Source organism: Eublepharis macularius, chromosome 9, assembly GCF_028583425.1.
Source record: "Eublepharis macularius isolate TG4126 chromosome 9, MPM_Emac_v1.0, whole genome shotgun sequence".
In the NCBI taxonomy this organism is placed as follows: domain Eukaryota; kingdom Metazoa; phylum Chordata; class Lepidosauria; order Squamata; family Eublepharidae; genus Eublepharis; species Eublepharis macularius.
The window spans coordinates 56690256-57188916 of record NC_072798.1 but is presented as its reverse complement, the minus strand read 5'-3'; the positions used below and the strand labels follow the sequence as shown (position 1 = coordinate 57188916).

Below are 498661 nucleotides of genomic sequence, written 5' to 3'. Positions count from 1 at the left end.
ATCCAATCAAATCTGACTTCAATCAGTGGTAGTGAAAGAAAATGCAATTCTAGATGACATCCCCCACATTCAGTAGCCCAGGAGGACAGACACAGCTCCACTGCAGTGCTGTATTCTCTTTAGTGAGGGCAGGGGGGGTGGTTGTATGTGTAGTTGGGTTGTATATCATGTTTGTCACACAGAAGTCACACACAATGGAATTAAATTACAAACAATGAAAAGGGAACAAAAGGAAAAATAGTTCAACCAGTAAGCAGTAAGCAGATGTCCTGCAAGAGGAGCAACAAGTCTAAATACCTCATTCAAGAAAGCTAAGCCATACTCTCTGTAGGGGAATGCAAAGAAAGAAGACGTGGTAACATTTGTTCTGGAGAAAAAAGTCCTTTCTAGCCTTTCTTAGGCTTTCAGTCACAAAGTGTCTGAGATTGGGTGGCAGAGAATCATGTGCCCCTGTCAAAAGATGCCAGTCCCAGCACCTCCAGACTTTATCCATTTTATGATAGAAGAATGCTTTGATAAAGAGGTGGCTGATTCATTCTTAGTTTTTCAGAAAGGTATGCAGAAACTGTTAAGTATTTTAATCTGTGACATTTAGCAGCACAAACAACAGACGGCTTTTGCTTTAACACAGAAACAAAAAGGATCTGAAGGGTTGTCATACAAACCACAAAATCTGATGTGAAACATTATGGTGAAAATGGTAAATCTTTGCTAACAACAGTTGGCATGTACCTATATGCTAAATATTAGTCATGTTCCCATTTTATAAACTAAGCAAACTGTCTTGTTAAGCTCCAGTACTGATTAATTCTGTGTGTGTGTGCACACACACACATACATGCACACACACACCAAAGTATGTGACTAAGAGCAGAACCACAAGTGACAAAAGGCACAGATTGGACACTTGTCTGCTTCCCTCAAGTTTTGATGGGAAATGTAGGCATCCTCATAGCTTGGCTTTTCGACTGCTGTCCAATGGACTTTTCAACTGTCACTTGTCCAACATTCCGCCAAGCTGCCTACATTTCCCATCAAAACTTGAGGGAAGCTGACAAGTGTCCAATCTGTGCCTTTTGTCACTTTTGGTTCTGCTCTAAGATACGGAAGTTTGTTCAGTTTCTGTAGGTTTGCTCCTCTGGTTTTACAGACAAGTTGTTTTTCTGTATGATTATATCAGAGGGTAGCATGGTGTTTTAAAACACATATTAGACGGTTTAAACCGCATCTCATTCCAGGAGATTTTCATCTCTGAAACTGTCAATCATTGAAATCAATAAATAACCTATGATTATTTTTTTACCCCACACTTTCTCCAAGGTGAGTGTGTGGTGTCATCTTCTTTCCACTCTCATCCATTTTATTTGCTCAACAACCAGGATAGAATGGCTAAATGACTAGCTCAAGGTAACCCAGTTAAGGCACAATGGAACATTTCTATCATTAGTAACTGTTATATTATTGGTCAAGGGGAAATCAAACCATTTCTGTGTTGTTTCTTTGAGGAAAATCATCCTCTATCCTTATCCCATTGGTGCGGATTGCCCTAACAGAGAAAACATTTAGGTACATATACATAAACATTTTCCCTGGTAATAAAATCTCCAGGAGATCAATTTATATCATGAAAATGTAATAGGTTAATCCTTCTCTCCCCTGTGCTGTCATCCCATGCCAATTTAGGGGTCCAGTGGCTGCTAAAGAGAGATATGATGAATATCTCACTTAATTTGGCTTTTGGCATGCTTACAAACCATTTTTCTTTTCTTCAAGGAATCTCATTAGATTTATGAGGGTTCTGGAGGAAATTTCATGGATTTATATAGTACATGAGTATTATCGTCTTTCCATTTCCTTTCTAGCTGTTACATGTAATCACAGGCTGTGGAGCTCAAACAAGAAAGCAGCTCCATAAATTTAGAAATGCATTTTTAATAAACGTTTAAGTAGTAGACTAACTTCTGCAATCCTAAAACCTTTTTCTCTGCAATAGTCCTCAGTGCTCAGCTACCACGAAGATAATCAGCCCCTGTTCAAAAAGACAGACTCCTGAACCACCATATCAAATTAAATACAAGGAACTTAGGCAAGCAAAAGTGTTGAATCATGCAGAGAAGCTGCTCAGACTTCAAAGAAATATTTTCTTGATTTAAAAAAACCCTGTCTGCACCAACTAATCCTTTTTTCTGAGGATGTTAAACCACAGTTTAGGATGGAATAAATGGTATGAAGCAAACACAGCTTCACCCCTTCAATTTGATCTCTCCGTTCCCATTGACCAATTCTGTCTTTTATAAAGTTGTCCTTCTAGTCAAGCCATCCATCTGGCTAAATAATTCCACTTTATCTCCACAATCCACACCAACTCTAGGAATCATCTTCATCTCTTGTATACCTTTGAAATCCCTTTAAGTAAGGATGTCACTGAATATTTACTAACCAGATTCTGAACCAAATACCCCCATTCATTAGTAAGCTATTGTTCCAGATTTTATGACTGAAAGTTGGTGATCTTTGGCCATCCCATTATTCTAGTGTCTGGCTTTTTAGCTTAAAATTCAAGAAAGTAAGAGAGAGAGAGAGAGAGAGAGAGAGAGAGAGAGAGAGAGAGAGAGAGAGAGAGAGAGGTGTGATAAATATGTGAGTGACAGATACCAATCAATCAATCAGCAGTATTTGTATTGTAATGAGTAGAATTAAGGGGATTCTGAGAGATTTTCCCCAAAGGTCTCAAAAATAGTCTAGAGCTGAAAACCGAAAAAACCAGCAGTGACGCTGGAAGAGGTATAGAGGGAGTGAAAGATTTCAATGTCACAATAAAGGCTTGTAAAAAGAGTGGAGGAAAGGTTATGAAGATAGAGGAAATCTACTAATTTTGGCTAAAAATGGCTAAAGTTCAGAAATTCATTCTTGGGATGTCTTTCTTCTTTCTTTTTTAAAAATGAAAGCTAAGAATGTGGACAACCTGAGACACTGATTGGTATAATATTATATTAATATAATGATATTTAGTTGCCAACCACAAAACCAGAAAATCCCCCCAATGATGAGGGGAGGAAATGGCTGCTGCAAGTACAGGATTGGAGAATATGACTGCCATGTGAATGGGAAGTCCAAATTTTCCCTCTCACCCATGTGGTAGCCATGTAGACTTTACTGCAATCTTTCCCAATACATCACAGCAAAGCAGTTTTGAGAAAGATCTGACAAAAGTCAGAAAACTTCAGGAGGTACACGCATGTACTACAATGGTGTGGGCAAGCAAGGAAGAAAATCCACTTCCCAGCAGCCTTGAACCTGGGACACATAACCAGGGCTTTTTTTCAGCAGGAACGCAGGGGAACGGAGTTCCGGAACCTCTTGAAAATGGTCACATGGCTGGTGGCCCCGCCTCCTGATCTCCAGACAGAGGGGAGCTCAGATGGCCCTCCGCGCCGCTAAGCGGCGCGGAGGGCAATCTAAACTCCCCTCTGTCTTGAGATCAGGGGGCAGGGCCACCAGCCATGTGATGATTTTCTCCGAGGGCAACCCACTGAGTTCTACCACCTCTTTTGCCAGAAAAAAAGCCCTGCACATAACCCATATGAAAATGGCCCTGTTCTTTGCATGCAGGCACACACATGAGCACTCTTTGGATGGGTCCTTTACAGGTTATCCCGCTTCAGCAGAAAACTTTTTTCTACTGAAAGGCTTCTTTTAGTTAAATTAGGTCCCTTCTTTTAAGATTTTAATCACCATTATCGTTTTAACTATATGTATAGGCTTTAATATTATAAGCTACCTGGAGCATTTATTCTTAAACAGAAAGTCAGCATATAAATGTTCTAATAAATAAAAAGCAGGGTTGTATATCACCACATGTATAAAGCCTATCTTCCTAAACTGAAAAAAGTGTGCATTATGCCTGCTGAAGCAATGTTTTGTAGTACATTGAATAATGAAGACGGATAGTCCTCCCCAGAAAATGTTTGGTTTACGTGCACTGACAGGGGGGGAAAGACTGTATTAATGTATCTAAAAGAAGGATACTTGTAACATCATTTTGATGTACACTAATTCTTTGGAGATAAAATTGTACCTGCTTTGATCATTCGATATAATGATCAAGGGAAACTTTCTTCTAATCAGCTACTTTCTTGGGAGATATTATTTGGACAGCTGTGACAGAAAAGTTTCAGTCCAGATTAACACGATGACTCATGAGTATTTACATGAACTCCTTCGCTTACTCATGCTGACTTAGATCAGAGATCTGATGTCTGTACCCAGAATGTCATAAAGCAGAACTGATTTGATCCCTCCTTTGCGTTCCATTGAAAAACAGAGTCTCTGGCAGATTTAAACCGTATTGTCACCTTAATCTTTTGCTCACACAGAAATCTTTGTCTGCAGCTCCACTTAGTGGGGAGGAAAAAAAAAAAGAAAATCTAGTAATGTGTGCAGGTGTGCTACCTGAAGAGCCACCTACAAAATGCGCAAAAGAAATTTCCTTTCACTGTGTATGAATGTGGAAACATACTTATTAAAACATATTGCCTTTTAGTTGAATATGTGCATATGTATACACACAGGGTTCTCATCAAAGACAAAGTGCTCAAAGAAATTTGAACCCATATGAAAGATACCAGGTGGCAAGATTTGAGACAAGCACCTTGAATCCAGCCATTTTCACACATCATTAACATCATGCAACATCACCCAACACTCACGGAACAGTGGTGCCTTCATAGCGTGATTTCTCATGTCACCATGTCATGATTCCGTTTTCATGGTGCAATGACATCAGAAATCGTGCCATAAAGACACTAGCATTCTGTGAGCATTGTGCCATGTTGCACGACATTAACAATGTGTGAAAATGGCCTCTCCCACGAGTAAAGGAATAATACATTTATTTTCTTTCATTCTAAATAGGGAACTATGCTGTCATATGACCTGATGTAGGTGACAAATCACAATTTCCAAGACTGACTGGAAAACATTCTTCTAAACAACACTTCATTACTTGTGATTTACATAATAGGAAATTCTTTTCCTCTTCTTGGCAACCTTTCCAATCTTATAAGTAATGATGGGGCTGAGGAACAAATGTAACTTCCCCTCTACCTAGCAAAAGATATATAATAAAGATGATACCAGTATTGTTAACAAGCTTCTTCTACTAGAGGCAGATGCTTTTAATTGAACCATATGCTTGAAACTATTTTTGAAACAAGGAGAGTGCAGCTTAGTGAGTCACTGTTGGCCACTCACTGTTGTATGAAAATTAAAAAACACATCTAACACTAAGGCTGCTTTCACACAGGTTGAATAAGACACTGTCAATTAGGGCTGTTACAAGGACATAGAATTTCTTTTTCCAAAATTTTCTTTTTCAGATATAGCAATTGGTTTCTCTTACTCTCTTTTCCTCTTTCAAAAGAGGAATTCTCTTTGATTTTTCATTAATTTATCTTTGAGGTTTTTTTAACCATATGATAGTGTAGATTTCCTCATCTGTGGATTTCTGCATGTTGTTGTGCCACTGTAATATGATACAAAGGGTAAAAGCAGTCTGGTTCAGCAAGGATATATTCAGACAAGTCTTGGCCTGTATGTGTTTGTTTAACGACTCACCTTGTTCTTAATTTTTCAGCTATGCTCATAGTATATAAATAACTCAATTTATCATTTCTTAGAGATCTAAATCAAATCTCCCTCTTCATGAAAGATGAATTGATCATAAAAATACCATGCATGCAAATCCACATCCGTGTACGGATGAAGTCACATGTATTTTGAAATTGTATGCCATTAAAGGTATTTGAATTGAATTGTATTTTGAAATGTGAAATGAACAAAAAAACAGTCTTCTCCTCAGCTTGTCACATAGAGAAAAATGTTCTACTTGTTTGAATTCCACTACTGCCATGAGCTCAGTAGGTAGCCTTGCGTAAGTGACTCCTCTCAGCCTCAGTTCCCCAGCTATATTGTGGGAATAATAATAACACTAACTTGTTCACCGTCCTGAGTGGGCCAGAAGCCTGAACCAAAGCATGTGAATAAGCCAAGAAATGAGTTGGGCAAATTAGTTTCTTAACAACACTAAACAGTGATATAGAGTAGTCTGGAAAATATCAAATATGGGTGTTCTCTTTAACCAGTGAAAACTGGGTGATTCTGGGACTCCTGGCTTACTTCCATTAGCATAACCAAAGGAAAAAACTACACTTACCATGGTGCTTGAACTAACCCCATTGCCTTTTCCAGAGCAGACAGGTTCCCCAAATATGGGGAAGGATTAATTCAATGAAGGAAGTCAAATGTGGAGAGTGTTGACAGAAGGGCCGAATCCACACTTCCCTACCTTCTGCTTTTCATGTGCATTAATCGCGCTGGATTCTATCCCGCAATGTCCCCGTCTGTGTTCACATCCCTTCTCTTACTGCCGCTGCCTCGCACTATACTTCGTTCACATCCCTGGTAGAATCGCACAATACGGGGCAGGTTTAGATCCAACGTCGCTGATGACTACATCACGTTCATTTTTTTTTCATTTTTTCATCAGATTTCCGCTATAGCATTTTTTTGCTAAATTGCTATGGCGAGGCCACATCCCTATGATGCCTGTGATTGGTTAATGTTATTCTATGCCTTCTTCTTTGAAATCCATTGGACCATTATTCTGACGGGCTAATTTGAACTGATATTTAAGGTGGGGGTGATCCAAACTCTCCAAACGGGCAGACTAATTATTTGACGCTTGAATGTAATGTTAGAATGACGGATTTCTGCTATAACGGTAATTTCAACAGTTTAAAAAAAATAATTTTAACAGCCACTGATATTTCCGACTGTTCAGCATCCTGAAAATGACACAAAAATGGAAATGACACCACCCCTTGATGTCTCCGCGGGGATTTTGGAGCACCCCGATTAAGATTTATGGCCGGGATTGTGCAACAATACTAGGAAAGTCCCCTTTTTAAAAGAAGAAGAAGAAGAAGAAGGGAAAGGGCGGGCGGGCAGGCATGCTGTGGAGAGAGTGGAAAAGCTTGATAATTGAACAGCAAAGAGGGATGGTGTTCCAGAAAGGCTGCAAACATGGAAGTGGGGTGGTTTGAAGGGGGCGATCTCCTTGTGAAACGCTTCTATTTGTCCACATCCATGGTGAGAACCGCGCAAGAGAAGCGTTTGAACGCATGACAAATTCGTCAGAGGCTCAATGCAAAAGATGCAAGAGGATGGCGGGACTGAGGTAAGAGTATGTGAACAGTCCTCTGAGAAGCGAATAATGGGTGGGGGAAAAGCGGAAAACTTGAGACGTGTGGATTCGGCCAAGGATTCGAGTATTGTGTTCTTCATTAGCTGCACTGCTCAAGCATGGTGGTTTTTTAAAAAATTCAACTCTGTGCTAGTCCCAAACACCAGCACGTCACAAAATAAAAAAAAGTATTAAAAGGTAGGTAGACAGAGACAGATGAATTTATTGTATGTGGCCATAGGCCTTCACAAGTTAAAAACATATTTACAGCTCTAAAATTTTCAATTTTCTAAAATTACATCCATCTCTAAAAATTCACATTCAGACACAAAGATTACATTTCATTTCATCTGGCTGCTGTCTTAAGAACCACATTTGCTCTAAGTTTCCTAGCGGCTAAAGCAAAAGGTGCCATCCTGTTGGAAACAAGGGGATATAGGTGCTGGCTAAGTGGACTCTGGCACTTAGGACTGGAAAAGAAAACACTTTTCCTCACTCAGGATCTTCTCCATAGGCATCACACACCCCTCCTGCTGGCCTGCTTGCCCACCACCCCAATCATCTCCAAATCTCAATTATGTTACTTACTTCTACTTACTTGAATTTATTGTATATGGCCATAGGCCCTCACAATTCAAAACCATCAAAAAGCAAAAAAATGCAAGAATACAGATATAATTACATACATATAAATAAAATTACTATAAAATGCATTTTTCCTAAAATGTAAAAGTTAACAACATTAAAACCAAATAATTTCTAGCAGCTTATAAGACAATCTATATCAGATGTTTACTCTCCTGGTTGCCACATTTGCCTTTATTTTCCTAGCAGCCAGGGCATAGACACCATCACAGACACCTCCCGTATGGAAACAGTTCTAATGTATTTAACTACAAGACTCATATTTAGCTCTTTCCTCTCAACATCCTCAAGCTCCGTTTACAGTCCTTGAGCAGGCAATGTGTGTATAGTATAGTATAGTATAGTATAGTATAGTATAGTATAGTATAGTATAGTATAGTATAGTATATATATATATATATATATATATATATATATATATATATATATATATGTACCCAAATGCCGCAACACTGTTGGAAGATTGCTGTAAATGATATGAGACATTCTACGATAAAGTGATACCAGTAAGAAAGCTAGAAATAAAGTACATATGCAAATGTCCACATTTCTCAAGGCAATTTCAGCAGTAACGAGTAAAGGGTGTCAGCAGTAGCATTCAGACAGCAGTGTTAAATGAGTCTTAAGTCTAGGGGAAGTATATACAGTTGTCTTATTTGGAGCTATGATAACAATCTGTTGAGTCTTCAGTGAGCTCTGCTAGTTCTAATAAACAAGAGTTTCAGATTTCTCCCAGGTGTCCATAGAGGCTCATCAATCCGAGTAGGGGAATTTTCCCCAAAAGATCATTTTGGCAGAAACAAAATACCTCCCTTTATACAGTAGGGCGTAACCAAGAGGCATAAGACCATACAAACAGTTTCAGTATCTGAATGACTGGAATGCTGAGAGGAATAAAGATGTGGAAATAATTAAACACATCAAATTAAACACATACCTATATCTAGCCACCTGGCATAGGCCAATACAGCAGGTTAAAGTAATAGCAAGGCCCAATCATAAAAGCAGGTGCCGGAGAGAAAGCAGGAGACAGCTTGAAAGGAAATGGACTTCATGAGATTCTAAAGCCTGTGTCACGGTGAAGCTCACCTGTCACCAGTTAGGGACCCTGAGCTGCAAATAAGCTCCAGAGAGCTAATTTAAAAGCCATGCAGAACTGTGAAGATTTAGCATGACTTATTTGACCTACTTCTACAAAACAGAAAATGGATTTTGCTTCATGTTCTTACCCAGGGTTTTTTTTAAATTTAAAAACAAACAAGGAATCTAAATCCTTGATAGAAAATGTATGGAAATTGGGAGGAGGGGGTTTCCACCTGTTTTTATGACTTTTCTCCAAGTCACTATGAAACCTGGGATCAAGTGCGATTTTTTGGTGGCAATATTTTCATGGTATCAGAGCTTTTCTATGTTCCACTCTACATTAAGACTGGTTAATCCTTGCCTTTTCCCTATTTTCAGGTTTCTCAATAAGCCATATTACTAAAAGGGCAAAAACAGTCCTAGTACATTCATAGAAATGTAGGGGTATGTCTGGATGCTTTGACTTTGGATACCAGACAAACTGTTCTAATGCATCCAGTGAATCCTCAAAGTGACTGTGAACCATTTGCTCTATCCAACCAGTCCCCAACTAAAGATCATTGCTGAAACAGCACTAGCTCTCAAGTCTGCACAGCTGGGCCAAATCTACACGTCTCAAGTTTTCCACTTTTCCCCCACCCATTATTCACTTCTCAGAGGACTGTTCACATACTCTTACCTCAATCCCGCCATTCTCTCGCATCTTTCACGTTGCACCTCAGATGAATTTGTCATGCGTTCGAACGCTTCTCTTGTGCAGTTCTCACTGTGGATGTGGACAAATAGAAGCGTTTCACAAGGAGACTGCCCCCTTCAAACCACCCCACTTCCATGTCTGCAGCCTTTCCGGAACACCATCCCTCTTTGCCATGCAATAATCAAGCTTTTCCACTCTCTCTACAGCATGCCTGCCCGCCCGCCCTTTCCCTTCTTTTATTTTATTTTTTTTTAAAGGGTACATTCCCAGTATTGTTGCACAATCCTGGCCACAAATCTTAATCGGGGTGCTCCAAAATCCCCGCGGAGACATCAAGGGGTGGCGTCATTTCCATTTCCGTGTCATTTTTAGGATGCCAAACAGTTGGAAATATCAGTGGCTGTTAAAATTATTTTTTTTAAACTGTTGAAATTACCGTTATAGCAGAAATCCGTCATTCTAACATTACATTCAAGCATCAAATAATTAGTTTGCCCGTTTGGAGAGTTTGGATCACCCCCACCTTAAATATCAGTTCAAATTAGCCCGCCAAAATAATGGTCCAATGGATTTCAAAGAAGAAGGCATAGAATAACATTAAGCAATCACAGGCATCCTAGGGGTGTGGCCTCGCCATAGCAATTTAGCAAAAAAATGCTATAGTGGAAATCTGATGAAAAAATGAAAAAAAATGAACATGATGGCGTCATCGGCGACATCGGATCTAAACCTGCCACGTATTGTGCGATTCTACCAGGGATGTGGATGAAGTATAGCACAAGGCAGCAGCAGTAAGAGAAGGGATGTGAACACAGACAGGGACATTGCGGGATAGAATCCAGCGTGATTAATGCACACGAAAAGCAGAAGGTAGGGAAGTGTGGATTTGGCCCTGGTTTCCACTCTGAGTCTAGGAGTGTTATGGAGAGAAAAAGAACCCACCTTTTCAGTAACAGTTTCTGTACTCTGGTGCTGATCCAGCAAGTGCAATTGGCTGCTGTATGTTGGTATCCTTCATAAGCTGTAAGAACCAATACACTTCTAAAAATTCTGTATCATTCCCTTTTTAATAGCAATGTTGTTTCCTATAACTTATCAGCAATCTCTGCATGGTATGCAGTGTCATACTAAGCAGAACTAAAATCCATATAATACCTCTTATTCGGACCAAGCAAGAGTCAAACTACCCATTATGACAGCCACGGGTCCAACACTGGCTTCTCACAATTTAGAGGTGAATCTAGCTGTTTAAAAATTGCAGCGGGGTCCCAGTACTGATCAGACCCACAGCATGGAGATCATGCACTCTTGTCCCCCACCCCCACAATGCTGAACCTATGCTGAAGTGCTGAACCTATGACTATTTTGGCAATTGAAAAAGTGCAGGGGGCTAAATTCACCTCTAAAATGGCATTACCATCCAGGAGTAGGACCCGTGGTCACTGTAACATGTAGTTTGCCTCAAAAATAATGCATCACATTATAACTACGCTGGGCTTAAAAAGGAGTAACTCTCCTTAGGGGGCACTGACAATAATGAACATTTTGAGAGCAATCCTGAGCAAGACTACTTGAAAGTAAGCCCCATTCTTACTCAATGGGGTTTACTTCCAGGGAAGTGTTATTAGGATTGCAATCTTTAAAGACCATTTTAGAACTGAGCTTTAAGTTGTAGTGGGACATATTTGTCACAAGATGGCAGAAAAAGACTATAAATGCAACATTTCCATTTATTGTGAATCATACTCCCAAATAGTCAGGAAAAACGGATGCACAATTTCAGAAGTTAAAAATTTACTGTACTCATGGACAATACACATAGAGAGGAAACAGAATACGGAAAGCACATGTTATAAGTTAATTTTAAGAAAGATCTAAGAAGAAACATTCCACAGGCTAGACTTTGGTGTTTTGATTACATTTGGGATATGTTTGAAATCATACTGCACACATGTACAGATTGGACACAATCCAACAAGTGCACATAAGCCAGTGGGTTTAAACAAACAACTGCACAGGACTGTGGCATGGCTCTGAGAAAAATCTGTCCTCAATTCACTTTCTGTAAATGAAGAAAGCAAGAAACCAGAGCCTGATTCAGAGTTGGGTAAGATTAAATAAGACAAGCCAGAGGCACACAAACAATTGCAGGGGGCACCTCATTTTCCTCTCCCCCAGAACTGCCTTTCCCTGAAAGCCCCTATTAGGCTTTCCCCTTTCCTGCTTCCTTCTTGGCTTCCCACCCACCAGCCAGCCAACCTTTAACTGACCCCTGCCCCTATCTTCAGCTTTCCCACCATCTCTCCCCCAACAGTGGCTCCCTGGGAAAACTCTGCATAGTGTTGGCCACTGGGCCAGGCCCAGTTGCTCAACGGGAAACCCACAAGGACTTCCAGGGGCACCTCACTTTTCCCTGTGTTCCCCTCCAAACACTATTTCCTTTTTTCTTCTTATGACAACCCCCTTTACTTTCTTTCTTTCCTTCTTCCCTCCTTCCACCAATCAACCAACCTCCCTCCACCAATCAACCAACCAACCCATGCCTGGGCCCTGTTATCTGCCACACACACCCATCTTTAGCTGTATTTAGGCTATATTTACTTCTCCACAAGGGGGGGCCCAAAGCAGCTTACATCATTTTTTCTGCAAACCTGGGGCTTTCCTCAGGTTTGTAGAAAGATCTCTCTTGTCTTTTCATGGCTACAGATTTAAGCATCCACAGATTTTGCCATGTTGAGAATTAGATATATTGATGATGAAAACTGTTAAAAGTTATTATACAATAAAATATGCATAATAATAAATAATACCATCTTTCTTGCTTGGAACTCTTTGCACAGATACAAACTCTGATTTCAAACAGACTGTTTTCAATGCTTAATATTTCCAAATAAGTGTCCTTCGGGATTGAAGCTTCAGTACAATAAAAACTTCACTAGGCAAATTTTCTTTGGAATCAGCACAACCTTACTGGGTTTGTTCCACACACATGAGAAAATTCAAAGACAGATACGGGGATTTCCCCCCCTTTGTATAAAACTTTTTTCTCTCCCCTAAAGTGGGAGTATCGGCATGGGGCTTTCCCATTCCTGAATTTCAGCTCTTTAGACCAAAAGCAGAAGTTCAGCACAGAATGAAACTGCAAAACATTGTAACACCAGAGAACCCATACTGCTGTTTCACACTGGAGAAATTGCACTTCCCTTGCTTGTCCTGTGATTAATACCAGGAGATGGGGATTCTGTACAGATCCAGCAGGAGTTCAATGTGTGGATGTCACTAGGGGCAGACTAGGAAGATAAAACAGCTGGTGAGGGGGGTGGGCATCAGAGAAGCCCTGGAATGCTCTTGATTAGGATAAAGGGCAGAGCCGAGCAGGTCAAAGAGCACAGAACTGTACAGTAAACTGGCTGAAACTGGCTAGAATTTTCTGTTAGTTTGTTTCCTGTGCATCTTTGCTTTTACCCTTCTTCTCAGAATTGGCTGTTGTTAGCTTTATTTAAATAGTTATGTAACCCCCTAGAGTCCCAAGGGCCAGGTTCAATGTCTAGAGATATGTTTACAGATTCAAAATATAAATCCAGGTTATTTAAGTATAACAGAACACAACTATGAAAACATTCCCAAAGTTATCAATACTGGATCAGTAACCAGTGACCCCAGAGCAAAGTCTTACTCATAATCCTCTTTGTAGAGTGCGCAGACATTTCAGAATCACAGAATCACAGAGGTGGAAGGGGCCATACAGACCTTCTAGTCCAACCCCCTGCCCAATGCAGGATGAGCCTAAAGCATCCCTGACAAAGATTCATCCAGCCTCTTGAAAACTGCCAGTGAAGGGGAGCTCACCACCTCCCTAGGCAGCTGATTTCACCTTTGAACTACTCTGATCGTGAAAAAGTTTTTCCTAATATCCAGCCGGTACCTTTCTGCATGTAATTTAAGCCCGTTGCTTCAAGTCTTATCCTCTGCTGACAACTGGAACAGTTCCTTGTCCTCCTCCAAATGACAGCCTTTCAAATATTTAAAGAGAGCAATCATGTCCCCCCTCAATCTCCTTTTCTCCAAACTAAACATTCCCAAGGCCCTCAGCCTTTCCTTGTAGGGCTCAGTCTCCAGACCCCTGATCATTCTTGTTGCTCTCTTCTACACCCTCAATTTTGTCCACATCCTTTTTGTAATGAGGCCTCCAAAACTGCACACAGTACTCCAGGTGCAGCCTGACCAACCCCACACCTGTGAGTTTGGTCAGAGGCTATGCCTGGAACAGCGTCCCAATATCCAGAAAGCCTTGCAACAGCAGGACTCTTTTTGTGAAGATGCTGTATGAATCCTGGAGCTTGCTTGTTGCCCTAGGAGCAGTTCCCCTTTTCTCCTAGCAAGATGAATTGGGGCAGCTCTGTACTAGGGTGCTGGTCTCAAATAACGAACAAGTTCAGCTGCCAGCGATTCCTGCTCTTTGCTCTTCCTTGCTTCTTCAGCTCTTCTCAGCTACTGCTGGTCTCCCAGGGAGAAGGGTTCAACTCTTCCCAGCTAGCAGTTTCAGCTCTCTGACTTTCTTAGCTCCAAAGCTTGGAAACAAGCTTTGCCTTCCACAGAGCAGTAGCTTCAGCACTCCTCTCTCTCGCTAGTCTTTTCAGCTAGCCTTGTCCTGTATTATACCACCTCTTCTAGTCATGGTGACTTCTTTTTTTAAACTCATGCCCCATGAGCCTTTGCTAAACATGCAAATTAATACAACCCTAGGTACAGCTCAGTTATCTGCTAGTCCTATCTGCTAGTCTGGTCTATATATGTATCTGCAGTCTATGAATCAGACCTAGGTCCCAAACCCTTTTTCCAGTACAGGCTTACAGTTAGATCCTCTTTATTTCTATCTAGTGAAATGTCCATCAGTATAGGCATATACCATGGACAGCCTATAATAGGGTGGTATAAAAAAGACTGGGTGGCAGCCTCTGCTTACATGAGAGTCACACCAACTATAATACATATGAACATTCAGGACCACAGCTTTATTGTTCTGGAACAATACATGCTTATAACACAGAAACATATAACTCCTTTGCACCCACACAATCCAACTTTTATACAATCCCATGAGTTACAAAATATTTCTGAAAGGACATAAAATAGACATATGGTAAGAAACCAGCAGACCCCATTACAGCATATTCAACCACCCCCACCCTCCTCATGGCATGCCTGAGCCCTGACAGCATTGGACAGCACTTCCAACAATGGATCATATAAGAAAGATGTCATTAAGATCTTTAAATAATCGCTCTAGAAGAAAAGGAATATTAATAATTATGCTTGGCCTTTATATACTGTATTTCAAGTAAACACATTATCAGTAGCCATGCAAGGTAGGGTAGCATCATCTTCACCTAAAAGGTGGCACACCAGCACAGTAGGAGTGGCAACATGGAAGGATGCAGCAGGTTTGCTTCTGCCTGGCCTCACCACCTATGTGATGCCACTCTCACCCTGCGTTCTGCTAAGGAAGGAGAAACAGAAGAGGCACATGATCCACCCACAGGCGTGCTGCAGAGAGAGGTGCTCCTATGGCAGCTTGCCCAGGATTCTGCTGAGGGAGGGAGCATGGAAAGAGGGCACTTGACTTGGGGCAACACTAGTTGGAACTGGCCCTAATCTCTGGGTGTGTCATGAAAAGCAGCTAAGTAAAGAAAAAATAATATAGCCATTTCCCTACCTTACCATGCAGCGTCTGTTTAATTCCCAGCATCTCAAGTGGGCGCTTACCTCTGTAGTTAAAAACAGGGGAGTCAGCAACTTACTGTCAGAAGGCAGAGCACAACTTCCCACTCATAAAGGACAAGCAACACTTGTACTGAGACAGACCCTTGGTTGGTCAAGGACAGTATTTTATACTTTGACTGGCAGCAGCCTCCAGATTCTTAGGGAAAGGTCTTTTCCTTTTGTACCTGATCCTTTTAACTGGGAATAACAGGAATTGAACCTGAGGCCTACTGCATGCAAAGCAGGTGCTCTGCCATAAAGCCACAGTCCTAACCTCCAAACTGCTCCTCCATGTCTTTATGGTTGGAGGGCTCCTCCCCACAGGAACCCCACTCCAGGTGAACTGCACACAAACTGTGCATGCTTCCCTAGTGGTGTACCTATTTCTTTTGCTCCTTCTTACTCTACTGATGGGTGCCAGAATCAAGTGGCCACATGTTGCAGCAGAAGCAGGTGAATTGGCTATCACTGCTGCCACAGCCTGGTACGGCCACTGAGTAGCTTTGATTTGGCTGGCCCTGGTAACTGTGTGCATCCTTCTGTATTGATGCTCCAGGTAGCTAGGTCAAAGCCAGAGTAGATTCAAGCAACCAGTTCTGCATCCCACTCTGCTGTTTGTCTACACAGGAGGAGTTACCGACTCTGCTCCTGTCACTTGCCTGTCTCCACATATATGCATGCAGCCCACCTTTGAGCCTCTGAGGCAGGGGGACATCAGAACCAGGCTTCCAGACTTGGCACAAGAGAGGAATATTCATAGCAACAAAATATGTTGCAGTAGCTGGCATGTGGCTCTAGGGTGCACTGTAACAAGCTAGTCAACAGCTCCTTCCATGTTGTTAATGCTCCCACAGGTAATGTTCCTGATCTTCTAAATGGTTAGTCAATTCCTTGACAATAGTTGTATAGTGGATATGCTTACCACTCCTCACCCCCGTTATGCCCCTTACTGATGCACTTCTATCATTCTTTGATAACAAATTTGCACTTAAAGTCAGAATGTATAACAAGTCAATGAGTTTCAGTACCAAACTGGCACAAAAAATTCTATTTAAGGAAATAATTCCAAATGTACTTGATTTGATTCTATTTCTACTGAATGTTTTTCTACCCTGCATTCCAGTAATTTTGACAAGCAAAATGGAGTCGAAAGGACTCCCTGCTAAGAGAGCCAGGATTTTTTTTTAATGCTGACATGTTTGTGCTTTCAGAAAAAGTTCTAAGCAATAAAAGATCCCATCAGTAATCTTTAGACCTAAGAAAGTGGTGTTAACGCAAAAGTGCAAAAAATAGAGTTTGATCATTCACTGCCGAATGACAAAATTCATCTGTCTCTGGTCTATGTCAGATTAGTTGGTGCAATCTGCCTCTTACTTTGGAGAAAATGCATTTCCAAGAAACCATATCTGTCCAGTAGTAACAAGCCTATTGTTCCTGTGAAAACAGCACTGCTTAAGCAAGTTGGAAGTCAGGGCACTTCTAAGTATGGGATTTGATGGCAAGAGACACACGCCACAAGGCTTAACTTGGCAAGTTATGTTGCTGAGGCTCCCGTAGGAATACAGAAAGCTGGAACAAAACAGTCTGAATTTCAATTTAAAAGCCAGAGATCTTTTCCAAATCCCCAGAGAGAAAAGTTTGGCTGCTCAGTCCAGCTTGGGGAGAGGATGTGGGGAGAGAGAGAAGAGAGGGGAGAAGAGAAAAAAGTATGTTGTTTGTTTTTAACTAAAGCCAGCTTTGTGGACTTAATATCAAGCACTCAAAATAGAAGCAGAAACTATGCTCACAATAAGTAGTTTGCTGTACATTTTCAACATTTTCTAAGTTTCAATTGAACAATCTTCCTTCCTCTCTGAGGATCAGCCTTTCTTGGGTAATTCAGATACACTGGAAAAATGTTCTCAGGCTGAGTTCTGGTCATTTCTCATGCATTTTAAGTTCTCAAACGGCATTAATCTGTTCAGCTCTTATCATCGTACACTTGAGCATTGTCCAAGACTCCCAGAAGCTGATTACCATTACACTAGGATTTTTTCTTCGTTATTTTGTTTCACATCAACTCAGCCAAATCAGGATTAACTAAACCTAATTTGATTATAATCCAAACCACATACCCTATCAGGTCTCTGCCAAATCAGCTTTGAATTATTTAAAGCCATGAGCACCAATCTAGTAACCTGCATCCCTGGAATGTACAAATAGAGGCCATACAATAACATGGCAAGTCAGGGAAAAAGCTGAAAGAAAGAGAAACAGTAAACTTATTTGCCCAAATTCATTACATTATCCAATTGTTTCATGTAGAATTTAAAAGGCCTAAAGGCTATATATGGAGAAAGACAGAAGCACTTTCACTGACATCCACAAACTAATATTGTTTCACTGCACTAATAAAACATGGCATCACTGAATCCTTCATTGAAATGCGGACATCCTGGGTTTTCTGAGATAAGAAGCTGGATCCATGCCTTTTCCTTTCATCGGAGTTTGAAAAGATTCTTAGATAGGCACATTAGTGTAACACATACATTGTTAGTAGTTTGGAAAGTCAGTTACACACTGCTTCTTTCTGGCTACCAGAAAACAGACACTATCTTATTTATAATACAGTAGATTTCACCTATATTTGTGCATGATTGGCATGACCCAACTAATGGTCATGAGCAAGCATCCCTTCTTCTTGTTTCTTTGCCGCAAACAAGAATTTCAAACCAGATGTAAATAATAAACAGGCAGCCTTAAAGTGGAACATGCAGGATCATTAGCCAGGTTTATAGTGGACAGAGGACTGTATATTGATTAGGACCCCAAACACGCAGCATATCATTCAAACAGACGCTGGGATAGCTCTCCTTTTTAACAAGTAACCCCAAGTCCAAGGTGTTCCATAATCAACAGTGGGAGATCTCTAACGACCTTTTGCTTGATTACAGCCCAGTTAGACTGAGATATGAGGTAACTGAGTAGGGAAGTGTTATTGGAATGACTTGTACTGGTGAACACTTATGGGTTATTGACTCCAGTGAAGCCGGAAAAAGAGCAGATTTGTAAAAGGTTAAATGCTTATACTCCAACTAACAGAGGCTGGTTTTAAAATCAAATTTTTTTCAACCTGTCATAAACTGAGTACAAAATTCAGATTTATTCTTGAAAATCAAATGTGCCGTTTGTAAATAGCTAGGACAGTATGATCTTCATAATGCTGATCTAGATCTGTGAAGCTGTATGTGAGTTTCCCCTATGGTCGCTCAGGGCTAAATCAGCCACAGTGTTATCCTCACATGAACAAATAGGTCCATGGCCTATTTCCCCCACATTCCTGTGCCACTGCCAAAACATGTCTCTTCATTAGAATAACCCAGATGCTATCCCATGAATACAGTTTTGAGTATGCTCCGTCTTTTTTTCTTGGCATCCACATATGGCTACAAGTTGGTGTTGATAATAATGTCTAGTGGGTTGTTGAAATTGTTACCTGTTTTGATTTTTAACACTTTTCAAAAACTCAAACTTGTCTATGTGCTCCTTTGAATAAACAGCTGTATGTGCAAGTAAAACAAAGGCTGGAAATGCATATATTATATATATGAGAATGAAATATTGTATGCACTGGACATCAGGAATCTATATAAGCTTTTCTGCGGGGGGCGGGGGGAGCCTGTACATTCAGTTAAACAATTGTGCATACATGATAACACACTTCAATGGTGAAGAATCCAGTTTAATATCTACGGACTTGGCAAGAACTCTTGGAACAATATCTTGTATTATTCTCGTGCAATGCTTCAGGAATATGCATGACTATTTCAGCAACTGAGACTAGAATAATTTATTTAGGTTTAGAAAATGTGTATGCCGTGAGTTATGGATCCAGGAAGGGTTCTATGTTCTTCCTTCCCTCTGATCTCCCAGTTTCTCCTGATCTCCCAGTTTCCGCCACTATCTCAACTTAAATATGCTTTCTGTTCACTAGCCATTGATGAAGCTGGTTGTCCTCTGAGTGTATACTGGGGTTCTAGTATGTGACTGGGCAGCAGGCACATGGGAGAGAATGGAAGATTTGAATTTCACTTACCATGAAGCTTCCTTTCTCTGTGGTCCACGAGTGGGACAGTCCAGACATTTGAGATGTTAGCTCCTCCTCTCTGAGGCAGGATCAGTTAACTTGATTGATCCCAGAAAGGGGGGGGGCTCATTCTGTTGCTCACCAATTTGTTTTCAAGCCATGTATCTTTGCGAGAAACCATGTTGGAACAACATGATCCCAATCACTTCATGCACCTATCAAACTGATCTAAAACACTAACATGATAACATTATTAAGAGGCATTGGTTAACTATTTACATCTAAACTCCAACTCTGTTGTTAATCCTTGGATCCTTTATATTGCAATCTACCAGCACACCCTCTTCTCCACATTCCAGTAGGGTGGGTAGGACTATCCCACTTCTGGACCACCGAGAAAGGAAGCTTCATGGTAAGTGAAATTCAAATCTTCCATTCTCCAGTGGTCCTAGGAGTGGGACAGTCTAGACATTTGGGACATAAATAAGCAGGTTGCCCCTTGGGTGGGATATCTGGAATCAGATAGTGTGTTGTAGAATCCTTCTGCCAAAAGTGGCGTTGGCAGATGCTATCCTGTCTACTCTATAATGTCTTGTAAGGGAATATACCGATTTCCATGTTGCTGCTTTACATATTGTTTCCATTGAAGGGAATGCTCTATATGCAGCTGAAGTGGCTGCCTCCTTGAGAGGCTGTAATACTTTCTGGAACTTGAAGTCCCTTCGCCCTGTATGCTCCAATGATACTTTCCCTGATCCACCTACTTAGGGTGGAGGTAGACACCCTTTGTCCCAATGTAGATCTTCTAAAGGACACAAACATACTATCTGTTTTGCATATTAATTTTGTCCTATCCATATAATAGCTCAGAGCTCTATGTATGTCTAGACTGTGCCACTCTTTCTTGCTCATATTTTGGATTTTGGCAAAACAAAGGCAAGATTATTTCCTCACTTCTATGGAAAGTGGACTTTACCTTTGGAATAAATGCTGGGTCAGGCCTCAATACCACCTTATCATTGTGTAAGATGCAAAGTTCTTTATTGGCTAATGTTCCCAACTCTGATGTCCTTCTCGCTGATGTTATTCCTAATAGGAAAATAGTTTTAAAGGCTATTCCTTCAATGGACATGGCTGCATTGGTTCAAAGGCTTCTCTGGTTAGTGCCTTTAAAACTAAATTGAGGTTCCATGTAGGGAATCTATGAATTGGAGGTAGATTTAATAATGTAGTTCCTCTCAGAAACCTTTTCACATGTGGATGTTGTGCGAGAGATTTCCCTTTGGTAACTCCCCTTATGGAGGAAATGGGTGACCCTTGGCATTTAAGGATGCTAGTACTGAGTCCCTTATCTAAACCTTCCTGTAGAAATAGAATTTCCTTTACCCTAGCTGGATCAATCCCCCTGTCCTTGCACCAATTATGGAAAACCTGCCATGTGTTGTTATAACTTCTATTAGTGGAATTTTTTCTAGATGCCAGCATGGTATGGATTACCCCCTCTGTATAACCTAGCTTTTGTAATTGGTTCCGCTCAACCTCCATGCTGTGAAGTTTAGGAGTGCCAGTTCTTGATACTGTAATGCCCCTTGTGCCAGTAAATCTTATCTCAGTGGTAGATGTCATGGTTGTGTGACTGATGAACTCATCGGATCTTGGAACCACATCCTTCTCAGCCAAAAGGGTGCAATTATTATCAATTACTTTTTTTCCCCATCACCTTCTGTATCACCCTGTGAATTAATTGAATTGGAGGGAACATGTATAACAGTTGCTGAGGCCACTCGGTGTTCAGGGCATCTGTCCCTATGGACTGAGGTTCCTTCCTTCTAGACATGAACTTTGACACTTGGTGGTTGGGTCCGTTTGCAAACAGATCTACTTCTGCCTTGCCGAACTTCTCACATACCTGTTGGAAGACTTCTCTGTTTAACATCCATTCTGTCTTGTTCACAGTTTTCCTGCTTAGAAAGTCCGCAATTACATTTTCTCTTCCTGCAACGTGCACTGCCTTCAAGGACCTTAGATTGTTTTCAGCCCAACTGAAGATTGTACTGGCTTCCTAGTATAGAGTCTTGAACCTGGTTCCCCCTTCTTTTGTTACATAGGCTTTGGCCATTATGTTGTTAGTTTTTACCATTACATGCTGTCCTGCCAGCACATCTTGGAACTGAAGTAGGCTCATTTTTATGGCCCTGAGTTCCAGTAAGTTCATGCTGTTGGACCTGTCTTCTTTGGACCAGGTCACTTGGGCCATCCTGTCCTGTATGTGGGCATCCAGCCCCTGAGACTGGCATCTGTCATCATAATGACTCTCTTTGGTTCTCTGAGTGGTACTTCCTCTTGGAAACTTGCAGGTTCCATCCACCATTTCTTGTCTTAAGGATGCTGATATTCATATTACTTTGTGATATTTGTGTGCAATGATGTCCTGGAATGGCGGAAGAAACCTCTGAAGTGGCCATGTGTGGAACCTCGCCCACTGTAAAGAGTTTGGACCGGAAACGATCATTCCTAGGAGATGTGCTAGGAGCATCACCTCTGCCTTGTCTCTTCTCTGTACTTCCATTATCGTAGAGAGTATCTTCTGTTGTCTTTCTTGCGAGATAAACATTTTGTCTTGTACCGTGTCTATCAGAACTCCTAGATATACTATCTTCTACTTCGGTATTAGGCTGCTCTTCCCTTCATTGATCACAAACCCATGTTTCTGCAGACATTCTGTTGTTTGTGCTACTGCCTTCAGGCTTGTTGTCAACAATAGTGCTTTGATTAAGATGTCATCCAAATATGAGAACAGTGCCACTCCTTGCATCCTTAATGCAGCTATTAGGGTCACTAACACCTTTGTGAAAACCCTGGGGGATGACTTTAGGCCAAAGAGCAGAGCTCTGTACTGGAAGTGTTCCCCGCCATACGCAAAGCCTAGATATTTTCGATGAGATTCCTTTGTGAGTATGTGTAAATGGGCCTCTGATATATCTATGGAGGCCAAAAATCTCCTTTTTGGATGGATGCTGTGATGTACTTCAGTGTTTCCATCCTGAACTTGCGTGTCCTGATATATTTGTTCAGCCACTTCAGGTCCAGGATGGCTCTGACATCTCCGTTCTTCTTTGGTACAGTAAAGAGTACCAAGTATACTCCCTGAGCTCTGTATATTGAAGGCACAGGTTCTATTGCCCTTATTTCTATCAGATGTTGAATGTTGAATGGCTTTTGTTATTTGCTGGTGTTTCTGTTTCAATGGATTCCTTGGAAACTGTATAAATATTCTTCGTGGAAGAGAATTGAACTTTGTGGAAGAGAATTGTATCCCATAGTCACTGTGTTCATTACAACCATAAGGTTGTAATTGTCCTCCTCTTTGAATAGATTCAATTGTTGGTTCATAGTCATGTTGATGATCCTTTCTTTTGGGTCTTGGAGTACTGATTCGACTTAGAAAAGGATATTGATCTGTTCTCTGTTTCAGTCCTGGTTTGCCAGCATCCTCAGGAGGTTCTGGTGTTTCCCACATGTGAGGTATATTTGTGTTCTTGAAAGGACTGAAATCTTTATTTCCTTTCTCTTTGATGGTAAAATCTTCTTCTTTTCCTTATCCTCCACCAGATATTTTTCTAGAGCCTCTCCAAACAGTTTCCCCCCCTGTAAAGGGGATTGTTGCCACTTTGGCTCGTGCTGCGGGGTCCACATCACAGTTTCTTAGCTAGGTATACCTTCTGGCTACAATGTTAAGGCCCATAGCCCTAGATATCATTTGAAGAGCATCCAGAGAAGCATCAGTGGTGAAAGCTGTAGCCAGCGCTATCTTCTTCACCTTGTCCTTGATTTCCTTAGGTACGCTGCTGTCTGCTGCATCCAGGTCCAATGCCTGGGTTGCTAGGCTGGAGACTGGGTTGTCCACCACTGGTAACTTAGTATTTCTCGCTGCTTCAGGAACCAGAGAGCAAAACTTGTTAAAAATGGACTGGTTGGTCTTTGGTCTTGCTGGGTTCTCCCATTCACCTCTCAATAAGTCGTAAAAAACTTCGGGTAGGGGGACTCCAGATTGAATGCCCCCTGTCTTAGGTAATGCTCTCTCTGAGCCTAGGGGAAAAGCTGGGTCTGTATCCTCTTTTCCCAAGGGAGTCTGAGGAATTTCCAGTACTCTTAGAATCTTAGATAGAAGTCTAGCATAAACCTCTTGAGGGAACAACCTTGTTTGTAATGAGGTTGAAACTTCCTCCTCTTCTTCCGATAGTTCCCCCTCTTCATTAGTTGAAGAAGAGTCTGATATCTCAGAGCCAGAGTGCATAGCCTCCCCCAGGGTTCGTAATCACTTTGGCTGGCAGTATCATCCTCCCTTCACTTTTTTGGTTTGGGAGGATCAGGGGAGGACTCTGCTTGTTTGGGTCTTTTGGAGCTAGAACCTCTGCCAGACTGCCTTGCCTGTCTATCTGCTGAGCATGAGGCTTCATTGTGACTGTGTTCTTTTAAAACCTCTTTAAACCTCTTTTATAACCTATTTTAAAACCAAGCTTCGGTCCTGAGTATCACCAATACGTGGATGACACCCGGCTGTATCTGTTAATGGACGGCTGGCCTGACTCAGCCCCAGATATCCTGGAGCATGCTTTTGAAGCCATGACTGGATGGTTGAAGCAGAGCCGGCTGAAATTGAATCCCACGTGGTTCATAGGTTTGGGACTCCGGCTCCTGTCCTGACTCTTGATGGGGTACTGCTTACACCAGTCCCAAAGGTTAGGAGCCTGGGGATGATCCTGGATGCCTCCTTGAAAATGGAGGTGCAGGTTGCAGTGGTTGCAAGTTCCTTTTTTTTTTTCCATCTTCAGTGGACCAGGCAACTTGACCCTTACCTTTCGACCCATGACTTAACCACAGTGATCCAGGCAATGGTTATCTGTCGGTTAGATTACTGTAACATGCTCTACATGGGGCTCCCCTTGGGTCTGATCTGGAGACTGCAGCTGGTTCAAAATGCAGTGGTGCATGTCATTGTGGGAGTGCCAAGTGGCATGCACATAACACTTATAATGCACCAGCTGCTTTGGCTGCTGGTGGAGTACCAAATCATGTTCAAGGTTCTGGTATTGACCTATAAAGCCCTATACAGACTGGGACCAGCATATCTGCGGGACCGCCTCTCCCCATATGTCCCTCGGAGGGTGCTCCGATCAGGAGATAAGAAATTACTGGTGGTCCCTGGCCCCAGGGACCTCGACCAGGGCCAAGGCCTTTTTGGTCCCGGCTCCAACCTGGTGGAACTCTAGTGAGACCAGGGCCCGGCAGGACTTACTGTTGTTTTGCTGGGCCTGTAAGACAGAGATGTTCCACCCGCATATGGTTGAGGTTAGGCTGGGCAGCTGCTGGCCTAACAGAAGACAAGTGAAAATCTGAGCCGTTCTTATTAGAATCATCCACCATCTAGTTCTTCCCAACTGGCAGATCGACTGCCTCCAATTAGTGAATTTGACTAGTGAATTTGACTGCTGCTATTTTGAATGTCAACTGTTTATATTTTATACTATACTGTTTTTGCTACTGTTGTTTTAAATTGTTTTGATGTAAATTATATGGAATGTTTTTTACTTAATGTAATCCGCCCTGGGCCTGCCTCATGGGGATGGTGGGATAAAAATCTAAAGTAAATAAATAAATAGAAATTTAAATTCTCTTTTAATTTCTGCTCTTAGCTGTGCTAGAAGATTAGACTTGGCTTCTTGGTTTGAGAGATCCAGATCTTTAGTAGTTTCCCCTTCACCACGTTGAGGTGGTTGGACATGGGGGGAGGTAGGGGAGCTAGGTAGATCTAAATCACTAATAGTGCCCTCTGTGCCCACTGCTGTGCTAAGTCCCACTTTGGCTGCCATCCCCACCAAAATGCCTTTCCCACCAAATAAACATAGGGAAAATGAAAGCAAGTGGTAAAAAACCTCCCCCACTTTAAAGAAGCGCTCTCTAAATCAAGTGCTTCAAGGGTTAATTATTGAGCACGTTTGCTTACTGTGATTCAGCCGGCGTGCCCTTTGAAGTTCTGTATGCAGCCAAGTCATGCTGACTGAAATCCTCTGGCTCCAGCGTAGCAAACGCTGGCTCCTCGGGACACAACTGCACCCCCAGTAATCATCAGCCAGTGGAGGTGGAAGGGGTCTCTGCCCAAGGGCATAAAGGGGTCTCTGCAGATGCTGTAGATCTAGGAAAAATCCTAGGGCCATCGGCTCTGCTACTTGCTTTTGCATCACCAGTGAAGGGGGGAGGGAAGGAGTAATGCCTTTCTGTCCCCAGTGGGCAGATGAGAATTTCTGTATTATCAATCTGTAGTCCAGGATCGTTGCTCTAACAGAGCAAATAGTCGATGTCCTGCTCTGAGGCAGGGCCAGAAAAACTAGGGAGTGATGGGACAAGCCCCTCCCCTTCCAGGATCAATCAAGTTGACTGTCTCTGCCTCAGAGAGGAGGAGCTAATGTCAAAGTGTCTGGACTGTCCTAATCCTAGGACTACCAAAGAACTGACACAACTTTACTTAACCAAGAAAGGTCTTTATTAAGTTATCAAAGACTAAAGAATATAAAAAGCACACAAATTAGGGAAAATAGATTTTGCACAAAACGTTTGCAGCTAAAGCGAATAAAATGAAAGCAGTTGCTGTTGTCCAACTGTCACTTCAAAGATTACCACAGTATACCTTATTCATCTCTTGCTTGAGATGAGCCTTCAATGTCTAGAAGGGAAGCAAGCCGGGCATACCAGACCCTCTATCTACTATCCTAGGAACTCATTGGAACTACCCAGCTAAATGGCTGCAGGCACCTTTTGTACCTTCTCCTTCTCAACAAGGGAAGGAGGAGAGTTCCCTCCTAAAATCCAACCTACTTTCTAGCCAGTTATGGCTAGCTGGTGCCTCTGGCACATATTGCTCATGATGGAACCAAAAGGTTAGAACCTCACAAGTTAACATCAGAAGGAGAGATGTCAAAGAGAGCACATGGCACCTCAACTGCCCTGCTCTTCCTGACTCTCCCAACTAACTCAGAGCTTGATTATGAAAAGGTCTCAGAGGCCCGTTTGATATTAAAGACCTGGGCCTAATTCATAACACCATGTCTCTGGAGACCTGCTCAAAGTGGCTTCCAAAGTAAAATATTAAAATGATAAAACTGCATTAAAATAATATTAATAAACCATTTAAAAAATCCCAGAGCACACAAACAGCATGAACCACTTAGAAGCCTAAAATTATCCTTGTAAAACAGTTCAGCTAGAAGTTGACTGTAAAGGCATTTGTAAAAGATCAAACCCCTTAGTTAAAAGCTGGGGTGAAAATGTTTTGGCATGGTACCTAAAAGAAAGTATGGTAGAAGTCTGGCGAGCCTCAAGGGGAAAGGCATTTGACAAACAAAGAATCACCTCTGAAAAGGCTTTTCTCTGTTTACTTCTTACCTCGATGGAGGGGGGCACAGAAAACAGCTTGTGAGTAGGGGCCAAAGCAGGGGAGCAGGGGGCTGAGGGGTACTTATCTCCAATGTGCCATTTTCCAGCACAACAGAGGATCATGGGAATATGCATCCATGCTTCCTCCTCGTGCCTTTCCCACCCGTACCAGCCAGGTGAATGGGGATGGGGGAGCAGCAGGTGGGGAGTGGCAAGCCTACTTGTGAGGAGTATCTTAATGGGCAGGCTGGGCAGTATAGAAGGAGGCAGGTCGCCAGGTATGCTGGCCTCCAGCCATCTGGGAATTTAAAGGCAAGATGGCATAAAACTTTAATGAAATTGCAGAGAATTCTGAAAAGCCATTTCCATGCAGATAGTTCTGTTTAAAAATTATATCAAGGCTGTTTTCTGCTTCCTGATAGGACAGTCAGCAAATGAGTCACAGCATGAAGCGAATGCACAGAACTGGCTGTATGTAGAAAACTTGAGTATAAGCCATGTCCCTCCTGTTCACTAGAAGCACCTAGGCAATCTCCTAGGGCACCAGAAGTGGGGCACAAACCAGCCCTGTAAGCCTCCCTGTCTGTCACATGCAGTTGGGGAAAGTGCACCCAGCTCCTGCAGACAAATAGGGCTGACAGCTCTGGGTTGGGGAACTCCTGGAGATTTGGAGGTGAAGCCTGAGGATCGTGGGGTCTCTGGAGGAGGGGGACTTCAACAGGGCTTAATGCATTAGTCTACCATTCAAATCACTCATTTTCTCCAAGGGAACTGATCTCTGTTATCTGGAGATCACTTGTAATTCTGGGAGACTTCCAGGTCCCAACTGGAGGCTGGCAAACCGAGCAGAGAGTAGGGTTGCCAGGTCCCCTGGGCTGAAACCAGGGGGGTCACTGGGGAGGCACCAGGAGAACTTAGGTGTGCTTCAGATCACTTCCACGTCATGCCAGGAATGGGTTACGTCATTCCTAGCACAACATGGAAGCAAGGGGTCACGCCATCCCACCCGTCTAATCATTTTGATTACCCTCCTCTCTACTTTTTTCCATTGCTGCAATGATTTTTTCTGATACAGTGACCAGAATTGCACACGGTATTCCAAAATGAGGCCGTATCACAGCTTTATACAAAGGCATTACAATACTGTTTTATTTTCATCTCTTTCCTAATAACTCCTAGTGTGGAGTTTGCATTTTTCACTGTGCCTCAGACTGGGCCAACATTTTAATTGAGCTTTCCACAATCTCTTTCAGTCTCATTCTCAGCCAGTTCAGATCCCAGTCAGTTGCCCACTAACCCAGTTTAGAGAAATCTTCCTATAGTTCCTGTATACAAGACAATCTTATCAAAACCATCATCTAAGGTGTTACGTAGAAATTTCTGTCTTGTATTGAATACGATAGTCTATACACTAAGTAACTTCTACAAACTGAATATCACAAAGACACAATCTTCCATCAACGTATTCAGCACTTGAATTCATTGAACACATTTTCTAAAATAGAAAAGAGTGTTTTTCCCCCAAGGGACAGAATTTTAAATTAACCAAATATGTTTCGAAATTATCTATCTATCTATCTATCTATCTATCTATCTATCTATCTATCTATCTATCTATCTATCTATCTATCTATCTATCTATCTATCTATCTATCTATCTATCTATCTATCTATCTATCTATCTATCTATCTATTTGATGTTCACCTTGAGTCTCAAGGTGGATTACAGATAATAAGTCAATATAATCAGTGGCTAGGACATTCGATAAATAATACAATGGGGTATGGGTCGCAGAAATTTGGAAACAAACAAAAACCCAATGCAATGCTGAAACAATGCTGAATCAAAACATAAGCTATTTAACATGACGTATTAAGCAACGCAGGAACTACACAGTAGAAGCATACTTTAGAAGTTCAAAAATATACTTCCTCCAGATATAGAAGGTCCATTTAGCCTTTGATAGGCAAACCTGAGACTTGGGACATGGTTATAAAGACATGTAAGAAGTGGAGCTATCTAGCTTAGTCTACCTAAACGATGTTGGCTCCCTTCCTCCATTTCACCAAAAGCACTCTGTTTTACTACAATTCTATGCCATTTGAATCTTTCATCCTGTTCCTAAAACTATGTTATATGCAACTCTGTAATATTAGTTAAAATGCATGTGATATCTGAAAACTGAACACAAACCCTCCCCCTCTCCAACAAGAGGAGAGTAAAATGCCTTAAAATGGATTCGCCCACAAAAAGAAGTCAAGACAGTGGCAGGGTTTAAATGCAAACAGTTCACGTCTACCTGTACATTAATCTCTCTAATCTCTTTTATTATGCTTTTCTTGGCCAGATCTACAGGGGTACCTTTCTGTTCATTAGGATTCAAGTGATATTTTGGCATAATCATATCACATTTCTTGGCCCATCTGGACTTAATACTTTTAGATATTTGTTTCAGATAACATTTCTTTGGCAATCGTTTTGCTGAAATTTCAGCCAATATGATATTAGAGCTCCATGCTCTTGAATTTTAGCAATGTTGATTCCAATCTAAGCTCTTAGCATAGAGGAACTAAATGGAGCATGGCTCTAACAGGAATGTCTTCCTTTAAAAAAAAAAGTTTCATATCACCTCTAGTTTACTTGCAGGACAAGCTTCGACATGCCCCAAGTTTTAGTCCCATAAAGTAACAGGAAACTATCTTTTCTTCAGAGATTGGTAAGTTTTGAAGAGTGAGGCTGCTTTCTGCTGACTGCAAAGTTTAAAGTGGCATTTTTCTTTTTTCTTTTTTTTTATAAATTTTTTTATTTTTCATAACTACAAAACACTACACCAGACTATCACAAGGAAAGGGGAGAGGGAAGGGACAAAGGGAGGTGGAAAAAGAAAAGGGGGGGGAATGAACTACAAACACTAAACACTACACTTCAATGTTTCCCTTCATACTGTCATAATACAAAAATAGCTCCATAGAATAATGATGGAGTGGTTAATCATACAGAGAATAAACATTTCAAATTCTGATTAAACTTTCCTCCCCCTTCTAGGTCCCGGACGCAATTCTCTCTGTGCAACTGCTGTTGCGATGCTCTCCTCCTCCTCCCCCCCCTCCGGCTCCTCCTTTTCTTCGTTCTTGGTGCAGCAGAGTTCTGGGTTTTTATTCTCAAAATCCTTTAGTTGATCTTCTGATAATATCTTATAGGCCTGATCTTTATATCTGAACCATATTCCTTCCGGGAATAACCATTTGTACTTTATTCCATGGTCCCTCAGAAGAGCTGCAAACTTTTTATATTTAAAACGCCGTTTCCGGACTAGAAATGGAACGTCCTTCAAAATCTTGACTTTCAAACCCATAAAGTCCAAATCCGCATTGTATGAGTTATATAGGATGGTGTCCCGAATCTTTTTAGATGAAAAGTCAATAATGATCTCACGAGGCAACTGTCGCTTTGTAAAGTGGCATTTTTCAAAGTTTTGCAAAAAAAAATTCAGAAGGATAGCTATGTCAGTCTAACACAGCAAACACAAAATAGAATCTTGTGATACCTTAAAGACTAGCAGATCTATAGTACCATCCTAAACAGAGTTATATCCTTCTAAGTTCATTGTAGGCAGATGTCCTGGAATGGTTAACTCTGCTTACTAGTATTGGCATAAATTTTGTGGACTAGATAGTGGACTCTAGTCCATGAAATCATATGTCATAATAATCATCTTAGTCTCTAAGGGGTATCCTACCAGCTTTTCAGCTAGCAAAAGAAAGGAAGTAGTCACTTTTGACCACCAGTTTAAAGGGCCTTGTGGCTTGCAAGTGGCAGATCCCTTTAAACTATCAGCTGGCAGGCGGCAAGGAGGGATCCCCCCCTGCGGCCTGCCAGCTGCCAGCTGATAGTTTGAAGAGACTTGCCACTTGCAAGCTGCAGGAAAAGTTTATATGGCAATTTCCCCATATAAACTGCCCCTTTATGACCCAAACGAACCAGTAGACCAGTTCGTGGAAGTTCATGGAAACGAACTTCCATGAACCACTGGTTTAAGAACCACAAACCGGCCTGGTTTGTGTTTTTTTGGGTTGTAATTCAATTCGTGCCCATCTCTCATTGATACATACACACACACACACATGCAGAGTCCTAGGAGGCTAGCCAGAAGTTGGAATAGCGTGTGGAGGGAGTATATTTACCAATCAGAGGAGCAGCGTGGTCCATGGAGGAAGAGAGCTTCAAATGTCAGCATTCTCAGCCAGGAGAGAGGGAGGGACTTAGGGAAGCCCTAAGGGAGCAGCGCTTGGACTCAGGAAGTGTGCACAATTTGAATGTACTCTTATAGAGTAAAACGTGCACTGAGGTGGGAGAATCCACCTAGCCATTAGAACAAAGACTCTAATGGTCAGTTCCTGGGTTTGGCAAAAGGTTTGATTACCTTGAGTAGTAGCTGCTGGGGTGTGTGAAAGTAAATGCAAAACTTGTTCTAGCGCTGTACAACAGGGATAGTTTGTTAGTGAATTCCACTGGAGCCAAGTTGATGGATTTAGGTGGGGACTGTACTTTCCCAGGAACAGCTGTATATACTTATGAATGTCATTTGATTAGCTCCTCAATCATGGACAGGAGATCTCCTCATGGAAGGAGGGAAAGGAATGTGTTAAGTGGGGATGACTCTGCAAGACCTTTGTTGCACTGGATTCCTTTGTTGCACTGGATTCCTTTGGGGCTGGCGGGAGTGTAAATCCAATCACCTCTTAATCACTCTGCATTCCTGTGTGGCATTCCATTCATGCCGTGTTCTCCAGGGCGGGACTCAACAACTGTTGGAGGCTCTCTGGTGGCAATACAGTGGCCATTTTAAATCCAGAGGCCTGGTGATTTTTAATATCACAAGCAGCCAGATTAAAATGACTTAAAATGGTGGAGGCCGGGCCAACCGCTTACACCTTCATGGCACTTTTGAGAGCAGAAAGGAAGGATATAAATTATATAAAATAAAATAAAATTTATAAAATAATATAATTCCCCATAGACTCCATTTCTGCTGAGCTACTCTGTCAAACAACTGGTCCAGATAGAGGTCCTTTCATATTGCTACAGCTTAAGATCAGCTTTTGATATCGTCATAGACAGAAGGATATTTTGAGTGAACTTTAAACTAGTTCTATCTTGTCTGATGGTCTTAATTTCATAATTACTTTACTTTAGAAGCAGAATAGCAACAAATAAAAATGCCCATTTCACACTTGCTAAAGTTAAATTTTGTATCATTGCCAGATAACAGAAAAAGATCAAGAGCACAATATTCCACTGAAATTAGCTGCCAGCGTGCCCCATGATCCTAGTCAAATCCATCCCTTAGAATGTGAGGTCAGTTTAAAAATGTCCCAACTTCTTCCCATTTTATCTGAAAATGTCTGCAGTATAAAAGCAATAAGCATGACCAGTGTGTGAGGAAGAATCATAAACTGACTGATAAAATCTGTACTGTCGATCTACACTAAAATTAAAAACTAAGGATTATGTTGACAAAGTCATTATATGGTTAGTATGCTGCCCTTTATTATTAACTCTCACCTGGAGTAGTTTTAAGTATTTGAATGAAATTGGACTGCTGACCAAAAGCAGTTATATGTTATCAGCAGAAAGACTCAAATGGACAAGACAAAAATTAAACTGCTGGCTCAACTGCAATTTTTATGTATGGAAATCAATACACTGCATACATATCTAACAAATATTTAAATGTCTCTGCATCCTACCTGCTCATCAGCTACTAACTGTGAAATTTACCTTTTCTTGGGTTAGATTATATTGCATGTATCTTGTCCTCATGCGGTTGAACACTTTTTCTGCTTGACATGGGGCTCTGCTCCTGCTACCACCTAGGATGCTGACACCTCTTGACCCTTGGCAGACAAGAGCCAGTTGCTCATCCCCTGTAGATAAGTTTGCCGATAAGCCTGTACAAAAATGTCCTGTCCCTTTAATAGAGGCTTAATATATGGAAGTGGGCAGCTAAACTTTTCATAGCTTAGGAGTAAATAACTGCCCATTAGGTCTCTGTTAAAGAGACAGGACATTTTTTTTCTCCAGACAGTGGAGAATCCTATCTGCAGAACCTGATTATGGTGATGCATAGCCTAAATCATGCAGAGGAGCAGCAGGCTGTGAACTCTCTGGATAAGTACTTATATCAGAATAGAAATGCACTTTCAATTATAATTTGTTTGCAATGATGAAGAAGCACTGGGGCTGACAGAGTTACACCTGACAACTCTCCTGTATAAGTAGCTGTTCCACTCATTAAAGTCCCTTCCCGTTCTTCTGTCTGCAGTTCTCTCCTGTACATGGAAAATTTGACACATTCAGTAGCATGCAGTAGGAAAAGCCTGGACTGAGCCCAAAGAATTCAGATCACAACTATAAACACTAGACAATAGTCAGCATTCATCCAAGACTATGCAGAGAGATCAACTTTGTAAACATGCGATATCACTCAAATTGTGAGAAACAACTATGTGCTCTTTTAAAAAAACACCCTCACTTGTGTTAATCACTTTGAAAATGTGTCTCTTTTTATCCAGAGGGGTTTTCTTCTCATGTCAGAACTCATACAATCCCAGACAAGGAGACTATTATTTCACAAATACTCCTGAAATCTTTGCCTTCAGCTCCTTGGGCTTCCCGGGCCAGCAGCTTCTGCGCCTGCCCCAGCACAATCCTCCCTGCCTTGCTATCAGTAACATTTGAGGGCTCCGTGCGGCATGCCCATGGCCTCTTGCAGATGGATTTCCAGCAAGGAACGGAAAGAATGCAAACACCAACTCCCAGCCTCAAGAAAGCTCCACACATCCAGGCTCTTTCTACAAAACCATCGTCGTAATCTTCTCACATTTCCACTCTGCAGAGCATATATATTTATTGCTTCATCGTAGTGCTTATGAAACCATAGTTTATAAACATACTTTAAACCATAGTTTTAAATAATGGTTTGTAGGAATTTTCTGGTTAGTATTACCTATAGATTTCTCACCTTTAGCTATGACCACCAACTTTGGATATGATTATCAAGTTTAAGAAAACTTGGAAAGGAGAGGGAATATGAATATGGCACATTTTCAGTTTTGGAGGTGTGGTTCGGAGATTTGGAAATGTGATTTCAGAACTGAACAGTTTTTTTTATTATTACTATTATTAGACCAAGGTTCTATGTTATATATGGCAGTTCATTTGTGAAAAGCACCTAGAGTTTAGCAGTGGTGTTCTGGTTTTTAAATTTATTATATGACTAAGGAGAAATACTTTTCACAGGCTAAGTATGCTGCTGTAGCATAATGGTTAAGTGGTTGGGATACAGATGAACACTCTGTTGGTTCCAATTCCACTACTGTTATGCGCTTAGTAGGTGGCCTTGGGTAAGCCACTCCTCTCAGACCCAGCTCCCCAGCTGTATTGTGGGCACTAATCTGTCTAGAAGAACGGAATGTAAGTGCAGTTAGTAGTAGTAGTAGTAGTAGTAGTAATAGTAGTAGTAGTAGTAAGAGTAGGCATAGTGATAGTAGTATTGGATAACTATATTTTTCTGTAAGTTTAGAAAAAGACATCTGCATAGTTTACACTTAACATTTCATTTGCTGTTTCTCAACTTTTTTTTTTAATCACTTTTATTAACAGTGGTGGGCAAAGTAATCCTAAGCAACATTTAAAGCTGCTCCAAGAGCATGTGATGACATCTTTAAAGGTCTGTGTTGCCTTCAAAAAGTAGAGTTTGACTGTTGCCTTCTTCTTGATGTACTACTTTTATGCACACAAAAAGCTTTTGATAAGAGAGTAGAAGTTTTCCCCTAAGAGCTTATCTAAGATGGTATGTGCCCTACTTAGTGCTCAAGTCTGTAAAACATGGTCTAGCTGGAGAAAAAATAATGATCAAGAGGTATGTATATATAATAATAATAATAATAGTAACATTTGATTTATATACCACCCTTCAGGATGACTTAACACCCACTCAGAGCGGTTTACAAAGTATGTTACTATTATCCCCACAACAAAACACCCTGTGAGGTGGGTGAGGCTGAGAGAGCTCCAGAGAACTGTGACTAGCCCAAGGTCACCCAGCTGGCTTCAAGTGGAGGAGTGAGGAATCAAACCCGGCCCTCCAGATTAGAGGCCTGCGCTCTTAACCACTACACCAAACTGGCTCTCAGAAATATGTTATTTCTGTCTTTTTTATTATGATTATTAACTGCCCTGAGCTTTAAGTAATATAGTAGGTTATCTGTTATCTGTTTAGAGGTGCTACTCTCAACAGTAGCATACTAATAGTTAATGCCCTGCTTCCATTTCAGGACTACTACCCACATTTCCATCTTAAAACTCTGGAGTTTGCCCACAAGATGCTCTTTGTTTTTTTTTTAAAACTGTTAATAGGGCATTTAAAATGATTAGCTAGCTAGGAATCCTTGTTAGTTAATTGTTAAGCATTGTAGCTACGTATTGTCATAGGAGTGATTTCTCATCTGAAAAAACAATAATGTGGAAAAGGGATAATCATTTCAGGATGAAGCCACATTTTCCTCTCCACCTGAACACTATGCTACGTTGGTACTTGTCTGCACTACTAATCCTATTTCTCTGGGTAGTTGGTAACTGTCAGTTCATTCAGTTACATTTAGACCTGGGCACGAACGGGGGAAAAACGAACACGCTGTTTGTTGTTTGTTGCCATCCACAAACAAGGACAAACGAACAGTAAGGAATATGACCTGTTAACGAACATGTTCATTGTTCGTTGTTCGTGGGGGCTAGAATGGCCCCCTTGGGACTTAGAGAGCCCATATTCACAGGGAGTGTTCAGCAGGCTTTCCTCCAGCCATCACCCAAGTTTGGTCAAGATTGCAATACAGATCTTGGAGTTATACATTCCCAAATCTGATGCCCCCAGGAAACTCCCATTCGATACAATTTGAGCCATCAGTCGATTTTGGCCCCACTTACAAGTGGCGGGCCACCTCCCCTCTAGGGAGCGAGGGATTTGGCCACTCACTGGCAGCTCCCCCCATGTGCCCGCCCACCAGGCTTCAGAGAGGCCACCTTCCGGGAGCCAGGGAGATGGACGATGTTGGCGGCCACTGGGCCTCGTGAGCTCGGGGAGACAGTGACAGGCCACCTCCCCTCTAGGGGTGGGGGGTTTGGCCGCTCACTGGTGACACCCCCCATGTGCCCATCCATCAGGCCTCAGAGAGGCCAACTTCCGGGAGCCAGGGAGATGGACAAAGTCAGCAGCCACGGGGCCTGGCGGGCTTGGTGAGGTGGTGGCGGGCCACCTCCCCTCTAGGGGGCAGGAGGGTTGGCCACTCATTGGCGGCATCTCCCATGTGCCCACCTGCCGGGCCTCAGAGAGGCTTCTTTCCAGACACCAGGGAGATAGGTGATGTCGGCGGCTGCTGGGCCTGGCGGGCTCGGGGAGGTGGTGGCAGGCTGCCTCCCCTCAAGGGGGTGAGGGGTTTGGCCACTTGCTGGTGGCACCCCCCCATGTGCCTGCCCACCAGGCCTCAGAGAGGCCACCTTCCAGTAGCCAGGGGGATGGGTGATGTTCACAGCCGCCGCATTATCAAATGACCTAACAACAATCTGCAAAGAAAACCCTCTAGCAAGACATGGTGGCATACATGGAGGCCTTGCACACACAAACACACACCCTGGTGGGTCAGAGACACCAATATACGTCCACCAGATGGGGACTTCATGGCATCGGGGTCGATGCTGTTGTCCGCACCTTGTGTGGGGCAGAGGCTGTTGCCGCCAAAGCACACCAGCTGGACATGGAGCATTAGGCGGTTAGGTACATGGGATAGATCAGTTTCTCAACAGACAGGTGCATAGCTGTATGGGATAAGTGTATAGGCTAGAGGGATGCATGGATACATTGAATACCTGTATTGGATTGACGGGAGAGACAGATACTGTGTACAGGGATATTGGGGAGACAGGTGTATTGCGTAAATATCTTGGTTGTCCCGGCATTAGACAGTTGGAAGGAAAGAACCAAGGGTGGGAGCTGGAGTCCACCCCTAATGTGTAGAAGCGGTGGCTGATGTGCTGGCCATCAAGACAGTAGAGGATGCCTCCCACCCACAGTTCCCCTAGGAAAGGGGATTGTGGGCAGACAGGTAGGTGCCTACGTGTGGACTCTTTACTATTTTGCTACTATAGACTAACATGGCTAACTCCTCTGGAACTGCAGAACAGTTCCTCTTGCTGGCTCCAACTGATCTTTTCTCTAAGTAGGAAAAGGGCTTTCCTGCATCTTGTTCCTGCCTCATGCCTGGCAAGATCTTGAGGCTATACACTTCAAAATAGGCATGAAATCTTGGTGTTGCAAGATAGACTTTGATATCCTTTCCCTTAGAACCCAGCAATCCCACTCCTGTGACAGCTTAGTAGGGCTACCAGTGCCCCAGTGGGAGTGGGGAATCCCCTACTCCAAGCCTCTAACTTCCATTGCCAATCATCTGGCCAGTGAGAGGAAAAGGACCTGGGCAACGGGCCTCACAAGCAAAAAAACCTCCTTGGCCAAAATGCAGTGGGTGCGCTCCCCACAGATGTGATGACTTCACTTCCAGGAGTGACGACATCACATCCGGCTGTGGGCACGCTCCCACTGTTCCAGGAGTGTGTGCATGTACAAGAAGTGAGTGAGTGCCAGGTCACCCCCTTCCACTAGGAGGGTAAGAGAACCTGGTAACCCTGTAGCTTAGCTACAGTAGATACAATAATACGGAAGTTGTATTAATTTCTATTTAGAATTATTATATTCTGTTACTGTTCTGCAATCTTCCTGAAACTAAATTCCAAGGTACCAAACTGGACTGGATTTCTAGGTCATGGAATCTTCCTTACAGTGCAATCCTAAACAGAGTTAGATCAGTGTAAACTCACTGAAATCAATAGGCTTAGACTGGCCTAACTCTGCTTAGGATTGTACTGTTAGATTCCTACTCTTTGACTCTTGTTTGTATATTTAAACCTAGTTGTTCTGTTTTTCTGTCATTTGTACCTTTATAGCAAACAGAACTGAGAAAAGATTCATAAAATACAATTAATTATTGTTTTAGTTGAGCCACTTCTAAATTTTTAAACCGATAATACAAATTGCACCACTTCAGACCCCTGTGGTGTGAAAGTGTGTGTGCGTGAGAGAGAGGTACTAGGGATATGTACTTCGGGTTCGGGATTCGGGGTTTTGACCTGAATTGGGCCTGATCAGGAAAGATTTGGCATTTCTGAATCAGCCTCAGCATTGCTGAAGCGATTCAGAAATGCCTAAGCAAAGCTTACCTAAGTGCTTTAAGGGGGATCAGAGAAGGGAGGGGGGGACTCAGAAAGTGTCCAATCCCTGCAGCGGCTCTCCTTCCCTGGGGATTCTCTCTAGAAGGAGAGTGCCTTTTTGGAAATGCTGCAGGGATTTAAATTGCAGGCTTGCCTTTTAGCCAGCTTCCATTTTGCCCTGGCCTGGAGACATGAGATTGGTGCCTGCTTCCTGCTGGCGTGCCTCTGTCTCTGTAGTCTGGGCTGTGACTTGGCTGGTCCGCCTGGGACTTACTGCTGGACCTGCTGTGCTGACTTCTGGACCTGCACCTGGAGATTGGTAGGAGAGTCACTAGACTCGCAGGGTGTTTTTTCTCTTGGGGGGGTGAATAGGGGCAGCTTCTTTGCCCCCCCAAAGTCCAATCTTTCTGAAACCTGGGGTTTTTTGAGAGGACAGGAAACCTGGGGGTTTCTAGGTGGCCACCCCCAGCCACCTAGAAACCCCCTAGTTTTCCCCATAGGGAATAATGAAGATTGGTGGTGGTATTATTAGGTAAGAAAATGCCCCCCTGGCCCCCGGATAGTGAGAATGGTGTTTCCCATTGGAAACAATGGCCCAATCTTAACTAATAAGAGTTTAAACACTCGAAACTGAAGCGGCTTGTTTTCCCAAAGTTTTTTCCCACTTTAGTAAACCTGAAGCAGGAAACCCAAATCTTTTTTCGATGCACACCCCTAAGAGGGATGGTTGTTACCCAAATAGGCAGTCTCCTAATTTGGGGGGGATTAGTTTAAAGGAGATGAGAGTGGATAACTGGGATTTGCCACCTACATTTAAGGATTACCTTAAGAGAACTCTAAAAATAAGCCAGGCAGATGTTCAACCAGAAAAAATTTTATGAAAGAGAAATAAAAGAAATGTACAGAAAATCACACTGGGCGTAGAGAGAGAGAGTGCTGAGATATTTGCCCCAAAACAATGATTTAATGAGTTCACTGGAGGTGGGCAATGGAGTTAGGAGAGGCTTGATGGGTCTACCTGAGTGGGCTATAGGTGTAAATTTGGCTTTACCCTTTGAGTACCAGATGGGGAACGCTACCACATTTGCTGAACAGCATTAAGTATTGCTAGATTAGAGTAAATGGGTGAGAGGCTGGGCATTAATGATTCCTAAAATATGCAATTTTCCAAGACAAGGAGGGGGTGTTCAGTCAGCCAGCTACTCTGACTCTCCTTTTAAAATATTTTCCCGAGTTCTTACCTAGCTGGCATCCATTTTGTTTTATTTCAGGCCAGGCAGTGTCTTGCACTTATGCTATACAAGGAAGGATGTTTCTGATTTTGTATCTATAAACTGCTCCTTAGTGGGGGGAAGGGGAATGACTGCCAACACAGTGAAGTAGGATATAAGCACATATTTTAAATAAACATGTAAATTGATAATTACCAATGATAGGCAAATGGAACCTCTCTGATCAGAAACAACATATATCTGGGGACACAAAGTAAGGGATGTTAATCATGCTTTGCTTGTAAAAGTTGAGAGATATATTGTCAACCATAGATAGATTATTAGGCAAGATGAATATTTTCAGTCTGATCCAGCAAGACAATTCTTCCGTTCGATTTTCTCACTGAGGTCACTCTGGACCCTAGCAACGATAGTGTGTACTTTCAGGGGAATGGGGCAAGCTAAGGTACCATTTGAATTAATTCAGCCTCTTGTTGCAGTTCTACTTGTACTTCCCAGCCCTTGTTATAAATTGCTCACTCCCTAGGCAGGTTTCGGCAACAAGGCTCTTCAAGGGCGTTTAGTGTTAATGTCTTCTGGCATGCTGGTATCTGACACACCCAGACTGGGAATTCAATTCACTCCTTACTCTACCAATCAGGCAACACTCATCCCAAATCTGCTCCCTGCTCATTCATCTACTATCTTCATTTTCCTTCCTTTTCTATAACTTAACGTTGATTATAGTGTGCCTGCTTGTTACTGACACACCTCAGAATTCCTGAAGCAAAAAGGGAATTCTAGAGTACAGCTACAGTAAACAATCTTACAAGTGATAACAGAGGAAACATGAGAACGTGTAAAGCATTTTCATTGACACTCTGACATTTAATTTGAATCCAAGAGATTGTTCTCAATAGTATGCAGATTAACAGATCTAAACCTTATACCTTTTCTCTCTGTTTCTCTTATTAATCTGCACACTTGTTTGCCAGTCTGTCAGGTAGCACGAGGGAATTTGAATATCAGCAAGTCCCTTTTTATAGTCATGTACTGGGCTTTTTTTGAGGGGGAATGCCCCAGAACGGTGTTCCAGCAGCTCTGGAATCTGCGCACATGATTCCTTCCTTCTTCAGCCCTGCGGGCTCTGCAGAGGAAGATAAGCTGCTTTGAGTTCATTCTGCTTTCTTTTCATTCCTCTCTCTCTCTCTCTCTCTCTGTGAGTGAGTGAGTGAGTGAGTGAGAGAGAGAGAGAGAGAGAGAGAGAGAGAGAGAGAGAGAGAGAAAGAGAACAAGCACACGCTGCTCGGGCCTGACGCAGGCTCTGCAGAGGAGGTTAAGCTGTTTTGAGTTCATTCTGCTTTCTTTTCATTCCTCTGTGAGATAGAGAGAGAAAGAGAGTGCGTTGGGGCCCAGCGCAGGCTCTGCAGAGGAGGCTAGGCTGCTTGGAGTTCATTCTGCTTTCTTTTCATTCCTCTGTGAGTTAGAGAGAGAGAGAGAGAGAGCGCAGAGCTGCTGGGGCCAGCTCTCAAGAGGAGGCTAAGCTGCTTTGAGTTCATTCTGCTTTCATTTCATTCAGAGGTTTCTGTGTATGTGTGTACTGCTGAGTTCATTCTGTTTTATTTTCATTGGGGGAGTGGGTTGGTGGGGCTGTGTGTGTATGTGTGCTGCTTTGAGTCCATTCTGCTGGCTTTTCAGGGGGTGGGGCTCTGTGTATGTGCATGTGTGTGTGCTGCTTTGAGTTCATTCTGCTTTCTTTTCATGGGGGGTGGCAGATGTGTGTGTGTGTGCATGTGTGCTGCTTTGAGTTCATTCTGCTTTCTTTTCATTGGGGTGGGTGGGGCTGTGCATGTATGTGTGTGTGTTGCTTTCATTCTTTTGTTGATTGAAGTTGACATTGTTATGGTTCCCACAGCTTTTCAATGCAGATTGGTTCTGTATTAGTTAAAATATCAGTTATGGTTATTCCAGTTTTATGCTAGGAATGGATAGCTGTGTCCAAATCACAGAAGGTTTTCATCAATATATTCATCAACATATAGGTGTTCTTATTTCTTAATAGCTGTAACTCAAATGGTTCTCCCCACCTCAGCTGATTAACATCACTGAAATTGCAGTGGACATATTGGTATTAAGGAAGTTTTTATGAATATTGTTTGTCTGGGACATTGGAATATTTATGAGCATTTCACAATGTCACAACAGCTTAGCCATTGGTTAGGTAGATTTGGCAGGCAATAAAAAAAGCCATTTTAAACTAAGTATAAATCTAATGCAGCTAAAGTTGAGTATCTTCTTTTGAATTGCTCCAGTAAAGCAAAACCCTCCCTGAAAATTTGAACATTCAATATTCATTAGATTAGAAATTTCAGACTCTGGAATTTTGAGAAAGAATTTTGGATTTTTTTCTACGCTGGCAATCTGTTAGAATTTAGATTTGTGAAATGGGTTTTGGATTCTTAGAGGCCCCCTCCTTTTTGCATATTTTAAAATATGATTCCAAAGAAATGAAATGTTTGGGAAAGGGAATAGAAGATTTCACTTTTTGTAGAGGATACAGAAAGAAAAAAAAACTTTCTTATAATAGTGTCATTTTCCAAGCTTGCTAACATTTATCTTGTTGTAATGCATTGTGCGGGGTTCCAGAAAGCAGTGTCACTTCCAGGAGCGGTGTCACTTCCGTAAGTGACATCATCACACATTTCCGGGAGTGTGCATACACACGCATGCTTCACACGTGCACATGTGGTAATAGAGAGTTCCACTACCTCTTTTCCCAGAAAAAAAAGCCCTGGTCATGTATAGCTGCTAGCAAATTCTGCTAAGGGAATCATAGTTCTTAATTTACTGTTCATAATAATTCTTAATTAACTATTCATAGGCCTCTAGAAATGTGAATAGGAGAAGGAGATAACACCACTTGAGACACAATAATATTTATATACTTAAATTATTTGTACTATACCTTTCCTTTATTGCTCAGGCATGCGGAACCAGTGGTCAGCAGGTTCTGTTAGTGGAGATAAGGCCCAATCAGGGGCAGTGCCAGAATGGGGCCAGTGCTTCCTAAGACATATGTTTGTTGAAAAACAGCTGTTATTCCCTCCAACCAAAGTCATTAGTTATTACTTGACAGTCTCTGTTTAAATGAGAACTTATTCGATTTCAAAACATGCTTTTTTAAAAAAAAAGTTAGAGGTAGATGTTGCTCTTTGAAAGAGGTAATGCCCAACCTTCTAGACACCTGACCTAACCAGCGTTGCCCAGCCACCATTACCCTGGCTGAGGGTGGATTTTTCAGGATCACTACCACTCATATAATTAAATGGTCCTGAAGAAAATTCCCCTTTAGTTATTACAAATTTGAGAATGGTTTGGTAGTTAAAAGGGGTAATATAATGAAAAGGAGTTATTTTTCTTTTACTTGCTTTCTGTTTTCAGGATGTTCGGCATATATTGGCCATCAAGTTCAACACTAAAACCGTGTAGGAAAGAGGTTCAAAACAACAAACATTAATAGATGTAGGTAAGAACAACAAAGGTCAACTATATCATTTGTAGAAATATCCTAGGTGGTCTATTCAGAAGTAAGTCATTCTAGTCAATGTGGATTACTCCCAGAAAATTTAGATTGTAGCTGTAGATGTCCCATTGGAAACACATTTCTCTATGCTATGTACAATGTATCACAATGAAATTTTAAAATAAGTAGTATTTTTCAGTTTTGACATCGGAGTTTAAAAATAATAATAAATTGAGATCTGGCAAGGCTCTGGAAACGACATAACTCCAGAGATGATAAAATGCAACATTGACAGGCGTGCCCAAATGCTTACTGCACTCTTTACCCACATTAACTAGTCAGCCTGCATACCCTCAGATTGAGGCGTTGCAATTATTGTTCCAATATACAAGAAGGGAGAAAAATCAAATCCTGCCAACTTCCGACCAGTTAGTCTTCTCAGTGTCATTAGTAAATTAAATTCAAGGTACTTATATTGGAAACTCTTTGACTGGCTAGATCAAGAAAACATACTGATGGATAAGCAAACAGGCTTCAGAGATGGACATTCCACAATAGACCAGTGTCTGATTTTGCACTATCTTGCAGAAAAGTACAGCTCTACGTCAAACGGAGTGCTCTATGATGCCTTTGTGGATTCCAAAGCAGCGTTTGACGTATCTCCAATAATAGGCTCTGGGCAAACCTTGAGAACTCTTCAATAGACCAAAGATTCTTCATACTGCCTAAAAGTAAGATGCAGTCCTCAAGGCCATATATCCCACTGGATAAAGGTGTCAAGCAGGGTTGTAGCCTGGCCCCTCTACCTTTCAATAACTATATCAACTCCTTGGTGCAACGTCTAAGAAATCAAAGTTTCCATTCACCAAAGCTTGCCAACAAAACAATTCCTGCCTTACTACACGCAGAAGATACTGTCATCCTGTCTCACTCACAAGTGGACCTCAGGAGAGCACTCCATGCCTTCTCCACATTCTGTAAAGAGGAGCAGCTTGCGATGAACTACTAAAAAACAAAAGTCCTCATCTTATGCAAAAACATCAAACATAGATGACAGATAGAGGGCCATAATATTGTTCAAACCAAATATTTAAATATCTTGGAATAGTCTTCCAGGCATCCGAGCACTGTAGAGCTCAGGCATTGCATGCTACAGAGACTGCCCACAGAGCATCCTCCGCCATCCTACGATTTTACTTCACAAAAGGTTCCTCTTTTGTTCCTGCAGTAATCAAGGGCTTCCAAGGAAAGGTTATATCTCAGCTCTTACATGGCTCCAAGCTCTGTATCTACAAAGAGAGGTGTTCACTGGAAGCAGTACAATCCAAGTTCCTATGAAAGATCCTTGGAGTCCCACGGTGTATCCCGAATACCCTCCTTAGAGACTACTTGCATCCATTTATTGGCTAAAAGTCATCTTCAACCCGATGGGTCTAGCACCTTTGATTCTTGTTGATAGTCACTGAAGAACATGGCAAAGAGCAGTTGAGGGGAAACTCCAGGAGCATGGTCTTTCTCCCCAAGCCTTACTGCATCTTGGGTACCAAAAAGCAAAAGCAGCAAATGAACAGTAGCTCTGGGATCATGCTCTACAATCAGATAGGGCACAGATACAGAAATACCCAACAATTCTGCAGCATGCCAAATGCTTCTAACCAGCAGATTATCTTAGATCCCTTGAGATCTTGAAATATCGGAGATCCTTTACCCTTGCACGCTTCAATGCTTTACCTTCAGCCCTCATGGAAGGCAGATACCACCATGTTCCACTCCCTCAGCAGCTCTGCCCATGCCATACAGGGAAAGTACAGTATATTGAACATGTTCTGCCACACTGCCCATTCTACAATAACATCCAATCTCACTATATAGCCCCAATCTTTTCAACTTTACCAGGAAAATCTGAACATTATGTCTCTCTCCTTCTTGCAGACTCTTCCCAGGAGATAACTAAAAAAGTTGCCAAATTTTGCCTTCAGGCGTGTGGAATACGCAAGCGGCTGACTGAGCCCCTTCGGAGGAAGGTATCATCTCCCTCCTACAACCTGTGCCCACAGTTCTGTGCTCGTCACACTACATGTGCCCACCCTATTCTCATTTTTATTGTCTTTTATTCTATTTTTCTTTTACTCTCTGGAGCTGATTCTGTATTGAAATAAATTGATTGAATCACTATTGACATCACAGTTGTTCTAGGTGATTTATAGTGAAATCCTAAGCAGAATTACTCCAGACCAGGATTTCACTGTTAGACATATTAGAATAATTCTGTTCTTATGTTTGTATAGGATGCTTCCCCCCCCCCCACTGAGCATGAATTAAAAAATTCTTAAGAAGTGAAAGAATGGATTTATTTTCCAGAATTAAACAATTGCAACTTTTCTATCAACAGTGTCCATCTAGGGTAGTTTGTAAACAGAATCATAGTTAAGATGAACATTTAAATATAAATGGACATTTTCCATTCTTGTTCTGGAGAACGATATATTCTTCTGACTCAAATTTAAAAAAAAACATTTTAGACAAGTCACTTGGAGTACTGAGCATGGCTTTAAGCCATATTGTGGGGAGTGAAAAATAATCTTGTTGGTGCCAGTGTATAAGGAAATTCACCATGTGTCTTAAAGCTTCACAAGACTGAAAAAAAAATCATATCCGATCAAAGGTTTGAACTTTTCTGCTGCTTGTATCAAGGCATAAATGATTTTTTTTAAAGAATCAAAATACAATATTGGAGAAGGAATTGGCTTTTTGCCAATGTTTAGAACATTTACTTCAGTCTGTTTGGTTTCCTTTAACAGGATTCTTGTAATGTATTGGTTTAGCATTCTGATCACAGCTTCAGCAACAAGAGAATACAATATATTCAGTAATACAAATTTAGGTGAAAAAATTTGTCTTATCTAGGAGATTCTCACCCCCAACTAAATATCTAAGAATTTATTTACATGAACAAATTAAACAAATAACAATAACGGATGTTATATTGCCTTCTTATCACGATTTCCTTTTATTGACTTTATTCATCAGGTATTTTTATGTGTTAAGAATTTAAAAAAACCTCTCAATGCTCAATATGTCATGATCATCATCAATGTATTATTATTGTAATCTGACACATCCTAAGTGCAAACTGTAATGGGTCAATATTGCAGGAGAATATAGCATGTTGTATGAAAATGATAATAGTAAAACACAAAATGAAATTTGAAAACTGAATGCATAAGACTTGAAATGCGTTAGAAAGTTCATATAAGCAGAACAAAACACTGCCCAGTATGCATTTTATATTGCATTATTTTTGTTTACCATAGTTGTTTTCTACAATCAGCTTGCATGTTTCCCTATTTTGAGGGCAGGTTGAGGCAGAGAGACAGGGGCCAGCCTGCAATACAAGGACATCAAGGCTGAGCTGAGATTTCAACCATAGATCCCATGGCTACACTATACCATCCCTAAAGTCTAAGAAGAATGTATGCTGAATAGAGATGGGCACGAACCAAAATACAAACCAAAGATCGTGACGAACCACGCAGGTTTGTGGTTCACGAACTGGCGATTCATCAGAGCCCATTTCTGACAAACCGCCATGAGCTTTAGGCTGGTTCATTTGGTTTGTTTTTTGGTTTGTCACTGCAGACAGCCTGGCGCCGATCAATCAGTTTCCAAGGCGATGGGATGGACTTCCTGCAGACCTTCTGCTGACCCAGAAGAGATCTTCTGCTGGCCTAGAAGTGATCTTCTGCTGACCCGGAAGTGACAATTTGCTGACCTGGCTGTGACATTTTCACGAACCAAAAAAACCAGTTCGTGAACTGAGGCAGGTTCGTGAAAGTTCATGGTTCATGAAATGCGATGAACCACAAACCACACGATTAGTTTTTCCCTGGTTTGTGCCCATCTCTAATGCTGAACCATATTCTCAGGTCCACACTAATAGGTTTTTTCCTTGCTCAACAATCATTTGGCAAAATTCACATAAACCTTTCCCTCATATTTTCCATTATTTTGATTTTCCAGCTCTTCTCTGTGTAGCTCAGAGCAACTAAAATATCCCATCTTGAGCTGTACCAACATAAAATAATTAAATTTAGCTGAGGGTAGACTTCACCTAGAGTACTGTATTCAGTTTGGGGCACCACTATTTCAGAAGAATATAGACAAGCTGGAATGTGTCCAGAGGAGGGCAATGAAGATGGTGAGAGGTCTGGAGACCAAGTCCTATGAGGAAAGGTTAAAGGAGCTCAGTATGTTTAGCCTGAAGAGGAGATGAGTGAGAGGTGATATGATAACCATCTTCAAGTACTTGAAGGGCTGTCATACAAAGGATGTTGCAGAGTTGTTTTCCGTTGCCTCAGAAGGTCGGACCAAAACCAACAGGTTGAAATTAAATCAAGAGTTTTAGGCTAAACATTAGGAAGAACTCCTGACAATTATACTGATCCCTCAGTGAAACAGCCTTCCTCGGGAGGTGGTGGGCTCTCCTTTGGAGGTTTTTAAGCAAATGCCATCCGATAGCAATGCTGATTCTGTGAACCTAGGCAGATCATGAGAGGGAGGAAAGGAAGGGTTACATCAGTCCTTAGTTCTTGTGGCCCCTTCTTACACGCCCAGGGTAATGCCGATTGTCACTTTGGGGTCAATAAGCAATTTCCTCCAGGCAAGTTTGGCTAGGGATCCTGCCGGTGTTTTGCCATCTTCTGGGCATGGAGCAGGTGTTGACGAGGGTGTGGAGGTAGTTGTGAATGGGGTTGTGCATGGGGTTGGACTAGATGACCCTTGGAGGTATCTTGCAACCCTATGATTCTATGAAGTCTTTCATACAACTGCTCTCATCTCTTATGAAAAAGTATCTCTAAGCTGTAAGAAATTTTAACAGAGACTGTATGTGTACTTTGTACTCTAGAAATTCCTCAGGCAATAATGTTGTCACAGAAGTTCCATGTTTACCTTGTCATACATTTTAATGCCATCTTGCTCAGCTCTCACACATTACCCCATAAAAGCATTAATCTGGGATAAATGTTTCACATTCAGCCTAGTTATGCAGCAAGAAGATATTGTGAAAACAAAATATTGTAGTCATCCAAGTTGTTTACTTTGTTGTATTCTACACTGTTGCACTTGGTCCTTGGATTGTACTTTGTGGAAATGGCTCCATTCATTACAATTTGATATTCTCTAGGCCACATGTAAATGCATTACTCTTACCCTACACTAATAAGGGACATGAGGACAGATGCTGCTCCTGGTGTAAGAGGAATGTGTTGTGCTTGCTTTACTGTGCAATGCATTTTGGCAAACAAAAAGTGTGTAGGTTTTCATAGTCATAATGTTTCATTTCAAGGAACCTGAAACTATTTTATTCTTCTAGACATTTATGATTAAAAATTCCTTGTGGAGATAGAACATGCATAGTTATTTCCTTAAACTAACAGAAACGTTTGCATTGACTCTGTTCTTGTCACACAGCCACATCCTACAGGAAATACAAAGTAGGATTAGAAACTATGTATGCAAGGCTGGTGTCATGACCCCACAACTCTATTTGTCATTCTTATTGTTAGTCATATCCACAAGTTTATTCTGTTATTTTGTGACATCTTTTGTCTGATATGACATACTGAAAAAAAGAAAGTGTGAGATAGAGAGGGGCGTATGCATGAAGAGAAATTTTGTTATCTTTGTTCATTTAGGACTTCCTGATCAGGACTGTGTTTTAATACTTTGCCTTAGTCTCCTGCCTGAATTATTCTCACAGAGAAGGACTGAATATATCAAAGAGACAACAAAGTGATATACTGCGACAAGACTAGAAAGCAATTGTCCTGAATCAGGGGAAAGGTCATATTTTTGACAAGGATTAGAAATGCCCCAGCCACTAATTTCCCCATGCCGTCTCCTCACTGAATCCTATTTAATATTTACCATTTCTTCAGCAAACATAAGGTACCATAAAAAGTAATGCTGTTCTAGGTTTAATAGCCACACTAAACGTGTTGTGCATTTTTAACAGGTAGTACATAGGCAGACAAAAGTAAGCTAGGGAGATATGATGTATCCAGCCAGCCACTTGGAGCATCTATTCATCCAGTAGGTAGCTGCCTGTGGCAGCAGGATTACAGGATCACTAGCCTGAATGGTAAATCCCTCAGAGAAGGTTAAAACTCTGCTACAGTTGCACACTACAGACCTATGGGAAAAGCTGAGAAAGTGCACAGGAGGTATGTATCTAACTTTGAGAGACTGCTTCTTTACAAAATACATTATGGCTTGCAGCTTTGCTGATACAGGTAAAAATTGGTAAAATTCGGCTGTTTTCTATGGGAAAATCAATCCGGGGGATATCTGGTGGGCTTGGGGGTGGTCATTTTTCAACTTAACTTTACCAAATGTTGACAGAACCTACTGACTCTCCTTTAAAGATAGCTCCCCCCCCAGTTTCATCAAGATTGGATCTCAAGGGTCAATTTTCCAGTTCCCCCAAGAAGGTGCCCCTACCTACTCTCTATTATTCCTATGGGGAAAATATCTGGGCTATCCAGGGGGCTGGGTGTGGGATTTTTCAAGAAAACTCCACAAATTTGCAGGGAACCTACTCCTGACTGTCTTCTAAACACCTCCCCAGTTTCAGGAAGATTGGATTCCGGGGTCTAATTCTGTAGGCCCCTGAACAATTCTATGGGCCCACAGTTACTCCATTGTTTCCTATGGGGAAAATATCAAAGCTGAGTCCTATTGCAGAAACAAACTGGGGCAAGACTGCCATGACCAAGGGACACTCCTAAAAGCAAGCAGAGCTCATCCCAGAGAAACAGCCCAACAGAAGCAACAGTTTGCTTCTGTTAGGCTAAGTTGCAAGAGTGTCCCTTGCTTCAGTTTAGCTTGAGTAGAATGGATGTGATTCTCTGGTGTGATATTGGTCCCCTTGCTTCACTTTTGTTCTAGGGGATTCGATTCATTGGCTTCAGATTGGTTCTGTTGAGTTTTCTCTGGGATGAGTAGACGTCCTGCAAATTTGGTGGAGTTAGGTTGAAAAATGCCTCCTCCCCGGATACCCCCCCGATATTTTCCCCATATGGAATGGAAAGTGGGTGAGGCACTTTTTTGGGAGGCCCATAACATTGGCCCTTGGGGTCTGATCTTCATGAAGGTGGGGGTCATTAGAGGACAGTCAGGAGTAGGTTCCCTTCACGTTTGGTGAAGTTTGGTTGAAAATGAATCTCCCAGCCCACCCGATATCCCTGTGAATTTCCCATAGAAAACCATGGCCAATTTTTTTGGAAATAGTCAAACCAAATTAGAAAATCAACTCAGAATTTAGGGAATTCTACATTTTTTTCTGATTTGGTAAAAAACACCCAGATTTTCCAATTTTGTGTGTGTGTGTGTGTGTGTGTGCACATCCCTAATGTATAAAACTGTAGCTTTAAAATTGTAGCAATTTGATGGTGGATTTTTCTCTGTGATAGGAGTCTACAAACATGATGCCTATCCCTGCTGACTTAGGACATTCAGAGTAAGCTTCAGAATTATTTCATCACACAACTTGAAGGGCATACTACAATTTTCCTTCATTACTTATAGAATATTTGTCAAGAACTTCCAGGACCCATAACCACCAGGATATATACATTCTTAAAAGTCAATGGGCTCAGTAGGGTGCAATTGTTTAGGAAAGCAATATGACAGATAAATTTTACTGGGAAGTTTTTGGACTGTTGTTAAGAGAGAGAGTACTGTCTAGTATACTACCTCCAAACTTCTTGAACTGTACCTTGTAGATTATTATTAATCAGCTGATGCTCCATTGTTATCAAGAGCCTTCAGGCAAAAGCAGAGATTAACATTTTTCCTACAGAAAGAAAATGTCATTCAACAGACTTTTGGTTTACAAAATCCTTCCAAATTAGAGATAATAATGGGCTGTGTCAAACAAGTATTAGTCAACCAGCAGCCTTTTTAAAAATACAGTCTTATGAAAGAGATGAACATCCCTTTTATTCTTAACAAAAGCATATTGTTTAGATTCCTGGGTTCTGTGTACTAAAGAAAAGAGTACAATGAACACTGCTGTTATAACAGTGTGGCTAAACTATAGAATTTTGGCACAGAGGTCTAATCAACTATGGAACAAATATAATAAAGAACGCTATTCTTTTCATGGAATTTGGAAAAGGGAATTAGTAGTAGGTGTCCTTCCTGACTAGTTAAGGTGTATTTAAGCCTTCCTCTTTTATGGAGTATGGGCTTAAGAACTGTCAGCCATCATTAGCAGTGATGGTTTGATGCTCAAAGCTCAAAGATTATTTTTCTCACAATGTCCATTTTCTCTTAAATTGATCACCTCATTGATGGTTGTTCGATTTAGTATGAGCAGGATTTTGATCTGATTTGCATTTGTGCATTTCATTGTATTTGGCATTTCTTGTTGGTGCATGCTCACATTCTACTGGCTGGCTAGGGTTATTTATGTCACAAGGTCATCATGGGCATATCGTGCAACATTTAAAATTAGCTACCTTTCAAGTGTATGTGGTGCTGTCAACAGTGTTATCATGCTGGCACTTGCTCAGAACTTACTGGAATGAACTACAATTTCCAGGTGGCAGTGTAAGAACATGCAAAATATTTGCAAACCAACTCAGAACATTCCAACTCAGAACAAAACCAAACTCTTGGCTTTGGGAGTCAGGCAGACAACATGGGCAAGGCTGAAGTACTAATGAGACAAGCCAACATTTTAGGACTTATCAACAGTAACAATGGAATGTGCACAAACTACAGGCAGTGTAATGCCTACAAGTGTTTCAAAATACTGTAATTTCTTGATCATGAGAAACTGAAGCCTGAAGAGAAAACTAGAAAAGATGTGGGAAAACTTTATTCAACAGTTATGACACAAGCACATTTTAATTAATAAAAATGTAAAAGAAGGCAGTCTAAGTGATTTGGATTGTACATGCCTGCACTGAGATGTTCTGTCCCTTCTAAGGGTAATGTGAGAAATGAGTAAGATATGATCACTTCAAAAGATAGATTGTTGTTATGGGATCACACACCTCTAAGGTCAAGAAATATTACTTAGGCCAAGTTTCATGCTGAAGTTTGGGACCAGGAGGAGGTGTGCAAGAAAGCTGAAAAAGAGAGAAGTGCTTAGGTTTAAAACAGATCATCATGAACACTCAGTTAAAACTAGATCAACACATGAGGTACGTAAGAGGAATATATTGTAGAAGGTACATAAGAGGAAGTTTGTATCTGTATCAGTTAGCTTCTCTCCATCACTTTTCCATCAGAAAGCCAGTGTTTTAAATTAACAATTTCTGAGTGGTGTGTGCACGTCTGGACACACACCCTATTGCTAAGCAAGATGTAAAACTCAACAGAAAACAATAATTAACTTGCCAATAAAATAAAATGAATATATAGCGTTTATTTTTCAGTGAGGTTCAATTGCTAATTCTTAAAAACAACCCTTAATTATCCATACAAGTTTTATGACTCTTGATCACATCTACAGAAGATCTCCTTTTAAAATTAAAAAAGTGGCAGCAGCTATAATATTGCAGAAAACATTTGTAACAAAAACATTCCAAAAACAGAACATATAATACACACTAACAGATGACAGTTTCAATGAAATCTGAAATCCCTATGTTATCATATAAGGCATATGACTTGGTGCTCAGTTGTACATTTCATTACTGCATACTTCATTGCTTTGTACTGTGTGTTACTATGATATGTATACAAATACCATTGGCTGGGAACAACCAATATGGAGACTTGTCTTATAAGTTCAACAGAAGTTTGCAAATTTCAGCAAATTTATTTAAGTCCTCCTATACACAATATGTATCACCCACTGCCATCACAGCAAGGGTACATTAGTTATTGGCACAAGACCAATAACTTTAACACTAGAAAGGAGCTCTGAAGGGAATTGGGAAGCTGGGCACAATACATCATTGCCTTGCCACAAAGTCTGAAACCGGATCTTACAAATAGGATTCTGTGTATTTTCATGCAGCTGATAAGGAGTGCAGTAAACAGTCGCTGAAGACAATCTTGTTATGATCAAAGATTTGGAATGGGACTGATACCATCCACAGCAAGAAGCGGCAGTAGGTTTTAGGGGTATAGGATGTCCAAGGAAATCTCTCAGTGCCCAACAGGGATGAACCTTAATCATCTTTCATATGCCTGATCCAACACTGATGCAAGTTCGAACACCCCTAATAAAAGTGAGCAGTTCTTTAAGACCATAGAACATATGAGACCACAGAACTCCATGTCATGTCTTATAAAAATGTGTTTTAACAGTTTCACTGAAAAATATATTTGATGCCTTGATCATATTATTGTGTCCTTATTTCTCCCTATCTGCAATATGTCCTAAGTCCTTTTTTCCCTTCAATACAAAGCAATATTTTCTTTGCTCCTTCTTCTGGGCCTCTTATGGCAGTGTATTTTCACACTGCTGTGATATCAAGTAAGCTAAACATATCTTGATACAATTTAAAATAACATTTGAGACTATATGAAAAGCTTTGTATATAATGATTGTGCCAGCTAGTCAATTCACACCAGGTAGCCTAAAATAAAAGCAGTTAAGAAAACAGAGCTTGCCTGCAATTTCTCTCATTTTCCCAGTACAAACACTTAGAGCTGCCAACTATTTAGTAGTACGTTTAATATTTCATATTATCTTCCTCTGTGTGTATTACTGCAGTAAAAGGAAAAATTCGCTGTATTTCCTTCTCCACAATCTAGAAGACAGTGGGGTAGAATGAACAGTTTGGCTTCTAGAAAAAAGCACCACCATTTTTCAAAGACAGACTGTGTCTTTTTTCATAGTCTTCTGTTTAAGGATATGAGTGGAAAATGTATACCTATTTAGACTCACTTGTTTTACCCCTGTTTTCAGTATAAAAGAGGTTTTAAAGATTAAAGTTCTCATGGTTTTAAAGACTACTTTTTATTATGTGCTGACAATATTTCCAATGAGGTACTCATTAGTGAACAATTTATTCAGCGCTGTCGGATATCTGCACATCAATTAATCAACTCTGTTTGTATCATCAGTTGTAAACTGTTGTATGAGCATGAGAACAATCCCTTCTTGGATGTATTTATCTCCTAAATAAACACTTGGCAGTGACGGGAATCTTAAAAATGATTCATAAAAATACGAAGGCAAATAATATATATTGGAATACTAACAGTGCAATCCTAAGAAGAGTTATTCCAGACCAGTCTAAGCTCATTGATTTAAACAGGCTTGGGCTCGAATAACTCTTCTTAAGATTGCACTTTAAGGTGTATGATATGCTTCACTATGATAAAAAACACAAATGGGCCTGTTTTATTTCCATATGTAACATCTTACTCTTTTCCCCCGCAACTTTTTTTTTTTGCCCTCAAGGACTTGCAAGACAGAAAACTATTAGTTTTAAAAGGGAAGTACTGATGAGGATTAATCTTGCCTTCACACCAAAAAGAGTTGGTTAATTCCTAAAGGCTATAATGCATTTGTAGTCATGAAAATCATCACTGAAACAATTTCCATAGCTTATTTTACTGTTTGGGGCTTTGAGCAATGGGCAACACACTATAACTAAAGGCCTGTTTCAAATACAGCAATCTTTCTGGGGAATCAATACTCAAAGTCCTTCATGAAATTTCATTCTTTTATATGTTTAAAATGGTATTTCTAATTATAATCTCTAACAATGCTTTTAAATTACATTTACTATGAACATTGACATTTGGGGCACCACTATTGCTTTGGACTAAAATTACAGGTGGTCTTTGCTCTTACATACTTATTAGCTCAATGTTCTTGTGAACGCTACGTAGTCCAGTTAAAATTGTCTCCTTATATCCTGTCCTCTCCTTTCTCAATATGGTACCAAGGACAGAATTGTTTTTTCAGGGCACTAGTGATGCTTTTCCGATTTCTCATTCAGTTCCAGCACATACTCTTGCCTTGCCTCGGTATTATTACCTCTAAGGATATGCCAGTGCTGCATAAACCTTCTCTACTCCAAGAAGCAAGGAATGGTGGACACCCCCAATATGACAGATAAATTTCGCAAAGCATTCTTCTTGCATATACTCAGCAGTGTATAGACACACCGTTTAGTAATCAGCGCATTTTATGTTTCAATACTGGATTTTTCTCAGAGAATTTTTACAAATTATGCCTAAACCGAAATTACAGACACTGCAGCAAACAGAAATACAATGAATGTATGGCTCTATTAGCAGTACAGAATGTTGAGTAGAACCTTCAATGCACTTCTTTATCTTCTGCATTTTAAAGTCAGCAGAACTTCTTTTGACCAGAAAGAGCTTTTTTGAAGAAAGGTTTTTACTTTGGGTAATTCCCCAGATGAACAGCATTTATTTAAACCAAAAGTGAATAATGCACTTCCCACACAAAATCTCATTTCAGTTATTTATAAAGACTATTTCATCATTTGTAATGCAGATGGCTGACATTAGTGTAAAACAGACCATGCAACAAACTTTATTTTACACAAATATTAGTGTTATTCTAGAATAGATGTTTCTCTATAATACTCTTAAAGGGCCCACACATCATGACCTTTCCTCTTGTAAACTATATTCATTAAAATCTTATCACAGCTTCAAAAACCTTTGTGAATCACATCAGATTCTGATATACCCATGTGTTATTATTGTAAAAATGAATGCACCAGGCTTCCTGTATTGTATTTAATGGGATCCTGACACAAAGTGCCACGCTCATAGAGCCTTCATTCATTGCAAAGGGAGCTTCACTCTCTGGATTTTCCCTTGCATAAGCACTCATTGTCATTGTTGACATGCAAGCATTGTGATCAACTATGGTATGCGACAGAGGGTATTTCCTAAAAACTACTTCACTAGTGTTGATAATGATTGGTGATTTATTTTTTTTCTGTCAAAGAGCAGCTATACAGAAAAAATACTATCTACCTTTGTCAGTATTTCAGATATAGTAAAAAAAAATCACAAAATACAAGATTTCTTTGTAGATTAAGTAACCCATCTGAAAAATGTTTCACATCAGTACTGTAGTAAGGCACCTGCACTTTACAGCTGTTTAAACAAACAGCAAATATCTTCCTATATATATAGGAAGATATATATAGAATCTGTGTAAACAAAGTTTACTCCTATTACTTCCTTTCATTTAGGAGAAAAAATAACATCTACATTTACTAAAATGTAGTCTTGATGCTCAGATTTTTTTTAAAGAGTGTAACTGGGCCAAATACACATAAATCTAAAGGCCCATCAGTATCAGGAATGTCATGTTCTAAGATATGTCAATATTTGAATTATTTATCTCAGACAAAAATTGGGAAGAGCGATCACAGAACTTGATACTGTTTTACTGAAGGAAGGAAGAGCGTTATGTGAAACATTAATCCTCCCCATCCCACCCAGGACAATAAATATAAAGACAGTTGTTTGACATATTGCAACACAGGAAGTATTCTAGCCTTGATCTTTTAACATTCAATCAGTAGTTTTCATATTTCATTCCTCACTGAGGATGCCATCTTCTACCTTGTCAGCTGTCCAACAACTTTTAAGAGTGTCTTATTTTCCTGCTTTAATTGCTCGTTTTCATCTTCTATATCATCAAGGTCCTTTTAGAAGAAAATATAGTAGAACATACAATTATTTCCTATTTTTAAAGGCTTTCATTGTAATACATCAATGTATAAAAGGAAGATGTTAAGGGCAGAAACGTGTTTTAAGATTTCTCAATTTTAACAGTTATATTATTCAAACTATTGCTAATAGCCCATTATAACAGAGCTATTCTTTTACTAAAACATATACATGGGTCAAACTTGCACTACTTTGTGAAATCCACTTCAGAAATTAGACACATTAGAAATAATGTAAGCTTTCCAATGTAATACATTCAATTTTACTTTTGTCTTTTTAACTTGTCAAGCATAAAATATCTAGACTGGGAGCACACATACGGCTCACAATGGAGTTAAGACATGTGGACAAAAATGCTTAAAATTTACTCCAAAATATTTTTAAAGACTTTGTGGAATGTTTATATAGCAGAAATAACATTCCAAAGACTAAAAGTATGAGCTGCTTGGACACTGTCCAACCACAACAACTGCCTGAAATATAAATGCTGAAACAAAACAAAAGGAATTATATAGGATTCATTTCCCTTTAAATTATTTAAGATTCTTTTTAAAAAAAATTATTTCTAAGTAAAGAATTAATGTTTATTGTTTAAAAGGTTTACAGGGCGTTTCAGGTTCCTTATGACAGTCATAGAGCTTAATGATTTCCAATGGATTAAAGAAAACTCATTAAGAAAAAGGCTTCATTTCATGACTATCTGGAGATCCCACCACAACCTACAGCTTATGGCTCAATACAGGTAATGTATCATCAGCATTGTAAAGGGGAAACAAAATCAACTGGTTAGCTACATTATTTTTGTTAATGAATTATGGGATATTTGTAACAATTTATTTTTACTACTCCCCTCCCTTAAAATTCAGGATAATTTTTTAACCAACTCAGCCAAATCCTCTATTTAAAAAAGAAGCCAGCATTGAAATGTAAATTGAAATTGTAGGGATGACAGCTATAATAAGGTCATACTCTCTTCCTCTTCCTTTACTGAACAAGTACTTACCCTATTTAATAAATCAATTTCTTCCCTCAGTTTATCAATCAACTCTTCTTTGTCTTGTGCTATCCTTACAAGCCTTAGGTTTTCTTGTCTTTCTTTTGCTAGCTCCTGAAATAACACAAAATGAAGATGCAGTAAAAAGTAGAACTATAATGTAACCCTAATCCCCCGATCCCATGTATCCTACTGTAATCATTTGGACATATTCCCAGGTAGGAATGCACTGGATGGCCCAAATCCCCGCAGTATGCAGTATATAGTAATGTCACATGCCAACGTTTTTTCTTTTGTTATGTAGGCAAAACAGATTTTTTTTGCCTACATAACTTTTAAATGTTTTATATGGAATGTTTTAAATGTTCTTAATGCTGTTATCCGCCCTGAGCCTGCTCGCGGGGAGGGCGGAATACAAATACGATAAAATAAAAAAAAAATACTTAACAGAAGAAAAGACTAAAATGACAGCATTAGTTTGCATAACAGATTGGATTATAAATCCAAACAGAAGACATAAAATTAGAGACAACTGATACCAACAAAAGAATTCATAAGTATTTATAGATTAAGAAATCACTAAAAACTATTCAAAGACAAGACAGCACTCATATTTTGAGAGATGGACTATTAAGAATATGGTTTCAATATAGAAACAGACCAAGTCCACCAACTTTACCACTGACATCACCAATAGATACCTACTATGATATTACTACAAGAAACAGAATTGATCATGTACATTATGCATATATATAATGGATGAGCATATAAAAATAAAAACAGCAATAAATTCAAGCTCAAGGGAAAAAATTCCATGGTTGATGTACCATCAAGTGGTGTCCAAATTCAAAGAACTATCCAAAGAAGATGGTCAACCAAAAGAAAAAACAGTGTTTGAACAACTAATCAGTGAAAATCCAAAACACTTGTTAGGAAAAGTATACAAAATCTTATTGCTATAAGAAACAGAATCAGAACAAGTTAAAAACTGTATGATAAAATGGATGCAAAACTTTGAAGACAATATCTCTATGGGCCAATGGGAAAATTTATGAACTAAAGAAATTAAATTTATGGATTGTCAAATGTTAAGGAAAAACTGATGGTATATTAATCCTAAGGAAACTTCAAAAACCAATAAGGACTACAGTGGAAGGTGCTTGAAATGTCAATGCATGGATGCAACATTCTATAACAGTTCACAGTTTTTATTGTTACAGTCAAAGACCAACACAACACAGGAACAGGGAAGCGCACCGCCCCAAATCATGATCCAAAAGTACAAAATCGACATATGACTAAAATATGATACCAATATACATTAGTGGTTAAAAGTTGTGTGTGTGTGTGTGTATGTGTATGTGTGTATATATATATATATATATTTCCTAATAAAAGTTATAGTTATAGCAGCCTTATCCCATAAAATTGTGCCGTCTTGTTTGTGTCTTCCTTCAGTGATGGCTTCCTTCAGTGATGGCTTACTACTACTGTTGATACTGTTCAATATGCTACTCCTCTTATTAAAACAATCCAAGATAAATATTTGTATCTAGATAAACTGTAAGATACAACAAGTAATAAGTGCATTAATTTTAAAATTTACACATGTCTAAGAATTAAGTACAGCGGTGTGCTAAAATGGATAAAATCATTAAAATCTTAAAATTTCTAGAAGAAAAACAGCGTTCTGTCTGATTACACTAGCCAGAGCACAGAACCTTGCAACCTTAGCAGTAATTTCTTTGCAGCAATCAGTTAAAAGGAGGGCAGAATAAAACTGACTTGGTCTGCCTGGTGGGCCATGATAACTGGTGAGATGTACCTTGTTCGAATCTCCTGATAATACTGACAGTATAAAAGAGCATGCTCTATTGTCTCTACCTGTCCAGATTGACAGGGGCACAAGAGATTTGCATATGGGGTATGAGCGTATGTCCCTTCCAAGACAGCAAATGGGAGAACATTAAAATATGCTAAGGTAAAAGCTCTGCGGTATTTTGGAAACTCCAATGAAAAGAGATAGCTGGGTGGAGTAATTTGTTTTCTGTTCCCCACTAATGGGACATTTGAGGCCTGTTCTCTATCTGCTTGGAGAGAAGTGTCCCATAGTCTCTGTTTAATAGTTATTCTGGCTCCTTGATGGCCAAGGTGCATCAGAACAGTGCTGGAAAAGCCTAGTAGTAACAATTTGCATTCTATTGTTGAGAATGATACAGCTTGAACAGAAACTGTCTAGGAAAATTAGAGGAAGTAATCCTGAAGGGGAAAATTGTATCAAGTGGTAGACATTCAAGAAGGCAAGAAGATATTGGATAAAAATACACGAAGAGATGCAAAAGATATTAAACCTCTACTTTGATCTGAACCCAAAATATGTTAATAAATATTTTGCCAGACAATATTACAAAAGAACATGGTGAACTTTTTAAATATATGGTGATGGCAGCAAAAGTAGTATATGCAACAAAATAGAAGGCTGAACTTTGTCCAGATGTGACTGAATGGATAAATAAATTGTATGCTTATGAGTTAATGACTAAATTAACCTCTTATATACATAATAGGCAAATTTCAGAATTTCAAGGAAAATCGAAAGTTTTTTTGACTATGTGGCTGAAATATACTGTTTAATGTTACTTTCCATTATATATTCTGCTTTAGATATTTTTCTAAAGTTCAATGCTATTTTGTTTTAATAAAATAATTAAAAAACAGATTTTGTAATGGAGCAAACTGATTTACATGAAGTCAGTACAGATCTATTTAATAAATTCTGCAACATTATTATCCTTGTTCACTGCCGCTCCAAGCGGTGGCAAGAGAAAAAAATCCCACTGGCATCATGTGTGCCGCTGCATCCCTTCTGGGGAAATCCCAGAAGTGATATTGAGTAGAGCTCCAGGAATCACTGGAAACTTTGTGGTAAAAACAGTTTCTTGTGATTGCTAGAGCTACCATATGTCACATTTGGGTTCTCCCCATAAGTGACATAGGAACACACAAAACATCACCACCTCAACCCTTTCACTGGTTGCCAGGCTACCCTAAAGATAACAGATTATTCTTGGGCTAGATTGCCCCTCACAGTTGCTTCTGAGCATCCACTGAGATAACTATATACTTCCTGGAGTACAGCTTACACAAGATTTCCTGGTTTTCTAAGATTTCTGCAATATTTAAATATCCCCTAAACAAACACCTTTAATTACTAATATTGTTCAAGTAAAAGAAGATACCAGCCAAAAGCAAAACCCAAATACAATATAAAGACATAACAAGTTCATACCATGAATTTCATGTCCAAGTCCAGATTTGGGTGTGTATGTTATTAAAACAGAGAATTCGGTTGTCCTTTATTTTACAAACATGCTATAAATTATTTTTAAGACCTGACAGCTATATAATGATATTTACCTTTTCAAGATCTTCAATCTTTTTTTCCAAAGAACTGTTTGGTATGATATTCCCAGAAGAATTTGCATCCCTGCTATATCTGTTATATCCTGTCCTGTCTGTTGTTCGCGAATATCTACTAGAAACATCGTCATCTGGTGTGTTTGTTGTGCTGTGTAAAAATACAACTTGTTATTCATTTGGTATGTAAGAACAAATGCATCAAATAATTTGTCACATCATTCATTATTTTAGTTATATTACTCATATATAATGCTGATGTATTCAAATAGTGAGCTCAATGTGTTCTGTAAAATTTAAAAACCACTTATTTTGCTAAATGTATAGATTTAGCTTCTTTATCACTGAAGACATACTAAAGAGAAGAGGTAGCTGTAGAGAGATGTAACATTTCCAGAAATTTTGAAGCCACAGGGAAGAAGAAACATTTTTTTCCATTTTTCTTTTGAAAAAAACCAGAAATTTGAGGAAACATTGAAATATGTAGGGATAGGGAATCAGATGCTTCGCTAATGAGTTAGGGACCACAGACTCTATATTGCCTTATGTATTATCTGCTGTTTTAAATATGTACTCCTATGTAGAGATGGGCACAAACCACAAAAAAACTGAACCATGAGGTTCATGGTTTGTGGGTTTTCACGAACCACAAACTGGCATGAACTGGGGCAAGTTTATGAACCAGTTCGTGGAGTTTAAATGCCCCTTTCCAACCGCTTAGCAGCGGCAGGGAAAGGGGCATTTGACAGTTCAAAGGGCCCTTTCCTGCCTTGCAAACAGCAGGTCCCTTTAAACTATCAGCTGGCAGGTGGCAGGGGGGATCCCCCCCTCACCGCCTGCCAGCTGATAGTTTAAAGGGTGCTCAATGTCAAAGTGTACTTAACACATAGTTTAGAAAACCTAAATACAAGCATAAATAGCAAAGTCACTTTGAATCACGTCCCTTTAGGAAAGTCTCTCAATGCTTTTCTGAGTCCTCCTAATCGACGTATATTCTTACTTAAAGAGCATGGAAACCTTCCTGAAGGTAAAGCTGCAATTGTCCACATCCAATATGAGGTAAACACAAATCTTCAATTGCCCTTTGAGAGATTCTTCAACTGCAAACTGCAGGTAAGGACGATGTAATGGTCAAATGGAAATAAGTAATGATTTCCTCTTATTATCTCTTTAGATAGGTGGATTTCAAGGATGGTGGGAGAGCCCAACTGGGGCTCCCTTGGCCCTACAAGCTGCCGGCTGGATCATTCAGCTTGTTTCACGATACATCCACTTCCTCAGGGGCTGTACTTGTTACCACCAAAGTGCTCATGAAGTTCCATATTCAGACCAAACAATTCACATGCAAAAAATTCAACGCACCATGGGATGGTGGTATGGTATGAGCTTTTATAAGTCTCACTTCAGATGGTATCTGAAGAAGTGAGCTATGACTCATGAAAGCTCATACTGTCCCACAAATTTTGTTAGTCTTATAGGTGCTACTGGACTCTTGCTGTTTTCTACTGCAATAGACAAACTAACATGGCTACCCATCTTGAGGAATAATAGTACAACTCATTCCCATATGTACAGATGTACAATAAAACGAGAGATGCATTTCACCCCAAAGGCCTTCCTCAGTGGTATAAAAATATCTCAGATATAAGGTTACCACCCCCCTGCTCGGGGCGGGGGATCCCCTGATCCCACCCTCCCCCCTATGCCCACTTACCTAGCCAGTGGGGGGCACGTTCCCTGGAGAGCCCCTTCCCAGGGTGGCGCGCTGCGCCCCTGGGTGCGGGGTGCGCTCCTGTGCCACGAGAGCGGGCAGCGGTGGCAACAGAGAGAAAGTAGGCGGCGGTTGCAAGAGCATGCCGCTCTCACTGCCATTGCTGTGGCTGCCACAGCCTGCTGTCTCTCTCTTGCTGCCGCACCCCTTGTCCTTGCCGGCGCTGGCTGCACAGGGGCGGCTGCAGCCACAACGAGAGTGCAGGCCATGGCCACTGCAGCTCTCTCTCTTGCTGTGGCCACCGCCGCTCCTGTGCTGCCCACGCCGGCAGGGACAAGGGACAAGGGGTGCGGCGGCAGTGGTGAGAGAGAGCTGCCCGCTCTCTCTGCCCTCCCCGGTGCGTGTGACGTTGTCACATGAGCACCTTTGACCCTGCATGATGATGTCACTTCCAGAAGTGATGTCATCATGCACACCAGGGAGTGCACTATTTCATTAATATGCATTATACTACTTTGAATTATTTGCTCTGTCATAGACAAGCCCTTAAACTAAATTACCTTCAAGTTTCTGTATAAGTAAATTCCCAAACTGCAAATACTGTTTGTTATATGGAAACTCGTCTTCAATGCCATCATGCAGTTAATTTTTCAAAAATAATTTCCCTGGGGAAAAAACTATATAACAAGTTCCTTCCTGCAATAATTATTCAGACTAAACTTAAGCTCTTGACGACCAAATACAAAAGTGAAACATCAGATGAGAGTGTTTACCTGTATCTATTCCAAGTCATTAAGACCTGTGTAGGTATCACTTCCCTAGAAATTTAAGCTGACTCTTTTCTGGAATGAACATCAAAAGAATGCTTTCAATAGGATCAAAACCTGAGTTTGCGCTATAAATTACTATGGCTGAGCCTTTACTTGATGGAACCGTTGTATTATTCAGGTAAACTGAATAGCCTCAATAGCAACTGTCAGCAGTGGATACTACTAAGCCCCTTTTACTAAACATTTCCTAGAATGCAAAAATTTAAAAGTGCCTTTTTACCCCCTCAAACAAAGACAACAATTAATTTTTTAATTTGTTTTTCAGCATCAAAGAAATATTACAAAAGAGTGTCTGTTTAAGATGGCAGCGCGGCCTTACAGTTGATATTTTCCCAGATTAAGTTTCAATTTGTACAAATGTTCCAAAACATTCCCTACCTCAGAAATCTCTCTTGCTCTACTATCATCACATCATGCATCATATATCTAACTTGGAAGTCTCCCCTTGTGGATCCTTGAACTCACTGATCGGGGCCACTGAGAAACACAACAGATCTTTCTGCAAAATGGGAGTATCACCCAAGCTTGCAGAAAAAACCTTAAATGTTACTGAAGTACACCGGGAGGTTTAACCCCCGCTCCAAAAGCAAGACACACCACAAAAGTATTTTTTGTGTTTGTGCTGAGGCACCACAGGCCAGCCTCCAGGAACCACGGCACCACGGGAGTCCATGCCATCCCAACACACGGCTGCTGCCAAAGGTAAGAAATGAGGGGGATGCATTTCAGAGGGAGGGTGGGAAAGGCTGTCTGGCAGAGAGGGCAGGTATAGGGCAAGGATCTTTGGGGGACAAGGGAATGGATGCTCATAAGGAGGGGGGCTAAAAGGGGAAGGTGGTGGGAGGGAGAGAAAGAGAAGGGTATTTCAGAAGGAGAGGGGCCAAATGGAAATGATTATTTCAAGGGTGGGGGAGGACAATAGTGCTTGCAAGGGAGAGGAAAAGCCCCACATAGCTGCCTGCAATCCTCTCCACCCATCAATTTTTGCAGGCCACACCACTTGTAATTTTATAAATGTTTATCACGTCCCTGCTTAGGGTGCTCCCAAACAGGATTTTTGCTTTGGTTTATAGCAGGCAAAGTGCAGCTCTTTTTGCGGTACCTTTCTCACACAGAATGTCTAATCTGTTTTCCTTCTGCATTTTCTCCACCCCACCCCCCTATGGCTTTTCAAATCACCTTTAATGCAATATAGCTGTTGACTGACTACTCAGATTATTACCTCATATGGCATTGTCTCTGCAAATCTGAGCACTCTTTGCAGGCTTCATTCCTAGCAATAAATTAGCAGTATAAAAGGGCTGCTTTGCCTCTGCAGGATAAACTGGGACTTTTGCAGTGCGTTCCTTTTAAGCGCTGACTCCTTTCCTTCCTGCTCCTTCTAAATGCAGTCTGAAGAATGAAAAAGAGGCTGGTGTCAGTCAGGGGTTAACCTGTCTGGCATAGAAGGCAGAAGTTACATAGTTGCAGTTTAAGGTCTGACTAGGGGTGTGCAAGCCAAAAATTTTCGGCTATAGCCGAAAGTAGAAAGCCGAAAGAAGATTCTCTATCGTTAAAGCCGAAAGCCGAAACAAGAATCTCTTTCGGCTTTCGGCTTTCAGGATTCTTTCGGCATTCTTTCGGCTTTTTTCTAAGGGAAAATGCCTCCGTCTTCCAGGACGCCTGGAGGAGGCATTTTCCCACCGAATAAGCCCAAAATTGGTGGGGACCTTCCTCTAACCCTTCTCTAACAACCACCCAAGTTTCAGACAGATTGAACTTTGGGGGGCCATGTTATGGCCCCCCAAAGCAGGTCCCCCATCCTCCCATAAGAAAGCGAAGGAGCAGCATATTGTTAGCATGCTGCTGCTCATCTTTCTTCATTATTTCCTATGGGGAAAAAATGAAGAGGCAGGCTTCCTTTGCCAGGGGTGGCATTTTGCATGCAAAATGCCCCCTTACCCTCAGGGGCCCTTCTCCCACCCCTCCTCCCACCCCCCACCAAGGCTCAGCCTGCTCCCACTTGGGGGGCCATTTCATGGCCTCCCCAAGTAGGTGCTCTAATCTCTACCACTGACAGCTGGGGGAGGCTTGTGTTGCCAGGGGTGGCATTTTGCATGCAAAATGCCCCCCAACCCTCTGGGGCCCTTCTCCCACCCCTCCTCCCACCCCCCACCAAGGCTCAGCCTGCTCCCACTTGGGGGGGGGCATTTCATGGCCTCCCCTAGTAGGTGCTCTGCTCTCATCTCTACCACTGACAGCTGGGGGAGGCTTGTCTTGCCAGGGGTGGCATTTTGCATGCAAAATGCTCCCCAGCCCTCTGGGGCCCTTCTCCCACCCTTCCTCCCACCCCCCACCAAGGCTCAGACTGCTCCCACTTGGGGGGGCCATTTCATGGCCTCCCCAAGTAGGTCCTCTCAGCCCCTAAAGTCCACCCCTTACAGCCCCACACAAACCCAATTCCCCCCCAGCTGCCACACACAGACCCAAATCCCCACATTAGCCCCTCACAGACCCAAATCCACCCCCACCTGCCCCACACCCATAACCCCAGGAACAGGCTGGCAAAGGCCAGCCCTCTCCCTTTGTTCCCTATGCTGGGAACTTCTAAACTCTCTTTCCCAGGGCAATTCTGCACAGCCCAGGGGTGCCACAATGGTGGGCACACTTCTGAGTGCCAGCTGGTCCCTGTGAAAGAGCACCTGAACCACAGACACCCTCCCTCAAATTCCCCCACCACCTACAGAGATGGCTGGCCAGCCAGCCCCATTGTTCCCTATGATGGGAACCAACTGCACAACAAAGAATAAAACAAGAACAACACAAAATAAAGTTTTAAATTTTTTTCTCCCTTCCAAAGTACAAGTAGGCAAAGCATTATGACACATTACACCAGCAGTCCCCCACACAGAAAAATAACACAACTCACTTAACGTCAGAGAATCACAAAGCATGATTCCTGTCAAAAAGACTTTATTTCTTGAACAGCTTTAGGTTACACAGCAGGGGGGAACACCAAAGGGCATGGCAGCACTATCTTACACAAAAATAACACAACTCACTTAACATCAGAGAATCACAAAGCACAATTCCTGTCAAAAACACTTTATTTCTTGAACAGCTTTAGGCTACACAGCAGGGGGGAAACACCAAAGGGCATGGAAGCAGTATCTTAAACAAAAATAACACAACTCACTTCACATTAAAGAATCACACCAAAAAATTGCTGTCAAAAGCACTTTATTTCTGTAACTGCTTTAGGTTACACAGTAGGAAGGCACCACAGAGCAGGAAAGCAGTGTACTACACAAAAATAACACAACTCACTTCACATCAGAGAATCACACAAACACAATTGCTGTCAAAAACGGTGAAGTGGGTTGTATTATTTTTTGTAGTACATTGCTATCATGCCCTGTTGTGCCCTCCTACTGTGTAACCTAAAGCTGTTCAAGAAATAAAGTGTTTTTGCCAGGAATTGTGTTTTTGTGATTCTCTGATGTTAAGTGAGTTGTTGGTTGTTGGGGGTTTTCCGGGCTGTCTTGCCGTGGTCTTGGCATTGTAGTTCCTGACGTTTCGCCAGCAGCTGTGGCTGGCATCTTCAGAGGTGTAGCACCAAAAGACAGAGATCTCTCAGTGTCACAGTGTGGAAAAGATGTAGGTCATTTGTATCTACTCAGGAGGGGTGGGGTTGAGCTGAGTCATTCTGTAAGAGTTTCCCAGGGTGTGGAATGCTAATGGCGGGAGGCTTCACTGTATCCCGAGGCGGTTCTTTTGCATATGGATTGGTGCTTGATGTGCTAATCTTCTCTGCAGGGCTATTGTCGGGTGTGGAGTGTTTTGTTGGCCTGGTGTTTTTCAGAACTGGAGCCCATGCTCTGTTCATTCTTAAGGTTTCTTCTTTCCTGTTGAAGTTTTGCTTATGCTTGTGAATTTCAATGGCTTCCCTGTGCAGTCTGACAAAGTAGTTGGAAGTGTTGTCCAGTATTTTGGTGTCCTGGAATAAGATACTGTGCCCTGTTTGAGTTAGGCTATGTTCAGCCACTGCTGATTTTTCAGGCTGTCCAAGTCTGCAGTGTCTTTCATGTTCTTTTATTCTTGTCTGGATGCTACGCTTTGTGGTCCCGATGTAAACTTGTCCACAGCTGCAGGGTATACGGTATACTCCTGCAGAGGTGAGGGGATCTCTGCTGTCTTTTGCTGATCGTAGCATCTGTTGTATTTTTCGGGTGGGTCTGAATACTGCTTGAAGGTTATGCTTTTTCATAAGCTTTCCCATCTGATCAGTAATTCCTTTGATATATGGCAAAAACACTTTTCCTGTGGGAGACTGTTTTTCTTTGGTTGTTTGATTCATCCTGGGTTTGATTGCTCTTCGGATTTCATTTCTGGAGTAGCCATTTGCCTGAAGTGCGTGGTTTAGATGATTAATTTCCTCATTGAGAAAGCACGGCTCACATATCCGTCTTGCACGATCCACTAATGTTTTCATTATGCCTCTTTTCTGTCGGGGGTGGTGATTGGAGTTTTTGTGTAAGTACCGATCAGTGTGAGTTGGTTTCCTGTAGACCTTGTGACCTAACTGAAAGTTTGCTTTGCGGATGACCAAGGTATCCAGGAATGAGAGTTTTCCCTCACTTTCTTTCTCCATTGTGAATTGTATGTTCAGGTGGATGTTGTTGAGATGATTCAAAAACTTTTGAATCATCTCAACAACATCCACCTGAACATACAATTCACAATGGAGAAAGAAAGTGAGGGAAAACTCTCATTCCTGGATACCTTGGTCATCCGCAAAGCAAACTTTCAGTTAGGTCACAAGGTCTACAGGAAACCAACTCACACTGATCGGTACTTACACAAAAACTCCAATCACCACCCCCGACAGAAAAGAGGCATAATGAAAACATTAGTGGATCGTGCAAGACGGATATGTGAGCCGTGCTTTCTCAATGAGGAAATTAATCATCTAAACCACGCACTTCAGGCAAATGGCTACTCCAGAAATGAAATCCGAAGAGCAATCAAACCCAGGATGAATCAAACAACCAAAGAAAAACAGTCTCCCACAGGAAAAGTGTTTTTGCCATATATCAAAGGAATTACTGATCAGATGGGAAAGCTTATGAAAAAGCATAACCTTCAAGCAGTATTCAGACCCACCCGAAAAATACAACAGATGCTACGATCAGCAAAAGACAGCAGAGATCCCCTCACCTCTGCAGGAGTATACCGTATACCCTGCAGCTGTGGACAAGTTTACATCGGGACCACAAAGCGTAGCATCCAGACAAGAATAAAAGAACATGAAAGACACTGCAGACTTGGACAGCCTGAAAAATCAGCAGTGGCTGAACATAGCCTAACTCAAACAGGGCACAGTATCTTATTCCAGGACACCAAAATACTGGACAACACTTCCAACTACTTTGTCAGACTGCACAGGGAAGCCATTGAAATTCACAAGCATAAGCAAAACTTCAACAGGAAAGAAGAAACCTTAAGAATGAACAGAGCATGGGCTCCAGTTCTGAAAAACACCAGGCCAACAAAACACTCCACACCCGACAATAGCCCTGCAGAGAAGATTAGCACATCAAGCACCAATCCATATGCAAAAGAACCGCCTCGGGATACAGTGAAGCCTCCCGCCATTAGCATTCCACACCCTGGGAAACTCTTACAGAATGACTCAGCTCAACCCCACCCCTCCTGAGTAGATACAAATGACCTACATCTTTTCCACACTGTGACACTGAGAGATCTCTGTCTTTTGGTGCTACACCTCTGAAGATGCCAGCCACAGCTGCTGGCGAAACGTCAGGAACTACAATGCCAAGACCACGGCAAGACAGCCCGGAAAACCCCCAACAACCATCGTTCTCCGGCCGTGAAAGCCTTCGACAATACATTAAGTGAGTTGTGTTATTTTTGTGTAAGATAGTGCTGCCATGCCCTTTGGTGTTCCCCCCTGCTGTGTAACCTAAAGCTGTTCAAGAAATAAAGTGTTTTTGACAGGAATTGTCAAACACTTTTGTTTCGGCATTCTTTCGGCATTCTGAATGCCGAAACGCACATCCCTAGGTCTGACTGGAGTTAGCCTGTCAGTTATAGTAGGGAAGTTACATAGTTGCAGTTTAGTTTTCTAGTGTTGAAAGGCTGTCAAAGCCAAGAGTTCTGTTCCATAGGAAAAGGGGGGGGCAAGGAGTATACAGTCAGCATTGTTACAGTTAAACAGTCATTCTTGGCAATTGCCTTGTGTTAGTTGGTTGTACTGTGATTCCTGAATTTAAAAAATCCGTTTACTGAATCTGTCTCTGCCTGATCTGATCAGTGCGGATATTTTGGGGAAGATCCATGGAACAGAAACTGACATTTTGCCAAGAATCATCTTTTCCTCCTATGGACCTCAGAGGACACACCATTGGCCCATGTGAAATGGCAGTCGAGCCAAGAAAGAGCAGTCTGGTGAAATCCAAAGGAGACTAAGGAACTCAGTGGGAGGAATCCAAGCTAAAGGTGAAAGAGGTGAGGGGGCCCGGGATAATACCGCAGACAGACCTGGACTTCCTACCCTGGCTGGCAGCGACTCCCCGAAGCTGAGCTCCTCGTTCCCACGCCACTGCAGACAGACAGCTTAGAGACAGGAGGAGGTCTAAGCTTTTCATGCCGAGTGGGGGGAATGAAGAAGCCGTCCTGAGTGATGAGGGGAAAGACTCCAAAGGCCATGACACCCAGGAAGTACGAGCTCTACAGGAGGAAGTGGAAGAGCTTAAAGTGGCAATGAGGGAGATAGTGGGAGGAATGAGGGAACTCCTGCAAAGCACCCAAGTATTGAGACCCCCAGCTGATTTGCTACAGAGACGTTCCAATTTACCCAGGGACCCTTCTCCCTTACCACCCTTTCAACAGGGAGGCCACACACCATATTATCATGATCAACCAGTGAGGCCCTTGATCCAGGGTCAAGCCCCCCTGATTTGGCAGAAGTTAGAAGCACGATTTGAGGGGGACCCTGAAGACTTGGCGTACTTCCTGGTACAGGTGGGGGAATTTTTACATGAGTGGGACCATACCTTCCCCAGTGACCTTAGCCAGGTGAACTATATTGGGTCCCGTTTAGGGGGGTCAGCAGCCAAATGGTACGTAACTCTCTATGTGGCACAAGCCCCCGAGCTACAAAATGTAAACGTGTTCATGCAATCTCTTGAAGAGCAATATGAATTCCTCCAATACACTTTGGAGGAAGAGAGCAAGAATCCACCTGAAGCGCCTGAGGCAAGGCAATCGCCCTGTACGTGAGCATGCAGCCAAGTTTAGAGAGCACACAGCTGAGGGATTGGACAGAGGGAGTGAAAATTGAATTTTTCCGAGCTGGCTTAAATCCAGATTTGGTGGCTAAGGCCCTAGTACAGGATGATCCAATAACCTTATTAGAATGGATCCAGCTAGCTTGCAAGATCGAGAATAGGGAACAGGTGGTGAAGTTGCTGCATCTACAACACCAGGCTGGACAGCGAAAGAACCTCGAGGAAGGACAACCACGAGATCTAAGGAGGGAATGGAACAGCCTCCTCCCTCTGGATGAGAAGGGCCAAAGGATTAGCCAGGGGTTATGCCTACAATGTGGGGGCGGCCATTTCACAGCAGAGTGCCCCGAGACGAGAAGAATGTACTCAGAACAAAGACGGAAGCTGAAAAGGACTCAGGAGAGGTGGCCTAGACCCAGACCTTGTCACACCAAGAAGAAGGAGACGGCAGGGGTGGTGGCTCAAGCGCACAGGGACACTGAGGTATATAGTGTGTGGGGGGGTCATCCTCAACTGATGAAGTAGACACCAAACCACTTGCGGGAAACGACAGAGACCTGCTGTAAAGGGCACCTGTTGGCAGGTCATGGAGGAGCAGGTGCCAACGAAGGTGAGATAGAAGGGAGCTCTATGCGTCCGTGTCATTGCCCTGCTGAATCTGAGGTGGGGGACCAATCTCCAAGTTAGGGCACTGATCGACTCGGGGTGTACTAGAGATTTGATTGCCCCCTCTCTAGTGACTGAACTGGGACTAAATGTACACCAACTGCCAGAACCATTAGTGTTTGAACAAATGGATGGTACGGTCATGAAGGGAACCCCCCCGCACACACACACAGGATTTGAAACCGAACCAATTCCAATGGGGATAGGGCACCACTGCGAGAACAGGACTTTCGTGGTCAGCCCAGCCACAAAGTTCCCGCTGGTGCTAGAGATGAGATGGCTGTACGATCATGAGCCATATGTTAAGTGGAAAGCAGGCGAGTTGGATTTCCCGTTGAAACATTGTCATAAACATACGTGGAGCGACCAGTGGGGGTCCCAACTCCCTCCTATCACCGAGGCTATATGTTTAACCATTGAAGAGAGATATTCCTCCATGGAAGAGATATTCCTCCAGAATATCAGGACCTAAGCAAAATGTTCAAAGGAGAGGCAGACAAACTGCCCCCTCATCGGTCAACTGATTGTGCAATCGAATACCGGGGGGAAAGCTACCAAAAGGGAAACTGTATTCAATGAGCTTAGGGGAGAGGGAGGAATTACACAAGTTCATAGATAAAAACCTAGCTAGGGGTTTTATCCACCCAGCGAAATCTCCCCATGCTGCACCAGTGCTATTCAGGAAAAAGAAAGATGGGGGGCTGAGGTTATGTACCGATTATCAGGTAATTACTGCGGTCTCCATGTCTAATGCTTATCCTCTCCCACTTATTAGGGATAACTTGGGGATAGTAGCTCAAGGAAAGATATTCACAAAGCTAGATTTACGTGATGCGTATTTCAGGGTACGAATAAAAAAGGGTGACAAATGGAAAATGGCATTTAACACCCCACTGGGCCAATTCGAGTACCGAGTAATGCCGTTTGGTCTACAAGGGGCCCCAGAAGTGTTCATGAATCTAATTAACAACGCTCTGCATAATTATTTGTACAAAAGGGTGGTGGTCTATTTGGATGATGTACTGGTGTACACATAGGACCTTGCTTCCCATGTGAAGCTAGTAAGAGAAGTGTTCGTCGTCGTCCTTCTGTGCAGCCCCACATTGGGACTGCGCATGCGCAGGCCGGCCACGGAAAGATTTGACTAGCTATAGAATCGTGAAGAGGGGGACGCCCGCCGGTTCCGCGCGTGCGCGGATCCGTTCCCGCCAAAACCGGCATACTTAAGGCGAGCGTCCCCCACATTCCCTCAGTTCCTTTTTCGCCGCCGTCGGAATTGGTTCTGCTAGCGTTCTTTTTTCCAACTCTCATTATGGCCCTCTTCAAAAAGTGTCAGAAATGTTCGACGAAGATGACCCACTCCGATGGGCACGACTTGTGCCTTCTCTGTCTCGGGGAAGGGCACATTGTTCAGCGCTGTGCTATTTGCCAGTCGTTTACACCTAAGGCCCGCCACGACCGTTCCGCTCGACTGAAGGCCTTCCTCTGGGGGTCTAATCTTCTGCCCCAGGATCAGGCGGGTAAGCAGGATGCGCCTCGTTCGGCCGCTTCTCCCGCTCCTGGGCCTTCGTCTGACCCGGCTCGTGGTTCCTCGGATCCGACCCCCTCGGAACCGGCTGCGGTGCCGGCTACCCCCCTTGGGACCGAGGGTGCTACCCGCCCGAAGAAGCGCTCGGCGGAGCGCTCCGCTGTGGAACGGGCTGCTTCGGCGCCCCCGGCAAAAAAGTCGAAGTCTCGTTCGAAGCATCACAAACGAGACGTCTCCGCTCCCGCCACTCGCGGCCCTTCGCCTGTGTCGGCGTCCCTTTCAGCTCCTCCGCCGGATGCCTTGCACACGCCATCGCCGCCACACACGCCTCCACCGCATATAGAGGATGATTTCATCCCGGTTCCGAACTTCCCGGATCCGATCGTGGCCTTCGAACAGGGCTTGCCATCCGCTCCTGCCTCTACTGATCCATCCGTTCCGTTCTGGCCCCAACAGCAGGTCCCGGACGCCCGTTCGGTTCCGACCCCGTGGCTGCCTCCGGTGCAGAACTTCCCGGGCATAGGTGATGTGGCGACCTGGTCATCTTTTGTGTCCTGGCTCCAGTCATTGGCGGCGCTTGTCCAGCGCGCTGGCCTGGTCCCATCGGTACCTGCCTTCTCGTCGGCCGTGCCAGAGACGTCCGTGAGACAGCCAGGGCACGCGGTCGCTCCTCCGACACTGCCTCCGGTCTCCCGCGCGGAACCGATGCCATCTGCCTCTGCGCAGGTTCCAGAGTTCTCCGGTTCCGAGGACGAGGAGGGTCTGGCTTCCCCCTCTGAAGCTTCCTCCGACCTGGCTTGGGATCCGTCCCCTGACGACGCCGTGGGTGAGTCCAGAGCATCCTCTCCCACCGAAGATCATCGTATGCTTCCTGAGCAGATGATCCGTATGGCAGAAGCTTTGGAGCTGGATGTCACTTCTTCTGCCACGAAGCACAAGAGTAAGGTCCTCCAGGCGCTGTCCTCTGGTTCTTCGGCATCTGTGGCTTTCCCTCCGGTGGAGGATCTCGTTGATGCCGCGCACAACTTGTGGCAAGCACCGGCCTCGGTTCCGGCGACTGCCCGGAACCTGGAAAAATGTTATCGGCTGAAGCAGGAAGATTGTCCTTTTCTTTTCGCCCATCCGAAGCCTTCTTCCCTGGTCGCCGACGAGGTCAACGCTCGGTTCCGTCGAAACTCACAATCCGCTCCAGTGGATCGAGAAGGCCGGGAACTGGATGCCCTGGGTCGCAAGGTCTACTCCTCCGCGTCCCTCGCTTTTCGTATCGCCAACTTTCAAGCGATAATGGGATCATACAACCTGTTCCTATGGAACCGACTGTCGACCTACATTGCCGACTTGCCCGCTGCCAGTCGCCCCTTGGTCAAGGCTCTGCAAGCTGAGGCTGTGAAACTCGCAAAACAGCAGATGACAGCCGGGAAGGATGTGGCTGACTGTTCGGCTCGCTCCATGGCTTCCTCTGTGGTCCTCCGAAGGCATGCTTGGCTCCGCTCCACGGCCCTCCCTCTGGATAAGCGGACGAAGGTTAAAGATTTCCCCTTCGAGGGGAGCCTTTTATTTTCGGAGAAGACGGATGAAGCCCTGTCCCTCATGAAGAAGAATCACCAAACGGCTAAGTCCCTTGGCGTGATTGCTGACCAGTCGGCCTCGAGGTATCGTGCTCCTCGGTTCCAGTCCTTCCAAACGCCTTACCAGTCTTCCCAACCCTACCACCAGCGCCAAGGCCGCTATTCTTCCACTTACTACGGCCACCGTTCCTTCTCCGGTTCGCAGAAGGGTGCTGCTAAAAGGTCTTCTCGGAACCGAGGGAAGCAGGGACCTCAACGCTCCCCGAAAGGCCCCGCGTCGGGTCCGAAGCAGCTCTTCTGACTAGATCTGGACGCTGCCCTGCCTGCCTCCCAGGATGTTGGCCAGACCCCCTTGTTTGGGAAGAGGCTCCGACCGTTTCTGCCCGTTTGGCGGACTATCACTACTGACTCCTGGGTGTTGTCTATTGTAGAGCATGGCTACAGATTGTTGTTCACCTGCACCCCCCCACTCTCTCTGCCCCCTCGTTATACACCTGTTTCTGGTTCACTGTTGAATAATAATGTTCAGGAGTTGCTTCTAAAGGGTGCTGTGCGTGTGGTTGATCTTTCCACCTCTCCCTATGGTTTCTATTCTAGGTACTTCCTAGTGGATAAGAAGGATGGTGGTTCTCGCCCTATCCTAGACCTCAGGGGTCTCAACTCCTACCTTGTGACCCAGAAATTCAGGATGCTCACCCTGTCCAAGGTTATAGAGCTTTTGGACACTGGAGTCTGGATGGCCATTATTGACCTGAAAGACGCCTACTTTCACATCTCTATACGTGAGGGTTGTAGGAAATACCTCAGATTCTTCTGTGGGTCAGTGGCCTATGAATACACTGTTTTGCCTTTCGGGTTGGCTTCCGCTCCCCGAGTGTTTACCAAATGTATGGCTGTGGTGGTGGGCTTTTTACGCTCTCATGGATGTATCATCTACCCTTACTTAGATGATTGGCTCCTGGTTGGGCCTTCTGCCCTTGGGCTCAGGGATCAGCTCTCCCTTGTCACTTCACTGCTTAATAGCTTGGGCCTTCTCATTAATTTTGGGAAGTCCATATTTGTGCCTACGCCAATGATACGGTTTATTGGGGTAGTTCTGAACTCCTCTTTAGGGAGGGCGTTCCTACCTTTGGACCGTTTAAACCGCCTGGTTTCTCTGGTGCGTTATTTCCTGTCTCATCGCTACCAGACGGCCTTACTTATTCAGACACTCCTTGGGCTTATGGCCTCCACTACGAGTGTAGTGCTTCTGGCACGCCTCCATATGCGGCCCCTGCAAACCTGGTTCCTTCGACGTTTTAACCCTCTTCTGATGTCCCCTCAGCGGAAGTTCTCCATCCCAAGGGGTGTGCTGCGCTCTCTGGTTTGGTGGTCCCTCCCTGAGAATTTGTCCCGGGGCTCTCCATTTGGCACTTTCGTGGCTGACGTTACTGTCTCCACTGATGCCTCCAATCTCGGCTGGGGTGGCCGCTGTGGTTCTTTGACAGTGCAAGATGTCTGGTCGCCCTCTGAGGCCTCCTTGCACATCAATGTGTTAGAACTCCGTGCAATCCGGTACTCCCTTGCTTCCTTCACAGATGTGCTCCGGAACAAGCGGGTCCAGGTCCTGTCCGACAACACGACGGCCTGCTACTACGTGAACAAGCAAGGGGGAACGGTTTCACTCAGGCTCTGCAAGGAAGCCGCACGACTATGGTCTTGGGCGGCCCACAACAATGTCTACCCCAGAGCGATTCACATCGCGGGGGAGCTGAACGTGTCCGCAGACACCCTCAGCAGGGTATTTCTCCCGCAGCACGAGTGGTCCCTTCAGCCCAAGTATCTCCTTCCAGTTTTCCGCCAGTGGGGGTTTCCGGAGGTAGACCTCTTTGCTACGGCCTCCAACAGACGGGCCCCGCAATTTTGCACCAGGGCTGGGGTGGATCCTCGCTCCCTGGGCGATGCCTTCCAGATACCCTGGTCCCCAGGCTTCTTTTATGCCTTCCCTCCAACCCCGCTCCTGCACAAGGTTCTTTGCAGGATTCGAGTTTATCACACCCACTGCATCCTGGTGGCTCCATATTGGCCTCGCCAGGAATGGTTCCCCCTCCTGCTCTCCCTCTCGAAGGGATGTTGCCTACCCTTCCCAACCGCCCCGGACCTCTTGCTACGGGACGGTGTGTGGCACCACAATGTGGAGGTTCTGAAGTTGACGGCCTGGCTCCTGCTGGCCCCAGAGTGACCTTCTCTGCTGAGGTCTTGCGGATCCTTTTAAACTCACGAAAGCTCTCCACTAGGCTGTCTTACCAGCGCAAGTGGTCCCGTTTTTCCCAGTGGTTGGCTCCCAGAGGGACTTCCCCTTTTGTATGCCCTCTACCTTTAATTTTTGATTACCTGGTGGATCTGCACTCACGTGGGCTGGCTGTGAGCAGTATTAAGGTCCACCTGGCTTCGATCTCCGCTTTTCATGAGCGGATTGATGGGAAGACCGTGTTCAGCCATCACTTGTCCAAACAGTTTCTCAAAGGGCTTTTCAAAACCTTCCCTCCCAGGGTACCCCCGGTTCCACAGTGGAGTTTACCTTTGGTCCTGGCACAGTTAATGCTTCCGCCCTTTGAACCACTGGCTACCTGCCCACTGGCATTGGTGACATTAAAGGTGGTGTTTCTGGTGGCTATTACCTCCTCCAGAAGGGTTGGGGAGATCTCTGCCTTTCGGGCTGATCCCCCTTTTCTTCAGTTCTTTCCTGATAAGGTTGTCCTGCACCCTAGTCTGGAGTTCCTCCCGAAGGTGGTGACCAAGTTTCATCTACAACAGAAGGTTATCCTCCCTACATTTTTTCCCAACCCTTCTTCCCCAGGGGAACGAGCCTTGCACACTCTTGATTTGAAACGTGCTTTATTGTTTTATTTGCATGCAACAGCGACTTGTAGGAAGTCCCCTGCATTGTTCATTTGCTATTCTGGGCCCTGTAAGGGTCTGCCTGCTTCCCCACAGTCCATTTCCCGCTGGTTGGTGTCTGCCGTTAAACTTTGTTATACTAAAGCTGGTGTGCGGTGTCCTTTCTCCGTGATCGCCCATTCTACCCGGGCGCAAGCTGCTTCTGCTGCGTTCCTGCGAGGAGTTCCGCTTCGGGACGTCTGTCAAGCTGCCACCTGGTCGTCTCCGTCGACGTTCATCAAACACTACTCTGTGGACGTGAATGCGAGACGTGACTCGGCAGTTGGGACTGCTGTCCTGCACTCGTTGTTTCAGTGACACTCACACCCGCCCCCATTGGTGAGTAGCTCGCTATACTCCCAATGTGGGGCTGCACAGAAGGACGACGACGAAAAACAGTGTTTCTTACCAGTAACTGTTGTTCGTCGAGTATCTTCTGTGCAGACACACATTCCCTCCCTCCTGCCCCGCTGTGAGTGCTGTTTCGTACTATTTGGCCTCCGGCGGCTCAGGGGAACTGAGGGAATGTGGGGGACGCTCGCCTTAAGTATGCCGGTTTTGGCGGGAACGGATCCGCGCACGCGCGGAACCGGCGGGCGTCCCCCTCTTCACGATTCTATAGCTAGTCAAATCTTTCCGCGGCCGGCCTGCGCATGCGCAGTCCCAATGTGTGTCTGCACAGAAGATACTCGACGAACAACAGTTACTGGTAAGAAACACTGTTTTTAAGAACCCTGCTTCAGCATCGATTATTTGCCAACCTTTCTAAATGTGATTTCCACAGGAAAGAATTGGACTTCCTAGGCTACCAGGTGTACCACAAAGGTTTGGGAATGGACCCGGCAAAAACTGAAGCAGTGTTGGAGTGGGAAGCCCCCTGAACTCGGAGACAACTGCAATCTTTTTTGGGATTCGCAAATTTTTATAGACCCTTTATTAGGAATTTTGCCTAAGTTGCATTACTGCTCACTGATTTACTAAAAACCAAAGGGAGAAGCCCAAATGAAACTAAACCAAGCACAAAGTTAGTATGGCCTGGGGAATGCCAGAGAGCATTTATGGAATTAAAATCTAGGTTTACCTCCGAGCCGGTATTGCACCACCGAAATGAAGCTCATAAATTCGTAATACAGGTAGATGCAAGTGATGTGGTTATGGGAGGAGTTCTATTACAAGAAGGAGAAGATGGGAAGATGCATCCCTGTGCTTACATATAAAAAAAAATTCAGATGCCGAGCAGCACTGGGTGATCTCGGATAAGGAAGCAACCACTGTTAAACTGGCTTTAAGCACATGGCAGCATTGGCGGGAAGGGGCCAGGATACCTTTCAAGGTGTGGACAGACCACAGGAACTTGGAAGCTTTGAGAAAACCGTGCAGACTGGGAGTGGAGCAGCTAAGATGGGCAGAGTTTTTCTTCAGATTTAACTTCACCCCTAAACACTTCCTGGGGAAGTTGAATTTTTTGGCAGATGCCCTGTCTCGCCTCCCACAGCATGCCAGCCAGAGAAAGGAGGTGGTAGACACAAAGTTTTCCCCTGCCCAATTGGGGGGCAGTAGTTACTAGGGACCAAACTAGAAAGGGGACTTCCCCACTGCCTTCCCTTTCCATGGATTGAAGAGAGAACTAGAAAAAGAATCAGGGGAGGGATTACCAGAGCAATTTGAAAAGAGGATAAATGGATGTTGGTATCAAAAAGGGAAGATGTATATTCCACCGGGACTGAGGGGAGAAGTATTAAAAAAATTGCCATGATAGTAAGCTAGCAGGCCATTTTGGCTACCTCAAAACATTGAATCTAACCCAAAGGCAGTTCTGGTGGCCCAAAATGAGGAAGGATGTGGCCACCTGTCAAGTATGCTTAATGGGAAAACCGAGAGGGGGAAAACCACCAGGATTGTTACAAACAATGGAGAACCCCCTTGACCTTGGTCTGTAGTATCAATGGATTTTATCACGGATCTTTCTCCAAGTAAAGGAAATACAGTGATTTGGGTGGTGGTGGACCTCTTCTCTAAACAGGCTCATTTTGTCCCTTGTGCCAAGCTACCCACAGCCAAGAAGCTAGCCAGTCTGTTCATGTTGCACGTAGTGAGGCTTCATTCTTCCCCTGATAAAGTAATTTCGGATAGAGGCCCACAGTTTATTGCTAAATTTTGGAAACAGTTAATGGAAGTGACCAGCATCACCCAAGGGATGTCACTGGGATACCATCCAGAAACGGATGGGCAAATGGAAAGAGTCAATCAGGTGTTAGAACAATTTCTAAGGTGTTATATAAACTATCAGCAAGATAACTGGGCAGAATATTTAGCTTTTGCTGAATTAAACTGATAAGAACAGATTGACTACGCTTGATCTTAGCCAAAAGGCCGAGAAGCTTTTGCTGAATATTGTTATAACAACAGCATTCACAGCTCTACTGGAGCGTCGCCTTTAAAGATCACCCAAGGGTTTGAGGGCAAGGTGATGCCGTTTATTAGAGACACTCATCCAGAGAAAGGAGGAGAGGAGAAAACTGAACTCCACAATTGGTGGAGGGGAATTGTAGAACAATGGGACCTAATTTCACAGACCCTGAGAAAAGCAAAAGAGGATTATAAGGCCCAAGCAGACAAGAATCGCTCACCTCAAAGGGACTTAAAAGTAGGAGGACGGGTATTTATATCTACAAAGAACTTATGGGGAGAACAGTCTAGTAAAAAATTAGGTTGGAAGTTCGTAGGCCCATTCGAAATAATAGAAGTCATTAATGGAGTAACAGTAAGATTAAAACTACCAAAGAATTGAAAGAGTGTCCACCCCGTTTTCTATTGCAGCCTCCTAAAAAGGGCACCAGATCTGGACCAGTAGCACCCAGAACTGGGGACTCACCCCCCCCGATGGTGAACAGCCAACTGCATCATGAAGTAGAATCTATTCAGGATTCAAAACGCAAACGAGGGAAACTATTATACCTTATTTGGTGGAAACATTTTAATCAAAGTCACCAAGAGTGGGTCACAGTGGAAGATGTTAAAGCTCCAAAATTAGTTAGGGAGTTTCACAAACGATATCCAGATAAACCGAGGGGGAGCTGAAAATAAGGGGGGCAGAATGTCAGACAGTGGTTAACCTGTCTGGCATAGAAGGCAGAAGTTACATAGTTGCAGTTTAAGGTCTGACTGGAGTTAGCCTGTCAGTTATAGTAGGGAAGTTACATAGTTGCAGTTTAGTTTTCTAGCGTTGAAAGGCTGTCAAAGCCAAGAGTTCTGTTCCATAGGAAAAGGGAGGGGCAAGGAGTATATAGTCAGCATTGTTACAGTTAAACAGTCATTCTTGGCAATTGCCTTGTGTTGGTTGTACTGTGATTCCTAAATTTAAAAAATCCATTTACTGAATCTGTCTCTGCCTGATCTTATCAGTGCAGAAATTTTTGGGAAGATCCATGGAACAGAAATTGACAGCGGGCAGCAATGGAGAAAAATGGCATAAGGAAGCAACATGAAAGTGCTCTCAGTCGTCTTTTTCTAAACAGCTGCCCCAAATCCTTCAGCTTTTCCTCATCAGGATGGTAGTCAAATACTTTGATAAGAGCTGCTGTAGCACAGTGATTAAGTGGTGTGGCTGCAAATCAGCACTCTACTGGTTTGAATCCCACTACTGCCATGAACTCAGTAGGTGGCCTTGGGTAAACCACTGCTCTCAGTCCCAGCTCCTCGCCTGTATTGTGGGGATAATAATGACACTAACTTGTTCACCGCTCTGGATGAGCCATTAATCTGTCTAGAAGAGCAGTATAGAAGTACAGTTATTATTATTATTTCCTTTTCTGCACCTTTTCCTAATCTGCACTATTCTTTTAGAGATGTAGTGACCAAAACTGTACCTGGCATTCCAAATGCTGCTATGGGGTGTTTTATTTCCAATCCCATTGCTATTGAAGTGTTAGCAAAGTATATCCAGCTCTTTATCTTGCTATCAAAAATCCCTGGGTAATGCAATACAGGTCTTGAATTGCTGCCTGACTGCTGTGGTCAAATGGTTGAAACCCAGACAAGACAGAAGTGATGCTGGTTAGGAAAGGGGAGATCATGAAGGACATTGTTCTCTCCACTTTTGATGGGGTTCAATTGTCCCTTGGTTAAGAGCATAAGGGTTATACTGAATCCAGCATTACTACTACAGAAGCATGTTAATGAAGTTCCAAAAAAGGCCTTCTTCCAACTCTATCTAGCCCAGAAGATGGCCCCATACCTTGACATGGACAATCTGGCCACCAGGATCCATGCCACAGTAACATTTAGACTACTGTATATAGTTCTCTCCTTGAAGTCAACTCAGAGACTCCAGTTAGCGCAAAACATTGCAGGTCAGTTCTTACCAGTTGCTAAGTAGAGCATGCATATTATTCTCATTCTGCAGTCACTCCATTGGCTACCCATAAGTTACCAGGCTCAATTCAAATTATTAGCTATCACATACAAAGCTCTTCAAGGCCTTGGTCACTCATATCTCCAAGACCTTCTCTCTCCTAAGCTCTGCCATGGCAGCTCAATACCACCTGCAGACAGGTAAGATCAACAACTGCCTGCACATGCACATTCTCTGTGTTGGCCCCCACCCTGTGGAATGGCTTGCCTGATGAGGTTAGGAAAGCCCCCAATCTCTTGGATGTTAGCAAACTATGCAAAATAGAATTATTCAGGCAGTACTGTATCTAAATGGTTCAGAGAGATGCTTTGGAAAAGGGATAGGGACCAAACACTATACTACTGTGTACCGACTGTTGCTGTAACCAACTGCATAGCTTACGGGATGTTCCAGCAGGAGTTCATATTGTCTTACACTATGTAGTCTGCCTTAAGTCTCAGTGAGAAAGGTAGACTAGAAATAATGTAAATAAATAAATAAATAAATTTCTTGTAAAGGACTTTCTATTGCAGAACCAACTTTCTCATTAACGCCTTCTTTTCTACTTTATAATTATGTCTTTAAATAAATACTATGTCTATGAAAGCAGACATTAGGTTTATAGGTTTTATTGATTATTCTTTTACAGCTTTGATGGTTTAACTACAAGGATTTTATTGTTGGGAACTTTTTGATCCATAACTTGCTTGAATTAATTGAATTATTGTTAAATTATTTTTAGTTACTATTTTTTCTTTTGTTTTGTTAGTCACCTTGAGTAAGATGTTGGAAATGCAGGCTAAAAATAGATCAAATAGAACTAGGGATGTACATTCTACAATCAAGCTTATTCAGGTTCTACAGATCCAAAAGATGTTTTCAGATCCAATTTAGAGCTTCAAAAAGCACACTCCTCCAGTTTCAGGTATGCTGGCCATTTAATCTCCCCCCAACCCCCGCTTCCAGGGCTTTTTCAAAGAAGACCCTCAGGTTAATTGCTTTTTTAAAACGTTAAAGCTGTAATTCTCGGGACTAACAAAACTCTATAAGCCAGCCACAGAATTCTTGGCTTCTTTTTGAGAACCTATATACCCTCAAACTGAATAATATTTAATTTTATTGTGGGAAAAGATCTTTCATATTACCATCTGAAAGCACTCTTGCTGATATTAAATAGATTTTAAAGAGACAATACGTAAACTTTGCACAATACAATTGTTTCATGGAAGTAAATAGCATTGGGCTACAATATATTGGATTCTTCCAGGGCATGATGACACAATTGTAAGGAATTTTGCAGCCTAATACTATTACCATATTTGGCACTGCTTAATCTACCATGACAGATTTTTTAAAAAAAATCTATTTAAAAACAGGATATGCATGCTGCAACATACCAAGTTTATATTTTAACTCTCTAAATCCTGCTCGATTAATACTGCAGGAAAGGCCCATTCAACTAGTAAAAACACATCTTCTGCCTCTTTGCTTCACATGTTAACCTTTTTGTTGCACAGAAGCATTCCTGGATTGTTTCTATAGTCTCGGTTTGTGCTGAGATAAAATCTTGAAGGGATGGAAAGCAAATTTAGCCAAAAGGGGCTAGCAAAATACTATTTATTTCAAAGAAAAGACAGGGTATAAATATCTTAATGTATAAATATGAAGCGTAATTTGGGGCTACAGATAAAATAGAGATAGGTCTAAGAATCAGTGTAAATTAACTGGGTGAAGTTAAAATTCAGATTAATAAGACATTTTCATTTGTTTGCCCAGGTGCCTGAGTATAAAGAACAAGTGTGAGCTTTCAGTGTTAGCTAAATTTAATTACACAGATGTTATTTAAAAACTAAAGGAGGATCTGGAAAGACATGAGGATCCAAAACTTTTTGGATTTGCTAATAACATGTTTACCCATTCTCTTGTTCTTGTCTATGACTCTCCTGCTATTGATTGACTACTGCAATTAAAAGTTGGGAGAAAATGCTGACTGAGTTCATAAGGGTTCAAAAATATAATTATAGAATCATGGGTTGGAAGGGATCTCTAGGGTCATCTAGTCCAACCCCTTGTACAATGCAGAAAATTCACAAATACCCCCCCACACACACACAATCACACCCAGTGACCCTTAATTCCAGAGTTAATATATTTAACAATGCAAAAGCTTAAACATAGGAGGTGTTACACACACACCACTGACTCCCTATGCAGAAACATACCTACCGAGAATCCCCTATCCTCCTATAGCTTCTGTAGCAAGGGGTTCAAGGAGACTGTATATTGAATCAAAACAAAGAACCACAGCTTGGATAAAAGGCACTGCCATTTTGTAATGACTGCAAAAGTGTAAATTGGAGGAGGGGCCATGGCTCAGCATCTGCTGGGCACGCAGAAGGTCTCGGATGCAATCCTTGGCACCTCCAGTTGAAAGGGTCAGGTGATGTGAAAAACCTCTGCCTGAGATCCTAGAGAGCCACTGCTCGTCTGAGTAGACAAGACTGACCCTGATGAACTAAGGGTCTGATTCAATATAAAGCAGATTCGTGTGGTCATGTGTTGTAGCAAAATAAAACAAAGTGGCTCCTTAAAGACTAACAACATTTATTTTACTATGAGCTTTTGAGGGTCACAACTCACTTCTTCAGATACCTATGTGAAGGGGAAACAGTACAGGAAATTCTTACAGGGAAGTTTACACCATGAGTCTTCTACCCGTAAAATCTCAATTTTAGGGGAGAAATAAAGGAGTTGATGTAGAAAGTATAAACCTTGTCTTAAATCAACAGATCTCATTTTAAGTATAAAAAGCTGGAATTCTATCTTTTCTGTAGTTCAACAGAGTTCTGCTTCACTCAATACATTAACTAACCTCTGAACTATATTGTGCTTTAAATTGCTTTTTAAAAGACTGGATAGATTCATTCTATCAACAGCCACAACAGGTAAACTGAATTGCCATGCACAGCCACAGCAAAACCCTGCCATCCAGATGTGGATGGCCTTCTTCCTGAACTTCTAAAACTACCAGGTTTGCTACTCACTGTTGGAAATCAAATGTTGGACCTTGACAATTCTTATACTCATTGGTCTCTTATTGAACTGATCGATTAGATGAGAGGATATAAGCCTAATCCAGGAGGCCAAGCATTTAATTGTTTCCAAATCCATAAAAGCAACCATTTTCAGAGAACTGATTAATATTGCCAAAAACAGAGAAGGGTAAACAACAAGAAGAACAGCATTCATTTACTGTGCAAAACTTCTGAAGTATGAAATCGTTTTCAGAGGCAATTCATATAAGTCTTTTGGAATTTTTTTCTTAGTATTAAATATATCCATAAGCATATTGGTGCATGAGAAGGGATTGTAAAATAGAAGAGAAAGGGTATTGTTAACTATGAGCACTAGAAGGTAGGTCAGTGACTCAGTAGGCTCTGGCAGGGTTACCAGGCAATCAGTAGCAAATCAACCTGTACTGAAGGACAAGCTGCTCAGACTGAGTGAATAAATCTATAGAGGAAGACAGGATGTTATGTTCAGGCAATCCTACTGGGCTAAAGACTGTAGGTTGGTGCTGAGACCAGGTCCCTCTGCCTGCAAGCTGACAAGTATGCATACATAAATTCGAATCTTATTCAGAGGTACTTAGAGCCAGCCATTATTTTCTGATTCTTTTGTCTATGGCAGGGGTTGCCAACATGGTGCCCATGGGCACCTGGTGCCTACCAGGTGGAGCTTTCGTATGGGATTTTTATCAGCCACTGGAGATCTGACTGGTTGTGAACAGTTTTAAATAATTGCTTTTGTAGGAGCTGGCACAATAGTATAAGGATATCTAATGGTGACTGAATGAAAGCTGAGTGTTTGAGCCAACCACCTTGTGTCAGAATTACAAGTATGCCTGCAGTCTCTAAAAGGTTGGGGTGCCTTGGTCTATGGTATCTTCTATGTATTCTTAGACAGTCTTGAAAGCTTCACAAGTATTTTTAAAGCATATATAACAAGTTGTCATAATCAATACAGTGCACACAAGGTTAATATAAAGTTAAAACCTGCCTGCACATTTTATCTTTCATGCTTTGCTTTACTGAGAAGGTATTTATTGAAATCTATATCCATGGACTTCTCTAAACAATATTGAATAATAATTGTATTTTATGTAAGTATTTATGAAATAGCTAGTATACAGAATGCAGAAAATCGACAGCCTTTGTTCAGACTATTCCCAAATCAGCAACAGCTTCTATCTGATGGCCAGAGTGATTAAAGATACTTTTCAATTACTAAAATTTTGCATTGTTATTTTATTCCTTCATGTATTTATAATATTTATAAAAGTAAAAGGTTCAATTTGAATTAGGCTTAGAAACTGTATCACTTTTTTGCATAATGTTTCTCCAAAAATATGAAACTGGGAAAGGCAATGGCAAACCACCCCGTAACAAGTCTGCCAAGAAAATGCCGTGATGCAACATCCCCCCATGGGTCAGAAATGACTCGGTGCTTGCACAGGGGACTACCTTTACCTTTAATTGGGAAATGGTGCACCAGCTGTAGGGAGAGCCTCCCTCTGAAGGCTGTGCCTGAAGCCAATCCAAAGGAGGTGGGGAACTTAGCAATAGCTTCAAAATGGCGGTGCTAAATTCTGGCACTCCTCCACTTTTACAGGTGTTTTTTTCCCCTTTAGCAACTATGCTGAAGTTCATATGTGAGTTGTGGATCAGCTATCAAGAGGGGGAGATAAGCAGCATGAGGGATGTGTGAATGACATCTCCATGGCAAACAAACAAGTATGACTTGCAAACTACTCGTCCATCTTCTCTTTCCCACCTGCAGGCATTAATTCTTGAAAACCCAGAAGGACAGGTATTTTGCATGTTTTCCCTCAGTTTCCTTGTGCACTACAACCGAGACCTCAGGGATGAGAGTAATTTCAACAAAAACTCTCCAGAGGCTGAAAGGGAAAATAAAATGTTCTTTAACTATATTGTCACAACATCTGCAACTTTCAGTAACTAATTAAACTGACAACACACATGAAGACTCGTCTTGTAGAAGTCTGTTGTCTTGGCTGATAAAATAAAAACAAATTTTTGGCAACTGATGAAAGAGTTCCTGTTATCTGTCAAGTCACTTAAAAATGTAGACCACAAATAATTACATCAAAGTGCTGCCAGTGTATATTCTTTTTTAAGTCTCGTAGACACCTTTAGCAGCCCTCTTAAGAAAGATTTTAGATGTTGAGAAGTGAGAATATTCTTATAATAGACACGTGCAGTTTTTCCGACCATCTTCTATCCAGCTCCTTGCCCTCTAACTTTATTTCCTCAGCCATTGTCCAGACCACCCTCCCGCCCCCATTTCACCAAGAAGGCAGGGAGATACCTACCTAGATTTGAAAATACTTTCAGGTGGGTAGCCATGTTGGTCTGAAGTAGAAGAGCAAGATTCAGGTCCATTAGAAACTTAAAGACCAACTAAATTTTCAGGATATGAGCTTTTGAGAGTCAAAGCTCCCTGAACATAGATCCAGAGGAGTTAGCCGTGTTAGTCTGTAGTAGCAAAATAGAAAAGAGTCCAGTAGCACCTTTAAGACTAACCAACTTTATTGTAGCATAAGCTTTCAAGAATCACAGTTCTCTTCATCAGATGTGTTGTCAGAAAGCTCCCTGAAGTGAGTTTTGACTCTCAAAAGCTCATACTCAGGAAATCTAGTTGCTCTTTAAGGTGCTACTGGACCCAAATCTTGCTTTTCTAGGTTTGACAAGCAAGTGGAATTTCTAAGGTTTTTCTATAAACCCATAGTAGTTTAGATAGGAGGCTGATTCTTGTAGAAGTTTCTTAAGAGACAGAAATGCAGGGTTTGGGATAAATCTAACTCCTCACCCATTGGCAGCACTGAAAAAGAATGCTGCATATACTGTGGCGAGGGGTGGAAAAAAGCAGGAGAGGCAACCTCCTCATTGAGGTCTAGTGACTTGAGACATGGACCAGATGAGTACATCCCACATTCTCTGTGGTAGAACAAAGTGCCTGCAATACCTTATAAGCCCGCCACCCACAGGGACCCTGGCACACCTTCACATCTATGGCTACAAGTAACTAACTTAAGTTTGTTGGACAATGGTAGAGCCCTCTCTACAATATGGCCTTCTCCAGTAATTCAATTGCAAGCCCAGATATAACTTTTGCCATGTAAATAATTTGTATTTTATTTCTGCGGGTTAATGTGGGTTTTTGAATATACTGTGGTTAGAAGTGCACACCTCTAAAGAACAAAGGAGGGGGGATGGATGGGTGAGTGAAGCGTGCTGTACTTGGACTTTAGCTGTACCATAGGGGGTAGAGTGAACTGCAGTTTTTAGTCATTACTGAGAAGTATTCATTTTTGGCTAGGTCAGGCGAACTAGAAAGTAGTCAGTCTGTGAGTATCTCTGTGAGAGTTTATTCTATCTAGATCTGAGAGATTCTTTCTAGTTCAGTCATTCTGCGTGGAAGTTCGTGTGGTGAGAGAAGAGAGTTATAGTATCATTCTATGACTGAAAACTGTGGGGAAAATTAGTCTTTGTGACTGGTTCTGTGAATACACCTTTAAGAATACATAATTACTTTGAAACCACTAAGCTTATGAACCAATTCTGAAACCAACTGTCATATATGTCTGTCTACATATCTGCAATGAGTATGTTTCTGTATTCTGTGCTCTGTACTGATCCTCTGAGAGTATATGAAGTTGTATATCAGTAGCCTGTTTGGCTGGGAGTTGCTTATCTTACAGGTGCCTACTGTAGTGTCTACTTTCGTTTTTGCAGCCGCTTGAGAATGTGTCCTTGAGTGCTGGCTTGAGCCTGGGAACTAAAAATGATGTCATTTTTGCTTCTTTTCTCCAGTTCTTCTTCCCTCCTATCTCAAACCCCCTTCCCCCCTTCCTGGCTCTTTCGCGCCAGAATCCTAACTGTCCATATCCTACAGGCGGGAACGTGCCCTACAACTAACCCCTCCAAACCTCTCCACGTCACTTCTGCCAATACTCTTGTCTGTGTATGCTGATACTGATGGATTTCTAATAAAGTTAATTCCTACACTGGAGTGTGTGCAGTGGAGTACTATGGGGATCTAACTGCCAGAACCTGACACCAACATGCTTATCAATACTCTTCAACCATCATGCACATGTACTTATAAATAAATTCTACTTCTGGTTAAACAAAATGCCTAATTCATATGAAATATGGAATCTCTTTTTTACCTCACAGCCACCCCCACACACTGATTTTTCTTATTGTTATGTCATACTTCCCTCTATAATAAAGCCTTCCGATAATCTTCCTAGTTAAAGGGAAGAGATCTAAGGCAAATGCCTTTGGTGGCAGCAAAAACCCTTTAGGAATACCGAGGAAGTCAGGAGGCAGTAACACCTAGGTCACACAAAGGAGGCAAAACACCACAGGTGGTGTTAGTGGTGGGGTTCAAACCCGAAAGGCAATATGTTCTTGAGATAAAAAGATCAGGAAAAGTAGAAAACACATGAAGCTCTCTGTGAATAGAAATTTAAAATGTTGATTGTGACCAGGGCCCTCCTGAAGTAACAGGTAAGGTAACGTAAAGCGGAGCTATAATAAAGGACCACGGCAAGTTAAAACAAAAACATTACAAGTGGGTCGTAGTGGTGGGGTACTGACATGAGAGGAAAAGGAGTAGAAATATACTTTACTGATAGCTGAGATTAGCACAGACACAAGAAAGAGAGAGTAGATTTTCTGGGAATGAAAAAAGACTAATTGACAAACACCTAATTGAAAAGTGTCCCTCCACAGGAAAAATCTGTGGAGATGTTAAGGGTTTCCCTAATACAACATCAGGCAATGGGCAGTGGTAAAGTAGAAATTTCAGCAAGTTCTGAGGCAATTTCTACATTCTCAGAGTACACAGAGGTTCAGAAAGAGCAGAATAGATTAATAGCTATGGGATTACAAAAGAAATGTAAGACTTGAGGAAACGAAATTGGACTATGAGAGGGAGCAACAGATAAAAATAGAGAAAGATGAACTGTTGAAAACTCCAGAGGGAGGAGAGAAAGATAAAAAAGATAAATTCACAGACAGAATGACTACTTTCAGCACTCTGACTAAAACCTGCAGTTCACTCTGCCCCTCTTGAGTACAGCTACGATCCAATTATAGCACACTTCACTCACTCATCAAGCCCCCCTCCTTTTTCATTAGAGGCCTCCACTTCTAACTACAGTAAACATATGTTCAAAACTCCACATTAACTAGCATGAATAAAATACAAACTATTTACATGGCAAACCATAACACCAGGGAATGCCATCAAGCCACTGCTTAGTATTAGTTGAATCAGCACAAACAGGTCAGCCACTCAGGTACCCAATCACTGTGAGGATCCTCACAGTAGATCCTGGGTAGACTCTGCAGTCTCCTGGCCCCACCCACTCCATCCCCACCTAGGGTGGGGCATTTGGTCTGTTCTCTGCCTGGCTCACCCCTGCTGCTTCTGAACCCTCCCCAGTGGCTCCCTTGGCATTTTGGGGCCTGTGCCTGCCTGACTTGTGCTGATGGCAACCTCCTGTGAGCCTGGATGAAGTGGGCAACTGCAGGAGACAGGTGACTCTGCTGAGTGGCTGCAGGCTGTTCCCCAGAGATGTGCCTGGGCGTCGGCTGCAACTGGCCTAAGGGTGAGAGAGGCCTGGAGGCCTGTAAGGGCTCCTGCAACTGAGGTACTGCCAGAGGCTGTGCGGCAGGGCCTAAAGGGGGTGTCTGCTGCTGCAGGGCTGGTGGTGAGGGTGGACAAAAGGCCAGCATCGCTGGACAATTACCTTACCTAAGTTGCTTTGCTGTCCCTGTCATCTAAACTAGTCTGGACTAGGGTTGCCAGCTCCAAGTTGGAAAATTCCTGGAGATCTGGGGGGTGAAACCTGGAGAAAGTGGGGTTTGAGGAAGGAAAGGACCGTGGCGTGGAAACCCTAGTCTGGACATATTTGGACTTTTACTTCCACCTCAATGTTTCTCTGTCAACACTCACCCAAAATTTAAATACAGGAAGATGACAGAATACAAATATCACTGATGCAATCCTGCTGCAGATTCTAAATTCTGCACAAAATTGGGCTAATAATTGTTTGTTTGTTTGTTTGTTTGTTTGTTTGTTTGTTTATATCCTGGCTTTCTCTGTTGAAATTAGTCTCATCAAAAGTTATGAATAGGGCACCTCAGTTCCTCCAGCTTTGTAGCTGGTTCTGTATCCAGACCTCCTTCCTAGTACTTGATTCGGCTCCAAGACCTTTGTTTATCCTTGCCAAATCACTGAATCACCTCCTTCTGCTACTGAACATTTGTTCATCATGAGACCCTCAACTCCTAGGGTTCCCAGGTCCCTATACCCTCCTGGCGGGAGGGGGGGTAGGCACTTTCCTGGAAGCACGTCTTCTGTGCATGCTCCCAGTGCAGCTGGCATGATGACAACACTTCCAGAAGTGATGTAACTGCATCCACTGGGAGCTCATGTGCGGCGCGTGTTCCCAGAGCACCTACCAGTGGCAGGCGATCACAGGGAAGCCTGAAACCTCCCACCAGACACTAGCGACTAGCAGGCAAGCAATCAAATCGCTGGGAGACTGCCCACTACTGGTACCTGGTATCCCTGCCAACTCCATAGTTGGTTCCGAACCTCTTTCCACACCAGGAACACCCCAACTCAGAGTAATTTTTCCTTCTCCTGCTCCAGAGCCCATTGCATTGCACTCTTCTTTTTAGAACAGGAAGCCTCAGGACAGGCAATTTTTCTCGCTTTATTTTCCCTTAGAAGATTCCCATGCACAACCTGATTAGTCAGCAACTAAGGGCAGCAGAGCTAGACTGTGCTACTGTATTGCAATGCTGTTTTATGCATTTGCTTTCTCCTGCATTTTATATCCTGGCTCTGTATTTTGATCAGGAAACATCCTTGTTTAAAATCTGTCTCCTCTTCTTAAGGGTATTCTGCTAGAAAGGGATCCATGTATACAAGACTAAAATGGTTCCAAATAATTACCCCAGAATGCATGTATGACTCTACACATGTAGAAGACACTCTGCTTGTAACAGATCTGACACAGGGACCTCTTTAGGTAACAATAGCGTCTGTTTTACTACACAGATAAATAAATATCTTCACTTGTTTAGTATCATGGGAGTTGACTTGCCACCTATGTTTAGGTGAGTTAGGTTAAAAGACTACAATCTTTGTTTTATCTTCCAACACAAAGTACTCTATATAATTCAATCTCTGCATGAGAGATGAACAACATGTCATCAGCATAAAGTAAAACAGATAAATCTGCTGACTATAGAAGGAAAGAATTTTGTTCAGTTCACCACAGAACTAAAATATTTATATAGAATAAAAAGAAACGGAGCAAGAACAAAACCCTGCTTCGCTCCTTTTATGACTGGCACCCTGTTTGAAAAATCAGCCTTTAGGGAAATTGTGACATGAAAACTATTAAAGAGCACAGACCAGCTGCAAGAGCCTATAACTGATTAGAATAACTGAGTTCGCTCAGTTTTGGAGGGGGGGTGGGCTGAACATGTAAATAATCAATAGATCTAGTTCACAACATGGCCAAATCTGTGAATACTTAAATTCAGAAATTAGAGCCATGGACATTAGATATTTCTTTCTACAAACCTAAGAAAAAGCCCCATGTTTACAATAAAAAAATGTGACTCTGGTCACATTTAATGGGCCATATTTAAGTAAATGGTGCCAGCATACATAGGGAAAATAAACTCTAAGTTCCCCTTCCCCAATAGCCCTGGGCAGTAGCAGGGTAAGTGGAAGTAAATAAAGGGAACAGGCTGCCTGTCTGGTGAAGCCTCTGGAAAAGGAGAGAGGAACCCTGTGAGGATTTGGGTCAGGGCCTGCTAAATTGGAGTCTAGACAGGAGGTGTGTGATGACCAGATTTTATCTGCCTGGGAAGCCCCATACCTGTGAAGGGAGGTTTAGGATGGGTGACAGAGTGTGAAAAGGTCAGTCACCATACTTCCTTCATAGGGTTGTTGTGAGGATAAAATGTAGGAGAGGAGAATGATGTAAATGGCTTTAGGTTCCCAATGTGGAGAAAGGGTCAGGCAAAAGAAGTAGTTGTAAATTTCCTGCATGGTGCAGGGGATTGGACTAGATGATCCTGGAGATCCCTTCCAACCCTATGATTACACAAGCAAAAAGGGAATCTGAGAAGTTGATTGTTAAAACCATCAAGACATATAATAAGCATTTTAAAAAAAACATTTGGAACAGGAAACCAGCCAGAGAGGCAGTCAAGCCTTTGGAGGACCAAGGAATAAAATGATAAGGAAGATGGGGAGACAGCAGAGAAGATAAATGAATTATTTGCATTTGTGTTCACTGTGGACAATATGGGAAATGTACCCAGGTAATTTGCAGGAATGGAGTTTGAAGAACTGAATCAAACTAAGGTGATGAGAGATAACATTCTAGACCTACTGGGCAATTTTTCATTTTTTAAAATGTATACCTCAGCTTTCTCCCCAATGGAGAATCAAAGCAGCTTACAACATTTTCTTCTCTATTTTTTGCCTCACAACAACTCTGTGAAGCCTGTTAGGCTGAGATCACGTGTCAGGCCCAGCGTTAGCCAGACAACTTCCATGGCAGAGAAGGGAGTTGGACTTGGGTCACCCAGAGAGTAATCTGCCGATCTAGCCACTATACTACATCATTACATTTCTGGTCCTTGATTTTTAGGGAGCTCAATAATAAAACTGTTGACTTGCTAGCACGTATATGCAACTGGTAACTAAAATCAGCCACTGTACTGGAGGACTGGAGGGCAGCAAATGTTACACCAATTTAAAAAGGGGTACAGAAGAGAACCAGGAAATTACAGGCCAGCTAGCTTAATGTATGCCCCAGGCAAACTAGTAGTAATCAAAGAGAGAATTATTAGGCATATAGAGGAAAAAAGCCTTCTGAGGGAAAATCAGCATGGCTTCTGCAAAGGGAAATCCTGCCTTACCAGCTTTTTGCAGTTGAGAAAGTGAACAAACATGTAGATAGCAGTGACCTGAGAAACATTATGTACTTGGACTTTTAAAAGGCTTTTGACAATGTACCTCATCAATGACTCCAGAGTAAGCTTAGGGATAAGAGGATTATCCTATAAAGCAATATTGGGGAAGGCTTCAGCTTCTATGCCCTGTTTGTTGGCCCTCCAGAGTAACTGGTTGGCTACTGTACAAGACAGGATGCTAGACCAGATGGACCACTGGTATGATCCATGAGGGCCCTTCTTACGTTCTTAACAAGACGATATCACACAACACCTAGTGCTCGGTACTTAACTGATGCATGTAGAAAGCACTCCAGAATAAAGTTTTCATTCAGTGTCCCTACTGTAATATTAAGTCTGTGAATTCCAAGGAGCAAAAAAAATCGTAACATTGATTTATTTAAAATATTTGTGCACTGCCTTTGCCCACAAAGTGGGCCCAAGGCAGCCACCTCTAATATTTGTTTTGTTGGTGGTGTTTGTGGGGCATGTATATAATGTACTCACTTTAAAATACATAATTGAGGGATAAGAAGTTCCTTACCTTTTATATCTGCTTGAAATTGTCCTAGAATTCTCCTGTTAAAAACATTAAAGCAAAGTTAGCATTCTATTTACTATACTTGCTAAGAATCATAATCACAAAAATAAAACCAGAATATGAAAGTACTATAAAGCTGCACACACACCTGGAATGTGGCCAGCAATTCCATTCTCTGATCAGTATAACCCACATCTAAATTTACTCTGAATATTGACCCTTTATCAGAGATGGCTCATGTATCATGAGGCCCATAACTTCCTTGCCCAATTTAAGTGTCCAATTTTAAAGAACTTAATTTTTTTGGCTTATAATACAGGTTTCATAATCCAGTTATAGTCCCATACACTCCCAGTCACTTCAAATAGCTATGTCCAGAAGCCTCACCTTTAAACACTCAGCTTTAAAGATATAAATGATCGGGGACCATGGTATCTGAGGGACCACATTTTGTCTTGTGAACCTATACATCATGTTAGATAATCAGCAGAGCCACCGGTTAAGATATTCTACACCCTCAGTGGAAGGTGGGCAGGTATCTTCCAGGGGTGGGGCTTTGCACCCCAGAATGTCCTCATCAATTCTTGCCTACTGTATCTTTAAGGTGCCTACAAAGTCGTACCTGTTTAACATAGCCTTCCATTGTTAGAATGGCCCTTTTCACATTTCCATTTTAACCCAGTTATCTGTTACTGCCCCAACATGGTCTAAAGCGATGTGGGGGCATGTAAACAGCATTTACATCCATTTATAAATTGTCTGTGAATCACTATGGCCATTTCAAACAGTTGCCACTTCTTTGGGCACCAAAAGTGACTCTCTCTGGGTCACCAGAGCTTTTGCGAGGTGTTTTTTAAAAATTGGCATAAAAATATCACGATAGGGTTGTAATGATAGGTATAGGGGATAGTAACGATAGTGGCTAGATACTTAAACAGGAAACACTGGAAATGGGTGGGAATTTTATTTTAATAGTGACACTGCTGAAAGCCCCCCAGCATTTCAAACAGTGTACTGCAGAGAACGAGCAGCTCACAGGACACTTCAGAATGGAAGGGTTTAAAAAAAACCTGCCTCAACCTCATATTACAAATGGAACTCAAGCAAACTTTGTCTGAAAAGGTAAAAAAGACAAATTGTTAGCAACCAGCAGCCAAACTGATTGTGTCTGATATGGTACAAAAAAATAAAAAACCCTACCAGCAACCAGCAGTCAAAGTGGTTTACAAAGGCTGTGCGAAGGCCAGTGTCTCTACTTGTCCCTTTCCCTGGGCTATTATGTTGATGGTTTCAAAGCATATTCAGAGGCTGTTGAATAATAAGCTGTAGCCAGGGGAGGGGAGGGGAGGGATGCTGGAGTTTTATATTAGTGATATTATTTCCTTTATGTCTCCTTGATTATCATAGCGTGAAAAAAAGGCAATATGACAAACAAAACAAGGTAACAAATTTATGGATGGGCTATGTAGAAATCTACTATATCAAGCTAGCATTTCTGCAGAGCAACATAATAATAATAATTAAAACCAATAGGTGAGTAAGGATGTATGGTTTTAGTACTTAGTTCTTTGTTACTATGGGACATTTTATCTTCTTCCAACAATAGTTTTTGAAAACTCAGAAATCATTATTTCCATGACATTGTTTTCATGCAGATAGCAGGAATATGATCTGTGCCAGAGTCATCCTTAGTCATCCTTTCAAACTGCATCAGTCACAAGTGTTAGTTCAATACAATGACTCAAGTAGGGGTGCAGAAGCCAGGGTGCATGATCCAGTTCTATAGCCAGTTTATGCTGATCTGGCATCATCTGGCTATTCCAGATCTCATTAGAGAATCGTGGATCTGATTCAAGGAACCAAACTCTCTTGGGCTGGATTATTCAGCCACAGCAGAGGCAGAGTAGCAGCAGTGCGAGTGAGAGGGCAGTGGTGCAAGTAAGAGGACAGCAGTGTGAAGCTCTATGCCATAGCAAGAGACGGGAGTGAGGCTGGTGGGGGGCAGGATGCAGGATTCCCATCCCACCTCTCCACACCCACCCGAGCTCCAAAATAGCCCTTCAAGCCGCTGCTGGCCACCTTTAAAGCTCAACAGCTCCAGCAAGCATTGACCCCCCCCCCAATGACCCCACCCCCATTCAGTTTGGGAGGATTCTCTGGTCTGACATTCAGTCACAGAAACCCACTTGACCCTTTCTTCTTGATTGTTTACACAGTGGCTTTTCCAAACATCAGCATGTAGCTTTTAAAGAAGGGAAAAATGAAGGACACAACTGCAGTTTGCATAAGGAACTACATTATTGATGTATATTGGATTAGACAGAAGCTGTAGTCCTATTAGACTAAATTACAAAGTATAATAGCAGCGAAATAACCGCCACTATGCATGATCGCTTTCTCAGACACCATATTAACTGCAGGTATGGAACACGAGGCTTCAGACTTTAGCATTCATTAGCTAGACTGTGCTTCTTGCATACAGTGACTGCTTCACCAATGTAGTTACAAATGTGCTAAAATAAATACGTATACCTTTAAAACATTTTGAAGTAAGAGCATAATCCTACTGCACACTCCTGCAGGTGTGATTAATCTCAGTGGGGCTTTTGTTGGAAAAGTTGATTGTGCTCTAAATCACTATATTACACTCAGTTATTTTTGTTATTTTAGAATGGTTGTGTTAGGTTATGTTGCAAATCTGGGTTTATGTCATTCTTCACAGCCAACAGTAAATATGTACTTTATGCAACATATACTTTTGGCTCTCAGTGGAAACAGCAACCATGGGCCAAGAAATAAAAAAAAATACTTTAAAAGTTCATAATATTTAATTGACCCAGACTCCTGAAGAATAAAAAAGAGTCTTTTATATGCCTGTTAGCATAGCCTAGTTCTGTATGATCTTCCCTAGGTGAATTTACAATCTCATGACACCCAGTGCCCTAAATAAACTAAACACACCTTACAAGGAGTAAAGAGAAAACTTGAGAACTCCTCAAACAGCCAAAGTGTTAAAAGGACTAAATCTAAAATTCCAGCCATATTCTAAAACCATGCTACCATTCCCACTATGGAAAATTACAGTCTAGATTATTAGTAGGGAAGTACACAAACATTCTTCTTATTTTTGTGTTTTTTCTTATCACTCCCATTTGGCTTGTTGTTATTCACTTTACTTCTTGTTTTTTAGCTTTGGGTTTATTGGGAAACCAATTTCCACTGCTGACCTTTTTTGTTTTCTATCTAATTAGGATGACATTCCCAGCAATTGTACTCTGTGGGGTTCTCCCTTCCAAATTACAGACAAGCTGGAATGTTATCCTATTTAAAAGCCAATTACAATTGTGTCTTGTATGTGGTAAGACCATACACAGAAGATTTAACTAAAACTGGCATTAGACAGAATGGAATTTCTCATACCACCTCTAGTTAAACCCTCAAACAGCATCTAAATAGTGAGAGTTTACAAGTTTCTCTATCTTTTACACATACTCTTCAGGAGATCACACTGTCTCATACTACACAGCTCAATATAGCAGCAAAGAACTGCTACTGGAACACAAAATGGAGCTAGGGATAGAATAATTATAACTGTGCTTATATACCACTCATATAGACAGACTAGTGTCCCACTCAGAGCAATGAACAAAGTTTGTGTATTATTACCCCCACAATACAGCTGGGGAGCTGGGGCTGAGAGTGCTTTACTCAAGACCATCGGCTAAGCTCATGGCAGTAGTGGGATTTGAACCAGCAGAGTAGTGATTCACAACTCAGCCACTTAACTGCTATGCTACAGCAGCTCCATCTCAACAACAGAGATATAATGATTGAAGGAATGCTGTGCACAAACAAACCTGTCAACATAATCTGCTGTGGTGGGAATATCTGCTAACTCTTCTGGTTGGACTAAGTGGGTGTCAATTAAATACCAACTATGTTCCTCCCTCTCATTTTCACACTTACACTCTCTCCTCCTCCACTTTATACAACTGCACACAACTCAGGAAGTTGCAAACACACTCGTTTTTGTTTTTCATCAGTTGGAAATGAAAACATAGGAATGCAGTGCTCTCTCAGCCAAAACACAGCTCTCTTTTCTATTGTGTTCTTAGTATTAACTAGGGCTGTTTTGAGGATAAAACAGAGGAGGGCTAAATCATGTATGCTGTCCTGAGCTGCTTGGATGAATGGTGGGGGTCCCAGTATGGTTGACAACCACTGTTCTAATATACTTGAAACAGCCCCACATCAGGCATTGTGCTCTTTTGGACAACTTGGAACAACTAAGATGTAGACCTGAAATGCAAGAATACTTTTTCTTGGTTTTGTCCTTTGTAAAGCCTTTTCCACAGCAGCAGCAGGCCATGCAATTTGCAGCCCCTTGTTTGGAACAAATTTTTGGCAATTAGCATGCATCTACAAAGCTCTAGGGAAACTGGTGTCAGACAGGCTTTCAGCTCTGTTTACTAATGGGAGCCCATACCAATACATCAAACCTCTGCATTCCCACACAATTAAATAGTCACTGGAGGCTTTTAGACACTAAATTAGTTTTACATACTGCCTTTCACGTTGTTGGAATAGTACTTCTACGTCATGTTTTAGTACTGGCAGCACATAGCCGGTTCCAAAATACACATTTGGATTTAATGAAGGTTTCTGAACAAAACTGCATCACATTTTGTTGCTTCACTGGATTTCAACAGAATTCTGATTTAGGATAAAGGTGCAGTGCTGAGACTAAACTGAAAGTAAGCATTAACAGCTTTGATAATCCAACCAAATCTGAATAATTTCCCCTATGGGAAAGTTCTCTAGGGGCAACCATAGCCTAACCTAAGGCTCATTCGGCAGCTAGCATACATTTACGATTCTCATGGGGAGTAGTATCTCCTTGGGAAGAATTTCGAATGACACACAATGACCAATGCCAAAAAATTATGTGCTTCACTTTGGCTTGAGTGTATCCTGAGAGAGAAAAAGCTTGGCATAGGATCAATTCCAGAAAAGCCATTAACAGAAGAATAAAGCCACAAAAACTTGCTATGACTTCAGATGGGAACGAATCCCTATGCGCATCAAAAGATATATCAATTAACTCAACAGGCCCAGTCAGCATTGAATTCAGATGAGCATATGTTCTGGATGTTCTTTCGCATGCACACTAGCTGCACACATGGATGCCTTCTTCCACACATGGGTGTCCTTTCTTGAATTTTGGATTATTTCCCATTAGAGAAATATCAAAGACTATTGTGCATAAGAATATAGACTGTAATGTAAATTTACGCTGTTTGTGGAAACAGCAATCAGGAATTTGTCCAGTGCAAACCATTCTCCTCACTGAAGAATACAGAAACCATGCTGGATTCAAGACCACTAGCACCTTAAAGACTAAAAAGATTTCCAGGAGATAGGTCAAAGGTCCTTTGTCAGATTCAAGTATCTGACTTGTATCTAATGAAGGGAGCTTTGACTCTTGAAAGCTTACATCCTGAACATTTTGTTGGACTTGATATTTAAGGAGCTACCGGACTCAAATCTTGCTCTTCTACTGCAGACCAACAAGGCTACCCACTTGAAACCATTAACTATGCCCAGAGAAACATGAATGAACAATATTTCTAACAATCCTATTGCAAACTTCTGGGAATGGGGGATACATTGGAATATATGATAAGCATCTCCAGTCCTTAGGACAAGAAGAGGGAAAAAATCCTTTTAACACATTCATTTGTAGAAATTAAATGAATGTTTGTCACCATAAAAAATTTACAAGTTTCCTATCAAGGTAAGAAGATAATTTCAAGTTAGGTGCAAGTATTAATTAACCAAGAAAGGAAATTGTTTGGATAAGTGTAGAAGATTCTCCCACGTACACAGATGAATACAAAATGCTTCAAATCAAGTTATTATGTTCAAGAAGAAAGGCATATATCTTAAAAGAAAATCAGTGATCCTCTGCTGTTTATATGGGCAGTGGCTTGCACTGCTGTACCTAACCATGACTCCAATATAACATGAAGGGGATAACTATATGGTTTCTTGCCAATCCACTGACACTCTAAAACTCCCGTAAAATCCCTTCTTCTGAACAAAATTCTGTAAGGAAACAACATCCAACTCGAGCATGTATCTTTAAACAAGTAGGTCATAGGTACATCTAAGTGGTTCAAAAATGTTGCAAAGGATCTTCCCACAGAAGCCTATAACACTCTTCTAGACCTGGCTCTTCCTCCTTTTAGCATTATAATGTTTTGCCATGAAAATATTTTTGTGTGTTTTGTTTCAGCTAATTAATTTGAGATTTGAATTTATGTTTACTGTAGTTAAAATGCAGTCCTCTAAGAGAAGTGGGGGCTGGATGGGTGAGTGAAGTGTGTTATAATTGGATGGCAGCTGTACACTAGGAGGTGGAGTGCAGCTGAGTTACAATTTTTCTGATGGAAAGAGTTTAGTGTGTTGTTCTAGTGCTGATCAGAGCTGTTCTAAGCAAAGAAGGAGAAGGAGTAAAATATCATAATCTGAGAGAAGTGTATGTGTTCTTTTCATTGTGAATATTATTAGCCTAAATAGCAACTGGGGGGAAATAAGTCTTTGTGATTCATACCTACCTTTGAAGATTCATACTTATCTTGAAATCATTACATCCAGGTCCCCACAAGATGCAGTAGAAATCTTAGATCACTGCCTGACAGCCATGGTGAAATGGCTGACAAACAACAAATTGAAATTGAACCCAGACAAGACTTAAGTGATGCTTGTTGGGAAGGCAGAGATCTTGATAGTCATTCTACTCCCCACTTTCGATGGGGATCTGGATTCATGCTATGGTAACATCAAAACTTGACTATTGTAATGCACTATACATTGGTCTCCCATGTAAGTTAACTAGGAGGCTCCAATTGGTGCAAAATGCTGCAGCTCGACTGTTAGCAGGAGCAAGCAGGAACATGAACATCACTCCCATCCTACAGTCACTCCATTGGCTACCTATCAGTTACCATACTCAATTCAAGGTATTGGTTATTACGTACCAAGCTCTTCAGGGCCTTGGCCCAGCATACCTACGGGACCGCTTCCCTCCCTATGTCCCTCCACGGCAGCTTCACTCATCTGAACAGGGTCTCTTGCAAGTGCTAGCCTGCACATGGGTGAAATCAACAGCAGCTTGCACACTGACTTTCTCTGTGGTGGTCCCTACCCTGTGGAATGGCCTACCTGAGGAGGTCAGGAGAGCACCCACTCTCCTGGCTTTCCACAAACAATGCAAAACTGAATTATTTGGAGGGAAGCATTGCAGGGAGGGGGTCTCAGATGCTTCGCTAATAACTTAGGGACCACTGACTTCACCACTACGTTGCCTTGCATATTATTTGTTGCTTTGAATATGTACTCCAACATACAACCTGTGCTTAATGTATCTAATGTCAGTCCTAGAATTAATTATGTTCTGTTTCAGCAATTCTTCAACTTTGTAATGGATCCTTGCTAATGCTATATCTTTGTAAAATTCTATGACATTGTTTATGGAAATGTCCTTGATACTGTATGGAAATGTCCTTGATACTGATTCTACTAATCTCACACTATGTAATCCACCTCGAGTCTCAGTGAGAAAGGCAGACTATAAATGACATAAATAAGTAAGTAAGTAAGTAAGTAAATAAATAAATAAACACACTTATGAACTACCTGAAACCAATATGCTTATGAATTACTCTGAAACAATTACACATAGGTACTTGCACTTCTAAATTTCGAAAGAGTTCTTCTCCTGCATTTTTAAAATTAGTGAAGTGTTATCCAATCTTTACCAAATGGGGAAACGTCACCAGGGCAAGAAAGATTAAGGCATTTTATGTCTGTCACTCAACAAGTTGGAAATGAAAATTACTTATTCTTGTTTTTAAAAAGCCAAATGAATTCTGATAATCAGCCTGTACTTTTGACAGTACCAATATGGTACAGAAGTTAGTGTGTCAGACTAGGATCTGCGAAACCTGGGTTCAGGGCTGGGAAAAGAGGTGGTGGAACTCTGTATTATCACATGCGTGTGCATAAAGCAAGCAAGCGAGCTCCTGGAAATGTGCGATGATGTCACTTCCGGAAGTGACGCCGCTTCCCAGAACCCAGCACAATGCATTACGACAAGGTAAATGTTAGAAAGCTTGGAAAATTACACTATTATGAGAAAGGGTTTTTTTCCCCTTCTGTATCCTCTACAAAAAGTAAAATCTTCCATTCCCTTTCCCAAACATTTCATTTCTTTGGAATCATATTTTAAAATATGCAAAAAGGAGGGGCCCTCTAAAAATACAAAACCCATCTCACAAATCTAAATTCTAACAGATTCCCTCTGCCAGTGTAGAAAAAAAATCCAAAATTCTTTCTCAAAATTCCACAGTCTGAAATTCCTAATCTAATGAATACTGAATTTTCAAATTTTCAGGGAGGGCTTTGCTTTACTGGAGCAATTAAAAAGAAGATACTCAACTTTAGCTGCATTAGAGTTATACTTAGTTTAAAATGGCTTTTTTTTGTTGCCTGCCAACTCTACCTTACCAATGGCTAAGCTGTTGTGACATTGTGAAATGCTCATAAATATTCCAATGTCCCAGACAAACAATATTCATAGAAACTTCCTAAACACCCATATGTCCACTGCAATTTCAGTGATGTTAATCAGCTGAGGTGGGGAGAACCATTTGCGTTACAGCTATTAAGACATAAGAACACCTATATGCTGATGAATATATTGATGAAAGCCTTCTGTGACTTGGACACAGCTATCCATTCCTAGCATAAAACTGGAATAACCATAACTGATATTTTAACTAATACAAATAACCATAACTGATATATTTAACTAGCACAGAACCAATCTGCATTGAAAAGCTGTGGGAACCATAACAATGTCAACTTCAGTCAACAAAAGAATGAAAGCAACACACACACACACACGTACAGCCCCACCCACCCCCATAAAAAGCAAGCAGAATGAAATCAAAGCAGCACACACACACAGCTCCCACCTCCATGAAAAGAAAGCAGAATGAACTCAAAGCAGCACACATACATGCATAGCCCCACCCACCCCAACTGAAAATAAAACAGAATGAACTCAAAGCAGCACACATACACAGAAACCTCTGAATGAAATGAAAGCAGAATGAACTCAAAGCAGCACATACACACACAGAGCCCCACACCCCTGAAAAGAAAGCAGAATGAATAGCAACAACATTCAATTTAAATACCACCCTTTCAGATGACTTAGAGTGGTTTACAAAGTATGTCATTATTATCCCCACAACAAAACACCCTGTGAGGTGGGTGGGGCTGAGAGAGCTAGAAGCTGTGACTGACCCAAGGTCACCCAGCTGGCTTCAAGTGGAGGAATCAAACCCAGTTCTCCAGATTAGAGTCCCGCGCTCTTAACCTCTATACCAAACTGACTCAAAGTAGCCACAACCCCACCCACCCATTTCCCCAATTAAAATAACAGAATGAACTCAAAGCAGCACACACATACACAGAAACCCCCGAATGAAATGAAAGCAGAATGAACTCAAAGCAGCTTAGCCTCCTCTGGAGAGCCGACCCCAGCAGCTCTGCTTGCACACTCTCTCTCTCTCTCACACACTTACTCACAGAGGAATGAAAAAAAGCAGAATGAAGCAGCTTAACCTCCTCTGCAGATCCCGCAGGGCCAAAGGAGGAAGGAATCACATGGGCAAATTCTAGAGCTGCAGGAACGCCGTTCCGGAGCGTTCCCCCTCAAAAAAACCCCTACCTGGGTTCAACATCCCCACTCTGTCATGGAACTTTGCTGGGTGACCTTGGGCCATTCACACAGTCTGTCTAACCCACCTCACAGGGTTGTTGCGAGGATGAAATGCAAGATAGGAGAAGGGAGTCGGTTTCGTTTTCTCAGCCATGCCGGACGCTCCTCTCGGCTGGTCCGGGAGGAAACGACCGGGCACCCTGACCGGGCGGCTGATCTGCAAGGATTAGCCCCCAGGACTCCCAGGGAGGGAGCCAGGGTCCGGGACGCGGCGGGAAGAACTCCCCGAAATCAATGCGGGGAGGGAATTGCCCGTTTGTCCCTATGGAGGCCGGCAGATGTGCGCGGCGCCTCGAGTGCCGCCGGGCAACGAGAAACGGCAAGTAAAAGAAACAGGCGGAAGCCTGTAAACAAGCGAATCCCTTCTGTTCTACAAGCGTTTGTGAAGGAGAGGTTGATCTGAAGAAGACTCGCTCTTCCCCTTCGTGGAGTTCCAGAATTTTGTTGGCGCCCCCCCCCCCAAATGGCAGCAAAGAAGCAAAGTCCCGCTCTCGGTAAGTCAATCTCGGCCACCTTGCAGAAAGGGGAGTCGCTCGAAGAATTGGTGCGCAGGGCGGTGGTGGAAGCTATAAAACCCTTTGTTGACAAGCTGAACGAAACTGATCAAAGGGTGGGCTTAATTGAAAGCGAGGTGAAAACCATTAAGGCAGCAGCGGGGGGGGGCAGAAAAGTCTGCTCTGGAAAGTGCGTCACTTGTGAAGGCTACAAAAAAGGAGTTGAAGTTGGTGGAGAACCAACTGATCGGGCTACAAGTGGAACGAACGCAGACAATTTTGCGTCTCCAAAACGTGAAAGAGGAGGAAAATGAGGATCTGTGGGATTTGGTCTCGGAACTACTGGCGACACCCGCGAGGACGACTAAAGAAGAGGTTAAAAGCGCCATTTTGGAGGTCCGTCGGGCTTCTTCAAAATATGCAACAAAGCGACAGTTGCCTCGTGAGATCATTATTGACTTTTCAACTAAAAAGATTCGGGACACCATCCTATATAACTCATACAATGCGGATTTGGACTTTATGGGTTTGAAAGTCAAGATTTTGAAGGACGTTCCATTTCTAGTCCGGAAACGGCGTTTTAAATATAAAAAGTTTGCAGCTCTTCTGAGGGACCATGGAATAAAGTACAAATGGTTATTCCCGGAAGGAATATGGTTCAGATATAAAGATCAGGCCTATAAGATATTATCAGAAGATCAACTAAAGGATTTTGAGAATAAAAACCCAGAATTCTGCTGCACCAAGAACGAAGAAAAGGAGGAGCCGGAGGGGGGGGGGAAGAGGAGAGCATTGCAACAGCAGTTGCACAGAGAGAATTGCGTCCGGGACCCAGAAGGGGGAGGAAAGTTTAATCAGAATTTGAAATGTTTATTCTCTGTATGATTAACCACTCCATCATTATTCTATGGAGCTATTTTTGTATTATGACAGTATGAAGGGAAACATTGAAGTGTAGTGTTTAGTGTTTGTAGTTCATTCCCCCCCCCTTTTTCTTTTTCCACTCCCCTTTGTCCCTTCCCTCTTCCCTTTCCTTGTGATAGTCTGGTGTAGTGTTTTGTAGTTATGAAAAATAAAAAAATTTATAAAAAAAAAAAAGGAGAAGAATGAAATCCAAAATGGGTCCCCACTGGGGAGAAAGGTGGGATATAAATGAAGTAGATAAATCTAACGTCAGCTTGCCATCTGTTTTAAGAAGAAAAATATTACTTAATTATTTAAACTCTTCTGGGATTCTTCAGAAACTCCCTCCCCCAGTGACGCTATTGAAGATTTTAATTATTAAAAGAAAGCCTGATACAATAGTTAAAGGAAAGAGGTTAACTGAAATCAGTATTAAGCAATGGATTAGTAAACTCATCTTAATCACTTTTACCTCAATTCCTGGGCACTAGTAATTGAGCTGTACATAATCAGCTGTTTTAATTTCATACTTAACTCACCTATTATCTTTTGCAACTGGTCAGTTAGCAGCAATAAGGCATGGTTTTCAATGCACTAAATGATGAACTGATGAACTTACAGACACAGTCCCCATAAACTAAGCTTGAAATTAGTGATAGTGTACATATTTTATAGCCTTCTAATAGTCCATGCAATACCAGCTGAAGGCACAAGGTCCTTTCTCTATGGAAGACCCAGTGTACATTTTGTACAAAATCCATTCTCAGTTTAAAGCTTTGAACACAATGGCTGGAATGAATGCCAAGAAAATGCAACACTGTGTGATGTGACATGAATGTAGACTATGATGAAGGCTAATAAAAAACCATACTGGCCAGTGACCTTACTGCTTCCCATATATTGCTAGCATCATTAAGACAGGCAAAAGAGACATTGAATTATTTATCTCTGTTTTCACTGCAGAAAATGTAGGGCAGTTACTCATGTTATAACTGTTATTTTTAGTAAAGGCGCAAGAATAATTGAGTCAAATCAAAGCAACAAGAGACGAAGTTCACAAAATGATGGATGTATTTAAAGCTTAACAAGTCACCCAAACCAGATGGCATACATTCATTGGTTCTTAAAGATGTTAAATTATTGCTTTCCTAACAAAATATACAACATCATTAAAATCAGCCTCCCTTTCAGAGGGCTGGAAGATAATCATTGTTAACTGTCAGTTTTTTAAAAAAGGATCCAGAGAATCCAGGAAATTACAAGCCAGTTGGGCCTACTGACTGTTGTATGTAAACTAGTGGGAAATGTTATTAAAGGTATTATTAAGTACATTGAGGATTGAGCCTTACTGAGAAAGCATCATCATGGCTTCTGTAAATTTATTTATTTATTTAATTTATTTACTTAGATTTATAGTCTGCCCTCCCCAACCAAGTGGGCTCAGGGCGGATTACAACAATTTAAAACACAGTACACAATACATCAGCAATAGCCATTTAAAATATAAATAATACAAATCATTCATTTAAAACATTGGCACCATATAAATACAGTTATCAAAATTGCAAACATAGCAACACGTTATACATTCACCTATAGACGATCATATAATGATGTGAGATTACTTTGGGCGGGAGGGCACAGAAACTCACCTCCCCCCACTGGGGGGAGGGGCACCGCCCAGCATCACCCATATGCCTGGTGGAACAGCTCCGTCTTGCAGGCCCGGCGAAATGATAACAAGTCCTGCTGGGCCCTGGTCTCACAAGACAGAGCATTCCACCAGGTTGGGGCCCGTCAGACTGTGGCTTATTAAAAGTTGCAATCCAGACTCTCTCTTGCAATTAGACATGAGTCCATTGGTTTCAAAAGATTTTACTGAATATAAACAACCATTATAGTCCACTGGCCAAGATGCAATATCTTAGCTGGTACACGTGTATTGTTACGAATGAAGATAAAGGTTAAGGTACAGAGTAGCATAGCCCATCAAATCCCATCCTCTCCCCACAGTTCTCAAAACAAACGGCTTGAAACTGAGAGAGTGAAACTTTCCCAAGGCTGGAAAGACTGTAGTCAAAACTTTCCTCTTCTTTGAGATAACTGTTACTGGACTGCTTGTCACCTGCAAAAGAAGAGTTTAAAACACTGACAGGATTAAAATGGAGTCTTTCTGGTTAGATCACACAAGGAACTTATGTCAGACCTGACAGGGCCAAGGCTGAAAACACCCTGGCCCTGGTCGATGCTAGGCGGGCCTCCCTAGGGCCAGGGATCTTTAACAGATGTTTATCACTCGAGTGAAGAGTCCTCTGGGGCTCATATGGGGAGAGGCGGTCCCGCAGGTACGATGGTCCCAGTCCGCTTAGGGCTTTATAGGTTAGTACCAAAACCTTGAACCTGATTCGGTACTCCACGGGTAGCCAATGCAGCTGGTGCAGTACTGGTGTTATATGCTCCCATATTGGTGTTCTGGTGATAACTCGCGCCGCTGCATTTTGCACCAGTTGTAACCGCCAGATCAGGCTCAAGGGAAGCCCAGCTTAGAGTGTGTTGCAGTAGTCCAGTCTAGAGGTGACCATTGCTTGGACCACTGTAGTCAAGTTGTGAGATGACAGATAGGAGGCAAGCTGCCTGGCCTGACGGAGATAATAAAAAGAGGACCTGGCAACCACCGAGACCTGATCCTCCATTTTTAAGGAGGAATCAAGAATTACCCCCAGGCTCCTAACTCTCAGAGCCAGTGTAAGCACTGCCCCATTGAGCACAGGAAGCCGGGGTCCCGAATCCACATTTCCACGACTCAAGTACATGATCTCCGTCTTCGTAGGGTTCAGTTTCAGTTGACTTTGTTTCAACCATCCAGCCACAGCCTGAAAAACACGCTCCAGGACATCTGGGGCCGATCCGGGCCGGCCGGCCATCAACAGATAAAGTTGGGTGTCATCTGCATATTGGTGACACCCAAGCCCAAAACTCTGCACCAGCTGGGTGAGGGGGCGCATATAGATATTGAACAATAACGGGGAGAGTATCGCTCCTTGTGGCACACCGCATTCTAGTGGCCTACGAGACGATAGCCTCTCCCCTAGTGCAACCCTCTGTCCCTGATCAAGGAGAAAGGAGACTAGCCACTGTAGTGCTGTCCCCCGTATCCCCACATCGGCGAGGCGGTGAGTCAGAAGGTCATGGTCGACCGTATCGAACGCTGCTGACAGATCCAATAAAATAAGCAGCGCCAATCCACCCCGATCCAGCTGCCTGTGGAGATTGTCTGTGAGGGCAACCAGCAGCGTCTCCATCCCATGTCCTGGGCGGAAACTGGATTGGAAGGGGTCTAGGGCTGAGGTCTCCTGCAGGAAGTTCTGCAGTTGTCTCTCCGCTGCCCGCTCAACCACCTTACCCAGAAATGGCAAATTTGAGACTGGGCGGTAGCTGAGCAGATCGGCAGAATCCAAAGATGGTTTCTTCAGGAGAGGCCGTACCACAGCTTCCTTTAGTGCCTTAGGAAAAACTCCAGAGCTTAAGGATAAGTTAACAATCGCCTCCACGGAATCCTGTAGTCCGCCGGCACTGGCTTTTACCAGCCATGACAGACACGGGTCCAAGGGGCATGTGGTAGGTTGCACCACCTGCAGAACCCTGTCTACCTCCTCCCCGAAAAGTGGGCTGAAACGATCAAATATCTGCCCCAAAGACAGCCAATGGGCCTCTAGTTCACATACTGTATCAACTGTGGCTGGTAAGTCGTGGCGGAGAGACAAGATCTTATCAGCAAAAAAACTCGCAAAGTCCTCACAGCTTAATTCCAAATCCAAATTTTGATGGTCTTGGCCTGATGAGGCGACCAATGAACAAACTACATTAAACAATTTAGCCAGGCGTGAGCTAGCTGATGCAATGGAAGCTGCATTGTATTCCTTCTTCACAGCCTTCACTGCCATCTCATAGGATCTCATAAACAACCTATAGGATGTTCTTGTCACCTCGTCACGAGATCGCCGCCATACGCGCTCAAGTCGTCTTAGTTCCCATTTTTGTCACCGTAGCTCCTCTGTATACCAGGGAGCTCGGCGAGTATGGCAATGAGGAGGATGACGGGGAGCGATTTCATCAATGGCCTCAGAGAGCCGGACCTGCCAGTCCTCCACCAGCTCATCCAATGAACTGCCATGGAGCATCGGTTCCCGTAGAGCATTCTGGAAGCCAGTTGGATCCATAAGTCTCCGCGGGCAAGCATAAATTTGCTCACCGCCCTTGCAGGATGTGTGTGGCACCCACAGCCGAGCCTCCAGAACCACGTGGTCTGACCATGGCACTGACTCTATTTTATCCAGAACCACATCTAGTCCCATCCCAAAAATTAAGTCCAGCGTGTGGCCCGCTTTATGTGTGGGTGCCGATACAAACTGGGAGAGTCCCAGGGTTGCCATGGCTGACACCAGGTCTGCAACCTGCCCAGAGGTGGCATCATCAGCATGGGCGGTGAAATCCCCCAGCACCATCAACCTGGGGTACACCAAGGCCCATCCCACAACCACCTCCAGCAGGTGTGGCAGGGCGTCTGCTGGTGCGCTAGGCAGTTGGTACACCAAACAGACAGCCAAACTTTCCTCAGCACTCCACACCAGTCCCACACAATCAATGCCAGGGAAAGGAAAGTCCTGTTTTACCATTTTTGAAGTTCCTCGTTAACCCTCTCAAACATACAGACAGGCAATTCAGTAGACATTATGTACTTGAATTTCCAAAAAAATATTTGACAAACACTCCATCCTTAGTAAGTTTAGCAGTCATGGAACAACAGAACAATACCTCTCAAGCATTAGAAACAAGTTAAACAGGAATCACAGAATAGGAGTAAATTGACAGTCCATACAAAGAAGCGAAGTAAGCAGTGGGGTTGTACAGAAATTGCTATTATGGATAGCACTTTGTAATTTGTTCAACTTATTTGGAATTAGGCTTTAGCAGCAAAATTTGCAAATTACACTAAATTATTTAGGATTGTGAGGAGCTCCAAAACTGGTTGTGAGGAACTCATAAAATATGTCTCCAAACCGATAAGTGGGTGACAAAATGGCAAATTGGTTTCAATTTAAGATGATACACACGGATGAAAAATCTCAACTTTAAATATAAAGTGATGAGGTCTGAACTGGCAGTGACTATCAAGGAAAGAGATTTTGTGATTGTGATGAACATTTGATGAAAATGTCAACTCAGTATGCAGCCATGACAAAAAAATGCACATTCTCCACCTAGGGCAGGAAACAGTCATGCAGGGTTATGAAGTCTGTGATAAGGGAAGTGGTTCTGGAACCCACTCCTGCCTCCCTTTCAGAAATGCTGCTTGATCCAGTTTATGGCCTCAGGGCATAAACTCCAGATCATCTGCAGAAAATTCTAGCAACAAACAGGCAGCAGGTTGCAGCAAGTGTTGTGACCTAGTACTCCCTTGAGTTACAATTAGTTTGAACATAGGCAGCTGTATTATTAAAATAATTGTAAACGGCTGATGAAATTTTTGTAACTATAATGTTACTTTTATATTTTATAGCTCTTTATGTTTCTTTGGGGGCAGGTCAAAATTCAATTACAGAATCTATAATAGGAGCCATCTCAGAAATATAAATATGAAGCAAAGTACTTGCAAACCCTGCCCTCAAGAAAGGATTTAAAAATATAGATAACAACCCTGTTTCTTTTTTAAAAGGTCATTCTGCTAATAACATCAAGATGACTGAATGCATAATATCTAAACATACGGTTAGTTCTATTCAAAACTGTACTATTAGCAATGAAAAATTACACAAGATAGAATATTGAATATAATTTCAATATTCAATTTAGAATGCTCAATGGAATTCTTTCTTGTAAGGCTGCAAACAAATAATAATAATAAATATATGGAACTATTCCACAAAGGTTTTTAAAATAAGTAAATCCAGTGCCACATAGATTTAACTATATTCACATCAACTGATATAATAACTTCTAGTTGATCCATCATCTATTTTATAAGATTATTCAAGTAAATAAATGTGATTTTTATCAATATCTACATATAATGGCATCTTAGACACTAAAGGAAATGAAATTAAAGCAATAGCTCCCATTCATTGTTTGGAGAAAAGGCCAGGCAACCTTTAATATTTTTATCCTTTCTTATCACAGTGACATAGAAGAACTCAAATAACCCACATGCATGTATTTCACTCTCAGTTGCACCTTTTAAAATTTGGCTTTTCCACTGAAAATTGGACGCAATTTTCAGTTATTAAAATTATTTATTTTTTAAAAAAAGACAGCTGTTTGTTTAAGAGACTAAATATGTAATATACCTAATAAAACTGAAAGAACCATAAAAACACATCAAAAACGCAGCTTAAAACTACTCATACATTAAAAAATGGCAAAACAAAAGCCATCCAAAATAAAAAATAGCTGCCTCCTGAAGATACAGCAGGATTTGAGTCCAGTAGCACCATAGAGGCCAACAAGATTTCCAGGGTATAAGCTTTTGCAAGTCAGATATTTGATTAAGAGTTTAGACTCTTGAAAGCTAGTAAGTCTTGTTGGTCTCTAAGGTGCCACAGGACTCAAATCCTGATGTTCTACCACAGACCAACAAAGCTACCTACCTGAAACTAGAGATGAGCACGAACAGAAAAAAAAACCCAAACATGATGTTCGTTATTTGTTGCCATCCATGAACAGGGACTCACGAACAACCACGAACATGGCCCTGTTCACGAACATATTCGTGGTTGGCTGTTTGTGGGGGCCAGCAGGCTCTCCTCCAGCCATCATCCAAGTTAAGATCCCTACTGCACCACTCTCAGAAACCTTACCTGAGCAGGCAGCAGGAAAGGTACCAATAATAAATAACAGCTTGGCCCAGAGCCTGGCAGCAGCCCTGGAACTTGAAGGGGTAGATCCCTATCCCACCACACACAAAGAAAATTCAAGCTCCAATGCCTCTAACCCTCCCCCCCCCCCGCTGCTCTTTGCTCACTTGTAACAAATTTGGAGCTCCACACTTGAAAGGAAGACCTGCCTATCAAGCTAAACTGGGCTTAGATTGGGGTTTCCAGGACAACAGCAGGAGTTCAGACAGAGTTCAGGCAGTCCCTGCCTCCTGTTGCCAAGGGAATTGATGCAGGTGCCAGACTGTCTGGCTTGACGAACAGCAACCAACAGCAACGAATGAGGCTTGCAACAACCACCTGTTTGTTTAGAATGAGGCCTCATGAACAGCTTGTTCACGAATAGCAGATTGGGCTGTTTGTGGCTTTTTTTTGTTCGTATTGCTGTTCGTGCCCATCTCTTCCTGAAACTATCTCCTGAAAATAGAGAGTGAGGGGGCCAGGCGCACTTCCCTGGGGATGTTGTCCCATAATTGTGGAGCTGCCACGTTCTCATGTACCCACAAGTTTCTCTGATTGCTAGGGCAGTTGGAGGGCCTCTCCCTGTGATCTTAATTCCCAGGCAGAAAAGTACGGAAGAAGACAATCCTTCATATATACTAGTCCCAAGCCACACAGGCTTTGAAGGATAGAACCAACAATGTGAATTGGACTGGGAGCAGATTAAGAGCCAGAGAAATTGGTGTAATATCAGGGTCACATGTTCCTGGTAGCTGGCCCAGACCAGCAGTCTAGCCGAAGCATTCTGCACTAGCTGCAGCTTCCAAGCACTCTTTAAGAGTAGCCCTAATACTTTTGGGCAAAGCAATGATTATGCTCAGATGTTGAATATTGAACAAATATTTATGTAAACCTACGCTGATGACAGATGAAGAAACATAACCCACTCCTACTAACTGAAATTGTATGAGACTGAATTGAAAATTTAATTGCTCACCTGTAATATGAATGAAGCACTTGGGTCTGTATTGGCTGATTCATTCTGCATTGTATTCTGCTGTGTGATTGCATCTTCCCTTTTGCGCTCCTTTTGTCCTGCTTCATCATCATCATATTCATCTAAACTCTAAAATAAAAACATAGTAATGCTTAATATCAGCATAACTGTTCACAATATTACAATAAAATGCATGTATCAGTCACCAAATGTTTGTTTCATTAAATGGAATATTACACTTGGAGAATACCAATTAAACAAAAAGCAAATGATCAAAGGAGGAAAGAGGTTATAGCACTTGGTTACCACAGCTCTTACACTTTTCAACAGCATTTTAAAAATGTCTGCAACTGTAAAAGGAAGTAAAGCAGATGGAAAATTTAGATCCTAGCTGAAAGCCAAAACTGATAATTCAGTCTTCATACAGAGAGACTTTGAGGCATATGCAAAGAACTAGTTGCACCATGGGCCAAATCCAGCTTGCAAATGACTGCTAATTAGCCCATGCTCATTTACACCCTCAAAGATTATTTCATCCCAGTTAAAGTTACCATGGGCCTCAAGAGGGAGACCATGAATAGTGGCACTACAAAATGCATATGTATATAGGAAGTTCAAAGTAAATTCAAGTTCCATTCCACATCTCTAAACTCTTGTGGAAATTATGTTCTGTGTGGGAGAAATGGAATTGCAGAGCAGGACATCTCCCCAGATATTTGGGTGTGAAAAGGAGAGAATGCATACACCGGTACTGGGGAAAGTAGACATGGAACAGACAGTATAAGGCCAACAATCTGATGTTGCATGACAGTTTCATATATTCAGATTTCATTGTGCTAAAGTATCCAAAATGAAGTGAAGCCACATAAGTGTATGCAAGTGTGAAGTCTGAGATCTCCCTCCTGGGGGCACTTGCTATCTTAGTTGTACTTCTCTGTAAGCTTCATTTCTTAGAAAGACATATTTTACAGAAAGAACAACTGACCTCATATATGGCCATATAGCAGAAGATAATATGAGAAACATATGTTAATTTACTGAGGGGGGAGAAAACACTGTGATTACTAGGGGTGTGCACCGAGATAATTTCCCTATCAGTTTCAGTTCCAGAGGGCTCCAGAATAATTTCGTTCCATTACTATTTGTTCCAGATAGACTAGTGCCAGCTTGGAACTGATCCATTCGGGGTTTTTTCATTTTCATAAGTTTTGGCCCATTGTACACTCATTGGCCGCACATGCACAGGCATATGATGTTCTTTTCAAGGGGGTGGAGAAATGAGGCTCTTGGGTAGCTGTTTTTGCAGTTAATGGTACCAAAATTGCACAGAGCACAGTCCTCCCTCTAAATCATCAATCCACCAAGTTTTAGGGCATGCAAAAATTGGGTTCCATATTTATTGACCATGAGGAATACTTGGGAGTACTTGGGAAGTTCTGTTGGTGTACAAGCAAATAAAAAGTCAGATCAGATCAATCTTTCCACATGGAATACTCATCTAGAAAGACGTGGGTGTGTGTATATGTGTGAGTGTGCAATGCACATGCCTGCTACCTCCCTGTCATTTAATGCCAGGTTAACAGTTTTAATCAGAAAATCAAAATGAAATTCCTCCTGGTGCTCCAGATCCGCTATATTTGGAGGACTTCTTTAGTCCCAGGGGTGGTTCTGGTATCATGGCACTTAAGTGAAGGATAGCAGCTACAGAAGGCTACAAAATGGGCATGAACCAGCTCCACATGCCTGGGACCTCCTCAGTGGCACTCTCCTTTCATAATTGCTTTTTCTTTCCAATTTTAAGCCTAATCTGCATAATATGAGCCTTTGCAGCAGCTGGTAGCTTGGAGGATGAAGCCGACCTCTCCCTTCTCAAACCCACGTGTGCAAGCCCACACGGACATTACCAGCCTTTCCTTGCACTGTGCATAAAAATGCACAAAAAAGGATGGCAATAGTGACGATAGTGCCAACGACACCATGCTGTCTGCTGTTCCACTCCCTGGAACAAAGTAAAAGGGCTGTCTCTTCCCTTTAGAGCCAATTGGTTGCATCACTGATGAGTGCAGACAGACTAGCTGTGATGCTGCCATGTGCCCCTCCACTCCAACTGCCTGGCCTGCCTGTGCGGCCTCTATGTGGTAAGAACCAAAACAAAACACACAGCTTTTCAGCAGAGGGTGGAAATCATTACAGCCTCATTTCTCAAATTTGTTCCATCATTCCAGAAGTTGCTTCAACAGGCCAAACCAGTCATTTCTGTGTGTATTTTCAGCTCTTTTCCCCCCTGATGCATACCTCTAATGATTACTATTCAAAACTAAGTCCCTCTGCAACCTTTAAAATAACCGCAAAAAGTAAAAACTCTGGAAACCTTCTAACAGGAGAGTTCTGAGGTTGTGCAACAGTGTGAGGATAAAGCCATCTTTGCAAAGAACAAAGTGTTAGAAACTCAAAGCTATATGATTTTTCATTATTTTTTGGCAAATACAGAAATTAGAGTATTATAAAATGGAAGGCATGCAGGATCCAGACAAGAGTGCCATCAATTGCAAGGAAGAATACTGGGTCTTGAGTTAAAAAACCTCAGGGCTGCAATGAACTGCAACACGGACAGTTTTGATTTTTTACCCTCCTTTTTAAAAGGTAGAAAACAGCCATAGAGACCAGATTAAATTGGTGCTGAAGAACTTGGAGAAAGGAAGGTTTAAAAACCCTTTCCTTTTGCACTGCTTTTTAAATTTTACCATACCAACATATAGTTGCTCCATTCTACGCACTAATATTGTACTTCTGTGATCCAGCATACAAATAACAGCTCCTGAGACAGAAACTGAGATCAGTGAAAAGGGGGGTGAAGAAAAGAAACTTCTACTGGGGCTTCATTAGTACTCAAGCACTCTACAACTTCTTTGAGTGTGTTTAAAACCTGCAAGAGAGCCTAATGGCATGTCTTGCTTTTCTCCAAGATTCAATCTTATACCAGGAAGCCATGGGCATGCCGTTTTCACTCAGTCATATTCCCTCTCTCTCCACACTCACAAATATATTTATTGTGGGGTATGTTAAATATATTTAACGTGTGCCCCACAATAGTTGCACAGCACTGCAACAATCTCAATTTCTCAGAGTACAGGTGGCAAATATCTATTTTGAGAAATAGTACTGAAAACATTCCAATCATATTTAGAGACGTCAACGTGTTATTCCAGAAAACTATATTCCCAGACCTACTATTTTGTCTCCAAGTACCAGCATGCCATGCGCTGTTACCACTCTCCCACCCTAATTCCTGTACTCACATGCCTTACAATAGCAGCCATGATATCAACCATAAAGTGTTATACACAACTATGCAGAGATAGACCAACATGTCTCTTTAGTGTATAGAATCAGCAGATAAAGCAAAGAAATTAGGTGGTGAATAGCTGGTGAGTTAGCAGATAATTACATCTGTTAGAATTCCAACAAATACTTTAGCAGTAATATGCAGGCAGCAACCTACTGAGCAGAGGCAAAGATAAATGCAAGCACAATTATGGGGCAAGATAAAGCTAGATAACAAGTCTCATCAATAAGTCTTCCATTTTTACAGTTTCCCTAAAAAGACTTATGAGAGATATTTCAGCACTACAAAATAGTTGAGATGCACACATTTCAATTTCTTTTAGTTTTAAAGATTCTTAGGTACACATGTGTGGGATAGTGAACTTTCAGTGCACTTTAGCAACCATTTGCAACTGGATTTTCCTGTATGAAACAGGAAAATCCACTTGCAAAAAAGTGCACTGGAAATGCATTACCCAAGGTTTGTGAAAGCAGCTTTTTCATTTATTTCCATCACAAATTCTCCCCCTTCGCATCTACCAGGATAAAGTTTTCAGGCAATTAAAAATCTCCTTTGTACAAAAGGCACAAGCAAACAGGACAAGTCCCACACTGAAGACAACTGGTCTCTGATGTGTTATATGCCATCAAGTCACCTCCGACTTATGGCAACCCTATGAATGAAAGACCTCCAAAACATCTCATCAACAGACTTGCTCAGATCCTGCAAACTGGAGGACTTGGCTTCTTTTATTGAGTCAAGCCATCTCGTCAAGCCATCGTCTTCCTCTTTTTCTACTGCCTTCCACTTTTCCTAGCATTATTGACTTTTCCAGAGAATCTTGTCTTCTCAGGATATGACTAAAGTACAATAGCCTCAGTCTCTGATAGCAACTCATTAAAACTAGTCCATAAGGAATTATTTAAACCAGTTCAAAGTACATCTCCAATATTTATTTCTGCCCCAAAATGCCTCAGTAAGATGACATGATCCACTCTGCAGATAAATATAGTAAGGAGTAACAAAGACTCGTGGCCTTTTTCTCCACTCAGATGGCAATTATCAACCAATGCTTCCAGTGCTGTCTCCATTCTATAGCCTGGCTGAAACCAGACTGAAAAGTATCCAGAGCAGAAGAACTATCCAAAAACACCTGAAGTTGGTCCGCCAATGCTATCTCAATCACCTTGCCCAGAAAGGCCAAATTAAAGACAGGATGATAACTGGCCACAACATTTTTTTTTTAGGGATAGCTTTTTAAATAGTGGGTGACTACTTTTTTGAATTGCTGGGGAAAGATGTTGGAATATAGGCTGCAGGGCCTGACATTCAGCCATTATGGAGTTATTGTGTTTACATAGTGTGCTCTTGTTTGTACTGACCTGGAAGGGAAACCTGGCAGAAAGCCAATAGCCTAATCTAACTCAAACCCCAGGGAAACTAAGATGTGTTTTTAAACTGCTATTGGTCAATTGATCAGGTGATTTCTTTTCTAGGGCCAAGAAGAAGATCACTATAGCAGGCAAGGTATCTCAATCTAAGTTTGTACTTTGTATTGTCAAGATGTAGGGGATAGATTTTTTTGTTTTGTAGCAACTCTGTGCACCCTTTTCCTTTAGAAGTAAACTTTTCTTAAAAGCAAACAAAGCATCTGAATCTCTATTGATTCAAGATCAATTGCAATTCTTGAGTTTAAACTATTTTTAACCCTTTTCCCAACAAAAGACACCTTGAGTCAGTGATTTAGGATGGACATCAAAGGCTCATTGATGTGATCCTTACATAATTTCAGCAGCCAAGATGGGCAGGGTTCCAGAGTACAAGTGGTGGCTTTCCTAGATCGCAAGATCCTGTTAACATCCACCATGGTAACTGCGAAAAAATGACATACCTTCTGCTTGAGTTATGTTATAGCTCACATCCAACTCAGAATGTATACCAGAGTTTTTATCAGCAAAAACACTTTACAAAAGCATCTCAACTGTTTCTGATTTCCTGTTCTTTGACTATATCCTTGGCACAGATGCCAAGATATCTTAAAACAGTTGGGATCGTCATGAACTACCTGATGCAACAATGGTAGAGAAATAAATGTTTCTTTGCTCCTATCATTGCTTTGTAAGTCTTCAAATGAGCTCTATAGCAGACTTTGTTGGATTCAGCACAAGTTTTCTGCCAGCATCACTCTAGACATCTGCTTGCCCTGTCAGGTCATCCAGCTTCAAGGGGCTGAGTTCTGACCCAAGGGTGGGAGAGGTTGATGAGGGGAAGCCTTAGTGATAGTTTCTAGGAATTTCATTTTCCAAACTTCCACTGCAGCCTATGCAGAGTATTTAGAATCCTAATAAACTCCAGAGAATGCAATGGGAACCATTTTACCCAAGTGGGACCATTTTAACCAGCCTCCTTCCCCTGTGGAGTGCTGGAGCTACATTCATCATAATCTAAACTAAATACTTATGGTGTGGCTTGAATGGGCTAGTCATAAACATTTTTTTAAATACTTGTATTTAACTGGATTTTAATTTCAATATTAATATTTTGCATTTATTCATTGTTGTCATCTGCCTGAGTACTGACTGTGTCAAGAAAAAAAGGAGGCTGTATTACAAAAATGTAGGAAAGAATTGACAGATTATTTCCGGATAAATACTACAATGTATGTTAATTCAGTAACCATATGGGAAGCCAGTAAAGCCGATATAAGAGGGATCTTGTTAGCAATAGCGTCCAGAAAGAAAAAAGAAAGGTTATGAACAATCTAATCCAAAGTTATGGACAATCTAATCCAAAAACAGAAGAACAAGTACACAAACTGAAGAACAAGTAAAGAAAATAACAAGAGATAGAAATCAAGCACTTAAAGAATCAACTGGATTTACTGGACGTAGAAGAAACTAAGAAGAAAATGAAATATTTAAAACAAAGACGTTTCGAAGCTGCAAACAAACCTAGAAGATACTTGGCGTACTGTATGAGAAAAGAGAAAGGAAAAAAGGATACCTGGCATTAGGAAAGAATCAAGTGATCTATAAAGAGCAAGAACTAAAGGATCAAACTAGAACTTTCTTCTCTAATCTTTACAAAGAAGAGTTGTAGAGGAAGAAGAGATGGAGAAATATTTGCTAGAGACACCAATCAAAGAGTTTATGACTGAGCTCAGAAATATTCTAAATCAAGTAATAACCATACAAGAGATTAACTTTGCCATCAAAAAATTAAAAACAGAAAGTTTGTCTAGAACAAACTGAAATGGAGGAATGATACTGCTTGTAACGCTCATTATGTTTTGCCTGTGAAGAAGCCAATTGTACAAAAGGGGACTGGACTCCTTACATGCCGGTGAAACCCATAGGTGGCATGAATTACTCAGAAGGAGGGTTTTACCAATTTGAATCTATATTATTGCTGCAAAATTCTGCTCCATGAGGGACATTTTCCAAGCAGTTTAACTTTGTAAATTGTACTTATTGAATTTGTTGAATTCTTGTACTTTTTGTACCTGTTTGTTGTACCACCATTGGTTAATGTTATATATGAAGTGCTGTTATATATTTGTATTTGGAATTGACTTTATTGAGCACATTAGCACTTTAAAAATATATAAACTATTGTTTATATTTGGTGATTGTATACTCCGGGGGTTTTCTGTTTTTTCTAGCCCATAGTGTGCCCCTGGAGCAGCTCCCTATTTCTTTTTTTTTTTTAATTTATTGGTGAGTTTGAATTTTCAAATTTGATACATACATTCCCTTCATATCTAATTAGTTCTGTTCCCCACCCTTTTCCTCCTCCCTCCCTATTGACTTCCAACAGCTTTCCAACCCTTACCCCCTTTTGTTACTTAATACTATTTCACTTATATTTTTCTGCAACACATAGATCATAATATCTCTTACTCTAAGCATATTCTAATTCTTTTATACTCTGTCAAATATACTATCAAATATATACTCTGTCAAATATACTATCAATATAGTATTTGCAGTATACTATACCATGCAACATAACATAGCATGCATTGTAATATAGCATAACATATATTTATCTGCCACACACAGATTGTAATATCTCTAACTCTAAACATGTTCTAGTTCTTTTATGCATATTCTCTATCAAATATACTATCAATATAGTATTTGTTGTATACTATTCCCTACAATATAACATAGCATGCATTATAATATAACATCCCAATATAGTATACAGTGTAATATACTAACACCATACATCATAATATATATAGTGTATAGTATAAATTTTCTGATGTATCCATTTTACTTTTCCTTTGTTAAACTATATAATCTAAATCAAATTTTCTTAATCGTAATATTAGCTTAGATTGTTGTAGTTAAATGTCCCCCTTAATGGTAAAGTCACTTCTCTCCTCCATTTACATCACTGCCCTTTAGAAATTCTCAAACTGCCACAATTCTCCTTTCACATCCCATTTTTTCTCTAAATATTGTTTCAATTTCCCCCAATCAGCAATATATTGTCCTAGGTCAAGATCTTTAAGCTTCCTTGTCATTTTGTCCATTTCTGCCATGTACAGCAATTTGTAAATCCAGTCTTCTATGGTTGGTATTTCTTGTACTTTCCACTTCTGCGCATACAAAAGTCTTGCCGCTGTAGTCATGTAAAATAGCAATGTTCTATGCTGCATTGGAACAGCTTCCATCCCCAAGTTCAGTAGCAACAATTCAGGGTTCTTATTTATTTGAATTTGTAAAATCTCATTAATTACTTCAATTATATCTCCCCAATATTGCTTAGCTACTTCACAAGTCCACCACATATGATACAGTGATCCTTCATGCTTTTTACATTTCCAGCATTTGTCTGACTTATTCGTATTCCCTAGCGCAATTTTCTTTGGTGTTAAGTACCATCTGTAGATCATTTTGTATACATTCTCTTTAATATTCGTACGAGTTGAAATCTTCAATGTATTTTTCCACAGGTGTTCCCACGCCTCCATTGTTATTTCTTTATGAAAGTTTATTGCCCACTTCATCATCTGGATTTTAACTGTTTCATCCTCCGTATGCCATTTCAGAAGTAATTTATAAATCTTAGATATTTCTTTCTTGCCTTCTTGTAACATCACTTCTTCTAGTTCAGAATTTTCCATTCTTATACCTCCTTTTAAGCCGTCCGAATTATAAAGATCTCTGATCTGTCTATATTGAAACCATCCATAACAAGGAGACAACTCTTCTTCTGTTTTTATTCTTAATATTGAATGTTGTACTTGTGTTATCTCCTTGTAGGTTAGATGTTGCTGCTCATTATTGACAGTTCTCGGATCTATTACTTCATACGGAACCACCCATGAAGGAATTCCATCTTCCATGTAAACCTTATATTTTTTCCAGACTGTGAAGAGGCTTCTCCGAATGTAATGGTGCAAAAACATCGAGTCCGCTTTTACTTTATCATACTACATGTATGCATGCCCTCCAAATAATTTTTTATGTCCCTCCAAGGCCAGCAATTTACGATTTTTTAACATTATCCAATCTTTTAACCATACCAAACATATTGCTTCATAATAAAGTCTTATATTGGGCAGTTGGAAGCTACCTCTTTCCTTCGCATCCTGTAATACTTTCATTTTCACGCATGGTTTCTTGCCTGCCCACACAAAGTCTGAAATTTTCCTTTGCCACTTATCAAACTGTTTTGAGTCTTGAATAATTGGAATTGTTTGCAACAAGAACATCACTCGTGGTAAAACATTCATCTTTACTACTGCTATTCTTCCCAACCATGATAAATTCAATTTATTCCATTTTATCAAGTCTCTCTCTATTTGTATCCACAGTTTCTCATAGTTGTTTTTGAATAAATCTATATTTTTCGCAGTCAGTTCGATACCCAGATACTTTACTTTGTTAGTTACTTCACAGTCCGTTGTCACCATTAGTTCTTGTTGCTTCTGTTTAGTCATATTCTTGCATAGTATTTTTGACTTCTTTTTATTCACATAAAATCCAGCTAGATCTCCAAATTGCTTTATTTTCTCTATTACCTTTGGCATGTTTTCGATTGGATCTTCTATTATTAACATTATGTCATCTGCAAATGCTCTGACCTTGTAGGAAAATTCCTTTATTTTTATACCTCAGATTGTATCATCCTCTCGTATTTGAACTATCAATATTTCCAAAACCAGAATGAACAACAATGGAGACAGAGGGCAACTCTGTCTTGTTCCTTTGCTTATTTTCAATTTTTTAGTTAAGTCCTCGTTCACTACAATCGCTGCACTTTGGTCTCTGTAAATTTCTCTAACCGCTTGTATGAACCTTTCTCCCATTTGCAGCTTTTCCATAGTGGCAAACATAAAGTCCCAGTTCAGATTGTCAAATGCTTTTTCTGCGTCCACGAAAAAGAAACCAACTTCCCTATCACAATGCTTGTCATAATATTCAATAGCATTTATTACTATCCTTAAATTGTCTTTGATTTGTCTATTAGGTAAAAATCCTGCCGGTTCTTCTGCAATGAATTCCACCAGCCATCCTTTTATTCTTTCTGCCAAAACTTTTGCAAATATTTTATAGTCATTGTTCAATAACGAAATTGGACTATAATTCTTAACATTGGTCAAGTCCAGTCCATCTTTCGGAATCAGTGATATGTTAGCTTCGTTCCATGAATCAGGAATTTTTTGGCCTTGCATAGTTTCATTCATTGCCTCTCTCAAAAAAGGTGCCAGTTCGTTAGCCATCACTTTATAGAACTTTGCTGTTAGTCCATCCGGTCCTGGTACTTTCCCCAATTTCGTTGATTAGATGGCCTCTTTTATTTCTTCCTCTGTCACTTCTCTGTTTAATTTTTCTTTCCATTCCTCCAACATCGTTGGTAGTTTCATTTTCTCCAGGTATTCCTCTATTGAACCCCTGTTCACATCTTTTTTCTGGAACAGTTTTGCATAAAATTTATAAAAGGCTTTACTGATGGCTGTTTTGTCCAATAATATTCTATCTTCCTCTCGGATTTTAATTATAGTTTTCTTCTCTTTTTTCTTTTTCAATTGCCAAGCTAGGTATTTGCCAGGTTTATTTGCACCTTCAAATGTTTTTTTATTCATTTTTTTCAAATTCCACTCCAATTCTTTGTTGTTCATTGCTGTCAATTGCTCCTGCAATATTTTTATATCCTGATATATTCGCTTCTTCCCTGGTCTTTTCTTAAGTTGCATCTCTTTGGCTTTAATTTTTTCCATTATTTCCTTTCTTTTTTCTTCTTTTCTCCTTCTATCTCTTCCATTTAAGTCCATCAGTATTCCTCTAATTACCGCTTTATAAGTGTCCCATACCTTGTGAGTTGACACATCCTTATTTATGTTGTATTGTATAAAGAACTTGGTTTCCTTTCGCAGCAACGCCATATTGTCTTCTATCTGCAGCAAGTCTTCATTTATCCTCCATCCTTTTTTTTAAATATTTTTTCTGAATCTCCACATAATTGGGTTATGATCTGAGCTTACCTTAGGCATAATCTCCACATCTCTAGTCCACAACGTCAGTTCTTTGGAAGCCCAGATCATATCAATTCTTGATAATGTAAAATGTCTTGCAGAGTAAAAAGTATATTGTCTATTTTTAGGATTTTGTCTCCTCCATACATCCTCCAGACTTTCTTGCTCTTTGATCGCAAAAAATGACTTTGGCAAAAGTCCTCTTTTTTTCTGTGCAATTTTAGATTTATTGTCTTCTTCCAAGCTTGTAACTCCATTAAAGTCGCCCGCCATAATTATTTGGTCATAAGTCAACTCGTCTAGTTGTCCTTGCAAGTCCTTACAAAAGTTTTCTTTTTCGCCATTCGGTGCATAAATTCCAATCACCAAAATCTTTTTTGAGTTCCAAATTATTTCCACCGCTAGATATCTGGCTTCTACATCGCTTAAAACTAGTTTTGGCTGCAGCTCCTCCTTTATGTACAGTGCAACTCCTCTCTTCTTCTTTTTGGAGGCAGCTGCAAATTCATTTCCCAGTTTTGCCAACTTTAAATACTTTAAGTCCTGTTTTCTAATATGTGTCTCTTGCAAGCATACTATATAACATTTTTGTTTTAGAAGCCAATGGAAATTAGCCTTATGTTTACAAGGTGAATTTAGTCCATTTACATTCCAAGATATAATTTTACACTCCATGGTTACATTCTTGTACTTTTTGGTAAGTCCTTTTCATTGTCCCTAATAAAAACTTCCATCTCATGGCCAGATCTAATGTTCCTCCTTGTTCCACCAAATTCAAATGCCAGTCCTTCCGGTATTTCCCATCTATATCTAATTTTCAAGTCCTTTAACATTTGGACCAGCTCTCTGTATTTTTTCCGCTCCACCAACACCGATCTGGGCAATTCTTTCATGATTCTCACCACCTTCCCATCGACTTCTAGTGGTTCTTGGAATTGTTTACTTACAATTGTCTCTCTTATACTTCTAGTCATAAATTGCACAATCATATCTCTTGGTAACTTCCTCTGTGCTGCAAATTTTGAATTAATTCTGTATGCCACGTCCAGGAGAGCTGCAATCTCCTCTTCCTCTCTTCCCAGGTAGCCTGCCAAAATTTCTGAAATCTGTTCTTGGGCTGATTTTTCTGTAATCTCCGGAATTCCGCGCATTCTAAGTTGTTTTTCCATTTGTTTACATTCAGCTACGGCCATTCTTCCCTTCATTCCTCTCATCTCTGTTCTCTGCACGTCTACTAAGGTGTCCACTGTATTCTCTACTACATTTACTCTCTGCCATGTAGCTTGCAGTTCGTTCTGTACTTGATCAATTTTCTTTGTGAGTTCTGCCATCTCCGATTTGAGTGCCTCTTTAAAATCTTTGAATTTCTCTTGCATCATTTCTTTAAGCTCTTTATTTCCTTCTGAAACTTTTTTGTCCAAATTTTCCAGCGCAGTTTGCCATTCCTTCTTTGACATTGTGGGGCTAGATCTACTTCGCTCCCACGAGTCCGCTCTTTTCCTCAACTCCGTGGCGCTAATTTGCTCCTTTCTGTTAATTTTAAATGTCCCGATTCAGCTTATTTTTTAAAAGTTAATGCTTGCGCGGTCCAAAATTTCGGGCGTCTTTTCTCTATGGTTTTATATTGAAGTAATCGCCCTTACCCTAATCCAAGATGGCCTACTTCTGTTTTCTTTGAAGCCACAGCTTTGCCCTTCTTCAAGATGGCGACTTTCTACTTCCGCTTTTGGCAGACCACTTCTCACTGGTCTCTCTATGATTTTGACGCACTTCCTGTTCCTCCTTTCTTCATGGCAGTTCTCGCGATGTTAAAACTTTCTCGCAGTTCGTTATCTCCTCTTAGCCACCGTTATGTAAACAATAATCAGTTTTCTGCGTTTATTTCTCTTTATAATGTCACTTTTTAAAAAATTTAACTTGCTGGAGTTCTCTCCTGTATGTAACAAGTCCCTTGCAGTTTTTAAATCGTCTTTATCTCTTTACTCCTTTTTATAATCTGTCCCGTACTGAGAGATAGCAATCTTTACCTTCTTAGATGTTTCTCTTGGGTTGTAATTGCTGCTTCAATTATCCGATCAATTCCACTTCCCTTCCTGGTTTACTGAAGCTTGGGCATGGAGGTCTTATGTCAGAAACTGACTCCAGAGCCGCTGCAGAGATTTTAGCAAACCTTTCTTCAGGTGGGACCTCAAGGGTGGAAGGGGGCTCGTTGTGTAGAACCCCCCTCACACCTGGGATCAACGCGCCCTCAGGTTCTTGAGCGTGCTTGCCTGTTCCCCGCCTGGGAACAGGGGGCTGCAGGCAGTTTGCGCCCCTCCAGCCTCCACAAACAACGGCACGGACAGCCCAGCTCTTTGAGCTGCGTTAGACCTCCATGAATCCCAAACCGGAAGTCGAGCAGCTCCCTATTTCGACTTATCAAAAAATTAAAGGCAGCAAAAGTTTCAGGTCCAGATAGATTGACGGCTGCCTATTATAAATGTTTTGAAGATATAGTAGCTATACCCCTGCAAAAAGTGATGAAGGAGATACAAGACAGGAAGAACCTACCACAGACATGGCAAGAGGCAAATATAACTTTAATACATAAAGAGGGGAATGGTCTATTATTACCACAACAATATAGACCCATTTCTTTATTGAATGTGGATTATAAGGTACTTACAACAATAATGGTGGAAAGAATAAGAAGGTGTAATTTATGAAGACTAAATAGGATTTGTCCCAAAGAGATACATGGAAGATAACATTAGATATCTCCTCAATGCAATTTAATAAGAAGGAGGGGGTGGGGGGAAACTACATTTAAGTTTCTGGATGCTGAAAAGGCATTTGATAATGTGTCTTGGAAATTTCTTATGAAAGCTTTGCAAGGAATGAACTGTAGGACTGAGTTTTAGAATTGGATGCAAAGTATTTATACTAACCAGTAAGCCACAATCCTAGTTAATGGTTCATTTATGGAGAAAATTGAAATAACAAAAGGAATATGACTGCAGTGCCCAATATCACCATTACTGTTTATTATTACTTTGGAAATTCTGGTGGTGAGAATCAGGCAAGACTGCAGATTCAAAGGAATAAAGGAGGGGAAAGAGATATATAAAATGAAAGCTATACAGATGATGTGGTTATATCAGTGACAAATCCAAACAATTCTCTGATCTATGTAATGGAACAAATATTAAAATTTGGACAGCACTCGGGATATAAATTGAATAAAAAGAAAACAAAGATAATGTTTCTTTCAGCAACAGCAGAAGAACAAGAGATTGGAAAAATAATGGACTGTGCTATTAATAATTAGAAATAAATGTATCGGCACAAAATGAGACCCTATAGAAGGCCAATTATCAAAAAACGTGGACAAGCATTACTGAAGATTTGCAAAGATGGGAAAAATTGAATCATGGTTAGGAAGAATTTCTGCTGTTAAAATGAATATCCTACCAAATTGAACTGTTTGTTTCAAATGGTGCCAATTCACATAGATCAAAAGATTCTAAATAAGTGGCAGAAAGTAATAAATGATTTTATATGGAAAAGGAAGAAACCAAGAATAAGGTTTAATAATAATAATAATATGTTTATTGCTTTTCCGGCCGAAGCCATAAGCCATACAAACACCAACAAAATATGAACTGTACACTTGAACATACCCAATTCACATAGACATAACTTGTCATTATCACTTTAAACTATCTAAACTCATGAAAAGAATAAGATTTAAAGTATTACAGGATGGAAAAAAATGAGGAGGATTGGCAATACCGAATATTATACTGTACTGCCAGGCAGTGCATTGGTGTGGATAACCAATTGTATTATAAATCCGAGTAGAAGAAGACACATCAAATTGGAGACAACTGATGCTAAAGAGGGATTCATAACTATTTATGTCTTAAGAAATCAGTAAAATTAATTCAAAATACTAAGAGATCTACTAAGAGACAGACTACTCAAAATATGGTTTCAATGCAGAAATAGATTGAGCCGACCAATCTCGCCACTGATGTCACCAATAAACGCTTATTATGATGCCACCACCAGAAATAGAATTGATCAGTTCAGCTATGAATTTATGACAGATGGGTCATTTCATAGAAAAAAACCTGCAGGAACTCATTAGCATAACTCATCAGCATATCTCATTAGCATATGTCACACACCCTGACATCACCGGAAGTATGTCAGAAGGCAACACCCACAGGCCATGTGGCCGCCACCCCCCATGCAGCCCCCCCGGGTTCCTACCAAGGAATACAGGAGGTGGTGATGGGGTGGCGGTAGTGGTGCTACAGCTGCTGCTGCCTCTGCCGCTGCCTGCTTCTAAAGACATGGGCAGCGGGGAGGAAAAGGAATCACATGGGTGGGGCCAAAACCCACGTGACCTCTTTTCAGAGCTACAGGAATGCCGTTCCAGCACGTTCCCCCTCCAAATGAGCCCTGATGACAAATAAGCAAGGTAATATGAAAACTTGGCAAGAAATCCAAGCTCAAAGGAAAAACATTCCATGGCTGATGTATCATTAAATAGTATCTAAGTTCAAAGAACAAACTCTCAAAGAAGGTTGCAGATTAAAGGAAAATACAGAGTTCGAATTACTAATAAGTGGTGACTTGAAGCATTTACTAGGAAAAATTTATAAAATTCTACTGCAACACCACACAGAAAGGGAACAAGTTAAAAACTGTATGTTAAAATGAATGAGAAACTTCAGAGAAACTATCTCCCTGAATCAATGGGAAGATCTATGGACCAAAGATATTAAATTTACAGATTGCCAATTGTTAAGAGAGAACTGGTACAAAATGTTCTTTAGATAGTATACTGTGCCCAAAGATATCGTGAGAACTAAGGACTATAGTGGACAGTGTTGGAAATGTCAATGTATGGATGCAATATTTTATCACATGTGGTGGGACATGCAAGGAAGCATGAAGATATTGGATAAAGAAACATAAAGAGATACAGAAGATTCTTAGGCTCAGGTCTGAGCTGAATCCCAAAAATATGCTATTAATTATTTTACCAAATAATGTTACAAAAGAACAGGGAGATCTTTATCGATATATAGTAACAGCCACGAGAGTACTATTGTGCAGCAAAATGGAAAACAGATTCGTGCCCTGACATGCCTGACTGGACAGACAAGATGTATGAATTAACTTCCTATGTGCACAACAGACCAGTATCGGAATTCTGGAAAAAAATTGAAAGATTTCTTCAATTATTTAGGTTAAAACTAAGATAAATTAAGGTAATTATATTATCGAGATAAAATACAAAAAAGATGACCAATTAAAATCACTGACATTAAAGTCTGAGTATAAGTAACTAAGGAGCGAGGAAGAGATCTATAATATAATTTAGTTGTGTTGTTATATACTGTGAATATATTTTTGTTAGTTTAAATCTAATTCAAATGCAGTGCTTATATAAGTTCTTGTGCACTTTCTATTGTTATTCATACCTTTTCTTTTTAAATAAAACAAAAAAAAGGTAGGAAAAAAGGAAAGGTATAGAAATGGTCTACAAACAGGTATACAAGAAACAGTTTTCTTCAAGCAGAAGTGCAAATATACCCAACCTTGAGCCAGTCACTCTGTCTCAATGTAACCAATCTCACAGGGTTATTGTGAAGAAAAAACGGAGAAGAGAATAATGAAGTAAACTGCCTTAGGTCTCCTTTGGGAAGAAAGGTGAGGCACAGATGAAGTAAATAAATATTACAGAGAAAGATGCAAATTACTACATCTTATCTTAGCATGTGCTTTTTAGGTTTTAACATCTGAGGTAGAAAAATGATAGCTGAACATAGAAAAAACAGATTTTGTACTAAGGAAAAGAAAGTGTGATATTTGTTATTAAAATACACAACTGTAAATGCTGAAAAACCTCGTGTGGCTCCTAAACTTTTGGCCTGGCTCATATTCAGAAATAAATTTTGTAAAAGCTTCCTTCAATTAGTAAAAGTTGTCATACTTGACCCTAAGTAAAGGAACCTGCTTTACTCTGAACATAACAAAAGCCTTCTAGTATGGTCTTTCTGCAAACTTATTCATGTCTAAATAGTCTAAAAACCCAATGGTTTTACAAATTCTTTTTGTTCCAGGTTACTAGATGCTTTGCCTTAAAGCTAACAAGTTGAACAATGGAAGTACAAGTCCCTTGTAAGAGCAGGATGTGCAAAATCTTACTACCTTTCAAGTGGTAATTAGCCTATTTCTTAACATGAGCATTCCTCAAATTACTAACATTCCTCAATGTCTGTTTTACTTCCAAAATACCAACAAAGACTTGCAATCAGGGACCTGCTGCCTTTTGCCTACCTCCTAACAATTTGCTCCCTTTCTCTTTTTTCTCACTGCCCAGTCCTCCACACCCCTTCTTCTTATGCTGGAAAGAAAAACAGAGACTACCTGCAAAGCCAGCTGGAACAAATAATACAGTGGGACCACTACAGCATTATTTCTCAGAGTTAAACAGAACACTGGCTGTGCCCAGCCTTGCTAGCCTGCAAGTAAGCCTCCACCAGGTCCCTGGAAAAGGCAGCATTTGGGGAGGCACATGTGCTATCGCTGAAGGACAACAGTTACTTGCTAGGGGGAATTTTAATCTCTGCACTAGAACTAAGAAGAAGCTACCTTTCTTCACTGGAAGGAAAACTTTTATTAAAGTTAGTATGTTGCACAACCTCAAGCACTTTGACATACCTGGTCATGGGCATACACAGAAATACTTAAGAGACCATGATCAAGAGAGACACTGAACAGCAGAAAATGATCTGCCTAAAGAAGTCCATTTGGGATAATGGATTACCGCCTTTGAAAAGATGAACTGGGAAAGCAAACAACCTAGAGTATAAGATTTTTGGTCTAGTGGGAATCTTCTATATATTCATTCCTATTTATTGCAATTCTTCAATGTTTTAAAGCCTTTCTAGCCAAAATATTCTACTCCAGCAGAAAGACTCATGGATTGAGAGGGTAGAACTATGCCTTTCTCTGCCTTCCGCTTCCCAAGCAGTGTGCTGTTTGCTCTGAACATTATCTCTGGAGTAGAGGTGGGCACAAACTGGGGGGGAAACGAACCATGAACCACGAATTTCCATGAACTTGCCCCAGTTCACAAACCAGTTCATGGTTCGTTGAGTTTAAACGCCCCTTTCCGTGCCACTTCGCAGCAGCACGGAAAGAGACATTTAAACCCATGGATCCAGCTTGTCGGGGATCTCCCTAACAAGCAGCTGATCCAAGCCAGTGGGAGTTTAAATGCTTGTTTCCATACCGCTGTGAAGTGGCACAGAAAGGGGCATTTAAACCCCCGGATCAGCTGCTTGTCGGGGAGATCCCCCGACAAGCAGCTGATCATTTAAAAAGCTGGGCTTGGCTGACCAGCTAGGAGCTCCCGGCTGCCCAGCCAAGCTCCACCCACAGCAGGGAAATGGCCATTTAAACTGTGAGTGGGGCTTGATTGGCCAGCCGGGAGCTCCTGGTCAGCCAGCTAAGCCCGGTCCCAGTTTAAATTGACATTTCCCCGTTGCTCGGAGCATGGCTTAAGCTGGCAGCCCTACCGTTGGAGCATGGAAAGGGCCCGGGGTTTAAATGTCCCTTTCCGTGCCACTACACAGGGGGTCCCTTCCAGCTCTATGTTCCTATGTTTCTAACAGGTGGTTGGCTGTGGGAGGAGGTGGTGAAGTCGTCCTTCCTTGCTCTGTGGTTTGTGAGTCTTTTCCAAGAACCAGAGAGGATGTCAGAGAAAACAGCAGGCTGCTCGAGGAAACAGAAGCCAGAGTAAAATACATTCTTCCAGATTTTCTAATGATTTTCCTATGAATTCAATCCATGACACTCATCTTTTGTCCCACAAATTTCAATATCTGAACATTATCTGTAAGCTCTGTTTGCCCATAGCCATCTTAAGAAATGTTCAAAGAACTTGAATATCCAGTGCTATGATGCAAGAATAATTAAGCGTTGTCTATTTTTTTTAAAAAATACTATGAGAAATTATTGCAAAATAAGGAAAGGAAAATAAATAGTTTCCAAAAGAAGTTTTTTTAAAAAATGTATCTTCTGCAGCAAACAAGATGACATAATGGCACTAATGTTATTCAGTTTTAGTTAGACCTTTGCACCATTGTACATTCATCCATCAAAACATACCAGTATGATGAGCTCAAATTCTATTTGTTACTTTATTTCAGCTGTGATCAAAGAATACAAGAAAAATGTATTCTTGCCAAAAATGTTGACTGAAACAATAATAAATATTAATCTGACATTTTTCTCAATAATTTATTTTAAGATAAATATGCAAGAAACATTACAAAATGCAACACTGGAAAACAGCAAACAGTCTTTATGAAACGGAATTGCAGAATTATTATTTACAAGTAGAGATGGGCATGAAACGAACCTCAGAACAAAATTCCATATGGAACGGCCAGTTCATTTGAAGCGAAAAACATGTTCCATGGGACCGCGTTTTTCCAGAACTAACGAATGTTTCCAGCCATTCCATGGCCGTTTCAGAGTTTCACAGACCCCTCACCGGTTTCAGCCGATTGGCTGAACCCAGCATGGGGTCTGTGAAACTGACCGCCCCTTTCTCCTGCTGCTCTGGGCAATGGGCTGAAACCAGCATGGGGTTGGTGAAACTGACAGCCTCTTTTTCTGCTGCCCGGGCTGTCAGTATCACAGACTCCATGCTGGAACCGGCACAGGGTCTGTGAAACTGACAGCCTCTTTCTCCTGCTGCCCGGGCTGTCAGTTTTACAGACCCTGCACCGGTTCCAGTGCAGGGTTTGTGAAACTGACAGCCCGAGCAGCAGGAAAAGAGGTTGTCAGTTTCACAGACCCCCGCAGCTGACCTCAGTATGGGGGCTGTGAAACTGACAGTCCCTTTCTCCTGCCGCTCCTGCTGCCCATCGGCTGAACCCAGCACAGGGTCTGTGAAACTGACAGCCCCTTTCTCCTGCTGCCTGGGCAGCAGAAGAAAAGGGTTGTCTGTTTCAAATGCCCCGCATCAGCTGCAGCAGCTGAAATGTCATGAACCACAAACCAATTCCCAAACTGGGAAAAGGTTGGAAGTTCGGTGTTCGAGGTTCTGTGGAATGCTATGAACCATGAACCATGTGGTTCGGGGTTTTTTTGGTTCGTGCCCATGTCTATTTACAAGCTCTTTCAATGACAGCCACCATGGAAAGTCCAGTTGTATTGTGGGATATCTCTGCTTGTAGTGTAACAGCCAGACTAGTTTCCAATGTCAGACAAACTAGACAGGACCGTTCATCTTGTTTTCATACAGAAAAGAAACCTTTTCATAGCTCCTGACAAAGCCATGTAAGCATCTGGTAGTCTTTAGGATGGACTACACTGAAACAAAGACCCCAAGACCCTTTCCTCTTCCACTGTGACCCTCCAAAAGATATTAGCTCTAATGTTGGGAAATTGGTAGTCACATAAGGGCAACAACAGTGGGGGCATCTCCCACTTCTAGAATTCAACAAATATGGAGATGGGAATGTAGTTTAGCCTTTTTAGACCCTATGCTGTTCTACAGACCACAACATACGATTGTGCTATTAGAATGAAAAGTTCTTTCAGAATCTCTCTCTAGTGATTTAATTTGCATTGCTGATATGCCTAAACCTACCCATTAATCCTATTCCTAATCTTATCCAGGAGCCCCATGGCACAAAGTGGTAAGCTGCAGTACTGCAGCTCAAACTCTGCTCATGACCTGAGTTCGATCCTGTCGGAACCTGGGTTCAAACAGCTCAAGGTTGACTCAGCCTTCCATCCTTCTGAGGTTGGTAAAATTAGTACCCAGTTTCCTGGAGGTAAAGTGTAGATGACTGGGGAAGGCAATGGAAAACCACTCCGTAACAAAAAGTCTGCCAAGAAAACATCGTGATGCGATGTCCCCCCATGGGTCAGTAATGACTCGGTGCTTGCACAGGGGACTATCTTTACCTACCCCATTAAATACTGGTAATCACTTACTTGGGCACCTTCTTTGTGATCTCCCCATAACAAGAGCTGCCCTGATGTTAATATATTTTCTTGTTCCAGTTTGCACAGCTTAAATAGCTTAAATAGCTATGGAGAGCTATTGTACTGATAGTTCTGAAAGAAATGTTTTGGAGGTTTTTTGTGTGTGCATAAATTACAAATGTTGCAGATAACTAGATACTGCAAATCTCTTTTTAAAAAACCTGGTCTTTGCGATGAGCCAGACTACAGTGATAAATTCATCCTCACTAATCTTTAGGGAACTGAAATGTAAACTGTATCCTGAAATTCTACATTGTTGTATATGTAGATAAAACCTTTCCCTTAAGAGAAGAGACTGCCACAGTTCAGTTCGTGAGCTCATTATTAAGTTTGAAACAGGTCATCATGCATCCACTACTAAGTATATCTACCCTGGACCCAGGAGATGTCAGTAATTATTGACCAGTCTCATATGTTTTATTCTAGAGCAAGGTGATTGAAAGGAAGGTGGCTGGACAACTTCAAGCATTTCCGGATAAAGCAGATTGTTTAGATCCTTTCTAGTCTGATTTCAGGTCTAGTTATAAGACTGAAACACCCTTGGTCATCCTGGTGGATGACTTGCATTGGGAGATGGTCAAAGGGAGTGCAACACTGTTGCTTCTCCTGGATCTATCAGCAGCTTTCCTCACCATTGACCACGGGTATTCTTCTGGACCCCCTTTTTGGGCTATGACTGGGAGGCACTGTTTTGAGATGGTTCCCATCCTATCTTGAGGGTAGGTTTCTGAAGGTGATGCTGCTCATCCCATTGCCTGTTGATTTTACATATGTGTATTTTACTATATTGCATATGTATTTTAATTTGGTTTTAATTGTTTGTATGCAGTGTAGCAATGCTTTCCAGCAGAAATTCCTATATCCAGTCAGTATTATCATTACAAAGTCAAATAATAATTCCACCACATAGTAGTTAGGAAAACAAATGCTTGCATGTGAGTTCTTAAATTTTTTTTTTGCAAGGTTCTGATTTTTTTTCTTTTTTAAATCAAAGGTAAGTCTCATTTCTTAGTTGTTGTTGCTGAGTGCTGTGAGGCAAAATAATAAGACTGCAGTCTTGAACTCAGCTGAGTTTGGGGTTGCCAGGCCCCCTTACCTTCCTAGCAGGAGGTGGGAGACCTGGCAGTTATCTCTCTGGTGCTGCAGCACACACATGCTTTGTGCATGCGCTCCCAGCCTGCACGATGACATCACTTCTGGGAAGTGACATGCCGGTCTGGGAGTGCTCCTGCACTCAGCAGGGGGCCGAATTGGGCCACTGTAGAGCATAGGAGCGCTGCTGCTGTCCATAGTGGTCAGTTTGGGGCTGATTCAGACCCGATTCAGCCTGAATCAGGCTGCAGCGGAGCACTGGAGCACTCCTGTGCTCTGGCCCGATTCAAGCCCAAATTGGGCCACTGCGGAGTGTGGGAGTGCACCCCAGGAGTTGTGTTCCCCTCCAGCTGGCTAGGTAAGCAGGGGCAGGGGGTGGAGGATGGGAGCAAGGGATCCCCCACCCCCAGCAGAGGACTGGCATCCCTAGCTGAGGAAGAGGCAAAAATTGTCAGTTTCTTCAGACACAAGGCTTGAGTTTAATCCACCATTCCAGATGTACCTCCGTAATTTCTAGTATATAATTGAATTTTTGCTATTCACTTTTACAGAAAACAGTCAAATTTAGCAGTTTATGACCGTGTGGTTAGACCCCAACCAGTTCCTCATTCCTGGCATTTTGTAGTCTGTCCTTCTTGATTACCGACTCTGCCTATCATACTGATGGACACATATAAATGAGCTTAAACTGGAGTAACTCTTCTTAGGATTTCATTGTACGTTTTTCACTTCCATGTGTTTCAACAATTTAGGATTTAATGAAGATGATGTGTGTTTTGAGTAACAGGCATTCCATTGCAACCCTAATCAAACTTGAAACAGGTATACAAAGCTATTTAAGCTTGATTTAGGCATACAGTTCTAATTCATTGACTTGGTATGGTCTCAGTCTAAACCAAATCGATGCATGGATGAAATTGCTGCTGGAGATGAAACATGCAATTGCTTAAGTTTTCCCTGGAATTGCTGTAGTTAAATTTTTGTTAGAAGTTATCTGTACAAAAGGAATTGGACATTGCCTGGCAAGCCATCAGCTATTAAAAACTGTTAAATAGAGACATCAGCATAAAATATTTGAAACTAGTAAATACTTGTTCATCCTATCCTAACTGCTCTTGCAATCTCCTCCCATTTCTTCGGGTGAAGAAATTCCTGAGAATGACAGCAAGAGTTAATTATTGGAACAAGATGAAAAACATGACTTCATTCTCAACATTCCATTAAAAAGGCTTTTTTTTTAAATTGAGAGGGTAAGGGTATGTGTATACAGAAAAATGTCCAGTGACCCAGAAATCTAGTCATGCTACAAACTACTAATGAAAAGCTAAACAATAAGAAGGATAGCAATGAGAAGTCCTGGCTTGAGTCTTATGAAAGATTACACTCACCATGCATTCAATTATCTTGACAACTTGTTATCATTATCCTTCACTACTTAAAAATGACAGTGTATGAAATGTTATTAACATGTTTAAGTCTTCCTAACACCAATTCAACAACATATGTTCTAGGAAATTAAGTTTACATAGTTCTTTATTTGCAGGCACTCAATGTGACAAGTTAAAGCTTATAAAAGAAACTTTGCTAAATGGACTTTAATTTTATTTTAGCACCACGGAATAGCATGGCACCAAGGCATACAATAAGGTACAGGGAACCCTCCTCCTTTATTCATTCATTCAATTACATTTGTGCATACAAACTGTTCTGAATCAGAAATAATTGCAGATATTTAGAAATGGGCTGAGAAGTTATGAGTTGGATCTAATCTTTCTGCACTGAGCAAGCTTGCAGAAGAAATTCTTCTTCCCAGTGCGGCCCCACACCCTATCAGCCAAAAAGCTACTAATGAGGGTTTGGACTTCCTCAGGAGCTGCATAGGATATAATGAGGCAAGGCTGTACAAGAAGGGGATATTGGCAGAGATCCTACCACAGGATTTTTTGTTCCCACCACATTCCACCTCATGATTTTTTTGCTTTGTTTGCAGAGCTTATTCCACTTGCGAAAGTATCCAGGAGGAAGGGAATTTTGCCAGTTTCAATTTCTTGCAGCAGTGTTCCTCATCATATCACGCAATTCCCAATATTCCACAACTCCTATCTTGTGAGGAGAAAGCAGAAAACACCACTTCTATGAACTTACTCCTATCATGAAAACGTTTGATCCAACACTACGTGTGTGAACAATCAATGAACTTTTTCTGTTTATAATGATGCCACAATTTGCAGATCCATGCATTTCTTGAAACCACTGAAACAAACTGGTTTTCTTTACATTGTTTTCTTTACACTACTATAAATATCTGTATCTTACAACTGTTGATCTTAAATGCAGTGATGCAAAAGAGAAGCAAGCCTCAGATATGTATTTATTTAGCTAATTCAGCTCAATTGTTCATATCTTATGACACTCTCCTTGTGCTTTGATGTGTTTTCTTTTTAAAGGAGTATTATCTAAGCATATACCCATACCTGAATAGCCCAGGTGAGCCTGATCTCGTCCGATCTCAGAAGCTAAGCAGGGTTGGCCTTGGTTAGTAATTGCATGGGAGGCAGGCAATGGAAAACCACCTCTGTTAGTCTCTTGCCATGAAAACCCCGCCAGGGTCACCATAGGTCAGCTATGACTTGACGGCACTCTCCATTCCATTCCATTCAAGTATATAATTGAATAATGTTATCTTCCCACTGATATTTGCATTTACTTGTATTGGGGTAATTGGGAACAATTTATTTAGAACAGAACTCTCTGTAAGACTGTTGCATCTTACTGCATTTCTCAGTTTGAGAGTCCCAAGATGCCAAAGCATGCAGGAAAAACCCACTCCCTTCCAATCGTAGTCTACTGTCTTCACAATTCCATGATACCTTTGCAAAAGATCATTAACAGAATAGAAACAGAAGATAATTAACAAGAGAAATGCTTAGCTGGGAAACTGTTAATTTACAATTGACAAAAGGAGCCATAGCTATTTGAGAGCAAGGGGTATAATTTTTTTAAAAAATCAAGATGCTACTGCTACAAAATCAAGCAGATATGAGACAATCAAAAAGCAGCCCAGTCTCTCAGGGAAAAATACATTAACAAATCAAAGAACTTAAGAAATCAGAATACCACACAAGAAAAGTGAAACCAAATCCAAATATGTCAATTTGCTCAAGAGCTTATCCTCTTTCATAAAATGAAGCATGAATTCTGCTATAGCATGTACTTATTCTAGCTCTGTATGTTATCTTGTGCAAGCATTTGCAGAAAAGTGCTAGTCCACCCTTCAAGGCTTCCATTTTCTCCAGGGGAACTGGAGCAGTCAACGATGAGTGGGAAGGGAAGAAGGAAGCAGGAAAAGGGGGAGGCTAAGGGGAGCAGGGATGGCAAAGAGAACATGGTGGGGGAGGAGAAAATGAGATGCACTTCACAAGACCTTTCAGGTCCCCTACTTGTCAATATATATAATTCCCAATGTGGCCCTATCTAGTCCCATTAGGTGAAATGGATACAAAAATCAGAGTATCCTTCTGTATAAAAATGGGTATGTTCATGCTGATTGCAAAGGGGTAGCTGTGTTAGTCCGTTGCTGCAAAATAAAGCAAACACCCAGTGACACCTTAAAGACCAGCATGTTTATTTCAAGATGAGCTTTTGCGAGTCAGTGCTGCTGACTTCTTCAGATATGTATCGAATTCAGCCTGAGAATCATTCTTACATTTTTTTTCCTACATAATGAATCTGCACTTGAAAGACTCATGACAGAATTCATCTTTGATCTTAATCCCCGCCCTGCCCAACCTGCCCCATAAGAAGGATTCTAAGTTTGATTTCCGCATCTGAAGAAGTGAGCAATGACTCATAAAAGCTCATACTGAAATGAAAGTATTCATGGCACCACTGGACTTTTGTTTTACATTCATGCTGACTGGCTTTCTTGTGATTTAGGTGCGACTCTGACTGTGGATTTCTCAGCACAGGCAGTTAGTGATTACCCTATACAAGCAGCTGGAAATCTAACACCATACAACATTTGGAACAATTGAGTGTTAGACAAAACTGTGTTAGACATAAAAATTGAGTGTTAGACATAAAAGCTGTCCAAATGCAGTATCTCTCTCACAGACTTCTATTCTCTATGTCACAAAGAAAATGTGACTCATCTACCCCTTTCATTTTAGGAATGGCAAACCTGGTGCCTTACAAACTTTGTGCATGCAACTTCAATACCCTGAAGTCCATTTGCCAGTTTTCTGGAGCAAATAAACAAGAATTGCACAGTGTTGCAGCTCAGAGGGATAGGACGTGCAAATACAGAACTGCAAGCTTTGATTTTTCTTTAAAATATTTATATACCACCTGTACAGAGAGCTGCTTGAGGTGGCTCACAAACAGAAAAGAACATAATTTTAAAGCAGTCAGGATGACAGGAGGAAACATTTCCAGAATGCTTTGATATATCATCATTAGGATACCCTAAAACTGGGCCTGTCAGCAGGTTGCAAGCCAGTTAACATGAACAGGACGAAAACTTAAAGCTCTGGAATTGGCCACTAACTCCTGGTTTTGGGCAAAGTGAAAGAGGAGACTTTGTGGTACCAAAAGAGTTTCAGTTTGGTAGCCATCTTGGTCTGCAGTAGAACAGCAGGATCGGAGTCTGGTAGCACCTTAGAGACCAACAACATTTTCATGGTATAAGCTTTTAAGAATCAAAGGTCCCTTTTTCTTTGTATCTGAAGAAGAGAGCTTTAACTCTGAAAAGCTCATATCCTGAAAATCTTGTTGGTCTCTAAGGACTCAAACCTTGTAAAATTTTTGAGGCTTCCTGTTCAATTCTGCACCTACAGACTCCACTGTGAACAAAGAGGACTTCCCTTGGCTTTTGCTGCAGGAGAGAAGGCAAGTCAGGCACAGCTGACCTTCGAGGCTCACTTCAGTTTCAGATCCAGATTTGAGGTGCGGGGAAAAAAAGGGCTGTGAGCCTGTGAGCCTGCAAAGAAGAAGGTGGCTTTAAAAAAGAAAATGAGAGAGCCAAGTTGGTGCCAGCCCCAAAGTGGCCACGCTAAAATAAAACCCCAACAGCATGATCCTAAGCAGAGTTACTCCCATCTACATTCATTGATTTCACTTTAGATGGAGACACTCAGCTTGCCGAGACAGGGTGACCAGATCAGGTTCTTGGCTGAGTCTGCATCTCAGGGCTGTAAAAGCTACTTTGGAAGAGGCCTCAAAAAGGAGGCCTTGTAAACAGCAAAGCTCAACCAGCCTCCTTCAGCATCACAACGGTCTTCTCCTCCTCAGCTGGTCATCAGCAGGCACAATGAGCGCCTGGCCTCCTGCCCTCCTTCCCCTCCTCTTTCTTGCCAGCCTCCTATTGCACCAAGGGCTAGTTAAACATCACTTTCACTATGGCGGCAGCTGAGGTGCTATCTCCTCTCCTCTGTTTTCTGGAGCTGAGGGGATCCTAGTGGGTTCAAGCTGCACATGTCAGGCTGGGCCCCATTGCTCTGCTCTGCTCTATTCCCCAGCTAGAGAGCCTATGGTAACTGGAGGCACTCTCTGGCTCCGCCCTGGGGCTAAGCCAGCCACAGCTGGGAGGGAAGGAGAGAAGCGGGACAAGGCTACATCCCTGCTCCATCCCTATAGCACCCACCTGCTGGCACTGGCTGAGTGGGAGGACACGGCCACTTGAGAGTTAGTACCTATAATCTACAGCTAAGAATCTGTGAGCGGAGGAGTCAGAATCTGTGAGCAATTGCTCATGTGCTCACATTAGCAAGCACGCTGGTTAGCAGTACCAAATAAGAAACTATATCGTCAAGCAGCTAGCTGGATATCTGATTGTATTAAAAATCCAAACAAAAGAAATATAAAACTGGAAATAATTCATACCAAAGAAGGAATTCATAATTATTTATGGATCAAGAAATCATTAAAATCTATTCAAATACAAGACAGTACTCACATTTTGAGGGATGGACTGCTAAGACTTTGGTTTCAATGCAGAAATAAATTAAGTCTGCCAACTCTGCCACTGGCATTCCCAATTGATGCCTATTGTAAGGCATCAATTATTGTAAGGCAATCATTTAATTTCTTATTTTTATAAGAAATAAAACTGATTACATAAATTATGAATATATGTTGAATAAACAATGAAATACAAAAAAGTAGCAAAAAAATCAAGCTCAAGAAAAAATATTTCATGGCTGATGTATTATTAAATGGCAGGGCTTTTTTCAGCTGGAACACGGTGGAATGGAGTTCTGGCACCTCTTGAAAATGGTCACATGGCCGGTAGCCCCGCCCCGATCTCCAGATAGAGAGGAGTTTAGATTGCCCTCCACACCGCTGGCACGGAGGGCAATCTAAACTCCCCTCTGTCTGGAGATCAGGGGGTGGGGCCACCAGCCATGTGATCATTTTCGCCGAGGGCAATTTAAACTTTAAAAAACTCCCCCCTTGTTCCAGCTGACCCAAAGTGATGTATTTGTGTGGTCCTGAGTTCCACACTGAGTTCCACCACCTCTTTTCCCAGAAAAAAGTCCTGTTAAACGGTGTCTAAGCTTAAACATCAACTATCTAAAGAACGTGGCCAGTTAATAAACTTATCACTGGAGATTCAAAACACCTATTAGGAAGAGTATATAAAATCATATTACAATATGCCACAGAATCAGAACAAGTAAAAATTTGTATGATAAAATGGATGCAAAACTTCAGAGAAAGTATGTGCATGAGCCGATGGTAAAATTTATGGACTAAAGAAATCAAATTTACAGAATGTCAAATATTAGGAGAGAATTGGTATAAAATGTTCTTCAGATAGTATATTACTCCTCAGGACATTTTAACAGCTAATAAAGATGCAACCTTACATCACGTGGTGGACATGCCCCCCCCCACGGGCCAGCTGAAGTTTAAAGGGCCCTTTCCTTGCCGCTTGCAAGCAGCACAGTAACGGCCCTTCTCATGCTTCACCTGGTTCATGGGGGGATTCCCCCCACCATCCAGCTAAAGTTTAAAGGGCCCTATACACTTCAGCTGGCCCGCGGAGGGGGATCCCTCCTGCCAGCCAGATGAAGTTTAAAGAGCCCTTTCCATGCCTCTTGGTCCTTTAAATTTCTGCTGGCCGATGGGGGGAGATCCCCCCAGTTGTCAGCTGGAGCCAGCCACGGGTTTGAAAGCGTCCCAAAGCTTCCCGAAGTGACCCAAATCGCTTCGGGAAGCTTTGATTCAGCATTTCCAAATCGGGGCCAGCATGTTGGGCCTGATTCAGAAATCCCAAATCTTTACAAATCGGGTCCGGTTTGGGTATTTTTCCCGAACTGGAAATCCGAATCGCACCCCCTAGTGGGGACAGGGGAAAGGAAAATGGCTGCCATGTGGGCAGAACCAGGAAAATATGAATTTTCATATCTACTTTCATATCCACACTGTCAGGTGCATGAACACTCTATAATGCTATGGGGAAGTGGGGGGGGGCGCAACTTCCCAACAGCACCAGACCTGAGATAAATAGTAGCCTATATAATGATATGTAAGAATAAGAGAGCCAACTGAACCAAAATATTGTTTAAAGCACAAAATGTCTTGAAACCGACTACACTGCTTAAAAAACAAGGAATGAACAAAAGTTTACTTTCAAGTAGGCTCAGTGAAAAGAACATTATCTTCAACATTGTTTCCTTTTACCAAACAGTACTTGAAAGCTTCCAACAGCTTATATTTATAGCATTAGCAGTGTATTACCACACACAGTCATAAGACAGTATACAGCCCAGATGACATCAATGATCTTTGATCCATCTGGGAAACCTACAACATTATCTTCTTCTTCCTCTCTTCATAAAATATTTGCCTTTCCTTGGAATCTGCATTTGTCCTGTTTTTATTCCTTCAATAAATAGAAATGGTATATTTTGGTATCGTTGACGATTTGATATATTAAATTTTTTATCGAAAAGGTACACAAACTGTTAAATGCAAGTAGAATGCCTTCTCCTGCACCCATATCCTGGATGAGCTTTCTTCTTACACCTCCTCTCACTTCCTTCACCTCCCTCCTATTCTCTCAATTTTTGTCATATATACAATACCACAGCCATTTCTTTCTGGCCAAGATAACCATACATTCTTTTACTTTAATCTTGGATGTTTCCTAGTATTCAGGAATTTAAACATTATGTGAAAGCAGGGGCAAACAAAAAAACCACAAAGTGGATCAGCAAAGTACATGTACAGGAATTCCTGAAGGTATTTAGTGAAGCTGGGTTATCTGGGAAGCATTCATTTAATAAGCAAAGACTAAAAATAAGCAGCTGGTGTGGTAATTTACCTCTGATAACAGCTGGTGAACAGCTGTTGCCACCAAAATTTAGATCAAAACACTCCTATTCAAACTGAATAAAAACTATTGAATCAGGAGACAGATTCCTTTCACCTTCCAGTTGGATAGCTATTTGAATTATGCAACAGAAGTAAATGATAAAGTGGAATCTTGATTATCTTTGCTTGCTAGGAAAGTCTATCCATTCACTATTTAATCTGCATACAAGTCAGGAAGAACACCTCACAAAACAGAGAATTTTTAAAAAGTTACCAAAGACACTGATCATTCTCTGCATTAATTTGAACTTGTTATGCTGGCAAAATCAACAGAATGCAACCAGGGTGGTGAAGGATGACTGCACCTGATTGCTATCTTCAGTTTCACAGTTTTCCTAAAATGGAGACAATAACCTTAGACAAGCAAGCAATTTATTGTTCCGGAAAAGAGAATGAAAGCTGAAGCGTTTGAAATACAGAATTAAGCTGTGAAGAAGAAATGCTCCTTTCAGTAGATTTATTTAATGCTTCTTTGAAGAGATTTCAAGAATTCAATTTTTTGGAAAAGTAATAAAAGCTTAATAAAAAAGAGAAAGAGTTGAAAAGAGTTCATACCCCGAAAGGTATTATAATAGTTAGTATATTTATTCTTAAAATATCTGAAAGTGCAGCTACAGCTGGGCAAATGTGGCTGTGGGGACAGCATACTATCAGAAGCTCTCTATAAGAACAGAATATTTTAAAAATACATTTTTAAAAGTCTTAACTTTTTTTGTTCTATATATTCTCAACCCAACATCTCAATTTTAATCTCCTTGTATGAATTATCGTCACAGCTAATCTTCAAAGATATTCTGAAATAAAAAATTCAACTCAAAATGTCCTTTTTCATATTTTCATGAGCAGGGTTTTTACTGTTGCAATTGAAGGAAAATAATAGCTGTTCTGGTAATAGCTAGCCAACATCATTAGATACATGGTTTCACTGGACATGGAGTCTTGCTATTTTAATGAATAATTTGCTATTTATGGGTACAGCACAGTACCACAATGTAAAATTGTGTCATACAAAACTATCGCTGTTTCTGGTGTTTTGGAACAATAACTTTCAGGATATACTAAAAGCATAATATCCATCTTGTAATGAAATTAAAACAGCACTATAAAATAAGTTGTGCCAACCTCTCATTGGTTTTCAGGTACTCTGTGTTCAGATCTAGTGAGACTCACTGCATTCATCTGATATTTATGTAATCAGGATACTTAGTAAAGCTTTCAGTTGACGATGCACTAGAGACCAGTATTCATCTCACATTTGCAGCAGTCTAACATCCCTGCCCTCATTAAATCCAAGGCAGCAAATTCCTGACATTCATGTCTTCGTTATCTGCTTATATAACTTGAAGAGAGGGTTAGCTTTTGACCTCTTCCCTGTCTGCCGTGGCTGCACCTGGGATAGGAATAGCAGCACGTGAAATACTGGCAGTCAGAATGTGAAAACAATTGTTTTTAATGCCAAGATTTTTTTCCTAACCAGCAACAAAGGGAGGTTTCTGCCTGTTCCTATGAACTGTGCGCAAGGACACCGACAGTAATTCACTTGACTTCTGCATGGGATAATTGACTAGTTGGTGCTTGAAATTGACATTACTTATTGACTTTTTGTATGGTGGATGTTCTTTCACCCCTGATGAGGTCATCTGATGAAACACCAGAGTCAAGCCAGCACTGTGTGTAGGGTGATCTGACGTGCCTTTGGCTTTCACCGGCTCCACCTGAAAAATAAGCACTGCACTTGATTACAAAAAGGACTTTTTTACAATTTTATCTTGTAATCTTTCATGGAAGCTTACCTGTGGGATGTTCTTCCTGACTGCATTTGTATTGCACCCTCATGATACTGTAATCGTTTGAAATTTACCTTGCAATATTATGTTGACTATGTGAGAAATTTTGACTATATATGAAGATAGTATTTTTCATTTTAATTGGCAATTGCTTCACTTTCTAGCTGAAGGTTTTTTTCTTGACAGATACTGTGTAGATATACAGGGAATTCTGTAGATGTACAGGGATGCTATACATTCCTGTACATGCTACATAACTCAGGTAGGCTCAATGAGACTTTTGTTTTGCTGCACACCATTCATTTGTCCTTGTTCTATTAGCCTTTCCTCATTGCAAGAAGCATTCCATCAACACAAAGAACTGAGGGCCAGCACAGGTGGAACACTCCTTACACTGGAGAAACTGCACCATAAAACACAATTTAAACACCAGATTCATCATATCTAATCCAAACATAGCAGGGAAGAAATTGGGTATTTCTTTTTTTTTTTCTTCAAAAAATGGAACTAGGAAATAAACACTGTGCTGCTTAGAAAAAGAGGAAAAGATATGAAAAGATTTTTTTTAAAAAAATCAAGTAAGTTTGTCTGTGATTATGGCTTCTTTTGTCCATTTTAAATTATTATATGAATACTCCTGAATTTGAATGGTACAGCAAGTAGTATTTTATTGTTTGTCCAAAGAAACAGACAGTATCACATATAGATAAACAGGCTATATTGACAAACTAGAAAAAAGTAACATTAACAAAAACCAGGACTATGATGATAAATAGTCTGGAGGTTCTCAGGCTTGTGCGTTCCCTCCTTCACTTGCGCTCATCTGGGAAGCGGAAGACTTTTTAGTTTGTAACTACCCACAGTTTACTTGATATTAGACATGGGCACAGAACAGGAAAAAAAACGAACCACGTGGTTCGTGGCTCGTTCACTTTCACGGAACATGAACCATGAATTAGCCAAACCTGAGCCAGTTCCGAACCAGTTCGAGATTCAAGGTTCAAGAGAGCCCAGAACAGGCACCTTTACGCTCACAGCCAAACTAAACAAGACTTTCCCAAAGTCCAATACCCACCATATTTGCAGGTGACCTAGTCCTCACTGTCCTCTAAAGATCCCTCCAAGTTTCAGGGAGACTGAACCCCAGGAAAGGCATGATTCATGGGTCCCCCCTTTCTTGTCATTTTCTCTTTGCAGTGGCAAAAACTGGAGTGTCTGCTGGCAGCTACTTTGAGGGGCTGGCCCTTTTCTTTGCTGGATGGGCCAGAGTGGGAGCTCTCTAGTTTGCAGGAACAGCTGCCACTCAGGTATGGAGGCCTCAGATTGGGGGCAACCAAAAGACTGCCACCATTGCCTGGGTGATGGATTGAATGGCATGAAGTGTCTGGCTTCCTGAACCATCAATGGAACGGAACAGTAGGAAAAGTCATTTGTTCCGTAAAAACGCGGACCCATGGAATGTGTTTCTTGAAAACGAACCAGCCGTTCCATTCGGAATTTTGTTCCATGGTCCATTTCATACCCATCTCTACCTGATATACAAAACAATTAACTGTGGGTTGTTTTCTGGCCCACAAACTAGGATTATAAACTATTGGTTTGCTGTGAACGTATAAATGATTCATCTTCAAGCAGCATATGAGAGTACGAGAAAGAGGGAGTCCAGAAAACCCATCTGCACCCATGACACATAATCCAACTACAGTATGAACATATAGCAACTGGCAAAGAGTATTCTTCAAAAGGTGAGGAGGTTCACAGTTAAAACAAACACTAGATTATTAAAAAAATTGTTACACAAAATATTTATGTATCTTTTGGCTGGAAGGAGATGCATCTTTCTAGATGGAGATTACTATCAGATTTTCCCATGGTATATTATAGTTAGATATAGAATAGATTCCCTGGCAAATACACAGATTTTCTAAACACAAAAATGTCAGTTGCATACTGGGATTTTGAACCCTGTGTTACAACAGAATTCCATAGCTACAGAAAACTTCTCCAATTCTAATTTTTAAATGCAAGCCAAACCAAAAATTGTGTAATCAAGGAAATGCTTAGTACAACCAAGGTTTATAGATATCTTTTAAATATCTTCAGGAAGACCATTCCTCTTAAGTGATCCCTTCAGCTTCTTTAGCACTTAGCTCTAAATTTGGGAAAGGCCAGAAAGAGAGATTGTGTGTTGCATTTGCAATCCAACGGTTTTTATCCTGGTTGTCTCATCCTTTGTTTCACCTCAGGAACAAGATTTATTATACATTAAGTCTCTTGTATTTTAATGGGAGCTGATTATCATGTATCATTACCTCAAGTGACCTTATTAGAATATTTAGACCTTTTAGTTCTTCATTATGTGCCCAAAGGATCCTACTAGTATCTTACATGGCTAGATTTTTAAGGGAGAAATGGCATTTCAAGAGAGATGCATACAACTTGCAATTGTTTTGCAACTCTAGTTCCTGCCCAGCCTTCTCACATAATTAGAATAAGACCAAACACATAATTCTGAGATCTAATTTTAAGCAGTCTGTAGCTAAAGGAAATGCTTTATTTACTCAATTAAATTTACAGACTTCGTACTTATCGTTAATTACAATAATAATTAATACTCTTCCCCACCAACCACTAGTATTTAAAAATGCCATCTGATAATTTTTTAGTTCATTTGCTTCTACATAAAGGTAGGTAAAGGTGTGTGCAAGCACCGAGTTATTACTGACCCATGGGGGGACGTTGCATCACAACGTTTTCTTGGCAGACTTTTTACAGGATGGTTTGCCATTGCCTCCCCCAGTCATCTACACTTTACCTCCAGGAAACTGGGTAATGTATATCAGCTTACAAGAGGGCACAGGGTAAATTCAAGCAAAATAGTCAGAGGTGGTAGTGGAGAGGCAGTTATTGCATACTACCACATGAGCAGACACTCAAGGACATAAACGCAAGAGCAACGAGATGACAGAGTCAACAAAGGGCATCTCCCTCTTTTGAGATGTATAGTTAAATGAAAGGCAACTAATGAAATAAGACAGAACTTGCTGAAGACCATGATACCTTCATTAATCAAACATCCTGAAGGTGACAGTTTTCATGCTGCTCTGGGAAAATTACCGTCATACTTTTAATTAACCAAGAAATTACTCTTCTATATGTGAAAAGCAGTAAATTCAGTTACATAGAATCAAAAGGCAAGGCTTGTGCTCCAAATGTCACTATTTACCAGAGACATTTTCTGATACCTGCCTCAAGTAACTCTTTGGAGAAACTTTTAAAGTGCGACTTGCTAGAGTTTCCATTCTTTGGAGCTCAGCTTCCCCCCCCCCCCCCCGGTCTTCATTTACTTCATTCATACTCCTCTTTTCTTCCCAATGGGGAACCAAAGCAGCTTACATCATTCTTCTCTCCTCCATTTTTATAAGGTGAATCTCCAAGAGAGTGGGTCAATGTTTTTTGCCCCTAGTACACATGCCACAGGACTGCTGTTCTGGCTTACATATGAACTAGGGCATCATCCAGTTTACAGCTTGCCACTTCACAGACTTCAGCAACTAGGATATCTTTAATCTGAAGGACATATACACACCTAGTTGGTGGAAGACAAACTACTGTAAATTACATGAACCATGCTTTCACACTGGGAACTTTTAGGGCACCTCCACTACAGGGAGAGATCCTGAAGAACTACGTAGAGCAACAAATCAGACAAGTCTGTTTTGTTAGTGGCCACAACAAAGCAGTTCATTGGATAAAACACTAATACGGGGATGATCCTTCTCAGGGAAGTCCCCGTGGCTGATTTGGTTGCAGGTCCCAGTTTAACCTCTAACTGGAAAATAACAACAACAAAAGTGTGCTTATATCCCGCCCTTCTGGACAGATTACTGCCTACTCAGAGCAGTGAACAAAGTCAGTCTTATTATTATCCCCACAATACAGCTGGGGAGCTGGAGCTGAGAGGAGCGGCTTACTCAAGGCCACCTGCAGAACTCATGGCAGTAGTGGGAGTCAAACCAGCAGAAAATGACAACACTTGTTACAAGGAAGGCTCAAGTAGCTTAAAATGTTTCTACTTTCATCAGCAAACACAGGTTTTCCACATCATATCACATATACATGTGCCTGGAAATTTTTCCAAGGTACTAGCAACGACAACTGGATAATCAATCCTCTTTCCAGCCTGAAGCCTGCATTAGAAACCACCAGGCTAGGAAATAGCCTCCTGGGTCAATAGGAGGCTCAACAGATGCTCTCTCCAGTTTGATTTTTTTTTATCATGCAAAGAGTTACAGGAATTGGAGGGAAGGTGTATAGCAACCACAGAGGCCAACTGATATTCAGTGTGCCACATGCACTCATATCTAGCAACAAAGCACTCCAACTTGTGATTTTCTGAGGAGGGAGAGAGAACTGCCTCTGGAGTTCCAAACCTGTGAACTCTCTTATTCAACGTACTCTGCTTCAGACAACACTCCCCTCGGCTGATGCTCTGATTACTAAACCAATCTGTCTAGATCCTGCGTACTCCACTGATGTGCTCTCCTGACAACAGTGTCGAGTGCTCCTCCGTCCACTCCTGAAAGTTTTTCACCTACTATAGAGATCTGGTTCTAGTCTCACCCTACTAAGCCTCTGTTCTTCTCAGAACTTTCATGTGGTGAATTCTGGGAATAAAAATTATCATTAGGGCTCTCTGTTCTAGTTTAATCGGTTTATGCTGTGGTCCTTGGAAGAGAACCTTCCAGACCTTCAGCAGAGAGCTTCTGGCAGTCCCTCCTCAGCCTAGGAATTTCACTTGCATGGTCACCTGAATCTGGAGCTGCACAAGAAAGTCTCTTTTCTCCACAAGGAAACCCTTTTTCTGGACATTTGTTCACCTGTACAGCTGCTTTGTTCAAATGCATAAATATCAAAGCTGCCATTGCACAGAAGAGACATCCTCATTAAAGGAGACTGCTTGAATTTGCTGATTTGAGGCAAAATCATTGATTCTTGCAAGTGTGTCAAATACATCGGTTCTGCCAGAGGGGAGATCACGGATTGTGATGCTGCCATCCTTAATTTACAAATTCTTTCTAGAGACAGAAATAATTTTCTGTGTTGTATAAATCATTATCTCCAGCAGCAGAAAGTATTAGGAACTCTTCTATAGGCTGGAGAAACATTCTTGTCTCCAAATCTCAATGGAAAGAATCACCCAATCAGAATGATATTCTCCTTAGAGTGGCAACTGGATTCTCCTTCCCTGCAGAAGTATGGTCAGTATATTTAGTTTTAGTCTTACATAGATTTTAAATACCTTTTTATTTAGGAAGGCATTTGAAATTAAATGACCATTTATAATTCTGATTTTCTAACGTACGTTCTTCATTCTGCTTCTTTTGGAGATGTATGTTAGGATGGTGCTTATTCTGCCAATTGTTTTTTCTTGCGGATGTTTTATAATGTGATTTTATTACTCTGTTTTAAATATTACTGTTCTCTGTGTTATAGTGTATTTGTATATCTTGTAAGGCACTGTAGGTATTAGTTTCAAATACATGACAATTAAAATGAATAAATTTTCCTCCTCTTTCGTGGTTTCCTGGAACCATGGTATATGAGGATGGATTGGCTGAACTATAACTAGGCTTTGCCAACCAAATTTAAGACTGATTACAACCATAATCTTAGTTAGTGCTGATGCAGACATCAAGCTATGCCAAAGTTAAAGCAAACCACAGAAGGAAAAGAAGAATTTGCACAATACAGGGAGCAAGCAAACCCAAAGAACATTCCACATTTCCTAACTATGTTTAAGGAGACTGAGGACATTACATCTGTGCCTGACATTTTCTCAGGCTTTCATTACTTTGAAATTTAAAGCAGGAAGGAAGGGGAGAGAGCACAGAGGGTACAAATTTTGTTGGAAAGGTATTTGGACAACATAACCCAGTCAGGGGAAAAAAGAAGTGAGAAGAAAATTTATGCCTAGGTTTTGTTTTAAAGCCGGGGAAAAAAATGAGATTTTGTAATTAAAAGAAATAATATTGGACGTTTAAGAGAAGCAGTGATTATATCACAGCTACTTTGGTCCAGAAAGATGCTATGACCATACTTCTAACCCTCTTCTGCCAATGTGTTGCACATGTTTACAGAGGGACAGTTTGGTGTAGTGGTTAAGAGCAATGGGACTCTAATCTGGAGAACTGAGTTTGATTCCCCACTCCTCCACTTGAAACCAGCTGGGTGACCTTGGGTCAGGCACAGCTCTCCAGAACTCTTAGCCCCACCCACCTCACAGGGTGATTGTTGTGGGGATAACAACAACATACTTTGTAAACCGTTCTGAGTGGGCATTAAATTGTCCTGAAGGGCGGTATATAAATTGAATGTTGTTGTTTGTTGTTATTATTTAAAAACTCATACAACTTCTTTAGCAAATCTGTATGACTTCATATTTCTGTACTGTCAAGAATATGGTCTGTTGTACAATACCTGCTCCTGTACCACACCCAACTTTACTTTAAAAACTTAAGGTGAAACTAAAAGGTGACTGAAGTAATGGAACGAATGGAGAAATTCCTTCCCCCCTCCCCCTTAATCCAGAAGATTAATAACCCTGGACAATTACTGTGAAATCGTTCACAACACCTTCACCTATTCAAAATTCACAATTTCTTTTGAAATTTCTAAAAACTAAATAAAGGCACTAAGATGATCTGTCAGTCTTGAACTCAGAACAACACTGTTGTCCGCTGTGCTGGTCCAAAATAAAAATCCAACAAAACAGAACAAGATGTATTATGTGGATTGCGTTCTGGGTTTTTGAACTCAGAACATCAGGATTTGTCACTGTGTTATATCCACTAATAATGTCATTGCAAACTGAGTTATACTCTTTGAAGTCTAGTAAATTCAAAATTTAGAAGTCCAGTAAATTCAGAGTTTAACCCTGCTTAGGGTTAGAAATGTATAATTTCTGGAAAATTTTAAGACATGGAATAGAAGAGGGGGGGTCAGAAATTTTGGGGGAAATTGCAATACATGTAATACTTACTTTCTTGTTTAATCTAAACCTATTTTGCTGCTTTAACAACATAAAATGCATCATTTATAACTCAGCATGTAAAATTGTTAATTGTCATATTTACTTAAATGCCCGTTTTCCAGTACTAAAGCAAGGAAGTTGCAGACTGCTATATTCTGTGCAATCTTAGCAAATTATATTAATTTCAAATCTATTTCATGAGAGTTTTTCCAGTGCTTTCCAAAAATTTCCCGTTTTTTCCACTAAAAAAAGAAATTTAAAAGTCCTTGGAAAAACGGGGGAAACTCTTTTCCCCATATATTTCTGGAGGGTTTAGGAGGGCTTCACATCTTAGGATGGTACTAAGTGCACTGAACATCTATAACATGGGTCCATTTTGACCAAATTATATAGTTCTTCATAGTTCTCCAGGGGCTTTAGAACTGGATATTCATATGCCACATATCCAGGAGACATCAGCTCGTATCTGAACAGTCCTCAGACTGTGGCTCCTTGAAGCCACTTCACTGACCATATATGAGGCAAAATTTCTATAAGAATTTAGTCTTGAAATAGACAATTTCAGCTAAAAACAGAGTGAATATACAATAAACTACTGCATTACTAGCTACAAGGCTTTCAATGTCATATGGGGGAAAATACCACTAGAGCAATTGCCTTGGGACTTTTTAAGGCAGAAGTTATTTGAGCCAGAAACTGAAACTAAAAACTTTATCAGGTAAGAGAACTCTCACTGTTTGAAACCTTTAGCCCTTCTCTTGCATGACAACAACCATGCTGCAGTTCAGAAAAGGTGAATGTTGCAACTACTGTAAACTGATGAGAGAAAAGCTAATGGTTATAAAGCCTTAAGTAGAAGTGGGAGACAAGGGGGGAGTTTCAAGCATTTTCCCACATAACCCAGCAAACTGTATATGGTGTATAGACTGCTTATAAGACAGGATGACTCTTACCAGTACTTAAAAAAAAAACTCCAATAAATTTTCATACTTCTTCCACAATTCTGAATATGCAGATGACTAGCTATTATAGAAGTGCAAATCTTCAATTCTGTCATTATTGGGTGAAGTGGTATAGTAACCTTCAACCACTGTTGAAGACTGAAGATCAATGCCCCTGCATGTAAGCAGCTTAGAATTGTATGAGTTCTGAATAACTTCTTCTTCTGTTTTGTGTGCTTCTCCCTCCTTCCTGATCACAAGTATTATGAATTCTACATACATTGAGTCTTCATAGCCCTGGTTTACTTTTTTTGTTTCTTTCATCTTCTCCCATCTTCCTGGATCAAGCAGAAGCATTTCCAGATAAATGTCTTGGATTTTCTTCCCCTTAATGCTTTGGTAGTATTCCTCCAACAGAACCTAACAAATGTCAAGATGGGTAGCCATGTTAGTCTGTCTGTAGCAGTAGAAAAGAGCAAGAGTCCAGTAGCATTTATAAAACTAACAACATTTTGGTAGGGTATGAGCTTTTGTGAGCCACAGCTCACTTCTTCAGATATAGCTAGAATGTGAGTCCATCTGTCTTTATATCTTAGAGCGTGGAGTAATTGCAGAAGCTGAATGATAATAGCCAGTGAATGACAATGGCAGGCGTGATTGAATAGGGTGAGGTATGCAGAGGAGTGGTGAGTGTGGAGAAATTAGCATTGGTAATGAGACTGGAAGCCTATGTCTCAATTCAGTCCAGGTTATCAGTTGCAATTCAGCATTCTCTTTCTACTCTCCCTTTGAAAGTCCTCTAATTTTTATTTTTGCAGACAGCCTTTCAGTACTGTAGATGGTCAGCCTGACGAGGAGCCAACTTATTTGAAACCTCATTTCGGTTATCTTTTTCAAGAACATACCGTATCAGTACATTTTCAAAAGGAGCATAAATTCATTCAAAATTCAATGCTTCCTGCAAAGTGCATATCTCTAAGACCACCTGGGACAGACAGACTGTGGAAATACCATCTACAGCACTGAAAGATTTTTTCTGCACTTGACTTACCTGCATATAATGGACTTTTGAGTACCGTTTACCTTGACTTTTTGACCTTGGCCCTACATGTATATGGTTGACTATTTGAGTGCACATCGCTTGGATTATTTATGACTGTAGCTTTTGAATATTTACGACTATGGTCATGTATATACATTATTCCATATTGTTGCACATATCACTTTATAGTATACTAGCTTAATGCCCGTGCTTCGCTACAGTATTTAACGACTTTAAATCCAATTATAATACTTACAGGTATGTAACATTTGGGGGGTTGTGAGGGGGGCGGGGTTAAGTTGATTTTGTAGTATAATAGCATAGTACCCGAGCGTCACTAAAGTATTTGAATAAAGCAAAGTGTGTTGATGCCTAAAACTGATGAAGTGAATTTCGAAATGTAACATTTATTGAAGAGATTCTTAAAAGGAAAAGGTTGTAGTGCAAGAAATAAAGTGAAAAATATGTACAACCATTTTTTTCTACTGAAGGACCTCTTTGTAGACCTCATTGGTGGTTCCCCCCCACTTTGGAGCCCCCACTTTGAGGAGAAGCTTGTGGGCTTGGAAGCCAGGAGGGTTGAGCAAGTTGAGGAACTCCACAAGGTAGTGGACCGCATCATCCATTTGCACCACCGAGTCCACAGATCTGTACTCCATTTCTGCCCCTTCAAGGGAGTTGTGTTTCATTAATGATGGCAGCCTTGTCTTTCTTGGGGGTCAGAGTGGCACACTTGCACAGCCTGTCCGTGGACTTCTTCATGATAATGATGATATCAGGGTATATCGTAGCTGTTAGGTCTGCTAGGGTCGTCACTACTGTGCCCAGGCCTGCAGGGATGGTCACCTGCTATACTGACTTTTATATAAAATCTCTTTTCAGGAGTCTTGTACTGTTTTTCTTCAACTGTCTCCAAAGCAGCCATTTTCTCCAGGGGAACTGATCTCTGTCACCTGGAGATCAGCTGTAATTCTGGGAGATCTCCAGCCACCACCTGGAGGCTGGCAACCTTACACCAAAGGGAGGCTGGCAACTCTAGTGAACTTTTAGGGGAAGATTGGAAGGTGCATTTTACCTCAGGACACATTCACTGACTCCCTTAGCAACTGTTTAGAATGTTGGCCCCATATGCAAATAACCCTGAAAGCTAGCCCAATCAGGGAAGTGTGGCTGAGTTTGCAGTTGGCAGGGGAGGAGAAGCCTGCTAGCCACACAGGGAAGTTGTATCCCTATGGGGAAACACATTTTACTCCTTTTTACCACCTTAGGGGGCAAATTTCTTAAAATCCCTTCTTAGTGAGCCTCTACACCACAAAAGGACCGTCCTCCCCTAATTTCATGCTTCTAGGTCCAGGGGTTTGGGTTGGGCGTTGATGAGTCAGTCAGGACCCTTGTTTTTATATATATAGATAAGAAGTCACCGTAATTTTATAAGTTTAGAATGTTGATGCTTTGTAACAGTAAACACTAAAAGTGGTCACACTTTAACTATGTAAAGGCTTTTGCATTTCTGTAATTTAAAAAATCTTTACTATTCCACCATAGCTTTGTCTCAAAATACCTGAGTACAGTTGGGAGAAACATTCCTGAGGAGAGAGAACAAGCCTGTAAAATTCCATACTGATTATTTATTTTATAGAACTTACAGTCTGTCTTCATAAAGAACATTCAAGATTGATAGGGTTTATTAACAACAGAGTCAGAAAGTTTTACATTTGTGAACACATTTTATTTTTTGAGAAAAGCCTCCTGCATCACTGCTCAATGACATGTTGAATTCTAAACTTAGTTTTGTCTTATGGTACAAAGCTGCATGATGGAAAAAACTCTTAATGCATATTCCATGATGTTTGAGAAAGTAAAGCCATATCATCAGCACAGAATAATGTTGGCACTTGATTATCCAAAAAATTTCAGAGGAAATTCTGGACTTCAATTAAATTGGCCACTATAATCATTCATACAATAAAACCTACCAGGAATAGGGGACGGATACGAAAGATGGCTGTGTTTCATTTGCATATTTCTATTTAATATAAAAGATGCTATGATTGACTGATTCGTCAATTGTTAAGGAGCATGATGAAGGTATGAAAGAAAACAGTATTTCACAAAGCTGAACACCCTGGCCACAAAACATCATTAAACCAAGTCTGTGTAAAAAGTCACCAGACTAAGTAATTTGCTCTTTGCATTCTTTACAAGTGACTCCAGCTAGAGCATGCTTTTGTTTAAATAAACAGACTCAACTGTAATAATAAGTTCTAAGAAGTCTTTTAAAGCACTATTTAACATCATGCTTGAAAGACAAATACATCTAAAAAGAAAGGCACTTCACTGCTACAATTTGAATTTCACTTTAAAATACAGGTTTTAGCAAATTGCTGTATAAATAAACTTCTAGAGAAAAAGCAACGTTCAGCTTGGGGAGAAACTCTTTGTCGTGGTTATAAATTTTTCTCCTCTTAGTCCTGCCTCCATGTGTTTATGTAAAAAAAAAAATTCTTTTGCATTAGAAGCAGCATCACTTGCCAACTTTAAGACAGGATTTGTCAACTTTTTAATATTTCTATGAGAAAAGGAGAGGACAGCAACATCATCATCATCATCATAACAACAACATTCAATTTATATACCGCCCTTCAGGACAACTTAATGCCCGCTCAGAGCAGTTTACAAAGTATGTTACTATTATCCCCACAACAAAACACCCTGTGAGGTGGGTGGGGCTGAGAAAGCTCCAGAGAGCTGTGACTGACCCAAGGTCACCCAGCTGGCTTCAAGTGGAGGAGTGGGGGAATCAAACCCGGCTCTCCAGATTAAAATCCCACGCTTTTAACCACTACACCAAACTGGCTCTCTCATGCAGAAGGATGCACCAAACAAAGCAAAGAGTAAATGACATCAAGTGCACCAGATGTTCATTTTAACCCTAGGTAATACCAAAACCCAATAAATCAATTTCTAGTCATGTTATTCCGTTTTGCTTCCTCTAATCTGATTCTTGACACAGAAAAAGGTGCTACAAAAATACAAGATAAGATGGTTCTAACAAGCAGAGTAAAAATTATTCATGTTGTAATCGTGGGAGGAGCTGAATTCTTCCCCCATGCCCCCAGCTCCCCATAGCTTCGTCCTTCTCCTGCCAAGCACTTCTCCCCCAGCTTAGGGTTGCCAGTTCCCCTTACCATCCAGGCAAGATGGGGTTACCCGGCAGTTACCTTCTGCCTTCCACATGTCTCTCTTCGTGTATGCGTGCTCCTAGCTTCTGCATGATGACATCACTTCTAGGAAGTGACATCACAACGGCAGTCATGGGCATGCTCCCACACTGTGCACAGGGCTAATTCTGGCAAACTGCAAGAGTATGTCCACGGCTGGCGCGATAACATCACTTTAGAAATTGAGGCTCCCATGCCCCCTGGAAGCACAAACATGGTGCTTGTTCCTGGGGTACCAGCCAGTGGTGGGCGACCTCTGGGGGCTTGCTACCTCCCGCCAATTGCTGGTGAATCTGTGGGTAAAGGGGCAAACTCCCAGGAGTTTTCCCACCACTGGCGGGCACCGGGAAACCCTACCCCAGCTGAACAATCTTCCAGTATGCCACCATGCAAGCGCAATAAAGAAGTAATAAATGCTACTAGAGCCCAAGTAGGAGGAAAAGGAGTTTGGGCAAGTGCCTGACATGAGGTAAGTTGTTGAGGCAGGGGTTGTTTCCCTTATTCAAGCACTTTTAAAACTAAGCCCTTCCCAACCACTTTATATTTAATTGGGGCAAGTTTGAACCGGTCTGCCACCCTCACAGTTTTGATTTTGAGGCCTGTAGCTTTTTTATTCCAGGATGATCTTCAAATGTTATTTCTGTATCAAGGGAGAGAACTAAGAGTACAAAAGGCTGGTCTTTTTTATTCCTTGTTTCCACAAGAACCTTATTCAGATTGTCTCCAGAGGGAAGATACTGGAACAGCTTATAAACCTGTCAAGCTGTAAGCAATTTGAAAACAATTCAGCGATTAGTAGGAGCCAGAATGGAGTTGTCATGAAAAAAAATCCATCATATTAATCATCTCTTTTGTTTGATCAGGTGACTAATTTAGTAGATTGTGGGAATATTACAGCTGCACCTGGGAGGGAGTGGTATAAGCAGCTCAAAAACTAAATTGGCTTATTTGCAGGCAGCCTTTATCCATTCTAAAATGAAGAACTTGTCGTTCATCCGGTTTCAGGATAAGATTGCACAACCATGTACAAACTTATGGAAACTCCTACAAGAATTACTACCAGTTTCATAAACTACACATGTACTAGCCAAGAGAGTTCCAAGCAGCTCCAACAGAAAATCAACCACACACCTGCCTTTCCTTCACAGGGAACGGATTAAGTATATATAACTCAGGGGTGAGCTATATGGTTTGGGGGGCATTCAGCTGGCCTTTCCCTGCAAGTCAGCCTGAGTGCCTCAATAGAAAGACTTAGAGCTGCTGCATGCCAGCCTGAACTGTGTGTGCCATGATATGCCAATCAAGTTCTGTCCTGTTTAATCACACTTCCTGGAGTTTGCCTCTTATTTACTTCCCCTATTGCAGTAGAAAGCTGTGCCATTAACTGCAGCAAAAAGTCTATCAAGCTTCAATACTAATGGAAATTACACATTGTCTCCTACATATTTGTCACTATCTAAATTAATGTCTTCCTGTAAGTGTCATTAACCTATCTAAAATGAACTAAGCAAACGTTGCGGGTGGCACAGGGCTGTCATTCATCCATGCAGGCAAGAGGAGAGTGCAGGGCAGGCTAGAGCATGGTCAGAGTCCCGTCCATGGGTCATGCATGAGAATTCAAGTTACAGTCCAAAGAGGTCCAGTATCATAGGAGCAAGGCAAAGTCAGAACCAGTGGTGGCCAGGTGGTCATCGCTGGGGCAGGTCTGGGTTGTAGTTCAAAGCAGTCCGAGGTCACAGGAGCTCAGCAGAGTCAGGATCAGTGGTGCATCCACAACTGGCCTCTCCCCCTCTCCAACTTTTAATGCTGAAGTGCTCATCTCATTGCTGGACTGCATCTGGCCCGGGCATGCGCTCTCTCCATCCCTGATTGGCTCCAGGTGCCTCTGGGCTGTAAATCACGTGCTTTGCCTCCTCTCCCATAGTTCACGCCAGACCATCCTAGACCTGTGTTCCCATAGCTCCAGCAGCAGAGGAGGTCAGGTGGACAGCAGAATGATGTTTGGAGACAGGGGACATGAGATGAGTAGTCAGGAGCTGATGGGTACATCCTGGGCCAAGACTGACAGGGAGCTGCTGTCAAGCAGTGGTCCCTCACTGGGTAGGGTAGCCATGAACTCTGGTGGCAGGCTGTCCATAGAAGACAATGGGTAAGGTCTCGCTGTGGCCACTCCTTTCTCTTCCTCCAAGTGTCTGCTTCATTGAACTGACTGGGCCCGGCTGGCCCACAACAGCAAGTGAGAGTGATCTAGTCCTTTAAAGAATCCTTTAAAAGCACTGTAAAAATCCTATGTACAGATTTATCAACACCTGCAACCTATGATGCCTAAATGGGAATCTAAGTATTGAGGATATGCACCTTTACAGGGCAAATGCTTCAGAGGCTCCTGGCTTGTTTCAGTTGGAAAGAGAATAATGGACAAAATGGTCTCATCCAGCAAACAATTTCTTAAGAGGTTCTGCAGAGCTGAGTATGCCTCTAATTGAGCTCTAAAAGGGCTTATGTGTACCCTCTCAACTAAAGTATTTTGACATGATTTCTTCTACTTGATACAAATACATCCTTGCAATAGAAAAAAGGGGACAGGGATATGGCCACTTTATGTATTTATTCCTTGCACATTTACTTTAACAAATTAGAAGCTTGGTTATTTTCTCAGAAATTTTAAAGAGAAGCATTAACTGGAAGATGTTAAAATTATATTTAGAGACACTTTGGGGAAGGGGTAACCAAGAACACCATTCCTATATCAGATCAATGTAGGACATTGGCTTAAAGGAGCGACTCTTAGCATGTAAAAGTCAGAAACAGGAGGACGACAAGTAAACAAAATATAACTGAATGAGCTTATACCAACTAGAAGGCAGATTCTATCAAGTGATCCCTGGGTTCTTTTAAGAATTCTTCTAGGCCCTAGAGCTGAAATGTAGACTTCCGAAACTCCTTTCAGATTACTTCCATATACACTGCCAAACACACACAGCTTGCTTTCCAGTCAGAGTAAGGTTTAATGTCATTGCCATACCAGAAGGGTCTGCAATCTTTCTGAGTCTGTGGGCACCTCTGGAATTCTGACACAGGATAGTGGGCACAGCCACAAAATGGCTGCCATGGGAGGAGCAGCCACACAGAGGAAGCCTACGCACATGGAAGAAGAGGGAGAGAAAATAACACCAACAGTATGGTGGCAGCTGCCACTAAAACAATGGGATTTTAATCTGCCCAGCCAATTTGATCTCCAATTACCAGTCAGAAACCTTGCTGGGCAAGAGCCCCAACTCGTCCCACCTAGTTTCTAAAAACACTTGGCAGGCACCACGTTGAGGAGCCAGGCCACAGCATCCCTTGCATTTGCAGGAATATGTGCTAAGAAAAACAAATCAATGTAAAATGGAATAATTTGCACGCTCACCATACTGTTACACTCAGTGACTCCACTACTGCAACAAACAAGAACAAAATACAATATTGGGCACAGAACAGCTCTCCAGTTTTCATTTATTTAATAAAGTTAAACTGACCTTAGACTGTGATAACACATTTGGAAAAATGTGCACAACACTTTGTCAAATTTTTCATGGAAGAGATGGCAGTGTAAGATTTCCAGCTCTCAGGGGGACCCGTTCTCTCCCATCTATAGCACAATCCATTTTGAAGCATTTAAATATATGCAGATTTATCTACTTAGAATGATCTATAATGTCCATTGTTTAGATATTCTTGGCACAGAACTTTAAGTTGCGGTTGTGCAGAATATCCATAGCCCTGGCTACAGCTAAGGAAGTAGAACATTTAAATTCGTGATTCAAAAACTGGCATGGTGTGATGGCAATTTCTCATAGAAGAATTATCATTTATTCCAACTTCAGTTACACCCACAGACTATGAATACGGTTGTAATCTCAGATGTGGGGGGGGGGAGAGAGAGATCCTTCAGATACCTAAACCCCAGGAAATGAGAAGTTATAAAACAGTACCATGAATTGAATCATAACACAATGAGTGTAGCTAGTGCATATGCACTGTATATGGACATGCCATCAAATGTGAGAGAAAATATGGGTGCCAGAGTTTTGCTCTAGTCAAAACCAGCAATTTGGGTTTTCCAGAAAAATCTGAACTGAAAATGTAAATAAATAATACAAATATTTAAATAATGTTAGCAAAAGAGGGCAACTACACCATGTACAAGCACTGGGGCTTGTCCATGCTTCCTATCCCACATTTAGCCCATCTAATATGACTGATTTGCAACACAACAGCCCTGACAACTATGAACAGGCTATATTTATATAGGACAGAAAATTTTCTGCTTCATATCACTGGTTGAAGGACAGTGCCACATAGAACACACTAGTGATCTAGTCTAGTCTAGAAGTTTAGCTAGATTAGAACAGTTCAGAAACAGAGTGTGTTAAAGAAGGCACTGACAATTCTTCCAATTGCTTCTTGATAAGCAATCCAGGGTATGAAATTACTCTCGTCTCTGGAGCTTGAATATTTCCTTTCCCCATAGCATTCATTTTATAAACAACTATCATGCACAATGAACAGGGGTATTTCAGTGATTTTTAACAAGTTGGATAATAAAAAATAATTTAAAGAATAATCAGTAATCTGAAAGCAAAGCAATTTTTAAAAAATAAAAAGCTTGTATGGAGCCCAATTCCTTCCCCAAAGAACTCAAAATTTTTCGCAACAAAGTACCTATCAGCACAAACCAAACACACTCCCTATCAAACAAAGTAGACCTATTTAGGATTGCTTTTTACATCCTTCCACTTGGATCTTCAAAAGGTATTATTCCAAGAATCACAGACAGGATTATGATGATATTTGGGAGGCAGACTAGAGATGAAGCTGCTAAATTGCAAACCGCTCTGAGAGGGTATTAAGTTGTTCTGAAGGGCAGTATATAAATAGAATGTTATTATTATTTATTATTATTAAATTCTCACATTTTCCCTCATTCCTAGGACATGAGTCCTAGTTCAATGCTAGTTGTGAAGAACCTTGTGCAGTACTTACTGCCCATTTTGCATATAAAGGACCTTCTATCTTAAAATAAGAAGTAAAGAGCTTGCTCTTTATATTTGCTATATTTATGCATCTGCCAAACACCACATATCTAGGTGAGGATCTATTCTTTATTTTTATCATTAAACCTAAAAGCTGGGAAACAGTATTAAAAACAAACTTATAAAGCTATTTGGAGAAGTGAGCAGATTAAATAAATCTTAGACAAAGGAACTCGTTTATCACACTAGACCCATGGCGGGGGGGGGGGGTGGCGGCTTTACACCCCTAATCTGAGAGGAAGGGAGCCCTTAAAGGTTCAGAGCTGTTCGGTCCTATTATTTTCCCAGTGCTGAATTAACGAAATTAAATCTGTAAATTTCAACGTGAAGCAGAGAGCTCTATTTCATACTTTATAGCAGGATGACTGGAAAACACTGTGTGGTCTGCTGGTGTTGGAATCAATTTTAGATTCGCTGCACATTGTTTGATGATGTTGAAATTATTGCAAATAATATTAGACCAGGTATGGTCACTTCTTCAATACACTTCTTCAACAAGAGTGGGTGGCCACAGATTAGCTAGACTTTAATTGGTACAGCGCCTCAGATAAAGCACTCTTTGCTGTGTAATTTTGTCTTCAAAGGAAGACCATAAAAACTGAAGCTAGCCAACCTGAGTTTTACATCAAGGATATGTGTGTTCATCCACTAAATATGCAGATGGCTGTAGTTTATATCACTCACGGGATACTTATCACCAATTCTGCCTGTACCTTTGGGGGTCCCTATGCTGCTCACCTACTCCAGTCTTCTCACACTTTTTTGCATGCTGCCACAGGTACTACAAAAGTACCACCAGCTGCTACTCAATGATGGTGGGGCTAAAGCATGGAGTTTATGTACTAAAGGGTCACAAGCACATGATCTGTTGCTGGTGAGAATGCTCATGCAATAGGTGTGCACTGATCACCAAGCACCTATACATTATGATTACACTCTCAGGTGGTGCTGAGAACATCAGGACAAAAGCAAGTCCCACAGCAGCCAGCAACAGCGAACCTCAGATCACCCGAACAGACAACCAATGGGATGGTGGGGCAGGATCATACTTACAAGTGCTTTTCTCAGCGTTCTAGTAAGGGGAAAAGGAGTAGGATTACTGGTGACAGAGTACAGAGATATCCAATGATGTCACAGCTATACAGAGTTAGTGTTGTCTATTATAGCTGCCCCTTGCCACCCATTTCACAACCCCCCCCCCAGACTATAAGAAAAGAGGCTGATTGTGTCCTTTGGGGCACCTCATGGCTTATATTCCTTTACAACTTGTGGGATATCCTAGCTCAACAGACTGATAAAATCAGATAAATAAAAGTGCTAAGAACTCCCTCTGTGTGGATCTTGTAGTTGGGAATTAAGGATTCAGTTTTTGCATCTTTTTTTTTTACACTTTTTAAAGAACTGCCATTTTGCATGTGATAATCTGTTGGGAGAGAATGCTGCCAAGAATCCTCTTATATTAAAATCTGAATGGTCTGCAAACTGACAGCAGGGCTAAACTTTTATTAGATCCAAGAAAAGTCCTAAGAATACAAAAATATTCTCCATAACACAGCAACACAATGATGGAAAAAGTTGTTTTAAAAGAACAGTCAACTCGTGCTTTTAAATAAAAGTTAAAATGTAAATTTGCATGGTTTAATAGTGCCTCGATTTCCCAACTGAAAATTCCTGCTAAAAATGCACTCCTAATTATTCTGTAGTTTATATTATTGTTTGACAAGAAGCAGCGGAATAGAAACAGAAATTATATTAACTGTGATTCAAAGGGCACAACTGATGTAATCTTTGCAAGCAGTGCTAACACATGGCAAAAAGCCAAGAACTATTCCTCTTAAAGCTGAGCAGAGAAAAGGGGGAAAGGAACTCTGAGCATCCAAGGTAAGGGAATATTACCTTGGTGGGAACGTTCAACTGATTCATGATCTGGAGGTGAAAGAAGGAGAAAAAAATATCACTCAGGGCATCTAGCTGACATACTGCCTTCACAATGGCAAAGGCAGCAAGAAACAGGTGATCTTCTGTAAAAGTACGTATCAAAGAAAGGCAATTGAGCTCTGGGGAACAAGCACATTATTCATAGGTTTGTTTAACAGGAAGTAAAATGATAAAAACCCAATAGAGAGAGCAGCAGCAGACCAAACACAGGTCTTCTTGGATAATTTGCACTCTGAACGCTTTTCAGTTTGGCTTCGGGTCAGGTGGTTATGCGATGGAGAGCCCTGCTGGCTTTAGTGCATGACTTCCATCTGAACGTAGATAAAGGTCATGCTTCTTTTGTTACTCCTCCAGGATCTATCTACAATCTTTGACACAGCAGATTATGCCATCCTGTTGAAGTGTTTGGAGGCAGAAATGGGTATCAGGGAATGTACCTTGGATGAGTTTAAATTGTTCCTCATGGAACAGACTCAAAAAGTTGCTGTTTGAGACCAACTATCTTCAAGGTGGCAGTTATCTTGCAGGAATCCACAAGGTGCAGGCTTATTCCCCATGTTATTCAACATCTATGTAAAGCCTTTACGAAAAATAATTAGATAGCTACAGAAATGGATGCCATCAATATGCAGATGACTCTCTCTCTCTGTCCAAATCCCCAGGTAACGCAGTAGGGATTTTAAATCACTGCCTGGCAGCTGCAGTAAGTTGGCTGAAAGTGAACAAACTGAAACTGAAACCAGACAAAACTAAGGCAGAGATACTGAAGGACACTGGGCTCCCCCCACTTTGATGGGTTTCAGCTGATGCTTGCAGACTCGATCAAGAGCCTGGGGGTTACATTGGATCTAGAGCTGCTACTAGAGAAGCAAGTTAATGCAGCTGTTTAAAACGCCTTCCACAAACTCAGTCTAGCCCATAAGATGGCCCCCTTCTTTGACACAGCCGATCTGGCTGCCTGGATCCACAGCGTGGTAACATCAAGACTTGATTCCTGTAATGTACTCTACATAGATCTCCCCTCAAAGTCAACTCAGAGACTCTAGTTGGTGCAGAACACCACAGCTTGATTGTTATCAGGAACTGGACGAAGCATGCATATTACTCCTATTTTGTAATCACTCAATTGGCTACTCATCAATTACTGAGCTCAATTCAAGTATTAGCTATCACATACAAATCCCATCATGGTCTTGGTCCCTTACATCTATGGGAGTGCCTCCGTCCTGTGTTCCAGCATAGCAGCTTCACTTTGCAGGGTCTTCTGCAGGTGCCACCCTGCAGTTGGAAAAAATCAACACCTGCCCAGACAGGCACATTCTCTACTGTGGCCCCACCTTATGGAATGGCCTGCCTGATGAAGTTAGGAGGCCTCTACTCTCTTGGCTTTCACAAACTGTACAAAACTGATTTAGTCAAGAAGGCTTTCTTACAGAGTTAATAGGGCTTTGCTGTAAGGAAATGATATAGAGAGATATTTTGATAAAGATATAGGGACTGTCAAATAGTTTGTCACTTATGTTTATTTCAACATTGATTCAGCTCCATATCAGATTTGTGCATTCTATACCCATATTGCACTGTTCCTTGAACCTCCTAGCACTTGATCCTACTGAATTACACTGGGTAATCTGCCTTGAGTTTCAGTAAGAAAGGCAGGCTATAAATACCTGTAAATAAAGAAGGCCTTTAGAAGTCTTCCAACTGGTTTATTGCATTCTTACACCGAGTTAATTTTTTTGCTTGAAACAGGTAACAGGCGTTGAAACACAAATTACAAAAATGTAATTTTTTCAAAAAGTCAACCCCCACAACACTTTTTGCCATAAAACTGTAATCAACAAACCCAGCAACACTAAAACCAAATTCAACAATCCTGCAGTGTATAAAATCTCAGTAAGGACAGAAATCTGCAGCGCTTCCTCAACAGACAGGAGAGCAACCATAGCAAAGGTACAAGACCTCACCATGGTAGATCACGGTAAAATGGAATTTCAAGGAATTCTTACAGAGCGGATCTCCACTGGCATGTAGGCTGATCAAAGCAGAGTCATGGACAGCTTTATAGGCAATAGCCAGCATCCTAAATTGTGCCTAGAAATAGATATGCAACTAATAAAGTTGTTTTAGTGTAGCTGTAATATAATCTAAATAGCCTACTGTTGTGAACAGATGTGCCACCAGATTTAGTGCCTGTTGAAGTTTCCAGGATACTATCAAGGACTGCCCCACATGTGGATTGTACTACAGTAATCTATTCTTAAGATCAGAAAAGCATGGATTGCTATGGCTAGATCTTCCGGTCTAGAAGTGAAGGTACCACATGCAACAGCTGCAGATGAAGGCAAGGGCTCCTAGAACCACTCTGATCCCTGTAACAACGATGGCTCTATACACCCCCAGAGTTGCTAATTAGATAAACAATCTCATTTCACCCAACAGAGGTGTAACAATTCCCTCCAGTTCATCAGCTTCCCCAACTAAGATCACCATCTTGTCAGAATCCAGTTTTAGTTAGTTTGGCCTCTCATTTGACTATTGTGGTTAATGTAGTTTTGCAGGACCAACTCCTACAACAAGGAGTAAGAATCTGTCCCTTTACTGTTCCTTACCTGAGCACATTCTTACATTACAGAACAACAGCTGTGTTAATTATTATGTACCCATGAAAAGAAGGATTAGATGACTTCAGGTGAAAAGAAGATTTAATCCTCTCAGACTCTTAGGAATCTGTTTCAGCATTCCTATATACATATATGCTTAGACTGAAGTGGCATTTACTGTTTTACTGACTAAGCCATTGGGGGGAAAAACCTAGGCCTGCACTAAATTTCTCCAAATCTTTTTCCTCTAGCCTTTGAAAGTAGGTAGATATGATTATCATGCTTTTAAATTCCTTTAAGAGCATTTTTAAATTAATGCCAGATTTTTATGCTAGTCAAAAACCACAGAAGACAGTTGTTAGCTAACACAAATATCCTTTTCTCCCTTTCGGAAACCACTGCATTTTTTCCGTTGCAAGAAACTGCTTTGGATTCAAAACAACATTACATTTACACCTGAAATGATCCTTCAACTTACTTTATGGCAAAAATAATGAATGATAAAACTATTTTAATGGTTAGATGAAGTGATTGACACAGAAGTCAGAAATAAAGTGGAAAATGTAAAATCAATATCCACAAGCCTTTATTTCCAGCTCTGAAAACATTACTATGATAAAAACCAGAATACAAAAAAGCTGATACTTTCATACTATACATAGCTTTTTAAAAGAAGGTCTTTCTTTGCATTCTAGTTTCAGATCAATTAAAGTAAACATGAAATAGACTACAGTCACACATGCCAGGAACAAACCCTAACATTTGTGTCCAAGTATAAATCTATTTATATAACAGAGGCTACCAAGACTTCCTCATCAAGACCAAAATCTGGTAGAAATGTAAGCACATTTCCCTTTCTTCTAGAAACTCAGTATAAGGATCTCAAGGTATTCTTGAACTTGCATTTCTGACTTTGGGGAGGCAAGATGGAAGTACAAGATTAAATAAAAGGATTTCAGTCCACCTTAGAGACCAGTAAGATTTTCAGGGTACCAGCTTTTGAGAGTCAAAACTCCCTTCTACAGATAACTAGATTAAAATAATCTTATATGCATTAGTAATCCATACTATTGGAGTGGAAGGGTTTGGAAACAGTCTTAAGCCGCTACAGAACTGTCTTCTTCCAGGCACCTGCTTCCAAATTATCACCAAACCGCCAAAAAATCCCACCTAATATATAAGTGACTGCCATAAGGGCTCTGGACCCATCCTCCAACGGGGTCTAACCAAAAGGTTTCTTGTTTCAAGAAACAGCCCGTCCCATGGCGGGCACCTGAAGCCCTGCGGATTCGCCAAGGCTCCAGCCACATGAGCCAGTGGCCCGAAACTGAGGAGACCGAATTCCAGCGCTCTGCGGGTTCGCAGCCTGCAGCCGCCTCTATCCCGGCCTGGCGGAGAGAGAGAGGCAGGTGAGCAGCCGCCTCTTGCAAGGGCCGGAGGAAGCGCTGTCTGCAGCGAAGGGGCGGAGCCGCTGCCGAGAAAGCCGCGGGCTCTTCAGGTGCAGCGCCGGCCGCAGCCGCTCCGAAGGGGCGCGCGCCCTCCACTCCCCCCCCCCCGCTGCCTTACCTCGGTGGCGGGGATGTTCACCACACCTGTCGAGCGCCGCTTCTCCCGCAGCTTCCGCTTCTCGATCTGGCCCTTGCCCTTGCGGGCGCTGGGGCCGGAGGAGCCCTTCCCCTTCGCCGCCGCCTTCTCCTCCTCTGGGGGGCTGGGCGCCCCGCCGCCTTTGCCCCCCACGGCCTCCGCGCCACCCGCGCTTCTAGCCCCGGCCAGGGGCGGCGACTGGGGCTCCTTGGGGGCGCCTCTGGCCAGAGGGAGGCAGTTCACGCCCCCGCCCCGCTCGCCGCCGCCGCCGCTGTTGTTGTTGAGCTCGGTGGGAGCAGGCGCGGCGGCGGGCGCGGCGGCCCCGGGCGTTTTGCACTCCCCTGCGGCCGCCGCCAGCCCCCCCACCGGCGGTGCCTGCTTGGCCCGCATCTTCTCCCGCTTGGCTTTCCACTCCTCCAGGAAGTCGGTGGTCGTGTTGGCGCCGCTGCCGCGGTAGCCCCCGGTGGCCATCTTCGCCCAAAGGGAGCGACCGAGATGTCGCTGCCGCCAATCAGCCCCCGGCCTGGCCAACCTCAAGAGCCGGGCGGGCACGCTCGTTGGGCCGGCTCAGAGAGGTGCTCGCGGCGGGGAGGGCGGAACGCCAGAAAAACGCCTGCGGAGGACAAAAGGGAGCGAGTCAGGCGCGTCTCCTCACCCTGCTGTCCTCACCCCGGGGGATCCCCCCCGCCCAACCTGCAATGCGGAGTCCATCCGTTGCCACCCCGCTTCTGACGGGCCGACCCGTCTCCACCGACACACACACTTGGAACGAGTCGCGCTATTAATCCTTCCTTCCCCCCAAGAGAGTCAGGAACATTCTCCAACATTCCCAACGATCCTCCGCCCGCCCTGGGGATGCAATTCCCACCCGACCCCTCTCCCACCTCCCCTACCCGTCCCTTCCCCGCACCGGCAAACTCTTCCACGAACTCTCGCCTCTCCCCCGCTGCACTCGCCACGAGCTGCGAACTACCCGAGCCGCCTCTCCTCCCGCCCCTTCCCAGGTTCCCAGCAGGTCCGGGAGAAGCGGAGCCTTTGCTAACTCCCCCGGAAGAAAGAAGCAGCACCGCCCTCTGCGCCCCTCTTCCTCCTGGGAGGACCCGCACGTCTTACCGGGTCCCGCCCGCTCCTGAACAAGTGCCGGAGGTAGCGGCTCCTCCAGGTGAGCGGTGGGCGCCGCGCTCCACTTGAGAGTCCCGGAAGACTCAGCGCCGCTCCGAAGCTTCCCGAGCGTTCCCCATGGGGCGGAGACAAAAGGAGCCGAAGCGGGAGCGGAAACTGCCGAGGTGGCCCTGACAATGGGTGAAGGGGCGTGGAGGATCCTCCCTGCCCTGCGTGTGGCAAGCCGCTCTTCGGCGCTGCCTGCCGTAACCCGAACGCAGCGCCTGCTCAGGTTCTCTTTCTGGGCCGCCCAGGTGACAGGAAACTCCCCGCTACCTGAAGCACAACCCAGTTCCCTTTGCCCGGAGTCAGCGCAGACCGAGGCAGTTCCAGCGCCGGTGGGGTTCAGGTTCGCTAAACAGGCTCGCTTTCACCAGCAGAACTTGATTTTGTGCTTTTGGCTCACAGCCTCGAATATTAATACAGATGCCAGAAATTACTATGGATGTGTTTCCTTGTATTGTTGCTGTTTAACGTTTATTAAGCCTATCTTAGCTACAATGTGACAGGTGGTGTACAAAATACAAACTTGGTATGGACCAGAGAACTCCAGTCAGCATCCATCTCATACAGCCAGAGAGTATGGATGGTCAGGACAGTTTGGTGAAGTTATTTAGGTTGAGTCAATGTACGGTGTTTGTTTAAAAGGAGACAACCCTTTAAAGTAAAAGATGCTTCCATTAACAGGAAAGAAACAATGAAATCATTGTTGCTTTCAAGTTACAATCTACAAGATTGCAGCTTTATTTCTTAATGTAATTTCAATCACATTTTAATCATACACTTTCACCTAGGAGCACAAGGTGGTATGGGTTCTCCATTTTATGGGTTCTCCATTTTTATGGGTTCTCCATTTTATCTTCATACCTGCCCTATGACATAAGAGTAAACAGAAGAGTGTGTGTGTGAGGCTTGGTGGCTCAGCAGGAAGTTAAACTTCAGTCTCCATGGAACACACTAACTCATACAACGCACTAACTTTCCATTTCTAGGACAATAGGCTTCAATATGACCTCAGCTATAGTACTACCAACTAAACTGCTTACGTAAAGCAACAGTTTGAAGACAGGGAGACAATGCTATTCTAAGTAAAGTAACAGCCCTCTAAGCTTATTGACTTCAATTTATTTAGAAAGTTGTAACTCTGCTTTGGATGCCACTGTAAGCCACATACTCTCACATACCCCTTGTTCATGCCTATTGACACAGATGAACTCCAGAAAACCAGATGTCTGTTTATCACAGATAGGAGGTGGGAAGATGCGCTTGAAAGCAGATTTCCTAAGTGCAGCAATCAGAGTCCTGGGAGTGAAAGAGTTAATTCTTGCTTGGCATAGAGAGCTTAAGTGACAGGCTGCTCCCTCCTCTCTGATTGGTGAATTAGAGCCAGCCTTCAGGTCCACAGTGGGTTTCTGAGAGGACTTGGGAGAGTTTCTGTGTGAGTCTGACAGGGAAGGTCAGACAGGCTCCCCTCTGGAGTGAGGGAATAGGAAATGTGTGCTTTAACTGTAACATCACTGCCTTGAAGCAGAATTCTGTTTAAGAATTCTTAGCATAAGTGACAGCAGATGCTGAAGCCTGCTTGACACAGACACCCTAGAACTGGGAGTGTATCTTGGCAAAAGTGATTGAGTAGCAGGTTGAGACTCCCTTTCAAGCCAAAAAAGGAAGGGTTATATTTTCTTAGGAGAAGATTTTCCTGCCCAGTTTCTAAAGGAGGTTTGGCTCTGAGGAGGACCCCGGGTTTGTTGTGAAGGGGAAACAGTTTTTAAACTGACTCCAGGAAACCTGAGCTGTCATAGGAAACTCTGTCAAGAAACGTTGCTGTAACTAAAGTATTAAGTAAAACACCTCTCACTGTTAAAAAAAACAAGAACATAAGAAATTAAACTTCAAGGAAACTATTTTGCCTGTTACTCAGTGTATTCTGTACTACCAACAAAAGTTTACCTCAGCACTTTCATTCCCTGACTACTCTTATTCAATCCCTGCCTGTTAAATAAAGATTTTTTTTCTTTTTGAATGTTACACAGTTTCCAGTGCCATTTCCAATAAGAAGGAAGAGGGCTCCTGTTTTCCCCATCAAGTTCCTGGGCTGGGTTAAACAGCCAAAATTATATATGACTGTCAGGGTGGGAGAAACAGTCTTTCAAACCACAAAGATTAACACACAACTTGGGGCTGCTCACCCAAAGTTGCAAAGTAAATTTTGGTGGGAAATTCTGTTTCATGGTGGAAGAATGAAGGGGGGGGGTCTGTCATATAGTAGTTTTCACTTAACTGAAATAGTAAATTAAATGTAAAGATCCCAGAAGATCATACCTCAATTTATTCTTTTTGATTCTTGGTTTCTATGGCCACACCTTTGCTTCATAATTAAAACTGTTAAAATACTGCTGAAAAAGAAATGAAGTTTTGAATGGAAATAAAAATGACCTGCTCACCACAGATCGTTGCCATTAATTTTTGAGGATATCTTGGTTCTTATGTATTAACAAAATGACTGGATTGTACACTTAAACGTTCCTACACAATAAGACACTCATTAAAATACTGATAATATGCAAGCATTTAAAAATAATGGATTAAGTAGAACATCAATATTCAGGTCCAGTAGCACCTTAAAAACCAATTAGATCTCCAGCATATGAGCTTTTGAGAGTCAGAGCTCTCTTTGTCAGAATCTTGCTCTTCTACTACAGACAAACCTACCTGAAACTAGATTAAGTAGTTAGCTGGTTGGCAGGTGATTAATGAATTATAAAATTCCTTAATTAGTTGACAGTTCTTTTAAATATTTAATAAGCTGTAAGGCCAGAGCTCATTAGCAATTCACTTGTGAGATAAAATGTTCATGAAAATGTTGAACTGTGAATTCTTAAGCAGAGTTACTCCAGTTTAATGGGCTTAAATTGGAGTAACAATGTTTAGGATTTCACTGGAATTTATGTTCTGGATAGGAATTTTCAGTTCCCAGTGCAGAACTTCTGATACATACACAGCACTTCTCTGTTTAGGAAGCTGAAGGAACTGATCTGCATGTACGTCCCAGTTTATATTTAAAATTTATTTGACATGCTTATCCTAGTCTTCCGGTTGGGGTCTGCTTTGCCTCACATCTGTTCAGTGACGTTAGTGGTTCTAAGACAGAGAATCACTGGCTTGAAGTCATCCAATTAGTTTTATGACAAGCAAGGATTTGAACTTTGGTGTTCCCTGGCCCAGTGCAACTGTCAGGCTATGGATGACAGGATACAGCAGATAGATCTCTGGACCATTGCAGCAAGACACAAGTTCTTGGTCAAAATGGCTTTTATTCAGAAATCAGATCATTTCCATATACAGGTCCATAGGACTACTTAGAAGCAAGGTAGACATCTAAGCAGCAAGAGTAGAAGTTGATAGGAATGACATCATGTGAGAGAAATTTCACTGTTAACATTCTAGTTTACTCCTTTCTCCCCTCTCCCAACCATAAACAATACTTTGCCGCTCTCTTGGTGTGAGAATGTTTCACATATTTGTGATATCACGTTGAGTTACTAGGAAGCAAGACACAGCACTGTCTGGGAATGAGCACAAGGTCATAAACACTGGAAGCTGTTACAGTCCAACAGATAAACACCTGTGAAAGCCTGAGAAAGGAATAGTTATGACACTAGCAAAGTGATATTGAGCTATAGCAAGATACATTGTGTTCAGCAGAACAGAATCAAAATCGGCATGGATGGGGCTCAGACATGACAGCAACACACTAACCACTCCAGAGAAAGTAATGAGGGGGGGGGGGGTTGTACATACAACCTTTCTCGTTTAGCTGCATACATTAAGACTACAAATCCAAAGACCACTTACTGAAAATAAATTTCATTGGAACCAGTGGAAAGCAAAAATACCTTTCAACACAGACAGAAGTGGCATTGGAATAATTACTATCCATCCCCTCCTCCATCTGACATACATATTTAACCTACTGTTATATCCATTCATTCATTCATTCATTCATTCATTCATTCATTCATTCATTCATTCATTATTTATTTATTTATTTATTTATTTATTTATTTATTTATTTGTAGTCTGCTTTTCTCACTGAGACTCAAGGCAGATTACATAGTGTGAGATTAGTACAATCAGTATCAAGGATATTTCCTATCTGAGTAAAAAGCCTTTTTGAATAATTCGGTTTTGCATTGTTTGCAGAAAGCCAGAAGAGTGGGTGCTCTCCTGAATGACAATAATAAGACATATTACTCTTTTACATTTTCTCTCACTCCAAAGATACCATTTGTGCATCTCTGATTTTGTGGAATGCAATAAAAATGAGAAAAAAATAGCCATGATGTTAACATAATTTATGCCTAACTTTAATTTCAGAAACAAAATAACAGTCTCTGCAGAACATTTTTTCTAGAAATTGATGGAATAAATAATTTTGACTTGTTTATTTATAGACAACTATTGATCAGAAACATTTTGAAATAACACCTTGACTAGTTCTGCATGAAAAAAAGATTACATAGATACTTGAAGAACACACCAGGTACTATACTATACCAGCTACAAAGGAGAATCATTCCATGAAACTAGCTGCTGAGTAGTTAGAGATAAAGCATATTCAAGCTTTTCAGACTATCAAAAAGCTCAAACATGAAGAGGAAGGGAATGAGAAGCATAACATTTTGTTTCTATAACATGTCATGCAGACTGCCTATTTTGCTGAAGTTATTTGTGTAAGAAATTCCTTCTCAAACAATATTATATAATGAAATAGACAGCATTCCATTTAGTTAAGAGAAAAAGTGCACAGAACTGTTGTAGTGGCCACTGTTGTCTAGGTGCAAGTGCAGATATGAGAGACTCCCATAGAACAACTCTTCCCTAAGACAGATGAGACAGTAATAACAAAGGAAATAAGAGACATTAATGAAGTGGGGGTAGGGGGCTAGAGTAAAAGTCACCCATTTCAACTTAAAGTACCTTTTAGTGGAGAATAATGTATCTAGTTTGAACAAAGAGAGGGCCCTGTGGCACCTTAAAAAGACTAACATTTTTATTTCAGCATCAGCTTTCATGGACCTTCCTCCTTGACTTGCCCTGGGCCAGTCTAATAAAGGATTGCCTGAGGGTACCCTGACTCTGGACTCTCCCAATGCCTTCTCATCAGGGGTGAGCTCTCTGGCTGGACCTTCCCTTCTCCTGCCCTATCTTCCTCAGGGGTTTTAAGAGGTTACTGTGCCTGCTTGCCCAGGCCCCAGTTGCTGCTGGCCTCCTCCTCTGGCCTGTGACCTGCTTCCCTTCCGAGTTATGGGCCAGGCTTTGAGGATGCTGCTGGTACCTCTCCAAGACTTGCCCTTGCTTTTTTCCCACAGCCCCTGTCCAAGCTGCATACTTCAGCAGTGTCTGGGTGAGGCTGCTCCCTACCAGAGGCTCCTTTGGTGAGCTCAGGGGTAAAGTTGCCACCACCAGAAAATCATCCATTGTTACTGAAACCAGCTAATTTTTTCCCCTTCCTTACTATAGAGAAAATACTAACCACAGAAAAGTATTTACAGCATTCTCAAAGACTTAGTCATTTTAAATATAGAATGTAATTCTGTACTCACTGAATTCTGTGGGACTTTTATGCATAGGATCAAGCTAGATGATTTTCTACTGCTTTCAAACTATAATTCCACCCATCATTGTTGTTTCCCATCCTTTAAAAAGTTATATTTTAAATTCCAAAAATGCTCAGTGACCCTCGTGGTCTGTTATTGATTAACTCAAGATATGTTGTGGTGACGTTGGTTTAAATGCCCTTTGCAAAATTGCTGACTGTCAGATGTTTGCATCTTAATAGTGGTGTCTCTTTTGGGGAGCTTTCAAGGATAAAGTGCTAAATAAATCCAAGTATTGGTTTGCAAATGTTTACCCACAGTTAAGAAAAATTTAATACTCTAGGATGTCCCCCATCTGCCAAATTCTTTTCTCTGCTCCCACCACCTTCCCCTCCCCCCAAAAAAACTTTTAAGCAGAAGGTATTTTTCATCATTTGAAACATTGTTATTTCTTACCTTAGGACTCTTCACACACATGCACTTTCTCTGACATGAAGATAATCAGGGATGTTTAGGATTAGAACACTGCCTTGTCCTGACAGCACGAGTATGGAAATCATTCTAGAAGTGATGCCAAATGCATGCAGTTGTAGAAAATAAGAACGTGTCTTCAGTTTTGGGCACTTAGTTTTCTGCTCTGCTCTCCTTGTGGCACATTATGAGGGTTGTGTATATTTTATGCTTCTGCAATGTCACTCAGAGCCTGAGAAATGCTTGGAGTTCTTTCTTGGAGCGAGGTGTTGGTGCACTGAAGATGGCCTGCACTTTACTGGCTGTGGGGTGGATGCCATCGGCATCAATCAGGAATCCCAGGAATTCTACATGAGCCATGTCAAACTGACACTTTTCCTTCTTAATCTTGAGTCCGGCGTCCTGGAGGCAACAGAGTACCTGTCACAGATAGCTGGCGAGTTCTGTAGAGGATGTTCCCGTGATCAGGATGTCATCAAAGTACAGAATGACACCAGGGATGCCCTTGAGCAGTTCCTCCATATGTCCTTGAAAAATTCCGGGTGCCACACTGACCCTGAACTGGAGCCGCATCTCCTAGAATGTGCCTCGATGAGTCATGATGGTCTGTGCTTCCATGGTGGCTTCATCTACTGGAAGCTGCTGGTATGCTTGTGCCAGGTCAATCTTCGCAAAGATCTTGCCCCCTGCTAACGATGCCAGGAGATGACTCTACCGGCACTGGATAAGTGTGCTCCTGCAGAGGTGAGGGGGTCTCTGCTGTCTTTGCCATATATCAAAGGAATTACTGATCAGATGGGAAAGCTTATGGAAAAGCATAACCTTCAAGCAGTATTCAGACCCACCCGAAAAATACAACAGATGCTACGATCAGCAAAAGACAGCAGAGACCCCCTCACCTCTGCAGGAGTATACCGTATACCCTGCAGCTGTGGACAAGTTTACATCGGGACCACAAAGCGTAGCATCCAGACAAGAATAAAAGAACATGAAAGACACTGCAGACTTGGACAGCCTGAAAAATCAGCAGTGGCTGAACATAGCCTAACTCAAACAGGGCACAGTATCTTATTCCAGGACACCAAAATACTGGACAACACTTCCAACTACTTTGTCAGACTGCACAGGGAAGCCATTGAAATTCACAAGCATAAGCAAAACTTCAACAGGAAAGAAGAAACCTTAAGAATGAACAGAGCATGGTTTCCAGTTCGGAAAAACACCAGGCTAACAAAACACTCTACACCCGACTATAGCCCTGCGGAGAAGATTAGCACATCAAGCACCAATCCATATGCAAAAGAACCTCCTCAGGATACAGTGAAGCCTCCCGCCATTAGCATTCCACACCCTGGGAAACTCTTACAGAATGACTCAGCTCAACCCCACCCCTCCTGAGTAGATACAAATGACCTACATCTTTTCCACACTGTGACACTGAGAGATCTCTGTCTTTTGGTGCTAGACCTCTGAAGATGCCAGCCACAGCTGCTGGCGAAACGTCAGGAACTACAATGCCAAGACCACGGCAATACAGCCCGGAAAACCCACAACAACCATTTGTGTGTTCTGTTGCTTGGTTATAAAAATCTAGTTGTATTGTTCTGTCTATTGAAAGATTTTGATTTAAAGAAATTTCTTAACTTGCATTTGTGTTGCAAGTTTGGTTCCTAATTTAGCACCGCAGAACCCATACAGAAGGACGTTACAGGAGCATCTTCCAAAAAGGAGAGTCTGGAGAGTCTGAGACTCCCCAGTTTAGAAAAAGGACAACTAAGGGAAGACGTGATAGAGATTCATAAAATTATGCATGGTGGAGAAAGTTGATATATGGAGCTTTTTCTCCCTCTCTCATAATACTATAACTCTGGGGCACCCAATGAAATTGTTGAGAAATAGGTTCAGAACAGACAAAAGGAAACACTTCTTTACTCAACAAATCATTTAACTATGGAATTCACTGCCAAGAGAGGTAGTGATGGCCACAAGCATAGATAGCCTTAAAATGGGATTAGGAGAGGTCTATCAGTGGCTAAAAGCCATAGTGAGTGAAGGGAACCTCCATATCCAGAGGCAGCAAACTTCCGGATACCAGTGCTGGGAGGCAGTTGAGGAGGGCCTTGGCCTCTATGCCCTGTTTGCCTTCCAGGGCAGTTGGTTGGACACTGTGTGAAACATGATGCTGGACTAGGTGGACCACTAGTTTGATCCAGCAGACTCGTCTTATATTCATCTAACATTGCTATTTTCTATTATGATAAGCTAGCAAGATCAAAAAGAGCCTCCAAACAAACAATTATATCCTTACTTCCCAGCTCCATTAATTAACATTGACCTTGCCAGTTAACCCACTTAAGCTTTAGCTGAATAAACTACCACTTAAATGGGGTAAAGGCTGAAGCCATTTAATATAGAGACGTTACTGAATTGAGCTGAACAAAAATAATTGTTATCACTTAGAACACCTTTACTCTCCCTTTCAACCATAAAAGAGTCCCCAGAGTAGATTATAATAAAGATCAACAAGCAACTGTAAAACAATTTAAACGCATAAAATAGTTGGAAATAATACCTAGTTAAATTGAGGAATCAAATCAGCCAAAAGCTTAGGCAAATTAATCATCTCCTCCCCCCAGATATTCAAAACAGAGGAGAGCTGATGCCAAACTAACACCTTTTGGAAGGTTAATGAACAAATGGGGCACCACCACAGAGACCACAACGGGCAGAGTAAGATATTTGCCCCTTGGTCTCACACACAATGTCATTTATTTAGTGTGATTTTATTGCGTCTGACTGATTTGGTGTTTTAAAAAGTTCACAAATTGTCCATTGCTGGAAGCTTTTTTAAAGTGTCTCTTTCATATACCAGTTCATTTTGAACTGGCAATACCGACAGGAAAAAGAGGTATATTGAAAAATTTTCACTCCCTCTAAATATATGGAGGTAAATTATTCTCAAGTAAGCAACTTTTGCCCTCCTTAACTCAGCTCATCTTACCAACCTGTTCTACCAGCCATTTCTTGAGGAGCTGGTTCTCTGGGGAGTTTTGAGTGGGTTTTGGTAGCTTTTACCAATATGGAAAAGAAATGTACATACTCTTGATGGAGAGGAGGCCCATTTCTTCCACATTCCAGGAAATAATCAGATAACACTGGATTCTTTTTGCTTCACCCTTCTCTAGTCAAAATCTTGCCTTGTTCAATTTTTAAAAAATATACAGAGGAAGCTGGGAAAATGGATTGTGTCCCGTTCTTTATTGGGTAGTAGTAGTCCTGATTATTCAACCATCTTCCTGCTTCCAACTTTGGAAAAGTCAAATGACTCTGATCTGTTGATGATGGGTTTATATTACCAATACGAGATCAATATTTCTATCTGATCCCTTCTTAAAAGTGATGAGGGAAGATTAGGTTCATCTCTGTGAAGAATAGCTTCAGTTTGAGGGTCCCATTGGACAACATTAAAGAAATGGCCTCACTATTCAACTTTTTAGCTGTTGCTGTGATGTTCTCTTTTCCTTGCATATCAGGAACAGGGTACTGACTCAGGTCCCTGTTCTTAAGAAGAAATAAATAGTTCTCCATACAAAGTCATAAACTTCAGGGTATACATTTCTATTCTGACAGAGAATAGGGACTCTGTTTCACATTAGAGAATACAAGTACCTCAATTTGTTAGACTGCATGACAGAATCCTGCTTTATTGCTGAATGCAAATCCTTAGTATAGTCCACTAAACTGACTTTGGAAGTGTAAGGAACTGGGCCTGTTTTGGTCCAAAGTATATTTTATGTTAAGCCTGACTGGTTTGGCCCAGGGGACGATTCTGGGTAACTCAATGAACCCATACCGACAAAGCACAACTCCCGTCATACTGAAAGTGTTTCCCACAGTGGGAACTTGGCATGTTATGCCTCATTTTTCCCTGACGGTAAACAGGCAATAGGGCTTTCTGAATACTTGCAAAAGCATCGTGCACAATATTGTCTCTCCTTCATTTACAGGCACATGAGGCTTGCCATGCGAGGTTTAAAGACACCTGCAGAAGCAAGGAGAGGATGAACATTAACTGTAGTGGGCAGAACCAGAGGGGGCAATGAGGTGGGGGTAGCCACAGCAGGTGGTCTCAGTCAGCACTTCCTGTTGAGCAGTCAGGGTAAACAATTTATCCCATAACGCCCCCCCCCCAAAGGACGAGTAATGGAAATAAGGAGGCAAAGAGCAAGTATAATCATGCACAGACCAAGGCAGAGTGGCTGGAGGGAAGTTCACCTCCTGCATTCCATCTTGTCAAGCTTATCAGAGCCCAGTTCAGGACAACTGCACTGATGAATGGCACTACTCAGCTGTAGAAAGCCATGTCCATATGTCTTAGCAAGGCCCTGACTGGTCCTTAGAGTCTGTCCATGTTGCTGGCTAATATGAGATAAAAATGGAGTTTTAGCATGGTTCTGTGTTCTTGGACCAGCATTCAGAGAGAATGCCAGCTCTTGGCCATCGCATGCTGTAACCCTATCTTGGACTTTGTTACTGATTGCACTGTAACCTCTGTAAGGTAATATTTAGCTGGCAGAAGACTCTGAAAGGTATGTTTAGGACTTTTAGTTTAATTAGCCTTTGTTATTTTATCTATTGTGTCTTGCATGCTTTCTAACCATATAATCTTCTATGCGCAATTTTTATAAACAAAATATGCTTCCATCCTGTGTGGTGTTTCTGTGAAACCAGCATTAGATCAGCTACAGTATAACTGTTTTGCTGGAACTTAACAGGCAAGTAGACTACCATGCAGGGCTGCTTTCCAAGTTATAGCTGGTATAGCTTGAGACTTTATTGCCTCAGCCTTAGAACTTAGGGTTAGCTGGAAGAAATTGGTAGCAGCTACTCAGCCTGGGGTGCAGGGGTTTTCTGACCTCAGACCTGTGACAAGGGACCCTTGACAGGGACTGAAATGTTTTCATGAACAACTGTTCAACATTCCTTTTAAAACAGTGCCTTCAAGAAGAATTCATTTGCATCCACACCATTATCTATGTTCTAACTTGTTTAATTGGCTGAGTTTAAGACACAAAAATGCATTCCAACTGCTGCCACTCTGTAGCTTCAAAGAAGAAAATATTTAAACTTCCAGATATTAATATCCAGAAGTTATTGGCTCCTTGTCAGGTTCCATGTGAATCATGTCATTGCAAGTTATTAGAACCCACATTCTTTCACTTCTTCTCCCCCCTTAACAGAACACAAATTTTCAGACTTCATTGTCTGTTTTCATCTTTTGCTAGAGTTTTTATATTCTTGTGTATAAGAGAACCAGAGATTGTTTGATATCAGCAATGATCAAAACCCCATTTATTACTTATTTTCAATCACCCTATATAACATTCAGAATAATACCTGCCAAATCCAGCAGGAACTAGTTAAAAAGTAAACTTTTTGAAGAGGGTTTTAAAACATAATTTTAGCAATTATGTTCCAAAGGAGTTCACCTGTGAAAAGTGTAGAAATATCCCCATTATATCCACGTCAATAGAGGCACTTGCCCTGAGAGGAGCCCTGCCCCGGGGGTGGGACACTGACAGTGCAGACGGGGTGCTCGCCTACCTGCTTGTCCAACCCTGTTCCCAACAAGGGGCAGGCTGATGGTAGAAACACCTCTCGCTTGCAAACTCGACCCCTACCGTGGCTGCTGCCCCAAGGAAGATTCACCCCCTTCCTGAAAAGTGAGCCCAGAAAGGGTCACACTCGCAACCTGCAGCACTTGAGATCAGCCCCCAGGTCCTTGAGAGGCAGGTGGGAGGGCAGGTTCTTCAATGAGTAACAGAAATGCCCATTAGAAACCACACAAGGAGCCGGAAGGACCATTGGAGATGATGGGAGTAGCAAACATCCATGGACTTACGGTGGTGCCATTTGAACACATCACTGCATCACAAAGATGTGAGGATAACGTGGGTTGGACCTTGGGACCCATGCTCTGGTCCTGTGCTAACACCCCCCAGAGTGGACTGACAGCCTGCGGGACCAGAATAACTGCTCAGGGGGCTGTTGTCCACCCCCCACACCAGATTTTCTAAGTCCATTCCTGCTTCTGCAAACAGCTAAAAGGAGGGTGGTCCATCCTCCCGGAGTAGGAGCCCCAGAGGTCCCAAGACGTCTCACCACATCCCCAAACTCTCAGCAGCAACCCCCCCTTCGTCCGCATACAGCGGTCAACTGCCTGGCTTATCAGACACCAGCAGCTCTGTCAGAGAATGAGGGTCCTCAGTGGTGCCCCCTCGCCCCGCCAGGCATACACGGACTACACTACAATTCCCACCCCATTGCCTAAAGTTACATTGAGCGGGGGAAGGGGGCAGGGAAGCTGGACAGGACGCCAAGGTGCCACTGGGCACCTGCTTCTTCTGGCAGCAGGGCCCACCCCATCCACCCCAGCCCTGAGCCAGGAATCATTCACCAGGATGTGTGAAAAGACATCCCTATGGGAAGTTGAAGGGAAGCTACTGTCATCTACAGGCAAGCAAACAGACAGGCAGTTTGTTGTTTTTTAACAAACATTTTATTAAACTAGAAAAAGTGAAGCGGTTGTATGGACATGTGTCTTGCCAATGTCCCTTGGCTGGAAAGGGAGCAATGGCATTTTGTGTAGCAGTCAGAGCCACAAAATCCATTCCTCGCCAGATATGATATTAATGATGAACAGGTTCACCACGAGAAGTCACCTTTCTGCAGTTGACACGATTGATAATGGCAATCCTGGATTGTGAAGTTAATTGACATATTATGGGTTGCCAGATACATTTTTAAATCAGCTTGTGAAATGTTTATCCAAAGTTTGGAGCTGGTGTCTTCACTAAATTAAAGCAAAAAAAAAAGTACTGGAATGTTTTAGACGAAGCAAACCTCTGTAGACAGAGGTACCCCATATGAAAAGGTAAATCTAAATATTTGAGATTTTGTAAAGAAAGCAAGAAAATTTATCTTCCTGTAAATGCCTTGGATAGGAAATAAAACCAAATTAATCAGTCTTCATTCCTATATAAGGACGTTATTTGTTGATAGGTGAAATGAAAAGGAAATTGCTTCAGACATGGAACACAAGATGATGTACTGGCTTCATCAGGGAAACTGGAATGTCAGCAATGTAGACAACATAGGGAAAGAATGAAAGGACAGGAGATGTGAAAATATTTAGCTAATCACAGAGGCTACTACACTGCTTGATTATATTAAAGCCATGACAAGAAAATGACCAATTTAACTGAAAAGGTTTTTACATTTCTATGTGATGACTACCACAGAAACTCTAGTGTGAAAATTGGACTGCAGTATATCTAGTATAACCAGAACTGTAATTTATAATCCAGTATTGTACTACAGAAATCCAGGTTTACTACCTGTTTCTCATAGACATGAGGTGCATCCCAGTTGTTTCAGGAAGTCCTTCCAGATGGCTAGTTTGACCAGACAAAATGTCTGGTCAAAAAACAATCTATCTTGACACCATAAGTGCAGTGAACCCTTAAGGTCAGAACCTCCTAATTCTACATTTTAAAAAGATATTAAAGAAAGCATGCAAATCAACAGTATTTTGGCAAAGAAATATATCCACACATGCCATTTGTGAATATTATAAAAGTCTCTTTAATTTAATAGCACAGGCAATCCAAAGTGGAATAAGATGCTCAAAGCTCCTTTTGATTTATTTCCCATATTAAATTTCTTCCATCTGACCACTGTCTCTGTCCCTTTCAGCTTGCTTCCCCCACCAGTTACTTTGGCCAAAAATCAAGCATGTTCAATCTCAAAATAAGTATGGGATATGTAAAAATGAAGATAATTATCAGCTGCAGTTAGATTAAGTGATTCTTTTGAGAATTCAACAGAGATTCAACAGAGATGCATAGCTACAACAGTACACAGAGGCTTGAGGTTATGTTTAACAGTATCTCATCCATCCAGCCGTGCTGCTTGGACATTACAATCTCCATAGCAGCTCACTGCAATGTAACAGGGATACGGGATTGCGCTGACGGAAGAATTCTGTAATGGTAAAAAAGACTTCAGGATTGTGTGTGATTTGGTTTGGCTTAATTTAATTTCTATTTCCTTTACTATACAAGGATGCTACACTGCTGCCCTTGTGCCTAATTGTATACTTACTTGCTGGTATGATTGCTAACAATATGGGGTTGCCAGCAGGCAGGCAAGAGAGAGATGCTTGACTAGCAAGACAAGTTAGTTAATGAAAAGATGAAGTTGCCTTTGAATAACAAAATAAAATTACCTTTAAAAGAGCCTAGAGGGACAAATAGTAGTTTGGGGGAAAGCTCACTGAGATGGAGAAACAAATCTTTTCAGAGAGGCACCAGTAGCTTAGCTTCGATAATGCCAGCTCCAGGACAATATTATCTTGATCCATTTCAGTTGAGCTTCTGCCCTGGTTTTGGAATGGAAACTGCTTTGGATGTTTTGGGTGATGACCTTCCCTTGATGAAAAATGGGGTGGCGTGATTCTGTTAATTCTCCTGGATCTCTCCGTGGTTTTTGATGCCATTGACCGTGGTATCCTTGAAAGGCTAGGTCAAGCAGGCATTACTTTGTAATGGTTCCTTTCTGCAGGAAAGCGTTTGGAAGTATTTTTTCATCTGCACAGTACCTGAGCTTTCTGTTCTCTGTCATGCTATTCAGTGCCTATATGAAGCTACTGAGAAAGTCATTTGGAAGTAGAAATTGCTAACACTCTGGTGTACTTATCCTTTTTATCAGAATAGAGAACAAGGCAGTACAGACATTTTGCAAAACTTTTAAAATGTTATATTGACAATGGAGTAGTTTTTACAACTTAAATGTAAGTTTGGAAGAGGAACAAGCAAAAAATGCCGCAATCCTACTGATCCAGATTGGTGCTACATAGATTCCATATAACATTTTGGTGATTGCGCATAATGCAGAGTAGTAAAAGTATTTTGAAAGTCTAATAAATCAAAATGTCTTTATGCTTAGCCTAAACAGCCATAAAACTGTTTCTTACACATTCTATTTTGATAGTTGATATTGTAAATATATTTTTGTCTTTGAGTTTCTGTAGAAAACCCTGTTCTGTGAATATAAATCATGGCTTGAAAAAGCTCATGGATGCCCCCTGCTGTCTTAACTTGGAATGTTTTCCCAAGCTTTATGGGTGTTAATGTGGACTACCACACAAAGATTTCTCTGTAACGTGTTTCATCTTTACTACAACTAGAACTATAATTTTAAATTCTGATGGCTTCTTTTTTTGCAGAAATACATAGGACTGGGGTGCACATGAGAAGGTACAGTTAATGCCAGGCTTCTGAAACATAATTGATACATCACATATTAATGCAGAAGGATTTTATAGTAAACAGCTCCTTTCAGAACCAAATAACATTCCTGTGGCAACCACAGCATTGTTTACTTAGAAAGACATTCACAACTTTTTCTTATGTGATTGAGCTGCTGGAACAGAGGAGTTCCCATATGACTTGGGAGTATTCCATAGCCCATATTTTAGAATAATGGGCATGGAATAAAGAAAACCATGACGTACAAGGCCAAAATGAAGTGCCTGACCTTGGAGTCATTAATTTTTAAAGGGCAGGTTTTAAAAAATGATCACAGAGTAACAGGAAATATCACAAAGCAAAAGGCCAAGGATTCTCAATTCCCCCCAAATCTGTATTACATACTGGGGGCAACTATAGGTGCCATCTCCAGCTTGGGAAATTACTAGACTTATGCATTTCTTTTATTATGGATTACACTAATTACAAAGATGGGATGTTTTGAAATCATCATCATATGAAAACAAAACAAATTGCTATAACAACACAACAAAACACCCAATTTTCTTTTGTTTTGGTTACTTTTGTTGTTGCAGTCCTTGCCCTCTACTGGTTTCACTTTTTCAAGGTAGAATCATAGAATCATAGAGTTGGAAGGGACCATACAGACCATCTAGTCCAACCCCCTGCCCAGTGCAGGATCAGCCTAAAGCATCTCTGACAAATATTCATCCAGCCTCTTCTTGAAAACTATCCGTGAAGGGGAGCTCACCACCTCCCTAGGCAGCTGATTCAACTTTTGAACTACTCTGGCCGTGAAAAAGTTCTTCCTAATATCCAGCTGGTACCTTTGTGCATGTAATTTAAGCCCATTGCTTCGGGTCCTACCCTCTGCTGCCAGCTGAAACAGCTCCCTGCCCTCCTCCAAATGACAGCCTTTCAAATACTTAGAGAGAGGAATCATGTCCCCCCTCAACCTCCTCTTCTCCAAACTAAACATTCCCAAGGCCCTCAGCCTTTCCTCGTAGGGCTCAGTCTCCAGACCCCTGATCATCCTCGTCGCTCTCCTCTGCACCCTCTCGATTTTGTCCACATCCTTTTTGAAGTGAGGCCTCCAGAACTGCACACAATACTCCAGGTGTGGCCTGACCAAGGCAGTATAGAGAGGGGCTATGACCTCCTGCGATTTCGATGTTATGGCCCCTTTGATACAACCCAGGATTGAATTAGCCTTTTTTGCCACCGCATCACACTGACTGCTCATATTCAGTTTACAGTCCACTCTTACCCCAAGATCCTTTTCACATATACTACTGCCCAGAAGTGTATCCCCCATCCAGTATTTGTGCTTCTCATTTTTGTGGCCCAGATGTAATACTGTGCACTTGTCTTTGTTGAATTGCATCCTATTCACAGCTGCCCACTTCTCCAGAGTATTCAGGTCTTGTTGAATTTTAATTCTATCTTCTTGGGTGTTTGCTACCCCTCCCAATTTGGTATCATCAGCAAATTTAATGAGCAGCCCTTCCACTCCTTCATCCAGATCATTGATAAAAATATTGAAAAGTACCGGGCCCAAAACCGAGCCTTGCGGCACCCCACTGGACACCTCCCTCCAATCTGATGAAACGCCGTTGACCACCACTCTTTGAGTGCGGTCCTCCAACCAGTTCCCTATCCACCGAACTGTCCTATAGTCTACTCCACAGTCTTCCAGTTTGCCCATCAGAATGTCATAGGGGACCTTATCAAAAGCTTTACTGAAATCCAAATAAATCACGTCAACAGAGTTCCCCCGATCCAGTAAGCTGGTCACTTGATCAAAGAAGGAAACCAGGTTGGTCTGGCAATATCTGTTAGGAACAAAACCATGCTGACTTCCCCGGATCACTGAGTGGTCCTTCAGATGCTTACAGATTGATCCCTTTAAAATCTGCTCTAATATCTTCCCAGCAACAGAAGTCAGACTGACTGGCCTGTAGTTTCCCGGGTCATCCTTCCTCCCTTTCTTAAAGATTGGGATAACATTCGCTCTTCTCCAATCTTGTGGCACATCCCCAGTCCTCCAGGAGGCCTTGAAGATGATGGACAGGGGTTCTGCAAGTTCTCTGGAAAGTTCTTTCAGCACTCTTGGGTGCACCCCATCCGGCCCAGGCGATTTGTATTCATCCAGTGCAGCCAGATGCCTCTCCACAACCTCTCTGTCAATGTCAACTAGCCACTCAGGTGTCCTGTCACATTTTCTACTATCTCTAGATGTGCCTGAGTTCTTCAGGGAGAAAACAGAGGCAAAAAAGTCATTAAGCCTGTCTGCTTTTTCTCTGTCCTGCATCAGTTTCTCTCCATCTACTCCCAGCAGCAGTCCAATTGTCTCTTTTACCTTGTGTTTGCTTCTCACATATCTGTAGAAGTTTTTCTTATTGTAGCGAGCCCTCCTGGCCAGACCCAGCTTGTACTGAGCTTTGGCCTCTCTGATGGCTGATCTGCAGTACCTAGTAACCCTCATATACTCCTCTTTAGAGGTCTGTCCTTCTCTCCATTTCCTGAACGTTTCCTTTTTCTCCCTTAGCTTATTCTGGAGCTCTCTGTACATCCATATCGGTTTCTTGGAGCCCTTACCATGTTTCCGTCTTGCTGGGATAGTGAGGGCTTGAGCTTGCAAAAGCTCATGTTTGAGAAGAGCCCACCCTTCATTTGCTCCTTTCCCTTCCAGCACACTCCCCCACGGAATTACTCTCATCAAGCCTCTGAGTTCATCGAAGTTGGCCCTACAAAAATCTAACCTATGAGTCTGGCTACAAACTTCCTTGGCCCCCCACAGCAACTGGAATTCAAGGAGGACATGGTCGCTTCCCCCTAAGGTCCCCACCACCTTCACCTCATCTACCAATTCTTTCCTGTTGGTTAATATCAAGTCTAGTATGGCCGAGCCCCTTGTAGCTTCCTCCACGTTTTGAAAAAGGAAGTTATCGGCCAGGCAGATCAGGAAATTGCATGATTCATGATGCTTTGCTGAACCTGTCTCCCAGGTAGCTAACACTTTTCTAATAAGAGCATAAGAGCATTATTTGGGAGGAGGGAGAGGTTCTGGGCTTTTTTGACTGTCAGCTGTAGCCACTAGGATCACATACATGTGTGAAGTATTTCAGTGTTGAAGGATATGGGGTGGGCCTTTGCCGTCATCTGGCCTTTCAGTGCCTGCCTGTGTTATCCTTTGCAGTCTGTACTCCCCCACCTTGATTGCTGCTCTCCAAGCCCTCTCTCCCATCCAAACAAATCTACCTCAGGATCCTCCTGCTGTTGCCTGCCCGCCCAGATGACTTACCCTCCTTGTGCCACCAAGTTCCCTTGCCAGTCTGCCTCTTTTTTAGGCTAAGTGGTTGCAGCTGTTAGAAATAACAATGTCTGGTATACTGCAGCAGCAAGAAGTAAGAAAAGCCTACCATGCAGGGGGCAGCAAGGATCACTTACTTAGGACAGTGAGAGTAGCACCTCTCTTGTTTCCTGGGAGTTATTCATGAGCCCACTTCTAGACAAATGTGGACGTCTCTTCTAGAAATAAACCGTCAAGAATCAATTAAAACTAAAATCTTGCTAATGAGGCAATTGTATCGGATTCAGATGCAACCTCAGCAACAACTAAAAGACCATATTGCAAATTTCATGGAATTAACACAGAAATTAAGATCCCTTGGAAAGGAGATCCAGGATGAGGATTTGGCTATAATTTTGCTAAGCAGCCTTCCTCAATCTTATACAAGCATTGTGCATGTTTTGGAAATGAGAGAAAGTCTAAGCTTAAACTATGTACTTGCAAGACTGCAAGAGGAAAGTCTTAACAAACAGATTTATAAACACGAGCCAAAAGGGCTAGCTTTAAGAGTCAGTTCAAGAAATGATTTCTTCTGCGGCATCTGCAGAAAGGACATTTAAAAGAAGACTGTTGGTTTCGTGATTCACAGAGAGTGAGCAAACCGCCACGAGGGACGGAAACAAAAGGCTTTAGGAATGCTAATGCAGCCATTAAGTCACCTAATGCCGATGGCCAAAGGAAAAACAGATCTGATAAGAATTGTTTAAATGTTGGTAAAAATGATCAAAGCATATGCAAATGGACAATTGACAGTGCATGTACTAACCATCTATGCAATCAAGAAAGTTTCTTTAATGAGATGAATGATAGTCATGAAAAACTGTATACGGCAAATGGAGAGGCTTTAACAGCGTGGGGACAAGGGACCGTATCTGCATGTTGTGCGCTACCCAGTGGCCAAACTAGAGAAGTGCAGATCACCGATTGTCTGTACGTACCTGAAGTTAAAACTAATTTATTATCTGTATCAGTTATGGCCAAGAGAGGAACTGAAACTGTATTCAAAGGAGAGAAATGTTTTATTAGCAATGAAGGTGAATTAATTGCACAAGGCACATTAGAGGATGGCCTGTATATGCTGGATTGCTCTGAAGGCGCTGTGAATTTAATTGAAAAGTGCACTCACAAGAATTGTACTAGTCTTATCCATAGAAGGCTTGGACATGCTAATATGGATTATATATATCAGCTTGAAAGGCAGAATCTGACTAATGATTTGCAAATGAGAAAATGTCCTGATGCAGAGAAATGTGTTTGCTGTATTCAAGCCAAAGGCACAAGACCTTCTTTCACCAAACAGAGTGAGAAGCAGACGACAAGACCACTGGAGCTGATTCACAGTGATGTCTGTGGACCCATGGGAACAGTAACACCCAGTGGAAGTAAGTACTTTCTGACTTTTACTGATGATTTTTCAAGATTTACTGTGATTTACCTGCTCAAGGAAAAGAGCCAAGTACTGAAAAAAATTCAAGATGTACCTAGCAATGGTGCAGAACAGATTCCAGAGAAAACCAATGGCTATCCGCACAGACAATGGAGGCGAGTACGTGGGGAAGGAGATGACAAGCTTCCTAGCAGATGAAGGAATAGAGCATCACCTGATCGTGCCATACACCCCCGAACTCAACGGGATAGCGGAGAGGAAAAATCGTTCTCTCACAGAAATGTGCAGGAGCATGCTGCAAGAAGCACAGCTACCTCAAAAATATTGGGGAGAAGCTATCAACACTGCTGCCTATCTGCAGAACATGCTATCTACAAAGGGTGCAAGCAGCACACCATTTGAACTGTGGTACAACCGCAAGCCCAATGTAAGGCATCTGAGAGTGTTTGGATCAAAGGCCTACACCTATGTTCCGAAGGAAAAGAGGTCTAAGATGGATCCCAGAACAGAAGAAGGCATATTTGTTGGATATGCACTGGGATGCAAGGGATATCGAATCCTCAACCCAGAGACAGACATGGTGAAGATCCGCCATGTGGTGTACATTGATGAAAAGGAGAAGGCAAGCAAGCCTGACACCAGAGAGTCTACACCAAAGGAAGCTGATGCAGCACAGCAGCCAGAGATTGTGCAACTCTGGGACCTGACTGAGATGCAAGAGACACCTGCAGAGCCCACAGAAAGAGAAGGGGAAGCAGAGCCAAGTGTCAGACACTCAGACAGAACAAACAAAGGAGTTCCACCACTGAAATTCTCTTACCCGGCAAAAACAGAAGCTGTACCAGAACCTTCTAGCTGGGAAGACTATGATGAAACCTTTGCGCCAGTAGTGAAACACACTTCAGTAAGAACACTACTGAGCATAGCAGCCGCAAGGAAGATGCATGTGGAGCATCTGGATGTGAAAACTGCTTTTCTTCATGGAGAGCTGGAAGAAGACGTGTATATGACACAGCCTCCTGGATTTGAACAGTCCAAAGACAGAGGACTTGTATGCAAACTGCAGAAGAGCATTTATGGACTAAAACAGGCTGCAAGGGCCTGGAACCAGAAACTGAACCAAATGCTCATCAAAGAAGGATTCAAGCAAGGCGGGGCAGAACGCTGCCTGTACTCAAGAAAGAAAGACAACAAATGGACTTTTATTCTGATTTATGTAGATGATATTCTCCTTTGTTATGAGGATCAACAAGATTGTGATGAAATAATTCAGCACCTGAACCAAGAGGTTGAAGTAAAGCGTCTTGGAAATGTCAGTTTTTACCTTGGCATTCAAATAGAGCGAGAGGAAGATGGAAGCTATCTTCTCAATCAAAAGCAAAAGATCATGGATTTCCTAGACTACATGGATATGGAAGATGGAAAACCAACATGTACTCCAATGGAAACAGATTTCCTGAAACAAAATGGAAACAATGAACCTCTGAGAAACATTAAAGTGTACAGAGAAGCAATTGGAAAACTGCTCTACATAAGTACAGTAACCAGACCTGACATAGCAGCAGCAGTTGGAATACTGTGCAGGAAAAGTGCATCACCAAGTGTGAATGACTGGCAAGCAGTCAAAAGACTGGCAAGATACCTGAGAGGTACTGCACAACTGAAGCTCAAGCTACCAGCAAGCAACAATCCCAAACTAGTAGGATTCATGGATGCTGACTGGGCAGAAGACATCACAGACAGAAAGTCTACCAGTGGACGAGTATTCTTTTATGGTGGAGGAGCAATCAGTTGGACAAGCAGAAAGCAAGACCTAGTAGCGGCATCAACTACAGAAGCTGAATACATATCAGCAGCAGAAGCATGCCAAGAACTTAAGTGGATTCTACAACTATTAGAAGACTTTGGGATAAATGAACCCAAACCTATACAACTCTTTGAAGATAATCAATCTTGCATAAAGCTTGCAAATACAGAAAGAATTGGATCAAGAACCAAGCACATTGACATAATCACATTGTGAGAAAAATGCAAGAAGGGCTTGTTGAGCTACAGTACTGCCCTACAGAAGAAATGATAGCAGACATCCTCACCAAGCCACTTGCCAAAGAGAAATTTCAAAGTCTACGTGAAAGACTGAACTTTGTGGACTTTGTACACTAGACATTGAGAAGGGGTGTTAGAAATAACAATGTCTGGTGTACTGCAGCAGCAAGAAGTAAGAAGAGCCTACCATGCAGGGGGCAGCAAGGATCACTTAGGACAGTGAGAGTAGCACCTCTCTTGTTTCCTGGGGGTCATTTCCTTGTCTTGTCTCCTATTGGGCTAAACAGGGCAATATCCTGCTTCTTCTCCCTCCTGCCACACTTCTTCTCTCTCTCTGCAAGATGCAGTCAGATAGCTAGGATCTATCTCTCCCTCTTTCCCTCAAGTATGTAATTTCCTCAAATAAAGCTTTTGCCTCTCTAACCAGCTCGGCGTTTAATTCCGCAGCGTTGTTTTACACTCGCTCTAACAGCAGCAACAGTTCTACCATAGATGTTAATGTTAAATATGGGTGCCGTTCATTGGCTCAAAAAGGACTGACTGTTATTCAGTCTGTCTGAAATTTGGTGATGCCGGTGTCCTAGGGTGGTATACCCCCCCTCCCAATTTTGCCTAAGATGGATGGGAAACCATGAAGGCGTACAGATCCAAGAAAAGGTAGAGGGTCTTCCATTGAAACCAATGGGGATAATCATGAAAACAGATTTATGAAAACAAACCGTAACAAATCCATGTGGAACAAATCAATAGCAAAATTCTCCCTTCAATAACTTTAAGGCAGCACAGTCTTAAAATAGAATCTGTTGTCAAACGCGCCAATTTATGTGGAAAATCAGAAGACTTCAAAGTGATTGTATAGCTATAAAGTAAGTTTAAAAAGCCATTACATAGTAAATGGTTGCAAGATAATTTAGGATAGGATTTGCTACACTACAAATGCTAGGGGGCATACAGAGAGCCCGTGTAGTATAGTGGTTAGTGTGTCAGACAAGAATCTGGGGGACCCAGGTTTGTATCCTCACTTTGCCAGGGCAGCTTGCTAGGTGATCTCAGTCCAGTCACCCACTTTCAGGTTGTTTTGAGAATAAAATGGAGGGGCGGAGAACAGTATAAGCTGCTTTGGGTCCCCCACTGGAAAGAAAGCTAAGGTGAAACTAAATAAATAACAATACCATCCTAAGCAGAGTTGCAGCTTTTGAAGGATGTAAGAATGTAACTCTGCTTAGGAACTATAGACCCATCACAAAGGCAACAGCCTACGTTCTGAGTCTCGCAGTACCATTGTTCGTAAAGATGTCATCCCTTACGAAGATAATAGGAACTTATCTCTGTGCTTTCCCACCCTTCACCTGTTCTTTTAAACCTTACACAAAGTTAACTTTGCACAGGCTAAGTTTACTATCATTTTAACCAGCATATAACCCTGTGTGTAAATATAGCATTCTCCCCACCACCCCCTACAATTATCTGCAAAATCAACATATTTAATAGATGCAACAAACGACAAAAGCAGCAACTTTTTGACTTTTGGGAAGATTGGCTTTAACTGATCAGAACAGGCTTTAAATGCAGGGATGCTTCCACAAGAGCAGTTTTTAGTCAATAGTGTGCCGTGGCACGGCACCCGTTCCCCCACCCCTTACTATATGATATAGTTCAGATTCCTTTAAAACAGCGTGCTCAAACCAGCAGAATCATGGCTGACCCCACTGTATATTCCTAATTTTGTCCAAGACACTTCTCTAATGCTCTAATCTTCTTGTCATATTATTTTCCACTTCAAAAAAGCAGACAGCAGACACCACCTTCTTACAGAAAACAGCTCAAAGATACTGAAGCCACAAAAAATGAGTTTTGATTACCCTTACACAGTGGAACAATAGAATTTTAAAGGACAACTTAAAGCTTTTAAAAATTAAAACTAACAAAAAGACTGAGGCTTCCTATAGATTTTAAAAACAATTTCCAAAGCAGTGTAAAATTTCACTAGAGAATGAAAAATAGGGTATTTTCTTTAGCTCTATTGTGGTTTTAGAAGTGAAGCATCTTCTGCTTTTTGGACACCACCCAAGTGTTGCTAGATCAAACTGCTGTATTTAAACCAATCTATGAACTAGCTTTTCCTACAAAAGGGCAAGAGCTTCCCTCACAAGCAGAGTTTATGACCTTGTGTTCTGAGCATTACATTTATCAACGGGCGCATTGCCCAACACAACATTCCCACATTGCACAGCAGTGTCTGAGAGACTTTTTATCCACTTCTGTTCCACTGGAATAATGTATCACTTGAGGTTGCTATGGTAACAAGTCCACTACAAGGAAATTCAATTTAAAACTTAAAGTTGTTACTTGCAAAACAGAATATTATGAAGTGACAGCAAGATGAAAACATAGTCGTTTTGCTGCTTCAGAAAGCATTGTTACGCATTAATGTGATAAAAGTACAAAATACATACTAATTTTGACTTAGGCAAGTAGATAAAGCTCACTACCTTGAAGTTATTTTTGTCTTCTTCAAGGACAATAGAAGAGGTAACAGTGAAGTCTAACATGGCAAATAGATTCTACACCATCACAACTACCCACTTCAAACAATTGTGGAAATTTGTCATACCAGGAAAAGAGAGTAGGAACTTAGTACCTGGAGGGAGGGGGGAGAAGAGGCCAATGCAGAAAGAAAGCAGGATGTGAACGAAAAGACCAGAGAGAGAGGGATGTGCAACTTAAGTGCACATAGGATTGTAGCTAGAAAGTCTCTTTCTTGATTACTGGAATGCCCCCCCCCCCGTTTCCTTGCCCACTAGTCTTGAGCGTTTAGTTTTTAAAAATGACTCAAGCAAACTCAAGTTTTTCTCTATGAGGCTACGTTTGCTTTTTTTTTTTAAAAAATGGTCCAATGGGATTTATCCCTCCCTCCACCAGTAACATTTTTTTAAAAAATTGATTTTTCATAAAGATTACTTAAATAAATGAACATTAACTAAACAGAAGTAACCCTAATGTATTGGACTACTTTAAAGAATTTCAAAGGACACAGGAAAACTTCCAAACTAATAGGTACCTATAAGTTTTCCAAGCAAGGAATACAATAGCTGGAGGAGTGGGGAGAAAGACATGCATCAACCATGTGGCACAGGGGCAGGGGGGAGGGGGTAAACTAACCCTCCCAGCCTGCTGTCCTAATCCAACTAATCCCTCCCATTTAAAAAAATTGGAATAGGGAAATCCAGATATTCAGCATCTCAAATTGTCTTGGCTGTCAATAGCCCAGCATACAAAGGCAATTTGATATTTGTAATCCTGTAAGATGCTCTCCGATGAAATCTTTTAATGTGTTAACCTAGGTTTTAGTAGATTAATAACATTGAGATGGGATGGGTTAAGGAGACTCTACAGGAAACCTAACTGGCAGGAGTGTTGTGGTGGTAGGATTCAGTCCAGAAGACACGTGCATGCTTGCCTCCCTTTTAATCCCTTCCCAATCAACTACACCCAGGTTGCTATGCTAGGATTCCATCAAAACTGAGTATCCGGTTGTTAAATGCCAGATTGGTGACTGGAAAAGCATCTATCATCGAGACCATGATCCTGGACATATTTGCGAACCTGCCATGCATCACGGAGACCTGGCAGAATTGAGTGGTGTGACATTACTCAGTTATTCAGTCTTGTTGATCATGCCTGGATCTCTCTAATGGGTACCTTAACAGGTACAGGACCACCTCAATTAACACTGCATATTAACTGGACAGGTGTTCTGTTTAGGGAAGGAAAAGGGTAATTGAGAGCAAAGATTTTAGAAATTGCTTTCTCAGTTAGAGATCACTGCCTGGTTAAGTTTAGCCAGTTTGGTGTAGTGGTTAAGAGTGAGGGACTCTAATCTGGAGAACTGGGTTTGATTCCTCACTCCTCCACTTGAAGCCAGCTGGGTGACCTTGGGCTAGTCAGAGTTCTCTGGAGCTCTCTCAGCCCCACCCACCTCACAGGGTGTTTTGTTGTGGGGATAATAGTAATACTTTGTAAACCACTCTGAGTGTGTTAAGTCATCCTGGGTGTTAAGTCATCCTGGGTGTTAAGTCATCCTGAAGGGCGGTATATAAATCGAATGTTTATTATTATTTCAAAGGCCCAGAACCTTTTCAGGGTTAGGAGACCTATTAAGACAGTTAGTGAATGATGCGTTTACTTATTTTCTTGAATGCGCTGGGAGCTTTCACCAATATGGCTACGAGTCCTGCTGAAGCTCTGATTGATTTGTGGTTGGTGTTTGTATGGCTTATGGCTTCGGCCAGAAAAGCAATAAACATATTATTATTATTATTATTATTATTATTATTATTATTATTATTATTATTGATTTGTGGAACAAGGAGATAACGGGATGGAGGAGAGTCTGATCTCACCTTGGTTGGCTGAGACTCTGGAGTCAGTGAAGTGGTAGGAATAACTGGAATTGCTGTGGAGGAAAACTTCTATTGAAGCTGATCAGAAGTGGCTTAGGGCGCTGGATGGCAAGCAAGAAATCTTACTCCACCACCATTGCGTCTGTTCAGCGTAATCCAGCAACACTGTTTTGACCAGTCCAAAGGCTCTTACGTTCTGGTATGCAGCAGTATCCTGAGCCCTTGCCTGTATGCTGTGAGTGTTTTCAAGTTACTTTATTGACAAAGGTGTTTGGATGTGCTGTGCTTTAGTCTCTACATGAAGTATAGTTGCAAAGGGTCCTGGAGTTTCTGTTGGTCTGTGGATATTTTCTCTCCTCACTGTGACTGGTGTCTTTCATTATTGGTTGATTTAGGTGTTAGGTCACAGCAGGAAGTCTAAAACAGTAAACATATTGAAAACAAACTTATCCTGATGCTTTAAGTAGAAGAATAAGTTACAGATCTTATAAACATCAAGATTGTAGGGAAAGGATTCTTCATACTAGGGCAGTTCTCAATGTGAAACTGCCTAGAAAAGATCAGAGACAATTTATAATTCCTCTTTGCGCTGCTCTCACAAAAGAGTTGGCACAATACTAATACATACAAACCTGGAGAACACAAGTCTTCAGTCTTGTCATACAGTGTTGTCATTGCTTCAGGTGAAGAGTTTCTGTACCTATGCAGATTAAGATCTTAATTATCACTGAACCTCCAAAAAGTGCATGTCCCTCTGTCCTGGGACAATTCACAAATTATGTTATGTAACTTGCTTTGTATTTAATGATTGCTGCTCTTATGGATGACAATGCTTATTTCCAATGGAAAACTTAAAAATATAGATTTCCATTAACACCAAAAATATGGGGGTACAGGGATATTGGACTAAAGCAAATTATATAAAGACCTCTAATATGTTCAGCCCAGAGAATAATGGAGTATATCTATCCTGTAATTAAATATTCTTTACCATAGCAGAACATAAAAAACTAGTTTCAGTGTAATTTCTGCATGCAGACAGGTTTATGTAAAATATATAAACATTTTCCAATTTTGTTACAGATTGCATAAATATGGCATTTTTACTGTTGCATTTACAGATGTGCAAACAAACACAATTTGAATACAATCTCTGAAAAGTACTTTGCATCCAAGTGAAGCAATGAAAAAATGCCCACATATTGTTTATATATCAAACTCTCACATGTTTAAAATGTTTTCATTAAAATTCACACATTTAAAAGTTTTATTCATTTTATTTGTATATGTCAAAATACATTTTTTGTTTGCAAAATAGTGGGTTTTGCAAGTAGTTTCATGCAGATGCAAGGTCTGCTCAATACTACCAATAAATCAACGCAACACAGTAGCCATTGTTTTTAAAGAATAAATAACCTATATATAAAACACTAAAATATTAGATACATATTAATCATTCACAGGCATTCAAAACTTTACCAAATATAATCCACAGTATGCCTAACTGTTCCACAACACTAATTAGCATGTTGTAGCCACTCAGATGGATCAGTTCTCTTCTTTGTTTTGTATTAGTTTAGGACCACAAAAGATGTTCATTTTCAAACTTTTTACTCATACAGACCACCTGTAACAAGATATCCAAGAACTATCGCTGTACCTTTAAAATCAATAATCCTGAGCTTGGTAGTAAGAGCGAAACCTTACATCTTCAAAAAACCTCCCTCCCACCCCCCCAAAACACCCAACCCGGAAGGGGCTTGTGTCCTCCTTAACCTAAAGAATCTTTCCCCTCCCCTCCCACAAATGAAACAATTCCCATCCCCAAGAAGTAGGCAGTAGAACACAATGACCTTTTAAAATGCAGGGATACAAATTCACATTTAATATAGTATACAATATAATCAATAATACAATAGCTACTACAAGCTTTACAATGTACAATTTATTTTAATGGCTGAACTTTTCAGTGGTTTTTAGGCAATAGTTTGTAGGCCAGTAAGATGTTTTGATTTCTTAGGACTGAGTGAAAATATAAAAGCTCTGTTTTCTAACAAAAGCTATCTTCACTGGAGAACTTTTTAAAAGGCCACTGAAGTGTATAAAATGGTCTGACATAATGGTAGTATCAGCTTAGATGCCTCTTCACATGGCAACAGCAGTGCATATAAATGAGTAACAGGTTAGGTCTTTCAAAAATGACTTAGATTACTTTGGCTAGCACAACAATTTTGGACAGCACTAAAACACATATGTGAAATGTGGTAAAATAATTATTACGGGTGAACATTACTCAAAATGAAAAATGGGAGGGAAAGTTAAAAATACTCTTATAGTTCCAATTTTTTTTTAAAGAGTAGATCCATTACAATGTACAATTGCTAAATCCTTTAAGCTGTAAAAATTAATGGACTGAGCTGAACACTGTTCTGGAGCAGTATTCGCTTTAACACACATTTGCAATGGGGAAATATGTTCAAGCATGTCATGTGGTGGTCTGAAAAATCCAAACAATACACATTAATATATACAGCATCACTCAGTACCTGCTAAAATGAATGTGACCGTTACAGGATCTAACATCTTGCACTACAAACCTTTTTCTTTTTTCTTTTCTTTTTTTTTTTTAAAAAAGTGACCAATAAAGGCAGAAAACAAGAGTCTTAAAATAACCAATCTACTTTCAACTGACTTTTAAAGCATCTTTTATAGGAAATAAATGCATATTGCACAACAGTGAAAGCAACTGTTCCACCAAACCTCTGTTTTGGGATGGCTGGCTGGACAATACAGGCTTAGTTAGCTACACAAGTTGTATTTTTTAAGGGGTGTGGTCTCTGTAAATGTAAAGCCGTGAAAACACTGTACAAGCAGCAGGGAAATCTGGTACATGAATAATTAGAAGGGAACACACACAATTCCAAACTTAGATGTAAAAGATAAAAATGTAGGATAGAAAAACCAGGAACCGTGACACAACAACAAAATAAAGTAACTGTCTGTGATAGCAGAAAGCTTTTCATTTTATGCAAGTGTTTATATGTACATCTAAGGCTTACTGGTTAAATATCTGAGGCTTATCTGGCCTTGAACACTTTCCTTATATGCGTTAGCTGTAAACAAGATTTCTCAGTCATTATGTCTTCTCAGCAGCTGCTTTAACACATGAAACAATGATCTTTGTAAAAAACAAAACCACCCAGGTAAGAGGGCATTTGGCAGGATATCTGAAACGACAGTCTCCAAGAAATCTTCCCAGGCTTCCAGTGACTGCCATGCTATGGTCCACTGGAGTAATTAATTATGTGCAATCCCATGATTTGCAGCTGGAATAAATGGTTTTATTTGGAAAGCTTGCTTATAACTCTGATCAAGGCCCCATTTTCATCTTTTAGCCTCTGGTTATCTGCCTTCAGGTCTGGTAGCATCTATCAGAAAACAAGAAAGTAAAAAGGCATATGACGTTATTACAAAGAAGAAAATACCAACCCCTTTCAACAGAGAAGTACTCCACATAACACCACACCGCACCCCCCCCACCCCGCCCCACAAGTAGCACATGTAGAGATGTAAAATGTCTGGAAATTTTGAAGATACAGGGGGAGAAAAACAGCAAGTATACTCAATACTTGAAAATTGTTGCAAGCTACTGCATCCCATACTACTGTAACACATACATTTTAATCTTTACTGAAAGGTAGAGAAAAAGTGAAGGCAGAAAATAAATTCTGTAGTAAATACAAGAAACTGTAATTCAGACAGACGCACTCTGACTGAGTCACAGTAGGTAGGACGGCCAGGATGTTTGGGATAGATCAGTTTAGGTTTGTACTGCATATATTTCAACCTATTGCTACACCCCCCATACCCAAATAAAAGGGGATAGTTTTTGCCCCCTGTGGCTTCAACATTTCTGGAAATTTTCAACTCTAGACAGGCACTCAAATTCCAAAATCCAGTATCTGGGAAAGGTACAGTATACTTATATGTGTGCAAAGATACATTACAGAAAAGTAGATTACATCCACTTGCATGATGTTTGGAACAATCCTGAGATTAACAGTGTAATCCTATGAAGAGTAACTCCAGTCTAAAATAATTTATTTCAATGGGCTCCAACTGGAGTAATTCTGCATCGGACTGCACTATTAGTAGCTTAATCCTCATTGAAACAAATGGGACTTGAATACTCAGTAATCCATTAGACTTAGCCATTTTATTTCTTATTGTATTAGTTGATATTGTTGCAGTTCAAAAGCATGTAACAATTCTCATATGTCCTCCAAGAAATTTACAAAATGCCACAGTACACATCTACTCAAGCAGGTAATCCCTTAATCGTCAAGGAATTTTTAAAAAGTAGTTCTTGCGTGTTCCTATTCTTCTCACCACAAACTCTGTATCTTATCTACTTCTTTCTAGTTTTTGCTTTACAATGCCAAAAATCTCAGGTAGAAGTCTGAATACAGAAAACATCTCTTTGCAATCTAGCATGTTATTCTGAACAGTACTGGGAATCAAATGTGGTAAGAGCATTTAATGCTATGTCTACCTTCCATTAAGCTTGAAGGCCTGGGAGAATCCCAACATGCAGTCTCTAATGAGGGAGGTATTGTTGTAAACAAGAATCCCCAAACATTTTTCAACACCTCTGTTTGCAGTCCCCTGTATATGATAGCAGTTGCCTTTTGAAAGATGTTATACCTGTGTTGTGCTGCCTCATTTCAAATACAGGAATTGTTAGTATGTACCAGCCAAACACTTTATCAACTCTTCTGGGAAAGCATAAGGATATGAAGATGTCTGTAGCTGCAATAAAATGCAGGACAGACATGCATGTGTTTTCCTGGGGAGTCGGAAGCTTATATTCACAGCACATCTGGAAGATATTGCAAAATCCAAGAGGATAAGGTACTAAAGGATGATCTGGTGATATCTTTACCTCCCAGGAGGTAAGGAGAATATGGTTAAATGCGGATGGATCTCAAAAATAATTCAAAACAAAGCTGAGTCACTAACATTAGTTATTCAGCCAAGTGTCATACCATCCACAATCCTTGGAAGTATTTGTGAAATCTTCCACTACCCTTCCTTTCATTCCCATTACACACACTAGTGCAGATAGGCTTTCCTTTCAAAAATTAAGGGATACATGCAAAGGGTATAAAATTTATTTGGTTTCAATTAAAAAAAGAAACAGAATTTTCTCTTGTCAGCCTCTTAAATAAACATGTTGACAACATGCAGAATTTTAAAAAGTTTGCATTAGACTAACTAGTAACATTGCAAAGCACTGTCAGTCAAGAGTTCCTGAACATAAGTCTCATTTAAAGTAAATTACCCCACATTTATGGACTGGATTTGGAAATGTGTGCACTTTTTTAACATGAAGCCAATGCAGAGTGGTAGTTTTACACCCTGTGGTAGTTCAGATGAACATGCACAAACACAAAGCATTAGCATTCAGCATAGCTGCATCCACTGTAGTTATGATTTCAGGTTGTATACAGAATGAGGAAGTTTATATCATCATTCAGCTATCAAAGAATAAACACATACAATCTGGTCCTTACAGAAAGAGACAGAGTGCTCTGTTCTACAGCTTTTCATCTGGCATGAGTTCCTGCTTTCAATCGTTCTACAACAACGAGGTAAACAAATGAACTGCCTGCAAACATCAACCTTCAATTTCTCATAGTCATAACATCTCCAATACTGAGACTTTAAACAGAAGTAACACAAAACAATTGGAAAATAAACAAATTTACTGTTACACAGGTTTGTTTCTCTTCTAGATATAGCTGGTTCAAATTGCATCGGCACTGCTTGACTAGGAATCAAACTTGCTGTACTAGAAATGACCCTGGAGGTCCCTTCCAACTCTATGATTCTATGAAATCAAACTGCTATTTTCCTAACTGCTTAGAGTAAAAGGCAAAGGTCTGCCCAATTGTTCCACTACTGCCTATATTTTCATGCCATTTCTGTGGCATCTAGAATAGTTGATGCAGATGATGTCTTCAGCACTGACAATCTCTGAAACACTGACTAGCAGTTTGGTTCTAGACTGGCACAGTCTGAATTTTCACCAATATAAACAAGTTTAAAATATTAATTCAGCTCTACTATATACAGATACAGTTAATGAAAAATTCTTCAACTGAAGCATTTTGTTGAGTCATGATACAAAGAAAGCTGATACTTCTGATTGTCTGATTAGAGAAAACCTGAGAAATAAAACATTCCTTTTCAGTTTTAAGTAGAACACTGATGCCGAAGTAGGTCTTACATGTATTAGTAAATTTACATTCATTTTGTAATACTCAGTTTCCAGTGAAGTGAAATTAGAAGTATGCAATTTGGATAAGGGTTTATAGTTTTGAAATTTGAAATGTCAATCAAGTAGCATCTCTGACCTGTGGTGGGTGCTTCTTTCAAGTTAACATTTCCAGAATGTTAAGATGCGCTAATTTAATGATGACAACAAAATGATTTTCTAACCACCATTAACAATTTGGATAAAATAGTTTGGTATTAACTGCAAACTAGAATTAAAAAATTGTTGCTGGCCAACCCAAACTAAAAATAGTCTTGCTTATTAATTAAACTGCACCATCAAGGCCTTTGTAGTAAGGTTGGGCAGGACTACTGGATACCATGCAAGTAAAGCCACACTTCTAATATTAAAGCAACAAGCCAGTTTGCAGACACTCAAGCATTAACAGGGAGGTGCAGGCCATTACACTGGCTGATGCTCAGCATTGGCTTGGCTACAAGAGAGAGAAAAAGAAGGAAATTACAAGTCCACAGAATATAGGGTGCCTACAGGCACCTGACAGTTTGGTAACCACTCTGGTAAAGGCCCTATTCTCAGCCAACAATTGCTCATTTAAATGCCTCAAAGCCTGAACGTGCTTTACTTGATAGGATTTCTGCAGGAATCAAAGGAACAGGAACAAATATGAAAGAAATTGCAAGTGTGCCATGTTGGAATGGTATCACAGTTGAGGAGAACTAAAAGAAAAAAAGAGAGATGTAAAAAGATTATCCTTTTCTTTGTAACTAAAGGGAAGTGGATCATCGCATACAGCTTTCCAAATGATTTTAATGGAACTACAATGAGAATTCTTCTCAGTGCTAACTGTCACAATGCATCTACTATGGAATTACAGCAAAGATCACACAAAGATTAAAAGGCCACACTCACACAGAACTGTACATTTGAGAAAGCGTTATACCTCTAGCCATATTAACATAATATTTCTAAACTGGAAACAGGTGCATGTTCCCCCAAAAGGTCAGGTCTGCCAGTCTTAGAATAGAACTTGGCTCCTGATTGTTCAGACAGCTTCCATTAGCAGGACAGCTTTTTATTGGACTTGGTGGATGTGCAGCTGGACTCCTGCCATGAACTGGCCACCATTTTACATTTCCTAATAACCTTCTGATTATTCTATTACACTAGGTGTGGGGATGCTTTTGAAAACCATTTTATAAATTTGTCCATTTTGGAACCAGTAGTTTACCACACAGAGAACATATTACAGTTTATATTATCATCACAAGTTCTTATTTTATTGTAATTTTTTAATGTGAGTCATCTTGATAATGCTAACTGGCAGCCAGCCAGCATGGTGTATTAATTAGAATGTCAATTTAAGATCAGGGACACTCAGATTCAAATCCCTATACTGTCATGGGTTAGCTGGGTCATACTGGGGTCTCTCTCTCTCTCTCCGACATCTCCATGGCCTCACATTTGACCTCCATCCCGGAGAACGGGCAGAGGATCGAGCCCATGGGAGATCTTTCCCTCGAAACATCCCAGACCACTTCAGAGAGAGGAGTGGAAAATATAGCTGCTAGCGTAGCAGAAGTTTGGTGGGATGATGAACTGGGACAGCTTGTTGAAAACTAAAAGGCAGAGGAAAGTACTGAATTATTAAATAAAAATTTAAATTTTAAGACAGTTTAAATTGTCTTATCTTGAAATTGGCCCAGCCAATAGATAAAGGAAAAAAAATCTTATTTAGCTCCTAAATATTAAAGATTAGTTCATTCTTCAGCTAGCAGGTGGTAACAAAGTTCTATTAATGAATTTTGAACAGTTAGGATCGTCTAGTTCATTCTTCAGTTAACAGCTAGTAATAAAGTTCTATTTGTAAATTTTCAGGATTATTCAAACAACAGATAGCAGCTGTATTATTTTGAGAAGAGAGAAAAAAATAAGTATGAATTCCAGAAAAACCCAGTGATATATGAAAAGTCAGCTTTATAACTTTAAATCTTTCATGGCATAATATGATCTGATCAGTGATATAAAACAAACGTTTTGTAATCTTGAAGCAAGAAAAAATTAAAAGTTAGCTCAGTGAACAGAGGAAAATAAAGTCAGTTGTAGTGTCTAATGCTGTCTTAAAAGAAACAAGAAGGTGAAGAATTAAAACAAAGAAATATAATATCCCATTTTGGCAGTCTTCCTGAGTATGTTTTGGTCCTTATTTATAAAACATTCGCATATTCCTTTAACAGTCAATTAGATTGCAGAAATAAAATGGTAGCTTATATCCGTGTTAAAACTGTGTCCAACTAAACTCTGTAAACTCTTGTAGATACAAAGTTTGCAAATTAAAACACCAGTAAAGATTATTTTGAAGCTAAATATCCATATAAAAAGTAAATAATTGTATTTAATGGAGAGCTGACAATCTTTTTAGCTCTCTCCATTCATACAGAAAAATAAAACACAACCTGTAGCTTATAGTTTTTGATAAAAAAACAAAAGAAAAAAAATCTGAAAATAGTCTAAGCAAGTTCCAACTAATATATAAACAGATATTCCAAACAGGGGACTTACTTCACCTTCTGACTAACTTCACTCTGCATCTGCTTGATGGCGTCCACGTTATTTGAAGACAGAAACTTGAAGTCCTCTAATTAAAAAGGGCCCAAAATCTTCTGATCTTCCTCCCGCATGACAGCTGGAGCATCTCTTAGTTGTAAACAGATGGGCTAGGGTTGATTTCCCAACCCAGACTGGCAGTTAAGCCCAGAATGCAGAGTAGACATGAAAGCACATAAGAATATGTGCTTTCAGACAGTTGCCATCTTCCTTACTATTTCACTTATTCTTTAAAAATTAAAAAAGTTCTCTTAACGCCCCAAGAGTATATCCTTCTCTCTTGTCTTTATATTCCAGAGTACGGGGTAAAATAATGTCTTGGTTCAAATGAAAACAAGAAACACTTTGGGGAGAATCAAAAAGAGTCCAGGTGCTACTGGACTCTTTTTGATTTTGCTACTACAGACTAACACGGCTAACTCCTCAGGATCTATGACTTTGGGGAGAAAACAAAGAATACCTTCTTGTAAGACTTCAGAAATGAGGAACTGGATCTCAACGCTTTAATTTTGTTAACTGTGCACGCAATGATTGCTGTTAAAAAGGAATCTTACCACACTGCTAAAATTTAAAGGGCTTTGGTAAAATCAAAGAAACGTTTCATTGAAGTATTTGTTCAGTTAATGTAGGCTGTACATTATTCTCTTCAGGAATGATTTAGATACCTTTTAGGTGAAAATAATTTAGATACCTTTTAGGAGCCAAGTGTAACTAAATAGAGAAAGAAGCTATTTCTTCATTTACAAAGCAGTCAAAAATTGGACACAAGTCTTTGAAGCAGTCCCCAATTGTAAGGACTAGATGGAAAATCTTTTTCATTTAGAGTTTCTTGCTGAAAACTTTTTAGCTTCCAATATTACCCTGAGACTCAGTTGGATATGTTGAAGAAACCAAGCTCGTAGATACAGATTCCTTAATATTGAGGTGAAAATTCAGTCTAGAGACAAAATATGACCGAAGCTGATATCTTGCGCTTGTAACATTTGTAGAATGAAAGATTTGAATTCACTTACCGTGAAGCTTCCTTTCTTGGTGGTCTGGGAGTGGGACAGTCCAGACTCATGAGAGGTAGCTCCTCCTCTCCTTAGCCGGGCTGGTCGACTTGATTGACCCTGGAGGGGAGGGGCTCATCCCTTGCTCCACAGTTTCTTTCTAAGCCCAAATTTCTTTGCATGAGCCTTAGTTACAAGACCTCTGTTCCCTCCGCCTTCCTGTATTAACCTTAACTATAACACTAACACGTTAACTATGTACGACTTGAGGCCTTCTTTCAGTATTTTGCTTTATTTCCCTACTAACCCAGGTTACTTTCCTCATACCCTTTTCCAAACTGAATAAACCAGGGCAGGTTGGATAGCCCCACTCCCGGACCACCAAGAAAGGAAGCTTCATGGCAAGTGAATTCAAATCTTCCATTCTCCCATGGTCCTAGGGAGTAGGGCAGTCCAGATTCATGAGATATATCTATAGCTTTGGTGGGTTGAATGGTTTTTCTCTTAAGAGGGTGTGCTGTAGCACTCTCCTTCCAAATGCTGCCTCAGCTGATACCATTTTGTCTATTCTATAATGTTTTGTAAAGGAGTGTACAGATTTCCATGTTGCGGCTTTGCATATTATTTCCGATGAAGGAAAGGACCTGTATGCTGCCGAAGTGGCTGCTCCCCTGAGAGAGTGAGCTGTAATGCCTGATGGTTCCAATTGTTTTCCCTTGTATGCTATTGTGATGCACTCCCTGATGCAATCACAATACGATGTGATGAATCTACTTCTGGTGGATATGGATACGCTTTGTCCTAGGGAGCATTTTCTGAATGATACAAACATTCTTTAACCTTACATATCTGTTTTGTTCTGTCTATGTAGTAATTCAGAGCCCATCTTACATCTAGACAGTGCCATTCCTTTTCTTTCCTGTGCTTTGGGTTAGTACAGAAGGAAGGCAATATTATGTCCTCTCCCTTGAGAAAGGGGGAATTCACTTTTGGGGCAAATGCTGAATCTGACCTTAGGACCACTTTATCATTACAAAAAACACAGAGATCTTTATCTACTGATAAAGCCCTGACCTCAGAAACCCTTCTTGCTGAAGTAATGTCCACCAGGAAGATAGTCTTAAGCATCAATTTCTTTAATGGACAATACACCATAGGTTCAAATGGTTCCTTCGTGAGAGCTGTTAACACTATGTTAAGGTTCCAAGTTGGTAACCTGTGGATTTGTGGTGGATTTATCAGTGTTGTTCCTCTAAGGAATCGCTTAATATGTGTGTTTCTTGTAAGCGGGGTTCCTCTCCTTACTCCTCTTATGGCTGAGATGGCTGCCACTTGTCACTTTAGTGTACTGCTCCTGAGTCCCTTGTCTAGCCCTTCTTGAAGGAAGATCAGGATCTCTTTCACTGGAGATGTCAAGAGGTTATGTCCTCTATTCTAGGACCAGTTATAAAAAATCTGCCATGTATTGTTGTAGCACTTGTTTATTGAAACTTTTCTAGATGCCAACATTGTGGAGATTACTTTTTCTGTGTATCCTAGTTCTTGTAGTTGGTTGTGCTCAGTCTCCAGGCTGTGAGGTTTAGGGACGCTGGGTCTGGATGTTGCATCTTGCTCTGTGTTATCAGGTCCTTTCTTTGTGATAACTTTCATGGTTCTGAGCTCAGTAACCTCATCAGCTCCTGGTACCATGGTCTCCTTGGCCAAAAGGGGATCACTTCCACTTGTTGCTCCACTATTTTTTGCACCTGTTCATAATTTGAATTGGGGAGAAAGTGTATAGCAGATTTTGTGGCCATTCCTCATACAGAGCCTCTGTTCCTATGGCTCTTGGATCCTTCATTCTGCAAACGAACTTTTGCACTTGTTTGTTCTGGGCGTTCGCAAATAGATCCACGTCTGGTACCTCTTATCTTTTGCATACTTGCTCAAACACTTCCCTGTTTAGGCACCATTCTGCTTAGTCTACTATGTTTCTGCTTAGCCAGTCCGCTATTGTGGTCTGTTGTCATCCTGCCTTGTGTGTGTGCTTCCCATCCTTCCAGACTCACATTTGTCGTCATTATGGTCCTTTTTGGTTCTCTGAGATTTATCCCTTTCTGGAATCGAGTTGGTTCTGTCCACCATTCCAGTTCTTGTTTTAGTATCACTAGCATCTGTATCCACCTTTGGCATTTGTGTATTATGGTTTCTTAGAATAAGAGTAGAAATCTCTCTAGTGGACATGTGTGGAATTTTGACCATTGTAGGATGTCCTGGCAGGACACCATCATCCCCTGGAGTTTTTCTAGTTGCATTACCTCCACTTTCCTTCTTTTCTGTATCTCTTTTATTGTGGAAAGAATCTTCTGTTGCCTCTCCTGTGACTCAAAGACTTTGCCCTTCCTTAAGTCTATTGTGACTCCTAGATGTACGATTTTCTGTACTGGGAACAGACTGCTTTTCCCTTTGTTGATCACAAAGCCGTGTTCTTCCAGGCATTCTATGGTCTATTTGATTGCTTCCAAGCCAGAGGTTTGTGATGCGGCCTCTAACAAAAAGTTTTCTAGGTATGCGAATAGGGATACCCCTCTGAGTCTGAGAAAGGCCATTAGTGTCACTGGCACCTTCGTGAATACTCTTGGGGGTGATTTGATGCTGAATGGAAGAGCCTTGTATTGATAGTGATCTCCATTGTATGCAAATCTCAGATATTTCCAATGCAATTCTTTTAAGGGAATATGTAGATAGGCCTCCAAAAGATCTATGGAGGCAGATATTCTCCTTTCTGTATGGCCCCTACAATGGATTTCATCATTTCCACGTTGAACTTGTGTGACTTTGATATACTGGTTTAGTCACTTCAAGTCCAGAATGGCTCTGATATCCCCTTCTTTTTTAGTACAACGAAGAACACTGAGTAGACCCCCTGTTTCTTGTATTGTGTTGGTACTGGTTCTATCTCCTTTATCTCTATGAGATGTTGTATGGTGTTCCTTCAAATGAAGTGTTTTTGTTTTAGGGGTTTCTTGGTACTTGAATAAATCTTCTTGGTGGTATCACATCGAACTCCAGGGAGTAACCTGTTGATACTGTTTCCAGCACCCATTTGTCCGTGATATTTTGCTGCCATATTCCTGCAAAACTCTGTAGTCTCCCCCCAATTTGTATGACCTTTTCGTACAGTTTGTAGTCATGCTGAGTGTCTTTTCTTCTGTCCTTTTGGCGGTTGGTCTGATTTTTGAAAGGTGAAGAGTCTATTTTCTGTCCTGGTTCTAGATTGCCAGCATCCTTTGGATGGTGTGGAGTTGCCCAAATAAAGTGGATGTTTGGAGTCTCGAAAGGAGTGTAGCCTTTTCTTGGTCTTTGGCTCTCTCTTTTTTGATGGTAGAACTTTTTTCTTTTCTGTGACTTCAATTAAATACTTGTACAGTGCCCCTGTGAAGGGTATTGCTGCCACCTTGGCCCATGGAGACTGGTCTACATCCCAGTTTCTCAGCCATTTATTATGTCACAGAGTGGCGTTGAAACCCATGGCTCTGGATGACATTTGAAAAGCATCTAAAGTGGCATCTGCTGCAAAGGCTGTGGCCAGAGCTATCTCATTTTTGACCTCTTTGGGGACCTTGCTGCCTACAGCAGCTAGGTCTGATTGCTGCTCCTGCAAACAGCAATCCTGTGATTGTGGCTCTTAGGGATGCCGCTGAGGCCTTGTAATTTCTGTGTAGCACTTGTTCTATCTTATCAGATGGGTCTTTCGGTAAGCCTTCTGCATCTATAGGCAGGATTGAAGTCGCTGCTAGACTGATGACTTATTCATCCACTGATGGCAGTTTGAATTTCTTTGCTGTTTCTGGCACCAGGGAATAAAACTTCTTGAAAATGGATTGATTGGTTTTTGGTTTGGCCAGGTTTTCCCATTCTGCCTTCATTATGTTATGGAAAATTGCTGGTAAAGGGACGCCAGTTTGCGTGTTCCCCATCTTTGGTAGTGCTCTCCCTGAGCCTTGAGGGAAAGCTGGATCTGATTCTTTCCATGTGGATGCCTCGGTGATTTCAAGAGCTCTCAGTACCTTTGGGAGTAATCTACGATAAACTTCCTGAGGGAACAGCCTTCTCTGTATGGGGCCTACTGTTTCCTCCTCTTCTTCTGACAATTCTCCTTCTTCACTGGCGAAAGACGGCTCTGAGATTTCGGAGTCAGATGAGGGTTCAAGGGACTAGAATCCATAGTCTCCTCTGTTCTCCTTCTCTTGGCCTTGGGAGGGGGGATGGATGTTTCAGCCCTTTTATTCCTCATGGTACCTGATTTTCCTTCACCTCTACTAAACACAGTGTCTTGGCCTTTGATCTCTTTAATAGCCTCTTTGAATTCTTTTTTAATTTCTGCTCTGAGCCATGATAGCAAGTTGGATTTTGCATCTTGGCTCATGAAATCTAAGTCTCTTGTCCCTCCTTACTAGGGAATTGCAGAGACTGGGTAGAGGCTAGGGAACTAGGGAGGTGCAGATTGCTCCCTCTCTTCCAAGTAGAGCCTCTACTTGCAAGGAGCCCTGTCTCTGGTACTTAGACCCTTGGAGAGTAGCTTACCAGGATTCAGAAGGCAGTGTGATTTAGAAGGTTTCCTTCACCAATGACGCTGCTACCTTCTGGTTGGCTGGGCTCCTGGAGGCTGTGCTAGCCTCAGCATCACTCATGCCTGCTTATGAGGACTCAATTGCTCCCCTGAACCATCTGATAGTTAGGGGGGGTATTCCTTGCCTGAAGGCAGGAGAAACCGTGTGGGAGTCCTTGCAGAGACCAGTGCCTAGACCAACATCTCTGCTTCCCACCTTTGCTTTCCCAGCAAATCTGCTGTAAAGGGCAAGAGAAGGACAAGAGAAGGGAAGATGGTGGAGAAACCCTTCCTTGTCCCCAGTGGGCTACTGCCAAAGGTTCTCTCTGCTGCTGCAGTCTCTGAGATTGCATGCTCTTCCAGAGTGGAGTCATCCTGCACCCTGTTCAAAGCAGGCTGGAAAAAACTGTGGAGTAAGGGACAAGCCCCTCTCCTCTGAGATCAATCAAGTCGACCAGCCCTGCCAAGGAGAGGAGGAGCTACATCTCATGAGTCTGGACTGCCCCACTCCCTAGAGAAATTGGGGTGGAGAGCAGGAATCTGAAAAGCATTCCCTATGGGATCTCTTAACTGCTAGGGAGCAAAACGTGATGATCCTGAGTTGAGCAAGTGTCACACAGATTTACATGTGGTAACCCCTGAATTTCAAAGACAGGAAAATATATTTGTCTGTAATGATCCACTCAGGATTTCCCACGTTGAGATAAATGTGTCTGTTACGATTAGGAAAGGAGGGAGGAGTGACTTTCCTTGCTGGGAACTCCCTTAGACAAAAGTTTCTCTGGAAAGCACCCTGGGTAATCCACTGCCACCACTAAGGTACATTCTGAGAACATCTAGACTGATCCACTGGGAAGCTGCCCTTCCAGCTCAGTCCTAGCAAAGTAACAAAGTAACAGGGTGGAAATCCGGAAAAATACCTTATAGCAAACTAGGTAATGTCCAGGCAATCTGGCACGAAGGGAAGAGATTCAGAGAAATATCCCAGAAAAATGTCTTGTACTAAGTGATAAGGAAGCCAAAAGTATCTTTATATAAAGGTTTATTATAGAAAAAAATGTAAAATGGCAGGTGGATTCAAAAGGGATAGGAAAGAGGACAAAATACAGGGAGGAGCACACTATCACACAGTTTTTCAAAGGAAACAATAATGTTGAGCTAATTCAGCTAAATATACTTCGCCTAGATTGTAGCAGGTTCCTCAGAGTATATACAGAGTTCCTTGCAGTACCAAGATAGTGGACAAATTCTTAACCCCTGACCCACTGGTCTTGAGGTCTCCAGATGTTAGGCTGTTCCAAAGTGGGGACAAAGAAAAGTCCAGAGCTTCCAGATATTTATGGGCAATGGAGACTGACCTAAGCCAGCATTGTCAGTGAGATGGATTAGCAGATCTAACCAATCCCAAGCAAAGGCTTCATCTCTGATGTCAAAGACTATTGCTACCAATCAGAGAATTACTTCAGGATGGAACTGCCATTTTAATGGCTATGCACTAACATGACAAAAAGGGAATCTGACCCAAACTGGTTGCCTTTTGTCAAAAAAACATTTATATTGGCCAGGTAACCCCAATGTGGAATGGCGTATAAAGTATTATTCTCATGTAAGCCCCAGACGTCCAAGAACCCAGATGCTGTAGATGGCGCTCTTGAGCCATATTGAATCTTGGAGTAATGTCACAGTGTGATACCACATTCTCCGTACTTGCTATGAGGATCAACTGTACTGTGGTGATGTTGTCCCAAATGACTGTGGCTTCCAACTAAATGTTTTCCCATGCAAGTAACAACCAAGGCCGATCCTGCTTAGTTTCTGAGATATAACATGATTGGGTTAGCCTGAGCCACTGTTCTTCATGATCTTTTCTAGAGTGTTTGCTGAACAGTTCAGAACCTTCAAACCGCTCATTCTCTACCCTAAAGTTTGTGCCATGGGGCTCAGTGATAGTGAGGACTCCTCCGAAGGAGAGGTGCCTCATGTAGTCAGCTCTGACTCAGGGGACTCCTCAGGAGAAGAGGAGCCTGGTGTAGTCAGCTCTGGCTCAGCACAAGCCAGCAATCAGGAGTCCACAGCCAGCAGCTGAGATACAGCCACCGATACCATCCAGTTCCAACCCCACAGGTGAAGTTCAGCCAGGGGCTTCTAACCCTCCAGAGTCACCCATACCCAGACAGTGCCGCAGACAAAGGCAACACATGGAGCTGCAGGAAAGACAGCACAGTGCTTACCTTCTGAGCCAATGTCAGCTGCTTGGGGATAGCGACAATGAGCAGCATCAGGATAGCTCGTAAGCAGCTGGCCGCAGCTGGCTATAAAGACCAGCCAAAGGAAACTGCTGGGCATGGAAGCAATATGTCGAATTCCTACTATCGCCGTGACCATTTTATTGAACCCTGCCTTGTTCTGGTGACATTCAGACTGTGTCCTGACTCTGCCTGCATGTAACTCTTGAATGTGCCGGTAACTGACCTCGGACCTCCATGCTCTGCGTTTTGAATGCACCCTTGGCTTGAGACTCTGGACTCTGTCTTTGGTATGGACTTTGACCACACTGCTTGGATTGGCATTTAGGCCCAACACGCAACACTTTGTTTCACTGGGAAAAGCAATATGCCTTCAAATATTAATCTGTTGTATGAATAATTTTGTGATCTCAATCTATATGGCACCACAGCCACTTTTTTCTTATCTGAATCAGATATATGTAGGAAGACACATGTTCCCAGGGCTGATAACAATTTGCAATCTTAAATATGAAAAAGGTCTATGGAGGAACAGCTTTTTCTACCAATAAAATTCATTCCCCCCACCCTTCCTATCAACTGATTCTGTGTGATGTGCCTCCCTTTTCTGATGCATTGGGAGCAGAACAAATTGCTTCCTATGAGAAAACATTTATTTATTGTACAGTTTTTCATTCCCACTGTGTGATGCTGAGCTGATGTCACTCATAATGTCATCAAGTAATGGTTCCAATGGAATCCCACATCCAGAATCTGAACAATAACCAAGGTCTCCTGTTCTGAATCGATGTCCTCCAACTGGATAAGATTTCCCATGCGTCTTGCAATATGTACTGATGCTAGTTGATGGGAAGGTCACTGGTTGCTCCGGTGAACACGGGCAACATCTCCAGTGCAATGCCCTTAACACCCTTATTAGAGGTTCTACACTCAGGCAAAATATGAACTGTTCCGATCATGAGCATAGGCAAAGTGACAGAAAGAGCCACAGGTACAGTGATATCCCCAATGATTGAAAGGGTGTCTGTCCCACATATTACCCAAGGAGCAGTTTCTGTCATAGGAGTCCCAGTTAGGTTTTCTTCTGTAACTATGCTTGATCAGATCTGCTGATAAGATAGGCTGACAGGGATACAATCTATTTCCCCACGCAAAAGTGAAATAATGGGTTTTCTTTTTTGTTTTCATGGATGTAAGATGATGGCAGCTTTGGCTCCAAGATCAACTACAGTATCTTTTCCAACACTGGTGGTATCGGAAGAAGTGCGTTGTGACTCTTGAAAGCTCATACCCCTACCACAAATTTTGTTAGTCTTATAGGTGCTACTGGATTCTTACTCTTTTCTACTGCCACAGACTGACTAGCACAGCTACCCATCTTAAATATTGGTGTAGTGGAAACTCATGACTTCTGCTTCTGAATTTGATGAGATTTTCCCTTAAATGCCAGCTAGCCATACAAGTCTCTCTCCTTATATTCTGATTTTGGTTTTCACTTCTTGCTGGTTGTGCCAATTGACCATGTTAAGTCATTTTTTTTAGCAACAGAATGTATGGTCTGTTGCTTCCCTGGGATTTTTCAGAACTTATCTTGGAACCAGCAAAACCAAAGCTGGTTTAACCTGGTTTTTCCTTCTTGCTCCATAGTATTTTGGCCAACACTATCTGCACCCTCCAGAGCTTTTTCCAAAAGGGCTGTTGAAACCTAGTGCTTTTTGCTTTAGGTATATATTGGTCACATATTGAACATCTAGAAATGCTGTGTCCCTCGTTAAAGTAGAGCTGACTCAAAGAAGGTTTGTCAGTGCCATTTCCCCATTACAGTGGAAACTTTTCTTAAGCAGTACCTTCTTCATTTTAACAGAGAAGAAATTGTTTCTTAATATTTTGTTAAAAACATTTCCTTGCACGGATTCATCACTGAAGGTCCAAAAAATTCCTGGAAACATCTTTTCTCTGTTGCAGCAAAGAGAGAACAGAGGGATGAGGTGCACATTCCCTTCGACCTCTCACATGGCATGAAGGTGAAGAAAGCCACTGGAGGAAGAGGATGTGCCTTGTCCCTAACTGAGCTCCAAACCATCCCACAGCACGGTACCTGTGTGGGACTGCATCGAGACCAGAATGATGACGAGAAAGTTCACTTTAGAGGAAGAACTTCAGTGGTGAAAAGGAATTTTAAAAGATATATAAGGATATATGGAAGATAACCAATAGTTAGTTCTTGAAGGGTTGAGCAGGCTAATATGGATAGAAAGAAAAAGGAGAGCAGAATAGAAAACATCCAAAGGTGAGCTTTCATTTAAAAAATGTTTCAAAGCTGCATCTTAGGACTTAAGGAAGAAACTCAAGGGGAACAAATATTTTGAAAAGATTTTAGGCTGCACTGAGCCTCATAGGGAGGGCTATGTATAAAAGTACACAACATTTACAAAATTTGACCTAATCTAATTGAACTACAGACGGTTTATCTGTTATTATTTCTTGTTACCTTCTGTGCTCATGGGAAACATAACTTTAAATATTTCTGGCTGATAGAAGACTCACAAATACAGATTACAATTTTGTCTGATACCAAATTAAAAATATTTAAACATGGAAACACATTTATTTTCAATGTTCTTTACATCATATCCTGTAACATTTGCCTGTATGAGAGTTTATCCAGGGGATGATGTGTTGAGTTTTGCCTGTTATCTGGGGTTAAGCTTATGGAGCCTAGATCTGCTTTTGAAGAATTAAAACTTCCTATAATAAAACTCAATTTTCCCTTGCTACATTTAAAAAGGCAGGTAAGATAGTCCAAGGATAGAAGATAGGCAGGACAGAAATTTTTTAAATAAATTAAAAACATTTCACATCATACTATTAAACTAAAGCTGTTCTATATTTTACTTTCTCCAAATCATCATCTTTTCTAGTGTAATTACTCTTTTATTAAAGATATATAATACCAGTAACAAGCATTGCACTGATCTGATGGAATCTTATTGGTCAAGAGCATTTGACCCAACCTAGAGAGCAAAGTAAAACCACTCTCACAGAACCACCTTCTAGTAGATTGTGCTCCTGTAAATTAACTTGTAGCGTCCAATACAGGACCATCTTTTACAAAAGCAGTATTATTTCAGCCATCATAAGCTTAGCTATTATTAGCTATTTTTAAAACATCCTTCAAAATTTAGAAGTCAGTAACTGGATGCAATCTTAAAATAATGGACCTGGGAATTTCTACATTGTAGCCTATAATCAATTTGACTTCCCTACATTTATTAAAATTAGTGCACACTTACTTTGAGTTCTTCTTCCATTTCAGATATTCGCCTTTCTAGAGCTCTTCGTTCCTACAGCAAAGTATTTGCATTAATGATTTACACAGCTACCCCAGTATTTGGGTGTATATACTTTAAACATCGTGAACGAAGCGCAATTTCAAATTTTCAAGATTAAACAACCATAAGCACAGTGGAAACAAGAGGGTTGCGAGGCCAGTGACGTGTACAAAAAAAAACTCCTTCCCAGTTGGAATCAAGACAGTAGAACAAAATTCTACCAACACAATCCATTCTTGATCTAAAGCTGAACAGGCAATAGATTTTATAAAGTCAGTTGGCTATCTATCCTTTAGCTAAATTTGTGATAGTTGAACATACAAGAAAAGCAGATGAAATATGGACTGCCTTAAGAAAAAGGAAACACAAAGCATAAGCTTCTCTAGCCAGGCAGATGTTAGTTTGCACTCAGTACTGCACTCAAAAAGTAATATTGTATGTATGTACCAGTGCATATTCCTTTGTCAGCCACACTGGATAACTATAGCTTGTCTTGCCTGATGTTAAGAAAAATGCAGTGCCTCTCATTAATAAAGCAGCTTTGTTAGCTATTATTTGACATTCAAATATTTTCAAAGAGTGAAAGACAAAAGCAGATTACTCCGAAGTGTACATTAACAACTACATTCAATGGTGTTATGCAAAACAGCAAGCAGCATCAACTGAGGTGTGTAAAACTCTGGTTAGATCATACCGCCCCGTAGATACTGACTCTTGTCCGTCACCTTTCAGATACAAACCATTTGAATTTAGTTTAATCATTATTAAGTGACTTCATAGGAATATTTTTCCCATTCACATGGCTCAGATGCAACAAACAAACCATAAATGCCTTGCTCACTATTTGTGTCCCAAGCATACAAGAAAAATATGCTTTGTGATGACAGTATATGGTATATATTCCTTGCCTGCCTCCCACCAGAATCCCCAGGTACTGTACAAAAGGGATGGAATGGCATCTCAAATCATGGTTCAATGATTTAGATGGAAAGGTAAGCCCCAGGTTGTCCAAATTATGGTATGTCACTCAGCTTCAAATGACTATTTGAGATTTTTGCTTGGCATGCTGTCAGTGGTTAAGTGGTTCGGCTGCAAATCAGCACTCTACTGGTTTGAATCCCACCACTGCCATGAGCTCAGTAGATGGCCTTGAGTAAGCCACTCCTTTCAGCCCCAGCTCCCTAACTGTATTCCGTGGATAATAATAACACCAACTTGTGCACTAACCTGTCTAGAATAGTGGTATATAAGTGTAGTTATCATCATAATCATAATCATAATGTTGACATAATTGTAAAAGAGTATGCATATACTGTTGCCCATCATTACAACTGAATCATGCCGGTTTTATCAATTAACCTGAAGAGTTTAGTTCAGCCATAATTCCTGTGTTCTCTCTCAAATGTATTTCCTGCCCTCCCAACACCCCAGTAAATACTAGATTTCTGAAAAATATGTCCAAACATAGCAGTGCTCAGTTAAGGAACAGTGAGTTAACTGACATAAGCCAGAGACTCAGATCTTCACCAAAACAAGTCGCAAGCCAAATTTAAATTGGGATGTTTATTATTGCCATTATGTTAACACACGTAACATAATCTTGTGCTAGACATAAGACAGAATTAACTGAATTTAAGTGGATGGCTATATAGGACAGGGCTTTTTCTATGACAGTACTTCAACCATGGAACACTCTTTCCAAGTATATCTGGCTGGTACCAAATGGCTAAATTTCTAGTATCAACTAAAGAGGTATTCATTTACGAGACACTCTGATGATTGTGATTTTTAAAAAACTGCTGCTATCTTCTACACCTAAGAAATGTAATGCTATTGCTGATATTTTAGCATAGGTGATAGTTATTACGTTGCTGCTATTTTAATGCAAAATTACTTGATAGTGGAATTTTTATGTAGACTCAAGCAATAGAGGTGTGCAGCAAAAAAAATTCAGTAAATACATTTTTTTTAACCAAATTTGAAAAAAAAAATTGGAATCCCCCAAAATTTCAAATTGATTCTTTAATGTGGTTCAGGATATTTCTGAAAAATTCAGCCATTGTTTTATATGGGAAAATCACTCTGGGAAATATCTGTTGGGCTGGAGGGGTCATTTTTCAACAAAACATCACCAAATTTGGAAGGAACCTACTCCTCACTGTCCTCTAAGGATCTCCCCAAGTTTCATGAAGATTGGACCCCAGAGGTCAACTTCATGGGCCTCCAAATAAGGTGCTCCTACCCACTCTCCATTATTCCCTATGGGGAAAAATATCTGGGGGCTATCCTGGGCAGATGGGGGTGGCGTTTTTCATGCAAATTCCACCAAATTTTCAGGTGGCCTACTCCTGACTGTCCCTTAATGACCCCCGAATTTCAGGAAGATTGGACACTGGGGACCAGTTCTATGAGCCCAGCCACTCTATTGTTTCCTGTGGGAAAAAAATCAAAGCTGACTCATATTGCAGAAACGCACTGGGGAAAAGCTGCTATGACCAAGGCACACTCCCAAATGCAAGCTGAGCTCATCCCAGAGAAATCCCAATAGAACTAAACTGAAGCACATGAATGGAATCCCCCTAGAACCAAAGTGAAGGAAGGGAACTGAACTGCAGTTCAGTTTGGAATTTGCTTTTAAATGCCAAATTTTCGGTAAACTTCAGGTATTCCAATAAAAAATCAAGTATTCTGAATTTTTACCAAATTTTCAACAACAAAAAATTCAGTAAAATCTGGCCATTGTTTTCTATGGGAAAATCACTCTAAGAGCTATTTGGTGGACTGAAGGAGTCGTTTTTTCAACTGAACTTCACCATATTTGGTGGGAACCTACTCCTGAGTATTCTCTAAAGAACCTCTATGTTTCATGAAGATTGGACCCCATGGGCCAATTTTCTGCCCCCCCCAAAAGGTGCCCCAATCAGTTCTCCATTATTTCCTGTGGGGGAAAATATCTGACGACTATACGGGGACTGGGGGTCAGAAACCACCAAATTTTCAGGGAGCCTACTCCGGACTGTCTTCTAATGACCCCCAAGTTTCAGGAAGATTGGCAACTGGGGACCTATGAGCCCCTGAACAAGGAAGCAAACTGAAGTACAGGAATGAATCCCCCCCCGAACCAAAATGAAGCAAGGGGACCAACATCACATCAGAGAATCACATCTATTCCACCCAAATCAAACTGAAACAAGGGATACTGTTGCAACTTAGCCCAACAGAAGCAAACTAAAGTACAGGAATGAATCCCCCCAGAAACAAAGTGAAGCAAGGGGACAAACATTGCACCAGAGAATCATATCCTTTCCACCCAAACCAAACTGAAGCAAGGGACACTCTTGCAACTTAGCCCAACAGAAGCAAACTGAAGCAATGGAATGTCTTGTACTTGTAGTTGACTATTGCTTGGTTCTGTCCTGCGGTGTTTCCCCACTGGCTGAACCCAGCACCTGGCTGCTGTGAACGACCCTGGTTCTGTTGGGCTAAGTTGCAACCGCGTTACTTGCTTCAGTTTGGTTTAGGTGGAATGGATGTGATTCTCTGATGTGATGTTGGTCCCCTTGCTTCATTTTGGTTCGGGTGGGGGGGGGATTCATTCCTGTACTTCAGTTTGCTTCCTTGTTCAGGGGCTCATAGGTCCCCAGTTGCCAATCTTCCTGAAACTTGGGGGTCATTAGAAGACAGTCCGGAGTAGGCTCCCTGAAAATTTGGTGGTTTCTGACCCCCAGTCCCCGTATAGTCGTCAGATATTTTCCCCCACAGGAAATAATGGAGAACTGATTGGGGCACCTTTTGGGGGGGGCAGAAAATTGGCCCATGGGGTCCAATCTTCATGAAACATAGAGGTTCTTTAGAGAATACTCAGGAGTAGGTTCCCACCAAATATGGTGAAGTTCAGTTGAAAAAACGACTCCTTCAGTCCACCAAATAGCTCTTAGAGTGATTTTCCCATAGAAAACAATGGCCAGATTTTACTGAATTTTTTGTTGTTGAAAATTTGGTAAAAATTCAGAATACTTGATTTTTTATTGGAATACCTGAAGTTTACCGAAAATTTGGCATTTAAAAGCAAATTCCAAACTGAACTGCACAATGTTCTCAAGCATCTTTGGTGGAAAGAGAGAAATAACTGAAGAATTCTTTAAAATCATGATGTAAGAGGAGAAACTGCATAAAATGATCTGAATGGAAAAGCAGCAGTGCCAGCCAGCCAGATGTAGTATCATTTGCACATTTGACAAAATATGGCTCTGCAACATCCAGGGAAAAACTCATGCTGCCTGTATTTCCTTGTTCAATTACTGTGATTATACAAATAATGGACATCAGATAATCCTAAGGGCATTTATAGGTGAATGTATTCTGGTTACAAGTCCAATGACAGGCCTGTGTCCTCCTGGAGGCCACTGAGGCAGTCTGAATATATCAGACATTCTGTAATCACCATCACCGATAATAAATGTTATTGAGCTGCTGTGTTTACAACACTGTACAATATAAACATATGTAACAATTGTTGCGAATATTGAATCTGGCAGCAAAGATGTACTCAAGATATCTCATTATGTACTAGTCTAAGGAGACAAAGTGTTCTTCATTGGAAAATGCAGTCTTCACTAATTACCTTCTAAACTTTTAATCTTTACAATCTATGGTAGTTTAGAATTCTGAAATATGAGGGGGAAATTTACCTAGTTCATAATAAGCAAGTGTTTCTAATGGAGAGCATCATAACATATAATGCATTAAATATGTCTCATATATGATATCCTGTTTTGATATATGATTGCTGGGGGGATGCTTTTGCTTTCATACTGTTTTCATATCCAGATTGTTTTACAAAAGGCTCAAAATCTTAGGAAGGAACTTACCCTTTTTTCCATTTCTAGCAGAGACCTGTCAGCAAATCTTTCCTGCCTCTGGAACAGATAAATTGATGACATGCCAGGTCAAGGACAGCAAGAGGAGTCACAATGAAAAAACAAGGGAGATAAGAAACACTTTGCTGTATTTTTGAAATATTACTAATAATATACTAATACTAAGGTAATATTACTATAGTATTAACTTTTCTTGTAACATGCAAGAGTTCCAAGCAGGAACAAAGCTGTTTTCCTAATATTCGTTTAAAAGTAAGTCTGAAACCACTTTATCAACTTCTGCAGTATGAAGAATACAACCCCAATTAGACAGCCTAAATTATTTTCATAGAAGTGTATGAAGAAGAAGACCAAATTAGAGATGCTAGCAGTCCTCGACCATTACAAACTATGATTTCTTAATAACTGACACACCAACCATGGCTCACTGGCACATCATCTGCTACGCATGCAGAAGGCTCCACACTCAATCCCTGCCACCTCCAATTAAAAGAATTAGGTGGTTTGTGGTGAGAAGGATCTCTGCCTAGGACCCTGGGGAGACACTGTCACCCAGAGTAGCCAATAATGTCCTTGACAGACCAATATAGTGAGTTAGTGTAGCACAGCATCATGTGTCCTCTGATCAGATTTAATAAAGGAATGTTGCAATGGAGACAAAATAGAGGGTTCCAGTGCCCAAAGTAGACCATGCCGAGATAAAATAAGGGCTTCTGCTTAATTGGGGGTGGGGGAGAAGACTCCCCAGGTATGTATAAAAATATGATACTGTAAAAGAAAAAACAGCCATCCACATTACACCACCCCTGATAGTATGATGGGCACTAAAATATATTCCAGGAAGCATGGAATAATGAAAACAGTTGGGAGTCAGCCTAAGCAAAGTAACTTATTAGGACTAGGGGTGTGCATCACAAAAAGATTCAAGTTTCCCGCTTCATGTTCATCCAAAGCGGGGGGAAAATTCGGAAATACCTTAATTCCGAAGCGGCAACCTACTTTGGAATTATGGTATTTACTCGCTTCAGTATGCTCCATAAATATTCGAAGCATACTGAAGTGAGGGGGAACAACTCCCCCACCCACACCTCCCCCACCCCCTGGGGCAACCCTTACATCCCCCACCCACTTATCTGGCTGGAGGGAGAGGGGGAGGGGGATCAGCTGGGAGGCGGTGGCAGCATGCACGGCAGCACAAGGCTGTGATGGCCTGAAGCCAGCCGGCTCCTCTGCTACCGCACTGCCTCCTGATCCTGCAGGGCAGTGGGGAAGGCCGGAGCTGCCTCCTCTGGCCCTTCCTGCCCCTCAAATGGCTGTGGCGCTGCAACAGCCATTTAAGGGGCAGGAAGGGCTTTCTCTGCCTCCTCCACTGCTCTGCAGCTCCGTGGATGGCGGGGAGGGCCAGAGCCACCACTGCCGCCAACACTGCAAAGGTAAGTGGGGCTGGGGGGGCTGGGGCTGGGGTGATGTTTAAAGGGCCACGCTGCTGCTTACAACTTGCAGCGGCAGGGTCCTTTAAAAGCCCCAAAACTTTCCAAAGCATTATGAATGCTTTGGAAAGCTTTGATTCGGAAATCCCAAATCTTTACAGATCGTGTCCAATTTGGGCATTTTTTCCGAATCGGATTCCCAAACCACACATACCTAATTATGACTCTCAGCGTGCTTGTGTGTGAGACAGTATGAGCAAGAGAAGGGGGAATTGCCAGCTTTCTATTTATTATTTCACAGAGTTATATTTCCAGAATCACAATCAATCATAAATGTTGGTCTAACTCTTAATTATAAAGATCATAAATACAGGTATGTGATCCAGCTCTGGGAACCAGATAAAAATGCCAGATTTTGCTTCACTTTGCTTCTGGGGGGATTCCATTCCCTTGCTTCAGTTTGGTTTGGGTGGAATTCTGTTTTGACAGGATTCTCTGGTTTGATGATTCCCCTTGCTTTGCTTTGATTCTGCGGAGATTCAATTTCCTTGCTTCAGTTTGTTTCTATTAGGCTTTTACTGGGTTGAGCTCGCATTAAGAGTATGCTTCTGGCTAGTGGCAGTCTTGGTCCCTGTGTTTCTGCCTGAAAGCCACCTTGGAAATTTTCCCACAGTAGGAAAAAATGGGGCAGCTTGTTCAGGGGGCATTTCAGTTTGGCTCTGCTGGGCTTCCTCTTGCATTTGGGAGTGTGCCTTTGCCCAGTGGCTGTCTTGTTCCTGTGTGTTTCTGCCTGAGAACCAGCTTGGAAATTTTCCCGCAATAAGAAACAATGTAGAGTGGCTGTGCACTATCTTCATGGGGCACTTAGCTTTTGTGGGGTGTTCAGCTTGGTTCTGTTGAGCTTTCTCTGGGTTGAGCTTGCATTTGGGAGTGTGCCTCTGGCCAGTGGCAGGCTTGTCCCTGTGTGTTTCTGCCTTAGAGCCTTCTTGGAAATCTTTTCTCCACTGGAAACAATGGAGAGTGGCTGAGGGTAGCTTTTTCAGAGACCCAAATCATTGGTCCCTGCAGCCCAATCTTCTGGAACTAATGGGTCTTTAGTGGATAGTCAGAAGTAGGTTCTCTACAAATTTGGTGAAGTTTGCTTGAAAAATGCTCTTTCACAGCCCCCTAAAATAGTCTTCTCCACAGGATAAAATGGCTGGATAAACCTGAGATTATCTAATCTTACTGAACCAGATTTTGGGGGGATCTCTGAAACCCAGATCTAGATTCTCTCCCCCCTACCTCTTTTGCTGCAAACCTCTAATCATATACTTAGAATTTTCATTTTTCTTGTTTACCACCACTCTTGGAGGTATGTGGAATCAGAGACTATATGTAGTAATTCTAGTCATGCTCATGATATAGTGGTAAAGACTGCAGGAATCCTTCTAATTTGTATCATGCCTAATATAGTTTATATTTCTAACAGAAATTTTGTACAAAGTTTATAACAGAAGATCAAAACTATTAAGAATCAGTTCAAGGCTGAATACATCACATCTTAAGAAAAAGCCACTCCCGTTATTGGATTCTCACAGATCTTTATTTTACTGAAAATTTTGGAATACAAACCTGAGTTGCCTTTTCCAACTGTAGCTTAAGATCCGTCAGTTCCATATTGGTATCGTGTAGTTGTGCTTTCAGTTTCTCATTTTCAGCTAGAATTTGTTCATAAAGCTAAAAACATGCAATACAGGTTTTATAATCACACATTCCTTTTAAACTGGATTATGAGTAGTTAAAATGGTATCATAATTTGTTTATGGGATAATGTATAGTTCTTTTTGGAAAATTACTTTATTAAAATATTTATATCCCACCTTTCCTTGTTCAAGACATCTTACAACTTACAATTAACACTAACAGAATAAAACTGCAGATATTCCCTCCTCTCAAAAGATGCCTGCAGTTTATACCTTATTAAAAGCCCTGGCAAATAAAATGGTCTTATAGTGCCTCCTGAAGATTTCTAATAATGGACCTCCCCTTGTCTCCACAAAATGAGAGCTGCAATAGAAAAGGCATTGGCTCTACTTAACACCAGGCGGGCCACCTTAAGTGGGGGAACAACCCCTAGGGGCGGCCTGGAGACTATATCTGCACAAGGACATATGGGAGGAGACAGACCTTTTGGTCCTAGGTTATGAAGTTACAGCTATAGCTTGCAATTAGAGATGGGCATGAACCGGGGGGAAAAACAAACCACGCAGTTCGTGGTTTGTCGCATTTCACAAACCACGAACTTTCATGAACCTGTCCCTGTTCGTGAACTGGTTCATTTGGTTTGGGAAAACATTACATCCAGGTCAGCAGAAGGTCTGCAGGAAGTCCATCCCCTGTTGCCTAAGAAACTGATTGATCAGCGCCAGGCTGTCTGCAGTGACGAACCAAAAAATGAACCAAACGAACCAGCCTAAAGTTCGTGGTGGTTCATCAGAAATGGGCATGAACCGGCTATTGCTATAGCTTGCAATTAGAGATGGGCATGAACCGGGGGGGGGGAACGAACCACGCAGTTCGTGGTTTGTCGCATTTCACAAACCACGAACTTTCATGAACCTGTCCCTGTTCGTGAACTGGTTCATTTGGTTTGTGAAAACATTACATCCAGGTCAGCAGAAGGTCACTTCCAGGTCAGCAGAAGGTCTGCAGGAAGTCCATCCCCTGTTGCCTAGGAAAGTGATTGATCAGCGCCAGGCTGTCTGCAGTGACGAACCAAAAAATGAACCAAACGAACCAGCCTAAAGTTCGTGGTGGTTCATCAGAAATGGGCTCTGATGAACCGTCGGTTTGCGAACCACGAACCGGCCTGGTTCATCACGAACTTTGGTTCATATTTTGGTGCGTGCCCATCTCTACTTGCAATATATCTTTCAGGGACAAAGTCTACTTGGTATGAAAAATTATGCCAGTATTACCAAAACATAATTAGGATTAAATATTAAACTGCCTTGAGGAATTTCCAATAAAGCATAGTATATATTTTAAGAACATGAAAATATTAAGTTAATGGAAAGGGCAAAGTGTCCCAAATTTCCCTGTAATACAAAATCCTTTCAATGCATAGAAAGCAACAGTGTATCAGGTAGGGCTGCCTGAAGGTACTAACAATTCAAAGAGTTGAAGAAAGAATAACAGCATGAGATCACAGAGGGTCTAAGATAATGGAAGATGTCAGCTGCTTGTGGAAGGAATGCAGAGACGAAAGGAAATTAATGAGGCACAGGAACATTTAAGACTTAAATAGGGTATGTGGATTGCTACAGGGCAGGCTAGTCTACCTGTGAATAAGGGCAATGAGCTGTAGAAAATATGACAAAGTGGGAGCTGGGATAAGGTAATACTATGGGGTGAAGACAAAAAGCAAAATGTTTCTGGCTCATGAAAGAAATCCAGGAGGGCTGTTAATACAGCAATTGGAAATATGAATAAAATGGTTGCACTAGACCTAGGAAAGTACATAGGGCAAGCTAACAGAGACCCAAAACAAAATAAGAAAGGGAAGATAGAGAACTTTCCTCCAAGTTTCCCTATTCTGTCTTAAAAGGTTCCTTCTAGCGCCAAATCAAAGAATGTATATCAAGTCCCACTAAAATAGACCCATACAGAATTACTACAGAGCCATAAAGTTATCTTGTTAAACTCAGGTACCTTTTTAAAATCTGTTGTATCTTCTTTATCTAGCTTAGTGGAATATGATTTGCGGTCTTCCAAGTAACTGTATCCAGTACGTCCTAGTACTGAATCATAACGGTCTCCTGATGATCCTGTGTCATATCTTTAAAGGAAAGGAAAAGTGTCAAAGGTTCTACAGGGCAAATCCAGTTATTACACACATTTAGAATATATTATATTATCTTCCATTTCTCTCCAATTTATATTATCTTCTATTTCTCTCTAGTTTGAAAATGCTTAAAAGTGAATAGGGATATATACCCTGATCAGTTATTCCTGTTGTAAGATAATTGTGGAAAACCCTTCCCCTATGGTGAGTCCCCAGAAGTTGGCCCTGATAATATTTCATAACTATAAAAGCTTTTTTTGAGTTAGATTATATATATCAGCATATGGTATTTTTCACTCAGAATTTTAAGACTGATTATTTTATTTTGCTGATCTTTTTATTTTCTTAAACCACTGCTATACCAGCAGAAAGTCTTTGAAATAAAAGCCCAATTCAACCACCATAATGATGGTATGGCAGAAGCTTCCGTACAGGTGCATTCCACAAAACTGTCATCACATTTGCAACTAATGATACACACGGCTTAGCACTTATGATGAAACATTACAGTGACTATTTCTTTCCATGCTAGCAGAAGTTCCCAGGATTATATGGTACTGTAATGGCAGCCAGCCCACATGATCACCTTGCCACTGCCACGGTTAAATTGGTGGTAAGCTTCTGCAAATTTAATATTTATCTGAAGAGTTTGGATGGCAATGGATCTCTGATTTGTGTTTATTTTTCCCCATAAGCATACAGAATTGTTCATGGCATAAATACTTACATAGTTTTAAAAATTACATTATACATCTTTTTAAAAAATCCAAACTGTAAAATAATATATACCTTGAAAGGCTTTCACTCTGAAAAAGGAATAAAACAAAACAACCTTAGACAACTGTATCTCTGTGTTACACGATTTAACAGCCAATAAATAAATTACTGCAGAATAATAAAACAATAACATTTCAAAGCATTGGTTCTGATCACATATATTACTTAAGTCATCTCAGACGTGATAACAAAAGTGATCACAAAAAACAGCTGGTGAAAACCTAGGCCAGGATCCAAGGAGAGGCTGCCAAGATGTTGGGCATTTTAACCTTTCCCTCCTCTTTGGACAACAGACCTACAACACAAACTATTGTTTTATGTCCTGTCCATTTAAAAAGCTGTTTGCCATGAAGAGGGAAGATCACGAGAAAAACAAGTTCAAAAACTCTTTTATTACACAGAACTAGAACTCTGCAAACTATTTCTGAGATCCTGAGTTGCACCATCTGAAGCAGACGTAAATGATTTATTTTGTCTATTACTGGTCATGGTCATAAAAAAGACATAAAAAAGACAAAAAGGGGCTACTTTTCTATGCTTTTAGTATCCAATTACTATATTCCCTCTTAAAGTAGTAAAGTCACCACAGGATTGTTTTTCTTATGTTAATTTCACACTGGTTTGGTATTTTGTTTTCATCAAATGGTAAGAACAAGTATCTACCCCATCAAGATAAAAAGGAAAACCCAGAAGATTTGAGTTTCAATGATAAGACAAATACAAGATATATCATCTGCAGTACGCAGTGGTGTAAATTTCTGCGTATAGTTCACAATGGTCAATTTCCGAAGATAACAACGTTCTTTCACCACATTGTCAGGCATTGCTTGATTTCACTGCATGAAAGAGACACAGAATGTGGCCTCGTTGAGAAGAACAGCCTAGTTAGTACATGGAGCAGAAAAGCAGTGAACAAGGCTGAATGTTGCAGAGAACTGTATTTCTGGAGAATTCTAATAAAGTCATTATACTTGTAAACATTGTTTTGTTAACTCCATGCCTGAAAATGAGGGAAAATACTCTTCTTTGAGAAAAGCAAATACATACCATAGGAAAATTCACTTCAGGAAAGTAAGTGAATTTAACAATTACCTGAGCTTCTTTTTTATTTGTTCCCTCCTCTGAGTCAGATTGGTGCTCTTGCTCATTTTCATCGCTCTGAAGAAGAAAAGCCACTTAAATGATATATACACAAGTATCTGTTTTTAAATAAAAGGAAGAACTTCCCAGTCTGGTTAGCTGACCATAGCTATATACCCTCAACACTGCTCCTCTTATTTGGGAAGTGTTAATGCACATCAAGCTTACCTTTAAAATAAATAAATAAATAAATAAATAAATAAATAAATAAATAAATAAATAAATAAATAAATAAATAAATAAATAAATAAATAAGGAACCATGAATTCAAACCTGTTACGAAAGCTGATTCTTAATCTGTACCACTATTTTACATCTCACATTATACACATTTGTTTTTACACACCATCTTAGTTCAGGCCATGACAAATTTTCTTTGGGTTTGGAGCTAGCCCAAATGTTTAGGGGCCAGACTCATCCCTAACAAATAGAATATTTTCAGGGCAATTCAACTTGCCTCAAGCAGGTCTCTGGAGAAGCAGCTTGTCTTTTGTTCTGGAATTTGCTTCATTATTTACTTTTGAAAAAAAACCTTATACCTCCTTTTTGGTTGCATCAGTGTAAAGCAATAAATTTAAATAACTTCAATACTTTTTAATGTATTGTTTGCTGTTATAAAGTGAAATATTTTTAAAATTAATTATAATCAGAACATAGGCTACCCATTTTTGATCAAAAATTGCATTCTTTTGTGAATGGTTTGTAAGACAGGTACAGTTTTCTTTACATTTTTATTTATAGTTCAGTGTCACCTTTCTAAATGAACAAATATTAAAATTTGTAAAACAAAAGTTTTTAAAGCCTAAAAGAAAAGTGAAACTGCAGCATCGCAAACTCCAAAACAGTAAGAAAGTCTGATGGTGGTTGTGGATTTTCCGGGCTGTATAGCATTGTAGTTCCTGACATTCCTTGGCATTGTAGTTCCCGACGTTTCGCCAGCAGCTGTGACTGGCATCTTCAGAGGTGTAGCACCAAAAGACAGAGATCTCTCAGTGTCACCGTGTGGAGAAGATGTTGGTAGGTAATTTATATCTACTCAGGAAGGTGGGTTTGGGCTGAGTCATCCTGTAAGAGTTTCCCAGGGTGTGGAATGCTAATGGTTCTTTTGCATATGGATTGGTGCTTGACATGCTAATCTTCTCTGCAGGGCTATTGTAGGATGTAGAGTATTTTGTTAGCCTGGTGTTTTTCAGGACTGGAAACCATGCTGTATTCATTCTTAAAGTCTCTTCTTTCCTGTTGAAATTGAGCTTATGTTTATGAATTTCAATGGCTTCCCTGAGCAATCTGACAAAGTAGTTGGAAGTGTTGTCCAGTATTTTAGTGTCCTGGAATAGGATACTGTGTCCTGTTTGAGTTAGGCTATGTTCAGCCACTGTTGATTTTTCCGGATGGCCATGTCTGCAGTGCCTTTCATGTCCAACTCACACGGATAGGTACTTACAGAAAAACTCCAATCACCACCCTCGACAGAAAAAAGGCATAATAAAGACATTAGTAGACCGTGCAAGGCGGATATGTGAACCACACTTTCTCAACGAGGAAAATAATCATCTAAACCACGCACTTCAAGCAAATGGCTACTCCAGAAATGAAATCAGAAGAGCAATTAAACCAAGGATAAATCAAACCATTAAGGAAAAACAGTCTTCCACAGGAAAAGTGTTTTTGCCATATATCAAAGGAATCACTGATCAGATGGGAAAGCTTATGAAAAAGCACAACTTACAAACAGTATTCAGATCCACCAGAAAAATACAACAGATGCTACGATCAGCAAAAGACAGGAGATACTCACCTCTGCAGGAGAATACCGCATACCCTGCAGCTGTGGACAAGTTTACATCGGGACCACACAGCGTAGCATCCAGACAAGAATAAAAGAACATGAAAGACACTGCAGACTTGGCCATCCGGAAAAATCAGCTGTGGCTGAACACAGCCTAACTCAAACAGGACACAGTATCCTATTCCTGGACACTAAAATACTGGACAACACTTCCAACTACTTCGTCAGATTGCACAGGGAAGCCATTGAAATTCATAAGCATAAGCACAATTTCAACAGGAAAGAAGAGACTTTAAGAATGAATACAGCATGGTTTACAGTCCTGAAAAACACCAGGCTAACAAAATACTCTACATCCTACAATAGCCCTGCAGAAAAGATTAGCATATCAAGCACCAATCCATATGCAAAAGAACCTCTTCAGGATACAGTGAAGCCTCCCTCCATTAGCATTCCACACCCCAGGAAACTCTTACAGGATGACTCAGCCCAAACCCACCTTCCTGAGTAGATATAAATTACCTGCCAACATCTCCACCCAGTGACACTGAGAGATCTCTGTCTTTTGGTGCTACACCTCTGAAGATGCCAGTCATAGCTGCTGGCGAAACGTCAGGAACTACAATGCCAAGACCACGGCTATACAGCCCGGAAAATCCACAACAACCATCGTTCTCCGGCCGTGAAAGACTTCGACAATATATAGTAAGAAAGTCTGTTCAAAACTTACTAGCTTGAAATAAAATTAATCCAACAGGTTAAAAAACATTAAAAATATGCAGAATTATCGATTACAATATCAGTGACAAACTGTTTGAAGATGTCTTGAATCTGGTGCGATAGTGTAACAAGTAATAAGAAAATATCTTCACTTTTATATCATTATCACTGATAATTTTGTGTATTTCTTTTCAGGCATTTTTTACATTTCATATTATTTTAATTAATCTAATAAACAACATTTGTTTTATCATTCATATGTTCCAATTAACTGTAGCAAAAGCAGCTTATTTAAAACTGGATTCATATTCATTGCAAAACAGGTCAAAGATAAAGAAAAGTAAAGGAGAAGGTAGAAGGGAAGGCACCATGCCTATACAGTTGGCTCATGCTTTCTGGGCTGGGAAGGGCCATTTAAAGGCTAAGGGTAGATCGTGGGTGGGCCATTCAAAGGCTAAGCCTCTTCTTAGGATAGAAGCTAGGATAGGGCATGAGTGGCTGCAGCAGGAACTGAACTTGAGACACTCACTTGCAGGAGAAGAGATTGAGAAAAGGCAAAGAAAGCCTAGTGGAGCAGAAACAAACAGCATAACTTTGGCTAAGAGGCACAAAGGACAGGATCCAGAGCTTCAGTGCCTATCTCTACTCTACTCCAGGTCTTCTTTCCTATCCACCCCCTTTGATCCAACCTAGAAAGCTCTGAATGGGAGGCAGGGCTGGCAGCTCCAACCAAGTGTCAGGGCTTTTGCAAGCAAGAGCTGGCTTGCTGATTGGGCTTGGCTTGCATATTGAGATGTAGATAAATACTGCAAGCACATTACAGAATTATCATTTCACCACTGTATGTTATTGAGCTGCTTTTGTCGAGGCCTGTCTTAGTGAACTTTTGTAAGGCTTGAAATCCCAAACCAACTAGCTTTTTAAAATCTGCATATGCAAGTTTGTATGACAAGAAGCTGGCCTATTTTGTCAGAATGATAAATGCTGTTGCTAAAATAGTACCCCAGATGTTGTTTCACATTAAGCATAAGATCAGTGGTTCCCAACCTGTGGCCTGGGGACCCTGGGGGGGGGGCATGAATCCATATGAGCATTAAGCATTGGCCTTTTGATCTTTTCATCATCATGTTTTTTCTCAATTAAAGGATACTAATCGCATAATCACTATCATTGGAGGGGAGTGATCTGCAAAAACTGATGTTAAAAATGGGTCCTCATATTCAAAAAGGCTAGGAACCACTGTATTATATAATTTATTTTAAAAATAAAATTCTATTGATTTTCCCCAGTATCTCAAATCTGGTACAAATCTATGGGTGTATACTAGATAAAATACTATGCTACTTCACTCATATAGTAATGTTCATGATAACATACTCCGTTCTCCTGTGCAAAGAAGAAATACCACAAATTCTAATCAATGATGGCTTGATCTCTGCTGTATGTTAACATCATACACAACTGATGCCATAATATTAAGCAGCAGTTCAACTGATGCTTGTGATCAGTAGTAATTCATGTATCAGTAAGTATGTCACTATTATGTATGCTTTAGAAAAGTTGAAGTCCTAGCTTACACCAATCCATGATTTTCTAAAGCATTGCTCACATTTTGAAACAGCCTATTAGTTTCTATATGGCAGAATATTTTTTATAAACGGGTATTATAACTAGCAGTTGAACTGCATGATGGTCTCCTACCTCCCCAGACAACAATAGTAGTTTAGGATCTATCACAGACAGAAGGCTGCCCTGCCTCTGAAAGGTAAACAAGCCAACCAGTTGTTTAGTACATGAGACTATGAGAGTGCTGCTCCATCATCCAATCAATCACCTTTCAAAGGGAGGAGGATAGGATGTTGGACAGAAGCACAGCAGCAGTCAATTAGGGTCTGCCTCAGCAAGAGAGAAGACATTCTAAAGGATAGCTCTAGCTGGTAGTGTTGCAGAGTAGTTTAACTACCCCTGGGAGAGGGCAGGGAACCCTGTTGTGAGGCTTGTCTCTGGTGATGAGTTGGCCTGGTTCCATGTAGTCTGACTCTTGGAAAAGGGAAAGCTGGCGTGTGTGGTATCCTGTGTCTTTGTGAAAGGATCAGTAAAACACAGGTAGTGAAAGTCTGCTTTTAACTGCAAGTGTTAACAAGAATTCAAACTACAACATGGATCCATAATTAGCTTAAGTGCCTCAGCCACCTTCTCCTGTAACTGAAAGACCTGTGAAGCTGAACCGTTCTTTAAACTAACCTGAACATAAATCTTTGTTTAAACAACTCTTCCCTAAAGATCTCCATGTCCTTCTTGTTCACCACAAAACTACCTCACAGCAATGAACCCACATCCTTTATATTGACTACCTTGTAACTGAGGAGAACCACTGAGGGAACAGTTTTGTTTTAAAAGAGCCTGTTTCCCCAAAATCTCAACAAGCTGTGTGGATCACCTTGGCTGATTTACAGCAGCCTGTCACATGGTCTTTTGACCCACTGTTGCAAAATTCTCACACACAGATTGTGGCTGAACTGGTGATCCATGAAGCATACTAGAGGTCTGAGAGCTGTATACAAAGCCATGAACCAGGGTGGATAAAAATCAATGCTTTTTTAAAAAAAAAAATCAAAAAAATCAGATTTTTTTTATTTAAATCGGATTTTTTTTTATTTAAATCGGATTTTTTAAATTTAAATTGGATTTTTTTAAATAAAATGCTTTTTGAGGAAAATATATTACCATCCAAAGCTTATTCCATCATGAAATAAAGATTAGTTTTTAATTATGTAGAATAAGGCTGTATATGTTTAATTTTTTTGGTAAATAAATTCCATTAATCCATTCACAATGTCATGCTCTTCCAGAGGTTTTTGTAAGATTATTGGGCAGTTTCTCTGCCTACAAGATATTATCACAGATGCCTGGTTTTGCAGTTCTCAAAACTGAATTTGTGTCAGCTCAGCAGAGATCACATGCCTCTTCTTCCCAGCAAAAATGTTATAACATGAACAGAGTTGAGAAAAAGACCTTAATCCTATTGTTCTACAAACCTATGAAGACAGAATCAACCCTTTCAGTGCTAAGTTTCAAGAAGTTCAATGAATAGAAACAATATTTTCCTGATTGTTTGGAGTGGAATAGATCTGCACAAGAAATAAGTGTGAGGAGGGAGGGGCAGGCAGTACAAAATGAAAGTGAAACTTTTTGAGCACAATACTGCACAAGTCTTTGGATCTTTTGTGTGTATGACCTGAGGTTTATCACATTCTTTCCTTGGAGGAAAAAACCTATAATGGCAGCAGGCCGTAAAAGAGACCCAGTTTGGGAATACTTTAATGAAGTTCCTTTACCTATCGGTAAGGCAGGCATGCGTGCAAAATGCAAACACTGCAACAAAGAAATGCAAGGCCTGGTGGCCCGAATGAGTCTTTATGTAGAAAACTATGATTTAAATCAAGCCTTACTGACTAGTGATTTAAATCGTGATTTAAATCAGTTTGATTTAAATCAAATCCACCCTGCCATGAACTGCATTAAGAATGCTACTTAAATCACAGTGCCTACTTTGTAAGCATTACTTGTATTTGAAATGTCAAATATGCAATATGGAAGCTACATTTTTAGAAGTGGCTCACTGAATGGTAATGCCAGTCAGTTAAACAAATACTATTTTACTGAACCCTCCCTGTTTGTAAATACAGATTTATTGAAAATTACAATGGTTTTCCACTTACGTCCTGAGTCCAAAAAGAAACTCCAGTTGATCTTCGTTTTTCTCTTGGCCGTCTTCTTTCCCTTATTGATTTTGTCTGAGACTTATCTTCTTCTTTTTCCTCTTCTTTCCTTCCCGCTTCTATTTAAATAGTATGTTCTATATTTTAACAAAGTCCAGAAAATACTCTTTCTGCTATAACATAGATTTCTATTGTGGTTCCTGAAGCAAGGCACAATGTATCCAGATTTATGATCCAAATGCTTACAATGTTTTTGAATACAGATGATGGAGTTTAATGGGCCACTATTTTCTTTATATACTGTTTTATTAGTCTAGTTTTAAGTCAGCCAAACTATTATAAGTCTGTATACTTTAATTTCAATAATTAATGCCTAATATCTTTATGTGTTATTATCATCTACAAATGCATTGGCCGAGCACCCACAGCACACATATTCATATAAATACTTGTTTAGTCAGAGGCAATAAGAGTTCATTGTGCAAAAAACACCTTTGGAGAAAAATGTATGTTTAAACTAATTATGTTTCCTCCCTTCAGGTAATGTACTTAAAATGAGCACTATTCAGATCACTGGAAAGATCTGAAAAATCCTACTTCAAGTATTGTATCAGCAAGACGAAGACTGAATTTCCAGACTCTGTTCTGCCCCAAAATTCTTTTAATTAACTTGTACAACAATGAAGATGCAGAGGTGCACAAGCATATAACATTCCTTTGTTCTCATGCACTTTATCATTGTTTACCATTTGAATAACATAAGAAATCACAAAATCCAGGTACTTGTTTATTTCACTGCTCCAGTCTTCAGGGCTGAAAAATGAATGTTAAGGAAAAGGAATATTCTCATATAGCCATATTCTAAAAATGTTCAGCTTATTCATTTGAACATTTCCACTATAACTCAAAATTCAACATCTATGGCACTATGGAAATTCAAAAAACAAGTATGCACTTGTCCTACAGATGGAAATTAAAGACGACCAACCTTCTGAAGAAATATCGATCCTGGAGATGATGACAATCAGGGGTGTGGCGCTCTGGGATTCCGATTTGGATTTTTAACTCAAATCGGGCTGGATTTGGAAAGATTCGGGGTTCCCAAATTGGCCCCAACACTGCTGAGCCGTTTCGGGAATCCTGAAGTAAAGCTTCCCAAGTGATTTGTATCGCTTCAAGAAGTTTCAGGCAAAGAGCAACACTTTTCTTGCTACTTGTAAGTGGTAAGAAAAGTGTTGCTTTCAAAACACCGGCCACTTTACAGCCGATGAGAGGGGATTCCCCTCTCATTAGCTGAAAAAGCCCTTTAAATGTGGACTTTTTTTCAGCTGACAAGAGGGGGATTACCCTCTCATCAGCTGAAAAAATCCTTTTAAACGCCCTGGCTTTTTTAGTTGATGGGAGCAGGGCCGGATCTAGGGTTGCCAGCGCCTGGTGCAACCCTTGGCCGGCCCCCTGCGTGCACGTGTGCAGCACATGCGCACTGCTGGCGCTGCATGATGTCATAGGGCGGGAGGCGTGCCGCCCTGCAGCAAACCGGCCACCCAAGCGCGCAGTGGCGGCGTGGGTGTGCGCTGGGGTGGATGGCTTGCTGCACGGGCGGCTGAGCGCAGGGCTGGGAGGCCCTCACATGGTTCACCTTCCCCACTGCCCTGTGCTGCCCGCACAGCAAGCTGGCCGCCCCAGTGCCGGTGCGCCGTGGAGCTGGCAGCAGCGGGATCATGCGCTGGGGCGGCTGGCTTGCCGCACGGGTGGCTGAGCACAGGGCTGGGAGGTCCTGCGCGCGTGGCAAGCCAGCCGCCCCATCAGCAGGGAAGGCGAGGGCCTCCCAACCCTGCACTGAGCCTCTCGTGTGGCAAACCCCCGGCGGTTAGCAACTGTGCCCGACGCCCCCTCTTTGGCGGTGCCAGGGGCAGGCTACCCCCGTCCCCCCTGGATGGGAGATCCCCCTCCCATCAGCTGTAAACCAGCTGGCATTTGAAAGCAACACTTTTCTTGCCATTTGCAAACGACAAGAAAGTGCTGCTTTGAGCTTCGGTAAAGATTCGGGAATCTTTACTGAGCATACCAAAGCATTTAAACACTGAAATCCCGAAACGGTTTGCCATTTCAGGATTTGGGTTATCCCAAATTGTTTTCTAAACCCGAATATTTTGGGGGAACACACCCCTAGTGACAATGCAAGAAGATTGCTATTTGTTTTACCAATTACTTCTTAATATCTACCATTGTATTTTAAAGCAGCAGCATGTTCATGGACGATGAACAACAAAGAAAGAAGTAATAGAGAAGCCTTACCTCTCTCACTTTCCTTTGCTCCACTCCTGGAATAAGCAGAAGTTATACCTATAAGGCTGTTTGGTCTGTTTAACTGGCTTGAAGAGACAGAATTAGAAGAGGTGGCAGTTGAAGAAGTTGATGAAGTAGTTGAAGATGTTGTTCTATAACGATGATATGGCTATTCATCAGGAACAAAAATGCAAAGCAATTTTAAAATGTTACGAAGCATGCCAATAAAGACATTTTAATTAAGTAAACCACTCAGTACCATAAAATAAAAGCATGCAATACCTCTTCAATGGTTCGTGTGTATCTTTGCCTATAATCATCATCTTTAGTTTCTGATTCCTTCTTTTCTTCCTGTTTTTCTTTGTCTTGTTTTTCTTTTTCCTCCTTTTCTTTTTCTTCATTCTCTTGTTCTCTAGGCCGGGTAGCACGACTTCTACCAATAGTTTTTTCAGCTTCCTGAAGATCAGTCAGTGTTACACCCTGTAGAAGAATAGCGCCCCAAAGCATATTTTATTTATACTGGAATTAAAACTAAATTTATTAAAGGTTAATGCCTTTCTTAAAATAAAGGGGAAATAAAACAGGTGTTGGTAACTTTAGAGTACTGTGGTAATGTTTTAAAACAGTACAGCTTCTCAAACTATGTTTTGAGCTCAGGAACAAGTATCAGACTAAAAGAGTATTCCTCAGCAAACATACATGTACAAAAATAACCACAGAGCATTTGTGGCAGCTGGAAAAGGACTGGGCCACTATCCCTGTGTTTTAACAGGAAATACTTGTTTTTATGAATGTGCTCTTTTCAATTCACAAGTATGGGATAATCTGTCTTGGGGCAGGGGTCAGATTACAGGAAGCCTTGGACCCATTTCATACATAAGCCTACTGTATGCTAGATTGGCAGGAGAGCAGAAGGCAAACTTTCAGCATCCAACTTTAGTTTTGGGAGCATCTGTAGGGAACAAGGAGTCTACTTCTGAAAACTCCTAGTTTAAACTGCTGTTCGGTTTCTCTCTGGACAACAATATCATGACAACACTAATGAGATAAATCAAGAATGCCAGTGGCTGCCCTTTAAGTACATAAAAGCCATTTTCTATAACAGCAGATCTGAACATATGGATCTAGAGAAGAAAACCTTCACAGAAGGAGAAATGGAGCTATGAATATTTACAGTTCAATTTAAAAGTTTCTGGAGAGGAGTTGAAGGGAATCTGTTGAATCAAACATACATCCCATTTTAGAAAAGTACCAGTAAATTTCCAGACCCCAACAATGTCAACAGAACTTTAAATGTTAAAACCATTTCACATTAAGTTGTCAGAAATACCTGTAATAACCCTGTTAAGTAGTTTCAGATAGGTAGCTGAGTTGGTCTGCAGAAGAGCAACATCTGGGTCCAGGAGGACCCTAATGACCAACAGAATTCTGACTCGTGAAAGCTCATACTCTGGAAATCTAGTTGGTCTTTAAGATGCCACTGGACCCAAATAGAACCCTGGAAGTAGTAGATCAATTATTATTTTTCCATTAAAGAGTTGAGACTGAATAGACTTGCAAAAAAAGTCTATATATTCATTGTTAAGGTGATATTTGATACAGGAAGCTTTTGGCTCACATGTCAAGATCAACTATCAGCTTCTAGCTAGCAAGATCAACTATCAGCTTCTAGCTATCGAATATGTACTGTGCAGGGACACTGCAGAAAGATGTCCATACAGCAAATTTGTTCCAGATGATACGGAGAAATCTACAGAGGCCTTGTTGGAACAGAAAGGCAACCTGACAAATGAAGTCTAAGCCACAAAAGTAACTATCTCCATTCTAATATATATTTACTAAATTTACCTTAAAAGTCCAACATACCTGTGTGGATCTTCTGGACTGCCTTGCTTGTCTCGATCTAGCTTTTCTTTGAGATTCAGATTCTTCATCCCGAACTGGAGTGAGGTATGATCTAAAAAGTTAAACATTCACAAGCTAGTAGAAATTGTAAAAACTATTTATGAACAGTGTGTGTGTGTGTGTGTGTTTGGGGAGGGGTGGGGGGAATAAGCTGCAACAGAAGCCTTGAAGAAAAATGAAAAAAATACACAAGGGAGCAGTTTTCACCACAAAGAGAAAGCAGGAAAAACATTTTTATAGTACTACAGAGAAAATATGCAAACACACATTTCCAATAGCAGAATTATATTACAGCATCAATTCAATAGACTAGCTTAAGGATCAGCAACTGGCAGACCCAAGACCAGGGTATGATTACCCTGTCAGTTTCTCATTCAATGGCAAAAAGTCATGCATGAAGTTAGAAGTAACTAGCTGCTTTATAATTCACAAATCCACTTGTCGCAGTCCACAAGTGGGAAAGGTGACAACTGTGGCCTGGAATTCCAATCACTTCCTCAAACAGGCACAATAGAAAACTAAAGGAGTACACTTTTAGAAAAACCTGCAATGGGGCACTTTTTAAGAAGGCTTGTTAATAGGGATTCCAGACCCCCAGTGGGGGCGGGAGATCCCGACCCCACTCCCCCACCCCCACTTACGTAACCGGCAAGGGGGGGCACACCTTCCCTGAGGGATCCCCCGTGGCTGGGCCCATTTTGGCTCAGATCGGGGCTGCTGCAGAGCACGGGAGTGCTCCTGCACTCCTGAAAATGGGCCCGACCCGCGGCAAAATGGGCTTGTTTTTGGGTGCTGCGGAGCACCCCAAAACAGGCCCGTTCTGCCACAGATCAGGCCCGTTTTCAGATGCTGCGGAGTGCAGGAGCGCCTGCGCTCTACAGCGCCTCAAAAATGGGCCCATTTCAGCGCGGATCAGGCCCGTTTTGAGCCCCTGTGGAGCCTGGACGTGCTCCCCGGGGCTGCACAATGATGTCACTTCTGAAGTGACATCATCGCGCCTGTGGGGGTGTGCACGTGCGCACCCCCTCTCCCCCAATGCAAGTGCCAGACCCCTATCCCCGCCTGGAGACTGAGGGAGCCTGGCAACCCTACTTGTTAATGTTGACAGAAATTATTTTTCTGAGTGTTTTGTCTATTGATGATGTTGATCATGAGTTTTAATTGGTTTTAATTGTTTTGGGAGACTACTTGGGTCTTGTCTGATGTAAGAGGAAAGACAGCTTAGATTTTTTGTATATATACAGACAATGCAACCAATGTCTACAGCTAAATATTTTTACTTATAATTTTTAAAAATTGACCAATAATGGGGCCTAATTGACACAAAGCTGGGGAAAAGTTGGTATATCTTGGTTTCCCATCTTCTACAGATGCTCAATCTTCATAAGGTTATTTGTCCTGCAGTATTTCATCCAACACACTCCTTGTAATTTTTGTGTAAACTTCAACCTTTGCTCTGAGGGTGTTAAGAGTTCTTTTTACTCCATCTGAACATAAGGTGAAATAGACAAACTATAGTTTCTAATTTTCCTCTCAGTTTTGTTTTTGCTGCTGTTATATTCATGATCTCTAATCTGCTCTTTCTGAACTAGATAATTGAGGAATGATTACAGATCAATTCCAAGTCTTTCTGGGTGACACATCTGCTCTGCATCCTTTTCAGGCCAGGCTACAGGGTAGAAACAACAACTTGGTGGCTTTAGCTGATTATCATTTGAATGTAGACATGAGCCAGTGTTTCTTTATTGTCATTACTGGATTTATCTTTAGGTTTTGAAACAGTGGACCATGCCATCTTGTTGACACCTTTGGAGGGAGAAGCAGATATCAACGGATGTGCTTTAGATTAGCTTAAATTGTTCCTTATGGATTGGATTCAAAAAGTAGCTTACGGAGACCAGTTATCAATATGGGACATTGGGAGTGGGATCCACAAGGCCCAGCCTTAACCCCCAAGCTGTTTATCCTTATGTTTAATTCTTATGCTGTTTAATCCGTTGGTAGAGATCATTCATAGTTTTGAAGTAGCCTATCAATATGCTGACAACACCCAAATCAACAATTCTTTGTCAAGTCTACCTGACACTACTGCAGCTATCCCAAGCCAGTGCCTGGCTGCTGGAATCAAACAATTAAGGATACATAAGTTGAAATAAATCTTGATACGAAGGAAGTGATGCTGGTTGAGAAGCTTGGAGGTTATTGTGCTATCCCCATTTGATGGGGTTGTGATGGCCCTCATTAACTCAGTTGAGTCTAGGGGAAATGCTGTACTAGCACAATTGCTGGAAACGCAAGTTAATTCAGTTGCACAAAAAGTTATTTCTTCCATATTTATTTAGCCCTGAGTATAGCTCCCTACCTTGACCCAGTTGATCTGGTTGTCAGGTCCAGTATGTTTCTAAACTGTACTGACTCCATGTTCTAATGCTTCTAGTGTTTAAGTGCTTTCTCCCCAGGTGCACCAGTTCCCAGGCAGCATTCCCACCAGAGGAGATTGTTGTGTCTAACCCGGTTCCACCAAGCATTGGCCTTGGAGGAGAGCAGCTTCCCAGGACTGAAAGATGTTGTTTTGAGAACTGTGGGGGGAGGCTGTTCCAGATGGGTATTGTTACTCTGTATCCTATGCTTGCTCTTCATTGGTAACAATGATCATGTACCATCCTGAGTCTCCTATTCAGGACAGTGGACTATAATGGACCTTTTCTGCAATAAAACTTCCTTTGCTAGACATTGGACTTATTCTTGCTTCTAAAGGGAATCTTGCAGAGAGTACCTTATCTAGCCACAGTCTGACATTTTGTTACCAATCATGTCTGAGTCGGGCCCAGCGGAATCCAAGGTTGTCCCGGACAGGGATCCTTTGTTCGAGCCGTATGTGTCTCCCGACAAACAACCCGTACGAGCCCAAGACTCCCAGGAGCTGGGAGCAGCCGGGAATGGAACCGAAGTCTCCACTTCCACCCCGCCTCTCATCGACCTCAGTGCTCGGGTCGAGACCGAAGCCGACCTCGGGGCAAGGCCGAAAGCGACCGCTCTCCCCTTGATTTCGGTACCCACCCCGTCGGAGTGGGGTGCCAGACCCAGAGAAACTAGAGAGCGTCGTGTAGGTGGGCTCCATCCTCGAGTTTCTATGGAAAGGCGCCGAAGCCTAGGAACCGTCCTGGAGCTAGACAGCAGCCAATCATGGAATTATTGGAACAGGACGCTCGAGCAGACGGAAGAGGACACGTCTCGCCGCGGCGCCCTGAGTTGGGATTACTCCGAACTTGCTCCGTGGAAAGAGCCAACGGAAGTCCCTGAACAAAGTTGGGAGCAGATACAAGGTCGCACCTATGCGGTGGATACCAGCATCTCGGCCGTAACGGGCATGGCCAAGGGGATCCTAGCCGCGAGATCGAGAGTCGTCCAAGGGGACCCTCCTCCTTGGGGCCCCTTGTCCCCGGTGAGTGCAACGAACGAAGCTTCCACGAGCGAACAACCGGGGGCGAGTCGTATGCAACAGTTAGAAGCTAAACTGATGGATATGGAAGAAAGTTTAGCTCGTGCCATCCATTTAATTTCGGCAATGGGAGCAGGGGAAAGATTATCCCCTGAAGAGATGGCGATACAGATAGCTACCCTTCAAAGTGTCATATCCTATCCGGTGGAGGATGCCCAACAGCAGCCGTCACCTACCGGCGAAGGGGGCACCTATCTGGGCGAATCGGGAGAGCAAACCGAGGAACGCCCCAAGCAGCAAGAAATCCCACCGAGAAGGGATGACTCGGGTGAGCCACCCGGAGAGACCCCCACCGAACAACCTAACCAGGAAGGGGATGCGCCCCCAGATGAGACTCCCGTGGAGAGGCCTACGGAAGGCGACGAAAAGCCAAGTGATACCCCGGTAATACCCCCTCTTACTTCTCCTAGAGCAGTCCGGCCGGACCAAGAGGGAGCCCCGCGTCAACCGCCAAACACTGTCCCCGTCGGCCAACCTACGGGAGAAGGTCCAATAGCGCCCAGAGGCCAGCCGCTGCTTCCTAGATTGACAACGCCCGGAGGGGCAAGCCCGCGCGGCCTTCCACCCACTCAACCCTCGCCGCTGCGGCCCCTCTTACCTCGACCGCAGCTCACACCGGTGCAGCAGCCTCAGGACCAGCCCGTCTTGCCACCCCCGAATCAACCGGGACGGCCTGCACCACTACAACCCCTCCGACCGCCTCCGCAGCGGCCGATCCCAAATCAACCACACCAACCTACTCCACCTCGACAGCCACCGCCAACGCCTCCGGTGTTACCCGCTAGACCGAGGATACCGCCACCTGCTCGCCCGCCATTGCAGCCGCCGGCCCAGCCAAGGCCAACCCCGCCAGCGCAACCACGACAACCTCCGCCCGCACCACCAGGTCAACCCCAGCCGGCACCGCCGGCTCGACCGCCGCCAGCACAGCCGGCACCGTTGCCCCTACCGAGGCCCCAGTTACCTCCGCCTGTGCCTCAGGGACAACTAGAAATGCCGATGGACTTTTACCCAGTGCCTGCTCCGAGACAAGACCTCCCGATGGGCTGGGTAAAGCTGGAAGCCACCTTTGATGGGGACCCCTCCAAATTGGGATTTTTCTTAGTACAAGTGGTACAGTTTTTCAACCGTTGGGGGCACCTATTCGGCAGCGAGGCCAGTCAAATCGAACATCTCGGATCTCGTCTACAGGGCAAGGCAGCAGACTGGTATGTAGGACTATACAATGTCGGGGCCCCAGAACTTGATACTCTCCAGGGGTTGGTGGATGCTATTCGAGCCCAATATGAAGACCCCTTAGAGGAAACTAGGGCCCGAACAGAACTGCAAGCCATCAAACAAGGCAGCATGACAGCAAGAGACTATGTTACAAAATTCCGACAATTAGCAGCCAAGTGCCCCAGGTGTGAGGAGTCCACCAAAATTATCCTGTTCAAACAAGGCCTTAACCCGAGACTTTTGGACAGAGCCCTCATGCAAGACAATCCCCCTACGCTGTTAGGGTGGATCCAACTTATTTGTGAAGTGGAGAATCGCATATTAGAAGTCCGTTTGGTTGAACAACAACAACAAACGGGACAAAGAAGACCATTAACCTTACAGAGGGCGGCACGGGGAACTAGCTATGCCACCCGTGGAGCGAGAGATGCTAGATGGCAACAAGGGCTGTGCCTGCATTGCGGACAGGCTGGTCACTTTGCAGCACAATGCCCTTACCGGCCTGTGCAAAGACCTCCGCTCCAACTACGCCGTCCAACTCCGGCTCAGTTTTCTGCGCCCCAACGCCCGACTCCAGCACCCCGGGCGAATAGAGGTCGCGGCACTTCCCAAAGGCCAGCCTCAGAGAGAGGGTTGGAAGCGGAAGAAGTCATGGAATATGATCCCGCTTCCCCAACCGCAGAAGCCAATCCAGAAAGTCCCCAGTCGGGAAACGAAATGGATCTGTCGTAAAAGGACCCAAACGACAGATCCACCAGAAGCCCGTCCCTGCACGGGACCGGCCACCTGGGTCCATTTTATTCATGCCAGTGACTCTACTCAACCCTGAGAGGAAGATGCACATTCGGGTGCAAGCCCTTATTGACTCGGGCTGCTCAAGAGACATTATCGCCCCTGCGTTAGTCAATGGACTAGTCCTACCAACCCGGGATTTACAAAATCCAGTAATTTTTGAACAAATGGATGGTACCAATATGAATCCTGTAACAACGGAGACCATCCCAGTAATCACGGGCATGGGGCAACATTGGGAGAAGAGGTCCTTTGTCATCAGCTCTACTGCCAAGTACCCGTTAATTCTAGGCAGCAGATGGCTATGTGATCACAACCCCTATATAGATTGGGCACAAGGATGTATTACCTTCAGTCACACCAACTGTAAAAATCACCGTTGGAATCAGAACTGGGGCGACGATCCAACGCATAAAGAAAAGGCCCTTCTCACCCAAGAAGAAGTCAACCAAATACCCGAACCGTACTGGCCCTTTCTAAAGGCTTTCTCGGAGGAGGAAGCGGATACTCTACCCCCGCACAGACGTACGGATTGTGCGGTAGAAATTTTACCCGGAGCCTCACTGCCCAAAGGACGGCTCTATCCCATGAGTCTCCATGAACGTGAAGAGCTTCGAAAATTCATTGACACCAACCTCCAACGCGGATTCATACGCCCGGCCACCAGCCCCCACGCCGCTCCAGTCCTCTTCGTGAAAAAGAAGGATGGCGGACTCCGACTGTGTACTGATTTCCGAGGGTTAAATGCGGTATCCACAAACAACGCCTATCCTATACCGCTCATCCGAGACCTTCTCAACGTCGTGGCCCAAGGTAAGATCTTTACAAAATTAGATCTAAAAGATGCTTACTTCCACGTTCGTATTAAGGCAGGGGATGAGTGGAAAACAGCTTTTAATACGCCCCTCGGACAATATGAATACTTAGTTATGCCTTTTGGTTTGACGGGAGCCCCATCCGTATTCATGTCCATGATAAACGAAATTCTACACGAATTTCTGTACAAAGGGGTGGTGGTGTACCTTGATGATGTGTTAATTTACTCAGACAACGAGGAGGAACATATCCAAACCGTACAGAAAGTATTAGCCACCCTGATGGAAAATAATCTGCCCATCAAGTTGTCCAAATGTGAATTCCATAAAACCGAACTTACTTACCTCGGGTATTGTATCTCCCAAGAGGGTCTGAAAATGGATCCAGCCAAAATACAAGCGATCCAAGACTGGCAAACACCCACCACCCGTAAAGAACTGCAATCCTTCCTGGGTTTCGCCAACTTCTATAGGGATTTCATAGCAAACTTCGCCCAAATCACGCTCCCTTTGACAGACTTGCTAAAAACCAAAGATAAAGGGGACCAAGCTAAGAAACCATCTTCCAAACTGCTATGGACCCCCGATTGCCAGGCAGCCTTTGAATATTTAAAAAAGCAATTTGTAACGGAACCCGTCCTCTCCCACCCCAACGAACAAACCCCTTTCATAGTGCAGGTCGACGCCAGCGATACAGCGATTGGGGGAGTTCTGCTGCAGAAGGGGGAGGATGGGAGGCTGCGGCCTTGTGCTTTCTTGTCTAAAAAGTTTTCGGAGGCGGAGAGAAATTGGAATGTGTGGGAGAAGGAGGCCTTTGCAGTAAAGGCAGCCCTCACTAACTGGAGACATTGGCTGGAGGGGGCGCGGTACCCTTTCGAGGTCTGGACGGACCACAAGAATTTGGAGGCCCTCCGAAGCCCGCGCAGACTGAATGCTAAGCAATTGCGATGGGCGGAATTCTTTTCCAAATTCAACTTCACTCTAAACTATCTCCCGGGCAAAACTAACTTTTTAGCGGACGCCCTATCGCGCATGCCCCAACACAAGAGCAAGAGGGAGGAGACTGTCGACACTGTATTCTCACCTACGCAACTTGGAGGTGTGGTGACCACTCGCAGTCGGGCCAAACTGCCCCTCCCGGCTAACCAAGAATGGAAATCGAAACTCAAAACTGAAGTAGAGAAGGAGGGGGATAGGGCTCCACGAAACAAATTAACCCAATCCCCACACGGGGATTGGCTAGCTGGGAGCAAATTTTATGTCCCAAACAGCCTCAGGCTGGAGATCTTACAGCGCTGTCATGACGCTCCCACTGCTGGACATTATGGGTATTTGAAAACTTTACACCTGATCCAGAGACAATTTTGGTGGCCGGGCATGCGCAAAGACATTTCCCAATACGTTAGTTCCTGCCCTATTTGCCTCAGCGCCAAAACCAGGAAAGGGAAGCCTCCGGGTCTCTTACACCCCTTGGAGACACCAAACAGACCCTGGGAAGTAATATCTATAGACTTTATCACTGATCTACCTATCTCTAAAGGACATAATAGTATCTTAGTTGTGGTAGATCTGTTCTCCAAGCAAGCTCATTTTATCCCTTGCACTGCTATACCCTCCGCTCGAAAACTAGCGGATTTGTTTCTAAAACACATTGTAAAATTACATTCCTTTCCGTCCAAGGTGATTTCGGATCGCGGCGGACAGTTCGTTGCCAACTTCTGGCGGGAGCTTTTGAAAATGTTGAATATTGAGCAAGGCATCAGTTCAAGCCACCACCCACAAACCGACGGACAATCCGAAAAAACAAATCAAATATTAGAACAATTCCTTCGTTGTTACATCAATTTTCAGCAAGATAATTGGTTGGACCTCCTCCCTTTGGCCGAGTTCTCATATAACAACAGTGTACACGCTTCGACGGGGGAGGCCCCCTTCAAAATTGTCTACGGAGCCCACTTCAACCCCTTCCCGTTGGACGCACCCCCTCTCCATTCCTCAAAATTGCCAGATGTATCTTCATGGTGGGGGGAGGCGGCACAGCAATGGACTCTCATTAAAAAACACCTCGAAAAAGCCAAACTGGATTACAAAAAATACGCAGACCGCCATCGTGTGGCCGAATGGGAATTACAACCCGGAGATCATGTGTATATTTCCACAAAAAATCTGAAACTAGCTCAAACAAGCCGCAAACTCGCTCTAAAATTCCTAGGACCTTTTCCTGTGCGCAAGGTAATAAATAAGGTAACTGTTGCTGTAACTTTGCCCAAGAACTTGCGCCATGTGCATGATACGTTCCATGTCAGTCTTCTGAAAAGAGCTCCCACCGACAACAAATGGCACGTCAAAGCTCCACCCATTCCAACTTTGATTGACGACCAAATACACTATGAGGTACAACAAATCTTGGACTCTAAGCTCAAACGAAACCAGCTTTTTTACCTCATTCGCTGGAAGGACTTTGATTCTGGTTACGATGAATGGGTGAACTCTGCACATGTTCATGCTCCTAGATTAACCAAAGCTTTTCATACTCGCTATCCATATAAGCCAGGGGGGGATCTATTTTAAGGGGGGCAGAATGTCAGGTCCAGTATGTTTCTAAACTGTACTGACTCCATGTTCTAATGCTTCTAGTGTTTAAGTGCTTTCTCCCCAGGTGCACCAGTTCCCAGGCAGCATTCCCACCAGAGGAGATTGTTGTGTCTAACCCGGTTCCACCAAGCATTGGCCTTGGAGGAGAGCAGCTTCCCAGGACTGAAAGATGTTGTTTTGAGAACTGTGGGGGGAGGCTGTTCCAGATGGGTATTGTTACTCTGTATCCTATGCTTGCTCTTCATTGGTAACAATGATCATGTACCATCCTGAGTCTCCTATTCAGGACAGTGGACTATAATGGACCTTTTCTGCAATAAAACTTCCTTTGCTAGACATTGGACTTATTCTTGCTTCTAAAGGGAATCTTGCAGAGAGTACCTTATCTAGCCACAGTCTGACACTGGTCACATGGATCCATGCCATGGTAACCTTGAGGCTAGGCTATTGTAATGTACTCTACATGGCTCTACCCTTGAAAACAACCCAGAAACTCCAGCTGGTACAGAATGCCACAGCTTGATTACTATCGGGACCTAGGTGGAGTATGCATATTACACCAACCCTGAAGTGGCTCCATCAATTACCAGTTAGTTTCCACGTTCAGATCAAGGTACCAGTTTATCACCTTCATGGCCTAGGTCCAACATACATGCAGGACATGACCACTCCTGATATACTCTGCTACAGAAACTTCATTCATCCAAGCAAAGCCTTCTGAAGGTGGCACCCTCCAAAAGTGAAAGATCAACAGCTGCTCATGCCCAAGCATGCTCAGTTGTACACCCACCTAGTGGACTGGCCTACCTGAAAAGGTTAGGAAGGCTCTCGTCTTTATTGTTCTGCAGAACGTGTAAAATGGAATAATTCAGGAAGATATTCTTATAAAGGGGATCGTTAGCATCCTAAATTTTAGGCAGTTTGCATTGTTTTGTACACTGAATATTATACTGTTTCCTTGCATTTTTCTCTAATTTTGCAGTCCAGCTTTATTACACATATTATACTGTTCCACTGTATGGATAATGGTTACTGCATTCTCTGATATTTGTATTCTTATTTTATTTCACTGTTTGTTGCATGTATGATATTGTCTATTGGATTGTTTCTGAATTGTTAAAATCTTCCTTGAGTCTCAGGGAGAAAAGCAGACTATAAATTAAGCAAATAAATGCTCTGCAAAATAAAAAAAATACTTTATGAAGGGTTGACTTTCTCTTCTTGGCAGCCGATGGCAGGGTAAATGCAATTCCCATGGATATTTTTAAAATATGATTTTGGGGTTAATTCATCCCCCAACAAATTGGTAATACTTTTTGCTTAGGTAAAATGTGGTATTACCTGTATGGTATGGAATGATCCTGAGTCTGATTAAGGAGTGAATTAAGAGAGTTGATTCAGGAACTACAACTTTGATAGAAAGCAGAGAAACAGAATAGATACTAACGACCTTACTAAACTGGGAGAGAGGGACTTCCGGGAAAAGAAGCAGCAAGTAGCCTAAGAATACCAATCTGAAGACATGCAAGAAGGACAGAAGAGCGGAAGAAAGAAGAATCTTATTTTGCTATCTGTCAGATTTGCTTACTCCCTGCAAGTATTCTGTGTCTTCTGCCTTCTCTGTACACAAGACATTGTATTTCCAACACCTCTTTTCAAGGTCTAGTGTACAGAGTCCACAAGGTTTAACTTCTTGTGTAGGCTTTCAAACTTGTCTTTAGGGACAACTCAATAAGCCCATCCTCTTGCATATTTCTCACTAGATGTTGTTTCACATCAATATGTTTGGTTCTAGAGTTCACCTTTTATGTTTGTGCAAGTATTATGCACCGTTGATTGTCCTCGAAAAGTTTTATTGGTTTGGGTTCTTCTGTCCCAAAGTCATTCATCAGTTGCAGCATCCACTTCAGTTGTCTGCATGTCTCTGCTGCTGATACATATTTGGTTTCAGTCAAGGACAGAGTCAGAATGTCTTGTTTTCTGCTGCTCCAGCTCACTGCTCCATTGCTATAAAAGAACAAATGTCCACTGGTAGACTTTCTGTCTTTGGTATCTCCCGCCAATCTGCATCCATATATCTCACCAATCTGGGATTATCACTTGTTAGCAATTTCAGTTTCAGATGCATAGTTCCATTCAGGTATTTGGCCAGTCTCTTGACTGCATTCCAATCTCTTTTATTTGGTGACTCAACCTTCCTGCACAGCATGCCAACTGCTGCTCCTATATCTGGACGTGTCAGGGTACTTACGTATAGCAATTTTCCAATTGCTTCCCTGTACCGTTTATTGTCAGGCAGGAGTCCATCATTTCCTTGTTGCTTTAGGTAATTTATTTCCATAGGAGTATCTGCTGGTTTACAATTGTTCATTTGCCTATATTCCAGAAACTCTAGGACTTTCTGTTTTTGGTTAAGAAGATAGTTCCCATCTTCTTCTCTTTCTATTTGGACTCCCAGGTAGTAAGTGATAACTCCTAAGTCTTTCACTTCAACCACTTGACTCAGATGTTGGACTATTTCATCTTAGACCTTCTTCTCTTCATAACATAAAATCACATCGTCGACGTAAACCAGAATGTAAATCCATCTACTGTCTTGTACCTTCAGTAAAGGCATTGTTCAGTTTTGCTTTGTTTAAAACCTTCTTCAGTCAATGTTTGGTGTAGTTTTTCATTCCAACACCTTGTAGCTTGTTTGAGCCCATATAAACTCTTTTGCAATTTACACATGAGACGCCTCTCCTGGGATTGTTTGAATCCTGGTGGCTCTTCCATGTAAACTTCCTCTTTTACTTCACCATGCAGAAACACTGTTTTTATGTCTAGATGCTTCACGGGCATCTTATGCACTACAACTATACTCAGGAGCACCCTTATTGAAGTGTGCCTCACCACTGGTGTGAAGGTCTCATTGTACTCTTCTCCATATTTCTGTAGCCCTTGGCAACCAATTGCACCTTTTATCTTTGCACTTTGCCTTCTGCATCGCATTTGGTCTTGAAAATCCACTTGCACCCAACTGTTCTCTCCTCTGTAGGGAGTTCTTCAAGGATCCATGACTGATTTTTGATGAGAATCAATCTCTTCCTCTGCAGCCCTTTTTCACTTCTCTTGCAGGCATTTTTGTTATGTCTTCCCATGTGGAGGGTTCAGGCATAACTTCTGTTTTTGCCAGATAGGAAAATCTTTTCGGTGGAATGTTTTTGTATTCTGTCTGCGATCACCTGATTCGTGGCTCTTCAGCCCCTTTTGGCTCTGCAGGTTCCACAGCTGTGTCATGTGTGCAGTCCATGATGGGTAGTTTACTGCTCTTTGCTGTTGTTCTTCATTTTCTCCTTTTGGTGCACTTTCACTAATGTCTGCCATCTTCCTTTCATTAACATGGACAATGTGGCAGACTTCTATTGTTTTAGCCTTTGGGTTAAGGATTTGGTATCCTCTACATCCTTTTGCATACCCCACAAGAACTCCTTCTTCTGCTCGGAGATCCATCTTAGATCTTTTTTCTTTAGGAACATAATTGTAGGCTTTTGAGCCAAAGACCTTCAGGTGATTCACACTGAGTTTGTGCCCATACCATAGTTCAAATAGGGTACTGTTTGCACCTTTGGTGGGCAGTCTATTTTGCAGGTAGGCAGCAGTGTTAATTGCTTCTCCCCAGAATTTCTCAGGTAGCCTTGCTCCTCAGCTTCTTTGGATCTGACTGCTTTGCTTTTAATGCAGCATATTAATTTTTCTTCAAAAACACACTTTGTAAATTGCATGCCTTTTGTCAGACTATTGCTTTGAAGTTGGCTGATTGCATTTACATCTCAGTGCCCAAAACGTTTATGCCAGATTAATGAGCAATTCTTATGTTTACAAGTCTCCTTTACATTTGCAAAGTCAGCTACTTGCTGGCATGTTTCCAGGGCATACAGCTATTATTTTCCTGAGAGAGTCCAGTAGCACCTTTAAGACTAACCAACTTTACTGTAGCATAAGCTTTCGAGAATCACAGTTCTCTTCATCAGATGCACGGAGGGCAAGAAGAAACTGGTCAGATATATAGGTGGAGAGGGGAGGGCGGAGTAGATGCAAACAGTAGCTTCTGATATGGAGATCAGTTTGCTTCTCTTAAGAAAGTCAGTTACTTCTGATAATGAGATAACCATTCATAGTCTCTATTCAATCCCAGCTTGACTGAGTCAAATTTACATATGAATTTCAATTCAGCAGTTTCCCATTGGATTTTGTTTTTGAAAGGTTTCTGTTAAACTACAGTGACCTTTAAGTCCTTCATGGAATGTCCTGGTAGACTGAAGTGTTCTCCTACTGGTTTCTGGATGTTGCCATTTTTAATGTCAGATTTGTGTCCATTTATTCTTTTGCGCAGAGGTTGGCTGGTTTGTCCAATGTACAGAGCAGATGGACATTGTTGGCACATGTCACTTCAGTGAGTGATGTCATCATGCGGGGGTCAAAGGGCGCCCCTCAGTGAAAGGGGCCCTTGTTGTTGCTGCTGCCACAAACAAGCTACAAGTGCCGCCACCCGCCCTCATTTGGTGCACAGGGGCTACAGCGGCAAGAAGTGGCAGCGGCGGGAGAGATGGCGGCGGCAGTGGCAGTGAGAGCGAGCAGCTGCACTCACACAGAGAGCCTGTTCTTGCTGTTGCTGCCGCCGCCCACTCTTGCAGCGCGGGAGTGCACCCCCTGCCCAGGGCCATGCCGTGCCGCCCAGGAAGAGGGCTCCCCAGGAACCGCGCTCCCCCGGCCGCCACGTAAGTGGGTGTGGGGGGGAGGGCGGGATCTGGGGATCTCCTGCCTCCGGCTGGGGAATGGCAACCCTAGGTTGCAGGCTAATAAGCAACAATACTATCAGATCTTCATCAAGGAGATCTTTTCCATCTGAGCGATGCTGCTGGACTAAAGCCAGAAAATCATCCAGGTAATCATGCAAGCTCTGATGCTCTCCTATTCTAATACAGAACAACTTCCTTTGTGAAAACATTCTACTCTTAAGCGCAGTATCAACAAAAAGTCTTTCAACTTCTTCCCAGATATTTTTAGTTTTATCAATATGAATCACCCGCAAATCCCAGTACACCAATCCTTAAAACAGGATCCCTTTGGCTTCGTTGCTGTGTTTGGCCCATTTTCTTTGCTTTTCAAGTTCCTCATTTGCCGGTCTTGGATCCTTAATTGTGTCCCAAACTCCTTGTTCCATTAGATGGGTCTGCATGCGGGCTTTCCAGATTACAGTTTCTTTCATTCAGCCTTTCTATCACTGCAACTTGCTGAAGGTGGCCATTTTGTGTTCTCTCTTTCACACACACACAGCTTGTGCAGGGAACCTCTGTTGAGTTCTTATTTCTTTAATCAGAGATCAATCCATAAGCTATCCTCTGGTACCATGTAGGGTATGGTATATCTTAGGAATGATCCTGAGTCTGATTAAGGAGTGAATCAAGAAAGTTTATTCAGGAACTACAACTTTGATAGAAAGCAGAGAAACAGAATAGATACTAACGACCTTACTAAACAGGGAAAGAAGGACTTCTGGGAAGAAGCAGGAAGCAGTCTAAGAATACCAATCTGGAGACATGCAAGAAGGACAGAAGAGAGGAAGGAAGAAGGAACTTATTTTGCAATCTGTCAGATTTGCTGCCTCCCTGTAGGTATTCTGTGTCTTCTGCCTTCTTTGTGCTTGAGACACTGTATTTCCAACACAATCAACCTCAAAATAGAGGATATTTACAAAACTCAGTCATGACTTCCAACAAAGTGTGTGCTTAAGTTTATCATATAAGAAAATACAGATATTAAATGAAGCAGGAGTGCCATGATCAATAGTCTCGTGCAATATAAAATAAGTGAGCAACTTTACTTATTAGTAAAGCTGTTCTAATTCACAGTTTCATTGATTCCAATCTAACTGCTCTACTTCTAAGGTCTCCATGCTAAAATCAGTTTTAAAAATTCAACATCTACATAATTCAATAGATCTTTAAATAAGTAGTTCTATGGACTGATCCTCATAAGTTATGCCATGCCTTGAGAGTGACTGACAGGATTTGATGATGGGTTCCAGTCCAATGAGCTGCACAGCTCCAATTGTGTTAATACATCAGCCAGATTGCACTTGCACCACAGCCACAGGAAGACAGTCAAATTATACAGGAGTGTAATGCTTTCAAATTAGGTTTGCTTTAATGCAGTGATCCTCAGTCAGTGGTTCAGGAGTCATATATGGTTCTTTGATATGCTACCTATGATTCTTCATTCCCCAATGTGGCGTGAGCCTTATGCTCCAGGAAAATAGGCAAGGCCATTATCCAGTAGAGTTTATGGTGGTCAGGTTGTTCTTCTTGAAATAGCTGCTGCAAGAGGGACTGTGAAATAGGTAAGCTGCAAGTTATCTGAGCTGTGGGTCTCATGCCATTCTCTCCAACATCCCCTTTCTTTGCACTCTCATTCCAGCAATCAGAACAGCAGTCAGGAAGATTGCAAGCTGGATGATACCATCAACCATGGTATCCTTCTGGAGAGGCTGGCTGGGAGATGCAGGCACCTTGCTTAAATGGTTCCAATCTTACTTGCCTAGCCAATTCCAGAAGATGGTCCTGCAGGGTTCCATCTTATCATTCTTGCTATTTAACATCAACATGAAACTGCTGGGAGACATCATCCAGAGTGAGATGTCACCCAGCACTATTTGGCCTTTACAGCTAAGCTAGGTGGGTGTGTGCAAGTCCTGAATAAGTGCTGGAGAAGGATCAATGAGAGCAAATAAACTGAAGCTGACTCCTGATAAAACTAAGGTGTTGCTGGACAATGGAGAAGCTGATCATGGACTGCATAGCCAGAATGTCCTAGAGGGAGCTGCACTCCCCCTGAAGGAGCAGGATCATAACTTGAGGGTGCTACTAGATCCTAGCCTATAGTGGAAGCTCAGGTCTCCTCCACAGCTGGTTCAGCTCCACCTGGTGCCAGCTATGGCTGTTCCTCAAAAGGCACCATCTGACCATGGTGATCCATACTCTGATCACATCCAAGTTAGATAACTGTAATGCACTCTATGTGGAGCTGCCTTTGAAAAAGGTTTGGAACCTTCAATTAGTCCAAAATGTGATGGCCAGGCTACTGTCAGCTATTGGTTACAGGGACTGTATCACTCCTATGCAGAAGGATTTGCACAGGCTACTTATCTGCTTCTGGGCATAATTCTAAGTGTTGGTTATCACCATTAAAGATCCTAAATGGCTTGGGATCAGAGTACCTGAAGGACTTGCCTCCTCTCATACTATGCAGCCTGCCAGTTAGTATCTGTCTATCAAGCCCTGCTTCCTGTGCTATTCACCTCTAGAGGTGAGGCAGGTGGTGACTAGAGATGGGCACGAACAGCAATATGAACAAAATAAAACCACGAACAACCCAATCTGCTGTTCGCGAACAAGCTGTTCGTGAGGCCCCATTCTAAACGAACAAGAAGTCCTTGCAAACCTCGTTCGTTGTGTTCGTCAAGCCAGACTGTCTGGCGCCTTTCAATCAACTCCCCTGGCAACTTAGGCATGGACTGTCTGAACTCTGAACTCCTTCTGGGTTTCTTTCTGGCTTGTAAGTTAACCCCTCAAAGTAGCTTCCAGCAGACAGTCCAGTCTTTCCCACTGTGAAAAGAAAATGACAGGAAAGGGAAGGACCCATGGATCCCATGGAGATTCTCCCCACCCTTCTCACACCGGGCCACAGAAGCCCAGTGCCGCTGTCTCTCCCGGTGCAAGAGGGACAGGGAGAATCTCCCCACCCCTCTTGCACCGGGCCACAGCAGCCCAGCAGCGCTGGGTCTCCCAGTGTGAGAGGGACGGGGAGAATCTCCCTGCCCCCTCACACCGGGCCACAGCAGCCTGGCAGCGCCAGGTCTCCCAGTGCAAGAGGGACGGGGAGAATCTCCCTGCCCCTCTCGCACCGGGCCGCAGCAGCCTGGCGGCACCAGGGTGGGACAAGGGGGTGGAGGCTGGGGATTGTGGGGTGTTTAAAGGGCTCTGCCGCTTTCAAGTGGCAGGACAGGGACCATTAAACTATCAGCTGGCAGACGGCAGGGGGGAAACCCTCCTGCCACCAGCCAGCTGATAGTTTAAAGGGATCTTTAAAGGGTCACGAACAACAAACATGTTTGGTAACAGATCAGGTTCATCAATGTTTGTTGTTTGTGGATGGCAACGAACAACTAACAGCATGTTTGAGTTTTTTTCCTGTTCGTGCCCATGTCTTGTGGTGACTAGAGACAGGGCATTTTCTGTGGTGGCACCTCACTTTTTGAATGCCCTCCCCCCTTGAGACACACTGCGTGCTGGCGCCTACTTTATATTTTTTTAGGCAGCAGGCTAAAGCGCATCTTTTTACCTAAGCTTTTAATTAGGGATTTTATTTTATCAACATTTTACTGGCCTACTCTGTTTATGAACAGTTTGTTAGCTGCTTATGTTAAGGTCTTGTTTTTTTAATGGCTTATTTTTTATACTGCAGTTTTCAATTGTAAACCACCTTGAGCAAGACTTGAGCAGGTATATAGGAATATTCTAAATAAATAAATAATAAAACCACCACCACGGTACTATGGAAAAGAACAAGCTGGCCACAGATGGGTGATGGTGGGTTTACTCCCCTTTATTCATAGCCAGATTGCTCTCCTTCTGAAGCCTTGGCAGTCTCACTCTTTTGCTAGAGCTGCTGCGTCTAATGTGTCCAAAGAGTGAGAAGGCAGAGATGGAAGCTCTTCCCCTCATGCCACACACAAGGGCTGCCTATTATTCAACTGTGGTGGGCAACCTTACATGCCTAATCTGCTAATTTAAAAGGTTATATATATATATATATATATATATATATATATATATATATATATATATATATATATATATATATATATATATATATATATATATATATATATATATATATTAAAAATTGTCCCTTATATTGTGTAAATTTGATGGGATGGCAGACAGGGCATATGGTGGTCATTTGGCTCTTTTGGTTGACGGCGAACGATGGTGAGCACGCCATGCACTGAGCACCACTGCTTTAATGGATTATATTAGTTATCAAATTAGGGTGACAGAAATAGAGGTTTATAATTCAGACATGTGCAGTGCAATTTATTCCTAGTTACAGCCCACTGAAGTCAAGGGGCTTAGACCGAAGGTACTCAGTTACACTGTTCATGAATGATTGATGTTTTAGTAACATGTCAGGTCACTAAGCTAAGAACTGCTAAATATCTCAACTACTTAGAAAGGAATTAATCAAGCTACCAAACAGGAGAGTCCCCAGTTCATTTCCAGTGTAAAGAAGATATCCGTTGGTGTATATGAATGCAGTATATCACTTCATCAGAAAAATCTATGGCTCATAATTTTCTGGATATGTTATTGTGCCTGTTAGCTTGTTATCAGTTATCTTCAGTTAGTGAGGAGTAGGTAACTGTTATATAGTTGGAGTTTCTATCTACTTCGATATATCCTCAGATATATCGAAGTAGATAGAAACTCCAACTATATAACAGTTACCTACTCTACACTAATTTAAAATAAAGAAAGCACAAAAGCTGTAATGTTATCTGCTGTGTCTGTGTCACATTAATAAAAGTTTAAAAGAAACTAGACTATCCTCATGCAAACTAGAACTGTACAACAAGTTCTTGGTGGTAGGAAATCTTGTCACTTTCTGTTCCTATTATATAGGTTTTCCATTTTTCAAAAAGGAACAACTTCATTCCAAGTCTTCAATGAAACTCTTGATTATCTCTAAGCAATTATAAGTATTTTTCAAAGACTGAATTCTCAAAATCTACACAGTACTGAATAATTTTTATATCACTGGCATGCTGTATTATCATGCATCAAGTAAGCAGACTTATCAGGATTTAAAGACTTTTCAAAGAATATACAATGTTTTGAAAATGCAAGGTAATTCAGAGTTAGACCATGAGTGTAAGGTGTTATTTCATCCTGTGCAACATACATGCAACACCTCAATGTGTGAGTGAGGGTGAAGAACAAACTGAACGCCTCAATTTTGAACTTCCTTGCTTTTTCAGTTCCTCTCAGGTTTCATACCCATTATGGGAGTTTTGGTGAAGGATCCTTATTAACTTTATATATCTTGAATCTAATTTGAGGAATGTTATGCCATTTTTACAGACCTTTTCCTACACAGAAGTTGTTATCATATTCCTTGCAAGCCAAAGTGTTCTGAAAATTCTTCCACGGTATAAGGAATATTTGAGGGCCTATTTTCCAACTTAGTCTTCCTGCATTTCATTTAAAATGAATGATCTGCCCTTTGGCACTGCTTTATTAATTTAAAATATTGCTATATTGATCTCAAAGCTGAATTAAGAATTTAGTTTCAGAAACATATCTACATTAATCTGTTGTAGCAAAAAATGTTCTGTGGTGCTTGTCTTTTAAAGCTCACAATGTATATTAAGAATATACTTCTTCAAATGCATGAAACAGGAATAAAATGTTATTTATTTGGTGGTATATAAATATAACTTTAACTGGAAGCATATGAACATTCAGGCAGTTACATTCTAAATTTAGACTTGTTTCTTTTTCTCACTAAAAGCACATACCCTTTCTCTAGAATCATTTGGGGAAGAGGGAAGAAACTATTGGGATCTACCAAACATGCAGACAAGCTGGGCTGCTATGAGTCTCTCTTCGTTTAGCTGTCAGTATCAATGCATATTAATAGGTTACTCGCACACATACATTTGCCACGTCCTCTGTCCACTTTTGATAATTTTTTTCTTATAAAAGCTCATACCTTAAACAAGTAAGCCCTTAAGGCATGAAAGCGCTTAAGGTGCTAGGTTTCTATTTATGTAAGTTGCATTTTTAATAGATTTATGAATCTCATTTAGCTTTTTAAAAGTCAGAAAACTATGTAAATACAATATATTAACATACTGAAATACACTGGTATTTCAATACATATGGAAATAGTAACTATTTAGCAATGTGAATTTTTATACATTTCCTGTTGAGAGGTGAGATACATAGCAAGTTCAAACCATGGCATTTTCTTTAACACAAAAAATTACTTAAAGACGACAAAACAAATTTTGGCCTAAGAAAATGTTTTCACAGGAAAATAAGAGAACATGAAAACAGCAGAGTAGAAGATAAAGTCTTAAAAATTTATTGTAGAACTTGTCATTTTGAAGACCATATTAATTTTTTAAAATGTATCATGTTTGCATAATGATAATTTGCCTGGTAATATTTCTTGCAATCTGAAATCTAATAAATGACTCATATTTCATAAAGTGAAGAACTCTCCTCACTGATGTGCAGGTCACAGAGAGTATTACTGTATTAGCAATACTGAATGTATACTCCTCAGTTTTAAAAACAGAGTGGCAGGTAATTATAAGAACGTTTACATAAATTTTAATGTAGGATGCTGGGGTTTGCCAGAGAAGATGTTTCCATCACACACAAGTCAGGCCTTAACATGTTTTCAGTTACATCAATCCACACTTTGGGAGCAGGAATTTTTTCCCCAGTTACTAAAAGATCACTCTGCACAAGAGAAGTATTACTTTCAGAATTTTTACACACCTGCGTCTCTCCCTGACCTCTGAAGTTGAGGACACAGTGCCAGAAGTAGTTGTAGTCAAGGCTGTGGTAGTAGTCGCGGTATTTATAACTGACGGTGCAACAGGAACGGTCACTGCCGTAGGAACATTGTCTTTGTCTCTCTCAGTACTATCCTCAGCCCATAAACGATTTGAGGTACTATAGTATCATAGCAGCAACACAAAAAGAGAAAAGGAAACAGCTAAACAATGAAAGCACTTAAACTAAAACAGTGTGAAAAAGGGATGGATTTTTTTAATATACAAGTTTGAAAAAAGGTTTTGATACAGAAGTATTTAAACTGCTCCAGGTGAGCTTCATAAGAAAAAGTAGCAAGTTTAGCTTCAACTACATTTTTAGCTGACCATCCAAGTACTGGATTTACCCTTTAACAGCTATGCAGAGCTATTACTTTATAATGAAAGACTTCTTCATTTTGAGCCAGATTCCATATTGACCCCCATTTATACAGGAAAAATGAAAAAAATCCAGAGCCCAGTACCTTCTACACAAAAATGCATGCACATACATAAGCACACAGCAGACTCAACACAAAGTACATTGATGCCTTTACCTGCTTTGTATTCCTGCTGTAGCTGAACCCGTTGTAACTTTTGTAGCAGTGCTTGTGCCAGAAAGCAGGCTTTTCTGAAGACCAGCTGGGGAGGTAACTGTTGATACTGAAGTAATACTAGAACTAATCAAGTCATCTTGTCTTCTACCAAAGGAACCACTGGAAAGTTATTTGAAGTTACAAAAAATAGATTTGAATTTACGCAATATCTGCAAAGCTAAAAATCAACACCATATTACTATTCCACCCCACTCTATTTCAATACCTTCAGATATCTGGGAAACAAACAGCATCATTAGAGCAACTGAACCCTTATTAAACATTTCAGTAAAGCCTAAAGCCCCAATTCTAAGGAAATACATGGTAGTATCTGCTTACAATCTTATGGTGTGCTTAGCAACACTGCACAGATGCAGTTATTATGACATCCCAACATTTGACACTTAAACCCTGTAGCAGTAAACTGAATTGCTTATTTTAGCATATCAATGTGTTTTTTTATGTATTTATGTTGATAGCTTCAATAACCTAACTACTTCCCAGATTTCTAAAGTTTGAACTTTAAAGAGTCAAAGCTCCCTTCATTATATAGAGCTTTGACTTTCAATTGCTCATATTTTGGTAATCTAGTTGATCCTGGACCCAGATCTTGCTCTTTGAATGCAGACCAACACAGCTACCCACCTGAAACTAACTACTTACCTTCTTTGATAGCTTGTATTAAGTGGTGCAGAACCTTCATTTGACATATTCTTCTTTGCATCTTCTTCCCATTTTCTTCTTGTATAAGAACCAGTACCACGTATTAAGCTGGATGATGTATCCCTGTTTTCTTTCTCTTCAATGTCAGACGTACTGGCCAATCGTCTTGGAATTGTAGGTGCAACGTATGCAAGTCTAGTCCCTTTTGCATCTTTCTCCTTCAAAGGACAGAGGATTTATATCAAAGAAGTTGCATTTTACCACTGTCCACTTCACTCACACATTTGTAATAAACCAATTCAACAGCATACAAGGAGGGTGTGCGATTCGGGTTAAAAAACCCGAATCTGGCCTGATTCAGAGAGATTTGGTATTTCCGAATTGGGGCCAGCATACTGGCCTTGATTCGGAAATACTGAAGCGGATATTTCCGAAGCGATTCGGGTCGCTTTGGAAATATTTGGAAATGAAAGAACTATTTGCTAGCCATTTGCATTTGCAAACAGCTAGCAAGTTTCTGCAGGAAGCAAAAGCTTACTGCAGGTTCTCTGAAGATGGGAGGGGGGAGGAGGAGTGAGTGACTCACTACCTCCTCCTCATCCCTCCCCTCTTGCTAGAAAAGGCTGGAATCTTTGCTTTGCAAGCTGCCTGCATTGCAATGCAATGCAAACCAAGCAGCAAGAGATTCCCACCAAAATTTCAGATAGGGAGGGGTTAGGAGGGATGAATGATAGAGTAGGAGTACAAGGGGGAGGAGGGAGGGGGATCAGGCAAGGGAGGGGGGAGTTAGGAGTGTCCAATCCCACTGCTACATCCTCCTTCCAACCAATGGATTCTCTGGAAGGAGATGCAGCACGGGATTTACAATAGAGGCTGGACTTTGGGCCAGCTTCTGTTGGAGAGACTGCTTGTCTCTGTCTCTGCCTTTGACTGACCTTCCTGGACTGACTGGAGTGGACTTCTGTCTTCTGCTGTGGATCAACTGACTCACTGCTGGACATCAGGATAGGAGGACTGGTAGGAGAGTTTTTTTATTTAGGGGAGAGGTGGGAGGAAGGAAGGGGACTGTGTTTGTTTAAGTTGATGCTGGGCCACTCTGCTTGCATCTGGTTAAAATCTTTTGCTGTGACAACAATGGCTTTGCCTAGTGGGCCTTGCTCTTAAGGCCTGGATTATTTTCCTTTTTTTCACTTTTTGGCTTTGGGCTAGGGCAGCAAGGGAAGAGCATTTATCTGGAAGATGGGCCACTGCTTGCATGGTTGCTCTGTTTGACTGTGTGGCCTACCTTTGCACAGTGGCTCTGGGCCTTAAGGCCTCACAGGGTCACACCAATGCCAGCCAAGGCCTGGATTATTTTATCTTTTGGGGACGGGGCAGCAAGAGAAGAGCATTTATCTGGAAGATTGGCCACTGCTTGCATGTTTACTCTGTGACCTACCTTTGCACAGTGGCCCTGGGCCTCGCTGGGTCACACCAATGCCAGCCAAGGCCTGGATTATTTCATCTTTTTGGGCCACGGCAGCAAGGGAAGAGCATTTAAACTGGAAGATGGGCCACTGTTTGCATGTTTGCTCTGTTTGACTCTGTGGCCTACCTTTGCACAGTGGCTCTGGGCCTTCAGGCCTCACAGGGTCACACCAATTCCAAGGCCTGGGTTTTTTCACTTTTGGGGGGAGTGCAGTTTATGGATTTCTATGCTAACCTCTCACCATTCTGTTTCTGGACTACAGACTCTTGCTGCTGTGACGGATTGCAGGGGCTTGTCTTGCCTGCAGCTGAGGAGGACAGGACTTCCCTTGTAGGATTCCTGACCGCCTGTCTGCCTGACCATCGCTGGACTGCAGGACTGGAGAGTGAGTTTGTGACCCACTGGGTTTTCCATTTGGGTGGGGATAGGGGTGGGGTTTTGCTTACCTGGGTGGGGGGAGTTACATTTTCCAAACACCACATCCACACACCACACAGGCACACAACAGAAAAGTTTTCCTTTTAAATAGTGTCTTTAGAAGGTAGGCCCGTTTGTAGGCCTTCAGTGGCTACTTGCCCACTGCTTAATTGATAGAGAACCAAGGACAGTTTGTTTAACCCAGTAAATAGGGATCGGTATGAAAAGCAGTAGTTAGAGTAGGTTATATTAAAAATATATACATATATATATACATACTGGTATAGTCATAAATAGGCTTCCTATTAGTGCTCCCATAACTAGGGTTTCACTGCCCCTCTCTGGCACCCATAGAGCCAGGCCGGCCTGGGCATACGTTTTGTAAGAGGCTAAGGCTTTCCTTCGATATTGGGGTTTAGGGCCATCTCGATTCCTCAAGAGAAATTCAGCTGTCTGTTAGGTTTAGGTTCCCAAACATAAATATGGTTGTCTAAAAAGACATTAGATTGACCATCTCCAGTAGTGATAAAGCCACAAGAAGCACAGATTTAGAAATAGGTAGATAGCTCTTGTAAACAAAGTTTAGATTCTTGTAAACAAAAGTGTAGATTCCGGGGGGGGGGAGAGAATGACTGATAGGAAAGCTGAGAGGGGCCCTGGGGGAAAGGCCAGAGGTAAATCTAGAGGGGGGAGGGGAGGGGGACTGCTGCAGCGCCCCCCCCATCTGAACGGAGGAGGCCCTCTCCTGCGCTGCTGCCGTTCAACGGGCTGGCTTCTGGTGACAGGAAGAGGGCTCGAAAGGCCCTCTTTCCTGAGGCAGCTGCTGGAGGGCCATCCCCAACCCAGGTGTCTCAGGCAGGGGCTGGCACTGGGAAGGGGTCTGCTGCTGAGGCTCCTCCTCCACCACTGGTTGAGACCCAGCTGCTGGAGGAAGGGTAGCATGTGGTGTCTCCTGGGATGGGCGTGGGGCACATGACTTTCCCTGCACTCCCACTCACCCCAGGAACCTATAGGATGTTGGAGGAACTGCCGGAGGGACCCCCTGCTGGGCGGTCCACCCGTTTCCTCTGAGGCCAGCAGCAAGCCTCTCACGGCTGTGCAGGAGGAGAGGGTGCTGGAGGAAGAGGAAGAGACTGGTGGAAGAGCCCACATCTCTACCCCTTCAGCCTCATCCATCCCCAACTGTCCAGCCAAGAGTGGGACACGGTGTGTCCAGCCAGAGCACCTCACAGGAAGTGTCTCATGGCGGGCCCGTGAGCGCTTCCCCTGGGAAGCGTGGAGCCCCCATCACTTCCGAAATCTGGAATCACTTCCAGAGAACAGAGGACCCCCGATTTGCCGAGTGCCGGCATTGTGGGCAGCGCATCAGCCGTGGCAGAGATGTGAACCATCTCTCCACGTCTGGGATGAGGAACCACCTGAAGAGGCACCACCAAGCAGTGCTTCTTCGGGGGGAAAGTTCAAGTGGCACCACATGGCTGCCAGCTAGCCAGGAGGCAGGCTCCTCTAGTGCTCTCCCCCCACAGGTTCCTGTAGGGCAGGGACACCAAGCCTCTCTGACGGAGAAGCTTGGTAAGCAGGGCCCTAGTGTGCCCAGAGAGGGGATCCAGAAGGCGAGCCGGCACCTCATGTGCCACATCATCAATATGGTTGCTGTAGACGGTTGCTGTAGACTGTTCTCCATAGTGGATGACTTCAGCTTCTCTGGGCTGCTCCAAGATTTCTTTCCCTGGTACACCATCCCTGCTCGCACAACGTTGAGCAGATCGGTGGTGCCCTCGTTTTACAGGGAACATGTGAAGGCACAGTTGTCCCAGGCTGCCGGGAGAACTGTGCACTTCACGTCTGACATCTGGACCTGCCCAAGTGTGCAGCAAGCGTACCTCTCACTTACTACCCACCATTGGGAACCTGAGGACCTTCTCGGTGGGGGAGAGGTGTCTGCAGTTAGGCAGGGCAGGACGAGAGACCGCCGGGCCGGCTACCGCAAGGCCTTGCTCCATGCCAAGGTTCTCGACGTGTCGCACACGGCGGAGAACATCACTGCCACCCTGAGGAGACAGTTGGACGAGTGGGAAGGTCAGGGCCCCACCACCGTGGGATGCATGGTGACGGATGGTGGCAGCAACATGAGGGCAGCGGCGCATCAAGTGAGCCAAGAGTGCATTTACTGTGCGGCCGACAAGCTTAACCTAGTGGTGAGAGATGCGCTTGGGCCGGGCTCCACTGCGGAACCCCGTGATCCCATGGCTCGTGACTTCCAGTACCTCCTCTAGAAATGTTGGAGGCTCACGAGTCACTTCTCACACAGCGTGACAGCCACTCACGAACTGCGCCAGAAGCAGGCCAGGACAGGCATGCCAGAGCACATACTGTTCTTGGACATTACCTGGAACTCCACCTGTGCCATGCTTGAGTGCTTGGTGGAGCAGCAGGCCGCACTCCACACGTGGCTCTCTGAGAGCGGCAGTGCAAGTCAGGTGGGTGAGTTCAGCTGGGAGGATTGGCTCACCATCACCCAGACAGTAGAGGTCCTGAAGCCCTTCAAGGACTTCACTGTGGCGGTCTCGTCAGACACGGCGACCATGGGTCTGATCATTCCTCTGGTGCACAAACTCCAGAGATCTCTGGCCCCCTTTGTGGACCCAGATGCACCTCGTGCTGACATTGTTCCAGCAGTGCACACTTTGGTGAGAAGGCTGCAGTGGGGCATAGCTGCCAGGCTAACACCTCTGATGCAGAAGGAGTCGTACTTGTTGGTGACCATGTGCAACCCACGCATTAAGGGCACTTTCACCAAGCAGGACGGGAACCTCACCCAAGCCAGAGATGCCCTCTGTTTGTGGGTGAGGCGCAGGCAGGCACCCTGTCATCACCTGTCATCAGAGGGGACAGGAGAGGGGCCCTGCCATGCGGGTTCCTCTTGCGCCCCCTCTGAGCAGGCTCCCCCCGCAGCCACCGCTAGAGTGTCCATGGAGATGCTCTGGTGGGCCCTCAGCCCCTCAAGGATCATGAGTCACATGAGAGAGGATTTTGCGGAGGCACTGGTCAGGGACTACCTTGTGGAGCCCTGTGAGCTGCTGTCCACCAATCCGCTCAGCTGCTGGGCCAGGAAGGAGGCAGTCTGGCCGGACCTCTCCTTCAAGGCGCAGTGGCTGCTCTCATGCACTCCGACGACTGTGGAGAGCGAGTGCGTATTTTCCTATGTGGGCAACAGTGTCAGCCCATATCGCTCTCGCTTTCTCCCATGGAGAGTCGAGCAGTTGACCTTTCTGAAGGTCAACTCTCGGCTCTTCGATTTCTCCAGACTGGACTTCCACAGTGAATGAGGTGAGCCTTCCTTGTGGCCTGCATCCTCTGCAAGTCTAGTCCAGGGGAATCGTGCTCTTCCCTAAACAAACTTGTAGAAGTAGGTAAAAACGGCCAGCAGAAGGTGGGTGGGACTCAGTGGCAAAGGGAATGCACCCTGCAATTTGGCCCTCACCCCCAAAAAACAAGAATTAAAAAACTGACCCAAAACTGTAACAGACCCTGAGGGAACAAATTTATTTTGAAAAATAATAACATGCCCCCAAACTGTTGATTGCCACTGGAGGGAGAAATAGGTTAGATAGGGCCTGGTTAGGATAGGGATGCTCATACTTTGCTCCTGTTTACTGTTTACTGTTTCTTGATGTTTTGAAATGTTGTTTTATGTTTTCTAATGTTATTGCATGCCATTAAAATGTTCATGTTGAGGGGTTGTGGGGGTGGGGCAGTTGAGGACAGTGCAGGTGGCCAGCTGATGATGAAGACTACATCAGTGTCTCACAGATGTTTGCAGGTACAGCTTGAAGCTGGTGTGTGTGGGGGGGGGGACCTCTGTAACTGTGCTCTGAAAATGCCATTGTGTTGTGCTTGTGGCCGTGCATGGTTCTGCTTTGTGGCTGAACTGGCTGAACTGAAAGCACAGCTGCAGGAAATGACAATGGTTCTGCTGGACCAGGTTGCAAGAGTTTCCCCCTTTCATTTTGGTATGGGAGGGATGGAGGCTTGCTCTCATGCTGTGCCAAGAAATAAAGTGGTATGGAAAGAAACTGTGTGTGTGCGGTTTTTGTTATTCTGTCCTTGGTTTCTGGAATGGAGGCTTTCAACCAAGAAATTCAGTTGGCTTGAGGTGAGGGGACAGAGGTTTGCCCCCCATGGTATGATTGCCTAAAGTAACAGATTCTTTGATATGAAGTGTCTCGTGTTATTTTTGTTTGGGAGACTGCTGTCATGCCCTGTGGTGTGCCCTCTTGCTGTGTAACCTGAAACAGTTAAAGAAATAAAGCGTTTCTGACAGCAATTGTGTTTTTGAGATTCTCTGATGTAAAGTGAGTTGTGTTGTTTTTGTGTGGGAGACTGCTGTTGTGATGTGTTACAATATTTTACCTTTACAGTTGTACTTTGAAAGTTAGAAAATAAAAAATTTTAAACTTAATTCAATGTGTGTTTGTGTGTTGTTCTCTGGCATACAGGTTCCCATCATAGGGAACAATGGGGAATGGCTGGCCAGCCTGCTCTGGGGGTGGCAGGGAACTTTGGGGAGCATGTATTTTGGTCTGTGGGGATGTTGGGGGTAGATTTAAAGGGGAATTAGGCCTGTGGCTGTAGATGCCACATTCCATGAGTTCTTGCTGTGGGAGACTGGATTTTCCCATAACAAGAGCTAATGGAGAGTGGCTGGCCAGTAACTGCAGGTGCAGGGGTGTTTAGGTTTGGCGGGAGGTGGCTCTTCTGTGATGGGTTGCTTGGGAGTGTGTCGTGTGGCGGACAGTGGCTGTGGCCACTGGCAGCACCAATCCATGTGTTTCTGCTGTGTGGATGGAAGTCTTCTACACAGTAGAAAGAAGTTGCATGGTGTGGTTGTGAACCAACTTTGGGGGGGCCATGTCATGGTCCCCCAAAGTGCAATCTCCCTGAATCTTGGGGGAAGTTGGGAGGACAGGTAGGAGCAGGTCCCCTGAAAGTTGGGTGCATTTTGCTTATAAAATGCCACCCCAAGCCACCTAGAAAGATGACTTCTTTTTCCCCATAAAGAATAATGGAGAGTGTAGGAGGATGGGGGTACCTTTGGGGGGGCATAACATGCCCCCCCCAAAGTCCAATCGTTCCGAAACTTGGGAAGTTGTTAGAGGAGTGTTAGGAGAAGGTACCCACCAAGTTTGGTTTGCCTCCTAAAGAAAATGCCCCCCACCACAGGCTCCCGGAAAGCCAGGAGCATTTTCCCCATAGAGAATAACAGCTGGATCTTTCCAAAGCAAATCCAAATATTTCTGAATTGGGTATTCTGAATTGGGAAACCCGAATCAGGCTGGCCCTGCACACCCCTCATACAAGTGCAGAATGTGACACTTTGGGCTGGTTATGTATTCCATGGGTACAACGTGACTAAATCAATGTAAGCACAACTTAATGTCGGAAAAAGCATCTTGCTGAAATGGAGTTATTTTAACGTTCTCTTGCACATTCAGCAATAGAACTTTTAATATGCATTAGCTACAGAACTGGATAAACAATAAAACAGATGAACAATAAAAACTTTACCATTTGAGAAAACAAATAGCTGGTTGCCATACCTGAACTAAAGTCACAGAGACCAATGAACATTCTTTATAATTATAGAGAAATATCAAAATGTCGAGAAATCAGTATTTCCCAAGTGTCCATCTCAATCTGCCTACCATCTAGGCCTCTGATATCAAAGTGGCTCCACACCAGATTCTCACTTCCACAGTTCACAGAAAATGGTCTGTTCCAACCCCCCTTAATTATGTTGTATTTTCTGCAAACAGATTACCTTGTCTTTGTTGTCTAATGAAGACGACAATCTAGGGCTTGAAGCTGACCGCATAACGCCTGTTGAATCCTTTTCTTTCTGAGTTTCTTTGCTAGCTGTAATTTCTGCAAGTGCCCCATAACTGCCAGTTTTTCGGAGACCTAACCTCCAAGATGCAGGAGACTCATCTTTTCTCTCATCTTCCTTGGGAGAAACCTTAGATGAAGTTGGAAACTGTAAAATATAGCATCGTTTTTCTGTGAGTGTTGCTCTCCATGTATCTTCTGAGCAGCTATACATTTGAGAGTGCACATGTACAGGCCACAGCATGACAATCTAGAACATTGCAGGAACAGAGAATGCTCATATCTCCTTCCCTAACATGTTTTCCCTTGTGTACATGAATTAGTGATCTGGCACCTTCTGACTTCATTCCTTTGTGGTCACCACAGAGGGTAAGAAATTTTAGGACATGCAAAGTTTCTGCTGGGAAGGAAGGTAGGCAGGATGCATAGAATACATTTGGAGAGAGCAGTTACAGTTTCTGCTTCATAGCCTTCATGAAATCCCATACTGGGAGGCCAGGAGCCACTTTGACTAGTACAGATCCTCCATCACAAACTAAATCTGGCATGATACCATTCCTTCCTTTCCTTGTTAAATCCTACTGGTGCACCAGGTGCAACACCATCATTGTCTTAGAGTTTGGTTAGGTGCTTTCAATAATTTGCCAGTTGTTATAGAACTGTTTCTTGACTGGATTCAACCTGGCATTTATATTCATTGCACCAGTCATGAAATATGGTTCAAGGCTACATAAGCTTTTCTTTCACACAAATGATTTGTGATCTCTTTCTCAAAAGGCTGCTACAGCCATCTATCCCAAATCTTACTGAACAAGTTATGGGTTGCTCAGAGACAGAGAACTTCCTTTTAAAGCTGCATTAAGACCAAGGAAGTAAGACAACTTTCTCAGTGAATCCTAACCTTGGCAGCATCCACACAATATGGTCTTGCACTAAAACAGGACAGAGAAAAAGCAATTTTGGTCCTACGATATTTATATTTACTAAAGCACCTCCTATGCCCTCAAAAAATCTATACAGGCAATATTTCTCCTCAGCTGTTCACAGGTACTGACAATATAAAATAAGTTGATACCTACTTCAACTACTAGAAGGAAGTTAAATGGCTAAAGCAGAAATAAAAGACCTGCCAAGCTACGTGAAGTAATATATGTAGCAGAGTGTCTGCTGCATTGTAATCGTCAAAGAAGGCATTCATTCACAGATAATATGCATGAGTAAACATGTACGTCAGGAAATGATGCACGCCTCATTAGCATCAAAAGTCAACAACATGGTAGCCTGTGCTTGCTCACTCCAAAATGTGGCACTATTCAGAGGTCACTAAAGGAAAACCAACATTCCTGGAATTTCATGCTTGCTATGTGTGGTATTGAAGAATTAACTTGCTTCCAATAAATATATTCTGTAAGTCTGTGAAGAAGAAAGCAAGATCTCACACAATTTTCTAGGAAAGTTAATGATTTTATTTTATTTAAAGTCTCAAAAAACTGAGTCAACTGTTCATAGGGTTAGGTTTAAACACTGCACTATTAACTATGAGATGCAAAAAAAAAAGGACACACTGTTTAAAATCATGCAACCATAGTACTAACATTTGTATTAAAATTTGTTATTTCGGCAATTTGGAGGGGGGTGGGGAAACCCATTCACACACAAAGCCCTCACCAGAGACTTTTCACCTTTACTGGGCACAAGAACAATGCCAGTTTTACGTAAGCCCTGCCTCCATGATGCTGGATCTACAGAGTCCGCCACAGGCATGACAGGAGCAAGGAAGTCATACTAAAGCCAGTTGGGACAAGACATATAAGAAAACAAAGATTGAAAGGAAAAGATGGACATCTTTATTTCCAATGTCCATACACTTGAATCTCTATTAACTTTTCACAGAATTCTGGAATGGACTCAGCCCCTTTTCTGTGTTAAGTTTGCAGAGCAGTTCTGTGTTATTCTCCTTTGCAGAATAATATTACTACTAGTAAGAAATATGTGGAGGGAGAGAAACCCAAACTCAGAAAGAGAGAGGAAACAGAAAAGGACCGTGTGCAGAAATGTAAGATAGGAAGAGAGGCAGGCAAATGTTGGAGGAAATATAGATGTGAAGGGGAGGGACTACCGATGATGATGGGATTTCCAGGATTGTCATTATGTCCTCTCAAAAGTAGCCATGGTGGTAGGGGTTGTTTTGATGGGGAAGGGGGGAATCTAACTTCCCAAGTGTCACAGCCTTAGTTATCTTAGGCCTCCTCATGGCTGCTTTTTAGAGCCGGAACACAAGATGGGAGATCCAGCCACAGAACTCCAGTGTGAAATTAAACATAGTGACAGACTGACTGTCACTCTGACACACCAAGATGCATCAATAACAGCCTCCTAGGAGTATAGAATGGGTAAAGAAGGGTTGGGAGTGATGGGAGATCTCAGTCTGATTTACTATCTTGTAATTTAACAATCGTGTAGTCTTGTTTTCTAATCTGAATAAGCTGCCACTGCTTCTGATTACCTTTCTTGTCACCCTGCAGAAGAGTAGTCCTTTACTAGACTGGAAAAGGCAGCAGAATCAGCTTGTAATGCATAAGTAAACCTTCAAACTGTGTTTGTGTTCCTTTTGAAATACTTCACAAGGTGACAAAGTAGTCTCTGCAAATGAGGACAACTCCTGTACATAAATCTTGTCTACTTCACATATTGATTTTCTTTCCTTCTTCTGGAGACAGAACTCAGAACTACAATAACTACTATGCTTTTACTACAGCATTTTTAGTAGCTTTACCTGGGAGTCCTCAAAACCACCTCTGTTATATGCATCACCTGGGAGTTATATGCTTTACCTGGGAGTTTGAAATTGAAAGCATCTTGTTTAAGACCACTTGGAGCTTAGGGCTGAGGCAAGATCTAAACTTCTGACTAGCCAGCTCAACACAACCACTAAATTACAAAAGAATTCTACCTGTGTTATGATATATGAATATACAGTAGACCCTCATCATTCACAGATTGTGATTTCACTTATTTGCATCACAGTCCAATCACGTGATGTGGCTAGACCTGAGCACACTATCTCGCTGCATGTATTGAGAGGCACAGCAGGAACAAGTGCGGGAGCCTTGCATCCTCCCTTCTCATGATCACCAGTTTCTCATAACTGTGCCCACTGGGAGAGTTGCATAGTACCCACCTTGCCCAGGCAACCTGTGTGGAGTCGCACACCACACCTACATCAGCCAACAGCTCCTGTTTGCAGCACTATTTGCAGCACTGTGCAACACTGCCCTAGCCAGAAGGCAAAATGGCCACTGCTACACAACTCACTAAACAATGCTGCAGCCATGCTAGTGAGCATGACTTGCTCTGACCAGGCCTCCCATCATGAAGCGATGGTCCCAGGGAACAGCAACAGTCTACTGTGCGTATGTGTGTTTGTAGATACATACCAGGCCTATACAATTTCTGACTCACTAAGTTGAAAGTAACCCATTAGCCATTCAGCTTTATCACATCTACCACCCATTTTTGCAGTCCTAGGCAGGAACTATAAACATGAGATTTGCTGAGCTACTGTTGTATCACAATATATGCCTGATGGATTACATTAAGCGTTTGTAGAAATTGATATAGAAACTTGGAACTCATTCTCTGCTCGAAGAGGCTCAAAACAACAGCCTTAAATGTGTTATATATAAAGTCTAAGATGCCATGATCAGATCATGAGAAAATGGAACCTCTGTAGTGCCTCAAAACTTGGGAACTGAAATTTCCCATAAAATACTGGCCAAGAGTCCAGCAAAGAGCAAGGCCAAGTTCTCCCCCTACCTTTGATGTGTCTAAACATACTTTTGTTTTAAAGGTTCCCAAACATTTTTTAAAACTTACTTTTATACAAACCTATGGTTTCATTAAACCTGGAAAACTACCTATAAGCTAGAGATGGGCACGATCCAAAAAAAATTGCCGATCCAGCCGATCGTGGATCGGCGCCGGTGACAATCCCAACTAAACGATCCACACCGATCATCTCCCGTTCCCGATCTGTGAATCGTGGAGGCCAAAGCAGGGCGTGCTGCTATTCCTAGCTATGTGGGAAGGTGGGTGTTGGTGGCAGCTACCGGGCCCGGGGGGCATGGGGAGATGGCGACGAGCCGCCTCACCTCAGGGGGCAGGGGGTCTGGCCGCTCGCCAGCAGCACCCCCCATGTGCCCGCCCGCCAGGCCAAAAAGGAGCGCGCTGGCGAGAAAAGAACGGTGGGTGATGCCGATGGCATCTGTGTTTGTGTTTGGCCATCTGAGCTGCCTATCAGGGTTTGCAGGGAAGAGATTGGAATGCCCATAGCTACAGAACACCCCCTTCCCCCTCCCTCCCCTGGCTGTCTTCTCCCAACTGGTAACTGCTTTGCTGCTCCGTGGTTGGAAGGAAGCCCTGCTGATCAAGGAAAGCTAGCTTCCATTTGGGTTTCCAGGTGACAGAAGGAGGGGAAACACAGCTCAGGCATTCCCCTGGCTCCGTTGCCCCAGGAATAGATTACTGACGCCTGAGTGTCTGGCTTCCCAATCCGAGCACGATCCAGCCCCGATCCAGCTCCCCTCCCGATCGCTGGATCGTTGGCCGTAGCCAATCACAGTCTGCTGAGTCACGATCGAGCGATCGCCATTATCGTGGGTTTTTTTGGATCGTAATGCGGATCGTGCCCATCTCTACTATAAGCTATGTTTAGCCTCAATTTTTCCCCTGGAGGGGGGGGAGGGGATGTACCTGGCTATTATATATAAAGATCAAACGTAAGTATCAAATTTAATTATGCCCTTTCCAGCAACAGTAAGTCCACCATGCTATTTACTATTACAAGATCAGTTTACAAAGAAAAGATGTTGCTGGTTTCCACTTTGGGATGGGCTTGTATGGCTTTCCTATTGATGGTGCAGCTGCTGATAAAATACAGCCACAATGGGGCTTCCACATGACAGGTTTCTGTGCAGTTCCCCTACCCCAATTCCACAGCAGAGGCCATCCTCATCCCCTGAGCTACTGGGCATTTGAATTTTTTTTTTTTTAAAAAAGTATCAGCACTAGAATATTGTTATATCAATATACTGTTATAAGAGTAGATGTAACAAGCAATGTGTCAATTTTTAAAAAGAACCAGTTTGGTGTAGTGGTTAAGAGCACGGGTCACTAATCTGGAGAACCGGGTTTGATTCCCAACTCCTCCGCCTGAAGCCAGCTGGGTGACCTTGGGTCAGTCACAGATCTCCAGAGCTCTCTCAGCCCCACCCACCTCACAGGGAGATTGTCCTGAGGATAATAACAACATACGTTGTAAACTGTTCTGAGTGGGTGTTAAGTTGTCCTGAAGGGTGGTATATATATTGAATGTTGTTGTTGTTGTTATTAAAAGTAAATCTCTAGCCCAGCCTCATTGTGAATATATGCCTTTTTCCTTACATCTCTGCAAGGGAAGGAGCTAGATACTTCAGAGGCAAGAATTCAAAGAACTTGTTGTAGAATATCAATGTACCAATATTCTAGTGCCTTTTTTAAAAAATTGAACACACACCCCGCCCCCGCAGTGGCAGGAGGAGATAACAGCAGCCATAGGAACAGGGAAAACTGACATGGGGGGGTGCAAATTCAAATTTCCCCACTCACACAGCAGCCATCCAGGCTTAAACTGTGATGTTTTCCAAAAATTTGGAGAAAAGCAGGTACCTCAGAGTTACACAACAAATGCACTACAATGCTGTGAGAAGCAGGGGTGGGGGGGAATTGCTTCCCCACAGAATTGAACCTGGAGCAGATAACACATGAAGAAATGCCCTTAGGATGGGCATCAAAATAATGGAGCTGGTTTTAAAACTAGAAGTCCACATCAAATATGATCTACTCACTACTGACCACCTGCCGAACTTTAAAATGCAAATGTTTCTGGAAAAGCATGATCATAAGATCGTGATTAATGGCCAGAGTGAGAGAAGAAGGCAGTCCTAAAGAATGTGGAACCGTATGGCATGCAACCCCCTACTCTGCAAAGACCAGACTCAAACTCTAGAGCTCAGAGCCTTCAGACTGCTGCAGTGCTTAATCAAGGTGAGTGCACAGTTCTGTCACTATCAAAGGTAACAAATGAGTGCCAACTTACAAAGATGCTGTAGAAGATACTGTTTTCAGAGTGTCTCCCCCCCCAGAAATGCCAAACCCAAATACCTTTATGTACCTCTCTCTCTCTCTCTCTCTCTCTCTCTCTGCGTGTGTGTGTTAAGACAATAACCAAGAAATACACATAAAATTTAAAGCTATGAACGTCTTAAATTTTAAAAATAAAGCTGTCAGCTGACAATATTTTGTTTCTTGGCATGTATTTATACTCTCGACTAGTTACCACATGGATCAATGGCAGTTTTTAGGAGAAGAGTATCATAAAGCTTCAAGAAGAGCTGGGAAACCTAGTTAAAGTGCTTCAGGTCCACGACACAGTCATTTGCCCTAATTACCATTACTGGATATTGAAAATTTATGGGCAGCACACAATAAATATTCATCTTGTTTCCTTCTATAACTGTCTTCCAACAACAGGTGAATATTTTCAGGTTCGTCTGGCTTTCCCTCAGAGACCCTCCTTCTTTTTTGATGTTTTAATTACTTTTAACTTTTGGCCTCCTTGCTAGCCTGAACAGAGCAGAGAAGTGGGATATAAATTCTGTAAATAAATAAATAAAAGATCATAAAGGATTTTGCTGATTTAAAATGTCATATTATGTGCCAACAAAAGGTCGTTATGTCAATAACATGGGATCTTTTGATACACATGGCTCAAAAGCATTAGTAACTGATCCTATATGAACACTTCAACAAATTAAGTTACGTGAAAATCTGTGCAGGACTCAAAAGACAGCTGTCTAACCTAGGATATATAACAGCAATGAAACTTTAACCAATGTATTTCTATTATAATTCTTTGAAGCTGAGTGACCCCAATGGACCATCCTACAACAGTGGTATTTTAAAGGCTCATTATCTGTAATAAACATTTTCCAACTGAACCCCAAATCAGTTTTGCACAAAGCAGCTACCAATTTCCCTCATTGCTATTTTTAGGACATGCACATATTCTCATTTATATGCAAAAAATAGGACTGGCCCACTGAATTCGTGGCACAGTAAAGATGCCTTCCCTTCATCTATCCACTGCGTAGAGCTGGCTCAAACATATCTGGCACCCAGCAGCCTCCTCAGCTTTAGACAGAGCAAATGCCTTTCTTAACAGAAGCCCTTCTAACAAGAAATCTAAACAAAGCAAGTATTCAACTAAATTCTAAAATTCTAAAATGAGTGCTTCATTTATCAGGGCACCATTCAAGTTTTGAATGCAATAATAAGTGCAAACTAATGTAGTCATTTATAATAATGGAACTGAAAAAAAAACAGTGTTACCTTCTTAATAGGGGATGTAGGTGTCACCTGACCAGTAGTAACAGAAGGTGTTGTTATAGCTATGGGAGCTGTTTGCACACTGATCGCATTTGAATTATTTGTTGCAGGTTTGTTCTTGTCTGAAAATAAAACATTTAACATGTAATGGAGTTAATAAATGATTTAAAGAGAGCTAATATGTTTGACTACAGAGAAGCCTATTTTGAGTAGCAGTGTTCACAATCATATGATGGGCTGAAAGGCACACTAAAGGGGAGTTTGTTTCATTGTGGGAAAAGTGCTTGAATGGCACATCAATGCTACTGAAGAGCAAGGACAAACTGATTTCTGAGCAGAATCTGTTTACTTGCTACATGTTATCTGAATGACAGATAACTTGAATGCAGTAAAACAAATTGGTTATTTAAAAGCGTATCTACAGAGTGCTAGTTTCTAGTCATTATGGTTGTAAACAAAACTATGGGGAGAAGTAAATGTCTATTAAGTGATTAAAAATTATAACAAAAACTCACTGATATGAAGAACAACACCACTTGATATAAATAAAAAAACCCGTATCATATTCCCAGAAGCTATGGCGTACAGACATACTTTTGTTAGTACAATTTAAAGCAATACAGGATACAGCAATAAAGCAAGTTATGAAAATCTTTCAACAGAACCCATTTTCAAAATAGAAGCACGGTCTAGTCTACCAAAAGCCCACAGCAGTGCATGTGTGTAGCTTAGCATGTGCCTCAGAGCCCATTAGAGCATGCATGCATGTGAGCATGCTCTGAATGCGGGTGTTATAGGAAGAGACTGGATCATCTGCAGCATCTATCTGAAAAAAATGTTCTGAGTTGCTTTTTAATAGCTTTACCAGAATATTGAAAGTAACAAGACAATGACTTATTTGCTTTTTAATTTTCTCCATTTGGATAATGAAAATTTAACTATCTTCTAGCACTGCAATATTTATTTTTCAACTCATTTAAAGCAGTTCTATTTTGAATTTTAAATTTAAATATATGTACACAAAAATATGTCAAGTATCAAAGCTTTTACGTTGTGAATCCACCTTAAAATGAATAAAAGGGAAAGAGGGAAGTACAAATTTGGAATAGAGCAATGCAGCTCCAGGGAAAAGCCATAGTTCTCTAGCATGCCAAATAAAGTATGATGAAAGCCTTGTTGATATTTAAAAACCTCCGAGTTTACATAAATTAATTCTTGTGTCACAGTCATATTTTCCTGGCACAAGACTGCATAGTAGCAACAAAGAAAACACAGTAATGAGAGTCATGTAGCTCAAGAAATGCTAAAGTGATCAGTATGAAAAACTTTAAGCTGCTAGGGGAAAACATGCAGACATGACAGTCTTACAGTATTCAATTAAAGGGAGATAAAGGTAGATCACTTTATTTTAAAATTAATGTTAAATTGCAATATTGTAAAATCACAGAACTAAGGATGAGATAGAAGGAAGAGAGAAGCTTCCAGAAGTCTGCAACTGTACTGTTATGGTGAATATGGCGATAGAATGATTATAGATAGGTTTCACCACACACTGCAAGGTGGATTTGCTGTATATACATAGGATTTACTTTGTATTTTAAAATGCCATGGCCTTTGGGACATATATTAGTAAATTTTGATACACTCTACCCTCTTAATGAGGAGACCCTGTAATTCAGCCCCGCTCCATCTGGATTAGCTTCAAGTGAAAGGGACAAAGCTCCCCTCCACAGTGACTGAGGAAAGCAACAGCAGCTGAAAGCACTTCTAAGGACATTTTCTCTGCCCAGCATTCCTAGCAAGTACAGCTTCTCAGCCAGTACCAACACTGTTCATTCACCTCTTCAGGCTAGTGTCTATCTTAAGTTATTATGACTAAAATTCTAAACTAACTAAAGTTCTAAGCTAACTTTTGAATTAAGTTTCTCTGAAATGTTGTTTGGGATAATAAATATGTATTTTACTTCCCTAATTCTGCTAGACAGTTTTGTGTAATATAAACTTCTGTTCATCTTATAAAAAGGCATCTCTTTGCCTGTTTTGGACCTGTTTGTCTAAAGCTAACAAAGCAATATGACATAAACATTAAAAACTCACAGATTTTTATTTATCCTAAGGGCATGCACCATTACAGATAAGGTAAAGATTACACTGTTCCGCTTAGCTCCTTGGGAAAAGGGCAGGACAAAAACGTAATATACAGATGGATTGTGAGATGGATCTTTCTCCTGACCAAGTCAAGACACAAGGCAGATAATAATAAAATACCACAGAACCAGATAAAATCACATAATTAAAAATGTGAATGCATAAAAGAAACAAAATACACTCTAAAACACTTTTTAGAACACTCTGTACACATATTCCTAGTGGCTCAGATTCAGGCAGCTCCAAATACTCTGCAAAATTGTTCAGTTCTTCAGCCTCACTTAAAAGCTAGGAGGGTAGAAGCACCCAACCTACTTGGGCAGGCTGATCTAGAGATACGGATCAGCCCCTGAAAAAGCTCAAGCCCAGGCTCTTACAGAGTACACCCTAGACTAAAGGAGACAACTAATAGGCTCTGCTAGGAAAAGCAAAGATAAAACAGGGTTGCAATTAACTGTAACTGTTCATTGAGTATCTGCTGTACTGGTACACATTGAGACTGCGCAGGTGCAGGCTGGCCTTGGAGAGAGTTATCGAGCTTTAGGACCCTGCGAGGGGGAGCTCCTCCTCACTACACATGTGCACTCAGCTTTCCACCAAAACAGGGTGATGTGAGACAGAGCTTCCCTCATTCCCTCAGTTCTGAACCGCCATAAGCAATATAGTCTTGTAAAGAGCTTACAGTGGGACAGGAAGGAGGGAATGGAAGATTTGTATTCACTTACTGTGAAGCTTCCTTTCTCAGTGGTCCAGAAGAGGGGCAGTCCTTACTCTTGGGATATAGCTCCTCCTCTCCGAAGGCAGGGACAGACAGCTGATTTTGATCCCGGAGCGGAGGGTCTTGTCCCTGGAATTGCCAGTCCATTCCGAAGCCCTGACTCCCCATCATGATACCAAGAGGGAAAAATAACTCCCCTCATTTTTTTTAAATAAACAGAAAGGTCCCTCCCTTGAATCCAGTGGGAGGAAAACTGTCATCCTAACTCTTTATGTAATCCTAGCAGCCGTCCCCAAAGAAATTCAGGTGAGTAGGACTGCCCCACTACTGGACCACCAAGAAAGGAAGCTTCACGGTAAGTGAATACAAATCTTCCATTCTCTAGTGGTCCTAGGAGTGGGGCAGTTCTTACTCTTGGGACATACAAGAGCAATGTGCCCCAGGGTGGGTAGTCTGGCTTCCAGGCCTAGAGGGTGTGTTGTGGTACCCTCCTGCTGAAGGTTGTCTCTGAGGTCAACTTATCCTATATTCCTTGATAAAAGAATATACTGATTTCCATGTGGCCACCTTATCCATCATTTCTAACGACTAAAGGATTTATAGGCTGCCTATGTTGCTGCTTCCCTTAGTGAGTGCACCCTGACACTTAGGGGCATCTCCAGACCTCTGGCTTGACCTGCTAGAATTATATACCCTTTGCTTTACCTATTTAGCCAAGAAAAGGACATTCTCTGTTCCCAAGGAGAACCTCTGAAAACACACAATTAGTGTCACAGACTCGTGAAATACTGTTCAGTCCTGCCTGAGTATAATCTCATGTCTCTATGTATATCATAGTGAGATTCGGTGTGTGTGCGTGCGTGTGCGCGCATGCACGCGCGTGCACATGCAAGCTTTGGATTAGGTTAGAAGGAGGGAAGTTCTATCTCTTCTGTCCTATGAAAATGTGAAATTCACCTGAAGAAAGTTGGTTCCGTTCATAACATGCTCTACCATCTTGAAGGAAAGGCTATGGATCTCTATCTCCTGGTAGTGCCTGCCATTCTGTCTTGTCTAGCTGATTTTATTCCCATCTGAAAGATGGCTTTAAAGGTCATCATAGGCCCAAAGTGCCTTTTAGATAATGCTCTCAATACCAGATTAAGATTTAACGTGGGGAAAAACTGGCGACTCCTTGGAGGATTCAACAATGAGGCCCCTTTTTAGAATCTGTTGCCATGAGGGTGATATATAAGGGAATGTCCCATCCTAGAACCTCTAATTATTGAGATGGTCACTACCTGTTGTCTAAGGGTGTTACAACTTTTCTTCTACCCTGCTTGAAGGAGGATAGTAACCCCCTAATTATCCCCGAAAAGTTACATGTCTCTATCCATGCACTCTTCTGGGAACTTGGCAGGAATTTTTATAGACTCTATGGAACTCTTCCTGGAGGCTAGCATAGTACCAATTATGCCTTCTGTTTAGTCCAACCCTATTAGTTGTTTGTGTTGGACCTCCATGCTGTGAGGCTTGTCACAGCCGGTCAAGAGAGTGTTATTATTCCCTGCATCAATGGGCCCTCCTTCAGTAGAGGTGCCAGGGATCTATGCTTGAAAGATTCTTCAGGTTTTGAGACCATGTCTTTCTAGACCCAAAGGTTGCTATTAGTATCGCATCTGAACTTTACTGTGTGATCTTCTGAACAGCTCTGTGCAATAGTTGTACTGTGGAAAGCGTACAGGATGTGTGAAGGCAGCTTACCGCTCACAGCATCTATCCCTATGATTTGAGGGTTTCTTCTTCTTGCGCCTTGCCGAAAAACTGTGGTAGATCAGTTGGGGAATCTCTCTGGATAGCATCCATTCTGCTTGGTCCATCACTATCTGGCTTAACTAGTCTACCAGGGAGTTGTCCTGGTCTGCTACATACACCTCTTTCAGAGCATTTAAGATAATCTTCCGTCTATATAAACATATGGTAACCTGTGGGAAGATCCTGGGATTCCACCAGATCCCGTTTGATGGCTCCAAGTTCCAAAGGGTTTCTCCTTCAGCCAGATGCCCTATGCCATTCTTCCTTGGGTGTGGGATCCCCATCCCGAAAGACTCGTGTCCGTGGTCATCACTGTTCTCTTTGGTTACCTGAATGGGATGCCATCATGAGACTGAATGAGGTCCAGCCATTGGCTGTTCTCCTGTTTGAAGATCTCTGGCAACTCAACTATCTTGGACCTCTGGGGTTCTAACACCTCATACTATGTCAATAGGTATCTCTGGAGTGCACAGGACTGGAACCTTGCCTCCTGGAGGACACCCTGATAGGATACCCTCATCCCCAGTCACTGAGCCAGAAGAATCACTTCTGCCTTCTGTTTCCCTAAGAACTCTTTTCTTCATTGACCATGAATCCTTGGTCACGCAGACAGGCTACCGTTAATTTTATCATTTTCACCTGTTGTAGTAGGAACCATGATCAAGATGCCGTTTGGATAAAGGAAAGGAGACTCTCTCCGCAGCCTAGCCATGCTATCAGAGTTACTAGGATTCTGATGAACACCCTTGGTGGTGTTTTCAGGTCAAAAGGAAGGGCCTGATGTTGCAAGTGCCTCTGAGAGATCGATGGAAGCCAGACAATCTCCCCTTCTAAAAGGCAGTCATGACAAATCTTAGTGTTTCCATTCCAGCCTTTTTTGTCCCTAGCTGCCTATTTTATTTGACCAAATTCTTTCGGATCTGGAGGAAAAAAGGTCCAGGTGGCAAAGAATTAAATTCCACAGATCACAGTATCCGGCACCCACTGGTTTCTTATTATTGGCTACCAAGGGTTTGCCAAGCATTGTAAGCGTCCTCCAATCACTATCGCACCTGCTGCTTTGGTATAGACACACTGAGTTCCCTTCTTTGGCTCTTTGGTATTCCAACCAGATTTGTGTTGTGCCTGGCTGTCTGAAAACCCTGTTTCTGGTTGACCGCAGTATAGCATATTGCCGGACTATCTTCTCAGTTTTACCCTTCAGCTCTTTAAAGAACTTTGCTGCTCACTGCAGCCAGGTCTGAGACTCGAAAGAATGCGGCTCTAGGAAGAAGCAGAGGTGTTGCCAATGCTCTGAAGGATGTAGCAGAAGCTTCCAATTTTTTGCGCATGGCCAGTTCAAACCACCTGAGGCTGGAATCCTTAGGTAATACATCCTTGTCAATGGGCAGCATGGGATTAGATGGCAGACTGGTTTCCAGATCATCTACCAACGGCAGCTTGATCCTCTTAGCAGCCCCTGGAATCAATGTATAAGACTTGGGAGGGGGAATAGAGTGGTTATGACTTAGAAGATGAGTCCTAACATGAGTCCTAACAGTTTCCGCATCAAGAGTGCCAACTGAAAACATACTGCAATGAAAAAATGGATCAAAGAAAGTATCTTTTGGACCCTCTCTTCTGGTAAAAATGCCTTAGCTGCTAACAAATCAAACCTAGCCCCAGTAAACTGGAAATATTATGTAGGTTTGAGGCTAGACTTCTTCCAGTTAATAAGTAATCTTAGCTGGGACACAGTATGGATGATAACTTCAATATGAGAATTTAGTTGTAATTCAGACTGGGCCACTATTAGCCAATCATCCAGGTAGGGGTAAGAACACACTTGAGTCCTGAGAGATGCCATCACCAAGGAATAATTTTGTAAATACCCTAGGGGCCGATGGCAACCCAAAAGGGAGGGCAGTATACTGATAACAAGCATCTCCAGACTGAAAACAAAAATATTTCCTGCATGTCAGGTGAATAAAATGTGAAAATAAGTGTCCTTGAGGTCTAACATGGCAAATCATGCTCCAGGTTGTAATAATTGTAATAACCAGGTTGTTTTTTCTGGAAAAAGAGGTGGCGTAACTCTCAAAAAGGAAATGAGGAAGAAACATGTGGGATTCTTTGAAATAATATTTTCATGCACTATTACAGAGTATTTTCAAGAGGTGCCGGAACTCCGTTCCACCGTGTTCCCGCTGAAAAAAAAGCCCGGGTAATAACTGCATAAATGAATTTTCTTTTCAGTGTAAATGTGTTGCATGATTGGTCAAATGACCGTAAATAAAGAACTGATTGCTTGAGTTTAGCTCTAGCAGATCTCCTGGAGCTCTGAAAATGTGATGAGGAATATGACCTCTGAGGAGAGTAGTGCTGCACAGGGTATCTTGGGGTGTGATAATGCATTTGCTGCTGCCATTGTTGTTGGCCCTGATAACAATACCTGTAGGAAGGTTGTTGAGATGGAGCCATGACCCCCAATGATCTGGCTGTTTGCTGGTTCATTTTCATTTGTGATAGCGATTCATCAGTCTTTGCTCTCTTCTCTTGAGGCAATGAAATAAGACCTTAACCAGGCATGCTTGTGTAGAACCACTGCTGTAGCCATGGACCTGACTGAACCATTAGCAGCATGCTTAGCTGCATTCATTTGTTGCTTGGCTAGGCATATGGCCTCACCATTTTGGCTATAGCCCTGAGACCTTCTGGAAGGTCCTGCAGGTGGATGGTGAATCACTCCCATAGGAATAAATTGTACGATTCCATGATTGCTTGGATAGTTGGAGATGCAGAAATTCAGCACTGCAGATTAATAAACATTTCTGCCCAGCTCATCTAGCTTTCAGCCCTCTCTATCTACCGATCAATGGAGTCAAGCTAATTGTATGTGTCAGCGTGGGTTGCCTGTTTCCTTTATGGTGAGATAAGCTTTGGATGCTTGCTCTTTGTCAATCGCTCAGTAGGGTGTCAACAATGGTATTAGTTCCAGAGTCACGGGCCTCAGAACCAATGAACAGATGGCCATCAGATCCACGGTTGGTACCGATAAGGTCGGAGAATAATGAGATGGAGTCCTCAGAACTGATGGATAATAGGATCCTGATTTTTGCTCGTTTGTGGTAGATAGCTGCCGGTGTGTCAGAGCTCGATAACACCTTCTCCCATAAAGCAGCTTTTAGGCACGCAGCCCTACTAGCCTTAGGTGTGAAGTGCTGGCTGTGGCAACAGCCCACTACATTACAGGATTCACTCAAACAAATTAGGCACAATTCACGAACATCCATGCGTGGCATTTTTGTGTTACACTTGGAACAGTGTTTGAATAATGTCTTTTGAGATGTACTGTCAATTGAAGAACAGAAGAGAAATGCAAGGAAGAGAAACAGGATCCTTTCTCAACAGCAGCGAAAGAATAACTGAAGGAACGAGGGGAGCTCCCCCTCACATCACCCCATTTTGGCAGAAAGCTGAGCACACATGCACAATGACGTTGAACTCCCCCTTGCAGGGTAATAAAGTTCAATATCTCTCTCCAAGGCCGGCCAGCGCATGCGCAGTCCCAATGTGGGATTGCACAATCAGATACAACAATGAAATTTAAAATCTAATTGTCAACGTAAAGCGCTAGCTCTGTGTTACCTGTTTCTGCTTCAGATTCTGAATCTTCCTCCTCATCCTCTTCACTGGAGCAACTGGACTCATCTTTCTTTCCTTCTTCTTCTTCATCCACTTTTTCTTGTTCTAAAGATTCAATGTTAGATGCATTCTTGTCTTGTTCAATGATCAAAGTCTCTTTACTGAAAGAAAACACATTATATTTCACTAGCTTCAGAATAAATTGAAAATTAGGAGAGTTGTGACAGCAGCAACCAGCTTGGGATCAGATGTTCCTAGGAGTGATAACTAATTAGCTCCTTCCTAATTTCTTCTATCACATTCCAATTCAATTCTTTTCTATGTTAAAAAAATCACTTTTCCTACCTTGAGTACATTTTACTTACAATTCTATGTTAAAAAAGTAAACAAATAGAATTGTTTACTTAACAACTCTATGTTAAAAAATCCTACCTTGAGAACATTTTACTTACTTTTTAAATGGCTTTTGAGTCTGATTATTGTCCATATTGGCTGTAGATTCAATTAGTGGTGATTTCTTTTCCTTTTTCTCACTATGGAGCTTTAGAAGATACAAAAACCTTTAATTACAATTCTACAAATACGAATACACACAGAAAAATCTTTAAACCACCAAAGTAGCAATATTCTAGAAAAGTATTCACCATTCAAAAAATTCTAAATTATGTCTGCTATTTCAAAAAACAGTCTAACATTAAATTGACTATAAACCAAGTCCTTTTATCATTTCAACTCTGATAACACTTTTAAAGGATGACTAAATAGAAAACATTTCAATTTTAAGAATTTCTAATAAATCCAAAAAACTGAACTGCAACACAAATATCAGAACAGTCAGATCATATAGTAGGCATGCAAGAGTATCATATAAAATTCCTTTCCAGAATTTCTGATTTACTGAGCTTTCTCCACAATCAAAATGAAGTTAGCACACATACGAAGACACCGTGTTAGATCAAGCAATCCATCAGATGGCAATGATGCTCTCAATACTTTCCTACTTGCTCATCTTTTCCAGAGTTACACCAACACCAGTTCTGGACTTTGTGACTCCAACCCCCTCCAAGGGCTCGCAATGTTCCCAACTCACCCACTGCCATTGCTGGGATTAGAGGCAGTCATGTGGTCTCATTATGAGGCAACCACGCTGCCTGAGCATGACGTGGCCACCATGCAGCACTGAGGCTGGCTTGCAGGCCCATCTGCCCAGACCTCAAGATGCTAGATGCAGCCATGTCCCACTCACCCCTGCTCTCGGGCAGAAGATGGCAGACTTAAAGTCCCACCCAGACTAAAGCCCTGACTGCCCTGTAAGCCATAGAGAGTAAGGGCAGATCAAGGTAAGGGTGAGGTGTACCCTGTATAGGGCTATGACCTCTAACCCTAGGATTGGCCAATGCCTTCGTGGCAGGATTAGGGAGAATAGGGTTTGAAATAAAAGTGAGGCTCCTCATTCAGGCCAGGGAGGAGACCAGAGTTGCTGCAGCAGAGGGCAGAAAGAGAGCAAAAAGAGAGGGAGAATGCCCCAACAGCCTTCCCAAGGAGGTGGCAGAGGCCCTGTGTGACAAAACCCTGCCCTGGCTCTCCTCATCTGAGGACTAAAGGAGCCTCCAAGGAAAGCCTGACAGGCGAGCTGACAGCCAGGAACACTATCCTCCAAAGCAGCCATTTCTGTCACCCAGGAAGTTGATTTCCACGGTCATGGGAACAACATACTGGTGTGAATGCATGTTCAGATGATGAACCTTTGAGATCTGCCTATGGAGCCCAGGGACGTGGACAAGATTCTTGGAGAAGTGAGACCTACCACCTGTCCTCTTGACTCTTGCCCTTCCTGGCTGATAAAAGCTGCTGGAGAGGAACTGGCCAAGTGGGTACAAGGCGTGGTAAACACTTTCTTGAAAGCAGGAGTTGTGCCACCCATGCTCAAGGAGACAGCGATTAGTCCTGCTCTGAAAATTCCCTCTCTGTTATTGTTTATAGTTTAAATAAAGAAAATTCTACTCCGAAAAAGCCCTCCCTGAGCCCTATTATGTTGGAGAACTTCCAGCCACTCTTCAATCTTCCATCTGGGGGCAAGGTGCTTAAGTGGGTAGTTACTTCCCAGCTCCAGGATTTTTTTTTAGAGTAGACTGATTTTCTGGACCCATCTCAATCTGGGTTTGGGCCAGAGTTTGGAACACAAATTTGCTTTGATTGCATTGCTGATGACCTCCATTATGAACTAGACAGAGGGAATGTGACTCAGCTAGTCCTGTTGAATCTCTCAGGAGCCTTTGATAGTATGACCATAGTATCCTCTTGGCACTGGGACTAATGAGCACTATATTATGGTGGTTCAAGTCCTGTCTTAGAGGGCAGTCTCAGAAAGTGGTACTGGGGGATTCCTGCACTACCCCCTGGCCACTGGTCTTTGGGGTTCCACAAGGTCGATCTTATCCCCCATGCTATTTAATATTTATATGAAGTCACTAGGAGAGGTTATCAGGAGAGGCTGTGGTGTCACAATATGCAGATGATACTAAACTCTTATCTTTCTTTTCCACCTAATTCCAAGGCTGCTGTTGATAGTTTGAACCAGTGCTTTATTTATATTGTAAGGCCCCTTGAGTTCTTGCAGGTTAGCAAGATGCCTAATAAATATTCTAAATAAAACAAACAAACATAGGGAAGAAGCCATGAGCATTAGTGGAGCTACAGTGAGGAAGAAGGGGTCAAAATCATCCTTCCTGCCTCTTCCATCAGCAGAGCTCCACTGACATAAGATGCAGGAGAGAGAGATGACACCTTCTTCCTCAATGTATTGTACCAATGCTTTGACTATTACTCCACAACCTCAGGAATTAACGTTCCTGGAACTGCTTGGAAAAGTGGAAAAGAAAGAAGATCCATGATCTTTACACCAGATGATCATTGGCTCTAACTCACTGTATGTGTCTGCGTATGAAAGAGAATAGGAAGCATACAACACGCTCACATAATTTCTTCTTTGTGGAAAACATTAATGGAACTAAAGATTTGCAATAGGAAATCTGTGAAAATTCTCAGACTTCTTCTTCTCTTACAAATTACTAGTATAGAGATGTAGGGGTGACAAAATAATAATAATGAGATCATAGCACTTAGCGCATGCTTTCAGTGATGAAGATTCTATCCCAAACATCTCCTATAGAAGAATCTCAGGAAACACGACCTGGGAGGACCTGTCTAAAACCTTGAAAAGATAATGCCTACAGTAGACAATACTGGGAAAGATAAACCAGTGGGTCTGACTCAGAGTAAGACAACTTTACGTTCAAGCATTTGTGAGTTTTCTTGCAAGGCTGAAAGAGATTACCATATTCTGTTTCTTTTGTAGTTCTTCTAAATATCCTAAAATGTCTTCATCTGCTACATCAAATGCTGTTTGACCCTGCAGAAAAAACAATTTATGAGATGAGTTAAATTCATTTTGGACTGCAATGCCGTTTAAACTGGTCACATAATCATATGCAATGAGCATACTATGAAATTAAAAATAGCCAAACCCAGCAGAGACACCCTCCTTCCTCCATTCTGTATGCATGCATACAAAGTATCTCCATTGTGTTAAGGAAAATATTTTTTAACTATCATTTTATGCATTTTGACAGTTTGTAAACCTAGATAATTTTAATTATTCTGCAGGTATTCAGGTAATCAGAGGTCGCACTACACAAGGATTTTTTAAATCATTGAATAGTATGAACCACATGAAATATTCCTATATACAAGTCCAAGATGCTGTCAGCTTCAATTTTTCATACTTTCAGCAAGCAAAAAACTCTTCCTTATTAAAGTATAATGATTTTGAAACAGACTAAGTTAAGGAGACCAATTCAGTTCTGTGCAGATGATTCTGCATTAATTTGGGACAGGGTAGATGAAAGTTTCTTAATGAGAAATGTATACAGCATATATTAGAAAAATTGCCTTTTGTACACCTCTTGCCATATGCCTCATAATTAGACATTACATGAAATAAAGCATAATATACAAGTCCGCATGCAGAGTAAGGTGGCATAAAATTTTTTAAAGATAAATAAATCTAGATACAGGAGCTTCATATCTAAAAGAATATTTTCAAATGGCTATTTAAAACATATTCTTACCCCCCAACTGTAAGAAATTGCTAACTTTTTTTACAACTAAAGAGCACAAATTTTAACATTTCAGATATTTAAAAATCTGTTTTATATACCCAAATAAGCATTGCTGTCATATAATCAACATAAAGAACAGAAATATTTGAAGACCAAGAATGCTTCAAACCTGTCACCATAGCTGTCATTTCATGTTGACTGACATGATTTATTTGGACATTATTGCCCAAACACCTATAATATGAGTCTTATATTCAAGAACTCAAAATAAAAATAGCGAGGAACACTGCTTTTAGAACAATGAGTTCACATTTGGAATTACCAGGAATGACCCAAATGGGTAAACAAGTCAAAACATTAAGAATTATGAGCTGCCTGTATCATTCCTGATAGATGAGGCCTTTGGAATGTCATTGCTTATTGTTTAGAATGTTGGAGTGCAACCCATGAAGAGTTTGGTCACAGTGCATAATTTAATCATTGACCAAACTCTTCATGGCTTGAGCTCCATGTTTAGCAATTAAGTTTAATATTATTAGGAGGGGGAAGATGCTACAGATGTATGACTCAATGCAGAGATGCATACTGGACCACTGATTTCTGAGTACTTTTCTCATATATATAAATCTTGAAAGAAAGAAGTCTGACATACACACTTGATATTCCCCCAAGAGGTTTAGACTTGCAGGGTGGGGGTGGGGGGATACCTTTGGGATACTCGTATCACAGTTGAATAGTTCATCTCTCATCATTCGATCTCCCACATTATTAGGAGTTAGCCATGTTAGTCTGTAGTTGCAAAACAGTAAAAAGTCCAGTAGCACCTTTAAGACTAACCAACTTCTTTGAGGCATAAGCTTTCTAGAACCACAGCTCTCTTCATCAGATGCATGGAGGGTATGAAGAAACTGGCCAGAGATGTATAGGTGGTGAGGAGAGGGGGGAGAGAGTGCAGAGAGTGAGGGCCACGGAGATGCAAATCAGTTGCAAAAGTCATGAAAGAGTTTATTGGGTAAAGAATAAAAATCCTAGACAAGTTTCACTTAGTCAACTATCCTACAATTTTTGATGGCCAATAACTTGCAGTGCTCTATTTACCTTAATGAGATATTCTTAAGGTACTCTATTCCTGATGATCTTATAGGGTCTCTGGCCACTTACCCCCCACTTAGAGATAGGATGTTTAACTCCGACACGTTGATCGATTGCCCCCAAATTCTAAATTCAAAAGCAGTACCGTGATTTAAATTTATCAAATTTCACCACATCCTCTCTCCATATCTTGCTAACATCTCTAATCAAAATCTTAGCGCATCCTTTACCCTACTGCAATTTCAATCCATGCCGTCAGCAATATTGTATGGAAGTTATTCTCAAACTCTTATAACCCAAAGGGTCTGTATATGTGGGTCTCATATATTAGAGGATTTACCTCATTTTCTCCTTTGTATTCTAACCCCAGATCAAAGTTTCTGGTGGGATTACCTTTTCTGCTATGAAGATAAGGTCTAATGCAGCAAAGGAAGTGTTACTTGAACTTGTAGTTAACTTATCAATTGATGGTTTTAATTGATGTCTGTTTTAATAGAATTTTTGGTAAACCTGTACTGTATATAGTTGTATTTTACCTAATTTTTATCTTATTTAATGGAGTCTTCATAATTTTGTGACGGCCAATAGCTATACACAATAAACTCTGAACTGAACATACATATTTGCATGTATATGTAGTTTTAAGACTCATGTCTTGCTTCACTCATCCAATACTTGCTAGCATAATACTTTAACCAACAGTCTCATTTTAAAATTAATTAATGTTACCATAGTTTAAACATACACATATACAAAGTATTTGGAAAATTCCTAATTTCTAAATCCTATTTCTAATCTGAGGATTCTTATACGAATCTAGGTAAGCTTTACACTGTCGTCATGTTTTTGTTGTCAAACATTCAAAAGAAGAAGAAATAATGTGTCACTCCTCTTTCCATTAATTTCACACAGTAGTAGTTCAGCTATAATCAGAATTACAATTTTCCTCTATGCTTCTCAACATTATTTCCAATGTTAAACCAAGGATATTTGCAACAGGTTATTTTCATAACTATATCCACAATTTTGTTCTAGTACTGTAGTATTTTCTGATGTATACCATATATACAGTTTGGGGTGGATCCAAACAATAGTGAGCAAAAAAACCCCTGTACCTAGTGCAGTCCCAAAAACAGGTTTGCACAATATTAAAATCTGTAATTTTTATAGTATTTCTAATGCTTCCAACTGTACAAAAGGTCGATCAACCATTTATGCACACAGATCAATGTTTTTGGATATGATCTAAAGGGATAAACGTAAAACAGTTCCTTGACTGCACAGTGTACAGTGGAAGGCCCTCTTTGGATTCCTCACCACATCTCCCCAATACATCTTAAATTTCACTACCATTAATACCATTTCTTTGAAGTTCTCTTATACGACATCATTTCTTTCTTTTTTCAATTAAGCGAATTCTGTTTCCTAATTCATCCAGTTTCTTTATCTAAACATATTATTGTATACAAGCTTGTTAATGGGTCCCTTATTTTTAACTGATCTTATCAGTTAGAATTTACAATCAATACATATTATGCATCCTCAACCACTCACTGACAGTATCAAATGACTTAAAAGTACAAAATATGTCACTGTGAATCAATCAATCACAGCATCTCCACATTGACCCATGCCAACTAAAATACAGCTTTTTCAAAGGAGGTACTTGAAAGAGTTGTCAAGCGTTGAATATCTAACAGTATAATATTACACTGTTACTTCAGCTCAGGCCAATGAATTCAATGGGCTTGAACTCCCCCCCAAACACACGCACGCCACATGCAAACAGCTTTTGAAATGGAGGAGTCTTTCAATAATTCTGCATGATAAAACCGGCTGTTTAAACTATAAGTATTATACATTCTACTGGATACATGCGATTCCTTGGCAACACTTAGTAGTTCTTTGGGGACCAGGCTTTATAGACCCAAAACAATTTTCTCAGAATAGTTTTAGACAGCTTGGAAATCTCCTAATTGAAGTGCTCAAGAAATCTTAAAATGTTAGTCAAAATAGGGAGGCAATTCTTTTCTCAGTGATCATTGCAATCAGAACGTCTAAGCTCTTTATAGTCTATGTAATCAACCTTAATGCTTTTCAAAATAAAGCTACATAAACTGTTTAAAATGTGACTCTTCTCTGAAAACTGACTGAGTAGCAGCCTGAAAGTACCTTGTAGAAATGAAAGAACAGACAGAAGATCTGCAAGAGGATTACGAAGCTTGAGTAAATAAGGGGGAGGAGAATCCATATAATGCTTTTGTGAATGAAAACTGATTTAAAACCTCCTTACCAAGTATGTCACCTAAATCCATTTAAAATTTACTCCAAATAATGACCTTAGTTAATACACTCTTCTTGCACCACGTTTCCCTGTAATCTCCCTTGCTGCTTTATAAAACTGAGAAGAAAGGTATTTAATTTTCTTTTTAAAAAGTTAAGCAATTACTCAAGAGAAGAAAACCGGAATAATGCAGATATTTCTTAATATCCTCTTAAAATTATAAATTTGTATTTGTTTTTATATATTCACATGTGTGAGAAAGAACTAAAGTACTGTTGACCATTTATTGGTAAAGGTTTCAAAAGCACATTGGCTTATCTTTGCAAGCTGATTAACATCAGTTGAAGGAGGTGATGAAGAAAAATGTGCCATCAGGTCACAACCAAGTCATGGTGACCCCATCCATAGGGAATTCCAGGCAAGAAACAAGCAAAGATGGTTTCCCATTTCCTTCCTCTGTGTGGCGGTCCCTGGTGGTCTCTCATCCAAGTACTGACCATGGCCAATCCTGCATAGCCCCCAAACCTTGATGAGCTTGGACTGAAATCAGCTGTTCACCCCCCCCCCACCTCGGTTAATCTAAAGAGGCAAGTAAATGTCTTAAAACTGGGGCATAGTAGCGGTGGTGGGTTGTAAATGGCTGGACTATTTGAGAACATCTGACTATGATTCAAGGGTGGCTTAATGTATTATATATTGACATGAGTATATAGTAGATTAAGACAATCAGCCAGCAAGTAGGAGAGTTAAGCGCCATTTCACACATGCAGTTTTCCTACAAGGGTGAGGGGAATAAACAAGTACACCATTAAGTGTGAAGACTGCATATACGTACACATCAGTGTGTACATGCTTTGGGAATCTGCTACCAACAGCACCTTCCCAATGCAAGAATATGTGTGCATGTGCGCACACACACACACACCAAAAAACACTCACATATGGTGGACTAAAAGGCATGAGAGGGAACTGTAGCAGTATAAGTATCTAACGTATGATAGATGGCAAGGGCTAATGTATATACAACAGAGGCTGGCTATGATCAGAGAGAAAAGAGGACACAAATGCATACTATTTTTACTCCATTCTTCCTCCAAAAAACTTGGAGTGGCATACATGAGATTTCACTGCCCTTATCCTCACAACAACCCTTTGAAGTAGGTTAGGCTAAGTTTCTGAGTCAAGGTCACACAGTAAACTTTATGGATTTGAATCCAAGCTTTCCAGATTTGAGTATGAAATTCTAGATACTACACCACACTGGATTTCAACACATTTTCCATTCAAATTACTACTTTATGCAATGAAAAAATAAGTATAGAAATACAGTAAATAAGCAAGTAAACTTCATGTGTCACATAAGCAACGTTTAGTCTATATGAAGCATGCAAGTACCAATCCTGAAATTAGGAAGGAACACAGTTCTACAGAAATCGCTGTCTGCAGAAACTCATATCTCCTGTTTCCATGGACTTGCCATTTCAGATGTTACATCATTGTTTTAGCAAGCATAAATGTATCTGTTTTGGATTTCTCATTATGTCTACAAGCCTGTACATTATGCTGTCAGAGTATATCTGTATGCAAACAAGGCAGTGTGTAAATTTAAAACAAGTAATTGTAACATTATAGTACCCAATAACTCATCAAATTAAAAACAAACTGTTTTAAATAATAGTTTTAACCATAAACAAGTACTTTGGGCAACAGTAAACCAACAAAGGGTTCGAATAAAAACCTTAGATATAGTGTAACTAGATAACTGGTTAAATTGTTTATGGCATGAAGGTCACATGAAGGTGACTTCTCCTGGAGGAAATTCAAATATATTTTGTATCAAAGCTAGACACAGTTTGAATTCCAAAAACAGCATTACATTTTTAAGTACCAAGCAGCACTGAGAGCTAGGGAAATATAAAATTCCTAGGTTTCAGAGTTAGATCCATGGAAGCCCTGATTACATGAGTTCCTGCAAAGCAGAAAGGTTGCTAATGACTGTTAATGCCAGTCCTCTTTTATATACACCTTGGTACATCTACAGGTATGTTAGTTAGCATAAGACTGGCAGAAAAACACTTCATGTACTAGTGGCACTGTATTAAGACAATAACTCACACTGCCTTATAATTGCTATTTACAGAACTTTGCATTGTGACACGGTTATATGGAAGACCTACCACTTTATTGACAGCTTCCATATCACATAGGTTTTCCACTAATATCCGACATGCTTCTTCTTTACCCCAATGAGCAGCCGCATGAAGTGGTGTCCAGCCATCGTAATCCTTAATATTTACATCATAGCCAGCCTGTATTAAAAGCCTGAAGAAAATGTGATTAGATTAATTTTTAAAAATCAAAAATTTGCCTATCAAACTGGTAATTTAAGTTTGTTTGGATTCCTGGAACCTGACACAGGAATATAAGTGTTCAAGAAATTAATGAGGTTTGAAATTATAGTTCAGCCCCTTTCCACTCTCTAAAGCCAATACTTAAATCACTGCAGATTTAGGTGATTTGTTTCTTAGCTAATTTTTGAAGTGCCAACTAACATACAGGTCATCGTTGTGCCAGGCATGATGGGAAAGTTTACTTAATTTTATTTGTTACAATCTTCTAGCAGCTAGCAATAATGTAATCTCAGCAGATTGCAGTCACAATTTTTAAAATTTGGGGAAATTAACATATATCACTTTAGTTATAATTAGGGCTTAGACAAATATTCTTACATTTTTTACAGTTCCATTTTCCAAAGTGCAAAGTTTTGTTCAAAACAGCACTGCTCCTATAGGCAAAAAAACAACCACCAAAACCCTCTTTCCATGAAACTGGGGTCCCTTCCTCCTCTCTTACTGAGGACCTGGTCAATAAAAGGAGGGGAATGTACTTGGGCTCACAATATTTATTTTATTTATGTTCATTGTAGTCTGCTTTTCTCACTGAGAATCAAGGTGGATTATATAGTATAGATCAATACAATCAATCATTCAAAATCACTATTAATATACTATGGACTACAGAAATTTGAATACAAGCAGAAGTCAATATAGAGCTGAAGACAATGCTGAAACAAAATATAAGCAATTTAATACAACATATTAAACAATGCAGAAACTACTCAGCAGGTATACAGCAGTATAGTCCACAATCCCTGTCCCTTTACCAGTAACTCTCTGCACCATTTCCTTACGGTACAGTCCCCCTACCTGTGTAAAAAAGCCCTCTTGAATAATTCAGTTTTGCATAGTTTGAGGAAAGCACAGCCTAGCAAACCTCAATCCATAACTGAGGCAACAACGTACATGTATGGGCAACTGTTGATTTTGCCACCTGCAGAAGGTCCTGCACAGAGGAGTGAAGCTGACATGGTGGAGTATAACGAGAGAAGTTGTTCTGTAGATATGAGGGACCAAGACCATGAAGAGCTTCATGTGATAGCTAATCTCTTGAATTGAGCCCAGTAACTGACGAGTAGCCAATGGAGTGACTGCACCATGAGAGTAATATGCATACTCTACCTAGCTCCCAATAAATAACCGAGCTGCAACGTTTGGTACCAACTGGAGGCCCAAGTTGCAGTTGGCCCAAAAGTGAATGCTTATAGCAGAATGTCAATCATATGGGTAGCACAGTCCATTCCCTCTCTTATCAAGAGGGGGAAAGGATCAAGAAGGCTCTGTATATCATTATGGTATGCTTCTCATAAAGTGGCTATGGTAGTCATTGAGAAGCAAGCCTAAGCAATACATGGAGTCCCATCCAATTCTCTTTCTTCTCTTAAGAGGGTGTCAGGCTCTGTGTCTTGCACTGTATGTCACCCCCCCAAGTACTTGCTGTCCTCTTGCCATGAGAAGGATTTGATTGCACTCTTCATGGCAATACAAGTAAAATGAGTATTTCCTTCTCGGTGTAATGATTAAAAGAGTTGAAATTGACAAGGAGAAACGAAGCTTAATGTGCAGTAGCTAGAAAATATACACATTTTAAAAGTTCTGTCAGGTATCACACATTTGAATATGTAAGCATGATGTGGATTCTACACTTTCAAAGGGAAAATCCATTTTGAAATGAAACTTACTTTAAGACTTCTGTATACCCTTTAGCAGCAGCTACATGAAGTGCTGTACCACCTGATTTTGCATGTCGAACATCATTTATATGACCACTGTTAAGCCACTGCCTTGCATCTCTAAGCATTATCCGTTCTTCTTCTTTCCGAGCTGCCTCTATATCAACCCCTAAAAGGAAAAACATTTTGTTATTTGTAAACACAGAAACAAATTAACATTTGAGGAGCATGTTTCCTCTCCATTTCTACCATTACAGGGCATGGATAATGTAATAAGATGCTTCTGCTCTAGGTTGAGAAACGCCAGTGGCACTTCTCATCCTGCCCAGTAAACTATTTTGACTCATAATTCTATTTTAAAGCACAGAATACAAAAGATTTGAGCACAGTCAGCTGTTCAAACTCAGGTATTCTATCCAGTGCAACTCACTGCCACATATCAGCACAGATTTTAATAGAATATTTGAGCCAGCAGCATGCTGACACAGAAGGCACTCCCACTGAGCCACCCAAGTCAATTCCTTATGTATCTAGCTGAAAATAGGCATGCAAGGCAGGGCCTTGGAAACATTTTAGGCTGAGAGGCTATGCCAGCCTCTGTTATACAACAGAACTGCCACCTTTCCCCAGGAATGGCAGGAGTTCAAGTCTCTGTAGGGTTGGGCTTTTTCAATAAGGTGGATAGGCCAGGATGTTGGCTGAAGGGCAAGGCTAAAATCACAAGGAAACGACAAGACTAATGAAGTGGAAGAGCTGGACAAGGGCTTGCAGAACTAGAAGCAAAGCAGGAATAGGTCTGGTGCTTTGTTGTGTAATCTCATTTCCAGTCATTCCCCTCTTCCTTCCCTAATCATAACGGAAGCTAAGCTGCCCGTCATTTTTCTCTTGCCTCCATAGCTATGACAACCAGTTCTAGACTTTACATCTTCTGAAGCCAAATGATAATACAGCACTAGCAGTCTTTTTTTTTAAATCCTGTGATCGTCCATTTTTTAGCAAACATCTAGCAAAAGATATTCATAAGAAGCCCCAAGCTACCTACTTTCACCAATAAAAAATCTCTCACAAACTTAGCAAGCTGAAACAGTACATAATCATTACTTATGACCAACCTACTGTGCAGATAAAACTCGATGTGGCAAAAGAGATTTAAAGAAGTGAAGACCATTTTTTCAAAGGATACAAAAGAGAGAAATAGATGGAGGAGACAAACAAATTCCAAGACTCATCATGAATTAATGCTACAGAAACTAGTTTTAGGGAATAAGTAACTCCACAGATACATGTATCTACTGTGCATATTTAAATCTTTGTCTAAAAAAATGAAAGTTTGAGAAAACAAAAAGACAAACTGCTTTCTGCAAATGGTCCACAGAGGGCAATATTGTATCTCTTTAGATAGCTTTTCAGAATGAGTGATCCACATGCAGGCTACTTGATCTCTCTCAGGTACACTAACAAAAGTTTTTATTTTGTACCAAAACATTTCTTGGAAGAAAGTGCAGGCACTTATTTGCTACTGTCTTTAAAGTCAATCAGGAAATGAGATCCATCCATATGTAAAAAAAATGCATGCAGCACCATGGGGCCAAGATAGCTACAGAACAATGAGCACAAGAGTAGCAATAGAGAATTTAGTAAATATATTTTTTACACAAAGGAAGCACTTTATATCAAGGGAAAAAAGTATTTTCTCAAATACTGTCCAGCCACTCTGGCTCAGAGGTCCAGAAACAAACAGCAATTGGGAAAACAGAGTTGGGCTTACCAGTAACTGCTGTTCACTGACGTCTTCTGAGCAGGCACACATAAGACTGCACATGCATAAGCCTGCCGAACAGTGAGATTTTTACAGCTTTAAAGTCACTAGGGTGCGCTCATCTCTCCAGAGTGCAAGCATAGGCATTTTCCCACCAAAACCGAGCGACTCTGGGACATGGCGCCCCTTCACCCTCAGTTCCTCCTAAGCCATCATCCCTCTAAATAGAAGAACAGCAACAGCGGTGTAGGAGGGACAGTATGTGTCTACACAGAAGATGTCTATGAACAGCAGTTACTGAGAAGTGCAACTCTGTTTTCATTGTCCATCTTCTGAGCAGTCCTACATGGGAGACTAACAAGCCATTTACCAGGTGGTGGGTGTACTCTTCATCTGAATGAAGACTGAAGAACTGCTTGTCCTACTGCTGCTGCCCTCCGCTCGAGTACATCAAGTGCATAATGTCTTGCGAAGGTATCAACTGATGACCTTGCAAATCTCGGGCAAAGATTTGCCAGAGATTGGAGGGAATGCATAGAACAGGTAACCTGTCTACAGTATCTGAAATGCATCTCCCAATGAAGTTCTGTCTGTGCCTCCTCTGGAGCAAAGTAGAGGATCATCTTATTGACCATTCGTGGTTGGCAGAACCTAATCTGCTTAAAGCATCTGCAGTGACATTTGTCTTTCCTGGAATGTGAATTGCCTGGATAGTTGTGCCATGGTCGGTGGCCCATTCCCAAGTTGCAACAGCTTCCCTGCATAGTCTTTTCAAGGCCATGCCTCCCTGTTTGTTTAGGTAGTACACTGCTGAACAATTGTCTGTCAGTATTTGCACATGTTTGTTCGTTATGTTATCTGTGAACGAGGCAAGTGCATAATGAATAGCTCGAAGTTCTAAAACATTTATATGTAACTTTATTTCATATTTTAACCATTTACCATAGGTATAAAGTTGACCACAATGTGCCCCCCACCCAGATGTCAAGGCTTCGGTACTCAGAGTTATAGCCATCTTTTGGGACCCAAAGTCCATGTCAGCAAGTAAGTGGACATCTGATCTCCACCAAGAGAGTGATCTAGTGATAGCCTTCAGAATGGTGTCTTTTCTCTCTAATGGGTAAGCAGCAACTGAATGATGAACTGAGAGGAACCAAAGTTGTAACTTCCTAATATACAATCTAGCCACGGGTGTCACCATATAGGACCTAATAGTGTTTGGATGGCTCTAGCTGACTGAAATCTGTACCTACTAAAGAGTTCTATCATGGCTTTGATATGGGAGGCTTTCTCTAATGGCAGAAAAACCTTATTGGCTCTGCTATCAAGGACTGTACTGATCAACTGAACTTTTCTGGAAGGTGTCAGGCTGGACTTCTTAAAGTTTATCAAGCGGCCTAGGTTCTGACAAGTATGCACAATGAGGCTGACATGATCTCGAGGGGTTTCTTTAGAGGGGGCTGAAACCAGCCAATCATCCAAATACAGGTATATAGGACACTACAAAGTGTGCAGATGTGCCACTATCACGGCTATGCATTTTATGAACACTCTAGGTGCTGTCACCAGGCCAAAGGGGAGGCCCTGGCACTGGTAGCTATTGCCGTTGCAAGTGAATCTGAGATATTTTCTGTCTGAGGGGTAAATAGCTGTATGTTCAGTTCAGTATTTATTGCATTGGGCCAAAGGCCATTGCAAACAATAAAACAGTAAAAAAATATAAACGACGATACAGATAAAATATACAATACAAGCTGAATAAAACACTATAAGAATTACACTATTGTGCTTGCAGCCTAATGACAGCCCTGAGCTGTCCCCACCTTCTCTCGAATTTTCCCTGCTGCAAGGGCAAAAAGAGTGACCTTGTACGAGGTCTCTGGGTCCACATCTGCTAATACAGCAACAATGTTTTCATTATCTTGTCTGGGTCCCAACCTGGCTAAGATTGGGCTTAGAAATTTCTTTCTAGGGGATGTGTAGAATCGGCAGTGTAGCAGATAGTAACAAAGTCTTCTGGCTCGGAGTCTCCGCACAAGCAGAGGTGCTGAACAACTGGGATATTGGAGTAATGACCTTCGAGCATGGCTATTTGCACTGACTGAAAGCGAATTGAGGTGAAGGCTACACGTAGTTTGCTAACTGAAATTTAACTAGGTATTGTGCCCTTGTGTGATCTAGTTTAATTAATCTGAACCAAGGCGAGGATTTCTTCTCTTGTATAACCCGCCTGTCAAGGGCAGCGTCTTGTGTATATATTTGCTCCCTACTGTTGAAATCTGCCTGGGATGGCCCGAAGATTACATCTGGAAGGTTATATATTTGTTATATTTCAATTGCCATTTAGGGTCTTTCCAGCTGGCTAAGAAACAGATACTTGAAGGGTGGTCTGCAGGAGCTCTCTTCAGTTTGTGCCAATAGTTGAGGAAGGCTTTATGTGCACGTGCCCGGACAGAGGGAAAGCCCAATTCAGCTCTTAACAATGCAGCTCGGGTATTTGTAGGTAGTACAAAGAGCCTTTTCATAAAGAAATTTTGAATTCTCTCCAGGCTGGCAATGGTAGTGTCATTCCAGCCCCACATCTCTACACCATAAAGAAGTTGGGCAATCGTCTTGCTCTGATAAAGCTTTAAAGCTGGATCAATCTGAAAGCCCCCTTTGGAACGATAGGTGTATGCCCCTATTGAGGGAAGAGCTGATGATTTTATGATTTCTGTGTGTGCCTTCCAAGAAAGAGTATCACTAAATGTAATTCCCAGGTATTTAAAGGTTTGAGTTTGAGCAACTGGAACACCATCTATTGACCAAAGGAAAGTGAGTCTCCGATTTCCGAAGACCATCACCTTGGTCTTTGAGTAGTTTATTTTTAGGCGCTCTTCTTTGCAGAATTCTCCGAGTCTCGACAGAGATCTAAGGCCAGTTCAGGTCATGGACAGTAGGACCATGTCGTCAGCATAAAGAAGAACAGAAATCTTCTGTGTACCAAGACGAGGGGGAAGAACTTCAGGAACTGAAAGCCTTTTGATGATGTCATTGATAAAAAGATTAAAGAGCAGAGGGGCAAGGATGCAGCCCTGTTTCATGCCTCTGGTTACAGGGATACTATCAGTCACTGAGCCTGAGATTCCCACTCTTATTTTTGATGATGTGCTGGTGTGGAGAAATAGCTATATGAAAATAAGCGTCCTTCAGGACCATAACTGCAAACCAGGAGTTATTTGAGGATCAGTTGTAAAACCATGCTTATAGTGACTATTCTGAATTTTCTGACCGAGATCGATTTATTCAAGTTTCTCAAATCAAGAATCAATCTTATACCCCCATCCCTCTTCTGAATGAGGAACATCTTAGAATAGAAGCCTAGTAGGGACTCTGACGGGGTCTACCTAGTGTATGGCCCCTTTCTGAAGCAGAAATACTAGATCAGCCTGGTTGCTGGAAGGCATCCTTTCAAGAGGTAGTGTTGTGTCCCTGTCATGATTTGTGGTTCGGCCTCTTCCTCTGGTATTGACCGTTATATGGGGAACTTTGATGGGGTTAAGGATACTGATAAGGCTGATACTGATAAGACCTGCCCCTGTAGGACAGGTGCTGTTGCCGGTATGAAGACCTCTGGTTGGGTGGTTGTTTAGGAAAAGAACCCCATACAAGCACACTGTCTGTCTTTGCGCATCTGAGACAAATTCATCCGTCTTAGCAGATAAGAGAGTTTGTCCCTCAGAAGGAAGATCTTCTATCCTATTCCTTGTCTCCACAGGTAAGGTGGTCGATCACAGCCAAGCATGTCTGCAGAGAACTATGGCAGATGCCAACACTGTAGAGGACGAGTCAATTGAATTCCAACCTGTATTTATTTCCTGTTTTGACAGCTTTAAGGCTTCCGCTTGAATGATTTTGTAAGAATCTTTTGGTCTTCAAGTAAACGATCTATGAAGGCCGTAATCCAATTCCATAAAAATATTTGGTATGCTCCCAGAAATGCTGCATAATTGGCAATCTTGATATTCAGGGCTACGGAAGTATAAATTTTTCTTCCTAATATATCGAGTTTCTTACCCTCCTTATCTGAGGGAGTTAAATGTGTCCCTTGCCTTGGTTTTGCCTGCATCTCATCTGTTACAAGAGATGACAGGGGCAGGTGTGTGAAGAGGATAGAGCATACACCCTGGTTTTATACACATTTTCTGCCTTCTTAGATGTTGAGGCAACGGAGGCAGGTTTCTCACATAGGGATGAGTTCATCTCAGCAAAACCTTCAATAATAGGAAGAGCAACAGTGGCAGGGTTGACAGAATATAGGTGTTGAAGAATTCTGTCTTTTGGTTTGGGCTCTGTAGAAGCAATTTCGATGTCCAGAGATTTTGCCATGCGAAGAAGTTCTTCAGTGTACAATTTGTAATCATCTGGGGGGAAGCAGTCCCCTTATCTGTAACAGTGTCATCTGGAGAGGACTCTGAGGATCCACTAGGACTCCTCTCAGGGGAAAAACAGTCCTGATCGGGTTATGAAAGTTGATAAACCATAGATTATTTATACATCTGGTAGGTCTATTGCTGTGTCCTATGTTGAGAGAAGCCCTCAAAAGTAGAAGCTACAGACTTGGTTCTGTAGGGTGCGCCCAGGTCCAGACCATAATGGGCTCAGAGCATTGGAACTAGTTTTGCCACACATGTGAACAACAGGCTCAATGGGTGTCTTGAGTATCTGGCCAGGTGGCTGGTTGCACCTGAAATTCAATCACCTCCCCCTCCACTGCAGATGGAGGTGACGGAAAACGCAAATGAAAAGAGGGCATGCGTGGACATCCCAGGCTCTGGGCTTCTGGCATTAAGTGAGGCTTTTCTTGACCAGATTTGTGCCTCTCTCTTTGCAGACGTTTCATCTTGGCTTTGTCCCTTTTTCTCAGTGGTTCTGGGAATTCTGATAAAGGTAAGTCCTATCTGTTGACTTCTGCACCTTTAGGGTCCTTACGCTTTGGATCTGACTGTGTGGAACCGATCAGAGTCAAGCATTTCTTTGACTTATGATATGGCTGGTCCTCCTATCGCGTCGGTTCCAACATGCTAGGTGAAGTCGAAGGTATACGGATCTGAGCCTGCGATACTTCTATCAGGCTCAGGATCTCCAGTGTAGGGTGTAGAGGTTGGAGCCGAGCTGATGTCATAGCCAGATCCGAAGCGCTTGCTGCCTTTGACATCGAGGGATCTGTTGGATCCGATCTCTACCGATCTCGGTGGGTCGGAGTCGCAGTCGATATTGATGGTGGGCAGTCCAGCAATTTGGCGATCACAGACGAGTTAGCTGCTTTACTGCTAGGGCTAAGCCAAAAAGAGGGGGTTAGGACAGGCAAAGCCCAAGGAATAGCCAAAGAGTTACAATACAAACCCCTAGGTCAAAATCAACAAATCAAAGTTATATTCAATAGTACATTCATTCATGAAAATTGTTTACAAGCATATACATTTTCATACATATCATAAATTTGAATACATCTGTACCACCATTCAACTGAATTTCAATTTTCCATGTAGATAATTTTGATCTCGCAGTGCATCAAAATAAAGTTATTCACCCTTAAATGTGTAGTTCATCTTTCTTCCAAAAAATTTTTTCCAGTGCACTGCAAGACACTAAACTCCCAACGTGCTTGAAGAGGTTGTGTGGAAAATTGTCTTTCCAGAGTAAATACCCAATTGCCTGCGGGTAGACGCCTGACACACTTCTTTGCTCGTAAATGAGAAGAACACGTGGGCAGGGTTCCCGTGAACGTGAGTTCCTGCGCTACAGCGCAGGAATTGTCACAACTCAGCGCAGAGCTGAGAAGCCCCAGCGCACGGAAGGCGCTGGAGGAGGAGCCGCGGCTCTGTGGGAAGAGCTGCAGCAGGCGCCAGTGTAGCCTTTCCCTCGCTGGGCTCTGGAGGAGGCATCGCAGCAGCCGCCCGCAGCCTTTCCCCGGGCTCTGGAGGAGGCACCGCAGCAGGCGCCCGCGTAGCCTTTCCCCAGCCCCTTGCCAGGTTCAGGGGAAAGAGCCGTGGCAGGTGCCCACTCGGCCTTTCCCTGGCCCCTCGCTGGGCTCTGGAAGAGGAGCCAGGGCAGGCGCCCGTGCAGCATTTCCCCAGCCCCTCGCCAGGCTTGGGGGAAAGAGCCGCGGGAGGCGTCCACGTGTGACCTTTCCCCAGCCCCTCGCCAGGCTCGGGGGAGAAGGGGAAGAGCCGTGGCAGGCGCCCATGCAGCCTTTCCCTGGCCCCTCAGAGGAAAGAGCTGCGGCAGGCATCCGCGCGGCCTTACCCAGGCCCGTTGCCAGGTGTGGAAGAGGAGCCACGGTGGGCATCCCCAAGGCCTTTTGCCAAGCATCCTCTCTGGCCCAGTGCTGGAGGAAAAGGTGGCAGCGGCAGGCACCCATGCGATTTCTCACCAGCCCACCGAGCAGCCTCTCTGGCCCAGCGCGGGTGCTGGAGGAGGAGGAGGAGATGGCGGTGGTGTTTCACACTCCTAGGGTTGCCAGCTCCAGGTAGGGAAATACTCTTTTTTTGTGTGTATAAACTCATGACTAAGGAAATCTATTTTACATGCACACAAAAAATTGACTTCCTAGTCACAAAGACTTGCATGCCAAGGAAAATTCATGACAGAGCTAGGGTCTGAATCTGGAAATTTTACACGTGCTGGTAAGACAGGCTGTCCTCTAGTTAAATTACTCCACGGGGAGTGGGGAGCTGCGGCCTCAGTTTTACCAGTATTTTTGCACATCAATGGCATTCTGCTTATATCTTCAGGGGAGAATAGATCATTGCAATACAGTGTAATAAAACAGAATGGCAAGCAAGGAGAAGGCAGGACTTCAATGCGGACTTTACGCTTTATGACTTAATTTCATTTCAAAGATTTCATGACCATAACTCACAAAGAGAAAAGGAAAGAGTTTCAAAGCCATGAAGCCTCTAGGGTGACTAAAGGCCAGTTCTAGGCTGTTCCAAGGAGCAGCTCTCAGCTGGAAGCTAAATAGGTGCTCCCCCTGCAACTTCAGCCAGCTTCCTTCTTCTTTCTGCAGACCTGGCCACAGAAGAGACAGGAAATGCCAATCGACAGAGCAGAGGTAGAGGGAGGAATGACTGCACATCACATTCTGTTTAGGATTTGCTTGTGGGCAAAGAGGAACCCTTACTGAAGCTCATCTGCCTGATGTTGCCCAAAATGCAAAGAAAACTCTGGCAATACACTGATGCCTGTGGAAAGAAATGGTGTCTGAGCCATTTGCAGGCATGCTTCACAACACCTTTTTATATAAAACATAGAAGGGAATAGCCAGAGAGTGAGTGCATTGCGGGGCTGGATGATGCACAATTCTTCTTCTCTGTAGATCCAGAGGAGTTAGCCATGTTAGTCTGTAGTTGCAAAATAGTAAAGAGTCCAGTAGCATCTTTAAGACTAACCAACTTTATTGAGGCATAAGCTTTTGAGAACCACATGCCTAAGTGGGTGTCATCAACATATTGATGGCACCCAATACCAATGCCTCAGACAACCTAAATCAAAAGTCTTTTAATCAAATGGATTCTGGTTTTTGAAAAGGCGCGCTCACAACTTGCAAGTTGCTGCTCACAAATTGGATTTCTGGCTCACAACACTGCACCACTTAGAGGGAACATTGCACGTGGGAGAGGGGGCCTGGCTGGTCTCCCCTCCCTCTGCCCAACAAGCCGCTTGCAAGAGTCGCTCAGCTTGTTTCACACCATTTCCCCAGGGGCATTTATGTCTCGTTCTTCTGTCTATAAACCCAATGGCAAATCACAAAATCTCAGGTGCTTCTCTCAGTGCACTCACACGCGGTCTGGACCAGGTACAGACTGCGTACCAGGTACTGTAGCAGGTACTGTAGCAGGTACTGAGCGACTCTTGCAAGCAGCTTGTTGGGCAGAGGGAGGGAAGACCAGCAAAGGGAAAGGCAGAAACTTTATATCTGAACATACAAAAATAGAAAGAAAAAATGAGAAAAGAAAGGAAATGGAAAGGTAATGAAATAACATCCACTAAGATTGGGGAATATACTGTGTTCTATTTGGAAGTGCCACTGTAGATCAAGAATAAGAAATGTCCTAGCCACTGATTTCAATCACAAGATCATAAAAACTGTGTTGCACTCTAACCCACACAGTATCCTGTGTATAACTGTGACTATTACTGATGATTTAATTCCGAAGTTTAAATATCAGCGTATATAAATGTGGCATTAACTACGTATTAGTAGTTCCCAATCTTTTTGTTTCAGTGACCCAAAAGCCCAAATTTATTTCCTATGGTGACCCAGTCATGGTTGGTCCAAGAAACTGAAAAGGTACAGGGGAAGGGGGGCATCAAGCTGAGGAGATGCAGAAGTATGGCAAACGTCAGCAAAAAGGTGGGTGACAAATGGCTCAGTGCAGTACATCTTCCGCAGCAAGCAAAGGAGCAGGAGGCTGGGCAAGAGGTTGGGCTATTAAAGAGCTGTGCCAAGACAGAGTTTCTGCTTGCTGAGAAAAGAGAGTGCAAAGGGCAGAAGCCGCCATTAGGAAGGACTGGCCTGCAACTTTCAGAGGCTTCATGACCCACTTTTGGGTCCTGACCCACAGGTTGGGAAACACTGAATTATATAAGCAGCTGTTGAATTTACTAAGGATACTTTAAATATTAAGGAAAATTTTAAAATGGTTTCTATTTTCTGTGACTGTTACACATTCCCTTCCCCTTATATTCAGCTTTAACAGTTACACCTATTTTAAGTTTCTTATCAATGTTGATGAGTTTTGTTTCTGTGAGCCATCCTCAAAGACAAAAAATACCATTAATGTCTGCCTTTAATAAATAAAGTGCAAATTTGCACTTTTTGTATTAAAGGCACCTGACATTAACTTTCGAAAGCAATGAAGTCTAGCTCTTGATAAACAGAGCAAGTAGACATTAATGTTAAACTGCACAAAAAGTGAGGAAAAGATGCAACTTTTTTGTAGTTTTAGATGCAGTAAAACAGCTTAATCTACATTTAGAACATTTTACATTGTGTGCTTTATTCTGATCCTCAATTTAAAATTAATTGCTCCCTACTCTGGGGAATGATCAGCTTGTATTAAATCTACCATATGTTAAGACAATAAATAATAGATTATTCATGTATGTTAATTGAAGTGTTTAATACAGACTTGTAAATTGCCATTTTGTTACATAAATGTGGCACTTTAAAGACTATTATTTAAAGATTAACTCATCTTTCAGGTGCTACTGGCCTTTCAGGGGTTTTTTGCTTCAACAGACTAACATGGCTCCCCCCTGCAGTTACCATGGAAGACGCTTGCTTTGTTGCCTGAGTCATACAGCTTTAAAAAAAAAACAATAACCATGTAATAAAATTTGGATTAGTATCTTTTGTGGATTTTTCAAGATTTATTTAATAAAATATCAGCATGCTAATTATGAGGGAAAAGGAGAATGCTTTTGTCCAGTGGCTGAAAAATCCTCAACCATTACAACAATGGTCAAACAGCAACAGGTTTGGCAGTGATAACTTTGGCAGTGAACTGGCACATTGTGCAGAATATTCCAGGGTGCGAGTCTCCCCCATTGGTGGGGTTAAGAAAAACAAAGAGCATCAGGGATGCAGTAGTTCATTCTGATTTCGTGGACAGAACACCTACCTGTAATTTGCCCTGTGGCCATTTTAAATGTGGGCATTGTAATGTTTGTGATCTTGCACTGAGTGTGGTTAGTATTACCAACCTAAAAACGGGTAGAAAATTGTATGCAAAAGGTTTTTCCACCTGTGCCACATCTAACGTGGTATATGTAATCCGTTGTACATGTAATTTACTGTATGTTGGAAGTACTATCAGACCCTTGAGACTTCGCATTCAAGAACATTTATCCAGAATTAGAAACAAGTCATTAGAAGCCCCTTTGAGCCAGCATTTCCAAGATAGGCATACACATGAACGTGAATTGCAGTTTTCTGTATTACAGACCTTGTCTTGTAAACATTCTTCTGACACACGGAGGGCTTTGTTACGCCTGGAGAATCAGTGGATTTTCCGTTTAAACAGCCTATCACCATTTGGGCTTAACAATGAGGCTGATTTCACTCCCTTTTTAGGATAAGATATAATTGGTCATTTCATTGTCGAAGAGCCAGAGACAGTGTAGTTGATGCCATTGGGTCCTGTAATTGTATTCCCTGGGTAGATATAGGGGCAGAGCTGGCATCTGGGTCTGTTGCAGGGCCTGGTACCTGTGCTACTACACTGTCTCTGGCTCTTACAGCTGCTCATCCTCCAATGTGATATATGCCCTCATGTGCCAACAATGTCCTTCTGCTCTGTACATTGGACAAACCAGCCAACCTCTACACAAAAGAATAAATGGACACAAATCTGACATTAGAAATGGAAACGTTCAAAAACCAGTGGGAGAACACTTCAATCTACCAGGACATTCCATCAAAGACTTAAAGGTCGCTGTAGTTCAACAGAAACCTTTCACAAACAAAATCCAACGGGAGGCTGCTGAATTGGAATTCATATGCAAATTTGACTCTGTCAAGCTGGGACTGAATAGGGACTATGAATGGTTATCACATTATCACAGGTAACAGATTTCCTTTACGGAGGCGGGGTCTGGGGGAGCCCAGTGGCGCCTGGCGTGGGCTTTGGGGGACCACAGTTCTCTTTGTCAGATGTATCTGACGGGGAGAGCTGTGGTTATCGAAGGCTTATACTATAGGAATTGGATGGTCTTGCTGTTTTACTGCTGCAAACTAACAGGGCAAACTCCCTTGAAGCCTCACCCAAGCCAACTGACCCCAAAAGGACACCAAAAGGAGATGTTTACATTTACTAGCAAAGGAATGTTTTGGTTGCACCCTCCCTCTCCCCCCTAACTGCATCTTCTCTCTCCTCCCCTCCTCTTCTATATTTGACCAGTTTCTGTACTATGCATCTGACAAAGAGAACTTGATTCTCAAAAGCTTATGCTACAATAAAATTGGTTAGTCTTAAAGGTGCTACTAGACTCTTTTTGATTCTGCTACTACAGACTAACACGGCTAACTCCTCTGGATCTATAAAATTAATTAAGTTTGTAAATGAAGTTGTCAATGAAATTATCTATTGCAGAAAGTCTTGCTTGGTGGTTACATCCTGATTTGGATTTGTATATTAATTTCAGCCATCTCCAGCCGGGAGGTTTGGTGTTAATTTTTGACTCAGTAATTATATATATCAAGCTCCAATGTATTGTATATTTCAGTTCTACAATTTGGAACATAAAAGCTGGATTGGTTTCTTGTGGTCCCTGTGTTTTCTTTGTTTCTGCAGTGATAACTTTCTGGCCAAATGCTGGGAGTCAGATTATTTACTTGTGCTGATAGAGTCTGTATTGCCTTTGGAATCTAATCTATACTTTAGATGCAAGTATTTTTGGAATACTGAAATTGGGTGATGGTTATAACTGTAATATGGCTGCCACATAAGGTGCCATCAACTGCAAAATGTCAGGGAATGAGGTTATGCATAATTCTTATAGTAATTCTTCAACATTTTAGCTGTTTAACAGAATGCCTTTAAAATTAACGTTTTAAAATATTTTATTGCATTACACATAGCTTACCTTCAGTCACACTGCAAAGAATCTTTATGTGGTAGCAGATGCTGCCAAAGCAATCTTTTAAAAAATCTAAACAGTCAACCAGAATTCCAACAGCTAATCAGAAGCCCTGCTGGGCAAAAGCAATATCTGGCCCCACCCATACCAGGAATGGTGTTGGTGGGTGCTAAGCTAGGGACCCTTGCTCTAGAGAAACAAATCTGATCTGTCTTGGCTGCCATGAGGCCTGCAGTATCCTCTGCAATGTTCTTAGTCCAAAAAGTGAGAAGTAATACTACAGCTTTTATATGGTAACGCAACAGCCAAGTCAATGTTTATACCGTTTCTCTTAGAAAAGTCATTCCTCACCACCAAATATTCGTGGTGCATCACATAATGAAGGAAGGTACTGGAATAATATTAAGAAATAGCCAGTGTAATATAGTGGTTAGAATGTCGGACTAGGATCTGGAATAACCAGGTACAAATCCCCACACTGCCGAAGCTTGCTAGGTGACCTTGGGCTAGTTACATACTCTAAGCCTAATTTGCCACACAGGATAAAATGGAGAAGAAGAGAACAATGTAAGTCAATCTGGCTTCCCACTGGGGAGAAAGGCACGTTATAAATTATGTGTAGAAGAATTTATTCTTGGTAAAGTTTGCAGGATACATTTACAGGGAATAATTCTAAGAAGCACTGCAGAAGCTAAAGGAAGTGTTAAGAAAGTTAAGTTCTGCACCAGAATTATTTTGACTTCAAAATAACTAAATTAAATATTCGCAATGGCCTGTAAGCAACAACATGAAGAATGCTGTGGTACTTTAAACATCAAGAACTTTATTGTAGTATGGTCTTCTGGAGACAATAAGCCTTATGGGTTAGATATGTACAATATAATGAAAAGGTTGAAAGTATATTTACTCATAGGTATAGACAAAGTTAACTAAGCAACCATCTTGATTAGAGTTTTGACACTGTAACAGTGGATGCAGAATTTAGCCAAATGAGACAATTTTAAAACCAACCTTAAGTTTAAAAGCAGAGTTAAGGCATAAGTAAGACAATTCACTCAGGTTCCAAATGCAATATATGCTAGCATCCATGGAGCTACACTTCCCCTCTTAACCTCATCTTCCCAAAACTGCAGTCTCAACTTTGAAAATGGGGCAGAACCATATGAATGTTTATTAAGGATTTAGTTTCATGTCAAAGTTAATAACATGGAACTTTACAGCAGTGACTGTTTTGGGTGGGGGGGAAACTCCAAAACAGTAAGTGAAAGTGCAACTGCTTGGACACTAAGCTGTAAATGAGTAAAAATGTTAATGTCAGTGTCAGTTTGCTAGTCAGTTCTCAAGCCAAAGCTACGCCATATTCTTATGTTATAATCTGTAGTTGTTTAGTTCTCTCCCTCCAGGCCCAGGTGTTGCCCAAGCCGCATATATCCATGGGAGCGAAGAATTCTTATCACTCCGTTCCGGCCGACCTTGATGTCCTCGCCTTCCCAGGCCTTCTAGACAGGACTAAGGGGGGAGGCTGGGAATGGGTGTTTGAAGTGTTGTTACTTTCACTTTGTGTGTCATTCTCAACAAAGCTTTGGTTCAGCCAAGGGCCTCAAGTCCCCTGTATCCTGAGCATAATCTTCCAATAAACCTTTTGAAACCAAGAGACCTTGTGCTTCTTGCAGAAGGGTGGAGATGAACTCTAGATAACTGGGATTCCACAGTCTGACATTTTGTTGAGAATCATTGAAGACTTTGCCCCGATCGCCCTCCCCCTAACAGAGTTACTTAAGACAAAGGGGAAGGGAGAGCAAGCCGCCAAACCTACAGCCCAACTCCGGTGGAGCCCAAGCTGTCAGCTAGCGTTCGAAATGCTGAAGGATCGGTTTACTACCAAACCGGTCCTACAACACCCCAATGAGAACAAAGCCTTCATAGTGGAAGTGGATGCCAGCGATTCAGCCACTGGGGGCATCCTCATGCAGAAAGGGGAAGATGGGCGGATGCGGCCCTGTGCGTTTTTATCCAGGAAATTTACAGAGGCGGAATAGAATTGGAGTGTGTGGGAAAAAGAAGCGTTTGCTGCTAAAATTGCTTTAGATTCCTGGCACCACTGGTTGGAGGGAGGGCGTCATCCATTTCAGGTCTGGACTGATCACAAAAACTTAGAAGCGCTCCAAACGCCCCGGCGTCTTAATGCTAAACAACTCCATTGGGCAGAATTCTTTTCCAAATTTGATTTCACTCTGAATTTCTTACCGGGCAAGTCTAATTTCCTGGCGGATGCCCTTTCGCACATGCCCCAACACCAGAGCAAGAAGGAGGAGACTACTGACACGGTATTTTCCCCCACCCAATTCGGGGGAGTGGTTACTACTCGTAGCCAGGCAACCAAGCAGCCAGATAACCAAAAGGAGTGGAGAGCTAAAGTGAAAAGCGAAGTGGAAAAATAGGGAGAGCAAGCGCCCACAGGAAAAATGAAACAAACGGCGGCTGGAGAGTGGTTTAAGGGAAATCGGCAGTACATCCCTGCTAGTTTAAGACGAATGGTGCTTCAACAATGCCATGATGCTTGGACCGCCGGCCACTTCGGGTACCAGAAAACCTTGCATTTAATTCAAAGACAGTCTTGGTGGCCCAGTATCCGGAGGGATGTGTCTCAATATGTAGCTTCCTGCCCCACATGTATTATGGTGAAACCCAGGAGGGGGAAGCCCCCGGGACTACTACAACCCTTGGAAACTTCCAACAGGCCCTGGGAAGTGATTTCCATGGACTTTATTACTGATCTTCCCCCATCTAAGGGCTGTACCTGTATTTTAGTAGTGGTGGATTTATTCTCCAAACAAGCCCACTTCATTCCATGCTCCAGTATTTCCTCAGCTAAGAAGTTGGCCAGTCTGTTCATGAAACATATTGTAAGATTGCACTCTTTTCCTTCCAAGGTCATATCGGATCGGGGAGTTCAATTCGTTGCCAACTTCTGGTGGGAGCTTTTACAAGTGGCGGGCATTGAACAAGGAATAAGCTCCGCCCACCATCCTCAAAGAGATGGACAGTCCGAAAGAACTAATGAAATATTAGAGCAATTCCTCCGATGCTACATTAATTTCCAACAGGATAATTGGACCCAGCTCTTGCATCTGGCCGAGTACTCTTACAACAACGCAGTACACAGTTCAACAGGAGAGACTCCTTTTAAAATTGTCCATGGCTACAAAGGAGTAGCGTTCTCCTTTGAGGTGCAACCCCCCAGCACACGTTCGGGGGACCTGGGCGAATGGTGGACCGCCCTGGCAACCCAGTGGACAGAAATCTAAAAGACTTTGAATAAAGCCAAAGCTGACTACAAGAAGTATGCAAATCGCCATTGTGTGGCACAGTGGAAATTACACCCCGGAGATAAAGTGTATGTATCCACCAAAAGCTTCAGAACGGAACAACCTAGTAAAAAGTTGGGCTTGAAATACTTGGGACCCTTCCCAATAAAGAAAGTAATCAATGATGTGACTGTAGAACTGGAATTACCAAAGAATCTATGCCAAGTCCACCCGACTTTCCACATCAGGCTGCTCAAAAAAGCACCCCCCCCCAGATGAGTGGCATCCCAGCAAATTAGTGCCACACCCAACCATGATAGAAGATCAAGTTCACTACGAAATTGAAGAAATCTTAAGACTCCAAACGCAGACACAAAAAACTCTTTTACTTAGTTAGGTGGAAGGACTTTGAGGAGGGGTTTCGTGGGTGGGTAGAAGCTTCTCATGTACATGCTCCCAAACTGATTGCTAAATTCCATAAGAAGTACCCAGAAAAAGCAGGAGCAGAAGGGTGAGGGGAGGGGTCTTAAGGGGGGCAGAATGTCAGTGTCAGTTTGCTAGTCAGTTCTCAAGCCAAAGCTACACCATATTCTTATGTTATAATCTGTAGTTGTTTAGTTCTCTCCCTCCAGGCCCAGGTGTTGCCCAAGCCGCATATATCCATGGGAGCGAAGAATTCTTATCACTCCGTTCCGGCCAACCTTGATGTCCTCGCCTTCCCAGGCCTTCTAGACAGGACTAAGGGGGGAGGCTGGGAATGGGTGTTTGAAGTGTTGTTACTTTCACTTTGTGTGTCATTCTCATCAAAGCTTTGGTTCAGCCAAGGACCTCAAGTCCTTGGATCGTGGACCCCTGTATTCTGAGCATAATCTTCCAATAAACCTTTTGAAACCAAGAGACCTTGTGTTTCTTGCAGAAGGGGGGAGATGAACTATAGACAACTGGGATTCCACAGTCTGACAGTTATGGTCTTGTGCATGTACTGCTCACATGGTACACCGGTTTGACAGCCGTAATTTAGTGGGGGGGTTGCCACTTAAATCAAACTGTAAGTGCTTTAAATATTGAATTCCTTTGTATTATGAACGCAAACTGACCTCACCTATTTCTCCACTGGCTTCAGCTAGTAACTGGAAGAATTTAAGTCTGTTTTTGAGATGGGCAAATGTAAAATTAAAGAACAGATAGCGTCAGTCAGATACTGGTACCATATCTAGACCACTAAAATGATATCATTCAATACCTTCTTTAGAATTTGCTCAGGGAAAAGTGATGTGGCCTTCCTTCAATATTTATAGCTGAAATGCCTTTTTAACTTTGAAATTGGGGAATTGCGTTATCTTTGAGACTTAAACATTTTTGAAAAATTGTCATTAGGAAGTATAAAAGGTGTTTCTCCAAGCCGTACAATCAGCTGTTTTACCATGAATGCACACATTCTAAAAGTTAAACAAGTGTCTCTGAAATAGAGATCTGGGTTAAAATATAAACCATGAGGTATGGAAATATCTTTACTAAAAGATCTGCTTTCGCAATGAGTTTATTATTAAAAGAGAACAGCCATAAGATTGCAGCCTAATGCCATCGATTACCACCTAAAAGATAAAGATATACTAACAATTGCTGGTACTGTAGTGAGGGTAACACATTGTTCTTCATTATGGCATGGAATGCCTTCAATTGTTTTTGATCTCTTAAGACAGTTCTTGCACCGTTTTCCAGATTTGTAATCCCACTCATACTACATTGTTTGTAGGAGGTTCTTGCAGCCTGATTGAACTGTTCCCCTTATTTTGTAATATGCTTTGAGGCTCAGTGAAAGAGGAGGGTTATAAATGAAGCTGTTAATAATAAATAACCACTGGAAACTGTTGTGAACGTAGGAAGGATGAATACAATTAGCCAGTCTGAGTTACCAAATTAGCTCTGGGGGAAAATTAGTTAAAAATATAAGTAAATATTAAAATTGGAAACAAATATTAAATTGTAAACTGTTATATTAGCATGCTTTAAAACTCTGAAATAATTTTTGCCTTTTCCTTTTTAAGTATTGTACAGTTATGTAAATAAACTATGTTTTGTCTCTTTCCCTTAAATCCTTCGAAAAAATTGTTTTTTGAAAAGGAAAATCAACTATGTAATTGGAGGGTGGGTAGACAAAATATGTCAGAATTCCCAGGGTTTGTGCCACTTCCCCGAGGGATCATTCCTGCCAAATGTCAGAGATAAGGGAAAGGGTTCCAGTTTTACTTGCAATAAAAATGAAGGTTTAGTAAGTAAAGAGTTAATGCTTTAGCATCTGGCAAGCTACTTGCTAACTACATGATCTGAAGAGAGACAATTGCATCCTGAGGGGATTCTAAACCATAGTTTGTACCATCCATCTTAAGAGATATTAGTTCCAACTGCAGCGTGTACTGACATTGATGATTTAACTCATTCTCCAAAGAAAAAAAGGAAACTAGGTTATGACTGACAGAATTCAGAGTGCTTTAAGCCTTAAATGGTTTGGTTGTTGGGGGTTTCAGAGACCACCTCCTCCCACACTGTCTAGCTTGCCAGTTAAGATGTGCTCCATGCCCCCACAACATAAGCAGTGCAGGTGAAGGCTGAAGATTGTGCTTCTTAAGTGTTGTCATCTTGCCTTTTGGAAGACCTTCTCCTGGCTTACCTGGTGCTTACTTTACTGTTCTCACATCCCCAGCTAAAACATTTTTTTTTTTAAAAAACAGGCATTTAATTGAGAGGTTCCATCTATTTTTTAGTTGTTCCCATGATCTGCTTCTAAACTGGAAATTGTTTTATAGATATCATTTTAGGCTGCTGGATGCTGCTTTATGCAATGTTTATGCTCCAGCTATTTTTTATGGTGGCTGTGTTAGCAGTCAGATCTGCCATCACAATATTATAAATATGGCAGTATCATAAGCCCCTCTTAGTACATTTTAAACACAGAAACACTACACCAGGCAGAAAACAGATCCCAGATCCAGTCGGGGAGCTGGAAAATTACTAGAATTTGAAGTGCAAGGTGAGACCATTTTTCAGCCCCCACACTCCAGAGATGTGCAAGGATCCTAACACAATAGGGCCTTCCAGGAGTTTCTGAGTTAATCTCCTTAACACACCCTACCAATCTTCCCTTCTCCCTTCTCCCAGCCTGAGCCATTCAGGGACCGATAAGCCTCACCTATCCAGCCATTGTGGATTATCAATCATCACTGAAAACTCTAGTTTTGCCCTGGAAAGCTTAACCAATCCTTCCCAGTTTTATTGTCTCACCCTGGAGACAGCCTTCCAGCCAGCCAGTTTGGTGTAGTGGTGAAGAGCGTGGGACTCTAATCTGGAGAGCTGGGTTTGATTCCCAACTCCTCCACTTGAAGCCAGCTGGGTGACCTTGGGCTAGTCACGGCTCTCTGGAGCTCTCTCAGCCCCACCCACCTCACAGGGTGTTTTATTGTGGGGATAATAATGACATACTTTGTAAACCGCTCTGAGTGGGCATTAAGTTGTCCTGAAGGGCGGTATATAAATCGAAATATTATTATTATATTATTATTATTGTCTCATCCAAGAGACAGCTTTCCAGTTCTTTGCCTCAACCCAGAGATGTCCATTAAGTTTTTGTTTTTGGGCAGAAGATGCAATCCCACCCCAGGGTATTTTTCACTGTATAACTGGACTACCAACTGCCTCATTCAGTCTATGTGTGTGCCCTTTGGATCCATGAACACACACACTCAGACAGCATGTCTGAGCCCCTCTCTCTTTTTTTGCTGTGCAGCACTGGACACTGAAACTATTATTCTTCTGGACTGGTAACTATAACTCCAAAATCCTGAAACTTTATCCAACCTCCTCTCTGCTTTTCCTAGGAAACTCTGTATGCGGTGTATGTTCTTGTATGATTGCTGTTGATATCTCTTTAATAAAAAAATCATTTTGGTTATACATCCATTTGGTCATTTCTGAGGGAAGAGATCTGGTTAAAATTGGTGGAGAAGATCCCAATTACCCCTTCTCTCACTGCCTCTCCTTGTTGTTAATTTCCCCAACTCAAAAAAAGACCACCTATTAGGGAAACAAATGTGGCTTAGAATACTGAGAATTCTTCTGTTTTGTGTGTTATAATTTTATTGTACTGTTTTAATCTTGAGCCATCTTGAGTAGATCTCTGAAGAGATGGCTTACAAACTTCCTAAGTAAATAAACTGGAGCACTGAAATCCCAGTTTGTTCTACATCCCATGTGTCTCTCAGCTTTCTGTACATAAAGACAGGAACACAGAGAAGAAAAATCTTACCATTCTAACTATATTCAGCTGTGGATGATGCATTTTTGGGGAAACACCTCCATTCCCACCTCTCTTCTCTTCCTGCTAGCAACTCACCATGCAGATCAATTTACGGGTGTGCAATTCGAGTTCGTAATTCGATACAAATACTGAATTGTACTTGATTCAGTAAAATTCGGTATTACTGAACTTAATTGCTGCACCTATTCTGTAATACCAAGTTTAAGTTTACCAAACTGCTTTGGTAAAATTTGGTAAACTATGGAAATCGTGGCTGGGCTGTTCCTTTGCTAAGAACAGCAAAGAAACACTGCTTCCTGCCTTTTTTAACCAGAAGGGAGGGGAGAGTGAGGCAGAGACAGAAGGGAGGAGGAAAGGAGGGTGGAGTGAATGGCCAATGCTTGCAGGAGCTCTCATTCTCTGGCCAATGGGATTTTCAAGGAGAGAGCCTTTTTTAAAACTGCCTTCCAAGGAGTTAAATTAGGTAGGTGGGCCTCAGAGCAGCCTCTATATTGCTCTGGCCTGGAAATTGAGAGAAACTGCCTGCTTGCTGCTGCTGGCTGTTGACTCTCTCTCTCTGTGGTCTGGGACTATGTCCTGCTTTGGACTGCGACTAGATCCTGACCTGGATTGAACGGATTCCTGCTGCTGCCTGCTTTGAGAGTTGTTAGACTCACTGGATTTTTTCTCTTTTGGGGGGAAGAGGGTTGGCTTGGTGCCTGGGAGGGAAAGGGTTGGGAGTGAGTGCTTTAAAAAATGCTTTTTTGCTGTGTGTGTGTGTGGGAGGGGGCTTTGTTAGGGCTTTGTGTTTGGGGGGCTGCTTATTATTCTGGAGGGGTTGTTTTATCCTATTGTGGGTAATTTGTTATGTGAAGTTTTAGTTCCTTTTAAATTTTATTAAATTCACTTGTTCTTCCTGGGGCGGGGGTGGTGGTGTCTGTTTTCCCCTATTGCGGTGCTTTCTTTGTTGATGTGTAAATTTTTGCTGGTTGTTCTTTGGGAGGGGAGAGTGTTTTCCCTTGGTGGTTTTTCTTTACAAAAGTCTGGTTGGTGTTTTTTGCTGGGTTCTCTATTTTCTGTTTGGTTTGGTGTTGTTCTTGGGGGGGGGGGTTGTTGGGGTGCTCAGTTCAGCTTGTTAACTTAAATTACCTAGTGGTGTATGGGTGTACTTTTTGGATGTCCTGAGTGGGTTGTGAAGTGTAAACTTTTAAAAAATATTTTTAAGACAAGCTAGATGTAGGTCTTGTAAAGAAAAACTTAATTGGTAGGTTTTAGGGATCAAGGAGAGTTTTCCCCTCTTTAAAAGGCTTGTGTAGAAATTTTTCCTCATAGGGAATAATGAAGATTAGAGGTGGCTGGGGGCACCCTTGGAGGGGGCATAAAGTGCCCACTGGGGTCCAATCTTTATGAAATTTGGGGGATCGTTAGACAGTTAGGAATAAGTGCCCTGCAAATTTCGTCAAAAAATGACACTCCCCCAAGGGCCACCAGATAGCCCCAAAGTGAATTTCCCATAGGAAATTGTTCTGTATTACTGAAATGAACTGAAGAATGAATTCAGTATCCAGAGGATGCTGATTTTTTTTCCAGTTTGTTATTGCTGAACCTGAATGTACTGGGTTTTTTTCCTGTGCACAACCCTAGGTCTATTCAGTTTAATCACTTTTTTTCCAGTTTCCCCTACATATACGGTGCCCTGACCTGGATAGTTTAGGTGAGACTGATCTCATCAGATCTTAGAATCTAAGTAGAGTTGGCCTTGGTTAGTAATTGGATGCAAGACCTCCAATGAAGACCAGGGTTTCAGAGGCAGACAATGGCAAACCACCTCAGTCTCTGGACATGAAAACCTCACCAGGGGTCACCGTAAGTCAGCTACAACTTGAGGGCACTCTCCACTCCACATATACTGCACAATTAGTCCACACAAAACTTAGTCTTATAAGTTATTTTCAACCTTTAATGCCATATCTTCTTCTCAATAGTGATATGTATCCAGTAGTCCGCAAACTTCGCAGAGTGCAGTTTTCCTATTTCTTCCTGCCACACAGAATTTCCCACTCCTTCTATTGCTGGAGTCATTGGACCCTCAGGAAAACCATGGGGGACAAAGTGGGCGGACTTAGTGGAAGGGGAAAAATGGACCATTGGATACTTACCACAAAGGGTCCTTCTCCTCTGAGGAAAGAAGGACATCTTGGTAGGTGATTCCTACCCTCCAATTAGGGAGGCAGGAACAAAGTCTTTCCACTTCCTGTCTCCTTGGTGGGAGTTACCCATCTCCTCAGTTCTGGCAACTCTGAAAGCAGTTAACAGTGTCATAAACTATCAAATTCAACACTCTAGAAGACCATAACAAGAGAAAATGAGTAACATCTAAGTAACAAAACACTAGGATAGGAAGTGGTCCTCAAGAGTGGAGAATGACAATGACTTCGGGATGGCTAAGATGTCCTCCTTTCCTCAGAGAAGAAAGACCCTTTGCAGAAAGTATCCAATGGTACGTTCTCCTTCTGAGGCAGAGGACATCTTGGTGAGAGCTCCAAATTAGTGTCTTCATTTTCTGGGTGGGACTTTGTCCTCTGATTTTAAAAATGTTGTAACACTAATTTGCCAAGCGTTGTATCAGCTGAGTCATAGATGTTCATCTTGTAGTACCTTACAAACATGGATACTGACCAGCGGCTACCTTGCAAACCTCTTCAACTGTAGTGTGTCTGTCCAAGGCTATGTAGGCTGCAATGCTTCAAACTGAATGGGTGGTAATCCCAACCAGTATGTCTAATTTTGAACTTTGTAAGCTTTGATAATGCAAGCCTTAAGGATATTGCTGATGGCCAATTTTGACATCCTCATTCCTCTCATAAGGAATCAATTTTCCTAATACGTTCAGTTCTGCAGATAAAGGTTTTTAGTGTGTGTTTTACATCTAATGTATGCCACAACCTTTCCTTAGGATGAGTGGAATTCAGGCAAAATAATGGAAGACTGATTTCCTGAGATCTATGGAAAGGTGAATTCACCTTTGGTTTAAACGTAGGGGCTGTTCTCATGACTACGTTGTCCTTATGGAAAATGCACAACTCAGGAGTGACTGCAGCGTGCCTAGTTCTGATACCCTCCTTGCTGATGTGACTGCAATAAGAAACAGTCACTTAAGAGGAATTTCTTTAACATGTTCGAAGGGATCTCTGGTAAGGGCTGAAAGCATGGTGTGTAATTTCCATGTTGGAAATTTGTGTTTGTGGTGGATCTTTTAGAATAGAACCCTTGAGAAAGTGACCTATGTGGGGGTGTCTGCATAGGTTCAATCCCTAGAATTGCGGAAACACCATCATCAGAGCTGCAACCTGTCATCTTAGTGTAGAACAGTCTGCTAATGTGGCCATCTTGCAGAAAAGATCGAATAAATTTGATCTCAGGTTTCAAGAGATCGACATCTTTTCTTCTGTTCCACCTGACAAAGGCCTTCCATGATGTGTTTAATATTCTGTTAGTAGAATATTTCCTAAAAGCTAGTAAGGTGTTAAGACACCTCCTCGGAATAGCCTAGTTGTGAGAAGTTGTTCCACTCAATCACCAGGCAGTTAAATATAGCCATTTCGGGTGTTGATATCAAACTGGGCCTTGTTGAAGCATGTTTGGAGATATTAGAAGAGTTAGGGGTAGACATGTTGACAGCTGCTGAAGGGCAGAAAACCACAGGTGCTAAGGCCAATACAGTGCTACTACTATGATGTCCGTCTTCTGTTCTTTGATTTTCTTGATTAATTTTGGAAGAACCAGGATGGGGAACAGGCGAACAGAAGATTGCTTGGCCATTGGGACATCAAGGCATTGGTTACTTCAGCCTTGGGGTGGTAATATCTGGTGAAGTACCTGTTCACTTGATGGTTGGTTGGTGACATGAATAGATCCATCAGGGGAAGAACTAGGTGAGTCCTGATTACCTGAAACAGATGTTTCTTCAGGGACCATTTCCCCTCTTGAATGGTCTGGCTGCTGAGCCAATCCACTTGGATATTCATCAATCCCTTGATGTTTTCTGCCTTGATGGATGCCAGGTTCTTCTCTGCCTACACTAGGATCCTGATTGCCTCCTTGTATAATGTTGAAGATCTGGATACTCCTTGTCTGTTTGGATTAGGACATGTTTGTCTAATATTCATGGCCTGAAGTGTAGTAGGGCTAGATAAACTTTCAAAAGTTCCCGTAGGTTGATGAGAAGGCTCATCTTGCTGTTAGATCATCAGCCCTGCTCTGGTGAACTTTCTAGTACTGCTCCTCATCCGGGAAGACTGGTATTTGTGAAAATCTGTTATAAACGGAAGGTTAAGAAAGATTCTTTATCCAGACCACCTTTGCGGTTGTTATCAGGGGAAAATTGGTACTTTTAAGACGTATTTTCCTCTTTTTATTAGCCATAGAAATAAGTTTTTCACGCAGTATGTTGATAATTTTTTATCCTTGTCTGATCATAATCTAGTTTTACTCTTTTTATCTGACAGATCTCCAAATGTTATCCTTGCTGTTACAAGATTCTTTCACTGGCTTAATGTTGTGTCTAGACGATGCTTCTTAACAGACGAGTATTGACTGCTCAAGACTTTTAGTTGAAGAGCTTTAATCAGATTAAAGGAAAGAAAAGAAAGGAAAATCTATTTCGTTACTGGACTTCAGTATTGCTTCCCTTGCAGAAAGTTACACATTCTTGTCCACCGTACGAGGCTGGTTTTTACTGCCAACGGGAACCAAAGGAAAGATCTGTCTTGTTCATAATTTGTAGTTGAAAATGTCTTACCATTTGCTGTAAGTGTCTTGTGTGTAGTCAGCTCCAGTAGATGGTGTCAATACTTGAAATCATTAGTTTTATGAGTGCCCTCAATGATGAAGACCTGGCCTTACTGACTACTTGTGACATTTCCTTTGCTTCAGTTAAGAAAACATAATTGCACGTTGTGTTTAACATGACTTCTAGATGTTCTAGTCTCTGGGTTGAAAGGAACTTTTCTATAAGTTGATCAGGAAAGCATAAGCCTGTAGACATCACATAGCTGTTTCTGTGTCTTAGTGTGACTTTGTCTAGGAACCTGACTTGATTAACAAGTCACCTTGTTCCCTTAGTTTTTCGACTAGGTTGATGAAGACCTTTGTGAAGACCCTCAGTGCCGTGAAGAGGCTGAATGGAAGTGCTCTGAACTGTAGATGGAGCCCCTCTATGCAGAAATGGAGGAATCTTCTGTGCCCAAAAGATTGAAATGTGGACATATGCCTCCATTTGATCTGAGGAGACACGAATTCTGAAATGGATAAACGGGCTACCCTTCTGCCATAGCTGTGTGTGTGCCTTCAGATCCAACACCCACCCTCAGACTCCCATCTGAGCCTCTCATTTTCTGCCACAAAGCACTGGTCACTTGACGCTACTCTCTCACTGATGCTCCTTTTCTTCTGGATTGGTAACTATCACTCAACCCTACAACTGTCTCCACTTAAAATTATTGTTGGTTGAACAGCTGCTTCTTTATTAAAGAGTTCTCGAGAGGAACGATCCCTGTATACACAGGTGAAAGATCTGTCTCGTTCCGACCCCCGACCCCCCAGCTGCCTATCCTTGCACGATATTTTCCCCAAACACGAAAGGAGACCCTCATTTGCGTAACAGATCATGAGAAGGCACGTCTTGCCGTAACCTTTTGTACCATTTCCTTACCTATTTGTTGTGGTTTACCAACCTAATGAGCTGTATATTTTGCCAGTAGTTAATTAATGCAAGGGAGCTTAGAATACCTTCTGTAATTATGAACAGAGATAGGAAAGGAAGCAAGCAGCAAACTAAGTGCAATTAATGAAAAAACTTTGGCTTGCTACATACTTCTAACAGATTGGTGTTTGTTCAACGAAATGTGGTTTAAACCACCCACAGTTTATCATGATGCCTAAGTGCATTCACTGGCAGCAAAATTCATGAAACAGCTTTGAGAAAGTAATTCTTTTCACAGAGAGCCCCTAATTATCAACCTTAGAAAGTCTTCTTTTCCAAGCACTGCTATATTAAATGCAATAGCACTATAATGCAGCAGTGGCAGGTATAAGCAAATCATGTATAATTTTTTTTAGTTAAGTTTCTCTTAGGACATGGTCACCTGTATAGTAGTAAACAATGTCCCCAAAGTACAACTAATTACTACTTACAATTGGCTTTATGTAAGCACTTGGGGTATAAAACAAGCCCTATGGATTTTGCTACTGGGGTACTTTTTACTAGCAGCCCATTTAATGTGGCAGGGTAAAAAATACCCCTTTCTTATAAGTGTTTACTAAAGCACTGATCCGGGGAACCATTTTAAGTGATCTGGAGAGATTCTGTTCTTCAAGACAACCTGATGATCCTGATAACCTGAAGAATATTTTCCTCACCACAGAGAAAGATAAGTTATCAGGGTAGAATACCCTAACATGAAAAAAAATTAGAAATTATTCATGGTAGATATTTTCCTTTCAAATTCATTAAAGTACTGGGTTCTTTTAAATATCTTATGTACAAACATGGCTTTGGTTGTTTCAAATTATTCACATGATAGTGTGTTTTTAAGGTATGGATGTTTTAGTACAATAAAATACAATGAATTCTGCTAACATCAACAAAAATGTCTTCGTGGGAATTTTCCCACCCAAAATGCTCCAGGAATTTCAACTGGAATAGAAATAGCGAGCATTTAAGTGGCAGTAGCTGTTGTCCATGCAAGCACTTACATGTTAAAATGTATTACCAAGATAAACATTACCCTTAATTTAGTACCTTTTAGTTTATGACCCCAACACAGGATATTTACTTGTACAAAAAAATCAAGGGATTATTCAAATAAACATGTTCACTTGTAAACACATTTCACTTGTGCTGGAATTTTTAAAAATGTAAACTCAGTGTTCATGATCACAGTAAAATAAAGACTACCCATATAGCATGTAAATATTTTATTGAAAAAAATATTCCCTCCCAATATGTTGATTTGTTTTTAAAGAATTTCTTAAATTTGGATGCAGAATTAATGGTGGAATTTATGTAGCACGTTTTCACTGGCAAAATATTGTCATGCAACACCATCTAACTTTAAAAACACAGCTTGGTAGTTACCTTTTATGAACTGAAATGCATTAAGTTACCTTGTCGATTCACTTCATTTTGAAGCAATTCTTCCATTGCCTCTTCCTCAGCAATATCTAATGGAGTGTCTCCTTCACTATTTACTGCTCCTACATGTGCTCCTTGACTAATTAAATATCTGTAAGAGAAGACAGAATTTATGGCTAAGAAAGCACTCTTGTACTGAATGTATTTCAGTAAAGATAAAGTATTTAAACCATAATTTAAAGTCACACACAAACACTGAAAGGTCTGTCTTTCCCAATAAGAACTTGATGCCAATTTTCAAAAAATAATTGTCATAACGCTTTTCTTAGTATATTAAGTATACAAGTTCTTAAGATTTAAATAAAAGAAATTTAATATTCTTAATCATTCAATAAGAAGTCAACATGAATTTTTTAATTTCTTAATTTACAGTGCGTAATCTACCTTGAGTTTCAGTGACAATGGTGGACTTATAAATAATATAAATAGTAATCAATAAAATTCAACTGAATCCACCTACCCTAGGCTTGATAGTACTATTAACAGGTAGAAGACATAAGCATAAAAACAAGCACTTTAGTTGTATATACCAGAAAGAAAGCATTTTAATTACCAGAAACAAAGCATTTAAAATGTTTCTCGTAACTATCCCAATTTTAACAACTTTATCTCTATGCAGATTCAACTAATATGAAATTTATACAGAAGAAGTTAAAAGCTAGAGCCTTTCACAGAAGGATCTAGGGATGCCTCTTTACCCTATTATTTTTCTTAAGAGATCCCAAACCGTAGAATCCATAATCTTTTGCTATATTTAGTTCAAACAAAGTTACTGAAACTCATCAGATACCCCACCAAAAAAATCCACAGTGCTCTCCTCTTTCTCCTTGATCAACAACTAAGCCTCCTGAAATACAAGGCACATTAACAGACCACTATTCAATGTTCACTCTTTATTTCAGCCAACAAATTAAAACAAAAGACAAGCAACAAAATGGGAGGGGTGGACCTGCTATCAGAAACGAACACCACAAGAATTAGTTCAATACCTAGTCCAAGTAATCCATGAATCTAATCCTCAAATCCAAGCAATTGTTCTCACCTGCTATAATAGCTTATTGTAATTCTTGGCTAGGAATTGGGGAATACGTGGATAGAGTGCTTTTTAAAGTTATCAGTGTATTTTCAACACTCTCTCTGAATTTGCTAGACCTCTATGATTGTGCTGAAGGAGTCTCGGTAACGAGCTCTTGTCTTTATGGGTTAAGCTAGGGAATGGGATTTGGGAGACAGGTTGAAATCCCAGTTCTACTATGTAAGCCTGCTGGGTGACTTTGGGCCAGTTACACATGCTCGGCCTAACCTATCTCACAGGGCTGTTGTGAGGATAAAGTGGAAAAGAGTAGAATGATGTAAAGCCTATTGGAGAAATGCAGGGTACAGGTGAAGTATATGCTTGTTGTCTACATGTGACTTGTTTTATTTATAATCAGTATGTTATAATTTGTATAAAAATGCACAACTGAAGAATTCTGTGTTATCAATTTATGAACTTTAACTACATATCTAACAGTGCAATCCTAAGTGAGCGGTGGGTGGGAAGTGCATAAGAAGAGGATTAAGGCTTACATGGGTGTAACTTGCACTTACACAGGCGTAACCCCCCCCTTCCGCTATTGGGTAGGGAGGTGCGCTACCATGGGCGGACCACCGCCCGTAGCCAAGCTGGGCAGCCGTACGCACATGCAAGTGAGGCGCAAGTCCCTGTTCTAGTGCTGGAGGGGGTGGGGCAGGGAGCGGGCTGCAAGTTAGTCGGCTTCCTAAGCTTCTCCAGGCCCAGAAACACCCCCTGCAGTGGCAGAAAATTACGCCATAAAAAAAGCAGGCATAGCCCATAGGCGCCCATTGAACAGGAAAACTCGGACCCCTCTCCCTGTGCCCAGGCGAGCCCCACTCCCCATGCCCAATCACCTGCCCATGCACCCTACAAAACCTTTGGCTGCGCAGTGGGCAATAAATTTTAATAAGAAATCACAATGGAGACATGGGAATTTCTAGGGAAGAACACACTTAAGGTATCTACATGTAATAATTTGAAAGAGAATGGATAAAAGATGATGTATAGGTGGTACTTAACACCGAAAAAGTTAGCAAATGTAAACAGTGCCATGTCAAACAAATGCTGGAAATGTAAAAAATATGAAGGTTCTTTTTATCATATGTGGTGGACGTGTGATAAGGCCAAGCTTTTTTGGTCTAAGATTTATGCAGAAATGTTAATAATTATGAAATGTAATTTGTTGAAGAGCCCTGAACTGCTGTTGCTAGGATTGAATATGCAAAAAGTCAATGTGAAGGACAGGACATTGTTATTTTACATGACGGTGGCAGCAAGATTATTGTATGCACAGTATTGGAAGCAAGAAGAGATACCAGAAGTTGAAGATTGGATTCAAAAACTGTTGTACATGGCAGAGATGGACAAAATGACAAGAAAATTGAAAGAACAAAATCCAAGGGAATTTTTAAATGACTGGGGGAAATTTAGGGAATACCTTGAAAATAAGTGGGATGTGAAAGGACAATTGTGGTCTCTAGACAATTATTAAGATATATAGAGAATGAGTATGAACTTTACCTTTAATAATAGGGACAAGTATATGAATTGAGATAATGATAAGAAATAAAGGGGTTATATTGCTGTTGGGAGTCAAAAGGGAAAAGGGGGGAGGGGGAGGGGAGGGGGCATATATATCAATTTAAAGGGTAATGTAGTTGTATTATGTATTATGGAAGTGTATGTTAACCCATCCAATAAAAATTGATTTAAAAAAAAAACAAACCTTTGGCTGCGCCACTCACAAATTCAGGTAAGTGGGCAGCAGCTGGAGGCTCTGCCCAACAGCCTCCTTCCACAGGGACTTTGTGCACGAGGCGGGAGAGTGGGTACTCATGGATGTAGGCCATGAATGCACTAGGATGACATAGCGGGAAAACTGGAAGAACTTTGCACTCGCTCAAGGGAAGAAGGGCAAAGTCCAGAATATCTAACTAACAATAACAACCCAAGTCCCCTTGCAAGTTATCTGACTCTAGAGTTCCAGCTCGGTAAGGAGTGAGGGAGCACTGACAGGTAAGAAGGAGCTGCGGCAGCAGCTAACCCGGCTCACTAATTTGTGCCAGCTATCCCCCTCACCTGAACTCGCCTGACCGCCAGCCTCTTCAGGTGAGGCTCGGTGGGGGAGGGAGTGGTGGAGGCAGCCCCTGCCTGCCACAGAGGCACTTGCCCAGAAAACTACTCATGACACAGCCACTTGGGAGGGCAGCTACCCATGTGGGTGCTCTGTTCAGACTCCCTCAGCTGGGGCCCTTCCCAGCAGAGGAGGAACTGTGGCCAGGTTGACTGGGTGCTCGTAACACCCTATTGCTAGAGGGTGCTCAGCCACTTGGCTTTCTCCCTCACATGATAAGATCATTTGGCGAGCTGCAGCCACAGCTCTCAACCAATGGACACCTTCGCAAATGTTGCAGATTAGGCTTGGCCTCGGCTGTGCACCAGCCTGGGTCACTTGCAATACATATGCCTGTTTCCCTTGCAGGCAGATCACCACTTGTCCGGGAGACCAAGGAGCATGGCTGTCTGAACCCCTTGTAAGTCTCAGCGAGTGCCATTCAGGTCCTGCCCAGGGAGCAGTTCACCAAGACAGCCCACGGCTCAGCCATATTGGCCCGAAATACATCCAGAGAACGGACCTTTGGACACTTACCGTGAAGGGTCCTTCTCCTCTGAGTGCAGGAGGACATCTTGGGTTGTTTCCTTTTGCCCAATCAGGGAGGCAGGAAGTCAAAAAAATAGCTCTTCCTCTTCCTCTTGGAGCCTAGGAACGCCCCCTTGTTCCAGTTCTGGTGACTCCACAAAGCAGTAGAAGAAAAAACTATCAAATACTAGAACTTTCAAGAAGAAAAAACTTGCACCCGACCCGAAAAAGGAAAAAACTTAGTCGGTGTGCAGAACTATGTTAAGTAAAAAACAGTGAGAAAAAACGACTGCGGCATGTTGAGAGTGGAAGGAGAGACAGAAAATTCCAGCCGGAAAGGTGTCGTTTATAAGGAAGTATCAGAGAGGAGTAACAGGAGACGGGGGAGCCTGGGAGGGGCAAGATGTCCTCCTGCACTCAGAGGAGAAGGACCCTTCACGGTAAGTGTCCAAAGGTCCGTTCTCCCTCTGAGGCGGAGGACATCTTGGGTACTCCCAAAGCAGTTAGTCTTCTCCGGGTGGGAGAGGCTCCCCGTCGAACATCACGTGCTGGAGAACTCTCCTTCCGAAGGCAGCGTCCGCTGAATTGAAAATGTTCATTTTGTAGTGTCTGACAAATGTGGAAATTGATGACCAGGTGGCTGCCTTGCAAACCTCTTCCACGGAGGCGTCCTTGAGGAATGCTGCGTTAGTTGCCGCGCTTCTTGCCGAATGAGCAGTAATTCCCTGAGGCACTTCTCTGTTGCACGCCTTGTACGCTTCCGTGATGCAGGACCGAATGTTCCTCCCAATGGCTGCCGAGGACATCTTTTTCCCTTGGTTGGGAGGAGAAATATTGATGAAGAGCGAGTCGGAACACCTGATAGATTCAGTCCTAGATAGGTACGACTTGAGGACTCTACGAACGTCGAGGGTATGCCAGTCCCTTTCCTTAGGATGAGAAGGGTTAGGGCAGAAAGATGGCAGATTGATCTCCTGAGCCCTATGGAATCTGGAACAGGATTTGGGAACAAAGGTGGGGTCAGTCCTGAGAACCACTTTATCCCGGTGAAAAATGCACAGGTTGGGCTTGATTGACAGAGCCCCCAGTTCCGAGATCCGCCTCGCTGACGTGACAGCTACCAGGAAAATAGTCTTGATGGTTAGCCATCTCAAGGAAATTGAATGGAGAGGTTCAAACGGGGGCCTGGTTAAGGCCGATAAGACAACGTGAAGCCTCCAAGTAGGGAAACGATGAACAACTGGGGGGCTTAGCAAGGTCGCACCCCTGAGGAAGCGTTGGATGTGAGGATGCCGGGAGAGTCGACAACCTTCCAGGACAGGAAAGACCGAAGACAGAGCCGCTACCTGCTTGCGGAGAGTGGCCGGCTTGAGTCCAGCTTCCAGGCCCTGCTGGAGAAAGTCCAGGATCATAACGATGGATGGGCGCAGAGGATTAACCTTCTTCCTCCTAGCCCAGCGAGCGAAGGCCTTCCAGGTGGTGTTATATAGCCTAATAGTTGATTTCTTCCTAGACGCCAGGAGGGTAAGGATCACCTGCGGAGGGTACCTCAATCTGGTAAGGTACTGCCTCTCAATCTCCACGCGGTCAGACACATCCATTCTGGATGGGGATGCCACACCGGGCCCTGATGCAGAAGATCTGGTACCGTTGGTAGCTGCATCGGAGGGGAAATCGTCAGTGCCTGTATCGTGGAGAACCAGGGTCTCCGAGGCCACCATGGAGCCACTAGGATTACCTCCGCTTGACGTTCCGCTATCCGCCGTAGAAGTTTGGGAAGAACCGGGATCGGTGGAAAGGCGTACAGTAGCCCCTTGGGCCACCGAGTAGAGAGAGCGTCTATCCCTTCTGCCTGGGGGTACAGGAACCTGGAGAGAAACCTCGGAACTTGACAGTTCGCAGGAGTGGCAAACAGGTCCATGATCGGTGTCCCGAAACGTTCCACAATCATATGGAAAACCTCCTTCTTGAGTGTCCACTCCCCTGGGTGGATGGACTGCCTGCTGAGCCAGTCCGCTTGAATGTTGGTCACGCCCCTGATGTGTTCGGCTTGCAGAGAGAGGAGATTGGCTTCCGCCCAGTGTAAGATCTTCATGGCCTCTCTGTGCAGCATGGGGGACCGAGTGCCCCCCTGATGGTTGATATATGCCTTGGCTGAGACGTTGTCGGTTCGTACCAGAACATCCTTGCCGACGAGGTCTTGGCTGAAGAAAGCGAGAGCAAGGCGAATGGCTCTGACTTCCAGGAGATTGATTGGCAGGACAGTCTCTTCCGGAGACCACGTACCCTGAGCAGGTCGGTTTTTCAGAACTGCCCCCCAGCCGGTGAGACTGGCATCGGTGAATAGTTGCAGCCTGGGAGGATTGAGGAACGACTTCCCCCGCCGCAGGTTGGGTGCTGAGGTCCACCATCTGAGGCTGGACTTGACCTTCAAGGGCACTGTGAGTTGTCGATCGCATCTTAGTGCAATAAGAGATTGGAACGGTCTGAGGAAGGACACGAGTTCCCGTGTGTGCAGATGGCCCCAGTCCAGGGCCTCGCAGTTCGCTACGAGGGTTCCCATCAACTTGGAGAGCGACATCAGAGAAACGGAGCTGCGGCTCAGCACCAGAGCGGTCATCTCCTTGGTTTTCTGGATCTTCTCCGGTGGTAGGTAAAAACGACCCTTCCTGGTGTCGACCAACATTCCTAGATGAAGCAGTCTTTGAGAAGGCTGAAGAGAACATTTTGATAAGTTGATCAAGAAACCGTGCGCTTGCAGGTAGAGAACCGTGGTCTGTGTGTTGGCCGCCACCTTTTCCCTGGAGCTTGCTCTGAGTAGCAGGTCGTCTAAGTAGGGATGTATATGAATCCCCCTCTCCCGCAGTCGAACGATGGGGTTGATCAGGATCTTGGAGAACAACCTGGGAGCTGTGGCAAGTCCGAATGGGAGGGCTTTGAACTGAAGGTGGAGACCATTCACATGAAACCTCAGGAATCTGCGATGGGCCTGATGAACCGGAATGTGTAAGTATGCCTCTGTGAGGTCTATGGAGGTGAGGAATTCTTTGGGTCGTAGTGACTCCGCGATAGATCTTAGAGTCTCCATGCGGAAGTGCCTCAGCTTTATGAAACGGTTTACGAACTTTAAGTCCAAAATGGGCCTCCAGTCTCCGTTTCTTTTTGGCACGGTGAAGAATAGGGAGTAAACACCGGAGCCTTGCTCTTGACGAGGTACAGGTTCGACTGCTTGGATGTTCAGGAGATGTTGTACCGCGTTTAAGGTGATGGATCTCCTTTGAGGGTTTCGGCGTAGGGGGGATGACAGAAAGCGATCCGGTGGGTGCGACTTGAACTCTATGGAGTAACCCTTTGAGATTACTTCCAGTGTCCAGGCATCCGCCTTGGAGTCCACCCAGGATTGGAGAAAGAACTGTAGTCTTCCCCCCACCGGAAGCGGCCGTGAGTCAGGACTTCTGAGTTTTGGAGTCGAAGTCCTGCCTTTCCCCTCGTTGTTGGTGTTGTCTGTTAGACCTGAAACCGAAGTTAGCTCTCTTGAACGATTGTTTGTTGGCACTCCAGGAGGACCGTTTGGAATCTGGACGTGGTCTCGCCAAGGAATGGTGTGTACGAAAGGACTGGTTATTGAAGGGTCGTTTGTCATACCGTCTCACCGACTTGGGTAAGGCTTTTTTCTTGTCTTTGGTCTCGATGAGAACCTTTTCCAGGGCATCTCCAAACAGTTTATCCCCCTGGAAGGGGTACGCCATCAGGATAAATTTGGATCTGATGTCAGCTGGCCATGCGCGCAACCAGAGAAGCCTTCTAGCCACTGCCGCAGAGGCAATGGCTCTGGACGAGAAGGTGAGAGCATCCAGAGTAGCATCTGCCGTGAAGGTGGTTGCTTTTAAGACTCTACTAGCCCCTTCTAACAGACGCTTTTGATTTTCAGGTAGCAGCTGGATTAACTTGCGCAGCCAGACTACTGCCGCCCGGGACACGATGGACGCGGTGGAAGATGCTCTAATCGCCATGGCTGCTGCTTCATGCGCTCTCTTGAGTGCCGCTTCCGCCTTCCTATCCAGATTGTCTCTGACTGAGCCTTGGCCATCTTCCGACAACAGCCCAGGTGACTGAAGCGCCGCCACCGGGGCATCAATTCGAGGAACCTGTAAAAGCTCAGATGCATAAGAAGGTAATGCATACAGTTTTTTAAGGGCGCTTGAGCATTGTTTGCTAGAGGCAGGGGAGACCCATTCTGCTTTTAATTGTCTTTCAAAATATTCCGGAAAAGGGAAGACCTTCTCCTGGGTGTCACCCCTTGGGAAAAATTCTTTACACCCTCTGGGTCTTGAAGAATCCCTACTGGTACCACTAGATGTCTCTTCCCCTCCTCGTTTCTCCTGAAGATCTAGGGCAGCCAGAGCCTTACTCAGAAGGTATGGATAGTCCTCTGATTTAAACAGCCTGTTTGACTGGTCAGGCATAATGACTTCTTCCTCCTCCTCTTCTTCTGAAAGGAACTCCCTTTCTTCACCCTCCTCGCTATCAGAGTAGGCTCCCCCCCCCTACAACAATATCCCCATCTCTGGCCGGGATTGGGTGTGCTTTTTGGGCTGCCTTGGTAGGCCACTGGCAGGATGTACGCCGCACTTTACTGGGGGGGGAAGGAGGCAGGGAGGAAGACTGGCTTGTTGCCTCGGGAGGGGGTTGGCACCAATGAAAAATCTCTTCCCGCATGGTCTGTAGAAAGTACATGAACTCGCCTCTCAGGAGGGAACCGAGGTCGCCCTGTACATTACCCGTCCCATGGGCTCCGGTGCCGATCGACTGCAGAGGCCACGTCACTGTAGAAGGGCCTGCAGGGCACTCTCCCGGCTGGAGGTTGGCGACCGCGGCACTGGGAGCCGCGCGGGAATCGGCGCGGGCGCCATCTTGGTTTCCCGCCAAAACCGCGGCTGCATCTAACGGGCTGCTGGTGGCCTGCTCGACTGGCCCTGATGCCTGGGAGTCCTTCTTCTTGCGTCGCGATTTTTTTGAAGAAGTACGCGGCTTTGCAGCCGGAAAGGTGCCGGGATGCCGTTCAAGCCTGGGCGGCAAGACGGTACCGGGTACAGCAGCCGATTCTGCCGCCGATGCGGCCGTTGGTGAGCTTCCCTCCTCACCCTCCATAAAGCTATCTTCGGAGTCCCTGGACTCCATCGTCTTGATAGACTTGGGCCCAGAGAAAAAAAGAGTTGAGGAGGGGGGGGGGAGTAGAGATAAGAAAGGTAGAGTAGAGAAGAATAAGAGAGGAAGAGGGAAGGAAAAAACTAGAGCTAGAACAAAGAAGACAAAAAAGACAGGACTGTGGGCTGACAGAGAAAACTGTAGCCACAACTGCTCTCCCTGGAGGCAGGAAAGAACTGGAACAAGGGGGCGTTCCTAGGCTCCAAGAGGAAGAGGAAGAGCTATTTTTTTGACTTCCTGCCTCCCTGATTGGGCAAAAGGAAACAACCCAAGATGTCCTCCGCCTCAGAGGGAGAACCTCTGCACCTTTTCCAGTTTAATAAAATATCTATTGAAAAACAAGAAACTGCTGTCTGTTCGCTCATTCCCCTGACATTGACAGTAGCTGCTGCTGCCTCCAACTCCCTGTCAGGACATCATCTTACATATCCCCACAAATTTTTCCTGGCTCAGGGCTGCGGTGGATGCGCTGTTGCCAGGAGGAGCAGGTGTTAATTGGCACCCTGACCAGCTTCCCTGCCTCCTTCCCTCCCCTCAATGTAACTTCAGGCAGTGGGGTGGGAATTGAAGCGTGGCCCATGAATGTCTAGCAGGGTGGGGTAGAGGTTCCACTGGGGATGTTTATTCTCTGACAGACTGAGCTGCTGGCATCTGATAAACCAGGCAGAGGGGAAGGCAGAAGTTACTGCCAGGAGGTGGGGGGATGTGGAGCGACATCTTGGGATCTCCAGGGCTCCTCCTCTGAGAGGATAGATCACCCTCCATTTTGCTGTTTGTGGAAGTAGGGATGGACTTGGGAAATCTGGCAGGGGGAGGGAGTGAATGGCAGCCCCCGGAGCAGTTTCTCTGCTCCTGTGGGCTGTCAGTCCACTGGGGGGGGGATCACCACTGGACAAGAGCATGGTTCTCAAGGTCCAACCCACGTTCTCGCATCATTGTGGTGCAGTGATGTGTTCAAATGGCATCACCGCAAGTCTGTGGGCGCTTTGTATTCCCTTCTAGCCTCTTGCATGGTTTCCTATGGGCATTCCTGTCACTCATTGAAGAACCCGCCCCTCCACCTGCCTCTCTGGATCCTAGGGGCTGCTCCCAAATGCTGCAGGCTTTCTGGTTTCACTTTTCAGGGAGGGGGAACCTGTTTCTCATGATGGCGGTGGGGGGGATTTGTAGGCTCACCAAGCTGCAGCCACGGCCCTGGCCCTCATCGGAAATGGCAGCTGGAAGGGCGAGAGGGTGGGTGTTCAATCTGGACCTTCACTGTCACCTCTGCCCGCCTCCCCAGCAGGGATGCCTGCTTCCTGTTGGGGGGCTGTGGGGATCATGGCATTCCCATTGACTGTGCTGCTGCTTCCCCCTCGCCTGACTGTCAGGGGAGCGGTGTGGCCATTGGCTGGTGTGAGCAGGGTTGTCAGGGGAACGGCAGGCGAGTGCTCCTGGAGGCGGCCACATCTCATTTTGCTGCACTTGGGCACTGGCAGGACTCTACTGCAAAAGTCCATAAAGAGTGGCGGAGCATCGCTGCATTTACATTGACGCACGAATGGAGGCACTGACTCGGGGCTTAGGAATAAGCTGTAAATGGAGGGGAGGAGAATGATGTAAGATACATTGTGTACCCATTAGAAAAGTAGTAAAAATGAAGTAAATAAATATGTTACTAGTCCTATTGTTACTAGTATGGAATAGTACTGTTCTACTCAGCATTGCAAAAGTTGATTAATAGTTTCTCAAATGACTTCTCAGCAATTACAAGTATTTTAACTACTACTAGTACAGACAAAGGCATATTAGCATGCATCATGCTACAATAACCACAAAAAAGCTCAATGGAAAAATTGAGGATGCTAATGTCAAAAATCTTGAAAAAGAAGTGTTATTATAATTTTCTTTTTCTGGAACACTAGAACAGGGATTGGCGCCTAGAAATTTTATTGCAGTGCCTAGTATTTTCAGCAATGATTTATTACACTAACAACCAAGATTACCCCGGTATTTACCTATATACCTTAAAACTTTTATATATAGTTTGAATAAAATTAAGAGAATCCACAAAGTGTTTAGTGGTTGGTTTTGTGGTAGCAATAACTGGAAAATATGGTTATTAAAATACAAAACCCTAAAGATTGAAAACTGAGTCTGGTGTCTAAATTTTTAGTCGGACACCTAGTGCAAAAGCAAGTTTATCAAAGTCTGCACTAGAACTACTATCATTGTTAACATAGAGCTGTCCATGAAACTAAACATTAACAAAGATGAAAAGCAAACATGGATTGACTCATAACTTTTGAACAGGAAACAAACAAACTTTACATATTCTCAGACAATAAAAGTAAACTGGGTGTAACTGGCACTTGCACATTAGAGCAGGGGATCTTACAGCAGCTTGCAAGCGACTGTTAGCTCACTGGTTTTTGCACCTAGGGTTACGCAGCAGGGGAAAAAACTGTATTTTTCAGATACAGATTTTGAGGAGGCATAATTATCAAGTATTCTGAATTATTCAATTCCAAATTCTGGTTTGGTATTCAGATTCAGCGTTTTTCTCAGAATTGCAAAACTATTTGGATACATTATTCCCTCTGTGGAATCTTTCCAGGAGGCTGGAGTGGCTGGTTTTCAATCAAACAAAATCAACATTGCAGAACTGATGCTGCCTGTCCACTAAAGAACCCCTCCCCCAAGTTTCAAGCAGATAATTCTTGGCCCCTCAACAAGGTGCCCCAACCATCCTCTACTGTTTCCTATGCGGGGGGAAAACCCTCCATGTTTTCTCCAGGGCAAAGAACAGCCAAACACACAAGGGCAAGCAAAGCAATCACTAGCCAAAAACCTCCCAATGCACAGAACCAACAAGCCAAAAAGAACCAGTGTCAAACCAGAGTATCCCCAACTGAACCAAATAAAGCTAGGGCATTATTTCCAGTCAACAGAACTCATGTCAAACCACAGAAGTGAAGTAGAACCCAGGGCCTAAACTCTAAACACCACTAGCCCACATGCTAAGTTCCAAGAATAAAGAAAAGAAGGTTTAAAAAGGAACCAGAAAGAAAACAAAGACTAGTTCCCCCTTCCCCTGTACCCCAGCAGGCCAACAAAGCAAAAATCAGGAACACTTGAAATAATAATTTAAAAAATATTTTAAATGATTCCAGAATCATTTGAGACAGACACAGCAGAGAAGCCAGAGGCACACTCCAAGAAATCAAGCTGCAGCCCAGGCCGGTTTTTATCCTCTTTGCTCACAGTCAGAAAGAACCTGAAACAAAGCTATCCTATGAGAAAATCAGCATGATCAGGCAGAGTTCCCCCTACCCAGGAAAACTGCAAAGGAGAAAAAAAAGTTTGGAGCCTTAAACCATGAGCCTCGGATACTCCTGAATATTCCTAAATGTTCTGTTTCAGGTTACTGATATTACAATGATTTGGCGTATTGTTTAAGAAAGGAGAAAGAAGATGAATATCTGAATCAAGAAAAGAAATCAAGTAGTCTACACCTTGTATTCTAGAGTATACAAAAATGCTAACTAAACAATGAGATTTGTGTGCAATCCACTAACAAAGCGTTGGCATAACATCATGAAACTGAACATGTTAAAATCCTTCAGTAATATACATAAAGCAAAAACATATAAACAGTGGGAGGCTAATCACTGTGAAGGGTACTGTTTGGTCAAACCATTATCATGGTGTTATATCAGAATTCTGAAATAGCAAATACATTCACCCGTCCTCAAAGAGCTGCTTGAGGCTCGATTACTAGAATGAAACAATTGTTTTACGCTTCATTGGATTTGTTGATAGTTAGATTTGTTAATGTTTATGCTATGTTGTATATCACTTCAAGGAACTTTCAGAAGAAGCAATTAATAGCATGAGTTTTTTTACTAGAATGCACTATAAATATATATTTCAATATATATATTTCATCAATATATATTTCATCATTTACTGGAATGTGACAGACAGACAGACACACACACACACACACACACACTTTGTGTTCAAATTTTTTCATATTTGCCACCTTGGGATCTTATCACTGTGGAAAGGTGGCATAAAAATATTTTAAATAAATAAAAATTTGTCACATGATAGGATTTGTTATGTAATATTACCATCATACAGACTTGCAAACTGAATACTCACCTTGTTATCCTCAGTGCCATGATACTGAGTTAGGCTCCTTATTAAACCCTTATATTTACAGAATCATCTAACTGTAAAAAGGCAGCAAAAGCTATTTATAGTAGAATGAGAAAAATGGAAGAGACAAAAGGCATGCTGAATGCAGACCAAGCTAAGATTTGGATTTATATCCACTTTTTTTACTGGCCAAAATAACTATTTTAAATTCTTAAGAACCACCATTAAATTGCTAGGCACCAGGGACAATCTCAGGTGTTTGTCTCCCATCTCCCATCTCTTTCCACAGCCACAGAAAAAACAAGATGTATCTAGAAGGCTACAAGTTTTCAGATCCATTTTGTGGAAAATAGTTTCAAGTGGGTAGCTGCATTGGTATGTGATACAAAAACAAAATTCAGGTCCACTAGCACCGTAAAGACCAACTAGATTTCCAGGATATGAACTTTTCAGAAATCTGATGAAGGGAGCTTTGACTCTTGAAAGCTCATACCTTGGAAATCTAGTTGGGTCTCCAAGGTGCTACTGGATCCACATCTGGATCTTGGGGGAAAGTAATTCAGTCTTTTTAATTAACTGTTTCTTAATCCTTTTACAGATTCAGGGTTTTTAGGCCAAAGGAAGAAGCGCAACAAATTCTATACAGATATGTCTATATGAGGGAGGGAGAGTGGTTACCTGAGCTTACTATGGTAGAATCTCTTTACCTCATTACACTGTTGGCAGGGATTTCTTACTAGGTAGATTTCCCAGCTTGGCCACTGATATATAATTGGATGGCATCTTTAGATGAAATTCTTCAAGTACTAGATCCTAAAGATAAATATCATAATCACTGTTATACCAAAAAAAAAAAAGCTGTTGTTCATCTAGAAGAGGAAGCATACAATCTATACTTCAGGCAGAGAGAGGAACACTAAGGCAGGGTTGTGAGAGCACTATAATAGTAATAAGGCAGCAGAAAACAGAATAAAAAAACCAAACTGGCCAAAGGTTAGCAAAACATAAGATTCACTATTAATATTAACTGTAACTGTAATTTTCACAACAGCACATTAAAAAGTGACATAATGTCTAAATAGCACAAATGTGCATAAAGTGGAACTTAACTCTTTATAACGTATCAACTGGAGTGACATATTTAGAAATCACAATTCCAACAACTGAACAGCTTATATATTTTCCACAAATGAGGTGCAGTTTTATCAAGTTAAAAAAAGTGAGTCCAAAGGAAAAATTGGGTAGCAGCAGGGCTAATGTTAAAAAAAACTAATCAAACTTTAATGTTCCCGGTTAAAAACTTTACATCCAATTCCATTGCCTCCTATTGCCATGTACCTAAATGACTTTTCTCTATAACGCTCCATTATTTAGCGGTGCCTTTCCAAGACTGCATGAGATCCTCTCTCCCCCACATATTCTATAATTCACACTATCAAACCAGAACATGCAAGTAACCAATGAAAAGTACCCGTATTTGCATAATTTGCTCCTTATAACTTCTGGAAATGTTATAGCACAGTTCTGATATGCTGTTAGTATACAAGTATGTTTTAGCTGAGTGAGTTCTCAACCCAAGTTGTAGGATCCTAGAAAAATTTCAGAGTCTACTGGGTTTCAATGGATTATGGCTTTATCTAGTCTCAGAATATCAAAGCATTAAACAGATTGTGCCAAATTACAGTCCTTTACTGTATGTGGCCATTTCATCTCTTTCTAAAATGACAGGTCACAATGCAAATCCACCAGCAGGCTCTTGGCCAGAGAGATGTGCACATCCAACTGCATCCATCCATTCTCAAATTATTTTGTGTCCAGATTTCCAATTTTTAAGCACATCAAATTAGTAATACTGTTAGATGACTGAAGCAACAGAAGTCAGACTTCCAGCTTTACACTTTCTCTCTTAAACTATAAACAAGTAATATTTCCCAAAAAGAAATGCAGTACAATAACTTCTAAAGATATTCATAGATGCTAAAATCTACAGTGATGCTAATGAATAAAGGAATTACTGTACCAGTGATACTCAGTGGCTCTTCAACATTACACCTGTGGCTCTTCTGAGCAACCATTCCTCAATGTGGCATCCACCAGGAAAAAACAGAGAGGGGGAAGGCTCACTAATGTTGCACCAATGCACAATGTGAGTCCCATCACCCCCCTTTATTTGTCCCATGTTTCCAGACAGTGGGCCAGGCCCTTGCCCAATGGTTGGTAATTGGTTCCCACCTTGAAACAGCTGCCAGTGGAGAAATGGGTAAAATGCCAGCCTCCATGAGGTGCACACCTCAAACCAGGGTAAAAATAGATGTGGCTCTTTGGGCAGAAGGTAATGGTGGATGTGTCTCTCTGTGAGCCAAAGAGTATGCACCTCTGAACTATACAAATCTATGAATCTATTACTGTTGTCAATAACCAGCATTTGTTTTCTAACCCGTTTAACGTTTATGGAATTTGACAATCAGAACAGATTGGGAATTGGAAGCAATGTGACAGTTCCAACCTTCTCCCCTCCCTGCTAGCTTCCTTGTTTAGGCCTTCTTCCTTGCTTCATCTCCTTCTTCTCCCTGAAGTATGAAGATTTGGGACAGAAAGGTCTCTTGAAATGTATGGAATATAGGGTCACCTTAGGCATAAAAGAGAAGCCTGTATGAAGAACAGACCTTTGGACACTTACCGTGAAGGGTTCTTCTCCTCTGAGGTCAGGAGGACATCCATCCAATCAGGGAGGCAGGAAGCTGATCTTTCTTCCTCTTCCTTTGGTGTGGAAACACCCCCTCTGCTCTCAGTTTGGGTAGTTCCCAACAGCAGTAACATTTCTAAAACTGTCCCTGTTCCAAAAAACTCAACGAGACAAACTGTCAAACAGCCAACTGTTAAAGCATAGGGAAAAAACTGGAGCTAATAAAGAGCTAACAGTCTATGGAAGAAGCAGTAAGTAAGTGATAGAGATAGAATGAACATTAGCATGAACAGTAGAATGGAGACGAAGATCTTGGGAGGGCAGGATGTCCTCCTGACCTCAGAGGAGAAGGACCCTTCACGGTAAGTGTCCAAAGGTCTGTTCTCCCTCTGAGGCGGAGGACATCCTGGGTGCTCCCAAAGCAGTTCTCTAAACACTGGGTGGGATAAGGTCTTTGTCCTCTATTACATGCTGCAGCACTTGTCTGCCAAACGCTGCGTCTGCCGATGGATACGTACGTAATTGGTAGTGCCTGACGAACATGGAGATGGATGTCCAAACGGCCGCTTTGCAGATCTCCACAGTGGACGCATTCCTCCGCAAGGCGGCATTGGTTGCCGCACTTCTTGCAGAGTATGCTGTAATTCCAGTCAGAATTTCCGTCTTGAGAGCCTTGTATGCTTCTCTTATACAGGACTTGACAGTATAGGCAATAGCTGTAGAAGACATCCGCAGTCCTAGATAAGAGATGTTGATAAGGAGTGACTCAGAATTGCGTCCTGACTCTCTTCGTCTTAAGAGTCCGTCGCACATCCAAATTGTGCCACTTCCGCTCTCTTGCGTGTTTAGGGTCCGGACAGAACGACGGAAGATTAATTTCTTGTGCTCAATGGAACCTCGAGTATGCCTTAGGCAGGAAGGTCGGGTCCATCCTCAGCACCACTTTATCTTTATGGAATATACACAAGTCCGGCCTAATGGAAAGGACACTGAGCTCTGAGATTCGTCGAGCTGACGTAATAGCCACCAGGAAGATGGTCTTTAGTCTTAGCCATCTCAAGGAAACTTCCCGTATCGACTCAAATGGGGCCTTGGTGAGGGCTGATAAGACCACGTGCAGGCGCCATGTGGGAAATCTGTGTATCATTGGTGGGTACAGCAACGTTGCTCCTCGAAGAAACTGGCGAATGTGTGGGTGGCCCACTATGGGTGATTTCCCTAACCTAGGTACAATTGATCCAATTGCAGCTATTCGTTTCTTTAGGGTAGCTGGTTTCAGGCCCTTGTCCAGTCCCTCCTGTAGGAACCACAATATGTCGCTCGTGGAGGGTTTCATTGGCTCTCTTTTCTTGCGTCTGCACCAGCGCACGAAGCCTTTCCAGGTTGAGTTGTATATTCTGTTTCTAGACCTTTTCCTGGACACCAGGATGGTGTCTACTACCTGTGACTGGTAGCCTTCCTGTAGGAGATATCTCCATTCAATCTCCAGCCGGTCAACGACCACCACTCTGGACATTGATGCCAAATCGGACCTTGTTGTAGGAGGTCCAGACGGATTGGGAGCCTGAGAGGAGGACGGTTCGACAGAAGGAGAAGAGTTGAGAACCGGGGTCTCCGCGGCCAGTAAGGCGCTATCACGATGATCTCTGCCCTTTGCTCCATGATCTTTCTTAGGAGCTTTGGAAGCACCGGGAGAGGGGGGAAGGCGTAGAGTAGTCCCCTGGGCCACAGTGACATCAGGGTGTCTGTGCCCTCAACCTTCGGGTGGAAGTACCTGGTGAAATATCTCGGAATCTGATGGTTTAGATGCAATGCAAATAGGTCCACTATTGGGCTGCCGAAGCGGGCTGTTATGATCTTGAATGTCTCCCTGTTGAGAGACCATTCTCCCAGTTGTAGTACCTCTTGACTCAGCCAATCCGCTTGAACATTGTGGACTCCCTTGATATGTTCCGTTCGAAGGGACAGTAGGTTGCTTTCCACCCAGCTTAGGATTCTGTGTGCTTCTTTCTGAAGGCGGGAGGACTTGGAGCCCCCCTGCCTGTTTATATAAGTCTTTGCTGCTACATTGTCCGTACAGATGAGTACATGAGTGGATGTTAGACGGTGGCTGAAATGAAGTAATGCCAGATATATCACTCTCATTTCCAGCACATTGATGAATAGAGACTTTTCCTTCTGAGACCAGTGACCCTGCAATGGGATGCCGTCCAGTGTAGCTCCCCAGCCTGTTAAACTGGTGTCTGTGAACATCTGATTGTAGTGCAGTGTGAGGAAACTCTTGCCTTGCCGGAGGTTCACCTCTTGAGTCCACCAACGGAGACTGGTTTTGACTAACCAGGGTACTTGTAGTTTGAGGGTTTTCTTTTGCGCTATCTGAAATTGGTAGGGCCTCAGTAGCTCTTGCAGTGGTCTGGTATGCAGGCGACCCCAGTATATAGCTTCTGAGTTCAAAATGAGAAGGCCCATGAGCTTGGTGAGTTCCATGGGGAGGCACTGAGGTTGGCCGATGATGGCTGCAGCCCATTGTTTGGTCTTTCTGACCTTCTCTGTGGGTAGGTAAAAGGTACCCGTCTGGGTGTTTATCAGTAGTCCTAGATGTTCCAGCCTCTGAGATGGACTTAGGGAACATTTGGATCGGTTTATCAGGAGCCCGTGCCTCTCTAGGAACTGAATTGCCAGTTGCATGTCTCTGATGGACGAGTCCCTCGAGCTCGACTGGATTAGAATATCGTCCAGGTAAGGGTGAAGGTGTAGTCCTTTCTCCTGTAGTTTGACAACTGGTATGATGAGGAGCTTTGTGAAGACACTCGGGGCTGTTGCCAGACCGAAGGGCATCGCCCTGAATTGAAAATGCACGTTGTCTACACCGAATCTGAGGAACTGACGATGAGATGGAGCAATAGGGACATGGAGGTACGCCTCCGTCAGATCTATGGATGTCAGAAATTCCTCTTGGTGTAGCGCTTCTGCGATGGAGCGGAGTGTCTCCATCCTGAAATGCCGCAGTTTGATGAACTGGTTCACGTATTTTAAGTCTAGGACGGATCTCCAATCCCCGTTTCTCTTGGGGACGGTGAAAAAGATGGAGTACACGCCTCATTGTCTCTCATGTAACGGAACAGGTTCCACGGCCCTGTTGTCCATCAGGTGATGAATGGCCTTGAGAGTGATTGCGTGTCTGACTGGGTTCTTCTTGAGCGGAGAGATGATTAATCTTTCCGGTGGTAGAGAGGTAAATTCTATCAAGTATCCTGAAGATACTACTTCTAGGGCCCAGGCGTCTGCCTGGGAGTCCAACCAGGCTTGTCGGAAAAGAAGTAGTCTCCCTCCCACCGGAGTCTCCCCAGAGTCAGGGCTTCTGTCCCTTGTCCTCTGGATCCTGTCTGTAGCCACGACCGCTGGCTTTTCTGTGTGGTCTGTTTGGAAAGTTTCACCTGTGGGATTGTGACCTTGGGAAGTTCCAGGATCTTTTCGTGTCTTGCAGAACCCTGGGAAGTGTGTGGTTCATTCTGAAGGAGTGAAACTGGAACGTGTGCCTCTCGCCCTTCCTCAGTGAACGTGGAAGGGCCTTATTTTTGTCCTTCGTCTCTACCAAAATCTTTTCGAGTTGGTCCCCAAATAGTTTTCCCCCTTGATAGGGGCAGGACATCAGGATGACCTTGGATTGTATGTCTGCAGGCCAGGCCCTCAACCAGAGGAGACATCTCGAAACTGCTGATGACAACATTGCTCTGGAAGCAAAGGACATGGCGTCGAGAGTGGTGTCCACCATGAATGCGCTGGCTTTCAGGATCCTATTGGCTCCTTCAAAGAGGCGTCTGTTGTTCTCCGGTAGAAGTTGGATCATTCTCCTGATTCATACCACTGAAGCTCTCGCCACTATGGATGCTATAGTGGATGATTCAATCGACATGGACAGTGCCTCGTGTGCTCTCTTCAGAGCTGCATCTCCCTTCTTATCCACGCTGTCCTTTATGGTGCCTTGACCATCCTCGGAGAGGAGGCCTTGGGACTGAAGAGCTGCTACTGGAGCATCGATGGCTGGCACCTGCAATAACTCAGTAAAGTTAGGAAGAGAATACAATTTCTTAACAACATTGGGAAAGTGTTTGCATGCAGCTGGCATGGCCCACTCCGCCTTTAATTGGCACTCAAAATATTCAGGGAAGGGGAAGGCTTTAGCCTTCTCTTCAGATCTGGGGAAGAATTCTTTGTTACCCTTGGGCCTAGCTGTACGATCCCGTGGAGGTGGGTCCTCCTCCCCCCTTTGAATGTCCTGCAGATCTAGTGCTGATAATGTTTTTGATAGAAGGTATTGATAATCTTCTGTTTGAAAGAGTCTATTAGACTGCTCAGGAACTGAGGGTTCTTCCCCCTCCTCGTCCTCTGGTAGCAAGTCCCCCACATCTGAGTCTTCACTAGGTGAGGGCTCTTCATCCAACCATCCTGCTGTCCTATTCAGGGTTTTACTGGAGGGTCTCTTCCTGGCTGCTTTGGTAGGCCAGGGACCGCTTGGGTTCTGAACCTCTTGTGTGTCCCTATGGCTTGTGGAGCAAGAGGCCTGGGGCAGGTTGGGTTACCTCAGCATTGCACAGAGAGAGCAAGTCTTCCCTCATCATCCGTCTGATCAACGACAGGAGATCTGGGGTCACTACAGACGAGGCGGCACTTATTTGGCTTTCCTGGCCCCCAGGAAGGCTGCTCTGCCCATCTGTTGGTTGCTTCTGCCGCATTTCTCCTACCAGGAGATTGGGAAGCACATCACAGCTTTTTGGAGGGAAACTGTTGATCGTGCTTGCTTTTGCCGCCGCAATGGAGCTCTCTCTGATGGTGCTGCACTCGGCCTGCTGGCCTTGGCGCGCAGAGCTCCTGGGCTCCCTCTGCACTAGACGGGGCCGTTTTCTAGAGGGCTGACTCTGCTCCGTGTCCTGGTTCTCACCGGGGAGCCACACCGCTTCGGAAAGCAAGCTGGCACCAGCTGGGCCCGTTCCCGCCATCGGTAGGACGGCTCCCTGGGAACGGCCCACCCTCTGCAAGAAGCTGTCCTCTGAGTCCGATGACTCAGCAGAGGCCATGAGCTCCTCTTGGTTCCTTGCTCTTCCTTGCTAAACAGATCAGGAAGGAGGGAGGAGAGATAAGAAAGGGGAGCAGGAGGAAAGAACAGGGTTAGAAGGAGAAAAAAGGTAGTAAAAGGTATAAAAGGCAGCAGAGCTAGCCTAACAAGAACTGCTCTCCCCGGAGGCAGGAAAAGAACTGAGAGCAGAGGGGGTGTTCCCACACCAAAGGAAGAGGAAGAAAGATCAGCTTCCTGCCTCCCTGATTGGATGGTGGGAAACACCCAGGCATGTCCTCCGCCTCAGAGGGAGAACTACCACATCTTTATTGAATGGACAGTCCTTTTCCATTAGAAAAGGGCACCTAAACTCAGACACTTCTGTTGAAAACAACGTCTACCAAGAACAGCACCTTCGGAGAGGACCCTGGGAGCATGCTCCCAAAGAAATTCAAATGGAGTTTGAGTCAAAACCTGGAACTATAGGTAGGCAGAAAACCATGAACTGTCGATAGATGAAACATCGCTACCCCTTTCAAGAACCAATTTGACTGTCAGATGTCTGGATAAAGAAGAGGGGGCTTCTCCTAGTAGTCACCATCACTGATCACACCACCCCTGCAGGCTAGATCTTCAGACCCTAAAAAAAGGCAGTTTGAAGGGAAAAAAACTGTGGAGACTGAGGGCTCTGACAAAACCAGAAGAATGCCTTTCAAATGTTGTCAGATTCTGGAAGTGGGCAGCCTGCAGGCTAATGATATGGTTGTATGACCAGGTCAGAAAAACCTTACCACTCTCTCTCTCTCTCAGCCATCAAAAATGCTACCCAAGAATAGGTTATGCCTCACAAGAAGCTCCCACCAAAGTTGAACTGACAGCTCCAGAAGACTGAAAATGTATGCACTCTGGGTCAACCGAGGGCCAGGCATATCAGAGCCACTTTTTTCTGTGGATCTTGTTAGCACCTAGGGTACTAGAGGAATTGGTGGGAAGGCAGAAAGGAGACATTTCGGCCACTTTAGTACCATAGCATCCATTTGGTTTGCTTTTGATATTGGTGACATCACATAGGGAAGACGGAAGCATTGTGTTAAGATCTGAACATGTTTTTGTCTGAGGAACAACTACTTCTGGTCCAAACTGGAGAGGCTGTGTCATCTGCTTGAACATTAGTTATCCTACTAACACCCTCTAATCAGGTCATAAGAGGACTCACTGCCCATTGTAACCACCTGTCAATTCTGATGCACTCTTGCAGTGGTGCTGCCTGTTGCATGTAGAGATGTATTGGTGATACTTATTCCTGGAAGAGAATCAGAGCCAACGGAATGGCCCTAAGCTCCAGGCAACTGGTGTGAGCAACCATCTGTGGGAACAGTTTCCTTTAATGAGAGAGATCAGAATAACCTACCAGGCAAGGTAGACTGCCATCTGTTGAAATTTGTAGATAGAAAGATACTGTAGGACTTTGCCCACAATAAAACGTGTTCCCAAAAAGCAGTTTTGGAAACATCACTATAGCACTAGGGAGTGTGCTTGGGCCCAAGGAATCATGCTGATTACTGCCAACATTGATCCCTGCAGCTAGACCAAGAGCATCAAATCTACTGACTTAAGAAGACGAATTGCAACACTGACTGGATAATCTTGTTTACCCTGTCCAGAAAAAGGGACAACTTGCACCGAGTTGAGACTCTGATCGCTCCCTGATGCAAAATACCCTGATTATAGAAACAGATGATACTTGGGAAAGTGAGAAAAAATAGTATTCTGAAAACCACTGAATGGTAATCTGAATGCCCTAAACTGCTTTGAATCAGTAGGGTTAACAAACTATTGAGATGAATGGAATCCCCCTGAAACATAAGCTTGCTATGACAGAGATCATCAACTTGTGAAGTTGCATGATACTAATGCCAGGCTGAAGGATGTGGTTTTGCAAATATGCCCCTGTCAGATTGATGGAGGTCATAGACAGTCCTGGCTGAAGAACTTCTGCTATGGTCCTCATGTTGAACCTCCTGTGCCTCAGTAACCTGTTGAAGAACTTGAGGTAAAGGGAGGGGGGTCTCCAGACCCCTTTTTCTTGGGGACTGTGAAGAAAACTCAACAGAACTTTAGAGACAGGGATTCAATGATTTAAGATGTCTATGAGATGGTAGATCACATTTAGGGACTGCTATCCCTAGACAGGACAATGAGAGACTGAGAAAATGAAGAATACTTTTGCTAGGCAGTACAAATTCTATATAGTAACTATGAGTCATTGTATTTTTGACCCACTAATCATAGAGAGAGAATCATGATAGCAAGAATTTCTGAAGATATCTCCCCACCAAAGCTGACCTGGCATCTTATATGTTGTTGATACTGTTTTCCTACCTTGCAGGAGAACAAAGATTGATTTGAATTATTGAACTGAAGCCTGTTTAGGCTTTGACCAAAAAGATTTCTTAAAGACAGGGTAGAAAACTGAATAGTGTTCTGTTGTAGCAATGATCTTTTTGACATCTGCTTACTTTTTTATCTTTGGACTCCAGCAAAATGTCCTCCAAGCTCTCTCCAAACATTTTTCCGCCACAGGTAAGCCATTAAGACACATGAAGCCACAGAATCCACGACTTGAGTGAAAAGCTTCTTCTTCCATTGCTGTAATCACTGTAACCTTTGCAGAAAGCTTCAAGGTGTCCTAGGCTGCCATCTTACATGAAACCTGCTATTCTCTCCATTCAGTGGAAGAAATCTGCCAGGTGCTAATCAAAATTTGAATATACATGTACCAGTTTTCTGAATCACATGTATAGCAGCAACTATAAAGGAACTGCTGCTGGAGTTCTGATGGAGAAAACAATGTCTTCACACACTCTAGAGAGCGCTGCATAATTCTTCCTATCAATGACATTCTTAAGGGTACCCCTTTGGGAGGGACAGATTGCAAGCTAGCCACAGAGATGTCAGCACTGGAACTTTAAAAGGAAAAGAATATTTTCTTCTAACTTGGCCTGCATGGATGCGACTGTAATTGGGCTTCACCCATAACTATTTAATTTTTCTTTAGTAAAGAAAAAGAGAAAGAGGGGAAACTGCACCCAAATCTTTGATGCCAGAGCTCCCTCCTCCTCTTCATGGAGAGCCTTTAGTTTATCTGTTGTGGGGGCTGAGTACGGGGATTCTTAGACTCTACATAAAAGAGGCAGAAGCTCTTCTTGGGAGAAGAGCTTGTGAGGCTGGGGACATTTTCCTCAGATAATGCATCCACCTCTTTAACCAACTTTGCCTCATGGAACTTGTTCCCTTAGATCTGAGGTCTGATGAGCTGGAAAAGCTAGCCCAAGAGGGGAGAGAACTCTTGTGGGTTGCACTAGGGGGAGATGAACTTGAAAGTGGGTTCCTGAGAAGCCATCTGGGTAGCTTGTCCCTTAGGAAAAACTGAGCTGTGTCTTTTCCTCAAGGTCTAGAGAGTCTTTTTCCTCTTCTCCATTGCCTTGAAGAAATATTTCAACTAAGTCTGAATTCCAGGTAGAGCAACCAAAGGGCTCTTTGCCTCTGTTTTTCCCCTTCCATGCCCGAAGACTCACCAAGTCAATAGCCCTACCTGCAAACTGAAGGTATTTTGGACTTGAACTGGCTGCCCCAACTATCCAGTAGACTACACAGTTTTAGCACCAAAATATGATCTGACATAATCATTCTTCAGACTGGATGCCATGCAGACTATTGCTCTCCCACAGAGCACGGCCACAATGTGAATGCTGGACAAGCAGGCTAGCAGGGGCTTCCAGCTCATTGCCTGGCAACGACTGTCTCCGAATCTCCAACAGAGGATGTTTCTGGACTGAAAGCCTCTGCTATTGTTCTGGCTGAAGCTGGCAGCAGTAAGACTGAGGCAGAAATGAGGAAATGGAGAACAAAGGAAACACAGATAAGGGAGCAATCTTTTTTTTTTTAAGGTGCCAAAGGAGAAAGACAATTAGCAAGCTGGGTGCTTCTAGATGACTAAAATATAAGAGCCCTCAACTCAATGTTCCCACAGAACAGGCAGGAAAAAGACTGAGGGGTGAGGGTCTTCATTCCTTCCTGGAGGCAGAAAGAGCAATCTATTTCCTTCTTCTAGGGCTTATGCAAAGGACGAGCCTAGCACAGAGTGTCCTCTTCCCCTCAAGCATAAAGAGAATAAGCCCCCCACGCCAAATAAAGTTTTGGCAATGCCACACCCTTCACAGGATGAATTTCTGTTCATCAACAACAACAACAACAACAACAACAACAACAACAACAACTTGTCCTGCTAGACTTGTTCCCTTAAATTACTGGTTTTATTAATTATAAATCAATCAGCCTAATGTTCATTTCAAGCAAGTATCAAGACCATTGTTGTGCTTTAGGGAATGATCAGTAAGGATTATCCCTGCTCTAATCCTATTCACATTCCATCACAGTTTATTTACAGAATGGGTTCCATTAACAATACAGAAAAAATGAATAGCAAGGTCAAAAGTTAACAAATATCAAATTATGTAGTCTAATAAAGGAAGAAATACGGCATGTGTTCTGCATGCAGAAGGTCCTGGGTTCAATTTGTAATTTAAAGGATCAGGTAGCAAAGTGAAAGTCTCTGCCTGAGACGCTGAAGAGTTTGCTGCCAGTCAGTACACTGGTCTGACTTGATGTAAACCAACCACATACCCACTTGTGCCTTTAAAAGAATGCAGACGGGAAGGGGAAGGGGACACAAGACCAAGAGAAAGGGAGACACAACAAAACATTTATTAGTCTACTTCTATGGCACACTGACTGCATCATCTTAGGGTTCAACACTACACACAAAACCATTCTTACTGTAGGAATGGACTCTAACCGCTTGGTAATGCTATATTCACCCAACTGGGGGTAAACTCAAATTGCCCTCAGGACTTTTCATACGTTTCGTTAAACATAAATGTCAGTGAGCTGTTCTTCAAACAGCATGTTTAACAATAGTTTAAAGCAAAGTGGCATGTGCATAAGCTAGGACAGTACCTATATAGAGACAAGCTTATAAGTAACAACATATGATAAGAAAAATGCTACAGAACTTCTTGTTTGGCCCTGTGTCCTATGATCTTAACACAAACAGGGCAGAAACACTCATTTATATTACTATGACTTCCAAATCATGAGGCAGCCTGGAAGAGCCACAACTCGAGTCAAATCTCTCTCCCTTTACCAACTCCCTTTTCCAAACATATGCATTCAGAAAACAAGCAACTTAAAAGCACCATTCTTCTTGCTACATCCCAGGCCAGCCAAGGTAATTATCAGACCTACTAACTTAAAGAAAAGTTTTTGGACAGGTAGCCCTCCACCCATATGGTCCAACTGAAGCCTTGCAAGTCACAATAATAACTATAGGACTATATAATGACTATAGGAGGCAGGTGCTGGGTAACCACACCTTCTCCAGGTAACAATAACTATCATCATTTTAATTATAAACTCAGATGTCAGAGAAGAGATATACATAAAACTGCTGCCTAGGACTGTCTGAGGCAGAGTAAAGGTGTGACCATATCACTTGCTGTGAAGGGAAAAAATCAGTAAGACAACAGAAGTGAAACAGACATTTCACATGTATCAATTAAAAGTGTCTATGAACGCCCAGGTTCAAAGTTTTGTACTTTTAAAAACTGAACCAGCAGTCCAAATATTATTAATCAGAAAAGGGTTAGGCCTACCATAAGAACATCCACAGAAAATCCTAAATAGGAAAAGACCCGGTCCTTGCATAAAAACTGCTTCTGGATCAAATCAAACACATAATCAGGATGAACCATAATTTATGACCCTCACGTCCTCAAAATAAGTATGTGTTATATGTTTGTCCTCAACTTAATGACAATCAATACTAAAAAAAGTGGGAAACCAAAAAGTACAAAAATGAACATTATACTTTTCCCCACATAGCTAAAAAACGTGAGCTCTAAATCAAAACCACCATTAAAAAAAATCAACTTAATGCACTAAAACAGAAGAACTACCAAATATTAGGAATGATTATGAAGGAATGTCTCTAAATAAGACAGAAGTATAAAAATCAATAAGGAAAACCTGCTTTGTTTCTATATACTACAAACTGAAATAAGGTAAGGGCTGTGTTCTCGCTCCCTTTCTTTTCAATCCTTTTTTATATTATCTCCCCCAGAAATTTCCATCTACTAACCTTCATGCTCCCAAGTTGGCTGGTCATCCAATTTCTGTTATCCTATATGTAGATGTTGCTGTCTTGCTATTGCTCAATATTTGCCAAATATTGCAATAATGAATCCTTAAATATTAATTCTCAAACAGCTGGAATTGAAATTCTACACGAAGTGGTATAGAACCCCGGCTATATTAGCTAATATGTTCTCAAGACTAAGTTCAAACTGTTGGCACTGCAGAAACGGGAAAGGATGGTACTCCCATATGTGGTGGGAGTGTGCAGAAGTTAAAGCTTTTTGGGAGAAGGTAACAGAGCAACTTTATAAGTTCTTCGCAATAAGACCAAAGATAGACCTAGAATTGATGTTAGGTAGTACTTTAGGTCATAAAGATATCAGAAAAGAAGGACAGGACTTATTTAAAGCAATGGTGCTAGCCGGTAAAGCAGTAATAGCATTTGGTTGGAAAGACAAAACTAAGTGGACGGAACTAAACTGGCAGGATTATTTATTTGAATACATTCAATCAGACATTATAGCCATAATTAATCAGGATGAGTCATGGGAATTAAGAATAGGAAAGATTAAGGAAAAATGGCATTTATATTTAAAATGGGTCATGGAGGGTCAACAACGGGACGTTCGGTGGAAGCTCCTAAGCTTGTGCCCCTGGCTAGAAAGGATGAGTAGCTAAAGGGAGGGCGGGAGGGTTAAGGGTATGGAAATACAGATGAATAACTTGAATGGGGAATAGTCATCCAAAATACACTAAAACTCTCAACCATCCCCGGCTATAGGATACAATATCTTCGGCGATGAATTAAGTAAGGAGGAAGAGGAAGGAGAATCAAGGAGGAATAGAAGAAGGAGAGGACTCAGAGACTTACTCCTCTTATCCGGATGAGTAAAATATTTTAAAAAAAAAATATTAATTCTCAAACATAATGGTTTTTCTAAGGTCAGAATAGTGCACCACCATGATGAGGTTGCCTGATAATCACCCACCTGAACCACGTTCGCTCATTCAATTATCTGGGCTTCTACTTCCATTCATCTCTTTCCCGGATCTTGTATTACAAATGAGCCTTGGCCAGTTTTAAAACAAATCGTGCAACTATTCAGAGGTTCTTTTTTTCTTGGTTTGCATCACATTCCCTCTGCCTTAAAAGTACTTAAAGCAAAAGTTATTGTTCAGCTACTATACGGAGCTCCAATTTGGACTCAAATTATCAATCCTTCTATCAAGCTCATTCAATCTGCCTTTCTGCATGGCCTCTTTGGAGCACCTACATGCATAACCTCATCAGTTTTGCAACCAGAGGAAGATATGAAGCACATTTCAACCACACCTTGGACCACAGCAATTATGTTTAGTTGTCTCTTATTCTATTTGACTCCTACTCCAATTCATGGAGCCAGAGGACAGACAAGAAAATTGCTGAGCTGGGTCTTCCTATGATTTACTTATCAATGTCAGGAATAAGCAAAGTCTATTAATAGTAACAGAAAGACCTAGACTGACAAACGCTAGCAGTTGGTGTTAGGCAAGTCTGTTCACCTATCTACCTAGGCTTTGTGCCTTCATTTCCTTTGGCTAATAATAAACCTTTAGCCTATATTACTGTTCCTGCTTATCACAGACTGTTCTCCTTAGCCTGTTTTAACATGGGCAGATTCACAGAACTCCCCATGAGCAGTGGCAACGTCCAAGTGGTAATCAGGTTGTGGAATCTATTACACATCTTTTGTTTTCCTTAAAATTGTATTCGGGACAAAGAATGAATATACTACTTCTGCTTATGTCTACCATTCCAGCCTGCTCAGTGGACTACCATCTGCTAAATCTCCTGCTGATGTCTGACAAGAGGACAACAGAAACTGTTGCTAAGTATATCTCATGGGCCCTAAAACATCATGATCAAATCCATCCTTTTTGATGGACCAGATTCTGCAGACTTCAGCTGAAGTCTTATAGGAGGCACAATTGAAATATCAGATACTGCAAAATCAAAAAGAGTCCAGTAGCACCTTTAAGACTAACCAACTTTATTGTAGCATAAGCTTTCGAGAATCACAGTTCTCTTCGTCAGATGCAAAACTCACTAGTTTTAATTTATACTGTGTGAATACTTTAACCTGGACTGTTTTTATATGGCCCTAGCCTAAGCAAGTCCAGTAAGCTGCTGCATTTTATTGACAATTTTACTGTGAATAAAATTTGAATACATACAAAAAGTACATACAAAAATTTATCTAGAGAAATCTACATAGAAAAATTTAGAGGTACCTTCCTTTTGGCATTGTTTCAGGCTTTGCTTACTACTGATTGTTTCAGGCTTTGCTTACTACAATCAGAATAAATGACCTAGGAGGATGGGCATGCTAATCAATTCCATTAACTCTTACATTTGTTTTCAAATTTTCATTTACCTATATGAGATCAGCTTTCAAAAACAGGGATTAACTTTGAGATTTTTCTATACATTCTCAGACATCAACACTCAAATGCTTTCTTCGGCCCTGAGCCTACTACTGCCCAGGAACTAATGCACTTTGGAATTCCTTGTTGCACAGGAGACAGGGATGCTCAGATTGGCAAACTTGCCATGCAGAGTCAAAGCAGAACAGGAAGCAGGAAGACACTTGACAATTTTGTTGTAAATATCCAAAACAAGTTAGTGTCAGTTGTAAAACATGACCAGTACAAACAGGAGACAGCTCTCCACCATGACCCCACCCCCAAAATTTATCAGCGTAAGAAGGGTGGCCAATTTGAGCGCTACGTCACTATATTTATTTCCTTCATTTATGCCCTCTCCCTTTTCTCCCAAAGTAGACCCAATGTGGTCCTAGACCAACAGGAAGGAAGGAAGCAACAGTAAAAGCATGTTTTCTTTCCCCTTCCTTCCAAACCTTCCTCCTGCTCTAATGACTGTGTTCTTAAATGATTTCACAAGATCTCGATCAGCATTCGCTCTCCAATTTGGGGAAGTTTTTCAAAACCATCTTTTTTTCTATTTTGTATTTTTCAGAAAACATGGGGGGATTCCCTCATGTGACAGCCTCCTATAATTTCAGAGGACTTTAGGTATGTTTTGTCAGACATTCTCCCCCTCCCTCCTATGACAGAGTATGTAAAGCTTAAGTTTCAAGGAGCTTAGAACAGTAGGTTTGTAATGTGATGTTAACATGTCTATTTTTCTGTCAGGACACAGACTCCTGAAGCACAGAAAAACAGAATCGTTTTATTTTTTCAAAAGAAGATTTTAAAAGGTTGTCAGAAGCAGTATTAAAAGGTCATAAACAAAGTATACAGATCAGGGCGAGGTAAAGTATCATCTTCATCTGTTACACTGACAGAGTATTCTGTACACAAATTAACAATTCACAGAAACTTTCAGTTATATTTCCTCAATGAAGATTCCTACTTTACAGCCAATTTTCCACTTTTTAAAAGCAATAACTTGAAACACATTCAGCCCACTACTATTCGGGCTTCTAATAGAGACCTTGACAAATTTTCTTTGTCTCTAGGAGCCAGCCCCAAAATTTAGATGCCAGACTCATTTTTCAGCCTTCAGGGTTTGAATTGCCAAATATTCTAAATATGGCTATCACCTAATCGTAACCTTTTAACAGTTTCTCATGTTATTAATGCTATGAAAAAAGTGTTGTAATATAAAATAAATATAGGAATAACCTTGATTGTCATCCCCACAATAAAAAGCTAACCTCTAAAGCTAGTCTAATCTTTTCCCAATTTCTCCTAATTCCATTATTGATTTCCAAAGTTTCATTTAATTGAATATTGGAGCCAGCATATAAAGCAAAAGGTTAAGAAATGTATACCACTGAACTTATGTAAAATTCAGCTTACATAAAAACAATCAATGACAAGAACTTCATGGTGTCACCAGCCCCCAGGTGTGGGTCTGCAAGAATAAACATGCTCTGGGAGGCAAAAGACACTTATAGCCCAGGATAGACCACTGCCCCCAATTTCCTCTGAGTAACCATAAGCTCAGAGACTGAGGAAATAGTTTCTAGTTACTGGGTGTTACTCAAGGAGTCAGCCCTGCGAGGTAGGCTACTTGCAGACTGAGTTCCACAAAAACAGTTAACTGTTACCTGAGCTACATAGGCCAAGATACTGGTTTCACACTGAAGCCTAAAATTCAATGATACCATACAAGATTACATATACAGAAAATGGAAGATTTGTATTCACTTACCGTGAAGCTTCCTTTCTCAGTGGTCCAGGAGTGGTACAGGCCGTAACTCTTGGGAGTAGCTCCTCCTCCTCTTGTGCAGGGTCGGTTGAGCTATCGATCCTATGTAGGAGGGGCTCTCCCCCAGCGCACCAGTTCTTGTTCAAGCCCCAATCAACTTCCAACACTTCATGTTTTCTCAACTGTATCAAAAGAACTTAACTACAAACATAGCAACTGTAAACAGATAAGCAACAACAGCTGGTGTTTTGGGGGGGGGTTGTTTGTTTTTTAATTTAACCCTAGGGTGGGTTTGGTCTGTCCCACTCCTGGACCACTGAGAAAGGAAGCTTCACGGTAAGTGAATACAAATCTTCCATTCTCCCGTGGTCCCGGAGTGGAACAGGCTGTAACTCTTGGGATATGACTACAGCAGTATACCTCAGGGTGGGTTTACTAGAATCTAATCTTACAGGACTTGTTGTAACACCTTCCTACCAAAAGCAGCTTCCGCTGAAGCCATTTGATCAACTTTATAATGCCTAGTAAGCGTGTGTGCTGACTTCCATGTTGCAGCCCTACAGACTTTCTCTAAGGAAGGGAAAGACGTATACGTTGCTGATGTAGCCGCCCCTCTGAGCTAATGCGCTGTAATGCCTCCGGGCGGATCTAGATTCTCCACTCTGTAAGCCAGTATTATACAATCTCTGATCCATCTACTCAAGGTAGACGTTGACACTCTCTGCCCCAGAGACCCCTGTTTGAAGGAGATAAACATATTCTCCACCCTTCTGAACTGCTTAGTTCTCTCTATATAATAACCAAGGGCCCGTTTGACGTCTAATTTATGCCACTCTCCCTCCTTGTCATGTTTTGGATTAGAGCAGAAAGAGGGACGAATCACTTCCTCCCCTCTATGGAAGGCCAAATTCACCTTGGGCCCAGTCTCAGGACAACCCTATCATTATGAAAAATGCAGAGGTCCCTATTCACTGATAATGCCCCAAGCTCTGACACCCTCCTAGCTGAAGTTATCCCAATTAAAAAGATGGTCTTCAATGTCAGATCTTTAAGCGAGCATGTTGCCGTAGGTTCAAAGGGACGTTTTGTAAGTGCCCTCAATACCAGATTCAAGTTCCATGTTGGAAATCTATGTATCGTTGGGGGATTTGTTAGCATAGTCCCCCTCAGGAATCTTTTAACATGTGGATGGGATGTAATAGACTGTCCGTCCAGAGACCCCCTTACTGCAGAAATGGCAGCCACTTGTCTTTTCAGTGTGTTAGTGCTCAATCTTTTTTCCAGGCCTTCCTGTAGAAAAAGTAGTATCTGTTTGACTGATGCTGTAAGTGGCCTTCTTCTTTTACTCCTGCGCCAATTATCAAACGCTTGCCAGGTCCTATTGTAGCTCCTATTAGTTGATTTTCTCCTAGATGCTAGCATAGTAGCAAACACCTTCTCTGTATATCCCAGTTGTTTCAGTTGTTCGCGTTCAACATCCAAGCTGTTAGCTTGAACACTGTCGGATCTGGGTGTAGTATTTCTCCCTGTGACAGCAAGTCCATCCTTGATGGCAACCTCATTGGTTCCAATACTGACAGGCTCACCAGGTCCTGGAACCATGGCCTCCGAGGCCAGAAAGGAGCTACCATTATTACTTCCGCTCTCTGTTGTATTATTTTCTGTATTACTCTGGATATTAATCTCATTGGCAGAAAGGCATATAGAAGTGCCCTTGGCCATTCCTCGTGTAGTGCATCCAGACCCATCACTCCTCGTTCTTTCCTCATTGAATAGAACTTCAGGACTTGTCTGTTCTGTGAAGATGCAAAAAGGTCCACCTCCGGCGTCCCAAATTATTGACAGAGTTGAGCGAAGACCTGAGCATTCAACTTCCATTCCGTCTGATCTACTCCTGTTCTGCTCAACCAGTCTGCTACCGTGTTTTGCACCCCCGCTACGTGAACTGCCTTTATTGAACCTAGAGACTTTTCTGCCCATTGCATTATTTCCTTCACCTCCCCGTTCAATGTCTTTCATTTTGTGCCTCCTTGCCTGTTTATATAGGCCTTGGCTGTCATATTGTCTGTCTGAATTAGGACATGGTGTCCCAGAAGAATGTCCTGGAGCTCCCACAATCCGTACTTGATTGCTCTCAATTCTAGGAAGTTTATGCTGCATTTTCTTTCTTTTCCTTCACGTGTGCCCTGGGTCATTTTTCCTTTTGTGTGAGCTCCACATCCTTTTAGGCTCGCATCTGTTGTCATTACAATCCTGTTTGGTTCCCTGAGAGGCATCCCCTCCTTGAATCTGGTCTGTTCTGTCCACCAGTCCAGTGCTTTGGTCAGACTTTCTGTCATTCTTACCCCTTGTGAGTTATGACCTTTTGGTAAGGTCTTAGGAACTTCTGCAGTGTATGTAGGCATGACCACTGCAGGATGTCTTGGCAGGACACCAGTAGGCCCTGTAGCTTCGCTAATTGCATCACCTCCACCTTTTTTAGGTCTTTCAAGGACTTTATCATTTCCACGAGTTTCAGCTGCCTCTCCTCTGACAGGAACATTTTGTCCCTCTTTGTATCTATAATCACACCTAGATGGAGAAGTCGCTGTGTTGGTAACAGGCTGCTCTTCTGTCTGTTTACCACGAAGCCATGTACTTCCAGACATTGAATCGTCGGTTGCACCGCTTCCATGGCCAGTGTTCGAGATGGAGCTTTGAGTAGGATATCGTCCAGATAAGGGGACAGTGCAATCCCTTGTAGCCGCAGTACAGCTATCAGTATCACAAGTACTTTTGTAAAGACTCTCGGCGACCATTTTAACCCGAACGGTAGGGCTCTGTACTGGAAGTGTTCCTTGTTGTAAGCAAACCTTAGATACTTCCTGTGAGACTCCCTGATTGGAATATGGAGATAGGCCTCCGACAGATTGATGGAGGCCAAGAAATCCCCTTCCTGGATCACTCCTGTTGTAGATTTTAGCGTCTCCATCTTGAATTTGCGTGACCTCAGGAACTGATTCAGCCATTGCAGATCTAGAATGGCCCTGACGTCTCCATTCTTTTTGGGAACTATAAAAAAAACCGAGTACACCCCTTTGTTCTTGTACTGAGGTGGTATTGGTTCTATCACTCTTATTTGTAATAGGTGTTGAATGGCTTCTCTGGTTTTGAGATGCTTTTGCATCAAGGGGTTCCTTGGTCTCACTATGAGTCGACTCGGTGGTTTTGTTTCAAATTCCAGAGAGTAGCCCTCTGATACAGTGTCCAATACCCATTTGTCTGTGATCGTATGTTTCCATTGATCTGCAAACTCTTTAAGTCGGCCCCCTATCAGCATATGAGCCTGGGGTCTCATATAGTCATGCTTGAGCTCCCTTCTTTGGGCCTTTTGTTTGTTGTCCTGTCTTGCGAAAGGAAAAGGACCTTGAGTCGACCCTTGATCTCGCTTGCCATCGGTTCCTGTAGGTCCTGTCATTTCCCTGTCTGGGAGGACGCCTGGAATCACGAAAGGAGAGTCTCCCTTTGCCCCTAGTATCTTTCTTCTTTGATGGAAGAACTTTCTTCTTTTCAGAATCCTCCACCAGGTATGTTTCCAGGGCTTCCCTGAAAAGCTTGGTGCCTGAGAAAGGGATTGCTGCCACTTTGTTGCGTGCTGGTGGGTCTGCATCCCAGTTTCTGAGCCATGTGTTGCGTCTGGCAGTGACATTAAACCCCATGGCTCTAGATGACATCTGAAAGGCATCTAGAGTGGCATCCGCTGCAAAGGCTGTTGCTAAGGCTATCTTTTTAACCTCATTCTTAATCTCTTTAGGCAGCTCACTGCCTGCTGCAGCCAAGTCTGAGGCCCATGTGAATACCGCTCTAGCAAAGAGAGAACCTGTTGCCGACACCTGTATGGATGCCGCAGAGGCCTCAAAGTTCCTGCATAATGCCTGTTCTATCTTTTTGTCGGATGGATCTTTGGGCATACCCTCTGCGTCCACTGGAAGGACCGAGGTAGTGGCAAGACTTGTAATTGGATCATCTACAATCGGAAGCTTAATCTTTTTTGCATCCTCTGGCACCAAAGAATAGAATTTATGAAATACCGGTTGAGACAACTTGGTCTTAGCTGGATTATCCCATTCCGCTTTAAGGATGCCATGGAAAATTGCCGGTAAGGGAACCCCTTTTTGCAAAGGTGCCAACTTGGGGGGTGCCTTCTCCAAACCATGTTGGTATTTCTGTTCTGTAGCATCCAATCCTGGGGTCACCTGGGCAAGCTCCAGGGCTCTTAGGACCTTAGGGAGAAGCCTGGGGTACATTTCCTGGGGAAACAGCCTAGTTTGGATAAGCCCTAATGTTTCCTCCTCCTCCTCCGATAGTTCCCCTTCCTCACTGTCTGATGGTACTTCAGAAAGGTTGGAGGTAGATTGGTGCCCCTCCGAGGGGCTGGACTCCTGGGCCCTCCAGTCTGCTACCTTCCTCCTCCTTTTAGTTTGGGAGGACGGTGTAGCCTTAGCTGGCCTCTTCCCCTTATTAGGGCCACTGTTTTGGCTATCTTTCCCTGTGGGTGCCTCCTGCCCCTTAAGATCTCTCACCACCTCCCTCAGCTCTTCTCATTTCTTCCCTCAGCCAAGCCAGGATGTTTGCCTTGGCATTGTGGCCTGAGAGATCCAATTCATTGTCCTGGCTCTCTACGCTAGGGCCTGGTAAAGATGGTGAAGAGTTAGATAAATCCAAGCTGCTTAGGGCGCCCTCTGTTGGGTTGCTCCCAGTCGAACCTGTTTTGCTTGCCATTCCCGCCTAAATGGAACATTCCGGCCTAAGAAGGTGGGGGGGGGGAAATGGGCGAGGGGAGGGGGGGAGGAAATTAAAAGCCATTTAGTTCCACCATTTCTGGCTTTGAATGGTTGCTCTGCAGGGGCTCCAAGGGGTAAGAAGCCGCTCCGGCAATGCCCAGCCTTGCCCCCTTTGGCTCTCCCATTCAGCCTGTTTGGGTAGCTTACCGCAGGTCTGATCTTCGTCACTGCTGCCCGTGCCCTGGGTTCTCTGTCGGGTGCTTCCCTCAGCCAAGCCAGGATGTTTGCCTGCACAGCTTCTGGCTGTTGTTCGCTACCTGTTCTCGGCGCCTTTGCTGGGCTCACAGCCTCCACCAGCTCGCACCGCTTCTCCTTCCCTTTTTCCCCTTTATAGGGGCGTGTCGGTAAGGGGAGAAACCCTCTGCTCTGTGGCATTAAGCTCACTTTCAAGCAGGGGTTGGGGGAGGACAGACTAGCCCTCCACAGACAACACATCAGCTCTTCTTCTGTTTAGAATTGATGTTTGCCTGAGCAAACCAACACGACTCCTTGCCTGAGCAGGGTCGGAAAAAACTGGTGCGCTGGGGGAGAGCCCCTCCTACATAGGATCGATAGATCAACCGGCGCTGCGCAAGAGGAGGAGGAGCTACTCCCAAGAGTTACGGCCTGTCCCACTCCGGGACCATGGGAGAATGTGCAACACAGGATAGTAAAACAATAAACACTACTAACTAAAACCTGTTATTTAGGACAATCCTCTGTCTGATTAATCAGATGTTACCTTACTCAAGCTGCAAAGACCAAACAGAACAGAACACCAGGGCTAGCTTTCCAGTCTAGTCCCAGAAGGAAATGACCATGAACAAGCAACCATCCGACAGCTGGTCCAAGGACAAGATGGCCAAGCACCAGCATTACACACCAAGAGTAAGACCTTCAACTTCTAGCTCCTCCCTCAACATTATATCAGTCCTCTACTACCTGACTGAACATTGCAGTTACATTGCAAATTGTCTCAGGCATACGCATATAGATGGTTGCTTAGCAGCTAGAGGCTGAACAGCCTCCTCTCCCTCACATGTTAGTTCTATAGGAATATGGCCTTATAATATGGATTTCTTTCATCTCTGCCTTCTCAACCAGCATCACTTCCACTTTGATTGGGGTCAGTTTAGTCTGCTTTCAGCCATCTGACCACAGCTGTCACACAGCAACTTGGTACCTCTACTGCATCACCAGGGGATTTAGATAGTGAGGTACAAAGCTGGCTATTGTATGCATACTGATGGCATCTAATTCTATAATTACAAATGATTTCTCCTAAATACTTTAAATAGAGACTGAATACCATGGGGATAAGACTGCATCTTGTGGACCCCGCAAGATAATTCACACACTGAGACAGCTGGTCACCAACAGCATCCCTATGAGTCCAGCTCATGAGGAGCAATTCAATCCAGTCCAAGACACATTGTCTTTCTCCACACTGGGGACCCACAACAGCTTACATCAGTCTCTTCTCTACTATTTTATCCTGAATAGCTTCCATTTATTTGAAGTTCCCCAACATGATTAACATTTGAACAACATTTAAAATAATATGTAAAATAATTCAATAAAAACAAACATAAAACCAGAATCATGGAGGAAGGCCAATAACAGCTATTGGGAGATATGGCAGGATCCTGTTCCATTATTTCACACACGCTGCCCAATGTTCCCTCTAAGCTGTGCAGTGTTCTGAGCCAAAAATCTACTTCATGAGCTGAAACAATAACTTGCATTAAAGTAGTGAGCACGCCTCCTTTTTTTAAAAAAATGTATTTCAGTCTACAAACATACAAACAAACTGCAAACTAATTTGTATTGTCCATCATTTAAAAACAACAGTCATTCATACATGGTTGTGTATTGTGTTCTCTCCCTCTTGCACCCAGTAACAGGGTGGGTGACTAAGTTCAGTGGTATAAATGCTGCAGAGGTTCAGGCCACTGTCCTGTAGTTAGAATGCACAGACCTTTGCCCACCCCAACAATTATTTTCACAAACACCCTTGTTTCACCTGTGGTTCCAATTCCAAATCACAACTTTGTAAGGTTGACATTCAAAGATACCAGTGAGCAACACTTGTGTGTGTCTGTGAGAGAGCGAGAGATTCAATGCACCTGAACAAAACAGCTGAAGCCTATTCATACACTGCCACCATTTTGCTAAAGAGAAGCACTGCATGATGTAGTCGCATGGCTGGAGATGATGGAACAACAATTAAAGGGCTGAAATTGTCAATAATAACCACAATGGAAACAAGCCACGTTGGTATGGAAGTTGTCATGACTTGGAATATTTCATGCTGTAGGTGGTGACCTTGATCTCATCAGATCTCAGAAGCTAAGCAAGATAGGCCTTGGTTATTAATTAGATGGGAGACCTCCAGCAAAGACCAAAGTTGCAGAGGTAGGCAAAGGCAAAAACATCTCTGTCAGTCTCTTCCCATGAAAACCCCACCAGGGGTTGCCATAAGTCAACTCTGACTTGATGGCACTCTCCACCACTCCACCACCAGCACCAGGTTTTGTCTATGGGACATGCTTCTCATAAGTTGATACGCTTGACATCAGAACCATCAACAGGCTGCTGTTTCCACTGGTGGAAGGAGAAAACTAGATATAAAAATGAATGTTGGTCTGATTGATCAAGGACAATCGTATATTCCTGACAACTGCACGCTGTGCAAGGAAAACCCTTCAGTAAAATGCCCATGATCTCCTGGGCTTAGGTTCATTTGTATTTCAACCCTGATAACTACTCTAGCAGATACAATTAAATTTCCATTGTTTTAAATGGTATAATTTGCTCTTTACCTGCAAATAGAAATGAAAATAATTGTAATAAATACCACTTAACGTGTAAAATGTCTTTGGGGGAATGGTAACATTACAATGATACAGACTTACATTGATATCACTTTGTCTCACTATCGCCGCCACCTCCTCCAGTTCCTGGTGCCAGGAGGGAGAGGCTGGTTGGCGGGCCGGTGAAGAGGCCACACGGGAGTCCGCCCACCACTGCCGCCTCCTCTAGCTCCCGGCGCCGAGACAGTGAGGCTGCTTTGCGGGCCAGCAAAGAGGCTACACGGGCGCCTGCCCACAGCTGCCGCCTCCTCCAGCTCCCGGTACCGAGATGGAGAGGCTGCTTGGCAGGCTGGTGAAGAGGTCACGCAGGCACCCACCCACCCACCGCCACCTCCAGCTCCCAGCACCAGGATGAAGAGGCTGCTTGGCAGGCCAGCGAAGAGGCCACACAAGCGTCCGCCCACCGCCACCTCCAACTACCAGCACTAGGATAGAGGGACAGTGCGGTGGAGAGGCTGCGCAGGCGCCCACCCACCACCCCCACCACCTCCAACTCCCGGCGCCAGGATGGAGGGGCGACACACTGGGAAGGCCATGCAGGCATCTGCCCCCCACCGCTGCTGCCGCCTCCAGCTCCAAGCGCCTGGATGAAGAGGCTGCTTGGCAGGCTGGTGAAGAGGCCACGCAGGTGCCTGCCTGCCCCACCGCCTCTTTCAGCTCCCAGCACCGGGATGGAGGAACAGCACAGCAGACAGGCTGTGTGAGTGCACGCCCCCCACCGCCTCCTCCAGCTCCTGGTGCCAGGATGGAGGGACCCCGCAGCAGAGAGGCTGCATGGGAGCCCAATCACCCCCGATGCCCCCTCCAGCTCCCAGCGCCGGGATGGAGAGACTGCTTCATGGACCTGGAGGGGAGGCCTTTCGGCTGCCTGCCCACCATCGCCTCCTTCTCTGGTTCCCAGCTCCAGGACTGAGAGGGAATTCCTCCATGCCAGAACCGGAGTCACACCAAGCCCTCGGGAAGGCTGGGCAGAGGGCAACCCTCTGTGCACTGGGCTTCTCCCGCTGTGCTCTGAGTTATAAAAATTCGTGCACGAGTGCGCACGAGCACACATTAGCGGGAACAGTGCCTACCACCTACTCTAAATCTCCCTTCACAGCTAATCAATATTTTCAAGAAGTCTGTGAGACTAGCTATAGACCTCCTCAGTTTAGCATACCAATCTTTGCCAAGAGTTGCCACCTCACTGAAAACTGTAACCTGGAAAGAGTATCAAATCAAGTTATAGGCATTTTTTCTGAACTTTCAAGGTTTCCTTGAGGTAGGCAAGACAGGTAAAGGCTGATCATCACATGCCACCTGTTCAGCCTCCACTTTACCAGGCAGAGAGCCCTGATCCAAATGTTCACAGGCTCCTTTTTCTTCTCTTCCAGAGGCTCCACCAGGCAGGCAGCCTGTTCTCTCTATGTACTTCCCCTCACACAGCTACTGCCCAGGGCTACTGAGCAAAGAGAAATTAGAGTTATTTTCCTTATATATGCTGCCACCATTTACTTCATTAGGCCCATATAATGTGACCAGAGCATCTGAGGTCTGTGTGTGTGTGATATCTTCCCTCAGTCAACGACTCCAAGCCAGCCAGGGTTAAAACAAAATTAAACTTTATATACAAGATGGAATACAGGAGTGAAGATTTTTAAACTTAACGTATTAGGGTTAAAGATAGGGTTACTAGGTTCCTCTAGCCTCCCAGCGGGAGGGTTGGGACCTGGTACTTACCCTTCGCAGTGTCGCTTTCAATCTCTGTGCGCACACTCCAGCATCGGTGTGATGGCATCACTTCTGGAAGTTCCGTCATCACACTGGGTGCGTGGCGATGTCACATCTGTAAGTGATGTTGTTGTGTGGGCCGCGGGAGCACTCCCACACTCCACATGGCTCCAATTCTGTATTTCCCCTCACTCTAAATTGGTCGCAAATAGAGATCGGCTGGCACTCCCACAGCCAGCGCAATGACGTCACTTATGGAAGTGATGTCATCACGCTGGGTCTGTGGTGATGTTACTTCTGTAAGTGATGTTGCCGTGCCACCAATGGGAGTGCTCCCACGCTCTGCACGGCTCCAATTCGGCCAGTTTGGGGCCTAAATTGGCCCCAAATGGAATGCAGGGATGCTCCCGAAGCCAATGTGCCATCACTTATGGAAGTGATGTCATCATGCCGGGTAAGTGACATCACTGCACTGGCCATTGGGAGCGCTCCTACGTTCCACATTGGCCCCAAATGGAGTGTGGGGATGCTCATGCAGCTGGTGCGATGACGTCACTTATGGAAGTGACATTGCCGTGCTGGGTGTGAGTGCATACTCGGCGCAAGCTCCTGAGGTGCCTGCCAGTGGCAGCCAAACTCCAGGAGTTTGCCCTCTTCCGCCGATCGCTGCGTGATTGGCAGACAAGGGGGCAAATCCTCAGGAGTTTGCCTGCCACCGGCAGGCACCTAAAAATCCTAGTTAAACAGGGAATGTTTCAATGTAACAGAACAGGTTTGACTGCCAGCTATCTCTCTGCAGCCTCCTCTCAGCAGCTTCAAAAGCCTTCTTCCCCCCTCTCACTCTCTTTCAAAAGACACCAAGTCTCATTGGCCCAGTATTTCTCTCCCTCTCATTGGTTGGTTTCTCACGAGAGGCAGCGCTGGAGCCAGTACTGTCCACCACAGGGGTTATACCAAATGAAACAAAAGACTTAACACGCTGGTAGAAGACATCAATACAGAAAGACACATGGAATTCCTGGGGAGGGCATTCCAGTTTTGGCACTGAAACTGAGAAGGCCTTTTCCTAGGTTGCCACCCATCTATGGCAGGGAACCCAAAACAGGGCCTCTAAAGATTAACTGGAGTAGACAGGTAGGTTCATATTGGAGAAGTTGGTCCTTAAGGTATGTTGGCCCCAAGACATACAGAGTTTTAAAGGTCAATATCAGCATTCTGAATTGAGCCTGGAAGCAAACTGGGAGTCAGTGTAGATAAAACAAGACCTGAGTGATATAGTTAGGGTTGTCATAAAGCATCTCCCTAGAAAACCAACAGAGGTCCTGTTACTCATCTTTTTTCTAAGTGTGCGCAAAGCGTGCGCCTGGAGCTCAGGGGAGCGAGTGGGTCCACTGCCTCCTAAGTACAGGAAGAGGCTGTGCCAGTGGGTGCTTTGCCAGCTGGGCATTTCTCCAGCACTGGGGGGGGGGGTGAGCAGGCCTAGCTGAGCTCTTCTCCAGGTGGAAGCAGGAGACTGGGCGGGCCCGCCAGCCTCTTATACGGGGGGAGGGGGAAGAGGTGGCATAGGAAGGCTTGCTGTCACTGCCATCAGTCTTGCAGGCTAGCTGCCAGCTGCTCCTCCCCCACAGGAAAAAATATGGGACATTTATATGTCCTGTGCATTTCCCCCCAGAAAGCCCTATAAAAAACCAGACCGTCCAGAGGAAAACCAGACATCTGTCAACCCTAGATATGGTCCCTATGATCCGCTTCAGTAAATATTCTGGCCATAGCATTCTGTACCAAGTGTAGCTTCTGGACAGTCTTCAAAAGAAGCCCTACATAGAGCACTTTACTATAATCTAATCTAGATGTTACCAGGGTATGCACCACAGTGGAAAGATATTTCACACGGTAGAGTGGGGATTTGAACCAAGGTCTCTTAGATCCTTTTGTGAAACTCTAGCCAATACACCATGCTGGCTTTCATACAGTGGCTGCTATTAAACAGTAGCACAACAGCAAAATACAAGAGGCAGTCTCCCTCATGAGACAAAACCAAAGACTGAATACAGCAGGGAAACTAACACAATAAACTCAATTTCAAAACCACTAGATTGTAAGATGTCAATCAATTGTATTACAAAATTGTTCTCCTAAAAATTCAATGAGAACCCAAACACAATATAAATGGAATGTAACAATATCAAAACACTTTAAAGTACTATGTCATTATTACAAACACTCCAAAGCCATGCTTTCTGAAAATCTGTGCATACAAACTTGAAAACACTCCAAACAGTGAAGGTGTGCTAAGCAACAGACCGTATGTCCCCAGTCCAGTTAATCAGTCCTGTGTTGAGTAATTTTCCTTCAAGGTGCGTTTCACAAGCTGGAAAAGCCGCCGTGGGCAAAACTGGGCCAGGATCCAAAAACGAAGGGAAGAGAGGTGACACAATCCCCGAAGGGTGTAGTCCTGAAGCGGTTTGTTCCAAAAATTGGTGGAAAAGAGAGAAGCGGAGGACCCCTGCCCTCCCCCCAACCCTACAAGCGTCCGGTGATTCTGCTTTTTTCAAGCAATCTTCCTCAGGGAGCGGCTCATAATCCACCTCTATATTCAACTTATCCGTCTCTCAATGAAGAAAAACTTTGATGCATATGTTTCAGCGCATACATTCCAGTAGATGTGTTTTGAAATTGTTAGATTCCATTTATATTGTGTTTGGGTTCTCATTGAATTTTTAGGAGAACAATTTTGTAATTAAACAGTAGCAAGCAGCTGGGCCTGGGTAAGTCATGCAGGTTGTGTAGTATCAAGTCACCTGGTGGTTGCTGGTGAGCCTAGCCCTAATCAGTCCTCTCTCAAAGGCCAAAACAGTTTTGGAAAGGGCACTACCACCCCCTTCCCCCTGCCACTTACTGACAGAAACCAAGGGTTGAAGGCTAGCAATACTGTTGTGGTTGTGTAGCAATGGCCACAGAGGTTGTTGATTTCTTAAGGCTACAGGTGTTGCTTCCATTATTTGGGGGCAGTTTAACGCCCCCAGTGGTTTTTCTTCCCAGATTTTTCTACAAACCTTGGGCTTTTCTCAAGTCTGTTGAAAGATCTTTGTTATCTGTTCATGGCTTCAATCTCTGGATTTAAGTATTGACAGATTTGGCCAGGTTGCAAATCAGATATATTGATACTTACCAAGTATAAGTCCAAACCAACCATGATTGCTCATTTTTTTGGAAATTCTTTCCAACACTTCCAGCCCCCCCCCCTCCTAGAAAATAAGGACAATCTGCACTCAATTTGGCATGCATCCTCCACTACAATTTCCCAGAAACTTGTTTGTTAATAACTCAGTGATACACACATCTTGTATGCAGGATATCTTGTCCTCACCTTAGGCATAGATACTACAAATGACATATCAGAAGAAAGCCTGGAATTCAGTAGTGAAGCCTGAATATATAAAATCAAATCTGACTAAAAAGAATGAAAAATTACTAGTTATAGGCTTAAAGGGCAAAATCACATTATTTTGCAGAAATCATCATGTTGCCCATCTGGTTAATGCAGACAAGGCATGATTACCATGAGATGTTACTGCCTTAAACAGCAGTTTTCTTTTTGTATACTTCGTGTCCTCTCGAAAGACTCATTATAGCTCCTCCCAATTATTTTTTATGCATGCATGCTATTCATATACTCCTCCTATATAGCAATCTACTCAACTTGTCAAAATAACCTCCCATTAATCTGTTTATGATCTCTCACTTCTGGAAATGCAGACACAGTAAACAATTTACACAGACATGATTAAATGCATCTGCATTTGAATCCCTTCCTTTTAACCTCTGAACTGCCAGAATATACCAACAAGAAAACTGCAGTAGGAACATTTTTGTTCCTTTTAGACACTCAGCCACTAACTTACCTCAGAAAATGTAAATATTGATGTATCAGTTAGTTAACAAAGTTTCTGATGTGTTTTCTGTTTTTGTAGGATGTGTGACAAACTATTCTATTTTGGTAGAAATATCTCACACCTAATAAAAATGAGTATGTTCTTTATAGTAGCACTTTCGTTTTGGAGATATTTGAGGATCAATTCCTATGACAAACTCCCCCAGCACAGGCACACTCAAATAACTAAATGGCCAGAGAATTGTTTAGAAACTGGCCTAAAAGTACTTGCAAATTACCTGAAGGCTAGCCTCTTATACGATTAATTTATCTCTCTACTATTTAGAGAGACACACCACCACCTGCCTCAGGTGTTTTGCGGAAGTACACTTCATCTCATCCCTGCCTTGGACTTTAAGATGGAATAACCTTGTCTGCTTGTGAGAACAGACTTTTGGACACTTACTGAGAAGGGTCCTTCTCTGAGGAAAGGAGGACATCTTGGGTGTTTCCTTTTGTCCAATCAGGGAGGCAGGAAGATCATTTTTCTTCCTCTTTCCTGTTGGCGCTTAGAATACCCCTTCTTCCAGTTTGGGTGACTCCATATAGCAGTAGTTTCTCATTAACAGATATAAGCCAATCTACCGCTATTTTATGTATCAGGACAACCTGTTGAAGAAAGCAGATAACAGACTTGGAGCAGAAGGAGAGTTAAACTTAAAAGGCAAAAGCAGCACAAGGTAACAAGAAGGCAAGGCACGAAGGATGAGGGACCCAGGAGGGCAGGATGTCCTTCTTTCCTCAGAGGAGAAGGACCCTTCACGGTAAGTGTCCAAAGGTCCATTCCCCCTCTGAGACGGAGGACGTCTTGGGTGCTCCCAAAGCAGTTACTCCTTTTCGGGTGGGTAGTGTTCCTTGTGAATTAAGCGCTGCAGTATTCTCCTTCTGAAGGCAGTGTCTGCCAAGTCATACAGATTTAGCTTATAGTGTTTAGTGAAGGTAGAGACCGATGACCACGGGCTGCCTTGCGGATTTCCTCCACTGTTGCATTGTTTTGAAGGGGCGCATTGGTTGTTGCCTTCAGATGGAATGTGCCATAATTCCCTTTGTGGTTTCTTTGTTGCTTGCTTTGCACATCTCTATGATGCTGGTTTTGATGTTGCTACCACACGTCTCTGATATTTTTCTTCCCACATTCAGTGGCATCAAGTTAATAAAGAGGGAATCCGATTTTCTGATTGACTCAGTTCTGGACAAATAAGCCTTAATAGCCCTCCTCACACTGAAATTGCGCCATTCTCTTTCCCTGACATGCATGGAATTGGGACAAGAAAATAGACTGATCTCCTCTGATCTGTGAGACCTGGAATATGTCTTGGGTAGGAAGGTGATATTCATACGGAGGACCACCTTGTCCTCATGAAATATGCATAGCTGAGGATTAATTGACAGAGTGCCTAATTCCAAGGTCCTCCAGGCCAATGTGATGGCTCCTAGGACGGTGATATTCTGCTTTAGCAAATCCAAGAGGGGGTAGTCCCAAACAAAATGGAATGAAGATGAAGAACAGGACTACGTACAAAGAAGTTTAATGTTCGTGCTATCAAAACTCAAATATAAGGCACTCAATTGTAAGGCACAATAAGCCAATGTCAACCGAGGAGTTGTGAAGAATTCCCAAACTCCCAGCTGGAGGTGGCAACGGGTTTGCCGGCTTGGAAATTAGGCCCCATTTCGCACAATGTGCTTTGTCATAAGCCACATATAAATCTAAAATAAACAAAAGAATACATCATTTGAAATAGCCAGTGTGCCAAACGGTCTTACATGGTTACAAAGTCTCTTACTTCCAAAAACCAAAGTCACTTTAACCACACATGCAAATTTCATTTAAACTGCCCTTGCTGGTGTATACAGCCATGCAGAAATCACAGCAAATGTTTTTACAAAGAGAAAAACTCACCAATTATAATCTGCTATTGCTACTTTTCTCTTTTCCCTGTGGCTTATGACAAAGCACATTGTGCGAAATGGGGCCTAATTTCCAAGCCGGCAAACCTGTTGCCACCTCCAGCTGGGAGTTTGGGAATTCTTCACAACTCCTCGGTTGACATTGGCTTATTGTGCCTTACAATTGAGTGCCTTATATTTGAGTTTCGATAGCAAGAACATTAAACTTCTTTGTACGTAGTCCTGACATTCTGCTTTAGCCATTCTAAGGGTATGTCCCTTAGAGGCTTAAAGGAAGGTTTGGTCAAGGCCAATAAGACACCATGCAATCTCCATGTGGGAAAAAGATGGATTGTAGGAGGGCTTAGCAGAGTTGCTCCCCTCAAGAATCACTGACTGTGGGGGTGCCTAGATAACTTGAGACCATCTGAGAGTGGTAGCACGAAGGTCAGTGCTGCTGCTTGTTTCCTCAGTGTGGCTGGCTTAAGGCCCAAATCCAATCCTTCTAGAAGGAAGTCTAGGACCACGCCCAAGATGGGATGTAGGAAGTCAACTTTCTTTCTCTTTGACCATCTGACGAAGTGTGTTGTTACCACTCGTTGCTGACATTTTTCTTCTCGTGTTCAGTGGTGTCACGTTAATAAAGAGGAAATCCTCTTTATTAACGTGTTATATATTTTAATAGTTGACCTATTTTCTAGAGGCCAGAAGTGTGTGATTATTCATGAGAGGTATCCCAATCTTGATAGGAATCCATCTCAACCTTCAGGCGGTAAAACATGTCCACTCTGGGTTCGGGTGTCAGACTGGGCCCTGTTGGAGAAGGTCTGGAATTGATGGAGGAGGGGGAAGGGAGGTGAATGACATCAACCAGAGTGTTGAAAACCATGGCCTTTTCAGCCATCATGGGGGTATCAGAATCACCTCCACCCTGTTCCACTATTTTCCGTAATAGCTTGGGAACGGAGGGAATGCACAGAGCAGACCCCTTGGTCATTGGGCTGTGAAGGAGTTGGTTCTTCCATCTGGGGTGGTAATATCTGGTCAGAAAACTGGCTGGCTGAGCAGAACCTGGTGGTTCTGATGATTCGTAAATAGGTCCAATATTGGAATCCCGAATTGATCCGCCATCATCTAGAAAAAACATTTTTCTTGAGGGTCCCTTCTCCTGGCTGTATTATACATCTGCTCAGCCAGTCGGCTTGAGTGTTCCATTTGAATGGAAGACAGGTGAGATTCCACTCACACAACAATCTTGGTTGCTTCCTTGGGAAGTTTGGAGGACTTGGTGACCTGTTTGTTTATATAAGCCTTGGCTGATGTGTTGTCTGTGCGGACTAGGATTTCCTTGCCAGCTATATGGCCAGAGAAAAGTATGAGAGTGAGCCCTCATCTCTAGGAGATTGATTGAGAGATGTGTCTCTGCTTCCGACCAGAGACCTTGAGCTAGGCAACCCTCCAGTGTTGCTTCCCAACCAACTAGGCATGTATCCGTGGATATTAGTAGCCCTTTGTGAAGCCAGGAAGCTCTTGCTTTGTAGGATGTTCCTCTGGTGCACCGTTTGAGACTTTCCATGACTTTCCAAGAACCAAGGTGTTCATGCTTGGCTTGGTTGCTATCTGCAGCTGAAATGGGCAGAGAAGGATAACAGGTTTTGCTTGTGACATCGTCCCCAGTAGATGGCTTCGCAGTTCACCACTAGAGTTCCCATCAACCTGAATAGAATTGGAGTGAGACCAATTTGGATCATATGAACCACTTGATAAGCTCATTGGCTTCTGGATCTTTTCTTGTGGGAGGAAGATGCAACATTTTCTGGTATCTGCTATCATCTCCAGGTGTATCAGCCTCTGGGATGGTTGGATGGATCATTTGTCTAGGCTTATCTGGAAGCCGTGGAATTGGAGGTAGTGCATTGTTGTCCATGTGACCTTGAGGGACTTCTCCCATGAATTGGCCCAGATTGGGGTGTTGTCCAGACAAGGTTGAATGTGGATCCCCTTCTCCCTGAGACAAATGACTGAATTGATGAGAACTTTGGAGAACTCCCTGGGTGCCGTAACTAGGCCAAAGAGCTGTGCTCTGAATTGAAAGTGGCAATTGTTTACATAGAAAATGTTGATGATCTGGGTGGATGGGATGTGAAGGTAGGCCTCGGTAAGGTCTACAGACGGGAGGAACTCCTCAGGTTGCAACACTTCGAGGATAGATCATAGGGTCTCCATGCAGAAACGTTTAGCTTAATATACTGATTCACGATTACAGATGTAGATTGTCCTCCACGTCCCCGTTTCTCTTTGGGTTTGTAAGAACGATGAGTTCTATCACCTGGATGTCTAAAATATGCTTGAGTGCTTTCTACATGATGAGTTTCCTTTGAGGTTCCTGCAGAGGGAAGGTTTCAGGAAATGATCCAGTGGGTAAGATTCAAACTCAAATAACCTTTGGAGATCACTTCGAGAGTTCAGGCTACCACCTTTGACTCGCTCAATGGAATTGAAGCAGCCTCCCCCCACCGAGCCCTGAAGCGAGTCAGGATTTAGGGGCCTTGTTGTTGAAACTGTATCTGTCTCCTTGGCCCTGCTGCTGCCTGTTTGATCTGGATCTGAAAGATCCTCTTGAAAATTCGCCTGGGGAAGTTCCAAGAGCAGGGTTTTCGCACTTGGAGAGGTCGGGCCAAGAAGTGGTGAGAACGAAGGACTGGGAAGAAAAGGGAGATCTGTTCCTTCGCTTAATCATTTTTGGCAGTGCCTTCTTCTTGTACCTCATTTCCACAATAACTTCTATAGCGCCTCCCTGAAGAGTGTGTCGCTCTGAAAGGGGTAGGCCATGAGGATGAATTTGGAACGGAGGTTGGCCAGCCAGGCCCTCAGCCACAACAATCTCCTAGCCACCATTACTGACGCCATGGCCCTAGAAGAGACAGTTAGGACGTTCAAGGTAGCACCCGCCGCAAGGGGCTGGCTTTAAGGATCCTGTTGACCTCCAACATCCATGATTTTATGAGAGTGGCTGGATAAGCTTGCGATCCACACCACCAAGGCTCTGGACACGATAGAAGCGGTGGTAGTGGCCTTGATGGCCATGGATGAGTCTTCATGGGACCTTCTGAGAGCAATTTCTGCCTTTCTATTCAGATTGTCCTTCATGGAACCCTGGCCATCCTCCAACAAGAGGCCTAAGGACTATGATGCAGCCAAGGGGGATGTCAATCCTCGGCATCTGTAAGAACTTGTTAGTGTAGGAGGGTAAGGCATATAATTTTTGACCGAGTTTAGGCATTGCATGTTGGCCGCAGGAGTGGCCCATTTGGCCTTCATTTGCCGCTCAAAGTACTTAGGGAATAGAAAACACTTTTCAGGTGTGTCTGCCCTGGGGAAAAAATTCTCTGTGCCCTTTGGGGCTGGAGGTAGCTGCAGTTCTGAGGCTGCTGGGGTTTTAGTCAGTAGATATTGATAGACTCCTATCTTGAACAATCGGACCAACTTTTCAGGTATGGTGACCTCCACCTCCTCCGAGAGGAACTTGCCCTCCTATCTGTCTTCGCAATCTGAAGACATCTCTCCCGCCCAGGAGCACCCCATATCTTTAACCCTGCCTGGTGCTGCCTTCTGCATAGCTTTGGTGAACCACTGGCCTTCAGCCCAACATTGCCTGTCTCTGGCCTTGGGGGTGGGTGAGGAGAGAAGGGGTTAGAAGTCCCTTCGCTAGAAGCCCTGGATTGAGGCTGGTAAAACAGACCATTGGATACTCACAGTGAAGGATCCTTCTCCTCTGAGGAAAGGAGGACATCTTGATGGGTGATTCCCACCCTCTAGTCAGGGAGGCAGGAAAAACAGGGTTTCTCACCTGTAACTGTTGATCGTCGAGTCTCTTCTGTGCAGACACACATTGGGACTGCGCAGGCACAGGCCAGCCGCGGAAAAGATTTTTCTAGCTTTTAGAGATGTGAAGGGGACGTTCGGATCCACCGCGCATGCGCGCCGGTGTTCCCGCCAATTTTGAATCTATATATATCCGAACGTCCCCGGCATTCCCTCAGTTCACCTGAGCCACCGGAGAAAATCTCAGTTAACCAAGCACTCACAGTGGGCTAGGTGGGAGGGAATGTGTGTCTGCACAGAAGAGACTCGACGATCAACAGTTACAGGTGAGAAACCCTGTTTATCGTCGTCGTCCTTCTGTGCAGCCCCACATTGGGAGAATAACTAGCATCTCACCAATGGGGGCGGGTGTGAGTGTCTACTTGAACAAAGAATGCAGGACAGCCGTGCCAACAGCTGATTCACACCGTGCATTCACGTCCACAGAATAATGTTTGATGAAAGTGTCTGTAGTGGACCACGTCGCAGCTTGGCAGACGTCCCGGAGCGGCACTCCTCGCAGGAAGGCAGCAGAAGCAGCTTGCGCTCGAGTGGAATGAGCAGTAACCAACAAGGGGCACTGGACTCCAGCTTGCTGATAACAAAGTTTAATTGTAGACACAATCCAGCGAGAGATGGACTGGGCAGAAGCAGGCGAGCCCTTGCGAGGGCCAGAGTAACACAAAAACAGAGCAGGAGATTTCCTGAAACATTTGGTGCGATGTAAATAAAACAATAAAGCACGTTTTACATCCAATGTGTGTAGTGCCCGTTCCCCTGGGGACGAGGGTGTCGGAAAAAAAGGAAGGGAGGAACACCTTTTGCTGCAGGTGAAATTTGGAGACCACCTTGGGTAGAAACTCCATGCTAGTGTGGAGCATGACCGTACCAGGGAAAAACTGCAGGAAGGGAGGGTCACACCACAGGGCAGACAGCTCCCCAACACGTCTAGAGGATGTGATTGCCACCAGAAAGGCTACCTTTTGTGTGAGCACAGGCAAGGGACAGGTGGACAGGGGCTCAAAGGGCCGAAGCATCAGCTGGGAGAGTACCAGGGACAGACTCCACTGAGGAATCGGTGGGGCCCTAGGAGGGAAGGTCTTGAAGAGGCCCTTTAGGAACTGCTTGGAAAGCCAGTGTGTAAAAACGGTCTTCCCATCAATCTGCTCATGGAAAGCAGAGATCGCAGCCATGTGGACCTTAATGCTCGAGAAGGCAAGACCCTGTGAGCACAAGTCCAGGAGGTAGTCCAGAATGATAGGTAAGGGGCAATCAAAGGGAGTAACCCCTTTCGGGGCCAACCACCGGGAAAAACGTGACCACTTCCTCTGGTAGGACATCCTGGTTGACAGCTTCCGGGCATTCAGAATGACCTTAAGAACCTCTGAGGAGAGGCCTACTCCGGAGCGCACAGGAGCCAGGCAGCCAGACTCAGAACTGCCACATTGTGGTGCCTGACCCCGTCCCTGATTAATAGGTCCGGGGCCGGTGGCAGCACTAGGCATAGTCCCTGTGAAAGGGAGAGTAAGAGAGGGAACCAATCCTGGCGAGGCCACTGTGGGGCAATCAGGATACAGTGGGTGTTGAAGGCCCTGACCCTGGAGAGGACCTTGTGCATGAGCGGAAAGGGCGGGAAGGCATAGAAGAGCCCTGGGGACCAGGGTATCTGGAAGGCACTCCCTAGGGAGTGACGGCCAATTCTGGCCCGGGAGCAGAACAGCGGGGCCTGCTTGTTGTGGGCCATGGCGAGGAGGTCGATGAGTGGTGTACCCCACGTGTGAAAAACTTGGTGGAGGTAAGCCCTGTTGAGGGACCACTCGTGTTGAGGCAGAAACACCCTGCTCAGCGTGTCCGCTGCGGTGTTGAGCTCCCCGGCAATGTGTACGGCCCTGGGAAGGACGTTGTTGACCATGGCCCATTTCCAGAGAGTCGATGCTTCCCTGCAGAGCTTGAGCGAGACCGTTCCTCCCTGCTTGTTGAGGTAATAGCAGGCTGTGGTATTGTCCGACAGGACCTGAACCCTCCTGTTCCGAATGACATCTGCAAAAGAAGCAAGGGAGTAATGGATCGCTCTAAGCTCCAAGAGGTTAATGTGCATGGTTGCCTCAGGTGGGGACCAGATGCCTTGGGCAGAAAGCTGTTCACAGCGCCCTCCCCATCCCAAGTTGTAGGCGTCAGTAAAGAAGGTGACCTCTGCCAGGAAAGGGCCAAAAGGACAACCTTCGGCCAAGTTCTCAGGGACAGTCCACCAGGTCAAGGAACGCTGTACCACCCTGGGGATGGAGAACTTCTGATGCTGGCCCATAGTGAGGGGGTTGTACCTCCAGACAAACCAGTTTTGCAGAGGCCTCATATGCAGGCATGCGAAAAAAACTACCCCTGTGGAGGAGGCCATAAGGCCCAGCAGTGTTTGAATAAGGAGGGCAGTTTGAAAACGGTTGTGCAAGAAGTGACGGGCTAGGGAGGAAAGCCTGGTCAAGCGATCCGGGGGTAAGTAGGCTCTGCCCCGTGGCGAGTCGAAATAGACCCCTATAAACTTAATGGCTGTGCTCGGAGTTAAGAAAGACTTATCCCCATTAACCACCAAGCCCAACCTAGCTAGTACAGATAAGGTGAGGGCAATATGGTCCCGGAGGGAGGCAGCCGAGGGTCCCACCAGGAGCCAGTCATCCAGGCACGGGTAAATAAAGCATCTCCTGGACCGTAGGTACGCCACCACGGTGGCCATGCATTTCGTGAAAACCCTGGGCGCAGAGGCCAGCCCAAAAGGCAACACCGTATATTCATATACAGAATCCCCATAGACAAACCGCAGATATTTTCTGTGGCCCTCAAAGATGGAGATGTGGAAGTAGGCGTCTTTCAAGTCTAGAATAGCTAGCCAAACGCCTGCCTCCAAGAGCTCTATGACTCGTGCCAGGGTCAGCATCCGAAATTTCTCAACCTTTAAATAACTGTTGAGGCCCCTAAGGTCCAAAATGGGCCGGGACCCTCCATCTTTCTTATCCACGAGGAAGTATCTCGAGTAGAACCTCCAAGGGGAAGTAGCGACATTGACCACCCGGACAGCACCTTTGTTCACCAACTCCATAACATTATTGTGTAAAACAACATCACAACATGGAGAACAACGGGGAGAGAGAGAAAGGGGAGGTGCATCAGTAAATAACAATTTGTAACCATGGGACACAATAGACAGGACCCAAGTGTCAGAGGTAACAAGCTGCCAACAGGGCAAAAAAGGCCGAAGCCAGTCCAAGAACCAGGCAGTAGAGAGAGTGTCCTTGGAGGCCAACTGGGGAGCGTTCAGGCTCAGTCAGAAGACAGAGGGCTTCTGCACGGAGGTCAATGGTTTAGGCGAGGGGGGCTGCTGCCTGCCCTTGGACCGGCCAGAGCGCCTGGAAGAATGACACTGCTGGGCCGAGTAGGACTGGTGACCATAGGACTGGCCCGAGAAGAAACGCCCTTGACGCTGCTGGTATGGCTGGTAAGGGGTCTGGTAGGATCGGAACCGACCGTAACGATACCTCGGGCCCGACAGCTGTGCTGAAGGAGCAACTCCCAGGGACTTGGCCGTTTGCTGGTTTTTCTTCATCAGCGAGAGGGACTCATCCGTTTTTTCGGAGAAGAGCTGGGGCCCCTCAAACGGGAAATCTTCCACCTTCGCCTTCTTCTCTGGCGGCAGGGCCGTGGACCGGAGCCGACGCAAGACCACCGAAGTCGCCATTGACCGCGCTGCAGAGTCGGCGGCGTCCTTGCCAGCTGTCATCTGCTGTTTTGACAGCTTCATGGCCTCGGCTTGAAGGGCCTTAACCAGGTGGCGTCGATCCTCCGGGAGGTCGGAGAGGTAAGAGGACAGCCGCTTCCATAAAAAGAGATTGTAGGATCCCATTATAGCTTGGAAATTTGCTATACAGAATCCCAAGGACGCGGACGAGTAGAGCTTCCTGCCCATGCCATCCAGCTTCCTGCCTTCCCGGTCTGCCGGAGCCGAAGAGGAACCGTATCGGAACCGAGCCTGACCTTCCTCCGCCACGATGGAAGAGGGCTTAGGATGAGAGAAAAAGTACGGGCAGTTATCCTGTTTCAGGCGATAGTACCTTTCGACCTTCTTTGCCGTTGGCGGCAGGGATGCCGGTGTCTGCCAGAGCGCAAGAGCATTATCGACAAAGTCCTCCACAGGAGGGAACGCCACCGAAGTGGGGAACCCGGAATACAACGCCTCCAGCAGCTTGCTCTTAGGCTTGGAGGTTGTGGAGGCAACATCTATCTCCAGCGCAGCGGCCATCCGGACCATCTGTTCGGCGAACATTCTGTAGTCGTCATTTGGGGACGACGAACGGAGCTCACCCACGGTGTCATCCGGAGAAGGGTCAGAAGCCACATCCGAGGAGTAATCGGACGGGGAAGCCAGGCCCTCTTCATCCTCAGAATCCGAAAACTCCGCCGGGGTCTGCGTCGGAACCAAAGTCGGGCGTTCCACCGGAGCCGATGGACAAGGCCCAGGAACCGAGGGATGGAGGTGCACTCTAGCCGCAGGAGGAGCAGGTGCAGGTTGCAGGAGCGGTTGAGCCGGAACGGAAGACGGCGGAACCGAAGGGTGTTGCAGGAAGGGCACAGACTGCTGGAACCAGGCCACGAAATCCTGCCAGGAGGTCATGTTCCCTATCCCCGGGACAGGCTGCCAAGGAGGTAGAGGAGCGGACACCGGAGCAGGCCAGTGATACGGCGCCGGAACCGATGAGGTAGACTGCATCAGAACAGAGGCTTCCGAAGGCACCGGGCCAGATGGCAGGGAACGCTCAAACGACTGATACTGTTCCGAGAGAGGCGGGAATGGTACGTAATCCTCCGATGTTATTGGAGGAGGCGTACAAGGAGGTGACGGGGTATGAAGACTCACCACATCGTCGTCAATCAGCACCGGTCTGGGTGGCGTACCGGGCTGCACAGTCGGGGCCGGGGATGGCACACGGCCCTTAGCTTTTGACTTGGCCTTGGCCTTTTTAGGCGGGGGCTCCGAAGAAGCCTCTGTGGCCGAAGCTTTGGACGAGGGCTTCGATGACGGCTTCGAAGCAGAACGCTTCTTAGCCTTCCGGCTAGAAGGGCAATCCACGGAACCGGAGTCAGATCGGCCCTCCGGAACGGGTTGTCCCGTCGGTTCCGAGGGAAGCGGCTCCGGCGATTTTCGAGATGGAGCTGGCGATGGAGCGGCGGAGCGGGGCCTATCTCCCGATGAACCCGATGTCTTGGGTGGGAGAAGGTTGGCATCCCACAAGAAGGCATGGAGTCTGGCCTTCCGATCGCTCCTCGCTTTCGGGGTGAAGGACATACACACCGCACAACGCTCCACAACGTGCCCCTCGCCCAGGCAGATGAGACAGAGCTCATGGCCATCCGAATGGGTCATCTTCGTGCCGCGCTTCAGACATTTCTTAAATAAAGCTGTCTGAGACATCCCGGAATGATATTTCCCTCAAGATGGACGCAGGAAAATATCGTACAGCACAGTATTCGATGAACAAAACTCCGAAGAGACGCTGAGAAGACAAGTAACGCTAGAAGAAGAACCTTTTCGACGGCGGCGAAAAAGGAACTGAGGGAATGCCGGGGACGTTCGGATATATATAGATTCAAAATTGGCGGGAACACCGGCGCGCATGCGCGGTGGATCCGAACGTCCCCTTCACATCTCTAAAAGCTAGAAAAATCTTTTCCGCGGCTGGCCTGCGCCTGCGCAGTCCCAATGTGGGGCTGCACAGAAGGACGACGACGATCAAGTTTTCTACTTCCCGTCTTCCTAGTGGGAGTCACCCTTTCTTTCAGTTTTGGCAACTCCAAAAGCAGTTATAGTGTCATAATTATGAATACTCTAGAATTGAGTAACAAGGAGAAAGGTGAGAACAAATATGATAAGGAGAAACATCAGGAGAGAAAGTAAATTTATCAGGCAGAAGAGAGTAAAAAGACAATGACTTTGGGAGGGGCAAGATGTCCTCCTTTCCTCAGAGGAGAAGGACCCTTCACAGTGAGTATCCAATGGTCCATTCTCCCTCTGAGGCGGAGGACATCTTGATGGGACCTCCCAGAGCAGTGTCCCTATTTTCTGGGTGGGTCATTGTCATTTGGTCATGAAATATGTTGTAATACTCTTCTGCCAAACGCTGCATCAGCTGAGTCATAAGAGTTCAGCTTATAGCATTTAATAAAGGTAGACACAGACGACCAAGTAGCTGCCTTGCAAATCTCTTAACTGTGGCATGTCTGGCAAAAGCTGCGCTGGTACAGCACTTCATATTGAGTGAGTAGTGATCCTAGCTGGTATGTTTAGTTTTTGAATTTTGTGTGCTTCAATAATGCATGCCTTGAAGTTACTGCTAATGGCAGATTTAGACATCCTCACCCCTTTATTCAGTGAGGATATAGAGACAAATAAGGAAGCTGTTTTCCAGATTTGCTCTGTTCTATAAAGAAATGCTTTTAGAATAAGTCTTATGTCCAGAGCATGCCATATTTCTTCTTTGGGATGAAAAGTATTTGGTCAACTGATAGTAGACATAATTCCAGTGATCTGTGGGAGAGATCACTTTTGGTATGAAGGTAGGATCTTTTCTCAGGACCACTTTGTCTTTGTGTAAGATACGTAGCTCAAGCTAATTAACAAGGTACCTGGTTCTGATACCCTTCTTGCAGATGTAACTGCGGAGAGGAACAAAGCCCTCAAGCTCATAAGAGGAATTTCCTCAACAGGCTCTCGAAGGGGTGGCTAGTAACAGCATACAGAACTGTATGCATTTACCAAGTCAGAAATTGGTGAACCTGTGGCGGATCCTTCAGAGTATCACACTAGAGGGAGCTACATACGTGAGGAGTCTGGACAGATTTAGACTCTAGTACCGTGGCAGTACTGTTGTTAAGACTGTGACCTGACATCTTAAGATTTGAGGCTCTGAGACCACTTGCATGACCAACCTGTAGGAAGTATAGAATGGATCTGGTTTTGGGTTTCATGACATTAACCCCTTTTTCTTTTGCATCTCCTGTGAAGGCTTTTTATATATCCTGTTAGTGGACTGTCTCCTAGAGGCCAGTCGCATGTTGGTTACCTCTTGAGAATAACCTAGCCAAGAGAGTCTTGCTCACTCTTCATGCAGTTAAATGTAGCTATTCCAGGTGTAGATGCGGAACTTGGCATCGCTGGAGCATATCCAGAGATATTGGAGAAGTCAGTGGTGGCAGTGTTGACAGCTGTTAAAGAGCAGAGAGCTGTGGGGGCTGAGGGCAGTAGGGTGCTACCAATATGATTTCTGCTTTTGTTTGTTTGTCTGTTTATTTTTGTTCTCTTATCTTCCTGATTGGCTTCAGGAAAATTGGAGTGGTTGGAAGGCAAACAGCAGAATGCTTGACCACTGTGATGTCAACGCATCGGTTACTTTGTCCTCGGGATGGAAGCACCTGGTGAAATTGGTCAACATGCTGTCTGTTCTGATTAGAACGTTTTCGTCTATTATTTGCGGTCTGAAGTACAGTAGGATTAGATAAATTGCCCAAAGCTCCAGTAGGTTGACAGAGGGTCTTAGCTCACTGCTGGACTATCGACCTTGCACTGGTGGATCTTCTAGTGCAGCTCCCCATCCGGACAGATCGGTGTTTGTGGAACCTGTTCCATTACTGGAATGCAGTGTCGCTATCCTTGCAGAAGGCTGGTCATAATTGTCCACCATACAAGGCTTTAAAAAAAAGTATTATTTTATTTATTTTTACTGTGAGGGGGAACTGAATGGAAAGACCTTGCTTGTCTATAATTTGTAGTTGTAATTGTGAACATTGTGAACATCTTGGCTTAGAGAAAAAAATTCACTACGGAATATGTTTCAGAGACAGTCAGAAACTGCCCGTCTACCATATGAAAATTTCCAAACCTTAAAGATTACTAGAACTTAAACCACACAGACTTCAGTCTGCCCCTTAGCCTCCTACTGCCTACAAAGACTAAGTTTTCAAACTTAAACACCAGAGTGTTCTCCTCCTGGCAATCACATAAATCAGTCTGCTACTGAATTCCACTTGAAGGCAGCTGGATGACCTTGGGTCAGTCACAGCTTCTAGGAGTTCTCTCAGCCCCATCCACCTCACAGGGTGATTATCGTTGTGGAGATAATAACATACTTTGTAAACCGCTATGCGTGGGCATTAAGTTGTCCTGAAGGGTGGTATATAAATTGAATGTTGTTGTTGTTGTTGTTGTTGTTATTGCCTGAAGAGACAATAAGATAAGAGCTCTTGCTAACTTTCCCATACAACTTCTAAACATTATCTGAAGCAGTGGCTGTTAAACTCCTCCTTTTTACTCCTACAGCTCTCATACTTGTCTCCCTCTGAGGGTTCAGAGGAACTCAATTGGCTGCTTTTGGCTTCTCCAAACAGGGTAAAAAGGAGATTGGCAGATAAAGGAAAAACGGACATCCTTCTCCATCTCAGTCCTCCAAAAATATATTTAATTACAAACACAGCAGCTTGAGTCTGCCAATAAGCACTGAAAGGGGACATCAGAAAATATTTACCTGAGGGACTCTGACATGGTTTTGCACAGACTTCAGAATAAGATTTCTTTCACACAGCTTTAGCACAAAGTTTTCCACTTGAACTATACAAAATATGTTTTGATTTCAAGGACCTCTTTGGGGAACTTGCTTAGCATTCTGTAGATGCAAGACCTATGACCCCCAAACTTGAGGTGCATATTTTTTTCCAAGCTCACTATCAATTCTTCTTCAGAGTAATAACATTAACAGGTGTGTGCACATGAATGTGTTACTGAGCTGCAGAACTGTAACAGTTTGTAATATTGATATCTAAGGAAGTATTTTTACTGGAACAGAGATAGAAACATCAACAGATAATTCAGAAAAAATCAACACTTAAAAGTAATTCTAATTGCTCTCTACTCTGGGTCTGTCTGCATTGGTGCACTGAAAAGATTCTATACTACTAGGATTAAAAAAATGAACACTCTTGCATCTCAATATGCAATATGACAGTATATATTCCAGGATGGTCGATTTACATGCACTGGGAAAATACTCTATTAAAAAGCAAAAAATGAAGGCAAAAATTTCATTTTGGGATTCTTGACCAATTAGACCTGGGCACCAGGACCTGTAACACTGAAGATCTGAGACCAGCCAACTGAGAAATTAAGTTGTCCCACCTAAGTGTATGGTTAATAACTAAGGGCAAATGTGCAGAACCAAAATAACCATTATCAAGATAGATATGTTGTTTAACAGCAACTACTTGGCTGGAAATTTATCAGTCAGTCGCTTTAATAAAGCTAGTCAGAAATGTTCAGGGTGTGAGCTCAGTTCCCTGGGGCTAAATTGCTGCTTCCTGGATGATAGCTAGTCCAGCTTGCTTTTGCAGCAATCTTAGGGCCAATTTTAATTGACAACAAGGACATTAACATTTATACAAAGTGATTTTCCACCATCAGGGTATGCTTCACATATCACATTATGTACCCATACAAAACGTTATGGTGAACTGACAAATACATCACATGTGAACTACCATACATGTTTAGTATATCCATATCTTGAGTACATGCATACAAGGGGTCAGGTGTGACTGTAAGAAATCTACGTGTCTGCAACAAAAGATGAATGTCACTCAAATTCCATCCTGAACCCTCATTCCCTAAATAAAAGTCTGCTAGAGCTAAAAGAAAAAGTTACAGGGAAGAAACTGACAGTGCAATCCTATGCAGTTATTACTCCAGCTGAAATCCATTTAATAGGCTAGACTGGAGTAACGCTGAGAGCAGAGGATGGTGCTGAGAATATTGTTTAGCTGCTCCAGTGTGAAATGCTATGCAGTGTGCACATAAGCCTGATAAAGCTGTAGTCTAATTAAAAAAACCTCAAAACAATGCTGTTACTTACTAGAACACGCCCAGTGACTGAAGGAAGTAATGACTAACATGTGGCAGCAACAATTCATTTCTGCCAAAGGCCTCACCTTCACCTATAAACACAGAACCATATCTATTTACGCAAAATGATATTTACATCTTTAAACATCTCTTCAAAATACTTCATGCACTACTCAATCTTTGAAACTGCTGGTATCAACATAACTAATTCTCAGCATGACCAAATCTGTGAATATTTAAATTCGGAGACTGAAACCACAGATAGACAAGACAGACTTTTCTACAGCAAAGCCTCACGTTTGCAGAAAAATCTGAAAAAATAAAAAGCTGTTTTTTCTCCAAAAATCTTCATATTTCAGCTTATCCCTCTCAAAACTTAGTCTCTCTGCCTCAAGTTTAATCTTCGGTTTCTGTTTTTATCTGTTGCTCTCTCTCATACTCCAGGATCTTCATCTGTTACTCCCTTTCATAATCCAATTTTTCTTCACTTTTAATTCTTATTTCCTCAAGTCTAAGTTGCTCTTCCTCCATTCTAACTTTCTCTTGTATTTCCAGAGCTCTTAATCTATTCTGTTCCTTCAGAACCTCTATGTACTCTATGGATGTATCAGTTACCTCAAAACTTGCTAAAGATCCTACTTTATTGCTACCCAATATCTACTGCTGCATTAAAGACACTCTTAGCACCTCTACGGACTTTCCCTCATGAAGGATTCCCAACTCTATACACATCTTCATTCGAGAAACTCTGCCATTTCTCTTTTTCTTTTGCCTGTATCCTTCCCAACCATCAGTTAAGTATCCTTTTTTTCCTTCATATATATATCCTACCCTTTTGGAATTCTCTTCTTTTACTCTTCACACTACAATTATCCCTCAAATTAATGTTTTCCTCACATTGCTATCCCACCTCTAAAGCCAACATCTGTGGTATTTTTCTCTCTTTGTGAGACTTGTATTATTCTGCCTCCCTACCTTCCCTAGTGTTCCCTTTTGCTGCTACCAGTGTTCTCATCTTAGTTCTCTTTCCCTTTGACCCAAATTATAGGAAGGATTAGTTGTATTTGATAAATTGACAGAATGGTCAATGCATGGGCAGCATAACTGTGAGATAAAAGGGATCTTTTATAGATAAAACAGGAATTTTACTTAAACAGAAATAGAGTATTTACAAGTACATATGGATAATAGTTTCAGAGTCGTTCATAAGTGTAGTAGTTTCAAGATAGGTACAGATCTTCAAACCTTTCTAAACAGTTTCAGTCACAAAGATTTATTTCTGCCCAGATGCCGCTTGAATTAATAATATCCACACAAAAAGAACACAGACGTCCTTCAATTTTAAGTGCTTCACTCCTTTACCCTCCTTCCCCAAAACAACTATGATCAACACTATAACAACCCACTGAACTCTTTCTTTCAGAACAACTGGATAAACCTCAGTTCACTCCACGCCTAGAGTACCGCTACTATCCGATCATAACACTCTTCACTCACACATCCAGCACCCCTCTTTCTTAGAGGCTTGCATTTTAAACCATAGCAAGATACATCCAAAATCCCATGTTAATTAGCTGAAAAAAAACACAAAAACATTTCCACGGCAAAACATTACACCCACTGATTCCTTTTTCAACAGTGACTCAATGTAAGCTGTGTTAATGTACATCATAGCCAGTTTTAGTTTTCTCAGTCTCATAGTTCTTCCTAATAATGGCACTCAACTTGTATCAAAATTGAATTGTTGAAGACTGGAGAGAACCATCTAAAAGCTAGAAAAATCTCTCCGCGGCCGGCCTGCGCGTGCGCATTCCCAATGTGGGGCTGCACAGAAGGATGACGACGAACAATAATTAGTTCTGACCAACAAATGGTCAAGCAAAGCAGCATTTGCTATTTGACAGAGATACCAAGAGGACAGTTCTCAAATCAAGAGCTCTTTCTTATAGCATATGTTACAATACACATCAGACAAATGTGCATGATGATTAGTATCTGCAAATGTGATTAGTGTCTGCAAGCTTGACATACACCTTTTAATCAGGGGGTGGAGATAAGAATCTCTCTGCTACTTTTGTAGAGAAGGTAGTTTTCATGCCTAGAAAAGGTTTGAGGTATTCCTTAAGATAAACTATTCCATATCACAGCACCGGCTACATCAAAAGTATGCTAAACATTAAGATACATTAAACTTGGAAAAGAAAATTCTTACTCTGCTATATCAAGATATCCACAGGAAGCAGCCGCATGTAGAGGTATCCAGCCTTCATTATCAGGTTGATTAATATTGGCTCCATTTTCCACCAGAAATTTCACCATATCTACGTTATCATCTATGCAAGCCTATAAGCAAAGGAAAGGAAGATTTAAAATGAACAATCATTTTATTAAATACCTCTGCTTATATATTAACACAATTGCAGAATGGTGTATATATAAAACTATTACGGTTTTATTATGGAAGACATATTCTTTTAAATGCCAAATACTTCCTGACAACTATATTTGGATATTACCAAGCTGCCACGGAAAGAAATTACTATAAATGACATAGAAGAGAATTTTCCCAAAACACAAGACATTTAGAGATTGCATAAAGGAATACAAATGCCAATTTCAATCTTTCTTCTACATTACTTGTGGAATATGCAAGCATTAGGGCAGGATTTGACAAATCCCAGGTGTCAGGTGACCATAGTGCCAAGAAACTTTGTTGTGGTGCCTACTGTTTTCAGCAATGTCTCTTAGCAATCCCCAGTAGAAGCACAAAGCTTATTTATCATTTTGCTGTATGACATAAAAATACACGTACACTTACATCACTGCTTTTTACTATATTACCTTTACACTATTCAATTCTTAGTTATTAATCAGTTGCTTTCTGTACAGGTTGCAATGTTCAGTTAAAAGGAGATTTTTAAAACAATAATGGAATGATCAGATATAGAGGAGTAGGTAGACTAGAGATAGAAGGAAGCTTTTTGTTTATGTGATGACAACCAGGGCTCTCCTTATATTTACTTATATACAGAACTTTAGTTATAGTTTTAATAAAATTATGAGATGTTAAGATTGGGTTTTACGGTAGCAATAATTCGAACATATGATCATTACAATACAAAACACAGAGAGCTGAAAAATGAGACTAACTTCTAGAGCCAAAGAAAATTTGTCCAGTCCTGTCAGAGGGTACAAGTAATCTACATTTCCCATACACTATTCAAAACTGACCTTCCCCTCCTTTATGCAATAATAGCGATTGACCAAATTCTACTTTCAAAGAATGTGTAACAAGCAGTCATTTTTACACACAGTAATTGCTATGAATTATTTATGCTGTATGAGTTAGCCTGCAATTCACTTTTGTCCACCCTGCATTAATACAAAGTCCCTTCCCAACTCTTCAGCTTCACTATACTAACCTAGAACATACTTATTTGGTTATCACATGATGTCATAGGAAAGGAATGGCAACAGAGGGCAAATTGTGTGCGCACTTCACAGCCTGCACTCACTCAACTTCTCAGGGTTTAATTCAAGGTTTTTAGTTTCTTCTGTATGCTTCAGGACCTAGTTAATTTGAGCCATCTCCACAATAATCACAATCAGCTATAATACTCTTGCTTAACAACAGTGAGATTTGGAAGTACTGTACGTTGCATTTAGTTCTGTGATAAATTTAAAGTTGTTTTTCAAGTACAGCCACCAGAACTGGCTGGGGGGGGGGCTTTTAATCCTTTTCTTGCATAATGGTTTCCTGCCTGGGGGACAGGAACCCTGATTTAGTTTTTATAGAAAATTACGGATCAAAAGATAGGAAATCCCTAACTAGACTGAGATACAGTTTGGCATGTATTAGTCAACAAGGAGTACCCCGTGGTAATTTTATGTGTGGTATAATCAAAAAGAGTCCAGTAGCACCTTTAAGACTAACCAATTTTATTGCAGCATAAGCTTTCGAGAATCACAGTTCTCTTCGTCAGATGCACTGTGATTCTCGAAAGCTTATACTACAATAAAATTGGTTAGTCTTAAAGGTGCTACTGGACTCTTTTTGATTTTGCTACTACAGATTAACACGGCTAACTCCTCTGGATGTGTGGTATAAATATCTTTAGAAGTTTTCTAATGTTTCTGTAGTTCCTATTTTTTGAACTAAAATATTTTAGGAAGAAAAATGTCAAGTACATTTAATGTGGTTTAAATGTTAGTCAAACAAATTCATAGTTTTATAAAGATTATTTTATTAGAATAGTTGTAAAAGCACCAGCAGTTCTAGTTCAGAATGAGGCAAATCTGCTGGACCACATTCTCTTCTGCTAACAGAGAGTTCTTTTAACAACAAACTTATGGGCAAGGGACCATAGGACAGTGTCTTTTTCACTAGTTGTACTTCTGACTGATTCTCCAGCAGCAATGAGCATTGTGTTTTTGTTCCTGTTTAGTCAACTGTGACTACCTTAAAGAAATTAAATGCAGTAAAAAGACAGGAGATTTTGTACAAACACTCCCAACATCACCAAAAGAAATTATACACTGCACAGTTTTCTGGAAGTGAGAACAAAACAGTTTTAAGTGAAACTTGAACTATTCTAGTTTTCATTTCAGTGGAAGTCCAAAGTAGAATAAGCATTTTAGCTTGACTGTCACAGCCCATCAGGTGAATTGATACTGTGGGTTCTTTGGGGAGATTGTGTATTTTGAGTTTAACCGCCCCCCCACCAATGCCAAATAGTACTATACTGAACTCTCTCTCACACCTACACACACAGTTCCTAGGAATCATCGCCTGAAGAAAAATTAATCACAACTCTGATATTTTACTGCCATCCATTCTTTAGGTTGCATTGTTTCATAAAAATCACATAAGTATTTTTAAAGATGGGAAGTTTTCCAAAGAAAACTGTAGCATTGGAAAAGCTTCTGTTTCTGAAATTTTTTTCCTACACATTATTTCCCGAACCAGTTTCACCCCTGCTAAGGTAAACTCTCCCTGCACGCCCCCCAAGCCCCAAAAAGGGATAAAAGTAGCTTGGAGGTGGCATTTTTCAGTGGGAAAATGGCATGGAAGAAAATAATTTAAAAGTTCTCACAGAGATGCACAAGTCATTATCCCCACATAAGTCATTATCCTCTTCAAAAAAGAAGTTCCAGCACCTGCATCTGGACTCAGGGGGGAAAAACTTACAATTAACATGGAACGCAAAAATGAAGTTCCACTCTTTCAGAACTCGTATTTGTGGAACTGCTTTTCCTGCCTATGCAACAGTCTAGATACTTTACCTTTGGCTAGCAGTTCATTATATTATATGAATAACCAGTTGTGAACATTTTCCCTTTAGTTAAGAGTGAATTTTGTGTAAAGAGATGCAGAAATATGCACTCAGCAACTCAAACAACAAGAAAAAAACTATATAGCCAGAACCTGCTCCCTGGAAACTACAATCCAACACCCTAACTCAAGACAGTAACCCATCAGAGTAACACTATTTTGACCTTTCAGATCAGTAAAAAATCAGAATGCTACACAAAATAATTTTGTGTGTAATACTGTTGCCTTCTACATCTACTCACCTTGTGGATTTGGATTATAACCACAATGCAACATAAGCCAAATAATATAAACCACATCATAAAAGAATATTATGCCTGCAAGCTTTGCTTTCCATTCACTCTCCTCTCAACAGCACACCAAAAGAGACAGAACTGAAGCTACTGGTAGAAGAAACTTTGTTGAGAATTACTTGGAGAGAACTGATGTACCAATGTACGTGGTACATTGTAACAATGTACTAAATTTGGAACGGCTGTTTTGGACCTGGTTTATATGTTGGACTTCAGTTTAAATCCAACTCAAACTATGGTGTGGGAAGTTGCTTTCCCCTTAGCTTCTGCCAGACCTGACCAAAGAAAAGTATTCTGAGAACAGAAAATGAATCCACTCTGATGTCTCTCACTGACAGTTTTCCAGTGTACTCCCTGCTTCCATCTTCACTGCAGTCATACCTTTACCTTGATCATTCCCCCATCGCACTTAAGTTTACAATGACCATTTTGGGATCTAATGCTGAAGCACCATCATCCCTCACATTTTCAAAAATTCTAAGACATCATTTTTTGTTTCAGTTGTACAGGAGGTCACAGTTCATATAGAAATGAGAGGTTAACAATGCAAAACAAAACTTCAGAAAAAGGTTTGAATGTGTTTACTGCTTAGATCCATTAGAACTGCCCAAAGGTCTGCGAAGAGCTTTTGGCTTCTTTACCCCACTGCTGCAACTTGCCAATAGAAACAGAACATATAACAAATGGTACTCTGCCAAAAATTGGGCAAGGCTGAATAGTTCAAGACAGTACCCAAGATTCTAGTAAGAGATAGGAAAACAGCATAAGCCATGGTTTGGCTAGAACAGTACTATAGTTATCAAAAGGCATGATTTGATGTTACATCTGAAACAAGTTTAGGATTAATTTGGAAGCAAGACAGAGGGATGCTTACCTGCAAGTCCTTGAAGAAAAGAGCATCTCTAGGATAAAATAAAGGAGTGGAAGGAAGCAACTGAACATTGCAGCAACACTCACCTCCAAGTTTATTGTTATTTAGAGCAACTAGCACTGTAATGATTCCAAGTAAATGTGTGCATGTATCTTTAAATGCTTGGTTTGAGCTAGGTGAAGAGTGGGAGTGAAAGAGAGGAATGAGTGAGCGATATGATTGGTTGACTAAGATTGTGGGCGGAGTGAATGCAGTTTAGACAGAGAGTGTGAGAAAAAAGTCAGTCAGAGGAAAGCAGGCTAGCTGTGTGCTGCCTGAGTATGTTGGAGGATTTATGAGAGAAATATAACCTGTGTGGAACCTGAACTGAGCATGTTTGTGAAAGGACACTCAGTCAGGGAAAGAGAGGCCAGCTGTGTGCTGCCTGAGCAGGTTTCATATTTCTGTGAATGAGAGTCAGAGAAAGAGAGGCCAGCTGTGTGCTGCCTGAGTATATTGAAGTATTTGTGAGAGAACTATTGAGTCTAGTGAAAGAAGCTAACTGTGTGTGAAGCCTTAGAAGAGTTCTGTGTGAATGAGTTTATAGGAAGTAACTTTAAGAACCAAGAACTACGTTTATGAAACCAATACGCTTGACTAAATAAAAGTTTATTTTGTTTTGTTATTTCCCAGAGTAGCTGTCATTGTTATATCCCATTCCTATCCTCAGGGCCACATAGAACCATGAAGGAGCCTGACGCTTAGGAACGTTACCAAAGGGAAAATTCAAATAAAATATCTTGGAATAAAATATTCCTGGTGGCAGCAGACTACCCAGAGGATTAAGGGAAAGATTAAAAGAAACATCTACCCCAAGGAAAGTAAAGGTCATAACAAGTGGAGGCATAGCGGTGGGATCTCAAACATCCTGAGGAGAAGAAAATATTTTAAATGGGATATAACAATGACAGCTACTCTGGGAGATAACAAAACAAAATAAACTTTTGGTTCTATACCTAGTACTGGTGCTTTTAAGTGACTTTGCTACTCTTTCCTTCCCAAGGAATACCTCTTGTTTGTTCAAAATGAAATAGGCCTAGAAACTGCCATGTGAAACAGGAAAAGCTAATTTTTTCCACTTTTTGCTGCTGTAGCAAAAAAAATTCCTTCTCCCATTCTATTCCCCTTCAAGTAATATCAGCCAATCAAGGATCTCAAAACAGATGCAATGCCATCACAATGGTATGCAAACAAATTTGTCTATTTGTTAACAACATGATATCACTAAAGGTATTGAAAAACTGCTCTTATTTACATTTAACATATACAATGAAACTACTTCACAAACTTTTCACAACAATTCTCAAAAAGTTGCTTAAAGAGAGAGTTTTACTAAAAGCTTTGTGAAATATCCCCTTTGGGTTCAGGCTTAATTTTTAGATTGTCATTTTTTTATAAAGTGGTTAAAAGATTCTTTGGAGTGTAGTTACATGCAAAAATATTAGATCTGACTCTTCCTATCAGCCACTATCGCTACCACAGAATCAGAGTTCAGAAACATTCATCAAGCATGAGGTGATCCAGACTGCCACTGCATGTACAAAGAAACCATACAACAGAAATCTTAATTTACTGGAAGACCAAGCCACTTTTTTAAAAAGTTCTAAACAGGTTTTTTAAAAATGTAGATACACACACATTGTACTTACTGAAATAATAGAAAACACAGGAAAACAGCATCACTGGTACTACGAAGATGTAGAATAGTGTTAATTTTTTTCTCATTTTCTTTTAAAAATATATTTACTCACTGTTTCACCCAGAATGGTTTTGAGAAAGAAATTGTTAAGGATGCTTCTCTAGAAGAGACAGTAATATTATCAACACTGTTTCTCAAGTTTCTGAGAACTGAACCACACACCTGACAAAGTATAAACATAAGAAGAGCAAGGAACCCACCTCCTTGGTTTCTGCATAAAACACTAGCTAGACATTCTTCAACGACCGAAAATTTTGGAACATCTCTTCATCAGGAAGGACCCAGTTACATCCAAATGAAAAACAGGGCAGAGGTCAATTGGTCAGAACAAAAGGTCCAAACAATCAATCATAGTATATAGTCAGCAGTTTCTTCTGTGGGTGGCTAAGTTTGAAACCAAATAAAGTTAATTTTCATAGTTTTTTTTCTTGCTAGCAGTTCTCTTACATCATAGTTTAACAATTACTGGCCTCAGGAAAGTGATGGTATTTGCTTGAGGTCTATGGGTGGCAGTTCTGAATGTATCCAACTCAGAGCTAAACTACAAGAGATGCAGTACACATGGCGGGTTCACGCAAGTTTACCTGGGAAGTGTAGTTGGAGACTCCTTCCCCTTTCTGTGAGAACGGATAATGGAGTAGCAGCTGTGGCCTCAGCAGCTCCTTCTGCCGCTGCCCGCCACCTGCCAGCTTCAGGCTCCCCTCTCTGGCTGAAGAGCCGGAGGAAGCCAGCAGCAGCAAATCATTCTTCCAGGCACAAGCCCGCCAGACGCGAGAGCCCCCAAGGACCTGCTACAGAGACAACCACCACGTCGGCAAAGCTCCAGCCACAGCAACAGCAGAGGGATCTGCTGTTGTTCTGACATGTCCTCGCTCCAGTTCTCCTCTGGGAGCTTGGGGGAAGGGGAAGGGCATGTCAGAGCAGCCGCCTCTACTCCATCATCCATTCTCACAGAGAGGGGAAGGAGTCTCCGACTACACTTACCAGGTAAACTTGGGCAAACCCACCACGTTTACTGCGTCTCTTGCAGTTTAGCCCTCAGGTTCTTTCTTAAGAGAATGGCAATTGCCTTGAGACTTCCACAGGGAGGAGGCTACATCAGCACTGATAAATGATCCTCCATTGTTTCAGTATTTGAATCATCAGACTCTTTCCCCCACAAGTCATCAACAAAAGTGTAACCCTAGGACCAGGAGCCATTGTTCCACTTTCCTAAGAATATGAAGCTGCCATTGCCCCATGGAAAACGTTAGAAGGAAAGGTTTTTTTACATTTCTTCCAAGGACTTTTTTTTCAAAGGAAAAAAATCAAGGCAAGCACACAAAAAACCTTTTTGCAAGCCATTTTCTCTTTTCAAATGAATGAAATGCTTCTTGGGACAATTTTTCCCACTCAAAATGCGTAGTATAGAACAGTCTGAAGACTTTTTCATCTTTCCCAATGGGAAAAATGGGAAATTTCAGGAAGCAGTAAAAAATATTCCTGTAAGCTATTTTGTCTGTTGAAATAAGTGAATGTTAAGGCAAGAATTTATTCAAAATGAAAATTTCTATATAAAACTGTCCATAGCATTAGATACTGATAATTCCTATGTATACTGTTGAAATAAATAACATAACTTAAATAACAACATTGGCTGTTAAATGTAAATAATTTAATGATAATACGTTATTTAAAAGTTCAGTGTTTTCACTGTTAAAGTTTAACTTAATAGCTAAATATGCTGGTAGTCTTGCATATTGTGAGTATATGAGTGTTTCTGTCAAAGCAATACACTTTCTTTTGCTTACTACAAAACATGTTTTCTATCATCAATTTTTATTTTTCCTATTTGTCAGATGGCAAAATTTAAGAAACATGAACTAAGGTAAGGTAGGGTGCAGCAGTTTATAACTCTCTTTAAGAACTGAATATTTGCAATTTCTTACAGAAAACAAAGACATTTATAAATGATGCATTTTATGCTGTTACATCAGTAAAATAAGTTCAGATTTGACAGGCAAGTAAGTATTGTATACACTTCCATTTTTCCCAAATAAGTTTTCCTCCACAGCTTCCAAATTTCCAATTTTATATCTCTACACATTCCATTTACTGGGCACTGACTTTAGTAGAGGGATCTGTTCTTATTCACCTGGATGACCTATAACTTAGTGCTGTCTACTTTTTTTCAGAATCTAACAAACTTGAAGTCCAAACAATAAGCGAAATCCAAGCTGCAGACAGAATGCCATACATCTGCCCATAGACGCACTTTCTCTATAGTACCCCTATCTTCTGGAAAGGCCTACCTGAGGAAGTCAGGAAAGCTATAAATAAGCAATAATAAATAACCATAAGTAATCTTGTAATTTGAGACACAGACTTTAACAGTATTGTATTAAGTTCTTGATATCACATATACATGGTTTTAAAAAAATATTATATGTATATTTGTTTCCTTGACCCAAGCAATAACACTGACACAGGGTGCAATGAGATGGGGTGGGGCGAGAACAGACTCAAATGAACAGTCAGATCCAGTAACTCTCAAAGTCTTCAGAAGGGCCTACATCAACTCCAACAACACATCACAGGACAAGGACAGGACAAAAATTTTGACCAACCTAGGACAAACAAACATACTCACCCATGCTCACTCTCCAGAAAAATCTATTTCTAGTACATGTTCATTAACCTGTTGTTGAATGATTTTAGACAGCACAAACTATGAAAACATGCTAAAACTGGGATGATTCCTTAGGTTCTGTGTGTATTGGGAGATAGGGAGAAGAAATCAGTTTCTTCCAAAAGTAGTTTTGGCAAGCCTAGCTTGTATCATTCATAAGGGCCTTTGATGCCACCTCCAACTCAATACCAAACACCAAAATAGTATTTACATGCAAATAGCTGTATTAACATAAAGATATTAGTTTCCCATACAAAATGATTTAGAGGCTAATTTTCAGGTCTGAACACTTAGCAGAACACTATTTTAATTCCTTATTAAAGTAATGTGCCTTTTGTAAAGATCCAGTGGTCAACTGCTACAAAAGTATTTATTCAACTAGCTATGCATACTCCTGCATTTGTAATGTTGGTAGGTTAGCTATTGTACTACTGCAGGAAGCCAAGGAAAGGGCATTAGACAGTTAAAGACAATTGGAATTTTTTCCCTCTGGACGGGTGCCTTCAGTTCACTGTAGCACAAAGTAAGTTGACCATATAAGGCTCTGGGATTCCCATACAAAACACTCAAATATGTTAACTGTATGTGTGCTAAAACCAAATAACTTTCGGAACGTGAAATATCCATGTAGCAGCAAAACATGATTTTTTAATCTTTCAAAGAAACTGCTGGTACTATTTTTTCCATATAAATAGCAACTGGTGGAAGGATTTAGAGTTCCTGATTATAAAGTAGAGGGTTTGTTGCTTTTCATAAGCAGTCACTTCTGACATGTCTTGCACTTTTAACAGATAAACAATGTCACTATTTATAGTTTTGATACCAGAACCCACCCCTCACCTACTTTAAGGGCTGCCTTAAATTCATGTCATTGGAGGATAAGTCTAATACAAGAGCCATTAGTAATCTTAACAGAAGCTGGAAGTTCAGCATCGGTGTGCCTCTTAATGGTCTAATCCATCAGACCTTTTCTTATGTTCACACATCATTTTAGTTGAGAAACACTTTTCCTACATGCTTAGAGGTAAACCCCACTGCCTACTTGCAAGTTTCTCTGGAGTAATGAACTTTCTTATTTCATTTCCCTGCCACTACAAACGCACTCAAATACCCTTCCCCCTTATTGCAAGATACTAAAAGGTTGAATTATAGAAGCAAATAATTACAAAATTGATCCTTTCAAACACTACACCCTGAACTAAAAATCCAATCCAGATGTCCCTTCATAGAGGTCCTCTATTGTAGTTTTATAGTAAAACTAGCTTTTAAACATCAGCCAGAAAGTAGCACAATCAAAGTCAGGGAGAGGGGATAGCAAAGAACATATACTTGTTTCTAAAATGAAAGCCCACATACTACCTAGGAAGGTAGATGCTTTTGTCTAATGGAATTCTATCGCATACAATCTTTCAGTGTATGTAATTCCATACCCAGCTACAGACTGGAGATCAAAAACTGTATACAATAAGACCAGGTATGAAAAGGAGAGATTTTCTACAAACATGGAGGAATCCTAAGTTTGAGCACTTTCAAAAAACAAAACAGAAGTAAAGTCTGCAGATACTGCAACTCAAACAATAAATGCTGAATAAGATCTTAAAGCATTATATTGTGCAACTGAAGCAGTGATCTGGCTGCACTGGGAAGCACGTCTTGAGCACTAGCTAATGGGAGGGAGGTTTGAAGAAAACAATGTGCCATGTGAATTTTTCATCCTGAGCCAGCACCTATCATAGCAAGGACCAGAAATGGATAGGGCACTGTGTGTCCTCATGGGTCTTCCAATTGTAGGAACATAAAAACAATCCTATTTGATCAGACTAGATAGATGGAGCTTTGAACATGCCATTTCCCACAGCTAGAAAACCCATGTAAGATAGATAAGCAATAATCTTCTCTCTTCTGCTGTCCCTCAGCAATTAGTTTGAGTAACACAGTACCTGGATCTTCCTTCTAATAAAATAATGGAATAAAACACCAGGGAACATCTCAGTATCCCAAGTATTCACACTGTAGCATGTGTGGAATATTTCCAAAATTACTAAGGGTTTTTTTGTAGGGGTATGCATAATGGAAAAAAGAGCCAAAATTGCACATAGAACTCGCTGGTTCAGCTCATTAAAGCAGCTTCTGGAACTCTGAACCAAAACCGGGAAAACTAAATTGAAATGACTCGCTCCCACTAAAAATTCTGTGTGGGTGGGGTTTTTCCCCCGTTTCATACCTTCCAACAGCAGGAAAGCACTGGGCAGGCTCACTTCACTGGCAGCAGGTTATTTTCCTGAACAGCACCAATCAGATCCCAAGGGGAGAGAGAATGATGGTCCCAGGCATTATCATTCCAGCCCCAGAGTAGTTTAGCTGGTCCCAGGAACTCTAATTCCACTGTTGGGGATGTCATTCCAGCCCCAGAGCACAATTATTGAACTCCATCCCACATTTTCATTGCAACCTTTTTGGTACCATAATGTATTTCAAAGGAGCCAATGCAAGTCAATTGGCATCTGTGACTCCCATTATATCCAATGGACCTTCAAGCCTTTCCCATTGTTTTCAATGGACATTCTTGTCATTCATTTTACTATCCTTTGGATTTGGATTCGCACCTCATTGTGAGAAGTTGGGAACAAAACTAAAAAGAATAAGGAACATGAAACCAACTGGCAACAGCAGAATCCAAAGGTAGTAAGTTATTCAGGACTACAGAAAAAACTAAAAAAAAACACGAAGCAAGATAGTAGTTTGCATCTGTTTCTGCGCTCTCCTACTTGGGAACATCCCTTGCCATTGTTCCACCCACTGACACTCACCTACTACAGGTCCGCCGTTGTTTTATGTGAGCATGTGACTGTGCTTGAGGAAAAACTCAGTGGATCAATCATTTAGACTAGAAGGGGGACTAACAGTTGATGCTGTTTTGGGGTAAGCCTAAAAACAGCTGCCCCGGAGGCTCATTTGTTTCCCCACCCCCTGAAAAGAACAGCATGTGTTTGCACATGGGCAGCCAATGCATGGACAATGGACCAAAATGGGGAAAAAACCAAATTGATCACTTCCAAGCAAGGACTAGGTGGCCCGGAACAAACTAGTAATGAAATGGGATTGTTCCTGAACCCCTGGAACCAAAACAGAAACTTTCTTGGTGCACACTCCTAGTTTTCTGCACATACGCAATGAAATGTGATCATGGACAGACAGACCAGTCATTTATGAAGCGTTTACAATGTGTTTGGTTCCCTAGTTTTTTAAACTAAAGGATATAAATACTTCTGAAAAGTTGCTATAACAGTTCTGTTATACTTTTTATGTTACAGCAGGTAAAACAGTAATATATGTTACAGTCCTCTTTCCTTCTCAGATACAGTAAGACAGACAGCGCTATAGGAAAGAATGCCTAATTCTAAGAAATGTCTACATACAGTTATTAGACAAGAAAGAAAATTGAATCTATCTGGTTCAGAAGCAGTATCTGTTCGTTAAGGCACAGGTGCAGAGACACAACAACAGCAGTTAACCTCATGACCATTTTTGCAGACTTCCCAGAAGCATCTTGACTGACTCCTGACTGACTTTTTCTGGAGTCAGGATAGAGGACAGATAGTGCAATCCTAAACAGAGTTACTCCAGTGTAAGCCCATTAAAATCAATGTGCTTAGACCGGAGCAATTCTGTTTAGGATTGTACTGTAAATAGTTTAATCTAGCAGGTTTATGGTGCAAAAAGACTCATTGACTAGAGGGTTTATAATCCACATTAGGGTGAGAACCGTAACATTATAGAGTAGCAAGATTTGACTCCAGCAGCACCTTAGATACCAACAAGATTTTCATGATATAAGCTTTTAAGAGTCAAAACTGATAACCTAAAAATGATGTTCGTCTCTAAGGTGATGGCTACTTATCTCAAATTATATAGTAGTATCTCCTGTGGCTGCTCCTTTTTCAAGCATAATGTAAAAATGTCTGAGCAGAGAAAACCTGAGGACAGAAAGAACTGCTGCTATGTTGCACAGAAGCAGTTAAGGAATAGGGTAGTATGGAAATCTGCAACTTTCTATCTCCATCTTAACAGCCAAAACAGAGTTCTTATGAACAGGGCAAACACTGAGCTTTTAGACACAACACAGATCTTGACACTGCATGTTCCATGGAATCAAACACTTTGATTAAGCAAAATAAATAACATTCACTTAGCAAAATAAGTTAACATATATTCTAAATTATCAATGGATATATTGTACATCAAGACCAAGTTTAACTGTAGAGAATGGGACCCAATACTTTTATGCTGTCATACAAACTCAGAAAAAGAGAGCACTAAGTCTATCCTTTGTGACAGTTTCTTACAGCCCAGTGCTCAAAATTGATTTATGCTTTCTTTAAGAGTAGAACTCTTATAAATCAGGTATCAATGAGATTAAGTGATAGAGTGGTTATCTCCAAGGATTTTTTACTTAATCACAACTATAGAGTTAGAAGGAAGTCGAGTCATGCCACCTGAATCAAATTTTTTACAATATACTGAGAAAGCATTAGTGAGGAAGTTGAGAAATTTGTAGAGTTGCTACTGTACTATATGAAGTGTGGGGATCAGAATCCATTGTTCAGGGCTTGGTAACTTTATGGAATTTCAAGAGCTGTAGCATTAATCTTTACGGTTATTATTTTAGAACAAATGCTAAAAATACCAAATTATGTAAAGAAACCTTCCAAAGTATCTCAATTTTAGGAACAAAACTAATGGATATCCGCTGGGGCTTTTCTGGCCATCTTCCTTCTGTTTGCAACACTTAAAACTGCAACACTGGGTGACCTTGGGTCAGTCACAGCTTCTAGGAGCTCTCTCAGACCCACCCACCTCACAGGATGTTTTGTTGTGGGGATAATAACGTACTTTGTAAACCACTCTGAGTGGGTGTTATCCCGAAGGGCGGTATATAAATTGAATGTGGTGGTGGTGGTGGTGGTGGTTATAATAAAAGCTTTTTGAGAGGACCAAGAGAAGCTTAGTAGCAGAACATAGCACAGCATGGAACAGTCAACTGAGAATCAGCAATTTCTATGGAAACCTACAGCTTTCAGAACATGGCCTATGCATCTTCTCATGGTTTGTTTATTCAGCTCCTCTAGTCTGTGTACAGTCTCTCAAACCTCACTATCATATATTCTATCTTCTCTCCATCAAACTATAATTGCTAATTTTTAAATCACTGGAAATTTCTAAGTGACAAATTTCCAAGCGTCAAAACATTCATCATTTGGCCTTTGACAAGTATGAATTGACAATACCAAAGTATGAACTTTCTAAAGCTTAGTAAGGTATAACTAAAAAGGACACTGGATATTTCTCCAGTTTCTGCAGCATTTCAGTACTACTTCCCATCCTCTTATCACAGACTTGATTTTTTTAAAACTAAAATGAGGCCAACCACCTGTCCTCTGGACCCCTGCCCATCCTGGCTGGTGAAGGCCAGCTCGGAGGGGCTACGGGACCATCTGGAGGCCATTGTTAACATCTCCCTGAGCTCTGGGGTTTTTCCAGGAGTGTTAAAGGAGGCGGTAGTGCGGCCCCTCCTGAAAAAACCATCTTTGGACCCCACTGACCCGTCCAGTTACCGCCCAGTGTCGAACCTCCCGTTCCTGGGCAAGGTGATTGAGCGGGCGGTGGCGGTACAACTGCAGGAATTCCTGAATGATGCTCTAGTCCTGGACCCATTCCAGTCTGGCTTCCGTCCTGGCCATGGGACGGAGACAGCCTTGGTTGCCCTCACAGACGACCTTCGCAGGCATCTGGATCGAGGCGGGTCAGCGCTGCTTGTGTTACTTGATCTCACAGCAGCGTTTGACACGGTTGACTATGATTTGTTGGCCAGCCGCCTTGCCGACGTGGGGATTAGGGGGACAGTCTTACAGTGGCTGGTCTCCTTTCTCCAGGGTCGGGGACAGAGGGTGGCGCTCGGGGGAGATCTATCGGCCCGTCACCCTTTGGTGTGCGGGGTTCCCCAAGGGGCGATACTCTCCCCAATGTTATTTAACATCTATATGCGCCCCCTCGCCCAGTTGGTGCGGAGGTTTGGGCTGGGTTGTCATCAATACGCGGATGACACCCAACTTTTTCTGTTGATGGACGGCCGGCCAGACACGGCCCCAGACAATCTGGCCAGAGCTTTGGAGGCTGTGACGGCATGGTTGAAACAGAGCAGGCTGAAATTGAACCCAGTGAAGACGGAGGTCCTGCAGCTGGGACGGGGGCTGCCAGATGTTGGGATCCAGCTCCCTGCCCTGGATGGGACACCACTGGCAACTTTGCCAGTGGTAAAGAGTCTGGGTGTGCTCCTGGATGCCTCCCTATCGATGGAGGCCCAGGTCACGGCGGTTGCCAAGTCTGCATTTTTCCATCTTCGTCAGATCAGGCAACTTGCCCCCTACCTGACGCCCCAGGACCTGGCTACAGTGATCCATGCAACGGTCACCTCCAGGCTAGATTACTGTAACTCACTCTACGCTGGGCTACCCCTGGGCCTGATCCGGAAACTACAACTGGTCCAGAATGCGGCGGCACGGGTCCTGACTGGTATACCTTACCAGTCACACATCACACCTGTCCTGCGCCAGCTGCACTGGCTTCCAGTTGAATTCCGAATCAGGTTCAAAGTGTTGGTTCTTACCTTTAAAGCCCTGAGTGGGTTGGGACCGGCATATCTTCGGGACCGCCTCTCCCTGTACGTTCCCCGGAGATCGCTCCGATCAGCGAATAAATATTTACTTGTGGTCCCCGGCCCTAAGGAAGCCCGCCTCGCTTCAACCAGGGCCAGGGCTTTTTCAGTCCTGGCCCCAGCCTGGTGGAACGCTCTGTCAATGGAAACCCGGGCCCAGCGGGACATATTATCGTTCCGCCGGGCCTGTAAGACAGAGCTGTTCCGCCAGGCGTTTGGTGATTGAAGGGGGCGGTGCCATGTCGGCCTCCCACCTTTGGGGTGGGGAAGGTTCTCCCCACCACTGCACCTTGTTAATTTGTTTTATTATTTGTATATTGATTTTAGTTTTGTTTTTATCAATTTTAACTGTTCACCGCCCAGAGCCCCTGGGATGGGCGGTATATAAATTGAATAAATAAATAAATAAATAAATAAATAAATAAATAAATAAAACTTGCATATTTTACCAGAAGATGAGCTACAAGTCTTATCAATTTAATGAACATATTGTGATTGTAGTCCATGTATATTACAGTTCAGAGTAAGTATTTTCAATTTTCAGTATTACAGCAGAAATTCTAAACATACTAACATGGAAGAAAACCCTACTGGACTTGTACATGTGTTTTTGGGTGCAAGTCAACATGCACAGAATTGGACTGCTTTCTGTACTGTATTGGTACACTGTGTATACAACATAATTAATGTCAGGGTTCATCATTCTGTGGTTTGTAAACATACTCTCCACTTTAGTTCATGTGGTAAGTTACAAGCACTACAAGTAAGATCCCAAACTCACACCTAAAAGACGGTAGCATGCTCAGATAGTTATTTCATGGAAAAATTCAAAATAAAGTCAGTTAATAGGGAAAATGTTTTTCCCTTCAATGTACTCATCTTACAGTAATCCAAAGAATTACTGCAAATAATCCACTGTTCATATATACTGAAACTTTATCTCCAATCTGAGTTACATATTTGATGCCCATGGTCACCATAATACTTGTTTAATTTATAGTGCAAGCCTAAGCAGAGTTAATTAATTTCAAAGGACTTAGAAGAGTGCAGTTCTACTTAGGGACAGCACCACTAACAGTATGTGTGTCAGACATCTGGCTTGGGGAAACATGAATTCCTTCTTTTCCATCATGGCTCTGTTTCTTTAACTGCAGCTCCTAAACAGGACATGTCACTTCTGGGTTTGCCATGCATTATTTCATGACTACCTAGTTTCCCCAAACATAAAACTGATTAATGTTTTTCGAGGTTAGCAAATTGCAAGCCTTCTAAAGAGACCTGATTATATGGTAAGCAATAACAAACACCATCAAGACTGAAAAGTACATAAATGGTCATGTGTGAGAAATATAAGAAGCCTCGACAAACAGAATGTGCCAGCTGGTCCAAAGGTCTGTAAATACATATATATCATGACTGTGCTGCTGTGGCTAAAATGCTGCACTTGGATGGAGGGATCTATGTATGAACTCCTACTGGACCACAAAGTTTACTAGCTGCCCTTCAAGAAGCTACTCTGTCTTGAACAGCCTAACCAGCTGGTTTTTACTCAATATATTTTATTTATTTCATTGATAGTTTATATTATAACCCTTCTCATTTGTAAGCTGCCTTGTGTGCTTAAAAAGAAATAAATAGGATATAAATATTTTAAGTAAATAATTAACATCCTCAGAGTGAAAGGAGGCTAAAATGCCATTGATTGAGAAAGATGGGATACAAAAAAATTTGCTTTACTAGGTGTCAGACGGACTGCTTACAGCTTTTATAATGCACTGTGATTAAAAAATCATATCTACTGTATGAAAAAATAAAGGGACCTTAACAAGAGTTTTATTAACTTTTGAAATCCTAAGAGAGCTTTGTACAAATAGATACATTTGCAGCTATTCTTCCTACCTCCTCAAGAGTCATTTCTGAAACAGGAAATACTTGGAGACTACTCTGCCTATGTACAAAGAAAGACAGAACACAAAGCTGGTGAGATGTGAAACATACATAATTAACCAGCCAGATAGCACAGTTGCTGAACTGGCTGAAGGCTGCGCCTTTCCTGGATGAACGTGAAAAACATGCTAGTCACAAGTTTAAGCAAGCATCAGTTACTATTCGTCAGCAGGAAAGTAGCCTCTCTTCAAAATTCAACTAGGAATGCATCTTATTCACTGGTCTTCAATACAGTGTGGCTCTCACTCTACAAAACAGTAGACTTATGCCTTAAACTCTCTGAATATTTTAAGATAATCAAGTCTATAGGCTAATCAATAGAAAGAGAAGCAGCTGATCTAATGTCATGTCACATGAAAATTGTGACATTGTTAGAGATGTATCATTAAAACAATGAACACCAGCATTCGTGGGGGACGGGACTGCTGAGACGTGGGGGCTAGACTCGTTGGGGATGCTTATGCTCCCTCCCAGCCTCAACACGATGTGCACTGAGTGCCCGCCTTCTACAGCAACTCTCTTCTTTCCCTTCTGGCAGCTAAGAAGAGGAAGAGTTGGAAGAAAGCCAGTAACCACAGCCCTAACGCCATGGTGCTTAATGCCCTCTTTTTTCCCCAACTGCTGGTGAAAAGGGAGGAAATGGGAGCAGCAATGTCCCCAGTACTCAACACATGCCTTCCCTAACACTCAAACTGACATTGTCTGCACTAGTGCAGACAGTACTGTGATTTGTGGGGTCTTGCAATCCCTCTGCAAATTTTTAAAAATGTGATTTTTCTGCAATCCTCAGGTTTCCCACTAGTTTGTCGAACAGTGTTCCCCCTCCGTACCGGCCCTCTTCTATGGGTTTATCAAACTACATGGGGGCCCAGTTCAGCATTAGGTATATGCCTCTATGGATGTTAAAGGTAAAATTATGTACTCTCTCATATGCCACACAATTAAAAAATGCAACTACCATGAACAAAGTCTACATTTTTAAATGATAATTACACAATTGTTCCAGCTGCCACCAGACCCATATTTAATAGCCTCTCTCTACAGCACAACAAATTCTCTACAGCCACTCAAAACACAATTATTCACTGCCCACTTAGCATAGAAATAGTTCACTTGAGGCATAAAACTGCAGGTTCTGAAAGTTGCAAAGGGGCTGTAGACTGTACAACTGTGCTCTGTCTGTTGTTATAAGTATGCTCCTACTATGTAATTCTGCATTAACATGTCAGGTTTGTTTATGCATTGTTTCAGGTTATTAGAACTCTGTTTCAGACTTCTGCTCGTTTTCGGATTTCTGCAATCCAAGTTCTACTGCTATGTTTTACTGGATGTCCCATACTGTTGATTGTATTTAATCTATATTATGGAATAAGCCTTGAGATTATAAATAACACAATAAATTAAATGGCCTATTTTTCAAGTTTCTCTATTTTATAAACGACTAAAGAACAAACCACAGATAAGTTTACCAAAGATGTACTCTACAGTGGCATAACAGTATTTGCCATACTGGATATCATAAACTATGAAGGAAGGCATGTACTTGTCATTTGCTGCAGAAATGCATCACAAACAAGTGGCTGCCAATTCCATGTCCCCATTTCTTTACAGACAAGCATCACCTCTCACTCCCTACAGAGTTCACTAAAAACCATGCAACATCAATTTTTCTTAAGCATCCCAGGACTGACGCTCATTAATTTGGAGTCAACTGGTCAACAGAGATGTGAAGAAAATTATCTTTTACTAATTCTGGATCCACTCTTCCTTTTCTCTGCAGGAAACCTAGTGTGCCAGCCATTCGTGCATGACAGCATTATACATAGCATTTATCAAAATGCCCCTATATAGATCTATAGTACAACCTCATTGGGAGTACTGTGCTTACCTCTGGTCATTATATCTCACAAAGGACATTTCAGAGCTGAAAAAACTACCAAAAAGGGCAATTACGGCAATTAAAGGGTTTGAACACCTTTCCTAAGAGAAAAGGCCTTTTTCCATTTAGAAAAGAGATGACTAAGGGGGTTTATAAAATTATGTAAACTTGTAAAGGGTAGAGAGAGTGGGCAGAGAACTTCTCCCTCCCAAAATACTAGAACTTCGGAGCATCCAATTAAGTTTATAGGCAGCAGATTCAGGAGAGAAAAAAAGGAAATACTTCTTTACCAAAAAGTGATTAAAATGTGGAATTCACTGCCACAGGCATAAATGGCTTTAAAAAGGGATTAGACAGATCCATGGAGGACAGGATTATCAGTGTCTACTAGCCATAGTGAATAAAGGGAACCTCCACATTCAGGGGCAATAAGCCTCTGAATACCAGTGCCAAGAGGCAACATCAAGGGAAGGCCTCAGCATCTATATCCTATCCTGACACTGGTACTCCAAAGTAACTGACTAGCCACTGTGTGAGACTCGATGGACCACATTTGGATCCACCAGGGCTCTTCTTGGCAGCACTTCACAGAATTACAGTAAAAATTACCGCATGGATGTAAGGTGGGGTAGTACAGGCCTTGACACATTTTCTTTAGATCTAAAAATTAACCCTAAACTTTAAAAAAACAGACTCATCCATACCAACATTTTTTTTCACCTGTCATATTAAGCAAGCTAAATTGTGACTCTAAGTTAAAAATGGAGTTGACAACTGGACTGGAGAAATATGTCCTATGCCTGTAATAGAGTATTAACAGGGCACAAGTTATCTGGTGGTGTTATTTACCTCCATGCCATAAAAATACTCCATTACTCACATTAAGCCTCTATTAAAGGGACAGGACATTTTTCTCCATACCAGTTGGTAAATCTGAATTCAGCAGTGCAAGCCCTACTTTAAAAAGCAACAACATCTGTTAGTTTTGAAGAGCAGGGCCTTTACTGCAATTGGTCCATGGCTCTGACTTCCTAAATAAGGTGTAAAGTAATTTCTTCCTCTTCTTTCAGATGGGGTGCAAAATGTTGGGACACATGTGACTGTTTCCCTAAAGAGGCACAGCCCAATAAAAATTGAAAGTTTTACATAAGTCATTTAGTTCCCCTTCCCTTCAGGAACTAAGCCCATGTACATGTCATTGGAACATACACACATTCTTTCCCAATTCTCCCCACCTTCATCTTCTCTCCCCTTTGTTATCTTCCTTGCTTCAAATTTTAGTCTCTAAGCTCCTTGAAGCATGGGCTTGTCTTCTTGTGCTCTGTAAAACTTCGTGTACATTGATTGTTCTGTGTAATAAAAAAACACATCATTTGGTTCAGCTGAATGTAAAACTGGGCCTAAACTAATGGGTTCCAGTGAGATAGCCATGTTAAGTTTGGGTCAATGAAAACAAGAATCCAACCACACCTAAAAGACATGTATTGCAGCACAAGCTTTTGCAGACTCAAGTCTTTTCTGTGTAAGCTAGGCAGGCCAACTTATCACCAGACTGCTATGTAACTAGAACAGAACTGAAGAAAGAAAAATAAGAATTATTCTCCTTTCACCTTTCCAGGCCAAGTTTCTCTGTCCTTCTACCCACCCATGGATGAAAAGTCTCTTACTTTTGCCAACTTAACCAAGCACAGCTACCTGCCTGCCTCTAGCTTTCTCCCAAGAGAGAACAGAAGTTCCCAAGCAGAGCTCATATCCTAGCAACAAAGTAACACTGTACTAAAAGTTTTTCAAAGCATCCCTTTCAAGGGCTGAGTGACTGTCCCTTTTCCTCTTCCTCCTTTCAAACTGTGTAGTAGTTTACACAGGCTGTGGACCACAGAGCTCTAGGCACTAGGAGCAAGATTCAGATCACAGCGGCAAGCTGGTGCCCGGAACAATCTAGGCCTAGGATAGCAATCTTTTCATATTGTAAATGAGGGAGGAGAGGTCTAAGGTATGGGTGTACACCCCAAAAATATTCAGGAAAAACATTCAGAAATACCCAAAACCCGAAGCAGCAAGCCGCTTCAGATTCGGGTATTTGAATCGTTTCGGAATGCTCCGTAAAGATCTGAGCATTCCAGAGTGATTCAGGGGGCTGGGTTTTCTCCCAACACCCTCCCCCCCACTCACCCCCCCCCACTTAGCTCCCGTCCCCTCCAACCCACTTATCTTACTCTTTAAAGGGCCAGTTTAAGCAGGTCCCTTTAAACTATCAGCGGTCAGGCAGAGGGGATCCCCCACCACCACCACCTGGTAGTTTAAAGGGCCCCTTTTCTGCCACTTGTAAGCGGCAGGGCCCTTTAAACCAGGAGTGGCCAAACTTGCTTAATGTGAGAGCCACATAGAATAAATGTCAGATATTTGAGAGCTGCAAGACATGATCCACCGAAGTGACTTCAGAGAAGGAGGTGGGTTTGGGGGAGTATCCTGAAAGTGACATCACAGAAAGGGGTGGGGTTTGGTGCAGTATGCTGGAAGTGACATCATTAGAAGGGATGGAGCTTGAGAAGAGCCATCACCTGACCTTTGACTTGGAAGTGATGTCACAGAAGTGACATCATATCCTTGCAGACTTCACTCCCAAAGTCCCCAGACTCAGACCTGGCAACCCCAACATTTTTACTGAAAATACGAAAGACATGGAAAGAAAGAAGGAAGAAAAAAAGGAAAAGGGAGGAAAGACATAGAAAGAAAGGAGGAAAGGGAGGGAAAGACATGGAAAGAAAGGAGGAAAGGGAGGGAGGGAAATAAACTAGATTAAAATAAAATGTATGGCCACGGCGATACTCCGGGAGCCGCACAATATGTCTACAAGAGCCACATGTGGCTCCCAAGTCACAGTTTGGCCACCCCTGCTTTAAACTATCAGCTGGGAGGTGGCAGGGGGGAATCCCCCCCTGCCGCCTCCCAGCTGATAGTTTAAAGGGCCCTTTCCTGCCGCTTACACAATTTTGTAAGACGAATGTGCCTGGCACTCAGTCCTACAAAGAGCAACCTATAAAATCTCTGAAGAGGTGAATCTCTTGACTTCCCCATTCCATTTAGGTCATCAACTAACATTAACAAGTCTGCACATGAAGAGATGCTTTATTCATTATTGGTCAAGATGGAGCATTTTGGGATAGCATTCAGGTAAGAAGTGAGTAAGGCAGCAAGCAGAGTAAACTATGGTTTGCCTGTACAACTGGAACCCCAAACTGTAGCTACCATTTAAAACCAGGTCTTGCACCACAACTAAGCATGCACTCAGTTATCAACAATGTGTGTTTTCCTGATGTTCAATACATTCTTGAACTGACGTATATGATTAGGAAACAAATAAAACAAGCATAGCTTGCGATATTTAAACAAATGCAAAGCTTTTATATAAAGGTTATTTTTATTGTAATCATACTAGCATGTACTTTCTTTAAGTTGTTTACATTTCAGGAATAAAAAAACCTACTGAAAACAGCTAACGCAGTAATCATGCAATTCTATGCCAAGATACTCTAAGTCCATTGATTTCAGTGAGCTTAGACGGGAGTTAACTGTTGTTTATTTACTTCATTTATATACCACCATTCTCCCCACTGGGGTCCTGAAGTGACTTACATTGTTTTCCTCTCCCCCATTTTATCTTTACAATCACCTGTGAAGCAACTTAGGCTGAGTGTGTGCCAGTCAAATGGTCCAAGGTCACCCAGCAAGCTTCCATGGCAGAGTGGGAATTCATATTTGGGTCTTCCAGATCATGTCCTAAACTCTAACCATTACATTTGCTCTCATAGACTTTTTAATGTAATTTTTTCACCACCCAAAGAATTGCATCACCTAAAGTATTTCAACAGAAAATAACAGTTTCACCATTACTCCCTATGGCATCACTTACCTTACTTGCTAATCGGTGATCACAATACCCCTTCTACCATGTGACAAGAGTAACATAAATAAGAATTTCACCTTTGGTTTTAATCCACTTGTGCCAATCAGTTAAGAGAATTCATAATTACATTTATTTTGGATTATATGCATTTGTGGTTGTATTCTCTCCCAACCCATTTACAATTCCATAAAACATAGGTGTACTCTTTCACTCAACTTCTAAGGATAATAACCTGAAAAACATTTATTACAATGTAGAAACTACAAAGCTTGCCTCATATTGTATGGGCAATGGCACCCATTCATTGCTATTAAGTTTATGAAACTAATTTTCTATGAAAAAGTTCCCTACATCTGATCGTTAATTAGCAAAAATATATAGAAAATATAGAAACTCTTCATTTCTACTCCATTTGGCTCCTCAAGACACTGTATAATGCAACATCCATATTGATGCTTCATTTTTAAAGATGAAAAAATTAACATCTCTCTATTTGCATTAGCTTACAGTAGCCTGGTTGAGACAAGAAAATCAGCTTCTCTATGGACACTGTTTTTCTTTAAATTGTAACCTATCCCAAACTTATTTATGAAATAGTATTTGACAAATGTATTTGAAAGTGAATTATTAATGCTAAGTTTACTTACATATTTTTCCAAATACAAAGCAATAGTAGCCTTAAACGTTGAAAATTAAGATTAAGCAACAGAGATACCAACAGCCCCCTTAAACCACAAGAGCATTAGGAATTTTTCATTTCCATCTACAGGATCTAGTAACACTCTAGAAGACAGGGAGCTACAGCACAAAATTTTCCCAATGCAACTCATTAACACACACACTCTAATTGGCTTGAAAACTCCTATTACACAAACAGGCTATTTGGATCCTGCACAATGAGTTTTATAGTTGGTGACATCATAGAGTATTTAAATTTTTTATATTCACTTTGATTTCAAGGCATATTTTCTTATTACTCTATAGTGCTTTAAAATTCTTGAACAAACTTTCTATAGCATTAATCTTTACCCACATGAAAGGCAATGTAATCCTGATATTTTTACTAATGTTCATATATTTGAGAAAAAGGAGAACCAAGACAAGGAGTCAACATGATAAAGTGCAAAAGTGAGGCAATTATTTCCTATTACATTTCAGCTGCTAACTGAACAACCACATTGTGCTGGTTACTCCACTTTTGGCAGAAAACACACATCACAGGGCACCCATGTTTGGTTAGTTGAAGGCAACACTACCAGTATTAAAGACTTGGGCTAACAGGCCATATTATACATAGCTAAACAATCAACAGCAAGCTTACAGAGAGTTTCTGGTAGACTGAGACAATTATTTATCAAATATACAAATATCTATTTCTAAAAGTATACAGTATGCTATTAATTATGGTATCCTGTTTTCCACACACCCAGCTCAGCTATTTAAAGATGAGTTTTAAGTTTCTGGCTAGACAATCTAAAATGGGAACTGCTTACAAAAATCTGCTGATAGAAGCATCACGTACTCAAGATAAAAACTCTAAAATCTTATGAGTTGATATATTTAAGATAAAATCAAAATGCTAATAAATCTCTTGAATTCAATTAATGCAGCTGCAATCTTCACTAAAGCAGAACTTATATCTTTTGCAAGAGATGTACCTCTTTCCTATCTAGATCTTAATAGAGGGATCAGAATCCACAATATCCAAAGAATGAAACGGCAGCTCCCAAGAAACAGCATGAAACAAAGTCATAACAAGTAAACAGAGGGAACAAGTGAAGAGAAAATAGAAGCAGCCTTTGAGTACAGGTCTGGCATTTCCAATTAAAGGAAACAATTGACATGATTTAAGCTTAAGGAGAAACCTGTAACATCCTGAAGACTAAAAAACTTTAAAAGTTTAAACGACTGGATCAGGATCACTTCATGACATGCATTTCATGACATGCATTATGCTACAACAAATCTGTCAGTCTAAGGTGGAACAGGACTAATTCTGCTTTTGCTGCAAGTCACATGGCAACAGTGATGTGCGTTTTCCTAAAAGATCTGAATCAGAAGAACTTGCAATACTGTAAACATGACAGTGATCTGATGAGTGTGCTTATTTTGACTTACAGTTAGTAAACAAAATTTTAAGTACCACTCTATGTTAATTTTATGTCCCAATAGCAACAAATACTTGAACTGCAGTATTTAATTAAGAGATAAATCAAGCATGGTGAAAATTATCATATTAAAAAAATTCAAACTTCATGAGAATTATTTTTATTGGAATGACACTTATAAAAATTTAAGACAGTATTGCATGTACTTCCTTTACATAGTTTAAGTTTTAGAAAAAATTCTGAAGGATCTAAAAACGACTGACACTAATTTTACCAAACCCACAGAACTGTGGATGATATGCCATGGAGATGGTAGTCCGTTCATCGGTTTCAACAGAATTCAACCTCTCTTCCACAGAGGTCAGCGGGCCCCTCAGTTTCATTCTCCAGAGCATCACTGCCAAGTTTTATATTAAACTGGCAATTACAATGTCCCAAATAAGGGAAGATTCAAATTACAATTTTAGCTTTAAGAACATATATCAATGTGAATTTTCCTAATAAAATATTGCAGCTTAGCTGGTTTGTGCCTTACCTCCCTTTTCTCTTCTCCCTATACAAAGTAAAATTTTATCCTTTAGAATCTTAGCATTCCACATTTATTCAGAAAAAGCTACAAGGCATCATTCTACATTCACCTGCCGTAAAAAGACAAGTGATGATTTCTTTGAATGTTAAATTTGTTTTGAAAGACTAACCACAGAAAACTTCTAACAAATAGAATACCGTACCAGACAAGTATGACCAAGTTACCAGTTTTTCATTGATACATACTTCTGAAAAACAAGGAAATACATCTGATAAGTTGCTTCTCCAGAAACAATTGTAACTTGCCCAGGTGGATAGCTAACTACAAAGCTTTAACTAGAACCACCTACATGCATGTCAATCACTTGTACAAGCAGATACAAGAAAAATGAGTATTTGCCATTTCATTCCGTTCACTACACAGACTTCATTTTTACTCAACTACTAGCTTTATCAATTGTATTTCTGTACTGCAGTGGGAATGCTCACTCTGTGCTAAACTACAGACTTTAAAACATGGATCTCTCTCTCTCTCTCTCTCTCTCTCTCTCTCTCTCACACACACACACACACACACACACTCATTATTTAACAGAACTGTTAAAATTTAAAAACTCAATTTGTTGGCAATATTCAGAAAAGCTGCATTACTGTGACACCTATTGTATAATAAGAAGACTCTTGATATTAACAAAAACTTATTTCTTACAATGAATCAACCATCTTTTTCCCAATTGTTCTAACAATACACTCTAAGAGACTACTAAAAAGGTGACAGCTGAGGAATGCTTCTATTCTATCCACAGTTTCCACTGACTGTCATTTCAGGAATGTATCTAGTAATACATGACAACTTGGAATGTCTCCACCCACCAGATAGCATCAGAACATGCACTGCTCACTAGGAGCCCTACAGCCTTGCAAGCTCTACTTGAGTTTGCCTTTTTATGGCTAAGCCAGATCAACAAAACAAAGATAAACAGAACTATGCTAATAAGGATTTCAGGCATTTAACATGCAATGATGTGACATATTATGTAAACAATGCAAAGGAAGCTGCAAACTTTTAAATTGGTACTCATGTGCCTGTGAATTTTACATTTTGTGAAGCATTCCATGCACAGTCTATGAATTAACAGTGTATAACTACCTAGCTGGTAAACTAAATTGTCTTAGAAGTCAATAGTAATAAAACAAGTTAGTATGAATTTATAAAGTTAGGTGTACTACTTTTTATTGGGAAAAACTCCTGGTTTAAAGCCTTTTTCATACAAAGTTCTTGAATTTTCATCCTCAGAGATACTTACTCAACTATAAACTACAATTAGCAGTGTAATAGTCTTTATTTAGCCTATTACAGTAAAATTTTAAGTGAGCATTCTGCCTTACTCCAAAGTAAAAGGAAGAGAAGTAAGAATTATGTTTTAGCAAATCACATTTTCTTTAAGAAATAGGCCACTGCCGCATATTTTAATAAACAGGTGCAAAAAGAAAGTGTCAAAGGATAATATACATGCCTTACTACACTTGGTAAACTGCATCTGGCAGCAGATTCCCATGTGTATATGCAGGGACACACAAGTACAATCTTCACTAACACTATATTCATAACCCCGCCTTAAATCCATGCACTTATAATAGTGTGTGAAATTGTTCTTCCTTAAGTTAGCAAGACAGCACATATGTCTAATGTAATGTAATTACATCATGTAATGTAATATCTTTGTCCCAAAATTTAAAAAAATGTACATATAGTGACATCAAGCAAAACACTGCAAAATAATCATGCTCAGAAACCTCAGCAGTGATTATATGGATCAGGTTTTTACCTTCATGTTCTAAGTAGTCTGAGATGTTAAGTTTGTATTTTCATGGTATTCTATGTCAAGGGTTTAAGGACTAGTAGTAGCACCAAATTCCCATAAAACTGCAACAATCTCCTAGGGCTTGGGCAGCACTCACTCCTAGGGCTCAGGTAGCTAACTGACCTCCACATCCGACAGCTATAATGCTTGATGCCTCTTCCTACACCATCCCTACATATGCCCAAATGAAAGATAATACAGCACAAGCAGACAAGAAGAAACAGAGAGTGCCTAGTTCTCCAGCCCTAGAAATATTTAAGAGGAAATCCTATAGATGCAACTGTGCTTAAAGAAGCAATTTTTCTAATATAACAAGTACATAACATTCGCAGTTCTGAAACTGGCAATCAAAAATTTTAAAGTAGCTAGTCACAATTTACCTGAAGACACTAAATAAACTGGAAACCTAGTAACAATGATCACAATTCAGGCAAATTTAGCCAAAGTCCTGTAAATTTCAATGGAAGATTAAAGCATATATTTAAATATCACTCTGAAATCAAAAGGACTAAAAAAGCATTTAGTTTTGGCCAGACTATGCTCAGTGTTAGTTTACTGAAGTGAACCATAAACCTGAATTAACTGTACTGTTGTGCTAAATTAACACACATATGGTTTACATTCTTCTGTTTAAAATGCATTTAAAGTTCATGTACATGAACAACCTTTACATTTGGGTTATTCATACTTGCCTGTTATAGTCATTAATTACATTTCAGTTTTTTAAAACCACCCAACAGGAAAGATGTACCTACACAGGAGCTTCACTCATCTGAACACGGTCTCTTGCAGGTGCCAGCCTGCACATGGGCAAAATCAACAGCAGCCTGCACACAGGCTTTCTCTGTGGTGGCCCCCACTCTATGGAACCGTCTGCCTGAGGAGGTTAGAAGAGCGCTCAATCTCCTGGATTTCCACAAATGAGGCAAAACCGAATTATTCAAAATAGCTTTTTTACTCAGATAGGAGGAAAGTATTGTAGGGAGGGGGCCTCAGATGCTTCACTAATGAGTTAGGGACCACAGACTTCGTCACTATGTTACCTTGCACATTACTTGTTGCTCTGAATATGTATTCCTATGCTTCATGTTATCTATGTCAGTCCTAGAATTGATTATATTCTGTTTCAGCAAGTCTTCAACTTTGTATAGGATCCTTGCTAATGCTGTATCTTTGTAAAATTCTATGTCATTGTTTATGGAAATGTCGTTGATACTGATATAGTATTAATCTCACACTATATAATCAGCCTTGAGTCTCAGTGAGAAAGGTGGATTATGACAAATAAATAAAATAAATGCAGTTAACCCCCAGCACACAAATCAATTCAAACCGAAACCGTATGCATTGTTCAATTTAATAATAAAAAGGTCTGCTGTAGGTCAAGTATCACCAATGATGCCAAAAGATAAGGCTGTTCCCGATTACAGTCACTAAATAAAGGTGGTCAAAAGACCATCGGGAAGGAAAATTCTACAATACTATAGTGCAACAGTTTATAAACCTTTTCAAGTGATTTTAACAATAATACATAATTACATCATATTACATATCATACCATTTTTCAACATTTTTCAGCAATCTTATTCATAATACATAAAAACAAGAGTCCTCTGCAAGAGGACCTGAGGGTGTGACAGCAATGCAGCAGGAAAAGTCTTTAAAGACTCAAAATAATGTGTCTTCTTTAGCTTTTTTCTTTTTTCAAATTTTTCAAATGCCAAGATGGAAAAGTACGTGGCTGGTCCAAAGATGAAAGTTGGAAAGCCCAGCGGTGCCCGGAACTAAGACCGGCAGATTTTCCTATAGTTCTTCGTCCATAAGGACTTCCTCAGGGGCATCCAGCTATTTCCGTACACAGTTGCATCATATACGCGCCGAGAGAACACCCATGGACGTGGAGATAATCCTACGTAGGTCAAGTATCAAGCTTCCAAAAGCACACAGCAGGCTTATAAAAGTATGCTAACCATAAGCAATGTTCTAGAAAACACTCAATCAATACTCAACACACAAAGTTTTCCTTGAATCCGTTCTCCACTTCTAAGGTTCCAACATCACTACAGATATAAAGACAGACCATCCAATTCATGGTACTCTTTCATTTGCTCATTTTCATGTCTTAGCCTTTATGCGTCCAGGAATCCAGTCATTACAGACCTATACCTGTCCTGTGCTTCTGTATCCTTACAACATGTGATGTATCTAGAGCTCACTGGCAACGTTCTATGGTATGTAGAACAACATCAGATAAGACGTGTGTGTTTTAATTTAAAAGGTTAAGAATCCTTTGGCTACCTATTTACCTATTTACATCCTACAGTAAATAGCCAACATAAAGCTTTTTCATCAGCTCCAACCCCTTTGAGTATTACAAAAATATACACCAGGAACTTACCACCCCCCTCCACATACACACCATTACGAAGAGAACATGAAGGAAAAGTAACATTTAAAGAAGTTCCCAAATTCTGAGAACTAATTTGGTGGTTTGGATGGAACATCCATTAACTCAAAGGGAACTGGAACTTTTTGGATACCTAATGCAAAAAAATCAAAGATATAGACACTGGATGTACTACTAGTATGATGTGAATAATGATAAATTATGCAAGTCAAGTTAGGTGTTCAAGATTAATGGTTTCTTAACTGGGCAAGCTCTATTCTTATAGTGATAGATTCATATTTGTAAAAAACAGTCTGCCATTAGAAGAAATGATTAACTATACTTAAGCAAAATTATGCAATACATACTCCATCAGCCTTTCTAACTATGAATAAGAACGTTAATTTTACATACATACTTTCAGGAACTGACAGTGCATAAGACTGCACTGAAAACATGCCTCTATAGAAGACTTTAATTACTTTTGGACTAAGATAGATAATGGAATAATCACACAAGTTTGTTCAGAATTATCTGTAAAGCATATGATAAACTTCCAACAGTCAGCAAATTGCTCTTGATTTTCTATCTTTCTGCTCTACATTCTTAATATAAATTTTGTCTAGCATTAAAACGTCCTTGTAGTTTATAGCAAAACACATAAGAGATTTCATTCTCTTGGACCAACACAGCCTTCACAATAAATATTTTTGGACCAACCTAGCAGGCACTCAAATCTGCCGTACAGGTCTTTCATGTTGCTGTCATCGGTATCAAGTCTGGAAATAATTTTATTCTATTGTTTATCCATACAACACTAGCTAAGATTTACATAAATTAAACTAAAAACAACACGTTTACATTTAATAGTAATAAGGATTTGATTCATTATTCAAGAGGAACGATCTTCAAAGAGTCTTGAACATATGTGCTTAGCTGCACCCTGTTACCCTTACACACCAATGCATATGTGCAATTTTGCACCCTTGCTTAAGATCAAATTACCCAACAGCAAAACCTTTTCGCTGCTTGACAGCAAACTTCTGATTATCAAATAAAAATAAGGGTATCCCATTCTCTCTGCTACAGGAGGCAATCATCTAGGCCTCTTCCAATTTCATAAAAATTTCTTGATACAAAAACAAGTGTCTGGTTACAATTCATTTTAGTTAAGAATGATAAACGTTGTCAATAGCAGTTATTTCACAAAGTTAACAATCGTACCATAATTAAAGATTTCTAAATTCTATTTATTACAGTGGGAAAGATTCATGTTCACCTCTCCCACTGAAATAAATGGAATGTATACACGTTTATTTAAATTTTTGTTGACTTGTGCTTGGAGTTTTAATTTAAATGCTTCAAGCCACCTTTCCAAATCTCAAAATGGATCTTCTACAAATTCTACTGAACTGTGATGCCTTATAATGTGATATTTAGGTAATTAAAATCTAAGAATGATTATTTTCTCCATTTGTAGAGCAGGTAGTCCTTAACAATGAGTGCAACTATCAGTTTACTGATCCAGAGGAGTTAGCAGTGTTAGTCTGTAGTAGCAAAAATAGAAAAGAGTCCAGTAGCACCTTTAAGACTAACCAACTTTACTGTCGCATAAGCTTTCAAGAATCACAGTTCTTGCATCTGAAGAAGAGAACTGTGATTCTCAAAAGCTTATGCTACAGTAAAGGTGCTACTGGACTCTTTTCTATTTTTACCAGTTTACTGGATTCTGTCAATACAAACATTATAACCATATAATTTTTACAATGTACCTTGACATGCTGTTTGCAGTTTGAGCAGGTGCCATAAGTAAAGTTTCAGGGACAAATTTCCGGCCTGATATTACGCATATTTATTTAAAATTAAGCCCTAGTGCATTCGATGGGAGTTACACTCAGGTTATGATCAAGCAAGGCAATTACTTCCCTGTTGGACCAGATGAGATTAGGGGATGCTTCTAGAAGCAAGCCTGCATTTTTATTATCTGGTTGCAGCCATTGCTAGAGGTGGTTTTCACCAAGTGCACTTGTGGAGACTGCCCCTTCCTAGACAAGGGTCCCCTTGCCACACTAATCTATGCTTTGATAACTCAGAATTGACAAATGGTATGTACTTCATAGCACATTTATTAAGATACCTGGAAGCTTTAGCTAGGGCAAAATGTGACTGCTTACCTTCCAACAAGTGTGGGAAGTACACCTCTTATCAACACACGCTGAACTTTGCATGGATTGTCAGTATTTCCAGACACAGTTCAAGGGAACTAGAATGTAGCAGCTCATCTATTAATAGGTATCAGCTGAGCTATCCATATGACAATAGTATTATAGAAGCTCAGTGGTTTGCTTCTAAATCCAATTCACAGTGCTCATTTTTACCTTTAAACCCCCTGACAGACAGGGTTCGTCATACTTTTAAGCATCACTTCACCCCATATGAATGCACAACAACCTTAACACACTCACAAAAAGTCTGCTTTCTTTTCCTTTACTAAAGAAGTTCTGTGATTTCTAGGGAAAAAATGGTAGCCCTGACTTTTAGAATGGGCTACCAGTTGAATTAAGGGCTGCCTCTTTTTTCATCCAGCTGAGGTGACAGTGTAAAGCTGTACAATTTAAGCAGCATTTCCTGACTTGGTTTCAAATGGGTTTAGTTTTGTGAATGTTTTGATATTTCTGGTTTCTGGTCAGCGTTCATTTGCTTGTTTTATTCTAAACCACTTTGAGCAATAAGGACAAGCAGGATAGAAAAACAGCAAAACAAAAGGCCCTTCCTGAATAATCCACTCATGGACAGGCCCTGCAGATAAGACAGTTGTTTTCCAATCTCCAGAAGGTTCTGGGAACTTTGTAAACCCTTTCCCACAAACATAACTTTTTTCTGACAAATGTTTGAGGTTTTCATTGATGCTGTTAAAATCATTTTTATATTATGGCTCCTTTTAAGGTCTTATAGTTCTGAATTAGATTTGGATGGGCTTCAGCTGCTGCTGCTTATTTGTTCATTTTGCTATCTTGTTTTTTTTTTACATTACATTATTTAATTTTAATTCGTAGCTATTTTATGTAAGTTATTGCTTTATACATCCCAGAATCCACACACTTGCAGGACTACCATTCCCGGCATTAAACTATATTCCAGGGCAAGCTTGGAAATCAGGCCATCTTCTACATGTCTTCTCTAAGTTGTAACAAGGCACACAAGTAGGGCATTTGCCAATGTAGCCCCTTGGTTCTGGAACGTTCCACCTTTCCCATCCTTTGTAAGGAGTATAAAACTATTTCAAATTGAGTTTGGCTGATTTCTCTGACATCCTCAGTGATCCCTTTACAGTGCAAACCTAAACTGAATTATGCTCTTCATGGAGTTGGAAGGGTATGACTGTGTTTAGGATTACACTGTTAATGGCAGTTTGTTTATATATTTCTTGTACGTTTACCATTTAATGATACCTCTATTTTTGCAATCTATTTTGAGAACTCTGGAAAAATACTCTAGAAAGGTTTTTAATAAATAAGATGGCCGAAAACTGCAACATTAAGCTACTGTGCCACTACAGGATAGAATGTTAGTTTAGTATGCCTCAGGGCAGCTTCTAAATGAAAACTAGTTTTCAGATAAAATCAAATCACAACCTATGTTAGGATCTCAATTCCATGAGTTTAAGAAATGAAACACTTCTGGCATCCATAATACTTATCTATGAAAAAAAGCACAGAGAAAGGGGTTTTTTTCCTATTAAAAAATAACAACTTCTGTACTACTTTATCCCCGTTCTCCCATAGGGAGATAGGCCATGGTTCAGTGGTACAGGATCTGCCTGGCAAGCAGAAGGTTCCAGGTTCAATCCCTATTATCTCTAGTTAAAAGAATCACGTAGTAGGTGATGTAAAAAGACCTTCACCAAAGACCTTGGAAAGTTGCTGGCAGTCTGGGTAGACATTATTGACCTTCATGGACCAAAGATCTAATTCAGCTTCACGCATCATATGCCCATGGAACAACTGGCAAATAAAGGGAGGGAGGAGCATTGTAGCTGAACAACTTCCTTTTGCCTCTGAAGATACCACTGTGCAAAATATTATGAAATGTCATGAACCAATAATGTCATGAACAACCTATAGCAAAACAGTACTGAGGTGGTTTTTTAATCATTCTTCTGACTTTCTGTGAGCACGAACACACAAATTACAAGCATCACTTTCAACCAAGACTACGTTATCAGTGCAGAAAACCCTACTTAAGTCAAAGTAGTTAACCTACGAAAGATAAATCATTCTGCACTAAGTCAGTGTTATTGTCTGTACTGAAAACACTAACGCTGCCATCCTAAGCAGATGCAGAGGAGTTAGCCGTGTTAGTCTGTAGTAGCAAAATCAAAGAGTCCAGTAGCACCTTTAAGACTAACCAATTTTATTGTAGCATAAGCTTTCAAGAATCACCGTTCTCTTCATCAGATGCATCTGATTAAGAGAACTGTGATTATCGAAAGCTTATGCTATCCTAAGCAGAGTTACACCACAAGTCAATTTATGGTAGCGTGCAACTCTGCTTAGGACAGCACTGTAAGCCACATACTTACATTTTAAAATATTATGTTTGCAATTCTGACCTTGCTGTCCCAGAAAAAGAAAAATATAGACAAGTCAATTATTTTTACTACACCAATTTCTATTGGTAATGATGTATAGAATTTTAACAGAAATGCGTGTACCAACAGAAATTGATTCTTACTCACCTTACTTTGCCCAGCAGTGCCTGCAACAATGCTCCAGATTCTACTGAGTCAAAGGTGCTTGGTCTGAATAAACTAATTCTATAATACAGCCAAAACTGCAAAAATATGTGCAGCAGTGATTTTTCAACAGAAGAATCCTACATATCAAGAGAAGCGGAAGTAACAAGACTTCATGCATGAACTTCTCCTGGTGGACAGCACCTCAGGAAATGCACCCAAAATACAAAGCAGCAAACATTATCTTATCAATCTTTTTATCCTCTCCCAAACAATTCCACAATGTAACTATTTCAGAGAAAAAAATGACAATTACAACTTTAACACTGTAATCTTATGTATGCTTAGAAAAAGCCATTAAAGTCATCAGGACACACACCCAAACATACACATTTAGAACCCAAGTAAGCCACCCAAGCCTTCAACTTCCTTTTCAACCACTTATTGAAGATTCCCCATGTTTAGTGATATTGCAGCCAAACACGCTTTCTGAAATGAACAGATGTTATGCACAAACTACCATATAGAGAGTGTGGTGTACAGGCCTCAGGCTAAGATCCAGGTGATGCTGGTTCTACTTCCCGCCCTGTCACAGATGCTTGATGGGTGACATGGAGTCAGTCACAGACTTTCAGCTTAATCTACCTCAAAAGATTGTTGTGAGGATAAAACTAAGAAGAGAATGATGTGAGCCGCTTTGGGTCCCATTAGGGAGAAAGGCAGGGTATAAACGAAGTAAACAAATTCTTAAGTGTGAAAGTTATCAGGATAACCTCGACAACACTGGCAAAGCCATGTTGAATCAGACTATCATAAACATACCCTCCTCTCAAATAAGCTGCTACAAGAGTTGTACCTTGTATTATCCACTTGCAAACATAGCACAGCAGCAGCACCTTTTTACTGTCATTACTCAAAGATTTCATTACAGACCATCTAAAGCTTTCAAAACAGATTAACATCCAACCCAATAAGAGGTGGTTAGATTCAGCTGGTCTCAGAGGGTAAATTTTTACAGAAACTAGTCTTATTTGTTTATTTGGGAAATTTCTATGCAACTGCTCGAGATGGTTTACAATTAAAATCAAACCAAATGTTGTCATCTAGCTATCACAGTCTTTATCCATTCTTTCCTTATGGTTCTCTTCATGTTTTCTCCTCAATCACCCTCTGAGGTAAGTTAGACTGAGAGAACGACTGGCCCAGGATCACCTGTGAGTTTAATTGCAGACTGGAGGTTTCACATCAGGTCTACCCCAGTCCCAACCCAGTATTCCATCCTTGCACCTAGCTCTTATATGAAAGTTCTATATATTCTTCATTGGTTTTTTCTTAGTATAAACTTGTATGGATTTTCTGATTACAACCTTTTCACAGAAGACCTTTCATTTAGGAGACAGGGCTGATTATGCACCTTACACAACAATAAAAACAAAATATGCATAACCTGCAAGTCATCTTCAAGTTATCCTGAAACAACATACACAACAGGGAGGCTTCTCTCATGCTTATTTCATAATCCAGAATTTTTAATACATTCTAACTTGAAATGTTTCATACAATTAATGAAGCACCACACTATCAAATAATAAGTATGCTGTATAAAGATGATTCATATATGGTTCATCAGATCCTTATTACTATGTCTTTATAGAAATACGCAGACAACTAACATTCAAAACAAAAATCAAACTGTCATAGTGATTATTCTTGGTTTTCTGATATTCAGTGAACTAAACTTGTTATTGCTTTTGGCCTGTTAATAGAACCTAGAAGTATTCAAGCAAACCCGCATTATGTCCAGATTGCCACAGTCTTTCCTTATTTGGATAATATTTTGAGATTCCAATCAGGCTCATATAAAACTTTAACATGCACAAAGCATCCATTTTAAGAAAACTTCAACCAGCTTCCCTTCCATCTTTCCTTTTTAAAAAATAAGTTATTTCAATACACAAACAAAACCCAGTATTATCACACTAATGATTTTATATTTTTCCACACTTTTTTTTTAAAAAAAAAGCACAAATACTGGACATAAGTGCAGGGAAGTTCGAGATCATATTGCACAGTACTGAGTAAATATCAGGAAGACAGATACAAACACCCACCTTTAGAGAATAAGAACTAAACCGTGGACGGGGGAGACTCAAGAGAAGAACCTCTTTCTTAGGAATAGGGCAGTCAGTTGCATTTACACTTCAACGAATTTGGGAAACAAGGGCACAGGAAACGGCAGCCATTCGGTAGCCCGAAACCTTCCAACTAGGGGAGCGAACACCCACCACCAAGTGAGCCCCTTCACGAAGAGGGGGGAGCTCCTCTTTGCCGTCTGGCCACAGTCGGGGGCGCAAGCGGTGCAGCACCCCCTCCCCTCCCAGCCTCTACACCTCTCCCCCGCCCAGCTCTGCCAAGCGCAACGAGGGAAGGAAGCGGAGCCCCACAATGCCACCAGCCTCCCGGGGAAGGCAAAGCAAGGCCCGGTCCTGAGCCGCCCAGGCAGGCACCCCTGCAGCAAAAGGCAACACTCCCAGGGCTACCAGCGCGGCTCCCCTAGCCAGGGATGGGGAAGGCGAGAGAAGGGAGGCGGGCTGTCCAGCACCCCCTGCCCCGGCGAAAGAGCCCTGGCTGGGCAGAGGGAAGAGCGCCCTGTCGTTTGGCCTCCCCTTCTTCCAAGGGCCGGGAAGAGGAGGGGGCGGCGTGCAGGCCCCAGCCTCGCCGAAGGTCCTCCGCCGCCCAAGCCAAGCTAGGCCCAGCCTCGGGCGCCCAAGTGGGCAGACACGGACCTGGTGCAGCGCGGTGAGTCCGTCCACATTGGCGTAGTTGATGTCGGCGCCGCGCTCCAGCAAGCGCAGCACCTCCTCGGTGTCCCCGCTCGAGCAGGCGGCCAGGAAGACGGCTCCGTCGTCGAACTTCACCTTGGTCTTCTTGCGTTTCACCACGGGCGGCTCCAGGTCGGTCTCGGAGCCGATCCAGCGCTTCAGCTGCTCGTTCCGTTTCTGCTTGGCGTCCGCCATCTTCATGCCCCGCTCGGCTCGCGTCCCTTTCCCTCACTCGCCCTGCGCTTCGGCGGCGGCGGCGGCGATCCGCACCCAGGAGAAGAGAGCACCGCCTGTATCCCACAGAACACCGCGACAAAACGCTCGCTCGCTCGCTCGCCCGCGCCGTCCCTCCTCCTCCTCCTCCTCTCCCCCTCCCCACTACCACAGAGCGCTCCGAAGCGCCGCCCGCGAGTCCCCGCGCGCCTATCTCGCTCTCCGGCTGGCCAGCACAAGCTTGGTGGAGGGGCGGGGGGAGGAAAACACCCGGCTTCCTCGGCGACGTCTCGCGAGATTCCCACAGAGGAGACGCGGCGAGGAATGAAGCCTCTTCGAGGAAGCCTAGGAGAGAGGGGAGGGCTGAAGGCGCCTCAGAATTGCGCGAAGGCGGGCTCGGTAACAGAGGGGAGCCAGAGGGCGAAGTGGACGTTATTGTCCGGTTTCTGTGACGAACGGAGGCCTGGCGGACCGCCCCTTCGTTTGCCAACCGAGCCAGGTCCTTCGAGTTCCAGGGCTCGTTCCGGGGATCCCTTTTTCTTCACGGAAGCGCCGGCGAAGGGGAAACGGAATCTCTCCCTAGCCTGTCTTTCGGGGCGTGTTCGCCTGTGACGTTTGCTTGTGGCTGGACGGGATTTTGAACACCCCGATCCTGTGCACAGAAAGGTTGGGCAGCGAAACTGTTCTTGCCTCCACTGACCACCATGAAACTTTAGTCTAGGATTGGGTTGCATTGAGACACGTTTTCAAATCTCTGCTTCCCCGACCACCACCACCGAGGACCGACGTTCATATCTGAAAGGGCGGCTTGCTGCAACCTCGTTCTGTGCGTGTTTGCATGGAAACGCTGTTCAGTGGGTTTACTGCCACGTAAATAGGAGTAAAGCTACAAATCTTACTTCACAGAAAGCACTGCCATTTACTTCACAATAAACGTGCATTTGATTCGGTTTTAGTGTCATCATGTTCTAATGTAGCAAAACACTGATATTCTTAATAAATGCCTCCATATATTTTTAAACATCTCATCTGACAACTTCAAACTTTGTTGGAATAAGATAATCATCATTCACTTCCTAAAAAAACCATATACCAAACAAGACTGCTGGACATTGGTGTGTCAAGGGGGAGTTCTATAGCAATGATGTGAACACTGAAAAGAGTAAAGAGTCCAGTAGCACCTTTAAGACTAACCAACTTTACTGTAGCATAAGCTTTCAAGAACCACAGTTTTCATCAGATGCAAGCAGGTAGTTGGGGACTAAGAGAAAAGCAACTGCGCCACTGATATACAGGGGATTGGAAACTAGAGATGGGCACGAACGGGAAAAAACCAAACCATGCGGTTTGTGGTTTGTCAAATTTCACAAACCATGAACTTTCATGAACCTGCCCCTGGTTCGCGAACCAGTTCGTTTGGTTCGTGAAAATGTCATTTCCGGGCCAGCAGAAGTTCACTTCCAGGTCAGAAGAAGGTCTGCAGGAAGTCCATCCCCTGTTGCCTAGGAAACTGAATGGTACCAGGCTGTCTGCAGCGACAAACCAAAAAACCAAACAAACCAGCCGAAAAGTTCATGGCGGTTCGTCAGAAATGGGATCTGACGAACTGTGGTTCGCGAACCCCAAACCAGCCTGGTTCATGTTTAATTTTGGTTCGTATTTCAATTCGTGCCAGTCTCTATTGGAAACAATTTTAAGATTGCTGCAATACTTCTTGTTGCATCTGACAAAGAGAACTGTGGTTCTCAAAAGCTTATGCTACAGTAAAGTTGGTTAGTCTTAAAGGTGCTGCTGGACTCTACTATTTTGCAACTACAGACTAACACGGCTAACTCCTCTGGAACACTGAAAAGATTATTTTAATACAAAAATGTCATTTTATTTTTCAAAAGGCATGTATCAGTTTATCATTTTATTGCAATTTATAAAATACCTTAAACACTTAGTGCTGTACAAAATAATTATAAACATGAACAATTCCACAAGACTCGGAAAGAGATTGCCAAGAAATGGAGAAATAAGAAAGGGCCCTCACTACAAAATTGGTATGATTCCATCTGGAACCATTTTATATTGGGTAAAGTGGATCGCTCTACAGGCATTCAGAATTTGGAAGCCTATCGAAAAAATTTCCAAGCAATATGGTTTCCTATTGTGCAATTTTTGCAGGAAAAAGAAATTGTTTCTTCTAACATTCATTGTCAAGAACTATTGAATTTCTAGATGTATGGAACTCCTTAGGAATTGTTATATTTTGGGTTTTGTATGGTTATGTTTAAGTTAATGTGGAATGGGTTTTGTATGGTTATGTTTTAAATTATTGTGGAATGAATTTATAATAATAATTTTTAAAAAAAAATCCACAAGACTCTATTTTTGTTTCATTGATTCACAAGTCTATCTTGTCAGGTTGGTGGATCAGTGATCAAACTGTTGCCTGCTAGAATGAAAGCCGAGGTACTGTTTCTAGCCAATGCAGGAGGTCCAGATTTTGACAGTAAGTATGGTATAGGAACATTGGCAGACTTGGCTCTGGAAACCTAGCTTCCATACTCAAACAAGAAGCTCGTCAGATGACCTCTCTCAACCTACACTAACAATATAACCCTAAGAGTTACTCCAGTCTAAGCTCATTGAAATCAATGGGCTTAGACTGGAGTAACTCTTCTTAGGATTGTACTGTAAACCACACAAGATTACTATGAAGATGAATTAACCCTGTGGTGTAAGCCACTCAATGGAATAAAGATGGGCATACAACAAGTAATAAAACTGGATTACAAAATCAGAGAACATATGTGACATAAATACCGATGCTAAATACCTTGGTTTGATGTAAAAAGGGATACAGTCTTGTCTTCATCTTAAATGAAATTAAATCTCATCCTTTTTGGATACTTTCATAAAATCAAATGGGTCAAAATAAAACAGCCAAGCCTTCAGTTCATCAGTCGTTTTCCTTTCTGCTGACATGAAGCAATGATATACCTATTATCCCTTTGCACAGATATTTCCTAAGAACAGACTCATCAGATTTGTTAAAAGCTAATTAAGCATAGGCTGCTTTACCACACCGTGCACTGATGAGGCTTGTGCAACCAGCCAGGAACATTCAGTCCAAACTCCTTTAGGCTGTGGAAACATTCCTCTAACCTCCTCAGGGCAGGGATTGTCTTTATCTACATCCTGAACAGTACCAAGCACGTTGGTGCTTAACAATTAATAGATCCAATAAATGACCGAGTGCACAAATTATTATTCCCATGCAGGGGGGGACCAACAGAGAAAAGCAACTGCACCACTGGTATACAGGGAACTGGAAACAATTTTAAGATTGCTGCAATACTGCTTGTTGCTCTGCTCAACAAATATGGTGTTCACTGTCATCCTTACATTAATTGCATAATTTTCTGCCTCCAGCTAAATCATGTATTAAAAGAGGATTAGAGGTAGCAAAGCCTTGTTTGTCATCGAGAACGCAGGCTAAATGGATATAATTAATAATAAATGTAAAGATCTACAATTAATTAGAGGCAATACTAGTTAAACGTTTTCCAGCTTCTCAATTCTCCTGTATTTTTATGAGCGTATATAATCCAGACAATCTAAACTATAAGTACAAAGATCTGCTTACTTTTCAGGAAACAAAAGCCTATCAGTTCACACACATTTGCAGAATTTTTAAGATTATGTTTTGCAACCCTTAGTAACCTTAATTGTGAGCCAGGTTTTATAGTCTATTTTGGTACTAAATAATTTGATTTGGAAGATCCAAAAGAAAATCGTACCATGAGAAAATCCATCTTGTTGCTTCTAAAGTAGGTACAGAATACATATTTACCATAATTACAATAGCCTTATGTAGAAATGAGTAATAGTATTAGTATGGCTAACTAATACATAGGTGGACCCATACTACTTCTAATACTATTAATGGTATCTTGCATAATGAAAATCTGTGCCGATCTGCTTTCTAGATGGCTACATGTGGTTAGCATGTCAGGCTAGGATCTGAGAGACTCAAGAAGACCCCATTCTGCCATGGAAGCTCGCTGGCTCACACTTGTCAAGCTACATGCTCTCATCCTAACCTACCTCACAGGTTGTTGTGAGGATAAAATGGAGCAAGGCAGAATGTTGTAAGACACTTTGTATCCCCATTGGGGAGAAATGGGGTATAAATAAGGTAAATAAATAAACACATAAATCCACTAATATAACTGAGTACATTACAGTATGATAATTTTCTATGTACGATGTCATCTAAACATCTATGAATTTATGATCTACTTTTCTCTGCTGATAACAAGTTCATATTTGTTGCTATAGCTATCCTCTGCTTTACCTTAATCTCTTGATTGCTTTCTACCATACTCTCCCTTTGTTATCCATGGCTATCTACTGCATGTATCAATTATTGCAACAATCCTTATTTCAGCACATCTTTCTGTGTTCAGTTTGGTTTAAGCATCGGTTCGTTTGTAGCGCAAATTGTATATTTCTTCCATGAGCCAGACTGTCAGGGTTACCATGTCATGATGCTGACTGCCTATAAGGTTCCTAGTCTCAGCTTCAGCTTTGATTCTGATTTTGCAGAGAATGCAAGGAATGAAAGGGTAGTTGCTAAGAAATATGCTCCCTGGCTGCTTAGAGATCTACTGGAAATACAGTATGTCTATGGAAAGGAAGTAAAGCTAGGCCACTTTTGTTACATAATCTAGTTATCAATTTATGAAATACAACTTTGCTATGCAAATCTGAACATAGACATCAGCTTTTATTGCAAATGTGTACTTCCCTAAATAATATTTTTTTCCTTATTTTGAGATTCAATGAACTGAACACATATAACTTTCATTAGTCTAAAAATCATAAATAAGCGTATGCCTTTCTCTTTAGCAGAAAACTATGGAGTGGAGCGGAAATTATTGATAGTGAAAGGTTCATGGTGATTTTAAACTCTGCATGTTCAAATGAGAGATTAAGGAAAGATTTTTAACTCCGAGGGTATTTTCCATTGTTACAGAATATTAAGGAATATAGCAGATGCTCTTACCATTTGATTAGCTTTAATTCTTAAAAAAAAAAATGTTTCATGGTACCATGCTACCTAATTGTGTGGTTAGTGGTATCACTTATTTCACTTTTAGAATTATGCAGCTATAGTTAACCTGAAAGTTATTTGAGCTTTTTCTGCTGTGACCTCATACTGCCTGTGGTGGGAGTTACCTTTTAGATGCTGCACAAAAATGAGTCATCAAAACTATAACTCGTATCATAGCAACACTCCTATAAATTATTCGCTTCTGAATCAGACTCGCAAAAAGCTATACTCAAATTTGTCAAATCATTTGCTCCTGAGTAGTCTTGTTGAAATAATTCATTTTTAAACTGCTGCCGTCATGCCATCGCAAATGTCTTTTAAAAGATTCTATAATAATTCTAATGTTTAGCTTAATTCAAGGAGGTTTTGTCATTCACACTAATAAGAAAAAGATTCGACTGTGCATCAGTACAAAATACTTTATCAGATACTGAATACTCTGAACAGGTTATATACCGCTGTGCATTCAGCAAGCAATTTTTTCTTTCCAGATTCCTTTATTTGGAATAAACCACTCATGCAATATTGTCAGTTCTCGATATGGAAAAAAATGAAATTGATAAATTAAACTAACCATGCAATCTTATGCAGGGTGAGCCAAATTTAAATCAACTGTGTAGGATTGCAATGCCAACAGATAATACTAAAGCCAGTAAGTAAACTGCTTAATATAGCAACTACCAGTATTCCACAAAGGGGCAAGTTATGCATCAGCATTCATCAGCATAGAATCCTACTAATGCCGTGCTGGTATAAACCTAGTACCACTGCACCTACATACATATGAAAAATGCAGTGTCAGGGCCTTCATTGGTATCCTAAACCCCCTCAGCCTTCATCCTGTTGCCAGTGTAATGTTACACCAGAAAAGCACTGATGTAAGTATAAAGATTCCCACTGACCTCAGTGGGTGTAAAAATCAAAGACTCCCCCACTTCTTTCCACAGCACAATTTAGAATACTATTTAAGACTGCACCAGCCTCAGCTCTATTAAAGGATATAAATCCTAGTCCAGGCTTAACAGACAACTGTTTGACCAGCACAGGTATACATAACATTGCCATGTGATGATATAAAGACCGCTCTGTCTGTGATGTTGGCAGAGCTTTCAAAGTCACAGGAGCTTTCAAGAGACTGAGCAACTTCATACAGTTAACCTGCCTTCTTAACTGCTTTCCTGATCTTACTCTTCAATAAATGTATTGATTCTTTCACAGTTTTGACTCTGCTTGGTACACAGGGATCTGTGGCCATTCCCTGATGATAACTCTCTTCAGTTGTCCTTAAAGTGGACTCACACTCGGGGTGGGTGGTTGAAAAGATTCTCCTGTATCTGCAGAATTATGCAGGCTACATGACAGGAAGAGGAAATGGAGAAGAAGGTCTGCTAAGGCAAAATCTCATCTGGGGCAACTAGTCAGTATGAGCACCTCATCCCCAAGTGACTTATCTGACAGTTCAAGACCTGAGCTGCACTTGGGATTTCTTCTGGGCTCTCTGGTGACTGGTGCTGCACAGAAAGCTAATCCTTGTGGCATTCTGACATTCTTCCCTCTCTCCTCCCATAGGCATCAACCTATGCCACAGGGGACCTGTTGGTTTTGAATACGGATTTACTTTGCCAAGTGAACTGTGACGGTATCTGGTTGGAGGGTATATGGTTGGACTGGACATGCTTCCTGTGTGCTCACCTGGGAAATGTGGACCTCTCTGATCCAGATAATTTCTTATGCTGGGCATAATTTATTACTGTTAGGGAGCAAGACTAGGTAGTTCCTTTATTGTTTAATATTGTTTAATATGTCAGTCACAGATTTGCTTATACTCCGTTTCAACATTTCTTCATCTCTGTATTGGATTTCTGCAGGTTTTTAAATCTTCACAAATTTGCATGTATATACTCATTACATGTTTTATTGCAATGTTTTTGATATTGATTGTACTGATTCACACTGTGTAATCCACATTGAGTCTCAGTGAGAAAGACGGACTATAAATAATGTAAATAAATAAATAAATCTGGGCCTTACTCCCAGGAAAGTATTTTTAGGATTGTAGCCCTAATTACCAAAAGTCAGACCTGTGGGACTACGCCTCCCAGATATGGCTCCATTGTAGCAAACGACTTGAATGAGAATGCAGGAGGCTTACCCTATTAACAAAACCTCATTCTTAATTTGCATTTGTTTATTTAAATATTTGTACAATTATGATTGCTTGATATTCGATTGTGCTAAAAACAGAAAAACAGCCACATCAGTAGAAAAGATGTTTGTCTTTTAGATTGAAAAGACACTTCTTACAAAGCAGGCCGCTTTTTTATACTCATAAACAAGACACTAACTAGACTTAAAGTCAAAAATGTAGACTTAAAGAAAGAAATTTAGAACCATATATTTTACAGCTCTTTAGCACTTGCTCAATGTTCACGTTTTGCTTCAGCATACTCTGTTTTCCACAACTAAGGTGTTACCATTCTAGCATGTACTCTGATTCTCTTAAATCACAAAGCCCATGAAGACACGAATGCCCCCTTTCGTCAGTCAGTTATGACTTCCTCTGCAACTCTGCATCCCCCCTAGCTCTTCTGCTACCTGCCCCATTCCGTTTTCTGACCTAACCCAACAGTTGCAATGCAGTTACTCATTGTTCTTCTACCCTACACAAGCAGGAACCGAAACAGCAAAGGGCGTCCAAAAGCAACAGTGGGAATGTCTGGAATCTGGTTTCTTATGGTGCCCTGCAAGGATCACAATTTATATGTGATTAACACAAAATCTGGCATTCAAAAGATCTGTTACATAGTATAGACATAAAATATACTTTCTACCTTAATGGATACCTGAATACTGTTTTGCCAACTATCTCTAAGAAAGGTCAGAGCAGCAGTTATGCATTAGGATGATTTGTTTTGAAAAAATGGCACTTAAATATTTAAATATACCAGGTTCTATGTGTTTAATTTCATTGTTTAACTGTTGCATAGTTTCCCAACTATGTAGCCGTTGGCAAAAAGCAGTAGGCTGTTCTGTATTTATGTACTGCTGCTTTCAGGAGCTATCATGGTTGGCCAAAAAGTTCAGTTATATGTTATTACTTTCATGCTGTTGAAGATGTATGTCAAAATGCATAAGATACCAACTAACCTTCCTTTTATGGTACATAGACACACAGAAGAAAAAACCTAAATACATTTATAGTAGTTGGTTTTCTAAGAATCTCAACTCTTCTAGAATATTACCTAAATTATGTTTTTGTTATGGTGCATAGAAATTTAAGCTTTTACACTGCCATTCTAAGCAGGTCTACTCATGTCTGTTCAATGGGGCTTACTCCCAAGAAAGGATTCTTATGCTTACACGGACAGTGAGTCTATTCCTACTAGGGTTGCCAGCTCCAAGGTGGGAAATTCCTGGAGATCTGGAGGGTGAAACCTGGAGAAAGTGGGGTTTGGGGAGGGAAAGGAACTTGGCATGGTATAATTCCATAGATCCCACCCACCCCCAAAGTAGCCATTTTTTCCAGGTGAACTGATCTCTGTGGTCTGGAGACCAGTTGTAATTCCGGGAGATCTCCAGCCACTACCTGGAGGCTGGCAACCCTAATTCCTACTGATAACAGTATTTGATGCCCTATCTTAAAATGTTCTCTGAGAACATGGGTGTCATGGTCATCACTTTACAGATGGAAAAAGAAATATAGTGCAGCAATGGCTATAGATTACTGCCATATAATCTAGTAGATAATTAGAAAGTGGTAATATATGGTGAGGAGGCAAAAACAGGTAAGAGTTGCCCCTACACAGCTGAATCCTTCCAAAGGGTTCAAAGGGTCACCTTTGGAAGAAAGTTATGTTTATTTTATTACTTGATACATTAACAAAACATAACATAGGTAAACCAAAACGGAAAATGCAAATTAAAAACAGACAAAAACAAAATGTTTACAATTACTATTACACAACTTGATTTGCAATTTTAAGAAGCTATTTTTGCAGCTTTGCCAACTTTATGTACATTACTTTTTAAATTACATATTTTAATAAGTTGCTAATATTAAATACAAGTGGTTTGCTTTTTTAATGTTCATACACTCAGCTTGCAGTAAGGATTGCTATGCCCACTAAGAGAAAGGGGGCAGAGGGCATCTAGTGAGGAAGTGGGGCATAGGCAGGATCCTTGAGTTTCCTGCATCTGTTTAAGAAGGCTGTATCTGTATGTACGTATATACAAGCCGGGGTTTTATGAAGAAGTGCAGGTGGGGAAAACAATTTAGAAATCCCACCACAGCTCCAAACCTCTTCTCCTGGAGGATACTATGAATTCTCAGAGGATGAAAAGGCTAATTCCACACACATCCCTTTCCACTTTAATTGAGTACAGCCACAGCAACCTTTATTGGCATAAATAATACAGACAAAACAGGAGAAATGTTGTGAAATAAATTCATAGGGCAGCACAATCATGTCCCCAGACAGCAAAATTATCTCAGGATACAGCACAGTCATAGGGGGCTTTATAAAATGTTACCCTTGACTTCCACACATAAGCCAGGAATTCAGCAACGGATAGGGTTATTGCTGGACTCTTGTCAGCTAAGAAAAATTTTAGATCCTTATCCAAAAAATCCCTCTGCACAGGAAAAAGAGGACGAATCAATAAACTGCGCATAACAGAATATTTGGGGCAGCGAAAAAGAATATGTGAGATTGAGTCAGGTTCCCTCAGAGTACAGTCACACAGCCTATCCCTATATGGAATACCCCCGTATCTGCCTGTGACCACTGCTGAGGGAAAGAGATTGAACCTCACTAACATAAAAGCCCTCCTAAACACTGGGTTTATCAGATCAGCAATATACGCCGCCATGGTGGTGTGCGAGGAATAGAGGGACAGTGAATGAGGGGAGCAGACTCCGGAGCTGCCGGCATTAATAGTCTGCGCCTCAATATCCCAAATTCTCCTCTTAATCACCTGCAGAACTGCCACCTCACCACTATTATATAAAGGCTCCAAGTTGATTCCTAAGGAACCAATCTTTTCCACTACAGTCTGTGACCAATCTGAGATAAAGGGATCAGTTAGAAGTTGAGCCATTAGGCTAGTAGGGGAGGATCGAAAATGAAGACACTTTAATTGACTTTTAGTTATTTACAACATTCTGTGTCTTATGGAGCATAAACAAAAGTGGGTTTGGGGTGGGGGGGGGGGCTGGAGGCATTCTGTTTTGGGGGTAAATATACAAAGTCAAATTTTTATGCATACCTGAGGGATACCCAGAATATATGGAACCCCCAGTTGCTTTTTAAAACAGCCAGTAACAATCTCAATATTAATAGTAATATTCACACATGTGGCTCTCATTCATTATGATGTTGTTCCTTCTACAATTTGTGAAGCTGAGAAAGTGCAAGGCCTGTTGTGTCACAAACAACCTGGAAAGTTCACGTGTTTAAGAATCCTAGCTTTGTAATTAGAGCTGTTATATACTAGATCCATAGTTCCCAAAGTGGGCGGTATCACGCCCTGAGGGGTGGTGGGATTACCTAGGAGGGCGCTAAGAGGCAAGGGGGACATGCTGCAGGTGGGCCCCTCCAAGCATGTTTTTCACTTATTTACAGTTGACCAGAATATCGCCTAGACTGAAACACCTTCCTTCAAATTTCTTCCTCTGCATGGTGCTGAAATCTAGTGGAAATTATCAGAATTTTTGGGAAACAAGCCACCAGAGCTCTAGTCAAGTCATTTTATTTTAATTAAACTTAAAAGCTTTTATTTGATTTTGAATAAATGTGCTGTTGTTACTATTTTGAATTTTATTGTTATCTTCTTTAGAGGGTCATGCAAACTGCTGTTTTGAATAATGCTTTTTATAGGGGAGGTTAGAGGGCACTGAGGATGAGTTTATGAAACCAAGGGGGCAGTGGCCCCCCCCAAAATTGAGAACCCTTGGACTAGATTCTCGATGCCCAGTTTGCTCCAGTTATTAAGAATAGGTATCTCAGCATTTCCCAAAGATAAGCTACAGGGCAAAAAACACTGGCCTGTATGATGGACCCTGCCCCTTCACTCTCCCCACTATGAGGCAGATTTTCCCACCAAAATTCAGTTTCCCTGCTTTGACTGAGCAGCCCCAAGTAGCATGTTAATATTTGTAGTTTTGAAAGTCTGTTTGTCCCACCTTGACACGTAGATACTGTTTTGGTTTTTCAGCCTAGCCCAGGAACTTGATGGGGAAAAACAGGAGCCCTCTTCTGTTTTGTTGGAAATGGCTCTAGAGATAGTACAATATTCAAAAAGAAATAACTTTATTTAACAGGTGGGGATTGAGTAAGAATGATCAGGGGATGTAAATGCAGAGGTAACATTTTGTTGGTATTACAGAATACACTTCTTCTAAAAGGCAAAATAGTTTTCTTGAAGCTTAGTTTCATTCTTGGTTCTTACAAGGGAGAGGTGTTTTACTTAGTAATTTAGGTCTAGTAACAATGTTTCTTCAGAAAGTTTCCTATAACCATTCAGGTTTCCTGGAGTTAGTATAAAACTGTTTTCCCTTCACAACAGACCCAGGGTTATCCTTAGAGCCAAACCACCCTTAAAAACTGGGCAGGAATTAATCTGCATCTCCTCAGAAGATATAACCCTTCTTTGGCTTGAAAGGGAGTCTCAACCCACTACCCAATAACTCTTGCCAAAACACACTCCCAGTTCTCTGGTGTCTGTGTAAAGCGTACTTCAGCTTATGCTGACACTTTGACTTCTTAGATAGAATTTTTCCTCAGGACATTAATATTGCAGTTAAGGCAAAGGAGTCTTCTCTCTTCACTTTAAAGGTGAACCTGTCTGACTTTTCTTGTTAGACTCATTGGCCTTTTCTGCACAGTCATTTTGCAGCGATTCATTTTCTGTTCTGCTTCCTATGATCTCCAGAGTTCCATACATGCAAGGGAGTCATGGGACGCAAAATCAAATATAGTTCGTCTATCTTCTGAGTTTTCACCCTGTGGACATACCGCGAAGGCTTTTTCTTGAGTCACCGTTGATGCATCCTATATGTGCGCAAAAGTCTTAGTCCCTAACTGTGTCTCTTTCCCCCTCCTTTCCATTTCCTGGGTGCTGATTGGTTGGCTGCCCACCAGTAACCACTCCCACTCTCCTCAGCTCTCTGAACTCCTTTTCTATCATTTTTAACATTAAAGTGAGGTAAGATTTGTAATGCCACTGCTTAGTTTGCTTCCTCCTTCCCGGCTTTAAAAGCAAGGGAAGATTATAAGACTATGCTCCATTCGCTTCCTCCCTCCCGGCTATGGTTATACACTCCCTTTTTTTTTAAAGCCAGCAAAGTGTCCTAAAGTTGCTGCTTCATACGCTTCCTCTGTCCTGGCTTTAAAAGTCAGGAAAGGGTTAAAAGGCTGATGTTCCTTTTACTACCTTCCTCCAGACTATGCACACACTGGCATGTTTCAGGATTCTCTTAATGCCAAAAAGCGGGGGGGGGGGGGGATCCAAAGATGTGTGTGAATAGCCAGGGAGGGAGGAAGTATTTTGCATAGCCACTGGCTTTAAAAAAATAAATGAGAAAGTGTGCTTATAGCCCAGGTGGGAGGAAGCCAAGCAGCCTTTTAACCCTTTCCAGGCTTTTAAAACCAGGAGGGAGGAAATGAACGAAGCAGCAATGTTACAACTCTTTCCTGGATTTAAAAAAAAAATGAGACTAGAACAAGCACAGAAAGTCCATGTTTTCCTCCAGAACTCCGCCACCAATTGCCTCTCCAGTGGATACGGAACAGCCCAATCAGCAAATACAGGGATGGGGGTGGGGGGAATGGGCTCCAATATTGCAACATTACAATGCATGCACAAAATCTTTTTTAAAAAATTACCCTAGCTCCAGCCCCACAAATGGTAGTTTCAAACAAACACATCTCAGCTCATAAGCAGATACCAAATCACCTCAAGGTCATGCATTGCAGAATGCCAGGAGCCCAAGCCGATTCAGCACTGATCGGCATGATTACGCAGAGGTGCCCGCTTAAAGTATGTTGTGCAGAAAGGGCCACTGGCTCCAAAATCCTGTCATAAAACACCTGACTGCCTTCAGACTGGTTCTAACTGACCAATCAGAGAAGAGGGAGCAGCCTGTCACTCAAATTCTTCATTCTAGAAAATAGTTAACTCTTCCCCTTCCAACTCTCTGAATTTGCTGCACTTCAGAAACCTGCTGCTTAGTCCATCACAGCCTACCCTGTAAGAATTACTGCAAGACAATGTGTGTAAAGTGCATTAAATAACAAAAGCACTATCTAAATCCTTAGCATTACTCCTCATCCAATTCAAGCTTTTGTTGCATAGTATGCATAGAAGGGATATCAGGAAAGGGCAAGCTATGTAGTGTGCATCTTTATGCTTGCTGCACAGAAAAAAACAGCCAATAGAAGGGCTGGTCTTTGGATAGCTGCTAGACAGAATACAGGTGCACATCACTGGCAATGTTTCTATGAGCTCACACAGAAGAGTAGAAGCTATTCATGTAATTGTAGAACTTGGCTTTTGAAATGAGAGAGCATTTTCAAACTATTCTATTAAAGGGTATGTTCAGAAAAGGGACGTAAATAGAGGCTGGAATGTCATCTCTAAGGTTCTCATGGCTTATGTCAGCAACAGAGCCCCTACATGGAACTATTGCCTTCTTATGTGCAGTTCACATGAGGACACACAGCCGTCTCCATTCCCAAGGGAAGCCCTGATTACCAAGTCTTTCTGAAGGGCTTCATGCAAACAAGCAAAACACTTGCATTTGGTACTAGGCAGAAGCCAAACACAACTCCACATCTGCGGATTTTCAAAGCAATTTACAGTGAATCAGAGTTACTCTACTCTAAGCCCATTGATTTCTAAGATTTCTTAGATTTCCAGTCTAAGCCAATGGGCTTAGACTAGAGTAACTCTGTTTAGGATTTCACTGTTAAAGTGATTTTTGTACAGCCCTTTGGGTTCAACGTTTCCTAGCTGACTTTTGCTGATATAGCCACATTATATTTAAATCGTCTAAAGACATATTTGACCAAAGGCTGATTTGTGTAGCCATTTGGGTGGGCCTAATCCTGTCTGTTCAGCTATTTATTTCAGTGCATAACTTGAAAGTGTGTATGGAAATCTACTCTAATAATCACAAAGCATAGATGGTAAATTCCGTCCACACACAGAGGGATCAGCAGACTGTTTTTGTTAATAGCTTATGATACATATCAGCAACTTCTTAAGCACCCAAAATAACCCCCCAATCTGATTGTGTGAAATGGGTACATCTGCACACTTAAAATCATAGAGGAGTATCATATGCCATATTATAACTCTTAAAATGGGTGAGACATCATCATATCCTTTCTGAGACCTCCATTGTAATAGATTTTAATGTCGAACCGGAGGTGGTTCCAGTGCAATCCTAAGCAGAGTTACACCCTTCTATTGGCTACAATGAACACAGAAGGGTTCATACTCCTAATTTCAGAAATTTTTCTACATAGGACAGTACAAGAGGAATGGAATACAGCCCAAATTGAAACCAAGTGACAATAAAGCAACAGAAAACAGGGTTAACATACCTGTAACTTATGTTCATCGAGTTCTTCTGTGCTGACACACATGGGGACTGCGCAGGCGCAGGCCAGCCGCCGGAGAATTTTCTAGAGCTTCCATGGCTCCGAAGGGGCCGTTTGTCGCGCGCCTCAGCGACCGTCTTCCCGCCCAAACGGTCACGTGATCCTCCAGCGACCAACGGCCCCTTCCCTCAGTTCTCCTTTGCCGCCGCTTGACCAACACACTTAGCCGTAACACCTTAAAACACATCAGATTCAGTGACAGCCACCACATCTTTGTGCATTGGAATTCACAGCGGGGTAGGAGGGAGGGTTGTGTGTCAGCACAGAAGAACTCGATGAACATAAGTTACAGGTATGTTAACCCTGTTTTCATCTTCGTTCTTCTGTGCCTCCACACATGGGAGTGTACCAAGCTTCACACAATAAGGAAGGTGGGGTGAAGTCCAACACAATTTTATTGAACAAACAAGAACAACAACAAATAGAGATGCATATATACATCTATGTAAACTGTGCAGTGATACATCAGTACCCAATATTTACACATATATACACCCAAATATACATATATACACTCTTTCACTCAAGGGTACCCAGCAGGTACGCCAAGAAAATCTACCCAAGACTCCCTCAGGAAAAAAGGGAGTGTAGGACAGCCCTAGCCACAGATACATCCTGCTCCGCATTGACATCAATGGCGTAATGCCTGACAAAGGTGTCTGCAGAGGACCATGTGGCTGCTTTACAAATGTTAACCAGGGGCACCCCCCTGAGAAGTGCCGAAGAGGATGCCTGGGACCGCATGGAGTGGGCTCTGACATGAAGCGGGCAAGCCACCCCTGCCAGGGAATAGGCCTTGCTAATGGCCGTCACAATCCACCTAGACAGGGTCTGTGAGGAAGCCCTGTTACCCTTGTCCTTGGCCCCAAAACATACAAACAGGTGAGGACTGGAGCGGAATCCCTTCGTCCTATCCAGGTAATAGGCTAGGGCCCTCTTCAAGTCTAGGGAATGGAGGGCCTTTTCCCCCTTAGAGGAAGGTTGAGGAAAGAATGCAGGCAGTGAGATATCCTGCGAGAGGTGGAAGGCGGACACCACCTTGGGCAGAAACCCAAGGCAGGGACGCAGGACCACCTTGTTGGGATGAAACACAAGAAAGGGAGGGTCAGACCGCAGTGCAGACAGCTCACTGACCCTTCTGGCCGATGTAACGGCCACCAAGAATGCTACCTTGTAGGATAGCATATCCAAGGGGCAGGTAGCCATAGGTTCAAATGGAGGCAACATGAGACGTGAGAGCACCAAGGACAGTGACCACTGAGGCACTGGCGCCGACACAGGTGGGTAAAGATTGTACATGCCCTTAAGGAACTGGCGGGATTGTGGGTGAGAAAACACCGTAGCACCCTCAACTCGGGCGTGAGCAGCTGATATCGCTGCCAGGTGGACCTTGAGGGAGGACACCTTCAAGCCCAGGCCACGCAAGTGGCACAAATACTCGAATACAACCCCCAAGGGACTGCTGTCAGGCACCACTCCTTTAGCAAGTGCCCAAAGTTCAAACCTGCGCCACTTGGCCGCATAAGCGCGCCTAGTGGATGGCCGACGGGCGTTCAGGAGGACTCTCTGTACCTCGTCAGTAAAGCCTACCGGGGAGGAACGATCCGCCAAGCCGCCAGGTGCAGCTTCCTGGGATCGTGGTGGACTAGGCTCCCGTCTAGGAGAAGGTCTTGCCGAGGGGGCAGACCCACATATGTCCGTTGGGACATCCGCAGGAGCTTCGGGAACCAAACCTGCCGTGGCCAGAAGCGGGCCACCAGGATGCAGTCCGTCCCGTCCTCCTCTATCTTGCACAGGACCCTGGGAATCAAGGGGAACGGAGGAAACATGCAGTGCAAGCCCTCCGTCCACGCAAACTGGAAGGCATCCCCAATAGAGAGGGGGTCGCTCCCTGCCCTGGAACAGAACGTGTGGGCCTTGGTGGTCGCCGCAGTGGCGAACACGTCTATCACTGGATGACCCCACATCTGGAAGATCGGCCCAACGCACTCTACGTTCAGTTCCCACTCGTGGTCCAGCAAAGGGACCCTGCTGAGGGCATCTGCCCGGGCATTGTCTGACCCAGCCACGTGTATAGCACGGAGCGACACGCCGTTCCTGATAGCCCACTGCCAAGTGAGCGTGGCTTCCCGGCACAGGGCCATGGACACTGTGCCCCCCTGCTGATTCACGTAGTACATGGCAGTCGTGTTGTCCGTCTGCACCAAGACCTGACGATTTTTCAGCAGTGCTGTAAGAGACACAAGTGCGAAACGAATGGCCCTTAGTTCAAGCACATTGATATGGAGGGTCTTCTCCCTCTCAGACCAGACATCTTGCACAGACACATCACCACAGTAAGCCCCCCATCCCAACAGAGAGGCATCAGTGGTAACCGTGACGTCATGGTGCTGATACCCAAAGGGGGTCCCTTTAAACAAGTTGTCATCAGACAGCCACCAGTCCAAGGAGGAGAGGATGACCCTCGGGATAGAGAATTTGAGGGACGGAGGGTGCAGCAGAGCATCGTACCTCCGCACAAACCAGTTCTGGAGAGGGCGCATACGCAGCCTAGCAAAGGGCACCACAGAGGTGGCCGCTGCCATATGCCCTAGCAAGCACTGGATAGCGCGCACGGACTGGAAACGGTTCCTTTTAAACATGGACACCAGACCCCTTAGGGACCGAGCCCTCTCCAAGGGGAGCAGAGCCTTACCCTCCACAGAGTCTAATAGTGCCCCAATGTAGGACACCTTGCAGTTGGGCACCAGTTTGGATTTCTCAAAGTTCACCAGGAGCCCCAGGCGTTGGCAAGTGCTAAGTACCAAGCCAATGTCCTGCACCAGCCTAGACTCTGAGTCAGCCACGATGAGCCAGTCATCGAGGTACGGAAAGATGGTACAGCCTTCTTCCCGCAGGAAGGAAACCACAGGGGCCACACATTTCGTGAACACTCGTGGGGCAGTGGACAGGCCAAAGGGGAGCACCTTATACCGGAAAACCCTTTGCCGGTAAACGAAGCTCAGGTATTTCCTGTGCTCCTCCCGTATCCCCACGTGGAAATATGCGTCCTTTAAGTCAAGAACCGCAAACCAATCCCCCTGTTTCAGCAAGGCGATCACAGCCGCCAATGTAACCATTTTGAATTTGGTCACCCTGAGGAAGGCATTAAGGCCCCTCAGATCTAAAATGGGACGCAAGCCCCCATCCTTCTTAGGGACCAGGAAGAACCTAGAGAAGAAACCCTTTACAGAGTCCTCATAGGGCAATTCTTCCACAGCACCCCTGGCCAAGAGCGACACGATCTCCGCATCCAGCTCGGCCATAGTGTTATTGACAGCCGTCAGGGGTGAACTGCATCTAGGCAGCCCAACGAACTCCAGCCAGTATCCCAGTTCAACAATTGTTAAGACCCATGAGTCAGATGTTATTGACTCCCACTCAGAGAGGAGTGGACTCAGTCTGTCCGAAAAGTTCGGGGATACGGCTGGCGTGACCCGTCAGTACTGCCTCCCGGCGCCCCGCTGATCTCTCTGCTGGGCCGGCCGCTGGGCCGGACGAGGCTTGAAGGGCCGACGCCTCCTCTGCTGTTGTGCGGGAGGGTAAGGCCGCTGCTGGTAGGCAGGATACTGTTGGTAGCCCGGCCGCTGCTGTTGGTATCTGCCCTGGTAGTGGTAAGGGCCGGACCAGGGAGCGTACCGTGGCCTGGAGGAGGGCTTGTCCGCAGGAGCCAGACCCAAGGACCGCGCCGTCTGCCTGTCCTCTTTTTTCTTTTTCAGGGTCTCGTCGGTGGACTTGGAGAACAGCGAGTCCCCTTCAAAGGGCATGCTCTCCACCCTGGAACGCACCTCTTGGGACAGGGCCGTAGACCACAACCAGGAGTGGCGCCTGAGGAACACCGCCGAAGCCATTTCCCGAGCAGCAGTGTCAGCAGCGTGGCTCCCAGCATTCATCTGCTGCTTAGACAGCCTGACAGCCTCTGTCTGCAACAGGGAGACGACAGCCCTCTGCTCAGGTGGGAGGTCTCGAGTGTAGGATGCCAACTTCTCCCAGAGGTAGAGCTGGTAACCAGCCATGATGGTCTGGTAGTTGGCGATCCTCAGACCCAGCGAAGCGACAATGTACTGGCGCCTGCCCATGGCATCCAGCTTCTTGCCCTCTTTATCGGCAGGCACCGAGGAGTGACCCGACCGTCGGGGGTTGAATTCCTCCGTGACCAAGGAGGAAGGTGGAGGGTGCTTCACCAACGCCGGCCAGGTGCCCTGCTTGATTTTGTAAAGCTGCTCAATCCTCTTAGATATTGGAGGCTGGTCACAGGGCACCTTCCACACCTTCTCCACGATCTCCTCAATACCCTCGAGCATGGGGAAGCCAATAGACGCCGGGTTATCCCCGTAGATCCGCTTGAGAAGCTTGTCCTTGGTCTGGGGAACTGCCGAAGAGATGTCCATCTCGAGGGCCTGAGCCATCCTTGCCATCTGGTCGGAGTAGATGCGGAGGTCCTCGAATGGGGAGCCCGTAGATGGCACCAGATCGTCAGCCGGCGATGGCTCGGACCAGGACTCCGATTGGTAGTCGCCGAGGCTCTCCACATCGCCCTCCTCAGAACTGAGCTGGGATTCCTCACCCTGGGTCGGAGGGGGAAACCACGCTTGCTTCGACGTCGAAGGCCTCGGTTCCGACACGGAGAAACCGGCAGGTGCCCCTTCCCACTGGCAATGGTATGGCGAGGGAAGGGAGGAGGCTTGACGATGTCGGGACGCAGCAGACCGGACAGACCGGACACTGTCCCCGGACCGACGTCGCTCACGACCGGCTGGAGATGGACGGGCAGGAGATGGACGGCCTCGATGAGGAGACGGGCTCGGTTCCAATCTCGGCGACCGAAGGGCAGGAGATGGTCGGCTCCGACGGCGCGGGCTCGGCTCCGGCCCCGACGAGAACTCTGCGGGCACCGTCTCGAAGGCCATCGGATCCGGCACCGGCACGGAGAGTTCCTCTGGTTCAGGGGAACCCAGATGAGGGGAAGGCGTGTGAGGAAGCACAATGACCTCCTCCTGGGGAGCGGGATGCGGCGACCGATGATGTTTGGTCTTCTTCTTCTTCTTTGCCGGTTCTGAAGAAGAACTTGGAACCGACGCGCTCCTCGCCTTCGAAGGTGACCTCGGTTTCGATCTCTTAGATTTAACAGGGATCGATCCGGTCGTCGGTTCCGACCGAGGACTCGGTACCAGGATCCTTGGTTCCGATGTTGGTCTCGGATCCGACCTGGTGGAAGATGCGCTACGGGGCGGCCGCACCGGTCCCTGCGCAGGGGAGGCCGCTCTCGACGCCGAGGTACTCGGGGGACGCGATTTCGACCCCGACCTCGCGGAGGCCACAGAGCCAGCTCTTGAGCGCCTTTCGGCAGAGGGGCTAGGGCCGGCCTTAGGTAACGGGGTCCCCTCGGACATGACCGACTGCCACAGAGATGAATTCAGTCGGGCCCTCCGATCCTGCCGGGCCTTGTTGGTGAAGCCCTGGCAGATCTTGCAGGCCGACACGTTATGGGTCTCCCCCAAACAAAACAGGCACAGTTCATGGCCATCGGTTTTGGCCATCTTGGTGTGGCATTGGAGGCAATGCTTGAAGAGAGCCGTTGAGGCCATCTTCAGGGGCACGCGAAAGAAGGGTCAAAAACAGTCCGAGTCAAATTACCGAGTATTTCGTCAAAGTCCAGAGGGAGATCCGATAGAATAGTCGAGATCCGAAGTCCGAAGTCCAAAAGCCAAGATTAATCAGTCAGAAAAGCACGAAGCACAAGCAGAGAGCGAAGCTCACACGTTCTCTCCAAGAAGAGAACTGAGGGAAGGGGCCGTTGGTCGCTGGAGGATCACGTGACCGTTTGGGCGGGAAGACGGTCGCTGAGGCGCGCGACAAACGGCCCCTTCGGAGCCATGGAAGCTCTAGAAAATTCTCCGGCGGCTGGCCTGCGCCTGCGCAGTCCCCATGTGTGGAGGCACAGAAGAACGAAGATGAATCAGTATTAGCTACTACTAGCCTATGGTGAGTAGGTTTGTTCATCTGCTGCCAGTCTCCATATTTACTACTACAATTGTTGCCTGTAAAGTGTTGGCATCAAGGATGAGCACTGAAAAAAATTCTACTTGAGTTTCAGATCCAGTGGTTCCAAACTAATCAACTCACTCAGTTTTTTCTCAGTTACACTGCGCGCACGCATGCATACACACACACATACAAAAAGGGACGCTGAAGAAGATGAGTATTGGTGGGTGCATACTATGGCTAGAAACTGGCTAAGGGAAAATGAGTCAGAGGTGGTAGCATTAAAAACAATCCTGCTTTATGGTCACCTTTTTTGTTTTCTATAGTGTCAATATATTATTACCTTTGCTGCCATGTTTCCTTGTGCTTACTCCCAGGGAAGCATCTTTAGAATAACATGCTGTGATTGAAGTCTTTCGGAGCTTTTATCAAGTTTGGTTGATTGAACAGACCACCACCACTTTTCCTCACAGCAACTGTCCAAGTGCTTATGGTGTGGGGAAGATAGACCAATGCTTGGGTAGGACCCCACAAAACAAACCAAGATGCGCCTCAGCAAATCTACTCAGATGTAAGCCCCATGTTATTCAATAGTGCTTATTCCCAGGGAAATATCTTTCAAATTGCAGCCTGACCGAATATTTACATTTCCCCCTTCCAACCATTTCCAAAGCTGATAGGTGGGGAGGGAATCTCCCCTTGTGAGGACCTGGTTGGCAGAGAGACAGTGCGATTTCCTGGCTAGCGATGGGGGTGGGGGGATGAAGGTACACTCATGCACATTGTGTTCACTCCCCCTTCCCCCAAACAGAGTTAATTAATAATGTAAGGGCTCTCTCCTCTTGGGATCCAATTGGTGCTGTTAAGGAAAACAGGATATTACCACGTGAGCTGAGTGCTGCTTCTGCTTCTGTATGGTTCAAACTCAAATTAAACAAATGACTTTTTCAGTGGAAGTGTGCAGTTATAACTTGTTTTTCTGTATTTGTTCACCATTCTAGAATCTGCTTGAACAGAACAAAACAGTGATTTCTGGGTCTATTTTTGGCTCCTTTTTCCATTTTGCACACCCCTAGCTGCCATGGCATGCCGGTCTTATATACGTCTACAGTTAGATTATTGATTCATCTTTTAATTTCTGGTTGTGACAGAAGATCCCTCTTTCCAAGAAAAGGTAAGATAAGTGATGTAAAAGAGGTTGTATTAAGGGATGTGAAAAAAAGAGGTCAGACTTAGAAGTTGTTCATATGTGTACTTGTTCATTGTGGTGTACTGGATGAAGTGATGGAGTAGGCCTGGCTGGTAACAGGTTCAAAAACAATCCTTGCTAGTCAACTAGCTAACATTGGGCTAGTCACTCGCTCTTTGCCTAACCTACTCACAGGGTTGTTATGAGGATAAATGGAAGAAGGAGAGTCATGTATGCTGCCACAACTCCTGGGATAGGATTAGAGATGGGCACGAACAGCAATACGAACCAAAAAAAGCCACAAACAACCCAATCAGCTGTTCGTGAGCAAGCTGTTCATGATGCCCCATTCCCGACGAACATGTTTGTTCCAAGCCCTGTTCATGGTGTTCATCAGCCGTTCGTCAAGCCAGACAGTCTGGCACCTTTCAATCAATTCCCTTGGCAACAGTAGGCACGGACTTTCTCTGTCTGAACTCCAGTTGCCCTGAAAACCCCAATCTAAGCCCGGGGCACTTCACCCCCGACTCAGCCACTTGTCGGGGAAAACCCTGAAAAGGGCTGATTGCAGCCTGCCAGGGTTTAAATTTCCCTCTCTCTGTTGCTGTGCAGTGCAGGAAGAGGGACATTTAAATCCTCCACTCAGCGGCTTGTCAGGGAAACCCCTGACAAGCGGCTGAGTGCAGCCTGTTGGGATGAAATGCCCTTCTCCCTGCTCCTGCACAGCAGCAGGAAGAGGGGCACTTCACCCCCAACTCAGGCGCTTGTCAGGGGTTTCCTGACAAAGTCTCCCCCCCCTTCCTCCAGCCGGCTGGAAGGAGGGAGACTTTGAAGGGAAGGTGGTTCCCCACGTTGTTTGCAAACAGGGTGAGGAAACTTCTTCCTTTCAAAGTCTCCCCCCTCCCTTCCATGAACAGCCAACCACAAACATGTTTGTGAACAGGGTCATGTTCGTGGTTGTTCGTGATTCCCTGTTCGTGGATGGCAACGAACAATGAACATAGTGTTCGTTTTTCCCCTGTTCATGCCCATCTCTAGGTAGGATAATACTAAATTATTTTTAAAACTTGAGTTTGATTCTCTGATAGAATTAAAGCTTATTGTATTAGGAAATGGATTTGTTAGTACTGATTTCAACAAGATTGTTTTGCTGTCTGTTATTTCCTCCTTCCACTCAGCTGACTGGAATGAAAGGGATTACACATCTCACCTTCCAAGTTTCAGGCAAAAAGAGAAAGCATCCCTACTTCAGGCAATCAAAATTCTCAAATATAGTGTGGGCTGAGGAAGGCACAAATTGGCAAGTAGCTTTTCACTATACCAGACTAACAAAATACTCTACATCTTACAATAGCCCTGCAGATAAGATTAGCATATCAACCACCAATCCATATGCAAAAGAACCTCCTCAGGATACAGTGAAGCTTCCCCCCATTAGCCGTCCACACCCTGGGAAACTCTTACAGGATGACTCAGCTCAACCCTACCCCTCCTGAGTAGATATAAATGACCTGCCAACATCTTCTTCACACATTGACACTGAGATATCTCTGTCTTTCAGTGCTACACCTCTGAAGATGCTAGTCACAGCTGCTGGCGAAACGTCAGGAACTACAATGCCAAGACCATGGCCATACAGCCCGGAAAATCTACAACAACTAGCTTTTCACTTCTTCACAGGATTGTGTTCACACAAAAGATTTCCACATTTCAGCCACCAGACTGGTGCAGATTTTTTAAAAAATTTCCATATGAGATTATCTGTTAGTACACTGACCATTAACAGATTGTTCTTTCCACAAGAAATTCTGTATTATTTTAAATTTGGGGAAAAGGTGTTTCCTAAGTAGGATACTGTCAGCAGGAGCAGTTGCTTGCATCCAAAAGTGAAACAGCGATTGCTAGTCTCTTTTTGTTGGTGGGGACCACAAGGGACCAGTCCCTTGCAGGAATTAACAGGAGAGGATCATCCACAGTTCAGCTTGCCTTTTAGACAGGGGCAAGGAGAGGTATGGATATGTTTTTAAATGATGTGAAAGGGAAACCACAGCTAACAATGAGGAGAAAATAGATTACCCCCTTCTGTCTAGAATCTCTGTTGCAAGGGCTATTTCACACACAATCACATCAGCAACTGGACCATCATGGAAAACCACCTTGTTATGGAAGCATCCCTGATATTCTCAAGCAAGGGGCTGTGGGCTGCCTTTGAACGAAAATGGAGGATATAGACAAATACTACAAACCACACCACCACCAACCCAACCTGGTATGTTTATGGTGGGGTATGGGCTTTCATGAGTCACAGCTCACTTCCTCAGATCCTGGTATGTTTATGTTTTTCTCATAGCCCACCTCTGCTACCAAAAGTCAACCAGGTTGGGGGGGAGGGATATTTTGCAGACTGAAATAGCCAGAAATTAACAGGGTTATTTTTACTGAACTACATGTTCCATTTTTAAAAAATAAATAGACCTCACACCCACACCACTTTCTTTACACATAAATGGAGGCATTGCCTTTTTTCTTCTCATACCAAGGCTCACAGCCTCTGGAAGCACACACTGGAGAGCCAGTTTGGTGTAGTGGTTAAGAGCGCAGGACTCTAATCTGGAGAACTGGGTTTGATTCCTCACTCCTCCACTTGAAGCCAGCTGGGTGACCTTGGGTCAGTCACAGCTTCTAGCTCTCTCAGCCCCACCCATCTCATAGGGTGATTGTTGTGGGGATAATAACATCCTTTGTAAACCACTCTGAGTGGGTGTTAAGTCATCCTGTAGGGTGGTATATAAATCAAATGTTATTATTATATTATTATAAGCAGCAATCTGTGCTAGGCACAAGGTGCAGTTGCTTTCTGCTTTTTGCATGAACTTACAGGCATTGAGAAAGCTCAGATTCTGAGTCAGCAGTTTTCTGTTACTTAGTGATATGATCCTTCTTTGTTAATGATCTGTTTGTATCTCATCTGGTTTTGTATGTGTGCATTTGTTGCTAGGGGGCAAACTCTAGGCATTTGCCAATATTTCCCTCCTGTTTGTAAGCAGGCTTCCAGCATCTGGGAAAGCAAAGCATGGGCATCTGCCTCTATTTCCCCCCTTCCCTGTCTGCCTGTCAGCTAGTACAAGCAAAGTGTTTCCATCTGCGTGGACTTGCTAGTGGTGCTTACTTATTGGAGGGAGGGGTATCTTCACATCTTTCTACCTCTGCCCTGCTTTGCAGTGTGTGCAAGCAGTGAGTTTTTCCTCACCCTAACAGGTGTAGTCCACAAAAGAGCTCATGCAATCAAGACCTGTGCTTATATAGAATCAGAAAGCTCTCCAAAACCAGTGAGATGATACAACGTTTGGTGGAAAGTGGAAACACTGACACTAAACACCACTTAGGATCCTGTTCTCAATATTGCAGTCATATTCTCAATATCCAATATTCTCATATATTCTCAATATCTCAGTGCATATTTTCTGTTGCTCAATTATTTTCCCCTAGCCACTCCCACTATTTGTCAAAACCAGTCAGTGAGGTACCAGAAAAATCAGATCACAGAACTTACACCTGCTGTCAAATGTTAGACATTATGTTTGGGTTCAGAGCATTTCCGCTATTTAAAATGGGCATTGTTCAGATTGGATCTTATATAGTAAACTTCCCACCTAACATTCTTCATTGTCAGGTAGTCCAATCCTTTTCTGAAGAGACTATTGATAAGTTGAAGAGAACTGTTATGTTAAGGATGAAAAGCCATAGGCTGTGCAAGAAATTGGCTCTAGTGGGAAAGTGGTTAAAGAACTGGGAAAGAAAAATAAAAGCAGCAGCAGAAAATGGAAAACAGAAGATGATAAGAGCATGTGAGACAAGGAAGCAAGCAAGTGCCACTTAAAAATCTTGGTGATAGGCTTACAGAGGAATAACAGAGTTTGTGGATGAGCAAGATTCGGGTCTGATAGCACCTTGTTTGTGGATGCTACGTTCTGTTTTGAGGAAGCCCTGTAACTCCAATGAACAGACATGTATTGTTGGAAAACTTGATACAGTGAAATTATCTTGCTTCTTCTATCCTCTCTTAGTACAACTGTATTACTTTTTTATTTTAAATGCTGCTCAGTTGTCTTTTTTCCTGGGCAATGAGGAAAAGATGTATTTAAAGTGACACAACAGTCCTGGCAGAGTAAGAGTACCAAGACAATGGATTAAAAAGTTGTCCTTGGAAACATTCCTCATCCCTGCCCCCCTGCTTCTGCCCAAGAAGGCTTATTATTATATGTTAACAAGAAATATATTCTGTTTTTCTGTAATATTATGTTATGTTAGTACTTTAAAATTTTTGGAAACCAAATTACAGCTAATATGTTGTCTAGCAACACAGAAACAAACATTTTCCTGTTTTCTTATAGTACATGTCAATTTCTTCCTCCATGTAAGCGAAAAAAGCACACTGCAAAGGGTAAGTTAATCGTCCCTCTGAGAACCTGCTTTGGCTTTATGCTCTGGATAAGAGCCATGTCATTTCTTTCCATAGCCTCCTGAGACTCAATAATTCTTCACAATGCAGTTGATCAAGTAAAGCTAATCAGCTTACTAGGGAATATTTCATTATTTTAATCTTTTAAAATTATCTTTATGTTGGGGCTACTGGGGTCCACTCCAGACCACACCAGAAACAAATCCAAGTACAATTTCAAGTATTACAATTCAAGCATGAATTCAAGTTTTACAGGACAATGTATTAAAAGAACTGGGATGTTCTAGCAAGTGCCTTTTTAATCAGAGTTAGCTCCAGACTAAATGTGCAATTTCCACCATTTCCTCTAGACTGCAGAGCCTCTCATGTCATTTCTGAAGATCCCCTGTCCCCCACAAAATCAGAGGGCTACACTGGAAGAGGGAAGTGGCAGGAAAGTTCCATTTTGCTGATGGAATATTGTGTCTGGATCTATAGATTATAAGGATAACACAACTATTTGTAATCCTTTTTTTGGGTGATATGGATATTCAGTAGGAAATGTACTAATCCAATTTCTTTCTTTAAATTTTTTTTTATTAGATGAGGTAATATAACATCATTGGTTAATACATAAACCTTGTACTAATCCAATTTCTGATCCAAATTATGCCCTTTTATAGATATATCAAATGTTCTGAATCCAAACAGATTTTTCTCCAAAATCTGGAAGACATCATAGACTTTTCAGTCTGAGTGTTATTCTGGTGTCTTGCCTCCTGGTTTAATTTTCAGGGAAAGTAGGAAATGGCAAAGGAATGAGAGAAAGACTGCAAACATGGGTCTGACAGGGAAGAAACTGAACCAGTACAGTTAACCAGAATCCCCACCTTACAGTGCTGTTCTTTGCTGTTTAAAACATATTTTCAGGCTCTGATACAAGGAATAAGCTAGGAAGGGATTAAAATAGTAAAAGGACAGAGGGCAAGGTTTGGCAGTCTGTGCGCATACACTCTGATTTTGTAATAAAAAATGAAAGCATGCTGCCTCCAAGTCTTTCTTGAGGATACCAGGAAAGGAAGTCTCCAGGGTTGCAGGGGCCCTGAACCCAGACCTACCGGCTACACTTGGGAGAGATCTTCAGGAGGGAGAGGCCTGTAGAGCAGCCACACACTTTCAGACCCCAATGTCTGCCGCCGGGTCTGAGAAACAACCAAAGATGACCACCAAGGAATCAGCTGGGGCAGGATGCTCTAAGCACCATCAATGCATTGCAGCCAGGCTGGACACAGTGCTGTGGCAGGAGAAACCCACCTGCCTCTTTCCAAGGGGCAGCGGGCATGGCCAGGCACCTGGGAACCCCCAGGAGCAGCGACACCACAAACAGCAGGAATGAGGCTGCCTGGAATTAATCAAGCTAAGTGGTCAAAGGGTAGGGCCAAGCAGTTAAAGGGCAGAGCTAGAGTCAAGGACTAGAACCAACAGAATATACTAGTCCATCTAAGGTATACAGATCACTTGCTGTTTCTGTTTCCCTCCACCTAGGCTTGCTGTACCCCCACCCCCACTTGCTGCCATCGGCCCCACTCACCTGGCCAGCAGGGGAGGTAGGCACAGGGGAGAATAGTGTGTTTACACTCCCTCATTCCACTGTGCCCACTGGGCTTCAATGCGCCCACATTTTTTCCCTTGTGCTGAAAACTCCAAATGGGTGATTTTTTTGGCTTCAACGTGCACTACGACTCTTCCTTTTTGCTGGAAAAGAACATCTTTTTCCAGCTCAAGGGAGGAATCACGGGCACACTGAAGACCATTCAGCGGGATGGTGGGAGCATGCACAAGTGCAAAGTGTGTACACAGGAGGTAAGTACCCCACTCCCCACCCTCACCCCCTCTTAGGTCCCCTGGGGCCCTTTTCTCCACCTTCTCTTTCTCTATGGCTGAGGAGTGAAATGGATGGAGAAAAGGTAGCCAAAGACATCTTTAGTGTTCAGAAAAGCTGCTTTTGAAACACATGAAAGCCTGCTGGGGACGAAAAGGAAGGTTAAAATTGGCTGCAAGTCGACTGATGTGAATTTTTTACTAGTTCACAAATCCCTTTGCTTAAAAAGTGCTGCTAATTTTTTTTTTTAAAAAAAACAGGTTTATCTCCTGTTCCTTTAATTATATTTTTAAAACTGTTTTTAGCAACCAGACAGGGTAAAACAATCATGCTAATAGAAAACTGGATAGTTGGCAACCTTATCCTGAATAAAAGCTTGCATACTACTGGATCAATAAAATGTAGACTTCTGTATTCTGTTATTTTATTCTTCAGGGTAAAAATCTTCTGGTGATTGTATGTTGGTACAGAAATGTATCATTTAAATAACATATAATCAATCATGCATTACATTTATATAGACAGAAAGTGTGGCATTGATATAGTAGTGGCTCTAAACAACAGATCTGGAAGCACTCTTTACTGGGGAACGTAGTCTGACAGGAGAGGAAACAGTAAGCAGTTGTGGCCTAGGCCTTGTCTATTTTCACTGACAGATGCAGCAGTTGTTGCATCTGTTTAAATAATAATATAAACTTGGTTTGGAACTTAAATTGTGACACAGTTGCTTGACATAGGGGCACAGGAGTTGCTTCTAGAAGGGTTGCTCTGTATATTGCATTTCATCACACAGAAATGGGGGATAGATCCAGAAATGTGTCTGCACTCCGCAGAAGGCAGAAAATTGATTTGCATAGTGGGGAGGAATGGCTGTGAGGCTAGGAACAGAAGGGGAAATCTTTCCACCCGTGGGTTGGATCCAGCCCATAATTTCCACGTTGGAAAACACGTATCTATCATAGTGTACTAACAGCAGCATGAATTTTACTGCCACATATTCATATTCATAAACAGCTGTTTAGCATATCCCATGATAAAGCTCCACAACTAGTAGAAGAAGCACACCGACATGAGGAGCTACCTGGATTTTCTATACCAAGACGAATTCAGGGTAGGGAGAAAATTACATTTGAAATAGCCTCATTTTAGCTCAACCCAAGTATTCCAGTTTGCTGCTTTTTGGATCACAAGACTAAAATTCTTTGTGAACATCAGGAAATGAACTGATATAATGAAAGAACATCCCTCTGACAAAGCCTCCCAGAAATATTCTTTGTTTATTTAATTAACATTTCCAGAACTCTGAATTCAAACCACTATCTTCAGGATCCGTGCCATGGTAACATCAAGACTTGACTCCTGTAATGCACTGTACATTGGTCTCCCATCTAAGAGCGGAACCACAAGTGACAAAAGGCACAGATTGGACACTTGTCAGCTTCCCTCAAGTTTTGATGGGAAATGTAGGCATCTTAGTCTTGCAGCTTGGCTCTCTGACTGCTGTCCAATGGACTTTTCAACTGTCACTTGTCCAACATTCTGCCAAGCTGTCTACATTTCCCATCAAAACTTGAGGGAAGCCAACAAGTGTCCAACCTGTGCCTTTTGTCACTTGTGGTTCCACTCTAAGTTAGCTTGGAGATTCCAGTTGGTGCAGAATGTTGCAGCTCGGCAATTGTTAGGAGCTAGGAGAACTATTAATATTACTCTCATTCTACAGTTACTCTATTGGCTTCCTATCAGTTACTGAGCCCAATTCAACGTATTCACCTTAACCTACAAGGCTCTCCACTGCCTTGGCCCCATCGTATCTACAGGACTACCTCTCTCCCTTTATTCCACCACAACAACTTTGCTCATCTGAACAGGGCCTTCTGCAGGTACTACTCTTCACATGGGCAAAATCAACAGCTGCTCGTATATGGGCATTTTTTGTGGTAGCCTCCACATTATGGAATGGTCTACCTGAGGAGGTTAGGAAAACTCCCACTCTCCTGGCTTTCCATAAATGATGCAAAACCAAATTGTTCAAGAGGGCTTTTTGCTCAGATGGAAGGGCTGTACTGTAAGAAAGTGGTCTCAAGAGATCCATCAATAAAGGGATAGGGAACCCATCAGTAAAGGGATAAGGAGGGACCACAGACTTCACTACTATACTATAAACAGTGAGGGAGCATAGACTTCACTACTACTGCTGGAAACGATGTGGGACCATAGACCTCACTACTATTGCTATAAGTATGATTCTACTCGGTAGTTCCTATGTTGTTGAATATATCAGTCATGGAATCTGTCTATGCTCTGTTTCAACACTGTTAAATCTTTAAACCTTTCTTTTCATTCTTTCTTACTTTCTCTTTAAATCTTGTAAATTGCATGTATATACCCATGTATATTGAAATGTCGTTATAATGATTGTACCAACTCACACTATGTAATCTGCCTTGAATCTCAGCGAGAAAGTCAGGCAATAAATGACGTAAAATAAAATAAATAAATAACAATTCCCTTTAAAAGTTATCAGGTATTTATATAGTATTTTTAGTTCTCCAAGTGCTTTGTTTACATTATCTCAGGGCAATAGGTTACTGAGTGGGGGAAACTGAAACATTTTTTGGAAAAAAAATGGGATGTAAAAGGAGAATTGTGGCAGTTTGAGAACTTTTAAAGAAAAATAAGGATGAGAGAGAGGGGGGGGGATCTTACCATATAGGGGAAATGTAATTACAATCTAAGCTAGTAAAAGGGTTACGGGAATTTTCTTTCAGAGTATATGAATAAGAGTATAGTTAAACGAATATATTAATGGGGTATACTATATATATTACAAATGATATATAATGCTAGTGGATCAGGTTGTATAATACATAATACATAATGACTATGTAAAATGGTGTTGTGTGTTGTGCCACATTGGTGGCACGGCACACAGTAAGGGTTTTATAATACATATTATATTGATAGTAGTATATTTGATAGAATATAAGTTTAAAAGAAATAGAATATGTTTAAATTAAGATTTTTGTTATATGTTATGCTATATTATACTGGTCTGCTATATTAAAGGTTATAAGATGCATACTATATTGATAGTATAATTGATAGATGTGTACTATATTGATAGTATATTTGATATAAATGATAGAATATCTGGGAAAATTTTTTAGAATGTGCTTAGAGTAAGGGATTTTATTAAGCAATAAGAGGGGTTATGGGTTGGAAAGCTGTTGGAAGTTGATAGGGAGGGGGGAGGAAAAGGGTGGGGGATAGGGTTAATTAGTTATTAAGTGATTGTATGTATCAAATTTGAATGTTATACTCACCAATAAAATTAAAAAAAAAAACAGAGCTAAGCTACAAGTGACGCCTGACACAGGTTGGACACTTGTCAGCCTCCCTCAAGTTTTGATGGGAAATGTAGGCGTCCTGGTCTTACAGCTTGGCTCTCCATTTAACTGAAGTTTACAGAACCCCCCCCCACACACACACACACTCAGCGGAGGGGAAGGGGGACGCCCGGTGAGAGTCTAATGCCTGCACTCCCCTCCTGACCGCATGTTCTCCCTCCCATAGACTGCCACTCTGTAAACTTCAATTAAATGGAGAGCCAAGCTGCAAGACCAGGAAGCCTACATTTCCCATCAAAACTTGAGGGAAGCTGACAAGTGTCCAACCTGTGTCAGGCGTCACTTGTAGCTTGGCTCTCAGTCTATTGTTAGTACTCACTTTATCTAAGGGTCAAACAACACATTGTATACATTATCTTATAGTCACTGGAACTTGCACCCATACAGTAGCTATGAATTCCCTCTGGGAAATCAATTCAGAAGTGCTGTTGGGGCCCACTTCAGACTGGGACCATAATGCAAGAGGAGGAGAGTCTCCTCCCATCCCCCACGCCTTTCCCAACACAAAATGGTTCTAAGGGTGTTATTTGCCCAACTGGGTTTTGCGCATGCACTGAATGCTTGCACATGCAGCCCCTCCACAGGGCAAATAACCCTCCAGGGCCTTTGGAGGGTCAGTAAAATAACATAGGAAGAGGCAGGAGCCCTCCCTCTCCCTGCACTATGGTTGCAATCTGAATTGGTACCCTTCAAGAGGTCAAAGAAGGAAAGGACTGTAAATTGAAGCAAGGAAAGATCTAATAGCTAAAGGTTATAAATGTCAATGGTTTTTCTATGCACAATTACTAGAAAAGTTTAAATCAGATTTAAAAATTACGGGGTTTTGACTATGAAAAGAGAGAGTTCAAAAAAGAGCTTTGTACAAATGATGAATGTTTCATTGCCAAAACGTATAAACTTTTATTGAAATTTGATACGGAAGAAGAAGATGTGAAAGACTGTATGATAAAATGGGCTAAAAAATTTGGGTATAATATACAAATGGACCAGTGGGAAGATATGTGGGTAAATGGGCTCAAATTTACTTTGAGTTCCACACTTAAAGAAAGCTTTTATAAAATGATGTATCAGTGGTGTACGTCTCCAGATAAATTAGCAAAAATGAGTAAAGGTATGTCAAACACATGCTGGAAGTATGAGCAACATGAAGGAACATGTTATCATCTTTGGTGGACTTGTCTTAAAGCAAAAAAAAATTAGTCACAAATTCATATGATAATACAGAAAATTTTGAAGATCAATATACAAGTTAAACCAGAAGCCTTTTTGTTGGGACTAGTGGACAAACAGTTGGAAAATAAACATGACAACGGTGGCTAGGCTTTTATATGCGCAAAAATGGAAAAGTACAGTACTGCCTTCAATGGATGATTGGATTGTGAAAATAGTGGAGTTGCTTGCCTGCAATGGACTCCACTGATCAAGGACAGGGAAAAATGTGTTTGGAAGGTACCTGGGGAGATTCCTTAGGAGGGCTTTAAACTGACATCGCGATGAATGGAGACACCTGGCATAGGAATTTCAGGGAAAGAGAGCTAACAGTGGAGGCCTACCTGAGAAGGCCAGGTCAAGGAGGGGGAATGTTGCAAGTTCTGATGCCTGTATACCAATGCTCAAAGCTTGGACAATAAGAAGGAGGAGCTTGATCTACTAATGCAGACAGAAAGATATGACTTAGTATATATTACAGAAAAGAGCAAGAATCCAGTAGCACCTATAAGACTAACAAAATTTGTGATAGGGTATGAGCTTTTGTAAGTCACAGTTCACTTCTTCATATACATGGCTGATGTTGTGGGTGTTCCTATCCCTCGCTGCTTAAAACTTTGAATTAACTTAGCCTCGACAGGGCAAAGTCTCCGGAAGAGGAGACAATCTGGCACACCAGAGGCTGTGAGAGAATCCATCCCATCAGGCGCAATCTTCACTGGCTCTATCATTTAAAGCTATGCTTCCCAGCTAACATTGTGTCTCCTGACACATGAAGAATATGTGTCAGAAGTTTTGTGTAAAGACTCTGAGGGACCCAAGAATATTCAGTTTGGAGAAGAGGTAGTTAAGAGGAGGCATGATTGCTCTCTTTGAAATTTAATTTTTTTTATTATAATAATGCTTACAAATACAAACAGTTACAAAGCTTTTAAAGATATCAGTTCCAAGATATTAATAGATAAATGTTCATAGTAAGATAATCTTAGTATAATGCACAAGATTTCTTTCTAATGGGTATTCTAAAAAATGTTTCACAAAATGGTAATCAAACTTTGGTCATAAACTTGAACTTAAAAATAGTGAGAGAAAAGGCAACAATATGTAAAACAGGGTTAACATACCTGTAACTTATGTTCATCGAGTTCTTCTGTGCCTCCACACATGGGGACTGCGCAGGCGCAGGCCAGCCGCCGGAGAATTTTCTAGAGCTTCCATGGCTCCGAAGGGGCCGTTTGTCGCGCGCCTCAGTGACCGTCTTCCCGCCCAAACGGTCATGTGATCCTCCAGCGACCAACGGCCCCTTCCCTCAGTTCTCCTTTGCCGCCGCTTGACCAACACACTTAGCCGTAACACCTTAAAACACATCAGATTCAGTTACAGCCACCACATCCTTGTGCATTGGAATTCACAGCGGGGTAGGAGGGAGGGTTGTGTGTCAGCACAGAAGAACTCGATGAACATAAGTTACAGGTATGTTAACCCTGTTTTCATCTTCGTTCTTCTGTGCCTCCACACATGGGAGTGTACCAAGCTTCACACAATAAGGAAGGTGGGGTGAAGTCCAACACAATTTTATTGAACAAACAAGAACAACAACAAATAGATATGCATATATACATCTATGTAAACTGTACAGTGATTCATCAGTAGTCAATATTTACACATATATACACCCAAATATACATATATACACTCTTTCACTCAAGGGTACCCAGCAGGTACGCCAAGAAAATCTACCCAAGACTCCCTCAGGAAAAAAGGGAGTGTAGGACAGCCCTAGCCACAGATACATCCTGCTCCGCATTGACATCAATGGCGTAATGCCTGACAAAGGTGTCTGCAGAGGACCATGTGGCTGCTTTACAAATGTTAACCAGGGGCACCCCCCTGAGAAGTGCCGAAGAGGATGCCTGGGACCGCGTGGAGTGGGCTCTGACATGAAGCGGGCAAGCCACCCCTGCCAGGGAATAGGCCTTGTTAATGGCCGTCACAATCCACCTAGACAGGGTCTGTGAGGAAGCCCTGTTACCCTTGTCCTTGGCCCCAAAACATACAAACAGGTGAGGACTGGAGCGGAATCCCTTCGTCCTATCCAGGTAATAGGCTAGGGCCCTCTTCAAGTCTAGGGAATGGAGGGCCTTTTCCCCCTTAGAGGAAGGTTGAGGAAAGAATGCAGGCAGTGAGATATCCTGCGAGAGGTGGAAGGCGGACACCACCTTGGGCAGAAACCCAAGGCAGGGACGCAGGACCACCTTGTTGGGATGAAACACAAGAAAGGGAGGGTCAGACCGCAGTGCAGACAGCTCACTGACCCTTCTGGCCGATGTGACGGCCACCAAGAATGCTACCTTGTAGGATAGCATATCCAAGGGGCAGGTAGCCATAGGTTCAAATGGAGGCAACATGAGACGTGAGAGCACCAAGGACAGTGACCACTGAGGCACTGGCGCCGACACAGGTGGGTAAAGATTGTACATGCCCTTAAGGAACTGGCGGGATTGTGGGTGAGAAAACACCGTAGCACCCTCAACTCGGGCGTGAGCAGCTGATATCGCTGCCTGGTGGACCTTGAGGGAGGACACCTTCAAGCCCAGGCCACGCAAGTGGCACAAATACTCGAATACAACCCCCAAGGGACTGCTGTCAGGCACCACTCCTTTAGCAAGTGCCCAAAGTTCAAACCTGCGCCACTTGGCCGCATAAGCGCGCCTAGTGGATGGCCGACGGGCGTTCAGGAGGACTCTCTGTACCTCGTCAGTAAAGCCTACCGGGGAGGAATGATCCACCAAGCCGTTAGGTGCAGCTTCCTGGGATCGTGGTGGACTAGGCTCCCGTTTAGGAGAAGGTCTTGCCGAGGGGGCAGACTCACATATGTCCGTTGGGACATCCGCAGGAGCTTCGGGAACCAAACCTGCCGTGGCCAGAAGGGGGCCACCAGGATGCAGTCCGTCCCGTCCTCCTCTATCTTGCACAGGACCCTGGGAATCAAGGGGAACGGAGGAAACATGTAGTGCAAGCCCTGCGTCCACGTAAACTGGAAGGCATCCCCAATAGAGAGGGGGTCGCTCCCTGCCCTGGAACAGAACGTGTGGGCTTTGGTGGTCGCCGCAGTGGCGAACACGTCTATCACTGGATGACCCCACATCTGGAAGATCGGCCCAACGCACTCTACGTTCAGTTCCCACTCGTGGTCCAGCAAAGGGACCCTGCTGAGGGCATCTGCCCGGGCATTGTCTGACCCAGCCACGTGTATAGCACGGAGCGACACGCCGTTCCTGATAGCCCACTGCCAAGTGAGCGTGGCTTCCCGGCACAGGGCCATGGACACTGTGCCCCCCTGCTGATTCACGTAGTACATGGCAGTCGTGTTGTCCGTCTGCACCAAGACCTGACGATTTTTCAGCAGTGCTGTAAGAGACACAAGTGCGAAACGAATGGCCCTTAGTTCAAGCACATTGATATGGAGGGTCTTTTCCCTCTCAGACCAGACATCCTGCACAGACACATCACCACAGTAAGTCCCCCATCCCAACAGAGAGGCATCAGTGGTAACCGTGATGCTGATACCCAAAGGGGGTCCCTTTAAACAAGTTGTCATCAGACAGCCACCAGTCCAAGGAGGAGAGGATGACCCTCGGGATAGAGAATTTGAGGGACGGAGGGTGCAGCAGAGCATCGTACCTCCGCACAAACCAGTTCTGGAGAGGGCGCATACGCAGCCTAGCAAAGGGCACCACAGAGGTGGCCGCTGCCATATGCCCTAGCAAGCAAGACCCATGAGTCAGATGTTATTGACTCCCACTCAGAGAGGAGTGGACTCAGTCTGTCCGAAAAGTTCGGGGATACGACTGGCGTGACCCATCAGTACTGCCTCCCGGCGCCCCGCTGATCTCTCTGCTGGGCCGGTTGTTGTGCCGGACGAGGCTTGAAGGGCCGACGCCTCCTTTGCTGTTGTGCGGGAGGGTAAGGCCGCTGCTGGTAGGCAGGATACTGTTGGTAGCCCGGCCGCTGCTGTTGGTATCTGCCCTGGTAGTGGTAAGGGCCGGACCGGGGAGCGTACCGTGGCCTGGAGGAGGGCTTGTCCGCAGGAGCCAGACCCAAGGACCGTGCCGTCTGCCTGTCCTCTTTTTTTTTTTTCAGGGTCTCGTCGGTGGACTTGGAGAACAGCGAGTCCCCTTCAAAGGGCATGCTCTCCACCCTGGAACGCACCTCCTGAGACAGGGCGGTCGACCGTAACCAGGAATGGCGCCTGAGGACCACCGCCGAAGCCATCCCCCGAGCGGCAGTGTCGGCAGCATGGCTCCCAGCATTCATTTGCTGTTTAGACAGCCTGACAGCCTCCGTTTGCAGTAGGGACACCACAGCCTTCTGCTCAGGTGGGAGGTCTCGGGTATAGGACGCCAACTTCTCCCAGAGGTACAGCTGGTACCCTGCCATGATGGTCTGGTAGTTGGCAATCCTCAGACCCAGCGAAGCGACGATGTACTGGCGCCTGCCCATGGCATCAAGCTTTCTGCCCTCTTTATCGGCAGGCACCGAGGAGTGACCCGATCGTCGGGGGTTGAATTCCTCCGTGAACAAAGAGGAAGGTGGAGGGTGCTTCACCAACGCCGGCCAGGTGCCCTGTTTGATTTTATACAGCTGCTCGATGCGCTTGGATGTCGGAGGCTGGTCACAGGGTACCTTCCACACCTTCTCCACGATCTCCTCAATACCCTCGAGCATGGGGAAGCCAATGGATGCCGGGTTGTCACCGTATATCCGCTTGAGCAGCTTGTCTTTGGTCTGTGGGGTTGCTGAGGAGATGTCCATCTCGAGGGCCAGGGCCATCCTCGCCATCTGGTCGGCGTAGATGCGGAGGTCCTCGTATGGGGAGCCCGTAGATGGCACCAGATCATCAGCCGGCGATGGTTCAGACTAGGATTCCGACTGGTACTCGGCCAGGCTCTCAACTTCTCCCTCCTCAGACTCGAGCTGGGAGTCCTCACCCTGGACTGGAGGGGGAAACCACGTTCGCCTCGACGTCGATGGCCCCGGTTCCGACTCGGAGAAACCAGCAGGTGCCCCTTCCCACTGGCAACGGTATGGCGAGGGAAGGTAGGAGGCTTGACGATGCCGGGATGCAGTGGATCGGGCAGATCGAATGCTGTCCCCGGAACGGCGTCGCTCACGACTGTCCGCAGGTGGAGATGGACGGGCAGGAGATGGACGGCTCCGACGAGGAGACGGGCTCGGTTCCAACCTCGGCGACCGAAGGGCAGGTGATGGTCGGCTCCGACGGCGCGGGCTGGGCTCCGGCCCCGACGAAAACTCTGCGGGCACCGTTTCGAAGGCCATCGGATCTGGCACCGGCACGGAGAGTTCCTCTGGTTCGGGGGAACCCAGATGAGGGGAAGGCGTGTGAGGAAGCATGATGACCTCCTCCTGGGGAGCGGGATACCGATGATGTTTGGTCTTCTTCTTCTTTTTTGCCGGTTCCGAAGAAGACCTCGGAACCGACGCGCTCCTCGCCTTCGAAGGGGACCTCGGTTTCGACCTCTTAGACTTTATAGGGATCGAACCGGTCGTCGGTTCCGACCGGGGACTCGGTACCAGGATCCTCGGTTCCGATGTCGGTCTCGGATCCGACCTGGTGGATGATGCGCTGCGGGGCGGCCACGCCGGTCCCTGCGCTGGGGAGGCCGCTCTCGACGCCGAGGCATTCGGGGGACGCGGTTTCAACCCCGACCTCGCGGAGGCCACAGAGCCAGCTCTTGAGCACCTTTCGGCAGAGGGGCTAGGGCCGGCCTTAGGTAACGGGGTCCCCTCGGACATGACCGACTGCCACAGTGACGAATTCAGTCGGGCCCTCCGATCTTGCCGGGCCTTGTTGGTGAAGCCCTGGCAGATCTTGCAGGCCGACACGTTATGGGTCTCCCCCAAACAAAAGAGGCACAGCTCATGGCCATCGGTTTTGGCCATCTTGGTGTGGCATTGGAGGCAATGCTTGAAGAGAGCCGTTGAGGCCATCTTCAGGGGCACGCGAAAGAAGGGTCAAAAACAGTCCGAGTCAAATTACCGAGTATTTCGTCAAAGTCCAGAGGGAGATCCGATAGAATAGTCGAGGTCCGAAGTCCGAAGTCCAAAAGCCAAGATTAATCAGTCAGAAAAGCACGAAGCACAAGCACAGAGCGCGAAGCTCAAACGTTCTCTCCAAGCGGCGGCAAGAAGAGAACTGAGGGAAGGGGCCGTTGGTCGCTGGAGGATCACGTGACCGTTTGGGCGGGAAGACGGTCGCTGAGGCGCGCGACAAACGGCCCCTTCGGAGCCATGGAAGCTCTAGAAAATTCTCCGGCGGCTGGCCTGCGCCTGCGCAATCCCCATGTGTGGAGGCACAGAAGAACGAAGATGAACTATCATTAAATCACTACAACTTTACTAGAACAAACTCTCCTTTCCTCCCCCTCCCTCTTTCCCCCCTAAAGATAGTTAACAACCATAAGTTCTACTGTCTTACCAATCCTCTTCCTCTCCACCCCCCCTTCCCCCATTTCCCCTCCCTAACATACAGACACTCCAGAACCCAGTGACCTGCAGGTAGATACCCAACAGGTTATTGGTAAAAAAAACCAATTCTGAAAACAGGAAAAGACAATGAGGGCTAAATGCAATACCCCCCTATCCCTCCCCACCCCAATCCCCTATGACATCTTAATTAAATCCTTTTTTATTACACAATATGAAAATTTTTGTCCTGAGCATTGAGAACAATCAGCTAATTCAAACAAACTGGTATTTTACTGTTCTTAATGAGAGATAAAGCAGATAGCATTCTTCTTTTCTGTGTGTTTCTCTCCCTTTCTATTGAGGGCTCAATTCCAACAGCTCTAAGAAGTGCTTCTCCAGAATCTTGATCAGTAGCTTTGTAGGTTTGTTCTTGATGTGTGACCTCTAGATGAACAAGATTGGTCAATTTATAGTTTATTTGGGCTTTCCTTAGTGCTTCAGTTATTCTTTTCAGTTCTCTCCTTTTGCTCAGTACTTCTGGTGGTAGATCAGTGAGGGCTAATATTGGGGTTCCGTTGTAATCTAGTACTCCCCTCGCTCTGGCTATCACAAGAAACTTTTTCTTAATGTTCTCATCCTGAAATGTAGCTATGAAGTCTCTGGGGAACTTATTCTTTCCACCATTCCTTGGACCCACTTTGTAGACATTTTCTATTTTTGGAGCCTCATCTTCATCCTCGTTCCACTGCAGCGGCTTTGTTAGCCAAGAGGCCAGAAAGACTGGTAACTCTTCATTTATATTAATATTTTCTTTAAATCCTCTAAATTTAACATTCTTCTGACTTACAGCCATTTCCAATCTTAATAATCTTTCCTGATGATGAGTATTTTTACGTTGAAGCTCTTTGACTTCTGTCTGAGCTGCATTACTTATTTCCACCGCTTTATTAGCATTGTGAGTCACCTTATTTATTTCAATTTTCATTTCAGCAAATTATGCTGTAAATTGCTGTGATATCATTTTCATATTGTCAAGCAGGTTTTGTTCCATTTGTTTTATCAGCTCAGTAATACTGTCTTGTTGGGAGGGTGGGCTTATTTCAGCAGTTTTAGTTGTGCCCGACATTTTGTTTTCCTCTCCCTTCTGTCTCCCTGACTCCAATGTCGTTTCCCGGCTCGGAAAAAAGTTCTGTAAGTTTTTAATCACTTTTACCTGCTGCCTCTTTTTCTTGGACATCTGCTTTCCCATAATTAATGTGTTTCTTTTTGTTGTGACATTTTAAAAAGAGAGATTAGGGTGGGGGGGATGGAGCCCTTGCATTAAGCATCCTTCCTCCTCCGCGTCGATGCCACACACCCCATGATTGCTCTCTTTAAGTATTTAAAGACTGTCACTTAGAAGAGGGAAAGGAGCTGTTCCTGTTGGCAGAAGAGGATAGGACTCGAAACAATGAGTTTAAACTACAGGAGGGAAGGTACCAGCTGGACATTAGGAAAAACTTCTTCATGTTCAAGAGTAGTTCAGCAGTGAAATTGGCTGCCTTGAATGTGGTGACTGCCTTGAATGCTTTAGGCTATTCCTGCATTGGGCAGGGAGTTGGATTAGATGGTCTATACCATCTAATCTATACCCTTCCAACTCTAAGATTCTGTGAAAAATGCAGTGAGATTTTAAAAACCCCAAATAACCCACTTATGAAAACACATTGTACTTTTCAATTAGATAAGTTGTATCAGATAGTCCTAATGTTTGCTTCATCACAGCAAATTTTCTGCAAGGAAAGAACCATATTCTCATTCATTTTTTATTTCAGATGGGCACAATGAAAAGAATCTCTGAAGTCTCACTTGCCCACTCATGTTTCTTGCTTGGGCTAAGTGTTAGGGGCCCCACTCATCAGTATAATATAATCAGTGTTGCTTTCAATGTCACTGCAGGATCTGAACAGGGGATACCAATTTAATAGCACAGAGATCATGGCACATTGTATCCCTTTGTTTTCAGTTTTTCCCCTGGGGCAATTTGTTCCAATTAGTGTCACAGCAAGCAATTATTGCTGTACAGAACTCTGATTATTCTGGTCTGGACCAGCTGACTCAGAACTAACTATATGATCCCATGGGCAGTGGAACATATATAACTGGCCAGTGCTCTTAATATAAAGATCTATTGTTAAAATTCATTTTCCACTCTGCACTTTTGAATGAAGTCCCTTTTCACATTCAGAAACATTCCTCTTCCCCCAAACAATGGCAGATGGTATTTTAAAAGTCCCCTGCTGAAAGAATTGCTATATATCTAAGTTAATTCAGTTCATTTCAGCTGAAATAATCATAAAGTCCCACTTCATGAAGAACCACATTTTGAGGAACATAATCTATTATTCGGATTTTTTTCATAATTATGAATTTATCTAGTGCTATTTATTGTGTTGTTTTGCCAGCTTTATGGCCATCCACATATCTCAGCTGCATGTACTATTATTTGCAATTTGTCCAAGGCCACCCAGTATGTGTTTGTTGCTGAGGTCTCCCAGGTCCAGTTTCAATATTCCATTTACTAGTATGAACTGAAAAAAAGCAGGGAGAAATGCCTCTAATGTAATCTGTCCTCTTTTCATTTATTTTTAAAAATCAAGCTGTGACACTGAGCAGAAACTAGTTGTGGGTGGGGAAACAGCTTCTGAATATAAAACTCTAATGATGATGATGTTTATGAAAAAATAATCTCTTTGGAACTGTGTTTAAGCATTTTATTTTGCTGACAAAGAACAACCATCACTGTAAATCACTGTGATTTACTGCGGTGCTAAATATCCCTATGACTCATATATCTATTTTCCATGGAAATAGTCAAGCAAATGGTATCAAAGAAATGTAATTTCTTCTCGTGCATCATTTGGAGCAGAATACAACTATGAGATTTACAGTGCCATCCTCAACAGTTACACCCTTTTAAATCCATTGAAATAGTTTAAAACATGGCTAGCCAATTGTTGTTTGGCACCTGTTTCTTCAAAAAAATGAAATTCCTGCCTCATTTTTTTTGCTTATGTTGATTATATGATGTCTCTGTTTTGAATTAGTTTTAAATAGTAATTAGAATAAGAGACAGCATATACATGATCTAATTTATTTTGTAGGGCTATTTTGCTTTGATTTCATAACATCAAAGGATATAAATATATTTTAAGTAAAAAGTTCAATTATTGTACTATATATAATTCAAAACATACATATCTGTATTTAATAACCTGTATAGCTTTTTAAAAGACTTTTTCTTCCTTATGCCAAGCTGAATTTTAAAGTGCATTTTACCTGTATACATATTTTTCCATTTACGTATAAGCAAGACCTTCAGCCCAGATGTTGACCAAATGTTCAGCTGTGTGATCCACATTTCCACTGTGTTTTTGACACGGAGGCTGGCAGAACATAGGACATCATCAAATTATACTGGTGTAGGCTGTGGTCTAGCAGAAGTTTTCCTAGCTGGTCCACAGAATTAACTTGCAGTTTGGAACTACCCTTCCTTTGCCATCTTCCATACAATTTGCTGCACATCATAACATGCAAAACAGTTCACAAAGACCTCTATTCGGGCTCAGGGGCAGGGCAGGCATCTTCTCTCAGTCTAACTCCTCAAATTTTCAGTGTTGTGGCAAACATGCAAAATAGTCATTTTGCTCAGCCTATCAGGAAGAATATTCTGTATTTTTAATCCCCTTCCCAGTAAGAATGTAGCAACTGCTTTCCTGTTGTGGGACAAAAACATTAACCATGTTCTTGTAGGGTATGGTCTATCTTAGGAATGATCTGGGCCGATTCCAGACGGCCCTCCCCACCCCAAAACGTCGCGCATCATCGCGCGGAAAATGCGAAATATCGCGCGAGAAAACGCAATATTTCGTGTTTTCCGCACGACGACGCGTGACGTTTCGGGGTGGGGAGGGCCGTCTGGAATTGGCCCTTGAGTCTGATTAAGGAGTGAATGAAGAGAGTTTATTCAGGAACTACAACTTTGATAGAAAGCTGAGAGAACCAGAACAGATACTAACTGCCTCACTAAACAGGGAGAGAGAATTCTGGGAAGAAGCAGGAAGTAGCCTAAGAATACCAATCTGGAGACATGCGAGAAGGGCAGAAGAGAGGAAGAAAGAAGGATTTGATTTTGCTATATACCTAACTGTCAGATTTGCTGCCCCCTGCAGGTATTCTGTGTCTTCTGCCTTCTCTGTATACCAGGCATTGTATTTCTAACAGTTCTTAGCCATGTTCTACTGTGGAAGCAGAAGCATGGAGGTGGAGGCACATGGGAACAATGTATGCACACCCTATCCCAGATTCCCATGCTCCCAGCCTCTGTCCCCTGCCACCTCTCTCCTGGCCAGCAGGGGGAAGGTGTGGGAACAGGCCCAGGGAACCCAGTAACATGCTCCTGTGCTCTCTGGAGCACTTCCATGTCGGGCCAGAAATGATGTCATTCCTGGTACAATGTGGAAGCAACAGGTTGCGCACAGGACTGATTTAGTAAAAATCAGACCCCAATCTAGTATTTGGGTCCAATTTTTACTAAATCAGCCCCGCTCATGACGATGATTTCATAATAATTCCATGATGATTTCATTCCTGGTGCAATGCAGAAGTGCTCGGGAGCACGCTTGAGCTGGACATGCACACAAGGTAAGTCTCTGGATTGGGCCTTCACCCCATGACTCCCCCCCCCCAGGGTTGCCAGCTCCAAGTTGGGAAATTCCTGAAGATCTGGGGGGGGGGGGTGAAACCTGGAGAAACCTGGAGAAAGTGGTGTTTTGGGAGGGAAAGGACCTTGGCATGGCATAATTCCATACAGTTCACCCCCCAAAGTATCCATTTTCTCCAGGTGAACTGATCTCTGTGGCCTGGAGACCAGTTGCAATTCTGGGAGATCTCCAGCCACTACCTGAAGGCTGGCAACCCTATCCCACCATCTCCCGCTTTCATGCCCAGGGGGCCTGGCAACAGTATACCACACCCTCTTTGTTGTATCTGCACAGAAATGCTAATGTGATGAAAATCTTGCCAACTCTCTCCTGCAGCCCCAAAATCCCCTTTCTGTCCTCCAAGACATTCCACTGTTAAATCTGAAAAAGCTCTTAAAATGTTGGGGAGGGGGAGCAGAGAAAAGAGGATCTGAGTTGCATCCCCCTCCCAGATTGCTTACAGGCTGAGCAACCACATGGATGTTCACCTGCAGCCACCTTGCCATTTCCATTTTGAGCCAGAGCAAAGGGGTAGTTTTTTAAAACTCCAGTTTAAAGGGGAAGGCCTTACTAGCCACACACATCATTTTCAGAATGAGCACTGTTGTGTGGAAGTAACAACAATAACTACAAAACCGCAAATGGGAAGGTAAGGAGCCAAAGTTCCATGCTGAAGGCAACTTCTCCTGTCTCTGCTGAAACTGGAGCCAAAACGGAACTTTTCTATAGATTTCAGAGCGGGTAGGAGTTTATCCATAGTGTCTTTTAGGTTACTCTAAGAAGCCAAGGTTCTCTTGAAGTTTTGCCTTATTTTGGTGCATTTTAATAGAGCTAAACCATCAGTCATCCAGAGTCTATCCCTCACTTCATAGTTACAGCACAACACAACTATAACATATTACCTTTTCAAATCTTGATCTGGCAGTATGCACTACTGAGTTCTTTTGTACCATGAAGATTTAATAATATTGCAAATAAGATTAAATGGAAAACACAAGCAAACTGTAACGTGTAGTTTGGAAAGCAGCAGCTTGGTCTTGGATGGAAAATCTGCATGAATTTAACAAAATCTATTAAAATCAGGATTGTTCAACCAGTGGAAACTCAATGTAACAGTTTATTTGAAGTATAAAGTAGTTTAGCTTGTATCAATAAATTAACTTTTTTTGTCATTTAAACTAACCTAAATGCAAACTAAAGCAATTACAATTAAGGACAGCAAAAAATGCTTAAACTAATCTACAGTCATGGGGGGGGGGAAACCTATTTAGCTGTCTCCAAACGTAACCAAGAAAGGTAGCAAAATGTATTATGGAATAGTTTTCAATTATCCTTGCTCCTGGAGGTCAAGAGATTGTTTCACACATTACACAGCAAACAAAAGTTTGCTACTAACTACAAACTCAACAGAGAGCTGTGATCAGTTCTGGCTCTCCAGCAAGAGCACTGCATAATATACATAATTTCAAACACTTTCACTGTGCTAAAACAGTTTCTATGGGGCTTCCCATTTTACTTGGGTGTAGGATTTAACCAGCAGGTCAAGGCAGCTTCATATTACCAGTTTTGAATTAGGACTCCTTATTCCAGCTCTATTCTATCACCCCAAATTTTCACCAATGCCTGTAGTAAGGAGGAGTAATTAGATGTTTAGGTTTCACGCATCTTACCAACCAAATCTCTGTAATGTCTTTAAACCCTTTCAGTCATTTAAGGTACACAAGCTTTTCTCTGGCCATCCTCCTTGCTTTATGTAGTAGAGTCAAGCCTGTCATGGTAATTAAAAATCCAGGAAGGAACTTCCCTATCTTGATTTTGGTTGTAATCTTAAGAACACCATTCTTTATTGTGCAGAGGAGTTAGCCATGTTAGTCTGTAGTAGCAAAATCAAAAAGAGTCCAGTAGCACCTTTAAGACTAACCAACTTTATTGTAGCATAAGCTTTCGAGAATCACAGTTCTCTTCGTCAGATGCATCTGACAAAGAGAGCTGTGATTCTCGAAAGCTTATGCTACAATAAAGTTGGTTAGTCTTAAAGGTGCTACTGGACTCTTTTTGATATTCTTTATTGTGTTATTGAATAAAATGGGACTTATTTCTGAATGTAGCTCCTTAGGATTAGAGATGGGCACGAACCAAAATACAAACCAAAGTTCATCATGAACCAGACCAGTTTGCGGTTCGCGAACCAGCAGTTCGTCAAAGCCCATTTCTGATGTACTGCCACGAAATTTAGGGCAGTTCGTTTGGTTCATTTTTTGTTTCGTCACTGCAGACAGCCTGGTGCCAATCAATCAGTTTCCTAGGCAAAGGGGGTTGGGCTTTTTGCAGACTTTCTGCTGACCTGGAAGTGACCTTCTGCTGACCCAGAAGTGGTGATTTGCTGGCACAGAAGTGATGTTTTCACGAACCAAAGCGAACCATTTCATGAACTGGGGCAGGTTCATGAAAGTTCGTGGTTCGTGAAACATGATGAACCACAAACCGCATGGTTCATTTTATTTCTGGTTTGCGCCCGTCTCTACTTAGGATCTCTCCCTTACTGTGCTATCCTAAACAGGTCTATTCAGAATCTTACTTAGGACAATATTTTTAGGATTGCACTATTATGCATCACAATGAGATTTTAAAAAGTATTTGAACAAGAAAACATCTATCAGATGAACAAAAGAAAAACTTACTATGGATAAAAAGCTTTCAGGCTTCCTCAACTCTAAAAGTTACTTTAAGATGGATAGGTCTTGAAATAGTGTCTAACAGCCATGCCTTCTTCTGTCCCTTCTTCTGCCCCTCTTCTGTTCCTTCCCCCTTAGCAGAAGCATCAGGCCTGTTTTCAACTCAATTCAAATTCTACTACTCCAAATAGCAGGAACTTTCCAGTACTTTCTGAAGGCAGAGGCAAAGATTGTTTTTTCTCAAGCTAGGCAGTTCATGGGGCTGACAGAGCAGGGCTCTGGAATTGCCTGCCACAGGTTCTGGGTTTGCTCTCATGGTTTCTAATGTGTTGCAGAAGAGCATAACTTCTGACTCTGAAAAAGGGAGAAGCCACTTCTCATTACTTCTTGGACTCTACTCCAAGAAGTTCTGTAAAAATGGTGGAAGACTCACAGAGAAACCCCAGGAAGAAAGAGAGAATTAATTCCATTCTTGATGGACCAGGTGGGGAAGCATTTTTCTAACCAAGCTGTGCATTTTACCTTAGTTATCTGTGGGACAAGGAATGATGTCACCACTGTCAAATTCTCATTATTTCCTTTTGATGAACTTACTATGCAACAGTAATGCAAAGAATCATTTTCATGTAATATATGAAGAATGAGTTTCAAATTTGTCACGACTCCGTGATGAAGTGACAAGAACATCTTATAGGACGTTTATGAAGGCTTATGAGATGGCAGTGAAAGCTGCAAGGAGAGACTACTATGCAGCTTCCATTGCGTCTGCTAGTTCTCGCCCAGCAAAACTTTCCAGAGTGATTCGGTCTTTAACATCCCTCACACATGGGACAAATAAAAATGTAAATTCAGTAATAAGCTGTCAGGCTTTTGGAGACTATTTTGCAGATAAGATCTTGTCACTCTGCCAGGATCTGTCCACCACGGTTGATGCAGTATGTGTACTGGAGGCCCCTTGGTCATCCTCAGGGTTGATATTAGATCAATTCGGGCCACTCTCCCAGGAGGAGGTAGGCAGGGTCCTGCATGCTGTGAAACCTACCACATGCCCACTGGACCTATGCCTATCATGGCTGGTGAAAACTGGCGGTGATGGGATTCAGGCACCGTTAGCTGACATCATTAATCTTTCTCTGAGTTCTGGGTTTTTTCCAGGCTCACTGGAGGAGGCAGTGGTGTGGCGCTTATTAAAGAAACCATCACTGGATCCTGTTGATCCAGCCAATTACCGCCCAGTTTCGAATCTTCCATTCCTGGGTAAGGTAATTGAGAGGGCGGTAGCGGAACAGCTGCAGGTATGCCTGGATGATGCCTCTATCCTGGATCCATTCCAGTCCAGCTTCAGGCCTGGCCATGGTACAGAGACGGCTCTGGTCGCCCTCACAGATGATCTGCAGCGACCACTGGACCAAGGCAGGTCAGCACTACTGATACTTTTAGATCTTACAGCAGCAGTTGACACGGTCGATCATAATCTTCTGACCCACCACCTTGCTGATGTGGGGATTTGTGGAACAGCCCTGCAATGGCTGAACTCCTTCCTTTGCAATCGGGGACAGAGGGTGGCACTCAGGGAACAGATGTCCACTCGCCATTCTTTGGTATGTGGTGTCCTTCAGGGGGCGATTCTTTCCCCGATTCCATTTAACATCTATATGCGGCCCCTCACCCGGTTAGCCCACAGCTTTGCGCTGGGTTGTCACTAGTGTGCGGATGACACTTAGCTCTATCTGCTGATGGACGGCCAGTCTGATCTCGCTCTGGATTCCTTGGCCAAGGGTCTTGAGGCTGTGACAGTATGGTTACATCAGAGTCGCCTGAAATTGAATCCCCTGAAGATGGAGGTTTTGTGTCTGGGTCATGGGGCAATCAAGCTGGGGACCCAGCTCCCAGCCCTCGACGGGGTACAATTGAAACCTTCACCGACGGTAAGGAGCCTGGGTGTGACCTTGGATGCCACACTTTCAATGGAGGCCCAGGTCACGACCGTTGCCAGGTCTGCCTTTTTTCATCTTCGACAGGTCAGGCAACTGGTGCCCTATCTTTCACCCCGGGACCTGGCCACAGTAATCCATGAAATGGTCACCTCCAGGCTAGACTACTGCAACTCACTCTAAGCTGTGCTGCCCTTGGGCCTGACCCGGAAGTTACAGCTGGTCTAGAATGCGGCGGCATTCTACAATATATATCGAAAGTATCATTAATGCTGTAGATTAGTCATCAATGCACATACTATCTTAATCTTCCATAATCACTTTTTTTTTAACTAAAGCTTGTCTTTCATTTTACTCATTCCAAAACAAACAAACAAACAAACCCCAGGAGGTTTTTTTTTCAGTTCCCCCCCAAATCAGATTTTTCCTTGCTATACATTTGGAATGAGTGAAATGCTTTTAAAGACAAGAGTTTTCTTATTCAAAAAGAAAAATTTTAAAGGCAGTTTTTTCCCCATTGGAAAAAAGCCCTCAGATTTTTTCATGTTATACATTTGAATGTAAAAACCCTTACTCCAGAAGCATTTCACTCATTTAAAACAAGAATATACTTCATAGTAATTTTTTTCAGCACTCCACAAATAGGGCTGCCAACATCCAGGTAAGACCTGAAGTTCTTCCAGAATGACAACTGAGCTCCAGACTAGAAAAAATGACAGCTCCAGAAGGTGGAAACTGTTGCATCACATCCCTGATGAGCCAGCCTCCCTTCCCCAATCTCTGCCCCCTTGGCTCCACCCCGAAATCTCCAAGAATTTTCCAACTTGTTGGCAATCTATCTCTAGATGTCCCTAATTTTCATTAAGAAAACTGGAAGAAATTTGGGGGGGGGCGGGGACCCAAAAGCACACGTTTTACTTTGAATTTTCCCAGGTTTTTTCCCCAGGCTTTCACATCTTTAGTTTCGGCGTTGCTAGCCATGGTGTGTTATATCTCCACTTGCAGAGATAAGGGAGGGTTTGAACCTGAGCTGCTTATGTTTAAATGCAACACTATTTCCACAATTCTACAGTGTTTATAAGGAAATGACAGAGAGATACATGTATGGTTCTTATCTGAGCTTCACAAATCCAAGCTCTTTGGACACACATATCCAGATCAGAACTGATCTGAAAAGGTAGAATTTTTAGATCAGAATTTGGAGTTTTGTAATCTATTGGGTTTGAGCCCCTCAAAAAAGCCTGCACACACAGGGCGGGCAATTACCCTCTCCTGCAGGAACCCTCCAACTTCCCCCCAATGTTGCTTCTGTGGGCCCCAGGAGCAGCATTTCAGGGAGCATTTGAGAAGGCAGTCTTGAAAGTTGTGCCTCTGTGCATGGAATTTAGATGTGATCCAGTCTATAGAGCAGAACACAACTATGGAGTTATTTAATAGAAAGTTCTCATTATATGCTATAGAATTTGGCTATATGAATTAAAGATAATTTCTTTGAAAGGTGCATCTGTTAACTGTAACTGAGGAGCGTGATACGAAACTAGATTTGTAGTTATTGTCTGTGTCTTACTTAGAGTCCCCTGCAGAGCACACAAAGGATAATTATGGCAAAATGCAATATTTTTCTAGCTGACATTTAGGAAGAATTCCAGATGCAAGTTCATGGGGTAAACATCTGCAAACATATTGCACTCTCCAGCAAAGGAGTAAAATGTCAAGGTATGCTTGGCTAGTCACTTCAGTCTCATTCCAAAGATGCTATCTTTCACCTTCCTTGGTGCTTCAGTCAATGGCACAATCTACTTTCTGCTTGTTTAGGGGAAACTGAATTTAGGTGCTGTACTTGACAGGAACACCCAAGTCAACTTTTACATATTCCATGAAACCTTTTATGAAAGATGAATATTCATATTCAAAGGAGTAAGAATTTTTTTAAAAGAAATAAATTCCCAAAGTGGGATTCTCTGAACTCCCCCCCACACACACACACTTCCAGTAACTGGCTGAGAAGGAGCCAAGTGGGCAAGCACACAAGGGAAAGAGACAGAACAGAGATGTAGTTTGGCTGTCAGGCGGCACTATTACCCTGGCTGAAAAAATATGGTTGAAAGAAGAGAGTTGGACACCCCGGGAGGAGGAGGAGGAGGAGGTTGGAGTAATGTGCTGCAGGAAAGTCCGCAGAATTCCCTCTGACTTTAACTTCTGAAAAGAACTATGGCAAACAAGTCATGAGTTTTAAATACTCCTAGATAATTTTACAGAACTGCTTTCATATTCAGACCTTCTGAAATATGAATAAAACACACACACACACACACACACACCAGCACAGTGTCTCAGAAGCTCACCAAAAGCCTTGAGTAAATAAAACAGTTTTGATCTGGATTCTGGTACCAAAAACCCAGCAACTTAGGCATGAGGTGAACACATTCTCCACAACAGAGAATATATTCAGTACAATCCTAAGCAAAGTTTCTCCAGTCTAAACCCATTGATTTGAAATCAATGGACTTAGATTGGGGTAATTCTGCTTAGGATTGCACTGCTGGTCTCCAAAGGTTCAAGTATACAGGTGAGGTCCCCGAAGAAAACTGAACAACTTTGACTCTTATAAGGCAATCACAAAGTTGCAGGGAATTTCTAAATCATTTATCCTCCCCTTGCCTATTCTAACAACAAACGAGTAAAAGCTGCATATTTAGGAAAGGCTCCAGCTTTCTTCTTCCCTATGCTATAGCACAATTCTTCACAATATGAAAAATTACAGTGAATACTCACATCTTGAAACCTTCCAACAACAAATCCTAAATTAGCAGCAGGAGGCATTCCAAGGCATTGCGTCAGAGCAGACCCACTGTATTCAGAGCTGTATTGTTTTGGAAATCTCTCAAGATCGGAGATTGTAAGACAGAGTGTGTGGGGGAAGAAGAGATGGCATTTCTTGGATTGGGATAGGCCACAGCTACTCTTTTCTTTATGGAATATTACTCATTTAACTGTCCTTCAGAATATATATATATATATATATATATATATATATATATATATATATATATATATATATATATATATATATATATATATATTAATTGATACATCAGGCACCAAAATAGGAGACCCCAGGACTCAAAAAATATGTTTCTACAGCTCAAACACTAAAGATCATTTTGAATGTACGTTTCTGTACTACAGTTTTGAAAATATGTTTACAGAAGACATGTATCCTTGTAATATGGGGTTAGCCAAATGAATGTGAGTTCTCTCTACCTTACATTCATCCTAGATGTGTATTCCGCCAGATGCTAACTAGTGATTTTGGGACATGTACAGGGCCGGCGCGCCCATTGAGGCCAGGTAGGCAGTGGTCTCAGGGCGCGGGGTGCCAGAGGGGGTGCAGGAGGAGGCGCGGGGGGCAGGAGCATGCACCACAGAGCTGCAGCCTCCTAGCCCTCCTGCCCCACGCCGCTACCGCCGCCGCTGCCAGCACATGCCCCCAGCCGGATGCAGCAGCCTTGGGCAGGCGTCTGCAGCAGCGCAGGGCAACCAAGCGGGAGAGCTTGGAGGCCACCCGCGCCCCGTCCCAGCCACCTGCCACAGCAATCGGGCTGGCGGCGTGTGCGCGCCCATGACGACATCACATATGACATCATCACACAGTGTGTGTGCGGCTGTGGGTGCGCGGGCGCCCAGCCCGCCGGCCGCAGGCGCCAAAAACCCTGGCACCGCTGCTGGACATGTAAATTATTATTTTATCATAGTACCTAGAATAATGTTTATTAACTTGCAGCCAAAGTCCAATACAGTTGAGCAAATAAAACAAGTAAAACATAACAGTAAACAATAAAACAATGATAAAACACATAATAGTATATTAAAACATATTAGCACCTTTGTTATACATAGGTGAAGGAGACTTAACTGTTAAGCACAGCTCAAGCCCGAATTTTCTTAGCTGCCAGGGCAAACTGTGTCCCTCTATAAGAGATATACAGATCCAAAGCAGAAAGGAGGATTAGTTTTTCCATCACAGGAAAAGAATCCCCAAGAAATGTATTTCCGGGCTCTGTACACAAAGGGCAGAACAAAAGATAACGCGGAAGGTCTTCAGGGACTGAAGCTCCACAAATACAAAAATGGGCCACCATTGACATTTGTGTGTAACAAGCATCTAGAATGGCTGAGGGCATGGTTTGAAACCTCAGAGAAGTTAAAGCCATTTTAAGATAAGAAAATGTGATTTTGGTCAAGAAAAAGGCTCTGCCATGCTCCCTCTTGAACAACTTGAACCAGAGAAAAAATTTGGATCAGAGAGTTGTATTTCTGTCTAATGCAACATCCATCTTAAAAATCCAGTCTTGTATATTAAGATCAGACAAGGCGACAACCCAGAAGTTAAGTTATCCACCAGAGAGTAATGATGGAGGATATTGTTAAAGCCATCTGTACAAATGACATCGGAATGCCGCCTTACACAACTTTGCCTTAAGAGTGGGCTAGTGGAAAGATTCCTTTGCTTTCTTGAGAATCTAAATAAGGCCACGTGCAAATGGGCTCTGATAGAAGATAATTCAAGTTCAGCCCGCACTAAAGCCACTGGAGCGCTGTGAGACAAAGCTAGAATTCATTTAAAAAAGAGATTTGGGATTGGTTCCAGTTTGTGATCAGATGTTCATTCCAACCTCAGATCTCTGCACATATAGAAGCTGCAAGATGGCATTACACTGGAACAGTTTCAGGGCTGGCTCAACTAAAAATCCTCTTTTCAAAATGTAAAATTTAAAGATGACCCCAGTAGTTTTCAAAACTGAGGCTTTTGTTATTGCCAGATGGGCTTTCCATGAGAGAGTTTCACTAAACATCACCCCAAGATACTTAAATGTTCTACATTGTTCAATGGTATTGCCATCTATTGACTATTTATATCTTCAAGGTCTCTTCCCAAAGACCATTACTTTGCTCTTGGCAAAGCTAATGTTTAAGGCCTCACCCTTATAGAAATTGCCCAATTTGTTCAGCATCCTTCTTAAACCAATACAAATTAAGGACATCAATACCATGTCATCTGCATATAGGAGAATTGATACTTTTCGACCTCCCCCCCCCCCCAAGATGGTGGAGACAACTCAGGGCCTGACAAACTTGGAACTATGTTATTTAAATACAGATTGAATAGCAAAGGGGCCACAACACACACGTTTGACTCCCTGAGTGACTGGGATTTCATCTATATAACATTAATTATAATAACAATAGATTTATATGTCACCCTTCAGGACAACTTAACGCACACTCAGAGCAGTTTATAAAGTGTAAGGTGGGTGGGGCTGAGAGAGATCCAAGAAGCTGTGACTGACCCAAGGCCAGCCAGCTGGGTTCAAGCAGAGGAGTGGGGAATCAAACATGGTTCCCCAGATTAGAGTGCTGCTACTCTTAACCACTACACCAAACAGGCTCCTTATTAAAAAGCCTGTGGGACCTATCTTAACTCTAGCAGATATATTGGAATGTAATCCCCAAATCAGGAACAATAGGCATTTATAGATGTTAGTGCCTGCTCATTTCACCCATAGTTGGTTCTTATCTTGTGCTGAAGGCAGTAGTTAGATCCACGAATGTGGCAAACATGGCCTTAGTGAGGCCCTTAATACTCTGATAAGACAGCTGGTAAAGAATTGGGCAGTGATCAATAGTACCTACCCTTTCCTGAACTCCGCTTGCTCTGGATAGATTATGTTATTGGAGTTCTCCCAGTTTTCCAGTTTGTGCAGCAAAAATTTATTGCACAACTTGGAGGCTTTGTCCAGCAGGCTAATTGGTGGATAATTTTGAGGGACCAATTTGCATCTCTTTTTAAATACTGCGACTATGATACTTAGTTTTCACCTGAGGGAAAAACACCAGTTAGGGTTATCTGGGTGTGACGCTCTCCCCTCTGGGCTGGTAGCGCCCCTGGGTTTGGGGTCAGCCACTGCCCCTTTTAACTGCAGTCCCTGCCTTCTCAAGGTACTCCTGTCTTTTCCTCGTCTCTCCACACCTCTCATCTGACTCCTTACTCGCCACCCCGCTTGTAGGGGGGACTCCCCTTATATCCCTTCACCAATCCCAGCCTCCACCTCCTAGCTCCGCCCCTAACAACCTAGCTGCTGCCTGGGCTGCCTTAGGCAGCCACACCTGTGGCGGCTCTGCTGCTGGCACTTCCAGGCTACTCCCCGCCCCTTCTAGCCTGCCTGTTGGTTTGCTCTGCTGCTGCACCTCTCCTGCCAGCCTCTGGGTGGTAGTGTTGCCTAGTGCCTCCTTTACTGCCTTTGGCCTGCTGCTTGAATTGGTGCTGGCTGGCTGCCTCTGCCCTCTGTCTCTTCTCCCCCTGGGTGGGCTGTTGTTCTTCGCCTGGGCTGAGGGAAAAGGCTGCCCTGGAGCCCTGACTGGGTAACTGGCACTCATTAGGACCCAGGAGGCGTCACCTAGCCTGCCTCCTGTTGTTGAGGCTTTGCCTGAGCTTCTTGAACCTGGGGCTTCTTTGGCATTCTTGGCCCTTGTTGGTGTCTCTGATGTCTGTCCTCTCCTGGCTGGGTGAGTGTTATGGGTGGTAAGGCTGGACTGGGAGGCTGCAAGCCTAGTTTCTGGGGTGGGTGTCCCTGGGGCGTTCCCTAAGTCCGGCCCCAGCCCTGGACACACAGTAAACAACATGGCAAAGACGGGCACCCACCAGTCAGAAGCAGCAAAACTGGCAACCTCCAGACTCCGTTAGGATTGAAATATAACCTTGACCTGAATCCCTAATCTAGGATAACTAACAACGTGGAGTTAATTTACTCTCAGGAGCTAAACAGAGCATGCATATCACTCTCATTCTGCAGTCACTCCATTGGCTTCCCATCAGTTACTGGGCTCAATTCAAGATCATGACTATCACATTCAAAGCCTCTCATATCTGTGCAACTGACTCTCCCCTATGTTCCACCACGGCAGCTTCATTCTTCTGGATGGGGCTTTCTGCAGATACCACCCTGCAGTTGGACAAAAACAACTGCCCACATACATGCTTTCTCTGTAGTAGCCCCCACCGTATGGAATGGTTTGCCTGAGGAAGTCAGGAAAATTCCCTCTCCTGGCTTTCTGCAATCTATGCAAAACTGAATTATTCAGGAGGGCTTTCTACCCAGATTACAAGGCACAAGGACTATATGCTACTCTGCTGGGTACTGTCTGCTGATGTAGCCATGCACCTAATAAGGAGTTTCCACATTGCTAAACATACCATGGAAATTAGCTATGCTTTGTTTCAGAAAGTTTTCATTTCTGTGCTTTGGCTGTTCGCTTGTTTTCAAATTTTCTCTTCCAAAACCTACAGTATCTCTTTCACTGAATGTCCTGTTGTTCATTATTGTACTTTGTTCAATGTACAATTTCCTAATTGTTCAGTATATTGTATTTTCACTTGTACTGTGTAATCTGCCTTGGATCTTAGTGAGAAAGGCTGACTACTAAACAACAACAACAACAACAATACTGGTGTGACATGTTCACAGTAGTCACTCTAGGTAAAAAGCCGGGCTGCTTCTGAAAAGTCTTCAGTGGCACAAAACAGAAATGTTCAGGAGGGTATTCTTGTAAAGGTATCAGAACCACTCAGGAGGTTGTTTCTATAACGGTTAAGGGATATATCTTTTTCCTGACCACAATGTACGGGATATGATTGATAGAGCTACAAAATGGAGCTAGGAACATACCCGGGAGATTTCTCTGCATACCTGAAGGAAGTCCAAAGGTTGCAGAAAAATCTGAAATCTTAGAAAAAATACATTGAGGAGATTAAAACTCTCCAAAAGAACATAAACAATGCCTCTAGCTTTAAGAAAAGAATGCCCACTGAGCTTTCAGTGGTTGTTGGGTGGTGCTGGGCAACTATAAAAATATTGCCAAGCCTTCCAAGTCCTGGTTTCTGTAAAGCAAGGGGCATAGACCTGGAGGCCAAAGCAGCCCTTGAAAAGGTCCCCCTCCCCCCTCCACTGTTATGTCTCCTTGATAGTGGAGGATTGGTGAGGAACAGGACCATCACCCACTACTAGAAACTACTAACCACACGACTCAGCCCGGCCTAGCAATGGAGGCCATTGTGCAACTCTGCTCAAGCCTACTGATAGCCACCATGCAAGTTGTCCAAAGGATAGATAAAGGGCAGGTTGGCTGTTGGAGCAAAAGGAAAAAAGGAAGCGGGTCCAGCGGCAGCAGCCACTCCACTACTGGGCCTGACAACTTCAAACAGATGAGTGCTGGAAGCCAATATGCAGGTGGACTCGATCTTGTTCCTGTGTTGGTGGCCGCCATGCTGTTGGGACAGATTTTTCCCAGGGAGATGTAGAGAAGGAAAGTAAACTGAAGATGGGGTAGGGGGAGGTCAATAAAGGCATATTGGCTGCTCAGTGAGAAGAAAAGAAAGCAGAAAAGGGGAAAGGTTATGGGAAAGAGGAAATGGAAAAATCAGATGCCCCCTGCAAGTTCTTGTGGGTCACCCAATTGTTATAGTATAATGGTATGTTTATTCTACATATCACACACCCCTTGCAATTCAATGTCTTCTACTTTTGTAACCCTCTCTATATTACAGTTTCTCAAATTTCAGGCAGTTTTGTCTTAATTCTTTGGCTACATTGACTATTTTTTGTTTGCTTGCATTGTTTCCCAATTCTTCAGTCTCGGTCCCTCTGTGTGTGTGTGTGTGTGTGTGTGTGTGTGTGTGAGAGAGAGAGAGAGAGAGAGAGAGAGAGAGAGAGAGAGAGAGAGAGAGAGAGAGAGAGAGTTGTTTTATCATATTTTGTAATCTGCCTTCTCAGAAAGAAAGGTGGGCTATAAATGAAGTTCATCATAATCTCAAAGTTGCCAATAACAATCGATCATTTTTCTACAAGACCACATGCCTGAATCTGAGAAATAAGCTGAAGCTGATAAAAAGGCAGGCCTGGCCACAGAGGTCACTTGGGTACCAAAGAAGTAATGTCCATGATGACCCCAGAAGTCCAGGCATACACTTATGTGTTACAGTAACATACCAGAACCTCTTAACAAATATCCTTAATCCTCAGGTCCACTAATTAAAAACTGACTCCCATAAATTAATGAACAAAAGATTTAGATAATCTACCATGTAAACTTATTAAAGCTTGCAGCCATAACAATAAGCATCTCATGCAATAGCTACAACTCACAAAGGCGAATCAAAAGTTGCTTCTCTAGTTGATCATGTAATGTTACCTATATTGTCAGCTTTGACTTTCTCCTACCCACTTATGACCAGTATTTGTCATCTACCTCTTTTATTTAACATTCTAAAATTCCTGACTTTTTAAAATGTTGTTTTGAATACTCACTCTATAGTTTCCTTTTAAGAGCTACTGAAAATGGCACCCCAGAGAAAACAGATGGTTGAGTGTGGCAGTTGGGAAGCTGTTTAGCACCCAGAAAGTGTTTCTATGACAACTGAAGTCCACAGAGATTCTAGATTATTGATTGATGTTCTGCACGGGTGGCTGATGGCTCATCATATTGGTAGGTGTGAGAAGCAGCACTGCGCACAACCTTCTCTTCCTGTATTACTCTCTCCAGCATCTTTTTGTAGATATCTGCAGATATGCAGTACATATTCACACATGCAGTTACTTATTAACCATTCCCACTGATCTGCATATGCAAACACATAGACCTCGGCAGTGAGGGACAGTGCTTCTGCAAGTGCTTCTGCACTACAAGTCCCATCTGAACATGACAAGCTACTGCCAGCAGCAGCACCTAGTGGGTTAAGAGACAGGGCATGCTAGGCCAAGAGGCTAGTCCTGGCAGGTCCAGAAGTGGAATTCAATAGGGACTTGTGGATTTGGAGATGGGGCTCAGGGGGTGGAGTCCCCAGAAACTGATCTGTCTAAGGCATATCACCATTGCAGGAGCTTCCAAGTTCTCCGCCACCAACATCCAGACACATTGTATTTATTTAACAACAACAACAACATTTGATTTATATACTGCCTTTCAAGACAATTTAACACTCACTCAGAGCGGTTTACAAAGTGTATTATTATTATCCCCACAACAATAATCACCCTATGAGGTGGGTGGGGCTAAGAGAGCTCCAAGAAGCTGTGACTGACCCAAGGTCACCCAGCTGGCTTCAAGAGGAGGAGTGGGGAATCAAACACGGCTCTCTAGATTAGAGTCCTGTGCAGAATGTGCAGACTCAGAACTGTTCATACAGAAAAATGGTATCTGAAGATTTTATATTGAGTAATACAAAATACATCAAACATATGAAGCTTAACAGGTAATTTTCATCATATTTGGAGGTATGTTCATCTGTTAAGATGTTTACATTTTTCACTCTTTGGTTGTATTATTGATGGGAACTCAAACTTTACTAAATATTAAGCTAATTACTCAGTATAGATGACTGGGGAAGGCAATGACAAACCACCCCTCAAAAAGTCTGCCAAGAAAACGTCGTGATGCAACGTCCCCCCCATGGGTCATTAATGACTCAGTGCTTGCACAGGGGACTGCCTTTACCTACTTGTCACTCCGTATACAGGGGAAAAAGCAGCAGCAGTGACCAAGTACACTGCCTTGTCATACAGAATGAGCCACTGCTGGTCATCTCTGCCTTCACAAACGTAACAGTAAGCAAGCTATATTTTATTTATGTATATTGCTTAATGCAGATTGCAACTTCAATATTAGTCAGGAAGACCCTCTATATGTTTAGCTGACTCATGTGACCAATCCACATGTTTATAAGCTTATGAAGGGATGACCTCAATGTTTTTGTTTAAAAAGACAAATAAAGGCACAGGAGAATGGGCTCAACTAAGGGAGTAATTTCGTTTTTTGCTTAGTGCCCCAGGCAATCAGTGTTGTTTCAAAGCATGCTTCAACTGATTTATATATCAGTCAGTCTATAATGTGATTGTAAAATTAATGTATTTGATTAGAACATGCATTCACCATCTTGACCATACTCATATTCATCGGCATGAAGAAGTGTACAATTAACACTGCAGTCGCAAATGTGCGTTTAATATAAAAATGACCTGTCTCCTACCTGGACTTTCTTTACACCATTCTTACTCCCTATGCTGGGTGAGAGAACATCTGTGTGCTGAGCCATTTGCCTGGAACAGCTTACTTTTATTCATCCAGCCACTTTTGTCTCACTCCTTAAGTCTCTCTTCAAGACGCATGACCAAAGCTTTCCATGAACACTTGAACTGCATACAGCCTGGTGGTTTTTCCAGTGCCATACACACCCTATCTCATTCCATCTGCAGTACTAGTAATCTTTGATCTTTTCCATCCGTATCTCCTTTTTCTCCTATAGGCCAAGAACCTTTTGGACTAACATACTATCACTTCTGGGTTCTATATTACATCTAGCATACTCTCCATGCTATGTCAGTGTTGTCTAGTAGTTGTAGTAAAAGCAGTCACTTTGTATGCAAATTAATGTTAGTGACACTGTGATAAGCTTACTAAAGATCTGTCCATGTGTTTGGTGCAGTAGAATAAACATACATCTTGAGTGAAGATTTGTTCTTGCCCATTGGTTTACAATATTATTCCCCTATATCTGCCCTTTCCCATAGGGGCAAGGAAAAACAGTATATATACCTCTGCCGTAACATCAATCAAAATTCCCCAGAAATGGCCTACATGCATATAATTTAACTTTTGCCTTCCCTTTAATATTTTCTCCCTCCCTTGTTCTTTTCAGGTACAAGCAGTGCCCTTCAGGAAGCTGGATTTGGCTGACAGTTACTTACCTCTAAATTATAGTCACATAATATTATTATCATCTTTACCCAGTACCATGTGAATAAGCTCCCATATCACAGTACGGTTGAACAGACAGATAATCTCAGTTTACCCACTGAATCTTCCATTAAAAAAACCACAATTCCAGTTTCCAACCCCTCATGTTGATATAAGCTACCGGTTGTGCTCACTACAGATTTGAGCTCCCTGTAAATAATACATCTGATGGATGTATCATTTCCTCTTCCAGTAAGGTTGCAAATCTTTTTCTGCAGGCTCTTAATACCTACAAAATCCTCACTGTTAAGAGTCTCTTCTGCCCACGCAGCTGTGTCTGTGTCAGAGGAATAACATGTTCCCTACTCGATTGTGTAGATTTTTCTTCCCTGGTAAGAGGCAAAATGAAAGCTTCTCAAAAGTAACTTCTTAATCATGCTGAGAAAATATGACAAGCAGTAAGCATAGTTATACTTCTGAGGCTATGAGCAAGAACATCACATGTAGAAGGGGTTCTAGAATTAGCATATAGGCAATGTACTAAAAATGAAGGAGTAGTAAGTAACTAGAAAAAAGAACATTAAAGATAGCTTGGGACATTACTAGGTTTAGAGAAACGGGAACTGTTAAAGTACTTCAAGTTCTTTTGCTTCCTTGTAATACCTGACCATTTCCACAACTTCCTTTGCTTGTGTAAACTATCCCTTGTATCACACTACTGAGTTCTTACTGGGGATTTTGAGCTCCTGACTGTATACATTTCACATTTGCTCAAAATGGTCTCTCCACAGCTACTAATCTTGGCCCCTGCTATAATGTTCAAGAATACTTACCACATGTTCAGGGCTATTATAATTGTTCTTTCCTGCATCCCATGTTCCTTACAGCCCTGGCCTAACTTGCAGACAGGATATGTTAAAAAAAAGAGAGAGACTTATTTCCAAGTAAACATTCTTTAGGACTGATTTCTGATTGATGATTTTGTACTTTACAGCTACCATATACAGTGCCTCACTGCTTGCATAGTCATTTCTTCATTACACTGAAACCTACCAAGGGGAGGAGTTGTGTTCTGCTACATAAAGTAGAATTCCAGTTTTGCCCCATAGCAGGCAAATAAAGCTTGTAGTGGAAAAGAGAATAAAAACAGGCAAAGGAAGTCATGGCTCAGTACAGTATCTCCAGTAACACCTAGAACACAGGCAGTGTTTTTATATGGCTTTGTTTCCTATTATCAGATTGCACCAACCACAGCACGTGAACTCAGAGTCATTATTCAGAGAAGAGTTATAAAGGGGAGTAGTCTGATTTATCATAGCACAGTTATTCTGAAGGAAGCTTATCAGCATTCTTCAATGAGATCAGTAATAGTGGACAAGTTTCCCTGAAAGAAATCTTATGCACTATTCCTGAACATAAGAGCCCCGTGGTGCAGAGTGGTAAGCTGCAGTACTGCAGCCCAGGCTCTGCTCACAACCTGAGTTCGATCCTGGCAGAAGCCGGGTTCAGATAGCCGACTCAAGGTTGACTCAGCCTTCCATCCTTCCGAGGTAAAATGAGTATTGAGTGTCCTGGGGGTAAAGGGTAGATGACTGGGGAAGGCAATGGCAAACCACCCCATAAAAAGTCTTGTCAAGAAAATGTTGTGATGTCAGGAATTACTCGGTGCTTGCACAGGGGACTACTTTTACCTTTACCTTATCTCTGAACACCTCCAGTAATGTACAGCTGTAGGGTATTTTGGGTACATGTTATATTGCACAGGGAAAAGGCATGGCCAAATCCCACTGCAAACTACCCTAGAATGTACCTTAGAATCTTTGCAACTTGTATAAGTTACTCAGTAAACAGTTCCCCAATGGGAGGAAAGTTTACAAACCACTCCTAAATGGAAGGAGGCAATGCATGACTTCTGAAAGCCAGCTGGAATAAAAAGACATAACATATTAACAAAATTGCTGCTTCTTGTCTTTCTACATGAGTTCCACAACAAGAAACAACAAGAGGCCGGGAATATTAATCAGGGTAGGGAAAAGGAAAAATGGGACATGGAAAGAAGAAGGGCTATTGAAGTTATGTGGATGATGGTGCTACTAAGTTTTAACACAGGTTTCCTCCATGAATCGTGCAAGAAGCCCAGTTACAGTATAACTATAAAAGGTAAAGTATGTTAGTAAGCTACTGCAGTCCTGCAGTATTCCTGTGGCCTGATTGTTTTAATAGGGTAGATAACCACTGGTCTGGACTGCTGTGTGTGTACATCTTCCTGCAGTAGTTAATGATCGTGTCATCCTCTTATCATGCAAATTGGGAACAACCTCTTTTGTAGGAAAGTAAATATGTGTGAGTTGTAAAGACTAGGTGCAGGATAAGGACGAGAGAGAAAGATCTCAGTTATAATCAATATCAAGTAGCAAAGTAATGCCTTTTCCAAATACCTTATACGGCTATAGCCAGCCTTAGTCACTTCTTGCCAATTTATGTTCCCTTTGTGTTGGTGCCATGGCAACTCCTCTCCGTTTATTGTTGGCATGCTTGACAGAGGAGTTCTCTGAGGATGAATTCCTTGACCTTCCCAGATGCTGCTTATTTGGAGTTCAGAAGATTGTTTCTTTTTATAGGCAGCAAGTTAAATTGGGATTTTCTTACATATGCAAATAAATCAGCTTGGTCTCTGATCAAGAAAAAATCAACCTGCTCCCCCACCATCTGCCACTACTTTAGGATTTTGTTACTGTCTTAAGTAAATACTTTAATTTTAAAAACAGAAGTAATATTAAGTTTATGGTCATGATAGGAGTAACAAATATAAAACACAAAGTGCTGAGGTAATCAGAAGTCTGGATAAGCAGGAATGCCACTTACACAAGGACAGCTGAATAGAGGTAAGGCAAGTACAGTAAGAATGAAATATGGATAATATAGGTGTCAGGAGCACAGGCTCAATTGCTGGTTAAAGAAGTTGTTAACTTTATAACGATCCACAATTCATCCTGCACATCGCTATTGTTTTGCACACTCCAATCCTACTTTTGTATGGATTTAAGTAGCACTTTCCTCCTTCTTCCAAAGACCAAATTACAGGATTTGGATACTTCTCTGTACAAACTTTTATTATACAAATCAGTGGCACAAACTTAATACTACTGGTACAGGGTCAGTTGCTTTTTTGGGAGCCAGGCAAAGAGTGCCCATGGGCCCCATATCTGCCTACTCCATCAATCACTCCTCCCTTTCCACCCCCACTCATGTCCCCCACCTGCCTGTGTCTGTCCCCTGCTTGCAAGCTTTCTCACAGCTGCCCACACTGCCTGTATACCCATTGCCTGATGGCAGCAGACAGTGCACATAGTTGGAGGTGCTGCCACTATAGCTGCCAGGAGCATTGCTGTCATGCACAACCTTCATGCTCTTTCCCAACAATGCTGGGCAGCATGTTAAACTGGCAGCATAGGTAGTGGAATGTTAGTGAGCAGGTGGGGGAAAGGTAAGCAGTAGACAAGGCATGTGGATGGAACATTAGTGGCAGTGGGACCCACCAAAAGTCCTGGGCCCCGGCAGCTGTCCCACCTCACGGTATGCTGACTGCAGCCCTGCTACTGGAAGTAGACTAGTAATAGAGCAAGGGCTGGTGAAAGCTTATCTTTGAAAGCTGTCTGTAAACTTAGTGCATAAAAGAATAGCATAATATGATACTTTTGACCATGTAAGAAGTGCCTTTCCAGCACCAGGGGTAAATACAGCTGGCCCCAAATTGCTTATCTCAATCAGCTACTCTCCTTGTGAGGAAGCTGTGGCAGGGGAGGAGAGAGATTGGGGCTTGGATCCCCCCATTGAGCTACAGTTGGAAGGAAATACAACTCTTACAGAAGATAGAGTTTCTTAGGGAGGGCATTCCACAACACTGAAGGAACCACAGAAATACATACATAAATAAATGAAGACCAGTGGTCATCCATCCTATTAAAACAATCTGATAGGAGACAGGAATACTGCCAGACTGCAGTACTTATCAACATACTCGGTGGGAGGTGAGCTTGCGAGTGTGAAGAAAGGGTGCTTAAAATCCTGAGTGCCCCCATTTGCCCCCCACCATTTGTAGATTTCCCTCAGAGTATGTTTATCAGTAGTCTTAATCTTCCATTCCCTAGTCCCTCATGTAATTTATTTATACCTGATTCCCCGGAGTTATGTTATCTTGCGCTACAGGACTGGGGGAAAACCCCAAACCTAATAGTGGAATTAGGGAGACAGGAATGGAGGTCTGGTCGATGTCCTTTTGACAGCACTAATTCTGGATGGGGCATTTTGTGTCCAGAGAAAGAAACAGGCATTATTTTGAGTAAATCCTGTAATCAGGGTAATGTGCTCATCTGGAAAGATGTTGCCTGCTGTCTCTGGCAAAGCCTTAAGAACATTGGGAATGACACTCAAACATCTTCATTTCTTTCTTCAGATGCCTTAGGCAGAATCCCAGACACTGAACTGATTGCTGGCTAATAGGAATTGCTTTGGAGTAAGAATGTTCACATTGAAGGGAACTTGCATCTGATGAAGACAGCTGTGGCTCTCTAAAGCTTATGCTACAATAAAGTTGGTTAGTCTTAAAGGTGCTACTGGACTCTTTACTATTTTGCAACTACAGACTAACACAGCTAACTCCTCCGGATCCACTGAAGGGAACTATTCTCCTTTCTGTTAAATTGTCTTGAAATCAATTTTACTATTGATCTGTGCATTATTTAACTCTGCTTCAAACACTGTCACTGATTTTTTAAACAGTACTATACATACAACCCAGAAATAACATTATCATCTTTCCCACTTTATTGTGCCAGAAAGCATTGCTAGATGATTCTTTATTAGACATTCAATGGCCCTCTAGTGCCACTGAGTTGCAATGCATGAGCTCTATCAAGAGCACAAAATCTCCTGCTGAATTCTAGAAGAGAATCTTGATCATCAGCAGCTATTTTTTCAACATGCTAGTTCAGGTTGGTCTATACTGTCATCACTTCCACTGGCTTTTAAGATTTCCTTGTTTAACACCCACAGCCATCTGTCCTGTCCTGGGCATCGCCTTGTGAGATGCCGGCCTGCCTGATTTCAGCCTTACAGGACGTTCAGAGAATATGTGGGATCCCACTTGGGGGAAGGAGGGGGTATACCTCACCCTCACACCCTCTCAGTCCACCCGCAGGTCCCTTCAACCTGACAGAGTCCCGGCTGCCTTCCACAACAGCTGTCTCCATCCAGTTGTTGGTCTGACTCCTGCTCATCCTCTCCATCTTCTTTCCTCCACCTCCTCTCCGCTGCTCTCTCATTCTCCTCCACAACCCACCATGCCCTGTGGGTGGACTTCCCTTTTATCCCTTCACCATTCCCTTCTCCCCCTGCCAGCCATGCCCCCTCCTGCACTCTAGCCATGCCCCGGTTGACTCAGGCAGTTGCACCTGGGATTGCTCTGTTGGCAGCATTGGGCAGGCACACCTGTGCTCCCTTGGTTGGCTGCCAACCCTTCTCTGCTGAGCTGGCTGCTTGGGCCAGGCACACCTGTGCTTCCTTGGCTGGCTGCCAAGCTTTTCCTGTAGAGTGCCTCAGGCAGCTCCACCTAGGGTTGTTTTGCTCCCAGCTTCACCTGGACCAGGCTACTGCCTTCTAGCTAGCCTTGCAGGCTGGGGCGTGGCTCTGTGCTGCTTTGGTTGCCTCTCCTCTCTGGCTGGTAAGGCTGCTGTCTGACTGCCCTTGCTTCCTGCGCCTCCTCCTTCAGGTCTGCTCCCCTCCTGGGGGGTCCTTATTCTCCCTGCCTGGCCCCCCACCAGAGGGTGGGACTAGCTGGCTTCCACCTGCCTTGCCCGACTCTCTGGGGCTTGGGTGTTTCTTCCCTGTCCTCTGTTGCTGGGCGTGGCAGGGTCTTAGTGCCTGGGCAGCTGCATGGTGGTCATCTGGCTGTCTCCCCTCCTCTTCTTCTGTTAAGTCTGGGGTCAGAGCTTCAGACCCCAGACACCATCACTTAACCAGTTTTCTTTCTGAAGCTTCTGTATTTGACATTGCTGTATAAAAATCTGCTAGTTTAAAACTGCTGGGTTTGCTGATGGGGATGGAATTCAGATCAGTTAACACATAATTTGATAACTCTGAAGAAGCCTCAAACCTCAATGCATGTAACAGTATTTTTTAAAAACAACTATAGGACTAGCATTTTAAAAAAAGACTCCGGGTGGACAGGGCAAGTTCTGGGTTTGGGGTATCCTTGACAAGATTCTGTCTAGAAAACCTTTTTCCAGGTTTGGTCATGATGACACAGACAGAACAGGAAATGAATGGCAACTACTGCTCCTAGTCAACCTGTCAAAGACCATCAAAGGCCATCAGGCAGCGATTTCTTCAGGGGACCCTCATACCACCCAGGCCCAACTCAAACATCATATGAAAACAAATCACAAGACTTGTTGTTGGCATGAAGAGGCTAATAATCACTGCTTCTCCCTGTATGCGTCACACGTTTTTCTCATTCCACATTTATATTCCGCCCTTCCTCAAAATTACTCAGGGCAATATACATGCCCCACTTTGTACTTGTGACAACTTGGCAATCCACTGGTCCAAGGTCACATTTTCCTCTCCCTCCCCTTAATAGGAAGGTTGTGGGATTTACAACTGCATACCTAATAGTGCCTGGCATGCCCCCCCAGACACCCACGACACCTTAAATTTTGTCACACACATCCCCATCCAGTGGTCCTGCTTCTGGGTGCCATTGCTCCTAATTCATCAACCCATACAAACGAGGAGCTGCTAGAAGCAGCAATAAAACAGGGTTAACATACCTGTAACTTATGTTCATCGAGTTCTTCTGTGCTGACACACATGGGACTGCGCAGGCGCAGGCCAGCCGCCGGAGAATTTTCTAGAGCTTCCATGGCTCCGAAGGGGCCGTTTGTCGCGCGCCTCAGCGACCGTTTTCCCGCCCAAACGGTCACGTGATCCTCCAGCGACCAACGGCCCCTTCCCTCAGTTCTCCCTTGCCGCCGCTTGACCAACACACTTCAGCCGTAACACCTTAAAAACACCAATATCCGTTACAGCCATCACAGTATTGTGCATTGGAGTTCACAGCGGGGTAGGAGGGAGGGTTGTGTGTCAGCACAGAAGAACTCGATGAACATAAGTTACAGGTATGTTAACCCTGTTTTCATCTTCGTTCTTCTGTGCCTCCACACATGGGAGTGTACCAAGCTTCACACAATAAGGAAGGCGGGGGTGAAGTCCAACACAATTTTATTAAGCAAACAAGATCAACAATAAATAGATATGCATATATACATCTATGTAAAAATACTGTGTAAGGACACATAAATACTTAATATTTACATATATACACACCCCCAGGTACATATATACACACTTTCACTCAAGGGTACCCAACAGGTACGTCAAGGAAGTCAAATCAAAACTCCCTCAGGAAAAAAGGGAGTGTAAGACAGCCTTGGCCACAGATACATCCTGCTCCGCATTGACATCAACGGCGTAATGCCTGACAAAGGTGTCTGCAGAGGACCATGTGGCTGCTTTACAAATGTTAACCAGGGGCACCCCCCTGAGGAGTGCCGAAGAGGATGCTTGGGACCGCGTGGAGTGGGCTCTGACATGAAGCGGGCAAGCCACCCCTGCTAGGGAATAGGCCTTGCTAATGGCCGTCACAATCCACCTAGACAGGGTCTGTGAGGAAGCCCTGTTACCCTTGTCCTTGGCCCCAAAACATACAAACAGGTGAGGACTGGAGCGGAATCCCTTCGTCCTATCCAGGTAATAGGCTAGGGCCCTCTTCAAGTCTAGGGTATGGAGGGCCTTTTCCCCCTTAGAGGAGGGTTGAGGAAAGAACGCAGGCAGTGAGATATCCTGCGAGAGGTGGAAGGCGGACACCACCTTAGGCAGGAACCCAAGGCAGGGACGCAGGACCACCTTGTTGGGGTGAAACACAAGAAAGGGAGGGTCAGACCTCAGTGCAGACAGCTCACTGACCCTTCTGGCCGATGTGACGGCCACCAAGAATGCTACCTTGTAGGATAGCATATCCAAGGGGCATGTAGCCATCGGTTCAAATGGAGGCAACATGAGACGTGAGAGCACCAAGGACAGCGACCACTGAGGCACTAGCGCTGACACAGGTGGGTAAAGATTGTACATGCCCTTAAGGAACTGGCGGGATTGTGGGTGAGAAAACACCGTAGCACCCTCAACTCGGGTGTGGGCAGCTGATATCGCTGCCAGGTGGACCTTGAGGGAGGAAGCCTTCAAGCCCAGGCCACGCAAGTGGCACAAATACTCGAACACCACCCCCAAGGGACTGTTGTCAGGCACCACTCCTCTGGCAAGTGCCCAGAGCTCAAACCTGCGCCACTTGGCCGCATAAGCGCGCCTAGTGGATGGCCGACGAGCATTCAGGAGGACCCTCTGTACCTCGTCAGTAAAGCCTATCGGGGAGGAACGATCCGCCAAGCCGTTAGATGCAGCTTCCTCGGATCGTGGTGGACCAGGCTCCCGTTTAGGAGAAGGTCTTGCCGAGAGGGCAGACTCACATACGTCCGTTGGGACATCCGCAGGAGCTTCGGGAACCAAACCTGCCGTGGCCAGAAGGGGGCCACCAGGATGCAGTCCGTCCCGTCCTCCTCTATCTTGCACAGGACCCTGGGAATCAAGGGGAACGGAGGAAACATGTAGTGCAAGCCCTGCGTCCACGTAAACTGGAAGGCATCCCCAATAGAGAGGGGGTCGCTCCCTGCCCTGGAACAGAACGTGTGGGCCTTGGTGGTCGCCGCAGTGGCGAACACATCTATCACTGGATGACCCCACATCTGGAAGATCGGCCCAACGCACTCTACGTTCAGTTCCCACTCGTGTTCCAGTAAAGGGACCCTGCTGAGGGCATCTGCCCGGGCATTGTCCGACCCAGCCACGTGTATAGCACGGAGCGACACGCCGTTCTTGATAGCCCACTGCCAAGTGAGTGTGGCTTCCCGGCACAGGGCCATGGACACTGTGCCCCCCTGCTGATTCACGTAGTACATGGCAGTCGTGTTGTCCGTCTGCACCAAGACATGACGATTTCTCAGCAGTGCTGTAAGAGACACAAGTGCGAAACGAATGGCCCTTAGTTCAAGCACATTGATATGGAGGGTCTTTTCCCTGTCAGACCAGACATCTTGCACCGACACATCACCACAGTAAGCCCCCCATCCCAACAGAGAGGCATCAGTGGTAACCGTGATGTCATGGTGTTGATACCCGAAAGGGGTCCCTCTAAACAAGTTGTCATCAGACAGCCACCAGTCCAAGGAGGAGAGGATGACCCTCGGGATAGAGAATTTGAGGGACGGAGGGTGCAGTAGAGCATCATACCTCCGCACAAACCAGTTCTGTAGAGGGCGCATACGCAGCCTAGCGAAAGGCACCACAGAGGTGGCCGCTGCCATATGCCCTAGTAAGCACTGGATAGTGCGCACAGACTGGAACCGGTTCCTTTTAAACATGGACACTAGACCCCTTAGGGACCGAGCCCTCTCCAAGGGGAGCAGGGCCTTACCCTCCACAGAGTCTAACAGTGCACCAATGTAGGACACCTTGCAGTTGGGCACCAGTTTGGATTTCTCCAAGTTCACCAGGAGCCCCAGGCGTTGGCAAGTGCTAAGTACCAAGCCAATGTCCTGCACCAGCCTAGACTCTGATTCAGCCACGATGAGCCAGTCATCGAGGTACGGAAAGATGGTACAGCCTTCTTCCCGTAGGAAGGAAACCACAGGGGCCACACATTTAGTGAATACTCGTGGGGCAGTGGACAGGCCAAAGGGGAGCACCTTATACCGGAAAACCCGTTGCCGGTAAACAAAGCTCAGGTACTTCCTGTGCTCCTTCCGTATGCCCACGTGAAAGTATGCGTCTTTTAAGTCAAGAACCGCAAACCAATCCCCCTGTTTTAGCAAGGCGATCACAGCCGCCAACGTTACCATTTTGAATTTGGTCACCTTGAGGAAGGCATTAAGGCCCCTCAGATCTAAGATGGGACGTAAGCCCCCATCCTTCTTAGGGACCAGGAAGAACCTAGAGAAGAATCCCTTTACAGAGTCCTCATAGGGCAATTCTTCCACAGCACCTTTGGCCAAGAGCGACACGATCTCCGCATCCAGCTCGGCCATAGTGTTATTGACAGCTGTCAGGGGTGAACTGCATCTAGGCAGCTCAACGAACTCCAGCCCGTATCCCAGTTCAACAATAGTTAAGACCCATGAGTCAGATGTTATTGACTCCCACTCAGAGAGGAGTGGACTAAGTCTGTCCGAAAAGTTCGGGGATACGGCTGGCGTGACCCGTCAGTACTGCCTCCCGGTGCCCTGCTGATCCTTCTGCTGGGCCGGTTGTTGTGCCGGACGAGGCTTGAAGGGCCGACGCCTCCTCTGCTGTTGTGCGGGAGGGTAGGGCCGCTGTTGGTAGGCAGGATACTGCTGGTAGCCCGGCCGCTGTTGATGGTATCTGCCCTGGTAATGGTAAGGGCCAGATCGGGGAGCGTACCGTGACCTGGAGGAGGGCTTGTCCGCTGGAGCCAGACCCAAAGACCGCGCCGTCTGCCGGTCCTCCTTCTTCTTCTTCAGGGTCTCGTCGGTCGCTTTGGAAAAGAGCGAGTCCCCCTCAAATGGCATGCTCTCCACTCTGGAACGCACCTCTTGGGACAGGGCCGTAGACCGCAACCAGGAGTGGCGCCTGAGGACCACCGCCGAAGCCATCCCTCTAGCAGCAGTGTCAGCAGCGTGGCTTCCAGCGTTCATCTGCTGCTTAGACAGCCTCACAGCCTCTGTCTGCAGCAGGGACACCACAGCCTTCTGCTCAGGAGGGAGGTCCCGGGTATAGGATGCCAACTTCTCCCAGAGGTACAGCTGGTACCCTGCCATGATGGTCTGATAGTTGGCAATCCTCAGACCCAGGGAAGAAACAATGTACTGGCGCCTGCCCATGGCATCCAGTTTCTTGCCCTCCTTATCGGCAGGTACCGAGGAGTGACCCGATCGCCTGGGGTTGAACTCCTCTGTGACCAAGGAGGAAGGTGGAGGGTGTTTCACCAGCGCCGGCCAGGTACCCTGCTTGATCTTGTAGAGCTGCTCAATCCTCTTGGATGTTGGAGGTTGATCGCAGGGCACCTGCCATACCTTCTCCACGATTTCCTCAAGACCCTCGAGCATGGGGAAGCCAACGTATGCCGGGTTGTCTCCGTAAATGCGTTTGAGGAGCTTGTCCTTGGTCTGGGGAACTGCCGAGGAGATGTCCATCTCGAGAGCCTTGGCCATCCTTGCCATCTGGTCGGCGTAGATGCGGAGGTCCTCGAATGGCGAGTCCGCAGATGGTACCAGCTCCTCAGCTGGCGATGGTTCGGACCAGGACTCCGACTGGTAGCCGCCAAAGCTCTCCACATCCTCCTCATCGGAACCGAGCTGGGATTCCGGAACCTGGTGCGGAGGGGGAGCCCACGTCGACCTCGATGTCGAAGGCCTCGGTTCCGACACGGAGAAACCCGCAGGTGCCCCTTCCCACTGGCAATGGTATGGCGAGGGGAGGTAGGAGGCCTGTCGATGTCGGGACGCAGTGGACCGGGCCGATCGGACACTGTCCCCAGACCGACGTCGCTCACGACCGGCAGCTGGTGAAGATGGACGGGCAGGGGAAGGACGGCTCCGACGTGGAGACGGGCTCGGTTCCAGCCTCGGCGACCGAAGAGCAGGCGATGTTCGGATCCGACGGCGCGGGCTCGGCTCCGGTCCCGAAGAGAATTCTGCGGGGACCGTCTCGAAGGCCATCGGATCCGGCACCGGCACGGAGATGTCTTCTGGCTCCGGGGAATCCAGATGAGGGGAAGGCGTGTGAGGAAGCACGATGACCTCTTCCTGGGTAGCGGGATGCGGCGACCGGTGATGTTTGGTCTTCTTCTTCTTCTTCGCCGGTTCCGAAGAAGACCTCGGAACCGACGCGCTCCTCGCCTTCGAAGGGGACCTCGGCCTCGACCTCTTAGGTTTTACCGGAATCGACCCGGTCGTCGGTTCCGATCGGGGACTCGGTAGACGGATCCTCGGTTCCGATGTCGGTCTCGGATCCGACCTGGTGGAAGATGCGCTACGGGGCGGCCGCACCGGTCCCTGCGCTGGAGAGGCCGCTCTCGACGCCGAGGCACTCGGGGGACGCGGTTTCGACCCCGACCTCGCGGAGGCCACTGAGCCAGCTCTGGAATGCCGTTCGGCAGAGGGGCTAGGGCCGGCCTTGGAGGAGGGCAACGGGGCGCCTCCGGACATGACCTTCTGCCACAGGGAGGAGTTAAGACGGGCCTTGCGCTCCTGTCGGGCCTTGCTGGTGAAGCCCTGGCAAATCTTACAGGCCGTTACATTATGGGTCTCCCCCAAACAGAACAGGCATAGTTCATGGCCATCGGTCTTGGCCATTTTAGTGTGGCATTGGAGGCAATGCTTGAAGAGAGCCTTTGAGGCCATCTTCAGGGGCACGCGAAAGGAAGGTCAAAAACAGTCCGAGTCAAATTACCGAGTCCACAACAAAGTCCAAACGAGATCCGAAGAATAGTCGAGGTCACGAAGTCCGAAGTCAAAAGCCAAGCAATCAGTCAGATAAAGCACGAAGCACAAAAGCACAGAGCAACGAAGCTCACGTTCTCTCCAAGCGGCGGCAAGAAGAGAACTGAGGGAAGGGGCCGTTGGTCGCTGGAGGATCACGTGACCGTTTGGGCGGGAAAACGGTCGCTGAGGCGCGCGACAAACGGCCCCTTCGGAGCCATGGAAGCTCTAGAAAATTCTCCGGCGGCTGGCCTGCGCCTGCGCAGTCCCATGTGTGGAGGCACAGAAGAACGAAGATGAACCTCTGCTTAACTGCCCTCTCTTTCTGAAATTTCTGATTAAAAAAGAAAAATCAGTTGCAGCAGGGGTATCACCCAAAGTGACAGATCTTCAGGATCCCTCCTAGTAAATTTTTCCAAGACCACCATGACTTTTTCACATGTTAGGAATTCCAAAAAATCCCCTTTTAGTAGGCTTGCCAACTGCCTGGAAAAAATGCCCTAACCCTTTAACAGAAGCCTAATCAGATGTTATTTACCAAGTGATTTTATTTACTTCCATGCTAAGTTTCAGTGTCTCACTATATTTAACCTCTATTAAAAGAGCAGGACATTTTTCTCCAGGCTTGTTGGTAACCCCAACCCTTTACCACC

General features: G+C 42.6%; 2 protein-coding genes and 1 pseudogene across 6 annotated transcripts; all 3 read right to left on the bottom strand.

The window, feature by feature from the left end:
* Nucleotides 1-52404: 52404 nt before the first annotated feature.
* Nucleotides 52405-170559, bottom strand: PAWR (pro-apoptotic WT1 regulator). 2 transcript variants are annotated; one of them, XM_054988333.1, is made up of 7 exons: nucleotides 170414-170559; nucleotides 169283-169913; nucleotides 113730-113858; nucleotides 94620-94654; nucleotides 61095-61245; nucleotides 57684-57788; nucleotides 52405-56655 (listed from the first exon to the last, which is right to left on the bottom strand). In XM_054988333.1, exons 2-7 carry the CDS (start codon nucleotides 169769-169771, stop codon nucleotides 56569-56571), a joined length of 996 nt encoding a protein of 331 aa, XP_054844308.1. In that variant the 5' UTR covers nucleotides 169772-169913; nucleotides 170414-170559; the 3' UTR covers nucleotides 52405-56568. The 2 variants fall into 2 exon arrangements, with proteins under 2 accessions (XP_054844308.1, XP_054844309.1); XM_054988334.1 differs by lacking the exon at nucleotides 170414-170559 and adding an exon at nucleotides 170211-170286.
* Nucleotides 79843-79990, bottom strand: LOC129336381 (U2 spliceosomal RNA; annotated as a pseudogene).
* Nucleotides 170560-198071: 27512 nt separating the features above from the next.
* Nucleotides 198072-424969, bottom strand: PPP1R12A (protein phosphatase 1 regulatory subunit 12A). Of its 4 annotated transcripts, XM_054989301.1 has the most exons (25): nucleotides 424604-424969; nucleotides 387058-387188; nucleotides 324615-324733; nucleotides 296471-296630; nucleotides 294570-294714; nucleotides 288233-288307; nucleotides 285348-285436; nucleotides 284899-285056; nucleotides 276615-276733; nucleotides 269122-269334; nucleotides 261416-261633; nucleotides 260714-260872; nucleotides 260122-260298; nucleotides 239552-239642; nucleotides 237968-238165; nucleotides 237695-237854; nucleotides 235397-235515; nucleotides 229118-229183; nucleotides 228038-228054; nucleotides 227116-227242; nucleotides 225037-225141; nucleotides 221984-222031; nucleotides 217807-217837; nucleotides 217074-217124; nucleotides 198072-200477 (listed from the first exon to the last, which is right to left on the bottom strand). In XM_054989301.1, the coding sequence occupies exons 1-24, from the start codon at nucleotides 424838-424840 to the stop codon at nucleotides 217093-217095; spliced, it is 2994 nt and encodes a 997-aa protein (XP_054845276.1). In that variant the 5' UTR covers nucleotides 424841-424969; the 3' UTR covers nucleotides 198072-200477; nucleotides 217074-217092. The 4 variants fall into 4 exon arrangements, with proteins under 4 accessions (XP_054845276.1, XP_054845275.1, XP_054845277.1 ...); XM_054989300.1 differs by lacking the exon at nucleotides 217807-217837; XM_054989302.1 differs by lacking the exons at nucleotides 217807-217837; nucleotides 260122-260298.
* Between the last annotated feature and the right edge of the window lie 73692 nt (nucleotides 424970-498661).

Bases quoted from the DNA above. Each gene is read 5' to 3' on its own strand.
- PAWR (XM_054988333.1), bottom strand. From the start codon at position 169,771: ATGGCCACCGGGGGCTACCGCGGCAGCGGCGCCAACACGACCACCGAC. The intron at 61,246-94,619 runs GTAAGGAACTTC...ATTTTTACACAG, and splicing joins ATTTCAAGCAGATATAAAAG to CACAACAAACACACCAGATG. The intron at 56,656-57,683 runs GTAAGTACTTGT...TTCTTCTAAAAG, and splicing joins AAATTGATTTATTAAATAGG to GACCTTGATGATATAGAAGA.
- PPP1R12A (XM_054989300.1), bottom strand. From the start codon at position 424,840: ATGAAGATGGCGGACGCCAAGCAGAAACGGAACGAGCAGCTGAAGCGC. The intron at 294,715-296,470 runs GTAAGTTTCATT...CATTTTCTTCAG, and splicing joins GGGTATACAGAAGTCTTAAA to GCTTTTAATACAGGCTGGCT. The intron at 285,057-285,347 runs GTAAGTAAAATG...GTTTTCTTTCAG, and splicing joins ACTCAAAAGCCATTTAAAAA to TAAAGAGACTTTGATCATTG.